The following is a 576716-nucleotide window of genomic DNA, read 5'->3' on the forward strand; positions in this document are numbered from 1 at the left end:
GCATGCAATTGTGCATGCATATTCAACACACACTTGTGTGTCTAATCTTTTCATAAATCTCTTTTTTTCTGATGATTTTTCTTGTCTCCTATCCTTTACTCTGGTGTAGCATTACTGGGACACTTTTGCTTGAGGTAAGGATTTGAAAACTCTTCTATTCCAAGCCTTCCTGACTTTTTAGTGGCTAATAGTCCTCCACTGCAAATGGATTGCTCTCTTGAAAGATGGATTTTCATTCTTGGTCTTAGTGCAGGTGTACTCTTCTCCTAATTAGGCAGAGAATTTCTAAAAGGGAGACTCAAGTAGATACATTCCATAATTTCCTAAAATTTCAAATACCTAATTTTATAACCTATTAAGGACATTTCATAGAAAAGGGGTTTTTTTGCACACATATACACAATTACCTTGGGGTTTCAGACATAGCAGTGCCTTTGCCATGAAGAGGGACTTCATACTGCACTGCACTGGAGGAGATGTCCCTAAGCTGCCATTAAAGGCAAGGAAAACATTGTACCTCTTTGCTTACCAGGCCTGATTTACAAAAGCACTTTGGCACTGACCTAATTCAGTTCCCACTTAAGACACGTAGAAAGAAATCCCATTGACCTCAATACAAGCAAAGTTTATCACTGCTGAGCGCTTCTAAAAATGTCACCCCACTTTTCTGTCTTAAGACCTGAATTTGTAGGCACATAATTATCTGGGAGCATATATGCTCAAATCCTTGCATCTGCAGGAGCCCTCTGCCAGCAAGGTGCTGATGCCCAGGTGCCAGGGGGGCTGGAGCTGGTCACTCTTTCCTCCCAGCTCTTCCTGCAGCAGTGAAGCACCCTGGCTTCACTCTGCCTGGGGAGGAGTGGCTCATTGCTCTGTTTAACCAAGGGATTTAATTTCCATTGTTTGTCTTTTGTGTCCCTTTTCATTCAGATAGATTTCCCCAGCCTCACTGGTGCTAATCTCATTGTTCAGGAATCAGCAAAGGGTAATTAGTCTCTGCAATAATGATCTATCTGCCACAAGTTCATGGCCTTTCATCACACACCATCTCAGATGTTTTCTAAGCAAGCCCAGGCAAAAAGGAGCAGAGCTGTTCCACGATGTTCAGAGTCAGCTGGGGAGGTCTGCACGCTGCATGGGAGCAAGTCCCACCACCCAGACTGGGGCATCCAGCCAGCAAAACCAGCCCCACTTGGCATCTCACCAGAAAGGACTTCCCTAATGGCCAGAACCTGACCTTCTGGGTAGGTAAAAAAAAAAGTGACAAGAACCAAACCTCCCATCCTCAACCTGTTTTGATATTTCAGAGGAGAAATTAATTATCTTTTTAGCTATGAAGGTATTTTTCTCAGTGTGGTATGGTTTCCTGTGGCAAGATGTTGTAAAGGTCAAAACCAGAATACAGCTCATTTTTATTGAGATAAAACACCTTGCTCATGTTGCAAAGCATTTCTCCCAGCTGTTTCATTTCACAGGAAATTTTTACATTTTAGGGTTAAAAGCATTCTGAAGTGGAAAAACTGAAAGACTCCAAAGCAGAGCTTTGTATCAAACAAAGCTGTTTTGCTGAGTATTCTCCTGGCAGCAGTGTCAGACCTTTGTACAACTGGGCTTCCCAGCCTGGGATGGGACTGCTGCCTTGGGCAGAGGTGTCACCCACTGTGCCCATCCCTGGGGCTTTGCCATCTCAGCCTGATGTGGTGTCACACTCTCTGCCCGTTCTTCCCATAACCATGAGAGCTTTCTGAGCTCTTTGCCTGTTTTTTCCATAACCATGAGAGCTTTCTGAGCTCTTTCTCTCTGCCAGAGAGGTCCAGATGTTTCTTCATGTGTAGTCTTTAGTTGCCAGACTAACTCTGCTTTCTGCTGGAGCCCATCAGAAGATTGCATGCTCATGTCTGCATTTCACATCACTGAGAAGCTATGTAATCTATTCTTTAAAAATACAAGGGAAAAGGAAGTTTCATTCCAGAAAAAGTTTAGGTACACCTTTAGGAAAGGGCTGTTATTGTTAAATTTTATGTATCCTACCCATAATATTGCCAACTTTAAATACACATACAGACACACACAAAGCCATTTTGAATTAAAATGTCTAGGAGAAGATAGTTTTCAAAATATCCATAAATGAGGATAATTGAGCTGGGCTCCTACATAGTATTATGGCCACTGAAGTCGAAGTGGAGAGATAAGTCACTAATTATAAACAATAAACACTGAATGTTGTCATTTTACAATTCTGCTGACTTCACAGGGCTGCAGCTGCCTTATGGAAAGTCTCACTAAATGTTTCTTTGTGTAAGAACAATTCTGCTTATATAGCCTATATTTTCCATATTTCCCTATCCTTATTCTGAGTTACTGGAAACATTTGCATTAAAAAAGTATCTTTGTTTCTTAAGAGTTCATCTGCTTTCCTGCTTATCATGCACATGCCAAGAAAACGAGCTCAGCAGCAACAAGAAATGCCTGTTTCCCCAGGTCAGAAATCCTTCTGCGATAGTGAATGGGAGTGACTTGGAGACAACACCTGATCTGCTTTTCAGACAGATTCAGTGCCCTGCCTTCTGCTTTTTCAGAGAGATTAAGTCAGAGATACTGCTTCAACCTGGCAGTATGTGACCTTGGAGAACTTTGGAGAATACAGGACAAACTGAAATTCCAAGCTATTTATTTGGAGTTTAAAAATTCCTCTGGCCACTCACAGAACTATTCCTGCTGCAGAAGTACTGATGTCCAAAAATAGCAGAAGAAACAGCTGAACAAGAATCCTAGAAAGCCAGTTGATGGCTTGGCAGGGTTGCACACCAGAGCTCAAGAAGCATCTACATCTGCAAAGAGGCTCAAAACAATGCAGTGGCATTAGTAATTTCCCTGTGTGGAACAAGTGCCTGAACAGAAGATGGCTTTGTGGTGAGCTGAACAGCAAAGGCAAGTGATTTCTCCTGGTGAGATTGGAACCTTTTGTTTCTTCAAGAGGAAACAAGGATTTGCTGGAGAATCAAGGATGCTGCTCTGCATGTTTGGAAAAAGAACACGAAATAGAGCATTCCCTAGGAAATAAAACCAATGTTAATTTAGTAAAAATATTTTAAAATGTCTTTTTATGACAGGCAGCTAAACCTACTAACAGTCATATGTCTTGAAAATTACCACTAATCAAATCATGCTCTTCTCTTCCCCAGTAAAATGCTTTGTGCCCTGCTGTTTGTCACACTTGTCTTGTTACTCCTGATTATACCTGTTTGAGACCTATTCTTTGACTTAAATAGAACAATGCTGCTGTCTCTGTGAGGCTGTTACTTGTTTCTTATGACCACTTAATGCCATCCTGTGGAGCAAAATCATTCCTTTGTTTGTACTTTGTTCATCTTGGCTTATGTGGTACTGGAATTTGAATAATAAGTGATCACTTGGGCATTCTGTTTCATATCAGCCTTGTGCTGTCCTCCTGGCAATGGCAAGAGTGTTCATAAGGTGAAAATAGGGCTTGGTTGAAAACAGCATCTTGGGCAGCAGAGAGAAGGGTGACCACCGAGAGAGCCCAGCTAAGAGCAGTGCTGCACTACAGACAGTGGGTTTCTACTCCATGTGTGTAGGAGAACAGTCTGTAAGGACAGTGCAGAGGGCAATTTTCCTCACTGAATTACAGCTGTACTGATTGCTGAGGAGTGGAAACAGCCTTGCCTGCCCAATGAGGATGGGGGTTATAAAATAGTGGGTCAGCTGGGCACAACTTGGTTGGAGTTGGAGCTTGAGACCTGGAGTGTGCTGCAGTTTGTGATAGAGTCTGCTGGCTGTGCTGTGAGGAGGAAAGGGACATGAAGCTGTGCAAGGGACAGACAAGGTAAGAAGATGCTGTGTGAGGGACAGACAGGGTTAGGTGGCTGGGAAAGGGACAGGTTGGGACTTAGTCATGCAGAAGGAAACTTGCAGAAAGAGTCAGTGCTGGGTGGAGCTGCCTGTAAGAAGTCCACTGAGAGAAGGCATGAACAGCTTTTAATAAAGGACTGATGATGGTGTCAGTCCAGTCTGTCTCGACATACTACAGGGACAGCTGCAGAACTCTGCCTCCTGCTTTACCAGGCTCCTGTTTGTTTCCTCTGGGTGCCTTGGAGAAGATCCTTGGTCTTTAGCAGTAAAAGCTAGAGCATCTTCCTCTTGCTTCCAGCTATACAGTAAGCCCAGAGTGCTGCTTGGCCAGAATTGTTGTTGGTAAGGCAATGAGGAGAACCTGTGACCATTTGCTTGAGGGCAAGATTTGCATCTGTATCTGTCTTGCTATAAAACACAGGAAGTAATCTTTTCTTATGTCATAGGCATGATATAAAGTTTATGAAGCGTGATCTGAGATCCTTTTTAACTCAGAGCTTTACAGATATGCAAAGCAAGATTTTCAGTTGTTCATTACTGTTTATGACAGTTCACATCTTATTTTTTTCAAGTAGAGCAGTACCTGGATCAGGAAGTAAGTCTGATTTCATGGAAAATTACATGATCTGAGGAGACAAATGTGGCAGTTACTAATTACATATTGTAGATTCCCTAGCACATATTTTTATCCACATACATGTGGATACTATGTGGACTGGATGGTAGGACTTCATGCTGTGAGTTCTCTGCTTCAAAGAATATCATGTATGCTAGTCTGTGGAAATACACATGGAAATATTTTGGGATGTAGCATCTGATTTTTCTGTTGACAGTGATCTGCCTATGGTCATATAAAATACCTCCTAGCTTAGATCTGACAATGAACACTGAGGATTTGTTTGCAAATGGTTTAGAAAAGAAGATTTACTTTGCTTTGAGGGCAGCTGGAAAGACTCCTTTTATTGGATTACAGAAAGTGAGAGCAGTAAATAAAACCTGATCCCCAATATTTAATATATGAGTGTCATGAAAGAAGTAAAGATTAACTGTCATGTCAAGATGCAGTAACTGTAAGTCTGCTGGTTAGCTATTTAACTGATAAAATTAAAGGAGGAGCAAACAGAACCCATCTGCCCACCCTTTGTTTTTCAGAGGATGAGAAATGGAAGCTTTGAATTTTAACAGGCAAGAGGTTTTCTGATCATTTGCCAGCTTTTCCTCATCTCGCTGATCTGAGTGATCCTGCCAACATAAAAACAGTATCTTTAAACTGTCTCAAGACACTCTGTTTGATCATTGTAGCTCCAATATTTTAACAAAAGCATGTAATTTTCATCATCAGAGCACTGCTCTTTATTTCTGCTCACCAGTAAACAAGGAAATCCTTATCTAACAAAGTTGGTCGTGTAGCACTTGTGGCATTATTAGGAGCAGGTGGAGCATCTCCAGTCTAACTCACACCCCCTACATTGAATCTGAGTTTTTTGGTTCATACTTTGGAAAGATTGAAATGCTAAAGGTTTTTTTCTAGCTTCATTTGAGCCTCTATCACAGCCCTGAATCAGTTGTGGAGCCCCTGTATGAATGAATAAAGTGAATTATGTACATGGACTAAAAATAACAGGGTGATACACTGTGACCTGCCACAGACTCTTTCTGCATTTATATGAACCAAAATACATTAGCAGTGAATAACATCCTGTTATGGAATCCTTAGAAGTGATATAAAACCAGTTTTGTTGGCACATCACAGTAAGAACTGGGGTCATGGCAGCCTATTTGATGGAACAGCAGATACAGTGGAAAAGTTGAGCACTGTGCCTCAGAACCTGCTGTTGTTTTCCTGAGATAACCTAACATCTGTGGCTTGAAAACCCTCATCATTTCAATCTGCCTTTGGTTTATATTAGTAAGTCCTGTTAATAAAGGAATATCTGATATTTTACTTAAATATCAGGCATTTTAAAAAAGCATGGGTGCATGATCATAATTACCTTAAAACTGCATTTTCTCTGTCATCTTTTCTGGGGCTCTGTGTCAACAGCCTCCATACAAAAGAACTGCTAAAGGCACTCTGGTTGTAGGCTCAGTGCTGCCACTTCAGATTTCTGGCTTTTGAGCTAAGATTTAACCACAAAGCCTCAGCTGAACTTTGTGGCTATGTACTTAAAAGATGAGTTGGCACCTTTAAATCAGTTCAGCCCATGGGCCCAGAGGAGAGAAAAGTCAGCTCCAGAGTGCACACAGATGCACTGAAGCCTTTTCATCCACATGTGGGCAAACTTTTATGTTGAAGCTATATTAAATTGCTAAAGGCAAACAAAACTACTTTGCTAGGTAGTCTTAAAGTTTATTTTTACCTGATGATGACATTTGCATTGGGAGTGAGGTACAGCAGCAGAAAGCCCACAAGGGCAGCATCAATGGAACAGATATTGAAAAGAACAAAAAAACTCCTGTTTCTTTTTAAGTCCTTCATACTTGTAAATGTGAGACCTATTGCTGTGATAAATGAAAGGGTCATGAGCCAACACACTAGAGGAGGATGAAATAGCACAGCTGTGTGGAATACAATACTGACTTTTCAAAGTTTGTTTAAAACCAGGGCAGCCAGTCCAGCCCAGTCTGGCTTTGCCAAGAAGGCACACAAAGCACTGCCCTGGGCAGCTCTGCAGGTTTTGCTGTCTGGGACAGCATTTTCATAATGAGCAGTGTGTCACCAACTGTGTATCTCACAGCCTGCCCTTCCCTGGGGCCTGAAGCTCCGGCTTCCCATCCCTCCCCATCCTTTCCCACCAGCCTGGCTGCCATGCAGGGGGAGCAGGCTCTCCTTCCCTCTCCCAGATGGTGCTCACAGCCCCAAGTAAAACCCCAACCTGGGTCCCACTGCTCAGGGCTGAGGGGCCCTGTGCTGCTCCACTGAACTCCAGGGGCACCTCTGGAGTTGGGGACTGGGAAAAACTGGGAGCAGCGATGGATGATTAGCTGCACCTACAGGGCTGCTGCCAAAGTATCTGCAAAGCTTGTTTTAGAAACCAATCTGATTGCAAGTAGGAATAATTTCAGTGGTCTGCACTTCTTAGCTCTTATTTTGTGTATTGCAGTATGTGTCAGTGAGCAGAACTTAATAATACTTCACCTGTATGAACCTTGGTGATTGCATGCAGCTTCAGCAGAATAACAAAATTAATTCTCTGATGACTTCACAGTAGTTTTGGGGTATAATAAGCTGACCTTTTGCATTTATTTTGTACATAGAAAACACTCCAAATTTGTGGAAACAGGGATCTGCAGATTAATGTTTTAAGTGTTATTGAAAACAACAAATTTTGTTATTTATAAAGATTTAAAATTCTACCTACTTGAACATATTAGAGCACATGATTTAAAACGTAAGTATAAAAATGTGATATAAGATTCAAATATTACAAGCTTTTAAAATGTACATGCTCTGAATAGCAACTCCAAATAATGTTGGTGAAGAATACAGGTGATGTAAACCTTTACTGGCTTCTATTCTGACAATAAATCATACACCAATCACTGTAAATCTATTGCCTCTTTTAAAGATCAGTTATGTAGTTGAATCGTGCTCACTTTTAGGTAATTCTTTTAATGAGTAATTTCACTGCTATGTCACTATACAATGTCACAGTTTTATAATCAATTAAAATAAAAACAACTCGATTATTTAGTAGCTAAACATAGCAAATATTGTTCTGTGTATATCAAAACATCATTTCCACCAGAACTAAAGCAGAGCCTTGTCCTAAGAGCCAGTATAATTTCTCATTTTCAATATTAAAGAGCTGTTATAGCTTGAGAGAGAAATTTCTAGAGATGTGATTTCCATCACTTGTTATAATCAACTGTACAGTCTGCTCTGGAATGTTCTGGTCCCCAGAGTGGGGACTGTGGCCAATGCTTGTACTATGATCTACATTGCTTGAATTCTCTGGCCCTCTTTCTATTAGAAAAAAGGCCCAAGCACACAAAAGAACAGTCTGATTGTAACTCAGACAGGAAAACTTGTCAGGAGGTTTGCTGACAGCAAATTTCATTTAGCTAGTTTTACTACAAGCAACTCAGTCTACAGGTGCATTTTGCATTCAAATTATTTTTTATTAAGATCTTTTCTTAATAATACGAAAATCTGCTTATAAAAACTGTAAGTGGTTTATATAATAAGATTTTTAATGAGTTGGAATATTAAATGAAGTTCTGTAGAAGCGCTTCAGGTGTTGATATAACTAACTTACACACTGTACATCATTAACTTAATGATAAAGTTTAGGTTCTCTTCATGCACCAACATGCTCTGCAGTAGTAGCTATCAGCTACTTTGCACTGCAAATTGTGTTTTGTTGAGTGTTTAGCAGGATTTTCCAGTCAGCCCTGGGCAGTCTCATTCTGGACAGGTTCTCATTCAGGCCCTGTGCTCTTTGCTGCAGGACACAAATGAGAGCAGCCCAGGGGCACCTCAGCCTGATGTGCTGAAGCCCAGCTGAGGTCAGCTCTGTGTCCAGTGGGGGCTTGCAGAGTCACATTTTCATTCCTCTGCTGAGGTTCCTTGAAAGCCAAACTGTGGAAATGGCCCCCCACGTTTGCTGTGTGAATGGCCAGGGCACACCACATGAAGCAGGTCTTAGCCTTACCCTGCAAATCTTAACTTTGAATTACCTTGTTTGTAAGTCAGAATGAGAGATGGGATTACACAGCAAGCAGAAAGCCAGAGTTGTGCATTCTGTAGTTAACACTGAAGTGTCTGACATGACACGTGCAAGTTAGATTGTCCTTTCATTATTATCTACTGGTTTTACAGGAAGCTTGACTTTTAAAAAGCAGGTGTTTCCCTGCTGAGGGGAAATCTACCTCAGGGTTTTCCAGAGCAACTAATGTTCCCTGTGAGCTCCTGTTCTTTTTGCTGCTGGCAAAGAAGCCATGTGTTACTGCATGATGATCTCATGCCTGGTCACATAACTAGGACTTTGAATATATCTTATGACCAAATTGTCTTTCCATAATGGGAACAATTCCTCTTTACCTGGTGGATGAGGGCATAGGTTGTGCTCCAGTGTTTGGATAGCTGGCCAACAGTAGGTGAGGAGTGAAACAATCCTCATCATACTTAATTGGCTAAAAGTTGCCTAAAACAGATGATGTGAGTGGCAGCATTTGCTCCATTGTCCACATTTTGCTTCACTTCATATACTCTTAATTTGCCTTCTTACATTGTGTTCTTCTGTCTGATGTTTGTCATATCTCAAAGTGGCAGGTCACTGAAAAATCTCCCAGTGAGTTGGAAGCGTAACATGTTTTGTCTTGATTTTGATTTTGTCTTCAAGAAGCTTGAGATGGTGTGAGAAAATCTGCATTTCTCCAGCACCCTTTGCTGGGCCAGTCACAACAGCTTACCCTGTCTCAACTCCTTGAGCCACCAAATGTTAATGATAGTACCTCTGGCAAGTGCTGGGAGAACAGCAGCATTACAGATAAAAACAAAGCAGTGTAGTGCTCCATGGTGCACCTGGCATTAGCTGAAGTTTCCTACCCTGGGGAACCGAGGAGGTGCTGGCTAAGCAGGCTTGAAAGTGCAACATTATGTGTCAGTCACTCTGGCAAGATCTGCATCTCACCAGAGAATAAAATAGCAACAAAGGATATTTTGTGCCATAGGGATGATAAAGGCAATCTCACTCCAAACAAAAAAGAAAATATTTTTTTATTGGTAACATTTGGTTAAGGTATATGGTTATTGCCACTCACTCTTAATTAAAAGGTATTAAACGGTGTCAGTGAATTGCTAGTGCTGAGGAGCACAGAGCCACTGCTGAATATTCAGCAAGGTTAAGTGCAGCTATCGAGGCACCTACCATTGCAGCAAATGGGCTGCAACATCAGATTTTAATATCTAGGGCCAATGCTCTCAAACTGTGGTGTAGCTCAGCTGTTCTGCCTCCCTTGATGAGATTGATGGGGACTCTGCTGTGCTTGCCACACTCCAGTGCAGAGCACTGGAGGGCATTCAGCATCTTGAGAAAGGTCAAAACAAGACTACATCAGCTTCTGAACCTAAAAACTCTGAACTTTTTGCTACCTATCAGGATAAACGAACAAAAGCTGTGTTTTGATGTGTGGCATTCCAAAGAATTGCTTGAGGCAGATGAGAAAGTTACTGCTACTTAAAGGAAGGAACAGTTGTCTGCAAGCTTCATCCCTCAATGCAAGCACCTCAGCACAGCTCCAGCAAGCTTCAAACAAAGCTATGTCCTCAGTGAACCAGCTGTAGGTTTGGTAATGAACTGCTCATCCCAGCAGTCATAAGGATTTTGACATCCTTTAATTTGGCAAGCAGAAAAATATTGTTTATTTTCAGGTACTATGGAAACTGGGATAAACAATGCTTAAAGAAATATACCATAGCTTGGCGTGTGCTGCCAGTAAATCACAGTTTCTGCATTTTCCAAAATTGTAATATGCCCTGTTCCAGCTGTTGAGAAATATGGGAATCTCTCTTGGCAGAACATTGAAATGAAGCTAAAATCAAGATGGCTTGGTGTGCAAACCCTTGGACACAGAGCAGAACAGCAGCAGGCGGGAAGGCAGCCTCTCCCAGCCTGGGCTGGGTCCCACAGCAGCTGCAGGGAGGTTCTCCTCTGTTTGGGGAAAATGCTAATTAAATAGCTTGTTTACTCCTAGCCAGACAGCCTCTCCTCTCAGAGCTGAGTGTCAGCACAGGGCTCCAGCCCCACCTTCACTCTCCAGCTCTGGCTGCTTCTTCCGTGTGCCAAGGGCTCTGTAAGGGACCCCTCCTGGGCTGTGAGCCTGGGCTGCACACAGGACTGCCACTGCCATTTCAGCTCCTGTCTCCATGCAAAATGGGGACTATACAGTCTACACTTATTTGTAAATATTTTCATTTTTTGCAGGTCACTAACTACCCTGTTTGACTTTGAAAAAATATTTTTCATGTATTTCTTCCTCACATAAAAATAATATTCTAGACCTTGGCTTCTAATCCCGGCTATTATGCTATCAGCACTGATGGATTTAAAACTAGGAATTAAAAAAGCAAAATAAATGTTTAGCTTTTAGCCTATGCACACTTATTAATTCAAATATACAAGCTTTTTTTTTTTTTTTCTATTTATATTACAATAAATGAAGGTTGCTCAGAGGAAAATAAAGACCTGTGCTGGACTGGGAGGAATGTGATGCACAACAAGCAAGAGACTGACCCTCTTAATGTCATGCTGCTATTGATGATGTGTTTAAGTACTGCTTCTTTCTTTATATGGATGTAGGCTGAGGCAGGGCAGCCAGGCTGCACAGTGTGACTCAGGGAACAAGTATGTAACTAAAAGCTCGCTGTGGTCAGCATCACACCCGCCAGGAATTTCTTCTGGCAGCTCCAACAGCTTGTGAAAGAAATACTGTGCAAAGTTTCTGTTCCTCAGCTTTTCCTCTCATCAGATCAGAAATTCCACTGCATAAATGTAACAGATTCATAGAGGCTTCTATAGTTGCTTTTCTTCTTGGTCTTTTCAGGAGTGCAGTTTTCTAGTTTTTGTTAAAATTTTAATCAAGGGTGAATTAATACAGTGTATAATGTTGTTCAGCTACAAGTCAGAATTCCTCATAGTTTAATTACAGTTACATTAGGTAAAAAACTTGGGTGTAGGACCAGCTCTCCTCATCTTCAGACTTGCGGTGTTTAACAAAAGTCCCATAAATCCAGAATTAAAAACAACTTAAATTCTGCAGCCAGATCTGTGGAGTCAGTGCTGCTCTGCTGAAACTTCTACATCACTTTCAGCTTAATTAAAATCTGCCTGCTTTTATTAATGGACAATTGCAAATGTAGAGACTAGACCAGAATGCAGTTAATTTCTGGCACTCTGCTCTCTCCTTTCTGCACGTTCTGCTGTCTTCATGGCTCACGCAGGTCATCCAAGGGAACTTCTTGCCTCACCATTGCCTAAACTGTGCAGCTAATACAATGCCAGATGTTTAATGCTTTCAATACCTAGAGAAATGGAGAGTGGGCATTCCAAAAGGGTTCCAGTAAGCTGGATTTATGGATCATTACAGCTACAGACATGGAAAAGTGTGAATTTATCCACTAACCTTGAAATTTTGCCCTTAACAGAAACAGTGTTCAAGTGAAGCATTTCTTTACAAAATATAGAACAAGTTACAATGCCAAATACAGAAAGAGAAGTACAGTTGCCTGAAAATCGCCTTTAATAGCTTGTCCTTCCTGTCTGTGTGCAGCTGACAGGCTGTGGGTGGCCGGTGAATCCATGCTGTAAGGCAATGCCTTCCCTCAGACCCCGGGCAGAGAGCCACCAGCTGCCACCCTCCCGCCAGCTTCCTTTCCTGCCCTCTTCCCTCTCTCCTGGATTGCTCTGTGGGTCGTTCAAAACCACATCATCTCTCTTCACCTCGTGTGTGACTGATTCTTAGCTAATTTAGGAGGCGATTTCAAAGTTGTTCTGGGTGATGGAAGGCCCCTACTTGTTTGGAGATGCCTACTTCCCTTTGGTAGATTTGGCACCAAAATCCCCTGTACTTAATGAGGAAACTTAAAACTCATTGGCCATTGAGAAGTGATTTACTTTTGTGGTAAATGTCCAAATCTGCACTGCATCTATATATGTGTAATACTTTATACAAACTAATAATGGAGATTAATGCTTGTGGCTTATTACTGACTCTTGATAGGCACCATGCATGATAGAGTGATTTTTTGGATCCCTTTAGGATGATGATAGATTTGGGGTGTTCCACCTCATGTGCTGTGTTTTAGAGATGCTCTGAGAGTCTCTCTATCAGTTAAAAATCTTGATACTTGTATTGCTGGGTTGATGTTTCAGATCAGTTTAATAAAGCAGCTCACACACTTTAGACAGCTTCATACATCAGACTGGCTGTACTCCAGGAATGAAATGGTTTAAAAATTATCTTTTTGACAATGACCATTGAGATCATTGTATTATTTACTGAAGACTGATCACAGAGTGTAAAATCACCAAAAGGGAAGGAGCCTATAGCTGATCAGAATCTTCTTGAATACTTGGGAATTCAAAATACACATTTTTTAAGTCCCATAAAATTTGCATTTTAATTCATTTTTTGAACGGGGTATTTTATTGTTGCAGATAAGAAATTCAAAGGCATGACTGTCCAGTTACCAAGGACTTTCACTGTGTGTATTACAGTTTGGAAGGTAACATTGTGGTTACATTGGCAGTTTTGGACTCGTTCCTAAAGCTCTTTTTCTTCCTCAGCTGCTGCACTGCTGTTCTCATGACTTGAAAGAATCAGTTTGTCCAACAAAAAGAATATATACAAATAATAATTATTACATGTCTGACAGAGGACAAATTAGACTTAGTTTATACTGGTATGGTATTTTTGATCTTTGGACGTGTAAATAAAACTTTGCATCTTGTTGCAAACCTCTCCAAAGCAGTGCTTCAGTCCAAGCTTGGTTTACTTGTGTCCCTGAAGAGAAAAATACAGCGAAAAAGAAAACAGAACACAGTGAGAATCAGTCCTGAAGTTTTTGTTGGCTTTGCCTTTTTGTTACTCTTAACCTGCACGATTAATGCATTATCCAGCTGAGTATGGTTTCACCAGGGCACTGGGGAAGCATGATGCAAGTAAGAAGCAAGCTGAGGAGCAGACACTCCTTGGATTCTATAATCACAGCTTGGTGCTTCCTTCTTTATTGGTAATAAGTATATGTGGTGTCTGAGTAAGAACTGTTGTGTACTAAAATTTTCCCTTTAACTGAACATGAGTGGCTGTTGTAGTCCTACTATTAAGAACTTGCCTTTAGCAATGTTAGACAATCAAAATCCAGAGGTTTTAGGGTTTAGGTCTGGTGGTCCCAGAGCTTGAAGTCTGAGATTATCTCAGCAGCATTTTGAATGCAACTAAGAGTGAAAATCAGTTCAGGGCAATTCCTGCCTGAACGAAAATAAGACAGAGCTGAAAAAAGGGGTGTAGAGATAGGTAAGCAGAGTCTCTACAGCTTTCAGAACCACATTTGTGCAGAGCCACATTCTGTTCAGCAGTGTGTGCCTTTAATCGGAGCGAGCTGCATTGCCTCAGGTTGGGCTGGAGCTGGGAGATTTTCTGTGCCTCCAAATACCCCACTCATCCTGACCAGCACTGGGATGTGTCAGAGGCCTTGATCCCTTCTCACTCCTGTCAGTGAGTTCCTGTGCCCCCAGGCCAAGGCTTAGCTCTGTCTGCCCTTGTGCAGAAAGCAGAGGATATGACTACCCTGACTCCAGTCCCCTAGAAAAGCTGCACCAGGACTGCAGCAGTGCAGTGATCACTTACTACAGCATGATGACTTCTGCTTTACATGCTCTGTGCTACAGTGGTTGTAAACTATCCATCTCGCCCTTTTAAAACAATATTTTACATCTGCTAAGTCGCCACACTGGACAGCAAGCACCACAGCTGATAGCTGAACTAAGGAATGAGTAAAGAAACATTGACATGTAAATTTGACACAGAGGTGACTGCTATAGTCCAAGCCACGAGGAATCAGCATATCACTGGGCTGCATCTCATACTGCTGATGGTGTTTGTTAAAAGTTGCTGCTATTCATGGTGGAAGTTGAGATGTTAGCTGCTGTTTATTGTGAAAATGCAGATATCTTTGTTGTGTTCAGATATTGCAGAAGGTTAATGTAATATTCTGTAACAAGTGGCCAGAATTTCTCTGAAATTTGCGAGCAGACTGTTGTAATGCAGTGTGACAAGCTGCTCTTGTTCTCCAGCTACATCAGCATTCCTAAAGGACAGTAGACTATACAGAAGATTACTCTTGAAATTATGAAGTAAATTAGTTTTGGGGATGGCAAACTGATTTTTTTTTTTTTTTTAATAATATCCACTCTGGACACCTAATGAGTCTAGGAACAGAATTGTTTCTCACTTCCATCTCTAATCTGTTGCTCTTCTACTCAGCAACCATTTTCAAATTTGCATTGGTTGGATGTGCCTTTTATCACTTAACATTTCTGTAACTGTTTATGGTACGTATGAAAGAAAACTATATCTGCTTTGTATGGTTGATAGAGCAACTTAGTTTTTAAATGGAAAATATAATTTAGTCTAGAGAAGAATATTTAGAACCTCAGAAGCCTTGGGATTTTCTATTATTTCCAAATTAAAAAGACAAGAATTAGGCTGACAAGGAAAATTACTGAAGTGCCTTGATCTGTTGCCCCTTCTCCACCACGAGTGAGATTTTTGTTTGCTGTAGCAGGTCAACTTTAAATTACAGCTAACATACCATGAAGTTCCTGTGGAGCATGAGGAACAGAAAAAAATGCTGCAAAACATTAGTTTATGGATTGCTTTCTGGTGCTTTTTTAACCTTTCAGCCTAAGACATGGCACAAGTCACTAATTCTACTTGTGACAGTGATGTCTCAGTTTCTGATAATTCAGGCACTCATGTGCCACACCAGAGCTGCAGGGTTATTCACCTCTCCAAAAACCTCACTTGGAGCATGGGAGTACATGCATCAGTCCCAGCTTGAGCAGAGCCTGGGAAGGGGCTTTGGTATTTCCTCAAGGATTGATGAGAGGCTCTGGTATTGGTCCTTGCAACCTGAATTTCTTTTTTGCTCTAAGCAAAACCACTAATCATATCTACTTCTTAGCGTGAAAGCAACTTCTACTTTTTGTGGTCATCTTTGTGGTTTTTTTTCTAAAATGCAAACCCACATCCCAGCTCTAAGCTATACTAAAGAGCTTTGTTGTGTAGTCTGTGTGAGCAGTCAGATTTGCCTCCTGTGTATACATGTTGAACCTGCCAGTACTGCACACCACAGAAATCACAGGTCTGTGAAAGTGATGTGCGAAACACTATTTCAGCTGAGCAGATCTGAGAGTAATGTTATCTCTAATATTTAATACAGAAAGATGCTTATGTGATATCTGTTAAATTTGCTGCTAGATAAACAGACCAGTGGGGAAAGTATGTACAGTAAAGCAATTAAAAACCAGAGTGTCACAATGCATCCCCTTAGCTGCATTTTCCTAGGAGTATTCATGATACCCAGTGTCTCCCCAGGATCCTTTAAACTCCAGAGCCTTGCCCTGCAAATCTGGTTTGCTGTTGGCTTTGGCTGCAGTTCCCACAGTCCTCACAGTCTAGCACCCCAGCAGTCAGCCTCTTTAAAGGATATTTTAGATCCACCTCCCTGCATTGCTCAAGGGGACGCTTCAACAGCAGCCATCTTCAAAGCTGTGACGTTTCAGTGTGGCAAAATGAACAAATTGTCTTCTGATTGTTTTCTTTCTAGGCTATATAAAGACTACTCACCTTGCTTGTCACAACTTTGCCTCTCTAGCACTTCCCTGTAAAGCTTTTGACCAGCAAGTACTCCATGGAATGTGCTAGCTAGAAAACATATGAATATGGATTTCAATTCTGTAGAAATAGTCCAGATTCCAAAAATCATATAATTCTTAACTGGAAAAACATACTGTAAAGCTGCCATTTCCTGTCTTTTGAGAAAGAAAAGGCAATTCCATGGCAATATCATTCACAGAAATATTTCCAACAAGCTCCACTTCATGGACTTACTTACATCTTCAAAAATGATGAATTTATTTTTAAGTCAGCAAATACCTGCCCAGTGATAAGAGCATGCTGCCACCAATGCTATTTATTGATTAAAATATTGTAATAATGTATTTTAGTAACTTTGTGAAGATAAGGATTTTAAATAACACTTATTCCTCTTGTAAGAGAAGAAGCATTGATCACCTCTACAGTTAACAATGGTGCAGTTATTTCTCTCTTTAGGAACACCCTATACTCACCCAAGGAAAGAGTGCTTTCAGTTTTAGGAATGGCTTAATGCTTTCAAAGTTTTCAGATCATTTAAGAGATTTCATTTTCAAAGATTCTCACTCTGGAGAAATGCCCCTTTGAGGATTTCCTCACAGAAAGAGGTGTCTGCTTTGAAGATTTTCATTTTTTAAAAAATAGTCACATTTCTGGGGTGTCCTCTTTGAAGACATTTTCTGTATCACTTAAAAGATTTCAATTTTAAATATCTTTTGCCACCATGGACAGCATCCCCTTGAAAATACTTTTCCTCTGTGATATTCTTTTAGATAATTCATATAGTCTTGTAGGAATCCATAAAATAATCCCTATTAAAAACTCAGGAACATAATGCTGTTCCTACATAAGGTGCTAAAGCATGTGGAAGAACTTCGGCTAGGATGTTATGAGAACACAATTTTGGAAAAATTGTACAAAAATAATTCCATTTTCTAACATCAAAGGGTAAAGTGGAAAGGTGAGCTCATCTGTCACTTATATGGCCTTTTAAAAATTACTGCAAGACACTTTTACTCCTTTTAAATTATTTGAGTTCAGAGTTCAAGTTCTGGTATTCCTGAAATCAATAGCAAAAGTCCCATTTCAGTCCAGCTGTGCAAAGAATATTTTTTGAAATTGCTATGAGTTTTCCTTCTTTGTTTGAGAATGTATTGCTTTAATTTACTACTATATCATTGGAGATTTGGAATCTTTTCTATGCTGGTGTTGATTTTTTTCCAACAAGGTGTTCTCCATTACTTTTTTGGTCACCATTTTAGTAATCATGATTATCATATCTGCAAAACTAGGCAACCTCAGATGTTGTACAAGACTGGGCTTATTGTGTACGTTACATAAAGTCTTCTGTCTGATGTTGGTCTGGGAGTTAGATAGAGGGCAAGTCAAAATTCACCGTAATGCACCCTTAAGTTTGCCTCTAAGCCTAGTTTGGGATATTTACGCAGGCTGTGGCTGAAACCCCAGGCCTTTGCCTGCTCCTGTCTGCAGGGCATAGAGCAGGAAAGGCTCCCGGACTGCACATGAGCAGCTGGAGGCAGGGCATCACTGCACAAATGCTTCAGCTCTGTTAAGTTAGTGTATAACTTAAGAGTAATCTCTTATATGTATCAGCAGCCAAAATTTAGGCAGCTTCACTTCAGAACAAAAATTAAAATAATCTACAAGTCTCTAAATTTGTTCCTTGTCTGATCCTCAAATGGAGAACCTTTGTTGCCTGAATACTGATTGGCACTACTATTGTAGTAATGAAGGACTTGCTAGGAACAAAAGCCAGGGTTTCTTTGATTGTGGGTCTTTCATGTAACCCAATCATGAAAATAAGCATTAAATATTGATTTTGAAAGTACAGTGCTTAGAGATTTTTTCCTGGGTTTTGTGACTCCTGGCAAGTGGGACTGCCCTGCTGTCTGCCGTGTAAAGATCTAGGTTGGGAAAAGCACCATCATTAAGGGAGCAGTCCTCATCAGAACTGGCCAGCCACACTGCAGCCAGCAAAAAACTAGGTTTCATTGTCCATTGACTACATTACTTTAGTGATGTACTTGGAGAACAATCACAGTTTTGGTGTTGGAATATTTCACCTGTGTCTTGTAGAGGGCCAGGCCAGCACTTAGGCAGCTGCTTGTGACAGCAGAAAGATTCATCACGTTTTTTTAGACCAAGAAGCAGAGATGTTCTACCCTTTGTTTATGACATCAACAGACACTCTTGCATTAAAAAAGAAGAAAAAAAAAGATTCATTTCACTTCTTTCCCCTGACAGAAAACAGCTGCAGCCACAGCTGTATATGACTCACAAACATGATCTTTACTCCACCACCTCTCCAAGACAAAACCAAGGAAGCCCTATGGAATGAAAGACATTTGCAAACACTTCTGGCATATATTGTTTGTAATAAAACATAAAAGTGGTCTCCAGTCCTGAAGAAAGTAAACATACATGTTTTTAAACACAGTGGTAGAAAAGGGTGAATTTGCTGTGGAATATAAATTTCCAGGTGGATATGCTAGAAGCAAGATAAGGAGAGTGGGCAGACAGATAATAATCTGGTTGTCATGAGCAGACCTGTGGACCCATATGGATGCTCAGCTAAGTACAGGATGAGCCATGTCACATGTTCCAGTGTTTGAAATGGTAGAGAGCAGTAACGCTTCCAGCTTGCTCAAGATAAGCTGTCTTTCTAGCAAGGATGCTAGAAATGAAATGCTGGAGAGCAGCCTGTGGGATTCAGGCCAGCAAGACAAGTTCTGACATGAGCTTGAAAAAGAGACATTTATTTAGGTGTTTGTAAGAGCTGCACTATAGCTTCAAAACTTAGTTTAAGAAAACAAAGTAAATCAACATAGACTGCTAGGAAGAAATGTTGATTAAGGACATTGTTTACAGGAGCACAAAAAGATGAATAGCTACTAATAAATGTTGGGACTTTGCTCAAAGGCATCTGGGGAATTTATGAAGATGATAAGAACTGGCTTAAGATAGAATAATGTGGTTTAATATAACAAAGACTGGTAAACCAAATGATCAACCTTTCCCATAATATCCTGAGGATCTGTTCTAAGCAATACCATTTAATGACACTACCATTAACAATTTGGGGAAACTGAAGGATGGGGCTGTTTGGAGATAAGGACAAATGAAGAGTTGTTACTGTGTAAGTGCCTCTAATAGCAAGAAGCATCATATTCTTTGAAGGAGTCATTGAGTTTTAGCATAGTCTAATTGAAACAACATGATAACATTTTCTTAAAAAAAGAATTTGTTGAAATTCTTTGCCCAAAGCTCTTGAGAGAAACTAAGCTGACACAAGCTTAACAGATACATTCTTTGATATATTAATAAATTGTTAATTATGAGTTATTAATACTGGATTAATAAAAGATATTAAATGAAGGACATAAAAATTCTCCATTCAGTTACAGTACAGGGAGGTCATTGGTAGTGTACCACAGGGACCTGTGTTGTTCAGCATATTCTTAAATGATCTGGAAAAAAAGAGTGATTATCGAGGCGACCAAGTTTGCTGATGATGCTGAATTATTCATGGTAATAAAAACAAAAGCTGACCGTGAAGAATTGTGGAAAGCTCTCATGATACTGTGTGACTGAATGATAAAATGGCAAGTTAAAGTCTGTGCTGAAAAATGGAAGTAATATGGGAGAGAGAAAACAAGCTAAAATACACATACAAAATCTTGGAATCTAAATGAATGGCTCTCACACAGCAAAGAGTGCTTGAGTTGTGGGGGGCTCTGTGAAAACACCAGCTCATGGCTCAATAGGATTCAAACATGCAAATGAGATTGGTATTAAAGGAAAGAAAAATAATATAAAACCAGAAAGCATTTATTATGCACCTATATAAAGCCACTGAGTGTGTAACTTGAGTAATGAGAACCATTATGGCCTTCTAGAATAGGATTATGAAAGGCATAAAAAAACCAAAACAAATCATTGAAAACAGGGAATGACTTCTAATAGAGGGAACACAAAATTTACTAGAACTCCTGAAACAGAACTGAAGACAGTATGATGGAGCTATATGCATTCAAAACAGCAAGTACAAGTACACAGGAAGAATGGTCAGTGATTTCCTATATCAAAAGACATGTTGCCCTAAACTGCTGTGGATGTCAAAAAGTGCTCAGGCAAATTCTCGGGCAAGCTGTTCTCTGAGAGTGCGGGTGCAGTTTTACCCCTAGCACTCCAGAGACAGTCTGGGACAATGTACAGCAGAAAATATCTTTGTGTGCTTTCTAATTTCTACAACCTTCCACGAAGCAAACATCATTAATTACTCATACTGTTACTGAACTACACAGATGGTTATTTATTAGCTGTTCTAGATATAAAACAGAAACAACCAATCAAAGAGAAACATCTAAGTGTATCAATGATCAAAGGAAATTATTTAGGAAAACAAAACATTGCTGTAGCAGTAAGATTACTGTGATGTTAATAGTATGGAACTTTTGAGCAGCTGATAATAGTATCTGCGCTTACATTTTAGTTAGAACAAAATGGATAGAGAATATAAGACTGCTTTGTAATGTAACAACTGAATGTGGAGGGTTTTGCTTGAGGTATTTTACTTAATGGTTGTCTCTTACTGGACATTTCAGCTGCCTTCTGAAACATCTGATGCAGGACTTCAGCGGAAAGCTGACAGTTCCTAAGGACAAGGTGTTTTTTTGGCAACAACCCTTTTTCTGACTTTCTGAAACATAAGAAAGACAAAGCAAAATCACACTCTAGCAACAGAGAAAACAGATGACCACATAAACAGATGATTCTATCACAATATACGGCAGACATTTCACAAGGCCTTGAGAAGTGAACTAAAAATGTATATGCTAATGTTTATACTAATAGTATAAAAAGGCAAAGCTACATGAACAGGAAAATGGAATATCCCACTGCATGAACAACTGACCAAGAGGGTGCTCTGGCATTTTATTAGAAACACACTGAATGCTCATTTCTTATCTCTTCTAAAATTAAATGCTCTAGGTAAAATCCTGATTATCACTTTTATTGATGCTTTGTGGGGGAGCAGAGTTATGCTGTATAAGGTCACATCCATTATTTCAGCCAGATTTGCAAACTCAGTTCCAGTGTCTTTTCTGCTATACTCAACAGGTACTCCTCAGCCTCCTTTATATGAAAGAGCTTCTAACTCAGGATAAACTGAGTGAGTATTAGCTCACTTAGATAGATTTTGGTAGGTGTCATGAAAGAAGGGGAAAAAAGAAATATTTCAGAAGAGAAAAACAGGTTTTAAGGTGGCATTACTAAAAAGGTAAAGAAGGTAGGCAAATTATGCAGTTAGAGAAATGAGATGGAAATCAGATTTTCTACTAATTGCTAGGAAGTGGAAGGATTAGTATTGCTAGCAATTCAAAAAAGTGTAAGATGTATTTAGATTTATAAGAGGGAAAAAGACAAAAAAAAATTTCACAGTACAATGTGGCAACAAACAATGGAAAGCAATGGAAAACAAGAAACCAACTATACACCCAGCCTCCAATGGTGCAAAGCCTGGAAAATATGCCACAATATACAGTGATTATACATAGAGAGAGTAAATACATAAATATGCCCTGGATTTACAGAGATTGTTATGTGCACTTCTGTGTCTCTGATGTCTTCAACGCTACTTTCAATCATGATCTTTATCACATGTAATCAATAAAGAATACTACAACCACAGACTTTAAAAAAAAAAAACAAACAAACCCAAAACATAACAATGTAGAAGGCAAAACCCTTAAAGCATAGCATGTGGCATGATGAACTTTATATACAATCTAGTCAAATCAAGAGGGATTTTCTAACAAAGTGAAAAATAGCTAATTTAGTCTAGTGGTCAGTGATGGGTGCTGAAGACAATTTCTGATACAGGAAGCAGTTGCAGATATCCAAGTGATAATGGCATTTAGGAGAAGCTTTATCAGTAAGCTGCTGTAAAGAATCAGAGTGGCTTTTCTAGAACAGAACAACAAGAAGTTAGAGAGTAGATTGAGAATTTGTTTACACTCCTAATTGTTACTCCAGTTACTGAGCTATTTGTGGTGTTAGAGGAGAAGGATACTGGAGCATTAAAGCATTCTGAAAATCTTCTAGTTATGGACGCATGTATGGTTTTATAGTTTTTTGGTTCCTAAAGCATCAGGCTTCATTGCAATAGTTTTGATTACAGACTCCAAGGAATTTACACTAACCTGAAAAAAATTAAAGTGCAATCAGGTAATAGGCTACCTTCTCTAAACATACCTTTGCTAGATCAAAATATGAAAATCACAGAAGACGTTTTGAATACTGTTAAAGATTCTTCTGGGCTTGGAATCTTACAGGAATATTGGGATCACAATTTTACATTTTCTTTCATTGGTATAAAATCTTTAGTTTGATTTTTTTGTTTGAATGCAACTTAGGGTTTTCTCATGCATAGCTGAGTGTTCTAGAAAATCTGTATCAATATTTGGATTTGTGATGAAATAGAGATCTGGCAAAAAAATAACGAGTAGAAGATGCGTATTTCGTAATAGCCACGCATTTCGTACCCTGACGGGACAGCTTACAGAGAACCACGGGGACACTGATTTCTGGGAAGAAACAACCCAATTTCAGTGCAGTAGTTCCTGTGTACGTTCCTCTTTATTATTTTTATGCAGTGTTAGCGATCAGTTACACAGCCAACAGGTTGTGTTCTGCCAAGTGATGCGCAGCCGAGGGCGGGCGATGGGGACAAGGCTCCCTGTCGGGGCTGTACACGGGGGGCCCAGGGGTGCCCGGGTCCCTCCGAACGCTTTCCCTGAGGAGAGGGCCGAGCTCCGGCACCAGGAACCGCTGGCACCAAGTGCGGAAACTCTCTGCCTTTAACAGGTGGGGTCCGGGCGGGGCGGAGGGAACGCCCATGGGCTGAGGAGCCCCCGCCGCCCCTAGCTGCCCCAGAGCTATCCTGCGGCTGCCCGCCGCGCACTTCCGAAGGGGCCCGGGGGCAGGAGGGGCAGGAAGGGCTGGAGATGCAGGAAGGGCGGGCTCGGAACGCGCCGCGCTCCCGCCTCCCGGCCCAGGCGGGGCAGGCTCGCGCCGCCTCACGGGCCGGCTCGGCCCGGGCAGCTGAGGGCAGGAGCTTCAGCGGCGCGCGCGGCGCATGCGCGTCGGGCGGGCGCGTGCGCGGTATCGGCGGGGGACGCGGAGCGGAGCCCGGCACTCGGCAACGCTCGGCGGTTTCCGTGCAGGCCAGGCCGCCATTTTCTCTCAGCCTCCCCGTGCGCGGCTCCTGTCCCGCTGCCCGCGCTCTGTCCTGCTCGGCGATGGACGGGTGAGTGGGCACCGGGGCGCTGGGAGCGAGCGCAGCGCCGCGCTCTGTGCTGCCGGCCGGCGCTGGGACCCGTCCCGGTGCCGAGCGCTCGCTGGCTGGCGGCGGGCGTCTCCGTGGGTGTGGGGAGCGATGAGCTTCCCGCCGCGGGACAGCTGAAGCCTGAGGCCCCACGCGGGCTGGGAGCGGGTCAGGACGGGGCCCAGTCTTTCCTTAATTCGGGCCCCTCTCTAGGGTCTCTCATTTAAATCGCCTAGGGCCTTGGGCCGCCCCTTCTTAAGTGTAGTGCCCGAGACGCCGCGTCTCGCTGTAAAGAAGGAGCGCGATCTCCCCTCATCCTTGTCCCCCAGAGCCTCTCGCTCCCTCTCCTCCCCGCCTCTAACATCTCTCCCCTGGCCAGGGGGTGAGGAGGGGCGCGCTGCAGGGCTCGGGTTTGTTTTGGAGCTGGCTGGATGGGAGGAGCGATGCCAGCAGGAGCCAGATGTCGAGCTCTTTTGTTTTCAGAAACTGCCTAATAAGCCCTTCGGCTTCCCCCCCTCCCCAGGTGGAAGGATGCCTTTGTATATGCAGTGGACTGGCTGTGAAAACCAAAGAAGGGAATGTTGGAAGGAGCCGTTCTTATGGGACAGTAAGGGCTGGGATGGGCAGGCACTGCAAGCCAGGCCTGCATTTTGTTGGACCTGGAAAATGGGGCTGCTGGCTTTAGCCTTCGTCAGTGTAAATACAAATAAATTCAGTTTCCAAATCTCCTATTAGGTTGTTTACTCTGCCTCAAACAGAGAAGCCATCTCTTTGGTATGCTTTAAGCATATAACCTTTGAACTGTGAGAGTTCCAAAGGCTTTTTATGGTTGTGATTATAATGGTAGGAGTTACAAATCCTGTCTGAGAACTACTGTCACTAATGAGTACTACACTGTGGAATGCTCTCCCATATTCATTGTGGTGTGTGTTTGTGGACTAAGGTTTCTTTTAGGATTGTAGTATACACTGTGAGTGATGATGTCACAGCCTCTAAAGAAAATATGTACCTTGACATACCTGTTGCAGCGTTTTTCTTAGGTGTACCTCATTAAGTTTCATATGGGTGTAGGTGCCAATGCGTTGGGAGTTTTTTCCAAGCTAATTAAAAAAAATAAATACTGCTTTCTGCTGTTCAAAGAGTAGGTCTAACAAAGATTCAGCTATGTTGCTGAACCAGCTGTTTAGTTAATAGAGGTGTATGAGAAGTTTTGTACTTACTTTTAAATTACTTTAATTTATTTCCACCCTGTAATCTTATGTAGTCCAGAAACCCGAGTTTCCTAAATAAGTGTTCTGGCAGTGCTGCATTGGAGTACCTCATTTACTTGAAACTTTGTACTCTTTGGAAGGGCCTATAAGCTGTGGGAGCTCAGTGGCTTTTTAAAGTTTCTTTTGTATTTCAGTCCAAATATTCTTTGAACAGTTTCTTGCTCAGGGAAGTTGTTACCTGTTTGTTTCCTCCTTATTTTATCATTGCAATACATTGAAAAGTTGGGTTCATGAGGATAAATTGGTTGACTTATGTTCTTGTTCTTTTCTTTTTTTACAGCATTGTCACTGATGTTGCAGTTGGTGTGAAGGTAGGATGTACACTTAAATAAAGGGGTAGAGTGCTGATACAAAATTAACTGCTTTGAGCATCAGTAACTGCATGGTGGAAGATTTTAACTGGTCATTGTGAGCTGATATCTAGTCAGCCGTATATGCTTTATTAAACAAAAATCCCTAGAGGTGAATTGGAGCCTCTACACAAAAGACTTTTCTAGGCACTGAACTGTAAACAGTGGTTCTGGATTAATGTAGTGGTGTCAACTTCTTACTTTAAAACTTGATTTATCATACTTTTTTCAAAACAACACTCCCACATTGGTACATGGGGCCTGTAAAAGTCATACTTTCTCTGTCTCTCCCCCTCCTTTTTTCAAAGCAGTTCCTACTGAAGTTAAAAAAGAAGTGACTGTCTGTAATAGGACAGAATAATGGGTGCCAGAATTTGTTATGTAGACACAGAAGTAGGTATTTGCTTTGCTGTACTTTTTATTTCTAAAGTTCAGTTATAAATTTATCATATTTTTATAGTAATGAAAGGGGTTCCAAATAGCTGTTAATTTACTATTTATTTTGCTTTTTTTATTCAAATCTATCACAGGAATTAGATCAGTACTCCATAGTAGCAGAGTGAGAAATCATGTTAATGCCAAGGGATAGTACAGAGAACTTTAATGAATGCATGAGAGCAATTCTATTTCAGTGGTAGAAACAGAAGTTTTCTAGTTAACTCTTCCCATTTGTCCAGGGATTTTGTAGCCTGTGCTATGTACCTGCCTTTTCACCTGAAGCTGATCAGTGTTAACTGCTTGCTAAGCCCAGCTTTGTCTAGGAAGGGCCAGTTGCTCAGATTCGGTATTAGTCCTGCTGGATTTGGACTAGTTCTTGTATAATACAGCCAGCCTGTGGATACAGCAACTGTTCTGTCAGATGTACCTGTATAATGTTTCTGGGTAAGCTTGCTTCTGAAGGAAGAGCTGTGAGAAGGCAGTTCCATAGATTCGGGACCCCTCCAGCTCCATATGTTCACACACTGTTGGAGACAAGCTTAAAATCACTCTCTGAATCGTGAGTAAAGAGTAGTTGTTAAGTGCTTCCGTGGGAGCTAATCACAATAGAAATATGAACTGATGTGATTATTTCTCTGATGCCTGGGAGGACAAAGTGTTAACTCATTAAAACTTAGCAATGTATTTAGTAGTTTGGAGGAGTACCTGAGGATGATCCGAGTCTTTCAGCAACCAGCTGCACTCCATGTACACAGCTCCAGGGCAAAACATATAAAATCATAAATTACCCTAGTAATTTTTCTTCATTCTAGTGAAGAAGTAGTTTCAGGTAGACCATGTATTACTTGGATGTTAAATTCTGACGTTTCTCACTTCAGGAAAAGTAAATGGATTCAGTATCTCTTTCACTCTTTACTGTGAGCAACTTCAGTCTATGAGAGTTTGAGTGTTATGAACTATGTCCTAGGTGGGTAGTGCAGTTTTGGACCCAAATTTTGAGATACTAACCAACCAATGAAATAAAGATGCTTCAGATGATGTAACTGCTTTCTTCTGTTGATGGTAGAAGTTTTATTATGAATATAAGAAAGAAGGCAAGACAGGTGTATTGAAGGCAGTGATTAAAAAATACAGCAAAAAGCTCAGAAGTATCAAAAAGTTGTGCTCTTTGTTTGTAAAAATGGACTTGCTGTCTGGTTTTTAAAAGAAAACAGTCTGTGCATGGAAGTAGTGCAGATAAATAAGGATGATATCCTGAAGAAAACTGTTAAATATGGGAGGAATAAACTGAATTGTGTTGTAGAGCTTCTTTAATTTTTTCAAGATAGTGGCAAGAAATGGGATTTCTGTTGAGGTATGCAGTGTGTGTGGTGATGTAATGCCAGCTTCACTCGTGTTTTGTGGAAGGACATGTGAAATGTTTGTCCTTATGGTGGCTATTCTTCACTCTTGATGGACTGATGTTTTAAAGTTGAGGAATGCTTTGTCTATCACGTGTATATAAACAACTGGGATCAGTCATCTGGCCACCTTGGAAGTTTTCTTTTTCGTGGGGTGCCATGGGAGTGTGTAAGGAATAAGTTTTGAATCCAAGGAGTTGCATTAGCAGTTTAGTGCTCTTCCAGCACTACTTTTATTGTGACTGAATAGTCATTGGATGTGAGCAGGGATTTACCTGAGAAGTCACCTTATCCAGGATTTTTTTTTTACTTGATACTTTCTGAGATTTTTCACTTACAGTGTATATTGTGATCACCTGCAAAACATGTTTGTGATATCTTTAATTATACTTGGAGAAATGGATGGTGACATATGACTCTTCTGTTTGGAAAATTTGTTTTATCATCATCAGTCATGTCAATACAAATTTAAAAGTTAATATTAACTGTTGTCTGGCTGTTCTCTTAAACAGAGAAGTGAGCACGTTGTATTTTAAAACCCATTCATAAAAGAGTAAGGAAAGTTAATTACTGTAGTCTGGGTATTGTCTTTCAATTAAAGGAGGGCTTTTTAGCTTTGGGGACTGCATATGGTCAAGGTAACTATAAAGTTAAAGGAACAGTTTTATGATTTGAGTTACCTACAAATGAGGGATAAATTCGAAACTATTACCATTTATTTGTAATGTATACTTGATTTGATTTAAAACATTTTTTTTCATCTGATGTTCAGTCTACCTTTGATTTTCATGTTGAGTCACCAGAAATTAACACCAGAAACCAATATAAAATATGAAACTTAAAATGGAGGTGGAAAAATGATGAATACAACTTGAAAACTTGGTTTACAAAGAGTAAATTTGGGGATTTTCTGCAACTCAAAATATGCAGTGGAAACACACTTCCTTAGCTGAAATCTGTCAGAGGAGCAGCATGCTTTAATTTCTGAAAGCATTAGAACATGTCAAACCCAGTCATCTTGTAAGTGCAAATGAAATAGCTCATACTTGATTTGGTCTGTAATGTCTTGTTTTGCTTACCTAGAATTCATGGAGGCAGGGAAATGTCACTGCACACAGTTCACCCCTTACATTACATTTTGCAAAATAATGCAAAAAGGAATGAGCTTTAACTCTCTGTCTGATGCTGACTTGTGAACTTGCATTGTATATAAGCAGTTTTTGCAAAGTATACTTGAATAAAGGAGTGTTAAGGATTCCAGTAATGGTAAAATTTACATAGTTCATCAATTTAAAAAAAAATCAATTTCTTGGAGAAATTCTATACATTTTATAGATTTTTTTGTGCATAGTTAAAAAATTACCATATTATAGAAATGGTTTCCTTTTTCTTTTTAAAAAGTACATTGGAGTTCCTCTGTTCTTACTACATCAGGTCCTTAGTTACTCTCTGGTTATATATTTTGAGTATCAGCATCTAATAACTGTACTTTGAATTGCTCTCTTGTGTTCTCTCTACATTACAATGCTTTAATCTCAATAACTGATTTGGTACTTGGTGTGATAGAGCCTTTTTCAGCCATTGGATGTATGAAGTATATAGTATAATCTTTCCTCTGGAGTAATTAAAAGAATCTTTGGAGGGATATCAAGCATGGTGTAAGGAATCTATGTCACCTAGGTGTAGGGAATCACTTAGGTGGACTTTGGGTGCATATTGAGGGTGATGTCTCCTACTGTATTTCAGTGTGTGCCATTTGAGTCTAATGGATGATCTTTCTCCTGGATGGGATGGGTAGCTGTGCAGTAAATGGGGCTTGAACAATTGAGTGACTCATATTGTGCATGTGCATTGTGTGTTTTGCAATGCTTCTCCTGTCTGACAGGAGAAAGAACCAGTCCAGTTATTTCTTCCTGGATGCATTATTTGGTACACAGCATTTGGGAAATTTTTGTCCTTCTTGGCGGTGCTTTGGATACTGGTCAAAAATCCAAGCTTCAACTGCCAAGCATGGACAGCCCCAGTTATGACTAGGAGGGAAAACTCCCTCCTGAAAACACAGTTTTGTAATGTTTAAAGATGTGGGGATGGCCTTCTTTCCCCCAAAGTCAGGGCTTTGGCCTTTGCAGTGCACTTAAGAGACGAGGGAATTGGTGGTGTGTATTTGGTTATGTTTGGGATGGGTAGAAGATGCTAAGAAACAATGTCCTAGTACTTTCTAAATTTTCCAAACAGAAAAGTATCACCTAGTTCCCCTTTTTCCGGGTCACTGAAACTTAACATGGAGGAATATAATAGTGTGGGGGAAGGACAGTAGCTAAAAACTGACAGAGCCAGGAACTGATGGAGAAAGGGGAGACAGCACAGAGAAACAGTCTGAGTGCTCTTTAAACGTGTCCACTTTGGATTTTTAGCTCATGTTCTGAGGAGTACTCTCCTCTTACAAAATTATACTCTGAACCTTTTTTGCTAGTAATAACTGAGAATTTTTTCATGGTGGAAACAAGCAGATACTTTAGATGTACTGTGATTTTTTTCAGCAGTGCACTGTATAATGAAAATAGGATTGAAAGTCAGATCCTAGCAAGTTGTCAGAAGATAAATTTTCCCACTTCTGAAATTTAGTCTAAACTTATTTCACAAGCCTATTCCTTTCAGTTTTTTGCTCTCAAATTGCCTTCACTGTGGTAATTTTTGCTACATAAAAAGAAGGGAGTGGTAGGATAAAAATTGATTTATTCATACAGATAAATGCCATGTGATGGTCTGTTGCATTTAAAATGCTAGAATTTTGGCTAACCTTGCATGTCTAATATAATAGCTGGTAGATTAGACAAAGACACAGTGATACGAGGAAAATGAGTTGTTTGTGAATTAGATGTCTTTTAATCTTGCATTAGCTGTGATAATGTTTTTAGACAACCTTTGTATTCAGTAATACTTAGTTGTGCTAGCAGCAGTAAACAGCAAAAAAGATGTTAGTGTTATAGCAGTGAAGTAGGTAAACTTTTGGCCATGTTCAAAAGTTTAGAACTGGTATCTGACTTTGTCTTTCCAGCAGTGGTGTGGGCAATATGTCCATAGTGACAAAAAAATAACTTCTTATAATGAAAGATACCTGTTAACAGGAAGATATCTGATAACAGTAACTTGAATAAATTGACCCTGTTTGAAATGACTTTCACGTTTATTCTCAGAACAACTCATTCCAGTTCTTTTTTTCTTTCTGCTTTTGTTGGGTTTTTTTGTAATGCTCATTCTGCCATTGTAATATATGTCAAAAAGTAAGGAAAGCTGAAAATGGAAAGAAAGGAAGCACGTTGAAACTTAGTTTGTTCTCTGTTGTAAGTATGCAGCAATGTAAGGAAGCTTTAGTATACCTGTTTGGTAAGTTTTGGTATCTTTCACTAGTTCGAAATCACGTAGTTATTTGTAGCAGAACACTTAGACTTGCATTTTGAGGGGTTGTGCAAGGAGAAATGCAATCAACTGCACCATCTCTGAAAACATGCACTAATACCAGTATGGAAAGACCCTTCCCATTTCCTAGAGCTTCAGGCCATGTTTTCACAATCAAACTGCATTCCATTTTTGTCACTGTAATACTTGTGCAACAGATGTTTTTGGAGCCAGTTCACAAACCTTGCTTGGGACCTTAACCAGGATAAAGCTAAGCTGACACAACATCTTTTTACCCAGATTTGTACCGAAGTGTGTGGTTGCATAAGTGCTTGTAACAATACAGAATTAGGAGGGCACAGTAGGAGCAAGTTGCTGGGGTCAGGGAGAAGGTAAGGTTCTTGCTTTTGGTGGTAGTGTTGATTCAAATGAGTTGATTCACAAGCTGTTCATGGGACTGTGATGTCCCATGAATTTAGGGGCTTGGGTATTTTTTACAGCTGCAAGTACATTTAACCATGTTTAGCTTTTCATAAAACCAGTTTTTCTGTGAATGTGAATGAGTATTGAGTTATAGACAAAATAGCATCAGCACTTTTAATTTATTAGTGAAAAATAGGAGATAATCGAGTAGAGCATACCTTCCACGTGGATCACATTTTGGAGTGTAGAAACTGCTACTAAAGGAGCAAATCTGTACATCCAGGTGCCATGGTTGTCTGTCTGGAAGGCAAAGAGTGTATCCAGGTGGTAGCTCTAGTTCTCACCTATTCTCATTTACTTCTCGTAATGTTTGAGAATAGTACTTTCCTGATAGAAGTGGAATCGAAAGTCTGAAATGCTGGAATAAATTATTTTGTTGGTGTACTTCTCTTGGATGTTTAAAGCACTGACTTACAGTAGAAGGGATTCTTGCCTGCAGTCTTTCATTACAGTTGAAAGTTTGGAAGTTTCCAAGTGAGACCACATGTGTGACATGGTGTAAGTTGAGATTTGATTCTTTATTTTTTGGCTTAATAGTCCATCTGCATCTTCTGGAGCTTTGAGAAATTTGTTTCTTTTCAACATTTTGTTTTAGGAACCTGGAGATTTTTTAAGGAAATTGAGTTTTGTCTCCTGTCAATATTAGACTTTTCAAATTTCCTTGATTACTCTCAATTTCTACCAAGTTTATCTGCTTTTATTAATATTTTATTTATTTCTCCTAGCCCCTTTCTTATTGAAAAACTGAGTGTTAAAATGGCATAGTTGTTAGGCTATATAAACATTATATGCTTGACTGAGGAGAGTATGAAAATACTTGAAGTAGGGTAAGAAAGATCATCTAGATAGAGTAAGTATGTACAGGGGGTCATATTGTATACAGTTAACACTGAAAGAAAAGCAAGTGATGTTATGAGCGCGTTATTAAGTGCCTGTGGAGTTCACAACTGTAACTGACTTCATGCCAGTGTAGTTAACTGGTGTACTCTTGAAAACGATCCATGCATGTAAGCTTCTGGGGAAGTAATAGCAAGCCTTTAGTTAAACTGTATGCTTTGTAAAATACTTAGGAACCTGCATGGGGTTTCTTTTGAATGTATAGTCTTGGCTTGCCCTGTCCTGAATGGGCCTTCTGTCATTCTGTACATACGAGGTGTAACAAATTCCTCAGGGTAGTTTGGATTATGTGTTTTGGCAGTTATGTGGGTAATCAGACTTTAAGGCAGATCAAGGGTTTTTTCTTCATGAAAGATCATGTGAGGGTATATTTATGCAGTGTTTCATATAAAAAATTGCCATATTAAAAATGAAACATCCTTTAAATTCTAATCCATCACATGTAAACTGAACAAAGTTTATAAATGCTGTATTTTGGGGGTTTAAAGTGTGTTGTCGTGTTGTTCCAAGCATCCAGTCTCCAAAGTTACTTCAGATATTGAAGCGGTGTATTTACAGTGTCTAACTGTTAGAGGAACATGTTTTCATGTCTTGGTTGAAACCAGCATGTGCTTGTTCCTCTCCCATACCATCAGGTTTCTGGCTCTTACTTTTAAACTGTTGTTAGAAATAAAGTGGTTTACAGTGCTGTTGAATTTCCTTAAACCACGAGATCTGTCTCCTGGCTTGTCATACCCCTTGGGAAATTAATGCCTGTAGGCTGAGAATGACTCTGGTAAATGTGCAGTGCAGCTGAAGTTCTTGTACTTATCTTTCGTTTGGGGGGAAGGGAGGAAAGCAGGAAATGGGAAAGGCAGAGGCATCCTGGTTTTGAGAGAGGTCTGTAATGTCAGCAAATATAAATACTACAAATGAGAGTATTTGTAAAAAATGTATTTTTCAATGTCTTTCTTGAGTGTAATGTTTTTATTTCCTGGTGGGAGTTCAATAAGTTTTTTTAATTATACTGTTGACTTTTTAACAAAAGTTAACTGTTTCTAGGAGTACTGTAGCGCTTCTACACATGCTTGTAGTAAGCTCTGTGTAATACACTGTTAGGTTAGATTTAGCCATAACTTCTGATCAGAGTCTCCATAGCCCTGAATTATTGGGAAAAAAGCCAATGTGTCTCTGACATAAACAGTTGTCAGAAAGTATTCTGATGCATAAAAGACTAAATGCTTGGATGTAATAAAATCTGGGGAACTTGTGAAGTATTTAAAGCCTGATCTGGAATGTGAGGAAAGTAGTTTGCAAAGACTTCTAAATAGTGTATTTTTGATTAGCCTGGAAGCATGGTATGACAGTAATGACTTCCTGAAATTATACAGCTATGTAATAAAAGCAGTGATAGCATGAAGCTTTATAGTAGTCTTTTACTGGGGGAAAAATCTGAAATTCTGCTTGCGTAGTGAGGGATTTTGAGTTAGCTATAGCTTAAAGCAAGGACTTAGGACATTCATTTGCTGAGCTAGGGGCTTCTTCTTTCTCTTTGTTTAATTGATTTTGTGAATTGTAGAAGTGACAGTATATGAAATAAGTATTCACTTAGGGAAATTAGCTAAAAAATCAAAATGGTGTCTTTAATTTGCAGTATGTAAAATAATTTTTGTATATATAATTCTGAATTTTCACTTAAATGTGCACTAAAAGTCTGACTTGGTACATTTTTTGTCATTTTTGGAAGTGATGCTACATGTCAGTTTTACATAAATCCATTGATTGAAGTCATGCATTAAACATGATGTTTTCCCATCTTGCATGGAAATGCTCTCATGGGGTCGTGGGGGTGATAACATGGGCTTCAGTGAAAGGGCACTATTGACTCTGTGACAAATTCAGGGTTCACTCACTGCAAGATGGTAGCTTGGCAATTCCCTTGTTTATTTTGTATACTCACATTTTGGTAGATGCTGGGTTTCATAAATAAATGGTTTAGATAATTCTGATCTGAGCACTTAGTTGTTAGTTTTTGTGGAAGATTAATGTAGATTATTCTTCTTGACATTGGTAGGAATAGAAATATGGCATTGAAAACGTGTGCTGTTGAGGACTAGATGTCAGAAGATTCATTAACTGCTATTAATAGTATAATAGCAGTTTGTACTTCCTATTTTGTTCTTGATAATCTCCTTGCCTCATATTAAAACGGGTATTCAATTAGTCTCTGCCTTGTTGCTATTACAGTAACTTTCCTTTGCAGTATATGGTGAAATATAATCGTTGTGGTAGATTTTTATTTGTTTGTTATTTTAACTTTCATGTGAACATTTTTGCCATCTCTGTATTTGTGATCTTCATTATTGTTATACAATCTCAAACTTGCTTTTATTCTTCAGACCACAGCAGTTTGCACAGACAGGGAAAAGAGTTAAGTGAAGGTTACTCTTGGATCTTCTTTCCTTGAGTCTGATTCTCTGTGCTCTTCAAAGATCTGAGTTTGGTTTCCTTAGCTCTGAAACACTCAATACAATTACCTAATTTAGTTTAAAGGTTTGTACCATTAAACTGGCAGAACTTCTGCACTTGAGACTAATTGAATATTCTGGATGCTTGCAAAATTGGTTATGTTTTTGAAATTCATAGTAGAGCGATGAGAGATGCTTGTGGAGCATAGTGTCAGTCCTTTTTGGCTTTGCACCCTCTGATAGAAAATGCACATAAAACCAAAACCAAACACCCCAAACCACAAATTGAATAAAGCCTTACCTCTGCTAAATAGATATAAGTAAAATAAGTATTTATGTCTATATAATATGGGAGGGATTGTTAGACAGTAGTGCCAGTCTAAGAGCACACATGGGCTTACATGTAATTGCTTTACTAGACTACCAAGATCTTCAGATAATCCTTTTGAAGTAAATCACAATAACCAGGCAGGTACTGCTTCTGGCTTTGTAATTTAATCACTCTGTATGCAAGTCCATCATGTCTTTTTCTGCAGAACTGGTTTTAAAGTTATGTATGAAATTGAAGTACAGAAGGGACTAGACTGCTTAAGAACCAATTAGGAAAAACAGCCATGTATATCTAATAAGATCACTACTCACACAGTAAGAGACATCTTTGTCTTTGACCAAAAGCTTGGGAAATATGTACAGGAGTGAATTAGCAGAGGTTTGCTATATATTTGTGATTTCATGGGGGAACTTGAAGAACATTTCATGTGTGAACCTGTACATCTGTGAATCAGACTTTTGAGCACTAATTTATGCAGATAAGACAAGTGCAGAGTTTATGATATAGGCCAGTGCAAGAAATTCACATTTAATTGTTCTTCGGAAGAAAAAATGTTAAAACTTTGTAGTGCAATGACAAAAACTTGTGATTGACTGTGAAGGTATTCATGTAATGTAAAATGATATGTTTATAAATGAAGAGAGAACTGTTCATGAAACACAGATGCAGGAACTGAATATTCACTCTGTTGAGTAATTTGTGCTCCTTTTGGGTTTTTCTGTTGTGGATTAATTCTGTTGAGTAATTTGTGTTCCTTTTGGATTTTTCTGCTGTGGATTAAGAAATTAACAGGTTTTTTTGAAAGCCTGATTTACTAGGAACCAGAAGTTTATATAATCATTCTTGCATGCTTTCGTTCAGCAGTTGCTGTTGTAAGTAACTTTCTGAAGGTGAAGACAACTCAAATTTGGGATATTTCAGGATTATAAAGTTCCTATAAGTTTTGGAAAGAGCATTCACTTGGTACTGGCGTTGCTTCAGCTATTTATGTAGTAATTATTGTACCATTACAAATGTATGCCTGCCATATAAATGAGGGGAAAAATGCTGCTGAATGATCTTAATCAGCCAAACTATGAACAGATTCAGTGTCTGCTGCTACTTCTGCCTATTCTGAGCTGGCCAGGCTTTAGAGAGGGGCTCCCAAGCTGAGCTAGATGGGTATTGCAAGCAGAAAAATCTGCACTTACCACTGAGTAACCTAATGCTGCTAGTACTCTTCAACTTTGCAGCATTCTACCCTTGTCAATATTATGTTAGAAAAAATAGAGCATGAAAGAGAAAGAATGTTTATGTTTCAGCTTACACCAAGTACCTGCGAATTGCATCAGCAGTGGAAAGCAATGTAGGTAGAATAACAGAGTTGCTCTAACTTACCTATGTTGTTTCTCCGTTCTATCTAGCTAAATTTTTCTTAGTTATATCTGATTAGAATTGCATCCTTGCGTTGAAAAGGACAAGACATGGTCTTTCTCATGGTTCTACCTGATCTTGGTATTAGGCATGATGCAATCTTAAGGGACCTCTTCCTGATTTGATAGGCACAGCTTTGTTGATTGCTACAGACCCTTACAAGCTTAGAGCATTCAATAAACTGTACAGATTCTTCAGAGCTGATGTTGAAAACCAAGTAAACTTTGATGACTCTATGTGTGTACACATATATAAACTTTAATGTACTGTTCTCTGTGTGGACACAGATATAGTGCAGTAGGAGAAAAAGGTAAGGGTTTGATTTTTATAAGTCTTTCAACTGTGCTGTCTATGGAGGTAGTAGTCTCAGATGAGTTTATTATGAAGTATTGAAGTGCCCTGTAAAACCTATTCATTAACTACTCTCGATTCTCTTGTAGTGTCCACAGCAGAATTAAACTCATTTATTTTAATAAGGATGGGTACAAACTGTTTTTTTATCTCATTACCATTTTAGCACTGACCTGGATTAGTCTTAAGGGTGCTGCTGAAATACTTTTGAAGTGGGAAGGAACCTATAAGAAATTAAAGATAATATTCAAAGGATGGTTTAAATATTTCGTTTATTGAAAGATCACATGAAGATTTTGTAGGCTTTTTGAGAGATGAAGTCTTGAGGGTGAGGAGGGTTGGGGCATAAGAGAATTAAAGAAAGAACAAGGTGTGAAAAGAAGTGCCTCTTCAGCTGTGTCAAATGCCCATCTTACCAACGATTTGTGGAAAGGGTTATCTTGTATGGTTTCAGTATAGACCCTCCTCTAATTTTTGCAGCCCACTTTTTAAGGTCATTCATTAATTGATATTTGTCATGTTTTAAGAACTACAATGAAGATGTAATTCCCTGCCCTAAATGATGTTTTGCAGAACAAATGGATATCCTCAAAATGAAAACTGATTTCTTTTCCTGTCGACATTAAATCTTTTTGTTTTTAAATAGGGGTGTTAAAAATGAACTAAACTCCATATTTCTATTTGCATAGGTTTCCCTTGTAGTTTCAGATAGATATAATACTTTAATATATATGTGTATTAAAATATTAAAACTTAAATTAATTTAAATGTTATTGAAGTAGAGTAACTATATTTAATTCTATTTTAATTTGAAATGCTGGGCACCATTACTGTTCAGCAGTTCTCATTGTGTCCAGAAATGGCTTCATTTCAGTGGTGGGTTAAACAACTGTGCTTAAGCTGCTCTCATTTCAGATTGCCATGTAAATATTCCGCTTTACTTAGATTTCAAACTGTTGCACTTATCTGAAAAGAGGAAGTATCATCTTTAAAAATCACAAAATAGGAAAAAAAATCTCTTACTGTCTCTTTCTTTTTAGAGAGGATCTGACGAACTTCTTTCAGGCAGTGTACTCAGTAGCCCGAACTCTAACATGAGCAGCATGGTAGTTACTGGTAAGTGATGCCCTTTCAAAGGAGAAATCTATAATTTATACTTGGACTCATTTCCTGTTTGCAAGGGGAGAACACCAAAACAAGAATCCGTTGTGCTACAGAGGGATAAACTGTTGGCTTGTATTGGAATATAGTGACTTTGTATTTCCTACAAACCTTGGATCTCTGAGAAGACTAATCCCACAGAACAACAGGCAATTTTCAGATGTCTGCATACTAAATTGTTGGTGGGTGATGGGATGAAAAAATCACAACTACCTTTGAAGTAAGGAATCTCAACTGCCAGGCAAAGGTAAACAACCCAATTCCTGTTTAACATCATCTTCTTTGTACATGGACATCTGTAAGTCTGGGCATTGCAGGGAAGGCCACTGTGCCAGTTTCATAATACAGTGTAGACTCAGGAAGAGAGAGTTCTACTTCACTGCTAAAGCAAGAAGCTTCACTTTACTCCTTCACTTGGAGATTGCAGTGGTAGAATCTCAGAGTATCAGTGCAGTCACTGACTGTTCTTGAATCATTTTTCTGGTGATGCTAGATAGAAAGGTGTTTTCATTAATTGGCACACACTAAAATGCCTTCTATCGCAGTTGATGCTTCTATGTTGAATGTGCATTGAGTTCTTGGAAGGCTCATTTCAGAGGTCTTGATTGTTCTCTTTTTTTTCTTTTTCTAACATACCATTAATTTTTGTGGGTTTTTTCTTTTTTTTTCTTTTTTTTTCTTTTTATTTTGCCTTAGAGACGTGGAGGAGTTGATTCATGGTATCTGAGGGGTTGCTGCACTTTCCAGTCACTTGCCTGTTTCACTGTTCTACTGTGCCTGATTTTCTGTATATTCATGGGGTCAACAGTATAATCACTGACATTAATAGCAGGCTGTGTCCATTCTAATTTATTAGTGAGAGATTGGGATTCAGGGTGCAATTTCATGTTACAATTAGGGTGCTGTGGTGACAGGTCTTGCCAGAATGGGTAGCTCTGTGCTTTCTTGTCCTGCATCTTTAGCACAAGCAGAAAAACCTCCAAATACACATGTTTCTGCTACAGTCTTCTGTTGGAGTTCTCATACACTTGCAGAATAAGGTAATGCAGCATTAAACTATTCTAATAAAATAAAGTAGTTTTTCCTTGGAGCAACTTACTGATCAGTCATGTGGTTGCACAGTTGTAGACACAGGGCAGTGTTGAGTGGAGGAGTGTGGCAGCAGAAGAAAACCACTTCCACTGACAGTTCTGTAACCAAAGGTGAAGAGGTGGTTGGGCTTTGGAACAAGTCAGAAATGCAGTATGGTGCATTCGTAGCCATTTTGGAACCCCAGAACACTTGTTTCTCTTCCCTGTTTTTCTTACTTCCTTCTGGTTCTGAAAGAGATCCCTCGTTTTCATTTTCTTGATGTTCTCTGCAGTCCTGGATATTAATTAGTGCTTCATCAGTTTGCTTTACTTAAACAATTGTACTAAAACAATTAAACTACTATGGAAAGGAGTTGTGTGCGTTAGGGATTGGGTGTGGGCAGTGGACATTAGGACAGGACCAAGTCCTTAATGTTACCAAATTTTTTCATATATTCTTAGATAAACTTTTAGTTCTAGGAAATTAAATACAAGTTAATTTACCAAAGGAAAAAAGAAGTAAAGGAAAAAATCAGTAAAGGGAAAAAAAATGAAATAAGAATTATAATTTTGAGGTTTCAGAAGAAGAAACAGAGAAGCTTCTCTAAGCAGCCTCTACATAGAAATTCTTCCTAAACAATTTTGAGACTGGAAAAGCATGTTTTAATCCCATTAGGTTGGTGTATGGGATGGAAGTTTGATGTATTTGACAGAGATTTTTGCTTCCCATTTTGTTTTTATTTGCACCCTCTTTAAGCTGATTAAGGGTTTGGGTTTTACTCTTGGGAGTTTCTTTTTTATGTGTGGGAGATTTTTTGTTGTGGGTGGGGGCTTTCTGTTTGAGATTTTTTGGCATCCGCAATCATAAATGACTACTCAAGAAATGAGCTCGTTAGCAGCCGTGGTCAGAGTAGTGGTCTGGCTCCTGTACTATCAGATGCCTGGTACTAAAAGTTTCACATAAGTTCTGTAATATGGAAAGAAGGTTGGTGGAAAAACAATCCCAAACAAACAAAACCCCATAATCTGAGTGCATTGCTTTAATTCAAGTAATTCTGTATAGCAGTCAGTGAAAAGGGAACCAATTTGTTTGGGTATTTTACTTTTTAAACATTTTCTTGGTATTCAGATTTCATTCTGTCTGCCTTTTTTAAGTACCACAAAAACCCCCTGTAGAGGGGATAAATCCACTGTTCAGCTTCTGAATATATCCTCCCATAGCTGTATTGTTTACTGTGGACCAGGAAGTACTTTTTCCAGACTTGCATAGTTTCCAAGTTCAGATTCTAAACTCAGAAGCAGTTAGATGTGAAATGGAAACCTGTGTGTTAATTTTTTCTGTAGCCCCTCTCCTGAAGCCAAATGTGTTCCGAGTATTCTTTCTGTCTGAATTTATGTCCTCCTTTTGCTTCAGTTCTGCTATTACATTTTTCTCCAGATGAATTTAAAACTTTGGTTAATGAAACAATTTTTTTTTTCTTGCTGCAGCTAAGGTATAGTAGGATGGGTCTTCCCCAGATTTGTTAGGGCTTAAGGGAACCTGTGGTAATTTTTTAAGTCCCTTGTAAATGAGATGTGTTGTAGATATCTGCCTATGTAAAACTAATACCTGTTCTTGCCCTTTCATTCTTAGAGTTGGGAAGTGTCAGGATATTGTTAGACTTGGCCATTGTTTTCTGGAGAATATAGAAACTTATTCTGCTGTTGACTGTGATATTTATAGTATCTGATCCTGTGATATTTTTCTAAGTAGATAGTTAGGAGAACAGAAGAAAGAGATGGTTTGTCTTTGTAATCCTCTGAGCCTTTTATTGGTGAAAGTGTACACAGTCAAAAAAACAGTGGCCAGTAGCAGTGCCTTAGCAGGCCTAAACTTTGCACAAAAACTTGTAAATCACTGCCTCGTTCCTTTCTCTGCTATAGAAATACAACCTAAACCAAAATGCCTAAGCTGTCCAAAAACCTACCTTTTCTTGGAAGGGAGGGGTTTTGGTGGAACTGAGGACTGTGTTATTTGGGTGAGACTGAAGATGATTTTTTAGAAAATGAATTTTATCATGGGAAAAGTTCTATTAGTGTGTTTTGGTTTTGTTTTCTTTGTCTTCAGCTGCCATTCAGTGAGAATACTGTAATACTTCAGTGCTTTTATGAATACTCATGCTCTAATCTTCTCTCCTAGTGAAAGGCATGAAAGAGGAATGGTTTCTCTGCCCTGTAGGGGGTCTTGCAGATGAATCCTTTCCTACTTTTTTGTGAGAGAAGCTTGTGGAATTGGTGTACAGGTGTTTGATTTGCATTCTTACTGGTAATTTGAACTACTGGTAATTCTCTAAAAAAGGCTAGCATGTTGGACATGACTGAAAATACAAGGCCTGATCCTTGGGCATTTTCTGAACAGTTTTGTCATCTGCATCTTCCAGACTGTGTAGGTGGCAGCGTGTTACATTCACTACAGGTGAAGTTACTGTTCTAGGAACTTTGTGTCTTTTACAAAAGAGCAGAAATGTAGACTTGGTTTAACACGACTTTTACCTCTTAACTCTGAACCCTGTTTTGGACAAACTTATTACTGTCATTGTTGAGTAATTTCATTTCATGAAGCATTTATGTTTAAATATACAAGAGTTCTTTTTGTTCCTGAGCCAGGTTGGACAGGATGGCAGAACATTATTTTGTTAACATTAAGGGAAGGATCCCATCCACTAGATAGAATCTGTAGCAAGGGAGAACAGCTTGTAAAGTACAAGATCAGCAAATATCTAAACTTTTTTAAGAAGTTCATTTTTTATGTTACTCGTGTATGTTTCTGGTGTATGTTTCATGAGTATATTAAAGCTGATTGTCAGAACCAAACCACAGGCCTTTTACTATTGCTTAAATTCCTGCTAGTTTTCCTTTAGAGTTTTTGAAAATATTGTCAAAGTCTGTTCTCATTTTCTGTCATAATCTTGCTTGATTCTGATTTCTTTGGAGAACATAATCTTCTCATAAAGATCCATTAGGTAAGTTTTTTTGGTGTTGGTGCACAATGACTAGAAAGGCTCTTTAGGTAAGCTAATAATACTATTTGGTAACAGGATTCTGAGAAACCAGAGCTGAAACCAGGATCTTTAAGTAGATATTACTGATCCTGACATTGCTAATGTTTTTCAAGACATTAGTAAGGCAGATTGCAAATGATTGTATATAAATATTTTTTTACCTTTTAGTACTGTATGTCCAGTAAATACATAACTGCAGTTGTTAGTTCTGCAGATTTTAAATGCAAGAAAAAAAATCCCTTACCTTTAAAAACTGGAAAAAGTGTTTCCTCTGTAAAGGGGTTACTTTTACACAGAACTTTTTGGGAGGCTTTTGCTGTTCAGGATGGATTACTTGATGGAAGTTGTAGGAAGAGGTATTTGTATGGAGATGCTCATGCCATGAACTCTGTTGCTGAAATCCACACACAAAAAAAGTAAAATTTTTAAAGGATGTAGATAAAAAGTGAAAGATGTTGATCAAAGTTTTATGAAAATTGGCTTGTCAAAGACAAGAAGAGCTGGTAGGTTTTCTTGTTACAGCTGCTGCAATTTCATTGTTCACATTACTGTGTTTAAAGTAGATCAGTAGAAACATTCTAAAACCATTTTGCAACTGAGTTCACCAAACTCCTGGAACTTTGAATGATACCATTGATCTTGTTTTTACTTAATTAGCAGGGAATGTTAGGAGTGACTTTGGTAGGTAAATCATTATATTAACAGAATACTTAGCACTGAGGCATACTAGCTAATAATATTTCAAGTGTTGTATTAAACTTGGGCAATAAACATAGATGTGCCATAGATGTGCCATTTTTGCTAGCACATTAAGTAAAATTGGTTATTAGTTAAAATTAATGATGCCTAAACTTAGGTAATTTACTTCTGAAGTTTGCAAATTGATTACAATTAATAATAATTGGAAGGATTTTAAGAAGTACGTTACAGGTGATTGGAAAGTATAGTAATTTAATAATACTGTATATTTTACATATTTCTACAGATATGCAGATTTAGAAACAACAATCTCAGGATGGGATAAGTAAAATGTGGCTACTATTATCAATTTAGGTAATTTCTGTCTACATTGCTATGCCATGGTAACTTGTTCTACTTTGTTTGGATTTCACTCTAGCCTATGGTATTTTTGCAAAATTTTAAGGACTAAATTGAAGTGCAGTAGTTCTAGACTGCAACATTGAACAGTCACTATATCAGACTGTAAATGTGTTATCATCTGCTTAGAAAACTCAGTGCTCAGTGTGTTTTGAAACAGGTGCAACCTATGTGCAGATGTGCCAATTGAAAGTTGTAGTTAAGTTTGCTTCACTATATTTGCTTATTTAAACTCAAATTCCTCTTAAGCAATAGTCTCTGTAGTGTAAGATAATTTTAATATTGATTGGTCAAGATTTTCATATGCACATTGCTTATGTCTGTAAACAGCACAAAAACCTCTATTAACAAAATTGTAACTAACATTGACCATGTAACCTAACCTTCAAGGTTAACAAATGTGGACTTCAGACAACTTCACATTCTATGTGTTTTTATTGTATTTTTGAGTGTGGTATCTCCTTTTCTTGTTCTTTCATACATTTTGAATTCCACATTTTAAGTTGAACATGCTAAAGCAAAGGTCCTGTTTATTTGCTTTTGGGAGCCTGGGAGAGGTCACTGGATCAGACAACAGCTCTCTTCCTAGGTTCTGTCACATCAGGGTAGGATATATACAGGAAAACTTTCTTTAAGAAAAGAACTTTCCAGAAATGAAACCACAGCGGTCTCTATTATACAATTTGTGATTGTCTGCAGCTTGTTGCTGGTTGGTTGAGGCAGATGATTGGTTCAGTAGCCAGTGCAACATTTTAATTATTCTGTCTGGTTATTACAGCTGTAAACTAGATATCTTCAGTTGCATTGCCTTTCTCTTAGTCACTTATTTCCGTTCTGGATATGTGTCTCATGTTCTACTAGCTGATAACATTAAATTACATATATTTAGCCAAGGTGAAACAAGAAGTGCTTTCTACATAGAACAGCACTAAATACTTTGACTACTGCTATTAAGCTTCTTTAGTATTTACAAACGTGAAAGTTCCTTTTTTTTTTTAAGTTGGTTGTTGGTATGTACTGGCAGTTGTGAAACAGAGAGTGATTTCTGCAGAAAGAATGTTTATTTATATGTTATTTCGCTACTGTAGATATGCACAGATTTATAGCCATTGTCTTGTGGTCAGTTTTACTTTTTTCTGTTCTTTTCAGGAATTGATGGATAAAAACAACTTTATATTTTATCCAAAATTTTTTGCCTGTACCCACAGTTACGTTTCTGTATTAGGAGATTGTGTGCTTATGAAAAAAAAGTTTATTGTACAGAAAAATTACGTATCTAAAATAAAGGTTTCTGAACTCTCAGGTCATATTTATATTTCTAAAAAAAAATTGCAGAGAAAAGGTCCTCAGGCATGCAATTTTATTAAAATATGTTTTCAAAAGCATTTGTTATTATCAGGAAGTAAACTCCTCATTCTTCTCTAGGAGTTACGCTGAACTTGAACAGTTTTTCTGCAAAAACTCCTTGGTTGCATTGAATATTCATAGCTTGAAGATTGAATGACTTGGAAAAAGAGAAAATATTCCTAGTTTATACTGTTGTTAATTTTGTTGCTTTTTTTATATAGGTTCCTGTTTCTTTGTTTAATAAAGTAGGAGTTTCTAACTGGAAATACCAGGACCCAAATTGCTCTGATTATGGCCGTCTAAAGGCTTTGTCAACCTGTAAGCATTCAATTTCAACAAGTTGATTCATGCTGAATTGAAGGGAGCTCTGTGCAACAGGGATGTGGCTTATGTGTCAGTTGTATTTAAATTGTGGTATCCTATTTGGATGTGAGAATAATGCTTTGAATAGTATTAGTAAAGATGAAAAGATGAGATCTTGTTTAGAAATAGTTGCCTGATGTCACATGGAAACTGAATTTTCCGTCTCATTGGTGGAGAGATGCAGAGGACTTAGATCAGTGCTATGGTTGTTACAGAACATGGTTTTTATGGTAGTCTGAATTGAATATAACCATTCCTGTGTTCAGTAGAAGCTGGCAGTGCAGAGTTAATGGTTGGACTCGATCTTAATGGTCTTCTCCAACCTAAGTGTTTCTATGATTCAGGACTGGGTTTATTTTTCCTTTTCAAATTACATATTTGCAGCTATAACTTGATTTGTAAATGAACTAACAATGTGTTTTAGTCATTCTCCCAGTGCTTTTTAAAACTTTTTCCCCCCAGTGTAAATGTTGTAGCCTGCTGTTTTCAGTGTAAATTTATATTTGTTAAAGCCTTAGCAGTGAGATGTTTGAATTGTGTCAGGATTTTCAAGTCTAGTGAAAGCCAGACTCCCTCATGAAATAACTTACATGCAGTAAGTCTTCAGTTAATCAGCATTTTCAGCAGTAGTTATTAGTCAGCTTGTGAGGTCTCCTCCAATATCCCTTGGCCTCCCCCCGGTTTTCAGCAGTTTTATTTGGAATGCTATATAGGGAAGGATCTTTCAGGTTGTTGCTATTTAGGCTTAGACTCTTACTTTTACCAGAAGACCATGTTATTCCTCTAGTACCTTGCTCCCCTTGACTTAGCTTTTAGTCTTTATGGACACTGATTCTGTTAGTAAAAATTTGTTAGAGAATGAGATGGTTGTTCTAATAGTACTTAAATCCACCTTTCAGTGGCTCTGAACAAGTCGAATTCTTGCTGTAAATGTGGTTTTCTATTCCCAAGTGCAATTTAATGATGTGTCTTCAGCTGAGAAGTACCATTTATAATGACAAATAAGAGACTACAGTTAGAGAGGTTTCATACAGTGCCAGAATCTCTCAATAACCCTCCTAAAAGCTAAATTTAATTTGTTCCACAAATATCTTGAAAAGTTCACTTGTGTATGTGCATATTTAGTGTATGATGCACACTTCATTACTGGAACAGGAAATTACTGTTAGGTGATGCTGAATGGATAACCAAAAGTAGAAAAAGTACACATTCTCTTTGCATTCAGCAGCTGACATGCACATTTCTTCTGTCTTCAGAAATCCATTGTTAAATCTTTTGGTATAAATCTTACTTTGAGAAGGTGAGGTTCATTTTTTAATGCATGGTACTAGTTCAGTTTTCATTGTACAAGAGATACTTTTGCCAATAAGTAATAAACAGATAGTTTATTTGCCCTACTTCTAAAAACTTTTATTGGGGAATTCCATAGCATTGAGAAGGGTTGTTGCCAGTCCCCACATCCTGTCCCTCCTGCCCTGTTTTCCGATTGCCGTATGTTCTTTCATGCCTAAGTCTGTATTTTTGTTTATATTACTGTAATATATTCATCGGCTTTTTTATACAAATGTTTTTGCACAGACACTTGTCTACTTAGCTTTTTTTTTTAAAGTAAGTAAAAGTTTAAAGTGTAGTGTAGTTGAGGCATAAGACAATGTAAAAAATAAAATTGTGTGAGAGGCTTGTATACATGAATTAACTTAAAAGTTCTTGTTTGCTGTTTAGGAAAAGGTTTGTATAATTAGTACAGCAAAATACATCTTTTAAGCTTGTTCTTTAAACTTACTACAGCTAAAGTTGAAAAACTGTGTAAAATGCCAGTATTCAATAGCAAAGGTAATAGATACAAAATTAATTGGGTAATACAGTAATTGCTATATGATTGTATTAAAAAATCATTAAAGGAAGTTTTAATATACATGTATGTGAGTGATTATATATTGGCCAGTGATACATTTGCTAGAAGTGCTGGGATTACCTAAAGCCTAATTTAAATAAGAGCTTTAGTGTAACAAAAAGTAAATTCTTGGACATTAGGCTGTGAAAAGGTTAATATGTCAAAATTCTCTGTTGAAAACCACACAAATAACAAAACAGCTCTATCGGTACTGATATGAGCAGTCATGGTGAATATTCTTCTGGTGAGATAAAAAAAGATTTCTTACTTTCAGAAAATTCTTTAGTTTGAAAGCTTTTTCACATTCTCATTTTTGGTAGTGTTTCATATTTTTTTAAACTTGTAATGAATTGAAATTATTCAGAAAGCTGAAGGATGAAGGGCATTGGATGTGTAGTTTCAGTATCACCATAATTCTTTTATCCTTTACAAGTTTGTTTTTAATGTTTTGTTTGTAATGCATTATCCAGCCTATTACACTTGGCCTTATTTCTTCTGTTTGGGTTTTTTAATTTTTGTAGAGATTTGAGAACTAGTGAAGACTATTGTGTGATGAGCTTCAGGTGAAAAGTAAAGCTTTCACAAGCTTTGGCTTTCAGTCTCTTTGAGATAGTGCTATAACGTATAATTTTGAACATGTGAACTCTGGCTACCTGGAAGCACAATCTCACCATGTTTGCCAAAATGGTACAGGGTAGAGTCCTGTGTAGACTTCAGATCCTAGTTCAGTGTGTATTTTTCAAATTTTACTCTTCTGTGTTTCACCAAAATTCTTTCTCTGCAGCAGACCAAAATAAAATACCTATTATTGCATTATCAGTGGGAGATGCTGCTAGCTGAATTTTGACCAGTCTTGAAGGTAGTTAGGTTTTTGTTATTATTTTATTTGCTATAGTAAGGTGGAAAACTCTGTGTTCTTCTGTGCAAGAACTTTTTAAAAACTTAGTTGTGGAAATTTTTTTTGGAGGAGGGTTGATGATGGTGGTGCAGGGTGTGGGTATGGGAGATGTGGAGTTACTGCATGATGTGCCTCTAAGGCATACTGTTTTTAACTAATAGGATATTTCAAATTTTATATTTAGATACATCTAAATATCTTCCTTTTTTGGTAGAAGAAAGGAAGTCTTATACTTGTTTCACTAATATCTAAATGCATGCTGATTTCCAGTGCTGATTAATTAATTGATATCATATCTTATGACAGTGTTGTTCTTCAACTCTTGACTCTGAGGTTTACTCCACTGACATATTTTGAACTAAAGCAAATAATTTTTCCTGGCCTTCTTTCAAAAGCAAGATTTCTTCCATCCAACTGGTTAGCTGCATATGAAACAAAAAGAACTAAAGTTGGAATGAATTTTGCTGTAATTCTTTACAAAAATTCTGGAGTATATTCTGGTCTTTCTGGTGTTTTGTACATTGATGCTAATGCTTCCCTGATTTTATTAGGGAAATTTATCTGGATCTTCCCCTACCCCCGTTTGTGTTGACTGTATCATACTTATTAGTTGGTTTTTCCTTTTGTATGAGTGAGCTCATAGTTCATAATGGACATTTTACTACTTTGTCCTTTGTTGGTTTCATCAGCCCTTTGTGATGTGCTCTGGGTCATCCCCTTTCTCCACTCTGATCTTTCCCAGCATTAATGGCACTTCCAGTCTTGCTTTGTTACTTTTCTGCTTGTTGTGTCCAGTTCCTTGGTGCAAACAGTTCTTAAAAAAACTTTGAGATCTATTAATGGTTCACCACCATTTTATTTCTTTCAAAAAATTCTGGGTAGCCACTAGCTGTTTTTCCTTTAATGTATGTTGGAGTTCTCATGTGAACCCTTGTTACACATACTTAATGTGTTATTCCATGTTGTTATATGAGATACTTCACTGAAAGTGAGGTGAAAGGATATGCTGTGGTCTTTGTGAGAGGACTGTCTTGAATAGTCCACTTTTCATGAAACAAGCATTCTTCTCTGCAGAATTTGTTCTGAACCTTTGAATTTGACTTAGACCAAATGAGGAGATGGCTCACTTAAAATTATTTTCATGTTTATAATTAAAAGCATTTTTTAATAAAGCATTAATAATATCAGTAAACTTTTCAAATAGAGTCTGAATATGTCTTTCAGCCAATGGTAATGACAACAAGAAATTCAAAGGTGATGATAAAATGGATGGGGCTCCTTCTCGTGTTCTTCATATCAGGAAATTGCCTGGGGAAGTGACAGAAACAGAAGTAATTGCTTTAGGTTTACCTTTTGGTAAAGTAACCAACATCCTGATGCTGAAAGGGAAAAACCAGGTAATTTGTTGTTTTCCATTTCTTAATATTCTTACTGTCTGATTTCAAAATATATTGTTAAAATGCTGTTGAAGTAAGTCATAAAGCAGTAAGTATTAAAGAAAAAAGAGCTTTTCTTCCCTTATTTTTTTATATGAGTTTACACCATCTTTTAGTAAATTTTGGGGGGAAGCAGGATGGTTGGCAGCTTTGTTAAGGAAAAAGCTAGCTGCAAGATAAATATTTATTCTTGCATCTTCACAGATAAATTTTTGGAGATTTAAGTAGCTTAGCAAATAAAGTTGGTATGTGTAGAAGGACATTTTCTGAAGACTGATATTTGTTAAAATGTGTTATCAAACCCTTTCTTTTTTTATGTATGACTAATACGAAGATTTCCTGCTTTGTAAATACTGAACATGACCTCTTTTAATTACAGGCATTTTTGGAACTTGCCACAGAAGAAGCAGCTATCACTATGGTTAATTACTACTCTGCTGTGACACCTCACCTTCGTAACCAACCCATTTATATCCAGTATTCCAATCATAAAGAACTAAAGACTGATAACACACTTAACCAGGTATATTTACTGTTCAGTAGTATTACAAATGCAGACAGTAGAAGCTGAGGCATAGCATGTGTTCTTGGCTCATGTGCCATATGTTTGAATCATTTGTTTTGTCCACATTCTAACACTCCTATAGTCTTAGCCACGATTGTTCCACTGTGTGACACTGGAAGGGATTTACTTTCTGCATGATCTTTCCATTACGATAAGTTTTCTTAATGTTTTCTTAATGTCAAAAGGCAAAGGTTCTGAAGTGTGTTTTAATAAGATATTTTGAAGTTCTAAATAACTTTTAAAGTTTTTGTCTTAGTTTATAGACTGTAGGGTGGTAGAATTAACTTTCTTATTCTGACACCTGAGATTGCGGTGGCAATTGCTAATGCCAATGCCTGAGTTTCAGTGCTTTGGGTGATTCACTCCACTAGCACTGGTAACCTCTGCTTGTGATCTGCTTTTTCTGGAGACTAATACCATAATGATCACTCTAGAGACAGATGTACTTAATCAAACACCATTATGTTCTCCATTTTGGTCTTGCCTCTCCAGGACCTATTTCACAATAAATACTGTTTTAAGTAGAATAGAAGAATTAGCAAAAGTAACATGGTGACCAGTTCATACAAACTATAGAGAGATAGACTCGAACCTATCAAAAGTCTGATGGTTATTTGTTATTTTAACTCAAATTTCTTACATTGCATTTTTGCTGATACAAAAAACCATGTAAGTGCCAAATTAGTTTCTATTAATTGTGTCCTCTATTAGGACATGTAAATAGTAAAGTTATAGCTGTTGCCTTTGAAAGCAATTTCAGGGTAATATGTTGAAAGACATTTTTGTTCAGATCAAGTGTAGTGTTGATTTTCCTGTTGGTCTTTCTAAATAGTCTCACTCCTTAGAATACTTTGATTTTTTTTTTCCAGTATAGATTCCCCACAGTCCCAGTTGTCAGTTACAAATTAAAAATAAACACCTTAATTTACCTTTGATAGAGTAGGGGGATGAAATCTGTCTTCACTTACGGTGGATGGACATACTGCCTTAAGAAGTGTTGTCTTGTGTCATCCTCTGGTTTCTCTGCTGATACTCATCTGGTGCTTTACATGTTCACCTTTTCAACCTATAGAATGTGCTGATTTTCCAGCAGCTTTTATGCCACCATGCATATTACTACCCTATATTCCAAGTCTTCCAGAATTAATTAAGAAGCCTATAATAGAAGTAGGTACTTCCATTAAGCATTCTGTAACTACTATCTCATGAAGCATTCTGGAAGACAAAGATGATTAGACATTCTGTTTTCTGTTAGAAAAAAATAAAGATAGTGCAGGTATTGCTTGTAGTCTGACTTTTTTTTGGATATTCAATACTTAGCTTTCAAATCAGATTTAAAATTTTTCAACCTAGATTCATTTGAAATTGTCTTTTTCTGGATGTTCAGGCAGGAAGATGTGAAGATGTTGGAATATTAGTATGTATAGCTGAAAAGATAAAATTTGGAGAAATGTGCGAGTTAAAAAGGCAGGGAAAAAATTATTTAACCAAGGGGTACTTTAACCAAGGGGTACTTTAAAAGCCAGGCCATGGCTGGAAATGTTCCATGAAGCTGTGTTATTCTGAACTGCTCAGTAGCTTCAGAGGTTTTTACTTACATGCTCAGAATGAGCTGGTTCTGAATAAACAGTTTGGAAAGGTACCATTTTTAATTTTCATTTCAATTTTATAATTCTATGAAAATTCTTTTCCTATGAGACATCATAACATGGAGAGGAGCATTTAAGCTGATATACAACAAGTATCTCTTAGTGCATTATCAAGACGCAGGAGAGTTGAGAGTAGAATGGCCTCTAACTGTGCTTCTTTTTAAGCATTAGCCTGCCATAAATGCATGGGTTTATTCCTTCTGCACAGATACTGCAACATTTAAAAATAAATGTACTTTGGGTGGTATATCTGATCTTTTGAAGTTAGTTTCAGATTTTCAAAAACAAGAGAAAAGTGTTAGATACTTCTTAAATGTCTTCAAATTGGCTACTTATATATGATGCTTGATATTTGAACTCGTTTGACAAAATACTCATAAGAATTTTAATATTTACCATTGTTTAGTCCTGTATTCCTTCATGTACTCACATTAATTTTAATGGAATGAAAAATGATGTGTAAGTACAGATGGAGAGTGCTGACAAGGGTCGTTTGTTCAAATTGGCTTCAGGAGTTGTAGTTCATTGGGTTATACAGTTTAAGCTTTTCCAGTCACTGTAAGGACAGACATATAATTGATATGTACTTATAGAAAGAGTAGGAAATAATTATGCAATTCAGCCAAGCATCTGGCCATCTTGAAAGATGTGTTTCATATATTAGGGAAAAGAAGTGTAATCAAAAGACATTTTTATACAGTTAAAGTAATTAATGTTAAATGTAGAGGTAAATTTTGTTTTCCCAGCTGGTGTTCACCAGGTCTTTTTTTTTTTTCCCACTTTCCTTATTCATTGATTTGTTTCAGTATGAGGAGTATCATGTAAGTTGAGACATGAAATTGTGTAGTATCTCTAATACCTTTAAAATATGCAGTATGCATTATTATGATGGTTATTATTTTTACCTGGCATGCTCACTTGTCTCTCTTGTTTTGTATTGTTTTGCTTCATAAGGCAACGATGAAAGTATTAAATGGAACCCCTTTTTTCTGCACTTTTTCTTTCTCAGAAAAAGACCTCTAATATTTCTGATAATGTCAGTTTTGGCAGTGGAAGTAGTTACATAGATGTGTGTTTTTGTGGCATCATCGTGTGGTTACCTTTGAATTTCTAAAATCCTGCTTGTTTTTAAAAACAGAAAAAAACGTATATGGAGAGGATTTTGTTTTTCTTTTTATAAAAGAGGGTGGATAACAGACACCAGTTTGTTTACCTCTCTGGATACTGCTTTCTGATACTTGTTAGTCTTGTGTATTATTTATTGTGTTAAAAATGAAAACTTGAGGTGTTAGTTTAGCATTTTTTTTCGTACTAGAGCCTTATACATAATTAAAATGGCAGTGAAATGTTAGATGAGATACAGTCTTTTGAACATAAGATAAGTACCTCTGCTTTCTGTTGGGATTTTTCCTTGGTTGGTTTGTGGGTTGGTTTAGTTTTATTTCCTGTAGAAGAAAGAATCTTGAAACCTAAAAAATCCTCACTTTCTTTATCCTTGCTAGTAGAAAAATAAGCTTTCTACTAGAAAGACTGCTGTTGGTGCTGTTTGAAGCCCCTCCTTAATGTGACATAAGGATTAATTGATGTTTTTCTGTTGGCTCTTCTCACGGAGTCAGACTGCATTGCACTTAATGTTGTGTGATGTCTGTAGCTCTGAGTTTTAAATAAATAGACTATTTTGTGTTTCTGGAGTTAACTACATTAATATTTCAAATTGATTTCAAGCTATTGAAATATTAAGAAAATCTCTCTTCTGTCGTATTTTTTTTAAGCGGGCCCAAGCAGTTCTTCAGGCAGTGACGGCTGTGCAGGCATCAAACGCTCCCATTAGTGGGACCACTGTTAGTGAGAGTGCAGTGACTCCAGCTCAGAGTCCAGTACTTAGAATAATTATTGACAACATGTACTATCCAGTAACCCTGGATGTTCTTCATCAGGTAAGTCAAATTTCACTTGAGCTTGAACTGTATTGGGAGAAACAGATGTGTAAAACTGTACTGTTTTTGGCAGATATTCTCTAAATTTGGTGCTGTATTGAAGATAATCACATTCACAAAGAATAACCAGTTTCAAGCTTTACTGCAGTTTGGTGATCCAGTAAACGCACAGCAAGCAAAGCAAGTAAGTATTCCTGTACCCTCAGCATTTGTAAGATGTTGATCTAACAGTACTGCCATAACAATGTGTCATACTCCTCCACCACGTGTGTGAATTTTTTGAGATTAAAAAAAAATAAATGAAAGTTGTTATGTAATGTGTTGTTATACCTCATGAAACCAGTGTTTAATGATAGTATATTTATGGATACATCTAAACTATTTTTGACATTTGTATGAACAAATATTATAGTAATACTACACAGAGATGAAATAATATGCAAGACTGCAATAGTAAAAATGTCAACCAGAAGTAAGAATCTAGGATGTCATGGTGATGCATAATTAATTCACTGTAAGCTGCAAATTTAGTAACCCTACTGGATTGTTGTTGGTAGGTACTTTTAAGCATCCATACAAAGATGTGATTTGTGGATAAGTTACAGATTTGTGAAAGTATTTAGTTATAGTATCCTAAAAAAGAATCTAAATGTATTTGTAACCATAAATGCCCAGAAGAGAGAGTGCAGTTTACTCATGTGGCCAGACTGTGAAGAAGCTTTGCAGCAGTGATGGGTGAGCAGGATCTTGCTTTTGTTTTATAGGAAACTCTCCTATCCTGGATAGGAGAGGCAAGAACAGGTAACTGTTATATTCATTATAGCAGGAGACAGCCTATGGATAAATTATGGCAAAGATCAACAGCATGTCATCTAGACCAGATGGTTTGAATTAATTGAATGGGATATATTCACATTTGTGGCAGTAGAAAAGTTGAACCAAAGGGGAAGGTGAGATTTTTATTATTTTTATTATAATTTTGAAGAGATAAATGGAATTAATTTATATTTTCAAACCTTCACATTCAGTCTCAGTTTGAAGAAGGCTGATTAAAATTGATGTGCTGGTTAAGTGTTGCTTGGCAGCATAGAAAGTGCTTATTGGCTGTAGATGACAGACTAGCTGAGAACTTCACAAAAGTGGAAAGCTCACACCTCAGGCTAAGTTGGCAAATTTTTCTCTTAGTAGAGGAAAGACAAAAATGGGCTTAATTTTCTGTTGTAAAGAATAATAACTATTGAAATAAAGACTTCATTAAGTGGTGGAGGGTGGTCATTTTTGTCTCTATCACCAAGTGAAATACTGAGCATTGAGTAAAGAACTGTGAGATGGTCAAGACAGGGAATTACAAAAAATTAAACATGTTTTTAAAAAGCAGAGTCTGGTGCTATTGTCATTGCTGAGTCATGCTACTGAGGAAGAGAAGAGAGAGGAGATGATTTGTAGCTTGATTTATGGTGGTCCACTTTAAGATAATCTACTCCTGAAAAGCAGTCTGGAAATACTTGTAGATCTGGAACACAAATTAAGGATGTCCTTTTCAGAGTTGAAACAATATCACATATTAGATAATGCCTCAGTGTAGAGAGAGATGCAGATATATCACTGTACTGCCTAAGAATTTGTATGGATGGGATGGACCTTGCAGGTTTAATATGGTGGTACAGAAGCTAGATCATAACAAGTTCTGCAGAAATCAGTTGTAGACATTTAGATTTGTAATTGAAATATTTTATAAATAGTTGGATGCTAAATGTGTTTGTTACAGAAGACTGTAATTCAGGCTTGACTTGTGTTTGAAAGCCATTTTTGCTTTTCTGATGCAAAGTATGGCATCAAGTGTTAAATCTTTTGACCTTGTTTTTTGAGTCATGTATATTATCAGGAAATTTAGTGGAAAAATGATGTCTGCAAAATGGACTCTAGTGATATGAGAATTATCAGTGTAATTCTAGAAATAGATTATGAAGAAGTTTCAAATGAAAGGATGGGGTATGTAAAAGTGTGAAAGGAATCTAAGAATCTCTTGCTGTTGGTCTTTAAAAAAACCCAGCAAGTATTTGTGTCTCCAGTTTCACATGTTTTGATTGGAGTGCCTGTTCACTTGTAGTAGCTTGTGTGTGAATGACTAAACTTCATTGAATAAGTGTCAGAGTGATGTTGGGGCCTTATTGTGAAATTGAAATAGTCTTAGGTTTATAGTTTTGTATTTTAACCAATCTGTGTGTAAATACACAAAATGTTAAGAGTAGTACCAGCTACTGTTATTAAAGGATGCTAAATTGGAAGGAAGGTTTGATTTCCCGACTATCCTCACAAACTAAATAGAGTAAAATACAGTTCTTGTGGTTAACCCACTGTGATTAAACATGAAGTGCCACCAGAAGAAAAATACCTAAAGGAAAGAAGCAGTCAGGTGATAGGAAAAAAGCCCCTTCAAATAATAATGTTTAAATACATCTGGAAGCAGTAACAAGATGATATGGTGGCTACTACCCAGTTGCATGGAGTTCAATATCAAACACATGGTAAAGGAGTAAAGTTTTCAATTTGTTTTCTGTCCAAGTTACTGTAGAAGATAATGAGGAAATTTCATTTTCCGGTGGCCCTCTTCACAGGAAATCAGCATGTGGGCTTAATAGAAATTGAAGACTTATTAAGGAAGTTAAGGAACAATTTTAAAAACTCAACTGGTCTAAGTACCAAGGAGAGATGCTATGCATTTGAAGGTTCTGAGAAAACAGTGACACTAACAAGAATGTGCAGTATGAAGCCCTGTGGGATCTCTTTTGTGATTTGAATGAGCAACTAGTGAGAAACCTGATTCCTGCTCCACTTGTTTTGTGAGAAACTCATTTCCTGAAAAAGTAGATAATGGCTCCACTGATACTTGTTTCATCAGGTTGGGTCATTATAGGTTCCTTGGGTGAAGACTGGGAACTGCAGGTTCTGCATAATGCAGCAGTCTATCCAGGGGTGGAGAATGTAACTGAGAATGGGCAAGAGTGGAGCACACTGAACTGCTGTGCTTCTGCTAATGAAGTTTTTGTCTGAAGATGTCTGTATTCTTATGGAGACATCCATAAGCATTAAAAATAGCATGTTTTCATTGTAAATGATCAGTGCTCTTAGCATGAGCAGCAGACTTAAATATTTGAACACCAGTAGTTTGGTATATTGTGGAGAAATGAGAGTGCTGGTGTTTCTGAGAGGCTGGCTAATTCAGAGCATTTCCTTCATGCAGATGTACTGGAAGTATTTTTGCTAAATCATGGATATTAACAGTTATTAATGACTCATCTATGGAAAATTAACTGAGGCTCATATGTAGTGCATGCCTGTCATCTTGACCCAGCACAGATTAAAAATCCCACTGGAGGTTCTGTTACAGTTGGTCAGTTGATCCTTCCTTAGCCCACAGGTGATTCAGAGATTCTGGTGAGTTTTGACTGCACGTGCCACCTTCCCAGTTGTTTTGACTCACGATTTCAGGGTACCTCTGTGCTGGTAGCAGTCTGCAAAAGATCTCTGCTAATCTACATTGCCCTAGAATACGTGATAGGAACTTCAGGTACTCACGGCAGAATGGAAGAAAAGACATCTCCAGATAGGATATTGAGCTGCAGGGCCATTACCCACTATTAGGCTCTTTTGGACATCTTTACTTCTAAGGGGCACAATCTATGCTCAGAAATTATAAGTAGTGTTCAGGTAAACAGGAAAGTGCTGGATTGTATTGTATCAGAAAGTTTAGGAAGTGCAGCAACAGATCCTTTGCACATAAAATATGTAAATTTTTGAGAATTGAGTGCATTTACATACACATTTTAGCCACAGAAACTTCTTGTATCTAAGACACTTGTCTCAAAAGAAATTACTGTCATTCAGGTGTATATCTGTAGAATGCTCTTGGGACACATCTCTCCCAAGAGGTACTTACCATATGACCTTCAGTTACTTTGAGGTACTTGTTTGAGCTGGAGTATGTTTTGTAAGTGTTGCATCCTTGGGTTTGAGGCTTTTTAATGCCTTTAGCTCTTAGGCCCTTCTGAAAATCTTGTTTGTTGGGTTTGCTGACACAGGCAAGATGAAGGATGGTACTCATATTTGTAGGAGGTCTCATGATTCTTGATCTCCTCGGTTTGGCCCATGTATGGTGTGGTATGGTATCAATATCACATGTGAAATAAATACTTGCAAGAACTTTCTTAGCAGTAGCTAGAGTTCTTGGAGATGATGTTTTATATGCACATTCACTAGCAGTGAATGGCTGGCGTCATTTTTTTTTCCCCAAGATGTCTGAGAGGAGCAGTGTTGGAGGGTTTGTTGTACATTCTTTTGCTATGCAGGTAAGAGCTTAGGACACACATTCACTTTTGTGACTTTAGGTATGAACAGTTAATCTGGAAAAAAGTGCTGGTTGGTGAGAATCTTTCTTGCACTGTTAGAGGTATATGATGCTGCTGATAGAGATGGTTGGGGTGAGGATTTATTTTGATTCTGGTGCTTGAATACTTTTCTAGAGTTTGACTCCAGTGCTTATTAAGAGTGCATCTCCTTCGTTTCTAGTTCAAAATGTTCTGTCTGCCCATTTGTCTCCCAACTACAAGGGATTTCTCTTGTGCAGTACCTTTTATGTGTACTTTTGGTCACTTTGATTTTGGCAGAAAGAGATTTTGCTGTTTCAGTAGAAGTTTTAGTTACTTAGCTAACTTTAAACATTGACTACTCTAGAAACTACAAATATATATATCTTGGTTTGCTACTTTTTAAGTCTAAAATATTTTCATCAACTTACCAGCTTTCTGCAAGTCACAAGTCAGTATTTCTACAGACTCCACACACAGGTAAAGTAGGAATCTTGATGGGTCCTGTGACCTGGACAAAGAATACAGCCTTTCAGCCTCATTCACACACAGTTTTCTTCATTATGGGAATGGGTGTTCCCTTGCTGGGCAGTGGCATTGTATTTGACAGTAAGGAAACACTGGCTGGATAATTTGGACATTCCTCTAATCCATATCTTAGTGCATTTTAGAAGGTAGGAAGTCTTCTAAAAGTGATGGCAGATTCTCACTATAAACTTTTTTAGGTGTAAGTGTTCAAGTGATAGTCTTTTCCCAAATACCAACAGAAGTCTTGGATTCTGCTTTGTCACCATGTATAAAAGAGCTAGCAAATTATGTATGCTGTAATGGTGGTGCCCACCACCACCCCAACAACACAGAATTAATTAGTTAAGCTTATTCTGCTTTTGCAATATTGTATAAAGCATTTTTAAGCTGAATTTCAAGCATAGAAGTTTTTCTTTAATTGCTGTTTGTTGATACAATGCTTAGATTTTCCAGTTTCTATAGTTTTTTTTTTAATGTGTTTTTAGAACTTCCAAGCTATGGTAAAATAATTATATTGACTTAGATACTCTTTTACATTGACTGGTAGTGGTGGTAGTTCTTTTAAGTGGTTTCATGAGCCCTGGAGATGTCAGGTGTGATAATACCTTTTGTGAGGACTACCTTGGCCCAGGCCTAGCAGCAGAAGGGTGTCTGCAAGATGTTCAGTTTCCAGATGCATCACTGTGAAAATAGCAGGCACACAAGGTTTGTGCAGTGCTTAACTCTAAATAGTAAACCCTACCAGAACCTGAATGTTTTGGCAAGTATACTGCAGATGTAACCCTAACTGCAAGAGCTAGCTCAGGTCCAGAAGTGGTACATTTCAGCCTAAAATTTCAGTCCAAACATTGAAATAAAATAATCTGTGTATTTGAAATTTTGCTTTATTTTTTTCAGTGTGTGTGTATATATATACACATATATATATCTATATCTATCTTTATATTTAGCATAATGTCTTGATTGAATGCTAATTTTTAAGATGAGCTGGATCTTCACTTCCTAGCATTCCCTAAGAATTGAACTGATGTTGTTACAGAAGTTTCCATAATTTTAAGTCTCTCATATTTAATTGGGAGTGCTTCTAGTGAAAGGAAGATCTGCCCAAAATGTAAATGGACTCAAATCCAGGTATTGACTTGCCTGGTGGATAATGGAGATGGAGGAAACATACATATGTGTATATGTATGTTGGGTGTTTTTAAAGTGTTTTCATAGACTACTACGTATCATGTTAATAGGCATTCTTTCAGAAGTACCAATTAATTGTGAAAATGGGATTTCTAAAAAAATAATATTAGTAGTATCAGGTTAGAAGATAAAGTTGGTTTCCTCTCAGTTTTGGCACTAATTTCCTTTAAGGGGAGAAGGAAAGCATGCAGGAATAATGTATATACTATGCCTTAACAGGTGGCAGTCTAAATGGTACTTAAGTCTAGATTTTTTTTTTTCCTCAGTTGATTTTTCCATGTAAGATTCTTTTTTTTTTCTTTGAGAAATATATTTGGCATTATATCTGAATTTAAACTGTGCTCTGGAATGCAGGTTAATTAGCTGTATTCAACAGACAGAATTTAAGTTTGACAGTGTTAAAATGTCCCTTGCCACTTTAGTGCCTGCAGCCAGTTTTTAGGTGAGAAGGGAACATCAAGCTTCCTGGAGTCATGCTAATAGGTTAATGCATTTTGTTTGGTTGCAAGCTAGACAGTAAGATAGATAAATGTCTATACACTGGCTTTGTTTAAAATAACCAAAAACTTCAGCCTTGTGCAACCAACTGGTATTGCGTGTCTTTTAAGTAAACTGATCTTTTTTTTCAGGCCTTAGATGGTCAAAATATTTATAATGCTTGCTGTACCCTACGAATTGATTTTTCCAAATTGGTGAATTTGAATGTCAAGTACAACAACGATAAAAGCAGGGACTACACTCGTCCTGACCTTCCATCTGGTGATGGACAGCCAACGCTGGACCCAGCTATTGCTGCAGCATTTGCAAAGGAGACCTCTCTTCTAGGTATGGTGTTGACATTCTTCTTCTGTATTGCAAAGCCACTTCATGAAAATATTCATTGATCCTTCTAACCAATTACAGTAGTCTCCAAAGGCCCATTCAGGGTTTAGTTTGTAAGAAACTTAACAAGATATGCATGATTTCTTCATCCTGATGATTACTTGTAATATCAGATTATGAAACTAACATTTTGCTGGTTTCCTTCAAAGAGGAAAAGTTATGCTCTTTGCTTAAAATACCTAAACTTTATGGTGCTACCTGTAGTTTCTGTGAATAAAAGAAAAAAATAATGTGTAGTTGCACGTCTAGTGCTGAGTTACATGGGTTCTATATGCCGTGTCAGCCTTTCAGTTTGTCAGAAGTTGGGGAAATGATCTGAGAAGGGTGGAGATAGATATATCTTCTGACTATTACCAAAATAATCAATGCATACTCCTACTCCTGTCAAATTGGTTTTTGGTGAGAACACCTTTCACTCTTTAAAATGTAATAGCACTCAAATATAGAATCATTACTTTTATAAAAACTGATATATTATGTTGTGATCATTGTTCTTCCCACGTAGTCGTCTTATTTTTTTCTTTCATAATTTCCCATTTTTGTTCTGGAGGAAGCATAAGAACAACATAGATTTCATGGTTTTTTGTGCAGTTTGGGCCAAACTGCAGTAAGTTCGAGTTAATATAGGAAAGAAGGGCCTCTGTTCTCTGTTATGAAAGATAGAAGGCACTTAATGAATGATGTGAGCCCAGGAAGAGGTGACTTGTAGCTAGGGCTACTGAATGTTGTGCTGTATTTGCCCCTTTTCTGAAATCAGGTTACTTGAAGGGATACGTTTCATATCTAGTTGTAAAGTACACACAAAGCCAATTCCCCCAAATTCCAGAGCGCTTGACTTTACATTTCCAGTATCATTTGCAGTTACAGCAGAAGTTTTGAGAAGTAAAAAATACTGTAAGAATCTGAAGTGTCAAGAAAAAACTGTCTAAAGTTTACTTTCTTTTTTCTCCTTTAACTTCCCATAATTTAAAAATTGAAATCTCTCTTTTCATGCTTCAGTTGGGAAGGGGATGAGTGTTCATGTAGAAGTTTGACACCATAGAGATGAATGCTGTGGGAACACCCTTGAGGCAATCAGTAATTCTTTTGTCAGCCTGTAATGACTAGAATGTAGACATGGGGCTATAGTATGAGTAGTAAATAGACAAAAGCAAAGCTGCTTATTAATGAGACCCACAATATTAGGGATTTAGGAGAGAGTAAAGATTCATGAGTTATAAAACAGTGCCAAATGCAGTTACTTATGTAACTCCAGTTCTGACATTTTCCTGAATCCTAAGAAGTTGATTTCTAGTCTCAGGCTTACTAATGTATTTCTTTGTATATAATACTTACAGTATGCATCAAATTAACAGGTTTCATTTGCTTGGCCTGGTGAAATCACACTATGTGGATGCTTGCATCATTGCATTACTGTGGATATATTTAACTGGGATTACTGTATTTTTCTGCAGGTATCCAAGTGCCTTTAGTGGGCTTTATGATCTACTGTTTTAGACCTGAAATTTACTTAGATACTGTGATTTTTGTCTGCAAAACTACAGAGTTTTCTAACATTTTTGTTTTAATCGCTCATTATTAATGTTAAATATTCTAATTTGTACTCCTTGGGTGGGCTTTCATACACACACTGTTTTTCCAAGCAGTAGAAAAAGAAAAGGTGCACAAGCTAAGTGACTTCTACTGCAGCTGTGAAACATTTTCAGAGCATTGCTGAAGTCAGTCACATTTATTTTGATGAACAGTGGAGATTTTATATCATGTTGGCTTTTTCTTGTGTAAAAAGAGTAATTGTTTCAAAAGAGTCTTAAGGAAGCTGGGTGCGTTTTCTACTCTTCTAGTGGCCAGTTGGGTGAGCTTGGTATATTGTTAACTCTTCATCCTCTGTCAAACGGGGATGGTTAGTACAGGGATTTTGTTGTTGTTGTTATTGTTCATTTTTTTTCTAGTTACCTTTTTACTGTTTTTACAGAATTTGAGTTCTACAGCTGAAAAGCTTTGCAAAAAGACTCCATAGTGCTGTTGGTGCCTTAGTCATTAGGACAGTTGTTAAAATGAGAATGGTGCTTGTTTGAGTATGGAAGAACAGGATTCTCATTCTGGGCTGCTTGCTGTGTGAAAAGGGACAAAACATAAATTATATAAATTAGAGGACAAAGGATAGAAAAATACAAAAAGAATGGATGCTTGTGCATACAATTTATAGCTGCCTTTATTCAGGTACTCGAAAGAAGGGTAGGAAGACTTAAAAGTTCAGAGACTCATGGAGGTTGGCAAACTCTGATATGTTAAGTATGGCGGGATGATAACAGCAGCCTTCCTCCTAATTTTTTTTCATCTTAATGTTTATTTCCTTCTGTTTGATACAGAATTTCTTTCTGTAATGTTGATAAAAATGTCTTCAGCATATGCTCGTGTCTGCTGTGCCTTGTTCACATGTGATTCTCAGCGGGCATATTTCCCCATGAAGGAGTAGAGCTCCATTTTGAGTTCAGTGTGTTCTTCTTCAAGTTCTTTTGTATGCTCAAAAAGAATGCCACAAGATGGACCTGTGGCACTCTTGTAAAAATTCTTGCTGTAGCTGATCTTCTATATGCGTATCATGAGATTGTCGACAGAAAACTTTTAGTTGTTGGCTTTCTAAGACTGTACTGTAATCCATATATCAAAAGTGAGATTTAGGTTCAACACAATTTTGTGGTTTGAGTTTTAGTGACAGGATGTAAGTCTTGGTGCTTCAATCTGCACTAATTTCAAACCAAAGATAACCTCTGGTTTTGGGTGAAGTTAATGCTCCACTTGAGTAAATGTAACTTTATGATGTAACTCTTGTAGCTTTGTAAGCTGTTAAGCAGAGATGTTAAACTGCTGTTAAGCAGAGATATTAAACTGCTGTCTTCCCCAAAGCCCTAAGAGGCAGGACAGGAGCTGGTCAGTACAAGCAGATGGTGATTACTTGACATAGAGCTACGAAAAGGATTCATAACAGGTTCATAAAACCCAGTTCTGGGTCAGCTTTGCTTACCTGCAGTAAGATGATTACTAGTGTCTGTGGTTTTCACAGAAGTTGATCATATATTTTTAGCATAGCTTCAGTTTGCCTACTATGAAAATGGCATTAGCAATATGCATTTCAGAAGTCACGCAAAAGGATAAGGTGAGAGGGAATAAATAATGTGACATGTTGTATTTTAACTTCATTGAGGAGTCCTCAAAAGGCTGGAAAAAAGGTATATAAGATTTGTATATTTTCATTAATACCCTGAAAAAAACAAAAGCCTGTTATTTGTACTAGTTCTAAGTAGTTTCATACAAGTCCTAAACAGCGTGTTACATGGTAGCATTTTCATAATAAAAACTCTTTATTTTTATTTATTAAAAAACATTTAATTGCTTAAATCAGAATGGCAAGTCGAAGTATAGTGAGGACTGTAGACCAAAAATTCTGTTCCACAGCTATTTGCTGTGGCTTTGTAATTTGTCTGACCTTTTCAAAAAATGAGATCTATGTGTGCTAAGTAATCAGTTAAAAACATATCAATCAAATAGATGATCTAGCCTGTATGCATCATCACTCATCCATCTACTACAACCTCACCTGTGATAAAATAAGGTTTTGGAAATCTTTGAGACTGTAAATTGGACAATATTCAATGAGTGTTTTTTGAAAGAAGGAGAAAATTACTAGCAAATGAAATGAGCTGGTTTCAAATAAATTATCAGAGGTATTTTTTTTCTTTTTTTTCTGTTTTTTACCTCACATATGGAACAATAGACATAGTCTCCCTCCTCTTCTTCACACCCCCCCCCCCCCAAAAAAAAAAAAGAGTTAGAGACGTCACAGAAGAAAAATTTGGGATAAACAACAGCTGTATTGTACTGAACCACAACAAACAAAATATTTTGTGTAAGGACTAATTAAAATAGCAAATATGCTATATGTTACTCACAGTTTAGTTACTTTTTGAATATTACAGCTGGAAATACGTTGTTGTGCGTAGGGCTCACACAGCTTTATCCCTTGCTGTCAGTGCTGGTATAATTTGTTAGCACTTGCCACTAATGCCCCATTTTTGAGATCCTAGCTGACAATTTTGAAGGATAATAGTTGAAAATATTTCATAGGTATGGTGTTAAATTAGTAATTGTTTTTTAACTTCTTCAGTGGAACCAAAGAATGTCCTTGGGGGAGTCTGATGCTGTGAAGAATTTTGCCTTTTAAAGTATGAGTTACTTGGCTGTGCTGTGCCCAGCTATGGAAGGAACCATAAAAACTTCACTAGTCTTCTTTAGATTCCTTTATTCCTAAAATTACAGGACTGACTTAAAGTTTCTCAGGTTAGGGAGAGATGTCTAGATGTACTCGAAGACTGGATATGCTCTAGTAAGACCTGGTAGCTTGACATTTTCTAAAACTTAAGTGATTGCTATTGACCTAGTATAAAATGAGTTGTATTTCCTTCAGGTGGGGATCTGTCACCCCTTACTGTCCTGGAAAAGTATTTTGATACATCAGTGCTCTTTTCCCAAACCCTGCAGGATGTGCAAGTAGAATGTTGATCAAATAGGATAAAGGTGTTCTTATATAAACTATATATAGTGAATATGTATCACAAGAACCTTTCCTGAATCCTGGGAGTAGCACACTCAGCTCATACCTCAGTGACTGGAACAGACAAAAGCAGTGTTTCTCTGTGGGGTCTGGGTTTCCTTGCAGAAGAAAATGTAAAAGCACAGCTGAAGCTTTAGCTGAGGGTAGCATGCTTCTTCAGGTGACTGAATTACTGAAGCCACAGAGGATGCTGAATCTTGATTTAGAGGGCTGCCTCCCCCCCTCTTTGTGCCAAGGCTGTGAGCGATGTGTAAACCTCGTCACATGGCCAACTGCTCTGTTGGGTACTTAGTCAAGCACCAAGGTGAAGTGAGGAATGTCTCTGAAATGATGATGGGAAATAAGGATGTAATGATGCAGAGAGCACAATTAATGTTTATTCTTGCTGATTACTCAACATTCACTTTAGACCATCTTGATAAACTAGAGACTTCAAGCATTTTGGAGTGCAGTGGAAACAGTTTTGCTGCACAATAATGGTTATTTGAATATTCTTACACCTCATAACTTTGCAGACTTGATCTGAAAAACATTTTCTACATTTCTCTTACATGAATTTACCAACCCATTTCACAACCTGTTGGATGACTTTATAGTGGGATTGTCTGCTCTGTAGAGTGGTGTATGCAGCACTAGTACTGATGTAGAAACTTTTTTTTTAAAACGACTTGTGTGTGTTTCGTAAAATATGCTTTATTTTAAAATTAGGGCTTCCTGTTGCAGCTGTTCCAGGAGCTCTGAGTCCTTTGGCTATTCCAAATGCTGCTGCTGCAGCTGCAGCTGCTGCTGCTGGCCGTGTGGGAATGCCTGGAGTTTCAGCTGGTGGCAATACAGTCCTCCTGGTTAGCAATTTAAATGAAGAGGTAAGTGAAACAATTTTACTTTTTTTTCCCTCCTCTCTTTAGTCACACTTCATTTGTCAGTATTTTATAATTTCTTTGCATTTGGCCTCTTATATTTGGATTTTAAGCTCAAAGTATTTTTTGCTGTTTTTTTAATAATCCCCAAAGCTTATTTTAAGGATAGTGTTTAATACATTTTTTTCGTAGGTAGCTAACAACTTAAAATATCCTTTGACAGTCAGCTACCTCTTTTTTTTTTTTTTTTTAAGAAAAATTTGGTAACTACATGTTTGAATACCACCTGTTCTTTCTTTTGTAACTGTAAATTCATGTAAACTAGAATTTCTGTTTTGTTTCTAATTGTTTGCTGTTTCATTTCATGCTTGTATCTCACATTTTTGAGTCTTAATTTATGTGAACTACTCTAACACATTTTTCTTTGAAGGTTCTCCCAAAGATCTTGACGAGGCACTCTTCCAGTCTCTCTTAGTAATTTTTTTTTCTTTGCAGTTACTCATTTGTCTAAAAAAAAAAAAATAGTGGCAAAGCATTTTCACCTTAACTGTATCTTTCTTGCTAACTCTGAAACCTAAAGGGGTTAATTTAGTTTTGCATTTTTACTGTCCTTTACATTTATTTTGATGGCTGTGAAAGCTGGTATGAAATGTGGGAAGTTTGTATCAGTCTAGCTGTTCCATTTTTAACTGGCCTCTGTCACTGTAAATCATTAAGCTTTTTTTATCATCTAGCACTATTTTGTCATCCACAGTCTTGCATGTTAAAATGTTTTAGATCAGAGTGCCATTTTGAAAGATATTTTGCCTGCATTTCATAACCAGCCATGCTTACGCAGTTAAAGTTTAAATTTTAAAATTTCTATTGCATGCTTTTTTTAATTTATTTTCATGTTGAGATGAAATGCTGTAGTTTACTCTTGATATGAATGTACTTTACCCATATTTGTCTTGGGTGACTACATTTTACTCAGTTTTTCTTGTACAGTACATAAACCAACCATTTTCTGACCAAATTCCTGCATTTCCTATGTACTGACCTATATTTTATTTTTTTTTTGTTCCCCACTTCCTTATTTTTTTTTCTTCTGCATTGCTGTATTCCCTCCCCCATTTCATCCTCTTCCCTGTGTGTTCAACTTCCCTTTCCTTGTCTTTACCCAAATTCCCATGCCCTTCCCTGTCTTACCCTTCTCCTCGTCTTTGTCTACGTTCCCTGTCTTCATTCCCTATGTTCATGCTTCTGTGCTTGAACAAAATGTTCCTCGGACCAACTTGCCCCAATTAACCGCCTTGAAACCATGATCCATGACCACCTCACCATTCTGCGGGAACCACCCTTCGTTATGGATGATCTGTTCATCTCCGCTCTTCCTCGACTCTTCTCTCTTCTTGTCTTACGCTGCTTGCTCTTCTCTCCTTCTAAAGATGGTTACGCCCCAAAGTCTGTTTACCCTCTTCGGTATGTTATTGTTAGCACTATACTTTTATTATTGATTTGATTTTGTTTTTATGGTTTTTGTTTGGTTGTTTTTTGGTTTTTTTTGTTTCACCTTAATTCTTATTTGTAGCTAGCACTTTGGCTTAAAGTTGAATAGTAAATCTTTTGCTATTTTTCTTTTGCTGTTTAAATCTCTCCATAGACACAGATTTTCTTTTAATGCATGCTAATATATTTTGCATGGTCTTTAATTTTGTATCATTCACATAGCTTTGAGGGTTTATCAGAAATTATTCTTTTCAAAATTCACTATTCAAAATCTTTATCTCCTTTATTCATTCGTGAGTGTGTTGAGTTCGAGTGAGTGATCTTGTTGCTGTCTGAATGTTCCATTGATATGTCAAAATATATTACTTAGGTGGCTGGCTTTAAAATGAACTTTTTCTTTTGGGTTACTTTTGACTTTGAAAAGGTGTTTATGGTGATGTGCAGCGTGTGAAGATTTTATACAATAAGAAAGATAGTGCTCTTATACAGATGGCTGATGGAAACCAGTCACAGCTGGGTAAGATTAGTTTTCTGTTTATATTCCCATTAGTCTAAGTATTTGGAAATTAGGCTCTGTAAGATCAGGTGAACTAGATGTGTTTATATTTGTCAGTCTGTCTCTTATTCTGATTATCCACCAGATCCAAAATCTTTTTGCATGCACTTGTGTTCCAGAAGGTGTGCACCTAAATGAATACCCTAAATTAATTCAACAGTTAAATCAAATATGACGATCCTTAAATAAAATAAAATATTGACAAAGAGTCTGCAGATCTAGTTCTTGATCCAGTCCTTTAGCACACTGACCCTTTGATTTGCTTTAGTGTTTTTCTTCTTTGCTTGTGTCATGTACCACAAACTAGTGAAAAGTAGCACTCAGTTGAGTAAACTTGTCTTTTTCAGCCATGAGCCATCTTAATGGACAAAAAATGTATGGAAAGATTATTCGGGTTACCCTTTCTAAACATCAGACAGTACAACTACCTCGAGAGGGACTTGATGACCAAGGGCTGACTAAAGATTTTGGTAATTCGCCTTTGCACCGCTTCAAGAAACCTGGTTCAAAAAACTTCCAAAATATATTCCCTCCTTCTGCAACACTTCATCTGTCCAATATTCCGTAAGTGTTCACTGTCAGTAAGCTGATAACATTCATGTGAATCACAGCACACTGAACTGACTAATGATTTCCTGCTTATGCTTATTTTCTTCCTGTCTGTAGACCATCAGTAGCAGAAGAGGATCTACGCACATTGTTTGCTAACACTGGAGGCACTGTGAAAGCATTTAAATTTTTTCAGTAAGTACCTTTTCTGCACATAGCTCTAAAAAGAGAGTTTTGCAGCACATCTTAAGAAAAAGTGCATATCAGATAGCAAACATTAGGAGCAACCCTGTAGTGTTCAAGTTCCTAATTCCATTATTTTGTTTCAGAAGAGATCACAAGATGGCACTTCTTCAGATGTCAACAGTAGAAGAAGCTATTCAGGCTTTGATTGATCTTCACAATTACAATCTGGGAGAGAGTCACCATCTGAGAGTTTCTTTCTCTAAGTCAACTATTTAAAAAGGCAGATAGAGAATGAAGGTGTATTGCATTGTTTGGTGTTGTCACCTTTTGACTGTTCAGGAAAGTGGGGACCAGAGTTTGTCTTCTTTTTTTAATTTTTTTTCATGCTGTTATCATTCCTCAATTGTTTTAAAAATAAAAAAAAAGAAAAAAAAGAAAAAGGCAGTGATATTAACTGCTTTTCAACTGTTGTTTAGATAAACCATTGTTTTGTTTAAAAGATTTCAAGTTAATACCACATTTTTTCAACTTAGTTGACGTACGTGCCTTAAAAAGGAAAATTAGTACTGCTGGAATTGCATAACTAGTAAAAAGCAAATTTGGTTGTCTGGGGCACATTGTTACATGATAATTTAAATATGTTTAGGCAGGGGTGTGTAAAAAGGTTAAGTTTTTTTCTCCTGCTTGATAGATTGCTTTATCTACTGGCTTGTCACTTACTTCTCTTTTTAATTGGATAAATTGCATTATGCTGAAAAATGATTTTATTTGATTTTTGCTACTTTTTGCTTTGTGTTATTTTTTAAAAAAGGCCTTTTGTATTTCATTGTTCTGGTCTAGATTCAGTTATGAATGTAGGCATTAGTTAAAATTAACAAGGTACAGAATATTAATTTCTTAAAGGACAAAAAGTGACTTCTGTGACTTTAAGCCCTAAGTGAAAAGCATTGTGGAATCTTAACCTTTTTGTACACACTCTTGTGGGATGTATCATATAAATGTCAGCACTAAGTAATGTCTTGTTTGTGGCTGAATATTTTTCGTAGATGTTTTTGAAGTTGACATGACTTACGTGCATTTCAATATATATTGCCATCTTTAGTTTGTAATTAAGATATGGAATATGGTTGTGGATTTCTGAGCATGTACAGACTGGTCAAGCTAGTTCAGGAAATGGTGCATGTATTTTTCAATGATGAAGGAAGTTTGCTGCAAAAGCTTGCAGGAAATTTTGTGGCAGTTTTCTAAAACTGACAACCAGGTGGGACCAAAGTTTATGTGCCTTTAGTCTTAATTTACCTTGCATTGTAATATTCAGTTTTAATAAATCTATTCAGAATATTTTGTATTTAGAAATTGATCTGACTTTACTATAAACATGGCTCAGAATCTGCAGATCCAGTTAATTTGAAAGCAGTTCACTGACAGTCTGAACTGTTACCTTGATTCTGTTTAAATGACCAATACTTTTTGAAATTGATGTACTTAGTTTCAAGATTCATAGATTCTGTTATCTATGTAGAAAAAAGAAAGGTCATGTATATTTTCTATTAGTTGAGTTTTTACATCTTTAGAATTGTAAAATTCAGTATAGTTTGGAAGTGGCACAATTAAAAATTAATTTTCTAACAAAGTTGGGAGGTTTGATGGTTGTTTAATTTCATTTTGTGTGTACTCTGCTTACCTCTGTAGCATGCTCAATAAACACTTCTGTAGCTCTGTATTCACCTTTTCTGTCTTTCTCTGCTGCTTTCTATCTCTCCTCTTCTTTGTTTTTCACTTCTACTGTGCTTCTAAATTCATGTTTATTCTCGCCAGGGTGGGAAAAGCATAATATCAAAAACTACTATTTATGGCTTTTTACCATAAATCTGATGCTGTGAAAAATACCAGCTCTTTATTTCAGATAGTGACCCCTTTGCAGGCATATGTGCAAATTAAACATTTCCCACCCTGTTACAACTTACTGCTTTAAAGACATAACTTTTATTGTAGTTTGTTAGCTCTCTCTTTCTATCTTTTTAGTTTTTAAGCAGATTTATGCACTAATAGATCTCTCAGGTTTGCCATGCTCTCTTGCTGCAAGTTTCATCTTTCATTTTTTTTGTGTCTGCTAAAGATTTTCTACTAATCATACAGTACACTCATGAGTGAAAGTAACAAAGGATTTCACATGAGATCTGTGGACCATACATAGATACATTGAGAACCTCACCTTTTCAGAGTCACAGGTTCAAATGAATATTGGGAAGTTTGGGCACTTCAGTAGTTTTACTTTGTGTTACTTTGAACTGATAGTTGTGGGGTTTTTTTCCCTTTAGAAATAGGATTTTACACAGTTACCATTTAAGAGTAACTGAATGATCCTGGAGCATTTGGTAAAAGCTGTCGGTGTTCAGATCAAAGCATTTTTCAGTCACTTTTCCAGTACAACCACTGTAGATACATTGATGTCAGCATATTTGTCAGCTGATGCCTTCCTTTGGGTGGCTTTCAAATCAGTAAATAGCTGTCAGCTTTTGAAGGTCATGGTATAATGTAGGGGCTTGCATTAGTCTTAATACATTAAATAAAAAGCATTTTATCCAAATTACATCCAATATATGTTTTAAGTTATACTCCAGGTATTGCAGTGGTCGCCCAATCTGAAGTGCTGGTAGAATCCTATTCATACATACTCAAAGCTGTGAATCAGCATCTTTTTATGACTCGAGCACCCAAACGCACAGATGTGACTCTTTCCAATGATTTAGGCAGTAGTTAAGGGTCTGACTGAGCTATCTGTTACGTTTTTCATCTGTACAATATGATGTCCCATATTTTTCTAAAATAAAAGTGTGTCAGATTTCCTTTTGTGTATCAGAATGTGCTTGCGTGTTTCAACTAGAAATGTGAATTGAAATTTGCCATTCTGCGTGTTCAGCTTGTGCTGAATTATTTCCACTCTAAAATGTGTATCAGATAGCATACAGTGATTGCCATATGTGTAATTCTGAAATAACTGTAAACATCTGCACTGTCTGATTGTGTACAAATATAGGGGTTTATAAAAGGGTAACTTACATACTTCTTGCTAGGCTTATTTCCTTAAAAAGAAGTTGCTATACTTTTCTCATTTTGATAATTTCTGTGGCAAAAACCTCAAGGGAGAGAGTATATATTGGCTTTGACTTGTTATAAATTCAGCAGGTTTTATTATGAGGTTATATTTGTATCAGCCAAAATTAAAAGTAATGACAGTCATAATTGTCATGAAGGCATTTTTTATTAATCTGAAGAAAATCACTGTTCAGTTATGGATACTTAGTCTTTAAAGTGGTATCTTTTCAGAAAATACAGATTTAGTAATGTCCTAACTCCTAGAATTTCCAAAAACTTGTTTTTCATGAGATGGTACTGCATTTTGTATAGTAATTTGTACATTTTTGTTGTTATAAAATGTAAATAAGTTTCTGTATTTTTAGCTCTTCAGAATGTGAAAAGCATCACTTTTATTAAAATTTTACTAAAAATAAGATTCATGATTAACTTCTTACACTCAATGGAATGTGAGTTTTCAGATTGTTAGTAAAACTTTACCATAAGCATGGTGATTCTCCAAACTCCATTTCACATTTTTAAAATAATTGTGTTTTGTCAGAGGGCAGTTGCTGATTTTTATTTCTTTGTGTATTGTTACATTTTTCTCTGGTGGAGCAATGAAATTGGTTGGAGAAGTCCAAAAATGATTGATAAAAAAAAAAGTATCAGATAATGTTCAGTAGCGAATACAGTTTGTGAATGAAATAAACCAAAACCTTACAGTATTCTAACTAGAAACTGGGGGAAAACCTCAAAGCTAGGGGAATACTCTTAGAAATGTTTCTGTATATTGTGATTAACATAACAGTTCATACAACTATTTGTAGCTTGCCATTTTTAATGTTTGACATTAAGAATTAGTTTTGTAAGCCATCTTACAAAAACAGTTTCTTTGATTCATTATAAGTTTCCTTACGTTTTCTAATTTTCTTACAGCGTGACAAGATTAATCAGATCCTGCTATCTGCAGGATTTAAGGCACTGTGATTTCAAACACTAGCTTACTCCAGATAATTTGTCTAATTCTGTGCTTAGATAACATGTACTTCTGTCAAAACATTAGAAAAAAGAGTAGGTTTTTTTATTGCCAACAGGAATATAAATCCTCTAGTCCCATCTCAAGAAATGGTTTTCCCAGTATCAGATGTGTTACAGTGAGCAAGGCTGCTCAGAAGGCTTGATTGTGTGAAGTGGGGATGAGGCTGAAGTCCTTGTTCTGTTCCAGACTGAGACAACCTGAAATTCAGTTTTGCTGATGTGAACAAGTTTTCTTTTAAATCATTAGGCAGAATGACCCCTGTCTTGTAGTCCTGATATGTGTAGGAAGGGATATGTATAAATATATATACAGATACATGACAACCTCTGCAGTATTTCTTACCTTCCTGGTTTCTTGGGGAGCTGAGCAGCTGCAGCCTGCTAGTGTGGTTCCATCTACACAGAGGATAAGAAGAAAGAATGATTTTTCTGAAACAATTGGATTTGGCATGGTATTTTCTACTTAATGGACCTTGCAGCCAGTCACTACACTGCAGTAATCTTAACTATAGATAATGATAAACCATTAGTTATTCTGTTAGACCACTGGCTTCCTGGAGCCACTGACAAAGTTCCTGCTTTGCTGTGGAATTATAGGCCACAATAATTTAAAGAATTTTAAAGAATTTCTTTACCTGGTTTTTTCCTTTAATGTAAGAATTTATTTAGTATCACATAATCTGAGTGTTTTGATGTTTGAAATTCTCTCCAGTGCATGTGTTTGGTCTTGAGGATGGTTAACAAAATGAGATTGGTGAGTTTCTGCTTCACCTTGAAGGAATTTTACAGCTTGCTATATCTGTTGTTTTTTGTGAGTTGAGTGAATTTTCCTCTGATCAACAAACTAAATTTGGAAGAGGACTACATTACTTTGTTTTTTCCCTTTCAAAGTTGACAGCATGTGACGTTTAAAATCTCTTCTTTCTTAATTAGTTCTGCAGGCAGCAAAGGAAAAGTGAAGAACTTTTCTTCCTTGGGAAAAATGTGAATTAAATGCAGATTTGACTTAAATGTCTCAAAAAACTTAGCTGAAAATAGCACTCCTGTTATGGAAGAGTTGTGCATGTTTTAGCCCAGTTTCATTAGGAAATGAAGCGTGTGTAACTGCACCATCTCTGTTGTGAATGTGCTGTTTGAGGTAACTCCTGTCTCTTCCTTGGCATTCCTGTGCCCTTTGTTGGCTTCCTGTGGGGCACAGGGCATGCAGGTGTCCAGCAGTAAAGCATTTCTGTTTCTGTTCTCGTGATTAGTTGGCTTGCTAGGTCAAAGTCCTTCAGTGCTATGGGCAAGGGAAGGAGAAGATCTGGTGCCTTGTCCTTTGCCAGGAGTTCTCAAACAGGCACAGATATGGTTCTCTTCCTCTTAATGGGCAGCAGCTGGCTACAGGACATGAGAAGTGAAAGGAAAGGGAAAATTTGCAGGAGGAGCAGAGTATTGGACAGAGGAGCATTGAGGGTGTTGCAGTAACTTGTTTTCAGTTGTTTCATGCATAAATAGATGTGAAAAATTATTAACAAGGCGAGACATACTGCCTGAATAATTTTTAGGGGTATTTTACACACTTGTCTGAACAAAGGCAGTCCAGCTTGTGAGGTAAATGTATTTTCACTTCAGCACAACAGGTACAGGGATGTCAGAGCTCAGCACTTGCATGCAGACTGCTGTGGAAGCTGGTTTTCCTAGGATGAGTACTTACCATCCCTGGAAAGCCAGCAAGACTGACAGCCTGAAGCCTCTAGCCCTAGGTTAGGCTACATGTCAGGGTAGTTTAGGATGATTGACACTGATGGCTGGCCAAAGAGCTAGATAAAGTAAGCTAGTGGGATCCGGGAAGAGATTTGTTAGAGGAGCCATCAAGTGACACATGTGGGGATTGGCATTTTTTGATGGAAAATATAAACTGTAAGATTTCTAACTGACTGTATTCCATGGCAGGGAACACCAGTTCTTTGGGCTAACTCTATTCTCCCTAGTTCCTTAATGCCTGGGGCTTATCTCTGACAGCATCAACACTGAAGATCTCAGCTGTGCAGCTGAAATCATGCTGGACTATTCTGTTCTTCTCTGAAGCAAGAAAGGTTTCTTGGCAGCTGCATCTGAGGAGCAGCAGTGATTTGTTGCGTGTGGTGCTGTGTCAACAAAATACTCCTTTCATCATGCTGTGCTTTGTTGTTTAAACATTAACCTTCAGGTATTGACTTAGATAATTTGAGTAAACTTTTTGTGAACAACATTCATCTTTCAAAATGAGGAAGCTTTTCCTTTTTCCTGTCTTTAGAGAGAGGGAGATTTTCCTGTTCATTATAAAAAATAAACCAGAGGTTACCATTTTCCAGTTCTTAAGTAAATTTTGGTTGACCTTAACCATTTTGAGAGAAGTGTGTCTAACTTGTTTAAACTCTGATGGCAGAATTCACACAACCTTCCTTAGTCTTTATCAATGCTTTGCTATGCTGACTTCTAGACTTCAGGGAAAAATAATCTTCACCCGAATCTTTTGCTGCAATTTAAAAGTCTGCTTTGGTTTTTAGAAAGTGGTCATTTCCAGGTTCCTCTTAGATGGAAGATGGAGCTAAAGCTCATCTTCTTTCAAGTGTGGTTACATTAAAATACATGGTTAACAGCAGATAACCTTTCCATGTTAGTGGCTCTTCACTCAAAATAGCTCTTCTAAACAGAGGTGTTTGTGGTGCCATCCTGTTATAATTGAAAAATTGTTCTTTTAATTAGAGAATGATAATACCAAGCACTTCTGCAGTGCTGTGGGTGAACTCTAAATGGTTCTTTTCCTGCAGGTGGTATACCTTGCTTGAGTACATGTACAACAAGTTTTGGTCCACCTAGGGATGTGCTGTTGTGGCAATGAAAGAATTGCCACATCACCACCCATCATTACTGGCAAGTGACTGGAGTTGCTCAGCAAAACAGAAGTCTATATAGTGCAAGTGATCTTGCTAACAGATCAATATTAACATTTAGTTGCAATTTTCTTAAGGATACCTCAAAATCTTTAAAAGTAGTTTACTTTTCAAAACAAACAGGTAAAGTATCTGAACTTCTTTTCACAGGAATGCAGACTTTTGGTTTGTATAAGCTATAAATGCTACTTCTGAATAAATTGCCCTAAGGAAAGGGCAAACATTTCTAATTCCAGTTTTGAGCCAGTTGAAAACTTGGATTTTTGCTGATCTGAAATAATATACCCTTTCACACACATCTTTTTTCAGTCCACACAGCAGCTTCCTCAATTTCTAGAGATGGGAATTCTGTAAAAACCAGCTTTTTTTCCAGAGTGATTTCAAACAACATACATTCTATATTCTTGCATAGCTAAAGAAAGATACAAAGATTCTTCCTATGCTGGAAGCAGCTATCCAGCTGCTTTCTGGGCTCAGAACTGCTTGGTAAGCTCAGACAGGTTTAGTGGAAGGAAAATATATTGTGCTTGGTGTACCTGGACAGTAGTACAAACCCTAAACTTCCCTCAGTGAGACATCACACTTGAAGAAGCAAAACCTGGTTATCTGCTACAGGTTCCTGGGAATTCAGGCCTTGCAGATTCCAGTGCTTATGGGACTGTTCAGCACTTTTGAGATCCTTAGGTAACAAGGTTACATCCATGATTTCAGAACTTTGGGGGTGAGTACTGTAGAGTGAGATTAGGGCCATCTGCACTTCAGGCTCTTGGATTAAGATCCTGAATAACCTTAGAAAAAATTCTGGCAGTCCTTCAGTCTGTTTTGAGACAGTTCCCTCATAAGAAGGGAAGTTATATTCATTTCAGCTTCACTTAGGATTTAGCAACTTCCTTGAATCCTGAGAAACCAACATCCTTGCAACACTCAGAAGTTCTTAAAATGCTTCATTTTTTGGAAATATTTTTGGTACTTAATGTTATGCTCTGGATAATGCTTTTGTAATTAGAAAGTTACATTCTTCAGTCCCCTACTTTGTATTTCTGTAGTTAATGTTACTTACACTTATGTTAGTAGAATTTAATAATAGTCAATGCAGAAGTTGGTGAACTTGCAGGAGGATTACCACTTGCAACAATAGGCATTTGTTTTCTGTGCTGGAAAAAGCAAGTCCAGGCTTCTGGCACTTAGAAGGTGGTATCTAGGCAACTGCTACGGAGTGCCAGGATCCTCTCTTGTGCAGACAGCTGCCCTGCCAAAACCATGTTCCTAGGGAGAAGAGAAAGTTCATCCAGATGTAGTGACTGAGGATGCAAAGAAAATGAAACTGAGGACAAATCCTGTAAATAGTGAATTGCTACACAAGATCTTCAGCTCCCCAGAGATGAGACAAGTAGTGAAAGCCTCCTCTGCACATACCATGTGAAAGGTGGCTACTGCAGGGCATGTGTCCTGAACTCGTACCCTGTGCCAGCTGCTTTCAGCTTATACCCTTGCACTCCTTTTTATAAGCCTTCTTTTTCCTCCTTTTCCAATTTCAAAAATGAATTTGCAAGTTTTTAAGTTACTGTGTTTTAAGGTTTTGTTTTTAAATCTGTCAAGCAGCACTATGCAGGTGCGCTGTGTGTCACTGTGAGGCCAGGTGTGATTCACTTAAAACTGGAAATAATGAATGTACACTGAATGTAGCTGAGACTTCACTTTTACAGCTCTGATCTTTGGGATGCCTTAATCTATAGTACAAAATCTCCTGTTGAGTAAGTATGTGTACATCAAGTTGCCTTTCTCTGTCAGGGAACAGAATGCCTATTTGCCACCACTCTATTGTTCAGAGACATTAGCATTTCCTTCTGCTGATAAAGAGCTGATGTTTTAAACTGGTTGATTTATATGAGTTATCAGGTTTGTTACAGACTTCCTTATTCTTCTGTGTTTGGCAATTTTAGAAGTGTTAAAGTGTCAAAATATCTTACCCTTCTTTTGCAATCATTTCAAGCAGTAAGGAAGATGGAGCAGTTACAAGTTTTAAATATTTTGGATGTCACCTTTGTTCCAAACTTGAATTTAAGATACTTAATGCTTGTAAAATTGCAACTGGATTTTTAAAGTCTAGCATGTACAGCTGCCTGATTCCTTGTACAAAATGCGATGGCGTGTTTAGCTACACACAATAGACAGATAACTTTAAATATGTTGGTACTAATAATGTAACCTATTTTTCTCTCCTGTCCCTTTGTTAACACGGCTGTCAAGGATGGGAGGTGTTCCAAATGCTCCTCTTGCACTGCAAGAAGTAGCCAGGAATCGTTCAGGAGGTGCCTTCACTTCACAGTTGGGCTGTTCTTAAGGCTGCTGCTATTCAAGGGATTAGTTCTGCTCCTGCCATTCTTGCTTGGGATCTTCTGCCAGCTCTGATGTCTGTCTTCTTACCCTTCATCTGCATGATTCAACCTGCTAAACTGACAGCATCCCTACCAAAAAAGTCAAACTTCTCCTTTGTCTTCTCCCTCTCCCCTGTTGGTACTAGCTTTTGCCCTTTGGTGGACTGAGCCTGGTCCCTGAATGGCTACAGAAATATTAAAGGAGATGGAGCATACTCCTGGGAGGGGGGAGGAAAACAACTCTGCCAGCTTCAACAGAAGTCAAATATCAGCTAAAATGTAGCAAAATCTCATATTTAGAACACTTTATGCTGATATAGTTGTTCCAGCCCTAAAGGCTGTAACTGTCACAGATTTTAGATACAGGTGGAAATACTGAGTTACTGTAGGACTTGAGCTAATAAACACCATGATGTTTATTGACCTAAGTGTCCGTATGAATCTCTCTAGTTTCTAGACCTTAATAATTACTAAAATACTGTCTATCACACAGAGTTGTAACATAAACTAACATAACAAACACATCACTTTGCAACAGCATCTTATGAAATGGTCTGCCACACACTGCCAAATAAGTGGATTACATCAACTTCATGGGCTATGTGGAATGTTTTGCTTAAGTAAAGTTATTTAACTTCTTAATGTTTCAGTGAAAAAGGAAAAAATACTTGTAATTATGGATTAATGATCTCTGGGATGCTGTTTATTTGGCATGGGCTTTTTTGGAGGGGTTTGTGCTTTTTTCCATTACATTTTGCCTATCAAGCCTCTTTTGTTGTGTTTCTGTCATTGCTGTTTCAAGTCCAAGCAGGATTCCCCAGACACAGCTCTTTTCAAGTCTCTGCTTATTATCTGGGTGGGATTTTGCTGTTCTGTTTCCAGACATGCTCTTTTGAAACAATGTGTTAGTTCTTTGTTAATTATGCTAAGAATTACATTTGCTTTTAAATGTTGGAATTGGGCTGACATTTATGCCATAAGTTTCTTAAAGCAAAGCTTCTCTTTGACTTTGAGGTGTCAGACATGTTGTAAAGACCATAAAAATTCCCAAATAAACACTTCTGGTTTTTGCCCCATCAGTAGTGTAACAGGAGAGAGACAAAAAAATGGTGTTACATGAGCCAGGGTTTTACTGCTTTATGGTGACAGATAATGGTAATATTTACTACTTATGAGCCATGCACATAAATCTACATATTTATGTAGTAATGAATGCAGTAAAATATTGTGGCATTTCTACTTAGAACATAATTGCCATGTATATTAACACAGATCTGGATGTCATAGAAAGTGAGCCAAAAATAAAGGTGTTTTACCAAATTGATTCACTACTATGGGAATATTTTAAGAAGCTGTAATAAGGGAGGTTTTTGAGAAATAGACTGAAATATTTCTGTTTATATGTAATGACAATGTAAAGGTGATAAGCAGTGTCATTCTTACAGCTGATTACATGCTGCAGAGGTAGCTGTAGATTAATTCTTGTACTAAATTTCTGAAGTGTATTAATAGCTCTGTTCTTTAGAGTCAAAGCAGATTGGAAATTGAATCTAAAAAAGAAAACATTCTGCTAGTCTTGGTTTACTCTTTTCTAAAACTTTGCACCTCTTTCCCCCTTGCTCTATCATCTCTCCTTTTCCATTTTCCATTCTTCTCAGCCTAAATACACCAAACCTTTAAATTAATGTTTTTCTTTTCTCTCCCTTACCACCTGCCTGTCATCACACCACCTGCCCCAAGTTTGGAGCATTTGCTTTGTTTACATTGACTGGTTTTGAAAGTGCTCTCCTGCTCTGTTCTCCATCCAGCCTTGCATCCTTGTGCCTTGTTCCCCTGGTGTTGCTGCCTCCTTGTCCTCTGAGCACCACCCTTGCCCTGTGGCTGTTCCCCAGGCTCTTGCTTTGGGCTGCCTTTGCTCGTTGGAGGTGTGATGGTGCTGTGGCACACCCAGCACCCAAATGCTCTTGTTGGCCCTCTGCAGGTGTGAGCACGCTGGGAGCTCGTGGGTTTGGGAGCAGTTTCAGGAACTCCTTGTCTTCTCCAGCCACCTTGGGAAGACTAATGATTCTAAACCTGAGCCCAGAGAGCGCTGCCTTGTGATGTGCCGTCTTTATCCTTCGTGTCCTGTGTGTGGAGCCCTGGCCCAGGAGACCTCTCCTACAAGTGCAATAGGGGACTTGAGTAAGACCTGCTGCCTGTTCAGAACATCACAACATTTACCAGCAAGATGTCCAGGTAATGGTGACAGTCTTAATGCTGAGTGCGGGGTGGGAATGTTTTGTATGGCTGTATGTACAGGCTGAAATCAGACTTTATCTTGCTGTATAGTTACAATGGTGGTAGCAGCGCTTCTAAACACACGCCAGAGCTTTCAATTTTATTGATGTGCAAAGCCAAATGAGGGGGATTTTTAAAGGCTCTGACCCAGTCCCTTCCCATCTGTATGAGCCTGTTTCTCAGGCAAGATACCTATGGGATATGGCAGGATTGCTAGTTAGTTTGGGGTTTTTAGATCACAAAATCTACTGCTATACTAAAGGAAGGGCTAGTAATGAGAAAGGATCAATTGACAAGAGAAAGGGTGATTGCTAGTGTTGAGCAGGGAAAATGTACGTGCTGCTCTCAGGGTTTTCTTAAAACAGTTTCTTTCAGCATGTTCTCTAATGACCTTGAAGGTGAGGTTAATTTGATATTGATCAGATTAACAAATGTAAAATCTGGTAAATAAAAGCAATTAATTGAAAATAGTGAGGTGGTTGAATAAAAGTAAGGGGAGCTTTAACATTTGGAAGAACAAGAGGCTGCAGAACTGCTGATGTTCCTGAAGTTATGCACGAACTTGTGACTCCTTGTTACTTGCTAGAGAGAACTTTGATTTGAGGGGCCTCTTGTGCTCCAGCACTGGATGCTGTTCACACTGAACCAACCACTGAAGCACAGCAGAAAATAAGGTCTTGTCTCCCAGGATTTCTAGTCAGATTGCAAGCACCCAGACTTCCTTCAGAGGCTTGTATTTAATTAGTCCTAACACGGCCCAGGAAAGCAGAGATTTTGAGTTTGCTGTCTATGTTACATTAAAGTACTGTGCTATTGTGCCATGTTTATGTTGAGAGAGTTAGAAAGATGTTGAGATTTAACAGATCTGTTTCTGAGCCTTGGCTGCAGACTTGGGGGTCAGACACATGAGTGTGCCTGTGTTCAGTATTAGTGTTGGTCCTTGTCTCTGACCTTTGTAGCAAATATTCTGCTTCCTTGCTGAAGATGTGCAGTGTGAGTGCAGGATCTGGGACACCTGCACATCCTCATTTCCTTGATTCATGCAAATCCTGATTCATTCCTGATGAGCACATCTTTCCACAGCTGCTGGCAGGTCATGAGAGTAAACCTAGCAGCAGAGCCCATGTGCTCAGAATTCACCATCCTCGTCTCTTCCAAAGCAAACCCTGTAGTCTGTTCTTTACAGTTGTGTGCTGGGAGGTGCTGGGCTTTATGGCAAGTTCCACACTCCTGGTGGGGAAGCTCCAGTTTGCATTGTGCACTAACATCTTGAGTGGAAGCATTAGGCAGATGCTTTTCCCTACCATTGCTACTGATTCTGTCCTTTACATATAAATGAGGAGACGTGAGAATATCAGCAAGCGAGCCCAGGCCATTTGCTTTGATGCAGTGGGCAGAGAGAGAAAATGAAGTATTGTTAGCTGCCTACCTCACTGCCTCCTTCAGCCCATTCTCATCCCATGAGTCCACTGAAAACCCTTTCACGTTTCTGTACTGGAAATAACATTAGCAGGGAAAAAAACCCAGCCACACTCCACTCCATACATCGCAGCTGTATCATCTTTTCCCAGGTGCCCGTGTTGCTTTTAAGAAAAATAATAGAAACACTAGTGGGGAAAGACAGAGTACAAACAATTCCCTCTCTTCTCCTTGAAGTGAGCAGTTTAAAAATGGGCTTATTTTGTTAGAATTCAGAGTAAATGCTTTTCAATAGATGAGAGATACTTTTGCTCAGTTCCAATGGACTCCACCAAATCAACCTCCCACTCAATTCAATTAATTCCCTTCCCCCTGTGTGTAAGGAACAAGGTTTGGATATAAAAACACTAAATGTAAGATTAAAACATCTACAGAGATGATCAGAAGGGAGTCTATTTTAATAACCCTCTCAGATTGCTGTGCATGAGATGTGGAAGTAGGAGGTTTAATCTCAGTGCAGTGCCTTTACAATTATAATCAGAATTGAGCTGAGTAGTGGTCAATAGGAAATTTGCTCCTCAGGGTAGGGAGAGGACTGTAACAAGAATTAAGTCTCAGGATGTTAGTGAAGGAAAACATCTGAAAAGAATAATCAACTGCAGTGGTATGGATCTCGGGTTCACAGAAAGAATTGTTCAAAATTAAACAAAAACCCAGAGCAAGAAACAGCAGAAAATTCAGAGAGACTTAGATGGTCATTGTGCAAGCAGGAGAGAAACACAAGTTCCAAATGCCTGATGCTTTCCTTTGGTGATTTTTTTGCTTTAAGATATTTACAGCTGTTGTCAATGTAAAAGGAAGAAATTATTCACTCTTGTGTCCAAGATTGTGTCCTATAAATCAGTGCAGAGTGTGTGAAAATTGTCATTCCTTTTAGGCAGGTCATGGGCTGGGAGCCATAAAAGGTGCCAGTTGAAAACACTGTTCTGTGGGTGCCACCTCTTTATTTGCTGAGATGTGAATTTCAATTCTTGTTTTTTTGCTACCCTCTCAGTAGGCTCTATACTTAAAGAAAGAAAATATGTTAATGATATAATTATGAGTTTTATCAAAAGGCTCTTGGGTTTGCTCTTTGTTCTTGTGGTTTCTCAGGGCTCCATTCTCAGCCCTGTGCTCTTCAACATCTTTATTAATGACCTGGACACAGGACTGGAAGGGACACTGAGAGCACAGATCTGTTCACAGGTCATACAAAACTGGGAGGAGCTGTTGCCTCCTTTGGAGGCAGGGAGGCCCTGCAGAGAGAGGGCTGGGAATCACCAACCCTAGGAAGCTCTGCAAGGGGAAGTGCAGGATTTGGCTGCACTTACAGGCTGCAAATATATATATTGGCTGTACAGACAGACTGAGGAGCGAGGAGCTGGAGAGCAGTGCCACAGAAAGGGTCTGGGGATCCCATCCAAGGAAAGCTGGACATGAGCCAGCAGTGCCCTGGCAGCCAGGAAGGACATCCCTGTCCTGGGGGGATGAGGCACAGCTTGGCCAGGCAGGCAGAGGAGGGGATTGTCCCCTCTGCTCTGCACTGGGGCAGCCTCATCTTGAGTACTGGGCCAGTTTGGGGTGCCACGTTATAAAACTGACATTGAGCTGTCAGAGAGGGTCCAAAGGAGGGTAACAAGGATGGGGAAGGATCTGGAAGGGAAGCCATGAGGAGTGGCTGAGGGCACTGGGTCTGTTCAGCCTGGAGGAGGCTGAGGGCAGACCTCACTGCAGGTACAGCTTCCTTGGGAGGGGAAGAGGAGCAGCAGGCACTGATCTCTGCTCCGTGGTGACAGTGACAGGGCCCGAGAGAATGGCATGGAGCTGTGCCAGGAGAGGTTTAGGTTGGGTATCAGGACAAGGTTGTTCCCCCAGAGGGTGTTTGGGCATTGGAACAGCTCCCCAGGGCAGTGGTCACAGCACCAGCCTGGCAGAGTACAAGAAATGTTTGGACAATGCTCTCAGGCACAGGGTGTGACTCCTGGAAATGCAGGGCCAGGAGTTGGACTCAATGACCCTGTGGTCCCTTCCAAATCAGCATATTCTGTGGTTCATACTCAAAACAGGAAATGGTTTTAGCAAAAGGCACTTGACAAAAAATATTTGTCATTTTTGTTTGCATTTCTGCAGGTTCTGACCATCTACAGTATTTAGCATTTCAAATTTTCCTGTCAGTGTGTAAATATTAACAAGTCATGATGCTTTTAATGCCAAGGCAGTTTTCTGTGAGGATAAGCTATAACATTAATCCTTTTCAAAGCTGAAGATTTTCTAATATCAGTCATTAATCACAGTTGTTAGTCCTCCATGATTTAAAGAGTGCAGTAGAGGTGTCCATTTCTTATGCAGAGGTAGAATCTACAGTGTGGAGTTTCCTTCAGTCAAATCTTAGTCACGTGATACGATACTTGAAATTGCCACTTCAATTTAAAAGTGAATCTTGTTTCAAAGAGCTGACAGTTATGATGACTTTTCAATATATTTATCACTGCTTCTGAATAATGGAATTACTCAAGGACTCAAGGAAGTGGGATCAGGCCTCATCTTTGAAAACTGTCTGTGCTGGGGAACAGTCTGGCAAGGCCAACAGCAGCCAGGTAACCCTGTCAGTCATGCCACATCAGGCTGGGATTGCCTTGGAAAACGTGTCAGAAATACCAGCCTGGGGCACAGAAATCAGCAAAACTGGCACCACTGGGGGAAGAAGTCATTGGAGGCAGGTTGTTTATTTTGTGGGAGGGTAAGACAGACAAAACAGGGTCAAATAATGAGTAGAGGTATGGCAAAGTATGCAAAACTCTATTTTACTGCAAACTGCAGGAGTCGCCTCCATACATAAGAGCTACAAGATGGAGCAGAAAACTTGTAAAGCTGAATATAAAATGAATATTCTGGGGTGTAAGTAATCTAATTATTTGGGAGTTCAGATGAAGGTGATACTAGTCCTTCTTAAAAATAGCACTAGTGCTCTGGAAATACTGAACAAGCTATTAAGGAATTAGCAGATTACAGGCAATTTTTAAATTTTAATTTCCTTCCAGTGCAAAGGCATATGGTGCCGCTGTGTCTCAAGCAATAAATAAGCAGATGCCAGAAATGTAGCCTGTGTTTGACACTGCCAGAGCTGCTCTGCCTCCCCAGAGCCCAAAGCTGCAGCACATTCCGTGGTGCCCACCAGAGCCAGAGCACCAGCTTGAAATGCCAGAGGGGCTGGGGAGGGTCACAGTGCCCATGTGCCCACCAGAGCTTATCTCCCTTCTTGGTAATGAAGGTTTCCCTTCTGCAGACAAGAGATCAGACCTGGGCAGTGCTCCTGAGAGGGAGGAAGGGCCTGAGCTATCCTTTCCATCATTCTGACTGTCCCAGGTGGATTATTTGGATGATTGCAGGATCATTTGGTGGCTTTCTCTCATAAGGCATCTCTGAACCTAGCCTGCCTTAATCTAGTCCTGAATGGAAGTTAATTTAGAGCTATTCAGAAGCTAATTTAGAGAGGTTTACTGAGCTCTCTCCAAGAGAACAGCCTTTTAGGATTCCATTTCTAAATCGTGATTTTTCTTTTTACTCTGGTTTCCAGGCTCTGCATCAGGGAAAAATATCTTGGTTACTATTGTAGGACATGAGATGGTGGTTAATGGTGGTTACTTTATCTTTTAAGGAGTGCTGAATTCTTCTTGAAACACTGATGATACCTTTCCACAGCACATGGGGCACACCTGTGCTCTTAACCCCACTAGTACAGGCAGAAATACCAACAGCAGCTTGAGTGACCCCTGGGTTGCAGCACACACTCAGTTTTCTGTATTTTTCCCAGGAATCTCACTGGTGTCATTCTTGTTACGCACATCTTACCAAGGGTTTGTCATCTTGCCATCAAACAAGCTCCTGAGGCCCAGTGATGCTGTTCAGATGGATCCCTGGCCACCTTGCACTTGGTGCTGCATTCCCCTGACGAGCAGGGGGGTGTGAGCACCGTGTCCTGGGAGGATAACAGGACATGGATTGCCTGGAGAGGTAACCAGATTCTGTTTAAAAACCCACAGTATTTCCAATAACAAACCTAGGAGCAGCTGGCACTGGATTTTCTGGAACACTTTTGATGCATTTTAGCTGGCAGGTGTCGGAAGACTTTGGATGAACCTCATTCTAAACTTCAGGCTCCTGTACCTTGAGGCCATCAGATGTACCAGATGCTGAAGACTGAGCAGTGAGCACAGGTGAGGCCATGCAAGCACCACAGAATTGGCACCTGGTCTGTATGTTGTCCATCTGGCCTAGGATTTATTCTGTGAGGTAGGGCTTTTGACCAAATTATTGTATCTGTGACAGGTTCAGGACAAGGACTGTACTGCATGAATTGTGGGGCAGTGTTAAAACAGGCAGAGGTGAGTGTCCTCTGTTGCTAAGTGATTCCTGAAAAAACCCTTTTGGGACATTGGGAAGCCTCCTGCTCAGGAGGACTGGTGTATTTTCTTGGTGCTGCATCAGTGTTTTCTGACTGAAATGAGTCAAACAATAATTCTCCAGGTAATACAGGGTGAGAGCAGGAAGGATACAGGTGAACCTGGAGGAGGTGGACTTTAGGCTTCCCCCCTAAATCTGAAATATGGCACCAAGACAATCAGGTGAGCCCTCACCAGGCTACTTCTGTGCAAGAGAAACATGCAGCTGAGCCCAGGGCTAAGAGCCCTCTGAGCCTTGCTCAGAGCTCCTTTTCACTTCAGCTGAATTGTATCCACCACCTGATCCCACCTGTGCAAATGTGGCATGACCTCTTGATGGCATGGCTTGCACTGACCTCAAACTGAGATATTTTAATTCATATTTAGTGTGAGGAAAGAATAAGACGTTCAGTGTTCATATGACACATCTTCATGTGCCAATGCAACCCAGTGTAAGGTCTGCCCCTAAATTCCAGCTGATTGCAGGAGCACAGGATTTTCCTGGAGTGTCAGGTTGGGAGTATGAGTCTTGTTTTCAGAGAGAACTTTTGAAAAAACTGTGGTTGGTGAAGTTAACTTGGGCTGAGATGTTTTCTTTTGCTGTTACTCCTTCCAGTCAGATAGCTAAATTGATTAAAAAGCTGTTTTTAAAACAGAGGATTACTCAGTCTTTTGTAGTTCCTTCTACAAGAAAAACGTGCTCAATAGAAAGGAGTCTAAGGTTTGCAGTAGAGAGAGATAGCCCTGTAATCTTTGTGTCTGTGTGTGGGAAGTACTTGAAAATTGCCTCCTACAGACAGATTAGTGAATTGTTGGTAGAGGAAAGTTTCTTAAAAATTACGCTTTGCATAAACTTTAAATTGCAGAAAACATCTACTTTCCTGTTATCTCCATGATTTATGTACTATCTGAAACTAATGTCAGGCTGACACCTCACAAATTGTTTGCTACTGATTCTCCTATTACTTTACAGATGTTGCAAAAGTTTTCACACCAGCTTCTCAGAAAATATGTGAAGATGAGGGCAGGTTTCATTCTGTGGCATCATTGTTTTGGCAGGTATGAACAAAGTGGAGTGGGCTGATCACGTGCTTCCCATCTGTCAGCTCATCACTGTTAATAGGTGCTTGAAGGAAAATTGCAGTTATTTCACACAGCACTGGAAGCTGAAAGTTCATATGTCAAGAAAAGATGGACATGGAAATAACAGACTTTTTTATCTACAAAAGACATCCCTGTGCTGCCCTGTTGGGTGTAGTTATCTCGCGTGCACTTGTGATCTTGCTCTGATTTGGACTTGCTGATGCTCACTGAAAAGGACATTACCCTCAGTCTGGGCCTGTCTTCCTCAAGACATTGAAATGTAGAGTAGGATTTTTCCATAGCAGTTCTCCTAAAGGCTGACAGAGAACTGCAGTGCACAGGTTTTCCTGATTCCTGGAACTGTGGCTCGCTGCTGAGTGCCAGCTATTGACACCTCTCTCAGCCCCTGTGTGTATTGCTGTTCCTTATCCACAGAAGTAAAGACACAGCAGTTTCACAGCTCCATGTGTCCACCATGGATAAGTTCCTCCAAATGCATGTTGGACTCAATATCTTTAGTGGTTTTAATGACTAAACCATAAAATTTCCTTCTCTTGCTTGTCTGAAACCCATTCTAACAACCCAGTCAAACTGGCCACATCTGAGGCTTCCTGGGCTGCAGTTTGTCTTAGAGGACAAATACAGAAAGCTGTGCTTAGCCTGGATTAGAGGCATCCTGCAGTGCTGGGAGCAGCTCAGTGCTGCAGGTTTGGGTACAGCATGTTACAGCATGGCTGTAGCAGGGCTGAGTTGTAGAAATGGCCACTCTGCCATTCGCAGTGCACCAGTCAAATAAAACCTGTCTTGCTATTGATTGTTAACAGCAGCTAAGCAAGCTTTTCAGTGTGATTCATCTCCCCTAAATTTAGCTGCCCAAATATTAGACATCTCATCTGAACCACTCATCTACCACAGTCTCAAAATTAGTCATCAGAGATAAGCAGCTCAGCACTAGCTGTGTCAAGAGAGGTTTCTGGCAGGGATGGGGGTTAAGTCATCTCCAGAGGTAACTGTTTTTCTCCACTCTTTCTGACTTAAATTAGTGACTTTTGACAGCAAGGCAAGGGAAGCTCTCTTCTTCACTCTGTTTTCCAAAAGTATCTTTTCCATTTCTACTATCAATAGCCTTCCTTTTAATTATTAAAAAATGTCTTTGTGAAGCACCACCTGGATTTGCTGCCCTGATTTTTAGTTATTTTCTCTTATTTTCTTATTGTTTCTCCTGATTGTGAATGATAATAATTTCCAAGGTTGGGTGAAAAAGAAATGTTCTTTATTCTTTATTTAAACACATTTTCCCCAGTAATCAATAGCGTAACTGGAACTCTGGGTTTCAATGCTTTCTCCTTAAAAACATAGATCAGAGTATTGTGAAACAATACATCTTCCCTGTCAAACATTTAATTTATTGTGCTGTTCATTTATAGCTGGAGACTAGAGAACTATTGGTTGACAAAAGAGGATGGATGACTCTTTTATTGAGTCCTTACACAGCTGGCAGAAGATAGCAAATGGGGGAAGGAGATGTGCAACACTCATTTCCAAACTTCTAATAAATCGTGGATGGATCACAAGGAATTTATGCTAACTTAAATAACTTTCCAAAGGATCAGGAATTGGCAATCATTTGTCTCCTTCTCTGTGGTTAAACTCAAGCATGAGAAAGCAGGTTAAGAAGAAACTTCAATAGAGGTACACTACTAAATATATCCAGCTGAAGTGGATATAGACAGATAAACAGCATGATCCATCTCTAACTCAGTTATGGCTGTTGCTGGGTCCCTCTGAAGCCAAAGCAATACTAGCATCTGAGCAGTTCTTATTTAGTGTTATTTATCCCATTACACTTCAGTGCTCCTTTCCAAGGGAGGGTTTTGTGGTGTGGCCGAGTGTTTGAGTGCTTCTCTGGGGCTCAGTTTGTTGCTGTGTGCCCAGGAGGGTCCTGCTGTGGGAGTGCTTTGGATGCTGCTGCTGCCACCTCACAACCTCTGGGTTATGAGCACTGGGCATCCCTCAGCCTCCCCTCCTGCAGTTCTCTTCCTGTGATCATTCTGATGTACACAGAGATCTTACCAAGGTAGAAAAATACAGAAGCTTATTGGTTTGAACTAATAATTTCCTGGGTTTAATATCTTTCTGGTTTTTTGCAGTATCAAGTTGGAGGTTTTATCTTCAGCTTTTGGGACCTTAGTGGCTCTGCTCCTTTGCTTTTTCTTGCCATATCTGAACCCATCTTTCTCTGTATCTCTAATGATGTTCCAGAAGATTCTTTATTATTTCTTCACTGTGATATTTTTTTCTTGAGGGAAGTTCTGCCATAACATTTAAAATGTATCTTTTATTTTTTAATGATCTCTTGACTGCATATTATCAGTGGGTATGAGCCATGCAATCTGAACTTCAATCTGCTCTGTTATCTAGTAGCAGTAGAAGTCTTATATCCTCCCTCTCAATCACTAGAGGGGAATGAATCCTATTTAGCCATAGCAATTAAAGAGATTGTCATTGGTTTCAAGTTAGAAATCCTAACGGGTTGGTTGGAATAAAGAGCTGCATTCTACAATTCTCTGACTTCCCCAAATTCCTCATGTTTCACTTTTCTTCAATTAATCTTTTATTTGTGTGTTTTAAAGCTATGCAGTGTAAACCACTGGATAACCACTGGCAAAGAGGATGGCAGAAGCCATTATGCTAAACAGAGGTGAGTGAGTGCCTTCTATAATCATTCTCTTCAGAATTTCAAACAGTGTATATATGAAGTAAGTGCAAGGAAAGTGTTCTCTGAGCTTTTTAAAATGAAGTGAAATTCCTGCTTGCAACATCTTAATAAACAGGAAAAGGCTAAGACACATTTCTTTTAGCTGCACAAAAATGAATGGCATTTCAATCAATAAACACAATAGTGAAGAGTAACTGTTTGTAAGTATGTAGCTACAAATGTCAAATACAGTAAGTATTTAGAAATAAATTGAAAAAACTGGGATTAATGCATTTTTTATTTTTTAGAAAATATATTTACATAGTTATCAACACTGACCATCAAATTAACATGCAGAATTAATAAGGTGTGGTTTATTTCTGAAATGAAGAATGCTTTTATATCACAACCTCATTATGAGTCAGCCTGATAAAATCATACAAAAAGGCTCATAAATGGGACAGCACAAATCAAAATAAATGCCTTTACTCCTATTATGTTCAGAAAGGTTCCTGTTAGGAAGAAAGAAGAAAGGAAAAGGAATGCATGGATGTGATATGATGTAACAGAACTCCCCAGATTTCCATTACACCTGCACATCTGGCTACCTTTCAGGGAAAATACTGGGCCAGACTTGGCTATTTAAAAGCTTTTAAATACCTTGTATTTGAAATATTATGCACAAAAGGAGAAGGCTATGGCACTTTCAAGAATTACCACTTCAAAATACCTGCCTGTGTCGATCCCTGTGCAGAACACATTTTCCACCTTGTCTTAAGAAGCCTTTTTACAGAAACACTGTTTTCCAGCACAGATTTGTCTTCCAAGCTTTATGAAGCCTTTCATACAGATACATTTGTAGAAACAAAGCTCCAGCCTATTATCCAGAGATACCCTTTGAGTTTGTGGAAATGTTCTCTGAAAAATACTTTCACCCTTATTCCCCAAAGTCAGGAAAACTTACCCTGCTGGTCTGTTCTATAGCTTTCTCAACAAAACAGCTTATGAAGCCATTTCCATCCAGCAGTGATTCTGACCCAAACCAGCAGTTTTCAGTTTCCTGCCTGGAGCAGCCTCCTACTCCTCTGTGCTGGGGCAGGGATTTAATTGTTTGCACAATTAGACTATGGCCTGTCCTGAGCAGTGCAGCAGAGCACTGACAGCTTGGTTCTTCTCCAGACCCTGGCCAGCCCACGGGGCTGTGGGCAGCACTTATCACAGTGTTAATGAGCACTCCTGGTAATTAACATGCTGCCAATTAGTCCTGCAGGTAAGAGGTCTCTGGAGGGGCAGGATGGTCTGCACTGGCTCCTGGTGAGGACCAGGTTTGCACACTGTGAGTTCAGGGACAGGCATCGCTGCAATAACCACGGGTACCCTGGACCTGCCAGGACAGTGGGGCTTGTACTGTTCTGCATCTTAGGGGACTTGGTGCATTCAAGGTCTTTGCAAGGAAATTTAGAAATAAAAAAGGAAAGCAGACCTCAGTTACTTCATAGAAACATGTTGGCACCATTTTTTCCCCATTTTTGAAAAACTGTGTTGAGACAAAAATATATGGTTGGGAGAAGATCCGTTAGAATTAAATTGCAGTCATTGTAAACAACAGTAAAACTTCCAGTATTTCTACTTTCCCTTTTCTGTTCCTTTTATTTTCTCAATAAATAACAGACTTGCTCAATAAGTGAAATAGACTGTTTCAGTAGACCATCATGGATTTTATTTTCGTTGTGCTTTTTATATCATGCTACTTTAAAGAATCCATTTTGCCAGGCTGTTTTTCATTTAAGCTTATTGCAAATTATTTGTTTGTCCCAAGTACATCTTGCATTTAGTGCAATAGCTACCCCTGAGCTCTTGATGGCAGGGGGAGATAAAACATAGGATTGCTAGATGCTCAACATTAGTTCCTGACATTCCTGTTACTTCCCCCCCAACACTGCCTCCCTTTCAGCCAGGTTTACATACATTCTCATACTTTTTTCCACAAGGTAAAGTAAAACTGCACTTCCCCTCCTAAATTTCCAAGAGGCACACCAGGGAAAACACAGGAGGAGGTTTTGTTTAAAATAGCCTCAGCAACATTTAGGCAACTGGTGTTTTATGATGTTTCTTGGTGAACTTGCTATTTATCAAACTTATCCTAACTGCAGAAATATGCCTAAAAAATAAGTGTTCAGTGATTTACACAGAGAAAACCTATAAGGTGTTCATTACCTTTTTGGAGAGTTTCCTTGCTTGTCTTATGTGAGCGCAAAAAAAATTAAAGTTATTTTTCTACCCATCTCAGTATTTCATAGGCTCTCCTGCTGTACCCTTGCTGGTTTGATTTCCAGTCTCCAGTGAGCATGCAGAGCAGATTTTTATGAAGTTCAAGAGCTTACATGTTGCTGTGGTGTCACAGCCATTGCCCTGAGTGGGTGATAAAGCAAGTCTGTGTCCATGCACAAGATATTGCACCCAGCATGGAAATCTCAGCATGTTTTGTGAGGAGTCTCAAGTACAAGAAACAAAATAACCTCTCTTTGAGGCATTGTATCACCAACTCTTATCACAAAAAACAATATTTTAATTATTGTAGGTTTTTCGTTATGAATATCTTACTTTCCTACTGAATATCCACTGTGATCTTTTTTGATAAGTCAATGTATTTGTCCCTCCCCCAGCAATACAAAATAGCAAGAAAATAATATTTTCTGAAGGTAAGAGGAATACTGAAGTTTGCTACATGTGTTTTAAGCTTGACTTAAATTTAAAAGCTTTGTTGAATATATGTAGAATATTCACTTTTTGTTTAAATGGTTTTAAAGTTTTAAAGGGTGAGATGAATTGTGCTTTTTTTCCATTGTTGTTGTTTCGGTGCATCTTCACAGAGGGATGTATTTGCCTTTTGGGAAGTTGACAGTGTAAGTGGCTGACAAACTAGCTAATAAATCTGAGGTTAATAGGGTTGTAGACAGCCAAGTACATAGGCGTAGGAAGGATCACCAGCCACAGAATGCTGCACATCTAGAAGCTGTCAATACAGAGTATGAAAAATGCAAAGGACAAAGCAAAAGTAGAAGTTCCAGCTCATTTTTCTGCTTGCTGAAGCAATCTCTCACATCAGCATATCCTGGTCCTCTAGGGAAGGCATGTATTTAGGGTTTGATCTTGCTTCTACTCATGCCAGAAAAAAGCCTCTTTTTTAACCCTAAGTGGACAGGATCAGATTGCTAATGATTGTTCCCCCAAAAAATAAAACCAGAAAAACTAAAAAGGTTACACCAATATGTCATGTCTCTGTTATAAGTAGTACTCCCTACTGCTTGTGTAGAAATTAGTTTGAATTCATTTAGAGGTATTTAGAGATGGGTATTAGAGCTTTAAAGCTGATTATTTGAGTTCTCTTAATTAGTGGACCAAATGTTTGATACAGCTGCTGTGCACTCATGGTATTGAGGACAGTTTCCATCCAGAGTTAAAAAAAAAATCTTTTGAAGACATTTTCTGTGCAGTAAATTAAATCCCTTGAAGTAGCTTGTGGCCAGAAATTTGAGTAAGTCAGCGTGGGGCTCTTGGATTCAGCAGAGCTGCACTGATGGCTGTCACCTGTGATTGTCATTGAATTATGCAATGGAATTCTCTTAATGCCTGAACACAAGTATGAAATAGGAAAGGGTGAAAAGATGTTACTATTCCACCAAAACTCTTCAAAGAAATGACAATTGCTAAAAGCACTGCATCTTCAATGTACTCTCCACTTGTCTGAAGCCACCACAAAGATAGCTGGCTGGAGCCTGAAAGGTGTGCACACAACAGATCTGCCAGGGAAACCCTCCCTGCACTAGGCAGGCTGCCAGGCTGCTCAGCTGGCTTCTTTGAAGGCTTGATGCCCTGAAGGCTCCATTTTCCTCTCTTCTTCCCTGCGAGATGTCTCAGATGTTTTTTGATCATGGAAAGACCTTGCCAAGGGGTTATCATTTCAAAGGGAGCCAGAATGCCACACAGCAGCTGGTGTGCCCCTGTCCCCAGAGGTGCTGCTGTGCCCCTGTCCCCAGAGCTGCTGTGCCCCTGTCCCCAGAGCTGCTGTGCCCCTGTCCCCACAGGTGCTGCTGTGCCCCTGTCCCCAGAGCTGCTGTGGACACCATCCCCTCTCAGCCTCCCACTTGAGCAGAGCAGCAGCAGTTCCTGCTGGCAGCTGGGGACAGCTTCCCACATGGCACAGAGGAGCAGGCAATGCCATCTGAGCCTGCCAAAAGGGAGAGACTCTGGCTGGGAGCTGCACTGGGGTGTTTGTCACAGGGTGGCCACCACGAAGCCCATCTCTGTGTCTTTGTACTGCAAGGCTGAACTAGTGCCCTGAGCTGGGATTTTGTCTTCTTTAAATAACTTTTGAAAAAATACGTATTAGACACATGAAGCCATAAGTTCTTATACAAGAGATCTGGTCATTTAGAAGGGTGTTCTGCAGAAGGTGCTGGAGGGAGGTGTCACATAAACACATGAAGAATGAGTGTGTGGTTTAAGTGCCAGTGCAGGGGCATTGGGAATGACAGCAAATCTCAGTGCAGTGTTACCTGAAACAACACCCTTGTCCAAAGTGCTTGGATGTGCCGTTGACTAGGGCAGGAGTTTTAGAAATCATCTGAGAGCAATTTATAGATGAATAAAATCAGGTGAAATTAAAGTCAGGCAAACAAGAAACGTGCTTGGCAGTGTTTCTCTCTGACCCACAGGAAAAGGCGTGTTAATAAGCACAATGGTTGTATTTTCAATGAAACTTGGTTTGATGCTTAAAGGGGAGATGGATAATTAAGACTTCATCTTCCAAAATATTAAATATTGATTTGTAGACATTTAGCAGCAGGCATAAAGCTCTTCTGAGAACTGGCTCTAACTGTCTAAAAGATTATAAAAGATTTTACTTTTCCATGTAGAATTTAGCATTTATTTTTTTATTTAAAATTTATGAAATGAGAGTAAAATAAATCAGGAGATAAACTTCTAGCCCTCTGAGTGTGTTTCAGTTCTGCTTTATGTGGCCTTGCAGAGTCAAAATGGATATATGATTTTTTTTTTAAGGTTTGTATTGGCTTTTGGTTTATTGAAGTGTCAGGAGGTTTATAAGCTCCTCAGCTCCAATTTTGATTGTTTTATCCAACTACTGTCACTTCTTATCAGTATTAAAGGCAGAAATCAAAAGCATGGGACCCGTGGGAAGCAGCGTTTCAAATGTACACTGCTGCTCCTTTTTGTCCCTGTTCTGAACTGTGCCCCTCTGCTCCTGACAGCAAACCCACAATGAGATAAGGAGGTGAGTGTCATGGCTCATTAATTCATTTGTGAATTAAACAAAGGTGTTTTTAGCTTGATCTTTCCACCTGCCTTGTCCTTTCTTTATGACTTGTGAAAATTGCTCAAGTCCAGCATGTCCCATATCACAGAGGGCAGCTTTGTCTCCAGCCTTTCACTAATTGTACACTGGGAATCAAGACAATTTCTATAAACAGGTGGAAAAATAAGAGTATTCCAGCTCAGCCAGGTCTTGCAGATGTTTCTCCCAAAGAGGAAGTAACCCAGATTCATTACCTGGGAGTGGCACTTGCTGGGCTGGGCAGAGGGAACCTGGTGTGGAGCTCCCTGCAAGGAGCCGGCACAGGACACTGCTGGGCTCCCACAGAGGCAGTGTAAAGGTTGGAAAACCATCTCTCTGCAGGAAGAAAACACCCCACAGGAAAGGGAAAGGAGCAGCTAATTCTCACTAGGCAGTGTCTGGGTGGAGTCTTTGTTAATCCCAGTTCGGCTACAAAAGTATCTTCACTGAGCAAAACTGGAGTATTTTTGACCATGTGCTCATGGCTCTATGGTCAATCTATGTAGTAACAGCCAGCCTTGTAAATCAAGGACTTTATTCATGATAAAACATTTGGGCAGTAACTTCTCTTTTTGAGATGTCTGACATGAATTTTCACAGTCATTTTGTTTGGGTTAGCTAGTGTATTGAATTTAAGAAACTGCATTTTCTGTGCTTTGTTTGCAGTAGTTTCAAGTTGATCGAATCTATTTCAGAATGTTCTCTATTTTATGCAAAGTCACTTTAAATAAGTGTAAGCAAAATACGTTCATTTCACCACTGGATCAATTTATTAGGTTTTAAAAGCGCATTTCCAATCTACCATTGACAGCAGTAAAGGGAAAAAGGGAGGAGCAATGACAGAAAATCTATTTGACAGAATAAATAGTTTCTTTGCACGTATGTATATATGTGTGTGGGTTTATATGGCTAAAGTAATGGTGATGGCACTGATCAAGCAGACATGTTTTAGCATTATAATGACAAATTGAAAAGATGGCACATGTTAAAAAAAGATGATGTTTATTGGAGACTTGATTATTTCCTACCTTCACCAAACAGAAAATTGACTGAGACAATAGAATTCAGCAAGTTAGAGTCCAAATTGAAACACTAAGTCATGTCTACATGGCAAGTAAAAAGTAATTAAAAAAAGAATCACCAGTTTTAGAGCAGGGAAAAGAGAGAGGAAACATACTTAGAAGTCAATACTTAAATCTTACTTACTGCAATATCAAAAAGCAGATATTTCATAAATAAGATTTTGCAGTGCCACAAACAGGGGGAAAGAAACTAGGGTGAAGCAGGCAAATTGTACATTTGCATCTTTCTAAATAAGCATACAGACAAGATGTTTTTGTGTCCTTGGGTGTTTATTACATTTCTTACCTTCTTTGACCATTTCAGCTGGGCTACAGACCCAGGAGGGACATGCATTTTATGTTATTTTCATTTTGACATTTTTACGGTTAAATGTTGTGCAGACTTAAATTTTTTTGTGCTCGACTTCAGCTACTTGAATCCTGAAGTCCTTTTATTTATCCTGTCATCTGTCATTGATGTAACTGACTTCTGTGACAGTGTTGACAGAATTTATCTAAGAGTTTGCTGGATGGCACATTTCACAGAATCAAATATAAATAAAAGGGTCCATCACCTGGGGGATATGGGATTGGAAGTCAATGGGTGTTGAGGGTGCTTAGTTTCACAAAGACCTATTCAAGAACTCACAATCCCGTCTTACAGATTTATCTCTTTATATATGACCATGTTCATATTCCCTCCAGGTCAGGTAGCAATATGTTGTTCTTCTTTTTTTCTTTCCTAAGACCTGGCAGATAATCAAATATGTACCTGCATTTCTTTCTGACATTTCAGAAATGCTAAATATTGTATTCTGGTGATAATGCTTTCTGAAGAAGGAAGGAATGGCCCATTTAATAATGTATACTTCATTTACAGTTTGGAGTGTTAGCCAACTACTTGTGATGATACTTCTTCCAGTCATAATACTGATATATGCAGAGTTCTAACTACATTTTTAAATAGAAAAACAACTGAATGATACATTCAAAATAATTCATGGAGAGGAAATAGATGTATTTCAGCATGGGAGAATATTTATGCATTATTTAACAGCAATAATGTTTGAATTCATACATTATGCAAATGCCATTATAATCAGGAAAATGAAAGAACTTGGACTGCTGCAACATCTTTAAATCTACCATTAGGTACTTATTTGTGCATATCATTTAATACTGCACAATGTTACAGTATGTCACTTGAAGAGAGAAGTTATCAGAGACTAACAGGTTATAAAAAAGTAAAGCTGATGAATCCTGATTGCTACCTTGATGCTAATGTCTATAAATTTATCAGCAAACAAGAGTAAAGGCTTTAATGGTAATTTACATAAACTTCTCTTCTGGAGATGAGTTACTGTGGTTTTACACACGGTTCCCATTTTGCATTGTGATCCTTATCCATCCCCACCCCCACATGACAGACCGGCTCACAGCGTGGGCTGACACTGCCAAATTGTATTTTCTAAATGTATCAGCAGCTATGTTCCAAAACTAGCAAAAGCAGCAAGCCTGACCATATAAAACCAAAGCTGCTTCTGTTTCCTCTTATCTTCAAGACAAAATATTTTTAAAATGGGAGAACAGAAGAAAAGGAAAAGGCTGTGATTTGGGGAAGAGCATGAACAGATCTTCTCTCTCAGTATTTAGTTCTGTTTACACCTCTGCTTAACCGTGTCCATAGCCCCATGCATTTGCATATATGTAAGTAAAGCAGCCCAGTGCAGTCCTGCTGGACAGGCTGCTCTCCCTGCCCGGTGCTGGGGGTCTCCTGGTCCCTCCCTGGCACTCCTGCATCTGTTTCCTTGGACTTTCTGTTCTCATAAATGATTTCTTTTTCTCCAGTTTTTAAATAGCTCTGCCATTTCTTTCTTTTGCTCCATTCAGACATGTCCCAACCACATGGTCCTTACAGCCTGTCCTCTTCAGTACTTCACAGACTGATGAATTCCTCCTCCAAATGATATGTGAAATACATGGCACATAGCACTCCCATGCTACGAAGCAGAAACCCAGCTAGTCAGACTTCTGGTCTCTGGTGGATTTTCTCTCACTTTGAGCCTAAGAAGCTGAAGGTTCAGCTGTGCTCAAGTCATTCTTTGGAGCAGTAATCTCATGCTACACTTATAAGAATGTTCTCTCACAGTCAAAGGGGTGCATGGTGATGGAGAGCTAGACTTTCCCTTGTATTTCTTCAACATTTCTTCAGAATTACTCATATTGCAAAACTGTTCATTTGTAATAACTAATAATTCTGTTAATCATAAAAATGAGAGCAAATAGAACTGAGGAACAACTGTACTGGGAGAGCAATCTATTTTCTTAGCTCATTAAATGAAGCTGGCCCATCACTTGTCCAGGAGATATTTACAGACAGGCACAGCAGAGGGAAATGTTCATTCTGATTTCCATGTGTATTTGTTGTGTGGCAAGCGAAAAAGAATTTGCATGCAGATGCCATCAATCTGGCACATCTCATAAACACTATATTCCCCTAACAGCTCAGGAGTTCAGAACAGATCTTGCAACTGGGTGGCATTTGGGCACAGTTTGGGTGCTCACCAATTTGAAACCAGTCAACAGCCTGGAATTTTCACCGTGATAGAGTCTTCCAGAAATGATTAGTTTTTATGTCAGAGTGGATGCAGTAGTGTTTGTTCCTCCATCATAAAGACTGCCAGGGCCTCTGCTATAAAATCTCTATTGCTAACAGGGAATCACAATTCAACCAATATATTGTGCTCCTGGCTAAGAACTGGCATGCAAGAATTCATCCTGGAAATTTTTATTTGCTGAGAATGATACTGATTTCTCAGAATGCATGAACTTCCTTTTGTTGAATATTAACTGGTGGGGGGCTTTTTGTTTGTTTGTTTTTGGGTTTTTTAATGGCACTGTAGCAATCAGTTGTTGTAAAGCTGGTTGGGAAGAGAAAGGGATGTAGCATGCAGCAGTCACCACGGGTGCAATAACATGTGCCCACTCCAGTGCCAGCTGGAGATCACCAGCTGATGGTGAGGAAAAGAGGACTGCACAAACTGGAGTCAGTAGGTCATGCAATGGCAAATCGTGAAGGAGATATTAGCTTTGGAGTGGTTAAAACAGTTAATGCAGACCTCCCTGATTTACATGGTTTTGACAGTGCCAGCTGCATGCTGGCCATGCAAGAAGAAAGTGGGAGATGCTTATCACTGCAGTTACTTCATGGCACTCTTGGATGGTTGTTGTGTCTGTGCCCAGGTGAACTGAAGTTTAAGCTCACCTCAGGTGGATTTCTGTGTCCTCAGTGCCTGAACACAGTGACAAAGCCCAGCCCTAGCTAGAACAACATTTACATCACTTCAGTGCTTCCTCCTGGCTGGTGTGCCCCTCTTGGCCAAGCAGATGGTACAGCAGTTTGCAGAAGCTGTCCAGTGTGTCTGTGTTTTCTCTGTCATTACAACTCCTGAGATGAAATTTCAGAAAGTGCCAAATCCAGCCAGGCCTCTGTATGACTGACAAGGATGCCATCCCCATCGCAGAGGAGGGTAAGAACTGTGGCACCCCCTCAGCAGAGGAGCTTGGAGAGAGCAAGGAGACAGTGGTATGAGTGGAATTAATTCTGTGTCATGCTGCAGAGATCATCTCTGTTGGTTTGGCAGTGTAGACAAACTGCAGCTGGAGGAAGTGCCTGCTTGGCTAAGGGAATGCAACCTTCTGCAAAGTTACCAGGAAGTAACAGCAGAGCTCTACATTTCGATAGACTTAGAAGAAGGTCTTCTAAAAGTTGACCATAAATTCAATCCAACCAAAAAAAAATTGGCAAAATAACTTCTTTGGGACGTGGAAAAGCATCTCTGGGTTATCTCCTCAGTGTTTCCTCCATTGGATTATTGCTGCCCTTACTCCTAATAATTTCTGATTGCACTGAAGGCATGCTCCAAAAACCACTGAAGTCAACAGAAAAATTTTCTGGGACCCCAAATTACAAATTTATGAGATTTTCTCAATTCAAGACCATCCACTGTCTGGCCCCAGTGTGCCAGGATAGGTCCAGGATACTTGTTTTTCAAAACATAACAATTAATTTCAACATGAAACTTGGCACTGACTTCAAAAGGATTATCCCAGTAATCTATGTTCTGGCAATCCTTGCTTACAGCACAGTTTTAACATATGTTAAATTTTATGCTGATAGTTTGCATATACTTATACTAAATAAATATGTACATTTATGTACACTGTGATGTAACAGTGATTTACATCTCGTATGACCATCTGACATTGTTTCTCCTCGGAATGGCTGCATCTCCTCAGCATGATGAGGAAAATGCTGTTTCAGTCCAACAGAATATTTTAATTTCAGATAACCAAAATGGTGTATCTTTAACATAAGGGTGCCTGCAGTTTGTGGTGTGGCTTTCATAACTTTGCTAATTCCTCTGGGTTTTATTAGAAACATTCAGCTACATTTCCCTAAAACATGCAAATGCTGGGGCCCCCACAAACAATATTATTAGGATGGTTTCTTAATTGTTTTTTCCAAGGGAGCAATTTAGTTCACTCCCATTTTAATGTGGCAAACACTGGCATTTGTCACTTCTTCCAGTAACTGATGCTTTCTACTTTAATAAATGCACATATTAGATGCTATTCTCTTTCTCTGTTTGATAGGTGTACGGTGTCAGGAAGAGGAAGGTCACAATGATGTTAAGTTTTCTGCTAAGCAAAGGATCAGAGTGTAAATGAAATCTTGAAAGCTGGGAAATGAGAATGTGCAAGTGTAAATAATGTATTAATTATTGACAGCTAAGGGACCGAAGAGTCCTGTTTAGTAGTGACATCTTCATTGTCACACTGCCTGACACTGTCTCAGGTGTTTTTTTAACAACAGGTTTTCTCACCGAGATAGTAAGTATTTCAATTTACCAGTGTAACTATTTATATTTTTCATTTTCTTTGGCTTTCCTTTATCTTACTGCAGTCTAGGTGCTTGGTGCAGGAGGGGATGGGGGAGAAGTTTTTTATTGTGGCAAGTGATATTATTATGGTACAAAATAGATTTGTTTTTGTAATAAAGGAACAAAATACTGAGGTGCAAAAGGAGATTCCACTTCATTGGTTATTTATGGAAGCTAATATATAGTTTAGGAAAAGAGGTATGATAGCTAAGGGCTCAGTTTTGCCAACAGGCCTTCCCAGCAAGTGCTTAATATATGCCAGAAGCAGAATTGGCTTCACCATGGCTTTTGAGTGAGACATTAGTTATATTAAGGAAAGGTGTTTCTGAAGTAAAAGGCTTTTAATATTCTGTACTTTCCAGCCATTGCAAAGTCTAAGAGTAGTAGTGAATTCCTTCATATTTAAATTATTTTTGTGACAAATTAGAGCAGAAGAAATTCCCATGATCCCAGAAAAGTTTTTGTATATTAGCTGTTTGCACAAGACTGCTAGATGTAAATAGCTAGGAGCTTTCAAGTACTGAGATTGAAACTGAAAAGGAAAAAACCCACCACAAGTCAACAAACAAAAATAACAACAAAACACCACCACAGATACCTCCTGATCCTTCTTTGCGAAATGACATGTGAACTCTTCTCCCCTCAACCCCCTGGCAAGGGGCTCCATTGCCCTTTGGCAACCCTGTGCCACCTCCAGACCTCTGCTGGTCCTTGACTGCAGCTTTAATCCCCCCATTGGCTTTGCCCATAATTAGATTTTGTTTTTCCTGTGGGTGGAACACACTTTGGATTGAGGAGGCTTGCAAGGCTTGGGCAGGCACTGAGGAAAGGCTGGATCCCCACCCTGCAATGTCCCTGGGAGCAGAAGCTGCTACTGAGGGCTGGGGGGTTAAAGAATAAGAACAGGCAACTACTTGAGATGCTCTCCACACCGTGATATTGTCTTTTTTTGACAATTGATATTGATATTGCTATCTGATCAAATGTCAATATCAATTAATATCAAATTGTCGAATCTTCCTTCTCCTGAAAAATGTGAGTTCTGATCTGTGGAATTGCTTAGCAAATTTCTGTCAGCCCCAGTGAATTTATAGGGTGGTTAAATCCTGGTATGTGGAGAACTGGAAATAATTAATTTACAGTAATTTCACAATTACAAGTCGCACCTGGATTACAAGCTGCACTTCCAGGGTGTCGGCAACATTTCGTTCTTTGTCCATATACAAGTCGCACTGGATTATTAGCCGCACTTTTGTTTGCAGCGAGGATGCCGTGCAACTTTCACAAAGTTGCCAATTAGAATCGCGGGAACACGGGGTTTACTGGCTCGGGGCTGTGCGGACTCGACCCGCCTTCCCCTGTTGCCACCAGCCCCAGTCCCACTCCCCCGCGGCCGCCGCAGAGCTGCCCCGGCCCAGCACGGCACCCCGCCACCGCCGGGGGTGGCCCTGGCCCTGCTTGGGACAGGGTGGACTCGGCTCGGCTCAGGGCTGCTGCGTGCTCGCATTTCCAGTTGGCAAATTTCTCAACTTTTTTTCATATATAAGCCGCTCTGGAATACAAGCCGCAGTTCCGGGTACGGACCAAAACTTTAGTCCAAATGGTGCGGCTTATAATCGTGAAATTACTTGGTTTTCAAAGCACTGTTTTGGAAAGATCTACCACTTTAAAAAGTTTTTTGTTTAACACATATTAATATTTTTGCATAAGTTAAAATTAATGAACCATTTCACCTGCAATTTCCCACTTTTCAGCTGGATCATGCCATTGGTTCCCAGGGCAGGGATGCCTGGGCTGTGCCAAGAGGGGTTGTTGTCTCTGCTGTGCTGTGTGTGGGCAGGGTGTGTGTGTGTGTGCAGGGCACCCTGCCCCTGTGTGTGTGTGTGTGTGTGTGTCTGTCTGTCTGTCTGTGTGCGTGTGTGCGTGTGTAGGGCACCCTGCCCCTGTGTGTGTGTGTGTGTGTGTCTGTCTGTCTGTGTGTGTGTGCGTGTGTGTGTGTGTGTGTGCAGGGCACCCTGCCCCTCTGCAGAGCAGGGCTGTGTTGCAGGGATGCTCCCAGCTGCACCACCAGCTCCCAGGGGATATTTTCAGGTGCTGGCATCAGGAGGGAAAATGCAGCTCACCCTCCAAGTCTGTTGTTGTTTACAGAACATGTGTCTCAAACATTAAAAAATGCCATATGTGATGCTGAATATAGAGCCTCCTTCCTCTGCCCAAGAATAGAACTTTATCAAAATGAAATTTCCTGCTCATTTGAGCCCATCTCCATAGCAACAGTGCTGTACACCTGTGATGTACAGGCAGAAGCTGTTACAACCTCTGAACCAGGCAGAATGAGCCGTGCTCCATCCCCCCGTGGCAGGCTGAAGTGCAGCTCTGATGCACCCACGGCACATTTTGCTATATGTACCTATGTGTGGTCCCTATATGCAATCGTTTTATTCAGGATTACCCTACTTACATTTGGTAAATAAATACAAATATGCTACTTACACGAAGTTGTACACTTGCAAAAATTCAATCTATTCTTGTCCTGAGGGAAGACTTTACAATGCAAACGTTACACAAAATAAAAGCTTGTGCTCACATTTGCTTCTGTAAGAATTTCCTAATTCAAAAAATACATAAAATGCCTCACTCTTGCAAATCTGCCAACCTGTTAATAGTACATCATTAAAAGAAAAAAGCAACTGTATGCTGAATTATTTAAATATTATTTTAATAGTAAACTGGAAATAATTATGCACCTTTGGCTATCCAATATTGCAAATTGCTGCTCACTCCATAACTTTTAGTGAAATTGAACTCACCAATAAGAAACAAATGGTTGCATTTTAAAGCAACCTGAAATTATTTCCCCAGGTCATTCATAAGGTAGATCATTACAGAGGAATGTTTTCTTATGCAAATAAAAAATAGCCTGCTAATGCAATGTAAATTATATTTTAAACTTCCTACATTTATTAGCTTATTTAAGAAGAGGCAAACTTCAAAGAAGGATTTTATTTGAAATACGTGCAGAGTGAAAATCTCCATAATGATGGCTATTGCTCTCGGATATGCTGTATAATATAGATGAATTGTCTGTTTCTGTCCTGACGTTTGCGTGTTCTTGTCTTTGCTTTCAGACCTGCCCTCTCTTCCCCTCCTAGCTCAGCATTTCCCACTGCTGAACGCAGGGCAAGCTGCAAGCAAAATGGGTGAGATATGATACATGATGCATGCATCTTGGCAAAGTTCATTGCATCAGGTTGCCTGAATTTTTAATACCACACCATAATACAGTGTTATTATAACCCTTACTCCTATGCCAGCAAAAATGGGACTTCTGCTCTCAGAGCAAAATTTCTCATCCTTTTTCAGCAGATGGGTGGACAGTGTTCTCTTTCTTTTGCAGGGCACAGAGAAGCCAGGGTGTGGGGACTCCCCCTCGTGCAGGCTGCAGCCAGCACAGTGCTGATAGAAGACTGATGGAAAGGGAAGGGAACTGATCTTCCATCCACACCTTAAGAGCAGGAGGCAATGATCCCAATTTTTTTGTGGTATTTGTAACAGCTATTTATTTTCTCTTCTTCAACTCTGGCTGTTTTCAGATTTTCTGCTAGGAAATATCTGTCTTATATAAGCTGCTAATACTCTGCTCTAGGCAGAACATGGTTCTTGGAGCTTATGTAGGCTGATTTCAGGGAAACTAGCAGCATTATTGATTTTCATTGGGCTTATTAGGATCAGTGTAACATGCACTTTTGCTATACTAGATTGTATTTGGCTTTCATCATGAAATCTCATTACACTAAAAAGAAATGGAAACAAGTTATGCAAATAAAAGATTTTGCAGGGTACTCTAATGAAATTACTCTGTATCTGCAAAAACACACTTTGTATGTAGGTCATTCAAACCCTGAATGCTGCTGGTCAGACTGTTCTCATTTGCTTTTGAAAATTAAGAATAGATTCTCCAGCCTTAGCAGAATTATTTCAGATTTGTGCTAACATAACTGAAGTTATAGCTTGATCCTTGAAGTAGTTGTGCTGTCTGAATTCTGATGTTGAGTCGGTGATTTACTAGGGAAGGGAACTTCCAGTTGTTTGTCTGCCTGCGGCTGGTATGGATGATGGTACCACATTATGAAGGTGTGACATCCACGTGGCTGTGGGCACACTCCTAAACCCCCAGGCAGGATGAGGAATGAGCAACAAGCTTGTTTTGACCCATTTTGCTCCTGTGGGACATCATCTTGTTGTGGTTTGCCTGCTGACAGCATGAGGCAGCATGAGCTGGCAGCACAGCACATCTCAGTGCAGCATCAGAGGTAAAGTCCTCCCTGCTGAAGCTCAGAGGAGATCTGGTTGCCACCTCAGCTGCCCTCTTCCCAGACCAATTCACCACCAAAGCTCATGCCTCCAAACCAGGCTCCTCACAGTTTCCTGTAGCTGCAGACAGCGCTGAGACTTGCCCATACGCTGCTGGCAGGGAGAAGGTGAAGCTGTGTGTGTGGTTCCTGCCCTGGGAGAGCCTGGGCTGTTTGGGAGAGCAGAACTGCCCTCTTGCCCACAGAGGGCTGCAGAATGCCTGGGCCATGTGTCTCTCCATGGGCCACCTCCTCTGGTGGCTTGAGGAAAGGGGGGTGGGCTTTGTTTTTGTGTTTTATCGCCTCATTTTCTTGTCACTTGGAATCGGCGGTAGGGAAAACATTCCTCCAAGACTGATACTTTGTAAGAATGGATCAAGACTTGAGCTGTCAGGAAGAAATACCCTCCTTTGACACGTTTTGGTGGTGCATCTCAGACTAGCACATTTCCTAATGGTCAGGATGCTTTTATTTTCATAGATGTTCTATATCTGGAGAAAGCAACATTCTTTTGAGAAAGAGAAAATGAATTTTGAAGAACTCTGAGAAGTGACTCTCAGGCTTCCTTTCCTAAAACTTTAGTGTATTTCTGATCCTAGAGGGGGGCCAAAATTAGCAGAGAGCACCCAGTTAAATTCCAACCTACAGGGTATTGCTAAGAAGAACAAATTCAAGGTACAAAGCTGCAATTGTGAAGTTACTTGGGGAGTACAAATTTTGCATTATTGACAATCTGTGATTGCACAGTCAGCTCTTGAGTCATTCATTCCCTGTTGATCCAATGAAGCTGTACTCTTCTGCTTGGACTTGCCTACTGGTTTTGTGGGATTTTATGGAGAAAATTTGGTATGGACTAGACATGAAGGCTTTTGTTTCAGAATTTTTCAAACTCAGCAGCAATGTCCTAAAGGGGAAGCTATCCTAATATACACATGACAGTCTTATGTATTTGTGAAAAGGAGTGTCAAACTGCTGAACACACAGGTTTATGGAAAAAAGCTCTCCTGTGCTTCTGACAATTAGTATATTTTTCACTTGCAAAATGGTGCTTTCTGCTAATGCTATGGTATATTAATCAACAGCACCTAATCCAGCTGATTAAAAATTCCCCATTGGGCTTTGCTGACCAAATGAATACAATTAGTAGGACATTTCAAGTAGGGACTTTCCTGCAAACACTGATATTTGTAGATGTTAAATTAAAACTAGGGTATGTAAAATTGCATATCAAACGAAGAGATATTCCTTGCATCTGAGACCCATTGTTGATATGTGGCAGGGAGAGATTTTATTCTTTAAGTGCAGGTAAGGTTTTCACTCAGACCTCAGCTTCAGAATCAAAGTAATTGTGTGATCAAAGTATTTCTTTTTCACATCCTCCCAAAGAAACCTAGCAAAAAATAAGTCCCTTAAGTAAGTTAGCTCATGTAGGCAATGGTAACAGGTGCTATGGGTTGTTGTTGAGCTGTTGTTTGTTTAATATTAATCTAAAATAATTTAAATGGCATCTTAATAGCCTTATTTTATGTCTCTTATTTTGATTTTAAAAATCAGCGCATTCCCCTTAGTGCAGTTAATAGGGTCAGCCTGTGAGCCTGTGCTGGTTACCATGCCTTCAGTCATGTGGAATCCAAACAGCCATTATAATTTGTTTCTAAACAGATCAAGAGCTATTTACCATCTCAATGTTTTGTGCACAGCTGGGTGTCTGGCAAACATCCAATATCCATTAACATTTAAAAATTAGTCCCATAATGCATCTTTTCCGTGGCTTGAGGAGTATACACACTGACACATGTTGGGAACCAATTATATTTGCACCACCATTAGTCTGGCTGCATTCAACTTCCCAGTAAATGAGGGCTAATTTAGTTTCCAGAATGGTGTATCTTAAATTCATGCAATGACCTTAGCAAAAGGAGAGTATCTGAAGATATAAAGAGGAAGGAAATGTTCAGAAAGAATAATGCTTCCTTTTTTTCTGCCTAAACCATAAGAGTAGATTATTATGTGACTGTTTCCAGTATCCATGCCTGGCCTTAAAACCAGATTCCTTTAATTCAATACTGCTAAAATTCATGAGCAGACTTTGGTTGGGAAGAAATCACACTAATATGGTAAACTAGCACACCCTCCTTGCTCAGATCAAACCTGCTAATGGACCTTTTTATAATAGCAATTTAGACCTGCCTGTAGCAGGTCTAACTCTTCAGGTTCCCAACTGATTTTAAGTGTTCTATTTTCCTACCAGCAGGAAAATAAGAAATACAGATTTCACAGTAGGTGCTGTCTACATTGCTTGTGAAATATATTCTAAAAATGCCATGGAAGTGAAATGACCCTCACAACTGGCAGTTTGGCATAGAACTTTAATGAAAATGGAGAAACACAAAAATATTTTGAGAAGTACATTTGCCAAACCTCTGCAGCCGTGAGAAATTCCTTCAATAATATCTGAGGTGAACTGGGATGCCTGGCCTGGGGGAAGGGTGTGTAGCACCTTCCTTGCTGCGTGTGTCAGCTCAGCTCCCAGTAATCAGGTTCCAGACTGATTGACTTTGCTGCTGCAGCACGAGGCTCCTCTGAGCTCACCCAGCCCCTGGCAGGCTGCTTAATAAAGCTAAATTGCTCCTACAAACAGCACTATTCAGCAGCCTTTTAGAATTAAGGGCTGGTTTAGAAACAGTGTTTGGCCTTAACACTCATCTGAAGCAGTCAGAAGCTCAAGAAGGCAGGAATTTTCTAAATGGGTGTACAGCAGTGCAGTGAGCCTCCAGGTGAGGGGTCTGTCTCCTCCTCCAGCTGTGCACATCTGCAGTAACTCTGTCCTTTTGGCACAGCTGGATCAATGGAGTTGCTGTAGGATGCAGTCTGGAGTGAGGCTGCAGGTTTATAAACAGCTCTAAAGTTTAGTGTATAGAAATAGTTGTTTACATATGTAAACAATGTTTAAAATGCAGTATTTAACAGGTAAAGCTTGTTCTTCCATTACATCCCTATACTTCAGAGTTAGCCTTTGTTAAGTATTTATTGTATCAGCACATCTTTCCTTTTGTTTTTCGTGCAAGAAAGTATCTTTCAGTAAAACTGCCTATTCCTGAAGCTGCCCTTTTGGAAAAGTTCACTGTACAGTCAGTATTTACAGATGCTGTTTATACTGTCTTCCTCTCAAAAGACATGGCTTTTTATTTTATTGCTTTCAGTGAAACCCATGCTTGTAGTCCCTGACAATAATACATTTTCATGCATCATTGGCAATACAAGGCTTCATTTAGACTATTGATTTACATTCTTATTGTATTAGGACTTGTTAGTGTTTCATACCTTCTTATTGTTTGGTGATTGACCTTTGCAGATTTACAGTACATAAGCAATTAGCCAGTAATAGGTTAAATTAATAAAGAAGATTCCTATCAAATTTGGGGGATTCACAAATCTATCATGTGGTACTGACCATTTCTCTATTTATATTCCACACAGCTGTAGTTATAAGCTGAATTCCAAGTGCAGTAAATCCTGCTGCAGACTCCTGAGTTACATGCAGAAGAAGATGGTGCATGGCATGTGTACAATTTGCTGGGTAAGTTTCTAAGGATAAGAACTGGCAGAAAGGTTGAACTGTTTTCTCTTTCTGTCTTGACAGTCTCTTTTGTTTTTCAGCTGTGGATTTAACAAAACAAAACCAGAGCTAATTTTAATTTTTAATTAAAGTCAATAGCTTATGTTCATTCTGATGTATTTGGTACAAAGAAGAATAAAAGAAAATACAGAGAGAAACTTGAAAGAGAAATGCATTTCTTCAGCTTAATTATTTAGTTTCCAACTAAGAAACAGCTCTGCATACGTCGATTATCCTTCAGGGATATCTCAGAAGAAGTGAGCAATTAGCTTGATTTTCTGTTGAATATGTAGCTTGTGACTCAGTATGTGATCTATTAAAAAGATGATCATTCCTTTTAAACTGTCCTGATATACATGGAGCCTGTTGCTGAAGATAAAAGTCAGTGCAGTAATCCAGTCCATCACCGTGTGAGACACAGCTTTTCTGTCTTGCTACACAACAGACTGTGGTAATTTCAGGTGTTCTAAGGACTGTAAGAGAAGGGTGAAAGAGGAGGGTAATGCTCTCCTGTTAAAAGGTAACCTGGGATACTGCTGAGCACTTTTTACAGCTTTAAGCATGCTTTCCCTTAGAAGCAGAGCCCAGAAAGTCTCCTTGCAGCTGTTTCTGTAGGAAAGCAGCAACTGTTCTGCCCCAGTCAGCCTGGAGCCATGGATGGGGCTGTGAATGGAGATCAGCAGCTGGGGAAATTCAGCAAGTCTGTGTGGGAAGGGCTGTGGAGAGGGGCAACAGAGGGTGTGGAGCATCCTGCTGCCATCCTGCTGCCATCCTGCTGCCATCCAACCTTCCGGGGAGCTCTGGGCCTCCCAGGATCAGTGCTGGGTCAGCATCCACACACAGCACCATGGTCCTGGCACAGGCTGCACCAGGCACACTGGTAAGTAGAAAGCAGGATTTGAGGGGGGATTTGAAAAGTTTGTATGATAAGCACATTTTCTAAATACCATCAGTGGTGATACCAACTTGCCCGTGAGTGCATGGATTTTGCTGCCACTGCCCTGCTTCCAGATTGCTGCTGCTGGATTGGAATGCCCAGACTGTGGAGCTGGGGGTTACATGTCTGTTGGCACTTCTGTTGCACAGCTGGCTGGAACATATAAACTCACAAAGTGCCCAGATTTCACACAGGAAAAGCAGAATGCACATTTTTTCAGTTCACGTGTTTTTTTGGCTGTGGTATTTTGGTTGGTTTATTTAGTTTGGTTTGTGTGTCTTTTATTACAATTATGACATTCAAATTCTACTACAGGGAGATAGTGGAGGGTTTGAGCTTAAAAATGGACTTTAAGTAAGTGACTTGCATGAGGATGAAGTTTGCAGATGTACTGGATGTAGTGCCAGATTTCCTGTTCACCTGAGTCCCACTTTGAGCACCTCCACTGTCAAGCTGTGCTCCTCCAAATGCACACCGAGCAGATGCTCTGCCCTTGATGGGCCTAAATTAGTAGGCACCTGTATTTCTGACACTGAAGCTTCCATGGTATCTGAAATCTTGCTTCTGGTCATGCTTAAAAGTGCCACAGTCCTGTCAGGACTGAGCAATGTGGTGCCTAACTTGTACCTTCATCTAACAGGAACCCAATGCTTTACTGTTCCATGACAGCAAAACCTGGGTCTCATCCCTTCAAGGCCAGACTGCTCTGAATCCTGTCTGCACCTTCCCAGCATACCTGAACTGTGCTCTCTTTCCCAGAATTGTGGCAGGATGTTGACTAATCCTTTTGCCTTTCTGCAGCTAATCTCAAGGCTATGTAAAGGAGGGCTCTGTGCGCTGGTGTGGCTGTCGCTGGTGTGCCTGTGGCACAACCCCTCTGCTCCTGGCATGGGATTCTGCAGCCCACATGTGTGCACAGCAGCGTGGCCTCCTCTGTCCCTGGTCCTGTGGAGCATCCTTCTTTAACCCCCTGTGCTCCTCCACTCCAGCCTGGGATGGGCTGTCCAGCCTGGGGAGCCGTGGCATCCAGCTGTTTGTCAGACTGGACACAGGTCTTTTTTGCATTATTACTCTTTAATTTACAGCTCATCTGTAAAGAATAAAGGTAAGGAATGCTTGCCCACCTCATCCTTTACTTATCTTCACCAATTATGCATCGTGAAAGCCACTGGTGCAAAACAGCCTGTCCTGCTTAAAGATATGTTTAACAGATGATAATCAAAGTGACACCTACTCACTGCTTAAACCCTGCAAAAACCTCCTGTGTGGTTTCCAGGGCTAGCTGCAGTCCAGAAGCAAATTAGGTATTTTCTTGTGGCCAGGAGCCCAGACTAATAAACTCTGCAGACCTAACTTTTCATACAGATGGGTTGTGGCTTCCTGCATTGTGTTTCCATTTGTATTGAAAATTACCCTGGATCTGGCATCACTGGATCTCTGCCAAGGCTAATCGGCTATCCAGCCACATGCTGACTCCTGAAGAGCTCCTTGAATCCTTCCTGCACTGCTGTCCCCAGTGCTGAGGAGCAGCCCAACCCAGCACCCTGAGCTTTTGATTATATATAGTTTTATTTGTATTTGTATTTGCTTTATTATTATTTTAGAAGCTTTGTGGCTCTGCTGCTTTCTGCTGTGCTCCACGAACGCAGTGAATGTGGAGTAATGCCAGCGTGACAGCCATGCCATGGGTTTAACCAGCTGGGCAGACTCAAGGAAAGGCTGTGCACTGCCCAGAAGTGCTTCCATCCAGCCATCCTGCTCATGGACACAGCTGAAGGGATTACCTGTGTCAGTGCTTCACTGAGGGGTGTGCTGGTGTGCCTGATATTGGGAATGCAGGGCATCTCTCAGGCAGTGTCTGAGCACAGAACGTGATCCCTGGATAAGGTGTGGTAGATCAGGGGGCAGCACTGATCTGTGAGTGCCAAGCTCCAGGCTCTGAGCTCTGGCAGAGGGTGGCACGGGTGGAGTGAGAGCTGCAGACAAAGTTAGAGAAGCCCTCCTGCTGAGCCATAGGGTGCAGGAAGGACTCCTTGCTTTCTAAACTCCTTCATACAGAGGAGTCTGGGAGTTGCTGGATCCAGTCTTAGCCCCAGACTTTGCCAACAGTCTAAGGAATTAGAGAGGTGTGACTAAAGCCTTCTACTACTCTTTCCCACAGGATTAAGGATGGCATACTAGATATATTTGTATAAAAATTAATTATGATAAAGGGTTAGACAAAAATATCTTAATCTGAATTATTTACTACACAGTACTGAAGATAAATCTACTAGTATAGTATAAGTGTAGTATAGTATAGTATAATATAGTATTCTATATCAAAGCAATTGTTTAAAGCTAGCAAACCCCCCAGTTATTGAGTAGAGTGATGTTACTCATCCACACCAATCACTGTGGGCAAATCCCTTCTGCTCATCCTGTAGGACCAACCTTGAAGGGCAAACCCCCCGAGGGAGGAATCTCCACACACAGTCCAAGAAGGGCTGTGTTAGGAGAGCCTGCTGGTAAAAGTGGGACTGGACTGTCAGTCATATGTCTCCAGGCCAGCTGTGCCAGCTTAGCATTTTTAGATAAGGATACTTCCCCGTATTTGCCATATCTTCACCTCATTATCAGGATGTTCAGCTTTGAAGAGGATGAGTTCACCCCCTCTTAGTTCACCACTGATAGCTTTGTGAAGTAGGGCACTGTTGGAGCTGTGTTACCCCATCCCAGGCAGAACATGCTGCTACAGAGGGCAGGGCAGCCCAGAGCCACACGGGCAAGGGCTGGCCACAGTCAGGAAAAAGCCAGGAGACACTGGGTGCACGAGATGGCTGTGAAAGGCACCCATGGTGCAAAGAGCCCCATGAGCAGAGGCAGGTCTGCCACAGCACTGGGCTGCTGCAGGGTGGGAAGAGCCAGCTGGGAGCACCCAGCCCTGGCAGCAGCAGGGAGAGGCTGCAGAGCCAGAGCCATGGCCAAGGCAGGCAGTGCTGGGCTTCACTGCAGTGTGGGGCTCACTCAGTGAGCCTCTGCAAGCCTTGCTTTTACATCTTAAACAAGGAACTGCATTAGTATGTGAGCCATTGCTCTGTGTTTGTGCTGAAGTGTTACAGTGGAAATGTTCTGACCCAGAGAAACTGAGTATTCATTTTTCTTGAATGCTTTTGTAGGGAAATAAAACTATAGGTTATTTCTTATTGTATGTCTGAGAGGCTTTACAAGAGAGTTAAAATTGAAGGGCAGGAAGAATTTAAAGGAATAGGACCTCTGTCTGTTCAGAATGATTCCAGCTTAAAGATAGGACACTGCTACATTTTCCCTTCAAGCATCACTTCATTGAGATTTCTGACGTTTTGGAGGAGCAGAGTGAAAAAAACCCCAGAGATCTTTTCAATCCATTGGAAAATATCTTCCTGCTGTTTTACCAGAGTACTGAAAGACATTTCATAGAAATAAGTGTATGTGCAAACACATCTATAAATATTAATCTTTATTAGTGACAAAATGGCAAACACAACTACTACAAATCCAATAAAGAGAGAGAATACCAGGAGGCTGCTTTTGTGTTGAATGGAAGTTCACTCAACATTGCCTCCAAATACAGAATGAACCCAAGAGCTTGGGTTTAACACTGACTGGACAAATTATATTTCTCCTTAATGAGGCTCAGCTCTGAAAAAAAGGAGGAAAAGAAAAGGGTCAGTGATAAACTGCAATGCAGTAATTGGATTAAGCTGAGACACTGGTGGCCTTTAGGAGCAGCAGAGACCTGTATGCAGGTTGGCACAAGCAAATTGTTTTCTGTATAGAATTGCTTCAAAACAGTTTTTAGTTTTCTTCAAAATAGGGCAGGCAGAAAAACTGGTTAGCGGCTTCTGAAAAAATTTCATATTTTACTTCTCAACCGAGTAGGATGTGGGAGGGTTTTTACACAAATACACCATTTGCATGCCTAAAAAATGATCATGAAATTTTGGGAGCTATCTTCAGTGTTACTTAGTAGCTTAAGGAGGTTTGGAGGCTCTGACTTCTGAAGTTAAACACCTACAAGAGGAGTCAGGTGACAGCTACACAGGTTTAATCCTGGCAAGCCCAGAGCAGATGAGGGGTGTCAGTGCAGTATCTGAAGCACAAAGATCCTCTGTGAGTCTTTTCCAGCTCTTATCTAGAATTTGGGGAGAATATCTTTAGGTGTAATAGAAGCCTATAATCCTTGTGGAAGTATGAATTTTGATGATTGTGTTGGTTTGGCACAGCCTGGTTTTGTGGCAGCGGGGTGGAGCCACAGGGGTGGCTTCTGTGAGGAGCTGCTACCACGTCCAACAGAGCCAATCTCTGATGGCTCTGGAGATGGACATGCTGCTGGTCCAGTTAGAGAGGCTGGTAGTGCCTGAGTGGGAAGTATTTAAAAAGAAAATCAAATGAGTGGTGCAGCTCATGGCAATGCACTGCCATGGCCATCACCATCCCAGCATGGCCAGGCAGGAGGTTCCTCTGCAGGCTGGGGTGAGGTGAACAAACTGTCCCCCTGTAAGGCTTGGAGTCCATGGGGATGCAGAGATCCACTCACAGCCCATGGAAAAGTGCTCATGCTGGAGCAGGTGGGCAGAGAGAGCTGTGATCCAGTGGGGGATCCAAATGGAGAGAGGGGGGCCCTGCAGAGATAGAGAGAGGGGCACTGCTCCCAAACTAGAGCAGCCTGTCCTTGGAAGACTGCACCCTGTGCTTGAGTGACCCATGGCACAGCAGTTCTGGGAGGGCTGTTTGCCCATGGCACAGCAGAGAACAGACTCCTCTCCCTGAGTGAACAGATCTCGAGTGATGGACTGACCAAACCCCCTGCCCTGCCTTCTTGAGCTGTTGGTGGGAAGGAGGGAGGGGCTGGGGGGAAAAAAGGTGTTTTAAAGGCTTATTTTTAGTTCTTGTTATCCTCCTCTGAATTTGTTAGTAATACATTTACTTTATACCTTTAAATTTAAACCTGCTTTTCCCTCAGAGCATTTTTTTTCTCCCAGTCCTTATCTCAGCTCATGAGCCCTTCATTAACTTTTTTCCCTCTCCTCTGCCCCACTGTAGCAGGAGAGAGTAAGAGAACAACTCTCGTGGGTACCTGGTGTTTGCCAGTGTCAAACCATGACACTGATGATTGGTTTTTTCCTTGATTTCATATTAGTTGCATTTCAGGAATAGATTTGATTGTGAAAACAGGATAAATTTAGTTTCTAAACAAAAGTGTTTGAGGTAGATAGCTCTAATCTGGGCAAGACAGTGCAACTCTTTCCGAGGTTAACTTCAGTCCAGCCCACAAACAAATCAGTAAAAATGTGGAAGATAAGTGTCCTGTCCTGTTCATTTAATGTGGTAGATGAAAGAACTTTCCTTGAAGGTTTGAATTTGACACCCATTTTTCTACTTGCAGTGTACTTCTAAGGCTGTGTCCTCCTTGGCCTCCCTTTTACAGCTCAGCATCCACAAAGGTACAAACTGGCCAAGGCAGAGTAGCTATTAACACCAGTGGGAAATAAAAAGAAAAAAATCACATTTCAGATTGGCAGTATTGTAGGGTTTGGTGGTTTTTTTGGTAATCTATTAGGAAATCAGATTTTAATAATAAAATCAGTGTTATGCTTGTTTAGTGTGCCTGTGATATTGTGGAAGGAATTTTGGGATTGGTCAAACTTCAGCTATGCAGCAAACACATCACAAGCACATTGCTGGGCACTGTGACACTTGCAGCTCAGAGCAAGAGATAGTAAGAAAGACCTCACCAAATGTCTGTGGCAAAGTCAATTCTGTCAGAAGGCTCTGGATCTTCTGCTTGGACTGACCATTTCATCTACTGCTTCTTGCTGGTTGTTTATAGATTGCAATGTTGCACCAGGTTTCTTGGCTCTCCATGCACTAAGTACTTTAAATGTATCACAGAAAATTTTCTCAAAGCAGTGACAGTGTCATTCATTTTTTTCTCATCCACCAACTAAATATAATATTATCCTCTGGATAAAAATGACTGGCATTCTCAAGTTGCCACCAGCAAAATTCTTGAATCCCCAAATACTTTAACATAATGAAGTTATCTTCATATAATTTCTTCAGGGATCAAAGTGGTACTACTGCTGAATTTCCCAAGGAAACTCAATCTAGATACTCATGCTACAGATGTGTTAACTCACAGCTTTTCCTTCTTTTGGACTTTTCAACCATACCGTCCGATTTCAGATAAGTGTGACAGTAAAAACAGCTCAAAGATCTCAAATTGCCACAGGCTCTGTGGCAATCTTCGGTGCCATCACTCAGGGACAGTGTGTTTACTGTCAGGGCATGTGGGAAAGGCCATGCAGCTGCTGCAGCTCTGGGACAGGCTCCAGCTGGAGCACAGGCAGTGCCACAGCATCCTGGGATAAGGTGTGAGCTCAGTGCACAGCTCCTGCCACTCCTGGAATGGCTGCTTCATGCAGGAAAACCTGTTTTCCAGAGAGACCTTGGTGGCTCCAGAAGAACAGAGCAGGTCCACATGGCTGCCTCTCGATGCTGCTCTTGTTTCCATTTGTCTGGATACGAGGGGCCCCAGCAAGGAGCCCAGGCTGTTCTGCAATGTCTTCTCAGGTAATTCATGGTGTGTTTGTAAAGGCCCATGGTCCTGAGGTCATACACAGGACTTAGGAGTGTTTTCAAATTCTTTTGGGAAAGAGAGAATGCATTATAATAAAGTCATCAGCTGGAAATATCTAGAAAAAAGAGCTGGTTCAGATTAGGTCTTTTATGAACTCCAAGTTTTTATCAGTGGTTCAGTTCAGTTGTGGTTTTTTTTATTTTGTTTTAAGCATATGCAGTGATGCCATGCCCAATGCATGTAGTTAAGCAAGAACAAGAGTTTATTACTGAGAAATGGCCAGGCTGGCCCAAAACAAGGTATCTCAATAGAACTGTTGTGACACCAGCTATACTTGTGTGTATCTCCCTTGGCTAGATGTGGCAGACTGTTCTTGTGTATGGGCTTTATGCTATATATACATATGCAGAAGTGTTTGTGTGTAAAGCAAGTGTGCATGCAATCTCCACATTCTACTATAAACACCAAACAATATATTACAGAAAGGTTTTTCCAATTCAAACCTCCCAAGAATCTCTTCTATTACCTTTTTTAAACCTTACAGCAGGTTTCATCTTTGATAGAGCACCTGGGACCGGGCTGCTCCAGCTTGCATTGTGTTCCCCAGCCTGGATAAGCAGGACTGTGGATGGCAGGGATGGCTCTGCCCCCCTCCCATGCTCCATGTTGCCTCTTGGCTGTTTCAGAAATGCTCTTTCCTGCACAGGTAGGGCCGATGTGCCATCTGTTGGGGGATCAGCATCCCCCGGGCACAGCCCTGCAATGCCCCCAGACAATGCAGGAAATGTATGGCTGGAATGTGGCGGCTTGCATTTGCATTTCACACATTCAGCTTTGCTTCACACATTCCCCTCTCTCAGACACCATAAAGGCAGGGAACGCTCTATTTCTTGTCAGCATGGATGGATGGCACCCCGAGAAGAGGATGCATTTGAAGCAATATGTTCTGCATCACTGACGTCAGCCAAGATGCTGTTAAGGCCGGGCAGGTTTGTTTTCCTATTCAGTGCTAGTGAGAGGGGCACTCGGGGACTTGGTGTCCTTGAATTTAAAGAAGATTGAAGTGTTGCATTGTTCAGAATGAAGGGGAAGAGGATGGGAGCAGAATGATGCTGCAGCAGACGGTAAACACTTGATTGCAAGAGCTGAATAGGCTTGGCCTACATTTTGAATCTCATCATGGTCTCTTTTATTTCACTTGTTTGTACCCCCGACTCTGCAGTCAGTCCCAGGTTTACTCCTGCTGCTTCTCACACTTTTTTCTTCAGATCTGCACTGCTGAGTGGGCATCTTGGCAGAAGGGCAGCACATGCCCCAAGTGTTGTTAATGAATGGGGGATGCCAGGGTAGTAATGCACACAAGATAATTTCTCCCTGTCTATGTTTAGTCCTTTTCAGATTGAAAGTTGTCCTCATGAGATCCACCTGGTAATCTCTAAACCTTCATTTCATATCGTGTGCAGGGCTGTAATGGTCAGTATGCAGAAATGTTTCTGAATTTCTAAAGGAAAAATTTTATCTGTAGCAAGCCCTGTCCTTCCCCTTGCCCTACCCACCAAGCAAATCCATCACTCTCTCTTCATTTCCCATTCCACCTGGGGAAGGCATCAATGTAGTGAATGCTAAGTACTGAACTCATTTGCAGCTTGCCAGAGCCACTTCTGTTGTTGTTTATTTTCTGCTTACCTTGGAATAGCTAGCAGGGAGTGAATGGGGTGAGGGAATATGGGGTGGCACTTGCTGAAAAAAACCATAGTAGTTCCCAGCATAATTCCTTTAAATATCCAGCTTTTTTTTCAAATCAGTCACTGCAGAGACCAAGACGTATGTAAAATTAAAGTTAGGATGGGAAAAGAAAAAAACTGGTGTTTTAAATCTAGCTGATATTTGACAGGAATGACCAATTCTGATTCTATGCAAATCTGAGTTCCTTGCTGGAGATGAAGGAAAGAAATGGAGACAAATTTGATGCAATGCATTTGTAATAGAGAAAACAACTTTTTGATGTATTCACAGAGCTTGTTATATTTTCTCTTGCAAAGAATTCTCTAGAACTTGAAATTATAGATTTGAGGGACTTTTGAACCTTTGTCTCCTTGTCTCCACTGCATGGGTGATTAGAACAGTGGCAAACAATCGTGGTTTACTCATCCTTTCACCCTTTATATACAAACCAAAACATTTTTTGTCAATTTATTCAATATCCTACAGTTGATCCCCGAGGTATCTGGTAGATACATCCTTGATTCTGATCATCCTTTAGAATGACATCTTAAAAATATATAAACTAGGATATCTTACTGTTTGATGCATACAAATGCATAAAAAGGAGTATAAAGAATGACGTCTCCACTCTTTGAAAACAACAGCATTTGTCAAACTGTTTCTAAATTTCAATCCACAAGTTCTGTAGGATGGGTTTACAGCTAAACTTCCTACACTAATTCCTACAAATATTTTTGTGGTAATCACTGCCCCAATCACCCTTGCCATTTGTGTTATATGCAGAATTGTGGAAAAAAAATAAAAGTAGCTCAGTATAGAGGCTAATAATTCAACTGCTCTCTGATTTTAATTTCATATGTCGTTCAGGGGCTGAAGCACTGCAATATTTGCATTTGGCAAAGCTGGAGGAACTCCAAGAAACAATTGTGTCCCTGTTGGTGCATTAAAGAATGAGAGGCATTGGACAGGTGGGATTTGGTCTGTGGATGTGATCCCTGGCTCTGCTACACCCTGGGCATGTCCTGCCTGGGCTGTTTGGAGAGATGTTCAGGTCTGCATCAAACACTGCAACACCGAACAGCCCTAAAGGATGGACCTGTGGGTGAGTACCACCTTCCTCCCCACACACCCAGAGCAGAGACTGCAGTCCACTGTGTGGCACTTCCTTCTGTGCCCTTTAATGCCGCCTGTAACCTGATCAGGGAGGGGAGGGCTTGAGGAAGGAAGTGTGAGACCCAAATGGTGCGTGTGAGTCTCACGAATCAAACAGCTAGAGAAGCAAAGGAGAGCTGATGGGTTATAGCTGGGACTGCTACCCTTGGGACTAATCCTGGACAAAACACCCAAAGGTGGCAAAAGGAGGGCAAGGGGAGGAGCAGACATCAGTGAGGTGGCACCAGTGTGTGGCACAGTGTGAGTGACCCCTGCCCCAGCTCTGGGCATTAGCCCCATGGCACAGATTGCTCAGTTTTGGGTTCTTTGGTGCTCTGGATTATGTGTTTATCCAGCTCCTGGTGCTGCAGTGGGTAATATCCTGCATGGCATTAAATCTGGTGGTGATCCCCACTGCAGAGAGCATGCAAGAGCCCTGCAGTGCTCAGGGACCAGCAGCAGAGCAGGCTGGGGTGGGAAGAGAAGGGTTGAAGCACTTCTTCATGGGTGATGTTAGAAATTCCAAATCTATAGCTTAAGACCAGACCTCATCCCAAAGAAACAGGACAGACTTTCCCTCCTCCCCTTGCTCTGCAAGGCAGCCTTCCAAAGGCCTCAACTTTCTTTCACTCTGTGTTCATTACTACTTTTTATGACTGAATTCTCACTCAACCATGAAATAATTTAGGGAAAACTGCATTAACAAGCAGTTAAGTTGCTAAATTCATAATTAAGGTATTTTCAAATATTATGGATGGAAATTACCTTACTGTGCTGTCTGTGGAAACAGTGCAGAAGGCAGCAGGCTGTCTTGTGGAATATTTATGAAATACTTGCTGGTATTGGCCAAGGACCTGGACAAAGCCACAGCAACTGAGCACTGAGGGTGTTGGTTTTGGTGAAGTGGTGGAGCCTGGTGTTGGGCCAGTGTCAAACCACAACAAACTTCCATCAGCAAACATGTCCAGCCTGTGACAGGCTGGCAGTGGGACAGGGAGTTTGGGCTGAGATTGTCCCAAACTGAGCACAAATCATGGGAGAGAAAGGACAGGGAGCAGCAGTCCTGCTCCTGCCATGGGTGGAAAGGTGGAGCTTCCCCTACAGCTGCTCTGCTTGGGAGAGGCACCAGCCTGATGCACCAGCAGTCCATGGAGTGGCAAATCTCACTGAAGGGGCTGGTGGCAGCAGTGTGGGACAGCCCCTCTCACATCCCTGCTGCACCAGGCATGGGATCACAGTGGGAAAGGCCTTAGGGAGGTGGAGGTGTGTTTTAGGTGTATTTTTAAGATGTCAGTGGAGAGCCTTTCACATGAGGCTATGCTGAGCCTAGCAGGGTCAACCTTAATCACAAAAGGCATCCACACTGGAAGTGAAGATGTTGTTGAGCTGTCAGTGAGATGTGATGTCAGGATATGAAAGTTAGGAATGGAGATGTGCTAGGTGACTACAGGCACTCATCTGGTTGTGTTTCTGTCAGGCTGGCTTGTAGGGAGAGCAAGAGTTAACAGTAAAATTGTTTTATGGCCAATACATGTGGTAAATAAGATTACTTATAATGAGATTAGCCTTGGACAGACTAAACCACTGATGAGTTCATCTTGGTCTGAGGCAAAGCTGAAGCAGTTGTAGCACCAGAGAGGATGTAAGTGGTGCTGGCTGTCCCAGCATGCCAGGGCCATGCCAGGAGCTGGTGGCTTCTCCTTTTTAAGCTGCTGCAGGGAACAGGTGGCTGTGAGTAATGCACCTTGCTGTGGGAATGTGATGCAAATGGATGCAATGAGCTTCAAAGGATCATCTCTGGTGAAAACTGAGTGTGTTTAGGCTGGAAACCTTTGTGAGGTGGCAGCAATGGGAGGTTTGTCAGCAATGGCCCCAGTGCTGGGCAGCAGGGCCCATGAGTGGGCACAGGTGGAGTTTGGGTTTTACCTGGGGGGGAGCAGGAGGGGACACAGGGCATGTGGGACCCCTCCTGACCCAAGGGGATCAGGAACTGAGCAGCACTCTGGGATGGTGGGCACCTGCTGTGGCCTGCAGCCCCCAGGGGGAATTGGCTGGAGGCACAGGAATGGATGTTATCAGGGGCAGGGAAGGGAATTAATGCAGCCTTAAATAAATGTAGCTGGAATGAGACACCTGACAGCATGTGTTTGTGCTTCCTTGAACAAACAGATTTTGTCTGGGATGGATTAAATTAGTTATGAGTTTAAGTAAAAATATACAGGGAATAGAAAAAAAGCAACCTGGCAGCAAAGTCATTGGCTTCAGAGGAACAGTCCTACATTTCCACATTATTTTCTCAGTGTGTTGCATACAGCTTCTCCAGAGTGGCCTCCAATAGAAAACAGCACCAAAAAGCATAAACCCAAGGAGAGATTTAGGAGAGCAGGCCCAAACCTCCTCAGGGTAGAGCTGGGGTGCTCCCACTGAAGGCACAGTACCACTGGGGAGGGCTGGGTAAGAGCTGGACATGCACTGTGCAGACCTGGCCTCACACAGGCTTGGATGTATTCTGTCACCAATCCTGACATCCCACACACTTCAACCATCCATTAGATCTCTGTGGTCTTATGGTGGTGTAAATGAGTTTAAAATCTGTCCATGTAGTGCTGCTGCAATGCAGAACTGATGTGCTGGTGGTTTCATGCCAGCTCAGTGTTATCCATCCAGTCTGTCCCACTGGGAATAGCTCAGATGTCTCCCTCACTCCAAGGTCTCTGCTACAGTAATGCACAAGGCAATGGCAAATGATCAGCATTTTAGCAGACACAATTTACATTCCTACTCCTTGGACCCTTTATTTCCTTGGCCAAATCTCACTGTCATCCATCAACTTTTGATATTCAAAACCTAAATAAATTTGCTAATTTTTTTCCAATCAAATATGAAATGCTTATTCTACTTTCAGTAATTAATCTTTTTAACACATTTAAATGATCTTTAAAAAGAAGAAAATGTGACCTAGAAGTCTTTGAAGCCAACCTACTCTTTTCTTTTCCTGTTGCTTTTCACTAAACACAATGTCTGTAGTGCCAGACTAAAATTATGCTGCTTAAACTTGATAAAGTACTGCATCAACAACAAAAAAAGGAAACTATGACAGATAAATGAACAGAAAGCAAAAAAAAAATTCATAGTACGCCAGGCAGGCTTTTCTTTTCCATCTCACATTATGCAGTGAGCAAACGTATCCAATTTGAAAAACTGACTCAGAGCAAGCTGCTGGTGAGAGAGCAGGCGTGGAGGCAGACACAAAACTGCTCACAGACCAGATTAAGTGAGCTTGTTGCCAGCCCTCCCCCAGCACATCAGAGCTTGAAGTGAGCTGTGCCCCCCAGGGCAGTGGAGGCCTGGCCAGGGTCCCCCTGAGCTGTACCTGCCTCTGCCCAGGGCTGGGTGGGCACCGCTGCCTTTGGAGGCTGCCAGAAATAGAGATGAGCTACATGGAACAGTTCAGCATATTAAATTGTCTCTGTGCAAATTGAGAGTGAGCATATGAAGAGGGAGATTGGTATTTGCTATATTTCTCTTTCTCAGAAACACTATTAGTGATCTCCCACTTCAGCACTTCACTTGTTGGTTAGTCCCCATTCTCCAAATGCCACTATGTCACAGAGGGAACATCAGCCCAGAAATAATTAGTGTGGCAATTTGGCACTCACTCTTCAAATTACATCTAGCAGTTGCATGTAAAATTGTCTGTAGAAATCATCTGGCTCTTACCAAGAGTTAGTTTAATAATGGAGCTTGTTTTGTTACTGCCACTGTTATGTTGAAGTCTGGTGGTTAAGAGTTGTTTTCCCTTCTTGCTGATGGAAACATCTTCTAGCAAAAGCAAGAGAAACGAAGCCTTTTCTGCTGCAACCTGCTTTGCTGGAGTGAGGAGTCCTGACCTAATCTCCCTTCAAAATATGAGTGTTTGCTGACTGTAGCTCTCTGGGGAGGCCCACCCAGATGCTGGATTTCATACACATTAGAGACTACTGCACCTCTGCCTCTAATCACCAATTAACTATTAATTGGTGCAGAGACAATATTAAGACCTCCAACTTCTTATGTGACTAGCAAGCCTGAACTGGGCTATGATTCTTCCTGGTACAGAGAAGGAAAGGTAGCAGGAAAAACTAAAAGACAACACACTCCAAACCTAGAGAGGAACAAGCTTTTCATGGCAGAAGATCCAAAGCCCTCAACTTGAATTTTACTCACCTCCATCCTTAATGGATATTTTCATGACACTTAGAAGTGCAGAGTATATTTTTCATTCTGCAAAAAAAACCCCCCATCTTGAACCTGAGAAAACTTCTTCAGCAAAGGGGAGTTTTGCCCCAGCAGGTACAGTCCCCTGAAAATGTCCCAGTCCAGCACGCCAGCATCATCCCAGCAGCAGTATTTTGTCCAGCCTTCAGCAGATTACTAAGTGACTTAGCAATCAGCCTTTCCCATGACAGCAGGAGGTTCTGCAGCAGACCTTGCAGGTGGGATTTTAAGAGCAGGAATAATAGATAATGATGGGGCTATGTCAAAGGAAAATACAACATCCCTATAATGTAGACATTACAGGATTTCTGAAGCTGCTTTCAAAATGGGTCCAAAGAATATATCCAGCAGTGCAGGGCAGCCAGTGTACTAGATGGAGAACAGTAAACAAAAAGGAACAGGGTGGTTTGTGTGTGCATGTGTGTTTGTGCTCATGCCTCTTGGGTCTTGCACACCCCCAGGAGCTTTTAGAGGGCAGCAGGTACTGCCCATCAGCTGATTCTCTGCAACTGGACACACACACATCACCAGAGAATGCCAGGCAGTGCAGGTTGGTTTGGGCATCTTTCCTTGACTTAGTCATAAGCTCAGTCTGTGACTGTGCCCTTGGTGACATAGATGATACGTGGTTTTGAACACGTGGAATAATGAAAAGCTTTGAATGCACACTGTGAATATGTCTTCACATGGCAGGTTCTTTGGCTGTGTGCTCTGTGGCTACTCCTTAAATTTCATGTGTTGCATTTTTCCTATGGATTAAAGGTAATTGAGCCTGATATCATGACAGCTGTGTGGCCAAGGAGCTGCGTGGGAAGGAAGGTGTGATTTTCACTGTCCATTTATGCTTTGGTGTTAGTGCTTGCTTGAACTGCAGTGCAATTAACCAAACACCTGATGCTTATGCATTAGGGCACCTGATGGTGTTTGTAATGGTACTAAGTTATGAGCACTCATGGAATGGGGTGTTGTTGTAATTGTCATACTTTTCTTCTGGCAGTCTTTAGGTCCCATTGGATTAGTAGCTCCTATAATGATTATGACTGTCAAATTAAGCCATCTGTAAACACTAAAACTTGCAAGCTCTTACCAAATTCACAGCACTTATGTCTGGGAAATAAGTTCTGCATCTTTTCAGCTGGCTGTCAGGAAAATTCTTAAATGGTTGGTGTGTGCCCTGGTCCCTTTCTCCCAGAGCATCCTCTCCCTGTGCTGTTCCAGCCAGTGTCTCCACCCTGCTGCTGTGGGGAGGCAGCAGGCGTGGGGCTCCTGCCCTGCCACACGTGGCTGGGGTGTACTCTGCCTGCAGGGTGCCAAGGGGCTGCCCTGAGTGGCAGTGCCTAATTTATGGCTCTAAGCAAGTCACAGAGCAGCTCGATTCCCAGCAGTGAGGCAGCCCCTTGCAACACAGGTATTTAACAACTCGAACACGAAGGAGTGACTTGTGCCTTAAAACAAGCTGAATTCCACAACAGAAACCAAACAGGAACGAAAAGCTGGGCTCACTGGGTGCTGTTCATCCTCATGTCTTGCAGCAACCATGGAAGATGCTACAGAGGCTGCTCAGAGTGGTGTCACCAATCAGATCTCCTTGTAGCTGTCGGCAGGCTGCCCTGGGCTGTGTCCCTGGTGCCCTGCAGCAGTGACCAAGCTTCCCTGCCCACCTCCATTGCCAGCCCACCTTCACCTAGACAGGATTCCTGTTGGCAAGCATGATGTGTAACTAATGATGCAAACCAGAGGTGCAGTGTAATAAACCAGTGTGTTGCTCACACCACACCAGCAATGTTAAATGTTAGCAATGTTAAATGCCTCCAGGCTGCTCTTCAAGTGCAGGGGCGGGCCAGGACAGAACTACTGAGGAGAGGAGGGAGAAACCCCATCTCATGGATGGGCTGCTGGAGTTTCCTTGTTTTCTGCCACGTTTAAAGGATCAGCTGGCTGATGTCATGGGCTTCCCTGTGCAAAAGCTAGGTCAGAGAAATCTGGGATGTGTCATAAGAACTTTAAGTGGTGAGACTTGCTTACTGATGTCACCATGGCATGGCTGGCTGAGCAGCTCAGAGCCTGCTGTGAGACAGGGCTGGGGCTTGGCTTGAAGGCAGCACAGCTCGGGCCAGTGGTGCTGGCTGCTTGCTGAGGGTTAGCAGAGGGAGTCATTGAGATACCCTGCCCTGAGACAGCTCAGGGCTCTGAAAATGCTGTAGGTGACCTTAATTTTGATTTGGGGTGTGCAGTAATGAGCAAGCAGTGTGATGAATGTGTAAAGCTGACAGAAGGCACTGGCGTCCGTAAAGAAATAGGATGTGCAAGGTCAGGAAAGGTGTGCAGGGTGAAACGATGTTTCAGAGGCAGTGAGCGTGCCAGGCTGACTCATGAGCTGAACTGTGCAATAATCACAGGTAATTATTGCACACCAGCCAGGAGAAGGATTTGCATACACACCACGCTGGACCACAGGGCCCATTTGGGCTCTGGCACACTCTGCTCACAGCTCAGAGCAGACAGGCAGAGACATGAGGAGCCATTTCCAAACACAGCCAATATTCTGTTTGTTTCCCCATCCAGCTTCCAGACATGACATGGAGTCATGATGTGCAAGAGTGAGGAGACAGGGAGCTGGTGCCTTCAGAGCAATGAAGGGCAGATGAGTGCCTGTATTCACCCCCTCAAAACATGTCTGCACTACAGGAATGTGTTTCTGAATCTATTGTGAGGAATTCTCTTGTAAGCCAGTGTATTTTTTACTGAAATAAAAACAATGGAAATCCTGAAAAATAATGAAGCCCTGTTGGACAGGGCTAAGGGGCAAGGTAGCACACCTGCCTCGGTCTCCTGTAACAGAGAAATCCCAAGGGATTCTCATCATCCCAGGAGGCAGGTTTTGAGGCTGTGTCCTTCCAATAGGAAAATAACTGTAGTACCTCCACCCTGGTGCAGTTAGAGGCCTTGTGTGATTTGGGTTTAATGTCCCCTTCCTCTCCCTTGACCTTGCTCAGATAGGTGGCTGGGTTGGTGCTGATGGCAGTGAGGGCTCATGTCAGCCTGTAAAGACACAGCACAGATGAATTATATCCCAAAGTGGCTCTCTGAATGCAGAGAAGAGCACAGATGTTCTGTGTGCCTGCGAACAGAGTCCTTGAAAGCAGAGCAGATGTGCAAGTCCTGTGATGGAGGGCAGGTAAGTGTTGTCATGCCTGGTAGGGGCTGCTGGAACCTCCTGCCCCCATCCCCACATGCAGCTGCCAAAACCCAGCAGGTACACACAGCTCTTGCTGCGGATCTGGGGTTGCATCCATCAGAACCTCTAACACCATTTCTCTCCCCAGCCAGGCTTTAGGAAATGTCTGCTGCAGACATGTTCCTGGGAGGTAACCAGCCTTTGTCAGTGTCTCACACGGCATTCCTGCTGGTGGTGCGAGCGGGTCGGGACACGATGGCTGCGTCGTGTCCTGGCTTCTGCTCTGACTGAGGTGAGCTGGGATGGCCTTGCCTTCCCCTTCCCCTTCCCCTTCCCCTTCCCCTTCCCCTTCCCCTTCCCCATCCCCTGGTCCCACAAATCTCCAGATGTTTTTCCTCATGTGTGCTGTTTGCAGAGCATCAGTGTTCACTCGGTGTCAGCTCAGGAGTCCCCGCTGCCCTGGGGCTGAAACCCCCGATCTGGCACAGGCATAGCTCTCTGCTCAAGCTCAAAACAGCCTCGGAGCAGCCCTCGGGAGAGAGGGAAGTTTTGAGCCTTGATTTTCCAGCCCGTGACTCGCAGTCCTGCGGGGCTGACGCGCCTCTGGAGCCACCGGCGCTTCCTCACCACAGCAGAGCGGCAGGGACACAGGTACTCACACTGCCAGGGGAACAGGGAGAGGAAGGCCAGGCCAGGCTCCTGCTTGCTTCAAAGCACACTGGGTTTGTAAATACATTTTTCTTTATGGTTGGACATGAGGAATTCCAGTGACTTGCAGCTAAGGGTACCCCCCAAACCATTCCATCCCATTTGTTGAATGTATAAAGCACCCAGCTGCCATTTTTAATGCATACCAAGTTCTAGCAAAGGATAGAAAATATTAGAGGTAAAAAAGTAACTTATATTAATTCTTGTACCAGTATAAACCTCTTTGTGGTGGAAAAGGTGTTGGATGCAAGGTTATCGAAGACACAAGCTCTCTGTTAACCATTACATGATGTGATGTTCTGGCTAAACTTACACCAGATGACAAACTGCCCAAAACCAAATGATGCAAAGGCTAAACATCACCAAAACATGTAGAAGTCCAAACTCTTAGCCTACAGCATCACAACATATAAAATGGATTACTCCTGTATTACTTCTAGACAGCTTGGAGGATGCTTTCCTTACTCCAAGAGAAACAAAGGCATGAGGTGAATATGGCACCAGCACAATCTGCAATGCACACAGAGCCTCTGTGCTTAGGCTTTTTCTGTCCAGGGAAGATCTTTCACCTTGCCAGCCACATAACTTTCTCCTTCTGGGTCTTTGGGCATTTCTTAGACAATGAATTGCCTAGGAGGCAGCACTTAAAATTTAATTCAGGAAGGGAAAGCAGTGCACATGAATGATACAGACTCTACTAGCCCTTGTAGACCATATGATTTATACATTCACTCAAACAGCAGTGAATGAACATTATTATAGCAGGCAATATGCTATTGTGCTGTTACTTCTATGCCTTGTCTTTTTAATGAAAGGGTTTATACCTTCAAAGTTAATTAACTCATTTCTCAAAATCATTTACACATCTGCTCTGTTTCCAGTAAAACTTAGTTTCTTAACTTCTGAGTTACATTAAAACAAAACAAACCTAAACTGAACGCCTCTTTAGACACGTTACTTCATTTGTAATGAGTTCAGATGTGGAATTGTTAATGACAGATTCCATGGGCTGAAATTTGGTGTGTCATTTTGCACTGGTGGCTGCTGGAAGGACAGTCAGATAAACAATGGCCATGAGCCTCTGTTGTACTCAGTGTCCATCCCTGCTGCAAAGCAGGCTCAGTTTGGGTGTCTCTGGTGTGTGCCAGGGCCCTCCTGTCACTGGCAGACAGCAAGCTGGAGCTGAGGGCACCTCTGTCACCACAGCCCCTGTGGTGACACAACAGCATGTTACTCCAGCTGACTGAGGGGCCTGTTTTGGTTCCTGCTGGCCAAACCCCTGGCTGCTGGCTGCTGTGGGGTCTCAGCCAAGCCCACTTCACCCCAGGCTTCTGCAGAGTTGTGTGCTTGTAAGCACAGCACTGGGAATGGCAGCACTGGAGCAGAGCAATGTGGGCAGGGCTGCCACTGCCCCTGCTGTGCCACACACGGGGAGCAGCCCTGCTTCCTGCTCCTGATGGGCAGACAGAGTATTTAAATTAAATTATTACTTCAATAACCCTTACGTTGTGTGGCATGGCTTGGGAAGCATTAAACTCAAGGTAAACAAAGAGTGTAGCACTCCATCTGCTTTTAACAGCAACACGACTGTTTGGGCAGCACACAGAGCTGAGTACTGTTAGTATTTACTGTAGAACACCTCATGCCAAATTTAGCCTACAAGCTGATCACAGGCACCAGGTTTCATTATTTCAAGTGATTTATTCTTTTCTGATGCGAAGAACACCTCTTCTGTGCACCAAATGCTGCTTGTGAAGTCTGCTTTTCCACTTAAGAGATGCTAAGCAGAAGCTAACCAATGAAATGAAGGTAAATTTAATTACAAAAACCATAACGTTCTTCAAAACCAACAGCTCACTCTCTCTCTAACAAGGAAAAATACAAATAGAAACCCTTTGGCAATGCTGAAGAAATATCTGGGGCTGAGGTGAAAGGGGCACAGCTTGACAAGTATGCTGAAAGCTGAATGTGGATTACCCGTGAGTGCAAAAATGAATAAATGTGTTTTATTCCATTATATTAATGAAATGGTTAATTCAGTTGCTATGGCAACAAGGAACAGCCATGCTAAAAAGCTAAAGGGCCATACATAATGCCAGATACAAGGTCTCTCTAATTCTAAAGCTGATTTTCTTAGCCACAATAAAAGTGATGTGTATTTTCAATATCATCAGCTTTTGCATCAAATCCTCAAGCTAATCCAATAAATAAGCTAGTAGCATAAAATAGCAAATATGTTGGCACCTCATAAAACTTATGCAAGGGGTTTACCTATGCACAGCAATACAAAAGGAGGCACAGAGTGCAGTGTGGGATGCTTTAAGGAGACTGCTCTCTGTGTGATGGTGAGGCAGCAAATGTGTTACAATGGGCAGCTCCTACAGTCAGGGGGCAGGTGCCTGCAGGAGCAACCACTGCAGCACTAGCCTAGACATCATCCTGATAGCTATTTCACCTTTGGGAAAATAGACTTTATATTCTTTTCACCTGCATTTCCTGTGATTTTGATTAAAAAGAATAATTCCATAAGGCTTCAATGAGAAATCCTGCAGCGCTTGCTTTTGTTTGACATGAAAGCCGTGGACAGGGTGACCCCTGGTCTTGCCAACAGCCAGAGAACAGACTACAATTACTGAAGCCTATGCAAAGGAAAGAGGAGTGCCCACTCTGCCCTTCAGAGGAGCCTGGGGCAGCCCCTGCACAACCAGGGCTCCCTGGGGAAGGAGCTGCTGGGCAGGGTCAGGGTGCTGCCCAGCCCCAGTGCTTCTACCGGGCTGGAGCCCCTCCCCAAGCCCAGGACACTTCCATTCCTTTGGCTGCCTTTTGTTACAGTGAGATTTATCAAACACCACCTCACTCGCTCTGCCTGGGACAAATAAAAGTCAATACAGCACACTCACAGACTATAACAGAATTCACTGGCTCCCCTTGTTGAACTCAGACTTACAAAATTTGGCCTCGTACACCTGCATAAGCAACATGGGTGACTTTTATCTGCAGGCCATCTGGTTTGCGTGATATTGGCAGTTATGTTCCTGAGAAACAAAATCTCTCAACAATTGAATATAAAGCTTTCAGTCCTGAGGCCTAAAATTGTCTGCAACAGGCAGAAGTAAAAGCTGTGATGGTAAGTAGTCTCTAGACTAAACAGGTGAGAACAATGTCCTTTAGGATCATGATTAGCTCCAGTCAGTGGCATGTGATTCTAATCAGCAGTTGTGAGTGTGAGCTGGCGACTGGAGGCATTTGACACTGTTTGCACCTTGCTGAAGTGCAATAAAGAGAGCTCACTACTGGAGGCAGAAACACTGAGAAGCAACGTTAGCTATATCACTATGCTGAAGCAAAATGTTTGGTCTCACAGAAAAACAAGGCAGATCAATAGTTGCCTCTGTTTTAGTCAACTTATATGAAAATCATTTATTAAGATTCTCCTGAACCTTACACAGTACCTCAAACCCAGATGAGAAACAGCTTTGAACTGTTTGCTGTCCTTTAGGGTGCTGGCTGGCAATATGGAAAGGCCCGTGCAGTGCAGACAGATGAGTTCTGTGTAGCCTGCCCCTCTAGAAGGCGATGCTGCATGGCCCTGCACAGAAAGCCCTGCCTTAAGGTGCAAAGGCAGCTCCCTGCAGAGCACGAGGAACCTTGCTGCACCTCTTGAGGGTACACGGGCAGGCTGGCATTTCTACAGCACCACAAGAAACCCCAGCGGTTCAGAGGTTTGCTAGCATTTGTCAAGGCATAGATAAACTGAAGGGCTACGGAGTTCAGCTGCTGAGCCACAGCAGAAAGGATTTTGTTCTGCTCAGGGCTGAGTGCAAGCTAATTCCCATACGCTGCACCCAAGCAGGTGTGCCATGGAAAAGCTTAATAACTTGCAGTTCTTTTAAAGTAAAGGAACAATTGCATTTCCTTGTGGTAACTTCAGTGTGCTCAAGCTAGAAAAGGGGAGAGTGCCTGTGTTTACTGTTAAGATTTGGATAGTTTAGGGCTTTCTTTGTGCAGAGGTGCTAAGTGTTCACTTGCCAAGCTGACCTCCAGCTTCACTGCTTGATAGCAATGAGATCTGCTCCCACATGCAAAAATCATGATGGGCAGATTCAGACCTCTGAGAAAGAAGGGATAAAAGCAGGATCTCTACTCCTGGGCAAGACCAGCGTGGAAGTTTGCACAAGATCCAGCAGACTAACCTGAAGAAGAGTTATTAAAAATTGATCTCCTGGAGTAACAACTGCAAAGATTAGTTTCTCAGAAAAGAAAGGAAACGGCAACAGCAAAAACAAAGCAACCCAGATGGCCCATAAGCAGAGTAATTATATAAAAGACCCAGAAGCAACTCTGAAGTTACCAATCCAGCTGCCGAGAGCGTCTGCCAGGTTGCCAGATGTTGCCAATGAAAACCTATCTTCCACAGTTCATCAAAGAAGTGGAGCTGCCTGGTAAGTGAAACCTCTGCCAATAAAATAAATATTTTATCTAAAAAATATTTTCTACTAGGAATCACTGAAAAATATAAAATTTTAACATGTCCAACCCAATGTTACAGTAGATAAATAATGAAACACAGATACAGAATGCACTGGCAAGGTCTTATTGAAAGGAAATATCTATGCTTAACATTTTATTTCTAAGGCTATAGTCTTGGATTGTGTTAAACAGAGTGGTTTTATGAGGCATGAGGTTGATGGCACTCAGCTGGGGTTTGGATAATTTGCCTTGAATCTAGCAGTCACTTTTGCCACCTTGAGATAAAAGGCTTAAAGACAACAAAGCTGGAGGAGCCAAAGGTGACAGTAGCAGGCACTGGAAGGTGGGGAGGCTGCAGAAATGACACCGAGCCGCTCTGTGGCTGCCAGGTCACCTCTCCCAGAGCTCTGTGTCCTTCGGGACACAACAAAGAGGAGCAGCAGTTCTACGTGCATAACTTACATTTTGCTCCTGCCAAATTTTATGAACTGAGCAAATGGATGGCTGCTAAAAAGGCTTTCTTTAGCAATTGGTACAGGATCTGAGCAAGGAGCACTATACATGTGCAGGGCTTCAACAGTGGACACATAGCCTGCTCAAAGGATTCATGCAAAGACTAGTTTTAATTTTGCTATGAGATCAAATTAATATTCCATTTTAAATCAGGAAGTTATGTATTTTAAAAATCCTGTGTTAATGTTGCCAATCCAGTGTCATGGAAATATTATGTCAGTTCATTCTAGAGGCCAAAACCCAAACTGCCTGGATAGTCTTTTAGCGAGGCAAAATATCTCTTTTTTCCAATGAACATGTATGGGTGCATTGGGATTCACACAAGCACATTTGGCAGCTTTTTCAAGTAATTTTTGGCCTGCAGAGCATCCCCTAAACATGGGGAGCAATTTTTGTTCAGGAATATGATATGAATAAGAATGTGCTACCAGAGGATGAGCTATGACACTTCTATCACAATTTAATTTGTCAAATATAGTTTACAGTATTTTATAATAATAATCAATAGCACAACATGTCTAAAACCTGCAAGGGCTAGGGTTGGAGGATGTCAGCCATCATGTCTTTAATAATACATAATTCCTTAAATGTGCAACTAAATCACTGAAATATATGAGCTTAATTTGGAACCTCTTACACTTTGAAAATTCATATCTCTTTTTTAATAACAGGCTACAGAATTTGCAGACTAGACCAGAGTTTTCTAATTTGTTTCCTTGGCTCCTAAATACACTAAATGGGATGATTCCCCAAGACCAACGTGAAAAACATATAATCCCCAGGAATATGTCCTTTGTGGCTCTCTCCCCTGCCTGTTTACAGCTCCCCTTACCCTGATGACTTAAGACATTCCTGCAGGAAACCTGAATGTGGTTATTTCTCTGAGTTCCTGCAACACACAGATTTATTGCCAACTGTCAGAGTCAGAAACAAATGCATTTGGGATTGCATTTCCTGAAACTGTTACCTGACTTGACAGAACAAGAGTGGGGCAGAGGATGGGTAGTAAAAAAAGAGGCCTCTATAGCATAACCCATTATTCCTTCTTTAGTAAACAAATTATAGTCTTGATTAGAGTCTTGATTCACAAAGAATGCCTTTAACCTCCAAAGATTACTTTACAGCCACTGTGGAATACTGAACGTCCTGTGACTACTGAGTGTTCTTGGGAAAGCTCTAATTTTGCTGCTACAATTCATCAGGTACCTGTGCTTAGATACTTAAATTAGGTCTCTTGGCATTGTCCTGTATTTCAAAGAAACCACAGTACCAGCTGTGATACCTTCAGGACAGTGGGATAATTGGGTCTGGGGATGCAGGAACAGAAGACCTGGAGAGGCTGCCCTGCTCAGCCACAGGTGACACAGCACCTCTCACCCACAGGGCTCAGGGCAGGCAGGACACAGAATAGGAAGCACATGGTAACAGCCTGGGAGAAGACAGCTACCTTGCCTTGCACCTGCTGCCCAAGAACATAAAATGTTATTTTCAGACGTCTTTTTCTGCCCCACTCAAGGTCATGCTGCTTCTTAGGCAGTTCTTCAGCAGAGAGACATGCAGACACTCTCCAAACTTTGTCACCAACATTCACAAAACAACTTGTTCCTCCTGTGAATCCACAGTAGCTCATGTAAGAGAAGAAACTACTGCAAGTCTAGGAGCTTTAAAGAAGTTGCAAGCAAATATTTTCTAAGCAGTATGACTGTCTGTTCCTGTTTCATCTGAATCTGAAAAATCCACAATGATAAATAGGAAAATTAAAATATGAAAACTACTAGTGAAGACACTGGACTTGAGCCTGCCAAGCAAGCCCAAAGCACCAGCAAAACAGGGCTGGTGGAGCAAGGACAGCAACTGAAATGACATGTGAAAATGTTCAGATTTACAAATGAGTGCACCCTGTGTGTGTGGGGAAGAAAGGCAAAAGGAAGGCAAGTCAAAGGCAGACAAAGAGGTGCCAGAGAGGGGCAAAGAGCATGATACATTCTGCACTGTAGGCAATCAATGGAATAATGTACATGTGAATTAACTCATTAATGGTTCCTGGAGTGAATCTTAGAGATCATGAAACACCAACTGACAGGGCTCTACAAAGAAAATCTGTTTAGTAAGTGAGAGAAGAAAAATCACAAACAAACCCAAGTTGGTTTCAACATTTATTTATAATTCAGTGTTCAATTCATAAATCAAGAAACAAAAGCCAGGGTATCTTTGTAATCAAAGTTTTGCTGCTCACAATATATGGTATAAGAAATTGAACTGATAGATCATTTATTATTGTTATGAAACTAAAAGCTTTATATTCTAAAGTGTAGTAAAGCAGACAGCAATATGTTCATATTAGAAAATTCCTACTGTGAGTGAAAAATGGATTAAAATTGAGATACTGTTTAGTAAGACAGATGAATCTGTATTTATTTTTGGCTGTGAAACTGCTATAACTATACACAGCACTGGGGGAAATCACCTTGCCAGTTTGCCCCGAGTGTCTGTGCTTGGCAAGCGCAGCCTGCAGGGTGTGCAGTCCGTTTGCACAGTCAGATCTCTGACCTGAAACGTGTACATTCTGCAACATTAATTGGCACAATTAAAAAGTTATTTAGAGGATGAGCTTGGAGCAAAAAATGTTGTTGCTTCTCAGAGTCCTGAAACGCAACCTGGACTTCCTAATAAGCCATTTTCACTGTTTGCAGGGATGTGTTCACTGAGGAGGGAAAGTAATGATCAAACCACCCCTGCAACACACAAATCTGAGGAGTCCAGCATGTGTCAGTGCAAAGCAAATTTATTCTATAAAGTGACTAGTGTGAAAAAGAATTAGAAAGGATTATAAAAATATACTACCATATGTTGTAGTCGTTGAAAGTGATTAATCCAGTTCTTAAATCCTATTTTAAACTCCCTTTCATTTCTGTCTATAGAAAAATAGAAGGCACATCGCTTTGTTTGAATGCTATGTAGTTAATTACATCTTCTAAGAAACTCTTTTAAAACTAAATGTAATGTTTAATTACAAAACCGTCTCCTTGAAAACAGTTAGCTTGTACATTGATTTGTAGTTCATTAAAAATGCTTTCTTAATTATATTTCCAGACAGAAAATACACAGAGATTAAAGAGTCTACAGAGAAGTTTTGAAATCACAGCATTAATTGTAACGAGAAAGTTACACTTCAAATAGTGGACAACTGAGACCCTCAACCACCTTTCTGTAATTTCAAAAACTTAATTGTTGCAGAAATCCTAATTGGGAAGCGGTGTTCATCGTAACAGCCATCAGTATTACATTTTTTTATAGGAGTAGATTTGCAAGGACTAATTGGGAGGGAAATCAATGGCATCAAAGCAGAGCGCAGCTGGCCTGAGCAGTGGGGCTGGGCACACAGGGCTCAGTGTGCAGGGCCCAGGGCCAGGGGCAGCCCTCGCCTGGGCTCGTAGGGCGTTGTCCTGGCCACCATGCGGATGCAGTCGATGACAGGGCACACGCTGAGACACAGGGTGCAGCCCGTGCAGCTGTCAGTGACCGTGGGCAGGTGCGTGGCGGGGTCAAACTGGATGGCCTGCAAGCAGGAATACACAGGAGTGAAGGGAAGGGGTCGAGATTGCTCTCGCTCCAGGGTCTGCCTTCCCTGCGCTGCAGCACGCGGAGACGTCGGGGTGCGATTCTGCACTGCGGCTACAGCAGCTGCTCCACTGGCAGGGAGCTAAAAACCCCTCTCCAGACACTCAAACTACAGAGGTGGGCCAAATTACACCTCGGCAAAAGCTCTTGGGCCACAAGGGCTGGTTAAAGAGGAGTTTGCTCCACGGTATTTAAACTCCCAGAGGGTATTTCTCCTTGATGTAAAGGAAATCTTTCCTAAGACAGCAGTGTGCTGGGGTTATTGGTTTGGAGGGGACACCAGTCCACACCTGAACAGCTTCAGCACGATGCCCATCACAAGGCATTCTTTTGTCTTTGACTTTCAGCACAGCATAAACAATCTAATTTAATGAACAGCAGAGAGAAACACAGCTCATTGTGCCTCATGTGATTACTTTTCTTTGCAAATCTTTGAAAGGAATATCAGAGTTTGGGGCAGGCAGAGCTTGCTCTAGTTCTCGTGTTCCATGCAGTGAATCCTCATTACCAATTAGGGTGATAAGTGTATTTGAATGTGAAATAACAGTTGCAGTCTCAGTGATACAAGCTCCTGGTTATAATGGAAAAGGCAGTCAAAAGCAAAAACAAAAGCATCCCATAACCACAAAGTGTCAATGTCTAAGAAGCAAGACTAGAAAGTAAAAAAAATTAAAAACCACCAGAAACATTGAACATCCACTTTGAAGAGTTTAGGAGGGAAAATGAGGCCTGAAAGTTGAACTCTGGGAAGCAAGCAGTGCCTTAGCAAATGCCCCTGAGCACTGTGAGCATCTGGGGGAGGCAGGGAGGCGATGGGAAGCTCTGGTGCTGCTGCAGGCTGGCTCCCCACGCACATCTCAGGCGTTTGGGGGTTCAGTGCTAGGAAAGCACAGAAGTTGCTGTAGCAACCAGCAAGGGCACGAAGTCTGTAGTAACTGCCCTGGATCTCTGAGTTTTACTTCAGCTTGAGCACAAAGAGAGCTCTGGCTGGTGAGTATTTAAGGAGGACTCCTTTCTTTCTGTCTCCCTAACAACAATGCACATCTTGAAAGGGAGTTCAAGGAGGGAGAGGAAGTCAGGACTACAGTGCTGACTTTAAGGAAAGCTTTTCTCTTGGAGTCATACAAGGTGACAGCTGCGTAGAGCAGCATGGATATTTCTGAAACAAAGGGAAGCATAAAGCAGATGCTGTTTCGAAGGTGAGGGGGGTGGTTGTTGATTTATTTGCAATTAAGAATTCCTTTGCAATTCTGTTCAATTAATTTCTTTTCAATTTCCTTAATTAAATAAGGAAAAAGCGCTTTTCTTTTGTGCTTAGAAAACCTTCTGGGTTTAAACTTTGGCTCTTTTGGTGCTGATTCTTTTTTCCAGTTACAGAAAATAAAATGTATTAAATCTAAACCCAGTCTTTTGCTCTCTAAGGGTTATATGAAAAATATAATTCTCCTGAGAAATCTGATGTAAGGGGAAAGGTGAAGATTGCAATGTCAAGAAGAAATTTAGACAGTTAAAAGGCTACTGTAGTAATCTATTTTCCCATAAAAACACCATTAATTTTCTTGTATCAGTGGAAAAAACCTTTGCTCTGACATACTTGTTTCAAATGCAGTTGATTTGCAATGGAGGACTTCTTTCTGTGACTTTATGTAGTTCAAGTCATCAGACCTATTATTGGTTAGACTGAATTAAAGACAAACAAAAACTCATGGTATCCAGAGGACACTTGGTGCTCAATTAAAATATTTGTTTTTGACAAGCTCTTCTCAGACTTAGATGTATGGAAACATTAATGCAGAAATTATTGCTTGCTGCATATTTTCTTAAAGAAAATGAGTCCTCCTGTAGTGTCTGTCTTACTGCAGACCAGTCCATCAGCTCCAGTGGACATGGCATGGAATGGCACCTAGACATGCTAATGCATTTCATACAGTTTGGTACCTCATTGAGGAATCAGAGGAACACTGTGCTGCAACCAGGAGCCACAGCTCAAAACTGGGCCATTTTCTGGCCACAATGATTTCTGCAAGCTTCAACCTGCTGCTCTAAAACTCTGGCAGTTATCCTGGAGAAAGGATTTGTGGCTCAATCAAGATGAAAACAAAACCCCATCTACTTGAAACCTGAATTAGTTTGGTTACTCTGAGGGAACAAGAACTGGGTTTCTTAAAAAGCATTTGGCAATAAGACCAGCCCATGGCTCCCCACATCCCCTTGGTGGGAAGGGATGTGTTCTGCCCTTTCTCCCTCAGGTACCTGAAAACCATCAGGAACTAAATTTACTGCCATTCAGCTTGGGGGTCCTTCATTGTCTTCCTCTTAAAAAGAACCCCAGTTGCAGTCAGGACCCTGTGACACCGACATGGTCTGTGCAGCCCCCCAGGACCAGGCTCGTGAGCCAGAGCCTGGGAGCACGATGGGCTTTCAATCCAACATTTTAGGCATCTGTTTTTACCACCTGCTCATTAACAGAAGGTGAATTCTTTCTTCCCAGCAGCAGAAAGATAACTCATAGTGTCTGCCTGCTAATTACAGCTGTGCTCTTACCTGGTAGCCAGAATCATTACAGGTCATGTAGCATTTGCCACAGTTGATACACATTTCCTCGTCAATCAGGGCCACAACTTGCTCTGTGTTGCACAGATCACCATATGTTCCAATATACTGCAGTGCCTTTCCAATTACATCCTAGGGGGAGAAGAAAAGTTATCAACTCATAAGGTACCTAGGCAGTCTCTACAGCTGCACCTGAGTGCTCTCTAGTACTTTAACCTGGAAGATTTGCCCATGTGTTTTGATGATGTTTAGGATCTTATAAATTTCCAAGAGGCTGACCTTTATACTCCCTGTAAAATACAAAGAATTTTCCATACAGGCACATTTTGAATGTAGGCAGTACTAGAAGTATACATTGTGTAGAAACATGTTCTACAAATAGATTACACATTTAGTAGTCAATTTTGCATGTGCTGTTGTTTTGCCACCATCGGGTAAAACTTCAAGGAATGTAAACAGGAGTGATATGCTATAATCACATCATCTTTGGTCATTTCTCACTAGCACAGATAAGCACTCACAGCAAGGGAAAAATAAACAGAGAGAGCAATAAAAGCTCCTCTCTTTAGCAAGATGTACAAATGACATGACCATCAGTTTATTGCAAATACAGAAGTACAGAAGTAAGCTCTGGGTCTAATCCTGCCAGATCTGTTAACTTCACAGGTAGGAACTTGCTGCATCAACCTTACATATGAGTGCTGCAAAAGGTGTGTGTCAGCACAGCATACACCAAAAAGGAAAGCTCTGCTACATAAATTAAATGCAGAAATGAATCCAACCTTGTCTTCCTAGTCTGCTAAGAACTTCCAGAACTTACTTTCTGAAAGAATGAGGTCTACCTGGTCTTCAGCACTTGTATATTCACAATAGTATATTTGAGCAAAGACACAAATTTATTTGTTCACTGGATGCAGTATTAGGATCTATGAAATTGCTCCTAGTGACTGCTGAGGTAGAAAATTCAACCAAATCCTACACCCAGGAAGAAAGACTGGCAAATTGTACTGTTGCCTTGCTCCAAAAACACTCAAATGTTTTCTCTCTGCCAAATCCCGTGGTTGCTGCCATGTGAAATATCTTGGTTGCATTCATTCAATGCTAAAGCCTTCCAGTTCTTCTCAGCAACAAGCAGAGAACATTAATGCTCTCTCAGCATAAAACAGCTCTGGCACATTGCTACAGGCACCACGATGAGTGTGGACAGATGACTGTGTGCAAGCTATCACAGCTTAATGAGTTAACACTCATCACTTGAGCTGTGCAAGCTGATTTTGTGCATGGTTCAAAATCACTGCAAATCTGAAGTGAAATCTGTTTGCTTAAACCACTGTAAAAGGTCAATTAGGTACTATGGAAGTGTTTCAGCTAGTGCGTTTTACCAGAACAAGCCGTGAACACGGAGCCCTTTTCTGTGACTCCACTGATGAACTACGGTAACTAAATCAAACGCGATCTCCTAGGAACTGCTTACACCCCCATCTTTTCATTTCCAGGTCTTACTCAGAAACAGTCATGGGTTTGCTGGATTTACAGCAGTTTTCAAGTGTCTGCAGTCTTCTGTGTCAGCTGAAATACTCTAGTGGTAGACTTCAGCTCCAGCTTGTTTCAACTCTCATGTTGACAAGCCTTGTCTTTGAAGCTGCTGCAGGTTTCAAAATACACGTGTCTTTGTGTGGTCTACTGGCCCCAGCAATGCTAAGGATCCTCCAGCCTCTCTTGTGTGTACACAGCCCCAAACATTCCACTGCCACAAATACATGTTGCCTGCAAGTGATGAGCTGTGTGCTCAAGGATTTAAAGAAATTATATAAAACCTGCACAACATAGAATTAAATAGCTTTCCACTGCCTGCCTGTGTTGTAAAGGTATTAACAGGGGGAGATTCTGGATAGTGAAGAGCTTTTCAGTCTAAAAACCCTATATGTTTAAAAAGCATAGGTAATTTTCTCAGGGAAGTTCTGGATTCACATTTGTATTCTTTAAATATTGTTTGGATGTTAACAAAACCCACAGAGCCCAAGTGGGTTGCAGAGATGTACTACTCCAATAACTGTGGAATGGAGTGTCTTGCTTATGAGAGGAGACAAAAAGAACCTTACAAGATGTTTAGCCTAGGAAGATGATGGCAGAGCAGGAATATAATGTCTCTATACATATACATCAGGGAGGAAAAAGAGCTATTTAAGTTAAATGACAATGCTGGCACAAGAACACACGATTGTAAGCCAGCCATGAATAAATTCAAAGCTGGAAATAAGAGAAGGATTTTTAAACGGGAAAGGAGTGAAGTGGTTAAAGCCCTTCCAGGGAAACAGCTGGAGGAGATGGGGGAGACAGTCCAAGGTTCGGGGAAGCATTAGATAGCTCAGGAAATGGATGCTTGAAACAACACGACCAAAATTGATTTTTCCAGCCACAAACTTACAAAGGGAATAACAAAAATAAGGCATGGTGATATCTGCATTTTAAACCAAGTCTCACTTCTCACAGCTCACAAAAATTCACTTTTGGGGACTTAGAATCCCAAATAGGGAGCATGATGGCACTTTAGAGGCCTGAAAGTGATTTTAAAAGACTGTGTCAATGATATACTGCTCATTTACACTCATTGGTCTTGTGTCTTTTAATCACTTCTTTCTCTCAAGCAAAGACTGTATATTTATTCATTTGCAAAGTTTGAAGACACTATTGGCTAAAAAAGCAAGGGTACTTAAAAGATGTTCTGCAGGTGCAGTCTTTTACAGCATCTCAGAGCTTCTTGTTTTCATCAGATCATAAATGCTTGGAACAAAATAAACAGTGCAGCAAGAAATAATCAGCTTTCACTGTTTAGAGCAGTTTCACTCCAAAAAGCAACTAAGTGTCTAAAATGGCACTATGGGATTCCACACTTGGTATATCTCAATGGCCTCCGGATCAAATTTGCACTGTTTACAGATAAATTTTTTTTTTGCCAACTGCCAGACCTGCAAACAGAAGCCAGATTCTGAAAGTCAAGCTGTGTTCTTTCTGACTTACGCATTACCAGCAGCAATTAAAAAAAAAAACCACAAAAAAACCAAACCAAAACAAAAAACCCCTAAAAAATCTGTAAGTTAAATTTGCACCTTTGTGACAGCAGGGACCTAGAGTACTCTTTTTGATTACTGCTGTGCTGTCCTCTTCCACATAACTGGAAAAAACTGGGAAAGGAATGTAGTCCTGCAACTGGAACTGTCAGGGAATTTAGTTGCTATGGAGAGAATCAGAGCAGAATCCATTAGTTTTATGTTACTAATGAATACAGAAAAAAAATTCTTTTTGTCACTAAGCTAAGCAGATGTGGGTTCGAGTATACACAGGGAGATCTGTTCAGCAGGATATTAGTTTGGCAATTCTACAATAGGTGCATTTTAGAGTTAATGTATCAACCATTTTATGATGATTAGCTTTTCATTAGTCATCATATTAGTAAACAAATATTTGCAAATACAATTCATGGTTCAGCTCTAGTCCTTGTAGACCTGCTGGGTCCATCTTCATGCAGATGCTTTTGTAAGAGACCACACTGTGTTCTAGAGATGATGAACATCACAGATTCTCATTAGAAAGCCATACACAGTGCAGGTACTGCATGTCATAAAGCAAGTCAGAGGGAACACACGTTAGGGAGGTACCTGCCTTCCATCTGATCATTTTTTTGCAATAAAGGTGAGGTATGGTCAGAGAAAAAGAGATGAAAGGAAGAAATGTTAGAAATAAAACTGTGGATTAAAGAATAAAAAGTCACCAAAATCTGAAGGTACATGACCAAGGTCAATTTACAATAAAGAAGCTAACAAATTTCATGATTATAAGCCACACGTTACAATACAGAGTGTGATAAAAGGTATCTGTTCTATCACCATCTGTTGAGGGTGGGGGCAGTGATCCTTATCTCAACGGCAGATATTCTGCTAATGGGCCATCCATTGAAACCAGGCAGGGCATTGTTCTTTATCTTTTCACAACCCATCCTTCCTCCAGCGAGTCATTTTCTGCTAATGGCCCATTGAGTCCCACTGTGGGACTGATAAAATTACTGCATCCCATTGGGAGTTGCTCCAGCCAGGGGTAAGAGCCCAACATTTCTTACCAAGATAAAAACAGAGGTTTTGGGACACTAAGGGAGCCCCTTTCTCCACTGGACTCCAGAGGAAAACCGGATTTCTCCACATCACCACTGGACCTCAGGAGGGAAACTGCACCTTGTACAGGAGCACTGCTCCAACTGAGCCACATCTGTCACTGCAGGAGGATGCAGCCACCATTTAATGGGACTGCTACCAACAACCTGCCTGACGGGGTGTCAGGTTGTACTCTGACTTTGTCAGGGTTTGGGGTTTGTTTCTTTGTAATACTGTATTTCTATTTTAATTTCCCTGGTAAAGAACTGTTGTTATTCCTAATTCCCATATTTTTGCCTGAAAGGCCCTTGATTTCAAAATTATAATAATTTGGAGGGAGGGGGTTTGCATTCTCCATTTCAAAGAGAAGCTCCTGCCTTTCTCAGCAGACACCTGTCCTCCAAACTAAAACAGCAACTTTTTGTTCTTTGTCCATATATAAGCCGCACCTGATTATAAGCCACACTTTGGGTTCAGACCAAAATTTTAATCAAAATGGTGCGGCTTATAATCGTGAAATTACTGTACATAAAACTAACTTTTCTTGAAAGATTACAGATGCTTTGCCAATACTTCAAAAAGGTTACTAAAGATACTCTGAGATTTAGGGACCTCTAAGCCTTGTTTTCAGTATAACAGCTGTAGTACTAGTAAAAGTGGGACTTAGAAAATAATTCAAATCACAGAATCATACCACATCATAAAACATCCCGAGCTGGAAGGGACTCACATCACTGAGTCCTATTACTGGCTGTGCACAGTAAGGGAGAGGGAGAGGGGAAGAGAAGGAGAAGAGAAGGAGAAGAGAAGGAGAAGAAGAGAAGGAGAAGAAGAGAAGGAGAAGAAGAGAAGGAGAAGAAGAGAAGGAGAAGAAGAGAAGGAGAAGAAGAGAAGGAGAAGAAGAGAAGGAGAAGAAGAGAAGGAGAAGAAGAGAAGGAGAAGAGAAGGAGAAGAGGAGACGAGACCATTATGGGCTATTACAGGGGAGATTATTTCTGTGATTCATGTTGGAGTATGTACTTGGGAGAAGCAGCCCTAGAGTCCCATAAATTAGGGGAGACACACACACATTGTTCCACCAGAGATATGCAACATCTCCATATTTATGATGAAGATTACAATATGGTCTTTTCCAGACAGGCAAGCACAAGGCCAAACTACTCATGTTAAACACACAGATACATGCCAGGAAGGATCCAAATGGTACAAAATAGTTATGGCAAAATAGAGCTGTCCTCACCTCAATATTCCTCACCTCTCAAGAGGCTTTTAGAGATTTAGCACAGCACTGGACTAAATGTGGCTAATGCCTCTCGCAGTACTGGCTTTTAGACAGGTGCTTACACATCAGCAAAAAAAGACTTGCATATATATGTATGTGCAAAAGATCAGGTAAATGTATCTGTACAAAGAAGGGTGAAAAAATATTTAAAACACAAGGAATTTAAGTTTGAGGATCTCTGTGGATATTTTTCCAGCAGGTGGAACAGCATGCCATGCCCTAGCTTAGAGAGCTGTGCCAGAATGTTTGAACTACCAAATAATCTCTGCAGCAAGGCTTCTGGAATAAAGAAAGGAGGAAATAAAATAAGCAGATAAATGGTGACTGAATATTGTGCTATGGACCCCGAAGGACAAATAACTAAATTATTAGGAAGAAAAACACAGGAACATGTAAAGAAAGAAATTAAAGCAATAAGGAGGCAACCTGAGGTAGGCAAATACATCTGTGGGAGCTGCACAAAACTGCAACAGAAAAGAAAAGATCCAGGGCACATACTCACAATTTCTAATATTACAGACAAGTGAGAAAAGAATAAACAACTCTGCCAAATATATGCAGTTTCAATTAATATTGAAAAATAGAGAAAATAAAGAGAAAAGCCATGGGAAAAGACATCAAAAAATAAATTAGATTTTGGATAATCACAGAGGGGTTTTAAATTGACAAAGAAATGGCAATTTGACAGCATGTGGAATTTATATACATGTTGGAATTTACATATCACCAATCCAACAGCCAATTAGATGGATGAGGAAATCTTGGGGAGGCATCAGGAAATTTGTAGCAACCCCCCAAAATTACAACCAGACAATGCAGGGGTCATAGCTCTTTCAAGGGCACCTATCTCTCCTTTAGGTGCAGGAATGGGGTCTAGAGTGCCCCCAGAGCCTTCTCTTTTTCAGGCACAAGTCTCTCTGTCTACATAGGAAAGCTGTTCATGCTGTTTGATCATCTTGGTCGCTCTCTGAGGGTTTCCTTGTTGTGTCTGAGTTAGTCCAGGAGCTACTGTACATCTCTGCAGGCCTCTGGGAATTCTTCCCTGACTTCCTGTTTGTTGGGGTGCATCACTCCTGAGCTTGGACGATGTGAATCTTGGATGTTACCAGCTAGCTTGGGGCTGTCTTCCCTCCAGGGCTTTGTTTCATGGTCCTCTGGGAAGCAGATCCCTCAAGAGGCCATGTTCTCACCCTCCCTGTGACTGGGATGGCTGTTTTCCCCCTTTTAAAGCACGTTATCCCAGCGGCTCTGCTGGGCAGGGGGCTCTGCCCTGCCAGGGCTCTGCCAGGCTCTGGCAGCCCCCAGCAGCTCCTCACAGAAGCCACCCCTGAGCCCACCTCTGTCAAAGCCCACCCCACAAACCCTGCCAACACCTCTCACTGCTGCCTGTGTCATGGGGTGAGAACATTCCCTGGAAAGAGAGGGTCAGACTGCAACACTGCCAGGAGCCAGCTTGGCAAGGCCTGTCTCCTTGGAATACCTTCATTGCATTTAACCAGGGGTGAGGAAGATGATTCCCTGATTTGTCTGGCTGAGGAGCTCCTCAGACACCGCTCAGAAGTATTCAATATCTGTGTAAACAAATGTTTGTGTTTGGGGGAATTCATTTTCCTCTTGCCTGCAGTGAGCTTTCTTTTCTTCTTTTTAATCTATCTCCAACTACTTGGATCTTTTTTTGCTTTTCTACTTGGAGTTAGGCATGATAAATTATTGACCTCGATTTTTAATTTTTTTTTTCCTAGTCCTCATGTCTGTTTTTCCCTCTTGCTAAACTTTTCCCTTCGTTCAGTTTATTTGCTTTTGGATGGTTATCAGTTTTTTGGTTTTCTGCTGTTTTCAGAAGCAAGCCATCTCATTGAAAATGCAGTTATTGGCTGTTGCTTCTTCTTTCTCTTTTTCCCTACATCAATACTCTCCCTGCAAGGAGAAGAGAACCATGAAACCTCTGAGGTCAAGCAAGCTTTGAAAATGCTCATCATGGTGAGAAAAAAGAGTAGATAGCTGTTCTTTGCAACTTTTTGTATTTTTATATAGAAGGGAACCTCAGCTCAAGGGGAAGGGAGAGGTTTTCAAAAGCATGACATAAAACAAGATTAAAAAATCCAAAAACCTGAGAGAGGTCTACGGAAGTGGCAAACTAATTAACTTAAACAGGAAGACAATTCTAAATTTCTCCTTATCTGGTTCTGCCATCCTACCATGTAGGATGTATCAGTAAACTGCAAAATTCTCTTGGGGATTATGTGGTTTTCTGAGCCACAGCTCATTTTCTGTTTTATGCTTGGTATTATTTTTTCAAGAATGCTAACATGTCTGATCATGTTGATATCTGATATTCTCCCATACATGAAGAAGAAAGTCAACAAGGTCAACAGATATAATTGTCATATTGCTTTATAAATGGTCTACATGAGAATCCTGATTAAAAAAAAAATTTCCTATTCAGACTTGCAGTTTAAGTAAGCTCTAAAGTGAACACCTAGAATAATTAGCTCATGCCGTTTCATTTTATTGATATTTATTGACTACCTAAGGGAAGGGAAAAGCTTCAATGTATGGATTGTGCCGTAGATAGGGGTCACAGGTTTTATTTTTACCTTGACATTTACTCATTGTAGATGGTGGATCAGCTACTAAGACAAACATTCTCCAGCTTTAAAAGTTCAATCCCTAAACCTATGACACAGCTTTTATATGTACTGAACACCAGCCTTTGGCATCGATCCTACATGAGGGATGGAGGCATTTAGCACAGTGTAAGTAATCAAAAGGTATCATGCAAAGCAGCTCATGCTGCAGCATTCAAACTGAAAGAAATTCTAAACAGTTCTGCTTTGTTCTTCAAGGCATTACCCCTGCTTGATCTGCAACTACTGTTCCATTGCCTGAATATCTTCATTCTGAAAAATGACATTAGGGAAATACCTATACATGTACATCACAAACCATTTCCCATCGATTTTGGTTAAAAGCTAGAAAGTCTGCATAAAGAGTTGTCTTTGATGCCCTCTAACAAGCTTAAAAGCAGTAATAACCAACTCAAACTGCTAGAAATGACTGTGCATGTCAACTGCCTATCACTTCTTATGCATGTATTTTTGTTACCTTGATTGCTGGAATGGGCTTCTTCGGAACGAAGTGGTTTTTCTCGGGAAGCTCAGCAGCCATGTTCTGTGCCTTCAGTCTGATCTTGTTCTCAGCTATTATCTTTTTGCGTTGCTCCAGGTAAGGCCCAAAACTGGGCAGTTTCTGAAACAAAAATCAGTAAACAGGATTATGCTTAGTAAGCAGGTGTGGTAAAAAGATGAGTCTGACCCAGGGGTGAGACCTCCAGTCCATGCCGACTGCAACCTGCTTCTTATTCAGAATGCTGAAATTGAAATCGGTAAGACTGCACCAGAGTGAGAAGTGAATAAAAATCAAATATGAACACTGGGATCTGACTTGGAAATATATACTGAATATTAAAATATTAATATCTCACAGCAAAAAAATAGCTGAATTGCAGGTCAGCATCCAAGAACCTATTATTTCCCCATTGCATACTTGCTTATATATAAAAATGTATCATGTTAAATAATTCAAATGCTAGCTTTATTTCTGTTTCATTTTATACTATGTGGAAAGGTATCATAAAATTATCAGTTTACACAGAAGGGTTCCACCAATATTTAAGATTATTTGTATCAATATCTGAATAAATCAATACATATTTTTGAAGCTTACAAACACGTGTTTGGCAGTGTGATAACAGAAGGCTGGTTTGACCTGTCAAAGTAAGGCTAAAAACCACCAAATGAACTGAAACACATTATAATATCCTAATTTTCCACTACATCCCACTTGGAACCTTTTCTGCAACATTTAGTCCTTGATCCCAATTAAGCAAACTCCAGAGGAACATTTCACTGACTTGCAAAACTCATGTCTCACCCAAGAACACTAAAGAGCTGGATCAGAATTCCTAAAACACTCACCTTCCTGAAAAAAAAAATCCTTTTGCTTACCTGGAAGAGATATGGACAACTGTAGTGTGCCACAATCACAGATTTTTGTGAGTGAAACATAGTAGAAAAATGGACTTTTGCTTGATGCAATAGACCATGCCCTTCCTCCCCTGAAACTAGTTCCTTATTCTGCAGAAGTATTTTATCCACCTAACTCCAGCCTGTTCAGAAGCTCCAGCAGTACTGCAGAAAGCAGCAGGTAGTAACAGGGGAAACATAGCCTGAGCAGCTGCTGGCATTAATTCACGCTAATAATACAACCTCAAAGAGCATATCCAACAAGATACAGTACTGCTGTGCTTATCAATTTTTTAAGAGGGAATTTCAATGTGAATTTTAAACCCCAGATTATTTAAAAATTTACAAATTATTATTTTTTAAAATGAAGTAAATCCAGAAGAGGTTACCATGCTCTTCTGCTAATCCTTAGGAGAACAATTCCTCAATGATCTCCGTCAGTCACAATACCCAAGCCTGGCACCTCAGGCTTCTTGCTATGCCAAACAAAAGCTTTCTTGGTTGCTGTCTTTTGGGCACTCTGAGCATACAGCCAGAGGGTGAGATCCTTGAAATGCTCCCCTGCTTCTGAGATTTGGTTTGTGGCCTCAACACATTTTTAACAGCAAGTCAGCTCCAGCCTTGCATGTCCAGCAGCTCTCCAGAGGTGCCTCCCTCTGGGACTGAGCCCTGCTCTGGGTCACTGCCACAGCCTGGCCAGAGGCAAGGCAGGGCTGGGGTGCTGCAGATCCCACCTGTCCCAAATGTAGAGGCAGCCTGAGTTTGTGTGCTGGCAGAGGGGTTTTATTTTGTCTGTTCCGTGGGAACTTTGCTCCTTCATGGCATGTTCAAGGGCTTCCTTACAGGCATCAAACTTCCCTTTCTGTGCAGTTGCTGTACATAAAATGTTACAGGACATCTTAAAAGCTTTGAGAATTCCAGCAAACAGCAGTAAGGTGGTGGCCTTACAGACTGAAGTCAAATAAGACAGCAAAAGCAGAAGTATTTTAAACCGCAAAGTGAGTAGAAGGATGAATTTGTCTAATTCCAATCTAATCAAGAGGCTCTAAAGCACACACATTCTCTGTATGACACACACATTCTATTGACACACTCTATATTCACACACATTCTCTATATGACTTTTAGAAAACCCAAAACTTTTCACAGAATTCTAAAAATTACAAATTTTGATTAAAAGTGTTCTTGTATGTCTATGAATTAGAAATACATTTTTGGCTACAAATTAGTAGTAGCTATGCCACTGAGAAACTATTTCCTCTCCATAATTTATGTGCTGATGCCAACAACTTTGGTATGAGAGGGCAGGAGACTGATGACAGAGCGTTTTTGGATTCTTTCCTGTCTGGCCAGGAATTGAATTGCTGACTTTGAGAGTAGGGAGCAAAGCTAATTTTGCTGAGGTTTTAACTGGAGTAGTAGAGAGAGGAGACAGTTGTTCATGGCTTGACTGATTGAAGATCATCTTTGGGTACAACAGCCACACCTTTGCAGAAAAAATCCTTTACTTTTCTGTTCTCTTAACATATGCCACATCTCCCAATTTCTGCAGACAGAAACACTAAGAATATTAAAATTAAATAGGAGATGTAAGGAAAAGTGTGGAAAAAGAATCTATTTTTGTGTATAGGTGAGAAATGAATTACAAAGGTTAATCACTTTTCATGGTTCTGAGATGGAAGTATTTAGATTTTTATATCTAGCATAGCTGCTAGCTGGAATGTGCAGCAGGCATTTTGAGAAGTGTGCAATGCCTTCATTTCCATAATTCTGATGTTTTGCATGCAGTTAAATTAAACCATATAACCCATATATTATAAAAATAAATTATGATTAATCTAGAAAACTGACATCCAACCTTCATATTTACTGTACACACTTCTGTTTTTCAATCAAGAATTTGGCTAAATGGAATTTAAAATAATTAAGGAAACCCATAGCTCTTGGTCCAGGCTTGGGCACATACAAAATGAGCTTCCAGTGCCTTCACAGAAGGTGACTGGGTGCCCATACAAATGGCCTGGTTATTCTGTGTTTGGGGTCTAATAGTTCACAAGCAGCCAAGCCAAATTTCATTAACAACACTGAAAACCAGCAATCTTTTCTATAGCAATAAATAATACATGAAAATGTAGCCTCAGGAGCTTAGGAAGGACTTATTGATGGTTCCCCTTATGAGTAATGCACAGACATATGGAATGCTGAGGAGACTGCTTATTGTTCAGAGCTGCAATTTCAAACATTTTACAGTCAAAGGCCATATGAAATGGCAAAAAAAAATTAATGAAGTGTGTTACTGGATATAGCAAAAGTGGAGAAATGTTGAAATAACTGCAGAAAAGATGGATATTGAAGAGATTTTAAAATTAAATCACCTCCAATCATTGTAGGGGACAACTTCCTAAGCACATAGGGATTTAACAACAAAATTCCCAGTGAAAGCACAAGCACAGAGCTTGGTATATTTAACTCTGTTTGCTTTTGAAATCTTTAGACAGCACTTTTATATTTTTAATTTCCAGATATTCCAGTGTCACTAAACTCTCCATACACTGGTATCTTTGTCATATCAACATCTGCCTAGAAAAAACAATTAATATGAATATGTGGAGCATAGCAAGTGCTTACAAGATTGCAACAAGCAGAGTAATTAGATAATTCTTGTCTACTTATATATCTGTATCAGTGATGTCTATAGCTGCATTATTTGTATCCATCTGTCTCTATATAGACATAATTCAATGTGTTTCTGCTGGAGGGATAACATCAATATATTTATTTAGACTCCATTCTTAAGTGGAATTATTTCATTGTTTATAATTTCATTATCACAAAACTTTAAGCTTGAAATATTTTGCTGGAGTATTTTACAGAAAGAAAACAAAAATCCAAGTCCTCCCCCCACCTCTGCTTCCAAAGGCTGCTTTTTAACTGATGAACTGTATAAATCTTCAGCAACATTTTGATTTTTGTTTCAGTACTTTCTGCATGGATTCATCATTGATGAATTTGTTCTTACCAAAAAACCTAAATCCTGCTCATTTAAAGATAACAGTATCTTCCACTAAACCTGTCTCTACTCAGATATAAAAAGGCATTACCCTGCCAATAGAGAACTGACAACTTAATGAATCAACAATGAAACCTTAAGCCAGAGAGCTTTAAGGTGAGTAAGTCTGTTTTGATTATAATTTATTCATGGATCAATCTAAAGGTAATTGAGCATATTATGAACTAAAAAAGGTCCTTGTTTCCTAATGGCTAAAAGTAGAGAGAATCCTCCACTTTGGATTGCTGCAGTTTTTATGGGCACACCAGCAAGCAGCCTAAGCAGCACAACAGGCTGGAGAACAGGGCAGTGCAATAGGCATCAGATGACTCAGACTTTATTTCTAACTTGGAAACTCATCTGATCCTTACTCTGGGAAAATCCATGTATGTCTCCATGATGTAGTTGTGGGTTGTTTGTCTGGGACCTGTCTGCTCCTAAGGGGCTGGATGCCATCTACTGTTAGAAGGCACAGATTTCAGCTGGGTGTGCATGGCAAGGTTTTGGTAGTGGTGGGCTACAGGGGTTCTGGGAGACGCTTCTCCTGTCTCTGACTGAGCCAAGGGCAGCTGGCTCCAAGAGGGACCTGCTGCTGGCCAGGGCTGAGCCCATGAGGAATGGAGGGAGTGCCTCTGGGATAACATGAATATCTCACTAGCAAAAGGAATAGGAGGGAAAATGTGGGGCTGATACTGAAGGAAAAAGGAACCTTGCAAGGTGCTGCAGAGGAGGCTGAGATACTGAACACCTTCTTTGCAGTCTTCACTTCCAAATCCAGCCCTCAGGAATCCTTGACCCAGGAAAGCAGGGAGAATGTCTGGAGAATGAAAGACTTCTCCTCAGTAAAGGAGGATTGGGTTAGAGACCCTTTAGTCCAATTTAAGATCCACAAGTCCATGGACTCTGATGGGATGCACCCACAAGCACTGAGGAACTAACAGAGATCACTGCCATGTCCATCATCATTCAATGGCCACAGCAGTCAGGAGAGATGCCTGAGAACTGGGAGAATGCAAACGTCACACCAGGCTTCAAAAAGGACAAGGAGAGCACAGGGAACAAGCAGCTGGTCAGCCTCACCTCAAACCCTGGAAAGGTCATGGAATGGCTGATCCTGGAGGCCATCTCTGGGCAAGGGGGGACAAGAAGATTATCAAGACTAGTCAGCAGGGATTCACCAAAGGAAAATCATGATTAACCAACCTGATTGCCATGGCCCACAAGCCTTTTATTATATTTTCTGTCCGCTGTCCAGTTGAGGAGGGGAGTGATAGAGCAGCTTTGGTGGCACCTAACATCCAGCCAGGGTCAGCTCACCATGCACAGTTAAGTGTCACCAGAAACCAAAAATAAGCAACAGCCTCCAACAGTACTCAGTGGATTTGAAGTGTATGCTGATGAGGTGGCAGCACAAAGAACACTGGAACACAGTAATTTTAACTAAAGGATTATCAGGAAAAAGTGGTTACAAGGTAAAGGAAGAACTCACAAATAATTCTAGGGATCACTGGCTAATGGACATTTTGAGTAGCAGTATCACTTAGTGATGACGCAACATATTTAAAAAATACTGTTTCTCTCATGTGTGAATTTCCCACATTGAATGTAATTATCTCATTCCTTTTATACTTGAGTGTTGTCTCCAGACAAAGGTCTGAAGGTGTCTATGTGGTCATTCTCCAATATCTCCTTTGCACTTTCAGCATGTAAACAATTTTAAGTGACACAATGTCCCTCATGAATCTGGAAATGAAACTGAAGCCAAATTGTCTTAATTCAGGTACTTTATGTTTTTGAATTGTGGAAGTCTCTACTTGCACATAGCAAAAATAGGTGAGAACAAGAATAAAGACTGAAAAATATCTGACAAACTGAACTGCTTAAAAAGAGTACAAATTGCACTGTTGAAATACTCTGTACTGGTTGCAGTAGAGATGCCCCAAACAAAGGTCCACATATTTAATAGCTATGTAAGTAGATGATAATTTTCACAGCAAAACTTTGCCATGTAACAGCAAGCACTAGTGTGTTTTAGAAATCAAGCAAGAGGAGACTCTTCTCTATGGTTTTTCTGAATAGAGCTTTCTCTGAAATCTCTTAACCAGCAGCTTTCCCTCAGAGCATAGAATAAAGGAGGAGAAAATACAAATTTTCTAAATGTTTGGAAAGAAAAAGGTAATCAATGACCTTGGCAGAATCATGGAGTGGTTGAGATTGGAAAGGATGTCTTGATGTCATCCAGTCCAACTCCCTGCTCAGAGCAGCCTCAGCTACAGCAGGTTCCACCAGTTTGTCCTGGGAGGCCGTGCTGAAAGTCTTGCTAAGGTAACACCTACTGCCCTCTGATCAACCAGTCAGTCATTTTCCTCTCTATAAATCCATGCTGATCTGTTTTTATCTGGTTTTATTATCCTCCCCAAATGCCACTTTCTTCTGTGAATGAGCAGAAAAGCTGGGCTTCATCCCTTTCCTGCCTTAGTGGCACTACATCTGGGAAGCTTTCTCACTGGCTTCAGAGAACTGGGGAGACAAACAGCAAGGCAGGTGAAATCTGAGTGAAACACCTTGGGAGGCTACACTGCAGACACAGTTAAAGGTGTGAAGACTGCAGACAGGAATTAATAGCTTTGAGGAGGGTAAAACAGGTGAAGCAGGATCTCTGGGAGCATGGTATGGAAAGGCAATCAGATAAGGGAAACATTAACATTTAAGTGAGGTAGACAGTTGCCCTGCCCAGGAGCTACAAGAATTTAAATCAGGTTTGTATAGGTAATTTTATATGTCCTCAGTATAAAGGTTTTAGTAATGTTTAACCTCCATTTATTCATGAAAAACTACTGTATATGATGTATAAAGTTTTCCAGAGAAAGAAGTTTCAATTTAGTCCTTTTTTCCCCTCACTTGATTCTGAATCCTTATTTATTCTTTCTAAAGTCTGATGTGCTCAAAATGGCTGCATATAATTGAATCCTTATTGCATACTGCATGTATAAGTAATACTTGCACGTACATACTTTACACTGTGCTACAATTTCCAAGCAGTGGTCTGCCTCCATCCTCTTGCAACTTCACAACAACAACAGAAAGATTACTATAAAGTTTCCTGAAATGGTATCTGCTTTCTTCCTTGTTCTCAGAGAATACAGTGAAACATGATTCCAACATTTCCAGAGAGAAAGAAAACACAAGGTCCCAGTAACAAGAGCAGCAGCAACAACAACAAAATCTTGTCACAATGTCAAGGTAGCTTGTGTTCCTTCTGGGAAAATAAAAAAACAACAAAACCCAATAACAACACCAACAGCTGAATTCTATTCCTCTGAAGGTGGGAAATAACACACATTTTCATATTCATAGATATATGGAGAGAATATTTTGCACAAGCTTTTCCCATGGGTAAACTGCTTAACTAATGAAAACCATGTGTGGCAATGGAGAAAGTGAAGCTGCAAATTCTTATTCTGTTAGGCATTCTTATTCTTTCAGGCATTCAAAGCTAAATCCTCCTGTATGGTGTTTTGCTCTGTGTCAGTCCCCTGTGCTGTGTGGTCAGAGCTGATCCTGCTGGCACCAGGGCTCACCTCCAGCAGGGAATCCTGTGAGTCCTCCCCACAGCACGTGGGCAGGAGTGTCATGCAGAGGATGGGATACTTCACTCTTGTCTAGTTTCCACCTGATAGAGAGTTTCTTGGGCCAACATCAGTTGTTGCAGCCATTGGAGCTGCTGCAGTTGCCTTAGCAAGAAGCCACAAGGACTTTGTCCCTTGTGTTAAAGGGTTCTCATGGCTCTGTTTTTTAGAGCTGAGACATTTCTGGCATCAGTGCCTTTAATGATGTGGGAATGCCATCAAAATAAAGGACAGAGCACAACAATTATTCAGAAAAAAAATGAACTCTGCCTTTCAGTGGTTTTCATTATTTTTCTTGGAACTTTTATTTGCTTGGTAAACAGCACTGTCTCAGCAATCTGCAATTACTGCCCATATACTTGTTCTCTAAGCTCTGCTGCCCACAGTGTGTGTGTATACCACTGCATTTAGTTACTCAGCTATTCTGTCTGCTCTTTAAACCATGATTATTTAAAGTGGGTGAGCTCACCCCAGCCCTTCAGTAACTCTGAGACTAAACAGAACAATAATGTGAGTTCTAGGAAAACACATTGCACTGACCTCACCTTGAGATATACAGTGCCATACTTGAATGTGCAGACAAAAATACTATTTAAAAAAACCAATTATTTTTCCTTTTGTAATTTTTCTAACACTGCGACAATTTTCTCTTCTAGCTCCAAATCAGAAACGAAATATTCTTGAACTTCTAACTCAAATGTTTGGTTTATATACACCAAGTGAGAGAAAAGATTTTAGGATTATAGGCTTACTACAGTGCAGCAACAACTTACATTCTACAAATGCACTGAAGTCATGAAATATTCATCAATAAAACAAAAAAGAGTTAATATTTGAAGCAAGCTTAGACATTTACAATCAAAAGCCAGGATGACATAGATGATAAAGAAAATGTTACCTTCTGGGGTAAAGAAAAGAAGATACTGATACACATTACTGTGCTACTTCATGAACATCTGGCAGTCTGTCACTTAATAGACAACAACATCTTCTCTAAACAGAAGAGACTTGAATTCATCAGGGATTCCTGTAGTACAGTATGTGCTTAACTTAAGTACCTGCTTTCTGTGATTTCCATAGATTACCATATTCATGACACTGTGGAGTGAAAGCATTCTTCTCACTCTCTAACCAGAACATGGAAAAGAAATTAAAACATTGGCAGGCACTTTGTCTCCAGTTTGTTGGACACGTGAGGAAAGGACTTTCCACCCATTTATGCAGATGAAATTCTGTCAGCTAAGCAGCAGCATAAAGAAGATGTCAGCAGAATGGCTATTAACAAATATCTGTCAGGCAAGCAAATATAACTGTATTCAAATGTGTTTAGGAAAAAGGAATCAGTATCAGTTGAGCCTTAGTGTTGGAAAAAACTTTGTTCAAAGAATATTTTTTACTTTCACTGATATGTAAGTAAAAATAATGAGTGCAGTATTCACATTTTCATGTGTATCTCTATACCACTTGTACTCATATCTATACATTCAGTTCATGCACTTCTTCCATCAATGCTGTAAATTACATGATCACATGAAAAATGCCATTGCTAGATACTTTCACCCACCTTCTCCACGCTGGCTGGTAACTGAGCTGTTGAGCCCAATGCTAAAATCCTGTTTGTTTGTATTTAACCATTCTCTTCTGGGGCTACACAAACTGATGGGATTGACTCCAGCAGCCCTAGAACTGCGTGTTTTCTAGGCTCTTTCAAAGAAGCCTCAGAAATGCCAGCTAGACTATTAAAAGGGAGGGATAAATATTTTCTTACAACTATGAGAAAGCATGGATATCCTTGCTGTGAGGGGTTACCAACTGGCCTCTCAATCACAGATACTGCTGAGCCAGCAAGGTGAGCAGTAAACTGAGTTTGCTAAATCCACTTGTGCTAAATGAGCTGGGTGAGGTTCCAGCAGCAGCAGCATAGCCCTGTTTGAGAACTGTGAGGGCCAAGGAAGCTGCATTTAAGCTGCCTTTATGACCCACCTGAATCTGTTCAAGAGCTCCTTGAGCAACTCAACATTACAGGGCTCCATGGACAGAAGAAGATGAAAAGAGCAATGCCTTCACCTGCCTTAGCTCTTCCACACTCCAAACCAGCATCACCCTGGTGGAAATAGAGCTCCAGACACCCTGCAGTACTTATCCATAGCCTGTGTGTGCATCATGGTTACAGGGAACATTCACAGCCCAATCAGTGCTGCCCACCAAATTCCTGCTCCAGGGGAAATGGGAGACTAAATACAGCAACCAGCTGCCTTCTCTTCCAGACCCTGCAAGGAATAGAGATTCTGAAAGCCACCCTACAAGGCTTTCAGCACATTCAGTAAAATAACTACTGCTTCCCCTATGTGCAAAGAAAGTGCATTTCCACCACTGCTGTATGTGTTTCAGCTGCAAATTTGCCTGTCAAGTACTTTCTGCTAGCAATCAAACCTTCCAAAAGAGGTAAGAGCCTACACTCTTCCCATCTGCTGGATCCTTTGCATATTTTTGTTTTGTTTTGATTTTTGTTTATCCTGTCTTTTTGTTTTGATCTATTTTTTTTTGCATGGAAACTCAAGACTTATTACCAAATGTCTATAGTGTAAACAGCATATAATTTCAATATATCTAGAAATAAACTCCACTTTTCCTTGGTAGACTACACACTGCATAACTATACATATATTATTGAACTAATAGATTACTTAAATGCAAACCACTGCTAATAATTCCTATCTAAGCCTTCTTCCACTTCAGATTCATTGTAATCCATTGCTTATGGCAGATGAACTACAACACTTATCCTCCTCCTGCACAGACTACAGTACTTTCCCTCATTCATTTCTCACACATGTAATCCTTCCATCTCTACTTCACACAATCCTAATTTAAATGTAAAGTATTCAGTGCAGACAAAAGAGCTCTAGTCAACTCTTGCAGTTATGACCACGGAGCCTACTGCTGCCTTTTAGTCTTCAAATTCAATAACACAATGCTTTTCATCATCACCTCAATATCCTAAACTCACTAAATCTCATGCTAAGAGTCATAATATAAATAGTTCTAGCATTAATAGCAAGTACTTCTACCCTCAATAGTCAAAACTCTCACTTCAGCAGGTGAGAGGAAGGATGACACAATGCTGAAAAATCTCCTATGAAGATTTTGGCTATTCTGGTTTGATTAAAGCCTTTGAGCAGTTTTGAAAATGTGATAAGCAACAGAAAACATATGACAAAAAAAAAAAGAATATAGCTAGATTAAAAAATTGGAATGGTGCACTAAAGGAAAGCGATAATAGTTTTTATAATTTCAAATTATTAAGACTTTTAAACAGACCTGAAAAGAAATAAGTAATTGCTAAACTTTAAAATTAGTATTACATCAAACTTATTAATCAAATATAAATAATACATTACAAAGGAGAGCTTCACCAAAATGATATAACTGCTTCTTATATACCATCAAGTAGTGAGGAGACACCAATATGTAGGCACTAAAGTAACAGACACTATATAAAAACCAAATATATGAAACCAGAAGAGTCCTCATTAGAGCCCAAATCCCCCACAGTGCCTCTCTTGCATATTTATCTGTCTTTATAACAGCTAAAGTATCTAAAGTATCATTATATTCTGAATATGGCATTACAATGGTCATATATTCAAAAATGCTAATTTGATTAGATTTTCACTTCAGTCAATCAGAGGAAGAATTTGATTTTTAAAAATCTAACATGCAAATCATTGGAAATACAGATTACAGGCATACATCACTGTACTTTAAAAAACTATCTTGTTTTAAATTACTGTAATAGCTTTAAAATGAGTTCTTATCATCTTGGTACTGCAAGACTTCACTGATTTGTATGCACAGTTAGGCTTGTGAGTAGATTCATTCAGCTTGCCCTCTGCTATTAAGTGTAACCACAATCACCTATTGCTGGAACAGGCCCTGTTGCACTGCTCATGTGCTCCTTGCAGAGGAACAAAGGAGATACATAAACTTTACCTCTCACTTTGCACTGTGTACTCATTGTGGCTATTCTGCAGGTCAAACGTGGCACAAGAAACCCTCTCAATGATCCTTGCAGAGAAACTCCTGTCCTGATCCTGCAAAGCCTCTCCACGTGGCTCAACATGCAGGGAGTTACCCTGACTGAGGCTGAGCCTGACTGGGGGAAGCAGGAGCACATCCCACTGCCCACAGCCATCCCACCCTGTGTGTGCACACCTCAACCCATCCCTGGAGCTGCACAGCTCCCATGAAAAATGAAACAGAGCACACAGTGGACACATCTTCTGTGCTGCTTCAATAAGCTTGTCTTGTCTCCAGCCATTGTGCACTCAGTTCCAGACAATGTAACCACAGGATAACCTCTTCACATGTGAGTGATCCTGCAAGCCCTACAGAGCATTGCTACTCAGGAATCTGACATATTTAAAAATCTCATCCTCATTGAAATTATAAGAAAAAAAAAATTTCTTCACATAATTCAACTTGTTAAAATTATGCCAGATATTTATAGTGATTCAATCTACAACTCAAAAACAAATCATCTGTGGCCATTTCGACCATTAAGACAGAGAGGGAAACGAAATTTTCTACTTAGTGCAGCTTCTCTACATTAATGCTGTCTACAACAGCAGTGCTGCTCTAAAGGTCACAGATGACATAATTTATGTTATTATAGATAATCCATGTCATCTGTCTGCCTGACTCTTTTTCTCCATATTTTATAGAGGTGCTGTGTATTTCAATGGATAAAGCTCCTAGGAGAGCTTCAGTCTGAGCAGCTTACAAAGGCAGGAGCAGTCACCACACAGGAGAGATTTTCTGCTTCTCCTCAGGAAGGCTGGGCCGTTTCTTGCCTCCAGAGAACACACATGAGCATAAGTCTGTTCCCAAATATCCAGTCCTTCTGTGTGCAGAGCACTCCAACAAGCCATGACACACGGCAGGGCAAACTGCAATTTGCTGCAAGGCGATGGCAGTGGCAGCAGGGGTGAGAAGTGGACTCAGTTTTTGTTCCCAGGTTATTTGTATGAATGAATGAGTCCAGGCTCCACCATGTCCAAGTGCAGTTTGGTACTGGGACTTCCAGGGCGGCACATCCTGACCACACCATCTGCAGCAACCGCTCAGTTGTCTGATTTTGTTCAGCAGCCTGGGTAAGAACTCAGGGGTGCACATCTCAATCCCTGATGCATCTCAATTCCTGATGCTGAGCAAGGCGTGCCACTGCAGGCTGTGGTTACGGAGGGGGTGCTAGTTCTGGCTTTATAAACTCCTTTCTGAGAGCTGACAGCCACTGTGTACTCATACAGTCTCCTGCCCTTAGAACAGAAGGACTGGCGTTTTCACTTGCACACACGACTCCAGTGGATCTGAGCTGGACTGCTCCTGCACTGCTGGTGATGTGCAAGCCCCCTTGGAGGGCTGTGCCCCATGTGTGCCCCACAGCCCTGCCCTGCCTTGTGCAATGCAATGGCCTTGCATTCACTGCAGTGCTGCACCGTGGGGTATTTGTACAGCTCCTTCATGCAGGAAAAGACTCCAGCAAATTACAGCAGCTGTATTCATGGCATGCTTTTGTTTAGCAATCACCTCAGGAGACTGCACAGACCTGAAAAGTCTGGAAAGGTATTGTGAGATGGTTTATGAATCCCGCTAATCTTCAAACTGACATTTTCAGGTGTGGGTCTGTCCTGCATGGTTTTTACTTTTTAGGAGCTAGGTAATAGCCTTTAGGAGGTCAGCAATTATCCCAGTGCTCCAGGAGTCAAATGCAATTTCATCTCATTTTATTTCATTTTAGATTTATTGCCTTGGTCATTTCAAGCAGATAGATGAGAATGTAATCATGATCAGCTACAGCTTTTGCTCTTCTGTTTCTGCATCTATACAGCTATGGCAGTGATCCCAGCCAGCTCCATTAGTTCTTGCTGATACTGTTAGTATTCTTCAGCCACAGTTTTGATATCAAATTGCATTTTCTTCCACTGGTATCCACACTAAGGGATGCTCAAAAGATACTGAGGCAGTTACAGTCTGTAATTCTTACATCTAATACATTTGCAAAGATATTAATATTGCATCTGAAACTGAAGAGACTTTTTAAAGATGGAAAGCATATTACCACCTGCAGGTCTGCGTAATGCCTTGTTAAATTGCTAAAAGACTGCATATATATGTGCAGCTTCCCATCTTCTCTACAGCTGGCTGGCTGCCCACCTGACCCGTGGCTCTGGAAAACCTCAGCAATGAGCCTTATGCTCTCCCTACTTTCACTTGCCTTAATGCCTTTTCCCTGAGTGCTGAGGACATTCTATCAATCAAGTGCCCTCCTGGCTGCATCACTGTGTCCATTTCCAGCTTTTCTTTGCCTAGAAGACTTTAAAACACCATGTCAATACTCTGCTGCAGGAGCTCTTACAGAGTGCTACCTAGTTCAGCTAAGTTTTCTGACTTTTTGTCTGTAACTTTTATGAATTGTTTGCCCCAGTTCTGTCACATGCTTCTTTCATTCATTCACTTCATTTAGTTAAAAGCAGAGTATTTGTGAGTTATCTATACTTCCTGGTATTTTAATTTGTTCAGCTTTTTTGGTAATCAACACTGTTCTGCTGGCATTTTGATTGTTTCTACCATGCACATTTTTGATTGTTTTTATGCTGTACATTTTTGTCAGCAGTTTTAGACTCCCAGAAAATGCCAACAAAGTCTCTGTTGTCTAGTATTTACTGGTGTTTTAACTATCCAGCTGGCATTCAAACTCTTCTCTGCTTTAGTGCTGCTGCTCTTAGTTTAAAGTTCATGCTTCTGCAAACAGCACCAAAAGTTTATTTTTGCTCTTTTGTAGTGCATGAAAACCAGATATGAGTAAAGTTATGTTTTCTGAGTCAGTTTGTTTTCCTGATGTGGTGAATTCTTCCTTTTTGCTACTGGAAGCAAGCTTTGGCAAAACAATCTTCTTGCCAATGCAAAAAAACCCACATGTGAGACAATTACCAGTCGATTTCTCTTCTCTGCTTTGTGCTAATGCATTTGTGTTTGCACAGAATTTTTCCTTGTCTATACAAACCTTTTCTGGGCAGTTAAGGGCTTATCTCTACTCCACTGGTGGCCTCAGCTCATGCCCAGGAGCTCTGCATTGCTGCTGTGCTGCTGCATGAGCTCTGCACTCGTGGTTTGGTTCAGACCAGAGCACACCTTTGATGTGAATCTCTTCTTTGTCCCCACACACCACACCTCACTTCTTATGGCAGCGCAGCTGCAGAGAGCACAAACTGCATCTTATTTTGGATGAGATGAAACCTGAGTATGTGCTCCAGGGATGCAGCTGAAATGAGCTCCAGCTGCTAATGGGCACTTAGCCCATGAGAGCAGACAAGAGCTAGAAGTCAGCAAGAAAACCTGGGATGCACACGGTGTGGACAGCAGTCTGCAGCACCAACCATTTCACTCTGCAGCCCTGTTCCTATCTGGCCTGTCTGTCTGCACTACTCCTTCATGTAAACACAACCTCTGGGTGCTCTCATCTGAACCACTGCAACTTTGTCCCACCTACAAACTGAATTCAGCCTCTGGGATGCAATGAACTCACAGGTTAGCTGCTTTATATCACTGGAAAGACAGGGACTTAACCATTTTTTCAGACCATCCATTACTTGGATAACACATATATACACCATACAAAAATGTGTACATTAGTCACATATGTATATCATTACATCCTATTATATCTTAGATATTTTGGGAGTTTTTCTAAAAATTCTGACTGCTTTTCTTGATTTCAGAGCCTCAGACTTAGAGCTCTTTTTCTGTGTGCAATTTTCACTAACATCTAATAGAGCTCATTTCTGTATCCATCTGTCCATCTTTCATGCCCAGTCACATACTGCCATTACTTGTCTTTTTTTTTTCCGTTCAGAGTCTTTTGCAAGATACTGTTCTACATCCACAGCAGTAAATCAGTGTCTGGGAAGGTTCCTGGGCACAAGGATGTTTTCATCTATGCTAACAAAGCATTACAGCATTTTTTGCCTGCTTTTGGCCTGTGCTGGCTATCAGTGTCCCAGGCAATTCCTGGAAAGGCTTTGGAAGTCGGCATGCTCCAGGAGCCATTCCCAGCAGGCAGCCTGCCTGCAGCCAACCTGCTTTGGAGACTAACAGCTTCTGATCATCGGCACAGGCTGCTCGGTGCCAGCTGGCCTGAGCACCCTGGAATAGTCCCGGCTACATTTAATTTGGAACTACAGACATTTCTCTCCTCTCTGAAGTTAGGTGCCTATAGGAATCTAATCACTTCTGATGTCAGTGCCCAGGCAGAATGAAGCAGTGTAACATCCAACTAGTTTCAAAAAATGCTATTCTCTGTCATAAGGGACTTCCTGGAACTAGAGAGACAAAGCTTAATGCTAACCATAAAAGGTATGTTGTGGTATGGCATTATTTATCCCCACATTTTTTAACATTTAACAACACCTCTTTCTTTTCTCTTTCCCCCAAAATAAGAGAAGTCCAATTACAGCTTTAAAAAAACAAGAAAATGAACAATGTTCTAGCATGAGACAGAGAAAGCGCTGTATCTTCAACCTAGTCTTAAAGCAAATTCCTGCACCAGGAATAAACGGTTTGTCCATTCTATGGCTAGTTTACACTACACAGGGTTCCTTTCACACTTTTTAAAATGCTGTTGTAGTCTTAATTAGGAAGCAAAGCAATCTCAGGATGCTACAGAGTTTTCTTTTTGACACTTTACTGATATCAGGGACACTGATACTGACACCAGTACAGACAGATCACACAATCATAGTATTTTGGTTTAATACTCCTCTCTAAGTGAAATAACAGCTTAAAAAAGTTACTGCTGATGATTGCTTCCAGCTTCTTTAATATAATTTACAATCACTTGTTTATCCCTTAAGAAAACTCTGCTTTAAAGTCTTCCAACATTTTCCCAACAGAAACGGGTAGATTTGAAGGATCCACTGACTCATTTTTGGTAACAATGAAACTGATCTATGACAAATTCCTGGCAGATCCCAATAACACTACTGAGACTATGGATCATATTTAAAGACCAGACTAGGCACCCAGTTCCCCTCTTTAAGAATGAGAAACGTCTTGAGAATTATAATGTCTTACATTTTTCTGAAAATAATACAAGCTGAATATTCACAGAAGGAGTCTCGGGAACAGAACTGTGAACTCATTTTCATTTCCTTTCAGTATTTAATTAGGTTTCTTGAGCCTGCTTCTGTCTCTGTTTCTGTTCCAGAGGACAAAAGAAACCAGATTAAATGGACGCTTGTTTCACATTGTTGCCTTCCCTTGAAAGGCTTTATGCCACCTTGATCATTAAAATATCCCAGCAGTGTCTCTTAACTAATGAACTCCACCTATCTTGCATGTCTTACCTGCTCTCTCATCCTCATTCTCTGGGTATGGGACAGGCTGCTTGGCTTTGGTTAAGATTTTAGAAATTTCCTTCCTGTAAAAGCAAAAGCAAGTAGCAACACAGATACTCTTTTGCACAAAGAAGGTAAAGCTGGAAAAATGCCTTTTACTGTCAGGGTGAAAGGCACAGGCACAACCTGAGTCCGAGGTGCCATGAGAGCTTGTTCCACAGCTCTGTACATTCCCCTAAGCCAATCCAGCCACCTTCCACAGCACCATTATAAAAAATTATAAAAAGTGTGCTGCACAGAATGCAGGGGGTCACAGTGTAGGTAGTGAAGGTACAAAGGATCATTTTACTGACAGTGCTGAGGAGAAGAGCCAAGGACTGTTGCTGTTCTGTGCCTGGATGGCTCATGGGGGTCCCACACCTCCACCACCCACTGCCAGAACATGCAGGCAGCCAGGGAGAAAAACACAAATAAAATAAATGGAGGCAGCTAAGGAGGTCAGGGCGTTACCTGAGATGGAAGACAGGTCTTTCCTTCAGTGAGTGCTGAACCTTACAGCTGAACTGCCCTGCTGGAAAGTGCTGGAGATCCAGCCCAGCAAACGGAGGGAGGATGGCCTGGTGAGCTCACACCAACTGGACTCTCTGAGCAGACATTCTGCAGCATTTTAAACAAGCTGAAGTTTTCCAGAAGATAATTACAACTGCTGCTACTTCATACTTTCCGTTCTTTTACTTATTAGTAGAAGGTAAATCACAAAAATAATAAATCCTTCTACAGAAAAGCAAAGCAGAACTAACAATGAAATTGATGTCACAATTTTAATTTACCACTTTCATTGCCGGTAATTTATACACAAACACTCTGCCATAAGTTCCCCCTGGAAAAGAATCCAATCCCTTTCAAACATCCCCCACGAAGACCAGATACAGACACTGAGTTTCATACTGTATTTTAGTATGTCTTAAAAGATTTCCTATTGTTTTCAAGTTGGAGAGAAGACCGTGCTCCTGCAGCAAGACAAAGCAAAGCATGTTTCAACCTTTATTTGAAGTTCCTGATTGCTGGGATAAGGGTTGAAGAATAATTTAAGATACATCAGCTATAATAGATCACAGTAAAAACTTCCAAGGGTCTTTTCAAAAGTCTTACTGTTCTTATGCATATAAAGCCATCTGGGGCACAAACAAAGTTGAAATTTCTGGCTGAGCTCACTTCACAACTCACAGCTTGGTTCCAGTGTAGATCACTAAGCCACATATAATCTTTCAAAAGTTCCTCAAGAACTCAAGCCCAGATAAACACCACAACATAAAATTTTCATGGCTATCCTGCCCGTTTCACAGCACAGGCCACACACAGGGGCCAGGACCTGGCCATGAGGGATATCCCCCACTGCAGGTTCATGGTTCAGGGCAGAGTTTGTGCTGCAGAGCATCCCCCACATGGGCACAGGTTGGCAAGCTGGGGCTGGAGTGCCAGGAACAGCCACTGTGGAGACATTGTGGCAGAGAAAAACTGGAAATATTTTGAACTTCTTTGCAACTGTTTCTTAGAAAGTGAGACACCATGGGAAAAGATCAAATGTCTCAAACTCCAGCTGATTTTGGAGGGGGAAAATCCCCATGAATTAGAATGAGAACTGTACATTTCAGAAACTTAGTCTGGGCCAATGTAGGTAAGCTTTGGTACTTACTGAGGCAGCAGACTTTCCTACTGTCCTCCTTTGCCTTCAAGATGAGCATTTGGTATATTAAACAAAGACAGCACTACTGAGGACAATTGTGTCATTTTCTCTGCCAGGTTTTCAGAGAAAGTGGACTCATTTTGGGGTGTTACTGATTTCAGATTTAACAAAGTATCTGCAATTTGCTCTCCACCATTATTGTACTATTACCTTTGTTTTAATGCTACTTAATTACTTAACATTTCCATTTGTATGAGTAAACAATTTCATCTCTGATCTAGAAAAAGCTCTCTAAAATCAAGTAAAACATTTTCAATAGGTAAACGTCAGAACTGAGTTTTTCACTGACTGAGCTAAGAATAGTCTTCAGCAATGTACTGAAATTATTTCTTCAAGTAAATGTTTACAAGTACATTGAAATGAATTGTTGCATTAAAGTCAATCAGTATATTAAAATAAAAATTCTTAATTTTCTTAACTCCAAAAAATTTCTGTTCCTTCATCACTGTAAAAACCAAGTAGAATCCATATGCAACAAAACAATCCCTCGCCTTAAATTTTAATCCAGTTGTTCAATAACATCTATTTCTTTCCAGTATTTTTACTTTATTATTCTTTTATAATACCCTCAAATATATCTATAAAACTTTACAGCCTTTTTCCAACAGCATTTGAGGTGTGGTCTCAAAAGAAGCACGTTTATGAGCTGCAAGACAAGATGAAAATTAAAGTACCCTTATGGGACTGAGGCAGGGCTGGACTTTGATGTATCCACCACTACTGTGTAATTCTTGAGCCTCCAAGTTTGCATTGCAATTGCTTTATGAAATTATCTTGTACTGAACTGATAACAACGTACAACCTCTCAATGCTTGAAACAGAAAGCGAGTTATGTCGTGGCACAGTCCCTTTCACAGCAGCAAGTGTGCATACCCTGGTGATGCTTATGGCCAGGGACTTCACCCCAGGGGCAGCTCACCCAGTCAGATACTTACACTGAGACCTTTCTCTGCAAGAGCTGGGGATGGTATTTGAGAGTCAGAGTTTTACAACAGACTGTGTTAAGATTTCACCCAAATGCATCTCTATAAATGCTCAGTTCTGCACTAAAAATTATATTCCCAGTGTGTGCTGAATTATAAGCCAGTACTCAGAACAGTGGTCAAAACCAGAGGCTTCCCCTCCCAAGCTGCCATTTAGGAGCTGCACAACTAAAGACAGTCTGGATGGAGAGGAAATGCTTTTATAAAATGGAGACAGAGCGACAGACTTTCAAGCTTTTCAGATTGCACTTTGATCAGCAAAATGCTGTTATAAATACCTTTGCAAACTATTCACACTATGCAGACAAAAATACCTCAGCAATAAACAACAGAAATATAAATTAGGTGCTGTGGAAAAATGTAAATACTGTTTCTCCTCCATCTGCTTTATCCTGGTAAATAAGTCCAAAATCCAGCAGCAGGCACAAAATGCCCACCCACAGACCAGGGACTGAAGGTCAAAACCAAGCTATGACAGAATTGATAAGAAAATGGCTGCAGTCTAGCAAATGAAAGATGACTTTGTTGTGAAGAAAGAGAGGGGAGCTCTGAAGTGTGAGGCATTTATTAGCCCTGTTTTGTACCAACCAAAATGGTCCTGAGGCCGTGTTCCTTCGGGTGCTCCTTAGGAAATGGTGATTACAAAAGGCACACTCATGCTACAATCATCAAAGGATTTGGGGTTGCTCCTGTTTTGACTGGGAACTTTAGAAGCTTCAAAATATAATTTTTTCTAATGGAAATGGTACGTGAGCTGCTTAGAGTTTGGTGATACATTTTTAGTAAAAAGGGAAATATAGATATGTTTGTGCTTATAGAGCTTTCTGTGTTTACAATGAGTCTTCTGGTTGTCAATTTACAAATGGAAAATTCTGAAATGACATTTCAAAATGTCAGAAGCGTTCAGCATTTGAAAGAAGGCTCAGTAAAGGCACGGAAAAACTACTGGAGAGACTAGATTAGACTTTTGGTTTGGAGTTAGTAAAATATGCCTTTTGGCATATATTTCATATTATTATCTTTAGTTGCAGTAGTAGTAGTAAATTTCAGAAAATATTAAGTAAGGATTAGCATATAGGATATAATGTTCTATGCTGTAATGACGATTAATATAAATAAATATAATTATAGTTTTTAGGTTCTAGTCTTCAGCTACTTTAAACTCAACTGCAAGACCTTGTCCTGATGGATCTAAAAAATCCCCTGCATTTCAGTGATATGTGTAGGCATTTCTTATGAATCCCGACATAATGTATAAAACAAGGTATTTTATGGCTTTTATATAAATAAATAATCAACTTGGAAAAAATATAACATAGTAATAGACAAGAATGTATTAATTATTCCAAGCAGTCAAACAGGAAAGCCACAAAATGATTAATGAAAGAACAGATGTATAATGTGACATACCCTGACCAATAAATGGGTTACATACTGACTGACTTACACTGGATAGTTACAAGGGTAGAAATCAAAAACACAGCCATGGCATAAACCATGAAAGGAGCTATTTCATTAAAACTTGTCTGCTGAGTTGAATGAAGGGCAAACAAGGTCTTACCTGTGTGAGGATTAGACCCACCTTCTTAATAACAGCCAGGGTAGGTGTTCTTAAACATCCACCATCAGAGCACCCACGTTCAATCAGCCTGAATGAGATCCCAAGAAATCAATAAAATTCTTGCCAGGCCACTTCAAACTGTTAACAGAGCCCCAGTGTGGAGCAACAGATTATAGGCTGGCTGTAATTTTTCCCTGGAACAACCCAAACATAGTTCTTGGGCTTTAATGAGTTTTGTTCAGCATGAATAGGTCAACAGAGTGCAGAAATCTCTTTTCTCAACTTCTCCATGTAGAAATGGCCACCAGCTCTGTTCAGGCACTGGGGACAGCTGTCCTGTGCCAATGCATGACTCATGGACAACGGAACAGAAAGACATTTTTAGTCCATTTGCCCATAAAAAGTTCAGGAAGTAGAGCTTTGCTAAGACACCCATGTGGTTGAATCAAAACCACTCAAGACTACAGAAAAACCTTCAAGGGCTTTCTATAGCAATAAAAGTAAAGTAAATGGGAAAGGTCATAATCATGTTCCTTAAGTCTGATCCTATTCTTTAAGCAAAAATACATTTCAATTTCATACTATTGGATACTTACAATTCCAGTGACTCACAGTAAGTCACTGTCTGAACACTTTATAAGGATCTAGTGGTTTCCATGGGTAGTCCCTGTTGTGCAGATATAATGTTGGAAAAGGCCAGGGTCTAGCTTGTGCAAACAGGAAAAGTCTGCAAGTCCAGCATATAGTCCTGGCAACTCAAATTTTATCCCAGCAGTACTTCCATTAGACTCCATGCATTCAAGTTTTTAAAGTCCTCCCCACCTTTAATCTCAGCAGCACAGCAGGAAACATCCATCATTTCTAGAAAAACGCTTTTCTTCCAATCAGGATAATTCTTCTCCTACTTTTCCTGAACACTTTCTTCCCTCCCCCCTCCGATTCAATTCATCGTTCTTGGTTGAATTTTCACTTTACATCAGAAAATCCCCCCTTCACTGACTGCAAACCTCAAATATTTGTAGACCACTGAGTTCTCCACCTCTTATATTTACATGCATCATTTGGGCAGGACACATTGGGACTTTAAGCTTCTTTAGCCTCTCCCCATAAATAACTCCTTCTGTACTTCTCATACATACATGCATGCCACTACACTTGAGGCTGTTCTTATGGGCCAAATCTGTTCCTAAGAGAATTAAGAGATGTTCTTGCAAACATCCTCTCAAAACTAGGATAAGAATAAAAGAGTTCTTGGAAAACAGGCTGAAAATTAATTCTAAGTCTGCTGTCTATGACTAACACCACCCACTTAATTTTGCACTGTTCTTGTGTGGACATTTTGGCCCACAGAGTACCTTGCTCTCCAAATAAACAGTTTTCTTAGCTGAGAACATTAAAGGGATAATGATTCTTTCAGAAGGTAAAAGTGCAAGTCTTTTCTTGCACATCAACATGGGAACACATAAATAAAATCAGCTTTTACTAATAACAGCTACCTGTAGATACAGAAGAGGCCTTTCTGATTGCACAGGTATTTCTAAGCCATCTGGATGTCTGTAGGATACAGCCTGCAACTCCATAAAACTACACCTCATGTAATATCAAGCATTTTACCAGGGCTTAATGAACTAAAAGATGGTTAGAAGTACTGCTTAGAAATACACAACGTTGTTAATAAATGTCTTCTCTCACTAGGGGTAGATTCTAGAGGAAGAATTTCATATCATCAGGTTCTCAGACTAGTAATTATAGCTTACATTTTGAAAGCCACAACCTTGCTTTCATGAATGCAATTTGCATCAAAATCTGCACTTACAAAATCAGGGAGAAGAGTTTTGCACACATAAATTAATTGCCAACCCATTTTCTAGTGCTTGAACTGCAGACAATTAGCTATCAGTCATTACTGACCTGGGCTTTCCTCAGTGAGGACACAAAGAGTAAGGCTCTGCAACTAATACCAATCCCACAAATACTGCAGCATCCTAAACATCCCCAAAATCTGTCTTCACCTGACAAAGAAAACACTCTTTGGCAGTAAAAGCTGGTACAGAACTGAAGGTTGGAGAAAGAGGGAGGAGAGGGAAAGAGAGAGATACCGATTTGCTCTCAATGAATATGAAAAAGCTGATCTCTGCCATTGAGGAAAATTCTTGCACCAGCAAGTGCTGACTGATTGTGATGAGGAATGCTTTATCACCCAGATCCAGACACCCTTTCATATGGTGATTATTATTCCTGTCATGACCCTCTGGTCATCAAGCCACAGTGTCTTTTGTCACGAAACAACTATCCAATAAGGAATAATCTAGGAATAAGCCTGTAGCATAATATCTTCTGCTTGCTTATACACACAGCAGGAGGAAGAAAATCTTCTTCCTGTGAGTTATTACCTGCTCTAATCCACTTTGGAAAATAGCACTATTTTCTTAATTTTGTGAAGCATGCAAACATATATTTCATAAACTACAGCTACATGAACAGCTCAGACCAAAGCTGAAAGCAAATCTTAAAGCTCTCTCAGGTAACAAAAAATAGTCCAGCATCACCATAAAATCTATGGCAGCACAGAAACTATCAAATATTCACATTAAACTTGATAAGAACATTCAAAGACTGAATTGCATGCCAGCTTGCCTCTATGTTTAATTTCGTATTGTCTTCTATATGGCTGATATCTGGCCTAATTCCTGATTGCACTCTTGGAGCTTTGACAAACAGAGTAACACAGGTACAAAACCCCAACAAATGCCATGTATTACTAAAACATTAGGTCTGGTTTAGTTCTTATACAGTCACAGAGACATTTTATATTAACATCACAACATCCATATTGATATTATCCAACTACAATCCGCTTTAGAACTCATTTAACCTTCCACACACCATTTCTCTGGTTTTTCCAGTTCAGTTCCTTGAGAAGGGGGCTACTCCTGTGCAGTCAGTCAGTGAACACAACACTGAGAGCATCCAGGGAAAAAGAGCTGGGAACCCTGCTCTGGGAGCAGAATGAGGAGCCATTTCTGGCCACACAAGCCAGTTCTTATATCCTTTCTGTCTCTACTGCCTGTGTAGATCACCTAACACAAGGGCTGTTTTGAAGGGTTTTACCCAGCCAGCAAGCTAACCCTAAGTAACAAATACAACAATACACATACAATTGTACAGAATAAAAAATTAATGGTGTTAGAGAAGGATGATGCACAGAGACATTATGTGTGACACTGGGGAGGAAGTGGGGGTAAGTGTGCATGGTTAATATGAAAAGATGTCAAAAAAAATGAAGCATAATAATAGTGCAATTTATCCTTGCTAAACGTACTGCACTGTGCTATAATTAAATATGAAAACCTAAATTTATCTCTATGTTCGGCTGTCATTAACTTAACAGGGAGTGCACATGTTCTAATCTAATGGCTGATTTTTTTCTCCATGTGCAGCATATTAAAATGTATATTAGCCTCAAGGTGCATAAACACAAAATAATAGACCAAAGGTTTTGGCCTGTGGAGAAAAAAATCCATGCTCAAAGGCCGTCAAGTAGCTGGTGATGCAGGGGAGACACTCACTTAGCCTCATTAAGCCGAAGCTCTCTTTTGCTTGTCTTTTGTTCTGCATGACAGCAGCCTCTTTGTTGTATAATAATTCATTCCAAGTTCGTTCCAAGCTACCGAAACTGGTGAACTGTGGCCATTTTAATGAGCAGTATTGGTGGTATGCATAATCTGGAAGCCACGTGGACCAGGCAATCACAGAGCACTGCAGCCAGCAAAATGAGATACTGTCGAAATCACAAATTTGTCAAGTTGTTTTTGGACAGGGTATTATAATAAGCACTAAAATATGCATCTTATTACTCTGCATCTGCCAGTCAAAGATCACTGTAATGAATGCATGCTGCAGGGTATGACCAGGCCGTTTCCCTAAGTAAAACAAACTGCAGAGTACAAAAAAGGAATTATGTATTTTTGGCAGTGCCTGGATTTTTTTTTTTTTTTTTAATCCTTTTGCATCAGGAGTTGGATTTTCCTGGCTTGATGTCCACTGCCAGCAGTGAATACACTAAAACTGCCACAGCCAAGGAGTTAATGTGAATACATGGTTTCTTAATAGCCACATTTACTGCCTGTGCATCTGAAACTTTAAACTCCATGCTCGAAGCAAATTTAGCATACAGTACACATAAACCCCACAAAGATTAAACTACTTTAAATACACTTTAATAATCCTAGCTCTCTTTGTTTAATACATTTCTACTGCAAATGGCTTCACCGTTAGGGAAGATACATTTTACGTAACCTGCTCTCTCTGTGAGAAAGAGCACTGTAGGTAATCACAACATAAACTTCCATAATAGAACCATTAGGAAAAAAAAGAGATTTTGAAGTGGTCTTTTTTTTTCTACAGATTTTTCAGACTCATAATTGAACTCAGCTTGAAAGGCTGGGAGGTTCACCAATGGCAGCAAACCTGGTAAATATGCCTTGTACAGTGAGGTGCAGAGTCTGCTCTGCTGGCACTCCCAAAGCACTCTGGTGATGCCCCACAGAGAACCACCACACTCTCACCTGCAGCAATGCCTGTGGAGGCCTTTCATCATCAGGTGAGGAGCTGATGGGGAGCAGGTAAGTGGGGAGCAGAAGGAAAGGACTCATTTCCTCATCTGCCTGCAGACAATGGTGCAAAGATATTTTGGCAGAGCCTTACTTCTGGGCAACCCAACAAGCATTTGCAGCAAGAGTCCCTGAGTGTGCTGATGCAAGTTCCCATAATATCCTAAACTTAGAGGTTTCTTGATCAATACTGGCTTATACTTCAAAGGCTTTGTCTGGCTGAAAGCCTTATTTCAGGTCCAACTCTTAGCTAATGGGAAAGAGGATCAAGCAGCTCTGTTGAGCTTGTGAAGGCAGGTTTTAGTAGCAGGGGGAGCTACAGGAGAGGTGAGAAGCTGTTAGAAGGTTCCCCATACCCAACAGAGCCAACACCAGCCAGTGATGGACCTGTGGCTGGCTGGGAGTGAGCCAATCAGGAATTGCACTAATATCTCTGTGGTAACATATTAAAGAAGGAAAGAAAAGTTATTGCACAGAGGTAACTGCACTTGGGGAAGAGAGGAGGCAGATCATGTGAGAGGAACAACTGCAGACCCCAAGGTCAGTGAAGAAAGAGGGGCAGGAGGTGCTCCAGGTGCCAGAGCTGGGATTCCCCTGCAGCCCCTGGTGCAGCCCCTGGGGAGGCAGCTGTGCCCCTGCAGCCCTTGGAGGTGCATGGGGATGCAGAGATGCACCTGCACCCATGGAAGAGATGACACTGGAGTGGGTGGATGTCTGAGAGAGGGCTGTGGACCTGTAGGAAGCCCAGGCTGGAAACAGGCTCCTGGTCTGCAGAGCTGTGGAGACAGGAGCTCAGCTAGAGCAGATTTCCTGATAGGATCTGGGTACCTGTGGGAGACCTACACTGGAGCATCTATTCCTGAAGGACTGCACCCCATGGAACTGCTGTTCATGAAGAATTGTAGCTCGTGGGGACCACTCACGTTGGAGAAATCTGGGGAGAATTCCTTCCATGGGAAGGATGCTGCACTGATCCAGTGACCAGTGGAAGGACTCCTGTCCCTGACAAGTGGGAGAAACAGCAGTGCTGAACTGACCACAGCCCCCATTCCCTGCCTCCCTGTGCCACTGGGGGAGGAAGGAGAGCCTGGAAAGGAGCTGGGGAATGGGAGAAAAGGTTTTCTTAAGATTTGTTTAACTTCTCATTATCCTACCTTGATTTTAATTGGTAATAAATTCAGTTAATATCCCCAAATTGAGTCTGTTTTGCCCATGATGATAATTGGTGAGTAATCTCTCCAGGTCCTTATCTTAACCCCTGAGCCTTTGGTTATATGTTCTCTTCCCTGTCCAGCTGCAGAGGAGAGTGAGAGAATGCTTTGGTGGGTACCTGGCATGCATCCAGGGTCAATCCAACACAGCTTAAAGCTATTTTTTTTCTCTCTGACTCTTCTTCAGAACTGGTGATAGGCAATATGGGAAATGATATTTTTCACCCAATGTTAATTATCTCATTGCAATCATTATATCAACATATGTTAAACAGTCTGTATTTCCAGCCACAAATACCATTTTTTTCTGCCTTTTTTTAATGCAGTGCTAGAAACAAGGCAACAGTTCTTTACCATACTGGGCAAATTTGCTTTCCTAAATAACAAGGAGCACTTCCAAAAATGAAGGGTGAAAATCTCTGCTCAGTGACAGCAGTCAGAGGTCTTGAAGAATGTGAAGGCAGACAAAAGTTTATGATGCAGCAGTGGTTCTTGTATGGCTGTGAGCTCCCATTTGATCAATTAATTTATTAGAAGAGTTAATTTAATATTTTGTATTAAGTCTGGTTGGTATAGCAAGGTTTTTTCTCTGCCATACAAAAGACTAGTTAGATTTGACTGCAGTACAGTTAGAATTCAGCAGGTTTATGCTGTTTGGAAAACTCAGATTTTAGTACCCACATATAACTTGTAGGAAATGAGTATTTTAGTCTAAATGGGAAGTCTGTTCCAATGGGAAGTCCATTCAGAGAAGAAAATCAGAAGGTTGCTAAATTTAAGATCATGAAATTTCATTGTATGTGCACATACAGCATTATTCTCTCTCATCTGTCTGATGAATAAAGCCACTGTCTATAAATGTGTTTTTACCAGAAACAATTTTTAGCATTTTTAGCACAGCACAACCTTAACAGTTGAGAACTACCCACAGTTTGTTTGGGGTTCTGTATATTTCTGGAAGCAAGATGCTTAAATTATTAGTTTCTGATATTTTGAATTTTTTATCATTTAGACATGATAAAACAAATGTCACTAGTGCATAACTCCTGGTGCTGAAAGTAAAGTATGAAATATCCATATGTATTCCTCTCTTGCTATAAACCCACACCTACCAACTGAATACATGGCCAGATTTTTGTTTAGCTACCTGGCATGTATAGCAGCCACTGCATTAAGTGTGATTTTTACAGCTGACATTAATGCAAGTTTTTACAGAGACATACTGCACCACTTCTGTGATCACCAGCTGTCACCAGTGCATTTCTGGGACATAATCACTTCAGCTCTCTGGATTAAGATCAGTGAGCAACTAATAAAAGAACCCTGTAACAAACAGACAAGGTGAGACAGTGAGACACACAGGGGATCAAATTGCACCTCTGGGGAATACTACACCTTATCCAGATACCTAGTGAGAACAGAGCTGTCTTTATGGCTCCTGGTCATGTATGTTCCTGAGAAACTCGTGAACATTATTTAAAAACATAATTCTATTAATTTTGTATTGGAAGGAGACCAACTGTGCCCTTCCTCTGGTTTATGCAGTCACCCTAACAACTTTGGGTTGTAAGAGTGTGCACTACATCTTAACTGCCTTCCTGACTGCATCATGCAGTTGATCTCAGTCCTAAATTCATTCTGAGGTAAGTGTGCTTTTATACAAGCCCTTCCTTGAAGGAGTCACTGAGAAGCACTGTGGTGTCATCTTTACTTTGCCATTCTCTCATCTCAGCATCAAGATTTGCACACTGAGATTAAACCTGAGACAGGTTGACAACTTATTCCATGCAGAGGTGACTCAGAGTTGATATTAATGACAGTCATCTGTGCCATGGTTTCAAGTGTCAGGTCGTCCCACAGAAAAACAAAAATCCAAAACCCTTCTGAATAAAGCATCTGAAAAGCAATGAGGAAGGAAGCCCAGAACTCTGGCTTTGGCCACCTTTTTGAGTCTGACACAGCATCTGTGCTAGGACTGTCTTTGGAGCTATTATGGATATGGTTACAACCACAGGAAAGAATGAGTAAAGTTGGTGGAACTATGGAAAACTATCATCCAGTGACTGGAAACCAATGAAGCTGGCATTGCTAAGTGGGAAACTCACTCCTATTTCAGGCAGTGTAGCACCACAGGTCACATCCTGGACAATGCCTCCAGCAGCAACTGCTGTGTTAGCAAAAGGGGAAAAAGCTACTGAAAAGACTATCAGAAAATAAATACTGCTGGCTCAAAGATGCTAAATTTAGGGTCTACATACAAAAACAAATAGATTCTGCAACAGTGAAAAACAGGAAAAGAGCACTCAAGTTTCCAAAATATTTTCCAGTGCTGTGATGCTTCTGATATTTCAAGGGCTATAAATTATCAGAAGTATTAAATTCATTAATGCAGAAGGATGAACAGATACTAATCAACACGAATCTCTTTTTCAGCCAAAGCATTTTATGTTTGCTATTTAGCTGCTTGTTATATTACACTATTTAGCACAGTACTTTCAGTATTCTCTCTGTTTAGTAAGGAAATTATTGTGATAAATGTAACACCTGACAGTGATAACTGTTCAGTTCATCATTTATCTGGGACTGCATGGCAAGACAGCTTCAGTTTGGGGTTAGGTGTACCATTTAGAAGAAGGTATTTATCTTTTTGTTTACTCTGGCCATCAAATACTACAATATTTCATGACAAAACTCCACTGTGTCACTCTCCTGTGGCAGCACTCTGCTGTCAGCATCTGTTTGGTGCTGAAACCAGGATAGAAAATGAATTATAAAAAGAATACTCCACCATTACATAAAAATACAACATTAACATTCAATATTGCACTGTGAATCAAAACAGATAGCATTACGAACATACTTACCCTGGAACAGAATGGCTCCTAAATCTGTAATATATTTAAAACTGGTAGAGGCTCAATGAATTTGTATACAATCAGAAAGCAAATGGTTCTTGATGCTGGTGAAAATAATTCTCCCTCAGTTCCTTATTACTAAAATGTCAAATGTCTGAACTCTTCTTATCCCTGTGATTCTATTTGAAAATATATAGTAATCATATTATGAAAAGGAGGATGATTCCTGTATATTTTTAAATCTACTGCACCAAACCCACAATGCATCAAAACCAGCAAATTCACTTTGTTTTTTTTTTAAATTCAAATGTTCATCCATATTTGCTGTTTAGCTTCTCAGGAGGTCCTACTGAAGAATCTGCATTTCATCTCGTGGTATATACCAACACAAACTGGGTCAGCTCCTTATGTTTCTAGAAGGCAGAATTTTGACTGTCACATTTTACTTCTTATATAAAATATACATACCCACACATTATTCTATTGATGAGAACATATCAATAGGTTATTTTCTCTGTTCTAAACAGAGAGTAGGGACATGCTTCTTAGTGAATTCCTTTTAGAAAGAGACTCACATGCATGTATTATGACTTGCTGCCAAGCAAGTTAGATATTTGTATTTGAATTGAGATGAAACTACAGTACTTAACTAAATTTACTAGGCACAAGTACATGAAATCCAATATTGATAATAATTTATGAAAGTAAGAATACTGATTCCTACAATACTGCGAACTTAGTTTATGATAACATAATTAGTTACACTAATAACACTGCTTAGGCACAGTCTTGCTAATTAGGATATTATAAATATTAATGATATCAAGTCTTTGTATTTGATTGCCCCTAGTAGGATCATTTATCACGGTATTTCCAGTTACCAGAGTTGTATTATTTTTCTTCCTTTTCCCTTGAATGTTCATTCCTGGACAAACAACCATCCTGAGCTTATGCCTAAAATGTATCAATAGCTTATCAGTGATGAGGCCTGCTTAACTTTAAATGCTATTATTTAGCAGCAATGTTACAATGATATAATTCAGTGCTAATACGAATACACAATCAATTATATTTTATATGTTCAACAGAGCCAGCCACATAAGATTACATAGGGCTTTGTTTTTATTCTTTTTCATGTAACCTGTTTCAAGTCAAGATTCCTTTGAATTATTAAATGTTTCCTTAAAGCATATTTTCATGAAACCTTTTAAAAGTTAATTATTGATGTAATGACAGGCAAAAAAGACTAAAAATTACAATTTTGTTTCCTCATTCAAAAGGACATGAGAAACATCTTTGACAACAGTGATCTCTTTAGTAAAACACAAAGGCAATACAAAGACTGAAGAGTGAGTGCAGCTTTAAAGAAGAATTACAACAAATCCGTAACATGAGTTGGAAATGCTGTGTAGGTTTCCACAGGTGTTAAAGGAAAGAAGTTTAGCTATAACCCTTTGAGCTGGGTTTAACTGCTTAACATAAGTAGATGAAAATGAAACTGCTTATATCTTGGTTTATTTTTAAGCAGTGTATTATCCAGAGCTTTAGGAATAGGATTGTCTTTCCTCCTTAAAGGTAATGTTATAATTTTCAGAGCTCCACAGAGAACAACAACAATATAGGAGTCTCTAATCTCCTGCTAAATCCAATTCCAGTCATCAGCAATGATAAGCAGAGATTTGGAGGCGTTTGACACTCCAAATCCTATTCTTTTGTAATTCTTTACTTTTTACAACGTTTTCAACAGTCGTACATCAGATTTTTGGAAGGATAATCAATAGGCATGATGTACAACTGAAATCAGTCTTCAAAGTGATCCCCTCTAGTAACCAGAAACAAAAGCTTGGCCTCCCTGCTGTGCAGGTATTTTGCTTGGAGCAGGAGGCAGCCGGGCATCAGCAGGAAGCCAGTTACACCTCCCTGCTTCTCAGCATGGATCAGCAGGTGCCCTGGTGGAGGGGTGAGCAGGGCTGGGGCAGCTGCAACCCACTGCACCTGTCAAAAATCTCCAAAAATGCTTTTGTAGCAGGGAACTACTAGAGCAGGGAGGAAAGACAGTCCAGAGGTTAGGATTTCATGCCGACCACCATTTACATTCCTATTTCATCACAGACTTTCTAGGTTTAAATTATCTTGCAGAATTTATTGCATTGTCTGGTATCACTGATCCTCATCTAGAACTTCCCTGCCTTGCAGAGGCTTTGGGCATCAGCACACATGAAAGACCACGAGATGTTCAGGTATGGTGATTGAAGGACCACTCCTGCCTGATCTCATGTTCCAACCAACAGCTGGTCTGTGACTACCTGTCCCAGCAGGTCAGAGCCAGTGCAAGAGGGGTTTTGCATGTCTCCTGAATCTGCACCCTGGCTGAAACACCTAGGCACAATATTAGGATCAATCTGTAGTGAGCTGAATTGCATGAAAACAAGCAGTACCAGAACTTGTTTTAATGCATTTGTAATGTTACATCTTATGCTTTTTCTAAAGACAAGATGTTACGAATCACGTGAAGAGATCATATCTATAATAAAAATGTTAGCCCATATCAAGTAATTTCAAGTTTGTCTTGTTAAGCTGCCTACATATTTGTTAATATTCAGAAGGAAAATTACTTGGTGACTAATTGTGACAGCAGCAGTGATTAATCAAGGTAAGTAGCAGAAACTGCATACAATGATTATGGAATTACATTCCAAACCAAGACATAGTGTTATTATACAGGAATGGCAATAAAACAACATACCTTTCCCATCAGATCAGCAATTCTAGGTACTGGTTTTCCTTTCTGATGGCACATGGTTGCAGGACTTTGTCCATCCCAGTCTTCAAGTTCCTCGATGCTTTTCAGGTAAAGAAGAGCTCGCAGTCCAGTGCAGTAGTCATCAATAACAGTGAAATCTTGATTTTGGATCGCACTGCACACCTACAAAATGCAAGTCAGTTATCAGCATTATCCTACCAGGGAAGCATATGGAATTAGCAAACTCTGGATTTACTGATTATCAGGTGACCCTTCCTGTGACCCCACTGGGAAAGAACTACAAGAATTCAGGATTATTGTGTGCTTAATCCTATATCATGATATCACCACTGCAGTTCAGGAAAGAAAGGGCTCAATAACAGTTATGCCCAAATTTCCCAGCAGCAGCCCCTGGACAAGACCTGAGGGTTGTTCAGAGATAAACCTGCAAGCCCAGCCCCAGCTGTGCCTGCTGGGGAGCTGGTGCTGAGCACGCCAGCACACTGGCAATCCACCACCTGTGCTCAGAGCTTTGCCTGCACACACTCAGGGCTATCCCCCAGCCTGCTCTGCTCAGGAAGCACAGGCATAACCAGTTAGGTCCCAGCCTAGCAAACCACAGAACTACAGACTTGCTGAGACTGGAAAGCATCTCCTGAGATCTTGTTGTTCAACCTCCAGCTCAGAGAAGGGTCAACTACAGGAGACTACCCAACACTGTATCCAGTCAGGATTTGAGTATCTCCAAATACAGAGACTACTTCTCTCTGGGGAACCTGCTTCAGTGTTCAATCTCCCTTTTTTCTTTATTTAAATGGAATTTCAGTTTGTGCCCATTGTTTCTTGCCATTCCACTGGATAGTCCTGAGATGAATTTGGATCCAAGGAAGTGTCTCAGCAATAGCACTCATTAAACTGACCTGTTAGTATGGGGGGAGCATTGCCAGGCACAAAACAGAACAGTCCCCTTCTGCCACTCATTGCAACTGGGAGGCCAGGCCACTTTATTTTAGATACTTCAGAAGCACAGATAGCAATATAGCTTTATATACATAAAGAGTAGTGATCCCTGACCTGCAGAGCTTAACATGTAAATGCAAAACTACTGACAGCAGAAAATAGTCTGATCATTTACATGGGTTCTTCTAGAGCATGTTGGGGATATCAACTCAGGCTTAAACCCACAGAGATCCCCAGCCAAACCAACAACTGAATAAAACCCCCCCTGACTGTTGTCTGAATACCTTCTCATTAGCTAAACTCTAATCAGCCATCAGTGACGAGGTGCAGGGTTGATTGAGTGCCATTAATTATCATCCCTGGAAATGCTCTGAAATTCCAGATGTGTCAGTGTTTTCAGCCTCTGATCCAGCTTTTATTGTAAAAGCTGAAAGGAATGCTCCTGATAATACCTTGACTCCGTGAACACAGAGTGAGCACAATAATGAAATAGCCACCTACTTTAGAACATGAATTGGACATGCACAAACACATCCACACTTCTTGGATATATACTATTGTTTTCCCCATTTCAGAAATGACAATGCAACTTGCAGTCCTGAAGACAGGTACACATCACATTGGGAAATACCATTTACTACCACTGAACAAGAGAAAAAATAAGGGCAAACTAAAGAATAAGCACAGTAACATTTTCTATGCAGTGCATTTACATTACAAAAAAAAAACCTGTTTCTCTGGAGAAACAGTGTGGGCATTAATTAGGTGTGTTATACCTTCCACAGGCTTCAAGACTGTAGTCTTTTTTTTAAAATTTTAATGGCAATTATAGAGACCATCATAATTACTTCCCATACAGGTTATTTAACTGCAAAACTCCACTGGTGCTTATTGAAACCTTTCTGCACAGCAAGGAATTCTCTGGGTTTTTTTAGTGCACGGGTATCACTTTTATTATCTACTCTTAAAAATACTAAAACTGTAAAAAAAATGCAGTTAAAAGCCATGTCATGTCACTTGAAACAAGTTCAGACACTTTTGTCAAAATGCTGAAATATTTTGACAGGATGTATACACATGAGATACACGCAAGGATACCTGTAATAACCTCATAAATAAAGAGGCTTTTACTGTTTTCCAGCTTGTGGTGCAGTGTTATGAACTGCAATAATATAAAAATGTGTGGAAGATAATAACACCCTAAGAGCTAACTATTTGATGCCTGTGATTCTATATGCAGTGTAGTATTTGTCTTCCCTGGAAAGCCAAGAAATTTGCAAAACTGAAGACAAAATGCACTTTTTAAGAAAAATATAAATCTCTGCACTAAAGAAAAAATGTTACATGACATGGAAAGGCTTAGAACAAACAAGTGGTTTCAAACAATCCTCTTCTTCTGTAGAAACCTTATGACTATGGTGCCCAATGATGTGGATAATTAGCCAAGGCTTGCCTTTCACTGATTTCACTGAGATGAAAGCAAGTGCTTATGTTTATGGGCCTTTCCTAGAACAAAAGAGTTTCAAACACTAACACATACAAAAACAACTGAAATAGTTTTGCCACGTTTCTGGCAAATTCCAAAATTCTGAGCTTATGTTGCACAAATCAGATGGTGAGATTTGTATTTTAGGCTTGCTGTATCTTCCATCAATCAGTGTAGAAGCCTTTGCTGAATTTTAAAAGGTGCTGAACAAAGTCAGGATAAAAGGTCGCCATGACCCATCAGCCATGACAATTTCTACACCACAGAGAGAGGTTTTTAGCATCATACCTGGCTGCCTCTGAATCACCAGTTTAAATGACACTGTGTCCTCTTTTCAGCACAAGAGAAGCGGCAGGGCAATAGACCAGGTGAAACTCAAACTCAGGCATCCGGAAAAATCACGGAAGAACTGAACCAGCCCATCTCCACACCTCATTAATGCCCCTGCTCTGCTCCAGCTGCTTGCCCTGGGAACAGGCACTTGCCTCCCTTGCAAGGCTCAGTGCTGAGCCCCAGCCCCCTCTGCTGCAGCCCAGGCACTGCTGTATCCACAATGATTGCTCCCACCTCTCATTTAATGCCTTATGGCACCACCTCAGGAGGGGATGAAGGCAAGCAGGGCTGGCTGAGCAGCACCATCGCGCACTGATGGAGCAAGCAGCCCTGCCTGCCAGCCCCTCTGCCCAGCACCCTGAACAGCACTGAGACTTCACAAGTGAGAGCTCACCCCTGCTGTGCCGTGCCAGAGCAGTGGTCTGCACCCTGTGGCCAACAGAAGCCGCTTTTGGACCAGTGCACAAAGCAGAGCGTGCCTGGATCCGTCGCTCGTGTGGTTTGTCAGCCCAGGTTCTGGCAAGCAGCAGTGCTGGGACTTTGCACAGCAGGGATGGCACCTGTTTAATATCCCTTAATCCTAAATAATCCAAGTGGATCTGTTTAATGAGTAAATTAGCATTCAGCTGTTCACTGACCCAGCCTTTCGCCTGAAACATTTAGGTAGAAAGTATCTTCTGTGGGAGATGAGACAGCCCTGTGCAGCATCCTACGGGACACAGTGAAGTCCAGCTCACAACAACGCTGCCAGCTGTGCTGCTGACAAGTGCTGTCCTGCTGTCTTGCTCGTGTTGGACACTAGAACCTGGACTAGAAGACAAAGGTGCTACGTTTTTCCTCTTTAGGAAGGTAACATGTATTATTCATATTGCACCAATATGCAGAGAAATAATTTTGCACAAGCTTGGTAATAGAACTGCTACAATTTAATTTTTAACATTGGATCTCCTTCCTTTTCTCCCAGATCCAGACTCCAAATGATTACCCCTTATATCCCAAAAGAGACATCTAGGCCAACATGCAATGTACCATCAACTACATGTGCTCTCAGTATTCTGAAATTTAAAACTGCTCAGCAGAAGTTACAACACTAAGTTACAATTCTAATCTTTGCAAACATGTCTGAGATACTCAAAGACACAATACCTGCTTTGCTGCTGGTAAACATACACCAAATTATCTCACTGGAGAACTGGGATGTGAAATGAATCACAGGTTAAGACTCTAAGTATAACTGTTCTGCATAATGCAATGATGGGAGAGGCATGCAAAGGTCCATCCTGATGTCTTTCCTAAGAAATGACCAGTCTGCTCTATCACTAAATAAACATAAAAACTGAGTTTAACTTCGTCATAAGATCTAGAGACATTACAAGTTTTACTTGAGGAAGTGGAGTAAATTGTAAGGAGATTATTACTGTGTAAAATAATTTTTACAAGTTAAAAGATTTTTATTAAACATTCACATGAACTGAAACTTTCAATTCATATATTTTGAAGTTCACTACTGGAGACAAGTACTTTCCTGTCCATCACAAAACATTGTAAATGCCTTTGCTGTAGCAGAATCATTAAACAATAAAGAGCTGCCAATTTCTGAAGTGTTTACTGAGGCAAATCCCCCGCACTGCTTATTGAGAGCTCTGTCTGTAAGACCTTTCAGTTTTGTTCATAGCCTGTGTTTCAGCAATGGGAAAAATACCCAGACATTACATTTTATTCCTGTTTCACTCTACGAAAAAGTGGTTCCTGTCCAAACTTGGGCACATGCTGAGGGACTGCAAAGAAAACCTGTGCCACACAGGCAGAATTTGGACAGAGTGCCTGAGGCATTTCCAGCCAGATCACCCAGTAAGGCAATGCCTGTTCAGTGCATTTTCCCTTTGGGAGATCTTGTTGAGGAGAAATCTTTTCCTGTAACACTAGAAGGGGAAACAGTGAAGTTCTCTTTAGGCTGTGCACTCTCTCTTACCCTATGACCTTCAGTTTTTACATATATGGCAAAATCCCAGCTGGACAGGGGATGATGGTGCCAAAAATGAACCCTACTCCCTACCTGCATTATTTCCATTCCATCAATAGCTGGGATTTCAGCAGAGACCACAGAGGAGATGAATATCTAGACATGCTTGTGGCAGTTTTTCCCTACACTACTTTCACCCAAGAGGAAGTATTGTGCATAATCTCATATACTGCTAGATCACTTCAAAAGACTGCAGCAGGTCAGAGAATCTAGCCTGTTCAAGAATGTGCTGTTTGCAAGAAGAGAGTAAGTATTCTTGGTGTGACAAGACCTGTCTGAACAAAAATCCTGTAATGTCTGGCAGCTGTTGTACTCCAATTTGAAATTCTTTCAAAGCACCCTTAGAAGGCTTTGCAAGTGAGGAATTTCTTCTGGGAGACAATAGCTTGGAGAAAATTTTAATTTTTACACCCCTCTGAAATATATGTATCTCTCCTGACTATATGGGTGTAAAATAATTGTCACTTTTATGAAAACAGAAGTATTCAGTAACGAGGCAGATGGGTGGCAGTGATACATGGTCTAGAAGTAAGAAGATTGATGGGTATATATTTGTATATACAAATGCAAATCACATAGCTTGACTGTTCTACCATATTAGTTTCCATTTGTTGTAGCTGTACAACATCAAAGCAGTGATGTCTCCATATATTGCATTTAGTGGTAATGTAACGGACTACCAAAAAAAAAAAAAAAATCAAAGTGAGAGTTTCTAAGTAGTTTCCTGGCAATTGAGACAGCAGGCTCTTTCATCTGTGCTGTAACTGTGGCAGTGCATTGATTTAAACTCCTTCTGAGATCTCAAATGCTTTTATATTCGTAGGTCTCACTGGCTGCTTTCTTTTTCGCCTTTTTTCCCCTTCAAATGATAAAATTCTAGCATTTAGCAGAATGCCATCTTGCTTCCCCAGAAGACGGAGACTTATTTCAGTTTGGTTCTAAACTGCACAGAATTTGTAAATAAAATAGCTCTCAAAATGCCATTTGATTAAGAAATTGGCCTTTGACTTCACAATTTCTAATATTCTGACCACAGCAAAGGGATAAACAACTATTATTCCTCTGAGATACCTGTGAGAAGGTTTACAATGCATTAAAAATTGCACTTTGCCATTAATTTAGTTGACTCTTAAATATTTTTACTAGTATGCTCAAATTGTAAACAAGAGGTTTACAATTTTATATTATGTTTTCAATATTAGCATTAATCATCTTTCTGTAGAAGCTTTCTTTTTCTATTAAAAAAAATTCTTCCTGGTAAGTATTGAAGACATAATCAATTTTGTTGTTGGAGAAACACTTATGAATGCCTGAGCCAGTATTTAATATCTAGGTGAAGCTACTGCTTTCTTGGTTAGGTTCTATGGATTAGGATTCTTGGGAAAAAAAACCTGAAGCTGTGAATGAATGCAAGATGGTTCAGGAAGAATTCTACTTGTGCCCACCTCTGTATGTATATGAATTGCCAGCATTAAGAAGGCTAATTTTATTGCAGAGGGCAAGAGCATTATGATAATCTGGGTGAGGCATGCACACAATTTAGGATTTATTCTCAAAGGCAACTAGCAAAAATTGACTTGACTAATGGCAGAGCTTTCTGCTCCGTGCAATCTACATGCTGCATAACTCTTGCCTATGGAAATGAAAATGTACATTTTCTAGCCCCTGTACAATAATTTAGATGTGCCCTGAACTCCAAAGCAAAAAGCAGCAGACAGTGCACAGGTTGTGTGGCACAGTGCTCACAGCAATGTGGCACGAGCTGCAAGGTGGGAGCATGCAGACAAACAGCATCTCCTCTGTTCCTACAACCTTCAGGACACCAGAGCCAGGGAAAGGCTGCCTTGATAATGATGCTTCCTCCTCCTCATGTCTGGCTGAACACCGACTTACCAGAACACTAAATGCCTAGCCTAAATTATCCTTGCTATCTAATTACTACTTCTGCTAGAGGGTTGTAGGATTAAGAACATTAGGGGAAGTGGTTTAGCAGACAATGTGGTACAATCTCGGGGAAAAAACCTCAAGACTCTTTGTTTTAAAGAACAAATTTGTGAAAAGAAAAAGCTTCCAAAATATTGATATAGTACAGATGGAATGATTTGATTCACTCACATTAGCTGCTTAAATGACTCTAGAGATATAGGTTAGCAGATGGGATGTTACTTAACAAGTCTTCAGATACTGGATCGACACAAAACTGAATTGGATGATAGCTGATAGCCTTTTTAAAACACTATGACTGAACTAATATACATGAGCTAATGAACTTCTATTTGTTTCAGAGTCTAGTACAGCTTTCAGAAAGCAGTTTGAAGGATTCATATATTACATCTATGCATTGTGGGGGAAAAGCTCACTTAATCTTTTTCACTGTGTCCTAGACTTGAAGTCCTAATCAGTGGAGGGCTAACTAGCAACACTGTGAGGGATAACAAACAGAAGGAAGATTTAAAGATGCTAATAACTCCAGGCCAAGCTCTGAAAAGCAGGTAACTATTCACATAAGGCTTAAGAAATCCATATTGAAATAAAAATAAATAAAAGGACTGGATAGTCCTATGCCATGTGGGTCTCAGTAAGTCAGTGAAGTATTTCACATATTTTGTTTTACCTGAAGAAATTCCATCAGACAATCTTGAGATAAATTGTCATTCTAATCAAAAGTACAGGCCAATGCCAGTAAATAATGGAGCTCAAAATTACTTTAAAACAGCCCATGAAAGACAAGCTTATGGGATAAATGCTGTATTTCCTGCAACAGCTTGGGTCCTCACTACAACAGGACAATACAATTCTGACATAGTGTCAAGCAGAGCTGAGCTGGCACTTCAGGAGCATCGAGGCAGGGACTGCAGGTACAGAAATATGGATGCAGCAGCTGGGCAGCAGGAAGAGCCCCACAGTGTGTGCTGAAGCCACTGCAGCCTCCTGACCCAGGCTCACAGAGGAGCTTCCCCAGCACCAAGGGGATGGCTACTCTTCCTGGCAGACAGACCTCAAAGTACCTGCAAGACAGATCTTGTTCATGCAGTGCACTCCAGCAACCCTGGGCAGTTGTGAGTGGCCAACAATAAAGGAGGAGAAAAAAGCTGAGAATCCATTAGCCACTTATCAGATGAGGGCACGTCAGGAGATAAGAGCACTGTAAGATATCCTTTAGGAATGCTACCCAATGCATTAATTCCTAGCCTACTCAAATCTGGTTTTCCTCCCCTTAAGTTCTCCACTGCCAATTAATGTATCTTTGATCTAAACAGCTAAACTGGATGTTTGGGAGGGGAAACTGGTACTTATCAAGGGACCCTGAATGATGCAATTTTGTATCCCATGTCTTTGAGAGGGGAAATGCAGAATAAATCAAGAATTTTCAGAAGGCTCCCTGAGGTAACTGTGGGTTTTTTCCTTGTCAACCACCCTAGAGGGATGGTTATATTTCCTTATCTCACTAAAGCATTCTGTCAGTTCTTGGAACTACAAAGTGGACCTTTATGCAGTAGGTGGGCACACAGACTGATAAAAGTGCTGATCATGATCATCTTTCCTAAGAAAACAAATATGATTCCACATGCCTTGAGCATTGAGGAGTCTGGGAAACAGCTTCATAATCAGCCATGTATAGCAAATTGCATCATTGTACTGCAGATTTACAAAATGAATGATGGCTTTGAAAGCAGATGAACTAACTCCCCTCGGTAAACAGTCCAATCACATAGAGAGGTTCTACAACTATCTTTAAATACATGCTGAATATCACATCTTACTTCATTTATTAACACCCAAAGGTCTCACCTCTCTAAGTACTGTTCTGAAAAATGAAATCCTTCAGCTCTCCCAGTGGTTCTGCAGCTGCTGGGACAGCATCACCAGTTGTGTCAGGTAGATTTATTTGACCCATTTCCACCAGCCATAACCTTCAGCTCCAAAGGAATTTCTATAGCAGGTACCAATTAAGTCACTCAGATCTGGTGGTTTGAAGATAAAAGTCATCAAGCATCATTACACAGCAGTGTTTTTAAGTTTTTGTTTTCTGAGAGCAGGCCAACAGGAACAGAATCATCTCTAGAAGTGAGTTGATCAACATTTTTGGAAAGGTGTGTTTGTCAGAGATGAGTGTAGTTCTAGGAAAGTCTGCTTTTCAGAAAAGAATGGTGTTCTGAAAATAGTGTGGAAAATAGTTTCAGAAATACCAATATGTGCTGTTTGACAACATGAAATGCAATGGCTCCATTTAACTTGAAAATGTCTGTTTTGCAATCCAAGTTAATTGGAATGAAAAGGTCAAAACCAAAATATGTTGCAAAAAGACTGAAATAGATTTGATTCACCCAAATAATTTTTTTCCTTTAAATGTGCTAATTCCATACGTTTTCAGAATTTTGATTATCACTCTAAACTGGAAAACTTTTCCATGCTTAAACTTCCCTGTGATAATAACTATTTCCTCATCACTGACAATATTCAGTTTCACTAACGCCTAACAGATCCAGGGTAGACTTTCCGTGTTTATCCCAGGACACTCTGAATCAGACACAGCAGGGACTTGAGATCTATTTTGATTAAATGAAATTTGTCAATGAAAAACAGTTCCCTCAAAAAAATTTTCAACAAATTCTAATGAGAACCATCTACTGAGGGACATCCTTCTGTGACCAGCATTTTGAAAGCTGCAGACCTCTCAAAATCAAACAGAAAAGCAATTTTTCTATCTTGGAACCTCAATTCAATCCTGCAATGATTAACCCCTCATCCTTGTGAGTCTTTCCCTCTAGTACTCTCACATTATATTTCAGCTAAAATTACTTTCATCCTCTATCAGCTTGCCTGTACAAATTTGTGCAGCAGCTGCTGTGTCCATTGAAGAGTGAGATTCATGTGAACAAAATAGTTCTGACCCTGTGAATCCTTCGTGTCAGAGATAAAAACCCACTTCCATGTTTCCTTAGGGATTGTTTTACCTATCTCCGTCCAAATAACAAATATCAGCAAGAAAAGCAGCGACATAACTCATGATATTGAAGGAAGTTAAACCCTTTCTTAAATGTACTGCCAGCCTCCAAAATGCCAGCTTACAAAATGAATGCTTTCTCTGTTTCTTTTGTTATAATTGCATGGATAAAAGAATCCCTCATCAGGCAGATCAAGCTGTGTCAGGGGGCTTGTGCCTTAACAGGAAAAAAAACATATTGCTCCCTCCTTCCTGGGTGGAAAACCCACTTATCTACCCCTGGGAAAAGCAAAAAGCCAGTGACCAAACTGCAGCTAGCCCAGCACCAAGCCCTATCTGAGCAGTGCAGGACCCTGCCTTCCCTGAGCACAACCTCTTCCACTGCTTGCTTTCCCTTTCTTCCTTTCACTGCCAGGTACAGCCTCTGAACTGAATGATCAACAAAGCTGCTATGATACAAAAAAGAAAATTTCTTAAACGTGTATTTTGTTTGTATGACTGACAATGTTTCCAAGAAGAACTTCTCTGATGGCAGAACTTTGCAATACTATAAGTTTTATGTTCTCCCTTTTTGGAAAACAAGTCCCCTGCAGTTACAACACATATAACATTAAAAATAAAATTAAAAAATCAACCCCACAAGAATTTTCCCCAGTATTATTTGAGATGGCAGAAAGGAATAAAGAAACAACATTTTCCACTGTGTTTATCTTGCCTTCTATTTATTTTCAATATCCAACAAGGATCTGAGTACGGTTTCAGAGTCAATCTCCAGTCACCTCCACATGTACTCAAGAGAACTCAGTCTACAACAGAGCTTCATGTCTGAAAGCAACCTGAGTTGAATAAAACTTGCCTGTAATTCCATCAACAATTAACCAAGCCTCTTGTGAAGAGTCATCTCCATGCTGCATTTACTTTGTAAACTTCAAACAAAACTCATTCAGTGTCAATTCACACCGTGTGCTTCATCTGCATGGGAACAGCTCTGTGCATGTTCATGCAAGAGAGCAGCAGCATGAATCCACATCAATAGTGTGAACCCACATTAAAAATAGGTGCAGCAGTACTGGGTTTTCAAAGGACAAGCAATATTGTGGATCCTTGGGAGAGATGGGGAAAGACATAGTGCCAAAGCAATTATTCTTCCCATCCCCTCAATTCTTAAGGCATTGCCAGAGCCAGGGAAGCAGGGTAGACACCCAGACAGAGCAGGAAAGGGGAGCAGACCCAGTGTTCCCAGGAGAAAAAATCCCCTGCTATAAGGGAGTGACCGCTGTAGGACAGCATTTGAACTGATGCTCAATTGAGACCTAATTGTTAGTAAATAATTATTACCATATAGTGATAGTTGAAACTACAGTAATTTCACGAATACAAGCCGCACCAATTTGACTAAGATTTTGCTCCTAAACCGGAAATGCGGCTAATAATCAGGAGCGGCTAATACAACCTCAGAAGTGCCTGCCAGAGTGCTGAGCCGAGCAGCTGCAAAGTCGGCATTTTGCGATTGTTACAAATCGCTACTCTGTTGCACCGCGGGTGGAGCCTGGCTCCCTGTAGGCAGCACGGGGGGCGGGGAGAGAGGCGGGAGAGCTCTCTTTCCTCCTCTGCCACAGCCCAGGGGAGAGACGGGGGGGGGCCCGGCGCCGCCATTGCCGCAGCCCGGGGAGGAGAGGGGGGACCCGGGCCGCCCCTACCGCGGCCCGGGGAGGCGGGGGGAAGCCCGCGCCGCCATTGCTGCGGCCCGGGGAGGCGGGGGGAAGCCCGCGCCGCCATTGCTGCGGCCCGGGGAGGCGGGGGGAAGCCCGCGCCGCCATTGCTGCGGCCCAGGGAGGGGGGGGAAGCGCGCGCCGCCATTGCTGCGGCCCGGGGAGCCGACAGGAGCCCCGCGCAGCCATTGCTGTGGCCCGGGGAGCCGACGGGAGCCCCGCGCAGCCATTGCCGCGGCTCGGGGAGCCGACGGGGTGCTTTGTCCCCGCCCGCCGCCGCCGCGGCAGGAGCGGGGAAACTCCGTCCCTGCCCGCTGCCGGCGCCACGGGCGCGGGAAAGCTCCGTCCCCGCCCGCCGCCGCTGCCGTAGGAGCAGGAGAAGCTCCGTCCCTGCCTGCCACCGCGGGGCAGCGCCGACCCGGGGTGACCGAGCCCAGAGGCAGCGGCGGCCGGCCCCGAGCTGCAGCACCGTGCTGGACCACCTGGCCCCGTCAGCGGCCCCTAGCGGGCCGAGCCTGCACAGCCTTAGCTCAGCCAGTAAACCCCGCCCTCCCGCGCTTCTGTTAATAATTGCACGCGGGTCCTCGCTGCGAACGACAAAGCGGCTTATATTCGGGTGCGGCTTATCTATGGACAAAAACCGAAATATTTGCCAACACCCAGAGATGCGGCTTATAGTCAGTGCGGCTTGTATTCGTGAATTTACTGTACTTTGCATGAGAATTCATTATGAGAATGACAAATAGCAATTGTTACAGAATAAGCTTTAATTCATTCTTACAAATTTATGAAATGACAATCCTATCTATGCAGACTTCATTTTATAGCTGGTGAAATGAGCAGAAATAAAGGAAAGCTAATAGATAATTCCCGTAAGCAGCTCCAAATAAAATGTAGAACTAATGCAAAACTGCATCAAATAAAAGGCATTATAAGTGTTAAATTTAGTCTGTAACTTTATAATGTACTGATTTGAATATTGCAACTTTTCATTAAAAGTGGTAAAATAATATGTAAGAATCAATAATGAAAACCTGTTCTAATTTGATGTTTTTTACAACTATAACAAAAAAAAAACTTTATAGATTGTTTTTGTTTGGCAAATTCTGATTTCTTCTAAAAGAAATTCTCACAGAAGATTCTCACTATCAATTAGCAATTTCTCTCCCAATCGTCTGTAATGGAGCAAGTCCTCTAATTACTTTTTGTTTTATTAGCAAAGACAGACAGTTGAGAACAGGTTGAATTTCTGTAATTAGCACTAGGCTAGGAAGAAAACAGAAAATAATGAAATGTTTTCAGAAGTGAATTCTTGGGTATGTCTGTCCCACCTCTTTTCTCCCTTCCACATTCATTACTCTTAGGATTTTATGTCGACATGTTCAAACAGCACTTTGTTCCCTCTTTTGTTTCTGCATGTACTGCAAATTTCATCTCTGCAGAGAATGGCCACTCCATTCAGTGCTCTAACCATTGAAGACTTTTCTCAGTGCATGGCTCTGTAAGCAGTGGAGCTAATGATACCTGGCTTCCAGCAGCTCTGTGTCTCCTGGTTGGGTTCTCTGACGTCTAATAAGGTGTGACTGCCAATTAAAGCCTTTCCTGTGGCTGACACAGCCCGAACAGCGCCGTCCCATGCGGGTTCTCAGAGGTCTAATGAAGGGGAGCTCATAGTGTGCTTGTGCTCACAGTGAAGGAATGTAGCCACTCTCTCTCCTCTGCCTTTTCTGTTTCTCAAAATTTGTTAGAGTAAAACACTTTCTCCCTTCTGGCAAATTTCAGTGAAAATGACCACAAAAGCTCAAATGTGATGGAAGATACTCAAATGGATGTACAAATACCTATCAAGTTTCTCTGTAAATACAGACTAAAAGCTGCTCTTTCTACAGGAGACTACACTTATCTCAATCAAAGAACTTACATCTGAAAAGTGGTTTTGCCTTAAGTGGCATTTTTTTCCTTAAAAATCTCGGTGGGTCCAAAGTACCATCCCTTGAATCTTGTCTCTTATCATTTTGGTAGCCTGACACTGCATCCAGCAACCTAGTCTTCCTTCATCAATTTTTATCATGAGAGAAGAATCACGTCTAGCACCATAACTTCTCTGTGTCATGGACAGATTTGTACAGAAAGGTTTTGTTCTTCTACCCCTAAAGCCACAGCTGGTGTCAGCAACCTCCCATGCCCAGTTGGTGCCCAAGTGTGCCTGTCCTTGGGCTCATCTGCCCTTGGAGCACTCTGCCTGGCACAGAGCCCCATGTGCTGGGGTAAGGACAGAAAGGGGCAGAGAAAGGGATGGGCTCTTTGGGAGTGCAGGCAGGAGAAGCACAGCCCTGCTGTGCCACACCATGGCACCCTGTGGCATGCAGGGTTGAGACTTGCAGCCATCCACCCGACTCCAACCTCCTCATACAGGGCTGAGACAAAGGACTCTTTGTCTGCATTCAAAATCATGGCTATTCATTGCAAAACAAAGTATTTTTTTCCCAATGGTTATCAGTAGAAACTTAACCTGGGATTTTAAAACACAGGACCAGCTCCCTCACTCCCTCCTCCCATGATCTGAAAGTCTTTTAGTTCTTCACTCTGCATTAAATGGCATGAACACTAATTCCAGGATGAGAATTTTTTGGCCTGATCTAATCCTCACTTAACTAAGGTATCAGAGTCTTCACTGACTTCAACAGACACTGGCACAGGCTAAAAAGAAGAGTAATGAAGTGCATGGAGAACCAGATCTCCACTTTGCATTCTGTAGCCATAAAAAAAGGGAGTTCCTTACAGGGTTTCCCATTTGCACAAATACAATAACAATACTGTCTCATAGATCAAGTCCCACGATTTTGTGATGGAAAAGTCTGTTTATTCACACACAAAGGGCCATCCTGCTGTTATAAAAATCTCTCCACTAAATGCTTCAGTAAAAAGCCTGCTGAAGAAAAAATAATAATCAAATTGTCCCGAATCCCTTGAGACTTCTGTTCCAAAGAGGTACCAACAAGAAGGCTTGTTGAAAATATTAAAAAACCACAAGCAGTCTCACAAAAACCACTTGTGTTCCAGGTTGGAGGGAGAGTTTATCTTAGGCAAAACTCATTGCTATTGCTTTCCTGTCATGGGCTGTCCCATTTCCAGAATGGTTTTGTTCTTCCTCAGATCACAGGGAACAGCACTGCAGGGCACAGGGAGAGCACTGCAGGGCACAGATCAGCACTGCAAAGCACAGGGACAGCACTGCAGGGCACAGGACAGCACTGTAGGGCACAGGGACAGCACTGCAGGGCACAGGGACAGCACTGCAGGGTACAGGGACAGCACTGCAAAGCACAGGGACAGCACTGCAGGGCACAGGACAGCACTGTAGGGTACAGGGACAGCACTGCAGGGCACAGGGACAGCACTGCAAAGCACAGGGACAGCACTGCAGGGCACAGGACAGCACTGTAGGGTACAGGGACAGCACTGCAGGGCACAGATCAGCACTGCAGGGCACAGGGACAGCACTGCTGGGCACAGGGACAGCACTGCAAGGGACAGGGACAGCACTGCAAGGGACAGGGACAGCTCTGCAGGGCACAGGGACAGCACTGCAGGGCACTGCATCCCAGCCAAGAGGAGGTGAGGGAGGATGAAACTGGATTTGTAAAAGGGCCCAGGGCAAAGCCACAGCTGTCCCACTGAGATGCAGCATTCCATGGGTGGATTTTAAATCATTGCTGGGTAGAAAACCTTACAGACATGCATGTCTGCAACAGAGGACGTGTGTGATGCCCCACTTTGTGAGAAAAGACATTTATTTGAAAAGGAATCCCTATTCTTTACATGAAAATGAGCAATATTCCCGATGAACAAAGTATTCCACACCAGAATAAAATGCTGAAAGGTTCTACCATGAAACAAGTATACTTTAGAAAGTACCCCTTTGGTCTACCTCTTTTTTTCAGTTACATCTGCTAGAAATAATGACTACAGAATCTCTTTCAACAAAAGGTCATTTATGTCAATGGACAGAACACAGAGGATCAGATCACCTACTGTAATTGCAAATTAATGCTCTACTGCTAATGCATTAACTACACAATATTGATCTACAATTGAATCATACAGGCTACTGTGAAGTGATTTTTACTTTAATATTTTTACGCTTTTATTGCTTTTTCCATAATGCATTTTCTCTTTCCGCTGGAATTTTCTATAATTGTTTCCCATTTTAATTTCCTGCAGCAAGATGACTTTAAAAAATGTATGGCTCTTTCAAAACCTTGCAAAAATCTAACAAACATTAGAGTGACAGGTTAAATCACAAACACATTGCAAAACATGCAAAAAAATTTGATATACATCTAATTTTGATAAATTAGGGCTTTAAAAAAAGCTTACTTAAATTAGAAACAAAATACCTCAGCCTCACTGGAAAATGGTAATAATGACATGCATCACAGAAAGGGGCTTCCAGACATTCCAGGAGTTCCTTGTATACATTGAGGGCAGGATTATCTCCATATTAAAATAGTGGTTGCTTTTTATGTTTTTTTTCCCCTTTTTTGTTTTTTTTTTTTAATTTCATGCCTTTACTAAAAAGAGGTTGGTAATTCAGGTATGTTAAAAAAACTATAGTGTTGTGGAATCAGCTGAAGAATGACTGAACTGTTTCAGCATCTTCAGCGAGAAATTAAAAAACAAGAGGGGTCTTTCTGCAAGTATTTCTGAAATCCAGGAAGGGGAAGAATTCTCTGTTAAATTACTGTAAAAAATCTTAAGCCCAGCTACTACTGACTACAATAACCTAGTTTGTTTTCCACACCTGCTGCAAAACTCCTTACATCCAAACCTTTTTGTGAGAAACAATACTAAGGAGTTGCCCTCCATCTTCTAAAGCAGGGGATAGAACATATTTTGATTACTGAAACTCCCCACACCATTTCCTAATATACCTGCTTAATACCACTTGAGGTGGTTGTGGCATACAGCAAAATACGGCTTACCACCTGACTCCTGACTTGCATGCCTGTGTACAACAATTTTGCAAATGGAAAATAAATCCCTGTGTTTTAAAAATAAAAGCAGTTGGAAAAAATAATGGAGAACCGATTGCAGGTAAAATATCTGAAGAAGAAAACCTGATCTTGCTTTTAATGGAAGAACATTTATTATTCATAAGCCTTTCCTCTAACAGATGTGCTACATTGCAATTAAATCCACTCACACAAAGCATCCTTATCATCCTAGGCCATGAGCATCCCGCTCCCACGGCAGAGGAGACACAGGACTCTTGTTGGGATGCAAGGGAGGGAAGCCCAGGGGCCCAGCAGGTGCTGCCATCCCAGGCTCCCCAGCTGGGCTCCGTAGACCAGTACAGCTGTGCTACTCTGCAGTGTGGGACATGGTTAATGCTGATGACCTGAGAGCCCCACCCTCTGCAAGCCCTGCTGGGGAGCAGGGTGCTGAGAGCAGGGACACAGCCCAGTTTGAAGCACACTGCCTCTGTGGCACAGCTGGGCACAGAGGTCACTCCATCACTGCCAAAGCCCAGGCTGCTTGCTTCCTGCCTCTGGATCACTCACAAGGCGTCCTCGTGGCTTTGGAAATGTGAAGTGAGGTCACAAAATGTAAGCCTATCTCTTCAGAACCACCTCCAACAGTATCCAAAGCAGGTACTTTAGATAAGGCTATGGGACACACACAGAACTCCCCAGTACAGTCCCAGCTCCCACCTGCTTAACTCAGGGACTTGGTATGCAGTGAATCTTACATACTGAATCATTCAGTGGATCACTTCATTTGATATTACCTGCAAATTCTGTACTCACTCTGTGTGTCAGAAAGCAGAAGTGAATGTCAAAGCTGTAAGCAACAGACGTTATGGCTGCTGAAGGAGCAAGTTGGGTATTTGACACCAAGGACATGTGAGAGAGATTGGGATTCAGGGAAAAGAATATTAGTTGGCTATTTGTGTGACCTTGTTTAGAAGGAGAACAATGGAAACGATCCTCATAATCCTAACTGGGGTCCAAAGATGATCTGTGGGATAAGATAAGGGTGTCTTCTGTCTATCACAACGTGTCTCATCTGAGAAGCAAATACCTTTCAGTCTAGTCCCAGTAAGTGCATTTCTTCTACAACTTTCTATAGAGATTACTCATTTCCTTCTCCCTTCCATCTGTCCTTCCCATCATGAGAGAAAGACTTATGGCCTGTATTCACAATCTTGCATGAAGCTTACTAAAAGTTTATTTTAAAATGGATGCAATGGAACTAGTTCAGATCCTTACTTACACAGACACTTTAGAATCCATTTATCTGAAATTACTTCCCTACTTTAGTGGAACAGAAAGAAACCACTCAAACTGAGGATATTTTTGATCCAGAGGAGTTTAAAATCAGTTCTAGAGGTGACTTAGGTTTCACCAAGTTTAACTTAAGGACAAAATAAGAGTTTTTTCAGCATCTCTGGGAAAAATTTGTTGAACAGAGAAATTATTCTGTAAAGGGCAAACGATCTGTATAGATCCAAGTCACTTGTGGAAGCCAGTTTCAGAGAATATGATTACTACTAAAAAGAAAACAATAATTAATGTCTTATAAGTCAAATAGTCTTTCTCTCAAGCACTGACTGGGATGTCTGCATGAAGTTAGGTTTCAGAATTTCCCATTACCATTGGGAAAAATGAAGAGGAAAAGAAAAGAAAGAATGTAAACCAAAACAGCTACACAAGCTATATAAAATAAAAGTGCAAGAGTGACATTAAACCCCTTGATTTTTAGTCATCCAGAAACAGATACAGCAGGCACAGAACAGAAAATAATTTCATTCTGTGTAGTTCAGATCATGTAACATTGCTGCAGACAAAGCAATTGAAAATGCAGCTATATTAGCAATAACAAATGAAATGCATCTAATGCATTAAAAAAATTCCTTGTCAATCCTACTTTTTTTTTGTAGACAAATACTGCCCTGTAGTTTGCACCACTACTTAGTGTTCATATGGAAGAAGCCTCTCAGACAATGTTTTTCAAACTTTAAACTTTCAAACTCAAAATTTTTTCAAACTTTATCTGTCCATGATAAGGAAAAGTCTGAATCACTTTAATACAACTAAAAAAAAAAGAAAAAGGAAATGGTGCTAATAAATCCAAGGAACATAGTGAATCTATAAAAAAAGGACAACCTTCTGCTTCAGCTTCCAGAGATGCTAACTTTGATGTGCATTAAGAAACCCAACCAAACCAAAATACTGAGCTGGCTTTTTTTTTTTTTTTCCCTTTTTTGGTGAAACATAGCAAACAAATGACTAACCACAGCAGCCACTGTAGCTGTATCAAAAGGATGGTCACACTGAATCTAATTTCAATGCCAAAGTGAATTGTGGGAATGAAACCACTCTAGCCATCCCATGGAGTGACACAAAGCCAATATTCACAGGATCCACAGCTGCTGTTGTCTATGGTGGGACAGACAGATAAAGGGACCCAACATCTACCAGAATGTAACAATATACAGTGGAACAATATAACATGAAGACCACCTGCTCCTAGCCATTCTAACACACACGCTGCAATGGTGCCCTGCCACGCCCAGCAGAGCAGGGATGGGAATGAATTTTGGCCAATTTCCTGGTGCCTGTAATAGAGGCCACCAAGGCTTCCTCCCATGGCAGGGACTAACCAACCATGCAGCTCAAACCAACCCTCAGGCAATGCAAACAGCCTGCACTGCTGAATGCAGCTCACACCTCACTGCAGACCAACACCAGCACCTCATGCAGCGGGTGCAGCGCTACAGCTCCTGTTTCAATGAACATCCTGAAAGGACACAATTGTCTGGACAAACAAAAGTTACTTTAAACTGGATCCCTGTGAGACCAACCTAGGACCCTTTGGAAGCCCTCTCACCTTGAGAAGGCTCTTTGCAGAAAAGAAGAACTGATAATACAAGAAGAACAGATAGGTCAAGCTTAATTCTGTGTCAACCCTGTTTGTACAACAAGGGAGAGAGATGTTTCAATTTTAAATCATCTAATCCTGAGATAATAAGTACTAACAAACTCATGGTTAGCTTTTTCTCAGACTGGTATTGCAATACCCAAAGTTTTCTTTTGGCAACTCCTCTTCCTCCTCCATGTGAAATGAATGTTTCTTAGCAAGCAGCATGAAGTTAAAAACATGAACTTCTTTTCAATGGTAGAAACACCACACTATCCAAATGTTTGAAAGGCAGATCCATTACAATCTTAATCACAGTTACTTTTAACATTTTAAAGAAGTGGTACCTGTAAGACAGAAGCTCCACTGTGTAGAAACTGGAGCCCAGCCTCAGCAGAATCGATGCCTCCAGTTGCCAAGATGGGAAATCCCGGGAGAGCGCGGGCGATGGCAGACACTGCGCGGAGGGCGATGGGCCGGATAGCATTTCCTACAGAAAACCAGGCACTGGGTTAGCACATCCCAACCACCCTCATGGTCAGCAACATCAGCAACTAACACCTGATTCTGAGTGCAGAGGTTATATTCATTCACAAACTGACACCAAGTGGGTTTCAAGTGGTATCAACATTGTAAGGCAAATTCTGCATGAGTCTGGAATACCGAGAATTGCAGAAACATTTGAATAAACAGTGCAGTTAGCTTGAACATTTCAGCTGATGCTCAGAACAAAGACCAACAATGTCTGAGACAGAAAGCAATACTTTACCATGCAGTACACTGTAGATAAAGAGTTCTATGTTTCTACATAAAGAATCAGGTTGATTTTTTTAACCTAAATGTTGTCCAAGTAAGAGCAAACTTCTCATTAATTTATATTCAACTAAAAATGGTTTAAAAGTGCTATTTCACTGCACTTGAAATTTTGTATTTTATTTGTTTCCCCTTCTGGATGTTTGTCGATTCAGATAATTCTTTAAGTAAGCCCCATCTAACAATTAATATGATATTCAAATTCTCAGAAGAATAAAGTATATTCATTTATGACAATATCTCCAAAACTGGAGCTCGTATTTCAAATGGTACATAGAGGTTGACTCAGACACCCCCCTGCTATATTTAGAGGATTATGATTAAAGTCTGAATACACTGTGTCTGCAATGTATCTGTTTTGACTACGTTCTACTGATGGTATGCAAATATTAAAAAATGCCTACAGATGCTGCTCATTAAATGATGTACAGCATAGATACATGACACTTCCAGTTATTTTTTAGGGTAGTTGGGATTTCTCTAGATAACCCCCACATTATTAAAATTTCTACTTAATTTAGAGAAGCTTTAGGATAATTTGATGCCATCATTGGACAACAATAGTGTAAGAGAGGACACATCACTCCCAGAGGACCTGTATGGCTGTGGCTGTCAGGAAGTTTTCTTCCCCTCTCAATACTGAATGAGGTAACAGCAACTAAACCTAATGCACCTGAAAGGGACAGCCTAACCCAACATGCACTACTGATATGTCTTCAGGAAAAATAGAGTCTGATAGGTAAAAATGTGAAATCTCACCAAAACTGCTTTAAAGCATCAAAGATCCTAACTGAACAGATCACAGAAAGGATGTGCAGTTGAGCAGGAACTTTCCCTATGACACTAGGGACTATCTCCCATTGTTTGGGCTGGATTGATTGTAATGTGTTTGAAAGGAACAGAACAATTCTTTAAAAGAGGATGACTGCTAAGTGTCCAAAGAGCAAATATTGTGACATAATTAATGGTCCAGCCTTAGAGAAATGCTTGAGGGAAAAGAAATGGAAATCATGCTGTTTGCTCTGACAGATTTAAAAATAAAGCCTTTTGGAAGGTATACAGGCCAAAACATACACTACACAGCCAAAACCACTGAAAGTAATCTCATCAAAAACAGTAGTTCAGGAAATACTTCAAATACTCAGTTTTCAAAATTGAAGCTAGAAGTAAGCATCAGACTTGCTACATTGCTTTCAGGCTGACAGAGCTCCAGAATCTCACTGTGATGAGGTAGCTGTTTTTTAGAAAGGTGAAAGAACACAGACACTGGGAACTCTGAAATCATGTGGCTATAAGGAAATTTCTTCCCAATCTGCTTGGAGGCATGAAGGTTCATACAATAAAATCCCAATGTAACTTTTAAGAGTTTGCTTTCATTGGGGTTTAAAGGTTTGTAGACCCTTGGCCTTAAAGATACCTTGTAGCAAAGAGTTCCACAAGAAAATATTTCCAGAATATAATTAGCCCCCTTCTCACTTAAATGTCTCTGTACATGGTCAGTACAGGAAAAGGACCAACAATTTATTTAAGGTTTCAGCACAATAGGTAATCAGAAAGGCCTTTGCTCAGCCCAAAGAAATCAAGTATATGATTCAATGAAGTCTAGCAGAATTAGCACTGAGACTTAGAATTTATTATGGAACATAGGTACCTTTTAGTACCAGCTGAATTTGATATTCATAATATGAGTTATTACTTACATTTGGTGATTAGTAAATTAGTGATAAATTGATATGATTGCAAAAGTATTCCATTCATTTATAATTCACCCAAATGAATTTAAAAACATTTCAGAAGTGCTTCTGATGAGAGTAAATAAATGGATGTAATGACAATCAGAGGGTTCACTAAGGTCTCACCATTCATCCCAGCATTTTTTTATTAGTCTGAGTCATACGGAACAAGCTGCAGCCGTTCTCCCTTACACTTTCCATCAACAGTTCAGAAGCTTCCCCTTCTCTATGAAAAGCTGCTGGGCTGGAATACAATGTGATTTACTTGTCATAGAAATCCTACTGCCTAATGAAATGGTGAAACAACCTACCAGATTAAAGGGGAAAAAAAAGGCAAATAATAAAAACAGTAGAAATTCAAGCTATTTTTAAAAAAAGGCAAATTAAAAAATAAACCAAAAGAAACCCACAAAAACCAACAACAAAAAAAGGAAATGAACACTCAATTTGACTAACAGTCTCTATTTTCCTGCATTTTCATACAAGTACATAGGAATGTAATAAACTCCATTACAGAGATTTGTGGAGAAGGAGTTTTTAAAAGGTTGAAATAAAGGAGATTTAATGCCAAATTTTAAAGGATCTGAAAGTAGTAGTGGGAATTTGCAGAACGTTTTCTGATAAATCCAATGGTATTTAAGAAGCTGAGGTCAAAATCCAGCATGCATTTGAAAGACAGCTCACATACTAAAAGATAAGCATCTACTACATACTTTGACACGTTGGGATCTGTAATTCCACTAGTTAAGCACCCGTAGCTGAGGAAACTGCTGATATGGTACTCTCCTGATAGAAGTGCTACAGCTGCTACCAGATGCTAGATGTGGCTATCATTTACCTTGCTGTACAATAATGAGATTTAATAAACAAAGTCCATTTATCAAGACCTCAGGCAGGCGAGTGAGATATAAAAATGAAAGACAGAAAAATAGCTCGTGGAGATGACATGCTACTCTGAGTTGAAAGCTACTCTTTCAAATCTCATTCATTATGGAAGAGATATTTGCTATTTTAGAAAGACATAAACAATGAAATAATTGTAAGATGTGAAAGTCCCTGACCTTTTTCTTGCCTTAAAACAAAGAGCTTTGGCTTTCTTTACCTTTTTTTTTTTTTTTTTTTTTTTTAATAAAAGGTAAGACTTTTTGGACTATCAATCAAAGAAATCCAATAGTGAAAACACAACATGAAGGAGAAGCAGAACATACATCAATCAAACATCTCTCCCTCATCAGCACAGGTAGGCAGAGCTGTTCTTGTCCACTGAGGATGGCAGGCTGATGACAAACTGATGAAAGGTAACATACCTGCTTATTTGTTTGCTAATTTTTTCTTAGGAAGTAAAAAACCCTCTACCAATGCTAGAAGACATGTTTTATCATGACTTCATAAGTACTAGGAGTCCTGAGAGGACTTGATCCTGTCAAACACCAAAGATCTTCACTAGGTTGAGGCTTGAGAGCCAAACCTTCAAGAAGCCTGGTGTTAAGTTTCAGGCAACCCAGGAGCTTTGGGAATTCCTAGCAGAAGCAATACAGATTTTCTGATCCCAGTGATCCACCAATGGGAGAAAAATAATCTCAGATATCTTGAATAGTGGGCTACATTCTCACTTGCAAAATATTGGACCAATTTGACAGTTTAAAGTTTTCAGTGCATATATGCAGCAGCTCTAATGAGGCCTTTTAGTAAAGATGATCCAGGTCAATTAAAAAACAGCCAACAGAGTCAATTCAAACTGAGACTGAATCTTGAAACAGTCTCAATGGTCTTCATCAAACTCTATATATGTTTCTCTACAACAGAAACAGAATTTAAAGGAGAGCAAACTCTCATATCTTCGCATAGTTGATCAACCCAAACCACCAAATTCTTGTATCTATGGATACTAGATGGAATAAATATGAATTTGGGTCAATTCTCCCCACACTGTGCATTTTCAAGTAAAATTATTTTTTAATTTGCATTATATTATGTTACAAATTTGAGATTTAAACCACTGAGCCTAAATATTACACAGAAGAAGCAGCTGATACCTAATTTTTTACTAATAAGTCACTGCTAAAGTCTGTGCTGCTAAGAAATGTAAGCCCCCAAATCTAAGAAAAAAATCACCTTTCCTCCCTCTGTAAATATCTTCTTGGAAGAAAACTGACATGGATATCTCCAGACTGCTAAAATTAATCATGCTGATGACAAAGGAACCCAAATAATGGCAGCAAATAACAAACTTGGCATTATACAAGGAAAATGGTCTGGAAAAGTCCAGGCACTGCAGATATCAATCCAATGCTTTGGAAAGTAAGTAGGTAAGAAAGTTTGGAGATCAGGAAAAAAGCCCAGAAAACACAATTCTTTAAGACATTTTCTGCATACTGCCCAACACTGGTGATCAAAGTACTTTACATAATCTGCATTTGCAGACAGTCCGGGGAAACTTGCAGGTTACACACAAACCATTTGCATCACGTTCCTTCTGACTGCAATTATTCTGCTCGTTCTTTCTTTCTGCCACCTGTAGGTGGCCACCATAAGCTACACTTATCAAATAACTCATTAGCAGGGTTTTCAGTACTGTCATATCCAGATAATTAGCAATTTATTTAAATAACCAATTTCTGTGGAAATAATTGCCATGGAATGCCCCGAACCTACTTTTTATAAACTATAATAAAAGTGTTAAGATAATCCCTGACATTTGCAAATGCCATTAGTTCACCTTTCCTTTTGATAGTGCTATGGCATTATGTTTAAACAATTACCTGATAACGCTGCAGTTTAATGAAACAGTGTAGCAGACACATCCTTCAAAATGACCAGAGAATGCATTTATATGCAGAAGAAAACCCAATGAACAGACGTGTTTAGAGAGAAAGACTATCCACAGTTGTTATGAGGTCTGCAAATGGGACACACAATATTTAGAGCACTAAAAAATACAGGAAGTTCCCAGAAAGCAAGAGCAGGATGGAGACCTTGCACAGCCCAGCACTTCTCAAGATCCAGAGATGACTCTTCCCACTGCTCCCCATCTATTTCCCTGCCTGCTCAGTCCTCCAGCCCATTATTACTCATTAATAGCCATTTGTCAGACTCACTAACAATAATGTACTATTTACCCAGGCTCTGGCTATTTCCAACCAAACATTCTAGTTGTTCGTGCACCAATGGAGAATTCTAGGGAACAGTCCTTTTATGGAGTATCTCCACATCAGTCAGCCTACACCTCCAAACCAATGGCTACCCCATGTTTCATGTCATTCAGAAGTTGTGATGGGCAATGCACCAACTCTACCAAGGCAAAGAGCATTCAGGACTTTGTCACAAGACTTCAGAATAAAGTTAATGATTGTGCAGATTTGAAACAACTGTCTATCTCTGCTCCTGAAACCATATCAACTGACAGGAATTTTGTCAGCATATTGTGATTATCTTGATACACTGATAATGTGTCAATAGTTCTTCTGGGAACTATTGACCCTTCCTCTTAATTTCAAAGCTTACATCAGATGTGGTTCTGTTTCTCATACATACAGAATTGAACCCAATTGAACCCAATCTGAGTGGAAAAAAGAGGCAATAATTTTGCTTCATATTTCCTTTTAAAAATTGTACTCAAATAGAAAAAAAAAAATCTTGAACTTCCATAATCACAGAGAAAAATCAGCATCCTTTTTAGGATTTAATTTTACCATTTTTAAATTAATACAAATGATTATTTATGCTCTTTTGGCTAAAAATTCATAAAATCACCAGAGTTCTCATTCAATAAATGTTTAGTACTCATAAGAGAATTCTCTCAATTAAAAAAAGGCTAGAATCAGAGAAAGAGAGAAGGAAAAATTAAATTTTTCTTATCTGTAAATATTATTTATCCATGGAGACCTGGGGGAATTTTCACTCATATCAAACTTCAGTAGGAAAAACCAAGAGGACAGATACAAACTGTTTTGTGAATGCTGCAAGAAGCAGTGAAACATTTCCTAACAAAGCCACTCTCTCATTGAAAACTACAGATTCACTAAAAGTCAATACTTCTGGTCATCAGCATGAAACCTAGCAAAGCATTTTCTGTTGCAATCCATCAAACGTTCATTATTTAATTTCACTCATGGTTTCTACTTTGGCTTGACTTGGAGCTGGAAATTATCTGACAGAATGCTTTCCACATTCTTTGGTTGGCTCAGGGAGCCCTTTCTTAGCCTTGCTCTTGCTGCCCCCCATGACTGGAGCCCAAGCCAGCTGCTCCAGTGGTGGGGCTGGTGCTGCAGTGGGAGGTCTGGAACCTTCTGCACTGCAACCCTCCCCTGGCCAGGACAAACCTTGCCTGCTACCCGGAGAGCGCCACTGCTAATCAATCAAACAAGTAATGATGCAACAGTCATGAAAAGGTAATAAAATAGTGCTAACAGCCAGGGCAAGCTCCTGACACAATGCAAGGAAAAGGACACGTGAATAGGACCAGCATAAGAGACAACAAAACGCTCATTTAGAAAATATTGTCCCGTTACCAGACAAGATCACTGCAGCCATCAGAAAGGGACAAATGAGTTCCTGCCGAATTCTTGCCCTCAAAAGATGTGAGTAGTTCACTTTATCATGGGGTAGGTCTTGCTGCCCTTTTTTTCCAATGCAGAGACTGACATTTAACCTGAAGCATGGTAGAAATGGTTCTGGCTATTTACAGATTTGTTCCAAGGCAGCCTTGCCTCTGTCAGCCTCGGCAGTGCTACCTTTGTTTGAGCTGGTTTTAACCTCCATAACAACCACCACGGTCAACATGACCCTGGAGCCAGGATGGTGTGTGCCCACGTGTCTGTGCCAGTGCTTCAGCACATCCACAATTCTCACCACAAAAAGGCAATTTAGTACAAGTAAAGACACACTGGAAGAGACGTGACTGCCTGCTGAGCAGGGAATTGAGGTTCCTACATTGTATTTAAAAAGCCAGAATTACTGAAAAATGCAGTACAACAACTTTTCAGGTCATTTACAAAACCTGACTCCTACCTTGTGCTGTTTAATAACCACTTTTATAAGAAGTCCATCACAAAAAGGGAAGCAGAACTTCAGAAACTACAGCAAACTAAAGAAACCAGGTCTACATAATGAGAAAGCTCAGATGAACTATTTCTTTCTTGCTTTACATAACCCAAGTTAATAATTGTCCTATTTTGAGGTTTATCTATTTTGTCTATTGTCTATTTTATCTCTCATCCAGTTGCTGTTACCTAGTAAAAAACAATTTTATGTACCAATATATTTAGATCTATTTATAGATACATAGATACATTAAAAATACGTCACAAACGCAATTTTTTTTTTTAAACAAGACTCAATTTGAGTAGAAAACACCATATTTGCCTGTGCATTAGTGTCTACATCCACATCTACCATATTATTACACATCCATATAATCTGTGTGAGTATATATATAAACGCACACTCAGTAGATGTATTTCCATATTCACATATACATAAAACAGTGGATGACACGTCCCCTGATAAAACCTGTTATTTCAACACTTCAAGTGAAAAGTGTTAAAATAAATGGCTCATCACATACAATGTGTTAAAATAAATGTTTATTTCAACACTGTGTGTATCATAGCCATTTATTTCAACACTTCCCATTTCTCAAGACTCACACAACCAAGAGTAGGAGAACTGATAGCTATACCTAAGGTAGCTGAAGCACACAGCCCTACTCTGCTCGCCATAGGATGAGTAGGAAGTTACTTGACACTTTTTTCCTCCCAGCAATAAATGGAAACTACCTACCTTGGCTGTTCATGGGGATCTGCATGTGTCTGTACCTGGTGGGCTGTGCCATCATTTGGAAAGAGGGGCCATACCAGAGTCTTCTGAGATATCTGGGAAGCAGGCTGCTGCTACCAGGGTAGGATTGGGAAAAGACGCAAAGCATGGGGGCTTTTGAGAATTTCACTTTGCTGTTTCTGACTCTGACACAAAAGCATCTGAGCAGACAAAGACTTATGTGATCAAGAGCAAAACTTAGAGCTGTTCATACTGAGGGCTAGATGGGATGTGATTTTTGTAGGACCAGCTATAATCTGGTGATCAAATAATGAGTTAGAGAACATCTGGGTTCTCACTCTATCTGCAGAAAACAGTTTTTTGGGGGGATTCTTCAGCTCAAGACTTGCCTTATTAATTTTAATACAGAACCTGATAGGTCTTTGGACAAGCAATCTTCCATCTTTAGGTGGTTTCCAAAGTACAAATACAGTCACTGGGGGTTTCCTGTTGGTGCATTTAGGTTAGTGTCAGCAGCTGAACTCACTCCTACAAGCTGAGCTCAGACATTACATTATAGGCCAGTGTTGGCTAGCATCAGTTTCTTTCTCTGCTTTATTTTGGGAGGAAAGCACAAGAAGCTCCCATTTCCTGGTAGCTCCTGCTGGAGCCAGAGGGCACTATGCCTTTATAGACGTCTCTAAGGGACAAGGCAGGATGAGGATGAAGACATTTTAATAATGTACAAAACCTCCACAAACCTTGAGTTTTCTCTGAGCAATATTTACCACTAACTTGCCTGTAATGTTTTCTTACAGCTTTCCTCCTTTGAAAAACTTTAAAAGCATGATTAGAGATTGTCTAGGCCCTAGCAAGACAGTGTGGCCTTAAGAAGATAAACACTTGGAGGGACATTCTCTCTTCTTTTTCTTTTATTTTTTCTTCTCTGAAATTGCAGATGTCTTAGCTGGAATGGGCAGAGCACAAACCCCTAAAACAAACCAATGAAAGGTCAGTGAAGACTCTGCAGCCAGCATGCCCTATCAGAAGACTGTTTTGCACCCAGACAATGAAAAATTGAGACCACAGTTTCATCAGCTCATAAATAAATTCACTGCCTCAAGCCAAGCCATTTCACAGGGCTAGTTGCCTATATTCAAACATATCTCTTCCAGTAAAATTATTTCTCCCATGTCACTTTTGGCAGATAAAAGAATACAACTATTTTATAGTAGAATAGTCTACAATGCCATTAAAGTTTTTCAGAAAAGACCCACAATGTTTTCAGCCTTTCACTTTCTTCAGATGTGATTAGCTCCAGAAAGAGCAGGTATCATCACTCCTTTGTAGGCATGTAAGATTGGTCCTCAGAAGTTGGCAACACATAATAAAAGTGCTTTATTCATAAACATCAATCAGTTTCAAGAATGGCAGTTGCTCTGAGAATGGAAATATTCAGCTAATAACTACTGTAGACATCAAAACACTGTATGACAGATATGTAGAGCTCATTACACAAGAACACTTTCTTATAATTGTAGTTTCATAACTAGGCACATATGTTTCTAAATATTTAGTTCCTTACACTTCAATTTTGTTTTTTTTTAGGGCAGATATTAAAAACAGGTTCTTCACCCAGAGGGTGTTTGGGCACTGGAATAGGCTCCCCAGGGCAGTGGTCACAGCACCAGCCTGACAGAACTCAAGAAGCATTTGAAAAATACTCTTGGGCACATGGTGTGACTCTTGGGAATGGTGCTGTGGAGGGCTGGGAGCTGGACTTGAGGATCCTTGAGGGTCCCTTCCAACTCAGTATATTCTGTGATTTTCTTTCAAATTAAATTTACAGGACAACCCTTAGTTTTCCATGAATGAGAGACTCTCCCTCCAACAAAGAGGTTATACCTTGGATTTAGTTGAGGCCTTACATGAGCATGGATGAAAATTTTAAATTTTGTTTTCTTTATCTTCTCTTTTATAGCCTTCACAATTATAGGAAATTCCATGCTGTTTCTTTAGCTGAGAATGTACCGAAAGCTGAGGAGTCAGTGCTGTAATGGAAAGCAAAATAATTGCTTGTCCATGCTGTGTAAACTATTTGTGGAATAAAGGAAGCCCAAACCCTATTTGCAGAGGCCTTTACCAGCTCTGGATATATTACTGAGGGTTGGTAATTAAAACATGGTTATATCAGTCCTGCTTGTGACCAGTCACACAACTCAGTGGTGATTTCAAGAAGAAATTATACACCCATATCATAACTCTGCTTTCTGCATTAATAAAAAATAACAGCATTAATAAGCCTAAATATTCATTTGTTTGATGTATTCAGAGCAACAGAAGGGGGTGCAAGGGAATTTAGTGTACTGCTCTGCCAGATCACTTTAATTATCCAATGAGGATAGCTCAGAGGGTGAGTAAGGGACTTAATTGATGTACTTACTCATCCCCTCAGCTTCCACTGAAGAAAAATGGTAGCAACACAACTCCTAAACTGCATTTGTTGGTCTTCAGTGATCAAAGTAAAGGCCAATTAACAGAAAGCCAGGGGCCTACAAAGCGTTTGTTGATTTTAAAATACTGATCAGAACACACACTGCTACTGCTAAACACACACCAGCAGTATCTGGCACTTACACACTGCCTTCTAGGAGAGGGTGCCCAAATGCTATACGAAAGTGTAATATTTTCATCTTCCAGAATAAAAAGACTGCAAGGGGAGGCCTGGAAATGTGTATAAAGAGAGCAATTCCACCTGAGCAGAAGAGGCAGCAGTTGGCCCCTGGTCACAAATCCCTCGCCCCTTGTTCCAGAATGTCCTTTTACCCTTTTCTCTGAAAATTTTGTAATTTGAAGGATAACTTTCTAGAAGTATGCTTTGTAAATCAACTCAAGCAGTCTCCTCCCAAAAGTGAATTACATACTAATGTGCCAAGCACCTTATTTTGTGTGTTTTCATGGTGAAGTGTTATGCCCAGTCACACCAAGCCTGGAAATATAGGGGTTCACATAAGCATACAGGACTGCAGTTGGCTGCTGCTGCCACCCATAAAGGAATTATTTTCTCCTTCCTTCCTGTTTCTCTCTAACCTAAAAGAAAACATATCTGATTCACTTTGGGGGCAGTATCTTTGGGCAAAAGTTGTTTTTTCTTGGTTATGTAGAATCCTTAGGAATTCTGAAGGTTATTTTAGGCAATCAGTGTATATACCAAAATGAAGATGTCCCATTTGCATGAGCTATTGCTGACACAATACGGTGTATGGAAAACTCGAAGAGGAAGGCTCACAAAAGCATAAAAGTTCCATGTGAAACTCTAACACATCTGTTCAGCACTGAAAAGCCTGCATTTAAGTCCAAAGCACAAGAAAGCCGAGACAAGTGCATTTTTGGAATCAAAACAAATGATGGTAATTTAAGAAAATACTATGAAGCACACAAAGGCTGTACAATGCCATATGCTGCACAATGCATCTGGTAATCAATTTAATGTATATGGCAAGCTTACTAGAAGCCCAAATTGGCTTAAGTTCTTTACTCAGAAATTCAAAAAGTAAACTAAAAGCATTACAAACATGGTGCTCTTACAGTTAGTAAAACAGTGGATTTTTCTTTTTACTTAGAGAATACACAATAAATATATCTCCTAAATTACCTCCCACAACGAATACATGTCCAAACTTCACTTTTGATCAATAGCTTTCATAGACCCACAGTTTTAGGACATGGCTTGTCCTACAGTTTAAAAGATAAATGTGATTTTAAAATTATTTTATGCTCAATGTTTACTTCTGGCTTGTAGGTTTGAAATCATGTAGGTTTTATGCTGTCATTTGTGATTCTATACACAATACACTACTGAAGATGTCACCAAACACAGATGTATAACCAACCTTGCGAGTACTGTGGTACTAAATCAAATATGAATCCACAGTTACAGTATTAAAAATACAGCAGAAATCCCTAATTCAAGTGGACAGTATCACCTATAAAGCCAAAATAAATGGGGTAGGATAATAGTTTCCAGTCTTGGGTTACAGTGTCAATGCAGAGACTTGAGCTGTGCTAACTCACCAAGCTTGATCTTGCTTGCCAGAGCATGCTTGTCAATATTTAGCTCCCAGGGAGCATGTCATGAATCTTTACAAAAACTAGCATAAATACAAAATACTATAGCAGCTGCTGTGATCCTTTTTCTAACACTGAGATTAAATTGCTGAAATTTGTTCTGAGCTTTTTAAACTGGAAGATGTGTGCCATATACCTACTGTAACAAGAAAGGGAGAAACAGCATTGAGGGATTGCCATGCTGTTATTAGGGCTTTTAAAATACATAAAAACTCCAGATGCTTACATTAACTGATTGGAAGATATTGTAATCCAAGAGTAAAAATATCACTTTCTCCTGTAACATCAGATTAGAAAATGGACTGGGATAAAATAACATACACCTGCATTTTCAAAAAGAGAAATCCAAGCTGCACCAGTTAACTCTGCATCATTTACTTGCCTAACCACTGGAGTTTCACCACAAAATGTAGGTGCACGCTGCCTTAGGCATTTGACAGCAGTACATGTACTAATATGTAAGGAATATGCTAACCTCAAATTTCTGATGCATCACTGGAGTAAGAAGGGAAGCCACCTCTGAGAACGCCTGACTCCTTACAGGGGGAAGCCTAGGAGTCTCCCAGTGAAGTGCCTGCTGCTTAGGGGATAACCCTCAGCTGTCCTTGGTTAGCACCTCTGCTTCCATCTGCTGTGTCCTCTGAGCTTGGCCTCTCTGGGACAGCCCCAGGGCAGACACAGACACATGGTGGCAGTGGCACGGCTCAGGATGGCAGTGCAGGCAGCACAGGCAGAACACAGCACCACTGCCTGCCTTCCGTGCTAACCTTTGCCTCAGCACATCTCATTTATCACAAACAGTAAGAAATGGCAAAGGACACTAGAGGCAGCCCTGGAAAAGCCCAAGTTTGGAAAACAGGCTAAGAGTGACATTGTTTTTTAGGACCCTGTTACACTGACTCTAACAGTAAGCTGGGGATGTCCTCAGAGCTGTAAAATATTAAGCCTAAAAGAAAAGAAAAACAAACACATCAGAAAGAAATTTGTGTGCCAGCCCCACACAGAAGGCAACTCTCTACTAAAACTCCCCACAACAAAGTGGAGCAAGACTTCCCTACATCTGGCAGGGTTTACCTCCTTTCTGGATACCTGCCAAGAACTGATAATCTAGAGTGTTTTTATAAACAATAAAGATGCAAACAACCTCTCCGTTATACCAATAAATAAGTATACCGATAAATCAGAATGTCTACTAAATCACAGTAGACTTTTTCCTAATATTTCTTGAAAAAGTAAGGTGACACCAGATCTTCCTTGCAATTCTGAATTCTTCCTATCCCACCTTCAGTAAGTTCTGAAGAAACTTCTCCTTTTATATATAAAATAGAGAACATATTCTTATGAGTATTGTTTGGCAGTTCCTTCTCTGCACGTGCACAAAATTTATCAATGCCTAGAATGAGAAGATTTCTCTGACTACTCACTATTGAAAGCTAAGCAGCTCTTAAGCAGGCATATATCCAAAAACTGGTGAAAACACTGCCAATTTTGGGGTACTCAAATAGGTGAGCAGCTGACATGGCCTTAACAGCCAAAGTAGAGCAATAGCTGACAGGATTAAAATAAGCTCAACCCAGCCAAAATATGGAGTAGCCAGTCCAGTTTTGGAAACCAACAGGTTGCTCAACAGGGTCATGAAACATTAGTGAACAGACAGACAGTACTGTAACACAGTTAGCTGTATCTTCACTGACATGCCTGCTTACAAAAACCAAACAGCTTTCTCCTCACTTTGAGCTGCCTGTAACAAAGTTCTTCAGAGCATCAGCCTCACCTCGGTGCTGAGTCAGGTGTGGTACCACACATTCCACACACAGACCTCATGCCATTAAAAACACCCTCTCTGTGTATCTGCAATGGATTTCTCATTCTGAAACAGTGGGACACTGTGCTCAACAGTTCTCCTTTGGCTCTCACTTAACCCAAATAACAGTGGCTCAACCCCTGACCATCAGTGTCTTCTGGGATTTAAAGGGGACTTAGGGAAGATGGTTACACCATGCATGTTAATAGGAAAGACAATTTCAATTACCCAGCAATGCAGAAACTGCAAATTGATCATAAATTGGAAAACTGAATTCCTACAGCAGGTTCTCTAAAAGATTTTGTAGGATATGTTTGTATATCCTGTGTGTGAGCAGGACATTTATACAGCTCATTGTATACACTGAGGTGCTTGCATGAAAAGGTACATTAAAATGCAGATTCCCCAGCTGACTACTATATATTAGATGCATTCTTTTGAAAGGTTAAAAAAATGTTCTGTTGGTTGTGAAATAAATTTATAAATGCTTCTGGCAATCATTCACTAGGGATGAAGTGATGCCCAGTGAAATACAAACCCAGGATCTATCCAGTTAAACAAATCTGCTCTATTCTGATTTCTGTATATTATGTGTGAAGTTGGCATTAGGATTTATTCCTTATTCAAGCAGGATACTAAAAAACACAGAATGTTAGCAGGATTTAGGTGAATAAAGATGTATTCCCTGGTGAGTTCATAATAAATCATAGCTAACCAGTGGTAGAACTTTTCAAGGCTACATAGGAGCAGGACAGCAGCACTAATGAGGTTTTAAATTTGTTCTAAGGATAATTTTTTTTTTCCCCTGAACCCCCATATCTGTGAAAATATCCTGCAACGGGATTACTCCCAACAAGCACACCTCCATGTAACTGTGAAACCTTCTCTTCAAGACACTTTGTGACCCACTTCTAAGACACATCCATCAAGCACTTTGTAGGTGGTGGAAATGGTGAGAGCCTCAACATCCTCACAGAGATGCATAAGCTGTTGAGGCTACCAAAGCTACTGATACAGAGGGAGGAGCTCACACACAATAGAGAAGTTGGGGTGTTTTGTCAGCAGTGGTAGGGAGCAGACAGTAGTCAGCCAGCCTATTCTGCAAGCACAGCTGTCCCACAGAGAGAAGGAAGAACAGGAAGGAATTCCAGGCTAGTAAATGTTAAATAAGAAGCAATTTTTCTAATTATTTGTTAGGTCCTATTTAGAACTGTAAATGTGATGCTATTTTTTTCATAAATGCAAACATGTGTTTATTCTTCACATGAGAATATGCCCTCCACAGAATAAAGATGGGCTCTAAAGACAATATATGCCACTTGGTGACTAGAGTAAATCAATATGAAAAAAATACTGAAAAAATGAACATGCTTGAGACAAGCCAGGTCAAAGTGGTTTTAACCACTACTGATACAATCATTACTCAGAATTGTTTACAAATTCTACCAGATTCTTGGTTTGGTTTTGGTGTTTTTTTTATGGGGGAGATTGTAATTAGAGCTTCTGATCTGAGTGACAGGTACAGCTTATAATTTCCACAGAAGGCACTTGTATCGTTGATCATTCTTAAGTAACACCTATACCACAAACCCTGCTGTTGATTCAGGTACGGAATAACAAGTCAGCAGGAAAGATAATTACAGGCCCTGCATGCTCAACAACAGGGAGCTTGTAGCATCGACATGAAATCACATGAATTGGGACCCTATTTCCTTTGTCAGGTATTTCCTCTGCCTCCTACACTGAAGCTCCCCAGACTCTCATAACAAGTATGCAGGTTTTAATCCATCACATGCATACACTGCATCCAAGCTTTGTAGACTTACAAGCCTACTTGAACACAACCACCTGGAACCATCTTCTTTGTGCTGCAGTCCATGACCACACCCCTACCCACTTCTTGTGGAAGGACAGAGTGCCATCCCACCTGTGCCATCACCTGCACAGTCAGAGAGGAAGGCTTGGCTCAACTCTAACTTAGTGATCACCAGAGAAAGGTCAGCAGCCAGAGCCATTCCTCCAACCAGTCACTGGGACCGTACAGGGCACACAGCTCTCTCACTTCAGACACACTTTTGTAGTCAGTAGTAGCCTTTCAGCTGTAGGAAAGGCTGGGGAGTTATACTGCATGCATTACAGTCTCTAGAGCTCATTGAAGCACCATCTTGAAGTCAAAAGAAATTCTGACTTCATTGTGACTATCCATGGAGAGAGGTGAGCAAGACTGACACCTTCTGAGACTTAATGGCAAACAAACCTAGCAGTAGACTTCTGGATTTACTAGATTTTTATTATTTTAATTAACGTCCATTCGAAAAGTTTGATAGTATCTTAATTCCTGTGTTAGAATAAACTGAAAAGTACTTAAATGCCAAGTACTTTCCAAATAAATAATTCATAAGATATTGAAAGTAGTTAAATTACTTCTGAAATTAATTATAGCAATCTTCTTACAACAGAAATATTTCAGTTTTAAAAACAATAATCTCCAAAAGACATGACACAAAAATACTCTGAGAGATTTTTGTTGGTGTCTTTGCTTAAAATTAGAAGAGGTGACCATAAGAGAAAGAGACCTTTTCCCCAGACCTGACAGACACAGAAAGACAATCAACTTCTGCTGACAAAGTCACCACCACTGGGTTTGATCTTGCTGATATTACCAGAAGGAAAATTTTTCTGTTCCTTCCTGACCAGCTTACACCTCCTTATCAGGTCATAGTTTACCTGTGGTGCATGCACCTATACCCATTACTGTAATCAGCTTTAAATACAAGCCCCTGCTGCACCAGCCTCCTTTGAAACCCTCTGACATCTTTTTTACTTTCTCCATTCATTTCCATTCTTTGTTAATCAGATTGTCCTTAAGATGCTAACTATGAAAGCACTCATTACTTAATCATGTTAATCTAAACCATTATATGAAGAGATTTCCCATCTTATCTACCTGCACCCAAAATAAACCTTCATGTTCTTTCCCCTGTGCCATTTTCCTGCAATCTATACTACAGTGATTTTCTCTGATTTTTCTCATATTGTCTGAGAAGAATTTAAGATTTTATTTTAATTGCTTTCTGACATGTGTCTTCGGTTGCCATGAGTAAGGCTCAATAACTTAACAATTATCTGTTTATTAAAAACCCCAATCAACTGTGAAATGAATTATTTCAACTGTACATATTCTATATGAGCTCTGATATAAACAGTAAATCCAGAGTGTTCAACAGCAGCAGTTTAGAGATTAACCTAATTACAGGCTATTAAACCAGGAGAATGTAGCCAATTGCATTTCTAGCAGCCTGTACAGAACAGCAACAGTTAATGATGATTTGATGGTTTCCTAGGACTTGGGAACAAATACTTGGCTTTTAGTCTGAGAGCAATGCTGGACATTCCTGTCTGATGCTTGGGGGATTCAGCCAACTAACAGATACATTTGGTGAAGAATCTCATTCCAGTCATGCCCTCCCTTCCTAATTTCCCTTTTCACTGTTTTGTCGTCTTTGCCTGTTCCTCAGGGAACTGAGTGATTGATAGCCTAATCCAATGACTGTATTACAGCTGCCTCAACTTGGACTCTTTTCCTTATCATTAGCAGTTAGCCTATGGTTAAATTCACAGCTCACTGCTTGGTACAGCCCCTGAGATTTAAGGGTCTGGCCTTTAGAAAATATTTAACATAAAATTGAAATCTTGACATACTGAGAATTCAGTTCTCTGCAAGGCTTCTTTAATTAATCCAATGTACTGTACCATTGTTCTATATGAGGCTCTGACATGGTGAACTGTTACTGAAGCTCACAGAGATGTGTAATTCTAAATTAAACACTCACTTACATGTACCTACACTGCATTTGTTTCCCAAGTACATGTGCATGAATGTGAAAATTTAAATCCAATTTCGAACAATAATAAACTACAAACCAATTACACTTAAGGAGTGAAGATTCTTCACTCATTTCAAGATGAGAATGAGTTTTTTTCAAAGTAAGAGGAGGAGAAAACACGGCTTTGTTCAAATGCTCTGTGTAAAGACTCCTCCTTCACTCTTTCTCCAGGATTCATTTAATCTTTTGGTGAATGAAATCAATTACAATCATTTTTAATCAACGACAAATGGCACCTGTGCTAAAAATGTAAAGTGTTTTCTCTGTGGGAATGAAATTGCCTAGAAATATTAAAAATGGGGGAAAAATGCTTAGTTCTCTGACCTTATCTAGAGAATTATACTTATTTTTAAATAGCTATAGGAAGGATGTAGACCTTGATCTATGCTGTAAACCTTTGCCCTACTTCCAGTCAGTCGATGAGCTGCAAGCCTCTATGAAAATGGCAGCTGAGTCCCAGATGAAAAATTATGCATCTCATAAACTGCTATTCTGCTGAAATGTCAAGCTATGGCAGGGCTGTACCTCAAACTCAGCACTTGGCATTTTCCTTCTGTCTGCTTTGTTGCCATGAAGCAAACATGAACAGTGAGGATTTGTGTAGGGCAGGTAGCAGGCGAGCTCCCTGTCAAAAATCTATTATTAGGGCTCTGATCTCTCCTGCACAGACCAGTGATGGCAGAACACTAAGAGAAATCAGACTGCTGCAAGGACACGACAGAAAACAGAGGACTCTTTGTGAATCCTGACATAATATATGCAAATAAGGGCTTTTAATGGCTGAGCTACATTGAACAGGAATAATAAAACAAAATTAAAATTGTACTACAGCATATATTTGTTTTTCACCCCTTTCCACACTGTTTTATAAATATATGTTAATGTAAATAGTCTTTAACTCTTGGTAAATATTTATACTAAACAGGAGTGCCTATGCATACGTACATTTTGTTTTGTTTCCAGTGATGGGCAGCTTTTCATTCATTTCTATTGACCAAAATCCACACTGCACTGTCACTGACAGAACTGTGATGAGTAAAGTGAATGCTCTTGGTCGGTTTTTTCACTTGTCTTTTAACAATGTGTCATCGAATTAAAATTAAAAGGCAGCCCTTATTATTATAGCTTCAACTTTTTCTCTTTCAATATAATTCATACATTTCAGATTAGAATATATGCCTCTATTAAAAATGTCAATATACATTTTAATTTAATAACTCCTGAAAAGCATTTCCTTAAATGTCAGAATTGCTCTTGGACAGTGTTTTTCTGTAAAAACAGACAGCTTCTAACTTCAAAAAGTAACTAAAATTAACTGTGTCTGCTGGTTTCCAATAATTACACATTCCTGCATTTAATGACTGAATCCACCACCTAGACATGCTCCTTCTGATATCCCTTGTGGGCAGCTATGAAGTTATAACACACAGCTTCCTGAACCTCTCTTTTTCTGGAAAACAAGCACATGTACCTGCATATGCTGTACAATAAATTTGTGCAAATAATGCCAAAGTACTACAGGATATAATAAATGGACAAAGCAATAACAGCACACAGATATGAGGTATTTGAACTGCTACAGTAAAATACTGCAATATTTCTGAAACAAAGCATTAAAAGAATACATAGTGAGTGCACCATAGAGAGATTTGCTTTTAACCTAAGTTTTTGCTAAGTCCAGTGTACTGCTTTATAAATTTACCCCCTAAGGATTTGGCTTCCAGACAAAAACAAAGAAACAAACAGATGACAAAGAACAAAAAACCATGGAAATTCGAGCAGAAGCTCTACTCTATTTTGCCTGCAATAGATATCCCATTGTGCTGCAATGTGATGTGTTTTATAAAACACATCTGGAATATGGAAGCACAGTATGAAAGCTCATGGAGAAAACTTTTTTTAAAAAAAATTTAAAATACATTTCAAGGGAAGAAATCTTACAGAAGCTTGCAGCTGCTGACAGTATATTAACATTTCTCTGAGAAACCTGGCAACTTATTCTGGTATGTATAAACCACCAGAATAAACATTTTCAAAATAATTTTTACTTATACAAACTAAAACATTTATTTCAGAGGCAGAGGTCATTATTCCTTGTGAGGATAACAACCCCACCATTAGCCTATTTTTAATAAACAAATACCCTGCAAATACTCTGCCCATGTATAGGAAGAATTCATGATCAAATCTCATATATTCTACATTCTCAAACCTGAAATACTGCTAGATCCATTCTAAAAGCTTCTTAATGGAAATCAAACTGTCTCTAATGCTGCAAACACATATGACAGTTATACAGCTTGAAAAAAGACTGTATCTTAATTTTAAACTTTTTTCTTTCATCATAAGGGCTTATTTCCTTAACCATATTTTGTATGGACTTCATTACAACAACTACACTTTTTGAGTAATGGGCAGTTCCTGTAAATGTATTTTTTAAAATGGATGAAGACTGGGGGATCCTCTAAACACAATGCCCCCTCAGATAACAGGGCCACAAAAATCCACAGGGCTACCATAACCTTTGGACTCATCTGATGCTCCAGAGTGCAAATTGGAAATTAGTTTTCTTTATAAAACAACAATATATCAAAATTAAAGTGAAATTTTTCTTGAAATTGCTTTTTTTCTCACCACTTTAGAGGTAAAAGAAGAAGAAAAACCAGAGCTATTTTATAATGCTCAATATTTGTAGGGTAAACTTGGAATCCAGGGGGCTCAGCTATGACCTGGGCTCACACCTGGGATTTAAACCTGGCTCTCCCAAGTCAGGCTCATGTGCAGGTCAGCAGACTGTGCTAGTAAGAGTGTGTATCCTGTGAGAGTTGTTTCACTTGTATTAATAATTCAATATTTGCAGGGAAGTGGAGAAGAGAGAGACTAATCCTACAGTCTAGTAGTCAAACATCCACCTGGGATACTGGGATCCCTCCTGTCAAAACCACCCAAGAAAGAGGAGGGCAGGCAGGAGGAAGCAGTGATGCCTCTTGCAGCTTAGTGATTTTCAGCTGACCAAATTAGATCAAAACAGGAAGGTCACTGCCCTAGCACTGGCTCACAAGAAAACACGGATTGTGACAACTCAAAACTAAATGGGAGTTTCAAAGTAATCCAGTAAGTCTCTCCTTTGAACAATTAAAAAAAAAAATGTTTTAAGAAAACAGAGACAAAAGTTCTGTTCTCAAAACACCTCAGGATTTGGCAATGATGTTAATAAACCTTTTTTCTTACTATTTTTGTGTATGTTAGATAAATCATAGAAAACTACCTATCATTTAGTAATCTAAGAGGAACTATAAAAAAAATTTCCTGTTTCAATGTCTTTCATTTAGAAAAATGAAGAATGAACCTCCTGCATATAGCTGCTTCTGCAGCAGGCAGATGAGAAGGTATGAAGAGACCAAGGGGAAATTTTATATGGAAAATATTTTTTCAGACATGGCCACATAAGGACATTTTTGAACACTGGAGGACAGAGAGGTCTGTCAAAATGTCAGGCAGCTGCTAGGCCAGGGCACTAACACATCTTTGTTATTTGCTCTTTGTTGGAAACTTTCACCAAACTCAGAGGAGGGAGTTGTCATTCACCTGGAGAAGGCAACCTGCACTGCCCTGACAAAGCGTGGACACAGTGAATTTATAAATCCCTGGAGAACTCTGGTCTTTTAACAGACCAACCTCTCGTCCTGTGACCTGGTCACTGCCAGGGCCAGCAGACAGCCGCAGGGGCTGGATAATGCTGAGGGTCACCAGTGTGGAGTCAAGGTGCATTTCAGACCTCACCAGGACACCTAAGGGGATCCTGGGCTGGGGCAGCTCCCACCTCACCCACGGTCACACAGCACTATGAGCATGGCATCCTGAAGGACAGCAACTCCTGCCTCACTCACTGTACCTCTGGGCCATGTGAGCATCACTGCTAGTCCACAATCTATGCACATGGAAAAATCCAGAAAGCCTGATCCAGCTTGGCTGTGTGCTGTATCTGCCCTCGGTTTGTGCACGACAGAACAATGAACCAGCTGTGCTTTGGGAAAACACACTGAAAATGAACCAGACTTATTGCTTCTATAATAGTGCTGTCTTTCACTTCAAAAATTAATTCTCTCTTGAGAGGAATAATTTGGAAAAAACAGCAAAAACTTACTATCAGATAATAAAATAAAACAAATTTACACACATCAAAATAGAAACCCAGTATGTTATGCTGTGAAGCGACTTTCATGCCAAGACCACAGAGCACTCCCCACCAAGCCTGTAGGCATGTAAGTGGTGTTCCTGCCATTCCACAGACAGGAGAAATAGAGCACAGAAAGGTCAAGTGTCTGGCTGCAGGCCACACGTCTGCGCTGTGGCACAGCCCAACAGAAGCATGGCCACCCTGCCCCTTGCTCTGACAAGATGACACGCTCTCCCAGCTTCTGTCTTCCTGCAAGCATGCTAGCTCTCCTGACTGAAAATGGCTTTCCTGCTTTTGGGAATTTGTATACTGCTATACCTGACCACTGAGCAGAAAGTATTGCGACATGCTGCTGAGCTATTGACTTTATTGGCTCCATGGCTTTCTTTAGTGCATGGAGTTGTGGGATTGGGACCCAGTGATGATTCTTTCAAAACATAATAAATTGACAGCACTTCCAGTATTTTAAATATTTTTTTAATAAGCAGATTTATGTCATAGGTAATGGTGCATCCTAAAATTTTCTCTTCCCCTCTGATACATATAAAACTTCAGGAAAAAAATTATACCTACACACATACACACCCATACATACAGAAGGAACTCTTCCTCAGGTCCATTTAGCATTATAAACCACAGAACTGCTGGTGCATCCTCACTTACAGCTGGGCATGCAGGTGCCACTGTAATTTACACTACATACATGTTTCAGATTTGTGACATAGACACACTTCTCATAATGCAGGCATTTTATAGATTTTATCAGGCAGAATTATGGTAGGAAGGAATATTCACAAATTGCAACTTAAATGAGAAAATGTGAATGGTGTTACTTATATAAAATACTACTGCAATAGTTCTTTTATTAATTTTTAATGCACAGCACCACTGTGACCTCCTTTATTCTTTTCCTGTCAACATGGCAGGCTAGAGAAATTGAAATGGGCTGTAGCTGTTCTCTTCTTGTTCCCCTCTTCCTCCCATTTTGCATAATATTAAAATATAACATCTTATTGGACTGTCACTGTGAAACCATTATGCGATAGGCATAATGATTTTTTCTGATTGTTATCACTTTCTTACTTTTCAGCATTCTCTAAAAAATTCCAAATTCTATGTAGTTATCTAAGGCAATAACGCAATTTCCCGCTGAACACACTCATCTGAATTAAAGTTTGTTTAAAAGTCATCTTTTGCTACATTTCCTATGCTTCTCTAAGGATAACACTAGTCACATAAAATAAAGCATATTTTTGCCTGTCTGGTCTCCTCTGATTACATTTTCGGGGTGAGGTAGGAGGGGTCCAATAGAATAACGTTTGACTCAATTGGGAGGATGCTATTACTTCTTTTATGTATATTTACTGCTCCCTCTATCACCAAGGAGACTAATCTCCATACCAGTAAAGCCAAGAAGCTCACAGTATTGTCTTTGCAGGGCCAAGTTTGTGTTGTCACAGCAACAGAGTTCAGAGGGTCAATAGATTTATACATTAGTGTGCACCGGCACTGAACTGGAGTGTAAAAGTTCTGTAGCTGGTTTGAAAATTAAACTGTGAAGCAGGACTTGAAAATATGGGCTACACAAGTTATTCTGGTGTATCTTGAGAACTAGGCTACAAAAATATGCATATATTTGCCTAATACTGTCTACCTTTTTTACCACTGTGGGAAGAGGAGGAAGTAACCTCTCTGGAAAAGGTGCACTTAGTGGGAAGGAGGGAGGAAGGCTGGAGATTGGGCTATGAAACATACACTGCATTTGGATTGTTGATATTTCCCCCTGCGATGCCCTTTCATTAGCCTCTGTCTAACGTGGGGCCTGACAATTGTGACAGGATGAAAAATTTGAGGAAAAGCGAGGGTCACGAGGGAAGAGATTTCCTTCCCTCTCCAGTGACCCTATCACAGTATTCTGATGCAGTGCTTTGCCATTAAGGAAAGGGCAACCCAAGAGCCTTCACACTTAATCTGTTCCATCTGTCATGACTTAGAAACATTGACCAGCAGTGAGCTTTAAGGACTCGGTGCGACTGCAGACATGATATTCTAGCCCACTACAAGGACCTCCTGATGTTTTGAAAGCCTCCAAGGAAGTACCATGCATCAAAAAGGGCAACACCTACCTGACATGCCACCATATGTGGTCCTCAGCCCTCGACCAACTGCTGGCCAAGGTGTGCTGTCTGCTCTCAGTCCCATCAGCCCTGACACAGTGTTGGTGGCTGTAACACCATCTGCGCCCCCTGTGAAAGGAAAGGTCAGTTGCTTTTTGTGAAATCGTGTATAAGAACACAAGAGGATAAAATACAAAAGAAAACCTGTGAAACTCTGAAATAACTAGGAATTCAAATAAACAGCTGGACAGCAAAAGCAGCAAACTGCAAGGGGATGATGCCCAGAAAGGTCCTTATGACCGATCCTGGGCTAATAAATTTATCACTGGTGTCAAGGCAGGCTGCATCAGCTGAAGGAGCTGTAAGGGCTGTAAGACAGCATGTGGAAACGTGGGGGCTGAGAGGCAGATCTCTGCCCTCCAGCTGTGTGGGACAGAACCTGCTGCAGTGGCCGTTCAGCACAGGAAGGGACCCCAAAACAGTGGCCACCTCCTCCGAGGTTCTGCGCAGCAAGACAAAAGAAGCAATGTGACAAAGAAACAATTACCACGGCTCTAAATGATGGATTAATACATCTACTTGCAAACTTATTTGCTGCTGTGTTGTACTTTAAGCTCTAAGGAAAAAATATATATACCTTCAAGAAGTGTATTTTGTTTTCTGAGAACATACACGTCATTTTCACTACTAAACATAGGAATAGGGGGATTTACAGTGGTATGGTAAACATAAATATGACAGAATAAGAGCGTGCAGGGAAACACTATACAATTTATTGTTAACAGTCTAACGTGGTTCTCTTCGTATATTGCTCTATTCTGGATGCACAAACAAAATTAGGAAACCTTTGACCACCGTGCTTATCCCAAATACATCAAACAAAATATTTTCATATTAGTTTCTGTTCTCTGTTATTCCAGCAACATTCCTATCTCACCCCATGCAGCAAATTAGTAAATCTGCACAACTTGTGCGCTGGAGTCACTCACCTTCCTGCGCAGCCATTGCAATTTTCACAATATCAGTGACATTTGGGGTCAGTTTGGCAAAGAAAGGAATGTGAACAGCTTGTCTAACCCAGCGACAGATGTTCCGTACCAGCTCTGGATCCTGTTCAAATAGGCCAGATAAATATAGAACATAATTAAAAGTAATATGAACAAAAGGTATATTAAGGAAATATAAAACTTTGCTATAAGTGGTTATGCTGCAATTTTGTGAAATTGCACATCAGAACTGAACAACAACTCATTAGTTAACTTATTCCAGACACACCAAGAACTGCAAATCCACTACAGAAAGGTTAGTCTGTGAAAAAAGGGAAATAATTCTTTTTCCAGAGACAAAGATATCACAAAATATTCCCTTCCCAGAGAGAGGAAAATACCATTTTGGATGACAAAGACTATTTTACCCATTTATTTTACAAACTACTTTCCAGTTTTAATGACTCACTTTATGTAAGGTACACTAAAAAAACCAGTGTCCTATAAAATAATGTGAACCTGAAGCCCTGTCTGATTAAACCTTGATCAGAACAAGGATGAATCGAGGTTGCAGGGCTATCGGAATGCAATTCAGCATTTCTGAGCTCTGAGAATGTCTTGGGATGGTCATAGTGTAAATGAAAGATCAAAATCTTCTCTGTTAAAGCCAGAAATTGAAATCTTTAAGTGTTGGTTTCTCCTGATTTCCAGTCATTGACTTCTCTTATGGAATATATCTCATGTAGACACTAATCAACTACCCTTTCCACTGAGGACAGCACAGTGGAACTAACACCTGCATCTGGCACATACAAGGGTTCTTGTTCAATGTAACTTGTTTTATTTTTCTGTGGGCAATTCATAATGCTCTTCAACAAATACCTTAAAATTTGCAATACTGATTCATGTAGAAGATGGTGCATGTTCAGGTTAAAAATTGAATGGTGCCATTACAAGATTTAGCACAAGTATTACCTGTGCGTAGGCTAATCGGTACTGCAGCAATTATTTACATTTACTAAGTCTTTATCACTCTCTTGGATAATTAAATCTGTCATATATGAATAATCATCTCCCATTTGGATATTGTAAAAACTCAGAAAACTGCATTGCTACGTTTTAACTGAGAATGGGATGAGACTAAATGAAATTTAATTTAAAACAATCCAGTAGACACCAGGCTGCCAGTCTAGTGAACACACAGGAAATATCCCCTTGTTGTTTTTCCTTTCTACACCAATGGGTAAATACAAACAAAAACCCCACAGGCTGTGTTCCTAGAAAGTACACAGTGCTTGACATGAATAGTGAAATCCTAAGACTCAGCTCTGGCATCCCAATAAAAACGGTGATCTCCCGCCCATGCAGCTGCCATGAAATATGCATGAAACGCTGCACCGGCACTATGAAAGTAGTTGCAGCTTTGACTTTCATTTCTGTTTTGAATTTCCTTGAGGCCCAATGCAGAAATGAGAGACCCTCTAGAAGACATGAATTGTATATCCTTTATGTTAATTCTTCTCCTTAGAAATCCTTGTGATAATGGTCAGGATGTTGGCACCACATAACTCATTATGCAGACTTCGATGTGCTCATATTGCTGCCATAAAAATTCTTACTCCAACACACTAATGCCTTAATATATACAATTATTTTAATCCACATTGAATAACTTCTTGGGAGATGTATTTGTAAAGCCCAGTTTTCATCCCACCTAAGATAATTTAAATAGTTTTTCTTTCATTATAAACAATAATTGTTTGTCTTTTTTTTTCTCTGAAAGTAAGTAAAGATCTTTATTTTCAATCAGTTCTACTTCTCAAGCACCAAGATTAATGCAATTAATGCAATGGAATGGTCTTCCATTTCTCATGCTAGTAAACAGTTTAAATATCTGATTGCACAGCACATGATTAGAAAAAGCCCTTTCAAAAGACTCACTTGTATCAGCCTTGGAAAATTGCCCATTTTTGGTCCCCATCAAATCACAGGTAAATTAATAGAAAAATAATTCAAAGATTCAAGTGAAGGAGGTAAAATCTTTCATCCCATTCCACTTAATATTCCAGGGGTAAAAAGGGAATGTTTAGTGAGTAAACATTGAAAAAATGAAATAAAAGTTAAAACCATGCTTTGTTGCATAGTGGGACAGTTACTGATAGAAATTGGAAAGGTGATGAATTTTATACAAAAAAAAAAATTAGAATTCCCAATAAATTTATCAACTCTGAATTGAAACAGGTATTTCTGAAGGGTTTTTTTCCCTGTTATGTTTTATCCAATTAATTTTCATAACAAAGAAATAAATCTCATACAAAGATAATGCTGTCTATCTTTAAAAAATGTCATTTACCCTTGTGCCACGCCCAAAAGCTGCACGCACGGGATGTCTCTCGCTGCTTCCCTTGAGAGTGCAACTCCTGCAATGGAGCTGTGCTGGAACATCCCAAGGATCCCTGCTTCCACCCTCCTCCTCCTCCTCCTCTCCTCTCTGCCTTCCAGCCCCTCCTGCTGAGGTTCCTGCTGGTGCAGCAGTGAACACAGAGAGGCACCTCAGCCCTTCCTCTCTCCCCTGCCAGCAGTGTCACTGGCAGTGCCCAGGGCTCACAGCCTGGGCATCCCTGCTGGACAGGGATTTCTGTCATCAAGTCACTGCCTGAGAACACCAGAGCTCTTGTGCTGTACAGACAACTAATGTTTTTGCAAAGAGGAATAATATCCTCACCCGATTTTAACTCATGTCTTCTTTAGATCATTAAGAGAAGTTATTTGTTAATTTATAAATGTCGTCATTCCCTACTATATTTGCATTAAGGACTTGGAAAAATGCATTCGAAGCAATCAGATGGTTGAAATCAGAAGATATTAATGCCAGTGGACAGAAAATTTTCATAGGAAATTAAGAAACTACATTTGTATAATCCGTGGGAAGCTCCCTGGATGGTGCACAACCTCTCCATAGAAGCTTGCTCACCTTTAGACTAAGAACAATTTGCAGAGGTCACACAAGAACACAATTTTGAGAAACACTAAAGTGATTAGAAATAGAGAATTCACTTCTAAATGCAATCATTGACTAAAGAAATGCAGCTCAAAACTTCAGATTTCTGAGAATATTAATTTGTCCCATTCAGTAAAGTTTTAAATTCAGGCACAAATTTAGCAAAGTAAGTAGCATGATACCAAAAACTAGTTTTGAAGAAGTTATGTACAGGCTTCATTTTGACTAATCCATTTGACTGACTGAGGACCTGCCACCAACTTGGATTTCTGAGAGACTGACCTCAATTCACAAATTGCTTCTTCCAATTCTTCTTTGGATTCATAGAACATTCAAGGATGAGCATGTAACTTGTGAAAGAATGAAACTTGAGGTATGTAAATCACATTATAAAATATACTGTCAGTGCTAATACAACATAAATATCTTTTTTCACCCCCATCTAAGTTTATGAAAATGCCTGCAGCTTTTATCATTGATAAAGTGGTTGATGAAGCCTGCATAGTCAAGAAATATTTTATAAAAGGGTTGATATGTAAAATGTTACTAGCTGTGAAAACAGCTGGGCATTTTTATTCACAAAACAAACAATATGAACTAAATATTACATTATTCTACTTAATTTAGTAGAGGATTGTACTGTTTTTGGTTCAGAGTCTACCATGTTGCTAAAAATCACCTTCTTCCATTACACATAGCTGGGTTTGTTGGTTCTTTCATTAGTAATAATACAGTGTGATTGCAACAGAATGTGTAGCACAATTCTGCACTGGGTGTCAATCCTGAAGAAAGAACAAATGCTCCAATGGACTGTAACATCCATTGCCAGCACACTTTGTTTATCTTCTGTATTTAATTTTTTTTTAAACAATGCTCATCTAAATAAAAGCTTGGTAAAGTTATCATTGGCTAAAACATAATATTGATTCATGCACTGTACCTAAAAGAATCTGTTGGTAATTTAATACCACATAAAGTCTCTTTTGGTATAAGCTGTACATCAGCGTGTCTTCTGTCTTCCTGTTAATCAAATAATGCTTGTTTATTCCAAAGGCACAGGAGATTTGAATGTTACAGGGGTTGTCTTTTTACTTCCCTAAGCAACAGTACAGAATCATTTTTCCTGAATATTCATTATAGCCTTGGGCTAGATGAAGCTTTTAATCCTAACTACTCATTGCCAATGGGTAGATATACTAGAGGAAAACAACTATTCACCTTTTTTTCCTAAATGATCACATGATAAGCTTAACTACAACTATAACTATGGGTATGAGTCCTAAGAAATTAAAGCAGCAAGTTGTCTTCTGATTGAATTTGGCATCAGTAATGAGATGAATCCCCTGTCCTATCACCCCCAAGGCAGATACATCCTACATGTTTAAAAAGCAGCGTGAAAATGCTGTGCACAGAGTAGGTCACCTTTTCCTGCATTTCATGGAAAGAAACAAAACCATGATGAGATTACCACAGAAATATCTGGCTGCAGATTTTTGGAAATTCTCATTGTGACCTATTTTCAATGTTCTTTCAGGGCCCTCATTTTTGCACTATCCTGTTACTGCACAATCTTTACACTGTATTCAGAACACCTCTCTGAGGCAGAGAATTACAATTATACCTGTTCAATGAATGCAGAGAGGAGAGTCAGACAGCCTCAGGTGCACCTCCTACAACTCACCTTGCTTTGGTGCCCAGTTCTGCAAAAGTCATTTGTGTAAGGACTTGTAAAGGTCTGTCTGGCAGACAGATTCTCTGCACTTGATTCTCTGGACTACCTTAAACCATAAGATATTTTACACAATAACAACAGAAATATTTTTAATACTTGGATTTAAATAGATTTTCAGAGCATTTCAAATATGCAAAAGACAATTATAACTACTTCAGGTTAACAAATGTGTTTGTTAACTATGCAACACTGCTTGGGAAGCAGGTGTGTGAGTGCACCTACATATACATGTGTGCATATATAGAGAGAAAATACAAACAGCAGTCTGAAAGATGTCATAAAAAAACCATCAAAACCTGTTCGGAATTTTCCCCAAGAACTTCACAAGAAAGATTAACACTCAGTAGAGCACATTAGTTCACCTTATCTAATTAGTACTACAGAAAATGGACCATGTCTTGCAATCTTTAGGCTGTTCCTCCATAATGGTGGCAGTTCTGTCTCATTAAGAACAGGACAAGGACTTGCACAGTAGTGGAAAGAATGAAAATGCAACCTCAGACAAAATCCTGACTTTTCACATGTAAGTGTATTTTGCTATTTATCCTTTACACAGTTATCTCTTCTCCTTCCTCCTATGAGAGGCCCAACATTTTCTTCATAAAACTGTCTCTAAACCTACACAAAATTTCCACAGCACCTAAATACAGAATTACAGTCAATCACTATAGCAAGAGTCACCATTGCAGAATCTCATGGTTAATTTTACTGCCTTCTTATATCCTAGAAAGGAGAAGTTTAGGTTGTGCATCTGTCCCATTTCAAACTTAATTAGAACTAACAATTTGTTTAAAGCCTGTCAAAATAAGGGAAGGATTTCCCAGGATAGAAGATGAACAACTCTCTGCTTCTCATCTGGAGTAAAAAATTCTTCCTCATTTCTCAGGAAATTTGACAGCTTTTGGTCAACATCTATTGACCGCAGCTGTCAAAAAGAAAGAAATGAAGCAGTTTAACCTAAGGCAGGAATAGCAGTTTTCACAGTTGTATGTGAAGCTATCTATATATATTAGGAAAAATTAAAAAAAACTGGCCTAAATTACATCAGAGGCTTTGGGTTAGCCTGGTCAGCTTCACAAAAATGTAGCTGCTGCTTGAGAGCTTATATCCCTCCAGCAAGAATCCATGATGTGATGTGATGTGAAACCAATGCCACACAATAACTTTTAGAGATGATGATAGAATTCAAGACTCTTTCCCAGTCAATACTGTATTGCTTTCTGGCATAAGATCCAAAGTGTACTAGTTTAGCCAAATAATAAAACCCAACCCCCCAAAATTCAAAATTAAATATCTTCTATAAAATGGTACAAGAAAATCCCATTAAGGATAAAAATTCAAAACATCCAAACATGAATAATTTCATATTTTGTTCTAGGAGAATAAAATGTTTCATCCCACTTCTCGCACTTTGAAACAAGAGCTCTTTTCAATGTGAAAGGAGATTTTAGAGGTGGGGTTTTTGGAAGCATTTCTAAAAGATCAGAGATTCAGATGAGAAAAATTAAGCAAATTCCACATAGTTACCATTTAACTAAACTACCATAGCAACAATGTGCATTGTGATTATTGTTCACTGATTTAATTCAAGGACATACTTATTTTCTACTCTCTTACACAATTTAAAATGCTCCTTTCTTTTAAAAAGTCTTTTGAAATAAGTCTACTAAGTAAATGAAGACCTTCTACTAAGTAAATGAAGACCTTTATGTTGTTTTTACATAGCAAAATGTTCTCTTCATAATTTGAACAAAAACTGTAATATTTTTAAACTGAAAAGCTATCATATGACTTTCATAACTAAGCATGCCCTACTAGTGAAACAAGCACATTTTTGCTTACAAAATACTGCTTATTAAGATGTAGAAGTATAGCTTGGAAAATTCCCATTCATTTTTACAGACTACATTCATTCTTTTGGCTTTAAACTTATCAATTAGCCAAAAACATTACCAGTTGAAGACCATGTAAAAACTGTATTTTTAACTTTAAAGTTAATGGAAAAAAAACCCTTACAGAGAGTAATGACTCCCAATTCACAGATGTTTTTGCCAAAGTAAAAATCCAAGTGAGAACTGAGAGACCTGACTGAACTTTCTTTTTCCCGTGGTAAGTTATAAGAACTAAAAAACTCTTGTCACCGAGCTCCATTCCTAGACGTTTGGACTTTATTAATTTAAAATAAAGCTGCAAGCAAGGTGTCAAAATTTGATCAGCTGCTCCTTCAGATCTGTCACTGCAAGTTCCACTCAGGGGAGCCTAATTGAGATTCTCCTTTTCTTCCAGTGATACCAAAGTGTCACTGGGCTAAATCAAGTCACTCTGAATTAGGTCCAGGTTTTGGTCATGCCTGAACTGGGAAGTCGTAACTCTGAGACCCTGTCTCTACTGGGGGAGATGACAGTGGGCATTGAGACAAGCCCACAAGAGACTGGGGCTCCTACTTCTCAAAGGAAGGCTCTTCTCAGACTACTTTGAAAAACTGAAAGAACAAATTGGTGTACCTAAAAAATAAAATTTAAATTTAAAAGCATATAACAAAACAAACCTTAAAAGACATAAAGGGTTTCTACAGAATCAGAATTTCAATAATTTTTCAATTTTAGCAGATCACTTTCTCCCTTTTCTTCCTTACTCTCCTTCAGTATCACAACAACTATTCCTCCCTATGTTAGCTCTTTAATTAGAACCTTTGAAAGATGCTAAAAGCACAAGAAAAATAACCTTTGATTGCCTCATTTTATTAAAAAAAATTAGAAGAGTAACTTGTTACAGTGTTCCTTATTGTAGTACTCTACTGGAGCTGCAGAAACGAATGATGCTTAACAAATGTCAAAAAACACACAAAAAAGAGCCAAACAAAAAGAACCCACTCCAATGGGTTTTCACATATCTAATCTAAAAGCTGCCCATTTTTACACAGGTCAGCATCCAAATTCAAGAGTACATTTATCAAAGTGCTGTGTGGGAGATCCTCTCTGGGCATCTTATTAGCAGCATGGCACTCCTACACCCCTTCTGTGAGAGTGCTGCTCCTCATGACTGAAAACCTGTGTGTGGACAAGGTAAAAAATGAGCTGCAGATTTTTGGTTGACCAGTACAGAAAAGAAAAAAGCATGTATTTGTATTGAGAGGAAGAACAACAATTAGAGTGATGTCAAAATCAAGCACAACTGAGACTTGAAAGGTTGGTTGCTGCCTTCAGTCAGCTTCGTAATTACTCCTTTTTTGGATTACAGAAAAGCTTTTTGTTTTGTCCCCAGCACAAAGAGGAAAACAACTGAATTTATTTTGAAAACTGATTCCTCTCTCTGTGTTGGCAGTTGAGCCATAATGTCTTTTCTTATTCTTATTAATGTTTGGGTTTTGTCCCACTTATTTTTAATTTTAAAATGTTATTCTAAGCAACCAGATGAAACATCTGTCAAAAAAATTTCTATTTTAACTATAAGACATTATATATTTCTTTATTTTTACCTTACATGATAGAGAAAACTGTCATGTTTTCATTGTAATAGGTCTGTTAAAACTTTAGCAATGAGTTTTTACAGTTATTGATTTTAATGCAATATTAAAGGTATTTAAGTCAGATGATTTTCTTTGGTTTTCAGAACAGAGATCACTAATAGTTGGTCTGAAAGGCTGATTCACAGATTGGCAGTTCAAATTACTTGTTCCAATATCAACTGGGCTTAAACATTACAAGTGAAAAATACAAAACTGCACATTTACCTTTAGTAAACTTCTTGGGACACTGGCTGGTAAGATTTATTTCACAGTACTGTTGTACGCAAAGTGTTGACTGATAAAAATGCCTTTTTACCCCTGACAGAACAAAATATTTTATATTGGTTGTTTCTAGCTAGCCAAACTAATGTTGCTCATAGCACTGTAAAAAGTGGTATGCAGCATGATTGAATAATATTTCAGCTCTTTAGTTCATGCAGAGGTCACCTGCTAGAAGGCATAAAGGTTTGATTAGGTTTACGTCATACGTGAAATATTCTAAAGGGAAGCACAGAACTCGAACATGCGAAGGTTGCAGCTACAAATAGCTTTTTCTTGTGGTCAGGTAGGCAAGCTCTGTCCTTTCCTATCATAGTAAGGCAGAAAATACTAAATAATTGAGGAAACCATAAACCTTTGAAACACGAAATTAGGGGATTTAAAACCTATGCTCTGAGAAGAATTTGCCACTCAGTTTTAAAATGGTCATCAGTGGGCATGTATTCAGAGTTGGCCTCCTGTACAGAGCAAGCTTCCCAGCAAACTGTGTAACTTTTCTAGGAGCTGAGGTGAAATCTAAATCTAATCCTGAAAATGCTCATGCAGGCAGTGAAAAGACTAGTTAATATCACTAATTAACTTTATCAAACACTGGAATAAAACTGAAACCACAGAAAGAAAAAAATATTACTGTGTACCAAGATAAACAATCTTAAAATATTTTATTTTACCTGCACAGTTATTTGTTGGTGATCACTTTCCCTGCAGTAAATTCTGTTTACCAGATATCACAGTTACAAAAAACTGCATTGCCTTATAGTGCAATCACATATCCAAAAATTCTCAGGGCATTAAAACACAATTTCAAGAACAAGTACAAGTTGCTATTTGGTTGGGGGAAAAAAGAAAGAAAAAAAATAAGGGTTGTTCTTTTATGGGAAGCACTCACCATATACTTTTTTTGCTGTTAGGCTACTGAAATGTCATTAAAACAGCCAAACAGTGCCAGGTCACTGATATTGTGACCAAACTAACCTCTGTGACATCTGTCACCCATAATGTGAATTTCAGTAGAAATACTTCCATCATAGTATGATTGAAAATAAGTGTAAACCCAAATTGCTTTCATGTCTTCATGATTTTCAAGGAAACAGAACCACTTTTACATTTCCTAAGGAAATATATTCTTTAGAGAATGCCTTCCTTACATAAATATGTCACCACACACAAACTCTGTTTAAAACCTTATTAAAGCCATAGCATGTCAATTAAAAACTTTCAGCAAGTTGGTAGTGCTGTTAACATTACTGCTGAATTTATAATCCCTTTTTCTTTTCCATTTTGTCTTTTGAGTAATTCAATTAGAAATCCTTCAAAGCAATAACAGTGGATTAAATGTTGTCAAACCACAATATGAAATTACAGAATAGAGTTCTGATGATGAATTTATTAAACTTTGCATTTCAATTCCTTTCTCCTTGAGTGTATAAAAAGCAGAATTCTTTAAACAAAACACCAATTAACTGTCGTACCTCATTATTAAGTATTGTCTCCTTTTAAAACATGGAATATATGAGGACATAAAGGACACATGCAAGAAATCCATTTAAATCCCAGCATTTAATTACACCTGAATCCTGCAATGGTAACAGAAAAGAAATGAATTCTCAGGTACTGGAGGAAGGTGAACGATGTCACCTACCCAGGAGTGACCATAAAGCAAGCTTTTCCTGCACAGATTTCCAGTGAAAAAGCTCATGAATCAATTTTAACTTTGAAAGCAACTCAGTAAAGGGTTTAGGTTATGAGAAGAGTTCTGAAGAATGAAGGAATAGAAAAAGAAAAGAAAGAGACATCTGACAACAGACAAGATTAAAAATCAATCCAAAGAGGCTGAACAACAAAATCAAATTATCATAAAGGATGATGCTGGACCATTATCAGTGTGAGGCCATGAACGTAAGTCCACACAGCATGTCTCCTGACCTGTGAAAAAGTGTGCTTAGGTCTACATTTGCAGGAGTTGAAGCAGGCAATCAGCAGCATCCCTTCTCCCTGCACATCCCAAATTCCCTCCCAGCAAAACAATGCCCAGTGCAGCACATCCCTGCACATGCAGAGTAACAGCATCAATTCCTCAACCAAGGAATCCTTGTTTCTCAGGAACTGAATTCCTTGCCTCTGTTGAGCTTTTCTCTCAGTTGAAATATCAAGGCTCCTCTTTATATCCATTTGCTTGGGCAGCAAGCAATTCCCCTCCTCTCCCCAGTCACCCAGTTTTACAGAATTTTGAAACAGTCTGGACTCTGAGAAACATGACTGAAAGAGGTCATTTGGTCAAGACATGCCCCAAAGCAAGAGAGGGCAGTGGCAGACACAAAGACACTGAGATCAGCTAGGATCATAATCTGATGAACCAGCCAAAATGGATGGAAGTGGCCAATGCAAGAGAACAACGGGACATCCAAATCCTGAAACTCCACCACAAACACCAATAGGAGCCTCACTCACACTGGTTTATACTGGATTTTGGGTGGCAATGTCCACACTCCTGCTGTAGCCCAGTGTAGCACCACCCTGTTGTACTTCACATTAATTTGTTGATACAGAGGAGAAGAGCGAGAACTAATACTGCCTGCAGGACTCAATGAATTATACTTAACCAGGATATTATTGTAGGCTGATAGTAGAATGTCACATGAACACAGATATAATCAAATTCTGTTTGGGGCATCATTTATTTTAAATACTTCAAGCTCCTTGCTGGCAGAGCAGCGGCGAATTAGCATGCTATGCTGTGCACTTCAATTAAAAAGCAGCCTCATCTTTCCCATTTCCAAGGTACAGCAGAGCAAATCTAATTGTGCCATGCAGTCAGTGCTCATCTTTGCAGAGTAACCAGGGCTTTGGGGTTTTTTTTCTTTTTGTTTTTGACAGATTTGTCGTCTTCTGAATGAGGCAATGTAGGCTTTTATGAAACTTGCCTCCTAATTGCAGGCAATAAACATAAGCACTGCCAGCAGCAGAGACTGTAGCAAATACAACTGAAGGAAAATGAAAATAAAGGTAAGAAAAGAACCACAAAGCAAGTTTCATTTTACATATGATCTGAATACTTAAACCACCAAAATCTGGATTTCAGTGCTCACAAGAGGCATATACATTCCTTCTTCAATATAAACTAAAAAAAAAAATCAAATCATTCCCCAAACTTAGAGCTTAAATGCTGAGATAGGCAAGTTTTTTATATATTTTGGAGGTTAGAAGGTATGAGTAATTAATAAGAAATAGTTATATGCCAGGATGCTATTAACTTTTACTATATTTGCTTATAGTTTTAAGGCTGAGATCTTTGAATATGAGATTAGCTGCTTTTGACTTGAGACCTTGTTCATACTGATTATCTTGCTCCAAGTGAATACCCAAGTCCCTGTGCTTCCTTTTATCCAGTACTCATTTCCTATTCCTGGTGCAAAGAATGCAGTGCCTGTGGTTATGAACTGAACAGGATGAGTGCACAGAACTGGTTGTCTGAAAGGACTCCAGCAGGGCAGGTGCTGGAAGGTCCCGCTTGAAGTAGGACTAGCACCACCACCAGTGAGGATGGCCACAGCTTTGCCTGCCTGAGCCCTAAAAACTCCAGAAATTGAGAGTGCACTGCTCCACCAGACAACACATTCCTGATCTGCATCACCTTGTTGAGGAATTCTTTTCCTAATGTACAATTTGAAACACTGAGCCCCCAGTTTGCCCCTTGCTGTATCATCTGACATGACAGAGAATAATCTTCCCCGCTTTGTAGCTATTCTTGCAGCATCTTTGTCACATCCTCTCAGGTAGTGGTAGGCTGCTCTTTCCTTCCCTCTGTGGTTTTTCACAGCCCACTAGGCCAAGGAGACTCACGGGTAATTTTGAAGACTTTGGGCAGCACTTGTCCTAATCAGTCTTGTTCTAATGTTTCCTGGGAAATGCACATTACAGGTCTCAGGTCTGGGGTTTCATCAAAGCAGGAATGCAAAGTAAACCCAGATTACTGACTTAATTTAACTATTTATTATTATCCAGGTAGAGCAGCTGGAGAGACTTGTTGACCTTTAGAGCAAAATCAAAAAGACAAACACTTCAATTTGTTGGTTTCACATAACATTAATAATTCTGAATATTCAATGCCACATTTTAGAAGGATAAGTAAGAAAAAAAAATTAAAACATCTTTGCATCACTTCCAGTGAAGGACAAAAAGTGCACCACAAATACACAAGTCAGATGGTGAAATGAGTGCTACCATCTCACATGCTTGATTTACTATTTTCATAATTTTATGTTAAGATTACTGCAGGATTGAACTGTAGTGGGAAAGCGACACTGTCATTTTTTAAATAATATGCTGTTCATTATGTGGTCTTTATATTTACTACTAAATGTTTTGTACAGATGGGTTATCTGATTCAAAGAAAATCTGTGCATTATCACTGGTAAACTTAATGACAAATTATATTATAATATTTAATGATATATAACATTATATTATATATCTTTTATATCTTATATCTTTTATATATACAGTTTCAAATTGTTATGAAAGAATACAAAACTTTATTATAATTAATCAGCATTAGTAAATATAATTGACATTTTATACAGAACCAGCTTTAAGTAACTTATTGGCAGCAATACAGATACCTCTTAATATTACCCTCTGGCTAGCTATGCTGTTTGGGTGCCAGAGTGTCTGCACTAATGACTTGGAATTAAAATCAAATAAAAGCTGAGAACTGTAATTCACTATAAAACAAACAGCCATACTTAGTACCGATTTTTATATATATATAATTTGAATATACCAGGATCTTTTTTAATTTGCAGTTGAAATAAAACAGTGAAAGTGTTTGAGATTAGACAACAAAACAGGATAAAGAAAAAACAAATCTGATGTTCCCAGATTTCTACACTTACCCTGAAGGCACACCATAGGAATTGGAATGAGAAGAAAAAGTAGACAGTGTAATTAACCTTTCCTTTCCCTCTTTTTTTTTTGAACAACAACACAAAGGTAGAACATGTTAGACATTCTAAATAGTAAAAATACACATTTTTCTGCCATTATTCTTCATCTCAGCAATTTCTGTAGTTTCCTGAGGATTTGATGTGCTTAGGCATGAAAGAGACCTAATCCTTGAAAAAAATTCCTATGAAGACATGGATTATGTTATCAAAAAGATTTAAGAAAACCTGCTTCACTGTACAACCAGGAAAGCTGCTCTGCCTCTCAAAGTCTCATGCCTTGACTTCCAGATATCGAGTGGTGTTTTTTTCAGGAGCACATCTGAGCCCTGACTTCCCCACACCACCCATGTATGACCTATCTGACTTCAGTTCTGGGGGGGATGGGAGGGGGAAACGACTAAAAAACCAAAATACTATTGATACTATCCTGAATCTTCTGATGGGGCCTCCAGGGGCCACTGCATGTGGAAGACCCCTAAGGGCTACGGATAAATCTTGTTGCACATATCATTACTTAATCCAGTTTACCCCCACCCTTTGCATCACTAATCTACATTTAAAATCACTATAATTTTAACCAACTCTGAGGAAGAACATCAGGATCTGGCTCTCTAAACATGGTTTGTTCTATTCATTTATTCATCTAAAGAAGTTGATTCTTTTCTGAGCTCTCATTTTGAAAAGACAGTTAAGGAAACACAGGAAAATGTTTAAGCAAGAGTAATATATATTAAACATTCCAAAGACTATGCATATTGTATGAGGAAGACAGAAATTTTATTATTATAAAAACATATATGTATATGTAAAGTAACCTTCTTTCTTTATGGATCTGATCCCCTCCATGGAGAGTCACAAATCCACACGATAGCCCTGAGTGCTCAGATTTTGCATTTGCTTCTCTGATTTTACAACAGCTGAAAGATATGTAAAAACTCATGTAGCCAGACAGCTCCCTACTGACTACACATCTAAGCAACTTCACATGCATACATTACTTCTGCCACTGAGAGCTGGAAATAACACATACCTAAAAAAAATAAAAAATCCCTGCTTGAATGGAGGCTGTTTCAGTTTCTGTGTGGAATCTCTAGGGCTCTCCCTGACCAGACTGCACCTTCCACACCTGCCTTCTCAGGCAGGGACACACCAAACTACTGAGTTATGCTCTGCAGACTGAAGGGAGGGAATTTCTTCAAAAACTTACAAAGATGGCTAAAATAGCAAATGGCTGTTGAATGCAATTCAGAGGAAAAGAAATAATAATAACTACTACTGTTTTGCTAGTGTTATCCTGGGAGGCTTTTATGATTTTCTCCCATTTTTAATCATAACTTCAGTAAACGACCGCTGGCCCTAAAAAGCATCCAGATTACTTCCATTAAAAATAATAATCTACAGCATGGACCAGATTGACATAATTTTGTTCACAGAAAACAATAAAAAGCCCAGGGCACTGTGCCTGACAGTATTGCTACAATAAAGCCATACTTGAAGCGTGTCCACTTGAAGTGCTGCACTGATTAGAGCTCCTATTGCCTTAGTTTTAGAAAGTGAATGGTTTTGTTATCCAACTTCTCCCGGTCCCCAAAATGTATGAAGATGGGAAACCAAACAGGCTTCATAATTCAGAAACTTTGATGGTCAAACTCTAGAATATCTTTCCTGGTAGATTGTGAACCAAGATTTTTCAAACACTTTCAATTTACCATATTTTGGCATTTTTCACAGTCAAAACAAATTTCAAACCATGACCAAAAGATGCAAAAATCTACAAACTTCAAAAGCATGTTAGTATGAGAATTAGGGTTTGTACATGTATATTTTCTTTTCATGGGCAAAACAATACACATTCTCCTAACTGGAGTCATAGGATGTACTGATAAACTCTGCAACAGATTTCTACACGGCAGAGACGTCAGGCATGGATAATTCCTATCTCAACCCAAATCTATAGGTTACAGAACACAGGCTCTTGAAAGAGGTGTTAACTGTACATGGTACTACCAAAATGTACGGCATCTTCTGAGATGCTGCAATACAGTTAGGTTCATGTGTTAGAAATTGTGAAATGAAATGCATGCATATCTCATGTCCTTCAAAATCATTACTGATACATGCAGTAATTACTAGCACGTGATTTAAAAGACATCTACAGGGCACTGAAATGGAAATCAACAAATTCTGTCTAAGTGCTCTTTTGAAATTGTTTTCATCATATTCCTTGTCAAATACATAATGCATTTTTGTTCTCAGCAAAACTAAGCATTTTGTACACTCTCAGCTTCTTTTTTTTTTTCATCACTAAATATTTAAACACATTCAACCTAAAAATCTCAAGCTGGTAATCTGCTGCTTGTGTCTTGCCCCCTGAGGTGTAACTAGCAATGTGGCAGCGCAGGATTGCTGGAGACACTTTAAAGAGATTGTGGTTACAGTCCTACCTGCCCACAGGCCAGTCCCATGCCTCGCTCCCCCATACCATGAGGACATGACAAATTTAACTCCAGCGCATCAGCACCAGCAACCTACGGAAGATGTGAAAGGACAAAAAATGAAAAATTATTTTCAAGTAATGTATTTCCTGTAGCACTTACTGTTCATGTTAAATAGATTTCTTGAGACATTTGACTTATTTTTCTTTTTTAAGAGAAAAAGCTATGGTTATGATACCCTAGAAAAGAAGCATGTTGATCATTAGAGATAAAAACTTCAAAAACTGATGGGGTTTCCAAAGATTCTTAAGGAATTAGAGTAAAAGTTAAAAGATATGAGCAGAATAATGAGTTGGTTCTGGAAAATGCTAAAAAATTAAATGGAATTACAGGGCCTAAGAGCAGCACTAAGAGCTTTGGCAGGCAGTGTTACACAGGTGTTGTTGTGCTCTGAAGAACTGTAACTCAGTAATAATTTTTTCCTTTTTGCTTTAATGGATTCAGTCTCCAAATTTTCTGCAGGCGCCTGTACTGTGCCACAGCTTTCATCATTAAATAAATTTGCTTCTGAAGAACAAGAGGTTAATAAAAAAAGTCTAAACAAACATATTATTCATGCTAATTCCTGTTCATTGCCCTCCATTAGTTACAATTAAAAGGGGAAGGAGCCGAGCTGTCCGAGGGCAGCACACAGACACGCTCCTCTTCCTTTCCCAACTGCTCTGGCCTGACACGAACATCTCTCCTGTTGCCTTCCAGTGGCTATAACTAGGGTTTTCTTGTGCACCTGCATTTTGTTTTTGCTTACTGAACTCAGTAACTTTGCCTGCTGTGTGGCCATGGTTCAGCAGCTCCCGAAGAGCGTGAGCAGGGAGAAGCCATCCATCACTGCAGGAGCCCTCCCGCTCCGGCCGGCTCCAGCCTGGCCACGCCGGGGCTGTCGGCCTCCCTGACAAGCTGACCTTTTGGATGAATAGGTCACCCTCCTGCTGAGACACTGTGCTACCTTCTGGGGCTTCTGCTCTTGTGAAAGCCACATCTTTTACCTCCTAGGTAGGATGCTACACGTGCGATTAAACATCCCTGCTCTTCAGCCGCGCATTCCAGGGCGCCCCAAACTACTGCTGCTCTCCACAGGGCAGACACCAACAACTTCACATAGGTTACACATCACTGACTGCATTTAAACAACCACTTTTTTTCTAAAAGGGTAACACAAATGCAAGCACAGATTGGAAATATGTGTCTTAAAGTTGGACAGCAGTATCACCGGATGGAAAAAATGGGAGCAAATGGCACAATAAAGCAATTCATCTTAATCAGTTTAAAAGGAGCACTGCTTCTGTCAAGCATAGATTCCAAAATATGATTTCATGGTCAATTAGGTAAATACAGGTATAAATTGAAATAGTGCTGAAGATCACCAAGCTAACTACTGATAATGTTTAATTTCACTTCCCTAAGTCCCCAAAGTGACTTTTTTCCTCATAGGTTTAAAATGCTCAAAGAAAATCGAGAAGTGTCATCCCACAACACCACAGGAGGGCTTAGGACACTGAATAAAGCAACAATGATATCCAAACATTCTGTCATATGAAAATACAATTTCAAAATATCCACACCTCTATCCATACATATATAAAAGCATATTTATAATTTAAACATTTAAATCTGAGCTAATGCTAGCAATAATGACAAGGTAATTTTTTTCTTTGCTTAAATTTGTTAACACTGTGCTTTTAACTTCCTCTAGATCGTTTATCTGGAAAATGCACTTTAATTTAAACATAACAACTCTGCTTTCCATTCACATATAGACACCTTTCTGAATGAAATTAGTGCAGTCCTAATAAGTATTTCTTATACTACTCCCTATGGACACAGGTACACGTTATTAAATAGTTTTTACTTCAAATTGAATAGAAATTTCAGGTGCATAGTCTGTTTGCATTTCTGTAAGATTGGATTTATATTACAGAAAGCCTGCTGACTGCTATTATATATGCTGACTTTCTCAGCTATCGTTTTTGAAAGTCTGTATTAAAACTAGAATAGCATTAAATGAGCCCTTTATACTTTAAATATTCAAGAGTTTTATATTCAAAATTTCTTCTGGTGCTGTCAAACTAGTGTGCCTCTAGGCAAGGTAAGATCAAGTTAGCCTCTCAAAGGTAGAATTAAATTTTATCAGGGCATCTGTCATAATATACAGTTTGCTTAAAATGCAAATAAAAAGTATATACATTCAAAGACTAAAGGCTTTCCAGATACTGCTTAAAAATCCAAGGGACCATTTTGAAGCAACAGATTTCCTTTAAATTCACATTTCCATCATTTTAATGAAAACACAGAATAAACAAATTATAATGGACATGTTTTAAATTCTCATTTTTCACTTTGGATCTATTTCTTTCAAGAAATTCCTTACTGCAGCTCTTGTTTTCAAGGAGAATTTAAAAAAAATAGGTGGAAACACATTTAGGAAACCATTACCTCAGCCATTTTTGAAAGTTCAGTCCAGTCCTCCTTGCTATAGCTGCACATGATGCTGGCAATCAGAACCTGGAAAGAGCATACACACATTATTGTAATAGTGTACATTACTGTGACTAGACATGAACTGCACAGCCTGCATATGGGAACTACCAGCTGTCTGCCAGGAGCCAGAAAGCGAAGCAGAGCTGCAGACTTCACTGGGGACGAAAAACAGGGAACAAACTCAGCTATTACATCCCTGGTTTTTAAAGAAGGTCTGTCCATGTGCATTCTCTGTTGCGTGGTGCAGTGGGAACAAAGTCTGTCCTAACCACAGAGCCAAGCAGGAAACTCAGACATCCTCGCTCCTGAGGCCTGAGGAATGAAGTTGTTATTTACTATTAATACAAATGACAGAAGCATTTTGACTATTTAGAGGTAGATAAGACATCAGTGCATAAGTTTACACTCTAATGTGGTAGTGTATGAACACAACATTGCAGTTGACTTCAAGAATCCAGACCCTGGAGTCTCTTACCATGCAACTTCAGGACAGTGACAGACAGCCAGAACTATTTTGTGTCCCAGAGGCAACTGGGAGGAGACTTTCAGGATGTGGGGGAAATCTGCAGGACTGGGAGAATGGCCCAGGGAACCTCCAGCTTTTGTTATCCCATGATGCACATTTTATTTCCTATTCACTGACTGGCCCCAGTTCCCCAGAGCTATTCTGTGTAATTGCCTTTCCTTCTCATTACACTGAGCACCTTTCAAGTCTGGGTTCTGCCTCTAAGCTGCTGCTCCCTCTAAAATATTTCTTGAGGTTCATGTTTTTAGGTAAAGTAAGTTCTAATAGGATTCTTTGGGGTGTGGGGAAGCACCTAGACACACAACTCAGCATTTGCATACAGGGCTATCAAATTACTGTGAAATGAAAGTTAACTACTCCTGTGGTCAATGCCCAGTTCGAGTGACAGTGCTAATTTCTATTTAAAATAAAATCATGTGTTCTGGACCGCAAGACTGAAATTGTTCAGTTGAGGGAAGATCAGCAGAGCAATCAGCCCAAGAACTCCTGCATTAAGGATTTCTTAGAAGCATGATGTTTGGAAGAAAAAATGCAGCAGAAAACTATATTGCAGCAGCTAAAAGATTAAATCAGAAAAGATATCATAGAACTTAATACAAGTCTACCAGCTCAATACGTGTTCAAAGGAAACAGTAGGAGAGGAGAACAGAGAAGCATCTGGCCATGCTCTTGTTTATTTGGCCCTCTTACATGAAACTTTCACATTCAAGTTTGATTGACAGGTAATGTGACATTTGATTTTAATCTTTTTGTTTCCCAAACAAGTTTTACTGTCTCATTAATATCTAGGGTTGGTTTAATCTGTCACCCCCTCATTTTAACACTTCTCTTGAACTTTCCCATAATGCTGAGGGTTAATGACTCATTCATTTCAAACAAATACTGAAAAGCACGGTGTACAAAAATTGTCCAACACGCACAATTGCTGGAAAATGCAAACTCCCAAATTATCTCCATAAGAAGGAAGAGGTATTTAGCATCTTCAGAAGGAAGGGAAAAACAGTTTGAAAAGTAAGGCAGGTATGGAGAAAATTGAACATGGTGAGGTTACATTCTATTAATTTAAAAGGACAATACCACATATCATCATCATTATTTCCACTGTTTTGCTCTGATGAGTCTTCTACAATGAACCCACCCACCTGCAGACTGCCCACCCACCCACCCACCCACCCTTCTGGCTGCTGTTGGCAGGATGGGAGTCTGGAGAGAAGGGAAATGTTTGATGAAGTGCCTGCCTTGCCTGCAGGTGCCCATTTGTGCTCACCTCTGGCAGAAATATAAGACCAAACTCTTCATTAAGCACACACAATCATTTCTGCCCATGCTTTTATTCCCCTCTGACAGGGATAAAGAGTCTCTCTCCTATACCATAATTTTTTAAACTGGGAAAAATCTTATATAGCTGTATAGGTCAAATGTTAATGAAAGAAAATCTGCTCTGTGTCCTACTTGAATATTCAAGATAAACTGAGGCTCTGGAAATAAGCAGAAATCTCTTTTAAATGACTTTAATTTTTAAAAGCAAAAATAGTGACAAATCTGTCTGAGAAACTATGTATGAGAAAAACTTAAAGCAACTGGATTTATCTAGAAACCATATCTCGTCAAATTCATGCTTTTTATAAACTAACTAAAGCAAAAAAACAAGCCAGCAGCTCAGACACTGACAACATGATAAGGATTTTCACAGTTGCAGTCACAATCCAAAGTACATCAGAAATCTGCACAATTGAGCTTTAAAACAAACCAAATTTTTCAGTGGGGAAAGTTCTAAGACAACAAGGGCGACTGACTAGATTTATAAGTAGTTGAGTTAGGTTACATCAAGTGCTACTAATGAAATTTGAAAATTCTGCTGGGAGTGTAAAAACGAGGAGGAACATGATCTGTGATGTTTCAAAGAGCTGCTAATTAAGACAACATGTTTATTAAATATTTATTTGTTTTAGGATTCATATTTTAAATTAAGCCCATACTTTTGGACAGAAGCAGTGGTTTACAATAACAAAAATAATTGAAAACAAAACTACATTTCTGCCATGACTGTTCACAGGAAAGCCATGCTCTCAGAGGGAATAATGAAAATTTAAAAATAGTAGGGATTTTATTGTTTTATCCCCCCTAGTGTTCTCTTATAACTTGAAAATAAACTTATTTCTTTGGTGGAAGAATATCCCCCAGCCCTGCTAACAGAACTGTCCTTTCTCAAGTGACTGTTTTTCCCCAAAACACCTTTACAGTCTTTTCATTTGGAATCAGTGCCCATGAAAAAGAAATAATTCCTGTCACATGTGAACATTTAGGGTAACTATCTGTGATGACCGAGGTTTGGATCTGCTCCTAAAATCACACATGGAAGTTAATAAAGAAAATATAGAATATTATCTCCTACTATCTAAAAGAGAATAGTAAGAATTACAAGTGATAAAAGGCAGAGGTTTTATTGGAAAGTAATAAATGAGAACTGTATCACATTTCAGCTCCTTAGTCTCTTCTCACTCCTTTTTTCAGTGCCTTCATGTACCACATTACCAACCCTGCAAATGTAATAGCCTCAAAGAGTTGGTATCTCATGAAAGTCCAGCTCATGGCCCAGCCCAGGTGCATCTGCAGTGAGCACATCCTTCCTTTTGATTCCTGAAATTCTCAGTGGCAACCTGGCAGGAGCTTAATTACAGTGGTTTGAGCTACACGAGTGAGGCTGCACCACGCTTCCCAGCTTGCAAAAGTAGACTCCTGACAGATCTTACAATGAAGCTGCTGCTGAAGTGTAGTAAGTGGTAAATGAGGGTTGACTAAATTGCAGCTTTGTCCTAGCTCGAGTGTGGGCTGCCTGCAAACTGTGCATGATTGAAGCACAGTGGGACCCCTGGCCCCTTCCCTACTGCAGATCAAAATCATAGCTGGTACGTGCTGCTCCCTCTCCTCCATCCAAGCTGCTATTTTGCCTGTTGTGGGAGATGCTGCTGCCCCGCCCTGCGCCGGGGAGCACAGCAGCCCTGCAGACTCTGTCCCTCCCTGGCCATCACTGTGACAGATGTCACCAGACAAGGGCTTCTCGCCCTGCACCGCTCAGCGTGGCTGACGATTTCTCCAAATGCTTATAAAGGGACAAATGCACGTTTGCAACATCACACACTGTTCTGTGTTCAGCATTTTCCATCATTCGTGGAACAAAAAGGTCCACAATAAAACTTGTTTTTTGTTGGAGGCAAGGGAGGTGGAAAAGGGAGGGTATGTAATGTACCAGTTAGGACACCATTATAAGATGAATATACTGTAGCTAAAGCAGTAAAAAGCCACGTTTCACACAATTCTGTGACTAATGCATTAGTAGTTGTTCTACTTAAAAGAACACTGACAAGGTACTTCTCATAATCCTTAAAATATTTTTCTCCCTGTTTATAATAATCCCCTGGAAGCTTAAACTAGAATGTATTTCCCTTGTGAATGTTTTTTTTTTCTCATCCATTATCTCTATGTGGATGTCTCATGAATGCAATAGAATGAAAAGAAATAATAAGGATGAAGTTTGCCACTGTGCATGTTTTCAAGTGATCTTTCTTTCCTAGCACACAGAATTCACTGCAAGGAGTTGCAAAACAAAAAGAAGGAGGGAAAAAAACAACCAACTGGGTCTAGTTTGGGTCACATCTATTTAAAGCCAGAGAGCAGTAAAACTCTAGGTTGACAATTACCATTTGTCCTGTACTGCTCTATAGGGAGTAAGGGAGTTTCAGTACCCTCAAACAGTCTGGAAAAAAAAGTCTCAGTGGTCTGGATTTAAATGTGACCGCTGTCAATTCCTGTGCTATTCAGTGCCACCTGTGGCCACCCTCTGTTTTTCAAAATGGCAACTGGGTGATGAAATGATACCCCCACCCAAAAAATAGTGCCAGAATTACCAATGTACAGAACACTTACAACACCCATTGTACAAGACAAGAGTACAAGCACAGCAAACATTCTGTACTGCACAAATACGCTCAAATGTGCCGTATTGAAAAAACAATGTGAGCACAAACATTTGCTGTTATAAAAATAACCCTCTGGAAACCAGCCTGATTTTGATGCCTTGTACACTCAGCCTGCTTTCTCTTTTTGTGTACATTCTTGTAAATTTTGATTTGTTGCAGAACTGAAATAAAAATAAGCTCCTTATTAAAAACTACCTAGAACATCAAATCCCATGCAATAAGAAAGTTAACAATTGTAAAACCTGTCATGTCTCTGAGAAGCAGAGGAATTATCTTGTTATCAATTTAATAATGGAACACTGAAGTAAATGATGCCATCCACTGACACCAGTAACACTGTCTCTCCTGGGAAATTCATGTTGGTAGGAACTGTCAATCTAGATGGATATGGACATATGAAACATTGTACCTTCAGTCCATAAATCTATTCTTTCTGCACTGCCTTAATAAAAAGATTCTGCATGATGATAAAGACAAGTAATGCAGAATGTCTTAACACTGCTGACCTGCAATTTCGCTTCTCTTCTCTCTTCTTTTTTCAGGGAATTTACTCTCCAGTAAATAATTTAACACTCTCTAACCATCCATTGTTTTCCTCATTCACTTGCACTTCAAATACATATATTTGAGTACATGAAAATGAGACAAGTAGGGGATATCAGTATGTTTATTATTCAGTTGTAGCAAACCTTCTGAATAAAGCATTTTCTGTGCCTTGTTACTTTATAGTGAGATCTCTTCTTTGATTTTTAAAGGAACAGGAAGATAGATACAACAGAGCAACACAAAAACAGGCCAAACATTATCAGCACACAACTAAGTCTAGAAAGATGATGATAAAAGTTTAAAAATGTTACGGTTTGTTCTATGTATTACATTTAAAAAGTCAGCATGAGCAGAAAACACCAAAGATTCTAACCCCAGGCTAAATGGAGATGCTTATTTTTAAAGGCAGATATTTTCATATAATGTCTCTGATTTTATCAGTGAGATCCACCTATTTAATGAGATTATTTGATGGATTTCAGTGAGTACACTGAGCCACAACTTAAAAATCAGGTCTAGAGTTGTTAGGTTCTAACACCCTCAGACAAAGAAAACCCAAAGGTTATGAACAAACCTTTTTCTTTATAAAATAACACAACATTGTGTCTTTGATGGGAGCAGAAAGCTAAATAGGTTGCACTTTAGAATTTACCGCAGCTGTAGAAAAACAAGGGAACTACTTGTTTTTGTAAGTGCCTCTCTACCACATCAGACTCAGCACCATATCAGCACTGCTAGGGCAGCCATACTCTTGGCCCTGCTTACACAGAAATGCACAGCACAGATCACAGAAAAGGAAAATATGCATTCATGAAAAGCTGACCGAATGAGAGTCCTGCTAATTCGCAATGCAACTGCAAAAAAACTGAATGGTCAAGAAAAAAAAAAGATCTGATGCATCTCTCATGACTCAGGGCACTCTAATTAAGATGTAGTAACTTCTGAACAGTGAAAAGGGAACCATGGAATAAGAGTTCCCCAAAACATACGTACAATGAAAGAGAATATAGCACTTGCACAGAGCACTTCAGGGAAACTCAAATATTTAACATGACTAGAAGAAGTATGTCCACTTTATGACAGACTGTTGAAAATTTCAGTACTTCAGGTAAACCCTTCAAATTACATTGAAAATTACCTATGTGGATAAAGACTCCCCTGGAAATTTGATAGGATCTCTGGGATCTTATTTTTCATAGGAAACCTATCCTAGTTCAGTCTTTAGTCTCTTTGGTAATGAGTGAAAACAAATACATGAGTGCATGGAAATAAGGGCTGATTCCACAAGAAAAGTGAAGACAGGTGCTAATTTTTGGCAGTACTTCCTTCTAACAATGCCTGCAAGCCCTTGTGGGATTGGTATGCCCCTGCTGTATTTCTGTGCTTTCCACACTGATTTAATATAAAGAGAAAGCAGAGGAGGCCAATACATTATTGGAGAAGCTAAAAGAAAAAGGATATATCTAATTCCATGATATTTCAGACACATGCTATGACCTGTAGCAAAAGCTTTTCACCAGGGTGCTGACACGTTATTGATTCTCAAACCACCTAAGGAAAACAAGGCTGGCAAAAAGCTACACAAATTTGTGAATTTTTTCCTCCACCTTTAGAAATCTTTCTCTTATCAAATTCTCTGCCGGATACACACAGTCCTTTTAACCACAGTTCTTTGAGCACCTCGCTAATTGTTGCTCTTTATTCTCACAACAGCACAGGCAACTCTCTGCAGGGTGTCCCTCTGAGAGGGGAAGCCAACTGGAGACAAAGATGTTCAAGGCATGTAAGCTGCTCCCACTGAGGGAATGAGCAGCTGTTGACTGAAAGGAACCTTAAGATCCCTTCCAAACCTTGGCTGTTTCTAGATACATACAGATGTAATTCCCCTATTACTTATCAGCAAGCCTGCTTAACATATTAGAAAACAAATTCAGCAGAAAATATAAAGAGACAAAATACAGAATAAAAAACTTCATCACAGTTTCCTAACCCCAGCATTCTGTCAGCTAGCAATTCCCCAGGTCAAATCTGTCTCTTTGCATCTCTGAGAAGTCCATCCTATCTCTTCTCTTGTTCCATCACCCCCCAGGGCTTCTTTTAATTCACTTCCTTGGATTTTGAAAGCTCAAGAAAGCTAGCAGTATCAGTGCTAGTAGAGGAGAAAATTGTGACTCAGAGAGCAGAGAGAAAAACCCCTCCCTTTTTACACTTCAGAGCCCTGTGATCTACTTCATCATGTGACATTGCTGGTGCCAGAGGGATGCTTGGAAGGACTAAATGATTCTGTCAGCCAGGTTGCATCCTCCACAACTCACCCACTCTCTCTCTGTGCTCCATTATCCTCATAGTGATATACTGAAAATCAGTGATAATTTACCTGATAATTTTGCACAAACCACTCTTCAGTTAGGCTGTTCTGAGAGATGAAGGTGTGGTAGTTAAGATGTGTAGGAACAGGCTATAAGGCTCATCCTGTCTTCTGGAAGTTATGATGGATTTAAATGCCAGCTGCATGGGGGAGACCTATCAGTCCCTAAATACTATTTGTATTCAAATACTGTAAAAAAACAGTATATAAATACTATTTCCCTAGATATCTGTCTAGGTATGGGACTTCACAAAGAAGACAGGTTCTTCACAGTCCCAAACCTGCCTGGTCAATGAGGCAGGCTCACCTCATGATCAGAGATAATCTGCAAAAGTTCACAGGGCTAAAAGCACCTTTAAAATGGACAAAAGTATCTTTAAAATGGACAAAGCAAGACCAGTGGGATCCATCCCCACCATTTCATTTGGAAAAAACTGTTTAATATATCAATATTTCTATAGTGAAAATACAGTAGTCCATTTTCAAACAAAGAAATTCTACTTTCTCTCAGGTACAGAACTTTTCAAGAAGTGAAGATGAAAGATGCATGTTTTCTGTTGATCTCTTCATATATCTTTTCTATCATGCCCTGGTATTTCCCAGCCCGGCCAAAAATTCAGTGAACAACAGTGCCACAATGCACTGAACCTCCTGATGGCAGGTCTGCAGTGCTCCCATCTGTGATATGATCAGAAAAATCTCATGAGTGGGTAGCTTTCTTTTCCCTATGCAGACATTAGAATTTACTTAAGTAGCTAGCTGTTATGTCTGCTGACCCAAGTAGTTTTTTGGCTACACTCCAGCAGCAAGGAAGATACAAAATGAAGGGCTGCAAGTTGGCAGTTACCTTCTGACTAATCTTTCCTCCTCAACTGCCAGTTCGACCCACCTCTGCATATTTTAGGGAAGCTCATGTGAAGGTACTGAGAAACTGAAAGAGGCCTTACTATTTTCACTGTATATTTGGAAGTTTAATAAAATTGTTACCTAACTTGTTCAGCATACCGCTGTGTGTTTGGACATTTTAAAATTAAAATGCATTGAATTTTATACAGCCTTATAGCCCTCATTCAAATGCTCATTGAAATGAAAGCACTGGAAGACCTAATGTTGGTAAGATTTTTATCAATGACCCAGCTGTGAGTACGTGTGTTCCCAAAAAGATAAACTGAAAATAAATCACGTGAAGTGTGGATGCCTTTGGCAGAATCAAAGGCAAAAGTCCTACTGGGAACCAGAGGCATGCTGGCAGTACATTGAGAGAATGCAAATAGAACACACATACATTTTTAATGCTCACCCTTGGCTTTAAGGTGCACACACTGCACATGGGTAATTTGGGGTACCTACAAAATTGCAGAATCTTTATATACTCTCATCTGAGGTGTATATAACTTAAATGAAACATTCTACAAGCATAATTCAGATTTTAATATAGTTATAGAGAGAGAACATAAATGGCTAGGTGGCCAAGAATGGTGTAGCTAAGAATACATCTATCATGTTCCAATGCAAAAAAAATGAAGCAGATTTTTATAAATGCTGCCCTGAAATTTAGGAATAGAGCTTCAATAAATTTTTTTCCAAACATTGGACTTAAATTAGCTATTATGGATAGACAGAAAAATCAATGTAACTACAATTTTATAAAAAAAAATTAAACATGAAAGGAAGTAAAAGAAAATTAAATTTGAAATAAATGAGGAACCCTGGACTTAGAAATGCAAGACAGATGTAAAAATAACCAGTGAAAAAGCATTCTTCCTGAGATTTGGGAGACTAGGAAGTGTAGTGGCAGGAAACAGGAGAGAAAAGCACTCTGTTGGTTTCTTAGTTTATATTTAAGCTATGTGGCTCACAAGAAAGTATGTATTTAAATCTCCTTTAAACAAGCCTTTAAAATATTTACATGGGTTTTAAGTGCTCAGTAAATACATACTTACTGTCACACACTTCCTTCTACACTCAAAAGACCATCTCCACTAGCCCTGCATACAAGGTTTCAACACACAAACAGGTGATTTATGAGTTATCACCCATGGGCACACCTGCAGCCAGTGATTGCTCTAGTGCTCTTTCAAATCCCATAAAACAGGAGTTTGCTATATCCAAAACTGAAGAAATCCATATTAACTTGAATTAGCCTGTATTTGCTGCAGGTTCCCAATAGGGGTAGTCACCACCCTGCCACACTTTTTAGCAGTTTGCTATCCCATGGTAATTGGTTGGCATGCCTGTGGTCACACTGTGCATTAGGCTAAGACTGTATGAAAAGAACAAGATTGTTTTTTGGATCCTGTTGGCCACCTCATTTTGCATGTTTAGCAGTCACTCCTTTAAGCACAGTTCATTAGAACAACAACAAAAAAAACCAAATTAACAAAAACTCCACAAAAAACCAAAACCAACACCAAGCAAAAAACCCAAAACAAACAAACAAAAGAATTAAAATATAAAACAGGGTAAATTTAGATCTAGAATATGGAATTGGGACAGATATGAGAAGTTTAGTTACGAAGACTACGGAAAAGTTTATGGCCATAGTTCCTAAACAGAATGTGCATAAAAAGTTTAGAAGCTACTAGAAGTATTGAGGGTGTAGAATAAGATAGTTCAGAGCCCACTAAGAATTCTGCTAATCTACATGTTCCTCATGGTAGATAAAGAAAAGAAAAAACATCTTGGAACATTTTATTCCCACATTTTGCTCAGAACTTGAGATCTTTCCCTAGCCCCCCTCCCCAGAAAGCACAGGAGGCTGGGATATAGTCCAGCTGCTGTCAATCATAGTGAAGAGCTGGCTCTAATTGTGATAGATTCAAGCATGTGCCTCTGCCTTTCTTGTCTGAGCTAGAACATGTCTGCAGAGAGCCAGCTCTCCTACTACCGGCACAGTTCAGAGCAGCAAACGCCGCGCTCGCTTCTGAACAAAAATAAACAGTTTGGTGGAATAACTGCATCTACACTGGGTTCTGCCAGGACAGCAGTTAGGTGCCATTTATTTTTAGTGTTCCTAGCCTACATAAGTATGTGAGCAAGCCTTTTAAATATAGACCTAGCCTTCATATTTTTCTTCATTAGAGCTCTAGCAGAATGACTAAAATGTAAACCACATCACAGACTATACAGAACATGGGCTACAGGAACAGCACACACTACTTTGATCAGGTACACATTCGCTTTCCTATTATTATTGTAATATAAATATTGTAATATAAAAGACAAAAAAGCAGAATTATCTAAATCACATATGCTCAGTGCTTCATAAAAGACTAAAATCATATCACAGACAGTAAAATGAATGTCAGAGGTACTGTGCATTTTAAAAGATCAAATTCTATAATTCAGCCAATTGCCTATGACAAATATGAAATGGAAATTAGGAAGACGTATTTAGGGAATATATATTCTGCATAGGTAATCACACTAGCAGAATTCTGTCATTTTTATAAACTTTAGGTTTTCATTTTGATGGATTGTTGACCCTTAATAATTTCAAAATGCTGCCGCCTTTTTTTTTTTTTTAAAAAAAAACATTTATTTTGTAAGATTGCCACAAGGTCATTTTATCTCCATGCAATGGCATCTACATCTTAATTCTAAAACAATAACTACCCAGAAAAGGGCATTTCCCAGGGAGTAATGACTGGCTGGGAGGAGTTGATGGCCTGAGGCACTGCTGAGGGCCATTAACCCTGGCCAGTTATTAATCGCCAGGAAATGCCCCGCACCAAGGTTGTTACTGCTATTTTAAGCACAGGCTGAGGGGGCGAAATGGATATCTGAGCATACAGGGGGTTTAAAGCATGATGCCATTTCCTTTGTTGCAGTTTATGGAGGACATTTCTACAACCTACAGTTCTGATACCCAACCAGATCACACAGATCATTTTGAAGCACTCCACTGTACACACAATAACTCATCAATCTGAGAAAACAGTGGGGATTTTTAAGAGATTATCTTTTCCCTCTAAATAATAGTCTGCATGTTCACATTTTAATAAGATGAACAGAAATATGCAACTCTTCATGTCACTGTCAGCAGAATTATATTCTAGAAATATCTTTTTAATCATACTGTCTTTATGTTCAGGGCATTTCCTTTGTCAATACTCTTACTTAATGACTGCTCACATATCTCTGCAGAAAAGGAATTTTTGCAGCAACTGCCAAAGCACATCCTGAAGCAGCTTCAGCTGATGCTAGCCATTAAGGAGTTTGTCTTTTCCAATAATCAAGCAGATTGGGTCATTTTCTGGGAGATGGTTGGTGAAGTATTTCAGAAACTGCTTTAATTTTCTCCTACTTCTTACCCCAAGGCTAAAGTTCTAAAGATGTGTTCATAGTCCACATAGAACTGTGAAAATTGTTCTTTTTTTTCCAGGGATCAATAAATCACTTTATAAATCACAAGGATATTCTTAGCATATGTACAAATGTGCCATACTGAACTACACACTATTTTTCAAACCTCAGCCATGATAGAAAAAGAAACAAAATAAGTCATGGTTTTACAACCATGGAAGCAAGTACAGTTCAGCACTAAACTAGTTTGACAGGTTTCTCAACAAAGCAGTAGTTTTCAAGTGCAACACATAAAAGACCTTCTCACATTTTTCCTCAAAGTCCTAATTTGTCACCACAAACATGTACATCTGAATCATAAAATGACTGTAAAAATCTCACTGAACTTACCATGTGGTCCTATTTTCAGTTACAAATTGTAGTTTCCAGCAACAGATATGTGCTTTCCTAAAATAAAATTCCCTCAAACTGATGGCCAGAGTATGTGTTTCCACTTCTTTGCCAGATTAATAACCATATTTTTAAAAAATTTGGAATAAGAAAAAAACCAAAACCCAGTGTGAATATTGTGCAGCTGGGATGAAACATTATGACATGTACTGCACGGTCATTTGAACATGCATGATCAGACACCGTCTCTGGGTAAATTTCTAGCAGATTTTCTTGTATTACTGTATGTAGAGTTGTCTGAGATGACCCTCTGGAAATGCAGCAAATCTTAGAAAATTGAAAGTAGCATTTGAATTACAAACCTCTTAGCACATCATTTCAGACTAGCACAATATATATCTATATCTCAGCTTCAGTTCAAGTAATGTAGTAACATGCTAATCAGGTTGTCAAAATGTAATACAGGAACAATGGTCCAAAGGCTGAGACAGGACTGGAGGCAAAGAAGGCTTCTGATTCTGGGTCCAAACCCAAGATCTCCTCTTTGTGCACTGACAGTGCAAATCCCCAGCAATGGGTTACACAGCTCAGTCCCCCTCCTCCCACGTGCACCAGCAGCAGCTCCCCAGGGCAAACTCACTGTAGTATTTCCCTAAAATATTGCCCAGCTTTTAGGAAATCTGTGGCACAAGAACTCCCTGAGTCAGAGGGGATGCTTGCAGATAGTTTTTCCAGTAGTTTTTCCCAGCCTGTATGTACCTCTGGGACTGGCACTGCCCCATGAGTATGAGCTCCACAGCTGCCGAGCCATGTGGTGAAAAATCTCCTATCACTCATTTCCACCTATCACCCTTCTGGTTCCCATCCAGAAAGATGTGAACCACAATGATTATTCAAAATGTGAAGGGGAAAAAAAAAAATAGATGAACATGCTGACATTGTGATGGGCTCTGCTTTGTTTCCTTCCTTTCCTAGAAATTCTGTTTTTGATAAGCTTTCTTTCAATGCTATTCTGCATTAAGCTGAGATTTTCAAAGTGCTCTCTGACTGTAACCCTAGTACAGTTAGCTTACAATCACTCACTGTATATATAAATTTGTCATTGGCTTATCCCATCTGCATACTACTTTTATTTTTCTCCCTGGCAGTTCACTGGCCAGTCAATCAGTAGTGCAAGATTCTTCACAAACCTTTATGTCAGCTCTCATCTTTATCTCCCTACATTACATACTAGTATCGGCAAATTCTCTCTTTTCTAGATTGTTAATAAACATTTTAAATAGCACAGAACACAGTAGAGATCCCTAAAAAATTTTCCTGCAGCTCTCCATCCATTGTGAAAATTGACTATTTATTCCTTAACATTGTTTCCTGTGTTTAACTGATTGTTTATTCATGTAGGTTTCTTCCTCTAATCTTATGATAACTTAATTTCTTTCAAATTCCTCAGTGAAGGACTCTACTAAATCCTTCTGGAAATCCAAGCTCAATTTTATCCTCTAAATTTCTCTTGATGTCCTCAAAGAACTTTTAAAAGAATTTTTTTAGGCATAACATAGTACAAAGGGAGTTCTTCACTCTTTTTTTTTCTTTCTACTAGTTCTATTTTTTAGAACAGCTTTTACCAATTTACATACAAAGATAAAAGATTTTAAGCCTGTAGTTCCCCAGACCTCTACCAGAAAAGAGATTTTACATTGACTCCACATCACTCCTTTACTACTTTTCAAGGCTGAAGCAGATCTGCTGTAGCCAGCATGACTATCAAAACCTGCTGGTAGATGAGATGATAGATGAGAATTTTCCTGTATTTTCTCTTTTTTGTTTTTTTACTAACACCTAAGACTCAAGGAGTGAAAATTTACACCACTGTATTTTTTAGTTCAGACCCATCCCTATTAATATTCAGGTCATGTGAGGTTTAAGCAGTTTTTATGTGTTGTGGAAGAGTCTTTCAAAAAAATTTTCCTTCCTCATACGCAAATGTGATCTCGAAGATATAACACATCAATATTTCTGTTACTAGCCTCTGGTCTTGTTCAGTGTAAAATGGACTTTTTGCTGAATCCCTCCTTGGACTGAACACGGGAAAAATGCATCCTGCTGGCTCACACAGTGCTGAACAGGATCAGGAGCAATGGGGACACCCTCTGGATGGGGGAAAAGTGGAAGCTTCCCTGGAACATTGCAGAGATATGTTGTCAATGTGTCTGCTGCTCTTTCAGGGCAGCTTTTTTCCTTCTCTTTCCTAGGAAGTATTTTTCTTTACTGTTTTTCAACCTCCCTTTTTCTTGTGGTGAATGACAAAGAGAAAAAGGAAATGCGGTCATGTGCTCTGAGATCTCCTCCTTTCTACCCACCACCTGGAAATGGAGGAGTTACGGCCATTCTTGTGCTCCACACTCTCCCGGGCCAAGTGATTCAGCTCCTGGACAAGGCAATCAGTGTGAGTGCCTTATTCCAACCTCACTTTCCCTTTTCAGCTAGGATTTCCTCTGATGTTAAGGGAATGGGCCTACTGCCAGTTTTCTGTAGTGAAAGGGATCTTTTCCATATGGTGAATTTAACAACTGCTGTGTGGGATTTTTCACCTCCTACCAAGCATCCATGACGGCTGGCTTTGGGAAGTTTAAGCTGCAGCAATAACAACTTCTGGAGCTTTTAAAATGTGATTTGTGGGCCTGAAATTCAGATAAAGTAACCCAGGTAGCTGTTCTGCACTTCTGGGAGTGTGCAGGCTCCGAGGCAGCCCAGCTTGTGGTTCTCTTCCCTTGTGCTCTGTCCTTTTCAGCCCATGTGGAGAAGCATTTGGACTTTCAGCAAAGTCCTGTGAGAAGCCTGAGACTGCACAGCACATACCCCCTCCAACAGGATGACTCTACACTGACTGATGTTGGTACCAAGTGAGGTCCACGAGGGCATGGCCCTACCTGATTGCTTAGAAATGTTTTATTCCAAGACTGTAGATAATGAGCTTGTCCAGATGCATGAGATTTATCACATGGAGATATAACTTAATAGGTATTTGCAGTACAAAGTACCATTTCTCTGTGATGGAAAGGTAAAGCAATCTATACTAGGCTTAGAAAGAGCAAAACTATTGATTTCCATAACCTGAAACAAGTCTGTGACTGGTATCCCAAAATGCAAATACTATGTACAACATCCCACAGGCCTCTAAATACCCATTAAAAGCAAAAGCTATAATAATACCTGCAAAAATAAACAAATTATTCCTAATACCTCTAGGGAGAAATCCAACTTTGACCTTTGCACAGTAAAGCTGTGAAGCTACAAGTCCTCTGTATCTTAAAAAGTTTTCCACCTAATGTCCCTGAATTTTAAGTCTCGAAGGAGATCCACTGCAATTTTAGATATTCTGGTCAATTCCTCTCAGCAACCAGATATCAGGGTCTACTATTAGTGCAGACTTAGCAAGGAAAATGTTTATATAAACACAGAAATGTTGTTCCCCCACTCTGTAGCTGAAACCTGCTTTTAAAACCTGAGCTGGTCCAACATAAGATTCATATGTGGGACACCACTTCAGGGATCACACTGGAAACCAATCAAACCTCCCCATGCAAAACATCCAAATAACTACTGCAAGTCTATTTCTATTCACCCTTTAACTTCATCTCTTTGAACTTTGCATGTTTCTGCAGCAAAATTTATTTGTAGGAGCAATGCACTCATATATGCCTGTTAAGACTGTATTTTCCTTCCTCTATAGCCCTTCATCTTCTCCTATCCTCATAGGGTAGAATTAAACTAAATCTGGCCTTTTCACCTAAATTTTAAAACAATCAAACCAAGAACCCACAAAGACCAAATCCAAATAAAGCCAGCAGCCTTATTTCATACTTCTATTGTAGGAAAGAAATTCATAATATAAAAACTAATTGAACCACTCCAGGAGATTAAAAAAACAATCCCAACCAAATCTAAAAAATCAAAAAACAACAAACCCCCCACAATGCTACAAAGAAGACAGTTACCAGCCTGGGATCCAGTGATCTGTTCTCACATACTCTCTAGCATGGCTACTCCCAGCAGGTGCTCCTGGGACATTCTGAACAAAATGTTGAACAAAAATACTTCTTTAACAGCTTCAGCCTTGAAAAGCTGCTCTCTGCTGAGTAACTGTCAGAGAGACTGTCAGCAGCATTCTGCAAGCAGCAGAACAAACATTAAGACAAGACTTTTCAGCTTAGTTTGGGGGTCCATGAGTACTTACTGTTTCTAGCAGAAGAGGTTTCTCAATTCAACGCATCATGACACTGATATCTGAATCACAGATTCAGTGTCACAGCTGACAATCTGCTATCCTATGTACATTCCCTAGAGTCATGCAGGAGATCAAACTCATTTGTGTTGAGCTAGAAGGCCAAAAACTTACTTTTAAGACTTCAGTATACTAACATTGCAATATTAAAAAAAATATTAAATTTGGCATCTTCTTTCAAGATCCCAGTTCTTTCTTGTGGTACAAATTTCTCCGACATTTGCTGGTTTGTGATGGACTTCTCTTAGTCTGGTAGGGAATGACATTTCCCCTGCAATCTATTTCATGAAGTGTCTTGTCAAAGCCCTTATTTGTACTGCTGTGACCTCCTGCACATACCCAGACCCCAACTAATTTGCATATTGAGGTTTTTAATTGAATTGTTTACCTTATTATCATCTACAGGGCCCCAGTTATAGGAAGGTGTAGAAAGACTATTTGACAATTGTGTTCATCACCTTCTAAGGGAAACCTTGGTACACATTTTTCTGCAGAGAAGTATTTTACTATTTTCAAACCTTGCTCTTTGCAAGCATGTTCTCCTTAGAGCAAATACTAAAGAGATTACAGCTCCTTGCTTCACCAGGTCACCAAGACATACTGCCACCACCAGAATTCACTGTTCCCAGCACAGATAATGGCTGGATTGTAGCTACTGTCAAGTATGTGAACATAAAATTTTAGCAGTAAGTTCTCCTCCCAGGCTTTATAACTCTTTTTTTTTTTTTCAACTTTCTCAGACACTTCCCAATGATTAAATTTCATACACATTTGCTAATGTACAAGCGATTTTTTTTCCCACACAGTTTTCATTTCTGTTCAGGTGAGTTCTACTTGGCTGAATTTGTATTTCCCTAGGTAAACTAATTTCTTGAGTGTACCATACTCTGTCATTTTTCCAGACACATTTTGGCTGAAAAGTACACCAATACACCATATAATCAGGTATGTCCTTGGTGAATGAAATATGAAAGTGGGACTTGTTGTGACATTAGTGTTAATTCTTTCACCCCACTAACTAAAGCACTTTAACCATTATGGCCTAGCCATGAACTGACAAGTTTAAGCATTTCCCACCTGTGGTATGTTGACCCCAGTAAGCAGCTTTTGACAGTACTTTACCAGGTAACACACAAAACGCAGACTCCTGCTTTCTCCTCTGCTTGGACCCTTACAATATTTTATTTGCTGCAAGCTCCTGGTGATGGCAGCTTTTCCTCATGCACTTGAAGTGGATCTGAGGTCAAAGGGAGAAGCGAACAGAAGAGGGGAAATGGCAAGACTGCCAGTCAGAGATATCTGCAAGCCACAAGCAAGAATCAGGAGACAGAAGAGACAAAGCACGAGGCCACCCACCACATGGGGGGAAGGCAGCACAAGGGAGATGCCAGTTCCTGATCTATAGGGGAAACATGCCACAGTTAAGTGACATTACCCATGGAGCTGTGACTGGTGGTCCCCTTCTGCACAGCCTATTGCAAAACTCAGTTTGCAGCCCAGCCTCTGCTGGGGGAATTTAGCTGCCCTTTATGGTGTGCTTCTTCCCAATGGCATGAGACAGAAGGTGTGGCATCACCTTCTAGTGAGGTGGCTATTTTGCTCATATCCTTCTCATCTGTAACATAAACCTTACTCCAACTTACTTGTATTTCACAGCAGAAGTAATTAAGTTTTGTTTTGCTTTTAAAATTTGCTTTAGTAAGATAAGTTTTTTTACTGTAATCACTTGTTTCCTCATCTGTTTGGCCTTCATTTGAGCAGAAAATGTCATTCTTTGTTTGTTAATTAAGTTCACACAAACAGTTCTCAGAAACTGGTTTTGGTTTTAATAAAACACACAATGTTGAAAAACCCTTCATAGAGGAGTGAACAGCAATTGGGTGAAGAAAATTCTGCAAGCTGTAATTATACAGAATACCTCAAAATAAGCACCAAGAGACTTCTCCTGAGTGAACAAAATTCTGTTTTCAGTTAGCAACAAATTTACCATTATAATGATATGACAGTTCTTAGATGAGTTCACAGGCATGTTTTAAAAATCCCTGTAAGCAGTGCCAAGGTCTGCTGCTGGGTGCTGCTTGCCCACGCAGGCGTTACCAGCCTCAAAGATGCCACAGTAGCAGCCATAGCCAACATGCAGAAACTGAATTCACATTCTCAAAGTAATAACTCGCATATAATGAGGGATGATCAGAAGATGTTCACCCCAGGAACTCTGGAAGAGTGGGACTTCTTCATCCCACACACAACACTAGGTCTCAGAAAATTCAAAACTTCCTTTTGAAATGCTGCTAGTGCTTTTCCTCACAGAAGAGAATGGTTTGATCTCAAGCATAAAGTGCTCTGAGGGATTTTTGGTGAAGACTGCAGTAGGATACCATTCCCACAGCAGAAACAACCAACAGTCTGCCTGCATGCAGTATCCAGGACTTTGACAAAGCATGTTAAAATCAAAATCAGGGAATAGGATATTATCTTTTGATTCATGCTTTCATTATGATGGGGCTCAGTCACAGTAAATAAAGTGACGAGAATCTCATCAAAAAACACACAGTCCATTCATAGGGAAGTAGGATACTAAACATGCAGCATTTTTACTGTCAATATGAAATGTTTAAACACTTTTATACTTGCTGATATGCACATTTAAACACCAGGAATAAGAAAAAACCTCGATTACTTTCATGTCATAATATATTCAGGAATGTTCACTTATTTTGCTCATATTGAAACATGGAGGTATGTAATAACTTCAAGACAGAAGATATGCAGGCTCTGGGATTTCTAGTTCTATCCATTCAGGATAATGATTGAGGAGAATTTTACTTTGTACCTTGTCATCCTTATTCACAAGAACAGTAGCTGAAAACCATTTATGCCAGCTAGCTGGTGTCATTGCTCCCAGTTGTGATTATAGCCTTTGAGACAGATATTCCCCACAGCCAAACAGGCTCTAACAAAACTCTATCCTTGTATAAGTATTGGGCTTTTTCACCTAGAGCACTCAATTGCTTATAAAAATATCGTAAGCATCTTTCACATTTGGATTAAGAATGAAGAGAACACCTATTTGTTTTATGATCAAATTCAATTCACAGTAACAATTCTTATTATAAATTACATATGAACTTAAATACAAAATTATTCACAACAAAACTGCTGAGCATCCACACTGGAATCAGCTATTTCTCTTGATATTATGTTTACTTTCCCTTGAAAGCAAACAAAGTAAACACCAACCTAACTAAAAAATCATGTCTGTCCTCTGCATGACAGCAATTTCACTGCATTTTCTGTCATAAATATTATTTGGATGGGCTTTTCTGGTTTTAAACAGTGTACTTGTATGTCAGTAAAGCAATTTGAATTCTATGGAATCAATACTAAATATGTGGGTTTCACAGGCCTGTAGACAAGAGATTCCAAGTAAGTATGTTGCATTTTTATGATTAAGTGGCACTTACATGCTTTGGAAAGTCAGCCTTCAGTTCAGAAATGCTTTTACACCAATAGGCTGCTGTTTTCTCACTGATGAGTTCAATGTTTAGAAAGGAGCCTTGGCCTGGGCCATACAGAGGACCTGAAGTAGTTCCACGCACAATCCTTGGAGAAACGTTGGTTACAATATCCTGCAAAACAGGAAATACTTTCAGACGGATTTTGCAAAGTGAGGTTTATGTTCATGATGCATATTATACAATATAAGCCAAAATGTACCAAGTGTTTTAAAAATCTACTGCTATTATGAGTAAAAGCTACAATTATAGGGCAGTTCTCTAGATTAGCATATTCTTCAATTAAATTCTTTACTTCAGAGGAGAAAAAAGTTTGCTCTGTGTGTGAAATGGCATGATAATTGTAAAGAAAATGCCGGTATTGTACACCTATGAACTGCCATATAAAATATCATTCAAATAGTGCTTGTGCTGGGCAGAGGGCACACAAGACCTTGTGTATGAACCGGTGTGGGCCTCAGCCATGTCACAGCAGATATGAGAACTGTCCCCCCAGAGGTGACCAAAGCCCATGTCCTACACTCACGGGTGAAGCTCACCAGCCTCTCTGCTGCAGGGCCAGGCACCAGCCAAGGCACACCACTACATCAAACTTCACTAATAAACCATGGGATTAAAAGAGACAAAAATCGAAACACAAAACAAAAAAATAGTGAAAAGAAAGATTAATATTGTAAAGTATGACATTTCTGAAGGTCAGTGTGAGGTTAGCAAACAATTTTGAAACACATAGTAAACACATGAAATGTTGACTTGTTTAGTAGTCTTAATTAAGCTGCAATGTCACCAGATCTATATTAACAAAGAACTGTAAATTCTGACATTATTTAAAACTAAAGAGAAACATAGATGGCAAAATGTTCCTTTTGCCAATTTCCAATTAAAAATAATTTTGAGTAAAGGTCATTTATTTACAAACGTATCAGAATTATTTGTTTAAGTACCCCTCCTCACCATCTTGTCATTTTTAGTGAGATAACATGAACCTCTATTAGTATATAGCAATTAAGGTAAATTTACATATTTTAATTAAGAACCATCCCATATAAAACAATTAGGGTAATAGGCATACTAACTGGATTTCATAACATTTGGACGTTTTTCCAGCTAGATAGACAGGAAACCTTAATTAGCATTAATTAGCACTGATCTGCATATGTTTGATAAGGCATACCCTTGCCACAAAAGATTATTTATTCCTGAATCTGCCAAATGCTGCAGTTACAGAGGATAAAGGGACTTTTCTTCACATTGTATGTAAATTTGAGGCAATCTTAATTTGCTTAAAAGGCTGAATTAATTATTATACAGTAAATATGCACTAATATTTTATATTGATAGATAGTTATATGTCCATTTACATATGTAAAAATCATACGAGGTAATCTCACCAGTTCATCTATTTTCAGATGTAGTAAGTCTGAAACATGGACACCACATTAATCCCCCATTTTCCTATTATACTATTTTCCTTTCATCACAAAACCTTCACCTCACTCTCAACAGTTAAGTTGCATTTTCAGAAAAAATATTTCACAACACTTTCTGAATTTATGCAAACCAAAACCACACAGCAAAATGCACTCCCCTCGCTCCCTAAACAAATTACAAAAATTGCAGTTTATGCAGAGGAACCATTTACATCAGTTTGCTCCACATTATCCTCTTGAGCATTTCAGCCCTTTTAAATTGCCTCAGAGGAGGTTGTGCTGAGCCTCCATCCTAGAGAGCTGCTGGTGCACGCTGGCCATGGTGCCCTGTGGCAAACACACAGGGACTGGCAGTGTGACCAGAGTCCTCCCTGGCTACCCTGCCCACGCTGCAGGTGCCAGGGGCTGCCTCCTCCCAGGCTCCAAAGCACTCGGCAGCTACAGAGCTGCTGTGGCATGGAGCTAACAGCCTGTCTGCTGCTGGGAATTATTACTCCTGGGTTTAGTGCAAATTATGATGATGTGGTCTGTACGTTGTCTGACTTCCATTTTGCGGTTCGTGTTTGCCAGACAATGCTTGGAGCCACCACTGGTACTGCTTGTTATCTCTCTGTGTGCCAGCCTTGGTGCTCCTCCACTCAGTTTCATTTCACTACAGGTAAGAATTCAAAAACTGAGATATTACAGCCTAGATTATATCTCTTGTGAGGCTGTCTCAAAGACTCTCTGTCTGCTTCCACATAAAAACTCTGAAGTTTTGCTATCTGCCTGGGGTCTCCAGGCAATCTCTTCTCCCTTCTAAAAGGAGACACCCTGGCTTACACCCTACAACTGCTGTGGACACCCCACAGCTTTGACACACACTTTCCCAGAGCTCAGTGATAGTGACAATCTGAGTGACAATTTCTCTCTCCAGGATCCCACAGAGTTGCATCAGGGAATGCACAGATTTTGCAAACTGTCTCAAAAGTGGAGTCATTCTTCACTTTAATGACCACAAGAGATACATGGAGCCATATGAAATAGTAAACACACATACATCTCTCTGCCTACGTTTCCTCACTGTTGAATATTCTTTGAGATTTTGTGAGATCCCCTTTGGTGCTCAGGGACTTTTCTCTCCCATTCCCCAGAAGCACAGACATTAATTTCTTCCAATGAAGAAGAAGAGGTTTCCACCACCTCCCCACTGCCTCTGTGTCACGAAACCTCTCTGGTGTGTCCATTCATCACTTTATCTTTTCTGACCAAGCCATTCTGCTTCCAAAAATCTTTCCTGGCTTTGAAATCCAAACATTACCACCTGGCTTCTTTGTCTTGGTTCTGTGTGGGAGGGATATGCTGTCCTTATTTAAGATCTCATTCCTCATTTGCCCCTCCTAGTTAAGAGTAAACTAGATGGAAAAAGTCTGTAATGACTGACACTCTGGCACTCCTCCTGTCTCTTGTTAGCACATGACAGCCCCAGGCACAGGGAGACTCACAGTTCATGGAAACAAAATGGAATTTATAACTTATGCGATGATTCAAGGAATCTGTCTGTACATACAAAATACAACCACACAAGTGACAGGATAGAAAATTGTCTCTTTGAGATGAGTGTGAAATACCTACACAGTACTTGCCTTACCAACCTCTTCATCTTCTGTCCCCTGCCATGGCTAGGAGAAAGCTGATCAAGGGAAGAGTTGGGTCAAGGATCTCTTGCCTGGGCTTAGCCAACTTCATGGCCCTTAGTCTTAGAAATGAATTTTACAGGGTACCACAGGTTGTTCCACTAAAACAGGAAATTCTGGTGGCTATCCAGTTGCTATTGCTGTCTCCAAAACCAGCAGATAATGGCAGAGCAGCTGAAGTAGCCCTTGTGCTCCAGTCCATAGGGTTTGTGACAAACCACCTACTGGAGTTCTAATTGAACACTGACTTTTCTGGTTTACAGGAATTGTGACACCAAATGCTGGCACTGATAATTCTTTTTCTTTTCTCAAACACCAGTTTTTTTCCTTTTATTCCAACTGTGCACACAACCCTTTTATTGTTGCTAAAAATTACCATGTGCATAAAAAGTCACAAAGAACTGAAGCAAGAATACTGACAGGAAGTGTTTTAGGGCTTGAACCTAAAAACTTTTTTGGTTCTAAACAGAGAGATGACCTAAGCAACGAGTTGGTCTGTTCCTGCATGCAGGTGGAAGGAGGGATCCACATTCAGGAACAGAAGAATGACTCCAATGTCCAAAACAAATCAAAGTATCTAACTCCCTCATTCAAGGGAGGAAATGTATGGTCCTTGGCAAAAACAGCACAGCATTTTCATGTACTCTGAACACCAAAGATAGAAGTCTTTTAATAAGGAGCAACTAGAGGAGAACAAAGTATGTATCTTTCCACACTAAAAGACAAAGCTGTTGGGAAAAATAAAAAGGCCTGAAAAAATAATTGGCAAAGATAACAGAAAATACCACATAAAATTATTTTGTTTCATGGGGAAATATTGCAATTCAGTGTGGATTTGGGGATTAGGGAAACTGTATTTGGTACTAGATTACAGCAAAGGAACCTGGTTTGGGGGTTAATGTAAATGAAGAGAAACAGTGATAACAAATAGAACCAAGGGCCAGCCATGAATCATGAGTATTTCAGTTACTGAATTTCTTCCACTCCCTCAAAAGCTTATTCACTTCTTCAGGAGAGCACAACAGAAATAATCACACTAAATGCTGCAAATATCTCTAGTTCAGGACATCACCAAAGAAAGTGATGCTACAAAGATAAAAGCACTGATATCCTGCTGCTTTTAGATTCCCCTCTTCTGCATATGACCAATTCTGGTATTCTAATAATTTGAGACTGAGTTAATTTGCATTACACATATAGTTCTGTTCCTGTTGATTAATTAATTAACACACTGAAAAGATGACCCAAGGCATTGATCAGGCCCCATTTGCTCTAATAATCTCTGAACTCTGCAATCAGATCATTGAATTCTAAACTACTTAAGTCTAATGGGCTGGGAGATTTCAGACAACATTTTAAAGATAAAGTCCAGACACTCAGCAACTTTTAGTCAGTTAAATTTATTTAGGCATGTATCAATATATCAGTCCATACCTTACTAGTCATTCTGGATTTTATTTTTCTTCACACTGTTTGTATTTGCAGTTGGCAATTGCCACAGATTTTTGCATTGTAAAATCTCAACCATGCTGCCTATAATGACGAATGAAAGCAGGACAGCAGGGGCATTTCAAGTTTTAAGGCATCCAAAGGGTTGCTGGGCACAGTGCTACATCATGCAATAAGTACATCCTTTGTGTGTTTCTCCTAAACCAAGCAGTAGAAAAATAATTCACATTGTGAATATTAACATTGTCATCTGAGGGCATGGAAGTTAATGGCACATAGAAATTAATCAAGCCATTCACCTCTCTCTCAGACTTATTGTTGTAGGGGAACCAAGAAGACAGCTCTTCATTAACTGAGTTCACTTTTTATTTCATAATCATTTCTCCTGGAAACCAAAAAAAAAAGGGGGGGGGGGGCAGGGGGGAAAGAAGTATTTGGAGAAAAACGTGTTAAGAGGCCAGTTGCAGAAAAGCAGTCTCCCAGGAGTTGTGACACTTCATGCTTAGTCAGTTGATGTAGTTATACTTGGCAAATAAATGAAAAGATATATAATAATATCAAAGAACCAAGAGAATAAATCTGTATGATTTTTCATATAAAAGCTGTGATGTGTTTATATTGATTTGCAGGGCTCAAAACATTGTTTTTCCGCTCAATTTTTTTTCAAAATATTTCTGCTAAAAGTATGTTAGTGAACACTTGAAATGATAGGGTTGCTGTAGGGAAAAGAGGGGCAAAATTAAAGCAAACTGGAAAGTTACAAAAATTGCAGTTAATGTAAATGCTAAGGGGAGATAAAACAGGATATGGAGAGAAGTGGAAAGTTATAGACACAGTTACAACAGCATGGAAAATTATAGGGAGAAAAAGCAGTTGTTACTCCCCAGATGGAATACAGTCAACATGCCCAACTTCCTACACACAATACACACTCCATCCAGCCACAAAAAAATAGAACAAAAGTTAGTTAAAAATGGGGAGAAGAGGTCCATGGCTCCAAAGGGAGCCATCTTCTCCCCTGTAAAGATGCCTATTGGGTACGAGCTGTGTTTTTATTACACAGATTATCTCAAGATAGCTTTTGTTAGGAATTAGAGCTTATCCATATACTGCTTTGAATACAATCTTCCAGCTAAATATCACAAGCAATCTTCTCACTTTAACCTGTCACAATCTTCTACTGTATCAATAAAGAATGTTATTCTGTGCACTGTTAGTGGGAGCTCCTCAAGGGCACTGGCAGGGGCTGGCAGTGGGTCATACACTCAACTGTGGAGCCCCAGGAAGCGCTGTGTCTTCTGCTGTGTGACCCTGAACACGTCAGTGGAGCTGCCCTCTGACCCAGTGCCTGTTCAGTGAAGGCTCCCCATGATGGGAGACTGACAGACTGGTGGGGCACAAGGGTATCAGCTCTCCTGGGCCCCTGACAGACAAATCAAACACAAATGGTTTGAGAAAATCACCCCTTTTGCATGACAGATAAGAAAACATCTGGGCATTTTAATTCTGGATATGGAAAAAAAAAATTAATTGTAGCTTTAATTAATATATTAAGCAATTGTACAACTATTCACTCCTGAAGTTCAGATGTTCTGCAATGTAAATGGCTGCAGCACAATTAAGGTTTCAAATTAGATTTTTGGATTTTAAAAATACATTTAATCATACTATACCAAGTGTAAGTTTTCTTCACTCTGAGAGACTTCTAAGAGACACAGAGAACCTGCCTTGCAGTGTTGGCCCCCAAAGTCAATGAAAGTCACTTCATACTTCAAATTAAGCTTTTCTCAGCTTTAACATATGAAAGCAGATAGGAATTAGTGACCATTGTCAGTTTCTTTTCATTAATATGAGAAAAAAGATTAAACACAATGAGCAGATTACTATTTCTAACAAAGTTAATTTATTTGACCTTTCTTTCTTCTAGGAAAGGAGGGCGTTATACTTGCCAAGTGGAGTATGCATCTGTACATTCCTGGGGTTGCTGCTCATTAAACGTCAAAGTGAGCACCAAAGCAGCCACAATGGCTTCTTTGTGAAGGAAAGATCTAAATAAATACCTTATTAAGGTAATTTCAGTCCAGTACTTCAAAACAGCATACCTCAAGTTAGTATGTAAATGCAATGTAAAAAACCAGCTCAAATGGAAGTTCCTAACTTACTATGTTCAATACACTACCTTCTTTAAATGAATAACAAAGTACAGCAGTTTAAAAATGCAGTTATTTAACCAAATTATGATGTGCTTTTATCCCCAACATCTCAAAAATACATATTTCAAATATATATTGTATATACCTCAAAATCTACTATGTGAGAAATGTTTTCTGGGCTTATTTTTTAAATGCTTTAATCAACCCCCCAACCTCAAGATTCAGTTTTCCCTAACTACCACAGTTAAAGTTCCCTAGTAGAACTTTATTACAATTTCACCTCTGTGAAAACATGGAGGAGACTTTGCCTTTTTCTGCCTAATATTTCAGTAGTTAAAGCATTCTGGAAATCTGGCTCACTGCTGTTTGCACACCCTCATAGATACGAACGGCATCACAGACTTATGTCCTCGTAATTCCCTGCCAACTCTCACTCAAGGTCTTGTGATGATTTGCCTCTTCTGTGACTCAGCTGTCTAGCCAGACTGTGTCTAGTATCACCCCTTCTGGAGTTTTAACCATCCACAAAAGGCAAGTGAAACCTGAAGAAACAATACCACTGCACACAGCACTGTTCCTATACAACCTTTCTGACTTGTTCCTCCCCTCCTCTCCATCAGAACTGAGACACACTACATCTCTGCAGGGTTTCTTTTATGAGCCCCAAAGCACTGACTTGCTCTCCTGAATTTCTCCAAGTCAGAATTTTTTCCAGCTGAACTGAAAGATAAATGCGCAGTAAGGAGCTCTACGAACACAAAACCATTCCAACAGTTACAAGACCTTATCTAATAGAGTAGGATTTTTGCAAAACAGCAAGCTTTACTGGCTCATGGAGAAAGGCAGGCAAATTTGCTTATGATTTCTGCCCAAGGAGGTTTGATGTAGCCACTGGCTGTCACCTTCCCGTGCACAAACCATTGCTGTGTTGCACACAATGCTGCCTGTTGAATCTCTAACACCTGCATTTACCATTTTTTAGTTAGGGAACACACCAAACTTTATTCTTGCCATACAAGCACAAAACCACATCTATGTCACTTCCTCACTCTCTCCTTCTCTTTCCCTCAGTGCACACAGAAGAATTTTTTTAAAATGAAAACCACCCAGACAGAAAAATTTATCTCAAAACATCCCACCATGCAGAAACAGTTCTAATCTCTCCACTACCAGGTATGAAAAATATAGTACCATAAAGACACCTCTTTTTTTTCATTGCTTTTGTGAATGAAGTCTACAGCTAGCCTTCACTTTCCTCTTCATTCCTCTCCTTTACTTGAAGACAGATAGTATATAATGATAACATGATGTAGAATAATTATTTTTAAGTTTCCTTACCAAAATGAATTTAAAACCGTATTACTTCCTCAGCCTTCCAGCATTTTTCACATTGGTTTCAAAGCATAAATGTTCTGATCTCTTCGATAGTACAGAACACATATTCAAAAGTAACCTTGCTGTAACTTACAATTGTGCTTCTTCAGCTTTTACATACAAGATCTATTAAGCTATAGAGGGGAAAAGAATACCTCAAAAATATTCTTATCTGTCTTTTGAAGTCTGTTTGTCCTGTGTTTCCAAAGATGAAAGCACCCAAATCTGTACTTATATTCCAGAAGTCTGGAACATAAACAATGCTTGTAAATCTTCTTTAATATCCTGCTTTATTTTTTGGCTGAATAAGCAGAGTTATGCATACCATTTTTTTAAAAAATAGACCATTACCTCATAAATGCTTTTATAACGTTAAACTATCACATTTGTGTTTATTAAACCAATTTAACACAGCTTCAGCAACTAAGCTGGCTTTCCAAATCACTAAGTTAGCACAGAAAACTGCAGCCCCATAAGGGAAAAAGCAATGTGTCAGGACTTTGGAGAAAAACTGCTGAACCACTCATATTGTGTGAAAGACAAATGACAAGTTAGAGGTTTAGTTACCACATATTTAATGTTTTTCTATCCTGTCTCATTAGTGCTTTAAGATTTAACCATGAGAATGCATGAGAAACTTCAAAATTTACAGACACTGAACTTCATTTCCACCTCAGCTTTTATCACTGCTGCTTGCTCAGCACACCTTCCTTACTAAGGCAATTCCCAGACAGAAGGCCATCAGTACCGATAACTTGTGATGAAGACAGCAAAATCCCAAACCCTTTAGATAATCTCACTAGATCAGCGTATTAAATATAAAACATTTACTCTCTTTACTTCAGAATAATTGTGGAACAATTCCTTCCCCACTGTAAGTCAAATAAAAACGGTTTGCTGCCCTTGCTTAAAAGAACAGCCATCCCCCAAACTTTGTTAATTCAGATATGACAGTTTGTCTTGAAGTAGCAATATTACAAACTTAAGGCTGCTAAAATAATAAATTAGGAGATTCAAATACAATACAAATTAGGAGTAAAAGTACAAAAAATAGAATAGCAACTATAATATCTAAATCAAACCTACAAATATGTTCTAGTTGAGTTGTGTATTTCCTAAGGAAATGAAGTATTTGATCTTTGCTGACAATTACATTTGCCTGAGCGGTTTAAAAAACCCACTTTTTACAATACAAGACCATATTGCTTTAAAATTAAAATATGTCATTTTTTCTCCTTTTTTTTTTTTTTTTCATATTTGCTTGTTTTCTAAGCATTAGACTATAAGGGCACTTTTACTGTAATTACGAAAGATAATTTTAAAAATGTATTATGTCCTACAGCACTTTGTCTTGACAAACAATTACTAGATATCACATTCAACAGAATACAAAAAGCAATTTCTATCACAAGGTTAAAATTAGTCTTTGAACAAAAGATGCTTTCAAAGCAAATCCAAATTCTCATCAGCTCTATATCAGTTTCACTGTGAGACTGAGAAGTGAGGGATGGAAAGGAGAGAAAGTGAAAAAAACCTGAAGGACATTTAAAAAATTTCTTCCTAGCAATCAGTGTGAGCGAACATTTTATCAGCTTTCTGATAAAGGTCTAAGCAGAAGGACACGATTAAATTTCTGCTGTCAAACTGTATTGTGGTCCAAAACTACACCCATCAAAGAAGAGAGAAGTAGAACTTACAGTTTTTGAAAGAAAGTTGAATTTGTATGCAGACATTCACTTTTGGATTTGTTTTTGCAGTTCAGGGTTGTTGGTTGGACTTGATGATCCTAAAAGTCTTTGCCAACCTAAATGACTCTGTGAATGTTGGGTCTTGGTGTTTTGATATCATAAACTACCTAATCAACAAATGGTTGCTTTAGCTGACTGATGAGAAAAACGTTCAGTAATTGCTTTAAAACATTAATTAATTTTCAGTAAGAGGTCCCAATAACAGACAACCATAATGCAAATGATGCAATGCTAATGATTTGGAAAAGAGAATGAAATAAATAGCAGTACAAGGCTAAATAAAGTATCTGCACTGATTGCAGCTTTTGATCTGTATCCTAAACCAGTATTTCTGTACCCTGGCTTCTAAGGACCTGTATACATTCACAAAGGTGGAAAATTAATGCATGATAACTGAAATACAGCACTTCAGTCTATAATGCTTACCCTTGGGACTACAGTGGATTTAGATCATAAAAACTTATCTTGCTTAACAGATTAATTATTTTACAGACAACTAAAAATATTAGCCCATTTTCAGCTGCTAGGGAATATCATGCTCTAATCAGTGATCAAAACTTGTTGTGAAGTAAATGTACTTAATTAACCAAATAAAGGAGCAGCAATTCTTAAGACTTCTTTCTAGATAAGTGCTACTGAATGGTCCCATGAAATGGAAATGAAAAGGCACTAATCAAAGTGTGAGTCTAGGAAAATCAGGGAGGAAGAAACATAGGTAAGACCCCTTAAAAAAAATAAGACCCAGGAAAGAGAAGGAAGAATTACATCACATGTTTGCAGCAGTAAGTTTGAAAGAGTCACTAAAGGGAGTCATGCTTACAAGGACAATACAAATTCTCTTCCTGTACTTGATGGGGAAACCAAATTAATATAGTTTTTTCAAACATCATCATTACAAAATGCTACTTTATATAATACTGTTTTCTAATTGCTAAACAAATTAGTGTAAGAAAGCAATAGGGCAGCATCAGTACTGGGAGGTTCCTAACAGGATGACCTGGAAGCCAAGACACACAAGACCACAGAATGAGCTCCTCTAGAAGAAAAATAGAAGAGAATTGCATTTCATCTCATAATTCTAACACAGCAATACTAATCACTGCTAATTAGGCATGTAACTTCACACTGGAAAAAAAACAAAGAGGTAACTATTTATTTAAGAGACAATACTATGTGGATTAAAAAAGCTCCTGTCAACAACTCTGGACACCTGTACCAAGCTCATTTATTGCCTAATTAAATATTAACATGTCCTGATAGAATCTGTGGTATAATTTTAATTACTGTTTTCTCACAGGGAAGCCATATAATCAATGTATTTCTAGCTGTTCCTAGAGGCTGTTTTGTAAAACTCCCTTAATAAATTGTGAACCATCACTAAAATATTTTCCTCCAGATTTCTATAAGTAAATCAAGACTATTATATACTCCTAGGAGGAGGGGAGACTAGATGCTGTCCTTCAGAGGAAAAATATATGATTTCTTCAAGAATAAAAATGTTTTAACTACAATCCTATTTAAAGACTTGTTAAAATTCTTGCACAAAGAATCAACATCAGGGAGTTACAGATCACCAAAGTCATATTTAAATTTATGTATAATCCAAAATATTTTTATTGCTGGATTGAGTAATTAGGATGAGAATCACATTACTTCCTTCAAGCATGTATTTAAATTTTCTGCTGGGGATGAATTGCAAATATTGAGGTACGTCTTGAACCTACTTACATATTTTCTTTTTCCGTTAGGATTAAGAATGCTAAATACTATAACCATTGATTAACATTCCAGTGTATTTAGGGGTCAGAAATGCAAGGAAGCAATACCAATTCTATTTGGGATGCTATTTAAATAGTTAGGTATATAACTTCAAAAGTATCAATTATCCAGGTAGCACTAAGTAAATTAACAAGTTATAAAAAACAGAGGTACAGGGAAGGTGGAAGTATTTAAAGGACTATTTTGCTTTACATTCCAATGATAATCTAGCCATAGATTACTACTTTGATAACTGAGCTCTTGAACATTAACTTTGTTTTGAACATACTCCTTTTATCTTCTTCTGTGTAAAAGTCCTCTAGAAGTCAAAGGGTGTTTCGTAAGAGCAGGGATTTCAAGGCTAAGCCACATTCTCAGAGCCTGATTATACAGAGATCTGGATAACATAATCATGAGCATAAACAAACCATGAAAATATCAGCCCCTGAGAATTTTAACTCAGCATTTGAACATCCTGTAAGAGATTCAAACCAATTTTAATTCAGCACTACATTTTAGACGGTTTGAGATCTTTAAAATAGATTCCGATTTTTACTGGAGGTCTCATCTACCTTAAAATTCTTTTAAAAGCCCTAGCATTTTGCTCTTTGTATTGGCTACCAGAGTAAGGATGCACATAAGAGTATTGCATGCAAACTGTTAGATTTTACATTCACAGACATAAAAGGAGTTGAACTATTTTTCAGAATAGATTTAGGCTAAATAAAGAAAAATCAAATAATTGACAAGATTCTTTCAAAATTACTTTTCTATGAATCAACTTGCAAGGCATCTCAAATTCTGCACAGCAAATGAAACTATCATCCTGAATTAGTCACCTTTTTTGTAGTGACTTATAGGGTTTTTCTGACTCTTGCAATCATGGAGCAAACTCTGCTGGCATATTTTGATTGATCAGGACACTGTACTTCCCCGGCAGGACAGCTCATACAGAACTTGGGACAGCATTTGGGAACGCAAACCCTGGGTGGACCAAGCTCAGGAAGGGTAGAACCAGTTTGTCTGGGTCTGTCATCAGGAGATCTGAGCTCCTCTGAGAGCTCATCACCGTGTGGTCATCCACCAGTCATCATGGGGACACCACACATGGGCTCAATAATCTAGACAGAGATGGCTTTTTCCATTTCAGAGCTTCAAAGTGCACATTTCCAGTCTGAAGGGCTGATTCTGCTTTTCTAGACTGAGTTCTTAACAAATAAACATTCAGTGTTTTCAGATGTTATACCCTCTCTGACAGGCAGAAATCCATGCAGAGAAGTGCTGAAGTGCACATAGAATTTTTATGCCAAAGGACAAGCCCTGTTTCCCATCTGCTTGTGGCAGACACAGAGGCCCCATCTCAAGTCTGGTTTTCCTCTACCTTCACCTGAAGTTTTCATAGCAATAGCTTAGTCAATGCCTATTAACTTTTTTAAATGCCCATGAAAAATGGCTTGGTCTATTGGCTTTTAAAAATCCACCCTGTGGGACATAAAACAAATTTAATAAAGCAAAAAGATCAAAGCTCATTAAAATATTTTTGTAAGAACTGAAAGCAGCCATGATATATGGAAATTCCTAGTAGGACCATTCTCCTGTTTACCACTGAGGAAAAACATTATTCTAAGCTAAGCATGCCCTATTTCATTAAATATATACCAGCTCCCAAACCCCAGCCCTCCCTGGATTGCTAAGATCTGTCAGTTAAGTAAATATGTTCATCAGAGGATCTAGCAGCACACACAGATAAGGTTGGTATAAAGTCCATTCTCCTTGAAATCAATAGGAAGGTGATTGTTAGACACTATAATTGAGTTAGGGTTTCATTTGGGAATCTGTGGTAAATGTTCCCACTATTACTGCCACAGGGGTGCAAGAAAGTGTACGACAGCTGTGGCTGGATCTCTGGCACCATTAATGGCACAGCCAGCTGAGACCTGCTACAAATGGCTTATGCTGCTCAAACCTGAAATACTAAGAGTAAATCTGTCCTGAGCTAGAGACAGCAGCTTGACTTGCAGGTTCTCTTCTTATTCCAACAGAATATTGATTTAAAATTGGGCAAGGATTCAAAAGCCTTCTGATGCTAAAAAGTCAGGGACAAAAATATTCAAGGAGGAATAAGGGGTTTAGCCCCACAAGAAGTCCTTGGTTAGGGATAATTATACTAGTGATAAATAGGACATAGGGATTGTCTTTGCCTCCCTTTTCTTACCATGGAACCAAGAAGTTTAAAGCACAGCTCACTGCAAAATGTCACTAAGAAACAAGATACACCCATTGCTTCTACATGCCAGACCACAGGAGCAATCTCACTCCAAGGGCAATGAAGCCAAGTTTGCATCAGGGCCAAGGAGAGCTCTGACATCCAGCATCACCTGACACACCCCGGAATTACCGAGACTCTTCTCAGCCCAAAGCTTATTGCCACGTATGCTGGGAATAACAGACTCATCTATACAGCACAGCCAATGCTTAATGGGAAAAACTATTAGTATATAGGCAGGTGTAGACTGCATGTTTCTGGTTTTGGAGGATTTAGGGGTCTGGATTTTTACACCTCTGCTGTTTTAGACAATCTTCCCCTAGTGCAGCCAGTACAGAGCGGGGCAGACTCTTTGCTGCACACCTAGAACAGGATGGATAAAATTATTTTGTGCACACACCTGTACAGCAGGAACTAATGGGATTTAAATGGGATTTTGTAAACTACAATGCAAAACACTGTATGGCAGATCCCAAGAGGATCAATGAAATTGGACAAATTCTTAAACTGCACTCACACAAACTAGTTACTGTAGGAATGTATTGCAGCTGTAGTGTTATTTTAAGATGGAAACCAATTGGGCATTATATAAGCTCTTTATGAGACACATCTTCTCACAACTTATATTTGTATATTTTAATTGTATTTAAACATACATGCAATATATATGCATATTTGCAAAATAACGGACATAATAACTTAATTTGCATAATCCATACTTTAGTGCTGCCTAATCTATGCTTTAGTGACGTTTTCTTTTTTTTAGTTTTGGTACTCTTTAACCCATAGCCTCCTTAGGGGAAAAACCTGTTTAAAATCTGACTCACACCATTATTCTGTGATATTTGGTGTCATTTGTGTAAAAACCTTTCTTAACCAGGCACATTCCTACAATTAATTTAGTTTGCAATTAATTTAGTTTCCAATATGACTTCACTGTCAGATCTGAGTCTTATTGAAGTAATACCTTTTTACCTTTTTTTTTTCTGTGACTAGAAGGGTTCTGAGAATGGCTGATTTCCTAAACATTGTACATGTACAGCCATCAACAACCCAGCCCTTTGTGAAAGAATGTGAGTTCTTTAAATGTGTCTTCTCCTTCACTGCAGCCATGCTGTTCTGCAGGAATGTAACAACTTATTTGTGAAAATACACACACCTACTTATTTACACATACTGTATTTTATACCATGAATTCACCTAGTTTTAATTATGCATCATTGCCTAGCGAAACAGGAAACACAGCTCCCCAATCTTGACTGTGAACACTAGCATCTCAAATTTTTTTTCTTTTTAAAGTGAAGATAAGTTACTGCATTAAAAATAAATGAGGTATTTTTTGTCAGTTGATTGGACACTGAGTACACATAATAAATCACCAAGAGCATTGTATGGTGGTCTATGTGCTAACCTTGAGCTGCAGTTTATCTACTGCCTGCAATTCAGGAGACAATAAGGTATTTTACCCAATCAGCTGATCAGATGAAGGAACTCAAAAGACTGAAATGGCTTTGAAATACACAGGCTTTTAGATATCAAATTACCTCTGGAACCCTCTACCCAGAAGTAACTCAAACAAAACCCATTTGAAATACTGCTTCAATATTCAAAAAAATCAATAATTTAAACCACAGGTTGAACATTTTTACTGCTTCCACTGCAGACTGTCGTTTTTGAAATGAAAATGCTAACAGCACCAAAGGGGACAGCTCTGGCCAGCCGAGATGTGTGTGCAGGCGTGGATTGGCTGGAAATGCTGGCTTACTTTTCCTCCCCCAGTTACGTTTACATAAGATCTCTTAAAATAAACAACTCTCATTTCCACCACTTGGAAAAAAAAAATGTTTTTCTTTGTTGCACTAGATGTTTCTGTCCCTGAGAGTTCAGCTATACCAAGCACTTCACTGTAAACACACGTGCTGAATGCAAATGCTACATCCTCAATTATGCTATTAAATATGCTGTTATTATTTTGTATGTAACAGGCACCAACATCGTGGTTTTGAATACCAGCAAGCACACTGTGAACTCCTGACTAGTAGGTAGAGAAGCAGGAATATGGGTGATGTTGTGATCCAACAATTGCAGTAGGAGTGGGAAGCATTCCAGTGCATGCTGCAAAAGCCAAACAAGTTTGGATGGTCCACTGCCCATGACACCTGCTCATTTAGGCAGAGAAATGGGTGGCTGGAAAAGATTTCTTAAAAGACAAGGAAGACACATAAGGAAGAGACCTGGTGAACCCTTGAGCAGGCTGGATATGGAGGATGTTGGATACAGAATCAAGTCTCTCCTCTGCATAAATTTAACCACCAGGTTTATTTTTAGTGGAGTTTGAAATATGTCACTCTCTCTCTGTAGAAACTGTTACTCTTTGGTCATCCACAATCTCATTAAATTCTTGCACTCTCTAGAACTAATTTTTTAAAACTATGTTAAAGGAGGAATGTAAGAAACACAAAAAACACCACCCCAAAAGCAATAAAATAAACATCACAAGACAGATACCTTATGTATCTACAGGTACACAACTCCCAACACACAGTAAGAACAATTTTTGTTACGGTAGTAAAGCATCAAAAACATCATTTTCAGTATTATAGAAAGGGGCATAAGAAAGAAGTCATAAGATTGATGGTCCTTGGTTTATCATTTTAATACTTTACTCTCAGATATATTCTTACTCTCTCACACATTTTTAGAGCCTTCTCTAACCACAGTGTTAATATAGAAATGCAAATGTAAATTATATTATGAGAGTAGAGTTGCTCAAGTAAAAAAACTATGTGTTTGTACATACACAGTATTATTGTGAAGTGAAAATTAAATTTGCATTTCTGTTTCTAGAAAAAGAAATTATACTATTATGAATTTTCTGGCTGATAGAATTGTTCAAGTTTAACCAAGATAAATGCAGATTTTTAGCCTAGGATAAGAAATGACAAAAATACAACCATTTAAGAAATGCAACACTCAAAAATATATACTCAAAAAATTTGGACATGGATTCCAATATTCTGTTCTTCTTAAACACACAAAAAATTTCTGTATATCAAACAAAAAAATCCACAAATGTCAACAGAGAAATTCATCTGAGTTTGAATATATCCAGAATATAGGAAAATAAGATTTTGCTTATTTATGTGTTTGAGACCTGTGTTACCTCCATGTGAAATCACCTATTTCAGGTACTCCTGTCAGTCTTTAAAATATACCTCCTACACAAGAGCAGCAATCAACTGACCTTCTGAGAATACTGTTCTTGGCAGCAGTACAAACTTAAACAGAATAATAAAAATCCAGTAGCACCGAGAAACCCAATATTCATCCTTTCCTCAATTCTTGCAAAGTTAGGGAGGAAAAACAAGCTCAGGTTTGTGCTGGAGTTAAGAGATTTGGGCTGCTACACATCACCCTGGGCAGGAGCTCCAAGCACGTGCAACAAGAGCATTCTGTGAACTGCCAGCATATCCTCCTGCTCCATCCCAGCACACCCAAAACAGGCAGTACGGGCTGGGGGCAGTTCTGATTCCCTTGACAGAATTCAACCCATTAAGTTCATCACTGACAATATTTGGATAGATTTAATACCCAGTCCAATATAGCACAGGCTGGCAGTAGGTTAATCTTGAAATATAAAGCATGGATACTCATGGCAAAGCTTGTATTCAGAAAATAAAAAGGGTGTAGGCTTCTGGCTCTTATCTGTTGCTGCAGCTACAGCCTGGAATGGAACTACATCCCTCAGATGGAAGGACTGATAATTCTCTTGCTGTAGCCTCTGGATGTTTCCTCTAACGATCCCAGCATCACTCCTATCTTGTCTGGATTGACTTTTGCTCAGCATGCTTTCAACCATGCCCCAGTCTCCCACAAACACTGAACAATGCAATCAGCTGCTCCAGCTAAATCAGCTGAGAGTTATAAAGCTGAGTTTCGACATATTGAAAACACTTCAATCAATGTCACTTTACTAAACCTTCTCTATGGCTTGATATACAGATTAAATAAAAGGGTGCAAACAGGAACCCTCCTGAACTGCACAGGGAGAGAACCATCACAGGCAATAAAGCTGAACACAACACCGACACTGCGCTCCTCTCACTCCATTGTTTAAACACGAGGTTTGAAAACAGACCTGGAAGATGCTTTGGGACAGACTGCATTAGGGACATTTGGGAAATGTTTCCAATTTTTATAGATTCCACAGACATATAAGAAAAACTAACAACTGCATATGAAGGAGATTGGTATGTTTAAAACAAATTATTTCTAAAATAAGTTGGCTATTGATGTTGCTTAACAGCAACATTATTGCCATATATTTTTTATTACAGATTGTCATGTTGCAGTAGGGCTTTACACACAGACATTTACTAAACCAAGTGAATTACTAGAAACATGCTTTTCTATGTTTGCGTGATTTATTAAAACATAAATCACAATAGCATGTGCCAGAAATTCCTATTGAAGGACATAATAAGGTAACAATTATCCTCTGAACTCCTTTCTTTGTCTTCAGAGAATAAAATGCATTAGAACATATCCATTTGCTGCCCCATGACAGAAAATGAAAGCAACTGTGATGGTTGCACCGTATGCTTTCAGTTCCTGCAGTTGGCTGGTGAAGTGAGCTTTGCTCCTGAGTATGCTGTCAAAGGCAAAAACAATAGGTTCTCCAATACATTTAAAGAATAAACCTTAAAAACAGTAAGGAAAAAATAATTGAAGAGATTTGTTTTTACATACATGCAGATGGATGTGGGAAAATCCTACTGTAATCCTACATCCTAAATATCAATATTCAATGGTAAAGTATATTATATTTGAAAGAAAATTCTGTACACAGGGCCTCCCTGTATGGTTTTGACTTGAATCAATGTACTTCACCTTTTCCATTTTATGTAACAATTCACAGGATCTGATTCAGGGGAATTGTAGTATTTTCTGCTGTGGAAACACGCACAGAGGAGCAACATTACAAGTATTGTTATAATTCCCCTCGGAGAAGGTTTAATGCCTTCTAGATTAGCCTGTGAGTGTTTGGAGTCCTGTGTCTGATGACTGGCACAGTGAGAACGTTCTTAGTGTGCCATGATTTTACCCAATTATTTTTGAAGGAAAAATCATGAATAAACATTCACAACATAGAGGGTGCTACATAAAGACATTATTAACTGTGCAGGTAAGTAGAAGCAGCAAGATCACAGGATAAAATTGGCTTTATTAATTCAAAGAAAGTATAATTTAATCTCTCAAATTTTGATGGTTTTAAAATTCTATTTCTAGAGAACTCTAGAGAAGAAACATATATGTGATTTAAATTGAAAAGAAAAAAATTAAAACCAAGTTTCAGCAGCAATCCAGAATTCACTTAATTTTTCTTTTTCTTCCAGAAAGACACTGTGCCCAAATCAAATACCACAAATGCTTAGGAGTAAAACGATGGGGATCTTTGAAACAAATATGATTTCCAGGAATCAAAGTGGATATTAAGTTTTGCTCAAGTGACATCAAAATATTCTTAACAAATAAGTACATATATACATGCACACTTTCTTTGGTTTAGCTCATGATATACAAAGAGCTATTTTGTTCATAGATTTTGCACATGCATAACTCAAAATAAAATCACAATGTCATGCAAAGACACAACCCTGTGCATTTCTGATTCTGCAGGATATTTACCTTTGTAATTAACTTTAAGAAAGTCCATGTACTGTGTCATTTTACTGAACGAAAAATTTAAGTCACAGAAAACTGATGCTTGGCTGATTTTGGCGTCTGTACTCCTGTACTGACCAGGTTCTCTCTGCCTTATATTCCTGACCATTTCCATTGGCTTTGGGTCAGAATCTGGAATCTAAATTTTCATTAATGATATTATAGTAATGCACAGTGCACATATTTTACTCAGAGCACCATTATGACCTGCTCATACTCTGTCACATTAAGGGATGAACACAATGCCAATTAAATTGCATTCAGAATGCCACACATGATGGTTATGATGGCTGGCAAGCATCCTTATTAACAACTATACTTTCTCAACAATAACAACAACATACATACAGCAGTTCCCTGGAAACAGGATCATTTTGGGACTCCACTAAATAGCTCACAATACCATAATTACTGCCATGGTCAAGTCACACAGTTTGGTGAAGTTCTGTACATGGGAATTTTGATACCCTGTGTTTATCTAAAGTTCAAACTGACTAAAATAAAAGAGCACATGCCACTGCTTTTCTAATATTACACGGTTAAGCCTTATTTTATTTTGAGCTTGCAGCAGCTCTGAGCTCGCCTGCTCGTTGTGCTGGCTGCCACGTAGCTGGAGAAGGCTAACAAACCCCTGCGTGTTCACATGACAACCTTTGTGCAAACGCATCCTTATTCTGTCATCTACTGGCAGCGTGCTTCCCAGTCATGTTCTCTGCCAGTCCTTACCAGTTTGCCAATTACACAAGCTGCTTCCCAGACATCAGACAAAAATTCCATAAGACTGCTGTGCAAGCGTACCCTAATTAACCATCAGCTTAATTAGACAATTTACTGTGTAATTAGCAGGCAATTAGTCAACACCTCTCAGATCTTATTGACTGCTGTGACAGCCTTCCTTAGTCTACACATTCCCATACGCTTCCATGACCATGATCCCAGCCCTATCCTGTACAACAGCAACCCTTGCAAGGGAAGGGAAATCATATTACATAACAACGGAGGAGGGAGAAAAATCAATATATAGCCTGTTCGTTTATTGACCTGTCTTCTAGCCAAGACGTTCTTTTCTCTAGGAGTAGAAGGTCAGCTGCTAACAAAGAAACATTCAGCTATAACATTATCTTATGTCTTTTTTATTTGTAATGTGGCTAATTTTTTTTCCTCTTATACTGCATTAAATTATCAAAGTGAGGCAAGTAGAAGTTAAAAAAAAAAAAACCAACTTAAAACTTACTAACATATTGTAGGTTTAAATAGATGTTCCAGAACAGTGAAAAGGTGGTGATAGCTGCTTTTGAGACCCATAGCTTGCATTGTAATTAACTGCTTCATAGTCGAAAATTCACCATGAAAGCCAAAATAAAGTATAAAATGTCAATACTCAATAATAATTTAATAGTATTAGTGTAATTTAATAGAAGTAATTTTTGAAGTAGTATCAAGTCCTCCACACATATCTAAAGTTGTATGTCTTTTAATACAATAATACAAGATGTGAGAAATTAAAGACTAATATAACATGGCTATTAATGGATTACTAAAAACGTGTGTTCCTATTTCCTTTTTGTATAGACTAAAAATTGGATTTTGCAATTAGCATTGACAAGAGCTTTTTGGAAAATTCTTAAAGTAGTAATTCCAAAGTTCACAGAATCGATACACTTGTGTCCTCCTGGAATTAACTCTAGAAGATTTATTCACAAATATCCTACACTTCTTGATTGAATGATACAATCCCACAATCACTATTGCAGTTTAAAAATGTAGATAATTATGTATCTCAAATAATGATAAGAAATGTTATTTAGAATATACTCATATACATATTTGGATTAGTAATAGGTATTTTAACATAAGAACCTGTCAGGTTTTTTAAACATATGGGACTTCATTCTGCTTTTGCAACAATGCCAATCAGGAGTAAATGCAATTATATCACCATGAGGTTCAAAAAATCAGCTCTTTGCTTTCTTAACTTCTTGTGTGGGCACATCAGATGTTGAACACAGCCTTGTCCTTTTCATTTACCAAGTGGGAACTCAAGACCTGAGATAACTTGAACATTTAAGACAAGTATATTGCCTGTATATAGGCCCTACACCGGTATAACCAAAAATTCCCTGAAAAGTGATCAAGCTAAACCCTGCAAACCATGTGTGGAAGCACATGCCAGCTCAGAGGTAGCTACACCATTTCAGCTAACACCTGCACAGCTACAGCACCTACAGCACCAGCTGCCCAGCACCACACACACGCTGGACACCATCTCAGAGTGTCCCTGGAGAGTCCATTGGGACCCACATTTCTGCAAACACCCTGCAGGACTGCATGGTGCCACCAGGACTCCTGGGGCAGTGAGGTGCTGCAGGTGTGCTCAGCCTGTGGTGCTGCAGAGCAGAAGAGCAGCCCCAGCAGCAGGGCTGCCTGCTACGTGCCCAGCTGGAGCAGGAGGCAAGCTGGTGCCAGGGGAGGGTGCCAGGCTGGAAGCAGGACTTCCCCAAGGCACCTGCAGCCTCAGACGTCACTGGGCACAGGTGGGGCCCAAAGTGTCACCCAGGCTTTTGCAGAAGCCAGCCTTTGGCCACTGCAGGGAATGCAACCCAAAGATGCTGAACTGTAAATCAGCAGCTGAATCATGACAGCCACTTCTCCTTTATCCCACTTCAGTATCTCAGTAGGCCTAGACCAAAGCCTACATGGTGTTATGGATTTATTTTTATAATTAGAATGTGGAAATGAGAGAATGTGGAAATTGTGACCCATGCATGAAACCAAGTGGGGAGAGTAAAAAAGCCAATGACTTTACAGAAGGAAAATGTCTGAATTCTATAAAGATTTCATTTCTTTCTGAACATCTGTTGTTAGCTATTAAAGTGCACCATAACAATTTCAAAAAATAAAGAAGTTTGTAATTTATGCTAAAACTCAAAAATGTTAATTATAGTTTTACACTGTGATTGTCTTAGGTATGTTTTAAATATACGTAACTATTAAGAAAAATATACTACAATTTTTTCTAATAAATTATAAAATAAATTAATGCCACCTAAGAAAGTTAGATTCAGTTTGTTGGCACAAAACTAAAAGGTTTGCAACAAATCTGAATTGAGAATGGAAGAATCTGAAAATTATAAATTTCAGAATTACTTGCCAATTTCTAGCTTACATTCAAACTGTCTTTTTAGTTGAATTCCTTTCAGACAAAAGATTATGAGTCATTTTCAAGATCACCAACAAACTTCCAAGGACATACAAAACAATCACAGAAAAATGCAGCTGAATGGTATTTTACACAAGTATATTACATATTTGCCTTTTAGAATCCTGTTTATTCAGGATGTGATATTCAAAAATGTTGAGTACTTCAGATACAGCCAACAGGACCTGCAGATCCTCAGCAGTTTTGGAAAGTCATGCATGTGTGCTATCCTTGTCTCTCTCTTGTTAAACATTTGCAGGTATTTTCAGAAGAACGAGGTAAATAAAGCAAAATTAGTAAAGAGCAAAGCAGCTTCTTCAATGTAAAAAGAAATACCGTTCTGATTTTTAACCAGTGTAAAATTTGCATCCATTTTGTTTGACTGACTGGGTAATAGTTGCACTATGAATAGAAATTATGTCCTCCAAGTACTGGTTACTATCAGGACAGCACATATTATGCTGTCCAGGAAGGAACACTCGTACTTTTGGAAGCTATGTTTTATATAAAGGTTTATGTAGCAAAATCCTCAGTGTTGCAGTATGGTCTTTCAGAATTACACTTGAACTGTTCTTCAGTTATGCCAATCTAAGTACACTATAAGTTTAATTACAATCCACAAAAGTTTTCAGATTAATTTTTTTTTTTAAATAAGTCTTTTGTACATAAACTGCCTGAAATCTTCAAGCTCAAGATTAATGTTCACATTTACACTACATATATGTATATTTACTCTGTCTACACTGTTTTAAACCAGACTCCAGAAGAAAAAGAGAGGAAAAAGAAACAACCTCTAAATTCTGTGTAAAAAATCCCCAGAGGAATAGAAACCAAATCCTTTAGACATAACTGAGAATCCTGCAGCCCACCAAGAACCAGTTTTAGACATATGTCTGGTTTTCCTTTGCTGGCCAGCTTTGTGTGCAGCTCTGAGGTAAGCCACTGCCAGCTTACATTTTATGGAACTTACACCACGAGCTCAAGGCATAAGGCATAAAAGTTACAGCCACACTCACTCTGCTCCAGGAGGGTGAATGGCAGAAAAAATGATAACATGGGAAGAAAACTGCTGATCCTCTGTTTGTAAAAATCTGTCCTTTAGCACAGATGAGGTTTACTGACTCAATGTGCAACACCCCTGCATGACAGATCCCTCTGTCTTCCACTGATGAATTGTCACATTGTGCTCCACGCCTTGAGATAACAGACTTCTCCATGAGAGACTCTGTCAGAAAAGAGACTCCCACTGCAGAAGAAGTGCAGCATTTCTGTGATATTTAATGCTACAGGAAGAGTGGGACTAAACATTTCCCCAGAGGTTTAATTTTTTATCACCAACTTGTAAGAAGTTTTTCATTTCTAAAGTAGTAAATATAATCACAAAGAGAGAGAGAGAGAGAAACTTCTTATGGATTGTTGTTAAACTCTTGCTCTAAAAATGCAGTTTGTTATCTTCACCATTCAAAATACTAATTGACCAAAATGGTCCAAAGTGCCTCACTTGCAAATTCACTGGTATCAAGATGCACACTTGCATCAGTTTAAGGTGTGCATCTACGTACTGCAGACTTCAGCTGGGGAAGGAAAGGCCTTGGCTTATCAGTAATGACTTTGTTAAAGCTCTCAGTCCCGGAATCTCTGGTCTCCCACTGTGTTCAAGTCGTGCTACATCTCTTCAGATGGATTCTTCCAGGGTGAAGATATGCCAAACCCCCACATCACCAAGTGTATGGAGTGAGGAACAAGAATGGTTGCGTGCAGTCCTTTCCAGTTCCTCAGACAGCAGTTTAGAAGCTTTTGAAGTTATTTGCATACAAAGAAGTCTCCACCTTCTTTAAACTGGATCAGAGATAGGGTAAAACTAAGTAGAGAGATGAGATCTCTGGTCCTTAAGTTGAATATATCAGAGAAATACTCTTTCTCAGGGAAAAAGGAGGAAAGTCTGTTTTCCTGCTACTTACTCAGATTCACAGAAATATTTGTCCCCTTTTTGTGGATAAATAACATATTTCCTGTATAAAAAGTAAAATGGCCTAACTAGAGCATTTTAAAAGATAATAATTACATTCTATAGCACATCCCTAGCATAGTCTTTTACCTCTCCTGTTGAACTTCAGTGATTTTATGCACTGATCTAAAAATACAAAAAATTATGAAACAATAAAGACAGTACTTCTTATTAAAATTCCTTCAGAAATATTGAACAAAATGAAGGACATAAAGAACTCCTAAGAATACTAAAACCAATAAAATAATTTTAAAACTTGTAAAACAATAAAATAATTTAAATTAAGAGCGCTATGTGCAAAGGAATCCCAAAAAATGCTCATTTTTCTGTTCAAAAAACATAGTTAATAAAAGTTGTCTAATGTTGTTTAGTAGAAAGGCAAACAGTCCCTTTTATATTTGACATTAACAATCTGATCATTTGTCTCCCCAAAGAAAGCCCATACAGCTTTCATACAGACCACACAATAAAGAATAGTAATATTTCTGTTTACTGAGATATCAACTGGCATTTCGTTGCAAGTCAATGGTCTATCTTTGCTACAGCATACTAGACCTCAATCTGGCATCTACAAATGTCAAGAGTATAAAAAAAAATTATAGGATGGAAATCAAAAGCATGTTCTAAATTCCTAAAAACCAAACAAAGTTCACCTAGACATATTTGCTGCAGAAATCAGTACAATATTCAGCTGTCAATCTTGAAAAACAATGAGGGAGCGATGCTGTCAGTAGGACAGGATAATAACATTTCAAGCAGATGTTCAGGCGGGGCTCTAATTCTCACTGAACTCCCTTGGTAAGCATTTAATTTCTTTATCATATGCAAGCTAGGCAAATTGTACTTCATCAAAACTGTATTGTGAAATATTAATATTTCATATTATAGCAAAACTCCATAGAATAACCTTTGTCATATTAAGAACATCAGAATTTCAAATGTCATGGTTCTGCATTTTAATGCATCTTAAATAGCTTTTTGGCTTGGCACCATAAATTATAACTAGTTTAATCTAAATTACTACTCTGTAATATCATACAAAAATATACGTTTTGTAATACAGATTCACTTCTGTGAAATACTAATGTTATGGAAAACAATGCATCATTGTACCGTGATTTTTTTACCTCCTTCAATTATGAGGTGAGGTGCACACAGTGCAAATATACAGAGACAGAGCTAGCTGGAGTCTGAATATGTATATTGTAATAACAGCACATGGAAATGCAATATATACTGGGCAAATTAATTAATTCTCTGCCAGCAATCATTTTTATTTAGAAATGGTTCTGAAAATCTACATCTGTAAACTGCATAAACATATATTACAGCTAGAAAGTTTTCTCCGCTATGGTTTAGTTCAAATTTAATCTAGTTTTAATTGTAGCTTTGTTTTTAAAATCATCCACGCAACTTGCTCCATATGTAATGAAAAAAAATTAAAGATTAAAAATGAAGTTAGTCTGCAAGTTTGATTTCTGCTGGTTCTCATAATAAAGGCAACTGTTTCTGCATTATTGAAAGCGACAGCATCACAAATCAATGCATGTCACAACAAAATAAAGACAGATGTATCTGATTAATCAGAATTAAATTTTAGAAGTGAAGGAAGCGTCTAAAAATCAAAGCAAACATTTCTGCTAACCCGGTTGTTTTTTCATCTTTCTAAACAGCCCATACAATGCAGCGAGAGAACAACAAAGCCTGAATTCAGCTGATAAAACCCTAATTTCTGCTATAAACTTCTCACTGTGGTAGTGAATATGGCATAGGAATGTACACACCCCATATAACCTTTGACTTATTTTGACACTATGTTTATACAAACTTTCTGATTACAGATTTTAATACAAATTTTGTGTTCTGAACAATACTCACTAATAAATTCTAGTAAATGAACCAGCTCAGTATAACACATCTCCTAAAACCCTCCCACTCAGAGTTATGTGTCTAATTAATGCAGTACCTGTCATTCTGCGTGCAGTTTTCTGTTCTTCTAAGCTCTAAAAGAGGTAATAATTGGTATCCATTTATTGTGGATGCTACAATATGCAGCTCCCCCATTTCCCTTCAATACCTCGCAAACAGAATTTACAAATAATATGATGCTGCATACAGTTATCTGAATAAGACAGAAATACATTTTTAACCAACAGAGCAATGAGCTATTGATCCTGCAGTCAAAAAGGGAAGACATGAATATAGAAAAAGATGTGTGAAGGGTCACTTCTATTCTGCTACCATTTGTCTTTCCTAGTGATTGTCCATTTCAAAAGCAGTTGTTCTCTTTTCTGGAAGAAATCAAATCTAGTTGATACTAAAGCAGCTGTGCAAAGATGTCTAATTTAATTAATAAAATTCTACAAGACACTATCTCCCTCATAGATACCAACAGACACATACAGGCACAGTCCCCTATGATTAATATTTGCTCTACACTGTAATATCCAGCACCTTCTAAAGTATGTAGAGGGCAGTATATTTCAAAGTACATATACCCAGAAGGAATTTCAGCTACTTCTCAAGTTAGCTTTCTTGTAGGTTTCAACAACAGTACAGTAGTATGCAAGAACAAACTTTGCTGAATCACTTAGAGTTGAAATGCTCGCCCTACAAACAGAAAATGCTACAAAAGTAGTCATGAAGACAATTCTGAACAAGAAACGTGGGTGTTTAAAGAGGGAGTGAGCATGGCAGGATAGAGTGCGCTCTGTGCTAACTCCCTCTGGGCAGCATGTGAGGCTTTCAAGGTGAGGCAATGACACACGAGGATTAGAAAGACCAGGGGAGGAAATTACTGTCCAGATGCTGAGCTCCAGCACTGTTACCCAACAGCTCCTCTGTACAAGGCAGCAGGGTCTCCCATGGGCTGCAGGGATCCCTGGCCTTGTGTTTTAGAAGAGCTTTCTGTGCTAGAAGATGAAAGAGAAAAGGAGAAGTAGCTCATATGAAATAAATCCTGTGTCTTACAAGAATCACAGCTCTCCAGCCCGAGTCCTTTTTATCTCTGTCCTTGGATCCCCTTCTTCCAAGATTTATCATGCTTTTCTCTGACCTTATTCCATCACACTGTAGCTAATGTATGGAAATTTGTGATTGGCCTGTATATGCTTTTCACCACCTATATGTCACTCATATTTAGCCTGCATCAGTCACTTCTGCTGAAGTGCCAAAGGATGCCCATGGTAAACATGGAATTCACTGATTTCCCCTATCAGTGACTGAACACAGTGGAAAATTCAGTCACTGGTTCCAAAAAAGGGAGAATATCTGCTGCTGCTAAGTTCCCCATGGCCACACAGGCAGGTTGTGCTTGGCAAGTCAGATGGAAGCCCAGTTAAGCCTTACCAGGACAGATCAAAGGAGGAGATGAGGCAAGAGCACAGAATCCTACTTGCACCACATACAATCAAGGCTGAAGAGGAAAAGCTTCAGCTGCCAAAAACTGTGTCTAGCAAGCTCTCTTCCTTCCCAGAAGCTCTTCCACTCATGGGAACTGCACTGTCTGGGGAGCTGCTCCTCCTCCTCCCACCAGCTCCACAGGCTTACATCAGGAAATCTTTGCTCTCGATCCTGCTGTGTAGTTTGCTTTGACTGGCTGGGCAGGACAGCTCAGTCTGAAATCCCCACCACTGGTACCCCAGCCCAAGAGAGCATTCTTCTCCCTGCTGAAAACTGCACAAGATTCACATCTACATAACCAGAAGTTAAATTTAAAAAATTTTTAAAAAAGTTTGCACATTATAGCAACCTATAATATTTCAAACTCTCTCATACAACTTGTTCTAGCATTAAGTCAACAAGAGCAGTCTTTCTCTAAGTCAGCTCCCGTAAGAACTGCTGTACCTTACTGAGTTTTTTTTCCCATTTGAAAGCGTTATTTTTGAAGTATTAAGCACATGTTACTCTGATAAATAAAAGCAATTTCACTTCTCCAGCACCTCTCGACCAAGCATCTCAAATCCTGCCATAAATACACCGGTGGGAAGCACAGTACTAGGAGGAATACAGTAATAGAAAAACTAGGCAATACTTGGGTGGGACACAGTTCTGTGAGACACAACACAATTCAAGAGTTTAGGCACAGAGCACTGTTTCCTGCTGAATACTAGAAGGAAACTTAAGTAGAAATAACAATCACTGAACCAGAATTCACTAGACAGCACTTTTCTGAACTTATTAACTGTCTTGGTTTAGAGAACCCCCAACATTAACTTAAATAATTTCTTATTGCAACAAATACTTTAAAAAACTTGCAAGATCTTCATCTGAGTCACACCTCCAGAGCATGGCATCCAGTGGAACACTTTGCAGTCGCCATTTCAGAAATGACTCAGAGTCTGCTGCTTAGTATAGCACCAACATCACTTCCTACAACATGCATGTCTTTCCTCCTGAACTCCCACCCAAGCTGGAACTCAGCCTGTGTCTGTTTAGCTCTTGAGATGCACAGTAATCAACGTACAGTCTGGCAGGACTGCCAGCATACCAGCAATAAAAAAATAAGTCTCAGTACTTGCTATGGGTTGCCTGTAGCCTAGGCACTGAATAATTACAGCTATGTATGTTATACATGTAAGTCATTTGTAAACATACTTGAACGTCATTTATGTCCTAAAAAGTGTTTTAATAAGAAACCCTGTGAAGTAGATTGGAATCTCCACTGCAATCCAGATGAACACTCAGGACTACTTCAGGTGTAAGTGATAGCAGAATTCAGCCTGACATATTTTACAGGATTCTGTAGCAATACAGCAGTTTTTCCTTAGACCTTCCTCATACTAGAGGGGTACCCACTATAGTTAATCCACCTTTTCTCTTCTACTCCACCCATCAGTACCCTCTAACCAAGAATAAAGGGCCCTTGTAACCAAAGTAAGTTCAAAAGCTTTCTTCAGCCCACACCTTCTGATTGTTACTGGTTGTTATAGGTATGTATTGTTATATGTTGCTATTACTCACACTGTTACTCAGGCCTACGTTCAAGGATCCACCTTTGCTTTTCTTCCTCTCTCCACAATTCATACCATATCTACATCTCAGCCCACAACCTGTTTCTTTTCTCTGTGATCTGTTTATCAAAGTTGTTATTTTCTTTAGCTGAGTAAACTTCCTGTTCAATCTCACTTTACCATTTTGATTGTAGCAACAAGAAGCTGCAATTCTCCTGAATTCAAACAAGCTTAAAACTACACAAAATGGGTTTTTTTAAGGTACCACACTGAGTCTCCAAGACTTGATTCTAACTCCTTCCTCCTCCACTATATGTTACTTAAGGTTGATGTCACTGTGCTGTTCTCTCCATAGGTTTGGTTTTATGTTGCCTCCATCCTTCTCTTCCACTACCCACCCAGCCTCCTCTTTGCAGCCACATTATCACATTGCAACTGCACCTCCAGTTCAATGGCTTATCTTGGCAGCCTCTGGCACAGAATCTGCTGTTCATGAGTTATGTGTCAAAGCTGTTACTCATTCCCTTTACATTCTGATCCTTCACAGTAAACATTTTCACTGCAGTATTTTTTAAAAAGGATTTTTTCACTTAATAGTTGGCTAATATTAGAAGTTGGGACAATATAAGGGAAGAATGTAATAACAAACAGAACCAGAAATTGTGTCACTACAGACTAGCTGAACTACACAATGTATCATACCCTTCCCTACTATCTTTATGCTAGTTGGATGCAACAGAGTCACTCCCCAAAGATTCAGATTTTTCAGTTATACAAAGATATGGTTACATGCAAAAAACACATTAAGATATTTCCTCACCTTATCCAGGGAGAATGTTTTAGTGACAGCAAAGCCCCATCCAGCTTCAAATGCTCTCCGAATCATTGAAGAACTGGTAGCAGGGGTTGCACTGGCAAGGCCAAAAGGATTTGGGAACTTCAATCCAGCCATTTCTACACTGATATCCACCAAATCTATAGGAGTGTAGAAGAGAGGTAGTTCTGGAACTGTAGAAACTGCAACGCCATATAAGGACTGTAAAAAAACACAAAACAACACTAAATCACCAAATTTCTTTTTCTGGTCTATTTTTATACAATTTATTATTAATCCTGATAAGGGAATAATTAATATATAATGATCCAAAATTTAAGTATTCTATTTTGTGTTCAGCCTTGCAAATCAGCAAAATAGGCAAACACTCACCTATGTAACATCTTTAGCCCAAATAGTCTTCATGTTGAAATATTATGCTATGCTGGAAATAACTGAATGACAGTAGCAAAAACAATGAAGAAACATCTGGATGTACTTTACATCCTGTACTGATAAATCTGGCTCAGTCCAAAGGTTTGTTCAGCCTTTCTGAAGAGCCAACTCTGCTCCCTACAGCACTCGGTAACAGTGAGATTGAAAAAATGCAGGGTAGGCAGACAGACCTTTTCTAGCCCTCTTCTCACATGCCAATCTCTAAAAAGTGTAAGAAATTGTGAAAAATGAGGGGAAGCATCATGTGGAGGATCACTCAGCCCTAACTCCATGAACATCTGAACCTTTTTCCCCTGCTCTGAATGATTTTATATAGGCATACCTATGCAAAACTAATAGTAGGTTTATATTGAAGTGTAGTAGTATAAATATACTTCAAGAGTGAAAAAAGTTAGAGTCTGATTGCCATCAAAAACATTATATACATTATGGCTGTGTCACCACAGTGGCAGTTTTGTTCTCATTTGAAAGAGTCTTTTCTCTGAATCATCAGTGAAAAGTGTTCAATGTATGTGTTGCATCTAATAACATAAAAAAATGTAGAGAGAAAAGCTTTTTCCATGTATGGATACTGAACAGCATCCTGATCAGGCTGTGGTGGGTAGAATTTAAATCTTTGTTCACTCAAATGGTTGACTCAATAAAATCACAAAGAAACAAGGAAGGAATTTCCAACAAAGAGAAACCCTACACTGTCTCTGTTGCTAATAAGTCACAGCTAAGAACTCAGCAGTTTCCCCTATCTTTAAAAAGAAGATTTTTCTTAGCAAGAGAAAAAGAACTAGTACTTCAAGTTTGGAGAAGATTTTCTGTAGCAGACTAAAAACCTCAGCCACTCAGGAATTGCTGCCTTTTGGATTTTTGGATTTTTTTTTTAAAGGAACTTATTTAATTAATTTTATCTGTGAAAACTGATAAGCACAGATAAGGACATTTTTGTCTTTTTAGTGCCTTTTGTTTCCTAGGCTGGTTTAAAACCTGAGAGTTTATGTCTGTTTGGTTTTGGGACTGTATGGATTCCCCTCACACTATTCTGAACCCAGATTTTTGAATCTATGGACAAAGAGGTTTCATTTTGGGGCCAAATTTTCTGATGGCCTGAAAGCACTGAAAGTAGTAGATAGGTTCCTAATGGTGAACATTCTGAGAAAAGCTAACTTCTAAAGCTCCCTAACACTTGGGACCAAACTCGCTTCAGTACCATGACCTCGAGGCCGATGCACTTACACTTCATAAAAAGCCAAACATGCCCCATTTCTTCCTTCCTGAGTGCTCACTGCTTCTTCCATGTCATACTCCACAGGCTATTTTTCTACACCAGGAGAATCTGAGGTCTTCAAAAAACAAACAGCCTGGCATTCTATATCTCAAGAGCTTTTGTTAACTGGCATATAAAAAACCAAAAAAGGGGGGAAAATGAGAGTTTTGTCTTTTTATTACTTTGAGTTTGATTTCATCCTTTCTGCTGTTGTTTTTTTCAGTTTTTCTTAATTATGAAGTGACCCAAGCAGAGGTGGCAGAGGAAGAAATACAAAAGGTTTCAATGGAATAAACCAAGTATCTAAAAACACACAGGGGCAGGATGCAGCTGAAGGTTCAGTAGTCAGTGGCAATGCATCTTTGGAGATTTAGCTCTCTCCTTCTTATTATTTCCTTTTTTGCTCTGTTTTTTTGATGTATTTTTCTTTCTGGACAATGCATAGAAAATAAATATAATTTATAAGCCTTGATGCATTGTTTTCTACAAAGCAAAATTGTTTCTACAAAGCAAACAAAAATGGTATATAGCTTCCTGAAAGTGAAATCATCTTTATAATGAAGGATTTCCCTGACATTGCACAAACAAATAGGAAAAGAAAGCCTGCAGGCAAGAGTTTATTTATAATAACTCTTCTTCTGATTTTTAGAAGTAGAGGACAAAAAGTGTGGCCCATTCTTCCTCTTAATTTGATGCCAACCAGCTGAGCTACCAATATTGCAGGTACTTGCTGAAATCAGAAAAATTTTTTGGAAACTGAAACAGAGTGGGGAAAAATCCCCAGCACATTGCAAGCAGGGGTTTGCTTTAGCCTAAACAGGGTAAAGGATTGGCCCGAAGGCAAAAGCACAGGAGCTGCTGCGCAGGGCTGAGAAACAAGAACTCAGCTTTAGACCTGATGCAATATTTGACATTAATGTTCTTTAGATGAAGAAAATTCCTAACCACAGTGATGTAGTCTAACTACATTTTCTGGCCTTTAACAAAGATAGACTGTGAAAGCAAATAGTTGTATTACTGTTATTTTTCACAGAGAGACTTCTCCACAAGTCCTACTGCCTGGAAGAGTTTTCCTGAGTACTTCCATCTTATTCTGGCTTTCTCCATTTAAAAGTCTGATCTTAAAACATGTCTTTTCTCCCTTGCTTCTTTTAGCCTCTCTCCAATTATCCATTAATTAGCTTCGTGGTAAATATTTTTGCATTATTTCATACAATCTCTGACTGGTTGTGGTTGGAAGGACACCTGGGGACTATCTTGTCCAACATCCTTGCTCAAAGCAATGTCAGCTACAGCAGGTTTGCTCAGGCTCTGTCCACTTTGACACAGATTTTCTAAGTTCCCTCTTGGCTTTCTCTTTCTGTAACAGCCATATTGCTTTTTCAGAGGCAAGCAACTGAATTGCCAGTCTTCCTGAACGTGCCGTTAATTCACCCTTTTTGCAAATGCTGCTTTATTGCTGCATGCTAGTGTGCCATACATTGTTCTAGCTAAACAAAGGGACATTCATTTTCTCCCTGCAGTTATCCTGAAAAGAAACAGATAACAAAACAAATGACTTCAAATTCCAGCTTCCTGGGAACCTCCCAATTCTGGTATTGATTATGAAATAATGTATATTCACGCATGCTCAAGGAATATATGACAGTGGTCAATCTTTATAAAGGATCAACACTATACTCTTCAGATACAAAGCCAATATATTTTCTGACAGCATAGGTAAAGAAAAAATAGAAAATAAACAATCTTGGTTCAAAAGAACACTGTGATGTGCTCAAAATTCATCTTGAATAATGTCTTAGTGAAGTGCAATTTATATCAGCTGGGATCCAGACCTCTATTCTCTAAATGTATCATGTACATTTCAGTCTAGGAAGAATATAAAAGAAACTTCCACACTGGAAGGCTACAGTAAAGAAGAAAATAGATTTAAATAAATGAGAACTTACTGTGATTTAGAAAAATAGTCACTTTTAAAGAGGGATTTTAGTGAGAAGATGGCAGCTTGGCTGTCATATATGGGAAAATAGCCCACAAGTTAGTGTATGAATAGAACAGGAGTGAAGCATTAAGACTGGCACAGTCATCCATGAAAACAGCCCTGGAACTGTCTTTGCCCTCAAGATAGGCATAGAAAATTAAAAGTTAGTCCTGCAATAACTGTGAGTTACCCTGAATTAAACTCTTATACTATTAAATCCATTCACTGATCAAAAAGAAATGAGTGGTCAAAAATAAAGCCTATATTGCTTCTGCACAGGATCATAAAGTCACTATTGGACAAAAGTGAAGGCTTACAGTCCCCAAACTAAATAAACCACTAAGATTGTTTAATTGAAATTTTTACATCATTCATGGAATAACAAAAGAAGCCAGAATTGTTAGACAATATGAGTAGTAGAATTGGCCTTTCAAGAATTGGGCTGATTCTGTTTGGATCTCTAAAGACTAGCAAGGAATGGTTCTAGGAAGACTGACTGTATTTCCTAACAGGTTCTACTACAGCTATCCTTAGTTAGGCTTTGACTGGTCATGTTTATAGAAATTAACCTGACACAGCTGCAGGCAACAATTTTTGAGATGAACCTGTGCCTCATATAGTGGGAGGAATATGTTAAGAGGCAGGAGATATTTAGGCAACTAATGATGGAAAGTTTCCAGCATAAGAGCAGCCAAGAAGCTTCTGTAAATAACTCTCAGTATTGAACATAAGGCATTCTGCTGAAGAGTCCTGGAGTCTGGATCTCACGCCTGACTTGACCACGTGCCAGAGCTTGCAGTGACTGGAGTTTCAGGGCACATATCAGCCCCATCTGTTCGCTTAGCCTTTTGCCTGGAGTAGGTTGGGATACAAGCAGCGTGCTGTTCAAACACTGCATTCTGCAAGTAGTCAGGATGGTGGGTTTGAGTTACACTCTTTGACATTGTCTTGGATTAGTTGTGAAATCCTATGGAATAGTTTTATTTTGATGAAGACTGACTGCATCATTTATAGGTCCTGGTGCAGAGATAGTGATTTTGGAAATGGCTACCTAACACAGACAGTATCAATGCATTTATTTAAAATTTATTGTGTGCTTGTTTCAGACACTCAGTTCACAGGATGGTTGCCTGCTTTAGAATCTCAGAGAAGAGAGAAAGTAAGGTGGTGTGCAAGGGTTTTTTTCCATTTGCTTTTGGAAGTTTCCAGAATACAGTTCATCAGTGAACTGAGTGCATGTGCACACACATGAGCACAAAGGCAAGCACACATGCACACACCTGTCCCTATAAACAGTAGGGTAATACAATCCTTCTCTTACCCCTCTCTAAACAACTTCGTTAAAAACAAACTCCTCCAGTCACTAAAATTTCTACCAGGTCAAAGCACTGGTGAAGTAAATTGCCAAATTACAGCATTTTGCACCACAGCAACCAGATTTTACAAGGACTGCACATCCAAATAAATGCCCTTGGGCAACCCATTCATCTAACAGCTGGAAAGGTGACACTTGACATTTGGAAACTTTCCTGTGAAGATTGCTGTAAGGCTTTCCCATTAGCTTCCTGGTGAGACTGTAAGGTTGAATAAGCTGCCTTGAAACCTGCAAAGGGTAACAGAAATGCTCTAATATCACAAGTCTGCTTGATTTAAAATTCTAATTCTCAAGCCATGACTATTCAGATTTTTTCCAAAGTATTAAATACATTCCGGGGGGGGCGGCGGGGAGAGCTTTGAGGAGGAAGCAACATGATAAAGGAGGGTTTTATAAATGATGCCAGTATTTCTAAGAGATAGAATAAGGAGACAAAAAGGAGGAGATACCTTCTCTCCCTTACCATAGTTACCCAAAATCACCGTGCATTGAGAAATTAAGCAAACAGGTCAGGGATTAAAGATGTTTCACACTCAGCATTTTCATAGGGTTTAAGAAGGCAGGACACAAACAGTGCTTTAGAACAAGTGCGAAAAAATATGCACAGATACTAACAACAAGCTTTCAGCTGAAGTATTTTTAGGAAGTGAAATCAGACCCCAACAGCATGAAATTGCACAAACATGCAATCAGAGAGGCTTTGAGCAGATGGATGGGGGAGAAAGACATTGAGCTGTTACAGTCCCGACTTCAGTTGTTCAAATCTCTTTATGTGGGAGAATGAATCATGTATCATGTTTCTTAAAAGTTCCCTGCACTACCAACACACTTTTTGTCAGTCAGCTCTCTAGGCTGTGTCTCTGTCTCAGCGGGTTTCTATTCAGCTCCTCTAGACTGTGTGCTCTTCTACTGGAAAAATTAGGGCAGAGTCAGCAACATGCAAGGAGAACCAAAGGGAGACATGTGGATACCAGGTTTATCAAGTCTGTACATTTTACATTTCTCAGTTAAATTCTCCTTTGCATCATTTGCCTCTGCATTCAAGGTTTAGTTTGTGTCAAGCACTTGTATCCAGCTGATCAGTCTCATCAGAGCAAACTTGGGTTCCAGTGTAGATAACTTGAGCATTCTGTAAACTGTTAGTAAACTAAAAAATGTCTTCCCCAGGTAACAACATTGGCAGTAGTTAATTTTCACTTTATGCACTACTGGAAGATTTTACTTTTTAATACTTACGGAGCTCACTCCTTTTCCCCATTTACCCAATTAAAGCTTCTGCTTGCAGAGTTTCTTGTGCAGGGAGGCTTACTACCCTTGAGTCGAACTCAGAGCTGGGGCCAAGAAAATGTTGCTTGAATTTCAGTGTTAAGATAATGTAAGAAAGCTGAGTTCAGCTATCCAAACTCTTATACACGATCCAAGCTGAATGAACCTGGAATGTTCTAATCACCAGATAATCTAGGTATTAGTTTCTCAAAATTTATATAATTAAAATCAAAATGAAATTATTTTTAGATGTATCTAAAAGCAGATAAAACTGGGAAAAAGAAAAACACTTTAGAAGAAGTCACCTGGATGTATCTGTGCATGTACCAGGAAGCCTGTTTGCCATCGTTCACGGATTCCACCGTAGTGTTGGCAATGCCACCAATGTCACCCCCAGCAAACACCCAGGGCTCACTTGTTTGCATCGTTTCTGGGTCTACTTCAGGGAGACCCCATCTGTTAAACTTGATAGGTGCCATGGCCTCCCTGACTGTAATTAGATAAATGACAAATATGTTAATAAAAGAAAGAAAAAACTGTTGCTAAAATCTGCCAAATACATGTCGATAACAATTAGTAAATGTGATGTTGAGAAAGATATCTCTCATTAAAGCCAAAGCCATCCTGACTTAATATTCAAACTCAGAACATCCTGGAAGAGAGGCTCACTTCAAAGCTTGTTACACATATTAAGAATAAAACTATAAAACCACAATAAAAATTAAATGGTTAAAATAAGATAATATATTTTGCATCTTTTTCACTACAATTCCTGAATTTTTATTAGAGTGTGTATTAAGAGACCTTAATATTTTCATGCTGTTAGAAAACAGCACATATAGACATGAAATAGATGTGAAATATTATTTTCCTCCAAATAATGTAGATGCAAAAAAAGAAAATTATACTACATGGCATTATATAAATGTCATTAAATACAAATAAATGCTCAGAAAAATATTCTGTCAGTATTTTTTAAATTACTATTTTCACAAGTATTTTAAGGTAGCTTCATTAAGAGACTAATCTTTTCAATAAATATTTTTAGCAAATTTTGATGGTATCAATCAAAATAGGGGGGGCTATATAGCTTTATCTGCAGTAACTTATTCTACAGTACAAACATATCCAGAGGACTCAAATTCGAATTTTTTGCAACTTGTTTGGAAGCTCGAGTCAGTACTAAGCTGAAAGACTGAAACAGATTTTCTACCAGAAGCATTTAATCTATCTGCAGGACCTATTTCTTGCACAGTCTCTCCCACCTGGCATATACATGTGTCTTAAGTTGACAAAAATAATATTTGGGTAGTAACAAACTCAAAAACTTAAGAAACTATTTCCTGTAAAAATATCTAAATTACTGAAAGATGACAAGGAACACAACCTTCAGACTGAGACATTTTGCATCTGGAAAATGAGGGGTTTGGTTTGTTTGGGTTTGAGCTTTTTCTGTTTGTGTGGGTTTTTTTAAAGGAAAGAGTTGGCTGATAGCAGTTTAATAAAAAATCCTTCAGAAATCGATACATTAACTTTCTCTTTGTGCCTCAGACTGTCTGTACTTCAAGAAAGCTTTTGATCATCTTATATTTGTCATATATAGGATAAATTATTGCATGCAGTGGTACCATCTCAGCATGTGGTCTAGACAGCTCTCACAAGTTAAATATGTACAGGCTTGTAAAGACATGTTTGGAAAAAAGCAGAGGAAAAGTTGGTACTGCAGGATTTGGTCCTCGGGATTTAATAGACAACTTCTGTCTGAGACAGGACTGGACTGCAGTAAAGGTGTCTGAGGACAATGTGCTGTTGAAAATGCAGTTTTTCAAAAGAAATTATGTAAAACTGGAAGTTCTGACTGCTGATTTCATCCTGTGGAAAAATAGGGTATTACCTCTGTTATCCTGTATCTATACATTTCTCAAATCTCTTTGAATTGCTTTGCTCTAAAATAGCTGTCTGGACATAATTATACCAAAAGCTTTTTGAGTGTGAAGAATGCCCAACATATCTTCACCTGAAACATCTCTCCAGGCGTGGGGATTTGTCTGCCTGAGCAGTACTTTTAAAATCAAGAAAGAACATTTCCCTGGTGGCAAGGTTGACATGGCATCCAGCAGCTATTTCTTTCTTTCTTTCTTTCTTTCTTATAATCTCAAAGATTTAGGTTATACTAAAAAAAGGGGCATGGTTCAAAAGCATTTTCTGTAAGGGCTCCTAACACCCTCACAATCTGGATCTGATAGAGCTGGGTGGTGCAGCTGGGAGGCTGAAGGGAATCACCTCCTAGACCACCTGCACAAAGAAGGGGAGAGCTTTTGTCTTCAGAAGGGAAAGTCCCTTCTCTGCCCCTGCAAGGGTGAGAGAGGGCCCAAGAGCCAAACATGAGCTTGAATTTTTGATTCTCTGAATTGGTGTTTGACATTGAACAACAAGCAAAACACATATTAAATATTTGGTGCATGATTTGGGACAGAGGTAAAGAGTATCTTTGAAAACCTTCACCTTCTCAGTTTCAGTCTTCAAAGTTTAAAATGAACATATCTTTTATCTTGAAAATCCAAACTACAATCCTGTGTTTGTGCTGCCATCTCCTCCCCAGCCTAGTGAGATATTATATATCATTTGAAAAGATCCTTCTGGATGAAAGACACCATACAATTTAATTATTCTACTGCTATCAAGTGATTCTAACATAAATAATACCAAACAAAAGGACAGTGCTGAATATATTTTCCAAATTCGCTATATTCACAGAGCAAACAAACACAAATGGAAACACAGCAGCAAATTATAGCATTTGCAGAAACAATATTAAAATATAAGTGAATACAGAAAAAATATTTTAATTAACAAAACAAATCAAATGGAAAAGATTCCTCAAATAAAGCTTTAAAAGTGAGTCTCTGTGTGACTGCCATGACTAATTATGCATCTATGTAATGTGTGTTCAATTTGGGCTTATTTAAATAGCAGAAATGCTCATTAGCTGCAGTATATCTGTGAAGCTTCAATAAACAGTTTAATGGTTTTTATGTTTAACCAATTTCGTAAGTTCCTATAATTTTAGCTTTAGTAGCTCATTAATGTTATTTTTGATATCCATCTTACAGAATTCCTTTAAAGTGAATAGCAGCATCACTTCTGAAAAATACAAATATACTGTAACTTTCTTAATCTAAAATGTATAACTACAGCTGTCACATCCACTAGCAGATTAACTGCTCACACTGCCCAGTCTAAATGCCCAGCAAACAAAGAAAGGCACAAACATGCTTCCAACATTCTCTACCCCACTACTGTCCTGAAGAGGATTAAAAAGGGGTTTGACTGGATAAAACTGGGTCCAGTTATAGTGGGAGAGAATCCTGCTTCAAGCTGCTACTGACTGCTTTCTGTCTGTCACCAGCAAGCAGAAGTGTCTGATGTCTATCAAGTTAAAAAGCAGAATTTCTGCCCTAAGTAAACAGGGCTTTAGAAATCATCATGAAGTCACTTTTGGATATTGGGAATGGGTAACCATTTCAGTGTGTGGAACTGCTGCAGCCAAACTCATTCAGGAAACCTATTTGTGGAGAAAAATCCTATTCCAAATGACTCAGCAGGAAAACTCCTGCCTATTTCAATAGGAATCTTTGAATGGATATAAATTTCAGTTTTATATAACAATTTTGCTACAAATCTGGTGACTCAAAGCCTGTTGGTGTGAGGCAGATGCTGTGCTAGCAGGAGATGCCAGGGCACTCCCAGCTGGGGTATCACAGCCCTTCTTCCTCCCTTTTACTCTCTCATTAGATAGTCAAGGCTTCAGTACTCGGAGGTCAAAGTTACCCAGTTGTCTGAGCAGGCTCTATGAAGAAACTCAACAGTTCTTCTGAGTTCCAGAACTTCTGGTTTCTGTGCCATTTGGAGTTCTATATTTGATCAAAGGAAAACTAAAATCTTTTTCACTTACGAAGTCACAGCTCAGCAAACTTCTTTTCCTTTGTTCCCTAGAAAACGCTTCTCAAACTGCAGATATAAAAATTACCTATGAGTGGGTAAAAGTATAAATTGTAAACAACTTGGGAAAAGTTATCTTGACTGTACGTTGAACTATTCTAGGGGAGCAATAAGCTTGGGGCTTGCTACTGCAGTTTCCAGGAAAAATGACGGTTGTACTAAAAGCAAAATAACTGAAAGTTGTGAATGATTCCTGGAATTGTGAAATAAAGTTTTTCCCTTCAGTCATGATGCAATAGCCAGCTAATACCAACATTTTAATAAGACATATTTTGGTTCACAAATAACTTACTATTTCTGGGATTATTTTTACGAAAGTTGTACTTGGATTTTTCTTGGATATTTTTTCTTTTTTTTTTTTTTTTGCCGTTCCATGAAAATAAAATAGACATTATCATGCTAAGATTCAGTGTTCTGGTTACATGGGAATTCTTCCTCTTTACTTCTGCCTGCTAAACAGAGTGTCAAACTAAACTTAGGTTTCCAGTCCCCTATTCTGGTTTAGTCCTTTGTTCTGCACTGAATTTTGTAGTGCATTTTGAGCACTATTTTCCATACTTTCTCCACGGTTCTCTTTGGAAATTCATGAAAATAAATAAGAACAAGGGCATTTACTACAAAATTCCGCAGTCCAAAAGTATTGTTGCCTTTGCTTATCAGAAGGAAATAGATTAGAAAAGGGTTATTCAAAGTTCAGACTTTAAAACCAATGGTACTGGTTTTAGGTAGAACGTAGAGGCTGAACACAGTGTGAGGGAGCACACAGAATTGCAATTGTATGTGTTGAGTAGCTGCAATTAGGAATGGTGACAAGATATTTCAATAATTCACTAATACATTATAAACCTCAAAAATAACAAACTAAGCAAAAAAGCAAGAACTGAAAGAAAATTATAAAACTCCTCCCACAGCTCTTTATTTTTGTGGGTCAGTTACAATCGCTTGAAGGCTCTGTTAAGCTTGGCAGTTAAACTAAAGCAGCTTATACTTGCAAAAAAATTATTCTTCAAGAAGAAGTAAAACATTTTTCTTACTCCATCCGCAGTAGTTGGATTTGAACAACTTTTTGGACTGGTTTTTTACTGGTAACCTTCCTGAAACAGTCTAGAAGGCAACTCCCCTGTTTCATCTATAAGCAACTCCAGTACAAAAAAATGATTCCTAGTTTCATTTTATGAAGTGATGCATTATATGATTCCCAACAGGAGGATGAATACCCACTAGAACTGTTGCTTAAAACCACAATCAGCATGTTGTTTTAACAAAACAAAAAATATTAATGCCTATTGCAAACACATGGAATCTCAGTTGCAAATTTAATAGTTACCAAGCAAGAATAGGAATCATCTTGTTGAAGATAATAGACTAGAAAAAACTTTCTAACCTATCAGCTATTTCTGCTCAGTCACCCACACACTTATGGTTTCTTATAAAACTTTGAAACATGAGCATCAAGGCTGCCCTGAATACTTTGTTGAACCAGGGCTAAGTCTAATTTTAATCTCTCTGGTTTTGACAGTATTTTCTTTATTCTTTTATCAGCAGAACCACTTTATAGGACATAACCTGCTATCTTAGCCCATACCAACAGTGCATTTGCAGTTCCCTGAGGTGCCTTACGAATTAGGTCAATTGATAGAGCTCTTTGTATGAGCAGCAATTAACATGTTTATTCAACCTGCACCTGAGTCACCCAGTCAGAGAATAATTGAGATGAGAAGAGCCCTCTGGAGGTTGCCTATTCCATTCCCTTCAAAGTTAGATCAAGTTCCAAGTCAAATCAGTTTGCTCATGGCATTGTCCGGTTTTGAGTGCCTCAAGTATTCTCATCTCCATCTTTTGATGGGGAATACCTGAATATTTCCATATCTTCAATACAGAAGTGTACCTCATTTAGAAAAACCAATCAACCACACAAACAAAAAACCATAACAAAACACTGTGATGTTTTGGTGTTTTGGCTTTTTTTCTTTTTAATTTCTTTTTGTTATGTACACTGAAGTAGTCTGGAGTTTTGGTCGTTATCCAGCTCAATGGTGAAAAGCAAATTTGACTTTCATTAAGACAGCTTAAAAAATAAAAAACTTAAAAGCAACTGAAATGGTATGCTCAAAATAAGCACTTTATGCACTCAAGTCTTAGTTTCTTTTCACTTTCACGACATCCAAAACAAATGACTTGCATTTTTCCTTTTTATTTGATTGCTTTTCTAACAGCAGTTTCACCCAAAATACAGCATGAAACAGAGGTGTTTTGCTCACCCCCAAAGTAAATGACACTCTTCTCTCATGATCAGCTCACTGCATGACTGTTCCCCTCCCATTTTATGTTCCTATTTAAAAACCTCTCAACAATTAATTTAGACTGTGAATGCGCCCTAGGAAATACAAGACTGGCACAGTACTATGGCTAAGCAGCACAGTAAGTTCAATCTTTTAATTGAGGTAATTTTTAATGTGGGAGAAATCAGAATCACTCCTGTATCATGGGGTCTGTGAATAACAACAAAATATATTGATTGCATAGGTTAATACTGATTTACCACATGAGATTCTAGAAAAACTTCCAAAAACCTAAACAAAGCATTTTAAAAACAACACCAACAAAATCTGCCAAAATTCTCAGTCGATCAATGCCATCATCAGAGTAGTTAATGAATCTATTAAAAAAAGATCTTAAATAATCATCTTCTTGCTTCCTGTAGGTTAGAGTGAGCCCTGAAATATGGCCCACACAAATGGCAGCGTCTTTCCACAGCAATACAGCTCCAAGAGGAAAGGGAGTCTGTTCTCTCCTGTGCCCTGTAGAGTCAGAGGCAGCAGCAGCCCAGCAGGCAGCCCTGAGTAAGGAGCACTGTAAATTGCTTGGTGCAGTCCCTGTCTAGAAACAGCCTAGGATGCAAGAAACTACCCCAAAGCAGTAGTAGCACACACAGGATAGGATTTCTCCTGGTATTGACTTCACATGTTCCTCAAAATACCAGGCTGATCCTTCTTTTTACCGTAGGAGAGGGTTTAGACTCTTCTCATGGTTGCATGAGGGTTTCCTATTCTATACAACTGGATATTGAGCAGGGACTGCCAGAACATCATTCAGGTTTACAGCCTGCTTGCATCACTTGGGATTTACCATTTTCCTTGACTGCAAAGATTCACAAAAGTACATTACACTAAGCAATTTTGAATACCAAATTTTCTGATCTTGTGCTATCCGAGGCACTTTGCAAGTCCTCTGTCAGAGCATTTATACCCAAAGGACCATGACAACATGTCATGGGTTAACTGGCTAGCATGACCATGCCCTGGAGAGGCAAGCACATTGTTCAATAAAGCTTTCAGAAGCTGCTAACCTAGATGACCATCTCCAAGCTGAACATCTCCTCGTTTTATCAGCGTCTTCAGCTGAGTCAGTGTTTTTAACTTTGGACGCACATTCAATGTATGTGCCTGAACTCCTTAGTCTAACCTAGTGCCAGAGAACAGTCTAAACACTGCTCAGTTCCCAAGTTCTTAACTGCATTCATGTTCATCTCTGCTGAATGCAGAAAATTTATCCAATCTCTGAAATGTCATCAATGTGCCAATTTCTGCATCTTTAATACAGAATTAAGTAATTGCTAATTTTTAAGACTAAACCTTGTAAAGTCCAACTAGGAAATACTGTGTAAGAGAAAAGTCACAGTTCTCTTGTACATGCACAAGAAATAAGTAATACCCAGACCAGCTGAACCAGAATAATGAATACTTCAATGCCTGTTTAATTTGCTAGGTTAAAAAAAAAAAAAAAAAAAAAATTCAGAGATCAGATCAGTTCAGCTTAAAGATGTAATATAATGAGTTTCTCTAGAGTTAATTAATGAGACCAGAAGCAATTCCCAAGAGTTTCTTTGAGATTCCATTGCACTGAGAAGAAAAATATATGCTGAGAAATTGTACTTCTGTGCTTAGTTCCAGCTCTATACAGCAATAGACAGAAGAGCCCAGCTACCAGACCCTCAAATCTTTTTCTAAAAGATGTACCTGGAGGACAAACTCCTGTAAGAGGACCAGCATCACAAGCTGAGTAACCTCCAGAAGACCCATTTTACAAAACTGTTACAGGACAGGACATGGCTGCAGCTAAAAGAACAATCTTTATTTGCTTTAGCCAGGGTTACCTTTATTGTCACTTAAAATGGAGCCAAAGGCACTGATCACCACGTCAGCTTTCAGACGGACAAGCTGATCCTCGTCTTCTCTCCAGTTTCCATCGCTGTCTTGCTCAGTTCGAACAAATTCCATAGCAACAATTTGTCCACCTTTAAGAACAACTTTCCGAGGAGAGAGGAAAGGCAGAAATTCACACTTCTCTTCTTTTGCAAGTTCCATCTGTAAAGTAGAAGCAATAAAATATATAGTTTTAACATGCTGTATTTTCATGGGAAAAAAACCCAAATCAACCAAACAGAAAACATTTTTATGACTCAAGATGTTACCACGGATTCTTCTATAGTAGAAATCAGCTATGTCCGCTGTGCAGACAGTCATCTTACTGTCAACTTCAGAGTCTCTCATGCTATCAAATCAAGCAGTGGCAGTAGGTAAACTTTCAAGGCAAATATTTCTCCAATACATTTTCTTATTTTTCCATTACTTTTAATATGTTTAACTTTGAGAGTTAAAAATTTCTCTTATAGGAATATCATAACTTTACATAAGTGGCCTAGTAATAACTTAGTCCATGCCCTGATTTGTGTTTATTATGATTTTAAGATTGTATTAAATGCTGACTACCATGCACAAGCAGCAGTTTTCTGAGTGACAATCCACACTTCAGATCTTCTGAGTCTCTGCTGTGGTAAACCTGCTTAAGTCAATCATCTTCAGAATTTGACTGTCTCCATTTACACAACTTTTTGAATATGTAATATCCCACCTGACATGATTCTATCATGACTAAATGAAGCTACTTTTATTTTACTCTTTTCAAGGCCCACTGCATGACTGGATGAGTAAAAACACTAACAACTTTTAGAAATTTACCCAGGTTTCTATAAAACATTTTGGTTCAGACTATAGTAAGAATCTGAGTAGCACATGAGTTTATGCAATGTCTTCAGGAATCTCAGTGTCTAGAACTCCTGACTGAAGAGCAACAGAAGTAAATCATGTACCAAGAAGCCCTCTATTGCATTATTTGCAGCTCCATTCCCCTTCTGGAAGACCTAGGGGGCCCACCTTCTTGAAACAGACAACCAAACTACCATCAGTCTCATTAAAGATGCATTAGATGGTGTGCTAGTCTCACATCTACAGAAGTGTAGCGTACCAAATAAATGAAAACAGAAAAGGACTACCAAAATAAGGAATCATAATCTGAAAAAACCTCCTGTAGTACACATAAATTGAGGAAGCAGATTAATTCCAAAATATGCAGATGACCTGATAAATGCCAAAGCGCAAAGCCAAACTAAAAGCCACATTAAATGCTGAAATATGTAATGAATAACATGGCTTCATGGTCACTGACAGTGATTTAAAGCCAAAATCACAGTAATTTTTTTACCAGAAAGAAAAGAAGTCTTTTATAGGCTCACAAGGCAATGTAAAAACCACTGAGATTCCTCAAACAGCCAGAAGGTATCATTCTAGTATCTAACCATGATCTGAAGAGCCACCTACAGTACTCTAATGGCTGTTTGACTTCAAGATTGGAAAATTTTAGTTCATTTCCTAACTCAACAAGAAATTCTATCCCCTGCTTACAAATACATCTCTCTGACTTGTTTCTCAGAAAACAGATACAACAATGGAAAATGATTTAAATGCAGAGTATACAAAGTGAGCCTCAGCTCTTTAATAAACATTCCTACTTTTTAAGAGCATTTTTATAAACAAATCCTTTAGCAGATGTCTGTTAAGTGCCTACAGCACACTTTCAAGCCTCATAGCAGTAACTAAGATGCCTTCTCAGAAATGCTGCCATTCAGTTTACCTCTTCTGGGACTGCCCTGATATGAGTGAATCCCTTCCTGAAGACCACAAACACGCGACGAGCTCCGCAGCGCAGAGCAGATGTTGCACAGTCAAAAGCAGTGTCTCCTGCCCCGAGTACAATCACAGTCCCATGGATTGATGGCAGCGGAGAGTGACAGGCACACATCCCTGAAAGATAAAAGGAAAACCCCATTTTCAAGTAGAGAAACCATTTCTGCATGACAGCTCAAAAGGTACTTGTACTCAAAGCAGTGTAAAATTGCATCTTACAGTTTCCAAGCATGGAGTGTCACTATCAAATTATTCTGCTCCACTGAAAGACAGTTTTATTCCCCCTTTTAAGATATGCTCATATACATAATTTCATAGTCAGTAGTCTAAGCAGCTGCATCTTTCTATTGAGAAAGAATTCAAATGACAACATGTTTGTAGGATTGTGGGTCCTGTCAGGTTGAAACTAGAATTGTGAGTTCTTTTTATTCAAAAAAGTAAGTTTATCTCTCATCAGATTCATTATCCTCCCGGCTAAAAAAACAAAACAAAACAAAAAAACCCAAAAAAACAAAACAAAAACCAAACTACAAACCAAACCCCAAAACAGAGTAAAACAACAACAACAAAAAACATGACCAGTTGTTGATAGTTATAGTTTTGTGTAATAGTAGACCAACATAAGTCCCCACAGATTTCTATAAAGCACTGGCACTGTTCTGGCTGTGACATGATTCTCTGAGGCTATTCATCAGCTGAACATGAAGGAAAAGAATATTGTTACAGTAATTCCTAGTACTTCCACTGGAAGAAAATGTTTAAGCTACAGTAGTTTTCTACAAATCATTTTTAAAGTTACATAGGAAAAATGACAACATTATGTGTTTATCATCTACAGCTTGTATATGATGATTCAATTATCAATAAATAGTTAAGTAAAACTGAACTGTATATGCTCCCTGGATGAGACTGCACTTCATCATATGTTTAAGTACAAGTAACTTGATTAGGCAAATGGTTGTAACTTGAAAAATAACGACATAAATAATACAAGCTATATTCTGAGTCCAGGCCAGTTCCAGTCAGGAGGCACTGAGCTGGCCATTTATCTATTGTACTTTAACTCAAGTATCCTACTATAGCAGATTTTCACATGCAATTGTGGAACACAAGTATTATTGAAGTAAATAATCCTTCTCATTTAGACATACAAGCAGAGTGAGAAAAAAACATCCTAATACACCTATTCTCTCTCCATTTGAAAAATGCTTAATGTATGACAAATGATATAATCTCTCCCTCCCATGTATGTGGTGCCACATTTAGTATTTATTTAATAGGATTCTTAGTCTAAAATCCTCTCTAAACTTTTCTCATTTATTTTTAGTGAAATTAATACTTCATACCAATTGAGCAGTGGAAAAAGTAGCAGTGAAACAGGGGGCTGGCAGCTCAGAGTGCCATTAGAGTCTGAGTCTAGAAGGGATCAGTCAGAGCAGCCCACTTTGCTCTTGGGAACAGGCTCCTAAGGTAAATTCACAGCTATGTATTTGTGAGAGGAAACCCTTTTGGAGGAAAGTATATTAACAAGTGGCATTCAGAATTAATGAGCAGGCAGAATATGTATTTTACCATGAATAAGTCTATTATGTCTATTATTTAGGTAACTGTCACAGTGAAAAAAGGAGGATAGAGTAGGATGCAGTACGTGTCTATTTTATTTTAAAATTCCATGCCTTAGAGAGCAAAAGGTGGATACAGCTTCAGACAGACGCTGGGAAAATTAAGTAAAAGAGACCATGTTAATTAACAGACAACACCAAAGAGCTATCTATTACTGTCAATCAGAAAAGGTTAGTTCTTCCAAGCTCATATTTTTACCCATTGTAGACTCAATATTAAAAAAAACATATTGTCACATATGCTAGCAAATCAAGAGGGCTACTTTGCAATATTTTGAAATATATGGATCACAGGATATAGATCCTCATGCAGGCAAGTGACTTACAGCACACAACTGCTACATATCTTCTCAGAATTCTACTAAGTATTTTTAGACAAATTGTTTCAAGAGAGGATTGTTTTTCAGAATTTACTTTTCTTTTGTTAATCCATGAATGTGTTGCACTACATATTCTCAATGTTTTATTTTTAAACATCTCTGTCTTCAAAAAGAAAACCCTTTTCTCCCAAATCATTTAAGATTACTTTGAGCTTAGGAAAACAGACAGAAATAAGCATTTGATGAAAACAGCAAAGAAATGGGACAGATGGGACGCAGAATTTCACTTGTGAAATATTTAGTATCAAAGGGGGTAATAAACTTTACTTTTATAAGCAGAATAATCTGCCACAGATTCCTTAAAAGTGTTTAAGAAAAGTCTACTAAATTAGCAGGCAATCCTATATCATACTAAAAGAAATTTCTGAATGCTGAAATGAAAATCAGTTTGTAGCTAAAAGAAGTTGTATGAAGTCATCTGTAAAATACCACAGTGTCCCTAATTAAAAAAAAATAAAAATTGTACATTAATTTCTTTAATTTTTTTTTTTTTGTCCAGGGAATCTAGACCATGGAGAAATGGACATAAAAATCACATATTTGGGGCTTATGAGTTCATATTCAGGGACACTGAAAGCATCTGTACTCCTCAGGGAGCAAAAGCAGCTATCTCTGTGCTCAAAGAAAGATGTGAAACCATAAAACAAGACTGCATTTGGTGCCTATGAACTGAGTAATTTCTCATTAACTCCTGTCATACTCCTGTTGTCCTGAGTCTTAGACCATAAGTTCATTGGGTAAGGAACTAGTGCTGATTTAAATGTGCCTGTAAAACCTGCAGCACATGGCTTAGGATCAAGTAAAAGAATTTATCAACAATCTACAAATCAGCTGCTTATATAAATCAGAAACACCTTTATAATATCATATTTTTTCCAACCATTATATATGTACTACTTTTATCAAGATACTTTATACAAAGGAGAACTTATGTCATCTTTTCACTATAATTCAAAATAACAAATATAACTAATTAGGGGAAATCATTTGCCATAAGTTTCAGTTTGTATGTATGATTATTCAGGTTATAATCTCTGGGATTAACTTTCCTGACCATGCTCCTGAGGTTGCTACTCACCAAGAGAAAACCCTGTCCCAGACATATTCAGTGGAAGGTAACTGGATGTGCTGCTTTGTAGCCAGACAGTCCAATTTAATAACGACTGCTAATGACTTACTGGATGTGATTACAACAAGAACACAGTACCACACACCTGGTTTACTTGCCATTGCTACCAAAGGCAAGAAGTCTTTAGATGTGTAGAATCCTTGACTTGTTGTCAGTCCTTGGAATATACTGTCTCTGTTTGGTTCTGGCAAACCTGAAATAGATATTTTATGGCACATCAGAATTACACAGGAAATTTTAGTGACCAACATATAGTTTGAATTATAAACATATTCTCAAAAACATTGTCAAGACAAGCACTTTTACAAACCCTTAGACGTTTCCAAAAGAATATTGCAAATGATCACATCTGTAATCTGCAGCTTATATAACTGGTGATTGTTTTAATAGTACAGGCACTTGAAAATCATGTTCCTCAACAATGCGTGTACTTGTAGAACTCATAACAAAACAAATGCAGGGGAAGGGATTAGAGAGAACAGGGTGCAAGAGCAGATAATAGAAATGAGGCAGTAACAAACAGCTTAACTGATGAGGGGAGGAGGACAAATGGCACTCCTGTAGGTTTGATCTGTGAGTATTTGTATACCATCATTTTTTTACCATTCTTGATTATGTTCTCAAAACCCTGAAGTCCTGATCAGCTGCCATTTATTCCTAGTTATTAAAAGCACACATTTAGACAGAATCTGTAGGATACAGACAAGGATTTACTACAACAAATACCTTTCAGTTAAAAGAAAGCAGAAAAAAACATCTTCCAGTTACCAAAGAACATAATCTCATTTTGGTATGAATGGTTGGACAGCACAAAAAGCCAGCCCAGCTGACATACCAGTTAAGCCATTTTATTCATGCAAATGCAATCAGGGTATTTTCAACAGCATCAACTTTTGTATTTACATCTAAAGCCCCGTAATATTATCAGAAGTATACTAATTCATAATTACATCCTGAAATGGAGTAAATGTCAACAATTTTCCTACGAAAACATAGTAGCACTGAGGAACCCTCAGAGCAAGCAGGAAGAACTGGAGCATACAAAGCAATCTGTGCTCTCTCCATTCTCAGGCATGGGTGGCAGCAGAATAACATTGATCCTCTTTGAGACATACTGGTCTAGAAAACCCTAATAACACAATTTTAGCATCTACAATAATGCAGAACTGCACGTTGAGAAGCACTTTTCCAAATAGGGAAGGTTTGGGGTCGTTTTATATCAATGAAGCAACAAAAATCTATCTCAGTACAGCATACAACCAGAACTACATAATGAGAAAACTTAGTACTTTTTCATGAGTTACCTATATGAAGGAAGTTTTTTGAATCTCTAGAACTATGAATGAAGTTACTATAATACTAGAAAAATTAAATACATTTTTAGATTTATTAGTTTCAGTGAAGCAAAACAAAATATAGTCTCAGTGAATTCAAAAGGCTTACAAGTCAGAAAGAAAATTTTTAAAACCCTGAAATTTGATCTCTATTTATAAAGAAAAATCATGACTCAGTTGCTGAACACCTGACTTTGAAACCAACATTGATCTATAGTTGGATATAGAGAAAAATAAGGTTAAAAAATACTAGCACGCCCTGAACTTCAAGACCTTTAAATGCTGTACTTTCTGGGTAGACTGGAATTTCAGTTAGTGAATAATGAATAATGGATATCTTAAGAGGCTGCCAGAAATACTTAGTACTATTGAAAGTACAATATGTAAAATGCATTAAAGAAACTATTTTTAAAAGGGCATAGAATTTCCTCTATGTATATATTGCAAAATCATCTATGGCAAGAAAAGTACCTCAGGAAAAGCTCTCAGTGACTGCCTGCAGGCAGAAGACAGAGTAATGCAACCACTTCTGTTGAGATAGCCATAAACCAACTCAGAAGCCTCTGTTTACTCTTGGGAGAAATACTCTTGTCATTAGTGGGATGTACAGCCTGCATTAAAGATAATTTCCCTTCCACCTAATATGTATCTCCATTCAAATCCAAACAGAAACCCTCAAAATATTTTTCCCCACTCACTTTTTGCTGCTTTTATCATCTCCTAATGAAAACTATTTGGTCTCTAACAGCATCAGTACTTTAGCTCCCATAGGCTGAATAAAGAGTATAATAAAGGAAGTGTTGCAATGTTCTTTTTCTAGGTTCACCACTAGTTAGGTATCACTGAAATCAAAGGAGTTGGGTAAGAATGCATTGGGTTCAATAATGTTTAGCCTGGCTGATATGACCAAACAACTGCCAAAGAGGTAGTCAATAGACGTGGCATTATCTGCTATTTATTTTACTATTTTCATTTTGCTGAAAACTTCCTGAAAAACAGTTTTGTGATATTTACATTTGAAGGAAATGTACTTATAAACACTTAGCACAGATTGAAGCTCTTTGCTAAGCACCTGCTGGAAGCTATACTGGATTCTGATGCATTTCCTTTAGCTGTTCAGTATTTGCTATTGTAATGACTGCATTTACTGTTGTTAAAATAGAGAGATTTAGTATTTCTTCAAGCCACTAGGCAAGTTAAGAAAGAGGCAGACTGAGAAAGAGATCAAGAACAGATAAGATTCACTTTAGAGACACCATTTCATAATAAACATCCACCCCACAGAAGTATGCTTTACAGTGAGATCAAATATTGATAAATAGCCAACAGCCTGTTGGGAGAGAGAATATTTAACGGAAAAAATAGCTGTACAGGAAAAATACAGTTTTGAGCAAATAGTTTTAGAGAAAAAATAAAATTTAAAAAAATCTAGTCACCTATGAAAGACACAATTTAGGTCAAAATAATGAACCAAGAAAAATACTCTTTGAAGATAAATCAGAGAGATCCTTTAGATCCTTTTCCTTTAGAAAAAGGTAATTCACGTACTAGTACAAAATAGCCAAGAGTCACCCAAGAAAAAATGTTTAGAAAAATGTAAGGTCTTTTCCCTAGCTTTTAGGCTGAAGCCAAGTAAGTCAGTTCTGTGTTCTCCAAATCTGCTTGCAAGCCATCTAAAATACTTTTTTATTTATTGTTTGGCATTTCGTGTTCTGAAATGATCTATCACTACTCCACACCTCCTGTCTTTAAATAATCTGCATTAAAATCCTGTGCTAACAATTATTTCCCTCTCCTGCACTGAAGAGCAGCTCTATTGAAGGGCAAGCAAGAGAAGGCAGCTTAGAAAGGCAGCTCCCTTGGTGGTGCCTGGAGGGCTTCTGCACATCCTTACACAAACACAGGGCTATGCTGAGCCCCTCATCTTCTGCAGCCACAGCCCTGGGCTTCCTGAAGCCTCAGCTCCTTTGCTTGCTGATGCCAAGGAACAACTTCTGATACCCAAACCACGCAATGAAGCCTCATGGGCTGTGGAAAACTGTGTTTACTAAGAATAGAGAAAGTAGAAACATTGTGAAAGTAACAGCTTGCATGACAGATCTAGTTCAGCTTTGCAAAATCTAACCTAGACAGTCCCAATCTGGGTCAGGTGCAGCACAGAAAGCATTTCATCTTGATTCCTGACTCTCTGGTTTGCTGAGCTCTGCCTTCCATCTGCAGACACTATCTTTCAGTAGGCATCACTACTCTGTTTGCTTCCTTCCTTCATTTGAATCCACAACTCCTTCTCCAGTGTGCAATTCCTCTGCACCAAATCCTCTCCCACGTATGACACACCATATACTTTCCAAAGTCCTTAACCACTATAATAGTGGCTTTGGAAAACACAGACTTTAACTTCCCATTTTTATATCCTTTACATATAAATATATCTGTGCACAGATGCATTAGCAAAAATATCATCTGCCTCCTATTAAGATCTTGTACTCTCTGTTCCCACAATACTGCTGCATATCCATTTTCTTCATGCACAGTCTCAAGTCCATTGTTTCCTTTTAAAGAAAATTTAGAAACAATTCCCTAGTGCTGTTGAGATATGAATTGCTAAATGATTAGAGTAAATTTGTCAGATGTACAAGGCAGTACCAGAGTGGTGCATAGACAATGTAAGGGATTGGTTTGCAGAGCAGGGCACCAAGTCCGCTCGGTTCTGCATCAAATAAATCCAGGCATGTCAACACATCAATCAGCCAAGTCTGCTACTACTGTAACTATGAGCCTGATCTGGAAAGGGAAACCAAAGCAAGTACAGGCACTGCATATCTATCTCCTATTTTGATCAAATCCCCTCTCCCCAGCAACAGTTATGCTTCTGAGTCTGAACTTACTGTTTGGATTACTAAAATCTGACTTGGTTGGGCAAATTTGCAGTTTCAAATGAACTTCTCAACCGATCTTAATAACTGACACACAAAATAAGCTCTCGTCCTTGATAAGGGTCAAATGTAGTTTTCACTGGCAGCTGACTAAAAACACGTCTCCAGACCGAAAAAAAATGGAGCTGAAGGTGAAGGGTAAATATACAAGAGCCTATAGAGACAAAACTAACTAGAGCACAATTTCTTTTTCTCATTTTCATATCAAACACTGAAAAGGTTTGTTGCCTTCATTTTTAATTGTGTTTGAAAATACCAAGAGCTACTGTTTAAAAGTGAAGACATTTTTTGTATCGAATCTTTCAAATTTGTTTTGAAATGTCATCGCATTCATAAATTTATCCAAATTCAATCAAAAAAAACCAAAATGTGATTGACTGGCTATGCACATTCTTTTTCCTAACATTTAAATCAAGGAAGCCAAATATCAAACCCCATTCACCAATTTATGGATTTTGGTTTTTTTAATGTTCCCTTGCCTTACACATCTGGAGCTAGAAAGATAGAGGGCAAGGACATCTTTCCACCTTTTTACCATCTCCATGCTTCTGTTTCAGAGTTCAACCAGATTTTTTAAAATCACATTTACAAGGAAAACTCTTCTTCTGTCCTTCATGGCCTCCATTATAGAAAATCCTAGGACTGGGTAGGAAGCAGATATTACTGAGAATGAGAAAAATCCATGCATCTCATACAAAACTGGAGAGAAGAAACACAGGATTGATTTTCTGCACATCTGTTCTGGTGGCAATGCAAATCTTCTGAAATAATATCTGAGAGGCTGAGCCCAGACAAGCTGAGTCCCAGCCTGCTTCTCAGCATAACAAATTCGAGCAGTCTGGAAGGAGGCAGCACAGATTCTGCAGCAGCAGTTCTGCACCTCTGGTCAGGAAAAGGCTGTGCCCCTTCATGTGTCCTGAGGAAAGGAGCCTTGGAAAGCTGATGGCCAGAGACTGATGTGAATTTTACAGAAGACACTACATTTTCTGATAAATTATTTTTGTTAATAAAGTTTGTTCATGTTTTTTGTTTTAATTTTCTTAAAAGGATATGCTAAGGTAGATTCAGAGCTAAGGTAATTTCCCTCGCAAGGTAAATTCTAAATCCATCATTTGTCTCCTGAAAGGGTCCTTCTGAACTAACAGAAAAGCACCATTTTGTCCCATGTCCCCACCTTCTCACACACTGAGTGTTCCAACGTGCTCCTTGTGTGCCCATACAAAAACATTTCAGATGTAGCACATCTGATGACATTTCACACTTGCACAGAGACTTGCAGCTACAGGTACCATATGGTTAGACTGTGACTACAAAGGTACATGGCACACTTTGAAATCCAAGCACATAAGCACTACTTTAATATTTCTGATTGCTCTGATCTTCTTGAACAAGTCTCTTTTGTGAGCTGGGGAACTGGAGATCAAAATCTATATATTTAAAACATTATATTTAATGTCACTCAATCCATGATATATATACATTGGACCATGAGTTTTAAATATGATATTTTCTTGAAGGATAACACTGAAACTTTAAACTTTCATAACTGTCAAATTTATAGTTTTACCTAGACATGATAGAAACTACTTGTATGCAGTGGGATAATGCTCTATTTGTTTCTAAGAAGCTACATTCACCCATATCCATACTGCTAACATTGCTGTCCATGGGTCAATACTGCACAATTTAGAAATGAACTACATTGAAATGCATAATCCAAATACAGTGTTTAAGCTGTGCCCCCAGAGCTGATTATACTAAGCACACCACTACAGCTCATGCTATGACATGCACCATGCATGGAACAGACAAACATTGGTATCTAGAGAGCAACTTTCTCTGCATTTTTAAAGGTTTGATACTGAGCATCTAGTTTTTCAGAAAAGTTGCAAATATTCTGCAAGTGCTCAGCTTTTCTCAAGGTCAGTCTATTAGTGATTAGCACTTCAGTAAATACTTTTAAGGTTTGTATTTGTAAAGAATCTCTCTCATTTTGCTGGAGACTTTTTTATGGGGACAGCTTTGTTACTTCCTGTTGTGACGTTCAATAGACTATGTTTTCTAGGTGGTTGATTTTTTTTGTTTGATATGTATGTCGATGGAGATAAGTGTTTTAATTACTTTTTTAATGTCTATGCTTTTGTATTTTCTCCCTCTCTCCCTTTATTTCCTGCTGTTGAGATTACTGCCTCATCTCCACAGCAGGTGGCTCCTTCAAATTTGTTTTCTCTGTAAGCCTGGTATATTAATTTTGTAATATTTTCTGCTCCTTTTGTGTAGTTTTTATTAATGATTTATTTTCTTTGGCAGAGGTATGCTTGCAAGGTTTTTAGGAGTTATTCCCTAACGATGGCTAAAGGCCTCATTCATAGAAAATTAAAAGGGAAAAAAGTAAAAGAACTACAAGAGGGTTAACCCTCAAGTTAGAATGAACAGTGTGTACAGCATATGTGAAAACACACTTCACATCCAGCAGCATGAGCCATACACAACTGCTGCAGTGCATTCTAAATTGAACAGCTATATCCATACCATGGTTTTTAGAAACCTCTGGATAAGCAGCTGAACCTGGAAGCAATGCAGTCTGTAGGTCGCACACCTTACTTTGTTGCTAAATTATTCACAGAGACAAGTATCTGAACTCTTGAAAATGGTAAAGAAATAATAGGACTGAGGCAGTCAGATTGTTGAGAACTAAATTTGGTTTTATAATCCAGTTTTTCTTAGAGCACCAATTGTTCAAGCCCAGTTTAGAGGCATCCAAAATTCACATGAGTTAGGCATCAGAAAGTGCAGATGGGAACAACAGGCAGAGTTCAGAATCAATCCATGTGAGTGATGGAAATTAGGATTATGACAACACAATCAGTGTTGTCTGCCTGAGCATGGGACACAAACCCTGCAGCTCTGTGGTCTGCCCTCACCACATTTAGTGACCCCATGATCAGATTAGGCTGACATCTAATGTCAGCCAAAGTGTCCAAAGATGAACCATAACTCATTAGTCCTATCAGATATAGACTCCACCCCTCATCTGATTTTGTTGTACAGTAATTTCACGAATACAAGCCGCACCAATTTGACCAAAATTTTGGTGGAAACCCGGAAGTGCGGCCAATATTCCGGGGCGGCTAATACATTAACAAAATTCTAAAAGCTGCCAACACGGAAGTGAGAGCCCGCGGCAGCCCCAAGCCAAGCTGGAGCCCGGCCGGCCCCGGCTGAGGTGGGAAAGCCTGGCAGAGGCGGGGTCAGCAGTGTGGGGGGCGGGCGGCAGAGCCTGAGCCAGCAGGGCGGGGCAGGGGGGGCGACAGAGCCCGGGCCAGCAGGGCGGGGGAGCCCGGGAGAACTGGGGCTAGCAATGCAGGGGAGCATGGCAGAAGCAGGAAGGCCGGCGGGTGGGGCTGCCTGGCAGCGGGGGAAGCCCAGCAGAATCGGGGCCAGCAGCGTGGGGGAGCCCGGCGGTGCGGGGGCCTGCAGTGCCGGCCAGGGCGAGGAAACGCGGCGGCGGTGCAGATGGGAGGGGGCGGTCGGCGAGCCTGGCAGCGGCGGCAGGGCGAGTACGTAAACGCAGCGGCGGGGCGGTGCTGACGGGAGAGGGGGGCCAGTGAGCCCGGCGGCGACTGCAGCACCACCCGGCTGGCCCCGTCAGCAACCATGAGCGGGCCGAGCCTGCCTGGCCCCTCCCCGAGCCAGTAAAGCCCGCTATGCCGCGATCCTGTTACTAATTGGCCAATTTGTGAAAGCTGCGCACGGATTCTCGCGACGAACGAAAGTGCGGCTAATATTCGGGGTGCGGCTTATCTATTGACAAAGACAGCAACATTGTCGAGGCACCGGGGGTGCGGCTTATAATCCGTGCGGCTTGTATTCGTGAAACTACTGTAATCACTCCAGCTTTACTCAAGGCCTCTACAGCCTACCTCTAGTCTTAAATGCTGCTTTTAATTTTATTATGATCAATTTATGAGACCTGTGCTTTGAATTTTAATAGGACAACACTCAAGTATGACTAAAATACTGTATTTTAATTTCAAAAAATCAGTGTTTCAAGGTGATAAAACAAAGACCTGAAAAATTATGTAATAATTTTTCAAATCTCAATATCAGGCTATTCATTTAAGCACGATGAAGATTTTGAACTCAACATTTTGAGCCCTTATCCTCTAAAAGCACTCTTTAAAAATATGTACCTCAGAACTGAAGCATATAGTATCACTAAGTGTTTTTAAAACCTAATTTTTTAAAGGACACACTAGAAGAAGTGATACTAGGTTGTAAAAACATACAGATTTCTAAATTAAGAAACAGATGGTAGTTCTAGCCTTTCTTCTGTGTTTGGAAACTGATACTTAATGTTCCCCATATTTGAAGTAATCAAGTTGAGGATGATATGAAGTTAGCTGGTAGCCCTGGTGAATGAACTTGCTGAAATGTGAAAAGCACTATGAAGCAAACCCTACCACAGAGAAGGATGAATGCAGACGTCTGCTTACCTTCCCTCTGGTTCTGTTCTGCCTGGTGTTGTTTATTGCAGGACTTAAAGCATTGAAACACTTTGCTATGAATCTTGATTTGTAGAACATAAGAGTTCTGTAAATTGTAATACAGAGTAACTGAAGAAACATCTGCTGTAAAAAATAAAGTGGAATATTGCTGCAAACCTTTCTTAAGTCATCTTGGCAACATTTATTATACTGGCGACAAATTTGAAAAGGTCACTAGCGAAAATGCATTTAGCAGTCTGAGTCCAATCCATCTCTACCACAAGAATGCATCATTCCACCCAGGAGCAGAGCTTGCTCCAGTCTGCTCAAAACAGAGCTAAACCAGATTTTATTCTGACTGGAATTTGGTCACTTCCCACCACGGACTTGAGCTGTCATTTTTCAGGGGCAATCTTGAACCAGGAAGGCTGAAGTTTCAGATCTGACACACTAATGTTGTCAGCTCCTTTCCCTCTTCCTTTTACAAGTTTTTTCCTAGCAGTAACCTGCCAAAGGACAGACGGTGTTGTGGGGGGCTGTGTTTCCTCCAGACACCAGCCAGATGATATTTGCCATGTGATACTGCGCCACTCTAAGGAACAGAAACTGGTCCCAATGCTTCCTTGTGTTCAGTAAACAGTGCTGAGTGGCCCCAAGGCAAGATCACCTCCTCAGGGACTGCCTATCAGTAACTTGAAGGACACAAAAAAATCTATCATCTCAGAAACTGTATGTCACAGTAAAGTGATTTTTTTATCCAATACAGAAAACCCAAATACGTGGAAGTGAAAACAAAATAAACTGGATTGCGAGACTGGGAGCAACAGACTCCTGAAAAGAAACCAGAAAATACCTGTTTGCAATGGAAACAATAACTTCCCTCAAGCAGACTCATTATAACTAAACTGTCTAATATGCCCTGTTTATAAGCAGTCATGCTGTTATATTGAAATAATCTAAGCAAATGAAAATTTATAAAGGGAAAACCAAATGTTAGCACAGAAAAGATCTCTTCATGTTAATTTTTCATTTAAATATGGGAAAAAAATCTTGAAAAGCTGGATCAATAGAGGCCACATACAAAAAATACAGAGGGAATGGATAAAATGAGAACAAAATGGATGATAAACATTCACAAATAAAAAACCACAAATACTTAGTTGGCATCATGAAGAAAAATAAATACCAAGCCTCTACACTATCACAAAGCAACAGCTGAAAAACACCCATCAAAGGCAGCAAATTCATCTTGTGAAAATATATGAGGAGTAATTAAGTCATTAATATTCTGGAATAGCACCTTTGTCAGACCTCAGGCACTGTACAGCAAGGAAGCTGCAATGAGGTATACTGAGACAGCATCAGCTTATACTACCTAAAATCAACCTGCATTTTTGATATATTAGGAACATAATAGCCAATAGGTGGGATCTGTGTTGCAATTCTAAACACTGATTTTTATAATATTGTTTCCTAAATTTGATGGAAGAGAGGAGTAAAGAATCATAGAAATATCTTACTACACCCATTTGTCTTAAACCCACAACTATCCTCAGCTGTACAGTACTTCCATTCTGTTTCAATATAGTGACTATGAAACAATAGGCTGAGTCAATCACAGCTTTGCACCCTGTGCAACTGGATCAATATGAAATATTCATAAAAACTTACTCCTTCAGGAAGAAAATCTCACATGCTAAGTAATATTTGCAAAATACAGGACTTTCTGGTCATTCCTATTTTTATACCATTACAAGGGTTCAGCTTTTTTTTCTCCATATGTATAAGTCATCAATGTAATTCAGTAAGGTCTTCCTAAAGCTAATGAGTAATTAGTACTCAATGTGAAATTTCAATATAGGAAAAAATTTTTTTCCCAGGTCTTTATTAAGTATTATATTCTCTCATGTTAAATCTTAGCATATCTATATACTGGTTTTGTCCACATGAAAGAACAAAAAGATACTATAAAACATATTCAGTAATTACTACTGTATCATTCGCCTACACTGCATTTTTTAATCACTTCAGGTAAACCATCTCCATATATATTTTAAAACGATGCCTCAAGAAAAGACTTCTAAACATTATTCATTATCCTGCAGCACAGATCTACAACTGAAAACCTATCATCAGTGCATTCTGATGAAAAGGTAATAGTTATATCTTTTTTTTCTCTTTTTCTACAGCACAATATTTGACCTATGATAAAAAAAACACATCCTATCAAATTTCCATTTATTATTTCTACCTGAAGGGCTTTGCCAGCTCACACAAACATAAATCTCCATTTGTCAGGTTTAAACTGGACCTGTCCCAGATGCTATGAGAGTCCATAGCTCTTGTCCCTTAAAAATTATCAAATAGCATCATGCAACATAACCTCCCTGCAGCCTCCCTTGACCCTTGCAATCAATAATATTTGTAACCTGTATGTGCACAGTTAAGGAGTACAGGAGCCCTGCACTATCCCAGTTAACCACATTGAGCTGTGATACTCAAATCTGCTCCCTTGTGTCTGCTGTGATCAATTTTAATCTCTGCACCAAGAATAAAAGAACACAGCCCCTTGTTTCCAAATTCATCTGAAACGGATGTTATAGATTTGTAGGTCTGCACAGGAGCTGTGGATTTAATACAACCAGCAGTTCAAGGAAAGAACACATCTAAGCTATCATTCATTCTCATTACCCTCAGTGTATTTTGGATCTTCACAAGCAATGAGAAACACAGGAAAATGCACATGTACTGACTTAAGGCAAGTTGAATTTGTTAAAATAACATCAGGTAACTTATTTGCTAGAGCTTTATCCATTACTGCCAGGTAAGGTGGAGGTCAGTTTCTCTATTATGATTACTTTGCTTAAAGGTTTAGTAATAGGCTGCCAATATTCATTTCTTCTGGAAACATGTCATATACAGTAAATTAAACAGAAATTTCCTAGAAATAATAAAGCTTAGCTCTGCTCAGTTAAAAAGAAACAATTATTATGGAAAGAAAGAATAAATCAGGTTTCTGATGGTATTTGTTCTCTCACCTCCAAACTAATTTTATTTAAAAGCTGGCAAATTTGCCAGCCAATTAGCCTAATTAGACAATGGCATCTGAATGTAGAACAGGAAGAGAGCAACTTTAGAAACCTACTCCAGTAGAAAAAGTGCTTTTTGAATCTGTCACACTACCAGAATTCATGTTTCCAGAGTTCTCGTAACTGCATATTTATAGACTTGGCTATGTTGGCTCCTCATCAGCAGCTCCAGGGCCATGAATCATCTATCAAAACATTTGAGAAGATTTTCTTACTCATTTCTTTAAAGCAACATTCTGAAGAGACACTTTCAACATGATTATGCTCCAGTGTTCACTATGAATTATGAAAAAAAGCACACAGAGTTTTATAATTGCAGGTGAATAATAAGTATGTGTCATCAGAGGCTTTATCTTCTCAGATTGTCACATATTGTCAGTACAAAATACCCTGCAACAAACATGACATTCTTGTAACATGCTGGAGGGTCAATGAGCATTCTCACTCAGGTAATTTACCCCCTACACATCAATGTCCTTATCATTAAGCACATATTTATCTGCCTTTCCTTTTAAAAGCAGCTGTAGCAAGGAATTCCATGTAAATATCCTGTTAAACTGATACTCTCCTACACAGGTAGATCAGTTCAGAAACGTTAAAGTTACTCCATAGCTACCCCTTCATACTTTTCCATATTGGAAAAAAAATTAAGCAAGTTCATGCTTTGACCAAATCCTGTTCTGAGTAAGGGCAAATGACAGAACTAACTGTCATTTATTCTATTAACTAAACCTGAATTGCTTTCTCACGAACAGCATATGTGGCATTTCATATAAAATTTTACATAAAGACAGAGTATTGTTATTAACTAATTATACCATTTCCGTCAAGTGCCTGCATTTTCCGTGGGCATTTGCCATACTGATGACAGGGTATTAAATCTGAGACCGGGTCAAAAATACAATGCAGTTGAACCTCAGATGCTATAAGGTTACTATCTAGAAAACAGACAGAGAAATGGAGGTGCACATCTGCAAATGCCTCCTCAATGACAAGCAGTCAGGAACATGGAGCGAAACATGGTCACGAAGATGGTGGGTCAGGTACTTGGCTTGTAGGTGCAGACACCAGCACAGACATGCACAGAAGCTCCCTCCTCCTCCTAAACTTATTCTCTTGGTGAAGTAAAACATTCCAAATGGGAAATTTATACTTATTTTAAGCAAAAAGTTTTTGTGATCAAGTATCAGTGAGGTAGGACTGTATGCCCCTTTCCAGTCCATGAAGAGATGTCTATGACAAAGAGATGTCAGAAAGTTAAAATGGCACTTCTCAAATTACCTGCAGTGATGATGCAAATGCTCCCGAGGGAGCATATGTTTTCTCTAGAAAGGCATCCAACCCATGCTAAAGTCAACCAAGGCACACAAATCTACCTGGGAGTGAGCATGCTCCTTAATGTTTGCTTGGTGCACATTTTTGTATTTGCAGTACTACAATAGGAAGATCCTCCAAATAGTTTCAAATAGTCACAAAACCAAGATCAATAAATAGAAAATCAAGTTACACAGTCCCAATAGGTCCCTCTAAGAAGTATTTCTCTCTGAAATGTTCATGCTTGTTTAATGCTGTTGCTTTTAATCCTTTCACACCAGTGCGTCCTGCATGCTTGCATTAGTGCTAATGTAAAACAAATGAACATTTTATACAAGGATATCCACTCTACCCAAGTAAAGTGGTTAACACCAAAGTAAGCTTTAAGAATGCAAATTATTTTCCCAGTGTGGCTGAAAAACTACATGAGTTATTAATTTAAAAATTATTAGCATATAAAATCATTATTATCTCTGCAGTTAATGTACAGTTCACTGACAACCTTTTGGACCATTACAATTAAGAAAGGCAGCATCTTTAATGAAGTTATGAAACACATTGTTTATTAAATAGCAAATTGTATCTTTAATTACTTTAAATATTATAATCCGATGAAAAATTATTTCATAAACCTCAAGACAAATTATGTCAGAGATGGAGTATGCATTTTGTTCCTCTATGAATCCTAAACAGCACTTTCAATTTGCTTACAGGTTTCTGTTGTGTGTAAAATGTGCTTTTAAAATTGTTTTCAAGTGCCTAAATTCAATGGCACTAGCATAAATCTAAGATGCAGCTTGTGCTATTCCTTGTTTTTAAAAGAGATTTAATTTCTTGTCAAATGTAGCATTTGGCAGTTCTAGTAAATGCAGCTTTTCTATTAATCCATCAGAAGAAAACTGAAAATAGATTTCTGTGAGAGTCACAAAAACAGGCTCATTCAAACAAAAACTATTTGGGGGTCTATGGAATTATATGGATTTGCTGTTGTGTTTTGAAGTAAAAGGTAACTTTTGTTCAAAACTGTCAAAGGCTTTGAGGATATGCTATAATGCCAACAACATATAAGCACAGACTAGGCTAATTTTAAATATTCCACTATTTTTTGTTACACTAATTAATCTCTGCACACTGTCAAGAAACCTTTTCCTCTCTGTCCATAATTAGACCTACCTACTTGATATGCTCACCACTATCTGAAATGGCTGAGAGCTGCACAATTAAAGAAAAAGTTTAGTTTTTCACAATATTAGGCCCTTCACTGTACTTTGGATTCAGCCCAGAACAAAGTCAGTATTAAAATGCATTGATTTCTAGATCACTAAGACAAACTTAATACATTCAACTTCAATTATGTCAACATCAACTTGTCACTGAATATTTTGACAGTTTTGAAACCCTCAGTTAGCTATCGAACTTTCCTGGGCTAATCAATAAATTGAGAAAGCAGATATTATAACCAATTTCTTTATGCTAAAAAATTGCTACACTCAATCTACATCTGCCTTACCAGAAATATTGTCCATGCAAAGCACGAAAGAGAAACAACTCATCAGTGTAATATTAAAATAGTAAAGCTGAATTTTTAAAAAGCACCAAACTTTTTAAAAGCTTCTGACAATACTAAAAAATTGATATAATTACATAATTATACGCAATTATAAAATACATGTTGTTTAGAGTTGAAATGAAAACATGCAAAAGATCAAAAGATAACAAACTTGCTTACTTTCACATTAGTACAAAAATTTTTGAACACAGAAACCCATCTAGAAACATAATTGGAAGTTTTCTGAGACTACTCAAGTGCCAGAAAAAAAATCCTAGCAGGGATTTGTAGGCAAGTTGGGCAGCGAAAGTCAGATACATTTGTGAAAGCACTCACAATAAAATCATGTTTTGCAAAAGGTTTCCCTGCAGAAATGAGACATTAACTGTAACACAGTTACAGGTGTTACAGACCAAACTGAGTACAGTACTTCAAACAAACCCCTTGCTAGGTGTGCACCTAAATACTCTGATTGCTTTGGGCCTGAGTACCTTCGAGACCCATCCCTTGTCTGCCAAAATATCTGTATGTCTGCACATTACTGATGTGGAGGAAAAGAACCTCAGGAGTGCCAGGAGACTTCCAGAGCAAGCATTCTTATGTATTCAGGGTTGTTCAAAACTGGATATGGTCCTAGGCAACCTGCCCAGCTGACCCTGCTTTGAGCTAGGGGGTTACACTAGACGATCGCCCAAGGCCCCTTCCAATTATTTTACAATTCTATGAAATATGCCCTGGCTGAGGTCCTAAGCCACAGAAAGATTTCTGCATTTTTCATCTGGGATTTAAAAAATCCACTACTACAGTTATGTAAAAGTATTCCCTATCAGGGTGTAGGTACCAGACAGTCACAGAACAGAGAAATTCAACAGCTGGTGTGTTTCTATCAGTTACAGAGCTCTCTGAGCCAGTGGCAGTGTACCAGGAATCAGACCCCTTCTTCCTCCACCCACGCTACAAACAAACAAAGCTCAGACATGGAAAACTAGAAAACACAGATCTCACATAAGGGTCAAGAGCTAGTTTCTGAAGTGTCTCCTCTGCATAACCTTCTTCCATCCTTCTACTTAGAACCAAGCACACGATTTTGCAGAAAGCACATCTTGCTACTCACAGTCCCCTTCTGAGTAAATGGTGGAATTGGGCTTGCCTTGTTCAACAAAATGACTCAATAATCTTGTAAAATCAGAGTGTAGGATAAGGACAAGAACTTTAAATCAAAAACTGAATACAATTTTCCTCCATTCACAGATTATTTCAGTTGTTAGCATTTTAAAACAACTTCTCAAATATCACCATCTACAGTTATGGATGTTTGCAACATTTAACAACAGCAATTCCATCTCTCATGTCATTTTATAACAGGTTACAACTGATACGGATCAGTGCTGGAGCTTCCTTAAAGTCCATGCAAAAATTCCACAACATAGATGCAAAAACTTGATTTGTACATCCACTGCCCTATTGATAAAATTATCTTTCAGAAGTACAGCATAACCAAATCCGTTTTATGGAACCAAGCCTTTACACAAGTATTTTAAATTATAAATTAGGTTTGCTTTACATATAAAATTAGGCATAGAATGACTTTAATTAACCTTAGCAACAACAACAGTTGTGTGAAAAGAGAGGGACCCAGATAAACAGAATTGTCTGCTAAAACAGTCTACCTCTGATTCTGCATTCTTAATTTCTGATTATAGTATACATATAAATAGAAAATAAGTATTCACTTATGCATTCAAATGCAAAATCAAATCTGCATGTTGAAGGTATAGCATGTGGGATGAAAGATCATTAACCCTGCACTGACAATCGTGTCACCAAGCATATGCACAGATACAGCTCCATGTCTTTAATTACATGTCTTTCCAAAAACTCATGCCCTCCAATTTTTGGAGGGAGGGATTACAATTATAACTCTTGAGCCTGAAATCAAATGCCAAGTAGATACGAATTTATAAATCAGGCAACTTTTTTTTTTTTCCCATCTCATCTCTATCAACTTAACAGAAAAGAAAAAAGCCTTAACAGAAAACAAAAAAGTTCAGAGACTTGAAGCTCAGGAAAAAAATAACGAATTAAGTTACATTTCAGGATATCTGAATAAAAAACTGTTAAAGGGGCAAGAAGTGAAACAGTTTCTAAATGCAGTCTTTGCAAGATAAAAAGGTATTATTGAGGCACCACAGGGGAGGACACATCACTATTTACTTTTTTTTTCATTCAATCATTTGCACTGATAGTTTAGAACACTGGGCTGAAACCAAAATTCCTAACTGTATAAATTGTACAGAATGGCGGAACATTTATTAATAGAGGGTAAATCATACATCCAACTAAACACCTGGGAAGAAATTAACAGAACTACACATTCAGCAAATGAAGCCATGAGAAAGATGCCAGAAATGGAATGCTGTTGTGACATTGAAAAAAAAAGGAAGAAAATATAATACTTATCATTTCCAAAACCTTGTAATTAAATACATAGTAGATATATTACAGAAATTCTGACCATACAGCAGGGTCACAAAAGTTATAAAATGCAGGTATTGATATTACAGCAACACCTTCCTGTTTTCACTGCATGTAGGAATGCAAATCAGGTAGGCAGACAGCAAGCCATACTCAACGCTTGGCTGCATGAGTTATTTTGATACCAAGAGTAACAAATAGCATTTACTGTTTGTAGCACTTTCTATTTGCAAGGTGCTACACAAACAGTCAATCCTCAAAATACCCAGGACCCAGATAAGAGATCACATTTATCCCTGCATTTTACAGATGCACAAAGAAATTTAAGTGATTTGCTGAGGACCATACAATAGAGGTGAGGCAATTCACACAATAGGGTTTTAAAAGGCTTGAAGGGTGGCTCTTTAAGCTACAACTTTTATGGTGTGGGAGGCATGCAGACTACCTCCTGCCTCCAACCATGCCAGTGCAAGCAGTCTGAAAACTTACCCTGCTTGCAACTGGAGTGCTGGAGGAACCCAGACCACCTGTGTCCTGCACAGGAATCAGCCAAAGTGCTGAGAGCAGGGAGCAATGTCCTTGAAAGGCCACTCTCCATGGTCTTAGAAAGGTCTCATGGACTGGGAGAGTTCCTCAATTACTAGAGAGAGGAACTGACCCCCTGACATCTATTAATTATTGTAAAATGCTTATTTTTGCAACTGTTTTCCTTTCCTTGCTTTAAGGAGATGGATTACATCTACAGACTGTGTCACATCAAAGTTATTTTGCCAGTAGCTGTACAGGCTTGACACAGGTAGAAAGATTCACACATATCAGTGGACAGCTGCTACCTTTGTCTTTAGGAAAAAATATGTGATTGTTAATATTATAAACCAAGGAATAATATGCTGCTAAAGGGATTTTCGGAGAGCAAATCAAAATTCACACTTAATTAAAAGTCTCCCTGTTTCCACCGACTCCACACAGAGTGGTAAGAGCTCAGCTGCAGAAGCCAAGCAGGAGGTGACTCTTTAATGAAGTGCATATTTGAATGAGATGGTCATTTGGTGTCAGCACAGACAAAGGCAAACTTCCTTCAGGATTACTAAGCTCCACTATTTGATTCTTTTTGGACATGTCTAATTATATAGCTTCTCTTACCTGTTACCTAGAAACCTTAGCTGTGATTTACTTATGGTTTTTTTTTTTTTTTAAAGAATCCCGTAGTATATTCACTGACATAACAATATGTTTATTCTTTGGATGAATAAGAAAACAATCAAAACTGGTATAAAAAACCTCAGAATACACACATTCCCCCATCTTTTAACTTACTACAGCTGACCAGTCAGGAGAAGTTTTCATGTAAATTTTTTTTTTTTTACCTTTTAGATCTTACTTATTTGGTATACATGACAATTAATATTTTATTAAGGAAAGAAAGGATCAAAACTCAGTAAAGTATGTATTCTATTCAGCTGTTCTTTTTCTTTAAAGAGAAAGTTGACATCAAGGTTATCACAGGAAGAAAACTATTGGCATTGTGGCCAGAACAGCTATATGAGCTTCTGTTTTATATGAATCCTTCCCATTTTTATCATCTTTATGGATAATTTCATGTCTTTCCACTTTTATTTCCCCAATTTGCCTTTTTTCTCCAGCTTATGTATTCTATCTACATTTTCTATTTCCTTATTTTTTTTCAGTTCCATTTAATTACAGAAATTCTTGTCTCCCATTTCTCTACTATTGTCTTCTTTCCCATTTATCTACTATTTTTTTTTAACTGTCCCTCATTTTGTTCAGGGTTTTCCCCTTCAGCCTTTCCTTCTCAGGCACACACCACATGCTGTCTCTGGAGTAGCTGAAAGCAACAAGACTCAAACACAGCTTGCCTAAGGGCCCAGGGATTTGTCAGCTACAAGATGCTTTAGAGAAAATGTTTTCTTATGACTTAGTTATTGCCTCAAAAATGCCAGGAGAACTTAAAGCATGTTTTGTTGGTTCTTTAAAATATAGATAATGTGAATTTATTTTAAAAAAAAAGCAAACAACAAAAGCCCCCAAACACTAACAAACCACACACACACAAAAAATCCAAATACACACAACCCTCCCCATTTTCTAGCCAAGCAGTAAGTAGAGTGGACAAGTAATATTTTGCATTTGATTATTTCAAACTGTTCCAATCTGCAGATGACTGCAAGGCATCAGTGGGGCTGTGGGACTGCCTCACTGAAGGTGTTATGGTATTGTAACAGATTTACGACAGTATCTGTCCTTGACTACAATAGTGACGACAGCGTGGCGAGTATTCTCCACCATATCAGGTATGAATACTCTCCTGATACTAGTGAAAAATACCCTAAATGGTGGATGTCAAATTGGATAAATTCCATATTAAAAAGATACACAGCAAATTTTAAATTTTTTTCTACATAAAATGCTTTAGGCGGTTTTTTTCTTGATATCACTTTTCTGCAATATTACAGGTTGCGTTGCAATCATTTGCTGTCATACCGAAGCCCATGCCTGGCAGGGTGAAGTGGTTGCTGACATTGTCTGTTGGGGTAAACCCCACATTAGCTCCCTACATAGAAGGCAAGCTTGCCTTCAAGGAAACCTTGCTCATACTTCAGTCATTCACACGACAGAGCAGGGCATGCGTACTCCCTCCAGACACTGCATCAGAGCTGTGGAGACACAGCCATAAATGCCAATGGAATTAATTACATTCTGCTAAGTGAAGTTTGTGCATAAGCTTTTGTGAGAACAAGGCTTAATGTTGTTTTTAACATAAAAACACTTTACAGAACTCCTCCCACACTTCTTAAAAGTGCATCCCTAATTATGGAGTGTGGAGTTCTACTATAAGTGATTGATGTTGTTTTGTGTGTTGTTATGGAAACAAACCAAGTAGGAGTTTCTGATTTGCGTATAGAATTTTGAGTCAGATTTTACAGTAAATAACTAAGCTTTCCAGTGTATAAGCAACAACACCATATGGCCATTAATCTCCACTGAAAGACTATGTCCTCACTTGCCACTACTTGTTAAAACTAAGGTCTTTCGAGGAAGAGGGTAAAAATCAATGGACCTGCTCCATCTTGTCACCGGTCAGTGAGCAACAAAATGTAGTTGTCTCAATTAGGGACAGTTTATAGGTGTGAACATTTGACAAACTCACTCAAAAAATTCAAAAGAAAGCAGTTTATTAACTCAAACTTGAATTGACAAATTCTGCAGCTCACAGGACTCCTGCCTGGGGATGCTACAGCTATACACAGGAATTTAGTAAATGAAAGCGCCAAAAGAATGGAAAGTTCAAATGAATTACATATCTAAATTAAAAGGTATTAATTTCTGGTACTGAACATGTGGGATGTGGGTACCTTCCAAACAGGAAAAGAAAACCAGTGTTCCTCAAAGAGCTTACTATGCAATAAACAGAGTTTTGCAAAAAAGATTGCAAGTAAGTGTAAAACCAAAAGCCACAAGAAGGAAGACATCAGAGGGGCATGGTTTAGTAAGAAAAACAATGTTAATTTTGTGGAAATTAAATGATCTAGATAGATCAGATGATGATTCCTGTCATAATGATTTTCCATGTGTCCATAAAGAGATGAACTTCTGCTCTGCATATCTGAATCCAGCCGTGCACTGTGGCCATCCTTTCACCTCACAACAGGACCAACTATCCCTTTCCTTGGCATCTGCAGATTATTACAATTCCACAAGAACCCTCTCTTCCACCAAGAGGCATTACTGATTACTTTAGCTCTTTGCACACTCATGGACCCACTCCCTCCTTTGGGTCCAATACACGTTCACCCCACAAATATGCCATTCTAATATTGCATTAGTTGCTTACTGAAAATCCAGTCACTTCACCCCCAGAGGGCACGAGAACTTCCCTTACATCTCTGGAAGCAGCAGGAGAAGAATGGAAACTGCCCTGGTCCTGCTTCACAACCTCTTTATTCTGGCTTTTGATTCTACCACGGATCACAATTTTTATTGCTCACATTTTTGCTCTGAGGAAGTGCAACGTCACTCTGGTTAGGGTGACAAGCTCCCTCACCCCTTCATGACTAAAAATCACTTCTGCCTGGGAAAATACTAATAATGAGTCTCTTTTGACATTAGATATTTATGCTGCCCTAGTGCCCTTTGCTGCATCCCTGGGTGATTTCTAACCAGGCCTTAATGTGATCCCATTAGTTATCCTCCAGCTTTGGGGACATCTAATATCCACTCTGTCTGACTGGGTACAGCCATGGATATAACCCCTACAGGCCTCTGCTGCCTCCTCCTAACTCCTACTGCTAATCCAAACATCAGGCTGGAATCTGGCTGAAGGACATGGTTTAAATACCCTTCTTAGAGCACAGAACAGCTTGCCCCTCATCTGAATAAGCAGTGCAGTGTCTTTACATGGCAGCGTTCTACAGGACTAGGCAAAATAATCAGCAGTCTTTTGTTTAGGCTTGTTTGCCTGGCCGATGTGTTACAACCTTTGGGCCAAGTTTCTCCTTTTATATCAGAAGGGAAAGCAATGTTATTTAGATGGCACAGAAGGTGAATCATAAAGACTTGTAAAATTACAGAGGCAGGTAATAATATAGGCTGTTTCATAAGTGATATAATTGCAGTTATTTTTGACAATAAAAATCCACTGAAATTAGGATTTGAAATACATATAAATGTAGCCATCGGGCTGTGCTTCTACAGTCTCAGCTGAGCACTCAATTGTCATCCAAAAGAGAAACCAGGATTGAATAACCAGCAGCCAATGCTACTCCTCTATAGTAAGAATAACTAATACAGACGGAATGAAATAAAAAGAGCTAGCAATGCATTTCCCCCCCAGCATATCAAGCAGGTTTTCATATGGAAGCAGTGGTCATCAATCACTACCTCATTACCAACCTGTCATCTGGGTTTAGGCTAAATGTATTCTGGCTTGCTGCCATACTAAATGTTCAATGAAACATCCTTAAGGCTCTCTACAAGTTCAGCTGAAGTCACACATGCTATACATCAAAAAGAACATTAGCGTTATCATAGCTTAATAAATAGTGCCATTCTGGCAATGTAATCCTATGTTCTAGAGCTATCTTCCATTCCCAGTATTATACTGCTTAAGTAAACAATCTTGCTGTCTTGTGTGAAGTTTATTTAGTGATAAATGCATGTAAAGATAATTAGTCATACTGTTATAGATACACTTCCATCCCAGCTGAAGAAACAAGCAAAAACAGCACAGGATTTTAAAAGCACACACTAGCATAATGAACTTTATCTTGCAGCATTAGTTCATAACTCTTGCATATGGTAGCTTGTTATCTAAGTTTCACTGCCCTGGAAAATAATGACAGCTGAAGGACCCCAAATCAGTGTCTTTTTGAAATAACACTGGCTTGAGTACAGGACTTTTGCATACCCCTGGGAGGTAATACAGCCACTAAAATGACTGCAAAATGTACTTCAACATCTGTGAATACTACTTACTTTGTGAATAACTCCTGACTTAAAGAGGGATCCTTACATTTAATCACTCATTTCCATGCACATTTGAAGCACTAAGTCCTGAATCTGTTTTCAAATTTAAAAATGCCAATAAAACATACAAATAGATTCTACAGTGGCAGAAGCTTAAAGAGGCACCATAAAACAAATCCTAATAACATATTTTTAGATACATGAGTCAGTTTATGAACTTTTTGTTTAAATAGTGAAAAATAATCTCAAAATTTAAAGATACTTTTTTTGTCCTTGTATAAAATGTTTCCTTTGTAGACACTGCATTTGTTATGCAACCAAGCCCTACTATTCTTTAAATAAAATATAACTCCAATATGTTCAACTACAGATTTTCCAAACGATTTTAAGTATGTACCAGGAAACCTGCCTTGACTAGTGAGCTGTGCTTGTTCTATGCAAAACACATGGAACTTAAATCATGGATTCAAACCCTTACCTACATATGACACTGTTCCTTTCCCTTGTGCACTGATGCAACTGAAACAGCAGCTGGACCAACCCTTGACAGAGCTCTTTTCCAACATGTTCACAGATGCACACATACAAGAGGAAAGGTAATCCATTTTTTAAATTGAATTCTGACAAACTGGAGAGGGAGGATGTTAAATGACTCTTTGGTCTGCTAGTTATATCAAGCAAGCATGAATTAGCTTAAACCAGGCTTTTCTTTTCCTGTTCTCCTGCTTCATCTTTTAAGCCACCAAACCAGAAGTCAGTCGGGACAAATTTTGTTGTCTGCAGTGTCTTAGCAACAAAGACTGAATTCCCAGACTTACAACTGGAGAATGAACTTGTCTTTTCAACTTTGAGTTGTCTTGCTTTTTACTTGCCTATTCCACAACCATTAAAGGTATCTTTATAGAAAAGGTCTCTGCCACAAGATGGGGATGATCAAATAGTTGCATTTAGTGCTTAGAAAAGGCGATATTGCCAAAAAGCAATAGTGGCACAGTTCTGGCACTCCTGAGAACAGTAATAGTGTATTTCCTGTGGTTCCTGCTCAGAACTGCAAGGAAAAGCCATGATAAGGTTTTCCATTTTCTATTTCTGCATATATACAAAGGGTCAGGCATCAAACTTGCTATAAATATTGTGTAATAATACAGATAAAAAGCTTGCATAGATTTCACTGTACAATTTTTTTACAAAGATATGAAAGAAAAAAGATGAAAAAAACCATGTTGTATGTAAAAGTCTGACTGCATAAAACAGTTCCATCCTTAACCATAACCTTAATTCAGTGGCATTTTAGAGGTCATCTGCAACACAGTGAGCCAGTTTAATTCAGAAGCTGCAAGTTATGAGTAAACAAAACAGCGAAAAAGGGCATTAAAATATGTATTAACTAAAGATGTACCACAATTTTCTTGTGAAACTGATGGACAACAAGGCAAAGAGAAAATATCATGCTTAGCTTTCTGCATACGTTTTACAAAAGAGGCATGCAAATAGGCTTGCAGCAGATCTGACCCCTTCCATGCTTCACTGCTTAGACTTCAATGCATAGACTTAGCTGCCCGACCAAAGAATATGGATCCAGATTCTTCAGTGCAGAAATTATCACATTATCAAAGTTTTTGACAGTTTTTGCTTCTTAAGTTTCAGTTTGGTTGCTAGACTAAATTATTGCAACGTCCAAGTAGCATCACTGTATATTCTAGTTATCTACTTCTTTAGGTTTGATTGCTTTGGATTTGGGGTTTTTTTCACCCTCTCCCTCTGTAAATAAAAATGGGTCAGGATCCTGAGATGCTCAGAGTTCTCTAGGCCAACAGCTGCTGCAGAGATGCTACCAAGACCTCATAGCTGGCAAGCTGCTCTAACTCCTCTCAGTTCGTAGGTTGAAAGGTCACTCCTTTAATGTAGTCAATTTGTGGCTTCCACATTAAAGAGAGGGAGCTGTCACTGCTGGAGCTCTGTTTTATGAAATCCAGTGACAGTAAAACCTGATGCCCTCCACTTTCATAATAACTTTAACTGTCTAGTACATCTTAGAAAAGTAACTTCTAGGGCCTGATGAGAGGATGAGCCAAGCTCTCCATGAACAAGAGAACCTTCTAACTCAAAGCTGTGACATTACTTAAGGACTCTAAAGAACTGACTGGAGGCACAGTCCAAGAACAAGATTAATTTCCTTTTCTTTCTATTTCAGATATAATATGAAAAAGAATTGAAGATAAAGATGCTTTTTTTCTACTCTTTAACTCCCACTATATTGGACCCTGTAAGATCAAAACAAGATGAACAGATTAAATGCTATGAATAGAATCTACCAATAAAGATCTTAAACAAAACTTCTGATAAGCAATTTTAACCCTAAGTAACTAAATATGCTTTTGCCATTCAGTACTAAATTACACACACAAATCAGTGTGAATTTAGGTTCAAGGGACATTGTAGCATATCATACAATTTTACCAAAAATTAGCACACCTTTATTAAGACCTTCATCAGGTTATACCTTTTCTGCTTAACATAAAAATATGTATTTTTTTGACTGGCATTTATATACATATAAATAATCAGTGATGAATCCCAAGAAGAAAAATATTTTAGCTGTTTTCTGAATCAGAACAGCAAAGTAAGAAAGCAGATAAGGTATATACACATAATAGGTGTAGATTTATGGGACAGCATGTATCAGAATTTCCAAACATTACCCACTACAGAGAAGTGTTTTATAGTCAGTGACCCAGCATAAGAGGAGAAATTTGGAGAGCAGACTACATTTCCACTGTCCCACCTTTCCTATTTTCAAAACCAGAGAAAAGGCAGTTTTCTCTAATTCTGGAGTCAGGGCACTCCAGCTTGTCTGAACACTCAGTGAAGTTTGATGGAGGTGAGTCTGCAGCACCATTAGCTCTCCGTGCTCCCAGCTCCATGGCAGCACTGAACAGGGACCTGACACCAGATCAACACATGGAACAGAGTAAGGTCACTTTATAAACCAGAGGCAGCCTAAAGGACTACCCAGCACCTACACAAAAGTAAAATCTCCACATACAAGCCACTGTTCATTTTCAAACACAGCCTGAGTAGGGAGAAGAGAATCAGACAGTGGTTCATATACATATTTACAGGAAATTTAAATAACTTCAATGACACTACCTTTTAATAATGCTACAAATTAATTAATTTTCTAAATTTCAGTGTTAAAATTGCATCAATACATTTTTTTCACTCCTATTATATTGCTAGAAGAATCCTTTCTGTTCATATGTACAGTTGGAACACCTGTGTATGATGCCAAATGAAAAAATTTAAGGGATGTTCCAGCATATTAAGTTTAACTCTCATTTCTGTCTCAATGATAGATGCAAGAATTCCAACTAGGTTGATTTTATGAGCCAGTTAAATGATTTGTATTCAGACCAACATTAAAAATCCCCAAAGTGACAAAGTGTACTTGAACAAAAATACCCTGCTTGTGACATATCCTTTACAAGTAATGTGTTTTCATTTTTCACATGTTGCATCTCATTTATTTTATTCAGGCACACACAGTTGAATCTACAAGATACAGTAAGCTTCCAATACCTTTGAAATAATAAATCATTCCTTACAGATGTTTTCACCCAGTGCAAGTCTGCTGCACATTAATCAAACATTATCAGTATCTATCACTGCCCAGTGCTAAACAGGAAAGGCACCTCATTTTGAGTTTTGACTTTTATTCACTGGTTAGTCCCTGACCCTTCTACTACTGCCTGCTTATTAGAAACACCTATTGCATGGCAGATCCTACTACGTGGGGTTTTAGAAGGGGTGCTGTACAAGCAGAAGCATTTTTTCTTTAAGAACCGAAGGAAACAGTCAGGCTGCTCTTCAAATTGGCAACACAAATGCAATAAAATTGTCTTCAAAGCTCTTTTCCAACATCTAAGTAAAATATAACCATGTAAGCAAACTATTTCTGGTCTAGATCGTTTCATATCTGAAAGGTTGAAATAAATATATATTAGGCACTATGCAAGATACATTTCATTTTTGATAAATTATTAAAATTTCATTTCAGAAAACATTATGCAGGATACAATACATCCTTACCAACACAATCCTGCAGGGGAAAATCTAAAAAAGAAAAGGTTCAATGTGAGTAAGAAGCTATCTGATAAAAAAATTTCAACTTCCTTGTGATCATTGATATATTGCTGGATTCATGACAATGATGCCAAATAAAATCTGCATTATTTCATCTCTTCTATTGGTAGCTGCACATCTTTTTCAAAATACTGGAATATAAATGAAATTGGGTAAGCCACACAACTGCAAGTGCTTAGGAATGAAGATTTCTGTAGCTTCAAGAAACAGCCTGAACATTTGCCAGCAAGAACACAGTATGGCTTCCCCACAGCATTTTACAGTACTGAGCACTTTTAGTGCTACATTTCAATCTCCTAACATGATTTTAGAGAAGAATGAACTCAGTCAGGACACCAAGCCAGAGCCCAAAAGTCTCACCCTCTGCAGACTGTCACACTGCTGCTTCCTTCCAGTGATCTATTGTGCAGGGCATGATTCATATTTTTGTTATTAACCAAGTGAAAAATTAAAGGCAATGAGCGTGCTTCAGGTGAAAAACTACCACCATCTCCTGCACAGCAGCAATTCACTCAACTCTCCTTTAACTAAACATTTTGTTTGCATATTCTACATCTTTCTGAATGAACACTGAACGCCACGCTTGTATCTAGGATTATTCACCCTCCAAGGCTGATTAAACACATTCCATTCCTGGCAGGTCTACAGAAGCGACTGAGCTACAATGTGTATTTTCTATGCCTCAATACAATAAAGGGCACATTCAGCACATGCAAAGGCTCATATTTGCATCTGAAAAATAAGAAACCAACTTGTCAATGTAGACGTTGCTTTAAGACTCTTATGTCCCTACAATTTAAAAAGTGCTAAGATTTCAGAACTTTCTTTATTTAGTTTTGTTGGGATTTCCAGAAAAAGTTGTGCACAAAGAAGGCATAGATTGTAACAATTAGGGGTGATTTCTTCGGCTTCTATCTACTGCAGGAAGGAATTTTTTTTTTAATGCAAATTAACACCAAGCTATTTTATCAAGCAGCTACTACAGAAAGAAAACAGGGAGGAACTTTACCCCAGTGATTAGTACAGAGACCACAACCAAGTACTTTATGCTTCATACACAGAATGGTCACTATCTCCTCTAACTGCAAATTTTTTTCAGCAAGAGACTTCATTCAGTCAAGAACTCAAACTTTGAGTGTAAGGAGACAAGCAATAAAAAAAGCAAACAGCAGTTATTTGGTCACCCAAGTATGTAAAGTCTTTTTAAGAACATTTTTGTGTTTTGTTTGAAGAGACTCTTAACTAACTTGGTAAATTTTAACAAAACATCATTATTTCCAGATCAGCGAACATGCTGAGGGACCCACAAGGATCATAAAGTCCAACTCTTGAGTGAAGGACCCATAAAGGGCTTGAACCACAAACTGTTTTTTTACCACCATGCTCCAACCAACTGACCTAATCTCAGGGTCATAAATGTCTCACAGATAAAAATTTGGCCATCATTTTTCACCCACAAAAGATTTGTGCTGGGCCATAATAGAAACATCAAGCCTGTGTTTACCAACAAACAGAAATGCAATCATGTCTAAGTCACTCAGATATTGAAATAATGAATTCTGGTATTTCCAATGTCCAACTACTAAGCAATAGGATATATATAGAATTAGAATAACTGTTTCCTTGGCAAGATAATTTTGTTCTCATTTTAAAAATCCACTGCATTAGAGAAAAAGCTATAAATACTGTATTATTTAGAAATTATCTTTAATAATGGTTAATAATCTAATTTCAATTTAAATAACAATTAGGTACTGACATTCCACTATCTACTGAAGTGTTAGAATTTATTTAAACATATTCATCATACCCAAATAAATATCTATTGTCAATGGGCACAAATAAACAAAGAATAATTTCTAACAAAAATAATCCTATGAAATATTAAATGAGTTACACCATCTCCCATTACATCAATGGAACAGCAACAAATAAAACCTTGAAAACTCTTAGATATGTAGTAGTACACTACAAGTTTCTAGTTGGTGACTACCATTTCAAAAGAGTGGCAATACTAACATTAAAGATAAATTGGTTGAAATCTGCTGATCTTTAAATTCTTTAAATTTTCTTCCTATGAAACTGATCACCAAAGATCATTTGAGGCAATCCTGAGTTATCACACTAGCTGTTGAATGCATGTTCACTTCCTCTAATGGTTCATATTCAGCTCAGTACATTTTTAGCACAAATTAATGAACAATAGCCCAAGAATTTCCAAAAAAAAAAACAGTGTCAAGGACAACATTTGGAAAATACTTTCCTCTATTAGATAAACATGTAATTTGTACTATCATTATCCAAACACTCTAAGTACTTAGTGTGCTTATTTCTGTGTTTTAATCGTATAAAGAATTTTTTCTAAAACAATTTACAATAAATTTAGCACTAACACACTGAAAACTAACAGTACAAAGTCAATCTTAATTACTATATGAACTGCACATGTTATGGTATCACCGAGTGTCAAATTCTTAATATGGTTTGATACTATAAAATGCACACAGAAGACTATCTATGTGACTTTATGCACATGGAATGACAAAGATCTCAAATCTACAGAACACGCCAACATATTACATAAACTCAGATAAATATTTTTATGCCTCTTAGCCTTTCATTTTGTACTCATAAATATATGCAATTGCATAGTTATACGTTGTTAGTTATTTTAAATTTCATACTAAAAGCAACCTTATGAGTGGCCTATCTGAAAAGTACAGATTAGAATACTAAAAAAAAACCTTTGAAGTATAATGATTGTAACAAGTGGTTCAAAAGCCTAGAACACCTGCATATATGCAAAAGCAGACACACAGCAGTGCAAATATTTACATGGTAATTCAACATTTAACAAAATAACAACGTTAATTTAACATTAACATTTACATAATCTTAGTTAAGGATTACTTATTAGAGCACACATGTACAATTTTTTTCTCAGACATTTGTTCCCTTTAAAAATGTCCATGGCATTAAAACTAAGAAGGGCAGAGGATGTGCCTTCCCATGGTGATGGAGGTTACTGTATTGGACAATAAACTTACAAATGCTTCTGGAAGAGGAAAGCTTTTCAATTAATGTGTTGGGCTTGAAGGGAGAAATGAGGAATTCCCTTGGGCACACACTGCAGGTCATTACAGGACTCAGAAGGTGCTCAGACTGCGAATCCCACCCAGAAACAGAATCACTAGTGGAGTGTACTCCAAGTTAAATGAAAAACCAAAATGAGGTAACTGCCGTCCATTGTATCAAACTGCTCCTGAACAACAAAGGCCTGACTCCTGAGCAATGATGAAAAGGGAAGCAGATGACTGAGAAGCACTGGGTCAGATGGAAGCCCTGAGCCCTGCCCATGCCCAGCAGTGACTTTCAAAGCACCACCCTCATCAAGTAGAGATGGCAGAGCAAGAAGATCTAAAGCAACCTCTAAAATTCTTTCAACCAGTACTACAAATCCACAGCACAAATCCAGTTTTGTCTTAACTTTGTCAATTCAACTCAAGGAGATAAACCCCTCGTTGAGTGGGCAGTGAAAGGAATACGAATTCAGGAACATTATATTTATGAGACATAAATATGACAGGAAGACTGCCTAAAACTTTATTCATTAACACAAAAAAATGCTTGTCATCTTCTCACCAATAATTGGCACTGAGATTGTGATACTCTATTTGTGTATAATCTTTAAAAACAAAGAAATTAAGTGCAACAAGCCTAGTTTTTTAACATTTATCTTTAGCAAACAAGACGAAGGAAAGTAAGCCATTTCTAAACTTCTTTAGGTTTTGTATTATGGCAGTCCTCCTATAGTATTAGGTAGAACAATGTTTCAAAAAGTGTCTGATTGCACTACACTCATATGGGACCACATACACTTTTCTTACCAAAAAAAAAAAAAAAAAAGAGAGCTCAGCTAAAGTACAGTAATTTCACACGCATAAGGCAGACTCTTTACACTAAAATTTTGGTCCGAACCTGGAAGTGTGCCTTATACCCCTTATATATGGACAAAGTTGGGAAGTGCCTTATAAATGGACAAAGTTGGGAAATTTGCCAACCCAGAAGTGCGAGCCCGCCCAGCCCTGAGCCGAGCCAGTAAACCCCGCGATCGCATGATTCCGTTACTAATTGGTTATTTTGTTGCGCGCGGATCCTCGCTGCAAAAAAAAAAGTGCACCTTATACGCCGGTGCACCTTATATATGGACAAAGTTTGGAAATTTGCCGACACCCAGAAGTGCGCCTTATACTCCGGTGTGCCTTATACTCGTGCAATTACTGTAAATAATATGGATCAACTCACAAACGTCACTTTAGAAGGTTTTTCATTCTGTGTCTGAATATTAATGTGGAAGTAAAAAGCTGGCAGCATAATAAATATTTGTATATCTAAAAGACAAAAGTAACTGAGTCATGCAGTGAACTTTTGGAAGTGACAGGCAAGCAAGCAAAGCTCTTGTCTTTAGGTGTAAAACTTTCAAGTGTGTACCATCTAAATAGGAAAATATACTATATAGCATCACCATTTCGTTTTTCCTTTTTTTTGTACACCTCAAACATAAAAATGCTTAAAAATATATGCTTGAATTTAAAAAGTCCTAAATAATGCTATATTACATAATCTGCTAAAATATGAAAAAATTAACTACGCCTAAAGCAGTAAGAATCAAAATAATTTTGTCTTTAGATTTAGATGAGCAGTTCTTCAGGCAGTGTGTCCAGCATCATGGAAAAAGACAGGAGAGTGTTTTGTAAAACATATGCAGGAGAGATTGTTATGCTAAGTAGTGTTTTGGTAGGAAAGATAAGTAAGAGCACAAAAATCTGTGTAATTTACAAGTGAATATCATAAGGATGCCCAAGGGCAGATTATTAGTATTTTTTTGAAAGTGCCCCAAGACCATCAATAATAAATAAGCTGCTTTTTGAATCTTAACCCTAAAAGCTTTCAACTGCCTAGTGCTTCCAGTGTATATATAGGAATATTCTACCAATATCCAGAGCAGTACCTAAGACTAAAGAGCTGAAATAACAGCTTACTGCAAATGCCAATAGTAGAAAAAAATGCCTCAAGCATAAAAATTCTTGGATGGATCTACATGGTTGGTCTCCAGGAAAGATACTGCATTGGGAATAATAGCAAGTTCAAATTCCTCCTATAGCATGTAAGAATAGGTTCTTTCAAATAGTTCCTCTTTTAGTATAAGTATTTGGTTCTTAATAACAATGCTTTTTAGATTAAAGAGTAGCAGAAGATAATAAAATAAAGAAAAGTAAGTTTTGTATTAGAACCAATTGATTATATAATTCATTTAGAATATTATTCACATGGGACATGAAACAAGAAATGTAGTGTTAAAGGAGAAGGCATTTATTCTCCAAGCTGTGAGCCATGAGCTAAGGCTCTCCAGGAGGAAAATTATAAAGAACTCCTCTACTTGACTGCACAGACTTGTGTAGACCTTCTTCCTTGGGACTTCAGGCAATTGCAGTTCAATGTGAAGTTTTGATCTTGTTTTGTAGTGCAGTACATCTGTCACTGGCCTTCTCATGGAATCTTTATTTAAAAAAACATTTTTAAAATTTAATTTTAATATTAGTCAAGGTGCTCTAAGGCAATTATGAAATATTTTGAATTATCTTTGCCAGATTCTGCCACTGCTCTTCACTACTGCTTTTCCTCAAACTCTTCAAAGCACTCTGACTTCATAACTCATCTATATTATTTTATTCTTATTATTTCTAATACCAAAGGCCCACAGCTTTTCCCTGGTTTTGTACCCTTTAATATCTTCAACTGTATATGGATACCAATGCTTAAGAGGTCATTGTTAATGGCCTTTTAAATAGCCTTTAATAGTGATCTCAGACCACTATTTAAAATCCTTGATGAAAAGCACTTTCTTTGCAAGATTCTGAAAGTCATCTCCCTTGTCTACAAGGGGCAATGAAATAAACCCAGAAACTAAGCCAGACAAACATTTATTTTGAATATCTAGCTCATCATTTTTCCAACAACATCATTCTTTCCTATGCTATCTTCTAAGGTATTATTTTTCTCCCTTAGTAGTTGTCTTTTGGCTTTGGCTTCCTTGCAGCAAAACCTATATAACCTATAAAGCATCAAAATATTTATGAAATTATAAAATAATACTAAACAATAAAACCCAAAAAACCTCCAGCAACAGAGCTGTTGATCCTAAGAGCCTAAGGCTGCACAATGCCTGTCCTAAAGCTCTACGTTTCACCAAGGTGCACTGCCATTTACCACTGAGACAAACAGCTCTTCACCAAGGGGTCTAACAGCCTCCCACAACATCACCAACACCAAGAAACACAAATCAATTCTGAAAAGCAACCAATTAACTGATAAATCCTGGATATGTTTTCAAATAACTCTGCCTCTAAACTCCTCCTTTGGAGGAGGTAAGTGAAATCATAAGTGAAAAGAAAAAGAAAACTCCGAAATACAAGGTAAACCAAAAACCAGAAAAGCAAGCAAATAAAAGTCTGTTCACAACCTGAAATAAGAGCTATTTTGAACATGGCATATTTCCTCCATAAATGTCTGTGCTGGCCATGGGCCTATGGGCCCCATATGCAGATTTCATGTCCTCCAAATTTAGTTTATGAATCAGGAGTACGATGCACAATTTTTTCCTATAGCACAAGCAAAATGAACATCTGTTCACTTTTTGCCATGTAGGTTTATATCTGTGTGGGTGGGTGTGAACAGAGCTCTTGATGTGTAATAGTCCTCCCATCTGCACACCAGGTGGCACTGCATAGTTAATCAGAAGATAATAACAGGCATGAGGAGATTACTTACTTTTTGGGGAAGAGAGACTAAATCAATCTCACAGAATTTTTTTTTTTAAAGAAGGTACATTAATGCTTGTACTTTTAATTTCTTTTTTTTTGGTGTGTAATTTCACTCCAATCAATGACATGATCTGATTATATCATTGTTTGAATGTTATGTTAATTAACTATGAATGACTGCAATTATGACAAAGGTTCTTTCCACAAGGAATTTAATTTTTTTTTTGTTTTTATATACAGTTTTAACCGTTGCAAGCAGGATAAACTATTCAGAATACATTCAAACAACAATCTGCTTAGATTTATTTGGTACACTCACCTAACCCACCATTTCACAGTATTTAAGAGACCTCTGACTACCCATGTACAATTAAACTAACTTCACAGCAATTCAGCAGCAGAAGATGGAGGAAGAAATAAGCAAGCTTCATTGCTCAATGAGAAGTTAAGTAGAAAGTTAGTGCTTCAAGTTTCAATGTACAAACACTGAAGTTAGAGTATTTAAGCAATTTCTGAGAATGGAGGCTTTAGATTCTTTTTTTTAAGTTAATAAAATATTATCAAATAAAACAATATTTGAGGATATATTTTTATCTGAAATTCATCTAAGGAGAATGTAAATGTTATATAAAACACCTACCTTATGATAAAGTATTATAGAATAAGGACAGAGTTTTGTGTAAAAGTCTGCAGAAAATGTGTTTATGTTGATAGTATTTTTATGCAGTCATTTGAATGTCACATGAAAAATGTCCTTAAATACTTTAAATATTTAGTTCATTCATTTTTATTCAATTAAGTAGTTCCATAAAGAATTTGTTTTGTACTTTCTCTTTCAAAAAGGATATGAAATGCTTTGTGGAGTCTTAAAAGACAGAATAACAGAATCCTGTTTTCCAAAGAAAGCAGCTGAACTTCTAGAAGGATGAGTAATAAAAGCCTAGTATTTCTGCATTTGCTCTGATAGCCATGAGAGACACATACACATGGCTTTTAAAAAACTTTTTCTTTTTATTGGTAAAAATCATATTCTACTCTGAAAATCCATGAAGAGACACAGTAACACAAAGCGTTCAGACTGCTCTGTTCCCCGCAGGACAGCCTTGGCTGCCTTCCTCCGCTGTCTCCGAGGACCATGTGCTCTCTCCTCTAGCCCCTCACCCCTTCATTGATTTCTCCTTTTGCTCTCAGCATGCTTATTCTCTGTTGCCCTGAGTCTCTATGGTGTTTACAGAAGGCAGCAACTGATGCAAGACTTTTCCTTTTTTTAAAAAAAAAAAGTAAAATTTTCAAACTGATTTGTCAGTTCAGACACAAATTCTTCACAAACCCACAAACCCTCCTTATCAAAAAGCAGAGCTGATTCAAGGTGAAGTACATTGAGTAATCTTTCAAATCATGACAGGATGGGATATTTTTCTATGCTTACTTTTAGAGGTTGGTTTTAAAACTTTGAAAGTGCAATTGGGAGATTTAATTCCTGTTAATTAATGTTTGTGAGTAACAAAATACACCGGAAAGTTTGGTAACTGGAAGAGAATTAAAATTCTAAGATGAAAATTTTAAGGGTTAATTCTTCACCTGTAATTCTTAATTAGAATTTTTAATTGCCCGATGAAATAAGACTAAGTTTTGAAATTGCACCTACCTGAATGACAAAGAAAAAACAACTAAAAAATACACTATAGACTCCAATAATATCATTCCTCCCATTGTTTAGTTGCTACCTTTCGGTCCTATCAAAATTATTATGCATGTCATTGTCTAGTATAACTTTTGATGTAAGAAACAGATTCATGGACTACCCCCTAAAACTTACGTTAGCTGTAATCTGAAATTGTGACTGGAGAAAACCAAAAGCATGAAAACCAGAAGCTTTTACATTGTCATTGCCCAGCCAGATCCTTACTGCTTATCCAGGTAACTATGAAAGTTTTTCCTAGGATTTAGTCATTTCTAGTTCAACAAATGCCTTCGTAACCCCAAATTCCACATCAGACTTCACAGCCTAGTTGGGAAAGGTAAGATGGAGGTAAGGTGTGACTCACACTGAGACCCCAGAGGTTGTCCAAGGTTGGTGACACATACTGGCCACCTGCTTGTTTTCAAGTCTACTATAAGGTGTTTTTCTCAACTTTGAACCTGTGACTAAATGTACCAGCCCTACTGGCTGGAGAACATCTTTCTCCCTAAGGTAAACCATCACAGCCTCAATGCTTCAGTAAGCAAAGAATTGAAGCAAAGCACTCTTTTTGTTACTACTCATTTCAAATAAGTCTGTTAACCTGTATCCTTTTGTGAACTTAGGAATTCTTTTCCTCTCAGAAACACAGCAAATAGCTGATTTAACACCTGTCCAAATAGCTCTCACAAAAAGCCTTTGCTATTCATTTTTCTTCAATATGGTCACTTGCTAGAATGCTCAAACCTCAGTCACTATGTTTTACCATCGACAGAACCTGCAGTGGAGGGTTCTTTCCCTACCACACACAATATTCCCACAGGCAACGATTTTCCCTGATGCATAACTGTGTGAAAAATAGTTTTCAAAGTTCTCTTTGCAACTCCATCTGCCCTCAGGTAGCTGCTTATTTACAAGTGCTCTTGTGTTTCATGAATCACGCATGGACTTTTGTACAATCCCAACCTTGAATTCCATCTCATTTGCAAGACTAAAGGTGTGCTCTTCAAAAATCACACTGCTGTGAACAAGTCCGCTCACACTGTATTCTCACCCCATCAGGGATTTCATTTTCTTTTACACACTCATTTACTTTTTTTTTTCCACTAACAGGGAAAATTGAAAACTACCACATTTATTTTCCATCAAGGTACAAATTCATTCAGAAGCAAATTACAACAAAAAATAAATCCTCTGTTTTATGTAAGTAGCACCATAATTATTTTACCCCTATGATTGAGGGTAATGTTCAAACGTGGTATTTCATTGAATATGTTTGCTCAGTAGGCAAAGAACACAGAAAGAAACGCAGTTCAGACTCATTATGGGAAGCCGGTTGTTGCTGAGAGCTTATAAATGCTCTGTTGCATTAATATCATTAACTCCACAAATATGCAACCCCTTAGCATGTCCTCCCCCTCTCACTACCAGCATGCAAGGCCACATTACTGTCCAGTGGCTTACACAGCACTGCAAAAGTGACATGACAGGCAGACAAGGGGGCACAGAAAGGGCATCATGAATGCAAGGTAGCTTCCAACAACAAAACTTTGTAGGTACACATAATCCTTCATTAGCATTTATACCCTCTGTTTCCTAGTACAATCAATGAACACATGCTTTACAGGAGAATTATGCTTCAGATAACTTCTCTTGTTTATTAAAATTCTGGCTGTGTCCCTTAACTTAGCATCTGTATGGCAAAATGTTGTCTGTGTGTATATATATATATATATATATATATATATATATTTCTAACCAAAAATATTTTACATTACAATAGCTTCATTAAGGTCAGAAAATATACCCAGATACATAAACCAAACATTCTAGTTCTATGTGAAGTGCTCAGTGGTCATTTTTGCTGATGCTAAACTAAACTGTTGTTCTAAGCTTCTGAGTCAGAAATGCAGAGGAATGATGCTGATGTTAAAAAAAAAGATTTTTTTCCTAAGTGCTAGACTCACAGAAAACAAATGCTTATGAATTAATTCCTCATTGGTGAGATTTCACAATGTGGTTTGAAAGACACAGATGAAAACAATAAAAAATCTAAGTTACACCATTTGCCTTGTATATAATTACATGAAAATATGATCCATCAGAATTCCTATACATGGAAGTTCTCTAACAATGTGAGGATTTAGGATTACATAAATCACAACACTGTGCTATCATTACACGACAGAATAGACCTGCAAAGCTTATTATACTGCATAACCAGATGGTAAACAACAGTTGTCGTTGTACTAAGAATTACATCTCTGTAATCAATAATAGGAATGAGGAACAGTTGGACAACTTGTTTCCTATTATGTTCACTTAGGCAACGTCTAGATCAATAAAGAGCATTAAGCCTCATACCAACTGTAGACAATGCCTGCTCAACATGCCTATCATATGGCAGCAATGGGTCCAGCTGTACATCAAAATAATTGTAAATGGATAATAATTCTAATCTAACATTACAAAGAAGTGATGATTCAAACAGCAGAGAGGTGCAGGACTTCTCTAGCATATAAGAAGACAGACCTATGATGCCAGTTCTAGTAGAAGTCAAAATCAGCTAATTTTGTTAACCCACTCCATAAGTACATTTCACTACAGCCTATCTGAAGGATGTTACACATTTTATATGGATGAAAGAAAAAAAGCAACCAAGCATGATATCACTGGCTTACATATAGATTCAGTAATTGCGTGGATATTAAGCTGTTCACAAAAATTGAAAAAACGAAACTTGTGTATCCTCTAGGTCAATATGGCAATTACTTACAAGCACATTTTACCATTTTTGACTACCTAAACAAACAATAAATCAACCCATTCAACTACATTCACATCTTACTTAAAGACCTGTAATATAAATCTGAACATTTTAATAACTCTCTTAAGGTCACTAGTTTTAGCTTCCTGATTTTAAAACTTTTCTTATATTTTACATCCATAATTAATCAAATCAAAGCTTTCTCCCATCATGCTATTAACAAAGATACAAGGTTTCAGCTTATTCCTAGACATTCAGTATGACAAAATATGGGACCGTGAGTTCTTCTTACCTATCCCAATAAAGACTGCTTTATAGCCATCTTCTTTCAGGGTATGGAGTGTCATTCCATCCACTGCAAGGCCTTTCCTAAAAATTATCTGAAAGAATTCAAAATTGCTTGGTAAAAAATTCAATTGTATGAAGCAGCACATCCTGCATGGCAAACTAACAAAAGATTTCAAAAATATGAATGACCTAAGTTTTGATTTAGACTTGCAATTGTTAATTCTAATTTAGACAAGAAACACTGTCCACAATGAAGTAATTGGTGTTCATTATTGAAAGAAGTAACTCACAGCAATCAAAACACCTATAATCTATACTTGTTTCTGATCAATTACTTCTTACTTGCAGAAGGAAAAGCTGATTCTTTTTTCCAGAGCCATTCTCCACCAGCAATCCTGCTCTGAGCAGCCACTGCACAGGCTGAGCACCTAGAGGAGTTGTAGGAGTGTAAGACAGGGAATGGTGTTCTCTGTGTGCTCAGGCAACCAACAATGGCAGTCCCTGTGAGAGGTCATGCAACTGGAGATACACACACCTTTTGTTCAGCACTCCTAACCCCAAGGCCTTTGAGCACAAAAAGTGTGTGTGATTCCTCTTCTGATATTTCATACTTCTTGACATAGGTATGTGTGTTTTTATCTCCACATCTTAGACTCTCTGAACTTGAATGTTTTCCCCCAGGTTTTTATATCACATGTGATTTTGCTTTACAAAAAAAATGCAGTGCTGTTGTATAAGCTCTGTACTTTGTGATCTTAACAGTTTAGCTTCAAGTCACTGTGTATCTTGTTTGTTATTCAATCTGCCTATATTTCATTTAATATACTTTCCAGGTTGGTGGGGGGAAAAGGCAGCAATAAAATACAATTTACACTACTTAAAACATTGACTTTCTTTGTCTTTGGAGATGTAGTATAAAATTTATCAAAGGTGAAAAAAGCCATGTACTGTTGCAATCCTTAAAACAATACAGATTCCATCCCTGCTTGCAACAAAAGACATTTCATAAATTGTCATTACATTTTTTTTTCCTGTTGGTACATATGTTATGAAAACCCAATGAAGGAATTTAAATGGAAATACTGTTTTATGTGAGGATTCATAATACTTCTAGGGCCTAGCTCTGTAATCCTTGTTCAGCTGACTAATTCTTACTAATTTCAGTGGAATTACTTGAATAAACAGCACTACTGAGCATTTACACAACACAGCACCTTCCACCACAGATTTGAAATGCTTTAAGTAAACACCAGAAAATATTTCCAGCTTACAGAGGTATAAAGCTAAGGTACTTATTTAACCAGCTTGCCAAAGGGTCAACTGCAAGCAATGGCAGAGTTTTGAAGCAAATTTACAATGAGATTCTCTGCTGCACTCCAGAAGCACAGAGGTCAAGACGACGCGGTGGCTCCATCAGTCCGTTCTGGAGACCCCATCATTACCCAGAGCCCTGGGAGCTGAGGCTGGCAGAGGACCCCCAGCAGTCTGTGCCCAGCAGTTTTGTCTAAAGGTGTCTCAGTGCTCTGTTTAACACCATCCCTAACTAAACCTCCATTCTGTCAGTCTTTTCAAAGGGAACTTTAAAGTAGAAAAACAGACCTGTAGCATTTTAAACTTTATCTTGCATCTTACCAGCATTTTTACAAAACTGAGGCAGGATAACATTCTCACTCAGTTCTTGGGACAACAGTCTACTGTTTTTACAAAAAGAATTCAAATGAAAGATTCCAAGAAGAATTTCTTGCTTCACTGAAGGCTTTAGTGACATGTCAAAAATAAAGTATTCCTCCTGGTACTCAAAAATTATATCCAGTGATAGGTTCTAAGTTTGTACCTTCTTTTAAAATGTGCAGCAATCGTAAATACTATCTAGATCTTCAGCTCAAGTCCTAAATTACAATAAATCGCTGTTCCCATTATCTATAAACAACACACATTTATTTAACAGAATAATGCATAACTATTGCTTTCCAAGGAGTTGAATAGACTATTATTGTTTATTACAGATGATCATGTTAACACTTTAATTTGATGCATTTTATTATAAAATTAACTTGGATGCAAGACTGTATGATAAACCATTAAGAAAAAAAATTCAGGCAGAAGGAAAAAAAGAAGTATCAAATATGAATGGTTTAAGTAGTGCCAAACTTGCATGGAAAAAACTTGATTAAAAAAAATCAAATCATTCCAATAGCTACATTGAACCCCTAAAGCAATTTAGGAATTTGTTTCTTACAGACAATTAATCACATGCAGGCATGCCAGATGAGAGCTATTGATTGCCCTTTTCCAAACTAGTGGCATTCAGACAGGAGACAGACAAATGCCCTGAGCAAGAGGAAGCATCTTCCTGCCTCTGTCTAGCATAGCTTTTAATCGTTCTTTACTAATGTGCATGACATTTTGCTGTTAATCTTTGGCAGAGTTCTTGTTCTTTTTTTTCTTTGTGCTATACATAGGCAGGATATATTTTTCATTACCTTCACTCCAAGATCCTTCATAAGCTTGGCTTCAAAATTCACAACATCATACGGCAAACGAAACTGGGGGATTTCAGACATACTAGAACAAATAAAAATGCTTGTAACTCTTAGGAAAAATAATTATTATTTGCTATTAATATTATTAGCTAAAATACTTCTAATATACCTTACTTAATTTTGACATACATGAATGGAAATGTGCTGAAATGTGACTCTTGACTTTTTTTAATTGTTAGAGTAACAAAAAAGCATTATTCATCCAATGCTAAAAATACAGGCCAGGAAGGCAGTACCCTGAGGCCAACACTGCCCACTCTTGTAGGTGACTATTTAACACACGTTATGTTTGAGTTCTAAAGGACTTCAGCTCCATTGCTTTTGTTCATCAGAACACGTAACACTAAACTTAAGATATCCATTTAAGAAAAAGACCTCATGGTTACTGAAAGCAAGGTGACATAGCAATCTTTCATTAAGTTATGTAGTAGAGTATCAAATTTCCCATACAATTTTTTTAATACACTATTTTGAACTATGGTATTTAAAACTGTACCTCCATTTCTACTTCATAAATTTTTAATGATTTTTCAGGGTGGACAAACACTTTATCAGCTGTTGATTTCATGTCTGATTTTTCACTTAATGTTTATTAACTGGTATCTTTTCCTCCTGGGGAAGATTAGGAATGACATGTTCAAGCTCCCAGAATCACAGAAGGGAAAACTGCATTGCCAGTATAGAATCTGTTTATATTTACTGATACAGAGCCAATAAATATATATTTCTCTCCAGTGAAATGACATCTCTATATGCCAGTTCAAAATTCCTTCTGTAAAACACATTGCAGATAAACACAATGAAGTTATATTTTAGATACTTTTGTTCAATGAAGATAAAAACCTAAATATGCAGAAAAGCAAAGACTTCTCCCCAGATACTTCTAAGCTTCAAACAGTCTAATCTGTTTCCAAATTAATGAATCTGTAATATCCATAACAAAGCACAGGCACAGACATTCACTGTAGCTTATTTTACATATTGATATTGACCACACCATCTTTAGCATCCAACTTTGACAGGCCAGAAGACTTTTCTTTTAAGTTCCATCAACTTTCATTATATTGATAAGAAACTGGTGCTCTTCCTCGTTTCTAATACTGCCCTTTTTCCACCTTTCTTGACCAGTCTGCAATGAGAAGTGCTGTAAATATCAGATATAATGAATGTGTCAATACAACTTTCATAGGTCGTGCTAAATAAAGGTGTCTGAGGCAGAAACTAATGTATCAATATGATTCTGCAACAGAGATTCAATAAAGAAATCTAATCAAAAAAAGGAAAGTTCTATTTTCCGGGCCACCTACGTATTTGTTGGAGGCCAGTCATTTCCACCACATGTCCCAGAACAGTGCTGGTTGTGTTACATCACTGTCAGAATTTGTAAACAGTTTTTTTGCTCCTATTAAACACTTACTTAGTTTTACGTTGCATAGTTTTATGTTTTATACCCACATGCATGCACATTAACTAAAAAAAGAGGCTTCTTTATGAAAGTCAGCTATACATCAATAATTCTGATGCAATTTCTTTCAGCAGCAGCAGATGGGCTCTGACTGCAATGGAGAGCCAGGAACAGGAAATGGGGCAGGGATGAAGGAGGGATGCAGTGGATATGAAATGCCCCACAAATTCACATCAACCTCAAATCTGACCCAAGTCAGAGGTGCTTGGACCGGAGCTTGGTGCTTCTCAGCAACCTCAAATTGCTGTTGCTCAAGGGACAACTCTTTGCCTTAGTAAAAGAAGTATTTTGGTACATTGTAAAGCGGTGGCACAGACAGGAGCAAAAGTAATAAAGTTTGTTCATGTTCTCTAAGCAAGAGCATGGTGTGCTCATGCCTACTCTACTTTAAAGCATAGATTTTACACAACTGGTGAAATGTAGGAAAACCTCCCCATAAAAATGAAGAATCCAGACACGTTCAGAGAAGCACGGGTTTATGCTGTATTTAAATATCCCACCACAGGAATTGCAATCACTAGACACCATTCTATTGTCTCAATATTATGAAAATTAGCTATGATGCAATAAACATCCTAATTAAAAACAACTGAAAAAAACTTTAAGAAGGCAAAAAACACTGCCATTATAAACAATTGATTCCAAATAAAAAATTGATTTGGTCTTTGCAATAGTTTATGAAGCCTTGAAAACACACCCATCAATAACCTGAATTTGTTAAAAGATGTGCTGCAAATATTTAGAAAGGCAATAATGGATGGCTGTTGCCACAGGCCAGGCCCCCTTCTGTTTCAAGATAAAAATAAGGACTGAAGGAATTGTTGCCCTTAAACCACACATAGGCATTTCTACAGTGAAATGGAAGTAAAATTTAACCTTGATTGATACATGCTAAGACTCAAAAAGAAAGAAATACATTTTAAAATACACTCCTCAACCATTAAGAATACTAACAGAACAGGCAAAACTCATTGTAAGGATTTTTGCATTAGGAGAAACAACAGGTTATTATTTTAAAATCCATTTAAACCACAAAGAACTTAAGACCACACTGCTTCAAATACACAAGCACATACTAAGCAACTGTATCATTGTACTACAGCACTGAAGCAGCTGCAAGAAGTCCTGCATTGTACTGCCAAGTCCAACCTGTTTCCAAAAAGAGCCTTTTTGTTAAAAAGCCTTTATTAATTCTGACTACTTTACAGCAAGATAACTGATTTTAATCTGGTGTTTATGATAACATGTGCTACTGAACAGGTAAATAGGTATTTCACATACTAAATTTGCAGTCCTCTATGGTAACTCATTCAAGTAAAACAGCTTCACAGTTAAATGCCTATGGATTAACACCTTGGTAATTAGGTAGAATAATTCTAAACCTCACTGGGAAAAATGCAAGTAATCAGTTCAACTTCTCCAGAACTGATTCTCTGTCTTGCAGACCACTGAATAACTATTTGACTTTATGATATTCTGGACCAAATTCATTAACTGTGTCAACTCTATTGATCTCAGTGATGCTGCATCAAGAAATTTAAGTGCATCACCCTTCTTTTTATCCCTGTTTCATTACATTTTAATTTTTAAAAACATTGTGTGAGCGCATCTTGTACTCTTGAACATCTTACATTATAGAATTTAATTTTGATTTTTAATGGCTTGGTATCCATTAGTCAGTGTCCGAATTACCTTATACACAGGATAGATTTGATCACAGCCATTCCTGCAGTGGTAAAAACTAATTTTCTAGTATAGAGGACTGACAACATGCAAATATTAGCCAAGGATTTACCATAGAGAAAAACTGCAAACATACCTTCCTTTATGTATTTGTAACTTTTTGAAGGTTGAGAATTACAGGGGGTTTGTTTCACCCATATGGTATGGTCTGCTAAAGTTGCATCCATGATTGCATCTGTCACCTTTATTTGCACAAGGTAGTCCAGGAAAGCATTTTAAACCTAAAACTCTCCATGAAATTAACATCTGACTAAAGCATCTTAAATATTCTTTCACGAGGGCTACAGGTACTTCATCTTGTTTTAAAAGTTTTGGATAAGGGAAAATGGTTCCTGACACAATTTGTTAATATGTTATTTGATAATAACAATTGCACCCTGGAATTTAACAGGTCATATGAAGAGAATATAGGAGATAGCCACCAGATTTTCAGTTAAAACTTGCCTGTAACTGTACCTCTTTTAGCATGGATGATCCATTATTTAAATAAAAAGTTACTTTTACAGATCTGAAATCTTCTGTTCTCTTCCTTTGCTAAAAGTCAAGGGATCACAAATAAACTATGCATGTACAACAGTTTTCTCTATGCTTTCTACAACAATTGTAAACAGTGCTTTGCTATCATTGTTTTATTACCTTAAGCCTCCAAGGTACTCCTGCTTTTCAAATATGGTGATGTTTGAATAGCCCAGTCGAGCCAAAAAAGAAGCACAACTTAAACTTGCAGGTCCTGCACCAAGAAGAGCTATCTTCACCTGATATGCTTCAGGCATATCTTCTAGAGGAGGTAAAGAAGGATTTCTGATCTGAGGAATATTCATGGCTTTGAAAACCTGAAAAGCAACACCATCAACAGGTTAAACATGTTACATACCCTCCTTAAATTTTACTATGACTGACATGATGGAAGCTTCTGCTAGTACTGTCACATAGTTGATATATCATAGCAAATTCACAACATTATAGAGGATTCCAAATGACATGACCTGTGCGTTTGTGAGGGATGTTGTATTTGGAGGGTTTGGTCCTTCTATGGGTCTTTTTTGTCTTAAAAATCTCTGAAGTCAGATTTGTCACTACTGTAAATTTTACAGAGAAGTCAGAGCCAGACTACCAGTAACAGAATAGGAATACAAAGTCAGCCAGATGGCAGAATATCTCTGCAATGCCAAAAAATTTTCCTGCAAACAAATTATTCTTACTAGTAGAAAAATACCTCTGCAAGTAATGCAAAGGATTACAGTGCCAGTAGAGGGGTTTTGCTTCTTCAAGAGACAACCTGCATGATTCTGGAAAAATCAATTGTAGCTTTAATTTTAGAGCCGGTGACAAACTTCAGGTGGGTTTGAAACATTTTTTTAGGAACCACGCTTAGTTTTCAGTGCTATATTTTCATTGGTAACCCATGCTTTAGATGCCTCCTCTTAGAAAATTTTTATAGGACTTTGTTTCCATTTCTTAACTATCTTACTTAGTTTGCTGTCCCCTTTTTAACTGGGTTTCCAAAAGCTGCAGACATACCTGAAAGTTAGACTATTTTCCCTATGTCCCAATTATTCATTCACCTGCATAATGGTGATGATCTGGCCCAATCTGTACTAAAAAGACTTTGGAACAATCTCTGCCTAGTGTTGTGCATTTCTACAGCACCCAATGCAATGGGTTGCTAACCTGGTTGTAATGCCACACAGTTTTTCAGATTTGCATTAAATCAGTTGTTTACTCAGGTATACAAGTAAGAGGTGAAGGCAGAAATATTCTGCATTCCCCAAGTTAGACTTCACTCTCCTCTGCACTTATATAAATTGTAGGGAAAGGAATTGAGTAATCTCAATCTTGTATGATCTACAAAAGGAAAAACAACAGACTTACAGCCTCAGAGGCTACTAAACATTAGAAGCATGGAAGAGCACAGGCAAGCATTTTTACTTCAAGCATTAGGGGAAAAATGTTTAACCCAAGCAGTATATAATTGTAGCAGACAAAAGAATTCAAGAGCGCATTGCATGGTGATTCTCAGTCATACCACAAACACCATCAATGCAGCATCTCAAAGAACTCCAGCAGATCACACTGTTTCCCACCTATTTCAATGCAGAGCTATGCTCCCTAAGTACTAACTAGTCCTCTAAAATACATACACTGTCATTTGTCTTAATAAATATCATATTTAAACTATTTAGAAGCTTACCAATAGATTTTACTTTCCTTAGAACTCAAGAAGCAAAGGGTTTTCAAGTTAAACTTTGGTAATTCCACTCATGATTAGAATTTTTCATTTATATTTTGAATCAATGTTCATTTTCTTCATGTGCACTTGAGCACTCATGCTAGGTAAACCAATGATTAGTTCCTTCCCTCTCTAAAATTTCTGTGTCAAACTCCCCCAGTCTTTGTAAATTGACACAGCAGTTTAACAAACTGCATGAAGCAAGAGACAGATAATTGTTTTAAAGAAAGAATCATTTAAACCTGACAATTCATACAATATGGGAAAGTTTAATGTGGTTATTAATGGGTTTCACAGGCTGAAAAGCTCATATTGTACTATGAAACTAGACTATGATAATCAAAATGCAATGATATTTCTAAAATGTCTGCTTTGTTACATTCATAAGTGCTTGAATTATACCAAATTTTCATTAGTCTCGTGTAGCTGTTTAAGAAGGCTATTCAGTAAAAAATTATATAACTTGCATATTTAATGTGTATATTGAACACTCTGAATATGCATATGCTTAACAAATTTACCACCAAATTTACTTTATTGCTAACATAACTATTTTTATATGTATTATTGAATAGTCATACCCATCAAATAAATGTTACACTGAAGTTCCACACTACTGTAGTGCAGTGCTAAGCTTCAGAAACCAAGCACTCAGGCAGAAAATCCTAGGAGTTCAGGCTGAATGGTCAACTTTAATTCTGCCTATTTGCAAACAGGGTAAAACTGTCTTTATGCAGCACAGCCAGCTTGTGTGGCAGTATCTTGCCATCTGGAATTCAGTGGCAGTTTTGCATATTAAGGCTGGCAGGGTAACTGTGTGAAAATAGCAAACTGCTTTAATGCGTTTCTAAGGATTTTTACTCACCTCATGGTGAAGTTTCCCTACACTGCAAGTCACTTAATTAAATATCACTGAATTCCTCTGTATAAATCCTTTGGTAGCCAGAGATGAGTAACTAGCAAGCAACTGTTCAGTGGCACATTACATGCAACTGTCCTTTCTGCTTCTAATCTCTTCAGACTATGTTCAGGATGCAGGTAAAATTTAATACTAATGCTCCTCTTCACACTTTTCCTTCAGAAACATGATTTCTTTCTTGTTTGGATGTAGTTTTTCCTTTGTATTGCAGGGTTTTTTAACCAAGACCTTTTCAGGAAAATTAGACCAAATGATGAATTTTAAAGCAGAGTGTCTCAGTGAAAAGCCTCAGTCATCTTCCTCATGTCTGCCTATTCTTCTGGCTCTCTCTCATACACATTCAAAAGAGATTAGACAGATTAATAATAGACATTAATAACATTAGGCATTTATTCTTCAATTTTTTATCAAATACGACACAATTATCATTACTTCCCTGTCTAGGGCCCATTCAAATTAAACCCACATTGATTCTGTCCACTTCCTACGCCTCATGTCCATCAGGGTCTCCAACAGGATATTCCCAGCCTACAAAACATGGAGATTTAGTCTTCAAGTGAGATCCAATTCGACTAAACCAAAACAGCTAATCTATTCTGCTAAGCTCCAACAACTGAAAAAAATTCTCTCTTGATTCTCACATTTATAACATATTATACTTCTACTGGCATCACTCCACTGTGCAGAGGGGTGAGTGCCCTTGCTCAATGCTCTCTACACTATGAAATCTAACAGTTTGTTGTATTCTCTGTTGTAAATAAAGCATCCTTTCACTGCAAAGGGGTCGGTTCATGTTCCAAAACATTCAACAAAGAGTCTAGTTCCAAAATACATAAAAATAATGCGTAACACTGAGTTTGTACTCGGGTTCCACAACGTGTCCTGTATGAGCAAATTACAGCGGTTTCAATTGCTGAGCAACTGATTCCATTTTAAACTTTTTGGAAACTTTTAGCCAACTCATTTGAGCTGCTTTTGAGAATGCAGATAGGGAAAAGCTTATTATTAGCCTCATGTAATAAAATTCTGTCTCTTTTCTTCACAACACCACTCTTATATTGGCATGTTTTGATGAAAAGATGTGACATTCAGCAAAGAGTAGCAGGTGATGCAGAGAAATGTATTTTTCTAATCAGATGAAAATAATTTTATGACATAGTAAGCATGACTTAAATGAGTCTAAAACATTTTAAACCATTAAAATAGGCTAGAACCAATATACTGAATTTTTACCACTAATTTTATACAATTTAAAATAAATAAAATCACTAATTTCAATTAATGTGGCACTTAGAGCTATGGTTTAATTGACTAGGTGTTGTTTGATCAAAGGTTGGACTTGGATGATCTTGGAGATCTCTTTGAACCTCAATGATTCCATGATCCCTGGCAGTGTTCAAGGCCAGGTTGGAGGGGTCTTTGAGCAACCTGGTCTAGTGGAAGGTTGGACTGCCCCAAGGCAGGGGAGTTGGAACTAGATGATCTTAAGCTCCCTTCCAAGACAAGCCATTCTTCTATTCCATGACTGCTTAAAATCATTTTTGGACTATGACAATGTATTAAATAAAACAGTAAATAGATTGAAAGTTTAATCTCAGTGTTAAAATGTGAAAAACTTCATCCAATCCTACAAAATGAGACTACTAAAACATACATACTTTGTATATCCAAGATACACACAGAAGGACACATTTCAGAAGGACAAATAGAAGGACAATTTAGCCTTTTAGAAATATATGTTTTGACTTGATAACTAAATATTTTATATTCTTATAATATAATGCTTGGTTCCACGCTTAATAGGCTCTAGAAGTAAGTTTATCAGTAAGGTTTACAGTTAAACATCCTTCACCAAGGCAATGAGATACCAAACAGCTACTGACATAGACATTCGAATCTAGCTGGGATTCATTTTAGTGTGAAACATATCAGTATACACTGAATTGTTGCCACATTTTACTAGTGCACACACAGTAAAATACAGGCAATGAAATCAGGAACATTTAGGAACTGGTTTTATTAGTTTCACACTTTCCCACTTGTTTCCATGGATATTTATCTGTAGGCTGGTTTACATTAATATGGGGCAGTTGAATATTTAAAGAAGAAAATAATATTCTGCACACATTTTAATGCAAAATAAAGCAAATTGCATGCACAGTAATATTCTTGAAGTTGTCAAATTACATGATCACCCAATTAACTCCATTTAATTGCAGGGGATAGCATAGGATGTTACATTAAGTGTTTTTTCCACAGACATGTGCTAGTTATGAAACCTTGATCTTCCCTCCACAATTTAAGAGCTAAAGTTGTAATACTTCAAATTTTTATGGAAGTAGGTGAGTGCTTACAAAACTAGGGCGTAAAAGCTTATTAAAGACTTTTTAAACCTCCATTATTCTAGTCCCAAGATATCCCATGGATCTAGGACACTCCAGAGTCCAAATCACAATGTTTCATGAATCTCACCACTTAACAGACTCAGCAATATTCATACAAATGCCTAAAAAATAAAAAATGTTTTAACATCTGTAAAACAAGCTGTGGAGAAGTTTATATTACTTGCCAAAATATTAGCAAATCTTTCAGCATTGGCCAGAGGACTCAGAAGTCCTCAGGTTCACCTCCTGAACTATTGTAGAAAGCTACACCACCCCTTTCAGACAAGCCTGAAATTTTATTTATTATTATCATGGATTTCAACGTGACTTAAAAGATAAAATTACCTAAGGATGTATTAAAATTAATACTGACAAATAAAGAGTTTTTTCTATTTGTCCTGCTGCCTTAGCTCGCCAGAATAACTCTCCTCTTGCAGATGCAGCTCATGTACCCGTGCCTGTGATGATGCCCAGCCTGGTACCTCAAGGCCATGGAGCTGCAGGAGTGGCAGCCCCATGAGAACCACCTTCTCCTCACAGCTACACTACAGACTGAGCAGAGCTGTCCATTCGCAACTCAAAAAGGAACCCTCAACCCAAGGGCACAGTTTTCGTTCCATGGCAATCCCTCAGGGTTCATTTCCTCCTTTGACTCTGGTGGGCTGGGGGAGAAGAGAGGTTCAGCACTCCTCACCAGAGCACTCCTTCCAGCACAGGTACTCTGCTGAGATGTCCCTAGGTGAGCAGCAGGTAAGCTCATAAAACCTCACTTTTAGAAGAACACATATCAAATTTCCTTTTCCAATTTCTTTCTGCTGCAGCAGCAGTCAGAATGTATCTGCAAAGAGGAACAAATCACCAGAACTGTAGCTGGCACAAGAACCACAGTACTAAATGATCTAGTGTTTATATCCAGTATGCAGAGATTAAAATAATACATTTTCTATTTGGCCTGTGCTGCACCATTCAGAATGATTAAACAGAAATAGAAGAGAACCTTTAGACTCAATAAGCTCTATCCAAAAACATAAAGAACATAGAGTTTCTTACTAATACTACACCAGATAAGGTAATAGACCTCACATCTTTTTTACTACAAGCTTGCAAACTTGTACTTGAGTAACCAGGGATTTTAGTTCATTTTGGGACTGACAGCCATATACCTCATGCTTATATGTATTGTCACTGCAACCTCAGTATATTTTCACTGAACTTGTGTTCAAAAAATGGATGTTTCCTGATTCTGAAGTACTTGGGCAAAGGAGACAGATAAAGACATTAATATAATCTTGACCTGTGCAGTAGCAGGTGTAACCTGAGCTTGACACTCGTCATTTATAACAGTGAGATTTACACCATGTTATTCTCTAGATGCAACAGTTACCATGGTAACTACATCCCAGTATACACATTCTACATCACAAATACAAACGGACATTTCCTTTTTTCCACTTAAACATTTAATTGTCAGAATTCACATTTTCTCAGGCTGGATTACAATTCACTTTGAGAATGAGCCAAACATAGTTACAAAACTATATGACAGGGCAGAAGGAAAATGCAGGCAGCATAAGGTGCCATTTTTTTTTACTGTTCTACCGTATGCAAGACAAATATTTTACAATTAGGGAGCTTTATCTGCAGTATGAACAGATGATCAGTCATTGTTCAGAAGCACAAACGGGCACACATCATAGCCATATATTTTCCATTTTAAATCCAGATTACTGCTTTACTGCAATTTTATCTATTATCTCAGCTAGCAGTTGTGCCCTTTTATTATTGCTCACTCTCGTAATGCATCAAGTGTATGATCCTCAGACTAATTCCAAGGGAAAAAAAAGCCTAAAACTGGCTCCATGCACAATGGAGTTTTCAGTAAATAAGCCCCTGTGGGACAAATATTACACCATGCATGAGAATCACCATGCAGCTCTCATTAAGATTAACACATGTTGCATGGCTAAATTACACAATTTGCTAAGTTACCTGTACAGGTAGAGCTGTGAACACTCTGTCTGGGCCAATAGTCTTATGAAAAGTAGTACCTTACAATTTTCTTCCATATTATAACCTATATTTTTATAATGGTTGTTACTTGGTAGCACTCATGCCATTTTATTTTTCTACTACACCTACTTTCACAGTGAAATTTAACGGAAAATTAAAAAAGTACTAAGTGCAAAAGTGACTGCCTATTATTACTAATTAAGACTGCTACAATACATACAACTTCTGTTAAAAAATCAGTAAACCTAAAATTTTTATTAATACAAGTTATTTACATTCTTTACGTTTTTATATACTAGATGCATAGAACCACAGATGGTACTATGAAAATACGAAGGATAATAATTTTTTTAAACTTTCTTTTTGTTAGAGTGCCATATAGAATTATGTAACAATTTTATTCTGTTAGAGCTCCTGAAACTAACATAATTTTAAACAGACTAGAAACATTAGGAGCAAAGCCATTGAAAACTATTCATCCTTTGCAGTTTTTGTATCAATCATTATGCTAGCACTGAGCTTTTTTTAATAGATTTCTAAAGATTTTTGAAGAAAAATAGCAGATATTTAGCATTATCTATCAAGCCATAATTCCTCTCTATTAATCATAAAGTAAGGGCTAAAAGAAGACACAAATCAAATTATAACAGATATTACTTGCATTTGGTTCCTAAACAGTAATATTTCACCATTGTATTTATGATCTACTTGACAACTGTTTAATCGTTTTTGTTTGGTTAGTTGGTTTGGGGTTTTTATCTTTGGTTTTGTGGAGAGTTTAAGCATAAAAGAAGTCTTCTGCTTTGCAACAAATACAGTAATTTCACGACCATAAGGCACACCGGACTATAAGGCGCACCCCCCCGGAGCCGGCAAAATTCACAACTTTGTAGATCAGATAAGGCGCACTGGACTATAAGGCGCACTTTTTTTTTGCAGCGAGGCTCTGCCCCCAGCTCCCCCCGCGCAGGTGTTGGTCAGGGCCCCGCCTCAACCCGGCAGCCATGGGCCCCCGGGACTGCCTGGACCCGAGAGGAGGGGTACCACAGGCTCCCTGGCCCGCCTTCACCCGGTAGCCATTGGCCCCCGGGATTGCCTGGACCCAAGAGGGGGGTGCCGTGGGCTCCCTGGCCCGCCTTCACCCGGCAGCCATGGGCCCCCAGGCCCGCCTCCACCCGACAGGGGAGGTGCCGCGGGCCCCTGGGCCCGCCTCCACCCAGCTGCCGCGGCACTGCCAGCTCCTCCCACGGCTCACGGCTCACACTTCCGGTTTGGCAAATTTCACAACTTTGTACAACAGATAAGGCGCACCGGACTATAAGGCGCACTTCTGGGTTCGAGGGAAAATTTTAGTCAAAAAGGTGCACCTTAGAGTCGTGAAATTACTGCACTAGCTTTTTATATATACAGAATAGTGGCCATTAGAAGAAAAGGTAATGAAACTGTTTCTTGACTGATAAAACCCAACTATTCAACACACACACAGAACCAACACAGTTCAGTGTCTCTAGTCTCATCTTGTAAATGAGAACTTTGGATTTTTACACTTCTGTGTTCAAATCTCAAGAAAAATTAAGTGTATAACTACTTAAATGACAGAGAGAAAAGAAGATTCAGCAACAGCTGACAGAGAAGTTTATCAGGTGCTCCAGAAGATTAAAAAGGCTCCTGGAGAGAAGTAAGGAGGGATACAAACAGATAAAGGAGAATAGCAGCAGCAGGTAGTAATATTTCCTCATCAAATCATGACCCACAGCAATTGAGAAGAGGGTGTGAAGTCTGTGCATGACACCAGAGGAAAATACTGGTCTTATAGACATCATCTGTTACTTCCAGATTGATTTGCATTTCTGTTTTGGTCTGTCCTACAAAGCTGGTTTTTTCCCAGGCTTTGCAAAGTTGACTGGAACTTCACTGTATGTTTGTAAATAAGATCAGCCAAATGGCTCACGATACAGAATAGGGACATGCACATTAGTTAAGGACTGTATAGAAACGTGCAATCTTAACACACAAATCTGCTGTTTCTGATATAGCCACAACTCCCTCACTTCTACAGAGGCCAAAATAATAATAATTTGTACCCAATGTTACTTCAGATAGATTAGATGGGGTACCATCTGAGACCTTGAGTTAGGTAAAAATTCTCCATGCCCACAAAAGAATTTAACAACTGAGTAGTTGCCTCTGTCCTTCTTCAGATGGAAATTGGAGCACTGAAACTACAAGCAAAGCACAAGAAGCCACATAAAAAATTTCTAACGTGAAGCAGCAAGTAACAACCTTTGCTTCAGTAGCCAAAACATGCACCTACCTTTATGAACAAGTAAATTTACAAATATATGCTGTGAATCTGTACCTATATAAATAAGTACACATGGATGTGTTTAGGTCAACCTCAAACTATGTATTGACTTAGGTTTGGAAAAACAGTACAATATAAAAGAAAAAAATCATCTGAAGCTTTGTCTCAAAGCAAGTATAAACACACAATTCTGCTATAGAATCTACCCTATGCCCAGAGCATTTCTACATCTCTGTAATATGCACTTACAGATACAGCTGCACTTGATCTTTTCCCCTATGCAGCCTACATGAGTAACATCCACAATTTCACCTGAGATAAATCTTTCATTATAAAAGAAATTGTCTCAACTACCAGTATGTCTAAGGAATCATTTTGTTCACAAATAATGTTCCTTATGTTTCTACAATGTACTGCATTAAGAAAGCATTTCTAAGCATTTAAATGTGCTGTAAGAAAAAGGATAATTATTCTAGCTTTCTTCACCTTTATTTTATTAGTATCAACTTTTTTATAAAAGAATTCATTAACAAAGGCAAATCACAAGCAATACTCAATAGTACATACAAAGAATTTAAGACATTTGCAAGCCCTACCTACCTCAGTAGCAAACTGCTGCAATCCACCAATATTAATTGGTCCTTCCTCAGTAGCATACAAATTGCAGCCACCAACACAGAGATCTGATGTTGGACACACCATTCCACATGTCAGGCCAAGCGGATTGTCAGAAAGAATCATTTTGGCAGCTCCATAGTAGTTCTGAAGGAAAAAGAGAAAAGAAGAAGAAATAAAAATTACAGTCACATACCAATAAAGCAAAAATTCAAACCTTCAAGACAGAATTTTGTAGTGCAATAATTTATAAATATATATGTTAAATAATACTGACATTACTTAAATTACTTCTATTAAAGACGTTGAAAAGAAAGTCAGCAAAAACTATGGATTATGCAAAGGTGAACTTCTGCTTTTTAGCTTGCAAAATGGTTAAAAGCATCTTCAGTCTGAAGTAGCTGTAGGATTTTTAGTAGCTTAACAAATCTACCTTCAAAAACTAGAACTGCTGCATTATGTATTTGAAAATATTCTCTCCATTTCTAGGTCAATTGGGCAGCAGCTGAGTTGCAACCTTTGTTACAGGTATGACCAGAAAGTGCCAGTTATGTTACCAGCTCTTTACGACTCAGGAATAAAAATTTTATTTAACACGTCTGTGCACACAGACACATCTCTGTGGATATTCCTGTCCTTCACACCAGAGCAGTAATGCCAATTTTCCCAGACACACGATGAGAAGATTTTCCATGTAGCCACCTGCAGATATTGCACTACTGAATTCTTTTTTGAACGGTTTTTTTCCAACACATACTGATCAGGGCATATACTTATTCTCCTGTTTCCTTAAATCATAAACCAGGGAACTGATTAAAGATGTTATCTACAATTCACAACTTCAAAGATTGTCAATATTCAGTGGACTTCTTCTGAAAAGGAATAGCCACCAGATATATGAGAACTAGCAAGAATCCTTTCCATAATAAAACTCTAAGGAATGGACTTCAGCAAGTTCCCAGTGTCTCATGCTGTGAGAAAACAAACTCTGGTGGCTTTTTCAGCTGGATAATTGTCTTAAGAGGAAGAATCTGAGGAAACACCAAGAGTGACCTGAAGTGCCATTTAAAGGGAGAAAACTACTGATGGTAGTTCTGCACTTACACTAATGAAATCATATTGCAATTAAAGCAATATTTTACATACTGTATTTCCTTATGCATTGTCAGTACAGAAGAGTAGTTAATAGTAGAGTGCAGTTCTTCCTTCATTTAACCACTTTTTCCACCCCCTCTAAAAGTCCCACCAAGGGAAGTCCATGAAGATGGGTTAAATCTAGAGTTACTTTTTAAGACCAGAAGACAGTACCCCTTAGAATCAGCACATGGCTGAGGTTCCACAGAAGTTTCCTTAGTGAGAAATTAATGCTGGGATCTCATTTCAGGTTCCTCCACACTAGAAGTAACTGAGAGGCTAAAAATAGTATGTCTCCTTCTTGTTCCACCACGTCTTCCAAACCCCAGTCTTCGACAATCATCACCAATAAGGAACTGTTTTTTATAACAAGTACCTTCACTTGTCCTTCCCAGGGCAGCTGACCCAGAACACAGAGATGTTCAAGCACTGTGAAGTACTTGGTCATAGCAGACCCCGTGCAATGCCTGGGACTTTCTGTCAAGTACGCTACTGCACACAGAGTGTTTATTCAAAGCAAGTACTTTGCCACACAGAGTAAGAATCCCCTTAGGAATATAAAGAGCAGTGTCAAAATCTGACAATTTAACCAACAATCGGTAACAAGAATTAGGTTTGGGAGGTTCAAATTCACTACAGGCATATTATTACAATGAGCATGCAATTCTCTAAAGTTAAACCAGATCACACAGACACATACAGAGATTACCAAGAAAATGCCAACATTCAAGAAATGTGTCTGCAAATGTAACTGAAGCCCTTGCTTACAGTTACTGGTCTAGTGCACACCATGAGCCTCTGTCCATCACCTGGAAACACAAACCAGCTGCCTAGCGTGCACTTTAATGGGATTTCCTTAGACACTATTAAGCCCCATAGAAATTCTAATCCTGGCTGAACTGGCAACTCCCTTATATAACTGTTCTGAAGAACCTTCAGCCATTTCCCCTGTGATGACCAGTAAGACATTTTACTATCCCCAATTCTCATTTACTCCAATGTAAAGGAGCATTAGTTAAACTGGAATTGTACACATTAGCAAACAGTTTTGCTCTTCCAGATAATTATACTGTTTTGATATCAGAGATTATTAGAGATGCTCAAAAAAAAAACTTGTAAAGACACTGCAAGCTCAATTTGGCAGCAAATTACAGAGGTATGTCACTGACACAAATTTGCAGACAGCAGAGGTGACAGTGAATGCAGGAGACCCACATCTTTCTGAAGCAGCAATGAGACGAGTCTAGATATCCTGCAGCATCGTAAGTGGCACTAGATGCCTGTTCCTCGGATAATTACATCTGGGCATTCCTTTCTTTTACTCTAAAGAAATAATTACAAATTAGTACTGGTGATTTTTCTCACTAACTCAAAGACAAAATGGTTTTCAATGAACTTTTGCTCTCTTTTATGTTTCACACATATTAGACTTATAGTTTTCCTTCCTGTGTTGTCCAGGATCATTACATTTATTATCCTCAACTCTGGTTCAATGGAAACAATGCATTTCCATTTAAGCAACTTCATTAAGGATGTTCTACATTTTTTGGCGTAGTAATTAAAATCTATATACAGACCAAGTTATTATGTGTAGAAAGCAAAGCTGTTAAATATTCCTTTTTTAAATTAATTTTCTTACATATATAAAGTATATTCTCACACTTTAGCAGTGCCAATACAAGTAACATCAACACAGCTGGCACATCTTATTTCTTTTTTGCAAGCTCAAGCCCAAACTTTGAGCTATGCTACAGAAAGACAGAGTATGTTAAAGCAAATGTGACTTCAGAGAGAAAGGCCCACGGTCAGTATGGGTTTAGGACCATAGTTTGTTAAGGGGATGTCTAAGGAAATCTGTCTCAGAACACCATACAAGCATTTGGTAAGAAGGAAACTGGAACTGAAGACTGAATACTCAAGGAGGGTAAAAGCCTAGCTGCTGTTGAACTCTTACTTTGGGAGAAAAGTGATGGAGTATATGAAGGTAGAGACCTGATTTGGGAAGTTTTGAGATATTGCTGTCATGTTTATGAGTTCCTGCAGCTGCCACTACTAGTGGTAGCACCTGAGAAATAAGGAACCGCATCCCTTTCAAATAAGAGTATCAAAAAATTATATAGTACATAGTGCCATGCTAAACATTGGGACCTTAAATAAATTGTATCAAACAGTATATATCTTCTAGCCTTAGCACCTAAAATAATTTTAATGATAAATAAACATTTAAGAACAGCAGAGCAAGGCTTCTGCACTGCTTCACTAGTGCGCTAACCTCTAGAGATGAAATAGAAGCACAAGTTCAAGTGGACCTGGTTTCTTGGTCTGCCAAAAAATAATTACTCTGTGTTAATTCTAACAGATGTAAACTTACAACATTCTCCCAGAAGAGCTGCAGTACCCTTATTCTTCTCTTCTACATTGGTGAAGACCAGTGTAAGTACTGTTCCCATTGCCACTGTTCCTGCTCACTACCAGTGAAAGGACGTTGCCATGCGCTGCCACCACAGCTGCGCAGTGACTCAAGAGCAAGTCCACCTGCAAACCTCCTGCCTGCCAGGGCACACTGCAGCCTGAGGCTGGGCTTTGGGCAGGACTTCATGTGCTAGCTCTGAGTTGCTCCATCTCTTTGTCCTTCTATTCTATTTAGTCATTTATCCTCTCTTTACTGTGCAATTATCTAACATACCAAACAATCAGAAAAACATTTTACAATACTTGACAAAAACTGGCAGATAAATTCAGTAAGTCTAGTAAGTGACACTGAGTGGTGTCATACAAACTGTGTTACAAAACTACAAAGCATTGTAGTACAGTAATAAATAAGAGTTTGTAGTATGTGCATAGTATCTTAGATGTTTAGTTCACACAAACACATTGTGCTTATGCAGCTTTCTCCATTTTAAGCTGAAAACATGTGTTAATGATCATTACATTTAACAGTGACATTAAAAGTAGAATATTCATAGAATATTCACGTTAAAAAAATAAATATTGATCACTTCATTTCACAAAACTAGTGTGTAGTGGGCTGCATATAAAACAGATATGCAGAGATGCAGACCTGGCAGGCTGGTAACTACGCACATGTTGTACATGAGAAAGGATCATAATTAAAGGGAGGCTGGCTTCATTAAAATGACACAGTTACTTCAGTGCATGGAATAATGCTAGCTACCTTAACAGTTTGGAGTAATTTTTGTAGATGTTTAAATAATAAGATGACTCAGTTGGCCAGTTTCTTAGAGACGTCACAGAGGAAGCAGGTCTAAAACTAGAACGTTTCTGAATTTTTTAATGAGATCAGTGTCTGCTCCTGCCTTTGTTCACAGAATCTTTTTTCCTGTGCACTTCCATAGAAATAAATTAATCTAACTGAATAAGATGTTTTGTGGTTTCCTACATCAAAATGTCAATAAATACTACATTGCTAACACAGGGAACAAAAACAAGCCTTAAACTGATATCAATAATCAGAGGAAAACAGGCAGAGGAGGATCTCCACATGTATCATTTGGAAGCATTATACAATTTGCATGCAAATTAGACTGTTTTTTATTTGGAAAAAACCTATTAAAACACATAGGATCAATACTTAGAGACCAGAAGAAATTGCATTTACTGTCAGGAAATGCTTATAGCATCCTTTCTTTCAATTCAATTCAAGAGCTTTTAAAATAAATTCATTATGCATCAGGGTGTTTTGATATTGCAGTTTTCTCAAAAACAATGAAGAATATGCATTATTATGCTTCATGTAATAAAAATTAATACACTGATTTTATCAGAATTTAGAGACAGCACGAATACTTAAAAAGGAAAGAAGAAAAAGTCATAATTTCTTTTTCATCTGGGCTTAAGTTTTAAAAAGGGAGACATAGTAAAATACAGGGAAAAATATCACCACTTCCTATTCCAGTTCATGTTCTGCAATGGTTTTAAAATTTACTCAAGATGTATTGGATTAAAATATTTCCACAGACCGAAGAGTCACTATTTAAAGTACGTTGTTATATAAGGAGCATTTTTCACACTGACACACACCAGTTCAAATATAACAAGAAACGCCCTCAGTCTGTCAGCCCCCCCAAATATCTTCCGAAGAAGAATGAACAAAACATAACAGCAACTTATCAAATCATACATATTCTATATTATAATGCTGATGATTTTTAATCAATCCAGAAATCTTTCACATCATTTGACTTGTGTCATCATAACAGGACTGTAATTTCACACAGTGTCACTATCTTTTTATGAAAAAGAACGGAAGAAATATCTTGTACTGTCATTTTGTCCTTTGTAGTCTAGAAAGTGAGAGATTCCTTAATTGACATAGTGTCATCGCAAAAGTCTATTCTACATAATTACACTAAGGCAACTGAAACCAGCTGTCAGCCATTCCATTACACTAAGTACAAACAGACATCTCAAGAAAAGTCACTGTTTCATGTGCATCAATTTAACATTATTCCTAATTTTTCTTTTAAATGCCTTTTTTTTAATCTTACTATTTTATTTAGTGACCTGAAATATCCTTCGATTAACAGAGAAAGCTGAATAAAACAGCACTTTTGAAAAACTTGGGGCCTCAAAGTAGTACTTAAAGATGAATTGTGATGAATATCTGTACATAATTATTACCAGTCATCTAGCAGCTTTGACTTTCACAATCCTTCATTGTATTAATAGTACCCCACCTACAGTATTTTACATATGAACTGTGACTTCTTTTCTACAGTCTTTGCAATGGCATATAGATGTCTTTTGTTAATTTAGTCAGAGTTCCTCTGGCACAGGAAAAAACCCATCATTCTGTTTTTCTCACCTGTCATAATCCTATGTCTCTCAACACCCTTTCTCTGTGGCAATGCTCTATTCATTTATTTTCTTTTATCAGTTCCACAACTTCTTGTATCTTATTTTCCTCTGTCTACACACCTTTCGTTTTTCTTATTTCTAGTGTATCACCACAAACACGTTTTCCTTTTTCTCCTTCAATCTCCCAAACTTCAGATTCACCCTTATCCCTTGGTATCCATCTCTATCTTCCAGTTTGCTCCCTCTCTGGTGTCTCCTTTGAAAAAACAGAATTTCACTCTTGAAGATCGCACATGAATTTTCTTTCACTTCATTTAAACCTAAAGATTCCTCTGAAATCGTAAAATTTACTACATATTGTACAAGTTTCTCTGTACTATTCCTGATATTAATTTCTTCCACCTCAAGTGCTCTGCACAGACCAGGGTCGACCTTTTACTTTTTATCCAGAGGGCAGCATGGCTTTGCTGATTTTGGAGATTGGGTTGTTTTTTGAGTTTGTTTTCCAATGTGGATTTTTAATTTGGTTTGGGAATTTTGGGTGGGCACTGGGTTCTTTTTTTAATGCTGCTCTCCATATAGTCTGTTAAGAAGCATTGACATGCCAGTGTAAACCAGTTTATTATTCAGAGATATGGGAGAAGAGGTCTTTCTGATCACAGAAAAAACTATAGCATCAATGTCAGGAATCATTGTAATAATGCATGGCTTGAAATAAAAATGTGAGAGCTAGTCACAGAGGGCTACAGCAACAAAGGGAGTTCTACAAGTACAGATAAAACACAGATACTTCTGTACCCCCAGTTCTTCATTACAGACTGAGACTATAAAGGCTGAGTCACTCACTCCTTCTGCCTGTGCTGTGTAACAAAAGTTGATATCCCTGTGTGCACCAACGGCTGTTTTTCAATGCTACAACTCAAGCCATAAAGGCTTCTGATAACAAAACCCTCCAAGACTCTCTCACTGAGCAGTTCAAAGGTAAAGCATGTGAGGAGTTGTTGCTTTCTAAAGGGTGGCTTCTCTGGCACGGTTTTGCTGAACGGGAGAAAAGCTGCACACCCTACAAGTGTTCAGGCTGAGAGATGCTTCTGGGAAATTGTAGGATTTTCTGCTGCTGTAAAACATTTGCTTGTGCCAGTCCTAAAGGATGACAAGTGCTAAAGCTCCATATTACAAATTCCTTCTTGCTTTGACGTATCATGGGAGGGTATAAAATCCTAAAATCATTCCTGGTACTACTTCATGGCTGGGGGGCAAAGCTTCTCTTGCAGCAGCTGAACATGTTTGGACTTTTTTAGTGTATTTTTATCTTTTTTAAAAAAATAAACAACTACTAAGACAGCACTTGTTCATTATAAAGAAAGGAATACAGGTTTTGCAATGTGGTGGTATTTAAAGAGGACAGCTAGAAGTCAGAATACTCACCATCTTTTGATGTTTAAAAACAAAACTAGTAACATGTGCCTGGTGAATTTGAAGTCTGATCTCTGAGAGACACAATTACAAGCAGTCTTTATGAACCAAGAAACACAAACTGGGAAGACACAATGCAACAGATTGTACCTTTATAAAGTGGAGTTGTAATCCAGTTTGTATGGAAAAAGAGAATGGAAGTTGTGGCCTAAACTCTACTGAGTCACAGCAGCTAACACAATACAGCATAAGTGATATCCTTTCTTTCAAAGAGGCTCAAGGCTCATTGAGTCTGGCAATTCAATTACCCTCTCAACCCAGGAACAACACTCCTCCCTTGTCCCTCTTCTACTCCAGAGCTCAGGTCTAATGGCAGAACAGCCAGAACAGCTACACTGTACATGGCCTGTAAATATATAAAAAGCCTCAGGCTTAAGAGAACAAGAATCCCTGACCCTTTATGATTGCTATAGCCATTTCCCAACAAAATAAAACACATACAACAGAGCTTTTTAATACCCAACAAAGTAATTCACTTTCAGTTTACTTCTGTCTAAATAGTCTATATAAATAATGAATCATGTTTAAATAAATACCTGTGTACACTACTGCTTACACAAGGATAAGGACAGAGAATTTACTGAACACAATCTTCTCCAAACAAGCAGAAGGGCAACCAGCTGAAGCAAGTTACTCAAATGGGTGATGAGAGATTCAGAAGCAGGGCAGAGACTTCAATAAGTCTAGAAAATGTACCACAATTCCCTGAATCTATTGACCTCCAACACCTGAAAGTTCTATGTTTCACCTGTTTATTTCTTCTAGAGGCTACCATACAAATTTATACATTTTTAGATTAAAAATGGAAGTTTATTTATAAGATGAAAACAGCAACGACAAATTTATCATATTGAAAATTATTTTCAATTATATGCAAAATATCCTTGATCATCTTAAGCAAGAACTTCAGTGACAATAATACAGAAATTTTCATCAAGCTGAATATTCAGACTGATGAATGATAATATCTAACTTATTATTTCAACAGAAGTTTAGCAAAATGCATAACAAAGTGAAAAATTACTTACTGGTTGCATTAAAAAAATACCAAATTTATAAATCATATGTTTTAGTTTTCAAAAGCACACCATTCTTGTCTTTTATCTGCTCTAAAAGTGTATGGTGCAGGTACCACCACAGCAGCAGAATAAAAGAGAGTAGAGGACACCACAGAAGCAGCCGTGGTACTGGGCCTTCACACACATTCTGCCAGGCCATGACTTCAGGTGAATAATTTCAACTTTTGGTACCCCCCTCTCAAATTCCACCTTGTGCCTTTGACAGAAAGTAAGGAGTTTCAAAATGAAGTACTGTAAGAACAGCAGTGCATACCTAGAACTATAAAAAGATTCTATTAATAAAGTAAACCAGAAGAATTTCTTGCTATTTTCTGAATAACAGCATTTTTAATGACTTATTTTATAGCAAAGACATCAGAAACTAATACAGCAAAAGGAAAATTCAACCCAGCAGACTGCAGACATCAAGTCAAGGCTGGGTTCCCTCTATGCACTGCAAGTTTCATCAAGTTGCTTGGGACATGAATTACAGGAGGCATGGACATTGACTTGAAGGCCACAAATACAGAACCATAAAATGGTTTGGGTTGGTAGGGGACCTTGAAGATCATCCAATTCCAAACCCCCTGCCATGGGCATGCAAGACTCTCTAACCTTGTTTCTCAGCCCATGAATTCAGCTACTTGCTAAGCATATTCCGCTGGGAGTTTTACTAACTTCTAATTTTGGAAAGTTTGTTCTTTTGGTTTGGTTTTCTGGCTGTTTAGTTTTAAAGTCGGCATTAGAGCTGTTGCAGAGAAATGGTTCCACAATCATGCTACATAAGATTTGTTCTTACAGGGTAAGGAGAGAAAGCAGAGCATAAGACTGTATGCAAACTCACACTTGAAACTTGAATTACCAGAAGCAGTGCTGATTTAGGCTTGCAGTCTTCCATCCTAACATCTAGAATAGCAGAAACCAAATACCTGACTTTTCAAAACTTCCTGTGTGTGAATGTTTCCTGCTGCTTAGACAACAACCAGACATGAACATGAGGTAAAAGCAGTCAACAAAGATGAATTATACCTTTATAATAGGTTTCAGAGCGGATAAATAAAATATTGATAGGTAAGGACTGGGTCCAAAAAGATATGCTACAATTACATTTCAGTAATCTAAGATACTTTGGGTTCGCCACAAAAAAAGTTGTATCTGCTGAGAGAATAGTAGTAAGCTGCAATTCTTCTCTATTAGTAGGATTTTCTGATAAAACACCGACTGATCAGGTCACATGTTCAGGGCAAAGCCAGGGTCTTACCACACTTTTGAATATACCAGGATTTAAAAGTCATCATCAAACAATCTAAATTCTATAGGGTTGATCCACCTCATGACCATCTGACAGGTTAAATCTGGCCTTAGTAGAATCAGTAAGCATGTACTCATTGGCTTCAGCAAGGCAAAGACTTTATTTCAAACCTTCAAGGCAGTTTACTAATATTATTCCAGTATAGCACTGCCAAAACACAACTCTCAAAGCTTTGCAGTCATCCAGCTTTATTTTCTCTGCTCTAAAATGGAAACTCAAAATTCAAAATTAATCTGCCTTTAAAATAAGTTACCCTTTCCATCGAGTTACAAAGGGGCATCATATTTTGGAGGCTGTCAGAGTCTAAGAGACCCACCAAATTTATTGTACCAGGATGCTGCCGGTGTTAGTTCTTTTTCTGAAACCCTCTGTTACAGGCTTCAATCCATCTTCCTTGGTTGCTTATTCCCAGCTTAATGTTTTGATAACCAGACCTCTTTTCTTTCCTCAACAACATATCACCCTCTCCTACCCAAAGCAGTAGCATAATGAATCCTCCGTAAGTAAAGACCACCCTGGTAAAATACTTCCATAAAATTTAGATTTTAGGTTTCCTAAACAAAATACAGCACAATGATCATACAATCACTGGGTTGGAAGAGACCTTCAAGATCATCAAGTCCAACCCAGCCCAACACCTCAGCTAAACCATGGCACCAAGTGCCATATCCAGTCTTTTTTTAAACACATCCAGGGGTGGTGACTCCACCACCTCCCCAGGCAGACCATTCCAGTACTTTACCACTCTTTCCATTAAAAATATTTTCCTAATATCCAACCTGTATCTCCCCTGGCACAGCTTGAGACTGTGTCCTCTGGTTCTGTCAGGTGCTGCCTGGTGATAGAGATCAACCCCACCTGACTACAAACACCTTTCAGGGAGTTGTAGAGAGTGATAAGGTCACCTCTGAGTCTCCTTTTCTCCAGGCTGAACAACTCCAGCTCCCTCAGCCGTTCCTCACAGGGTTTGTGTTCCAAGCCCCTCACCAGCCTTGTTGCCCTTCTTTGGATGCGCTCAAGCGTCTCAACATCCTTCCTAAACTGAGGGGACAGAACTGGACACTGCATTCAAGGTGTGGCCTCACCAGTGCTGGATACAGGGGAAGAATGACCTCCCTGCTCCTGCTGGCCACAGTATTCCTGATCGAGGCAGATGAGATAGAGAGTAGCAGTTTCATTAATGCCTTGTACCTTCTCTGCTCAGTTTGCCTGCTTCACGATGCCTGAAGAGGTAATAAGCAACAATATGCCACAAACTATACTGTGGTTGCAAACAGATGCCTATATTCATGAAAATAAATGCAGCAGTGACAGGATACAGATAATACACAAAAAGAGTCTACACGCATATACTGGACATAATCCAAATTACTGCAAACCATAGCAACACATAGTTATGTGGTAATTGAGACACACATTTTAATATCTCCTCTAATCCTAGTGTTTCTTGTTAAGGTGCAGAATGTACTGGTGTCTCCTCTATACCACACAGTTTAGTAAAAGCAACGGATGTTCACTTGCATAAGGAAGCGCTGCTGTTGCCCACCCACTTCACTGTGTTTCAACTTTAAACTGCATGTAACAGTAAGAAATGCTGGACTATAAAAAGCAGACAGATAATCCTTATAGCACCCTCAGTAGATTATGAGTCTAGTTGGGATCATACAGATGTAAGTCCCACAGCAGCTGCTGATTCCACAAATGGGAAGTAAACTTTAAGAGGTACAGGGCAACCAATACCAAATCATCTCCAGGCTATCCCAGACAGCCTAATAACTCGTCACATCAACTTTGCAGTAATCTTTATTTATTTCTATCTATGACCATTTAAAGTAATCTGTAAGACAAAATTCAGAATAATGTTATTAAGATTTCATTATGATCACTGTACAGTAGCCTTTCAAGAAAAGTACCTCCAAAGAGAGGGGCCCATTTATTCCTGTAGTATGTTATTAACAATCCCAATGAATGACTACACTTGCACTAAACAGAGCTTCTTACTATAAAGGACAAGATAATATTCCTTGAGATTATCATCTTTATACCAAATTTCTTCCTATAGGAAATTTAAATTATAATCATGTCTTAAAAAAATAGGAAACCACCAACACCCCGCCCCCACACACCTTTGATGAAAGGAGAGGTTTTTAACTGCAATACCTCTGGTAGCAGAAAGATTAAATAAATGGTATCATGCTCAGATTTTTGAATACCGTTGTATTTGAAACCAGGAAAACCAAAAAGTTTACAGCAAAAGGGACATGAAGGAATAGATCTGCACTCTACACTATCTGTACAGGCAGAGAACAGAAGTAAAAATAAACAATATTAGCTGACTCAAACTTCAAAATGTCTGTTCTAAACATTTTATTTAGAAGACTTTACAATTACAAGCCTTGAAATGCAATCTCGCCCACAAAATTGCAAGTAACTGCTGTTATCCCCTGCCATGGACAACTGCAAACCCGACTTTACCTTGTTTGCAATACTTGTGATGAATGACTTGATGTCCAGATTAGTTGGGCAACTTTTCTGGCAGGGGGCGTCTGCACACTTTAAGCATCTACAGGAACAAAAGAAAATGTGTCAAGGAGATATAGACTACAAGTGCTGCCCATAGCGTAAGTTTTTCAAGTCAGCATGCTAAAAGTTAAGTCACAAAGCAATAATGCATAAAACATTCATAGAATTTCTATTTAAAACCTCAAAGCACTACATGATCATTATTGACTGTCATTAACACAGATTACTTATGTTTTGTTGATTGCACTTTACATAGGAATGCAGAAGGTACCATTTACAAGCACACATGCAACACCTGTTGAAGTATTAGGAAACCGTCAAATTACATAGAGGTAATATTTTCCCTGGAATCCATGATTGCTAAACTTCTGACCAGTTCATTTTTCTATTTGAAAAAATCAGTGCGGGGAACCTAAATTTATTAACTAAGTTCTGGAAGTCTCATTATAGATTAAATGCTGAATGTCGGACAATCAGACACACAAAAGCAACAGTTACTTCCATAAAAGAAGGAATTACTTTTTACTGTATGTCCAAAGAATAAGAATAGCTGATGAGTTTTCAAGAAACATTTTGATGACTTTCCTGCGATGTCTGTGACTTCTGGAAACAATTCAGCAGTCTTATACATACTTCCAACTAAAATCCCCAAGACCTTCATCCTGTCATTTCTAATGACAAAACCTAACTAAGTAATAAGGTGGTAAAACATCCTAAGTAATAAAGATTGATTTTCTATTTCTGCATAGTCATACATGGGGCTGTAACGATCTGGTTGCTTGCACCAGTCCCATATAAGGATGAAGTCCTCAGGACAGTCTATACAACTTGCATTAAGCAAACCTAAAAAAATAGATAAAAGTCATCTGAAGGAGTAAAGTAGTCCTTTATTAGGTACAAAGGTATTAGTATACAGCCTTGGTTTTATAGATCAATGATTATGGTAGGTCAAATGCCTCACTACTTGTCTCAGAATTCATTAGGTTATTCCAGATGCTGTTTTGATACTGCTTTAGCAACATAGAGAATTAATGCAAATTGTGGGTTTAAAAATCTATGGAAAATGAAATAAAATCTGATTTTTACATATTATTTGATCTCCGATACTTACATAAGTTCCACAAGTCTACCTTAATTATTGTTACTCAGTGCTAGGTAACAACATTGTGGAACTGGCTGGGACAGAGTGTTTTAAAACACAGAAAAGCTGCAAAAGGTCAGTGAACTAAACATAAAGAAATGAAGAGCATGTTAAAAGGAAATAAACGACTAGAACACCTGCAGCAAAACACTGTTCTGACTTTGTCAGTCACACACATCAGGGTTTTTTTGTTGTTGTTTTTACAGTCAAGAGTGGAATACAAGAGAAGTGAAGGCTAGTTAACTTAAAGATTAATTAGCCTTTTCATCATATTATTTATTATCATCTAGCTGACAATATTGCAGACAATATGGCACCAAAAAAATTTGAAGGCACATGTGGTAGTGGTTGTTTGGATTTTCTCACAGGACTAGTCATAGAAAAAAGGCTCCAGAAGATATAATTAAAGTAAACAGGTCTCACAGGCTGCAAAAGATGGGAAACCTGCAAAAGCAAAACTGGGTGCAACACCACACTGGGTTACTAGATCAGCAAGGTGGGATGTCAGAAAAGCATCAGCAGGTTTAGCTGCGGCAGCTGAACATAACACTGCCCAGCACCACCTGTGAGAGGTACGTGTTAAAAAAGCCTTAACAAAGGAAGGTGGGAAAGGGGGACCTCAAAAGCTTGTGGCCAGAACACTGAGTCAAGAGCACACTTTTAGCATTCTAAGAAGACAAGAATTTCTCTTCTTTGAAAGAAAGCAAAGTTCTAGTACTAGAAGCCAGCAAAAAAGGAGATGCACTAGACAGAATAACACCACTGTGAGGGCTTAGATGAGCAGTTTGCCTGTGTAGGCAGCAAAGAAATAATAGAACTCCAAAATCATGCAATTAAAAAGACATCAATTCCATCACAGCTTTTTACTCTTCACTTTCCTCAGTGTGATTTTCTTTAAAATACAACAGTCCTGTATTCAAAATCAGAGGAAGCAAACTGAACACAAAACACATTCTGTGGATTATATATAGAACAATCTCATGTCAAAACTGCATGGCACCTGGCAGGATAAGCTGTGTACAGATTACTCGTTCAGACTAGCAAGCATCTTTACCAAATTATTTCTCTTTTGATTTTTGAGCTGCTTCACAAATAACAGCTGTTGAAAATGTCAGCTACTGGGAGGGGCAGGTAATGCAAACTTGAATGTGAGCTTTGGGGAGGAGGGGAGGGTGCCATGAATATGCCAGTCCAGACTTTCTCTTATAATAATACCATCTTCCAGGCACTCTGCAGACTAAAGTGCACCAGACTGCCATTAATCCCACTTATCACCATGACAGCTCAGTAATTACACTCCTGCTATAGCTAGGTACTGTAAGGTACTGTAGTCCTAATAAAACATCAAGCACTGTGCTGAATGCATGCTGGTGAGGTGTTTTATTAAACTTGGGGGGTTGATCACAAGTGACATTAGTGTTGACCTATTTTTCTATCCGACAATAACTTATCCTTTGACCATACCATCATAGATATTACAGAGTGCATTTACTGTACAAAGGAGCAAAGGTATTGCATTCTGGCAAATCAGGCAAAAAGAATAAATAAAGTAGTAGAGTCACACACCAGAAAATTATTACATAAATTGCTGCAAGTGATTGATCCTTTCAAAAATCACAGGCAAAATACCATGCTTAAGGGAGTACACCAACAATTACCATGAGCTTCAGTTCCACATGCATATACCCCAATGGAGAAACATTAAATATTATACTTCCTTTGTTTTTCTTCAACTGTCCTCCTACCCTGAGAAATTCCACCTTTCATTTTACAATGTTATTTTACTACTATGATTTTGGTTCAAAATATTGCAAACAAATTAGAAGTTTAGATTAAATATTTCTAATTCACCCGCTACCTCCTAGCAAATTAAAGGAAGAGCATGCTCACTACTAAAAAAAAACCCAAACAAACAACATTCTCGACTACATATGGACCTGTGCTAATCTGAGAACATATATCTCAGCATTTATTAGTAAAAATATAAGAGAAATCCTACCAACTATCAGAAAACACCCTATATTATGAATTTTTCTCCCATTGTTCATGGAACAGCATCTCCTTTAGAAACATACAGGCTGTTTAGAATCTTAAAAGACACCACATTCACTTCACACGTATATTAATTTCCATATTAAAGGCCACACCAGTCTTTGCACTGCAAAAGAGAAAAGGAAGCCATAGCCAAGACTAATTTCAGTTAATTCAGTTGTTGAAATATTACCCAATATTTCATTTTAAAGTTAAAACATCAGACTAACAGTCCCATTTTCAGGTATAGGCCAGCTCTTGAAACACTTTTGCTTCTAAACAAAGAGGGCAATTTAGCTGTATTGTTACCTAAAAAAGCAGGAAACAATTGTCTACATAACTGGCAATAACATCACCTGAAGTGCAATCACATGAATGCTGAAAGGCCGGGGCTGAAACAGATAATCCAGAATAACATGCCTCAACAAACTAGCTGTTAACCTATCAAATCTTCATATATCACAAAACAGACCAAATAACATTTATTATGGTTATTGTTGGCAGAGGTTTAGAAGCAAATTGAATCCTAATTTGTTTAGGCAGGTTTCTACAGGACATAAACAGTCATTTTGAAAAAAGGCTTCCAGCTCTACTACTCATAGAAATTTCTAAAACTTTATCCACTGCTCAGAGAAATAGCCCAGATGAAGTTGTGTATGTACTTGCTGAGGCTTTGGTCAACTTCAAGAGACTGGTAGAGCTAATTGCACCCAGTAAATGAGAGGTTGGTTTGAACAGGAAACACAACTTTGACCCAACCAAGGCTGTTCTTGGTTCCAAGTCTCTTGCACCACTGAACACTGAGCTGAGGACAGTAAGCACTGAAAGAAGAAAGCTGTACATCAGGAACAAATGCATCCAGTAATTTCACGAATACAAGCCGCACCATTTTGACTAAAATTTTGCTCCCACACTGGAAATGCGGCTTACACTCAGGAGCGGCTAATATGTGAATAATTTTCTGACATTTCCAACCTGGGAAGTGCAAACCGAGGTGTCGAGTAGAGCAACTTGCCAGTAAAACCCAGGATTGTGAGATTGCTACAAATTGGTTACTCTGTTGCGCCGCGGGTGGAGTCGGGCTCCATGCCGACAGTGCAGTGCGGGGGCAGGAAGGCGGGGGAGCTCCCTCCTTCAGGCAGCACAGCCGGGGGGAGAGATGGGGAGCTCCCTCCTGCTGGCCCTGCGACCCGGGGGGGGGGGGGGGGCGGGGGGCTCCCGTCCCCACCTGCCGCCACCGTGGGTGCCAGCAGGCTCCATCCCCGCCTCCCACCAGCACCGCAGGTGCCGGCGGGCTCCATGCCCCCCTGCCACCGCGGGGCAGGGCAGTGCTGGGCCGGGGCGAGTGAGCCCGGCGGCAGCCAGCCCCGAGTGGCCTCTCGGCATCCCCGAGCCCTCACGGCCCGAGCCGAGCCAGTAAACCCCGCCATCCTGTGATTGTTACTATTTGGTAACTTTGCTGCACGCGGGTCCTCCCTGCGAACGACAGAGCAGCTTATAATTGGGTGTGGCTTGTGTATGGACAAAGAACAAAATGTTTGCCAATACCCGGAGATGCGGCTTATAGTCAGTGCGGCTTGTAATTGTGAAATTACTGTAAATCTAAATCCCAAGTTGAATGCCCCTTGCCTTTGATGGCAGAAGTGAAGAGCATTACATAGATTTTTCTCTTGAGGTCCAATCCTTTAATTACTTATGGCTAATCCTGTAGAATTTAGGCTTTCTTCTCCCCATTTGATCTTGCTTCTTGCTCTACTGAAAGAGAATCAAGGACAAACCTAAACAGAGATTTGGAGATACATAGACTCGTTTTAAAAAGGTAAGGAACCACAAACAAACAAACAAACAAAAAACCACACACCCAAAACTAACATTCACAGAGAAAAATTTTGCATACTTTTGTCTTTGTGTTCATTGCATTTCACAATGGATGAAGAGAGGAAAAGGATTATAAAGTAACCGGGACATGTTTTGCCAGGTTTAAATACGAGAACACCATAATGATTGACAAGTATCAAAGACAAATGATACTTACAGGAATATTCAAAGTCAAGCAATAGAAAAAGGAATTCTCACATGCAAGGTCAAGAACTCTGTCATGCAAGTACAATGCGCCAAAGACAACAAAATCTAAAATTAAAATAAACCATGAAAATAATTTTGGACTACAGAAAAACCAAATCTAATTGCCAGGACACACCTCTGAACACAAAAGGCACCAGAAAGTGTACAAAACACAGCAACATAGATAAGTAGATGTCCTGGTCCTGGATATGTCATACTGGGTGAAAGAAGCAGTCTTCTAAGTTATATTGCAAAACAGCATGTAAAATATTCTATTTGTGAGAAATGCCAGCCTGTTAGCAGTGCACAGGAGCCATAAGAAACAAAATATTCAGTATCATGTAAATTGGCAATACTAGTTCATATCTAAAGAAAGAAGGAAAGACTCCCACATTGTCACTGTTGCCTCTTCAGTCACCTGAAGTCCTGTAAGCCTGCAGATCTATAAAATAATGTCACTGTTTCTCTGTCAGTAAGTTCACATGACCAGAGGAAGCAAATTTTAAATAGAGGCACTCTACAGGATTAGAGACGGACATGGCATTGCTTCTGGCAGTTACAGGATGCGTGAGGGAGGTGCTTTTTATCAAAAAGAAGAAATGATCAGAGCTGAAAGTTAGTCTTCAGACACAAAAACCTCCTACCCTAGTGCAGAATAATGGCACTTACAGACAAGGTTATTTTTGGACACTTAAGAGGCGGTGAATCATATGGACATGGGCTCCAAATCATTCTATTCATCAATGCCTCATCTTTCTCTTTTCTTCTTTGGCTCTCTACACAGCCATAATTCTTTTCTCATCTACTTCTGAATCCCCCTTGAGTGCAGGAACTCTCCTCTTCGCTTCTGCTTGGCTGTCTTCCTGTTTTCTGTAGTCTTTCTTCCCTGTTCATCTGAAACCTTTCCACTTCTCTGTCCTCTAAGTTTTTATCATCTTTCATCATAACTCCATTTTAATGGACAATGTTGATAACATAAAAAAGGAGACACTGTCTGCCATCAGGTATCTATGACAATGGTGCAGGAAAGTGTGCATCAGTCACTTTACAGTCCATCCTCTGACTTGTTGTTGAACACCATCCAGCCCTTCAGAAATCCACAGTAATTTCACGATTATAAGCTGCACCATTTTGACTAAAATTTTTGTCCAAACATGGAAGTGTGGCTTATAATCAGGTGGGGCTTACATATGGACAAAGAACAAAAAGTTGCTGCTTTAGTTTGGAGGAGAGGTGTCTGCTGAGAAAGGTAGGAGCTTCTCTTTGAAATGGAGAATGTAAACCCCCTCCCTCCAAATTATTATAATTTTGAAATTAAGGGGCTCTCAGGTAAAAATATGGGAATTAGGAATAACAGTTCTTTACTAGGGAAATTAAAATAGAAATGCAGTACTACAAAGAAACAAACCCCAAACCCTGATAAAGTCAGAGTACAACCTGACACCCCGTCAGGCAGGGTGTTGGTAGCAGTCCCATTAAATGGTTGCTGCAGTCCCCCTGCAGTGACAGATGTGATTCAGTTGAAGCAGTGCTCCTGTACAAGGTGCAGTTTCCCTCTAGAGCTCCAGTGGTGATGTGGAGAAATCCAGTTTTCCTCTGGAGTCCAGTGGAGAAAGGGGCTCCCTTAGTGTCCCAAAACCTCTGTTTTTATCTTGGTAAGAAATGTTGGGCTCTTCCCCCTGGCTGGAGCAACTTCCAGTGGGATGCAGTAATTTTATCAGTCACACAGTGGGACTCAAATGGGCCATTAGCAGAAAATGACTCGCTGGAGGAAGGATGGGTTGTGAAAAGATAAAGAACAATGCCCTGCCTGGTTTTAATGGATGGTCCATTAGCAGAATATCTGCCGTGGAGGTCAGGATCACTGCCCCCACACTCAACAGATGGTGATAGAACAGATACCTTTTATCACACTCTGTATTGTAACCCAAGACAGTTGTTGACACCCGGACGTGCGGCTTATCATGAAACTACTGTACATTTCCGCACTAAAACTGTCATTGCCTAATGCCATGTCTTTGCATACTTTGGACAGTGCTATCTTGGTCTGTGATCACACACACAAATGGAGCCTAGCAGAGGAAAAGCATGTTGGTGGGATTTCCTCTTAAGCCCTTGCTGAGCGGTGGGAACACAGCTGGGCTCTGTCCGCACTGCACCGAGGGCAGCAGCCTGCTCCAAGTCAGTTCATGGGAAGTTACTGCAGTCTCTGTAAATTCCTCCTGTCATTGCACTGGGACACAGATTTTTTCACCAATCATTTTGCAACATAACCTAAAAGATTCCTGCCTTTCACCCACTTAATTTATATAACTTTATATAACTATATATAATTACTTTAATCATATTTCTCCAATTTATAATGTTGCTGAATAAAGCTGTTATATAAATTAGAGGGACTAAAAATAGAAAACACGCTTAGAGAATACTGTAGCACAAACCATGTATATCAGCTGATGGCAAATCGGAAAAAATGTATCATCCTTCTGACATATTAGAAATCAATTTTTTTTATATTGATGGTGAAAATAATTTCAACCATCCATTACAGCAATGTTAATTCTAAGCATGGTCTCCTTTTTTTTTGTTTCACAGTAAGCATTATGAAATTGCTTTGTTTTCAACAGTATTAATCAGCATTCAAAATTCATTAAACTGTCTCAGAAAAAACTACGTCTAGTTAAATATTTTACTGTTGCCAACAAAATATTTTTATTTAAATCTTGAAGTTTTTAAAGTTACAATAACCAAATACTTACAAGTCAATCTGCAACTTCTCTGTTAATACTGATTAAATTTCACACTACATATTAATTAGTATTTTTTCAACATTACATGAGCACACTAGAGTTTTCTGCTTATGATAATAAATTTGATAGTACCTATAATATTCCAGAAATGCAAAAGACACACAAGAAACCCACTTGTTGATAAAACACTGATAGTACCTATTTAGACCTCGCACTGTGCTCTTCAAGTCCTTGAGAGCAGCACTTTACTTGCCAAACCAGCCACTTGTGGCCCAGCCACACCTCTCCTTACGGAGCTTTTGAAACGGGTACATTTATGTTCACCACAACAGTGATCCCTTTCACATAAGAGACAGCTGTTACACGATGTTCAATATCCTTTTAATCCTCTATAGACTGGAGACAGAAAGGTTGACAGAACTGACAGTTTTTATTATGGCTTGTCCTGTACACAATAATCTTCTTTCGCCTGGACTATTCTCCTAGAAGTGTTACAGATTTTTTGACTTATATCAAGTATCCTTTCTAGAGTTTTTAGGAGATAAGAAATTAGTTGTACGTGGCATGATTCTTGTCCTGTGTAAATTACCTTTCCAAAATATGAAGAACCTGTTGTCTGTTTATCTTAATGTCAACATAAGTCCTCTGGGTTCACTTCAGGCAAAATACACTTTATAAGTTTAGTAAAAGATGTTTTTTCTCTCAAAATGCCTTCATCATCTATGCACGTCTTACGAATGCCACTCTGCTCAAGATATCATTTTTATCACAAGCACAAATCCACTATTTATTTGCACTGAAAACATTGATTAAATTTAAGAATAACATATATAAACAATCTATGATACAATATAACCTAACTAAAATGTATTAATTGAAAATTTAAGAAAATGTTCTCAATTAGAAACTACAAACCCAGAAGAAATGGATTTCCTCACTACAGCCCTACAATCTGTCTTGTAATTTAGGCAAGCCAGCAATTCTACCACAATTAACAGAAGAGTGATTTAAACAAAGAACTTTTGTGGAGAATTAGTCATGAGAAAGGCAGTAATAGCATAAGATAAAGTTACCTTTTTAGGATCCGAGCACCAAAAAATTCCCCAGTTCTCTCTTTTCCATAACCCTGCAACTAGCCACGATCTGACTGCTGATCTAGAACCCTGTCACTCACTAGTCAGGCTAAACTGCTCTCTGCACACAATGCATTCCTACAATTTCCCAATTCATGATGTTAATATTAGCAATGGGTAGGAATGTGGGAGAAAGAGAGAAAAGAGGGCAAAAGTTCAGGAGGGTTCTACTTTGCTGTTGGTGTCACCTGAACGTTTGACTCTACACTGGATATAATCTGGAGGCAGGTAAAAGCACAAATTAAATCACTGAATTTCAGACTAAAAATAAAACTTCAAAGGTTCCGGTTGTTCTTGTTTTCACATTTGCAGAAACAAAAAAGAATTATCAGTTTTGGCTGCTGCTACTGTTTAGAACTCCAGAGAATATTGAGAGGTCAGTCACCTCTCCACTGCAAACTTGATAAAGATGCTTCTTCCAATGGAGAAGTCATTGACCCCAGTTTAACACCTTTTTCCAAGTTTTAAAACTTGGAAAGACAGGCAGAGCTTCCTTAGTAAATAAAGCTCAGTCCTTCATGACAGTGAACACTCCAACTCATTATTAGACTGCTTAACTGTGCTCTATTGTAATATATGTAGTCCCTAGTGGGACTCAGACCATTCAATTGCTTATAATGAAAACGCTTAAGCAATTTCTTAAGCCAGCCTCATGCAAGTCATCCAGAAGTGAGTTCCCAGCACTCCAGTGACCTCACTCTTCCTCACCTTAAAACTACTTCAGCAACAGATTTGAAAGCCATGTGCCACCACTCCTGTCTTTTCCTCCTTTTGGAAACTGTAAGAATTCAGTAGAGCATTATAAGATTTAATATTTTGCTTAGAAATTGCATGTGTACAAGGACTGTCTATCATTCTCTTTTTCAAATGAAGAAGTTTGTCTAAGATACCTTAATAAGTGATACTTGTTAATATCCTCAGTCATCAAGACCCAGAAAAAAGGAAATCTGCTTGCTATTTCGGTTCTGATTTTCTACGCTGCATTTTTTAGTCATAAGAAAATAATGTTTCCCTGTTTATAATATATAAACATCTTTTTAAAAAGGTGGTATTTTCTTGTGTGCTTTGATGCTTAAGATAATTATTTGGCTTTGCTTTTCTATCTTAAATTTACTCAAAAAGTAAAGATTCAAAACCAGCATCCCCTCAGCAAATGAAAAGAGCTTTATGACACAATTACAGAAATCACAGAGGGAAACTAGAGAGATGAGCACACAGTAAAGACAAACCCTGAACAAATTACACTAAGAATCAATGTTGTATTCTTTATATCTTAAGTTTAAAGATATAAATAACATTAGAATAGTAGATAGTAGAAAACTCAGTCTTAATGGTTTGCAGGAGAGAAATACACTAACTCAATAAGACTAAATGATTGGTCTTGCATGTGCTATATCCAGATTTTGCTATAACCACCTTCACTGGGAAAAATTTTACAACATTCATACATTCTCAGTATGAAAATACGAATAAATGACATAGCTGAAAGTAACTGTCCACACTTCACTTTATATGAAACCAATACATCACTTATATTTTTTTTTTTAGCTGGGGGTCTCCCCCAGCTAAAATAACCCCAAACCAAAGCCATATCCAAGCAATAAAAAAAAATCCATCCAATAAACAAAACAAAACAAAACAAAAAAAATATGGACAGAGCCTTTCTGTAGATTACCAAATAAATTTAACACATGCCCCCATGGTAGCAAGGAAGGACCCCAATGTAGACTTGTTCCTCTTCAGTTTCATTCTTCCAGTATAGAAATCTACATGCAAATCTCCTCCATGCAAACTAGTTAATTGGAGAGAGCTGTTCAAGCTTTACAGTTTCACCAGGTTACATGGACAGAAGGATGGACTACATGACCCAACAGATTTATGCTATCTTTGCAATTTCTCCTAGTATGCTGAATAATGGCCTTTTAAAATGGTAAATTTATGTCTGCTTATCTATCTACAGTTGAGGTTCCCCACAGAGATAAGCAGACTCTAAAAATTTAAGAGTTCATGTCTGTGTCAACTTATTTAGGACTATAAGAGTGACATCAGTATTCATCTTTCCTTATAAATTAAATCCTTATTTTAAGCACTTTAACAGGCACCCCAAAATTAGGATAAATAAAAAGGACTGTGGTTAAAATAACAGTACCCAAAGGATCTAAAATATGATTATACATAAGGGTTTTCTAAGTTTAATCACATGAAGATCTCTTAAAAACAGTTTGATTTCTGAGCACTACAGCATGGTCTTTTAGGTCAACATACATTGGCAAAGAAAACTCCATCTACTAGCTAAATATAGAAAATACTCTGGATTTTCAACATTGAGAAGGCTTTGGGAGGGCAAGTAGAGAATAATCAGTGTTTGCAAAAATAGGACAAATATTTGTTGCTAAAAAGAATGCACAAAAATCTTGCATTTTAGGTTTCACCTTTACAAGCTAAGCAGGGAGAATTTTCACATTTTTTAAAGAAGATTATATAAAAAAAGTATTTGTCACATTTCCTCCCATACTAAAGTTAATGGCATAAGAATGAATACATTTGCTGTGATGGCTCAGCAGTTAAGTGCTGTCTGGAAAATATTAAAAGACATGGCTGGGTTTTTTTCAGAGAAACACAGCTTTAAGACGTTTTAGGATGCATAAAAAAATCATTAATCTGTTGGTTCATGATATTTTGATAGATCACTTGTTCTTGAATTTGTGGCATTGTTCTTCTTTGTACATGCTCAAATTGTTAGACCTACATCAAATACAGCAATCCCACGACTGCAAATGTAGTGTGGCTGAAAAAGCACACTTTTCCCATTTCCCAAAGGCACTGCATTTTCAAAAACCTGCTGGAAGGATTTATTCTCTTTTGGTAGATAATTTTGCTTGCTACAAATGAGCAGATGTCTGCCTTTTGGCAATTCTTTTTTATGCAGTTATTTGAAAACAATTACAGAAAAATATTAAAATTTATATATAAAAAATACTCCACAAAGAGCTGCATTTCTCAGACTAGTCACACAGACATTTCAGAAAGCCTAGGATCAGTACGAAATGCTGCTTCTCTTCCACCTCCATTAGTACCTCCTCTACACAAAATCACACAGAGTACACATTGCAACTCCCCAACTGTTCCTGCATCCCAGACTAAGATGCTCGGATTTTAGCATTGCTCTTTCTAACTCAGAAGTGTTAACGAATGCATCAATAACTTCCATAGTTCCATACTTCAGGATTTACAGGATATTATGATGCAGCCTATGGTACCAACACAATCACAGGTGTAGCTCACTTACCAGTGTCTCTCTTCCTTAACAGTGAGGGCTGCCAATTGTTTTCTTTACTCCAGGTGAATGCTCAAGTCCACTGGCTGCAAACTCAGACAGCTCCTATTAAATTTCTCGGCAGTAAAAATCCTGAAGCTCTGTACCCATGCTCACAAATTAAAGCCAACAAGAAAACCTTCCTGACAGCTACTACTGTCAGTCTGCTCCATTCCTGCATCCCTGGCTGCAGGACGTCAGGAGGCAAGCCTACCTATTGTTCCCCCTGTCCTTGGTCAGGACCTGATCACAGCAGAATATATTCCAATTTGGGGTTACTGTAGACCAGTAAGAGTTTTGATTGTGAATGATGCTGCTGCTTTATCAGATTCCTTTCTGTCAGGACTTGCCCAGTTAGCAATTTTAAAAGCAGTTAGCTCATTTTCATGAAGATATCTTGATACTGGCTTCCGAATTTTAAGCAGGAGAAGGAAAGATACTTTGTGTTGGAATCCCACTCCCACCCCATTTCAGGTATATTCAGAGGCTGTATTTTCTGCGACGGGCTGGATGGTCTTACACGTTGTTCTGTCAAGAAAGGCTCCCAAAGATGTTAGAGCTACTTAGGCTTCATCTTCTGCCTCTGACTGAAGTTAGTCAGTTCAACAGAGAATACCAATATAAATTCAAACCAACACTCGGGTGTTCCTTGTGCTGTCAATATGTGTTCAAGCACGCAACATGAAGCAATGGAACAGAGGATAACAAATGCAACTAAAGGGTGTTTAGTAACTTCTAATTTAGTCAATGCAATTTGTTTTTCTTTTGCAAGCCTAGAATAGCAGAAAGATAGAATTATCCACTCTCTCATTTCCCATTTCACTAAGGATGCAAAATGTACTACTAGTCACCTTATGCCTGGAAACAATTTCTTGGAAATAGCCTCTATTTATTGTTTCCTATACTGAAGTAATTTTTTGCATAACCAGATGGGATATTTTTCCAATCATAAGAAATCTCTGTCTTTTTGAAAACAAAGACAGGAGTAAAGAACAGTAAAAGCTCTACCTTTTCTTCACCCCTTCACTTCATTATCCATGACCAGCCTCTTCAACCCCTTCAAAGAGCGGGGGCTTTTGAGAGAGACAGGAGTTTGGCAGTTATCACTCAAAGAGAAAAATAAAATTTTGAAAAATCAGTTCGCAAAATGCTAAAAACAAACCAAATCAGAGTAATTAAGTGCAGAGTTCCTCACAGTATTTTGGAAGATCTCTCTACAAATCCATTTTGGTGCTTTACACATGTGAAGATCCAGCAACTTAAGTTATACTCTTCTGCTTACAAAACACCACCATGCAAAACTCTGTCCTCAAATCAAGACAAAAGCAATAGAAATATGCACAATGTATTATGTACAGCAATATAACCCTCTCGGTTTTCAGCAAAGAGGAGGGAGTGACACTGCTCTGGAAAAATGCTCCATGATAGCTCTGCATGATCTTTCCTAAAATATACTTGAATATGTTTACTAGCACTGTACAAAATGATTTACTAGCATAAACAGTTAACACTGAACCACAAATGTCAAAATAGACTAAGAACATTATGTGATACATTATTCTTTTTTTATTGTGTTTGTTCACTTCCTAATTTGCACGATTCAGTAGTTCATAAAAGAGTCTCCCTATCATTAGTGCAAATTATTAATTTTCTAGCACACAGTTAAAAAGACACATCAAATTTATACCATACATTGCATGTTTGTTGCCTTTGAGAAGGTGAAAAAATATTACATGGTCAAATGAAATTCTTGGATGATTATTTTTAACCTGAAAATAGCTCTATACAACCTCCTGACATATTTCTTAACATCACATCAGCCTGGTGGGAGTATATCACTCACCAGCATTTTTCTGCTTAGCATGAAAATATAAAGCTATTTTTTTCTGAATAGCTCCTGATAGCACTACTATTCACATATTTTAAACTGAAGTCATTTCTTCACTGGATGAATCCTATTACTGCCACACCAGCAACATTATACCTGTCCTAATCCTTCTCTAACACACACTTTTCCCATAGTATAAGCCTAAATCACTGCGTAGAGATAAATCTCAAATAGATTTTTCAGGTACCATGAAAAAAATTTAAGCATCATATTTTGGTATTAGATTTAGCCAAAAAAAGTCATTCAGCTATAGCTCACAGCATTGCTTTGCACACACCACCATTTTTGGAGGAAGAAAGGTTCTTCTTAATGCATCTACCTCAGTACTACAGTGTGTGTACTACTTACACAACATACACACTAGAAATAATACCATGAACATTTTAACTGAGTTTTATGTTCCAAAAGAACATGCAAACCAGAATTATTTTCAGATGTTGTGATCTAGTGTTATTTTTCTATTAAGACAAAAAATTAGCAAGTTCCAGCATTTTCAATATTCTTACAACATATGCAGCGTAAGGTGAGGGACTCAACCAAACTCAACCAGAAGAGTTGAAATTAGTTTAGTCGTCAGTCATGAATTATGTGTGACAAATGCCCTCAAGTATTCCATCTTTTTACATAGTCAGTTCATAATGGCTCTTGCTAGTATCTATTAAATATTTTATGAATTTATCATGAATATAAAGTATGACATTACTACCTTATTCTTGGAGAAATAAGAGATTCAATTACTGACACACTGTATCCAGGGGTGGGGAAATATAAGTGGGAAAAATGTCGCTTAAGAAAACAAAAATCCAACAGCAGCAAGCATTAACTAAACACAAACACCTTGCTAGGCCAAGTTTTTCATGCCAAACCTATTCCAAGTGGCCAAGTATTTCAGAATGCTAAAGACACCAATTCTGGGACCAGTACTTACAAAAAAGAAACCTACAGTTCTGCTGCAAATACACCAATATTTGTTTGCTGATTTTTCAGAATGTCACATTCTCCTTTTAAACAAGAACAGCTATTTGAGTCATATTCCAAAATGCAAATATTTAAATTTGCATCATGTTTTATGAACACATACACTTTGTACATTGTACTAAATCATTACATCTTGGGTTATGTGACAACCTTACTTCTAAATACTGTTCTAACTGGTCTGAATTTTTCTGCCCAGCTACAAACTGATATTTCTTTTAATAGAGACCAGCCCCATTATTTTTTTTTTGTAGGCTCAGACTATAACCTAAAAATAGGCAACACAACTTCTGCCTCACTTACCAAGAGACAAAAGTGCAGACTCTTGAACCAAGCATCATGAATCAATAAGCCACTTTTCAAAAACAGTATTTTGTAATCAGTGACTTCTTGCTAACACAAAACTTAGCTGCATTGTGACTCCTGTGATTAATGATCATCCAGAAAATGGTCTGTTACAGTTTCGAATGCAGAAATCTAGTTCCTTAAATATAAGGGTCTTTGACTTGTTTAGAGACATCTCAGCAGCTCTAAGAATATAACTAGCATTGTTCAGATCTGCCATCCTTGGGGAAGTGGACCAGGTGAAAACAAAGCCATAACCCTTCACTTTGCATCTGGAAGTAATAAAGGTAGGTCAGTGCCCATAACCACCTGTGAAAGAATTAGCTCTGTCCATTTCCTTTTCTGCCAGTTAATTTAGGCTCACTGTAATGTTGAGACATTTTCTGTTTGCCCACAGAGACTGTGAACTGTCCATCTTTGGAGGTATTCAAAACTTGGCTGGACACAGCTCAGTGCAATCTGCTCTAGTCAACACTGTTCTGAGTGAGAGGATTGGACTAGACAACCTCCCCATGTCCCTTCCAATCTCAGTGACTCTGATAGTACAAGAGATAACTAAACCATCTGCTTGAGGGTCATTTATCCCTGCCTGCCCTCCCAGGGTCCCCAGAGCTATGCTAATCCCCATCAACAGAGAACTCGGACAAGGCAAGTTCACTCTTGTACAAGAGACTGTTTATCTGACCACATTTACCCAGGCACTCACCCACAACAAAGCACCTGGTCACCTCTCTTGCTTTGTACTCTTCTCCCCATCCAAGATACAAGGCAATGAAATATTATTTCAGTTTTGACAACAAAGGACTAAGGTATAGAATACTTTGGCAGTTTTTAGCAACCTGCAGCACGGAGACCACTTGCACCCCAGCCTCCAAGGCAATACCAGAACCACCAAGCTATCTCTCATTCCTGCATGCTCCACTGGACCATCAAGTTCAGTAATATTGTCTTTCTTAAGTTAACAAGAGCTTTCCGAATTTTTTTATTTAAAAGCTACAGTGATCAAGAGAATAATTCCCAATCTGTTGCTCCAAGCAAACAAAATCACGATCCCAGGAAGTAAATGAGAAGTCCTTATTTCACTTCAGTGTAGCACAAGGTGAAGTTATAGCAACTTTTTGCTACTTTTATTTGTGTTTGCTCTGAAGGGTGAAGGCAATTCAGGAGTTACCTGGAATTTAGGCTGTGACTGAACATCAGCAAGACTGCTGAGTGTCAGATGAAGAATTCTTGTCACAGACATTAATATGACAGTAAAAAATGGAAGTTTTATTTTTAGACTTCTGTTGAAGTTGGAGACCTATTGATTAGAGATTTTTAAAGGACAAATAACCTGTAAACAGAGCCAGTAAATTTAGAAGTCAGATTCAGTTCCTTAATGACATTTTAAAAATCTCCTTTGATAAAAGCAAACGCCTTAATAAATAATGTCATGCTACATCACTTTTTTTCATATCAAACTTTTGTGAATGAACACTGACTGGAGCATCAAGGTAATTGTCTTCAACATTTGCATGAGAATGAACTGAAATACAGTTATTAAAAAAACCCTACATTTATGCATGTCAAAAGAAACAATTGTTTTCTAGTATAAAAACCTCATAGTATAGAATATATCCTTTTTTCAAATTCATTAAATACAGGTGAAGTCTCAACAGTAAAGCTCGCCCTTATGCGATACAATATTTTTTTTCTATTTAAGGTGACAGGTGGAACTTGTGAGACATTTCAAGTCCCAAAATTTTGCTTTTTCCCTTCTCAGAGGGGTCTTGTGACCAGTACTGTTACAAGTCCATGAAAATTTTTGAATATATGCCAAATTCCTACTTTAGTAGTAATACTTCAGTATTAAAATAATTTCCTATTTACTATTTAACACTTTCAAAAAAATAAGTAGTCTTATTTGAATAATTCTTTTAAAAAAAAGCACAAAGTATGTTTGAAATTTCTGGTAAACAGGAAAGACTGGCTATCTTTACACATTCACAATATTCAGTTCACTTTACATTGTCCTCCACTACATCTAAGTACAGCAGTATTTACCCCAATAAAGAATTTACTCTCACACTAATCAGAAATGCTACAGAGGACTTTTTGAAGTGTCTTTTCCTTAATGATTCTCTGATCAACTTGCAATCATACAGGGGTATGTAGTAGGTCTTGCATCAGTTTCAATAACAAAATAAGTTGTAATTTAGCATGTGTAGATACTGCATCATAACATTAAATAATCCTTTTATTCTACATCTAAGTTCTGGAGCTCGGTGTTTTGGGATAGTTTTTAAAGGAAAAATAAAAACAACAACTTAAGATTAATGCATGTTAACAAACTACATTCAAAATACAGTGAACAAAACATTGATCTGTACACTGTAATTACCACATGGAATAAAATTGTTTTACCTGCCCAAATATGTCACCAAACATATCACAGTATTAAAATGAAGTTTTCATCTTTTTCAGTTAAATAAGAATTCAAACAATATTCAGAAGTTTTTTCCAAAGAGTAACAGAAATGTTTTCCAGCTGTATGAAACACTTTGAAGACACATTCTGAATGGTAGACTCTCACTTCTTGTCTGAATTTAATATTAGGTAACCTTCTTGCCACACTGTTGTCTCTTGGTAGTCACTACACACTGTAATAAAAGAAATAAGGATCCCTCATGTTGGTAAAATACAGTATGTCTGAAGGGAGCAAGTATTTGCACATGTGTTTAAAACAGAATGCACAAAACAAATATTTTATTTGGGTTGGGGCTGGCTGGCACAAATCAGTAGCTAACAAAAGCATTAGTGATACCCTGAGGCTGCAGTCTGTAAATAAACAACTTTGAAAAGAAATTATTCTGAAGGAAACCTCCATTCTCACCTGTCATATAAAGCATCCATCTATCTGATGGACACTTAGTGAAACTTAGGTTAGACTATGGTACCTAATAGTTCTACTGAATGACTCCAAAGTTTTTCAATAAAAGGGAATTTGTTAGAAGGAAACAAGACTCTTCCACCTAATAAGACTTAAATTCCCTGAAAATACTTTAGCAATCTCTAAATTAAACCATCTGTGGTATTAAGAGAGTCTCAAGGATGAGAGGCCTCAGAGATCTCCTATTTTTAGCCAGCATGTTAAACAAATCTTCCTGACAGAGCCATACTGCCAAAAAGCAACTAAACTCCAGAGAAGAAGCCCTCCTGCCTCTAACCATCAGTCCCTTCTGAAAGCTGCCTTTTAGTGCTACAATTTCCTATGTACTTCAGCCTACAGGCAGCCAAGCTAGGTGACAAGGAGTGTTTTAAACTTGCAGTACCAAGTGAGGTGCAAAGTCTGTGTTTTAATGAAACTTTGCACTAAGAGATGGTAAAATCTCCAAGAACATACTCATGAGGAATAGTATGAGGCTCCTGCTGTAGGGAAGCCTCAAAATACAAGACATTATACATACTCTAGAAGAAATGCAAGAAGCTAAATTTTCTGTGCTTTTTGAACTGTTCTTAATATCAGCTACATTATATACTAAAATTTTGACTTACATCCTGGTTGAAAAAAAACTCAACCAAACAAAACGACCCAACAAAACAAACACGTTCTTTTGATCTATAATACATAATGTAAGCCTACCTTCCCTTCACATTTTTTCTCACCTTTTAAAGTATCAATTCTAGTGTAAACAAAAAAATTAGAAGAATGAACATAACAGAAAATTCTTGCCACTTTTCCCCCTGCTCCAGAAATAGCCTGGTGTTGCAGAGAATGTTTATAGGATGCTCTCAAGGTTACCAGATCCAAGCCATGGCAGACCCAAGAATTAGGTGAGCAGCTTTGCCCTTGAACTATGGTCCCTTACCTTGACTGCCCAGCACAACAGCAGTGCTGCACTGCCACATTCAGAAGAGCAGCATCACCCTACCAGCTAATTAAAAATCACTGGTGCTTAGAAATCTCTCAAAAATAGGTACATGCACATCTTAAATGCTGTCCAAAACCAGGCAAACCCTTATGTTGGTGAGTGGCACGCAGGCACATCCTTCATGACTTTCTAACAGATTTGCAGGAAACCAATGCAGTTATTCCGCCTTCCACAAATGAGCAGGAAATATATAGATTTCAATGCTAAGAATTTATCAAGAACAGAAAACAAGAAAATATAAAAAGCAGGATACTCCCAGATATAAGTCACAGTTAGATGTAAGAAATGAAAGCTGCTGCCAGTTAACAGAAGACATAGAGTAACCCTCAGTACATGAAGTGACTTAAGAAAAGTTCCTCCCAGAAGTGGTTCTTTTAAAACCGAAAACTAGGCTTGCCTGGAAATATGTCTACATATTAATACTACAAAATGCCACCAGAAAGAATTTGGAAGGTTGATAGCTATTTACCTCCACCTGTACGTAGCTTTTCATATCCTTAGTACATCTTAGATGGGGAAGGAATTACCTACATGCAATTCTCACACAGCCAATCCTCACAAACTTTACCTGCATCCTACCCTATCACAGCAAGGTCGGCATTTCTAGGTCAGTTACCCACCAACTTCATCCTTCTTCAGCCTTTTTACTAGAACCAAATTTTGGTGCATCAGCCTCTGAAATGCAAAGCAGCATATGAAACGTTGTCCCAGAGTACAGAAAACACACATCACTTACAATAATGAGTAAAGACATGTTTTCCAGATTTCCTAAAATGAGCGCTGTGTATTGCTCACACAGGAGTGGAACAGACCATGCATCCAATGCAATGTCCATCCAGCAGGCAAGTTACAGCCTACAGATTCATTTACTCTATGTAGCATTAAATGATATGTATCAGGATCATAAAGTGAATGCTGTGGTCCCCAAGTGTATATCTAATTCTACTGCAAAATTGTTTAATCCTAATATCTTCATTTTTCAAAGTATGCCTGCATTCAATAGTTTGACAATATAAAAAAACCCAAAAAAAAACCCCAAAAGTAAAACAACAAGTCAGGAGTTCCTACCAGTGGAAGAAACAGATCATTTATTTTAAAATACAGAGGTTGGAAGAGGAAGAAAGAAGCTATCGGTAACATTAAATGTCATTTTCATAGTGCACATGTACTTTGGGTTAATTACTGCTAAGGTGACTAGACTATTCAAGCTTTAATCAACAGAGCCCTACTCTCCTGCAGATGCTAACATCTGTAAAAGTTTTACCTCCTTCAGGCATTGTAGCACCTGGAGAAGCCACAGGGAAGGTAACACGGAGTCTTTCTGACATTACTGCAGCAGCTGTCTACTCGGGAGGAGGCATATTCTGACTTGCACCAGACAGCAGCATTGTACAAACCCACACTCCCTCTTATTAAATAGTCTATAAGCAACACTAGGAAATCTGTACTGAGAACAGACTTACCATATGATAAAAATATCAGAATGCATTAGTGAGATGTACTTAAAGCCTTCAATTTTGTCACACGGGTATAGACCTTGATTTGGCAATCTTTCATGTGGCAGATATACCATAAAAAACATCGTGCCATTCACGGTGACATTGTAACTTCTGTCTAACAGTGCAATACCTTTGATTTAAACACATAGATTTTAACAGGGCTGTTGTTTAAAACCATAAAAAAGCTGAAAAATATTTATTGCATGAACTTTTTTTTCCATGACTTCTCTTTTCAGTGGGTCTACTAGCTGTAAGCAAAAAGACAGGCACTAATGAGAAAACTTTAGTACAAGAACCCAATAAAGATACACTGGACACTGCAGAAAACTGTTCAACCTTCACCAGTCCAGTCTTGGAACAAGGGACCAATGGTTTATTCCTGTTTGAAAGCACATCTCAGGTGCAAGATGAGCATTGCAAATTTCCCCAAAGTGAGCTACAGAGCTGTAAATACAGTTCCATCAGTACAAAGGAAGCACTGCAGTCCTTCCCATGTGAAGGCCACACCATGCCACACCACAATCACAAAATATAATAAGCAAAAGATTAAATTCTTGGACATGGATTCATTGTGATTTCTTTTACAAAGGCATACTACTAATAATGATGATCACTTTTCCAGGTTAAATTCCTATCCAATTTGTCTGCATGAAAATAAATGCTAATATCGACAAACTGCAGTGGCAGAAAAGGTACAAAGCAGTACTATCACTCCTAGATTTTCATTTACTATTTACTCAAATCTTTTCCAAAGTCCTAGCACCCCAGTAGACATTTATGAGAGAGGTATGTCCACCAGCAAGGCACCCAGGAATATCTGGAGTAACAAAAAGTGAAGAAGTATTTATGTTTCCCTCAACTTCACAATACCAGAATGCTATGAAATAAAAACAGTTGCAAGGCTGGTAACATAAATATGTCTTCCAGATCCACTGCAGTAACAGCATAGCCTAACATGTCTCATAGTATTTCATAATATTGCTGAAAATCAGTGCAATAAGGACAATCTTCCTTGGTTTTGCAATAAACTGCTGTTAGGTTGTTAACTCTACAGAAAATACTCTCTGAGCATTTCCACTGTGCTACAGCAGCTAAGTTGAAGACTAAAAAGTGAAGTACTAAATGCCCTGTACTAACATAACTCAGAACTTCAAATTTTTTTGTATTCTTACCTGTCAATCTACTTCTACAGGAAAAATAAATCAGACTTCAGACTACTGTTCAATAAAAATATGTAGACATTAGGATGTTTTCAAGATTTCCTAGAAGGTGAGAACAGTCTTTCAGATGTAAAACACACTTATGAAACTTACTCTACAGAGAAGACCAACTTCTTTATCTCAGTCTGCAAACACAGGTAAAGCTGACAATTGTCAATCTATTATGGTCAATCACCCATTGATCTCTACGGGGTAATATGCAAAACTAAAGAAAGACAATAGATTTTACAGATTAGTGGATGTGTAGATACCACCATTATTTTTTCAGTAGCACATTATCATACCCAGCTCACGTGGAGGGGACAGACATATCTCTCCCTTTTTGAACAATGCTTTACTGTACTATTTCCCTTTCACTCAATACTCTGCAATGCCGAGTATTTCTGGATCTGTCTGCTACAGTTCTTACTCTTCAGGGCAGAGTCCACTTCCAGTCTCTGTCCAGTAGATCCAGTGAGATGGTCAATTACTAAACACATCCATACACCACACATACTACATACACACTAATAACACATACACTAAAGAAATTGTCAGGCCTTATAGAGCCTCATCCCAGTGGTATCAGTGGGAAGCAGCATACACAGCTCCCAGTCGCTCCTTATGCCGCTTCAAATCTCCACAGCAGCCTAAAACAGAGATGACATTGGGATGGGTCCTATCATAAAAATCTCTCTCCCATGGTCCAGGGACAAGTAATGTATCCAGAGGAATTATTTTGATGACTTCATGCTAATATTGAAATTATGTTATAAAACAAGGAGTTAGAAGAAGTGTGTTTTCAAAACACAGAGAATACAAAACTGAATCTCATTGCACTTCAAAGGAGACAAAGTCAGTTACCCAGGCAGACACCCAGTTATTGATCCACTCCCATCTGAAGATTTTGAATCAAATTATTAAATCAAGAAGAGTAAGAGCTCAAATATGCCCAAGGCAGAAAGATTCTTGGGGGTTCCTGACAGACATGTAATTTTTAACACAGCTCTTAGACTCTCTGTAGTTACCCTCTTTGCTTACACTTGTGAAAAACAGAGGCTTTGGTACAAAAAACAGAGAGATGTGAATGGATACATAAAAAATACTTGTGGATAAAATCTAAGGGGTCTTGAAGTCTAAACTGAACCCAGCCATCCTAGACTGTATCCCATTGAGCTGTTTCTAATTCACCTCAACACAAACAGGACTAGAATGATAAGAGTTATCTTGAGAATTGCAATATACCTACTTGCAATGCCACACAAATCAGAATTACCTTTCCTCAAATCACCCAAGTGATTTTAATTACAGGGTCAAGCTTGAAGATACAGAAGTAAGATTGACTCTTCTCACCATTCCAAAACTTTAGAGCTATTTTAAAATATCCTACTTTCTAAATCTTACGTTCAGCAATATAACCTCTCATTCAGAGAATTAGCTTTTGTTTTGACTGCTTGGTCTTTTGTGTCATTCAGGCGTGTGCTAGTCCTTTTCCATGAATTAAAAATGCAAGTATTGAAGCAGTATTTTTGACTGTTGTTTCATCTTCAAAGGCAAGACTTGGGCTTTGAGGACCCAAAGTTAACTAAAGCTGACTTCTTCAACCCAACTTGGATATTTAGGCTCCTAACACACACTAAATGAAAGGACAGAGCAGGTAGGGGTGTATGTAAGAGATTCTCAAAAAAGCAGCCAAGATGCTAGCTGCTAAGAGTTTAGTTGCTAAATACTTGACAGGGTCAGAGACAAACCAGAGTAATTTCCTTCACCAAAGGTTACCACTATATACTTGCTCATGAGGTGCTTTTCCACCTGAAAATAGAAACAAAACATCAAAACAGTTTCACAGCAACCATTATCAGACAACCTATGTTTGAGCCTTAAGCTGTGAAATTCTAAATTCAGGCACTTACACAAAAATCAGGAAGAGCAGGGATTTAAACTCACATTTAACATGTGAAATACTTGTAAACCTCTAACCTATTAGCTTTTGGTATCAGAGCTCCCTCTATACATCTGGTTTGGTTAACCTGTACGCACTGAATCAATATGGAACAGGAAAAGCCCATTTGGAAACCTACTGCAGAGTCCAGTTTTGAGAACCTCTTTTACGGAAGTGCAGCCTAAGTACTCTGGCAGCCGTTGGGTGCTCTCAGGCTTTTCGAAGTTAAAGTGGCACCTCCTAAGAGACTTTAATAATTCCCCTCCACTGTCTCATAACCAGCTACTTGACCTGACCTGGTAATCTAAAAGATAATCTCACATGTTCTCAGCCTCCTCAATATAAAAACTGATTACAGTAATTTCACGAATACAAGCCGCACCAATTTGACCAAAATTTTGGTGGAAACCCGGAAGTGCGGCCAATATTCCGGGGCGGCTAATACATTAACAAAATTCTAAAATCTGCCAACACGGAAGTGAGAGCCCGCGGCAGCCCCAAGCCAAGCTGGAGCCCGGCTGGCCCCGGCTGAGGTGGGAAAGCCTGGCAGAGGCGGGGCCAGCAGTGTGGGGGGCGGGCGGCAGAGCCTGAGCCAGCAGGGCAGGGCAGGGGGGAGGCAGAGCCCGGGCCAGCAGGGCGGGGGAGCCCGGGAGAACTGGGGCTAGCAGTGCAGGGGAGCATGGCAGAAGCAGGAAGGCCGACGGGTGGGGCTGCCTGGCAGCGGGGGAAGCCCAGCAGAATCGGGGCCAGCAGCATGGGGGAGCCCGGTGGTGCAGGGGCCTGCAGTGCCGGCCAGGGCGAGGAAACGCGGCGGCGGTGCAGACGGGAGGGGGCGGCCGGCGAGCCTGGCAGCGGCGGCAGCGGCTGGCCCGCCGGCAGGGCGAGTACGTGAACGCAGCGGCGATGCAGCCTGCATGCCTGCCAGCGGCGGCAGTGGCTGGCCCGCCGGCAGGGCTAGGGAACGCGGCGCGGCGCAGCCGCCGAGCCGGGCGGCGGCAGCCCGCCGGCAGGGCTAGGGAACGCGGCGCGGCCAGCGAGCCGGGCGGCGGCGGCGGCAGGCCGCCGGCAGGGCTAGGGAACGCGGCGCGGCCGCCGAGCCGGGCGGCGGCAGCCCGCCGGCAGGGCTAAGGAACGCGGCGCGGCCAGCGAGCTGGGCGGCGGCGGCGGCAGGCCGCCGGCAGGGCTAGGGAACGCGGCAGCGGGGCGGTGCTGACGGGAGAGGGGGGCCAGCGAGCCCGGCGGCAGCGGCAGCACCACCCGGCCAGCCCCGCCGAGCCGTGGCGCTGAGCTGGGCTACCCGGCCCCGTCGGCAACCATGAGCGGGCCGAGCCTTCCTGGCCCCGCCCCGAGCCAGTAAAGCCCGCTATGCCGCGATCCTGTTACTAATTGGCCAATTTGTGAAAGCTGCGCACGGATTCTCACGACGAACAAAAGTGCGGCTAATATTCGGGGTGCGGCTTATCTATTGACAAAGACAGCAACATTGTCGAGGCACCGGAAGTGCGGCTTATAATCCGTGCGGCTTGTATTCGTGAAACTACTGTAAATGATCAGTCCGTTCCTTTGAAATATACTATATAATGTTCTTTGAAAAATACTATATGCTGTTCAATAAACTTGAAAAATAGATATATTCTGATGAACAGATGCACAGCATTTCAAAAACCCCATTTCCAGAGGAAGAAGGTCCAAATGGATACTTCCAAGGATGCAAACTAGATGCTGTATTCAATAAACATATCTATTTCTGCTTTGAATGATACGAAGCACTACAGACACTGTTTTGGTGCTATATATGGTACATTACTCATTCTGAGGAATAGTTAGCTGAGTATTTTACAAATGGAAGAAAATAGCTACTTGTACATACATTTGTGATTCAAAGCCTTCATTTAAGCAATGACACCCATCCATCTGAAGTATGCAATGGTGCTTGCTTTTTTATAACCATTCTTTACATACAATGAGAAAATCTAAATATACAACATGTTTATAGCATATCAGGCAGTCTTTCTGGTACATCAGCCTGATGTTGGACGAGCACCTGACAGCACATCAACCATTCCATCACTCATTAATATATATCTCTGTAGCTTTCAGAAGGAGATAGATGATCTTCCCTTGGAGACCGGCACAGCTTGACTGTACTGATGGGTGTCCAGTTTGACCTCTAAATCTCTGGGGAGCATTTCATAGCAAAAAAGATTAAGAACTGATTAAATGTCTTGTTTCCTCAACAACACTATAGAAGACATTTAAGAAATAAAATCCCCAACTTTTTAATGTTTATATTACCCATAATAGTAAAAATGATAAAACATTTTTACATACTTTTTTTAATAAGTTGCTACTATTGGTAGCAATTTGGTTTTTCTCTCAGCTGTTCACCTACAGATAGACACAGCTAACAGGAAGCATTCAGACATTTTTATAATGACATGAAATTTGACAAAATCACATTAGCACCACTAGTATTACAATCTCTCAAAAACCCAGTGCATCCATGATCCAAAACTAGTAATAGAGTACAAGAAAGCCATATACATTTTACATACTTCCATGTAAGCATTTTTTAGTTTTGAAGCACAGAAAAAGCATGCATAGCCTGATCTGAATTGCTGCAGTGTTCTTGTTAAAAATCACCATCTGTCAGAGATTATCCTGTTTTACACAGAGGGAACATGCATTAATTATTAATCCTACTCCTCACAGAAATGTACTCATACAAGATACGGACTATCCATGGTGTCACAGGAGTATTAGTGCTCTTAGTAGGTAGTCTCTGGATGAAATTCAGGATTGATCCATTGAGAACTTCCAGCAGACGAGCTGCTTCAGGGCAGGTCACTGGCCACATGGCAGGGCATCATCTCTAAAGAAGCAATAGCTGAATTCCAAGGGCTTGAGTCTGTTTCCATGAGCCAACATAAATACAACATACAGTACAGATATTACCTTTACCAACACAAGCACTGTGGCTCTATGCTGTGCACATACTGAAGCTCATGTTCAAGTTTAAGCATAAGAATTTCATTTAAAATTAAATGCAAGAGCAAGAGCTTTCTCAGTGTTGGCCAAAGTTCTCAGGACTTTCCTGAGTCTTCCATGTGTGCTGAGGAAAGGAATTCATAGTTGTAAAGCAGCACACTGATGTACCAGATCTGATTTATCCCCTATGAGAATCTGAAAACTGGCAAAATAAGATAAAGCAGGCTTGTCTTAGTGAAGAACAATGAAAAGGGTTCATTCCTCCCCAAGGAATTCCTTAATCACATATAATTTCTTGGAGAAGCTAGTACAGATCACATTACTGCTCTAATACAGTTTTACCTTTTTGGCATTGTTTGACATACAATGCCATATATTGCCTTCAGTTAAAACTTCATTACTGCTGAGCTTGTTGCCTTGGTCAGAGGTGAACCGACCAGGCAAATCATTTCATCATGAACTAACTTCTTGCAGGCTTTAGTATTTCAATGAGTAAAAACTAATGAGAAAGACTACTGAGCAAGGTAGTTGAGGGGCAGGGGGACCGAGGGAGAGATAAAGAAATTTGTATCATAAAGAAGTAGCTGGTATGAGACAGTTCCTAGTACCAGCCTTTGATGCAAAGGATGCCAGAACCTCCATCTTTTAACAAAGAACAAAACTGAAAGTCAATTCTCCAAATCAGAAATAAGATGTGTCAGAATGTGAAGGACTCTTCTGGCTAAACAAAAAATATACTAATGTTCATAAATCTCAAAACTTTGATGCACTTTTTAGGTTACAATATCTGTACCTTTCTGAGCAAGGAAGGGGTTAAAAATCTTGCGTTCTGATAAACAGAAAATTCTCCAGTGAAAAGCTGCCGAAGCTGCCAAGGATGGAGGGATAGTACTCCAGTTGGAACTCATTACAGACAACATAGGAGAGCTGATCCAGCTTTTTATTTACTGTAGAGGCAGAAATGACATGAACATCTTTCTGTGTAGACCTAGAAAAATACGTTGGCCCTGAAGCCAAGGATCAGAACATTATCGACCCTGCCAAAATGAAATAGGTTATTTGTTTTTTTAATTTAGTGAGATTTGGCACTGATTTATGTATTTTTCCCAGGAGAAACTATTTATATTCTTCAGAGCACAGATGATAATTGTTAACTTTCAGTGGCCCTGCATGAAGAAATAGTAGGTTTACTATTTTGAAACAAGAAGACCACAGTTTTCAATCTGGTAAAGAGCCACAATTTCAGTCAAGACATTTCAAGTCTTTTCCAGAAGGTAGAACTTCCAAGAAAAGTTTCCTCAAGCAAGGACATGGTCAAGGTGCTCTCAGTGTCAGCACCTGTGACAAACAGGAAGGGGCATGCACATCACATTAAAAGCTCACCTTCCCTCAAGTGAAACGTAACTAAGGACTTCTCCCATTCTCACATAGTTCATTTTTTTCCAGGATAAAGTCACAGCATGAAGCAAAAATGGTGTCAGTTGTGAGAAGATAAAAACAACAGGTATCTTGTCCTCTGATGCCCCTTCCAGCAACACTGCTGGAAGAGGATTTCACTCACCTTTCACACCACGATTCCAATACCACATCCACTTATCTGTGCTTACAGTGCATACTATAGCTCAGGTTGTATTTCCAGCTCAGATTAGGCTGCCTCTGTGTGACAGAGGTCATGAGAACCTGTCAAAGGACCTTCCCAGGACTCTGTTACAGACCTCACTTCAGAGGCCTAAACTGACCATGCTGCAGCAGAGTGACTCAGTTATTATGTAGGGTTTGACCCTTTGTAAACTACTGCATCCTAATCCGCTTCCCTGGCAGTCAGGGCTGGACCTCAGTTCTCAGGCTGCTTCAGCTGACAACTTTGAGCACTCATCAATCACACAGAGATTGAAGAAGAAAATATAAGACCAGTCTGGAAAGCTACTACCTTTCCTACAGCTATTCCATAAGCAAAGGAAGAAAGGTTAGAGTATAGGACTTGGCTCGGTTCCTCTTTGCTAGTGAAGTACTAGTGGGATACGTAAGAAACTACTAAAGAGTAACCTGGAGACAAAAAAAAAAAATAAAAAAAAAAAAAAAGGGAACAAAAGGGAACAAAATTAGCTGCCTCACACCAAAAAAAAAGCCGACTCCTGTCTCCCTATTAGGATATCTGAAACTGATCCTCATGGATGAGGGGGAAGAAATCCATCCAAATAACCAGCTGAGATCATCCTCTTACTTGAAAACATGGGAAGAGATTTAAACTTCCTTGCTGTTTTAAAACAACATCTATCTCAACATGCAGCACAGAATTACCATTATTTGTCTAGCAAAGCTAAGAAACCATAAAAAACGGCACCAAAAGCAATAAAATAATTGGTGCTACCTATTTCGTAAGAAAATTATTATTGTGTTTTGCTCTATGGCTTGCCAGAGATTTTTATGCAAGCAGTTGTGGTGGTAGGTTGTAGTTACATTTTAAATGAGTCCAACATATAGTTCAAAATTACACTCTTAAAAAAAAATAAAAATAACTTCATCTACTTATATTAAGAAAACCTGTCAATACATAACACTTATCCTAAACAGTGTCTGGGGCACCAGGTATCCAAAACGCAACATTTGATTTTTCTGATGAACTTCTGCTTGTTGGTCACTAGTGGTTCCAGCAGAAGCTCCCTGTAGAACCACAACTACCCATCCTGATCCCCAAATCCTTCCAAAACTGGGACAATGAGCTCCTCTGGTGGTTCTAAACTTCTATGACTTGCTTCCACAAGGCTAACTCTTAATAAAGCATGCGAGGATTGCACCAGATCTTCCAGAAACTCTTGCTAAGCCCAAGCTGGTTCTTTCAAATGTAACTTATACGGGTTAAAGATTACTGCACCCAGGCAATAATGTGGCATCAAATACTGACTTAGCTCTTCAATGTGTAGAACTGAAATAACTGAATGGGGAACAGAGAGAAAATTTTAAACAATCAGATTTTTCAGAGTATTCACACAAAGCCTTACTAATATCCATATTAATTAGTGACCTCCTCATACTGCAATAAATACACTTGTCAGCAAACCACAAAAAGAGCAACAACCATATGATAAACAAGAGTCTTTCCATGAAGCCAGTCCATTAATTACCACACACTTTTCCACCATTATTCATCACATGGATAATAAATGAGCCATAACATAAGGTTTATTTATCTTGTGATTACTTCTCCCTAGATCATCAGTTGCAGAGGTTTTATGGTACTGCTATATTCCATCAGTGCAAAACCTGAGCAGATTGTGTTGACCCAATGAAAAAAAATATCAGAACAGGAAAGAAACAGAACATTGCTTTTCTATATACAGACTTACAACTATCAAACTACTGAAAAACACCCCAACTATTGCAGCTCAAATTGTGGTGATACAGTACAGACAGACATTTTAGAAATGAAATGCTCATGGACACAGACAGCTCCTTCAAAATGTTGTTCGTATTTATTCCTTCACAGAAACAGGCTCATAAAGCTGTTCTGTATTTCTGTTCATGTAGTGAAACAAGAACTGAGAAAACAGATTCCTTTTAAAAGTTACTTGCAATTTAAAACAATACTTCAATATTAATTTAAAAACATCTTTTGCAAAAGAGTATCTGAAAAGTCATAACTAAAATGAGAAAATATTTTCTTCAATTTCATTTGTTTATGTACTATAAAATACAAAGCAAGAATTTAAATTCGGGTTAAAAATCAGAGGGTATCATCCCATTAGGATTATTTGCCAATGATGTTCACTAGACTCTAAAAAAGAAAGAAAACTTGCCTGTCATCAGACTCTTGTCCTTCAGGGAAATTTTTCTTGCTCTCAATTTTTATAATAGTGAGTTATCTTACATGTATAGATTTTCTCTTGGTTATGGACTTATTTAATCAAGTTTCATTTGCTCATTCTTTTCATGCTGTAGTAGCCATGATGTTTTTCTAAATGGCACATCTCAAAAATATTCTTTCTTTAACATTTAAACATTATAAGGTGTTGAATTCTCAGCAATTTTGAAAATCTGGTCATTAAGCCACTTATCTAGGAAAAAATCTCAGAAGGTCCTTATGGAGATTATCCATACATAACTGCAAATTGCACATCCAAGCTCTCTGTAGGAATTTTTGAAAATCTCAGTCTATGGGTAGAAAAATAAAACCAAAATCACCTCATGGATCTTACCTTTCCGAAAACATGAAGGTTGCTTTGCAGCCCCCAAAGATCCTCACTTCTTCCTGGTTCTACAGCACTACTACTGACCTTCCACCATCATTAAGCCTCAGCAGCTCTCTTGTTTTAAGCAGGGTCCAATGTTCAGGGCCAAGGATACAATCCATTTTATATATTGGGAACAGCATCTCAGCCTTGATTCACAATTTTTTTCCTACCTATCAATATGAATACATGTAATCAAACATCTCTTCACCTGTCCCTTTTACCAAACCAAAATGGCAGCAAAGAAACCTGAAAATGTCCCATAACAGGAAACTAATTCAAAGGTCTGTTTTTAAAGGAAGGTTCTGACTTTCATTGTGAAAGTAATGAAAGAATAATATTGTGGTTGCTATTTTATTAAATTATCATATATTTGCAGACCTGATTCCAGGTGAAAATGGACAGACTGCAATGGATTTCGGTTTTTAGTCTCTTAAGTATTTATATTCTCTTTTTCACCTTTTTTTTGTGAAGATATAACCATATTTAGCTTTTAATTCAAAGCAGAGCTCTAGTTTATAGCACATAAAGATGTCTCTGAAGCACAAAGTACTGAATCAGAGAAAGGAAAGCACATCCCATCCTACAGTGGTGACATGAGTTATTTGCATAGTTGCCACAAAAGTAATAATTACACTGTAACTCAATAGGAACAATGGTAATTTCACAGTAGCTCATGTTGTTGTTATCACCCTATATCCTGATAACTGTGAAATTAATTTGTGGCACCACTGTATGTGTCAGCTTTAAGCTGTTCCCTAGGTAACATTACGCTACCATAGAGAAGGAATGCTTGGCAGTAAAATGGGTAGCAGCAGATTGATTATACCAAAAGAATCTTCCCTCTACATACAAATAACCTGGCAATCAAAGATTATGATGGGAAAAGAAATCTTCTCCATTGGTTTTTTTTACTTTTTTATATTAAAAAAATAAATAAAATAGTTAAAGGTATTAACTGACTGTTATTCATCCACTGGAGGAAAGGTAAATTAAAATGAGCAAACTACCAGACTACATTTAGTGCCATTGACCCATTGTTCCAGCTTCAGCCAAGATGCAGTATAAAAAAGCTGAAGCTTGCTTTTCCCTTTTTGTAGCAATTTCCAATGTTAACTATCAAACTGCAATTTTAAATATAAAAACAAATAAAGCACTAAGACATATTTAAGACAGCAACAACAGTGTAGATTATGCTTTCAGAAATAATCCTCACTTCATCTGAGTGGTACAGTCCTTCCACCTCAAAACATTCAAATTTATTTTGCACTACTACTGTCAAAAAGGAATTCCACACTAAATATAAAAGACGACACTGCCACACAATGCACAAAAATAATTGCAAATTTACGAAAATTCAGAAAAACAACTGAAGATCTGAAAAACAACAAATTACAAAATTTAACAAGGGAATTAATGAGTGATTCATAACAATAAACAAAACACCATGTTTAAACTTTCCAATCATTCTTCTTTGTATAGCAGTAGGTATGAGGCTCTGGATTAAATAAATATGCTATTTACTTTTATAGAACTAGGATTTCTTTATTTCTAATTCAGGCCTGCTTGTAGCATTATAAATGCATACTGTAATGACTTGTTCTCTCACTGTACATTTGTTTGTCTGCAAGGAAATAGGTGAAAAAAAATCCCAGCATGTTACATATACTGACTCAGTGGTTCAGCTGGAGTTTTCTTACTGAAAAAGCAGCACCATCTCAGTGTCAGCACTAGTCATCAAAGCAAAGCAAGGTGTTGAGCAGATACACTGATCCAGGATATCCAGGGACATTTTGTCACTCTGTGGTTTTGATTTTCATCTCTGACTGATCCTCTTTTTGTGATTGCTGTCCCCAAAACCCATGACAGGTGATGTTCAAATGGGGAGTGGGGGGTGTTTGGTTAATTTTTTGATTTTTTTTTTTTTTAATCCAAACGAGACCTTTCAAAGCTCTGAAAGCAGCTATAAGCACTTAAAACCAGCTTGGACAATCCCAAATGTGTATTCTTCATCAAATACTGGCACATACTATGTCAAATTATGTCACTACTGAGAGGAAAATTTTGACCACCTCATACTTAATTATTCATCAGAAAGGCACTCTGATCATTATCACTATTGACCCAGGAATTCATCCTATATCCTTTGCCAAATCAGCATGTACCCTCGTCCACTCAACACACTCTCCTTTCACTCCCCACTGTGTGAGGCAGTTCTCATGCACAAGGACCCTTAAATGCTGACAACATACACAACACACATTTGTAGTCAGCAAGCTCACCATATTAACTGCATGGAGAATTTGTTGGTGCTCTTGATGCTAGCAGGAATTACTGTGGGATATCAATAGTGATTAATCCCCAATTTCAGTCCCATTAATAACTGTCTGCAGATTGCTTTGCTGGACCTGTGCAGGGTCTTGATACCCAGCTAGCTCAGTCTTTTTTTTTTTTTTCTCCGAACCTGACACTATTCTGACACTATTCCTGCCTGCAGAAGCATGGGCCAAGGTTGGTGGTTGGCTGATTAACTCCTGTGACTCTCCTCTGTTCTTTATTTTCTTTTATATACTCTTCACATGTCAGTGTTGAAAAGACTCCCACCAGCTGGTGGGAACAAACACACCCTCTGGAACAACAAATACTGCCAATGACAGCCAGCCTTCCATTTGCTGGATCAATGCTGCCAAAGGCATTCAGAAACGCTTCAAGAAAGGTATATGTATGTAACTAGACCTTTGGAAAGCTTTAGACAGTAGCACTAATTACTGCCATTATTATACACCCAAACTTACCACAGAGAAAACACCTGTGTATCTGTGAGCAAGAAGGGTCAGATAGCCTTCTAACAATACTGACTGAAAAATAAGTGGGGATTAAAAAAAAAAAAAAGCCTGATATAGAAGGAAATTTTACCTTTATAATCATAAAATCAAGCCAGGTGCAGCACTGCTGGTATTTTTATCTATGATAGCATTCAATAGCCTGTTTGGAACTAAATTACGTAGTCTGAGCTCTCTGTGGTTCACAAAAAGAAAACCCAATACTGTTTTTAGTATGCACTGACACCCTCTGTTCCAAGACTGCTAGTGAGGCTAAAGAGTAACTCCTTAATTATGAACTATTTGCTAATGCTCCATAAGCAGTGGTTGCACCTCACCACATTTGAAACATGAAAAGATAAATCATGGAGCTGTTTATAAAGCCACTGCCATGGTGTTTTAAATGTATGTATTTGCTGAGGACTGCTCAAAGAATATCAATGTATCTTTAAGGCAATTGCAGTGGGTTGACACCACAATAACACGCCAGTGTTATTTACTGACTTGGGGAATGGCTTTAAAGCAATGTGGAAACTAGTCAAGAATGAGACCAACTGCAAAAATTCTGATTCCTATCCAACCTCCAGGTCTCTACAGCAAAATTACCACCAAAAAAGACGCCTCGACATTTCTGGTTTCTCCCAGCTGCCAAATGGCTGATACATTATTACTTCAAAAAGAAATGAGACATTCTGTTGCTATCATGCATATATTTTCAGTTAAGATTTTGTTTTAGATCTATTCTTCCTCAAAAAATAGGACATTTTTGTAGGAACAATGTGCATAATTTGATCTAATTAATGGAGTACTTCTTTCTGATTTTAGAAGATACAGTAGGATGTTTTAAAAAGGGTGTACATGATCTCTAACCAGACAGAAATTGCATTTGATTACTAAAACTACAACACCATAAATACAGCATCTACAGAGAAACTTTTTCTAATATCTCTAGAATACCATAATATCTCAAAATTAAAATGTAAAATCCTTGCAATGAAAAGACATCAAATACATTTCACAAGATTGTCGCATACATTCAGCGAGAGTTATTAGCTGGCACACGAAGTCTTGGAATAATTTCCAGTGCACTTCCATCCAACTGTAAGCTTGACGCATTACCTTGGAAGAATGCCACATTTCCCGCTGTGCTAAACTTACTGAAACAAATAGGAAAGCAGCATTGCTGTGTTATATCCCTGCTTTACTATTGTGTAATTGGACCACACTACAGGAACAGCACTTTATATTACAAACATTGAGTTACCATTATCAACTTGTGGCTTCGTGCTCCCAGCACAAAAGCAATGAATTCTTGTTTTACATCAAGAATTAAATGAATAGGATAGAAAATATTAAGAGAAGTTGCATTTCAAGGCTCTGTCTTCGGTTTTAGTTTAAAAACAAAATAAATTTTACGTGTTATGACACTGTTATACTAGCAGAAGAAAGAATAATTATCAATGCCAATAGTAAAATGGTTACTCAGAACCTTCCAAATTAGAGGTAAAGTCTTCATTCACCCAATGTACCCAAACAGAATAAAGGAATAAAAATTGATCAAAGAAGCAGGGAGTTAATTTTACACTTACTGAAATAGATCTATCTCAACTAAGAAAAAGGGGAAAAAATTATTCTGTATAGTCCCTGCTGGTTAAATGCTTTCCTGTAGTATAAAAGGAAAATCAGGGATTTCATCTTCAATTGGGTGAAGAGTGGGTCTCTCTCCTCTGAAGTGTTAACCAGCCTTTCCCTATGATTCTGCTCACAGAAGGATTTGTGCCTAGAATGGCTACATCTTGAATAGCAGCAGATACCCCAAAATGACTGTGTCTATGAGCAGCGCGGCCAGAAGCAGAGCGTTTCCACAATAAAACAGCTGGCATTAAGCCCAACATAACCATTCCTGAAAAATGCCTATTTTAGCTTACTTCTAACATAGTCCTGTGGGCTTGAGCAGCCACCATGGCCATGTGTGTCCCTGTGGCTTCCCCATCAGAGCTCCCTGTGCCAGCCATGCCAGGGACAGCATGGAAGTGCTTAGCTGCCTGGAGAGGCACTGGGGAGTAGCAGTGCATCCCTGTCCCACCCTGCATTGCTCTGCCCTGCCCTGCAGTGTCCAGCACTGCCCTGCAGTGTCCAGCAGTGCCCTGCAGCCTGCGCACAGCTGGCACCACTGTCCGGGAGGTGACATCGAGGCACCTCATAGGCAGGCCATGGCTACACATGTGACTCCACACAGGAGCCATTTGTGCTCATCTACCTACCCAAAGAGAGAAGCCACACCAGATTCTGCTAACTGTGCAGCTGAAAAGATGCACTCCAGAAACATCTTCTGTTTGGGCTACTGCAGCCACGTGGCCAGCGGTTCTCAGCCTCGTGGCCACAGCTCTCTTTAGTGGAACACACTCAGTGGACCCACAATCTCTTTTAAATATATAACCATTCCTATCTAAGTATTTCTAAACAGCTCTGTATAGTTCTTTAATTACAAGAAGAACAATTCCCACCCCAATTAAATATTTAATCTGAGAAGCCACAAGGGAATACCCTTCAAGACTGAAGAGGGTTAACAACACCAGCAGTTGCCATGCAAGCAAATCTGCAATGGGAAGAATGAGGGGTGGATACTGTGAGGCACAGCCCAACCTGAAATAGCCTAGCAAGCCACTGTAGCTCCCTGGGAACAGAAACTGTACTACACGTGCTCAAGTGCATCTTCTCTTCATTAGAAAAACACAAATAAGCTGGAAGAAGCTAGAAAAGCTGCTTTTTGCTCAAACAGGAATATATATTAGGTAGAATAAAAGGAAAAATTATTTTATTAATGTATTTTTTTCTATTTGAAAATGCTCCTCAAAGAGTGTTTTCTTGTCTTTTGTTAATACTGCCAGATACCAATTTAAAAATATTTTTCTTCATTTGATACATTAACAATTACAAAGAAAATTCTTGGTTAATAATAAATAATGACCACAAATGTGGAAAAATCTTCAGTAGGCAATATAGCAGTAAGAAAAGTATTTGTGGCATTAATCAGTACCATTAAACCCTACTATTTGGTAGTAGTAATAAAAGTAAGAGTCTTTACAAAGACAGCAGTCATAATTACTTTATTAAATTTAAAAATTACTATATATAGTAATAGTAATCACTAATTTTAGTGTGGCAATAGTAGAAATATTAAATACTATTAAAATAGGACTTTAAAAATTAGTCATATTTTAAAATAACTTATTTGTTTTAAAATATTATTGTATTGTAATGGCATCAGATTATAAATCAAGTGTTTTGTAAGTATTCTGCTGGAAATCACATTATAATTATTTCCATTCCATATACAATATAAAATTCATTTGAATGGGTGCAATTCTATGGTGATATTTAGAATAGTTCAGGGTTTATTTTTTTACCTCTTCAGGAAAAAGAAAATTTAAAAAACCCCACAAAAACAACAAATCCCTTTGATTTTTTGGTACCGGACCACGCAAGAACCAAATGCTGAACAACCTAAATACACTAAATACATACAGATTGAAGCCTTCTGCAAACGCCTGCTCCACAAAGAACCCGGTCACTACCAATACTCCGTGCACCTTACAAAGCACACCCTAGACAAGCAGTCCTGGGCGTTCAGGAGAGGTCACTCGAGAACAGTTTGTTCCTTTGTTCTCTGTTACACCTCTTATGTTTGTCTCACTCTGTAAACAGCTTCATTTTATAAATTGTTGCCTGAGATCCTAACCTTTTTCAGTCCTAGAGATGCCCAGAGATTTAGCAGCCTTGCCTTAGGCACTACCAGTGAAAGACTCTGGGTGGTGTCCTGAAAAACCTAAAGTGGTCTTGGGCTTAAATGGTTGCCCATCAGCTTTTCAATAGTAAGCTCCAATGAAACAGATTCCAATGTAAAGTAACTTTGTTCTGAAGAAATAAGGATAGAAAACTTTCTGTGAATTTTTGTATACAATTAGCTAAATGTATGGTACTGATTCCAGTATATCTTAACTGTCTTACTGAAAAAAGCCCAGTACACTTTACAGTCTTACTTTCAATAAACAGGTTGATTCCATCAGAACATTAAATTTAGATAATCCTTTCTTGGTCTCCCAAGCAGTCTCAAGTAAATAAAAAGGATTTAAATTCAGAAGTCTACAGGGGAAGGACAGATTAATTTTGATGGAAGGTAAATATCTCAGGGCACAGCTGGACCCACAGTTTAATCTCTGAGCACCCTCACCCCAACATACAAAACACTTCTAGGAAAATGGATGTTTGTTCTTACATCCAAAAACCACAACAGTCAGTATAATATAAAGCTAGAACTCTTGAGAGGCAGCAATAAAGTAGCAGTAGCTAATAATAGTCATTATAACCAAGGGGTTCTAAACACATGTCATGGTTTAACCCCAGCCAGCAACTAAGCCTCCCCAGGCCACTCATTCACACCCTCCTGATGGAATGAGGAAGAGAATCAGAACGGTAAAAGTGTCAAACCTCATGGGCTGAGATACAGACAGTTTAGTAGGTAAAACAAAAGCTGCACATGCAAGCAAAGCGAACCAGGAACACGTTCACTATGTTACATTGGCATGTTAGAGTCCTGGGAAGAGACAAAGATCATAACTCTAAATGCCTGCCCCATCCTTCTTCCCCCTCCACACCTGTGTGGGATATCCCTTGGGTCAGTTGGGGTCACCTGTCCTGGCTGTGTCCCCTCCCAACTCCTTGTGTACTCCCAATCTCCTCACTGTGGGGTGAGGTGAGGAACAGAACGGGCCTTGATTCTGTGCAAGTGCTGCTCAGCAACAGCCAAACCATCCCTGTGTTATCTACACTGTTTTCAGCACAAATCCAAAACACAGCCCCAGAGCAGCTACTGTGAAGAAAATCAACTGTATCCCACCCAAATCAGCACATCACCATAATCAGAAAAGATAATGATTACCTTGCAACAATGAACATACAACAGAAAGACATACTACCTAATAATGCAGTTTTGAGTGAAGATGGTATTTTTTTTTCAAACCAATAGCTTTGCTTTGTATCCTGAATGCCAAAGAAAATGTACTCAAAGACACCCATAGCAACAGAAAGTCCAAGGACAACACAAAGGAGTAAAAAAGATTACAACTTTTTCAAGCTTTTGAGAACTACAGCAAATGTCTGAAAAGAAACAAGTACAGATATATGTAAAACAGCATTTGTAAAGACAGACTGGTTTCTGACTGTAGACAAAACAGTAGGAAATGGCCTTTGTTAAATACATGTGGAATGTGGTACTCTCAATAGGCTGGCTACAGATTAAACTAATGACTTCTAAATAAAACAGCATGAGCTTCAACATCTTCCACTAAAACATCTGACTTCTTTGCCAAAGTTGCAACACACCCAGCCTCTGTGTACATCCGACTTTCACTATGGTTTAAAACGCACCTTCTACCTAAACCATCCAAAGCCCTGCAACATAAAATCTAGCATCAATAATCTACAAAAAGCCATGGCTCATGGCAAAACCACCAGCAAATTTTCTTCACTCATATCTGTACTTTTAAAAAAAATTTATATTTCATGAACCAAAACCTTTTTTGAAGTGTATAGACTGGTAGTCCATATTGTATACATTGTCTCTCTGGCATTGCAGAGCACATTTTCCTGGAAGCTAATAAAAGAACACATTTCAGAAATATTTTCAAACTTTGCATTTAAAAAAAGTAACAAAGAGGGAACTCATGAAGTGAATTCCAAATTCTACAGTGCAATTTTCTACTCCATTTGCACACGAGTGACTGTTAGTCACTGAAAGGTACGATGCTGCACCCCCTGCACGCCACCTTTGGAGTCTTTGTGGGAAGCCATCTGTCACAGTGGTTTTCAAAATCTCTTTCACCACCAACATCAGACATCATCTCCTGCAGTTTGTTAAAAAACAAATTTTGACTGTTATCCAATTCTTTCCTTTAAACCATAAAACTAAATGATTTAAAACCAAAACCAGGTTCTCCTCAGCAGAAGCGACACAAAGTAGGGTTTTTTCCTCCTCCCCCCTCTGAAATATTTATCGGGAATTCTACACACAAATACAGAAAATATGTATTTACCACACTCAGAACAGATCCAAAGCATATTTCAGTCACAGTCATACATATAAAAGAGCATAAGAGAAACATATAAGATTTTATCAAAAATGGTCATACAAGACGTTTCCTAAAGCACATTTCAGTATATCAACAAAAGTAGCAATTATAATGCAGTTTCCAAATCTGTGAATATTATTTATTTTGCTATTTTACTATATTGCTTGCTATTTTGCTCACAATGCTTTTGTTCTATATCCATGTACGGGTTATATACACTACAAGGAATAATTCAAACCTCTGATGTAAAATAACTGCAATCTACGTTGCCAAATGGAATGGCAAAAAAAATTCAATATCCTTTCATATTTTCCATTCAGAAACATCACCAATACACTATTTTAGGTCAGTAAAAGTTGTATTTGTCAGTTTATTCTGGCTAAATGACTAAAGGAACATCCAAAGGGAAACAATCTAACTTATCTTGATCTCCTTCCCTGTAATATCTAAATAAACCAGCCTGTCACTGAAGCAGTTGCATTCTTTGGCGCAGAAGTTAAGCATTATCACAAGTTTCACAAAATTTTCAGTGTGAGTTATACCTGATACCTTAAAAAAATTGACTTAACACGTATCAGAATCTTCTTTTTAATTGCAAAATGAAATATGAAGATAATTCTCCATAGGAGTGACAAAGACAGTGCAAGTTCTAACAATTATCACAAAAATAATTACATTATAATTATTATGTCATGGGTTCCTATACATGCTTAGTGTTACAGTTCTGCAGCATCTGTCTGTATTCCATCATGGCCAGATCTGAGCAATTCATTCCCAGCTCTCAAAGGATGGCTAGTGGGTGACTCACAAGTTAGTTAGCCAACAAAGAGCACAGTCAAATTGCATGGGCACAGCTTAACAGTGCCTCCTTAATGCCACTAAACTGCTTCAAGCACATAAGCAGCTTGGTTAGTCATAGCTACCCTTCTCCAGGGCAGCCTTGCACTGCAAAGGCATATGGCCAACATTTCGTCAATGCAAGTGATGTTGGCAATCTGTTTGATCTGTAACGTAAACTAAGAATGGTAGTGAAGTTTTGATTTCAAAATGGCACTCAAAATTAAACTCATATTAGCCACATGGGTTTTTATAATAGAAGTACTATTCAAAGTTCTCAAGTGCTTCAAACATTCTGCATGCATTTCTATGCAACACCAAACGTGACTTGAAACACTAGCATTTTGCAGCATCTCCTCATCTCCATATGCTATTAATAATATGGTAAATTTCTAAAATTCTGGAGATGCATTTATAGAAAATAAATTCCAAGGGGAGCAAAAACTCCCTAAACTCCACCATTTTATGGGATTTTTTGTTTTCACTCTGAGAACACCTCTGCAGTTAATTTTTTTAGGGAATATCTCTAAGCCAAATGCAGTCTAAATAAGGGTCTAAATCAATAAGCCAATCAGTGGCTTACCTAATTAATATGTCCTCTGTGGCAGAGGATGTTTGTTTCTTGGTGCTGAGATAGATACATCAGAGGAACATATGCTAGTCACCCAAGATGCAGTGTTGCAGTTTGGAAGCAGCACATTTTTGTTAAATAAGCAATTAAAAAAGCAATTACTTGCTTTTCCCCAAAAAATGTAAATAAAGAAGAAGGTAGAAGAGAAACTTGGACTTAGTGCCTCAGTCCCAAATAAACACACCAACACAAGGCTAGTGGCTACTTTCACAGCCTTGTTAAGTTTGGAAAAATCCCTGAGATCATTGAGTCCAACATTCAACTAAAGACGATCTTGTCAACTAAACCACAGCACTAAGTGCCATATCCAGTTGTTTCTAAAACACTACCAGGGATGGTAACTCCACCTAAGCAGCCTGTTCCAATGCTTGACAACCCTTTCAGTGAAAAAATTTCTCTTGTTGTCCAATCTGAACCTTCCCTGGCACAGCTTGAGGCCATGTCCTCTTGTCCTGTCACTGTTTGCCTGGGAGAAGAGGCCAATCCCCACCTTGCTAAACCCTCCTTGCAGGCAGTTGTAGAGAATGGTAAATTCTGCCCTGAGCCTCCTCCTCTCCAGACTGACCCCAGCTCCCTCAGCTGCTCCTCACAGGACTCACTGTCCAGGCCCTTCCCCAGCCCCTCAGTGTCTCCCCTGAGGTGATGTGCTCACAGCTGCCCACAGCACTGAGGCGGTGCCTCACCAGTGCCAAGTGCAGGGGCACAATCCCTGCCCTGCTGGCCACACCATTCCTGACACTGGCCAGGATGCCACCGGCCTTCTTGGCCACCTGGGCACACACTGGCTCATGTTCAGCAGCTGGCTCATGTTGGTCAGCACTCCCAGCTTTTTCCCACTGGGCAGCTTTCCAGACACTTCCCCAGCCAGCAGCACTGCAGGGCTTGCTGTGACCCAAGTGCAAAATCCAGCACCTCACGATATTGAACCTTACAGTTCTGGCCTCAGTTCATCAATCCAGCCTAGCCAGATCCCTCTGCAAAGCCCTCCTGTCCTCCAGCAGATTATCACACCCATCCAACTTGAGACTCTTTTGCAAACTTACTGGGGATGCACTTTATCCCCCTGATGAGATTATCTATAAAGGTAATAAACAGGATCAAGCCCAGTACTGGTCCACTGGATGGCAGCAGCATTCCCCAGCACTCTGGGCCTGGCTATCCAGCCAGTTCTTAACCCAGCAAAGGGTGCACCTGTCCAAGCCATGGGCTGCCAGCTTCTCCAGAAGAATTTTGGAAAGTATTGAAGGCTCTGCTGAAGTCCAGAACTTTGGAATACTGGAATTTATTACAAAGGCTTCCACCTCCCCAGGAGGGGAACATAAAGGATTTCTTTGAACAATTTCTGAGACCTGGATCAAGTCTTTACTTCTCTTAATTCACCTTCCCTTTCAATTTAACTGAGATTGGTCCTATCTCCCAGTTTAAGAACAATACAGGAAAGCAAAATCATATTTAACATGACATTTTCTTTGTCCTTATTTCCTTATACTTCATGTCTGTGTTTCCTCTAACTTTAGAGCTCTGTGATGCTTTTTAAAATGGGAAAACCAAGTTGCTTGACTCAGAACCAGAGTATGAACCCATATTTGCCACATCTCAGGCCAGAGCCCTAACTAGTCAGTTACTATGTTTTTTAGTTTGCACTGCAGACTTGTTTTGTTTACGTGTTTAAATTTCCAGCTTTTACTCTGCAAACTAATGAATACTTGTGAAACCTTGGAACTTCTTACACTGCAATTTTCTTGGGTTTTGCCCAGTCATAGAAACTATTTGTCAAATACATCTGAGAGTCTAGACCATATTAAAAGAAGCCTGATTATTACTAACCCCAGCTTGCACAGTTGTCAAGACAACAGTGAATATCATCATTAACAGAAACTGTTTCTAGCAAACTGGAAATCACAGTTGAAGCTTTACTCCCTTGTTCATATTATCCAAAACCATATGCAAATACATGAATGCAAAAGAAAATTCTAAATGAACTTTGGTATCTTTTATACTGATTCAAACAGATAAGCAAACTTCCCTTTCCCATTTCAAAGTACGAATAAATGTTTCAGTTTCCCTTTAATAACAAGAAGACTACACAAAAATATTCAGCTTTAATTTTCACTTGCAAAGCTTTCACACATCCTCAGTGTTCACAAGACAGACCATATCCATATTCACCTACAAGAAGGACCCATTTACGTATTAACACCTCACCAGCCTCACTGATTGCTCACTGCCTTAACCCACCATGGTGGCTTACCAACTCAGTTGATAAGTAAGCAATTGCAACAGTACATTCAGAAAAAGCTTTGTTTGAAATGCTATGGTTTCACTTGTCTGACACCAGGTTCATGAAATGTACACTAGACACAGGTCTAAAATACCTAGTAACATATATACAGTGTTCAAAATCAATCTACCACCAACTGAGTGGTGACACTCCAAAGGGCTGGGCTGCTGTTGACAACTGGAGGAACAGGCCTACAGAAACCACATTAAAAACAAACAAAACAAAACAAATAAACAAACCTACCATTAAATCCTGCCCCTGGGGAGGAACAACCCCAGGTACCAGTACAGGCTGCAACCAACCAGCTGTAAATCAGCTTTGCAGGAAAGGCCCTGGGGTCCTGAAGGACAAGATGAACCTTGAGACAGTCCCTGCAGCAAAGGCCAGCAGCACCCAGAGCTGTGTCAGGCAGAGCATCACCTGTAGGCTGAGAGTGGAGATGCTTTTCTGCTGCCCAGTACTGGAGTGCTGTGTCCTGTGCTGGGTTCCCCAGCACAGAAATATGGATGCACTAGAGTGAGCCCAGCAAAGGGGCACTGAGGTCATTAAGGGGTTGGAGAGTCTGTCACACGAGGAGAGGTTGACAGACATGGGGACATGCAGCCCTGAGCAAAGAAGGCTCAGGGAGGAATCTTATCAAAATGTATAACCTGATGGGAAGGAATACAGATAACAGAGCTAGATTGTTCTAAGTAGTCCCCAGCAAAAGGGCAAGAAACAACAAGCACAACCTGAAGTGGAATTCTGGGTTTTTTTAAAAAAAAAGGGGGGAGGTGGGGAGGGGAGGGAAGGAGGAGTGTTTGTGGCTTTTTTGAGTTTTGCTACTGTTTAATGTGAGGATGTTTGCCTATACTGTGTATGAAACATCTATCCTTGAAGATATAAAAAAACCTTGTTGGACACAGCCCTGAGCAACCTGCTCTACTTGACCCTGCTCTGAGCCAAAAAGATTGTCCAGATCAATGATCTCCAAAGCAGAGGATGTGTAAGACAAGCCACATCAATGTGGGAAGAAAATGTTTTCTGTGCAATTAATAAATTTTTTTTTTTTTAAATTAAGTAGTCTTTATTTAATCTTTATCTGTCTGGTTTTTTCTAATTTTCACTCTTGGGTGTGCTCTATAATGCACATAAAATATTACTATAGTTATAATACACATATAAACACACAAATATGGAAGATGCATGCTCAAAAATATTTTGCTGGTACACAATCAATAAAATGCAGAGACCACAGGTTTAGATCATCTTCAGCCTCCCAATTTCATCAATTCTGATTCTCTCTCTTGATGACAACAATGAATGCCTGTACACAGAGCGAACAGATTCAGCAGGAAAAAGAACTCCTGCCAGCTAATGTCTGCTGCTTTTTGAAATTTGTCCTTTGTAAACCCAGTAACTCACTAAACCTTACCTTTGTAATTTATTAATATCTAATTTGATATTAATAACTGAGTTTGGATTTCTGCCACACTTCTCCTAGAAGTTACTTTATCATTTGAGGAAGCAGGGGTTTCATTATTGCGTGCTTAATTTCAAGACTCCTCAAGGCTACTGTACCCTTCTTCTCCAGAGGAATGCTTACTGCAGCAGTCCATGTTCTGGTTTCACCACCTACGAAAAGACTACCAGTGTCAGCACCCAGTTACACCACTTCTTGCTCCTCAAATACTTAACTCCTTGTAGCAGACAAACCAGTCTAAAAGCTCCTTTAAAATTCTAGATGAAGCTTTACTGATAATTTGGATCCAAATTTTTCACTGTGATTATACGTTAAAAACAAATTGAGCTTTGTTTAACAAAAGAGCAGTGCTCTTTCTTACACAACTTGACATCATACGTGTGCAGCTATATTTTCCTGCCAAGTTGCTACATAAAATACACAATTAATTCATCATGTATATATTCAAGGTAAGCAAAGCAATAGTCTGTCCATTTATAAGCTCCAATTGAAAAAACTAATGGATTTTTATTGTTTACTTCAGCTTTGCAGTTGCATTATAGTAATAAATAAAACATTTAGAGTACATTAACAATATAAGCAAAACATTAACTGAATTGAATGTTTTATGATTTTACGTGCAATCACAAGTACAGTAATTTCATGACTATAAGGTGCACCCTTTGGACTAAAATTTTGGCCCAAACCTGGAAGTGCGCTTTATAGTCTGGTGCGCCTTATATAATGTACAAAGTTCGGAAATTTGCCAACCCGGAAGTGCGAGCTGCGAGCCGCGGGGGGAGCCGGCAGTGCCGCGGTTGCCGGGTACAGGCGGGCCCGGGGGTCCATGGCTGCCGGGTTGAGGCGGGGTCTCGGCCAACAACCACGCAGGGGGAGTTGGGGGTGGATCCTCGCGGCAAAAAAAAAAGTGCGCCTTATAGTCCGGTGCGCCTTATATAATGTACAAAGTTGCAAAATTTGCTGGCTCCCGGAGGTGCACCTTAGAGTCCAGTGTGCCTTATGGTCGTGAAATTACTGTAAATAAAATCCTTAAAATACCACTCTTTATATACTGAATAATGGCAAACTACTATCAGCTCATTAACTCATTCAAAATCTAAAATAAATGTAAAGTAGAAGTAGAGAAAGTTCATAGGCTTTATGATAATTTCAAAATCCTTCGGAAAGTTTATTTCACATACATCTATATACATAAACAAGAAAGATAATTTTCATGTAATCCTTAATTTGAATACTGAAGAGCTGGAAACAGAACAAGACCCTTCTTGGATATTAGTATTTGTTTATGCAGAGCACAGTGATACTCATAGACTAGAAGTGTACTGAAACCCATAATAAATTGACCATTTTTCTCAAAGATTAAGTTAAAATGGAAGGTCTCGTTCCAAACAGGAGCACTGGGAAAAAGTGTTCATTGTATTTCTCATCTGGCAGACCAGTAGTACTACTCTGGGAAATCAGAGAGGATTTGGGCAGACTGCCCACTCAACTTAAGGCTCATCTGAGATCCCCATATATCCACTTAGCTACCCAACTAGGATTTTTTGTTGCTGTTGCTTTCATGCCCACATGATTTTAGTGCTTTTGTGCAATGTGCAACCCTCTCCACAAGCTTCCCTTACCCAAAGGAGGCAGGTAAATCATAATACTGAGGTCAGCAAATCTGTGTCCTCTCATGCCTGGTCCAATGTCCACTCTTGTCATGGAAAGGAAAAGTGAACTTGAATCTATAAAAATGTACCATTTGAATTACATATGTACACATAATCTTGGGCTCCAAACAGAAAAATGCAGCCACCCAGTAAATGATGTGACTATACAGCAGTTGAAAGAACTGTACAACCTAAAATAACAAGTGTCTTTTACACACATTTAGAAAAGTATGTGCACCTACGTGCATACATCTCTCTAAATTAACATTTTGCACCTTTCATGTGGTACTCAAGTATGTTATAAAACACTACAGTATAAATTTAGTGAGTCAGGTCTTTTCTTTATCTCAAAATGAAAAAGCAATTAAGGAAACAACCAACCATATAATACTGACTGCAATTAAGAGAATTCCAGCACTGCACAATATCTGTCACTCTTCACAATCAATAACTATTTCTCAGAATGGGTTGTACACTAGCGGAAATAGCCAGGATACAAATTTATGAGATAGTAAAGTGCCTTTGCACAGCAAAGAATCACGAGAATCTTCTAAATAGGCTTTGTAACAGAAGCATGACCTTTGAAATGCCAAAGCTCCCCTTGCTATTCAATGTTGATCACCAAAGAGTTGTCAGCTCCCAGTTTTTTAAAACATTATCCTTGCTGAGTCATGTATTGCAAAACGTCACAAACCTGAACACGGTTACAGGTCAGCAGCAACTTGAAACCCCATTTGCTGGAAATGCTAAATTTTTGGTTTCATTTTCCAAAAATTCCCCAAATCTTTACTTTAAATCACTTTGCATTTACTGACACTACATGCAAGGTTTACGTACACAGATGACCAACCACACTGGGAGAAAACCCTGAACATATGAAGCAATGAAGCAAAAATCACTATTAGAAAGGTGAATGCCATTATTTTTACAGTTATTTGCAGCACTGCTGGTTGAAATGTTCAGAATACTTGTAGGTAAGAATACCTTTTCAGATAGTGTACATGAGACAAGCATCATGAACATAAGTGACAAAAATCAAGTCATTCACACATATCCATAAATTTCAAGGGATAACAGACACAGTCAAAATAAATAAGTGTATTTATTTTTTCAAGCAGATTTTTAGGAGGGTTGTTGTTGTTTTTACTTTTTACTGCACTGGTTCAAGTATAAGAAGTTACTCTGATATCAGGCAAGTAAGATGAACCATTATGTTTGCATCATTACATTTTACTATCCAATTTCAAAACCTTTAAAAGTGAAGCTTATATAATTTTCTGATTCACAGATCATGCTATAAATAGCATCTTCCTGATTATTCAGTGAGTTCCTTTAGAAAACCTGTCTTCAATTCCACCACCTTTCAGCATAGTAATCACTCTCTTTTCCAAGCACTATAGCTGGCAAGTTTCTTCGGAGTCCTGTACCCAGATACTCTGCAGTGCAAGTAAGGATGGCAGAAAATTCATCTTCTGATTAATTTTAACCTCCTCTAATAAGTATTAAGTGCAACAATATGATGATATTAAAAAAAATATATATCTCTAAGACACGTCAAGGACCAGACAGATTTTTACATTCCATTATCAAAACCAAAATCATGTAATTTTACTGATAAAATATGAATACATAGGAACTACATACATAAAAATCAAATTCAATTTAAAGCAAATACAGGTTTGTTCAAACACCATTGTACAATTGCTTTAACACTTACAGAATTTAGATGAACAATATTTTCATTCACTCACAGTTTAGTATAAATATAAAGCAAGGCACCCCTTAAGCATTTTAAATAACAAATTAAACATTTACATTTTTTACTGTGCAGTCAGGCTTAACATTTATGCAGCTTCAAAACCAAAGTACAGCCTCAAGGGAAGCCTCTCCACTGACAAATTAATACCTTAGAGAATAGAGCTGAATGGTGGCAATGAACTCATTTGTTCCCCCAATAATGAAGAATGACTCTTTCTTTACCACATCTGTGACTGTTGCTATGGTGACCCAGACTTACCTCATTGCTTCTCGAAGTGCTCCTCGCTCGCTAAGAGTCGTGTGCTTGATGTCATCAAAATTATTTTCCAGTTTCTCACAGTTCTGCAACAAATGGACATATCCATGTAAGGCTCTTAAACAGTTCATTGTACATGTATTAACAGTATTCAGCATCACGCAAACAAAACTGATTTATATTATGTTACTTCAAATTATGCATTCTGTTTTAATTACATGGGAGTCATTAAAAAGACATTGAGAACTCAGAATTAAAGTAAACATGAATCTTATTATATGGTTGTCATGGAAATCATCTTATAAATTTTCCATAATGAAATTAATAGAATTTTTACTTTTTCTTCTTTAATTTTTTTTTTCATTTATCTCTATTTGAGGCTACAATGCTATTATAACAGACAGGAGAACAGAAACCTAAATGAGCATTTTAATTATAATAGAAGTTATATATTTTGTCCCAATAAAACAGGCAGCTTTTTTGGAACAAATCAGTCATATTTAATTCCTATTTAATATAATTTTTAACACATAACAGAAATTTAAAAGATTCATTGTTTACAGACACCTCAACCACAACGTTTCTTCCAGATTAGAGCTCACTAGTATTTCTAAAATTAATATGAAACCAAAAATTTTGCCACAATAAATGAAGTAAAACTTTAATATATTCTGTAAATTATTACTAAATGTGTGACTGGTTCCATTACTTCAGAGCACTGATCCTTTACTTCTGCTGCCACAAAGACAGTAAAATTGATTCAGAAGATGCCGGGAAGTGCAGTAATTTGTGTCTGTGCAAAGTGAGTCTGAAATACCAGAGAACAAAAATTCTCTAATCATCTGCATCTTTCCATAGCATTTTTATATTCTCCTGAGGCTTCATCAATACAGGAGGCTTTTAGGTTACCTTGTTCTGCACAACAACTTTCTCCAATACCAAAAGTTACCTCTAGGAGGCATAATTTTGCCATATGGGTTTAACAGAAACAAGCTGGAAGCAGAACAGTTCCTAATGCTAACAACCTCAAAGGTAGCATTGCCAGGCTCTATATGTAGCCATAATTTAAAAGAAATTATGGGCACTATTATTTGTTCATATTGCTTTCATAGTATTTAATAAGTGAATTAATTTTTAAGACCACATCTTAAAACTAGTTATAAATACAATAAGAGTTACCTATTGTTTTTTATTTGCATTGATTCTTAATTTTTATAATTACATTCAATCTGAGGCTACAAAAGCATTACTGAAAAGGAAATTATTAGATTCTTGTAAATGACCTAGCAAGATATTTCAGCTTGTCCAATTAACATTTAAACTATCATTATTTTTAGATAAGATTATAGACCTTTTAATACGAAGTTTTAGCGCTTTAACAATACAATTCTGAGCAGAAAAATTAACAGAGCTACACATATATGGCTCTTTTGACATCTTTCTTCTCCTTTGTAAAAACTATGCATGTCACAGTAGGTCTTGTCCCACAGTTAAAGTGATTTATTTGTTTTTATTACAATCAGTTGTCCTTTGCATAGCAAAATCATACTCCAAGAGTAAAACAGATTGCAAAAGAAATATGGAAGACGTAAAATGAAGTATTCCATTACACTGACATTCAGCTCCAAGCACACACACGCAGGCTAGTCATTCAAAATATACAAAAGAAAACCAAATCAACCATACTAATTAATGAAGGATTCTAGATTCATCGATGCTAAGATGCAAGTACCTGTGTAAGCAAAATTAAACCTCGAATCCTCCAGGAAAACAGAAGCCAGAGGAAACATAATTTGGAATATTGCTCCAAAAGCCAATGTTTCAACAATCCTGTGTCACCATCACCTCAAGACAGGTTCACCAAATTTGAGCATCACACAATTCATCCTTGACCTTGTGATATAAAGTGTGTAAAAGCGACAGACCATCCAAAGAACACAGATTTTTATCAAGTACAACTAACTCATCTCAAGATTGCACAAATTAAAATAACTAGTCCTGTCCATGTAGAAAATGCTGAAATAAGTTCAGTTGCTATTTGTCTATATAGACCATGTTGTGTTAATTGGCTGAAGGGTAACAAAGGTGGCCCATAACTAAAGAAAATGCTGTGATCATTTAGCCTTACATACAAAATACTCCATCTCATCTGTACACCGAATAGAAAATGACCAGAGAACGCAGAACAAAAAAAATTAATAAAAAAAAAATACAGACTCAACTAATAGATGCTGTAATAATTCACTTGGCAAGAAGATGAACTTACTTCTACCATTTCTGAGAATTGTTTCTGGACAGTATCTGTCTCAGCTACATTCAGCCAAATAGCTCTCATGCAAGATAGCAAGGTAGATGGAGAGCAAACCATAGAGTCATTAGGAGAAAATGAGCTAAAAACTGAGCCAGAAGCGAACTCATGAAGGAGAATGACCTCATAGGACCATGCCATCAGTTACTGCATTTGTATTGAACAGGAGAGTAGGCAAACACTGATCATACCCACTGCTTTTGCACTCATGCAAGCACGCTTGATCCTCGCAGAGCACGGAGAAAAGCGTGTCTGAAATACCAAATATAAGCACAGCTACAGGTGCATAGATGGCACTTCATGTATCTGAGTGTCAGCTCACATGCTATACTTGTAGATCATCTGAAAGGATAGCAGTTTCTGAGAGGCTACCAGTACCAATGAAGTTGTAAGCATAAGAATACTCTGAAAAATATGTCTGGGAAATGAGGAAAATTCAGTAGACCATAACCAGGGGGAGTTTTACATTCTGAAGTACTAAATCAGTAGCAAAAACTGAGCCCATTCTATTATTCATGCTACCAAACAATTAATATGTATAAGTACATTGCATAGGACAGTGAATTTTGGCCCATTATTCGTCACAGATTTAAGCCTAATGAGTAATTCAAGTCCAAGGTGTTTCATTTTGAGCAGCAGCTAAAGTTAAAAAAAATCAAAATGCAAGCAATGAAAAAACTGCTTTTGGTGGCTGACTGCCAAATGATTTTTTGTGGGTATAGCTGCAGTCTAGAAGTTTTAACTATGATTCAATAATTATATAGCAGTCTATACGCTATCACTGTTGGCAGATCTATAGTTCTGCACGATACTAAATTAAATATCACCCTTGAGAAGTTCAGGAGGAAAAAAGTACACAGCTGCAATTAGGGACATGGTCATCATAAGTCAAAATATCATTACATGGGAAAAAGACACATAAGTGTCTAAATACTGCTTCTTATAAGATTCTAGGATAAATACCTGGAATTCTTTTAGTGTACCATAAAGCAAGAGTGGGAAGCAAGTATTTATATTTTATCTATAAATGAATGGCTTGTTTATGATATGAGACATGAAAACTAGTTAAAAATGGAGATGTGGACTGGATATTCACAACTATCTGTGGCACCACACACAGCATACTGGTAAAATGTATAACCAGAAATGACAAAGATTAATAATGAGTGTATGAAGGCGAGGAAGAAGGAAGATTAATAAACAAGTTGAAAAGCTTTTCCTCTCATAACCACAAAAATATGACTTCTCCCTGTTACAATTTATTTTTGTTAATAAAATAAACTGCAGGCTTTGGGAGCAAAGACTGTGTGCTCACAATTATGCATTTTCAGTTATTTTAAGTGACAAGTTCAAAGTATTCTGACACTGGTTGAAGAAACCAAATAGCTCAAATAAGAACAGAAATAAAGAAACCTTCTAGTTTTAAATAAAACCCTAGGATATTCTGGAAAAAGTGAAGTCACACATTTTAAAACCCATCTCTCAAAATTCATCAGCTTAGCTTTCTTGCACATGTTTTTGTCTTGGATGAAAAAGCCCTCTTTGTTGACTTACTGGAAAATAATTCTTCATTCAGCCCCTCGAGTGAAGATCTTTGCAGAAGTAACTCAGAAACCAACAGCAGTCTGGTGCCTGGTGTCACCATTGAGGATCTCCCTAAATTCAAAAGCACTGCTGCTTCAACAGGAATAAGAGGCATTTTTTAAAAGACTGTAACTCAAATTCGCCCATTCTGTGATACACTGGGGTAAAGATGACCCCACTCCCATTGAAATCAACCATAAATCTTCCAAGCACCAAAACAAGAGTGGGATCACATTAAGCCATATCCTGCTACTTTAAATCTATTCTGAAATACTTCACAGAAAACTTTCAAAATTACAGATAACATCTTTACACACATTTTGAGATAGCTGAGAAATAAAAATCTTTTGTACTGAACAACAGTATGACCTGTTCTAAAGCAGCCTGCACCACTGAAGTTGAGTAGACCTCTTATCCTTGTTGATATACTGCCAAATTAAAATAACACTTGAAATACCATCTCTCTTCTGCGAGAGAGATTTTAAGGTTAGTACTACAATTCCTAAATTCTCAGAATTCATTGCTTCTGCATGGTTTCAGAAAAGTTTCTTAGAAAGTTTCAGTAAGTTTCTTAGAAAGCTTCAGTGAATCTCACATTTTTAATGTCAAACATTCTGTGTACTAAGCACAAGCAATATAAACAATTGAAACACAGAAGAGCTTTCACCTATTTAGTTCAAATTTGCTATCACTGCTAATGCTAAAACAAATCCATTTTCCCATTTTCTCCTTTACAATCCATGTTGTGTCACTTTCCTACTGTTTATGCACACAAATTTAATTTATTAATTTATGAAATTTATTTGTACTTAGATTTCTGAGTTCTTAAAATGAGAGAATCTGGTCCAAATTCTGAAGGATTTACCAGCTCACTTTGATAATTACACTCACGATGTTTAAGGAGGTAGGTTCCAATAACAGATTACCAAAACTGCTGGGGACCTACAAAACCTACTATCAATACCTATATCCGGGACAGATTCAGCAGGAAGATTCTCAAATTTTGTTCCAAAACGTCCTTAAAACTTCAAATTACACACATGCTACAAGGGTGACCACATCAGCTAGTTCTTTTGAAAATTTTGGCCACACTGTAGAAGTAATCTCCTTTAACAAAGTTGTAACAAAAAACCTGACTATTTTTGAGGAGTAGTGTAAAAAAGCATAGAAAGCTGACTTTGATATTGATCTTCTTATTGATATATATGAAATGTTAACAAAAATAATCACTTATTCTAGAAATGTGAATTATTTCATCAGCAGAAAACTTCAGAAATAACGAACTTGTGTTTTATAAACCTAAAGCAACACTATAATAGTAATCTAAACTGAAATATATTGCTGCAAGGATAATTATTAAGGGAAAACACAGCTGACATTTTCTGATTTATGCACACAATCAGAGATGGGAGTCCAAGGACTGCGACATAATTATCTTCATGCTAACAATTTTTGTAAATCTCTTGACAGAATTTTAGCTAATTTTAAAATGCCTTCTGAAGATTAGCACTTAAAACTGTTGGGGAAAATAGCACAATTTATTAGCAAGGGTATAATTGTAAACCTTCCAAATACTCATTGTGAATATCATTTAGACAGTAACTCCTGCTTTAGCAGCTGCTATATAAGACTCCAGTTTATGGAATCTTGAAACAACAGAGAGAGTAGAATCTAATTAAACAGGATTACATGCCAAAGAAAAATATTAAAAACAGACTAATAGTCAATTGTTATGAATTTGAAATAGCACATCTTTTGATGTGAACTGTGCTTTATTTCAATGAAACCTAAATATTCTTAACAGACTCCTCTCTTGATTTGGAACAGACTGTCTACACTGAAACAACACAAAAAGCTAAATGATTCCATTGATCTTCTCTCAATGACTTAAGCTCCCATCTGCTATAGGGTAAAATGACTTACATATATTGCATTTATTCTAATGTTATTCAAGAGCCAATAGCTGTATTCCACACAGGAAGCCTCCTGAAACTGTCTTCATACTGAGCAACTAAACAAAACTGATGCCATTTGCCAGGGGGCCTTACCTTAAGAGCAATCTTAAAAACTAAACACTGTTTGATCCTATTTCTAACATATTCCACCTTTGCAATGTCTGTTTACTAAATTCCGTCTTCCTATTTGTTGTGACTCATTCTCAAGAGGTTCTTTTCCAAAAAGGGGGAAAAAGCAGCTTTAAACTGCTAACTGACCAGTTGTTCACAAAGGAAAAATAGATCCTTAAAAAAAAATTTAAAATACATACATATTCCTAGTATCTGCAGAAAGTGTATTGAGCCCTCAGGTTTATTTACAGAACATTTGACTGCATGCCATTCATAATACATGAACATTTGTTATAATATTTCTTTCATTATGTTATACAGTCACATTGGCCAGACAAGCCCTTAGAGAAATATAGATATTAGTACATCCAAGAAAGCAGAATTCCAACGGAAAACCAGACTAAGTGTTAGCAATCAAATAAAAATCAATAGAAAAATCATTATATAGAATTGTGGGAGGCTTTAATCAATGCCTTATTAGCATAACCATGTTAATTTTCTCAGGTTCTTTTTAGCAGTATATTAATTTAAGGCCCTAAAAATAGCACACATGCAAATTCAAGAACAAGTATCACATTTTCTCCACAAACAGGAATATATTGCTAATACAGGATTGATACCAGGAAATACTGATGCATGTGTTGTTTTCTGAAACTGCAAGTGTGGAGTTTTGCTAATAATTATTACTGAAATATTATAGTTAAAGCAACTAGAAATTCTGAAGTGAAAGCAGACAATTTTAGACTTTTTTAACTTTTCCCAGTTTAAAAAATGGCACATTTAATCCTTAAAGACAGGTAATCATATAGAAGTTAATTACTTGTTAAACATAGTTAACACTTTAGTTTGAAATTTTACTAGGGCTGTGAAAGATGTTCAGTTCAGAAATGGCATTCTGCTAACTTCCTCTTCGTGCTGTTTCACGTACAAATTTCAAGTGGCAAATTTATCACAGCCTTCATGTTCACATAAGGGTATGGTATCTTGGTTGAATTCAACCTGCTGTTGTCAGAGCAGATGCAGACACCACGTGTTTTGGCAATAGATAACACATCAGATAGTAGTGATACAGGGAGGGTGAGAAAAAACATTCTGAAAGGACCAAGCATGCAACACAAAAATAGTAGACCAAGGAGCTCAGAAGAATAAAGGGCTACAAAAGACATGCAAGAAACCAGAGGTACAGCTGGAACTAATAATGGAGCAGAGAATGCAGGTGATGCCACTAACTAGACAGGACAAAATTTATAATGCTACTTTCTCTTGTGACTCAACTTTAAAAGACCGAAAACTTTCAGGGAAGGAAAAAAAAAAGCAAAACCTTTGCCTCTCACATTTTTCTTTCTCTTTGCAAAACAAATGTTAAACTTAATCAGCAGATGAATGAGATTTGGTGACAAACTACTGGTTCCTCTGCATCTGAAGGGACACTTGTAAGACTGCTTCCCTTTATGGGACAGGGTTCTGTCGCAGGGAACAATACACATCATGAATATCAAAAGCTTCATCTAAATACTGTTTCTTTTTTAATGTGGTTGCTGTCCTGCCTTTTGACTCTTGGAGAGCCTGGTATTCTCAACATGAATTTACAATGTAATTCTTTAACAGCATGAAGTTTAAATAAAGAGACACAGGCACTTCACAGAATTTCTAAATGTACTATTTCTACTTGATAGTGAAAATATAACTAATGACTGAAAAAAAAAAATATCCCAAATGCTATACTCCCTTCCCTTCCCATTACTTTCACATACCTCAAACCCTGCTTGCTTTTCCCTTGGGATTCTTTACTCTGCTTAGGCAAATATTCCCTTGACTCACTGAGATTAAATAAAATGAGAATATGCAGGTAAAGACCAGACTCATATTGAGAATTAACATTTACAGAGCTCATAACCTGGGAAAAAAGGAAGACTCTTTAAAATGTAGGTAGAACTATACTCCTAAGGAACAGATTATGTTCTTGACCTTCAACAAAGAACATAAGGAAAAACATACCCAAAAGCCCTTGCTCCTTTAGAACCCAAACTATGAAGAATTTAAGGAATTAACCCCACATATTTGAGAGTACTAACTTAGAGGATAACTCTTATTTTTCATGCAGAGCTAAAGAATTATCAAATATGAAAGGTGCTTTTTTTCAAATTAAAGTTATAATTAAATGCTTAAACACCATCCTGAAACAGTAAGGTCCTGTCTTATGTAGTGGAATAAAAGCAAATTCTATGTAACAGGCTTGCTTCCTTAGCGCAAGATGCCACCTCTTATGTCTCACATGGCACATTTTATTGTCCAACAGCAGTATTTTTCAGACAAGCCATAACAAAACATTTTCTTTCATCGTGCTGTTGCCTCAATATTTTAAAATGTAAATAAATTTTTTCCCAACCAGTTCTGCTGAAGCTAATCTGCTTCAGCTATTTCTCATTGTTTTGCATAAGATTCTTGCCAAAAAACCTGAATTCAGGAGGGGTAGAGTTAATTTCCTTCACAGCAGCTGCTCTGAGGCTGTGTTTCAGATTTGTGCTGAAAACAGTGTTGATAACACAGGGATGTTTTAGCTATTGCTAAGCAGCACTTGCACAGCATCAAGACCCCAAGCAAGGAGGCTGGGAGTGCACAAGGAGTTGTGGAGGGGACACAGCCAGGACAGCTGACCACAACTGACCCAAGGGACATCCCAGACCACATGACCAGCACATAAAGCTGGAGGAAGAAGGAGGGAGGTTCACAGTGGTTACTCTCTGCAATATTGTTTAGTGGGTATGATGGTATGAAGGCTGGAGTTGATCATCTTGGAGGTCTTTTCCAACTTTAATGATTGCATGATGGTGTTTGTCTTCCCAAGTCCCCATTAGGTGCAGTGGAGCCTTCCCTGGAAAAGGTTGAACACCTGCCTGCCACGGGAAGTACTGAATGAATTCCTTGCTTTGCTTGCATGTGCAGCTTTTGCTTTACCTATTGAACTGTCTATGACTCAACCCAGAAGTTTTCTCTTTTACCCTTCTGCTTGTCACCCCCATCCCACTGGGGGGAGGTGAGCAAGTGGCTGTGTGTGCTTAGTTGCCAGCTGGGGTTAAACCATAGCAGCAAGGTCCTACCGAGGTCCTTCTCTCCCAGTCTTACACATCACCTCTTAGATCGTGTCTTTCTATTGCCAGTGATAGAAACACGTGCACCACTCCCTTCCACACACGACTTACTAAATTGTGTGCTCCTAATTTTCTCCAACATCTAAAATACTTACATAAAATAGTTTTTAATTCCCCTGGAAAGAACCTGAAAAGATGCTAAATACAATGCCAACAGCTGAGGAACTGTACCAAGGGATTAGACTCATATACAGGGAAAACTGCAGGATTCATGATTTCTGGGCTTCAAGCAACCCAGTCTTTCTGTCTGGCAGAAGGAGTGGGAAAAATCCCATCCTCTGTCTGCTTGGCTTAGGAGAAGAAAACAGCAACATGTGAAATATTTCAGTGCTGTGACTGAAACAATTCCACAAAAAAGTATTACTAATATCACCAGGTATCTCACCAGGTGAATTATCCAGAGAAGAGTATATACACTTCCATTCTGGCTTACTGTGTTACCTAAAATTAGCATCAGTATCACATTGCTACTTAAGCAGCAATGAAACAAAGCAAAATATGAAACTGAGACTAAATTTCCTCAGAGGAATAATTGGAAAAATTCAATTCTCTTGAGAAGTGTCTATCCAAGTCAAAGAAATAAGTACTAGAAAAAAGGCCACAGACAGTAAACCACAACCCTTGTATCAAGACCTTGGAGCGTCTGTGTTACATGCTGGCATTTTGTTTCAGATTTTTCCATCACTATCATGGCTCATGAAAGCCTGAAGAATAAAAATAATAATAATTAAATAATAATAATTTAATAATAATAATAAAATCTGAAGTTCATTCATGAACTATGGACACCATATGCAAACACCCAACAAAATGTTACGGCAGCTTTTATGTTTTTAACTATATGCTAACTCAGAAGTAACTGTAGGTGACAGGAGACATGCCAGGAGAAAATACATAAGTGAGTTGACAAATCACATATCTTCAGGGAAAAAAACAAGCTGTAATTTCTCTTCTATTTCCATTTTCTTTGAGATTCAAGACATGTCCTTGTGCAGAGATGTCAAAAAAAAACAAGTACTGAAGCAAATTTTATATTAATTGCCGGCTAAAATAGCTAAATCAGTTATTCTGATTTAGAATTTTCTAAAATTTTCTTTCTTTTTTCAAAATACCATCTAGAAAAAGAATTGTGTAAAGACTATTAGAATTACATGTATCCCTTACTGTGATTAGCAATGACTGGTATCTCAAACCTTATTGCAAAACATACAGTAAGGCAGCGACCTCAGACACTGTAATACACATGGAGTCAGAAAAAACAAATGGAAGTGCAAAGTAAAAAAAGGAAAGCATGAATAAGAATGCCCAAAGACTCACAAAGCTGTTTAAGAGTCTACACAACTACCTATTTTTAAATATCATGTATCAAGCCAAGTTAGTCAAAATAAAAGCTTACACTCATTGCTAAGAAGGCGGAAAGTCAAGTTTTGGTGGGAGGGTGTGGGAAAGGAACAACAAAGTAGGACAGTACAAACACTTAAAATGCTTTTTCCCCTCTCAAAATAATATTCAGAAAATCAGAGGTATGAGGCTATTACAATGGTTGCAGATCCTATGAAGTTATCACCATCTGTTGTGCCATCTATTTACAGACACACAGGCATAATCAAAAATTAGGAAAAACTGCTCAAATAAGTGCAATCTTGTTTGAAGATACCATGCAAGTTTAACAAGCTTTAGAATCTTCCAAAAGAAATACAAGAAAATAAGTGGTATTGATTTATTTTCTGTAAGAAATTACATGAACAAGAACTCTCCTATACACAGAAATGAACAGGGCTTATGTGTAGCTACATCTTTCAGCAAGGCATTCAAAAGAGCATTAAGAGAATGCTGCTGTAATGCTGCTTGTTTATTCACATGTAGCTTGAGAACAACATCCAGCATAAACATATTGCCTCAGGTCTCAGCTCCATTTACTGTGTCAGAGAGAAGAGCACTAACTACTCAATACCTCACTATGGCACTGTACACTCTTCTAGTTCTGTATCTCATTTACAGTCTTCTTGGTAAGGTTTTTATTTCTTTGGAAGATTTCACATCTCAATCTGAATAGTTGTCTTCTCCCAAAACCTTCTGGCCTGCCTTCAGACAGCTCAGGCTGCTGTATTCCCCTTCTTGTCAGTCTCTGGGAAGTTGCTATGTTCAAGCTGAGGTGAACAATATGAACATGGCACAAAGCACTAGCCAAGCACCTTCTCAGCAATTCCCAAACAATCAAGGCCATACAAGAGCCAAGACACGCTAGAAGAGAACTGCAGTGTAAGACTCCTAGATTTGAATTTGGATTAGCACTCTTTGGAGGAGTCTAATTTGGGTCCCACAAACAGTGCTCAAGACATTTGGGCCAGGTAAGTACAGCTCCTTAGCTAATTAAATGGGTCTCTCAGCCAAGCTGGCTCTGGCACAGAATTTTCCTTACACTGCTATGCTATTGAAGCCTATAAATGGCTCCAACTATTGCAAGTGAAGGCCTTTTAGTTCCCTGAACACTGCACAGGACAGACCTGCCCCTGCTTATTGTGTTTAACTTGGAGAGTACGAACAACCCACTCCCTCTGTGCAACCAGTGCTTGACCTAGCACCCTTAGTATAATCACCCACATTTTTTCAATAAAATGCAATTACCTAGTTTTGAAAATGCTATTTCCAAACAGACAGATTAAATAATTTCTAAATAACACTGAAACTCTTACTTTAAATTATTTTTTCCTCTCTGGGAAACATATTGGACTTATTAATCAGTCCCCAGCTCCTGAGTGTCACTGCTACTATTGCATATGTGCAAACAGAGTAATAGGAATAAACAGCATGATGCAAATCAAAAAGAAACAAAAATGATCATTCTTTTCATATCATTACAAAATTTTTTCCTTTTCTTCTTGAAGTAATTTTTATCTCTGATTTTTAATTCTTATTCCTATGCAGCGGTTTCCCTATTTCCCTTGTGTATACACTGTTTGAGCTTCCAATTTTTAATTTTTCTTCAATACTGCCCTTTTTTATTATTTTTTTCTTTCATAACTTGTTTTTTTTCTCTCTGCTCTTATTTCCTCATGCTTGTTTACTTTTCTCTCCCCTAGTCCTTACTAATTATTTCACGTCTCTTGGTCCTTTAATTATGTGCCATGTCTTTTCCTTTCTTACATTTTTATATTGCATTCCTTTATTCCACTCCTGCAGCTCTCTGATTTCTATGTGCTTGCTTAACTATTACCCAAATGGCTCCAAGCAGGACACACTCAAACTGAAGAATAAATAAATTAAAAGAAAAATACTATCTGTGGCCATGCGGTGTTGCCTAGCAACGCCCTGTACCTCTCCACAGCTTTTCTAGAGCCCTGGTGGCAACAGAGCTTTTCAGACTTATTGCTACAAATATATGCAAGATCCTTCTCACATTGTTTGGCCATTCACTGACAAATAAATGCAGAGGAAAACATAAATGAGAAAGAAAAACTCCAGAGAAAACATCAGCAACAGCACAAGAAATGGCCACATACTCTGATGCACGCTGCCCTCTTGTCTCTAATGCACTCTGTAAAACACGTGCAACTTTTATGTTACTGCTGTTCACCAATACTACTGCTACAATCTTTGAGACACAGAATATAAATCAGATTTCTTATGCAATTAAAATGCGTTAAATTCAACCAACTCAAATAGTTACTGTGGATGCATTACTGGCTGAGATTCATTGGCTTCTTCTGAAGGCTTTACACTAAAAAAAAAAAAAAAAAAGATAGCCTGCAGATTGTATAAAGTAGGAAAAATGGTCCAAGCATGGTCAAAAATGCAGTGGAATTATAAACTGAAGTTTGTCCTAAAAAACTATAGATTCAATATTAAAAAATTGTCAATATTTATTACTTCTTATTACTTCAGACGTGACAGAAGTGAAAGCAAAATTAATCTTCCCCCCAACATTTCTCTTTGAAATGCAAGCTTAGAGGCCCCATCTTCAAAAGTTAGAACCAAATGTTAAGTCCACACTTCTCAAAGAATTGATGATTCAGCATGAGCTAGACTGAGTTACAAAGATACTAATCTAGTTTCACCAACAGTCTTTTTTTTTTTTTTGTTCCACAGCAGTGAAAGACTCCTTTCAACAACCAATTGCCTCTGAGAAAGAAAATGGATGAAAGCATTCTTATTGAAGGGACTTTAAGGGTATTTGGGGTCTTGGAAGAGAAGTCAACAACTAGAAACGCTAAAACAAAAGATAACTACATAATTAAGCGAAGGACAAACCTATGATGAAGGCCCACAAAATGATGAAAATGTTAACATTGTATTTCTGAAGGGCATCAAAAATCCACATTCTTGCTTGGAAATCTTATATATAGCTAAATCAGCCTCAAAGCAATTTGATGTCTGCATAGCACTTGCACCAGTAGCAAGTAAAAGAAAGCAGATCAGAGAGCATGTACCTTAAAAAGACATTTAACAGCATTAATCTATATCTATCACCTACAACTTATTACTCAGTAAAGACAGGCTGCAAATGATCCCCACAAATAAAGGACAGAAATGAACATTCATATACACAATTAACCTCACTCCCAAAGCAATGTTTGCAAAACTAAAAGGCTGAAGTCGGGTACCAGAAGAACCCATAGATCACACAGATCATAAAACAAACACAGGCGTTGCACACTCAGGCACTTAAATTTAAAATACCTAAAAAGGTTTCAAAACTTTACTTGGCTCCTGCACATACATGAAGCAAACTCAGCTTTAATTATACAGTCAAATGCTATTTTACATAGAAGTGTTTCATGACTCAGCAAACACAAGAGAGGACTCACTAGCCTCTCAACATTTGGCTTACTGTGCAGCCTTGTTTACTGGCCACTAACCGGATCCTTACTTGAAAGCAGACCCATTTTCCCCACGAACATTTCAATGACACTCACCACTATGTATCTGATGAGATTTAAAAGTGATTTATTCTACGTACTATTAATTTTTCCTTTTTAACAGGTAGTAATGGGCATAAAGAGCCAAATACCTGGGCATGCTCAGTCAGACCCCAACAGTCCAAAACATTAAAGCATACAGGAGGCTAGAAGTGACAACTTGGACACTCACAGTTAACATTTTGCTTTCACAATCAGTTCACATTCAGATTTTCTTACCCAGTTGATGGAACCATCACCTTCTGATCAGCTGGTATTTCTAAATCCTCTTCTTGCTTAATTCCAGACAGTAGGCTCCTAATCATTCTCATCCTCAGCCCTTGGCTGTACAGCCTCTTAATTGCACTATTAAATTTATTCTTATCTTTTTTTATTCTAAACTTCAGTGTCACACAGTTCTTTGTGATGTTCTAGCTCCTTCTGTATTGACAGTGCCTGTCGACTTTCTTGTAATATGCTCCTAATATTTATGTCAAGCTCATTAAAGAAAATATTAAATGTTATGAATCTGAAGACTGATCCTTCAAAAAGCTCTGCTAAAAGCCCAGCAGATCTTTTTTAAGCACTTCTCCCTCTCATTTCCCCTCTAGCCAGTTCCTTTCCATGCTACTGTTCTAATCTAAGCAGATGACACTTTGTTATTGATTGGCAAAAATAAAAACCTAAAACCCCTGTTAGTGTGTCACGACTTATGCCTAAGAATAAAGTCCAATATGCTTTATTCTATCTTCCATTTTCTTTAATGCATTTAATATATCTCTGGTTCAAAATTTGTTTCCAAAGTTTTGGGTGCTGCCAATAAAAGAACAACAGAGCGAGAGCTGCCCATCAATTTTCTATCTTTTAACACACAAACTGCATTGGCAATTATTTAATCAAGGACTTGCTCTACTACAAAGCTTGTAATTTCACATGTCAGTTTTTCTGTGATACTGTTATGGATGTTGTTCTGTCCCTTTGACCTCAAACATAAAACATTCCGAGATTTCCTTCTGGCCTGTCTGGGGTAATTTCCATTGCTGAGCTTTTCTGCCCATTTAGCCGCCTCTTGCTTTATCCCCATTTTACTGAAACTAGGACAACAATTTACAAAGACTTCAGGCAATACCAAAGATATTTAATCCTATCTTCACACTAACTTTGCTTGTTCTTTTATTTCTTTTAGTTTAAATAGCTTAAGAATCTTCTACTATTTGTTTTAGATAGCTGAATAACCTTTTAATATTTGTTTTAATTTCTTTCACCCAGAGTGACTCAACTTGACTTTTGAAAGTGCTTATTTTTTCCTCTATATTTCCTGCTTTGCCAATCAATCCCATTTTTTCAACTCCTTATGGGCAATCCTCATAGTCTTAATATTCTCTTTGAAGCTGTTTTACAGTTCAGTGTGAAATTATTCTTTAAAAATTTGGATTCAAATTCCAAATAACTTTTTTATATTTCAATTAATAATAATCTTCTCAAAATGAGTGTTTTTGAACTGCTTAGCTTAGTTCAGAGATCTAAACAGTTTTCTTAACTTCTGACTTTGTCTAAAAAACAAATTTTGGCAATTCTTCTATAGAATTTATTGAACTAACTTTAAAAAATTATGAAAATTACACTCTCCGTTCATTCTATTACTTTATCCCTACATTCAGCATATGGATGAAGTCCATTCAGATTCATATCAGAATTGGCAAAAACTGATACTTATTTTTAAAATTCTGTATAAGTGTTTCTGATTAAATGACTGTTACTAACAAATTTTGTCAGTCATCACATCAAAGAATACTTTCACACTACCATTATTAGGATCTGTGGTTTACAAGCTGCATTTAAAAAGTCAAAATGTCTTACAATCAATTACTTACTCCTGTAATAGATTACAAACAATTCCCAGTACAGAAAGTGGTGAGGGTAGAAGAATGAGGATGGTCAACTTCAGAAGCTATAATTTTTGGTATGTCCCCTGAGAGTTATACTGATCAGTAAAGGAAAGCAGGAGAAAGGGCAAACCCTACGGAAATTCACAAAGGGAAACTACTCTGAATCAAAGCAAATAAAAAGGGAAAAAACAAACCCCCACAAAACCCCAAACAAAAAAATTAAAAAAAGCAAGAAACAAACAAAACAAAAATTCACCCAAAAGAGTGTTCTTAGCACACCTTTATGATCATACCATCCCTCCCCTCAATGGTCTGGAAATCAAAATCATAACAGCAGGGAAACTATAACAAATACCTAGAGTAGATGAATTTCTAAGTATAAATGAACTGCATAAACACTATGGGAATAAAACCAGAAAGTTATGCAAATTTAAGTTAAAAAGGAAGACTAAGAAATTGTAAACCAATAGTAAGAAAACTGTTCTATATACATGAGAAGCGAGAAGAAAATGAAGAGAAGTACAGATTATGAAAAACAGAGCAAGTAGGTGATGCAGAATCAACAGCCCTCCCTGCTCTCATTATGAAGATAGCATGGTATAGAAAAAAAAGAGTTTTGGTAATTAATTTGTTTTAATCACACTGAGGCATCTCATATGTCACTGAATCATCAAGGAACTAACTGAAGCAATGCATGGACCACTATCAATAGAACCCTCTAGAAGGCTTGTGGTTCCAAAAGGTCAGAAGAGAAAGACATAATGCTCCCCTTGACAGTGGGAGATTCAGAGGAAGGGGAAACAAAACACAAAACATACCAAAAAACCCCAAAAAAAAAAAAAAAAAAAAAAGAAAAAAAAACCCAAACTAAAAAAAAAAATCCCAAAAAAAAAAAAAAGTGAAATCATACCCCCAGGCAGAGAAAATGGAGTGCATATATTAAAACTTATAATGTGATATAACAAGCATCAACCTGGGCATGTAAAACCAATGTTAAACCAATCTGGTCAGGTAGATGTGGTAGATTTTTTTTCCCCCCCAATTATTCCACAGCATGTTTTCATAAGCCAACTAAAAATGTAGACTAGATGAAAAATATCCAGTGGGTGTGCAACTATCTGAAAAGTAACCTCTAGGTTGTTTTCTATCACCAAAAAATAACCCACATCGAGATGATTCATGATTCACCCAAGACCTCAGCAACTTGGTTAACCGGAAAAAATTAATGTGCTAATGGTTTCTACTGTCACAATGTTTGGTGGAATAAGGGAAACAAGCAAGGAAGAGATATTAAGCATTTCAAAAGGCAAGAAGAGAATTTCAAAATCAAACCAAAATAATGGGTCAGAATTTGGGCCATAAATACAGGATAACCCAACACTTTTGCAGAAGGAACAACACATGTCTGATAGTTCAGTGGTGAGACAAAGAAATTTCATTCTGATCGGTGATAACTAGTCCGAGGTAAAAGACTGTGTAGTTTTTCATCATCATGATTAGAAAAAGATGTAGGAAATTAAAATCTAAAGAAAAGAAAAAAAAAACATCAGTTTCAGAAAACATGCCTAGCAAAGAAGATCTGAAGGAAAATAGAGAAATGGAAGCATATGTAACAGCAATCTTCTAATATAAAAGAGTCATATAATGATTTGGTTTGGAAGGAACCTTAAAGATAATCAAGTCCCAAAAACCCCCAACCTGGACTTGAATGCTTCCAAGGATGGGGCATCCACAGACAGACAGACATATAGAGAGATATATTAGAGATGCGATAACAGAATTTATACAAAAAGTCAACAACCATCAACTGTTCTTCAAGTAGCAGATGATGATAATTTGATCTTCAACAAATAAAATACAGTATATTTTCGGAAAAAACATCACTGCATTGATTAAACACTAACAAGAATGAGAAGTCTTGTACGTTATGTGCCATTAGAAATGGGTTATACAAATACCTGTCAAGAAATGTCTAGCTGGATTTCAATCCAGAAATTCTCTTAACTACTCCTCCTAAACCTTTATTTTTATGATTCTATGATTAAACTGATTTCTATTTACAGTCATTGCCAAATTAAACCTGCTGTGTGGAAACGCTATAGCATATTCTTAGCACACAAGAAATGAGTTTTTATCCTCCCCTTTAGCGATTTTGATCATAAAGGTTTAGTTTTACACTTGCAATTTTTTACCATCTGTTGCATTACTAACATAAAAACTTTGTCACTCTTTTCTGAATAGAGCATATCCTTTAAAGCACCTATACAGGAATTAATTTGGATACTTCTTAATTTATCTACTCGATTCAGCAATGTTAATAACAATCCTCTCACATGCTATATGAACAATACTTCCACTTATTTTTTAAGGAAAAAAACAAAGACATGAATTACAACTTGACAATTTTCAAATGGAATACATGTGGCAGGATCCTTAGCTTTACAGAAGAAAACATCTTCCAGTTCAGTTAGCAATTAAGCAACAGTACATTATAGTCCTGTTCTCAGCAGTAGAGAAAAGAAAGTTCTGCTGAGTGATTGTTCCAGATAATTGCTGATGAACCAGGAGTGACTGAGGATAGAAAATCAACTACAGAAAACACATATGTGTAACTTTCTGAAGACAGCTGGAACTGCTGCAACAGGGACACAGCTAGAAAGACTTACCAGGGAACATGCCTCAGCAAGGAGTCCCTAGCAACTCTGCATACTGAAAAATCCCCAAAAGATTATTTCTGATCACTGATTCTCAGTGGGAAACTGTCTATTTTCAAGATTAAATTCAAACAATTAATCAGTTTATTAAAAAAAAAATCATTATGAAAATCTCAAATAATTCCTGAGACTCACAACCAAAAATGTAGGATTTCCTGAAACCAGGACAGTACTGTTACTGAAGAATACTGAGTATGGTAAGTGAAGAGGCAGTTACCTGCTCTGCACCTGAGAACTGTACATTATGATAAAAATGCCACAGAAACTCACCCAGAGGAGGTTTTTAAAGCTTCTGGACAGTTCTGTTGCATTAACATACTCTTGCAATCTCCAGTCTGTTACACTTACTTGCTTCAAAGCATGAGGATGTCAGGTTTTTTTAAAATATAACACTATCATGATTTTTTAAAAGACCCTGCTTTTTCTGTCAGCCCTGTTCATTCATACTTAAATCAATCAAATCTTTTTATATGCTTATATGACTGCATTTTTGATATACATAAAAGAAGTAATGGACTGGTACTCAAAAATTTTGTCCAAATATATGGCAAAGTTGTAGACAAACTACAAGCAGTGTCTTGTAATGAACACTACAGTGCAATGTAGTATTGGACAGTGCTACCAGCCCTGATTAAAACACAGCATTCAGCAAGCTATCCTGCTTCCTTCACACTCAAATTGGTCTCCCAGTTCCTTTTACTTCTACTGAGCAGGTGTCATCCAGGACTTAGATTACTATAAATAAATCTGGAGTGAGTAATTACTAACAGGCTAACAACGGCACAGGATTCTTCAAAAAACAACACACAAGCACTTAGAATTTCTCAACCCAAAGCTCATGACCATGTCTAAACAGAATGGAGAGGGGCCTTCACTAGTACAGCAAAGAGCAATCTTCGTTTCAGCATAGGCAATAGCTTGCAAAACCAAAAAAAAAACCCAAAAAAAAAGTGGGAGTAGAAAATCTGAAGAAAGAGAAGCTAGTCTTGATATTTTTTTGTTTTCCAAAAAAAACAGCATAAGAAGGCACCTTAATCTCCATCCAGTAACCACAGGAGAGTACAGAGTATAGTTTACACTATACAGCAACACAGCAAAGAATATAATACCAAGTAAAAGTTGAAAGTTGACAGTGAAAGGAGGTTTCTGATCCTGTCTATTCTGATTTGTTCAAGGGGAATTCAGCATGTTAAAAAGACAAGCATTTTTTATTTTGTCATATAATTATGTGCAAAGCTAAACAATTTGCAACTCTGAAACACTTCTGTTTTGAAATGGTTAAGATCAGAAATACATCTGGAACTAAATGCTGCTCACTAAATGGTGAATGCTGCTTTACAGAAGAGGAATCATCCAACATCAAATAAGAGCAGCACCAAACCTGAAGAACTCTGAACAGCAGCAGTTAAAAGGCTAGAGGTGGTTTCACACAGCACTCCAGAAGAGCCACAGGGTGAGAAGGAACCTTTTGCACAGTACTAAGAAAGCATTTGGAACAATTTGCCATCACCCAGTATTTGCAATTTAATACAGAGAAAATGTGCATAATTTGTTGCATCCAGGCAAGTTCGGAGCTATTGAGATATTCTAATGAAAACACCTTAAGATATTGAAACTAATATAAAACATAAAATTCAAGGAAATTCATCATATGCATTTCTTAAAGCAAGTATAAGCAATATCATATATAAACATGTAAACCACTTTATTCCAGTGAAAGGGTTATAAATGCCAGCATATGCTATCGATAAGAGAAAATGCAGAGTAATTAGTTAATCTAAAAAATGCATGAGTAGGAATTTGACTGCTAAATGATTAAACTGGTACATTTTAAAATGCGTATTAATATTTAATTATTGACACTATGAGAAAAGAGAAAATCTCTTGATGTTACTTCTCAGCTCTTTCTGATACTCAGCAACACATGTATTATTCATATGAATAGTTTGTGCATATACAGTCAATCACTAGTTAAATAAAAGAATCATTCTCCAATTCCCTAATCACCTCAATAGATCCTAACGCAATATTTTCCACATTTGGGAATCAGAGCGTTTTATTTAAGAAATCAGTCTGGCCATGATGAATACAGCACAGCTCAAGCAGACATCAGTTCAAAGAATCAGATGTCAAAGTGCTCCCTCTAATGTCCCTTAATCATCACACCAATTAGTGGTTGAATAGTGATGTGATTAAAAAGACTGCTGCTATCCTATACCTATTCAGACTAGTAGAATTCTACATATGTTCTACCAATTAATGTTTGAATAGAGCAGCGATTAGAGAGACATCTGCCATTGTATACCCATTCAGAAAACAGCTAAACTTGCATATTCATATGCAATGAAGACAAAAATAAATATTTGCAAAGGTAAACTATACGTTTAGATTATAAATATAATTGAGTTGATTTCCTTTAATGAGTGTTCTCTATTTTACAATATTTGGAATTATTTTTTATTTATAAATACAGAATCTAGAAATGGACAAATTATTCACTGAAAAAGCATTTATTCATTAAGGTTCCTGATTTCAGGCCTTCGGTGTACTGGGTTTCATATCTACTTGTTTGCAATCTGCTTCAATCCAGTAGTTATTTGTGAAATGCTAACTTGATTATTCTGTAAGCATGATATATGATTAGGCAAAAAGTCATGTGAACTTTTTCCACCTCACTGGAAGGCAATACTTGAGAGTAACACAGTGATTATAGCTGAGAAAAATCATCTTGCTTATAGATATTTCTATGCAAGCTTGGACATTTGTACATCAAGAGGTACTTACATACCTGTTTTTAAATAATTTCTTTATGCAGATGTTTATCTGTAGCAGTGACGGCCACAGAAATACTATCAAAGTGAAAAGCAGTTTGAAGTTTTAGCAAGCTCTTATTATCAGTGTTTTAAAGGAGGACCCTTGTCCTCTGAACAGCCACATGAGCTGTTACATCTTGCGATGAATTGCAGATCTCACGCTCCATCATTAGCACAAAGCAATCTGGTAGTTGCAATTTAAATGTTGCACAGAAAAAGACAAGGTGAAGAATTTGGATTTCTCTAATAGGTGGAAAGAATTATAGTAGAGTTATAGTACTTTCTCAAAGTAAGCCCTTGCCATAAAGAAAAAAAAGGGGGGAAAAAACCCAACAAAAACAGGTGAGCATCAAAATCATTTTGTTCACGGAAGAGAGGCTCTTTTTGTACAATGTTGATCAGGCTTAGCACATGTAAGGACAAAGAACAATGCTACTACTGCCAGAAAATCAATACTGTTACAGGCTATGGCAATTAGCTACAAACCAATTTAAATCCCATTTCCTTTTCACCTTCTTTTTGTGTTGAAATACTTCCAACATTTCCATCTGGAGCAAATGTTACAATTATTTCTAAATGTAGAAAGTGAAGCAAGGGTGAATACATAGGTGGATCTATAACAACTTCTCACCTATCCTTAGCAGGTAACTACAAGATTTCATTACCAAAAAGAAGGCTGGACTAAAATATCCCACTGAATTCCCCAGTGACAAGTCAATTTATAAAAGTTGTGGAGGTGAATTTCATTTAAATTACAAACCTGCGCATGCACAAGGTAAAACAAAATGCATCCCATAGTGCTTAGAAATCCTATTCATAAAGCAAGGAAATCAGTGTGCTGAGTGCAGTGTAAAAGTACACAATGTGTGCCCCCCTAGCTGATGATCTAAATGTAGGTAAGCACAAAACACACATGGAAATTGAATTATAAAGAGTTGGAAACCATGAATAAAAATATTAATCCAAAATCTAAATAATCCTGAACTACTTGGGAAAGACCTGAAATCAAAGCAAATCCTTGCAGTTTCACAGTTTGCTTTTGTTTTATCTGTAAATTTTGCTCCATTCTTTAATGCTTACTATTAGAACAGCCATTTCAAAACTCTTCTACTTTTAATTTTTTTCTGGACAACAGAAATTTTTGTTCCCCCAGATAACTAGAGGCTTTTGTTTACACCCCTTTTCAGCATGACTCATAAGAAACAGGAGTGTTCATGTTTAGGTCTGTCACTGAGGGTGACACAGCAATAAAGAGTTTTCCTACTCTGATACAAATCTCTAAGTTAAAATTTCTGAAGGAAAGCTGACTAAACTTGCATCTACAGCTATAAATAATTCTTACAGCAAAACTTGGTTACTAACATAGTAAATAAACAATAGCACTCATTGAAAGTATAACTGAATCTTCCTTTAGGAGAATACTTTTCCAATGCTGAGGAAAGATATTGACATTCTGTTTCCACTTCAGAACTCATTAAACGGGTAGTCCAAAGTGTCTCAGAGCAGGCTAGGAGTTAAAATTTCACTTGTGTGATTATTCTGAAGAAATATGTAAGTCTGCCATCTGGAAGTGTATTAGACATTACAAAGTCACTGTGTGCATGCCTCAGCAGATGCAGCTTTTGTTCAGAGTTTTGATGGCTGTTAATTTAATTAGTTTTGTATTTTCATACTCCCACCTTCCTTTCAACAGCAGTTCTGCAAAGGCAGCATCAGAACAGCTTTAAAAGAATACAAAACTAAAAGCCAAATTCAGATTTTAAGGAAATGGAAACAAATAAAGTTGATATGGACTTCAAATGGAGCTTAATCTATTCATTAGCAGGCCTAAACATTCTCGTCAGTAGCTCTTTAGACCAAAACAAAAAACTGTGTTCAATGAATCCTTTCCTACATTAGCTTTCTTAATTTAAGGAGACAAGGAAAGGATTCAACCATTTTATTTCGGTTTTTTATTAAAATCACTCAACAACAATGATCTGGAGAATGTAAAAGGTCTCTTATATTTTACTGATGTCTTTTATGTAATGGGAATATGAATATTTGATTTTTTTTTTTCATTTTTCAGGGCTTTTTCTGCTATAGTAAGCTAATAGTAAGCGATGGGGTAAATCTTACACAGTAAGAGTAAGCTACATATCTCCAAGTGAAGAGAATTTGTCAGTTTTAAAATCTAGGATCAATACCCATCTGAAAATAAGGACTATTTACAGTTCCTTGTAGCATTTTACATTTCTTATAATAGCTTGCAAGCCAAATTATGTGATGTTTCTACAAAATAATACATAATAATGCAGTATTAAAACTACCTGTGATGAAAGTAGTTATATCTGCCTATATACACATTTGTTTCTTTCACACTTTTAATCCTGTAAACTGTACCCCATAAGCAGATTCCTGTCAGGGCAGGGTGCTAATAACCATACAGATCTCCAAGCAGTACTGCAGAACTGTAACACCAAGTTATTAGATTGCAAGCCTATGCCAAAAACATCATCCTATAATATTTGACAACGTTCAGAATTTCTTTCAACTGAAAATCCAGACAAGGCACACAAGCTGGCAATGAACCCAAATCCATTGTGTTTGCACAGCCCAAGAATCTCAGACCTTGGGAATCCATGAATATTTGAGACACCATGAGGTACACACGTACAGCTAACAGCATGAACATAGGCAGAGAGAATTTCTAGAAAACTACGCACTTTCAAAATCACCAGTAAATATCAAACACTTTATGAGCACACTGAATACAAAAACCAAGCAAGGCTGACATAGAGAACAGCTCAGGGATTTAGAAGCCTAGATGTTTTAGCAAATGTGTGTTAACACACCCATTAGTAAAATATTTCTGTGAATGTTACAGTGGAACTACCAAGGATAATTTACATTGGAACAGCTAATTAGGTTACTACACAGATACCCAGCAGCCCTGCTGCATGGATACCTGAACTTCCTAACAGTTTCTGAAAACAGAGGAGTTTACAGCCTGGTATTGATTTCAGGTCACCTGAACACATGGCAATGTAAACTGCAGCTGCCCAGGAGCCACTTGCTAAGCAGCCCAACATTCTCTGCAGCAGAAACAGACAGTTGTGGGCAGTATCTGCATCAGACATCCCAAAATAATTATCCAAGTTCACAAACAAAAGGTTTTCATGTACATAACCTTCTAGTTCACATACTATCTAAGTCAATAAATACAAGAAAATAGGAACATCAGCTATAGCAAGAAACAGATTCTTATCATTAAAGCAATAACGCAGGAAAGCGTACTAAGAGCATTGCTGAAGAGCTAAGGATGTTCTGGGTTGGTCCTCTCAGCAAATATTTGTTGTTCATACTGGATTTTGTGATTTTAGGAAACTGAAGAACTTTGTGGCATTTTTGGTTGGGTTTGTGTTTTGTTGGGTTCTGGATGACACATTTTTGATTAAAACAAAATCAACTTCCTACCTCAATTATCCTTTTTAGTGGGAGATGGTGTTTTGACAACACTATGAAAAGACACCAATATAATTAGACCCATAAGGAAACTAGTACTCTACCTAAAAGATTTCTGAATTTAGAGGATTATGTAAGACAACCTGTAGGAAGACAGTAAAAACACTACAAACCTTTTAATCAGATGAGAGATCAAAGAGACAAAAAAGTCTGATGGGATTAGTCAAATATCACACTGAGACTAGGAATTCAAATATCTAGAGAGAAAATGATAATATCTAATGGCAGAAATACAGAGGAGTATAGACAGTTTACAGCAAGAAAAATATTTATTCCAAAATCAACTATTTCCTGAAAAATACAATGCACAAAATTTAAAATGTGGATCATGTTTTAATCTAAGCTTTATGTATTTATATAAAATAGGTCCATATGACAGGCTCCCCTATTTCTGTAGCAAAGTAAAATTAGATTTAAGTGTCTCAGAAAGGATAGTGAAGTGCTGCTCTGCCCAGTGTGACTCTTGGAAAATAGAAAGAATAGGAGGAAGCAGCAGAAGAAGCTACCCAGGGAAATCAAGGGGCTCAGCGTGGCTCAGGATGTAATACTTGAGAGGGATCAGACTTCATAACAAAAGGCACAAAAGTTGTATCAAACACTTACTGAAATCACCAAAAATGAAAAAAGTATGGAATGCAATAGGTTCTGAAAAGTAAACAGTTCATCACAAAATAACTTTGTATCTGCACGAAGAAACTAGAAGCCAAATGTGGCTACTGAATAACACAAGAAACTCCAATTTCTTTCTCTCCAGATGCGATGATAAACATGTTCCAGATGCAATGATAAATGTGCACTTACTGAACAGTTTTTGTCAGAATTCCTTTTCCATTGCTTCTTGACTTGTTTCTTTGCTGCAGTTGAGTGAAGAGTTGCATGTGTTTGTTTTCGGGGATTTAAAGCCAGAATGTTCTGTAGAAAAAGAACAAAAAACATTAAAATATAGATTAAAATTTCTATAAAGGTTCAAAGCCTCTTAGATCACACTTTACACACTTATTTTCAGTGCTATGTAAAACCAAATGCAATTATTCAACATTATAGCTCAACTCCATACTAATTTGCTTTGATTTGTATTGTCCACACCACTTAGATGATGAATATCTAAAGACATTTCTAGGATTACTAGAAAACAGAATTAAATTTAGTAGCTTTAATAATGCTTTCCATTTCTAGATATTTTTAATGTACAGCATATAGAAATACACAATACTGCTTCATTTTATCACTCTGAGTAACACTTGTAAAGCAAAACAAGCAAAAACGTTTTAAAAGATCTGGGATCTTTCTGAATGTTTCATCATTTTAGGATAAACTCCAATTTCTCAATCAAAATAATCTCCTTCTAAGTCTAGTGAGCTGATGAGTTAACTCATCTTAGAATGCTTTTATTTGCAAGGACACTAATTTCAGGATTGCAGCCATACTTTTAAGTCATAGTAGTGGTCTGACAACAAAGCCAGAATGAAGTTTGCAATGTCTTTCACTATCATAGTGCAACTCAACATATGAAATCCAATTTTTGGAAACAAAACTTTTTCAAACCAGGCAAGTAAGAGATTTCTACAACAAAAGTGACCTCATTTATTTCAAGGGATGAGTATGAAAGATCCAAGAGACAGATCCAGACTCATGTCTGTGATGGAAAACAAAAACAGGCACATTGTTGGTTGTAACTTCTGGAATTAGTCTGCCAGTTTACCTATAAAAAAGCCTGGGCTTTAGGACTAAATGTCTCCACTGTGGTGAGTAGTGTGTGTTTTTTCTGTTAGTATACATCAAAGATGTGCCAGACTGACTTAGAGAAACATGACGAGTGTGATGGGGTTATGAATATTATATTGTGATTCTTCCTAATTTTAAAAATCTGCTTTAGAGGGTGATAATGATGAAACAGTCCTCTCTTGTATTAAGATTTTATTGTGCTGATTATTGGGACTTGTTATTTTAAATGTGAAAGAGTCATCTTCTATTCAACCATTTAATGCCTTAGTCTGAACTGGCTGGTGATGCAATTCTCCCACGAACCAGAAATCTCAACTCTTTGAAAATTCTACCGGCAAACAACAACATAGCCCAGCACAGTAACTCCCAGCTTGCCTGAAGCACAGAGACAAAAAGTGAGGTACAACATCCAAAAAACATATAGACTATTTAGCACCCTACATGCTGTTGACTTTCAAAAAGAGTTTCAGGGTGTTAATGCATATGCCCCTGCAATTCCAGGAGCAAAGACTCTGCTCCAGTTCAGGATGTTCCCCAGATGAGTACCTCAGGCAAGATGTGGCAACCAAATGCATTCAGCGGTTATTTATGCCAATTTATTTTGCCCTTAATTAAAACAGAGCAGGGACATCCACATAAGGGATATCTCAGTGGATACTTGAATTTCTCAGGATGATCAAACTCAACTGTCAGAACATTATCTGACTGTTGAGTGCCCAATTTCCCAAGCTGGGCAGTAGGTTCTGAATCACATAAAAACTTCAGCAAAATTTTGTCTACTCTCTTTTATAATTGCTTAATGCTAGGCCATGAATATTATAATTATTTTAGCAAACTGAAATGAATTGCAAATTTCTAGCAATAAACTGTAACAGATGTACTCCACTGGGTACAGCACCAGTTGGTTTAAAACACGGAACAAATGGTGGGGCAAGCCAAGGACGGAAGAATCCCCATATGTTTGCTCCTGTTGGAATTCTGCAGTAGGAGCATGGCTCCAAGCGCAACAGTTGCAGAAATCCAAAAGGACTACGTAGCACAGCATGTCCCAGAATTAAATCTGAAATAAAACTGGCACAGAAAATAGTAAATCACACATACAACATAAAAATTGCTTATATTTCCACTACATAAATAGCGTACTATCTGCCTAAATCTTGGATTGCTGACCAAAGTGACTGCTCTAGCTAGAGGTCCCTGGTGTTTAAGAACAACTCAGAAGTTAACTGCTTAAATGGGAAAATAATGTAAATACTCTTGGGTCAGTTGAACTGTCAGAAGTGAAATTAGTGAGGGTGTTTTCTTCCTATTCATTTCAGTTCCCTAGTTGACTTTCCACAGTTTATGGCTAGTCAGACATTAAGTAAATTTAACAAATAAATTCAGATGGGTCAGCCAGTAAGTGCAAAATTACTGAGAAGAAAGTTCTAGTATGTATTACAAATAACAATGAATACACAGAGCTAAACAAAAAATAAACCACTTGAATATGCAAGAAAGGAAACCCGAGACATCCAATCTCTCAAACACACTGGTCATCTGAGCAGGGGAAAAGTTCATTGGTGAGAATTATTTGGCCACCTGTAATCTTGCTTGTCTGAACTTGATCTTTCCAGATGTTGAAAGGGCAAGACTCAAGCTCCCCAATAGAGGATGTGGGTGCATAACGCATCCCTTTTCAAAGTACTATGAACTTTGGATTTCACATTACGATGCTATTTGTACGGTAATGCAGAACCTATGAATTATATCTTTACAGTTTTACATAACTGGCTCCATTTATTTCATTAATAGTAGATATAATCCATTATCATTAATGGTTGCAAATCAGAATATAAGAACACTTTATTTCAGCAGAAATCCATTGTGGTACTCTGCTGATGAAAAGAGAGATGGGGCTATGAGTAAGGACACAGAAATGAACTGAGCCCATGTTGAGCTTGTGACTCGTGGCACAGAAGCACAAACAGTCAAGTTAAACTTGCAGCTCTGCACAGTGCTGATGATTATGGGCACCACCAAAGTATTATAATCTCCTTCACTATTTCCATAGATTAATTTGAAGACTTCACTTTGGGAAAAAAGCCAAGGAGCCCATCTCTGTGGAACACAACTCAAATATATTTTGCAGATGACTCCCTCAAATATAATTACCTTAAGGAATTCCTTTAATAATTACCCATGACAATGACTTCTTTCAGGTCTTTTAAAAGACAACAATTCTAATAAGCTACAAAATACAGAAGAATGGTTCAATTTCAGAATGCATCCTCTTCTAGAAAGGAACATATTTTTTATGTCTAATAGATATTGATTTAGGTTGCAAGTATCCTAAAATGTAATAATCTACTCATATGTAATGTACATTGAGAATGACTAGCATGTATAAGTCATAACTACAGTTTTTAAATTTTGAGAATTTACTGATAGATGGTTATGTTGATCTATGCCAACAGCAACATAGCTTCTGAGATTAAACTTACCATAAGCTATTAATTAGATGTTTATTGCTTAGCTTCTACTTTAAATGGCATGATTAAGAAGTCTACACAAAAAATACTAGCTCTAATTTTCACTATCATCTATTAATGAAAATGTTGTAAATGTTTTAAAACCGCATGTTATATCACAGTGAGTAATTTATCAGGAATTTGAATTAATATTACTCCAAGTAAGTGATTTTAAAGCAGTCATCCAAGATAGGATACACTCTCTAACTGAGAGTCCTGTTTCTGATACAGCACTTTCAGGTAAATCAAGACAGGTTTGGCACATGCTCTGCAGTGATGCAACATAAATTTCTAAAGACATTTAATTTTGCTTTTAATTTCATTAAAAGTATCACACACTTTTTATTCTCATCTCATAAAGCCACTCTTTTCCTGAAATCAAAAGCCATTTCAATTAAATGTGATTCTTAATAAAGTGCATGTTCAGCAAAATAAAATATAAAGTTATGGAAGCACTATGTTCATTGGGAAGGCTCCAAAGCCAGTGGGGACTGAAGGGGGAAGGCAGAAAGGGGATATTGTTAAGAAAAAAAATACAATTTAGAACACAGGAGGGACTGCAGCAATTTTAAGAGAGCCATCAAAAAGTACTGTGAGTCTAGCAGCATGTTTGTAAATCATGTGACATTCATTCAAATTTTGAAAGCTTCTCTTTGAAGCACTATGGCATGAAATCTTTGGCTTTTCTTTTTTCTCCCCAAAAGTAACAACTTTATCAAGGTGTCCTGCTTCTGTGCACTTTATCTCTCATTCAAAACAATAAATTTGGAAAAAATCAATAAAGATCACTCTTCTTCTGGAGAGCCTCCCACTGAAACCAATGAGTTGCACCAGGAGTATTTAGTGTGTAGTAATCCTCATACTTGTTACTGTTCAAAGCCCCAATAAGGATCAGAAAATCTATTTTCAGGCTTTGACACAGATTGTGATATTAAAAGTGTGTAAAATTCTTAAAAAATGAAGTAAATATTTGCTCATTTCAAGCATTCTGTAGACTTCCTGTAGCTTGTTGAGAAAGTTTCCTATGAACAGTCCCAAAACACCTCCTGAAGTTCACCACAGATCAATACGAGTAGTGCCACAGTGAAGCTGTGGAAAATGCAACAGTTCACATGCAGACTGTGAGTGTCTGTGATAAACCAAGGTCCCATGTGTCAGACTCCTTGGTTTAGCATACAGCTCATTTCCCCAGCCCAGCTCCTGCTACACACAGGTTACATCCTGATTTAATCCAGTTGCTTCACAGAACCTCCTCAGCTGAACACTTTCATATACATCAATTAAAATGCAGGAGTAGGCCAGGCATGCTAGGGAATGCATGTGGAGAGCAATTTAACCCACCCCATTCCATTAATCTACCCAATTTCCTTAAAAAGAGTTGTAATCTCCCTCACAGCAAGTAACATTAAATGTATTGCAAGATACATATGTTCACCAAGTGAACATAATGAGAACGTATTTATTTTTTCTAAGAGTAATGACTATACTAAACAATTAATTTCAAAGCTATGCAAGTGTTAATTCACTGACAGAAACAAATACCTGGGGCTTTTCCACTAATATTTTCTGGTATATCTGAATATTAAATTAATTGCATAATTGCTATTCAGTCAAAAGCTAAAGAACTCAATCGTATTTGTTATCATGAGATTAGATGACTCACAATAAGGAACTTCGTTGAAAAATGACCAAGGTATGAACTCCTATTAATATTTAACTTGAATTGCCTAATTCACATGTTACTTCTCACACCTATTCTACTTCTCAGAAAGCAGCAGGAAGCACTGACAGTCAGATGCAGGACTTCACACACCACGTAAAGTTTCCATTATACAAGGAAGTTTCATTGCCAAATCAGAAAGAGCAAGTTCTAGTCATAGCAGAATTTGTTACACTAGAAGATAAACACAAGATTTCAAAAAGTAAGTATCTGACCTAAAGCTACCTCTATGTTATTTTCCATTATTGAAAGAATATAGGACAATGTTGTGAATCTCTCCCATATGCTTATTTATGACAGAATATCCCACAAATCGATCCTTTTGTATTTCCACTAATTGATACTTGTATAAATGTGTAAATTTGTTTTCCTTTCTGAAGATCAGAAATGATGAGAATATTTGCAACAATTTATGTGACCTAATATATGTAATTGATAATGTATTTTAGAAATTCATGCAAAAATTTCAAAAAGGTGAAACGACCATGCTTTCAAAGTAGTTCTGGCCTGATTTAATTGTGAAGCAACAAAGACCAGAGAAAGCTTGATGAAATGTGAAATGAGCACAAATGTCAGGAAGAACATGGTCAGTCTTAGGAAAACCCAAGGGAAAGCCCCAAGAAATTATTTTTGTAAATTACCAGATATGTTTTCTGTTACTGAGACAAATGACTGCACATGTGAGCAGTCACAAGCAGACTGTGAACATATTTTATTTCAATATATCACAGTGTGGCAAGGTGTAACCATCTCATCTCTTTCAGTAATGATAAATTCTGCAGGTGGCCCCCTGTCCATGCCTGAGAACTGGCCCTTTATACTACTGTGACAGCTGCAAACCCGTCCTCAAGATCCAGTGACCTTGAGGTCCAGTGGAAGATCCACTGGGCTCTGCCACTTTGAAGAGACAACCAGCCTATGAACCCGTGCCAGAAGAGCAGCAGCACTGCAGCCTCCTGTGAGACAGGGATGGAGAAGCCAACCTGCTCAAGGGACTGAGGCCTGACACTGAATCCCACTGTGTGTACGGGCACAGGGAGTTCAAACCCAGTTGGAAAAAGACTCAACTTTTACTCACAAGACAAATTTCTCCTTTGAGCCACACAAGCTCATAGTTTCAAAACAGAGCAAGAACTAAGGCCAATGGAAGACCTATGATAAGTATATTCTACCTGTGCACTTCCATATGCCTTTGGCATAGCATTTAAGTGCTGTATCTTCATCTTTACATTTCCATGTAGCTTTAGATTTCCCTGTAAGACAAACTGCTGAGAGCAGAACAAACACCTTTCTTGCACTTCTTGCATAGTCTCTAATATTTAGGGAAAGACAATTTACCCTGTAACACCCTCATAGCATACCAGTATCCTGGAGGTGTAGTCCTAGATCCATTGCTAGGTACTTAGATACTCAGATTTTTCAATCGTACCACTACAGAATTTCTTGGTCCTCAGATTTTCCTGCAGTATGTAAATACTAAGTCTTAACAAAATGAGCAGTTTTCTAAATCACTCCCACAGAAGTCGGGGAAGCCTTAGTCATGAATATGTCTATGTTAACAAAAGTGTGTTACACTTCATGCACTTTCTGTAACATAAACGAAGTTAATGCATTACACATTAACCAAGTAGCAAAATTACACAACCCTAAGCACGGTTTACACAATCCTGCTGCTATCTTAACTGTCAGATTTAGAGCTTCATTTCTCTAACAGACCAATGCATTTGTGCTAGGTATTACTGTAAATTCTAAGAGGTTTACTAAAATGAAACCCAAAAAGTGTTACTTGTTTCCCATAGATACCAACCACTCTCCTCTACAGGAAGTGCTCTGGGAGGTAAATTATGCTCCTGGAAACTCTGCATGCTACCTCCTTGACACAAATAATCTCGGCAGAAGCACCTTGACCCTCGCAGGGAAAACCAAAGCAAATACTCCCCTTCTGGGCTTTACTGAAGTATCCAAGTAGTAACAGTATCAGTGAGTTATTCATGCATTTAACACAAGTATGTATATATATATATATGTATATATATATATATATCAGAACCATACAACCTAAAGCAGGCTCAAACTTTACCACAACACAGGATCAGTTCTGAGGCTCCTCCAGGGACACCCTACTCTGTGACAAGATCACACTACACACTACAAACAATACACCACATCCAAAAATATTAGCCTTTACATTGCAAATTCAGAGAAGACATAGCTGAGCACAGCTCTGGTCGATTTACTCAGTGCTGAATTCACTATATGTAATCATTTGCCTGAATAAAACATTACTTAGTTTAGAGCCTTTAAAACTAGAGAGTTTTAAAATTTTGTACAGTTATTCTTCTACACACAGAGTTAATATTGCAGTAATTTTTGTCCCTAACTGGACAGTCTTTAATCATCCAATTAATTGGGAAAGTGAAAAAAAACCCAAAAACAAAACAAAAAAAAAACCACAGCAACTCACATCACCACCTTGATTCTTAGCTTCATGACTGCTGTTACTTTAGAAGCAAGCACATACATGGTCTCCAGTCTGCCATACCCACTACACTCAAAGTCACCTTTTTTTATCTTCCTAACAAAAATGTCTTCCTCCTTGCAAATCAAAATGTAAAGCTTCAGGAAAATATTAGGTTTGAATCACAGGTATATCAGAACTTTTTGGTTTCCTCAGTATAAAACTGATCTATGTCTCAAATGCTTGCACATTAAATTGCTCTGCTACATGAGGAATACAAATATTATTTGGTAACTGCTCCCTCACAGAGAATCATGTATTGAAAGGATCAGAGCAAAAAGGATTATTATCACAGACATACATTCACATCTCACTTGTATTTTTCTACAAGACAAACAAATCACAAAACAAAGCCTTTGAAAATAAACTTCGTAAGAACCAAAAGAGACCACTGTATCCCCATAACTGAATTGCTGAACTGGACCCTCAATTGTGAGTGTTTGCTTAAGCAAAACCCAAACTTGCATTAGAGACACATCTGTTAATGACAAGTGAATGCTCCACTAACTTTTGATCAGAGGAGAGAAATTAGCAAAGTTAACACTGCTTGAGTTTAATCATTGGCAAAATCAGCGGAACTAATTTTAGCTGAGCAAAGCAATGTTCTGAGAACTTTGTTAAAAGGTGATTTTCAAAGTCCAAGAAATGAACTTGAAACGCAAAGATGAGAGTAACAATATACATCCAAATGATCTAGTACATTCAGTGCTTGAAACAAATGTGAACATTTGTACTTGTTCCAAGAACATGCCAACTATCTATCAGTACTGACTTCCTAAATCTGTTGCAACATGAAGAAGTAACAAGCAAACCTACCTTTTTAATACTAGTTTGCAAACGTCTACAAAAACTTCAGCAGCAACTGTTTAATACAATGGTAAAATGCAAACCTGACAATGGGAAAACAGACTTTCTACTAACAGAGTATCCTAATCAAAAACGAAAAAAAAAAGAAATAGCATATAGAAACAAAATGGAAGCGTGAAGGATTTATTAATTGTATCCTATAAACAGTAAGTCTATGTGAAGTCATATTATAAACTATTATTAAATGTGTGATAATTGGGGGCAAAAACCAAACCCACACCTAAGTTTCAATCAACAAAATTTGACAGCCCATGCAAGTAACGCAAGAGGAAACTGTTGCCAGTTTCTCCCTTTTGTTCTAAAATGTCATTGTCTTCTTTTGCAGAAGCAAACAGTGATGTTGACACCTTTAAGCAAAGAAACGTGACACTAAGTATACAAGGACTCGTGTCACAGATGAGAGTGGAAAATATATTGGTAATAGGAAATACAGAAAATCTGTTGGAGTTCTTCACTCTTACAATTTTGATTTGATTTTCAAATCTTATTGACATTAAATACTGATGAATGTGTGGAGCAGAGGTGAGACCCTTAAAATAATTAAATAAGGCTGCTCAATCTAGAAACATGCCAGCAAACATTTGGATTCTGATCTATTATACTTTGTCCCATCCTCATAGAGAAAACTTACTTATAAATACTTATTAAAGAGTGTTTATTTTCTAATTATTTTACTTAAGAAAAATTACATCTCTACTGTGAGACCTCTGAACAGGGAAGAACTATTTTATCATCAGGAAGGTTTTCTAAAATTACAGTGAAGTATTTCTCCTATATACATACTGTAATCCCGTTTTTGGGTGTATTTTGAACCTTTTAAGTTCTTTCTGGTTTATACACAGGCACTGAGTTTTCTTTGTTTTTCTGGGTTTAAACCCTCACAGTAGCATAGAATTTCTTCCTAACATCTCATCTAAACCCACTCTTTCAGTTTAAAGCCAATCCACCTTGGAATACCACAACATGTCCTTGCGAAAAAAAAAAACAAAACAAAAACGTCCCTCTACAGCTTTCTTGTAGTCCCTCTTTAGGTACCCAAAGGCTGCTCTAAGGTCTCTCCCGAGCCTTCTCTTCTGACCAACCCAAACTCTCTCAGCCTATCTTCGGAGGAGAGGTATTACAGCCCTCTGATCATTTTTCCGGCTCTCCTCTGGACTCAGTCTAATAAGTCCACATCTTTTTAATGCTGGGGACCTCAGAGCTGGGTGCAGTACTCCAGGTACTTAGTACTTAGCTGGGTACCTAGTACTCTAGGTCTTACAAGAACCACCTTGGAAGAACCACCTCCTTCGACCTGCTGACCACACTTCTTTTGATGCAGCTCAGGATATGGTCGAGTCACGTTGCCAAGTCATGTAGAGCTCTTTCCACTCGCCTTCAGGTCAGCTCTTCTTTCAGCTATTGTTTGCTCCCTTTTCCTGAGTCAGGGTCTACCTTCACAGAGAAGGAAGCTTTCTAAGTAGGGCAGATGACTAACTCCAGGAATGGAAGTTGCACACCCAATTAAGCTGCTTCTTACGGGACCTGAGGAGGGGATTCACAGCTGCCAGTACACCAAGCAGGACTCCTTAGCCGAGTGTGACAAAACACCAGACAGACAGGAGGTACACTACCATAACAGTTGTTCTCTCTCTCTCACCCTCCTGGACCCACACTCCAGCCTCTAGGATGGTGGCTCAGCCTGAAACTCTTCCTAAGTTTAAACACTTACCTCTACTCAAACACATGATTTCCCAGGTTCCATTTGAAATAGGGGGAAATTGGGGAAGTGACACAAATAATTACAAGAACAGACACTTTTGTAAATATTCTAATCATTACTGGAGTCACCCCAGAACAAGAAGCCTCCATCCCCATGTTCCTGCCTTACCCTGCACAGGATGGAAGGAAAACCTGAATGAGAAGTTGAACTGATTTGCTGTTCAGCTAAGATTACAAAAGCAAATCAGAGAACAACATGACAAGAAAGGTGCTCCAGCACTGGAAGAGTTTTAGCCCAACACTCAACACTTCTTACATATTTTTCACCGACTCATTAAGTGCATAAAGAACATTATCCTGGGAGTTTAAAATTATCTTGCTTTTGTGCTAAATACTTCTCAGGGTTCCTAAATCATTTAATCGCATCACTTCACCTAGTGCCATGATTTAGCAGCATGCAAGCTATTCTGCTTTACTGAAGAAGCAGTTCTTACTCTACAGTCTTCCAGAAACTCTTATCATACCCTATCCTAACAAAAGAGTACTGGTCCTTCAGCACAGTATTGGTTATACTGACTAGTGACACTTTACTCAGACTGTAGATACTTTGAGATAATATTTTTCAGTTTTTCTGTCCTGTATTCATTTTATTTCTGCATTTCATCACTAGCATTCTAGAACAGTTTCTGTTGTGGTTATCTTCTTCGCTTTTTTTTCACTCCCAACTCTTTTGTCACTTTCTCACTTCCATCTGTTTTGAAAAGCTATGTTTGTGCTTACTAAAATCTTTCAAATTTTGCATTTTCAATCAGAACAGAAAAAAGGGCAATAACAAACACAACTTTAAAATGGAAGCAGAATAAGTCTGGGAACCACTTCTAATCTCCCATCTCGTATAGCATACACACTCATCCACATGCAAGAGTGTGCATGAATTTGCACAAGCCTACTCTGTCCCTCTGGTTCTTAAGTCTGTTGGAATTAACAGAGAGGTTCATCTTAGCACTGATGAACAGATTTGTTAAGGTTAAAATTAGATCTTGTACTCACCTGTAATTATATTCCAAAACGTTACACTACACGAGATCTTTTGGGCGCAGATGCTCACACCAATTACTGATAACAATCCATGAGAGTTAGTATATAGACCTAACTAGACACACTAAGAAGAACAGCAGGCTCTAATTTCATCAGTAGAAAACAGAGGAAAATCTGGTACTCATTCCCATTTTTGCCTCGAGCAATATATCAGCAGTATTATTCAATACTGATTTAATTTAGAATTAAGAGTTTTCCTTAATATGATGGCTACACTTTCTCTCACAAATCTAATTTTTAACCTTAAAATGTGACACAATATGAAAACTGCTGACACAAATAATTGACTGCTTTATTATAAATAGAATACTTGAAGTTATTTTTTAAATGCCTCATAAATCCACATTAAGTCTACTTTATTGATTTCAGAAAAGTTCATTTTATTTTCATAGTCATAGTCCATGATCGGTGCACTTAAGAAAAAACACTTTTCAGTTTTAACTGTCATTGAAATATCCTTCATTTCAAAGATATCAAGAAATTATCACTATTCACTTTCAATACAAAGCCTCTTACATTTCAGCTGTCATTTTCAAAAAATCATACTGAAAATAGTGTTTCTAAGCAGAGTTCAGTTGCAGTGTAATAAGTAATAATTTCATCAATTAGCAGTATTCAGCATCCACTGAGAGTTCTCTCACTATTATTTTATTCATAGAGTCCTTTGTGGAAGTAGCATACTAAAAAGATCCATTTATCCTTCAAGGTTTTTCATAAATGTGTCATACATCTTAGAAAACAATTGGTTATTATTCTCGCTCAATCTAAATAACTATAATAACTTCCAGGTGTAAAACCTCTCTTTATACTTCCAATCTTCTTTATTCCCATTATGGGTCTACATTTTTAATAACTTATTCTAACACTTCTACCTACTTTCACAAATGAATTCTGGAGTTTTGCATGGATGCCAGACATGCCTGGATGGAAGGGTAGTCAGCTTATTGTTAAGAGCAGAATAGAGTTGGGTTTCATAGAATGCCCTTCACAATCAGAGAAAACTCAAGCATTTTATAATGAGCAAGATGCTAGTATAGATGCTAACAGTGCAACAGCTGGACAGGAAAATGCTGTGATTATTAAACTCAGCAATAGCTTGCTTTCAGTGCATATTTTATTTCTCCTTCCCCATAGATCCCTTCACATATCTATTAGCACTTTTTTCCTCTCTCAGAAGCTCATCTTACCTTCTGTCTTTTCATCACAAGAGTGCAAAGGGCTCCCTTCAGAGCACAATATTCTCATTCCTTAATCAACTGACAGAGATGCAATTGGGCAGCACGAGGACCTCTCTCAAGGCTGGGCAGACAGCTCTGCACAGAGTGCACAGCACAGCACAACATCCCTGTCTTAGGAGACATGCATCTCCTACACAGCAGCACGCTTCATCCTCTCCACATTGGCCAAATGTTTTGTTGACTGAGAAAAACCTAGCCAGAACAGTTCATTCCAGTTTAAGTAAGGCCTCTCAGAGCACAGATAAAATCACACCAAAAACCAAGGCAAACGTGCAGCACTATACTAATAAATAAATTAGGTACCACAACAACCTCCTTGCAAATGGCACAGAGTCCAATCTCCATGACAAATATAAACCTAATGACATTGAGTTTGTGACTAATACTTGAAAGAAGAGCGTCCTTAGGAAGAAGACATTAACTAACATCAAAATTTTAATTTTTTCCCCCTTCTACAGTCTCAAAGTGGTGTGCACAGGTACCTCTAAAAAAACCCACGCACACCCCAACAAGACATGTAAATCAGATAGGTTGGCTGCCTGGACATTTTGCTCATTAATTACATATATAATTGTTTTTGAACCTGAAATTAAAATGTCAGAATGCACCATGATTGCCTTCAACTGATGACTAGGATCCCATCTAAATGGAAATATTTAGATTCATCACCTAGATACCTTTTTAATTTGCTTTCAAATAGAGTCACAGGCAAGCATGTCTGCCTTCTTCCATTTACACTGCTAGTGTCAAGCTGAACTGGAAAGGCCAACCATTTCAATGAACTAAAATAAACGTAATTTTAAGGTCAAGTCACTTGTAACACTTCAGGCAGCAAATGTCATACTGAAAATAAAATTGAACCTTGGCTTGAGCAGAGATGAAATGTTTGGCATTTCAAGGACTTCATTGTGTTTATCACTTTAAATCTACAAATTAAATACCAACATCACATATATTAATATTTATCAAACTAAGAATGCTTTCTAAAATGATATCTTTAAATACTGGAAGCATTATTAAAAAAAAATACTTCTATAGGTGGGCTTACTCTTAATTCAAATGGTGAAATCTCTGTTAGACTTAAAACCACTTAAAATTCCACATTGGCTTAGGGAGGCATCTGTGACCACGGTAGGAACCCAGATGTTTCACAGGAAGGTGTAAGTATTTTGACAGAGGAAAAAACTGCAATTGCCAAACTCAACCATCACATAAGAGAACGAGGATGTTGAAAAAAATAAGTTATTTCATTTGTGATTTATGATTTGGATAATATTAAGGAAAAACTCTTTTATATATCTCGATATAAACACTCCTCAAACTAACATGCTTTGTCATTTTCTCCTCATGGCGTCTTCTAACTTTTGTTGATACTGTTGTCTTTTTCTACTCCTACATGAATCTTACATTCTTTGTCATATGCAATAGCAAAAAAAAATAAAAATAAAAATTGGGGTACATATTATAGCTGTAAGAGTCTATGAACAGAAAAAACCAACAATTTAAAGTTTAAACTATAGACCCAGTCTGAATCACCTGTTATTTCATAAAAGAATACACCTGCTCAACTGAAAGGCAAAATGTTCTCATTTCTAAAAAGTACTATTATGAGAAGAAAATCAGAGAATTTAGTACAATTCTCTCACTTCTTTAGTTGCTTTCTTCCCCAGTCACAATTTGACCTGGATATACATGACTCTTATTTAAATTTATATTTTGAATTATGGCATTGCATATTGCATTATGGAACTGCATAATGACCAAGAGGACAAAATGCCCCCCAAGATCCGTGTAGCCAATCTCTGTTGGCACGTTTCACAAACTGATGCTCTGCATGTGTAGAGATGCCAGAGATTTATGCTGTGCTGATTTGCAAGAATTCTGCCCTTAGTATAAAAATGACAGCAAATGAAAATGAAAAGACTTTGAAAAACATGCCCACACAAACACCACCCTCTGAGCTTCTGATAAGGCATTTATGGCCAAAGGTTCCTAATCCCAAATGTTTGATTTCTTTGCCAAATTCACATACTTGCTGAAGTCTCATATAAAGGCACAAATCCTGCTCTTCTCAAAGGCAACAGCACAGGGCAGGGAGCAGAGTGTGTAACACTGTACTGATGAAATAAAAAAAGGAATAGAAATCATATGCTAATAAGAGGAGGGAGGTTGCCAGGCAACCAGGGAGGGAGAGAAAGCAGTTTTTGATTTGAACTCGGTGCTGTCAAAGGGTTAGCATAGCCAGAACAAACAGGACATATTCAATCCAGCTTGTCTGCAGCCACCAGGAATTTAAGCTTTTCTCAATATTTTAACTAGAATTGTGCTCCCAACCAAGTCCCAGTTACTTTTGTGTTCCCTGGGTCATTTTACTGACACTGGCAAAACGGGATAGGATGGACAGTAGAATTTTTCAAAGTGTTAATTTGAAAAGCAGTAGCTTGTGTCTTTGGGAAGCACAAACTGCATCACGCATGTACACTGGCCAGTAGGATGGAGAGAGCCAAGAAATCTTGGGTCCAAGCAAATCCCAGCCCATCAGACACAGCCACACCCCTCCAGGCTGCATTGAAAACTGGGCAAGTCCTGGCCTGCTGCTAAAACTGAACTCTTTCAAATGCATCTCAAATGCCTGCCCTGTAGTGCTGCACTCTTGTGCTGATCGGCAAAATCTTGCCTCATGGATATCAGCTTTCAATATTAGCATGTACTTACGCTTCCTTAAAAGATGTGACATTAAGCACAGGAAAGAATAAAATTACAGTTTGGTCTGCAACACAAAATCATCATGAAATTCATTTCTGTAACTAAAAGAAAATGAATTTCAGTTCCTTCTTTTTCTAAGAGTTGCTAGCTGCAGTGACTACTCCTAAGTCTCAGCCACAAGGAGTGTGGGAATAGCCATTCTTACATGAAAGACCTCACAAAAAGAGTAAATATTTTAAGGATGGGGAAAAAATGAGAGTTTAACTCATAAGTAACATTAAAACACAAAGGTTGAAGAAAAATGAAAAGCACAAGTCAATTTTTTTCCCTTCATAATTATTTTGGAGGGCTTGACTGCTACAATCTGGCAGAGGATCAGCAGTAGAGGCAAGACCATACATAATTCCTTGAGCATCAACAGGATTTGCATATAAAACATGAAAATAAAAAATGTCTCACACAGAAGACTTTCTTTCCTACATGCCAGATCAAATTGTAAACTGATGAGTAAATCACTGTTCAATTCTCTAAGACAGACATGATAATTGTGGTCTATAATCTGCCACGAGGTCTAACCAATCATGCTATAATTGCTGTTCCACTCGTCTAAGAGTTTATTACAATAAAACCACTAAAACAATGAAAAGGCTTGAGAAATTCATTAAGCAAAAACAGTTAAATAGAAAGTTTTGTTTTCTCACTGACTGCTTGTCAAATGACCCTAGAAAGACACAGCCATCAATCTGGAACAGCCATCTGATCATCACAACAAGCTATAAAGCAGTCGCACAAAAACATTCTACATATTAAAGCTTCATTACGGAACTTCAAAAAATTAACAGGTATCTACAACAGAGAAACACTGTAATAACTGGGGCTTCTAAAATAAAAGTTTAGTAGATCAAAGAAAGCTAGCTTTTTATTTATTCACATAACCTTTGCCTAACAACTTTGTGAGCCATGCTGACTAGTAGAGTTCCCTGCTATCTTGCTGGAGGTTTCCTGTTTTTTACAGTATTCCGTATTTTTTAAATCCTGCCCTGCTTCCCACTGTGAGCACACAAAGCCTAACTCTCAGGCAAACCTTTCTACCTTCAGTTTTTCCACTGCTCTTATCCATTTGCATTGGAAATAAAATAAGCCTGACAATTGAAACTTGCCTATCTTGCTATCCTAACCCATGTTTGGTAACAGCTACTAAGTATATCCCAGGGAATGAAAAACTGCCACTGCTATCAAACCTGCTACTTAGAACACTATGGAATTTGCAGGTTGTACAAAATAACACTTTCTCAAGACTTAGGAGCACTTCCCAAGTGAGCTTTCCATGCAGCAAGAAGCATGGCACAAGGGATTGTGTTACCCTGGCTGACTCTGGAACCAGCTGCAGCCCTTAAGTGCAGGGGTGCTGTCTGTATCGTGAGTGAGATGCTCAAACAGCCCATAACCTCATCCCACATTCATTAGGGTTTTCAGAAAGCAGTGTGGAACTTGCTACTGAAGGAACTCTAAATCAACAAACACACTGCCTGCTGAGCATTCAAGAATTCCTGGAGCCTTTTGTGTTCTCACTAAGGTCAGCACCCAATGGGCACAGTCTGGCCCTTAAGAAACGTTCCTCTGAACACTGAAGTAACACCAAAGAAATACATGGATGAATTATATAACTTTTGAAATAAAAATATGTGATTTAAGAGCCATTTATACTTTCTGAAGCTAAATGAAGAGAAAGCATAGCATAGTTATAGTAACCATGTTCATTGCATTTTAAGTGAAAGTGACACAAATTTACCCTGATGATTCTCTGACAATTCTGCAATTTCAGAGCATGGCTCTAGCCCTTCACACCTTTCATTTTATTCTCACAAGTCAAGCATCAGTGCTGGGGTGGAAACAGCTGTGACAGCACTCTAGGTACCCAGCTGCTGGTCTAGCAGGGAATTACCCATTCATCAGCACCAAATTCCCCTTTATACATATGCAAGGCATGATTCAGAAGGAAGGCTAGATCTGTGAAGTGCCAACACACTGCCTACCTCCTGTAAGAACAGTTTCATACTAAATTGTGTGGGGGGTTAAGTTTCATTTTCTGTGAATGTTTCAGGTTTGTGACAACCGTGTGGCAAAAGGGTCTCCACTCTGCTCTTCTCCCCAGATGTGGTCTGAGTGGTAAAGAGCTGGAAAGTATCCACTACTCAATCACCAAGTGAAATGACCAGGGACTGCAGAGCAACACTGGACGGCAGTCAGGAAAACACAGGGCACAGAGAACAATGCTAAACAACGTCATTCAAGCTTGTATTCGACCCTTAACCATTGTGAAATTCATTAATTTCTGAGTACTTGATTTGACAACTCTAATTCTTCAATGAATTCTGAAGATTGTAATAGATGTAATTATATATGGTTTACACACATGATAGTCAGGAATAGGGCGAAACAAAAGAGAAGGTAAAAGAATGGAATTTCTTTCCCAGAGCATCATTGGGAAGTTTCCATATAGTCTGTAAACATTCTCCGGAGCTTAAATGTACATTTAACAGTTTCACATTACAAGTTAGAAAGGTAATACTGCCCTCATAGTGTAGATTTCAAAAATTCTTGTAATGATTTAGAAAGATAACAAACAAAAATCCAAGGCAAGTCCTTATACCATAAATCCAAGGTAGGTACTTTCACATGCAGCTATTTTTAAATGAGCTTTCTTTCCTTTTGCTTAGAGTATCAGTGTCCAAGGAATATCAGCAACACACTGTGCTAGTTGACTTTATTTTTAAAAAAGGCAGTGTTTGGGGTTTATGGAGTTGCTTGTAGCTGAGGGGAGAGAATTGCTATTTTGTTTTGGTATTTTAGGTGTTATTTTTGTTTTAGTGTTAAAAAATAAAACTGGAGAAGAGCATACATTTATATCACAACAAACCTAGTCTTGCACAATTTGGAAAGCAGATTTTTAGGAAAACAACGATCTAGTAATTCATTCATCTTCTTTAGTCAGGTCCAGAGGCTGAAGCTGCTGGCAAAGCCAAGCAAGGGGGACAAGATTCCTCAGGGACAGTTTCCCAGAATTTTTTCTTTTCTTGGAGAACCATCAGTGATTTTAGCTACTTCTAGCAGAGATTCTTGTCTCTTCTTTAACCAAAGGCATGTCTTTTTATCCAGCTTTAACTATTTAAATACATTGTAAAGTATTGTATTTAAATACATTGTAAAGTAGCACCAGGGTTTCAGAAATAGTTTTTATTATTTTATTATATGAACGTGAATTTGAGATACTAACCACTGAGATAAGTTTCATTAAATCATTAGTTCAGTTTTTATACTGTAGCCAAGAAAGTGACCAAAACATTCAAGTTGTGCCACTCATGTTGATAGACTCCTCCACTCAACATCAAATTACTGAGAATATTTACCTACAATGATAGGATTAGCTAAAAGGCACTGTCCCTACTTCAAAGACAAAGATAAAATACTTTGTTTCAAAATGTAGTACTTCTCACCCCCAAAAATAAGGTCCTATGTGGGAGGGAGTGGGAAGGACAACCAACCAACAGAAACCACACAGGTCTGCAATAATGCAATTAGATTATCAGTAATTTTTGATATATTCATCTGGGAGACAAACCACACGACAACTAAATTTATTTGAACAGATGGGGGAAGGACAGAACAGTACATTTGGTTAGAAGGAGACTGTTGATTTCCTTGCTAGTTGAAATGACTGTTGAAAACAAAAATACAGGAAGATACTAAGTTCCTATCTGAAACCTCAGACTAAACCAAACACTAGCCTTTTCAAAATTCATCAACTCATCTCCTAAATCATGTAGTACTGCATACTATTACCAACATATTACCAACATCCTACCATAACAGTGTTCTTCAAATTGGAGTCATAAGCACCTAGAAATGCAAAACAATGCAATACAGAAATATTTTGCACTAAAAATTTAAGGAAAGTACTCAAAAACTTGAACAAAATCAAACCTTTGTCATAGAAAAATGAACTTTAACACTTGAAACAAAATCCAAGACTGGCTGCTCTGAAAACACTGAGCTGGTAGAAGACAGACAGTGCTGATTTCATACCCCAGTGCCTCCCTAATTGCCAGGAAGACTTCTGTGATAGTTCATTCTTCCCATCCATTCCATGCTTCAGTTTTATCAGAATATCTATAAGACCATTTCTGGACATTAGTCATGGTTTGAACAGCAGCTCAGCTAGGAAAAGGACTAGACACAAAAACTCAATATGAGAACTAATGATAAAATTCAGTCACAACTGACCTAGAGATGTATTGAAGTTTTTGCTGTGTGTATTTGTGTATTATGTCTGGGCCTCAATGTGCTACAACAGCCCAACCTAAACTTAATATTTTACATTTCAAGGTGTACCACAACAAAAAGTTGCATTTGGCTAGAATGATACTAGGAATCACAAGTTCATTTATTATTGCTTTTGTTTTACTACACTCTTCATAAAGAGATGAAGTTTCCTGTCAAATGTGAGGTCCTGTGAAAGGTGGGGAAATGCTACGTTGAAGTCTAACCTTGCAACCTGGCTAACACCAGCCTTGTTCACACTCCACCTCATCTCTGCCTTCCCAAGGCCAGGTCCGACCCCACCTCCAGCACCCAGTCCGACCTGCAGCAAGGAATGCCATGCAAAAACCCTAAGTGCCACAGGTGAGAAAGCCGCTTGCAGCAAGGGCGCTACTCCTGTCCTCCTGCTCAGCCTTCCATGCAGCTGTTTTGGCCCGAGGAGACGGGGTGCAGTCCGAGAGCGCAGCTTGGGACAGCGATGAGCCGGGGGTGCACAGCCCCGCTGGCCCATAGGCAGCCACGGGACGCTGAGCCCGAGGCCAAAGGCCACGCACCGTGAGAGCGTCCAGGGCGCATCAGGTCACGGCCCCCGAGCAGCCCTGCCAGAGCCGGGAGCCCGACCTCGCCGGAGACGGGGCTGGGCTGCACCCTGCCCTGGAGTTCTCCGGGGAGTGACAGGAGGCGGCGAGGAGAGGGGAGGCGCCGGGCACCACCCCCTCACGCCCCTCGGCCGGGCGCCGGCCGCGCTCGCCGCGGCGAGGACGGGGCAGGGCACGGCTGGGGGCGCGTCCGGCGCTGCCCGGCGCTCACTGCCCGCAAGGGCTGCGGCTGCCCGGGCGGCAGGACAGCCCCAGGGGCCGCTGCTGGGGCTGCCCGCGGCCGCTCGGCACGGCACGGCACGGGGCGGCGGGACGAGGCTCCGGGCACCTCCGAGGCACTTCCTCACGCCGCCAAACTTCACCGGGCGCCGGCGCCGCCGGGCACAGCCCCCTCCCCGCTAGCGACAGCCGCACGTCCCGGCAGGGCGAGTGGGTACCTCAATGTCCACCGGGTCCCGGCTCAGCACACGAGCCATGGTGTCCGCACCGCCTTCCCCCGGCTCCCCGCAGTCCCGGAGTGGAAGGGAGCGGAGAGCGAGAAGAGGCGGAGCCGGCAGCCCGGGCAGCAACGCCCAGGTGGGCGGGCGCCCCCCGCGCCGGGCCGGGGCCGCCCCGCCGGGCAGGGCCGCGCCGGGGCCGGGGCAGGTGTGCGGGGGGCAGGTGTGAGGCGGGGCCCGCTGCCCGGGCCTGCCGCGGCTCGGGGGGCTCCCCTCACACCGCCTCGCCGGGAACGGCCCAGGCCGGTGCACCCGCCGCACGTCCCTGTGCCTCCGCCCGGCCTCCTGCGCCCCTGCCCCATCATTCCCAGGTGGTGGACGAGAAACGGCGCGGGGAGGGCCAAACGGCACCCCGGCTGTGTTTATCCACTCATGACACAGGAGCACCCTGCACACCACGGCTGCGGCCGGCCCTGCTGCCCTCGGGGTCACTCTCCTGCCCAGCAAAGAGGGGGGGACCCTTGCCAGGGCTGTGCCTTCCCGGCAGAGCCGGCCGGGGCTGTCCCTGACCCTTCACCCTTGTCCCCGCAGGCACAGCCAGCCCTCCCACCCCGCAGGAGACTCCGCTCGCAGGAGCCATCCAGCAGGTGGGAGTGGTCCGCGAGGGCCAGGTCACCGCCTACCAAACACCGCAATTGTTCAGCGGTACAAACGCAGTTATTTACGGTATCGCGGAAAAACACATTCCCACTGCAACAGGCCTACAGAGAAAGCAAATATTCTTCATTTCGGAAAGCAACAATAACACCCAAACCAAACAAACCAGGCAAGCGAACACTGTAACATTTGTTTCTGCAGTGCACTTTCATTTAGCCACATCTATGATTCCTCAAAATAAGAGCACTTTTATCCCCATTTCACAAGGATACAGGAGTTTAAAATTAATCTTTGTTTCCAGTGTTCATACCAGGCAACTTCTTAGGTTTTCCATCCCCCCCTCCCCCCTTTTTAAAACATACCCAGATCTGATCTTCATTCTCTTTACAGCACTCATTTTATCCAGCTAGTTTTTATCCTCCTCCCTTTAGTACAGCATTTAAAGAAAAAAAAAATTAAAAGGGCTTCCCACTCCTATCGACTTTACAAAAAGTAAAGAAAAAGACCTAAAGTAGTTTCTGGACACTGGCGACCCTTTGGGTGCAGTACAGAATTGGTTTGCCTTTTCCTTTCACCTCTCCAGAGAATAGCACAGAAATTTTCCTTTACCTTGTAATTATTTTATTTCTTTCCATCTCTGTAAATGAGCACTTTAAAGATGCTCAATGGAGGGTTGGGGTTTTTTTTCCCCTTGTAAGACGTGAAAAAATAAGGTTGTGGTCTTGTGTGTCTCAAGTGAGCGCTATATTTTCTCAAGTCTCTGCTTCAGCACTATTGCCTAACAACTCTTGCTGATTACAATCACCCATGTAAAGCAGCAGAAGTGTTGGCATGAAAATCAGAAGCAGGATCTCCTTCACTGCTAGTACTTATCTCTAACAAATCTAAGAGTCTTTGGTTCATTTCACTAATATTGACATTGCTGAGCAGCTCAGTGGTCTGATGCTAGCTGGGGAGTTTTCTAGTTGTGTTTGCTCCTGACCTACAGCACAACATTGACTATGCAAGTACATTAGGCGCAAGTCATTTTCACAAGGAATATTTCCACACACATGAAATAATAAACTGCTTTGTTACCAACCACTTAGAGTTTGCCTCCATTTGTTCTAAAGGAGCATTTACATAGAAGTACCTGTCAGCAGGCACTGAACTCTCCATTATACACATCTCCTGGCTTGTTCTGCAAGTTGTAAATTCCTGGTTACCCCAAGAATTTACATGCAATTTAGCAACTCAAATGAACCTGACACTTGAAGGATTTTTGACCAGTGAAATCAATAAACAGTGACACCATTTAGATTTCACAGAAGTATAATTTTTTCCTGCAAATGAAACAAAACTTACTCTCTCAATACACCCAGGTCAGAGAAAAGGATTCTGCGACCTAATGTAATACTCTGCTTTAGCTCACAGCTCCTCCTATTTCTCTTCCCATGTTTCTGCTGAGAATCAAGTTACTGTCTTTAAAGCCAGTCTCTGTCAGCCTGCTGCTGTTTGCCAGCTTTCCCCAGCAGTTTGGGAGAGCTGGCCTTCCATGAATCACCCGTCAGAACCCCAGATTCTCAACTGTGGCAAATAGTGCTTTTATCAACACTGAGCATGTGTACAGCTGAACTTTGTTTCAGGAAAGAAACGGACAAAAAGAGGGAGACACACAAAACATGCATCAAAATAAAAGTAATCTTTCCTAAAATTGAAGTTACAAGAATTTTTTAGTAAGAGGTGTTACACTAGCCCAGATATAGTTTGGGCTTTTTACATTAAGTGCTAACCCTCTGATTTTATTTTTTTCTTCTCCTGCCAGCAGGATTTTAAAGCAATGGAAACAGAGCAGGGATACTAAAGACTTAACTTTCACTTCTGACATGAAATGCTATTGAGGCTTGGTTGAGTTATAAGCTTTTGAAAAATTGCCATTAACCTTTTGTTCCTGGCGCTCTTCAGGTAAAGTTTGCTCACATGCCAAAGAAATAATTGCATGTGAACTTTCTCAGAAAAGCTCCAGGCACTCACTGCTACCAGAGCAGCTACAGCCTTGTGCTGGGAATAGTTGCCTCACTGGGAGGGCAAAGAAGGGCAGAGCAGCAGACGGTGAGAAAAGCCACGTCCTTCAATTTCAAACAGTTCCAGGAACACAATCTGCAATCTAAAACAAAGGATGCCTCCTCCAGCCATTGCAGTAGTTAATCTCCAAGTTTAAAGGGTAAACTCTGAAATTTCAGCATTCAAATTCTGGCAGTGATATATTAGGGAGCCGAGAGGTCTCCATGTACTGATATGCGGTACAAGCAGCTCCCCACTTTTTCATCCAAACTGCCCCTTATTCACATCACTTCAAGTACTAGAGAGACATTGCAGACTTTAATTTGCTGTGTTGTTGTACCTTGAACTCAGTGGGCACTCTTTAAACCCATGCTATTTTTATTCCAGGATCAGATTCCTCACTCATTGCATATGATGAAGAATGATGGTTACTGTCTCACAGCTAGCATCTCCCAACATCTGAATGCCTGATTTAGCTGTCCAGATTGCTCATTACACTTAAGCAAGTTCACCTGTCAAATGCATGGGATTTGGGAAAGCCTGAAGTGAACCCAAATTCCTTTTCTACCTTCTGACTGCTTAAGACAGTGCAAAGATTTGTATTTCAGTTATTCGCTGCTTCTGCCCTCTTAGTTTGGCTCAACCAAATTCAAAGTAAAGCTGATATATCCAGTATGCACAGAATCCAAGAAAAGGGATTAGCAAGAAAATGGCATGAGGAACACAAGCTGCTTCTGAAAGCTAACAACAGCTTCTCAGATTTATTTTGATTTTTCCCTTACACTAGTGTCATAATAGCAGTGGTGGTTACTTTAACAGGACAAGGTAAATCACTGTTAAAGCTGAAATCAGTGCTGCTGATTCCAGTGCCAGGTTCATCAACATGAGTAGATTTATGTTGCTCATCTTCAGTGTGCTAGTGTCAAGGAGGAAACAACTGTATACACATGAGAAAGTTGAAGTATGAAAAGGAGAGGTTTTACTGTACTATTTCTGAAAGGAAAGTGAAGAGCCATAGAGTACCTATACCACTGTTTGTCCTCACCCATCCTAACCCAATACAGGAGGACTTGAATTCAAGACTTCATTTAGGGAATACCCTCTCTCTGACTACCTCTCCCAAATAACGGCACTCATGTTGCAGTATGCAATTACAGCTTTGTGCACTTCTTCACCAATTTAGGGAAAATGCTCAACTTAAAACATTCACAGTAGTGAAGATGTGCACTGCCTTTCTAATCTGCTTGTTTGCAACTGGATTTACTCTTCAGAGAGGACAGCTACACAGAACCACCCAGGGTATGGCACAAGGCAGGAGTACCAATGCTCTTTAGGTGTGAGATACACAATTATAAATTCTGCTAGGAAGAAGCTCTGACCGTTAGTCAGACATAGTCTTTGGGCATGGAACTGTAAAGCACAAATAGATGAGTAAGTAACAAAATGGCCACCATGTGGGCCCAAATGCATTTAAAACTACAAATGAGCTGTTCTTTAGTGAGTCCACTAATTTATTCCAGCCATCTGTATCAGTGTAAACAAAAGCTTATCTCCTAAAGTGCTTAATAATTTTTAAGATGTAGCAAGGAGCACAAGTTTCAACATGATCATCTTGGGGAAAAAAAAAATTAAGAAAAACGAACCCACATATTTTCACACCACAAACATCTTATGATAACCACTATCATGCAATTCAAAGAAATATTGAAGAGTAAAACTTGTTCCTGGCATGACATATTTTTTCCTATTTAAATTCCACCAAATGTTTCATTAGGATATTTTAGGGTATGGAAAAATCTGGCTATTTCCACCCCCGCCCCCCCCAGTCTCCAGTGATGACATTTGTAGAAAAATTCCGTATTTTTACTGAGCCTCGGAATTGCTACATTAATGTGCTGGGTTTATACTGCTCTGACAACCTTGTCTCTGTATGTACCCCAATTTATTTTCAGGGTCTTAATGTGATTCTCATATTGCTGGACCTTAGCTAAGTGAATAGTCAAGAAACCTATGTTTATAAGTTAAAAAGTGTACACATTTAGCATGATTGGATACAAACAATTAAAGAGCTCAGATTAAGATGGGATTTTGGACTAAGCATGAGGGAGAGAAAGCTGTAAGTTCTCTATAGGAAGAGTACATTGGACTTAATTTTAGAGATTCTGAGCAGCCACTCAGTTACATCTGACAAAATTATCATTTGTGAAAAAAAAACCCAAAACCCATTACAATATTTGAAAATTTGAAGTCCCTTAGTTGCCTGAGATGTCATAGTTGTGGTGGAAGAGGTGTCACATTCATCTGTCAACTCCAGGTGTTAGAAGCAGAGAGTTCTGCCTTTCAGACATACACATCTCTAGGGTGAGAAGAGGGAAAAGTAAATTCTGCTTTGAAGGAACAGACCATTTGCATTGAGGTCTAATACTGGGTATTATTTGCATCTTCTACATTCCCTGTGGCAGCAAGTTTCTGACCAGGGTGAGATCTGCCCTTTGAGTGGGACCTGCTTTGGAGCCATTTCCTTGTGCAGCAGGAAAAACGATACTGGGTTCGCGCAGCAGCACCGGATGCAGTGCTGACTGACCTTCCAGTCCTCCCTCCCCTGGACACAGAAGGCACCCAAGTCTCCAAGAAATCAGACTGCCAAGCTACTGTAGAATGAGTTCACTGCATGCCTAACTTCTGGCAACAGCAAGTACAGTAATTTCACAACCATAAGGCACACCGTACTATAAGGCGCACCTCCCGCAAGTCGGCAAATTTTGCAACTTTGTAGATCAGATAAGGCGCACAGGACTATAAGGTGCACTTTTTTTTTTTTTTTTTTGCAGAGAGGCTCCGCCCCCAGCTCCCCCCACACGGTTGCTGGCCAAGGCCCCGCCCCAACCCGGCAGCCATGGGCCCCTGGACCCGCCGGTATCCGCCACTTCGTGCAGTGTCCCCGGGGCTGGGGCATGCCCACCGCCGCTCCATGCGGCATCCCCGGTGCCCCGCTGCTCCAGCAGTTCCCTGGCACTCCGGGTGCCCCAATGTCGGCGGGCTCGCGCCACCACTGCCCCGATTCCAGCAGCTTTTCTTCCCCCACACGGTGGCCGCCCTGATGCCTGCGGGTCCCCCCCACGCGGCAGCTGCCCCAATGCCAGTGGGCCCGCCCCACGGAGCCCTCACCCCTCACATCCTGATGCTGCTGTGGGGCCATTCCTCACTCACAGCCCGGCACAGCTCTGCAGGACACTCTCCCCTCACAGCCAGGCACAGCCCCATGGGGGCACTCCCTCCTCACAGCCCAGCAGAGCCCCACTGCCGTTCCCCCTTCACAGCCCAGCCCTGCTCTGGGGCCACTCCCCCTCGCAGCTCACACTTCCGGGTTGGCAAATTTGCCACTTTGTCCATCAGATAAGGCGCACCAGACTATAAGGCGCACTTCCAGTTTAGGGGGAAAATTTTAGTCAAAAGGGTGCGCCTTATAGTTGGGAAATTACTGTATTTCTTTATTCAGGCAAATGTTAGAGATGGTGAGTTGCTGCTTAGCTTATAACCATGCAAAATTAACTACTTCTGTGCTTGCAGTTCCAAAGGGAAGCATGCAATGAGATCAGAGGAAGATCAGCCTCCAAAATAGACAGACACCACTAATATATTCACTGAACTATTGGCATGAATTTGTCCCAGCATCAGCAGGAGATTTGTTTATTTTAAGGGATTATGCAGTTTTGTTGCTTTTCAGAGATACTAACATAGTGCAAACCAACCCTTGAATTATTTACAAAATACTACTAGTTTTTAACTATTGGTCTCTATAGTTGCAGCATAACTCATTTCAACTTTGATAGCTTTCCAAATGCCTCATAAAACAAACATTTGACAAACAAAATGGCTACTATTCCCTTTTTTAAATTACTATTTTTTAAAGAAAAACTGGCACCAGGGTAACATCCTTGGAACAAACTGTGCATTTGTATCATTCTAAATTTAGTACTTCAAGAAGGAACAAAGAAGTTGTGTTTTTCTAAGAGAAATACTGTAACTGATAGTAATTTAATGTCCTTATAAATAAATTAATCCTTTGTTTCTACAATATGTCCTTTTCTCTCATGACTGAAATTCCAGCTTGGGAGAATGACTGGGGACCCTGTGGACAGGCCACCGGTGGAGGGGGACATTTAAAGGAAACTGGGGGGTACAGTTAGAGAAAGCTGAGGACTGATATATTATAGGTCCTTAGATAAGCTTGCATCATTAAAGCCTAATAATAATATTAACACACTTCTCCATCTCAAAGTTCCACACCTCTGGGGTGTGACCACCCCTCATTGGACATGGGCTCTCTATTCTCTTTAACAGTATCTTTAGAAGGGAAGTAAGAGAATTTGACAACAATCAGTAACAAAGGTATGTATGACTAGAGTCACTTGAGTTCCACCTAAACACAAAGAAATGGTATAAAAGTAAGTCAAGAATGGGGTAGAAGTTGGGGAAGACTCCATCACAACTGCTGGGATCAGTCAATGGGCTGAACCAGTCTTCACCCCCGTAGAATGCCTATTGGTAAGAATACTCTGTGCATGCTGAACATTTTATTCCTCCAGGTATATTTTTGCAGTCAGACACTGTCACTGACACCCTTCTAACCTTAACCTGTCACTATTTTACATTAACAGTGTTATTCTGTAAACTGCTGGTGCGAATCCTTTGTGGACATTGGCAGTTGCTGGTCACATACTCAAATGAAGGGGAAGACCTGAGGGGTCTCCCTTACACTGCTGGTGTTTCCCCAAGTCAGTTGAACTACACTCCAATCCAGTAAGACTGCTCAGTGAAGGATCCCCCAAATGGGACAGATTGGTCAGGCACAAGGGTCTCAGCTTTCCTGGGGCTCTGACAGACAAACACTGAGAATAAAGTAAATCTTCCCACACTGAGGGTTGAGGAAGTCTCTTTTCACGTGACACCAGCCTTACTTGGTAATACTCATTGACAAACAGCAGTACCTTTATAACACCTCCAACTATGCACTGTGTCCAAACAAAAAAAAAATCTGCCAGTCATTGCAAAATCTATTATTAAAGAACCAATGAGAGCACTACAAAAGAAAAACCATAACAAATGACAGGAACTGTGTGCTAGTCTCATCAGAAGTCAGCTTGGTAGGCAGGTTTACTAGAGAAGTCTTAGTATAAACAGAAATTGTAAAAATAAAGAGGCAGTACATAATTTCTTACTTAGAAATGGTGATTTACAAGTTACATTTTCTTTAGCTGTGTTAAAACACATTTGCTCTATATTCTCAGACATCTTCCCATTTAGGTATTATAGTACACAAAGATCAACATTTTCTCTTTCCATGTTGACTTCAATACATACTGGATTACCATTAAAACAGCAAACCTTTCCTCCCTCCACCAGTGTTGTATGTAAACAACAACTAACAGAACTCCGCATATTTTTAACTGTATTCTTTATGGGCCTGCAAGTTGCTTCCTACAGAGTTCCATTTACATGGAAGAGATTCATTTTCACTGTCCTGTAGTTTCAGCAGTTGTGGCCATTCACACAGTGAAATGCATTGTGCCTATTGCAAGATTTACACAGTTAAATGATTATATATTGAAAATAATTTTCTAATAGAGACTATTGTCTTATATAGGTCTTTACAGTGCTCAGTGCAACAAACTTCAGTTATAACTTGAATTTTATAATACTATTTAACAGCCATCAACAGTAACAGACACAGGTAATTAATGTGAATGCTTTGTTTAAGCCAAGAAAATAAATATTGCTGAAGAAAAAATTTCTATATTGCTTTACATTTAATAAAAATTTGCTGTAAAGTAATATAGTACTTGGGGTGAAATTTGAATAGAGGCCCCAAAGCACTAACCAGCACATCTTTTCCTCTAGCTTCCATCAAATAGGGCAAAAGAAACAAACACTTAACCAGGTTTTCCATGGGACAGTTCAAGAAATCTCTTCCCTACCTTGCCATATAGATGACTTTTACCAAGGACTTTTATGTTCAATGAAAGAAAGCAAATTTCCACTTATAGGTAGTAGCCCCCAACTGCTGGTGTGAGATTATGTGTAAAGGCTATCCACAGTCTCAGCTGTTGAGTAGAGAACTGATGCTCAAATAATATAAATGGTTTCTAGTACCTCCCTACGTCCTTGCTGAACTACTGGGCTGATGGCAAGATGGCAAGCCAGTCATCTGTCTTGGGCTGTTTTGACTGAGTTCCTGAAGCTATTTCTGAGCCAGTGAAATAGGCTACCTTTACCATCAGCAACAGTTATTGCCTTCTTAGCAAGGTCAAAGTGAATAGAAAAAATTAATTCCTAGCCAAGGTCCCTGCAAAATATGGGCAAGACGTTAATTCACTGCCATCCTAGCCTAAGGTAGCAACTGTCAATAGGACAAACAGTCTGCATCATCATTTTCTCTCTAATTTAATCAAGGTCCTATTAGATCACTACATCAAATCAAGCAGAATCAATTTCATTTAAAAAAAATCTGAGCTAAACCAGATTCCTTTTGGAGAATTAACCCTTTAAAACAAACATCCATTAATGCATCCTATTTCCACTGAAAATTACTACTGCTATAGAACACATATCATGATTTTAAAAAATCTTCCCCCACCAAATAAAACAAGATTACATTGTCTAATCTCATGCCTAAATTTGTGTTTGTGTTTCATTACTGTGTATTGCATAAAAGTCTCATGCTGCAAAACAACAATTTTGACGGTAACTGAAAGATATGTCTGACAAAAACAAGTACTGCATTATTCTGTGTGTGATTTACCTCACACAAATTTAGCTTTTAACAGGAGAAAAAATAAACAAATCATGGTGCTGTGGAACTTCCCATATCTTACACAAATGAATAAAGGTTGTTTTCTTTTCATGTTCTTTTGCCTTTTTTCCCCCTTTTGTTTTATTAGTTTTGTTGGGGTTTCATTTGTGTTTTTTAAGATTATGAGCGCCTTCCCAAAAATTCAAACCAATTTTCACTTTAATTGCAGTATGTACATAGCCAAGATTTTACTCTAACTGCACAATAATCTATTGCTATGGCAACTTTTGGCTATGCTACATTCCACCTTCCTGCAGAATGCTTAGGTGGACTACTGCCACAACAGCCAGCTAGGAAAACATGATCTCCACCTGGCTGGGCCACAGATACAGTCCTTTTAGCCCACACAGCAAATTCCTGCTTCAAGCATTCCAAAAATTTAAAAGACCCCGCCCATACGTCTCATAACACCTACATCAGTGGCTTCTATAGCCAAAACATTTTTTTTTAAGCTTGTCAAATACTGACAATGAGATCATATGCATACTTGTAATTTCACACTTATTGCAGAAACCGTATCACTGTAATTGGATATTTGTTATAAACCTGAAAGGAGCACAATATAACAGGATTTAAAAAGCCTTTTTATTTTAAATTTTTTTTATCAATCACAGTAGAAATCAATGATAATGCTACAAGCAAAGGTATTGTAAACACCAAAGTCAATACAGCTTGACAGAGGAGCTCCCACACACAGAGTCAGAGCTGCAGTTGAAGCCCGTTGTAACAGCCTGGCTGGCCCATCTGTTTGGTGTATGCTTGTTTGTTACTCTCCCAACACATCCTCAAACTGCCAGCTCTGAGTTTGGGTTATGTGTTTTGCAAGTGCATCCCAGCCATTTAAAGATGAGCTCCCCCCTGCTCCCACTAAAGGCATGGTTCCTTGGATCCGAGTTCGCACTGCTTGAGTAACGCGACACTGAGCAAGTACTGCTCACTACAGATGTAGTTATGACCTTCTGAGGGACAAGCCTTGGCATCAGCACGATGGGTTTGGAAGGATGCAGACTATGGCAGAGAGAGACATACCTGCTTTTGTTTCTTCCAGTAAGAATTTTTCCCTTTTAAGTCTGTTCCTCCATCTCATACTACTTGCACAGAGTGGAATGAAATAGACTAGAAACACTTGTGACTAAGTGTAACCTCAAAGTGTTTTGGAATAGTAAGAATACATTTGGGACTTATGTGCCAAAAGCTCTTTATAGATCCATGAATTTTGGTAAGCTGTATTGTAGGGATTATTTTTCCTTTTAGAGTGGAAATAAAGCACTCAACAAAACCAAAAATGCATAGAATCCCTTTGGTCAGAACACATTTGGTTGAAGGAGAACACAGTTTGCCATTTAGAATTGCTACAACCTGATTTATTTTTTAATATAAAATTCAGTACTCTCCATGGATTGTGACTTTTCATTTCAAAATTAATTATGGGTGGTGTTTTATCTATGAACTATAAGATGTTCTATCTTAGCACCAAGATATTGTAATGAAACATTACTTTAAGACTTAAAAATCTTTGTATCACTTTATATATGAATTTGTAATTTCCTTTTGCCCGTGATTGAAGGGACTTCAGTTTTTTTCAAAGCGTATCTACTACAGCAGAATGTCTGTCTAGGTGTTTGATGATAATTAGTAAGAAAATTAGCCTGCTAGAAATATTATTCATCGTAATACCATTGAGTCCTAGGGAGATTGCAAACCCCTGTTGGAAAGTTTCTCAGAGACAGGCTACTTAGTTGCATCAGGTTTAAATCACATAAAGTATTGATTAAAGTCTTTCTCAATTAACTATTTCCAACTTAAAAGGTAAACCAGACCTTTCATGTCCAATTTTAAGGGAACATCTAGGTCCAGATTCTCAACTCTGTTAGGGCTGTTTTACTACACCACAGCAGCCTAGAGGCTGCCAGCTAAGCTTGTGGTTGCTATGCTACCATATCAAATACAAAGAGGAAAGAAAAGTACTCAAAAGCCAAGTCTGTTTGGGCCAAGCTTTAGTACATAACACCTCAATTCAAACAGAACCACAAGGTTGGAACAGACCTCCTGTTCCTGCTTGAGTAAAATGAGCATCTGAAGTCTCTGCACCACAGATACCACTTCTGTTATCAGTATACACATCACAGTAGAGTTCAGGGGTTTTTTTATTCATAACTTTTTTTAAGTGCCCCAAGCATACTCCTGGGGCTGCATGTGCTTCTTTAGTCCAAGCTCTTGCCTTTAATATACCTTTCCCCTGTTTTTTATCCCCTCCCCTTCTCTCCATTCTACCATCTGTTCCTCATCCTCTTTGCTCACTTGCCCATGATCCATGTGGAACTTCTGCTTTTAACTTTGTCACAACATCAGGAGCCTTTTGTTTTCTTACTCCTCTGTGATGAACAATTTATCTTTGAGTAGAAAGTCAATCTAGTTTTTGTAAATTTTCAAGCAGAGTATGGCTGCTTTTTGCAGTATTCATTTTAGTAAATAATGGATCTGCAGGACATTAAGCTGACTTTTAAGCCAAAGTAAATCTTAGGATGTTAAGGAGAACAATCACCTTCTGATTGATCCTGAGTCTTAAGGGATGGACTACATCTGCTATAAATTAGAATTATTCTCCTTCATGGAGAAAAGCCAGAGGATTGAAAAATGTAAAAAAAAAAAAGCCCAAAACTCATGACCAAGCATCCTTCTGATAAAGATGCTTTGAACATAATAAAATTATTCAAACACAATACAAGATATGAATGGGTTCTTTACACCCCACTTATTTCAGGTGGTTTCACAATTTCCAAGTAAACATGGAAAAAAAGAAATACGCTTGCAGTGGGAAATGTTTTTCCTTTCCCCACTTCTGCGGGTGAGCATTAAGAAGTATTTCTTCCCTATAGAGTTACTCTAATCTGTGCTACAGTTCATCTCCCGTTAGCTTGACTGCTACATCAGGGCCTGAAGTTCATACAGTGTAACCCACAATGAGCTTCTTTCGCTCCATAGGGATCTACGGTAACATGTGCTAAACTGTTGCTAAAAGTATAGCAATTTAAGCATCTGTATGATTAGCGTGCCTTGACATGTTTCTTATTATTACACATTTGAAAAACAGTAAACTAGTCTTTTCTTCAGTGAGAAGGGTAATGGCAAAAGACAAATTGCTTGGGATATGAAGTTAAGCAGCCAGCAGGTCAGAAGTCTGCCTGTCTCTGAAAAACTCAGGGTGAATCAATTGTATTGCAGAACTTGACTCAGTATCAGTAGGAAAAACCAAAAAAAATGAAGTCAAAAAGCAGATTCATCAAGGTGACTTTCAGATACAAATCATAATAATTATCAGTTTAAAAGCAGAAAAACTTTTGACAACAGGAATAGGCATAAAAGCATAACATTTGATAGCAGAGTTGGTGACTTCTTCTAGTTCCTCCAAAGATATAATATAAATATAGTATAAAATATATAGTGTAAATACTGGTGAAGTGAGTAGGGAACATTTTCTATGACCTGTATGTTATGTGCAGCATAGAAAAGGCAGTATTACGCTCTAAGCAAAGGTATAAGGAAAAAATGTGAAATCCCAAACTCTTTAAATCAATTACAAAACATACCTCTAGAATGAAGTCCACTAAAGCAGTAAGATTTCAGCAGAAACTAAAGAGCTGATTAAAAAGATCCTCTCCTGACACTGGAAAAAGCCTCTCATCCACCAAGGACCTGTGCCTGCTCACCTTGAGCTTCATAAGCTTTGTCTGCTAGGCACTAATTGATATGATTGAGAGCAGGTGACTTAAATTAGCAAATTTAGCTCCAGTTCATGACTAAATATGGAAATGCCTATCAGAGGCAGAGTCTGGTTTGTGTTTATTGTAATCTCCCCCTCCCCTGGGGCACACTAGATGGAAATGGAAGATTGAGCTTTTTTTTTTTTTTTTTTTTCTGGTTATATGAGAGTCACAAAGAATAAGACCCTTGTGCTTTCTCCTTTCTGGAAGTGGCCTTGCTGCAGAGCTTGCATGCAGTGAGTGTACAGTACAGCAGCTCCATATTCCTGACTCACCATCTCCAGAGTGTGTGTAGGTGGATGAGGATAGATCCATGTGATTGTGTAGCCAGGTGAACGCTGAACAGCTGCTTTTTGTGCATTACTCCCAAACTCTGCCCACAGAACCCAGTGGGATAATGTGGATCACAGTATTGCTCTATGGTTGTACAGAGATGTAGCACCCATTGATTCTTCCTGCATCTTCTTATGATCTTCATACTCGTCGCTCTTCAAATTACGTGATATGATGGGAGCTGTTGTGATCTACTTCCCCTTTCATCTCTCTGTTTCCACTCAATAAACAATGTTTGAGAGCCTCTGTTTACTTTCTTAATAACATAATAAATAAAACTAAAGTGTGAACTAAGTGGGAAATGTTTTTTTTAAGAACAGCAAGATTGTTTTATTTCATTGAATCATAACACCAAATATTTTACCAGCTACTTCTTTTAATCTGATAGGTTTGGCCATAGGAGCACTTGTATAACCTCTACACAGTGATACCAGAAACATACATGGTTTTACCCTCATTGTGTAATAAAAATATGTGATCACTAAAGCTTCAATGTGTTATAAATTACACTTATAAATGCTGGGTTTAGGGAGGAGTTTCCCATGGTATTTCATATGCAATTATCTGTAAGTCTGTGGAATATCAGAACCTCTCTGCCTCACCTTCCATCATCTGCTCTCCAAAGGATTGCTACATTCTAGGCAATTGAGAAAGTATTGGTAAATAATTATGAATGTTCTGTTGTACCAGCACTTTTCCTGTCTTTATTTGAAGAATATTACAGATACATTATCAAGGAATTACTGTTGATCTGGTATTTTTGGCATAAACAGAAAATGGGACTTAAGGCTTTCTGATAAATTCTATTAAATGGATTTCTTGAGCAGAATAATGTGTTATCTATGGATATTTACCCATGAAAGTAGAGACTAAAATTCTGATTAGACATGTATCTTTTCCAATATATTTCTATCAGTGCACTGATTTGGCAAATATTTAGACCCAAAGGTCAGGGCTGTTCATAAGTCCCATTGATTTGAAAGTTGAATGTCTGCCCAAGATTAAACACAAAGAGAAATGCTTTCCTAAATCAATTTATTTAAGTCTGTATGTAAGTGCTCTGTTGAATCAGGGCCTAAAGTCAGCAACATATCAGGAAAGATAATGAGTTTGGGCCAAATATGTGTATTAACAGCCAAAACATACAATGAGACAAGGAACATAATTATTACTTGGATTTGAACCAAGATCCCTGAATGTATAAGTTAACCAGGTCTCTAAATTTCATTTCTTTTGAAGGTCTTAGCTTAAATCTAAATGATGAGACAGGTTACTTTTACCTGTACACACTGGGATGGCCCTTCCTTTTCTTCTGCTCTGCATCTGGATCTGCTTTCCAGAGAAGTCACAGTATTAGCAGGAAAGACAGTTCCTGATTGAGTTTGTCTTGCTAGGATGGTACAGGAGACTTTCCTAAATCCCAGGGCTGGGAAGAGGTCTGGACCCCACAAGCTCAGGGTTGAAATGTTTAGTTTTCTGCGGTGTCTTCAAACAGAGCTTTATTTTGAGTTCCTGTATAAAGCAAGTAGAAAGTCATCCTGACAAACACAGGAGATTATGAATCTGGCAGAGCACAATGTAGATCAAAATGGTTTTAATCATTACTCCCTGTTTTAATTACTACTTGACACATTATCTCTATTGTCCTTCTACAAGTCTGTCTTTTGAATGAAATATTAAAGGCGAGTTACAGCTGAAAATATATGCAGTCTAGAAAGAAAATGGCTTTGAACTATTTGAAATGATTTATTGTCCACATTTCTTTATGAATATTTATTTGCCATAGTGAAAGCAATTCAATAAAGAGAAAACATGAGGACCAGTTAACTGAACATTTGCATACTCTAACAGTTTAAAAAAGGGAAAGAAAAATAGTGTGCTGCATTAGAATGGTGTTAGTGTTTGGTTTTCCTGTTTCCTGTAGTTCATTAATATGCAAGATTCAGATCCTGAAGAGGAGATATAAAAATAGCTTACAAATAAGTGTCCCCAGCCTTTATATATTCCCATTCAGAAGGAAATAAGCATGCTTGTAGAGGGATTTTTCAAGGCCAGGGTGGAGACTGTAATTTTATTTCCATACTACTTCAGGTAGCTGGCTGTAAATCTTGCTTTTTGCAATCATAGGTAATCTAAGTCCTCATGTCAGGAACAGAGGTCCCTCATTCCCTGGCACTCCTCAGAGGAGCATCTGGTTATCATAACAAGACATGAGCACACTGATTATTTTAGTGTTTAAGCATGGCTTTGTGTACCAAAACCAAGACTACACACAGTGATGCTTCCCTGATCCTCAGTGGAGGAACAGAGTTTTCGTGTTATGTGCTCTCATTTCTCCCTGCTTGAATTAATTTCATCTACCAAAATGCACTGTGTTAGACTTGGAATGAACTGTTTTCCTCAGAGCTTCTTAGTGATATTCTGATACCCAGTTGCAGATGGGGCCTTGACAGATTTTGTACTGATTTTCATGATTCCTCTTCTTCTGCTGCGTCTTTTCTATTTTTTTAGGCAGGACTGTTGCTGCTTGAGAATTCACATGCAAATGGAGATATTCACTGGCACTGTCTCACAAGGAAGCTTGGTTGGTTGGTTTTTTAGAACTGATGAACTGAAGAGTATATCAAAGAGTATTTGGGAAAGGATAATCCTAATATATAGTAGTTCTTGAGAAGGATGGTTACATTACTAAAACACTTTGGACATTACTAAATGACTTTGGACAAATACAGAATTCTCTATGCATCAATAGTCCATTCTTCTGAACAAGAATGATATTAATACTATTTTATAGTAATAATTATTGTTATTATCTCCCTGAAAACTAGCTGTGAGGCTAAATCATTAATATTTTCAAATTTCAATTTGAAATTTCAAATTATTTCACAGTCCTAAACTAGAATTTGCCCTGAGCGTACTAAATATAATAATTTTCTCTGTATGATTATTTCATTTTTCTTTGGAAAAAACACATTTAACGTGTTGTTCTCTTTACATTTGTCTACATAAAACATTTTAAAATTCCAGCTGTTGAGCTTTTCTAGCAGTTAGTAACAGGAAAAATTGACATTATTGTATTTTTTGCTTATTTCTTCCTCTTTTGTCATAGTCTTTTACCCCCCACATAGATATCACAATATCATTATCACCTGGGTTTGTTACTGCATGTACAAATAGAGAAGTTGAGACCTACACTTGCTGTTTATTTCTTTGCCTCAATTTGGAGTTGACAAGTAACCACACACAGAGCTCTCTTGATGTACCACTTTAAATATGCTTTGTGTTCAGGGAGTTTAAGTTGCTCACAGTTAGGTGCTACCCCATAATATATTTGTAGGTGTCTCAAATGTTTTAATCCTTCTGCAGTTTACCAGGTTCTGCATTTATTGGCAAGTGTGCATCAGTTACAAGTGAAGATGCCCAGATCCGTTTCCTGTAGCTGTTATCTGTTGGATAGCTAGACTCTAATGGCTGAACTCTACGTCTACCAACATAAAAGCCACAGGATATGGCACTGGTATCTTGTGGTTCCAATCAGCCTCCTGGTATTATAGCAGTACTTTTATTTAGCTGTGTTTCTACTGAGTTCAGCGTGCTCAGCCTCACTGGCTGGTTTGCATAGCATCTGCACTGTATATTGTGATAATTGAAAACTCAACACAGCCCCGAGGCCCCAGCACAACAGGACAGGAGCGGGCTGGGGCATAACTCAGAACAATGAGGCAGGCTGGCAGCAGCAAGCAGGGCCAAACCAGCCCCAACACATCTCCAGCAGCAGTCAGCTGGGTCAGGATCCAGCAGCTGGGGGTCCCATGGCGTGTGGCAGCTCTGGGAGCAGTGCCTGGCATGTCCCTCCATCTGCCACCGTGGGGCTGTCGTCTGGAAGCACAGACTGCAGGCAGAGTCCAAGGCTCACCTGGAAAATTACAGGGACAGATCAAAACCAGATTCACAGCCATGCACTCCACTGACAGGTCCCATCCTGCACCAGGGTGGTTCCTGTTCCTAAAATGTCATCTAGGCATTAGCAAGAATAGGTCAGATATTTTTTTTAGTGTTTCAGAAGTGTAACATATATCAACAAATGTAATTTGCTATTTGAATGCTCATCATTAAAATTAAAACAAAATACTTAAATTAAATGACTGGAGTAAGCCACAGCATTTCTTCCTATCAGCCTATGTAGAAAGAAAAAAAATGGCTGGAGTGTAAAAAGGAGAAAAGAAGAAATAATGAAAAAACAACTTGTGGCACTAAGAAGATAAATACTTCTTGCCTTTCCTCTTGGCTCTATCTATGAAGTTTTTGTCCAACAACCTCAGCCAAAACTATTTAGTGAGTGATCTGTGTGTCTGGCTGATGGAAGACCCAGTTGTCTCAGGGGCAGCTTTGCAGGGTTTCCAGGAAGCAGACAAGTCTATGCAGTGGGAGTCACGAACTTTTCATGTCAGCAGCACACCTGAGCTGATGGGATGGTTCAAGGGAGTTAGATGTGGCCCTACCTTGTAGCTGCACCTCCAGAAAGATGCTGATGTTAGATTGTCTCCATAGACAGCTTTCCATGAGTCATTTGGCAAGGAAGGAAGGGAGCAAGGTGGACTAGTCCGGGAAATTTAGGCTGCAGGGCTGTAAAATTGAGAGAGGTTGAAACATTCCATTCATTGGGGTTCTCCCTTAAAAGCATATTTGCATAAGAGATTAAACCAGCCAGTATGTCTTTATAAACACATCTAAAACCACCCTGAGGGGCAGATCACCTGCCCTCCCTGGTGTTCTGGTCCTGCTCTCCATTCTGCCCCGCTTTGCCAGCCCCAGCAGTTCAGCTCCCAGCCTCCCAAAGCCAGGGAAACGCTGTGTGCAGCCCCTGCAGGACACCCTCCCCATGTCACAGGGCTCTGTGCCACCTCTCTTATCCCAAGCTCTGCCCTCCAAACACCGGTGCCTCTGTGGCACAGGTACAGGAGGCAGGAGTGGCAATCTGGGTATGTGTTCGTGTTTTCATCTCCAAACTTTCTGCTTGGAGTGCAGCCTTTTAGGGTTCTATTAGGTCTCTGCATTAGGGGTGTGATTACAGTAATTTCACGAATACAAGCCGCACCAATTTGACCAAAATTTTGGTGGAAACCCGGAAGTGCGGCTAATATTCCGGGGCGGCTAATCTATTAACAAAATTCTAAAAGCTGCCAACACGGAAGTGAGAGCCCGCGGCAGCCCCAAGCCAAGCTGGAGCCCGGCCGGCCCCGGCAGAGATGGGAAAGCCTGGCAGAGGCGGGGCCAGCAGTGCGGGGCAGGGAGGGCAGCAGAGCCTGAGCCAGCAGGGCGGGGCAGGGAGGGCGGCAGAGCCTGAGCCAGCAGGGCGGGGGAGCCCGGGACAACTGGGGCTAGCAGTGCAGGGGAGCATGGCAGAAGCAGGAAGGCCGGCGGGTGGGGCTGCCTGGCAGCGGGGGAAGCCCAGCATAATCGGGGCCAGCAGCGTGGGGGAGCCCGGCGGTGCGGGGGCCTGCAGTGCCGGCCAGGGCGAGGAAACGCGGCTGCGGTGCAGACGGGAGGGGGCGGCCGGCGAGCGTGGTGGCGGCGGCGGCAGCCCTGCCGGCGGGGCGAGCGAAAGCGGCGCTCGCGAAAGCGCCGCCCGGCGAGCGAAAGCGCCGCCGCGAGCCGCGAACCGCGAGCCGCGAAAGCGCCGCCGCGAGCCGCGAACCGCGAGCCGCGAGCCGCGAACCGCGAGCCGCGAACCGCGAGCCGCGAGCCGCGAACCGCGAGCCGCGAGCCGCGAAAGCGCTGCCGCGAGCCGCGAACCGCGAGCCGCGAGCCGCGAGCCGCGAGCCGCGAGCCGCGAACCGCGAGCCGCGAGCCGCGAGCCGCGAACCGCGAGCCGCGAACCGCGAGCCGCGAAAGCGCCGCCGCGAGCCGCGAGCCGCGAACCGCGAGCCGCGAAAGCGCCGCGGGGCGGGCGCGGCGCGGGGCGGGCGCGGCGCTCGCGAGGCGCGGCGCGGGGCGAGCGAAAGCGGCAGCGGGGCGGGCGGCGAGCCCGGCGGCGGCAGCCCTGCCAGCCGGGCGAGCGAACGCGGCAGCGGGGTGGTGCTGACGGGAGAGGGGGGCCAGCGAGCCCGGCGGCGGCGGCAGCACCACCCGGCCAGCCCCGCCGAGCCGTGGCGCTGAGCTGGGCCACCCGGCCCCGTCGGCAACCATGAGCGGGCCGAGCCTTCCTGGCCCCGCCCCGAGCCAGTAAAGCCCGCTATGCCGCGATCCTGTTACTAATTGGCCAATTTGTGAAAGCTGCGCACGGATTCTCGCGACGAACGAAAGTGCGGCTAATATTCGGGGTGCGGCTTATCTATTGACAAAGACAGCAACATTGTCGAGGCACCGGGGGTGCGGCTTATAATCCGTGCGGCTTATATTCGTGAAACTACTGTATGTGTATTTCCTGCTCATGGCATAGTTAATTAATCATTATTTTTAAAGTTCTTTTAAATTCTCAGGCAATGGTATATATTATTTTCCTTTGACTCTTCTCTTACCTTTTTCTTCTTCTACTTAGTATAAGGAGTCATCAGTGGCAAACTGATTATAAGAAACTAATTTATATCATCAGTCCCGTAGTAGGACATATGTCCTAAATCATCTAAGATAAATACTTTTAATTAAGCAAATGTCCTACTCAATTCACTGTGGACAATCCCATCATAATGGATATTACTTCTGCATGCTAAATCTTAATCTTCATCAATACTGAATGCACAATGCAAAACCATTATAAAAAAAAAAAAAGGAGGCTTACTGTAATATTGCCATTTTGAAGCTGCCAGCTTTTATATTCATTAATATGATGACAACAGACTCCCAGCTAACAAATTTTACAACAGATCAGAATTTTTATCAGATATGTATATGAGATCAAATCATATGCTAGCCCATTATTTGCAGTTTTTATTAAAAAGTTAAATTGGGATTATTATAAACTCCCTTTGGATTCCTTAATAAAAAAAAAAAAATAATATTAAAGTTAAAATCAAATGAGAAGAATTTTAAAAGGCTGCAACAGCAGTAAAGTCAGCAGGCACCACACAGCACAAGGAAATATTTACCAACCAGAAGATTAATGTCTCTTCACTGAGAGTTTAATGGGTTTACTTTATACGAATTTTTGAGAGACAGAGAGAAGAAAGCAAGAAAAACTCCAAGCCAATGCTTTCCTAATCAAAAACGTCATATTGCTTCAGGATCAAAGCTTTCAGATTCTGATGTAAACTGGCTTCTTGCTCTTGTGACCAAAATCTCCTCTTTTTTCCCCCCTCCCTCCATCTGTTCAGGCTTGGATTTGGAAGTCCCTACTCCCAAGGAAGAAAGCCTGATCCCTTATTGCTTCAGTTGTGGTATTGAAACCCATTAATATTTCTCTGGCAGGTACCTTGACCCTGGTGCCCTTGAACATGCTCAAAAAAACACAGGGTATTCCTGAGCCTTTGTCCCTGAGAGGATTAACAGGGTTGCCCTGGAGGCAGCCTGAAGGTGTTTTAATAGGTAATAGGGGTGGGCTCCACAGCTGACTTCAAGCTTTGCCTCAGGCTGCCCCTGCTCAGCAACACAGATGCAGCCCTTGAAATTAGGGGGTAAAGCATGGCTCTGTGTACGAGTTAGAGTGTGAATCCTCACAATGGGGTGGAGGATATCTCCAAATACATCCAGGACTAGCATCCCAATGGAGGGTACAGGGACTGGAGACCTGTGCTGCTTCTGCCACTGACTTCTTCTCTGACCTAGAGAGTTAGTTACTTAAGCTGCCTCTCCCTCTCTCTTTGTTTCTCTGGCCTCTCTTGTGGCTTATCAATTGTCTGATGGAGAGACTGCAGCACTCTGTGTGGTTTTACTGTGCTTAGCCAAGTAGGTCCTGGTCTCAGTTCGGTTCTGTGGCTATATCATGGTAAAAAAACATAAATAGATAATACTGGTAACAACAGTTATCTTTTTGTGTGTGAACAATAAGTTCCTAATGGAAGAAAAGCCTCTTTTCTGTTGTTTTTTTTTTTATGTGCAAGTTAAGGCCTCACTTTCCTCACTCAGCTGGAGAAGATACTGCTTTTGTAAATCAGACAAAACTTATCATGTAAAGTGGAACACATCTTTGATTATACTGAATACTATCCTGTCTGTAATTTACCCTTGCTGCTTCAAAAGACACAACACGATTAAACTAAGAAATGATAGACTGAACAGTATGTGTTAGGATGGTAAAAGATTTTTCCTACCTAAATAGGAAACAATCATAAAAAACAGTGCAAATACACAAGAAAGTGTTTTAACATATAAACAAGCTACCCTGCTGTTGCCTTATATTGTATTGCTGCTTACATTGTATTCCTTGCTCAGATGAAGCCTACAATATTTATTTTTTTAAAACTATGAACTGTCATGATTTTTTAATGATGTGAATATTCTTCCTCCATAAGTTCATAAGTGCTGTTACCTGCTCAGTGTGTCATCTCTTCTGCATTTCCCTGGGTGAGTCCAGATCCTCCCAGTGACATTTCTCAGATTGTAGATCTGTGCAGTGCATTTTCCCAGAGCTGTTAAAAGCATTTCTACTTTACTTAACGACAGTGTTTAGCAGTACCAGCCATCACTCCCTGTTTGGTATACACCAGGTACTCTGCACAGGGGCAGAGGGGGCATTATCCCAGTTTTACAGACCAGAGAATCAAGGTGTTGCATTTGGCAGCAATTAGCCCAGAACAAGCTGCAGAACAAGTGAACGGGAGGAGGACCAACACACCTGCAGCTCACATTTTATTCTTTAGTGTGTTACTGCTTTTGTGTCCTCCAATATTCCCAGTTGCACTGTGCCCTCCTAAGAGGATTTCAGAGAATGATCACAATAGAGCCAAGTGCTTTTGCAATAACACATTCAGATACTGCAGCAAATAATGTAACTTTCCTAATTTTGAAGTGTGACTTTGCCATGTATAGTGCTTAGTAACTTCTACCATGTCTCTGATGATTTTTGGGTCTGCTGCCAGTAACATGATACATTCCTAGCCAAATTAGCATGTGATATTTGTGCTTGTACTCCAGTGGTAAGGTCTGTTTGCTGTTTCTATATAGATGTATTTTTGACAGGAAGAGCAATTCTATAAGCCCAGGATGAAAAGCCCATCAATTGAATTGGTACCACATTACCATGGCAACCATATAATGCTAATGAAATTGTGACTGTTGAACCTGTTTTATGGAACTCTACAAAATGGGCTTCATAAAAAGTGAAATCTTGTTGATTAGTAAACGTTTCAAAGCATGATGAAAACCTGAGAAACACATGTGCTGTGACTTATTAATCACATTATCATCCTCGTTTAAGATAATACATTGCTCTTTGCATGAGGAATAGTGCTCTCAAAAAATGAAATTATATGGTAAATCTCTGTTTCTCGAGGTTTTAACATGCACCACAGAAAGACTCACTCACCTCTGTGCCCTGGTTCACTGGCTCAGTTGGCATAGGTGTGTATTGAGTCATGAAGTTTTTGCTGCTTATTTAATCTCTCTCGGAATTTGCAAAATTCACTGCTACTGCAGATGCAATAAACACTTTTCTGTAAGAAAAATGTGGCTTGGTTTATATAAAATTATTCCACAAAAACATATCCTTTTAGATTGAAGCCTACAGAGAGAAGGGGTGGTAGCAGGAATGCACTCTTCACTTCCCACCTCCCTTCTTTTTGCTCATTTGGCATTTTACTGTCATGTAAACTCCCAGCATAGAAGAGAGAGCCACCCCAGCTCTCATTCCTCAGGACAGCAGCTCTTCCTGAAGGTAGGGTTTGATTTTTAAACAAAAAGATGCTGAACACTTTCCTGGTCATTCATGTCTCTGCACAGGCTTCTGGGGAGGTCCCTCACCTCTAATGCCTGGGGCTTCACCACCAAGGTTTCTACAGCAGGGTTTAATTTTCAGATAAATAACAGGTAATATTTCTCTTTGTTTTACTTTGAGAATAACAGTGTGTCTCACCCAATGCAGTCCATCTCCTAATTTGCCAGGTAAATCAGAACAGAAAAGCAGGTATGCCAGCAAGCATTGAGCTCAGTGTGCATTCACCATGCAGTGTTGTCTAGGTATTTAGTAGAGACAGCAGGGGGGACACTGCTCATTTTAGTGAAGTCCTGATCTACATGGCACAGAAGTCAGCAGAAATCTTCACAACATTAGATTTAATGGGCTTTAAATCAGGGCTTTAAAGGGCTGTTTCTGAAAGCTCCGTGTTTGATCCTATTTGGAAAAGGAAGCTCTGTCTAACATTTCATTATTTCCATGGTTTTTGGAAAAGCAACACACCGAATTTCTGAGTTGATCGAAATATAATGTAATGTAATTTCCCTTAATATATATTTTGCACTGGCTGACAGTTTTATTAAGCAGAAGCAATAATCATCATTATTCAGTGTAACAACCATCTCATTAGAAATGGTCTAATTTTCCCTAATTTTAATTTACCTCTCAGACTAAGCTGTTCTAAAATTACTGAGGTGCCTACAGTTCAGTTTCATAAGACTTCAGCACAAACATAAGTCTTCAGAAAGCAACTACTGACTTATTGCTGCTAAAATAGTGATATGCCAGACCTTTGTGAGAGAAAAGGAACTACAGAAAATTCAGGTTAGGAAATTGCACTATATCACTTTTAATTTCTATTTCCTTACTGTCTTTAAGTAGCGCTCTCTGTACACATTTTTGCACGATGATAAATTGTACAGTTGCCTTCAAGCCTTGCATGCACTACCCTTTAATAATGGACTGGCTAAGGGTCACACCAGAGAGTCCTGGTAAGGGGGAGCTGACAAGCAGAAATATTTCTTGGAGAGACAGAGAAGGAGATGAAGACGCTGATCAAGTTTCATTATCATCCAATGGAAATAGGATGTAAACTGTGACATCCAGGCAGATTATATATGTCAGGCAAGCAGATGTGAGCAGAAAAATGTAGATGCTAAACCTTACCTAATAGGCTTACTCTGTGGATTATTCTCAATGAGCAAGTCTATATTAAGTGTGGCCTTGTATGTAGCTATAGTTAATATACAGGATATAAGAAACATGCATTCATGAGTGAGTCTGGGGACATTCCCAGCTGTGCTGAGGTTAATGCTCTCTGATATACTTTGGAGCATCCTAAAAGCACTTTGAGTGTCATACACTTCTACAGACATCATAAACAGCATTAGGGCATTTATATAGCTTTAGGTCCAAGATTTCAAAGGGCACTCTGTTTTCTCTAAAAACGTGCTCAAAAAATTCTATATTCAAACAGCACTTGTGCATGCAAACTGCTGTAGCAGCTTAGCTACTTGATTTGGTTGTGCCAGTTCTGAAAACACACTTGATCAAAAGCATTTTGTTGCAATCACAGAGATAAGTAAGCTCGTATGAACAAGCAAGCACTTTGCAGGTTATATTATAAAATAGACAAATTGTCTAAAGCTTTTGTTTATCATCAGATGTTATTCTGTGTAGTTCCAGGTCATAAAAAATAACTTTTTTTGTTTGCTGGGGGTTTTTAATGTTCCCCTAAAATAACACAGAAAAGGCAGTCTCTTCTGTGGAAGCACTCTACTTTATGAAATCTCTTCTCTTTGAAATTCTGAGCCTTTTCCAGCTGTAGTATTCTTTGCTATAAGAACACAAAGTACAGCAGTGAAAAGCATTACGCTATTATCCCAAGATAATTTGATAGTCTGTAAATGTATTTTCCTGCCTGTGGTTCCAGACATTATGCTCTCATTTGAAGTAATGATTTGCAGTTATTTATACAATTCAAGTTAGCCCACATTCATTTCACCCTGAACATTTTACCTGCATGGAACAAACATGGCTTATTTGTAGACTGTACGAGCCAGACTAGATTTTTAGGGTGATTTTTGCAAGGCACACTTGCTCAGCAGTGCAATGGGATGCCCGCTGTAGACAGGCAGCTCCTGCAGGAAGTGGTGCAGTGACTCACTGGTGGCTGTCTCCTGCCCACGTCAGTGTTATCAAAGCCACACATCAGCAGGAGGCTGCTGGACACGTTCAATTCTAAGTTCTGACATAAAACCATAGCTCTGATCTCATGTGGTCAGTAAATACAGCTTGGCACTTTCCAGAAGTACTTACCCTGCTTTTCTCTTTTGGCTTCTGTGCGGGATGTAAAAACTCACCTTAAATTCCTCTTGCATTTCTGGAGTTTACCATACCACTCCCCCCCAAAGCTGGAAACAAGCGGTCCAGTGTTAACTAGGTAGTTGTTTCACCCCCAATACACCCACATTTCAGCGTTAGATAGAATTTGCAATATTTGTCAGTGTGGAGGCAAAGGCTTTGGTTTTGCATGGGATCAGAGTTTACCTCCCTCACTCTCCCTTGGGAGCCTGTGGTGGGAACAGATTGACATAAGTGACAGTGATTTACTGCTGGCTCATAACTGGTCAGGAATGGATGGAGCACTTCGTGGTGCTAGCAAGAAGAAATCTCATTTGAATCCCTGATCTTCCTCTGGGAGCCTGGGGTGAGTTCAGAGGAGCCATGCTCTGGTAAAATCCATTGAGCTGCCTGCTCTCTGTGGGTATCAAAATGCTCAGCAACACAAAAAAACCATAAAGTATGATTTCCACTGTTTTTTTCCACTGTCATACATTTCTGAGTACTACCCCAGTTCATATTTGATGTTGGGAAAAATATTAATGTCAGGGGAGTGAATTACAGACAGGTGCAGTTCTCACTTGGGGTGGTCAGCAGCTGGGCCAGGAACTTCCACCTCTGCCTTCCTGCTTCTCTTATCCTCAGCTGGAGAGGCTCCAGAGGGTGTCTGAGTGAAGTGTGAGTGTTAGAGTTCAAATAAAGCAAAGGGGGACAGTAAACATTCAGAAATTATTGTGTCTTTCCCCTCTCATCTGTCCATGGTATCTTGGATGCTGTTGTGACAATTCAGTCAGTTTCTTTAAAAAAAATTTAAAACCCCAAACAAATATTTAAAATACTACTTCTGTTTTGCTGAAAATCTTTAGTCTTTTATTTTGAAAGAAAAATTAATATCAACATGTCTTTCCAGAACAGTGTCATTTATGAACATCAGCACTTTAAAAAGTGCAAGAATCCCAGTTTACCATTCTGATGTCAGTTTATGATAACATTTATGACATTAATATAATGGATTATGACCTTTCTTGGCTTGTCTGACTGACAGTTATTCATATATAACACAGTACTTATCACCTTGGTCCTTCCATAATAATAATCCCTTCAATTTTCTGAGCTGTGTCATCAAAACATGTACTCATAAATGTTGATCTCATCTCTGGGAGAGTAGCACTAGGAGCTCCTTTTGAGCTTTATGTCACCTAAAATCTAGAGTGAAATTGAAGACCAATTGCAGAAAAATACCCCGCCTCTAACTTTATCACACAGTCTGCATAATTGCCCTTATGATTTTAAATGATTTAATGAGTCCTGTCAAAATGCTGTGCCTTTCTGGGTGGAAGTTATTGAAGTTCAGAAATGCCATTATTCTGTACAACAGGAGTGACCTTGAGGAAATACACAATAGATGGTGTGCTACAATTACTTACCTTGACCTTCCTTTTCTTTTTTTCCCTCTTTAATCTCCTCAGGATAGACAGAATAAAATCCATTTTCTTCAATATTTACAGTGAAAATTTGATGTGAAATTTGTACCTGCTTTCCTCATGCCCATTTTTATTAAGCAGGGTGTCAAGATACTCTTTTTAGATTAGAAGTTTCCCATGAATCATACGTAAAAGGTGAAAGAGGAAGGTGAAAATTTTGTATGTTTACAAGAGTTGATCACTTAGCAAATACTAATGATGTTTGTGTGGAAATCCTGGCTCAGACACCAATGCTGTCACAGCCCTGCTCTATTCTGTTCCTTCCCTGCTTGCCCTGGGCCCCCAGCCTGCTCCCTGGGCACCAAGACATTCCCTACATCCTGTGAGCATAGGAGCCAGGCTGGGGCTGTTGCTGTGGCCAGCAGAAGATGTTCATGCCTCATGGCATGTCTGCTACAACAAGCTGATCATTCAACTCTATCCAAGCAAACCTGAGAATGGCCTGAAACACCTCACACCAGCAAAGCAGAGTGGGAGCAGGAGCTTCCCCAAGCAGGGGGATAACTCCTGCACCTCCCTGGAAAATGGCAGGCTGTGATACAGCATAGGGTATTTACACAGCATAGACATCCTCATGCATATTTAAAAGAAACTTTGTCTTTAAGCTGGCTGAACAGCTCCATATGCCTTAGAGCCACAGAGACAGGACATTCCCATTCACAGTGGGGCTCTGCTTCCACAGCAGACAGCCCTGCCTCTCCCGGGAGGGCCGAGCCTCTCCAGCCCTCACTGTTCCCTGGGGCTGTGCGCCACTGTCATTCTGGCACTAACATCCCATCTACAGGAATGTCAAGTTCAAGCAAGGACAAGCCTATAGCACTGCAAGGCACCCTGGCACCTATCTGTGACTACACTGATCCCTCTGTCTTCTCCCCAGTATTTTGCAAGAATGTGACATGCTAACTTTTTTTTGTTCCTAATTATTTTTTTTTTAATAAACCAGCACTGTGACAAGGTAGCTGCATGCAAGGCAGGAGTGATGCCATTCTGTGGGCAGAACAGAGGTCTTCTGGTGCTCAGCTGTCACCTTCTGAAGCTGCCTTCAACATGCTGAATGAAAATGGTTCATCAGTGACATATCCTGGGCTGGCTTTTTCAGGCTGGGTGCTGATGAGCAGCCATTTCTATCCCCGGGCCTGGTGATTAGTTTTATTCAGCTGAGAGACAAGTACTTGGACATTTGTCACTGTTTCTTTGAAAAATGTGTGCGTGTTTTCTTGGGCTATCAAATGGGACATATGGGAGCTGGATTCCATCTTTCATTACATCTTGGAAATTGTGTCCTCCTGAGGCAATTAATTAGCATGATGTTCTTGGCTGCTAATGTTTGATTTCAGATTTCAGTGGCAACAGACTTGGCAACACAGATTTTGTGAGGATGGTCTAATGGTTTAGGTTATTAGCTGTGGCCTCCACCCAGCTTCTTTCAACCCCTCAGCTTTTGCAGCAGTCCCTTTGGTGTGCAGACAAGTCCCGTGGTTTCTGTCCATGTCTTATCTCTCTCTCTCTTTGAAAATTAAATATTACAGCACTTTCCTGCCTCACAGGACAGGTGCAGGACAGATTGCACCTCAGCAGAGGCCAGGCAGCACTGCTGCAATTCTCTGCCACCCCAGCTCCATGATGGAGAAGCTGTTCTGCAAAGCTTCTCTTTGATCCTTCCACAGTTTAAGGCAAAATCATTTACAGTAGAAATTTGTCAAATGAACATATTTCTATTTGTTTACTTTCAGTTTGCCCACTGTAGATACCTGCAGGCTGTACACACCTTTATCTTTGCAAAGGACAGCTGTGGAAAAAGGCTAAGTGAGCTCTTTGATGTAGGCTCAAAGGTAAGGTGCAGCCCCTCAGCTGGTGTCTTCCATGTGATCATTTCCAAGCTACACCCTTCTGAAATCTTGTGATATACAGCAAAACCACACACTTCTAACCTATGGATATAATCCAGAGATATAATCTAGACTGTTTGCTTTGGTTTTATTACCTCAATTATATTCATAATCTTATATAACATTTCATGGCTAGAAAACAGTGTTAGTCACAACTCAAAAAAAAAAAGTTATGCTTCTCTCAAAGGGACACCCAAGCAAAACACAAAATATCTATTGATTACAGTTATACAGTCGATAACACATCCTCCTTGAGGTAGAACACATGCTTTTCTTTAGTATCCCCTACACAATAACAGAGAGCTGAATTTTACAGGGCAACACAGAGGATGAGCCTATTTCAGAACACCAAAATGCTAGTGACATTTTAGAGATGCATTTGTTAGTACTGTTGCAAATAAGTTGTGTGTGGGAGCTCACTTAAGTGGTCATTACTCTATGTGATTTGAACTCACAAAACTCATTTCACAAACCTGTTTGTAACAGATGTGCTTCTACACAGCACTTAAAATAAAATTAGTCCATGGTCTGAATTTAGGTAACCTTTGCAGTCACTAATATACAATCATGTGTACAATCACACACTTTTTAAGCACATATGAAACTCATTAGACAGAAGAAAGGAATGATGATAAAGAAGAATATATCACTAAACAATATCTGCAATGCTTGATATTCCTTGCAGATAGCTCATTCACATTGAAATGGAATGAGAAAATGCAAAACATTAAATACAGTATTGCCTGTTTTCACTTGATGCAGCTAGGAACTCTAATTCAAACACTGAGATTGAACTTTTTTCATACCTGCCAAACTTCCTTTAATTAAAGCCAACAAAAATACAAGCAGGATAGCTGAATAACTGAAGTTGAACTTATCCTATATTTCCAATTTACTCATGGCATGCTTTTTCAAACTTTTTGTTACTACCCTTATTATCCCATGTTATCTTATTGCAGCGATTTTTCAGAATCCCTTATTCTTCCCATCAGTCCAAGATCCATTTCCACACACCCAGCATTCACTGACTTTCAAACCGTGTCTTTTGCAGACCACCAGAAAGGAATTTGCAGAGCACTGGCTGAAAGACACTTATTGTGCAGCTAATGAGGAAGGTGGAAATGCCATTAAAATTCTGAGTTGAGCTTTAAAATGCCATGAAATTCTGAATGATGGCTCTGCCTTGCATCCCCAGTTGCACAATTGCACTTAAGCACTGCGGCGGCTGCGGTGCAATCGCAGCTGCCTGCAGCAGCTGAGCCACACAGGCACTTTGGACCCCTACAGCTCTTTGCTCAGGCTCCTGATGGCTTTCCTGGGAGCTGATCACCATTAAGGCTGCAGAAGAAAGCACCAAGATAATCTCTGAATTACTCTGATAGTTTTACTTCAGCCCCTCACATACCAGTGGTCTTTGAAGCCATAGTTTTGGCCTCAAAGTTACAGCCTGAAATTATTATCAGATGACAAGGGCAAAGTAAAATGCGTAAGAAGTGAATGTTTTACCAATCATTTTCAAAAATTGATGTATAATATTTCAAACTCTTCTTTCAAATCACTGATTTGAAAGCATTTGGTGAGCGGGTATCAAATCTGTATGATGGGACCAAGAATTTTCAGCGGTTGGTTGGTGTGATGGAACCTTAAGATCCGCTGTCTGGATGGTAGTATCAGTTTGAAAATTAAGATCCAAAGAAGCTGCATGAGAAAAATCCTTATGATTAAAAATTGAAGAACATTGATCTACATTATTGACTAACAATTGTAAATCTTTCATTTTACAGGAGAGCTGCTTTCTAATTTGTACACAAAAATCTTCAAAATCATTGGCTCTTTTCTGTACAGGTTTAAAAAGTTTATTTAACTGGATATGGCATAAATATTTTTTGCATGCTGATTATGGGTCTAAAATAAGCCATACCAGCATAAGAAAAAAAATAAAGAAGCCATATATTACAGTGGAATTGCTTACAGAGCCAACAGCCAGCCTGAAGGGAGCTGCCCTTATGACAAATGTCCATGCATGATGTAAACCTCCTTTTTGGTGATGGTGTAGTAATTTCCATTGCAAGCGGGTATTACATTTTTAATTGATTCCTAGCAGCAAAGTCTCTAACCTTCACTGATACGTGTCCATTTCACAAGGTTATTGACTTTCGACATATCTTGTTAGATGTTATGATGAGACAGATTTTTTTTTTGCACAGATTGATGTATATTGATATTACATTAGTTCATCAAGGTTACAAATCACACTGCATTGCACTACATTTCACATTTTCTGTATCATGACAAGATGTTTATAATATTCACTCTGGGACATATAAAGTGCCTTGCACCCATCCCTTGGATAAATAATTTAAGAAATTGTTGGGAAATCATACCTAATTAGTAGGATCTGCACTCAATAAGTGCCCTTTGATTTAAATTGTATTTGTATTTTGATAGGTATTGATTTTAGGAGTAGCAGAAATGAATAATACATTTTGCATTTCTCCACTGTTCACAGCAATAATCTGACAGAAATAATGGAGGAACACTCCTGGAAGCAGGCTCTTTGGGGACCTGCATGCCTTTCCCTAGAAAGCCCATGGGACAGTTAAAGGCACTCCTGTGTGGAATGGTCTGATCCCCTTTTCTCCCATTGATGTGCTGCATAATCCTGGACAAATCACTCAGCCTCTCAAAGCCTCTCCTTTTCCATCAGCAAAATGGAAAGAGAACGGTTCCTCATCAGTTCACAGACGGCCACAAGACATGTGGAGGAAAGCAACAGGCACATCCAAGTGGGCATTATACACATCCTAGCTGGCACTGCCACAGGGAGCACAGAGCCAGCAACTGGGGCTTCCTGTGGGTGCAGGAGTCTGGTTCCCCACGGCAGGACCCAGGGTGTCACCAGGGAGCTCTGAGAGCAGCTGGAGCAGTGGTGGAGCTGGGCAGCACACCCAGAACACCCTGCCAGCCTCTGCACTCAGCTCTGCCTGCAGCAATGCTCTGCTCCCTTCGGCTACTCGCTCTCCTGGGTGAATGGATACAAGACTAATTTGGTTTTCTTTGGATGCTAATCCCTCAGAGTGAGAGGAGGGAACAAGGTGAAGTTGCACCATGCAGATAAGCTGGGTGACAGGCTGGTATCTTCCCGAGGCAGTGCAGGTAGGCAAGGCTGCTTGCATGAGTGGCCAGGGGTGAGGAATACAGACACAAAAACATCTCTGAGGCTGAAAACAAATCAGAATATATAGGTATTTACAAACACTGACTTCCAACACCCCAGCAGCTGTAACAAATGCAGACTTCATGAGATAACCATAATTATAGAAAAGTTTTATTTTTGGTTTGGTTTTTTTTTCACCCAGTATGCCAGCTCAAATTTGAAAGGAAAACCGTAGGCTCAACTGTGCAACACAATAAACCATGGCATCAAAGCAAGCATCAAAGTGGCCCCTTGGCTGCTGGCAAACAGTACAATCATAAGAAAAGAGACAATGAAAATACAATAAGTAGAAATAGCGCTTTTTTCCCATAATATAAACACCATAGACATTCTTTTAATACAAAGAGAAGCAGGATCCAATGTGACAGCTTTATATTTGCCAAGTATCATGGGAGGACTGTAAAATACATCCTCCCCAAACCAAGCCAAAGGAGCAGAACGAGCCAAGATGTTCTCATCAGAACAAAGACATCCCTTTTCTTAGGTCTCAGACAGTTAGCAGGATTAATTTTGCTTTTTATTTATTGTAATCATGTCTGTTTCAAGCTAGCTTCAGCAAGATGTGCCAAAATATCTCTTAGTGCCCGTCTATATAGGAACAGTCCACTGCACCAAAATCACTTTATGGTCTTCAAATAATGGAAATTTTATTTAAGACATTTTGTGAATATACAACTTTTAAAAAAATCTCAAGTAGGCAACTGAGAGCCAGGACCTACATCTCTGAAGCAGAGGGATTGCTGTCACATGGAAGAGCAGACAACTCTGTGTTTGAATCCTCAGCCTCTCACAGGGGGTGATTTAAATAGTGCATAGTGGATTTCTTAGTGATTCTTTTCCTTCTGTCTTTTTTCAGTTAATATGTTACATTCTTTTTGAAGTATTACCTGTACATTAAGCCCTATATTCATGTAATCATGAGTGACATGCAACTTTTCTGTCCTGCTCTACTACTTTTATGCAGATTTAGAGAAATTGAAGCCTGACAACCCACAGCTGAAGTACACAGGAGCAAACAGCTGAAAGCATAAGAATGGGGCTGCTCAAATATATTTTTACACTTCTCTCATTAAAGTTTCATCTGAAGAATTTTTGTGGGGGCCTTAGCCAGTAAAACAGCACCCATCACCTTTAGGTTCCCAAGCAGCAGGGGCACAGAGGGAAAACAAGTATCAGATACAAACAATATTTTTCTTATGCCTGCTGTGCCCTCCCAGATGCAGTAATTCACCCTCTTTGTATCTTTTCATAAAAGAAAAGCAGTATTAATTATCCTGAAGTATTTTTAAAGAAGATGAATATTGGAGAAGTTCTGTTGCAATCACAAGACATTCTGCTTTCCATGTAAAATGTAATGATTGTCCATGTAAAATTAATGATTGCAGTAAGTTTCATTTTAAGGCAGGTCCCTCCTGGGTAACCTCTCTAGTAAAGTCTGATTCCAGGTGAAGCCAACATGAGAACCATATTTGCTTTTATGAATGCTGAAATGGTCCATGAATCTCAAATAGTATTGCACCCTCTGTTTTATAAATATTTTATGTAGTTTCCTTCAGTAAATACATATATTTTGCTTTTTGAATCTCAAGGCCCCTTTTGAGCTGTGTGGCACTTAGAATGTTAATAGAAAAGTAGCAACATGAAACTGAAAATAAATGCTTTTAACAAACAGGGAAAGTCTATATTTCACCAAGGAAAGTGTGGTTTAAAATAAAACAGACTCCTGCAACGTCTAAATCCTGCATATTTTCTGCAGAGCATGCCACAGCTATTGACATGCTGTTGGTTTTATATGTCCCAGGATGCATGAATTATTACTGTCATTTGACATTTTATATTCCTAGTTCCATAGCCTATAGCAACACTTACCGTCAGCTGTGGTAGACTATAGCAGACCTCTGGCAATGCCTCTTATTGATCAAGCACTGCTCACTGTTTGCCTGCTCAGTAATGCAAAGACATCCTAATTCTCTAAGACAGAAAACCCACAAGTTACTGCATTTGGGATTTCTAGTCCTTTCAAGAGACTGAAGACACGAAACACAGATTACAGATACCTTCCCCCCATTGGGAGGCAAACTGAGTTATCTCACAAGCTGTAAGTACTACAAAAGAAAGCACACTGCATGGTAATACTAAAGAGAAAAGCAGGATGCTACCAAATGGTGCTAATATAAGTGGTGATGAAAGGGACCTTAGGAATGAGAGGTGTTCTGCTGAGAGTCAATGGAGCTGAGCTGCCAGCCTTATTAACTTCTTTAAATAGGACCTATACTAAGCAATACAGCAAAAAATTATGTCCAAAGTGCTTGTGCTTATGATTTGAATAAAGGTAAATTTGCCCAGCTCTTACTTAGGTGAAATTCCCCAAAGACAGCAAGAGCCTGAGTTCATGTAAATTATAAAATAGAAATTGCAGATCACAGGGTAGCAGAACATCCCATGACTGGCCATGTAAAGATCCAGCACAGCAGTGACTGGTTTATGGGCCAGCAAACCCACCCCCAAGCCTCTTGAGTCAAAGGAAAGATGATCTACCCCCAGCATGGGGCAAGTCCTGTCAGGTAATGCAGCTCACCACAGCAGCATATCAACCTCAGCCCCTGCCTCAAGGAGTTGGCTTATCCTGCTCCCTTCTCCCAGTCCACACTCCTCCCCTCTCTGGTCTGTCTCTCCTCCTTCCAGGGAGCAGCCATGGCCCCAGCCTGGCTGCCCAGCCCTGCCCTCTGTAGGAATGGCTCAGCAGGGAGCAGAGGCTGTGTCCGCCTCTGCCCAAGGGGCTCCCAGTGAGTCACCGAAGTGATGGCAGCATGAGCCAAGCCCTGAGAGGGGAAGGCTCCATGTCTGTACGCCCTTCCTGCCCAGCAAGTGCCCTGTGCAGGGGCAGCCAGGAGCCAGCTCTGACCCACACCTGGAACCTCTGTCAAAGTGGTCACAAAGCCAAGGTAAGGGACACACTTTTAGCTTTTATGCAAGACCAGCTTAGCTTTTGCCAAGACTCACAGCTACCCGTCCTCGCCGTCTGTTCCCTGTGGAGCATCCTGGTCCTCTGCCCTGGCCCTGCACAGGTCTCAGCTCACACTCAGGACACCAATGCCCATGTATCCCCAGGGCTAGCTGCCCAGGGGCTGAAACACTCTGCTAACAGCCCATCCACATTTCTTGGCTAAGCAGCAGTTTTGATGTGATGTTTGTGGGGAGTGTCCACCCCAGCATCCAACAGTGCCCTATCCCAGCTGCTTGTGAATCCCCATGTGGGGAGAGGGCCCGAGGGCCTTCCCTGGTTCTGGGGACCCATCAGATCCAGCTCTCAGTGAAATCCAGATTTTGAATCTGACCCCTGCAGCCCAACCCCATCAGACTGTGGCTTTGCTCCTCTCTTTAGCTGCAGAGACAGTGGTTGCAGCACCCTCCTGGCATGCTCTGCTGGTCTTCAGGAAAGAGCTTTTCCTGAAGCTATTGCCTTTTCTCCCACATCTCCTGAACCATGGCAAAGGGGATTTCTGCTTGCATTACACCTTTCTGTTCATTCTCTCCCACTGTCTGATACTTCTGCTTCCCTTGCCTGTCCCGTCAGTGTTACTCTGACACGAGGAGCCCCCGGCATCTTTTTTTCCTTGTTGAATCTCTTGGAAAGCATCATCAGGTCATGAACCATTTCCTCCAAACTGCATCTGCTGCCTTAGCACAATGATGGAGTTGCTTATACAGTCCAAACTTGCTACAATGAAAAGCCACCCTTTTTCAATTCGTCCAGTGAGTTTTTATGAGCACTTGAAATACAGCAGCACAGCTCTGCACCTGTACCATCTTCAGAGCCGCTTAACAGCACAGCCAGAGAACACAATTCCAGTTGAGCTCAGCTGAACACAGAAGGTGACTTCTGGTGCTGGAACACTTCATCACTGGGGTAAGATGGGCTGGTGAAGCAGGTAGCATTTGAGTTGCAAAGCCTTTTTCTTTCACATCCTAAGAGGGCAGCACGGCTGCACGCGAGTTAAACCCTTGCCAGCAAACAAAAACATTTTACTTTGCCAAAACATGACAATGGTGATTTTGTTCCTGCCTTTTGAAGGCATGAGATTTAATCAACAGATCCCGTCACCTCCTCAGCCAGCTTGAAAGGAGCTGGTTAATGACAAAGACCATTGGCATTTACACAGTCCCACCTGCTTGAATGCACAGCTCCTCTTTGGTTGATTTCTCCTAGGGAGAAATCAGTTTTCTGCCTCACCCCTGGAAATGGTGGAAGGTGCAAACTCCAGGCTAAATGCTGTTCTGCTCTGCCTCATGAGGCTCAGCCCACTGGACTCACATTTCTGTGGTCAAATCTGGCATAGCAAACAGTTGGAACATGCAAACAAATCCCCAGATTCAGACACCTGGTCATAACAAGGAGAGGGAGGGTGCTTGTGATGCAGTTCATCACTAGGGTGGGAAGAGCCACATTCCAAGCAGGACAGTCAGAGACTGCTATGGGCACTGGTGGGACAGGACATCCACAGAAACGGCACAGACTGCAGAGCCAAAGGCAGCCTTTGGTGCTTCATGACAGTGCAATATATGTGTAGGCATTTAGGTTTGAGATACACATACATGCTCAACTACATATCACGGGCGTATGTATAGGTGCACGTGATGGTATCCGACATTTTCAGTCCACCATGTGAATCTATGCAAAAAGATCACAACTCCTGCAGATAATTTATCAACTGAAATGGGAGTTTACAGCCATCCAAATCCTTACGTTTTAATCTTTCAGTGTTCTTTTGCAATTTGGGAAGAGTCTAATTTTGGCTTACTGACATCAGTGCACTTTACTGAGTGAGAACAACTAACTCCTACCATAGTTTCCTCTGAACCCTCATAGGAGGAAACAGATTTATTCCATTTATGCAAACATCAGATGTAGCAGTTTTAATAAAATCAAGTGCCTTTAAATAAAATACTTCATATAATTTGATTTATTTGTAGTCTTGTTTCTAAGATTAAAAATATCTACTGTCTTCCCATGATCAATAATCCAATTTTTAAGGGGCTGTTACTTTCATTATAAACATATAAAAGCAATCCAAGCTACTAAAACCCTGTATACAGACACATTGTAAAAGCCAAACTACTTTTTACCCAGCAGGCAGAAAAAGAGACATAAACAGGTCTGAATTGTTGCAGGCATAAATATTTTAGACAGACTAGAAAAACCTTTGGGAATTTGAGACCGCAATTAAGCCCCTTAGCAGACCATTCAGTAAACCACAGCCTGCAGGACCCTGCAGTGGCTCCCAGTTGTGGAGTGAGACATTGCAAGGGTGTGAAACGCAGCACACCCACTTCAGCCACGGGCTGTTCACCTGTCACTAAACAGGTCACAAAGTCAAGAATGGCTTCATAGGCGTGCCACAAGCATTCCCTGCTCCTGTGTGCAACATGGTGTGCTTCAGCTGATAGAAGAAAACAGAGAAGCCACATTTCTCCTTTGTCTGCAGCCAGCTGGGCTTTCTTCCTGTGTTTCCACCTCTTTCTGCACACCTCTTTCATCCTTCATCCAAGTTCTGTACACTTCCTATTATTCCAGATATTAAATCAATTTGTGTTAAACTATTATTGTAGTAGATGCTCTTTCTGTCTTCCTATTGCTCAGTAGGAAGTAGACTTAGTGGTGCCACCCTAACTAATGAAAGTTTATTTAAGAACAGCTCAAACCCACTAAAAATGAGTAGCTTGATCCCACAGACCTGTACTCAAGCCATCAGCCTGCAGCTGGATTGATCACTGTGGTGTCCAAGAAAGTGCTCTTGGCAGACCTCACACTGTCTCAGATGCATCTTTACGTACATTAGTTGCATTAAATAAATCATTATCACTGCACCAAGCTACCTTCTGGCCTCATCACATGTTAAAGTTCCAGGACGTGCTTGAGACTACTCTGCATTGCTGATATCTGTGAAAGTGCCATCCACAGAGTCACCCCGAGCCAGACACTGCAGTCAGGCTCACGCAGCAACTTGGAAGCACAACAGTATTTTTAACATCCCAGAAACAGCTACTGCATCATCTCTCTTTATGGCTTTCCTGGAATATTCTTCTTATTCTTTGGTTTGTACAAAGCACCGTGTCTAGGGCGCTAACTCTGCCTGCTCAGACCTGATGTGTTATTCCTGCTCAGAGAGGAACGTATGGACCTCCTCTTAAATATTATTTTAAAATGGCATTGATGATGAAGAAAGCAAAGCACAAATTGTGATCAGAGTATTTATCAGATCTCTTTCTTAGTGTGAGGATAGGTGATGTTTCTGATTACCAGAGAACAAGTATACTGATCTCTCCAAAACACAAAATAAAAATTTACAGAAGATATGCTCTTAACTCTTGCCAACCCAAGTCCAGAATTAATTCTCAATTGATTGGAAATGCTATGCCAAACTCTTTCAAATCTTATCTTTACCTAGCCTTTTATGAAGGCTGTATCTCATTGACAGGTCTGCTTTTACTATCAGTAGTAGGGCAAAACTCCTCAGGTTGCTCTTTCACAAGGATGCTATTAGTTACTCTATATTGAAGTTTATTGGGCTTTGGCTTTTTACAAGGCAGCAGCAAGTAATTGCATGGAACACGTGTTTTCACTGTCCCCATCTGTAATTGTAAGAGGGCACAATGAGGGCAGAGATAGTGCACAAACACCTTACAAAATAATCTTCGGAATTTGATGAGGATGCATGGATTTCAGTCATCTGGTTATCACTGAATCTCTATATGAAATCACCTTATATGAACGTATATTTTATTTTAAATACTTAACTCCTCTAAATCACAATCACTGAGGTTTTTTTTTCTTTTTGAAAGTATCAAGAAACATCAGGTAGCTCTCCTCTTAGAAAAATAAATAAAATAGAAAGAAGACCTACAGCCCAGTGTATGGCCAGATAGGACATGACTTCATCTTTTGTCACGGTTTGGTAAACAGTAAACCTGCTGAGATTTAGCTGGGAGCTGGTGCTTACTCATGCTCCTTGTAGACCTCAGGCCAGCTGAACGTGGATGAGCATCAGCCAGTGCCTGTGACCAGCAGCAGCTCATTAGGGCAGCCATGGGGCACAGGAGCCCCCAAGCCCCCCTACTCTCCATTCCCTTGTCTCATCTCCTTTTGCTTTCCTTTCTGCTTTTTTTCTCCATCTTTTCCTCTTTGTTTTCCTCATTTTTTCCTCTGCTATTTTCAGTCATTCCTCCCTGCCTTGTTCCTCCCCTGTCTTTTCCCTTTGCTCAGGTATTCTGTCCCTCTCCTCTACTCCCTTCAGGAGAGGAGAAGTGGGTAATGCTGTCATTTAGTGCTGATTTCTTACCTAGCCTGAGATAAGCAGCAAAGGAAACAACAGGTATTTTGTTTGAAAAATGTCACAGTCCTTTATGACCCTGGTTCAATCCCTCCAACAAAAAAAATCAATTGCAATTTTTAACAGGCATCGGATCACAACTCAAGGTACCACTCCTTAAATGCAATAATGAGTCAGCTCGTTCTAGAAGTTGCCGCATACAGAAAACATTCTCCCCGTTATTCATGAACAATTCTACAAAATTAATCATAACCATTATTTAGTGAGCTGTGTCACATCAACTTTGCCATTATTCAATCCCCTTGTTTTTACATACCTATTCAAAACCTGAAAATAAAGACTTCTATTAACTTAAGCACATCTTTCTGAAATTTTTAAAATGCAGTAAACTCTTGGTTTTCTGCCCCAAGTCATACAAAGGGCAAGGCAGTAACAGCTAACAAGAGTTCTCACAAAAACATTAGAGAGACTATAATGCTGCTATCAGGTTTTTAATATGAGATAAGGTTCTGCACCTCAGATTTAATGCACACAGAATAGTTGCATGTACAATGGCATTTGGATAACAACATTTAGAAGCATGAAATTACAAGTGTACTGACAGCTTTTTCTGTGCTTCCTTATAGCACAGAAGCTGCTGCTCTTTGTCCCCCACATCCCTTGTGTCAGAAGCAGCCCAATACTAATAAATCTCAAATACACTTTTGAGATTCATGGCAAGGGCTGCAACACCCGGGTGGAATATATAAACACGTTTTAAAATTGTTTCGGCATCATGCTAGAGCACAGACACAGAAGGAAAGGTCTCTTTGCCCTGTTACTGGGCATCATAAATGAAAATAACTTCTTTCCTTTCCCTGGGGTGTGATCCCTGGTATGTGCAGCTCTAGCTGGATATGAAGGGGGGTAGGTTCCCAACTCTTGCTGAAGCAGCCCTGGGCAAAATTGCATATTCTTGTGACCAGTAGAGATGGGGCAGCCCTGCAATGACCTCTTTTAGCTCACTTGGGCAGCCAAAGATCTTTTTAGGACACTTACTGTAAGTATTTATGAGTATTTATGTAAGGCAGCAGCAGGGCTTTAAAATCTGGCAGTGCCTAGAATTCACAGGCCTCAGATCTGCTACACAATTCAGATTTGGGGTTAGATTTCTTTTTAGGCATTTACATAACCTCAGAAAGTGCTTTGCTCAGAGCTGTCAGTCAGAGACATTCCAGCATAATTGCTAAAACATTAGGGAGTTTCACACCCAATGTACAGCAATCTGTTTGGATCTGAAAACTAGAACATGCTGTAGTAAACAGGTTTTTTTCCTGATCTCATTTCATGTAATTGGGCAGGATAACTAAGGTATCAGAGGTTTGAATCCTGCCTGAAAGAACAGTGCTGGGCAGGGAGGGTGCAGCAGGGCTACAGTACTGGATTGTGACTCCTCAGCTCAGACCATTTCCCTCTACCTTTCTTCACCCACTTGGCAATCTGGTGTCCCCAGCTTTTCACTGAGCAGCAAGTTCACCCAGCAAACTGCAGGGATTTGTTTAATGCACCAAAAGCTTTTGTCTTGTGACTTTAGGACTTAAAACATTGTATGGATATATCCTCTGGAAATCATACTCAGTCTTAGAGAGCTTGTAGAGCAGCTAGTTGGAATCCAACAGTAGAAAGATTGGAAGCTCCTAAAGAGAGAGGTCCTTAGCTGCAGTTTCTTTAACCAAGATTCCTCTCTCGAGATTTCCAGTGAGTTCCTGCTCTCATATTCTAAAGGAAATACCAAATTTCAGGAGGGGGGGGGGGGGGGGGGGGGGGGGCGGAGTGGGGTGGAATCACTGGACTTTTACAATTGTATTAGTGTAAATAATATAAGTATAAATATTTAACATAGAAAATAATTTCCTGGTTTTCTCAGTTTCCTTCCATGAAAACCCTCTTACACCACACTGTGCTTTGTGTATATGCAAGAGCAAATCCAAGGTGGAGAGCCCAGGGGCCCTGCTGGTGCCATGGAGCCCCATCCTTTGGGCCAGCAGGGAGGAGCCACTGCCCAGAGATTGCACAGCCTCATGGAGCCTCAGCACTGCTCAGGGGTGCCATCCCTGCCCAGAACTCTCTGCCCAGCTCCCAGCAGGAGTGCTGGAGCACTGGCTGTCCCCTTGTGTCCCCAGGCAGAGCCACAGAAAGGCAAAGCAGTGCCAGCACTCAGCACAACCCCGAGACAAACCGGACAAACCCGGGGCCGTGGCACTGGCCTTGAGCACATGGCTGTCTGTTGTTTTGCTGGGGGATTAGGCTGTACCTGTTCTTAACAATAATCCACCACCCTGACCACTGCAGGGTCCTGAGCTCCCAAATGTCCTGGCCAGGTGACCCCACCTGGCCCTCTGTGAACACCTTTCACCCATCACATACACCTGGTGTTCAGCAGCTCCTTGTATCCATTAACCTTTGGCAGCATGCATAGAGCTCCTGTCCTGCCAAGAACTTTCCTTTCCATAGCAGACACATTCTTCCGTCTTTTCCCTCCAGCTTAAAGGAATGAAATAAAGGAAAATAAGGGGATTGTGAAATTAAATTTACCACCTGCACATTTATGTGGGAGAAGACATTATCATCCTGCACCACTCAGACTTCCACACTGTTGTAAAGGTGCAGTGCTTGACCCTGGGGAACTGATACTACATTTCATACTGCCAGCTCACTACAGCACCTAACTCCAGGCAGAGCTGGAATACTGCAGTCATTCCATTCACATGCACATACAGGTGCATACCCAACTGTAAAACACAGCCATACTCTTAAAACAAACCTTTTCAAATTGCATCATATGAGCAGAGCATCTTTTGGTTTGACAAAAGTCACCTGTTTTACATCCCTTGTCAATCATTACATCTAAATGTGGAGCATCTAGATAGCATACTCACTGATTTCTCAGCCAGCCTCCTGTATTTTTATTTTGAAAGTATTTTCCAACCCCAACACCAAGTGGAAGAGCAAGTCATGATCCGACATGTTAAAAACAAGAGCAACTGCTCAAGTACCCTGTGCAGCAGAGCTGCCATTCCATTGGGAAAAGCCTGACAGCCTGCAGCCCTCATGCAGGCAAGACTCCCACAGAGGGGAGCATGATTTCATATCCCTAACACTGTCACACCAGTCTCACTGCTTGGAGACAGGCTTTTCTGCATGGACAGCACTTGGGTATTTTGTTGCAATAGAAGAGAAATGGTTAAAATACCAAACGTCCCAAAAGCTGTCACTAGTAATAATAAGAATTCAAGTCACCATGTTTTGGTTTTCTATATAAAGGTATGTTGAACTACCAAAGGATGATAGATCTCTCTCTTCCATATCTCAGATTAGATGGGAGTATTCATATCCTAATACTTGTGCTGCATATGTGTGCTTTACTGTCCTTTTTGAAATACTGCAATTGAGGCTCCAGTTGGGGTGGCCCAACCTTCACAGCACTTTCAGCCAATGCTCATGCAGCATCACAAACTCAGCAGGGTTGCCCTGCATTTAGAGTGCTTTAAGAAACTTTGGTTCCCATTTTTCATACTTTCCTGTCTTTCCCCCACTTGCACCTTGGCACAGGGGGGAGACAGAAGCACAGGCAGGAGCAAACAGAAGCACAGGCTGTAGCATGCTCTGTACTTAGTTTCCTGAGCACAAAGCAAAGATGCAAGAGCCTGGAGCAAGGATCTGTCCTGAAAGAGGCTGGTATGGAATTTGTCACCACACACAGGAAGCTGCAGAATTTTTTTTTTAACCCTCCAGGGACTCTGAATCAAAATATCTAGAAAAAGTGCAATTTAGTAAAAATTGGATCATCCTTTTCATCATTGCTTTCATCTCCTGAATCCTTGCAATAGCATTTTGGAAAGAGCTTCTCTGAGAGACAAAGAGATTTGCAAAACACTTCATCAATTCACACAGGCATCAGCATCTGCCTGTGTCCAGGCATCCAAGAAGCACCAGGAACAGCAGACATTGCAATGTTTAAATTTGCTAACAAATAAAACAGTGCATGGTAGCAATGTTCCAAATGAAAGGTAAAACTCAGTTGGAGCAGGCTGTAGGGTGGGTGGCTCTGTGCACACTGCAGACTCCATCCTGCTGAGAGGGGATGGGGCATCTGCCTGTACCTCTCCTGTGGGGGTCAGCTTGGACCTGCCTGTGGCAGAAGGGACGCCACACAGCCTGGCCACCCCCCTGCCACCAAGGCAAGCCACAGCTGCTCCTGCCATCACTGGCTGCATTATTTCCAGCCATTAAAGCATTGCTCTGCAGGCTTGGATTTTCATGCCAGAATCTAGGAGCTACAGAATAACCCTACAAACCTCAAATTATATGGCTGAGATGCTCTTTCCCCAGGGCAGGGACAATTTTGATCCTCATTTGTCCTCTAGCAGTCTTTTCCTACAGGTGAGTGGCCCACAGTGCTTCACCACAATTAACCATGGCCGTGGCTTTCAGTAGCAATTTGTTTTCAATTACCTCCTTCAGGCAAATCTGAATGATTACCACCAGTTTTTTCACATTTCCTTCTGCTGCCAAGTCTGTATCAAAGTGCTCAAAGCGCATCAACTGTTGATCCCGCAATATTCCAAAGACAGCATCAGCAGCCCCTGGCGAAGGCCAGGGTAGCCCACACCCTCTGCTGCTTTGCCCAGCACAGACCCATGGGCACGGACAGAGGTTTCTCCCAGTGAGAAGGGCAGGTTTCAGTGCCACAGAGCCACCCTTGTGTCAGATCTGCTGAGTCCAGGGGAAGTGCACACCTACTAACAAAATCACTGTTGCTGCAGTGCCGGCAGGGGAGTGGCAGCAGCTCCGGTCCCAGCTGAGCCCTCTCAGGTGCTGACTGCTCCCAATGCAAAGGGAGCCCACACAGGCTTGGGCATGCCCTGCCTTCCATCCCGGGAGCATCTGCACCACTCTAAGGTACCAGACTTCAGCTGATCCTAACAGTAGTTCTTCCAAGGTAGGGAAATGAAGAAAGGAAACTGCAGCACACTGTGGATCCTAATTGCATTTGCTCTGCAGGCTCTGAAATGTCAGTCAAACAAATACGCCATTGCCTTTACTGCTCTGCAGTTGCCATTTACTATTTTACTGGGAAATTGTCCAGGAAAGGGATACTACCTAGAAGGGACCATTATGCTAGCACTGGAAACCAGCAATATTTCTGAACAACCCCATGGGCCCATTATCTGTTCCTATACTGCGGAAAGACAAGAAGAGGCAGAGTGAGCCAATTTGTGTTTGTGGTAGCAATTGTAGCAGTAGAGGGGATGGAGACAGCCCAGGACCCAGCGGGCACATCTGAACCAGTGCACGCTCTGGAGCTGTGACAATTCACGCCAGAGAAGAGTATGATTCAGTGAGTGAAGAAGAAAAACATAGAACACATCTTAAAATGAGTTCTTTTATGAGCCTGAGTTTCATTATGCAACTTTATCAGAGTTAATGACAACTGGAGTAAACAATATGAAGACGCAGAACATGCCCACTCTCCAGCTCTATCAGTCCAAACACACAGTAATTTCCAGGACTTGCAGAGACCATGGGGCAGTTGGGTTTTGCTGAAGTGAAAAAACCCCTTTCTCTGGGAACAGCCCCACTAAAACCATCTCTTTTTCTCTGGCAATGCCTCTTGCCCTCCAGAGAGCTCAGTTCCTGCTATAAGCAGTTCCTTGATACTTAACTACCACCCTCCTAGACCTGGAGTGAGTGATTATTTAACATGCAGAATCATTCTGAATCACCCCATTTAACCACTACTTTATTTCTCCTCCAAGTCAAAAAAGCATAACAAGGGGTACTCAGCCCACTTCTACTTACTGTAATTCCCCACCCACTCCCCACAAAGAAACACAGATTTACCTGGTCCAGATCCCACTGACTTCTAAGCACAGCTCTGTCAGTCTGCCTTTCCCTCTCTTCAGATAGTTAGCCCCAGAGAGCAGTTTCAGACCTATTTATACATTCAACCTCTGCGGGCAGAGTGAGCAGGGGCTCTGCCCAGCACAGGTGAGGAGGAAACCATCCATCGCCAAAAAAGGCAGCTCCCACCCCTCTGGAAATCACCTTATCCAGGAAAACCTGTGCTCTTCACCATAGCACCTGTGAAGGCTTGCTGTTTGCAGAAGGCTCAGCAACAGTTTCATTTCTGATATTTTTTGGTTTTCATCATGTTGAATCTGGCACTGAAAGCACAAGTGGATCAGTGCTCGGTTAAGCTGTTGTGTCAGGGCACCCTGTCCCTACTGGGGCAGCATTAACAAGGCCACACAGTGTCCTGCAAGCAGGGCACGGGGATGGGGTCACCACCAGCAGCGCTGTGGCTGCTTTGTGGCACAGGAATGGCTGTCCTGCTGTGGGCTGGCAGCTGTATTCTCTGCCTCCCAGGGATGTACACCTTGAGCATTCAGTCCCTTCCTAATTCTTTGCATATTTTTTGGGTCTGGGTATAGTTTCTGCAGACATACAAACTGAATTAATCCTACTTTTTTAATTTTAAACAAAACAAGTGCCATGCTTCATCACCCCTTTCTCTCTGTCTCTCAGATTGGATTTCTTAAATTCACATGGGTTACACATTTTCATAAACCACATTGGCTGCAGTAAGCTGTGTTTGAATCATCATTTAGAGAAGTGAAGATTTAATTTCATGGTGGAATTAAGGCTGACATTTCCTTTTTGTTTACACTACACCAAGGATTAATAAGGTTACTATAACCTTAATCTTTGATAGCTGAACAATAGAATACTCCGGGATTACCAGAAAAGCTGGATTTTAACTCTTTTAATCCCATTATTGTTGATAACCTTATCAACACCATGCTCCACCACAGAGGTAGAGTGGAAGGATCTCAGATTCTGCAATTCTTTACCATGGAGCAACACTCTTAGCTTAAAAAGAAGAGCCAGAGACAGTTGCTTGGTTGATGCCTGCAGTGAGGTTCACAGTTTGCAGTAGGGCTGCAATGCTGCTTTTAAGCGCCTTGTCAGAGATCTTTGCCAAGAAAAACATTGGTCCAGCGGCATATGTTGGTGGAGCAATGCAAGGTTGCTCTAATTCCCTTACTTTGTTTTTCCCTCCTCCCATGTGACAACTACTCCAAGAATCAGGCTGCCAGTCTGGCAAGTTGAGATCCAGAAACTTACTGCTAATTACCATGTTTACAATTCCCAACCTGTCTGTTGGTGCCAACAATCAAACTGCATCCTCTTGAGTGCACCAAAAGACACTTGCTGGCAGTAGTTTCCTAAGGTTCCAGGCTGGCTACATTAATTACTGTTAACTTAATTTTTGCGTATTGAAAAGCAGCATTAATTAGTGATTCCATGGATCAAAATCATTCTTTTATGAATTTCAAAGAATTGCAGCTCAACTTATAGACTACTTACCAACCTATGAGTCTTTTATTTGGAGACACAACTGGTAATAAATTTATATGTGGCCTAATAAATAAAGTAAGCAGAGGTTCAGTAAAAATCACACCAGGAAACAAAAGGTTATGCCTTCCCCTTGAATTAAAAGAGGCAGCTCTAAAAAGGCAGTCTGGATACATTTTATCATCTTCGGTAAATATTTGACTGCACAGAATAAACCACATTCTGAAGTTACATCACTGAATCAAGGTATTTGATGAATTTAAAAAAGCAGCATGTATTTTATGAACTCAGTGAAAGAGAGCTTAAACTCCAGGTCAGAGCCTGAGCCGAGAGAGCCCCCTTTGTGCCCTGTGAGTCCTGGCCTGAGACTCCTGAAGGCCATCTGACAACTCAGTTGGGATCCCCTTTTGTTGTGCACATGCTTCAACCCCGCCAGAGTCAGCAGAGCACGCAGGGCTGTGCAGTGCCTGGGAACAGGCTGCTCACTAAAGGTCTGTGCCCAGGGCCATGCCTGCAGAGCCCACCCAATGGCCACAATCCCCCCCACCAGCAATACATTTCTAACCTGGATTTTCCATGGCAAGGAGATTCAATCTCTATGATGCTGGCTTTAAATTTTGGTCAGTTGATAAGAACTGTACTACACTGCCTCTCTGGACATGTTTTTCTCTGTTTGCTGCCTGGCATGGAGCTCAAAGACAGAGAGCAGAGCTACCCCGAGCTCTGCCTGATGCAACCTGGTGCTGCAGGGGTGCACAGGCTGCTCTTGGTCACTCTGGCAGCAGTGGATGCTGATGCAGCCAATGCCTGTCTGTGCTGAGGCTGCAGTCTCACCTTTTAGGGGCAGTTTGGTGTGTCACAAGCATCAGAAAATTGACAGTTTTAAGAGGACTCTGCATTCAGACTAGAGCAGCACCATGCCCACCCATATCTGCTTATAATAACACTGGTCCTATCTGGCTGTGTAAGGATAGGCCTAGGTATGTGATTTTAGGCCCCTTTTTCTAAACACTTGACTGTCTTTTCTGCCCTGCAGCAGATTCTCCACCATCTCACCAAGACCAAAGACACAAACCACCTTCCCTGCTCCCCTGGCAGTGTGTCACAGGCTGCCAGCCACTGCCAATCTCCTGCTCCTGCACCACAGTCCTACTCTGTGAGGCTGTAGTGGGCTACTGAGGAAAAGATGACCCAGGGCAAGATTCAGGCATATGAAAAGCAGTGTGGGGTAGGGGAAATAGAGCCAAAGCAGGGAGTAAGCCAAGGAGATAGACACTAAAATCAACAGGCACTTTAACTTACAGGGGAAGAAGGGAAGGAAAATGAATCAGTGCTCCCAGAGGAGGCAGTCTGAATCTACTCTGATCCTAACGCAGGAGAGTGGAAACAGGCATTTAAGAGCAGTTCATTTATACACGGCGTACTGAATATACCGAGCAAACTACCAAAGGAGGCAATAAACCTGCATCTTGGAGAATGGTCTAAAAGGAGCTAGATTGGCACTTCAGAGCAAAGAGATATTTGAGGCTGCAAAGGCAAGCAGCAGTGCATGGAGACACGCGGACACAGCTCACGTGGCCCACGCTATTGACGTGTTTTCCCTCCCCAGCCCAGCCTGCTGAGCTTGATTACTTACATCTTGTATAACTTACATAGTCTAAAGAGAGTCGACCAATTTCCACTCAATTTATAATTTAGCAAGCAGAGGAGCTTGATTCTTCTAATTTACATAAAACATACATAAAACTGAAAACAAAATAGCTTTAGAGCATATGGGCAAAGTACACAAGAGCCACAGAGCAAAGCAGGAGTGAAGAAGGATACGGAGCAAAAGCACTGTCTGCATTTTGCTTTGCTAAGGGGTTCTCAGTACCTTATTTATGATAAATATCTCACAGACAAGCAAGTTTTCATCATCACAGACACATGCTGGTGGACAATCGGCACACAGACGTACCTAACCAATGCCACCATGCTCAATGGGGCTTTTTTACTGCATCTTTCTCTTTCTAGGTAAAGAGATGCTGTTGAAAACCTTCTGCAACAATATAGTAAGGTAGCATCAGTGTGTATGAAGGCAGAACTGCCTTCCTCCCTCTTGGACATGTCCTTTTCTCATGAAGAAAGGCAGGGAGCTCTCACCATGTGGGTAAACCCAAGTCAGCATTCCACTTCCTAGGGAGCAGCAACAGAGCTGCTCTCCTGCGACCATTTCTCCTGCATTCCTCCTCCATGACTGCCGGGTTCTGGCAGAGCCAGCGAAGGCATTCTCTGAGAGGAGACACCACCTGCCAAGTGTGGAAGCTGGTATTCCTCCCTTGGCATGGTAGGCTCCAAATCATGCCTCTCTTCCCCATTTGCCTGAGGAGTCATCCTGGGTACTAACAATAGACTCCATGGAGGCTGGTGGAGCTCAGGCTGCCTCACCAACTTCTGTCTGAATTCAGTCATTTCCAGTGAGCAATGTATAAATAGATGCTGCCTCATTATTGATGTATATTGTGCAAAGGGTTTAGCCAGGGATGAAGCTTGCCTGCTTTCCTTTTATGGATGAAAAGCGGGATCCCAGAGCCTTTATGTGAGATCTCTGCACATGTCAATCAAACCACACCAGGAGGAAGATTCTGTGCTCTTAGGTCCATGTTAAATGGCAGCCACATGGCCACAAGTCCATGGTAACAAAATGCATGTGCATACATATGTGTATAGGCACACTCACAAATACACACAACAAAACCAAATGAAAAAAGAATTCTAATATTTGCAGTCTAATTTTTCTACTCCTTTTCAAATCCCAAGACCAGTAGTCTGGGCTACTCTGACACAAATCTCATTTGACATTGTTATAAACCACTGATTTACACTAATGGAAGAGTTAGCCTCTGATTTAGGAAGCAGACCTTAGTGGCTGGCCCATGCCTGAGCCTCTCAGCCCTGCAGTCTGGCTGTAGCACATTGATACTTGCCAGCTAAATTTGATCATGAACTGCAGCGAAGGCGAGCTATCGATATTTCAGAAAGCCATTCCTCACACTTCTGAGCAGCAAACGGCCCATCACTAAGAAGGCCAGACCCTTGTCAGCATGAGCTGACTTATATGAAATGAAGCACTGACCTCACTGCTAGCTCCAGAGTTAATCTCAGAAGAGAGATTTTATTAGAGAAAGCAGAGCTATTGTTCTGAGCCTCTCTACAGGGCACATGTTTAAGTTTTGCATCCAAGAAACGTGGAAAATTTAAAATAGAGTTGCATTTGATAAAAAATAAAACCTGAAAACACTACCTTTTGTGTGTGTGTGTGTGTGTGTGTGTGTGTATTTATTTATTTGATTTGTTTTCCTTGGATTTCTCATCACATCCATTCAGCATCCTTTCCCTCACTGGAGTTTTTCCTCCCTCTCTACCAGGGAGGCTGGAGCAGAGTGAGCAACACTGCCTCACTGCAGCTCCAGCAAAAAAAAACTGAACATGTCTATGTTCACCTCTAACCAATGGTCTAGATTGGTCCTGGCCTCTTTGCTGGCAACAATTTACATTAACAGAAATCACAAACATCTAAACAAGAAGAGCAAAAGGGAGTGGGTATGGCTCTTGCAGGACTTGCAGATCCAGTTTTCATCAAGGGGCTCTTTGAACAACTGAAGGCAAATGGATTTATGTTATCACATGTGCGACACACGATGGGACAGCTACATGGTGTCATAACACAACAAAGGACAATGAGCAGTCAAAACAAAAAGGATTGTACTGAAACCTTGCAAGTAATTATATCATTGTGCTCTGAGTAACTCAGACCCTGGCACACATGGGGAAAAAGGTCTCTTTCTTAAAAATGGAAAAATCACCACCTCTTAAGCTGAGGTCTGAGAAAGTTTCCACTGCTCTACTCTATAATTCAAGACCTTCAGAAAAATATTAGGAAATTAAAGGATCCTGGCATTTCTAAAATAAAACAGATTGAGAAAGAGAATCCATCTCCTCAAATCTTTTGCGTGTAATGTAAGCAGGAAGCAGGACAGCAAGGCAGCAGAGGAAAGTAGGGGAACAAGAAACAGTTTTTCCCATAGCGGTCATTTTTAACAACCAGAGCATCAAAATTGCAATAGGTGATGCTCCAGTAAAACAGCAAGCAATAAACCACAAAACAGAAGAATGTATCGTGGTGAATTGATGAAGAACTAATACGAAATGTATTTGCTTGGAGTAACCAGGTAAGTTATCTCCTGAAGAATGATTGTTAGTATTTCCTGATGGTGGGAAACATAAGTTCATCAAGCCTCCCTGCTCTTACTATTTTCCACCAGAATTAAAGAAATAAAATAAATCCTTAATAATACAGTAGTTAGTGATGCCTTTTTATTTGATTTTTTTTATCAGCGTCTTGTCAGGAGAATGTGAATATTTACACAGCTATTACTATCAGATAATATAAAAGTAGTCACATGAAATCTACATTATCTATGTAAATGCTTCTGTAAGATGCAGTGAGATGGTTCTTTTTTTGGTAACAGGCTGCACAATTGCATGCTGTACTGTTCTGGTTCAAAATGTTCCTATTTTTCCAATTAGAGAAGACCAGCCTCATGTTGATCACTTTATCTTTGATTTTCAATGATTTAAAAGATTGGTTTGACCTGTTATCATTAATAAACTTTGTGGTATTATCCTGATTTAGTAAGGAAACCGCTAACATTACAAACAAGGTTATGAATCAGCAATTGGAATATTAAAGTCAGCTATATTTTTCCAATATTTCATGCCTCATGCAATAATGTGAAAAGGGTGTACACTGCATGCAACCCAGGTGAGCTGACACAAAACAACGCAGTGGTGACAATTGATCCCAAAACAGATAAAAGATCTACTTAATCTGAAATACTCAAGTAGTTTAGAAGGTGTAAGCTACTTCGTGTGGGCCTAGCCTTTTCTTTCTAGTGGTACAAAGTTGAGAAATTATCAGAGCCATTTCAGCTCCATGGAGCTGTGTTGCAAGAGTCAGAGGTGAGGGGCCACCCCAGATGGCCCTCCAGCCCTCCTAGGATGACAACTGCTTGCTGTGTCTTGGCCAAATCAATTTTACATCTCCCAGGCAAGGGCTTTCCTGCCTGGAGATTGCTCTGTTGCTTTGTATCATCCCCATTGGCTAGAGGGGTATGGGCTCACTGGAAGGAAATGTTTCTTCATAGCCATGCTGCATATTCTCCATACACAGCTTCTAGGTCTATTTACACACACCAGGCTACACTGCTTTCCTGCAGAGAGGAGAAATTCTGAACCCGCTGTAATCAATGGAAAATTCCCACTGGTTTCTGCAGGAGAACGATTTCAAAAGCGGGATACTCATTTCGTTTATCTATATGGGCATTATTATGTAATTTTGGCTGGGTATGTATTGTTATATATATATATATGTGCATGTGTATATATAAAATATACATATATAAACCACCTTTCAGCTATATATTCAAGACTCTTATTTTTTCCATCAATCAATTCACGCTAGTTTCTGGAACATTTCACCTAATTTTTTGTTTGCTGCTTATAACTAGATACTGTTTTTCCAGGAAGCAAGCTACCAAACCCGTGTGATGTTCCAGCCCTGGTTTCAACACCTCTGGTGCATACTTCCAGCGCCACACTGCGATGCCTCCTCACCTACAGTCCCTGGTGCCTCACCTCTCCTCTGCCCTGTGACTCTGAAAAGCTGGGTCACATCTACCTTCTACCATCACCTCCTAGGCTCTTCTCTTCACCTTCCTCAGGATCCTCTCTGTCCTTTGCAGTCAGACTCTTTCCATCACCTCTATGAATTCTGGCTTGTTTTTTCACTATTAGACTACTTATTTTTGGCCTGTCATTTAAATTTCTTTTGAGTCATTGTTATTATCGAGCCAACATTTATAAATAGCTCTATGCATTGCAGGTATGCAATAATCAAGTCCTTTGATTTTTGAGCAATTTGGTTACTAAATGATAGCAATAAAAAGCATGTAATCATCATGGGCGCTAGCCCAGGAAATGTTTCTACCATTAAAGCTTTCAGGAGGTAGATGATGATTCTGGTAAAAATTTATGGCTCTTAATAATGAGTGTTATGATTTACCTTTACAAGACTAAATGGCGAAGTGTCATAACAGCTATGGGTAATACCTGGGGGCGATGCTTTTCAGAAAAATAGTAATCTATTAAAAGGAAGGGAAGAAAAAGCCTTTTGTGCACGTAAAGACGTGATTTATTTTAAAAAGTGCATAAAAATCCAGTTGTGTACATTATGGCTAGTGTGATGTAAAAAGACACAGAAAAAGGCTAGTTAGCTTATTCTTACAGCTGCAAAATATGTGTGGAGCTGCATGGATGCATAGATATTATTACTCTTCAGTTTCCTCAAGAAAACCCTATGAACACCAGAAGCCACCTAAACTGGCACGAAAGACAATAAGTTGTTATGGGAAGAAAACTTACACTCCCCTCAAAATCATATGAAGTCTTAAAAGCAGAAAGTAAAAACTTCTGTATAACTGTACACATCTGCATGCAATACTGTGGGCATTTATTTTAAGCAAATTTGGAGAGCAAGAGGAATCACAACACAGGTCATAAATAAACACTGCAACAGCACGGCCCCTGCTGAGGTGAGTGGGTGTTGTGCCTCTGTCAGGTCTGCAAGAATGTGGTTTTTCTACTATGCTTAGCCTCTCTTCAGAGAGGGCTGCCTGGGAGTATATATGTATATTTATATAAACCTATGTAAGGGCTGGAGTTTTAAATATTTCTGGAAAGGCCACCTGAAGTCCAATGGCAGTTCCTATCACTTAATTTAGGGTATGCTAGGCAGAGAAATACTTCACACTATGGGCAGACCCAGGCAGGGCTGTGACCCTGCCCGCAGTAGGGACCAAAACTACTCCCTGTTCTCCCATTCCCACCATGGGGCAGGATGTGCCCACTGTGCCTGGAGACAGAGCCCTTTGGGCAGCTCCCTGCTCTGGGAGCAGAGTGAGGGACAGCCAGTATCACAGTGTCACCTGTGCTGCCCCAGGGCTGCTGCCACACCGGTGTCTGCTCTGCCATGGACCGCCCGTGCCGCTCTGGGGACCCTGGCGTGACAAAGACTTACCCATGGCAGCAGCCTTCGAGGCTGCTCCAGCGGAGAAAACTACCCAGAGAGATAAATCCTCATAGGATTATGGCCTTTAAACACAAGGCTAAGTTCAAGTAATTATTTTTAGGGTAATTTTTTATTTAATTTTCTACCAGGAATTCAGATTACAAAACCCATTTTAAAACAGAAATTTAGCATTCTGAATTAATTAAATATGCCCTCACCAAAACAGCTGTTAATGCACAGTTGGTGCTGCCACAAACCTCATTCTAAAATGTCCTAGGAAATGCTCATACTGATACAATTAAACCCCCTTATGCATAAAGTAATTTCTTACTATGTTCCACTATAAACTTTTAGTGCAATTTTTGTCATTAATGAAATATCATTAGACTACGAGAGGTAGAAAGGTTTTAGAGGGGTTTTTTTTTAGCACACAGGATTCACAATTTCTAAAGCAAAGTAGGAAACTGCAGCATTGTAAAAAATCCCTTTCACTAGGGGTCTAATCTTTTCCCACAGTGAAATCAACTGGGACTTTGCTATTGCATTGGATAGTAGGATTTTGCCCTAAATATTTTGGATTTAACATAAGCAAGCTTGCTTTCCTGAGCAATCCCGTTGAAGCTACATGCATTGCCAGGATCAGACCCACAGTATAAATAGTCACTACTTAGAGGTCTGTTGTTCAGAAATTACCCTCTCTGTCTATCTATATATATAGTCACATATATATGTGACTGACCCCTGGGACTCCTAATAAATGGGGGAAGTCCCTTTGAGACCATGCTATTGGGAAACATCATCCAAGAGTCCACATTGAGCATTTACACAATATTCTAGAATCATTTTGGTGAGCACATCCAGTATTTCTCCAGTCGGGTCTTACATTTTCACTCTTTTAATCCACATAGCATAGCAATTCCCAAAAGATTTTAGAGAAGAGAAATCTACAATCATCAAAATGTTAATTTTGACAATGACAAAGAGTACATCCATTAAAAATGCATCAGCCCTGTCATTAAGGCATTATTCAGCAAAACCATCTCATCATGCTTTACAGAAAGCAACTAGAAGAAACCAAATATAAAGAACCATTTGCTAAGCTTGTATTTATGGGTACCAGTCCAATACATACTACACAAGGTACTCAACCAAGCAAAGAGCAAACAAATCCACGCCCTTTATGTGATGAAATGGGAACTCTTAATAATATTCTAAGTCATGACTCAAGGGAAAATGTCAACTAAAAGCTCAGACCAGAGGAAGGTTTGTAATACAAACCTGGATTTCAAAATATTGTTCCCATCGCTGTTCCTGCAGCACTTGTGAATGTGGCTGTGTTACGCTGCTGAACTGACTATGATTTAGCAGCTGATCATGTATTTTTAAAGCATAATTTAACGTTATTTCTGAGGCTGTTGAACATACTAAACTACAAGGAAAAAAATCTGCTTTCAAGTAGTATTAGAGAAACACAAGGATCAGAGTGCTAGCATCAAAGATGTGTCTAAAGAATAACAGATCCACACGTCTGTGTTACAACAAGCGCTCCACTCACTACTAAAGGCAACAGACTAAGATTGCTTTGGCAGTTGCTGGAAATTATTAAGTAGAACATTGACAGCCTTTCAATCTCTATGCAAGAGACAGAGGGAAAGAAATTCTCCATCAGCCCACCTCACGCTCTCAATGATCACCACATGTCTGGTTTGTCCACATTAAAAATCATTCCTAGCCCCATCATAGCTGAGGTTGGGGAAGGATGCATTCAAAAAGGCTGTCTTATCACAGGACTCCTGGTCTTGCTTTAAAATGGCTTCTGATCTAATTCACTTAAGGCTGAAATCTGGTCTCACAATTGTGACTACATGGCAACAAGACCTGGGATCATATGGGCATGTGGAGAGGCCTTGAATGGCAAAACGCAGGCATGATCACACCCTGCTGCTTTTCTCTGCCAGGCTTGTGAGCAGAGGAGCAGGGAAAAAGAGACTGGAACTATGAATGCTATGCCTGGATTTTCCTAAGCACAACATCTGAAAGACTGATCAGGGTTTTAACCAAATCCTGTGCCCTGCTGCTGAGACTGGAGAGAAGGACAGATGCACTTCTGTGTTAAAGCGATGGGGCATGTCTCGGCCAGTTATGGGAATCAACACTCCCTTAGCTGTGTCTCCCACCTGTCCAGCTGCAAGTACCATTTGGGATCTCCCGAGCTCTTGGAAAGGGCACAAATAAGCCACCACCTGAGCTGCACAGGGGAAAAAAACCCTCAGCTCTGGCCCCAAGCATGTGTCTCAGTCTGGGGTCTCAGAAGCTGATAAACTCCGCTGGGCTGGAGCTGGTGTGAAGGTAGGTTCTTAAACTTTCCCTCACCAGGTTGCAGGGTGAGGATAAAAGAGCAAGAGGGGGGCATTGCTGTAATTGAAAGCAACCGGCCTCAAACTGCTCCCCCGGAGCGGCCCCACTGGACGGCCGAACCCCTCGGCAGCCGGGGCAGGGGGGTTCCCCGGGCGTGGGGCGCTCCGCGGCCGGGCGGGGTGTCCCTCCCCTCGCTAGCCACGCTGGCACGGGGCGCTCGGCCCCCGCCCGCCCCGGGCACCCCCAGCCCGCACCACGCGGCTGCTGCGGCCGCGGGAGCCGTGACCGCCGGCGCGGCTGCCCGGGCTCTGCGGGCACTCCGTGTCCCGGTGGGAGGGAGCCCTGGCAGGCGAGCCCGGCCGCCTCGGCTCCCCCATGCGCGCCCCACACCGGAGAGGGGCGAGGGGCCGCGGACGGAGCGGGCTGGGGCTGCCGGCAGAGTGCCGGGGCACCGGGGCTGCCCGGACGAGGCGAGAGCCTTCCCCCGGGCCGGCGCAGCCTCAAGAGCGCTGCCCGCGGAGGCGCAGCCCGCAGCGGCCGTGGCTCCCCGGCCACCCTCTGCCGAGGAGCTTGGCCAGCCCTGCCGCGGCCCTCCCCAGCCCTGGGCTTGCTCCCACGCACACACACACACCGGGCACCCCCCTCCGCAAGAGACAGGGCGTTCGAGCTCCCCCCGCCCGGGCAGAGACACAGAATGAAACATTGCAAAGCGTAGGAAAAGATGGAAAAGGTGCTACCTTGGCAACTAGAGGAGGTGAGGAGCCAGCTGGTGGGCTGGGGGCGGTCGCGCTGCCTGCCTGCCTGCCCGCCGCCGGTACTCTCCTCGACTACGCGTATTCTTAAGCAATAACAACGTAATCCGTATTATCCACCCAAGAATACCCGTCACCGAAGAGAGTCAGAAAGCTGCTGCTGTTGCTGCTGCTGGTGGAAGTGCTGCACCGGGACAATAAATCCATAACTATAATTCGCCTCTAGAAGAAGGAGAATCCACAAGGGTTGCCAAGCGGTCTTGTCCCATATCCAGTGGACGCTGAACCTTCCCATCCTGCGGAAGCGAACGAGACGAGTAGGCATTTAATACACACATGTACAGTCCCTCTGCTCTCCTGCTCCCTTACTGGAGTGGGCAAGGGCTTGCAGGCGAGGTGAAAGGAAATAAATCAAAGTAAGGCTGAGTTTACCTGGTGATTGCCTGGATTCTTCCTCTGTGCTTCTCTGGCATCCTATTCCCTAGCTGTATGCTCCATCAATTCTCTCTGGGAGCTTGCAAGAGATGTCATACGCAGCAACAGATTCCTGTAAAAGAGATGCACGGTCAAGCACACAAATATTACAAATCTGTTTGCATAGGTGGGCTTGGGAAAGCTCCGATAAAGCAGCAGACACGCCTGAGAGACTTTTCATCTGGGCTTTGGAAATGCATTTTACAAGTCCTGACTCACACTGACTCGATGTGCTACCAAGAAGAGGGAGGGCGGAAAGGAAGGCGATGGAGAGGGAAAAAAAAAATTTTAAAAAAATAGCAAAGGCTCCGGTCTCAGCAGAGACACTCCTCTGTCAGGCCTCCTAGCGCCATAAAAATCTAAGGCGAAAAAGGCTCCAAAGTACAAATTCAGCGCGCTCCGCTCCCCGCGTGTGCCCGAGCGGCGGAGCCCGGCGGCTGCGAGGCGCCGAGCCGGGCAGGCGGCTCCGCGGCGGCGGGCGGGGGCGGCTCCGCGCACCTCCGCCCTGACACCTGCCGCCGCCCTGCCAAGGTTTGCACAAGGCGAACCGGGGGGGAAAATAACAATAATAAAAGAAGTTATTTCCGAATGGCGCCTGCGGCTCTGCTTGTCACCCGGAGAAGTCCCCTTATCAGCAGCGCTCGTGCCTGGGGGAGGCGGGAGGGGGAAGCTTTGTCTGATGATCTGCCGCGGTGATAATAAACGTTTATTGTTCGCCAACTAAATAGAAAGGATCTCTGCAACGTCATGGCACAGCACACTTCGCCTAGCGCTAAGGAACTTCTCGGTGCTATTTCACCCCGGCTCCTGATGCTAAGAACAGCTTCCGTGACAGTGGTGGGGAGGGGGCAATGAAATTAGCACCGCACGGTCCGAACCCGCGCAGAGCAGGGGCACTCCGCACTTCTTCAGCCATGAGTAATTATGCAGCACACACAGCCCTCCTTATCCACTGCACTCGGTGACTGACCAGCTTGTTGATAAGATTCCAACTGAAATTAATACAAGATGCTTGCTTTTCCTACAGATTTCTTCCTTAACACGAGCCCTTGCCTCTGTTGACGTACTACCACTATGCTTCCTATGAAAACGTACGAGAAGACAGCATTTGTTTTGTATCACAGACTCTTGCTTGAATTTGAAAGAAATGAGAAAAACAAAGAGAGAAAGAGAAAAAAAATACTTTGATAGCTCCATTACCGTAAATAATTTAAAAATCATTTCCAACACACTCTCCTCTATTTTAATCTCATTTTAGGTGTAATTTCCTGTATCCTCTAACACAGTAAGCTTTCAAGTCGTATTCTAAATGGCAGCTGGAAAGTAAATAACAAACACTGTAATTTTTCCCCACTGTGAAACTGAAGGCTGTAACCCTATTAGCTGGCGCTGGAACTCAAATAACTGATGCGGTGGGTTTCCTTCAACTTGAACAAAAGCCGTTTGAAAAAGTGAAATGCACCGAGTCGTGGCGAAAACACTCTATACTGATACCCTAGACCGATATTCTCTGAAATGGGGAGGCGCTCCACAAATGCATCGAGAATTAGGCAGAAATCCAAACTTTGCGTGGGGTTGGGGTTTTTTTGTTTGTTTGTTTGTTTTTTGGGTTGTTGGGTTTTTTTTTTGGGGGGGGGGGGTTAAATAATAAAGAACGCTATTCTCAGGGAAAAGCAGCCCCGCGCGGCCCCAGCGCTGTTCTCGCTGTGTCCATCTGACACTGCCCTTCCCCTCCCCGAGCAGCAGCCCCCCCACTACTCCCCGCCAATACAGCGCCTGCCGAAACTTCCCGTGCCCAGCCTCGCCGCCGCCGCCCCGCACCGGCCCGGCCCGCCGCACCCCCCGCCCGCGGGCCGCTCAGCACCCGCGGCACGGACAGCGCCGAGCGCCGCCGCAGAGCCGCTCCCGGGGCCGCCGCTGCCGCCGGCGGGGCCCTGCCAGCCCCAGCCCCAGCCCCAGCCCCAGCCCCTGCCCGTGCCCTCCCCCGGCGCTCCCGGCCGGCCGCACGCCCTCGGGCACCGGGGAGCGGAGCCCCCGCCGCGCCGCCCGCCTCGCACCTTCTCCGCGGCGTGCGGGAGGTGCCCGTGGCGGCGCGCCGCGCCACTAAATACCTTTGTTCCCGGGCTCCGGAAAGCCATGTTTATCGGCGCTGCCGCCCCGCTCCGCGCCGAGAGAGCCCGGGTACCGGAGCGCCAGCCCGGCGGGGCCGGGGAAGGGCCCCGGGGGCAGCTCCGCCACCTCCGCCTTCTCCGCCGTGCCCGCGGAGGGGGACGCACACACCACACACACACCAGAAGGGAGGGGATCGGATGGAGGGAATTAAACAATTAAGCTATCAGGAGTGGTGCTCTGAGCAGAGCTCGGGCTCTCCACGAAAAGCAAATTTCAGAGGGGGGACTATTGATCTCGTCCGTCAATAGAGAGGCGCGATGTCTTTCCGTGCGAGAAATTGTTCTGAATTAGGGGGCTCGCTGGTGAAAGGGGAGGGGGCACAGGGAAAAAAAAAAAAATCATGCCCGCTCAAAGGGACCCTCTTTTTAAAATTGCTGGAAGATCGCTCCTTTTGCCACCTACCCGAGTAACCACCAGAAATCCACCACTATTGAAGCGCTTACCCTTTAAATCCAGGTTTCGAGCAGAACTCCAACTGTGTGTAAAGCCAGGGAGTCATCTGATGTGTGATGGGGAATGGGCTCTGGGCAGCAGAAAGCAGCTTTCTCTCCTGGTGCCGGATTACCATGTTAACAAACCCCGTGAAGGGACCCCGGCGCCTCTGGCTGGCCATGTCTCGTTGCTTTCACACATCGGCGGCTGCTCTTGCTTCCCATGTCCCCGGCGATCGCCTCTCAGATGAATGTGGGCTTCCAGAAAAGGAGTCGGGGGGGAGAGGAGGAAAAAAAAATCGCCTAATGCAATCAAATCGATCTGATCTACACCATCTGTCGCCTGCCACTACACACAAGCGTTAAAATAGGAAAACGGGAGACACTGACAGCTCAGGAAGGTTGTTCTGCAGAGTTCATTTTTAGCAGAACATAATTGGGTATGGACAGCATACAGTTACCAAAGCTGCTGTTAACCATCCAGTAGAGGATCCCGAACATGCTAATGGTGGATTAATTGAGGAAGATCTGACGTGCAAGCTTCATAGTCTCTTATTCATGACTTCCCAACGGGAAAGGACCAATGCCGTGTGGGACTATGGTAACACAGAGTCAAAGAGCTGCTAAGAAAATGGCTCTGTGTTCATAGCACCTCTCTCTGATAACAAACATATGTCGACCAGAACCGTTTAGCAGGATGGGGAAAATGAAATTTTCTTAGCCGAGGTTAGCAATTCCCATCGCTTGCACTTAAAGACAAGTGAAAAATGGACTGCGGGTCTAAGGCGCTTTCAAGTGCTGGTCTCAGGCTTTGCATCTAGTGAAAGCAGACGGATCCTGCTCAGATGTGGGGTTAAACCCCACATTTCTTACTTCTTACTGCAACCGAAGTGCATCCTTAGCAAAGCTCTAAACAAGTAGCTCTGCTAATTTCATCAGGAATGACGCAAGGTCGTTTTAATGCCAGGAACCCTTTTGACTTTTTCCAGCGGGAATGGCGCTTGGGCAAGACATTTCCGATCACTGAAATTTGACATAATCTCAGATAAATATGATTTGGGGGTGGGGGTGGGGAGGAAGGGGGCGGCGAGTTGGGAAGAGACGGAGTATGCATCCAGACCTGCAATCACCCCTGCTGCCAACACTCCAATTCGGTCGCGTTTTCTAGTCTTTCCTGAATTATGAGGTTATAGAGCCTTATGTGTAATTATAAAAGCCACGCATGTACACAAGCCACAGACGCCTACGACAGCCGCGTCTACACACACCGACGGGGAGACAAAGTGCGCCCGTCGGGATGCTCCTTTCCACTCCTCGGTGCGGGGAGAGGGCTGCCAGGGCCAGCGAGGGCGAGCTGAGCTCCGGCCGCCCCGAGCGGAGGCTGCGGGCAGGGCCGGCCGGAGCTGTCCGCCCGCCGGTGCTGAACGGCCCCAAACACAATGGCCCTGCTCCGCCGCCTCCTCCTACAAAGTCTGCGCGCTCGCCCTGACAATCGCTACAACAATTAGGAAAGTTCCCCTTCGTTCCCGCCTCTCCTCTCTGGGTCGAAAAGAATAATAACGCCAATAATATGAATCCAAGCAGCTGAATATAAACGTTCCGGTCAACAATTATCGCATAGGATAATTCTGGAGTCAACCCCATGATTTTCCTGTAAGTTTGTGCTTATATATTTAAAATAAAACTAACAGTTATGAATTAGAATAGCCTTAAAAACGTAGCCTAAAGACAAATCAAACACTTTACCCGATCTTTTGTTTCAATACACATTAATTAAGCACTGCTGCCTACCTACACAGCATTCTCGGGTCCCGGCCGCGGTGCCGAGCCAGCGAGCCCCGCTGCCTTTGTTGGCATTTGCGTCCAACTATTGCCCTCTGCAGGTCAAGTCCCAGCCGCTGCCGAGCGCTCCGCCGCTGCCGAGCGCTCCGCGGACGGGAGCCGCCCGGCTCGGAGCCCCCGGGCCCCTCCTCGAAAAAGATCCAACTTTTGTTGGGTTTGATTCTTCACCACGAGAGCTCAGATTTGTTTTCTTTAGGAAGGGGCCACGAGTGGGGAGAGCCGGCACCAGCACTGCTCAGGCCATCCTCAGCCTCCATTCCAACCTTGGCCAGGAGAAGAGAAGACTGAATAAGGCGAGGTGCCACTCCGAAGACGTGATGTTTTCTTTCTCCCGTTGTCTCCATAAAACTACGGCAAGCTTCCTGGGCAAACCCTTCCCCTAGGTTTGCAGAAAAAGCAGGAAGAACCCAGCACCAAACACGATTGAGCGGGTGGCGACACTCGGGATCCCCCCGACTTCTCCAGTCGGGCAACTTTTCTTCGGGCACAACTTGAGAGTTTGCTTCTCTCACTCCCGATCCCAGGGAGACCTCACGGGAAGCAAGGCGGGCTGCGGCGCGGCTGCGAGGGGGCAGCCCGGCAGCAGCCCCTCCCTCCGCCGCAGCCCCTCGCCCCCCAACCCAAAGGGATGCTTCCTGCTCCTGCGGAGACAGCGGGAACTTTGGGCACCGCCCGGTGCCACTCCGGCAGTCACGCTCTGCTGTGCCTCCGCACGCATCGGCGCCTCTTACACGGTAACGAACAAAATGCTGTACTAGAGGAAAAAAAACAAACCAGCCCACTGTTACGGCGAGCTAGTTAGGGGTTTGCTACTTATAATTCAGGAGATTCGGTGCCTAATAAAAGGTGGCCGCTCCCTTTCTTTTTCCCATCACACCTACGCTCGGGATTGTAAGGACCCGCTCTGACACCGTCTCTGCGCTCCCTACCCGGGGTTAACACTGCGCACACGGGCTTCGGCATCCGCTCGGGAGGCCGCACCGGAGCCGCTGCTCCCGCGGGTGCCTGCGCCGCGCTGCCCGGCGCGCACGGCCGCCCATCCCCGTTCACACATGACGGTCTTTCCGCGGAGCCGCAGCGAGGCGGGGAGGGCAGGGCTGCGGTCAGGCGGCGGACCCGGTCCGTGCCGCAGGCGGCCCGGGGAGGGAGAGCGCGCCCCGCGCTGCCGCAGAGGCGGACACGCGGCCGCCTTTTGTCTGCCGGCGGCCGCCGCCCATCCCGGCCGGGGGCTGCCGCTCCGCCGGTCCCGCTCCCCGGCCCCGAGCCGCTCCGGGCGGAAGCTGCGCGGGGGCGTTCCGGGCCCGGCCGGCCCGTCCCGCACCCGCGGAGCCGCGGCAGCGCCAAAGCGGCGGGGGCGGCGGGGGGAGGCGCTGCTGGGGGGCTCCCGGTGCCTGCGGAGCCGAGCCGGGCCGGGCCGGGCCGGGCCGCCCCCGGGCACAGCCCGCCTGCGTGGGGCGGAGCGGGAGCGGCGGGGACCCCTGCTGGCCGCGCGTGGGGCTGCAGCCGGGCGTGGCCGGGACCCACCCGAGGAACGCCCGCCCCGCCCGGCCCCGCCCGGCCCCGCCCGGCCGCGCCAGCATCCGCGCTCCCCTGTTCCAGCAGCAGGAGAGGTCGCCTGCCCTCGGGAATGAGGCACTGAAGACACTGTTGGCAGCTCTCGGCAGCTGTCCCCTCCAGAGGGCTGTGCCGTGGGGGCAGGGTCCAGCCTCTGCACAGGGGCTTCAGCCGTTCTAGAAGAAGTCTGTGTGTGCCACCCTGCCACCTGCCCCTGCTCGCCCTTGCCACCACCCTGCTCTCCCATGCTCAGCAGCCAACACGAGGAGTTTCTTGTTCAATGTTACCTTACCTTGACCCGTTCCGGGTCTGCTCCTTCATGGACTCTTGAGACCGATTACCTGGAAATGTTGAATAACACCTCAAGTGTGAGGCTGGTGAGATAATCAGGGAATTGAAGAGGCTCTGAACTGAGGAGCCTATAAAACAAAATACACACGATAGAATTTGAGATAGAAGTAGCCAGTCACAATGTTTTTCCAAAATATCACCTAATGTTACATCTTGGTGACGTCCTGGCTTTTACCTGGGGACACTGCACTTGCCTAGACTGACAGTCTGGTTCTCTGGTTTTCTTAGGCATGACACCCAGTTCACAAACTGATTGAGATCCATTTAAAAGCCCTGACTTTCTCTGGCCCTACTATTCCCCTTGGAAAACTGTTCCAGAATCTCATAACTTGGCTTAAGATTTCCAGGCTGTGCTTATTAGGGGCCCGTTTATATCCATTTGCTCAGATGCCAATTTTGTCCTTGAACTTAATTAGTTCTGGTATTTATTCCCCTCACAGTGTACTAATATTCCTTCTCATAATTTCTTTTGTTTAAATCAAGCTTTTCGGTCTTGTCTCATAAGATAGTATCTTCATTTCCCTGATTATATCCATATCCTAGCAACTTAAAAAAACTGGGTCATGACCAACACCCAGAAATTACGGTTTTCAAAAGGGTTCATTATTCTATCCATTTTCAGTTTGACCAAGACACAAGTAGGGAGAATGATTAGCATAAGGTCAGACAAACCACAATTCTCCTGACTTCAAGTCCTTTTGTAATCTATCAGGGACATGAGTTCTGAAAGGCTTGTGGTTTATAACTTGGCATTACATCAATGCACATTTATATACCTATATATCAATTTCTGGAGGGGAAGAATGGCCTTGTAGTTAAGAGGATACATTAGAAATCTGGAGACATGGCTTTGAATCCCAGGTCTGCCATAGGCAACAGAGGTAATTTTGGCTAGTCCTTTAGTCTTTTGTCACATTTCACCACTTTTAAAATGGGGACAGCAATCTTCCTATTTTTGCCTCTTTTACTTTCCTGTATACTCACTTGCTTTCTGAGTTTTCTGACCGAGCACCTCCTTTCTGGGTACTGCTGGTGCCTGGCACTCTGAAGTTGAAGTGTGTCTGTGACTCTTAAACAGTTAAAAATAGACAATACTCTTATAAAGCCTACTTTAAGGGTCTATCAGAAGAGTTGTTAGTAACCATGCTAGTAAATGGAATTCCTGAGGTCTTCAGACCATTGATTACATCAAAAACATTCTCTGACATTAAACTAAGCTCAGGGACCAGCAGTAAAGCCAAAGACATTTAACTGAAAATCTCCTACCTGGCTTCTGGTTTTAAAGTCTCTCCCTAGTTGAAAACCAAATCAAATGTCATTATTATTATTATCATTATTATTATTATTGTATTAGTACTACTACTACTATTATTATTCATGAGTTAATTTAAACAGAGGTGCAATTTAATGCATTTTCTTCACTGCTTTTCAATTCAGAAGGCATTTTTTAAACAAGTAATACTGCAAAGAAACAGAACTAGCCCTGTAAGCCCCAACAGCCCCATAGCTGGAGTGGCTCTGGTAACAACAAATGCTATCATTGTTCTTCCCCAGCAATCCAAGTACGCAAGGTTGAGACTGAGTACAGAAACAGAGAGCACTCTGTTGAGCTGAGGTGAAGCAATGATATTTATGGGAGTAATTATCACAGAGAAAAACTGGAAAAATATGATTACAGCAAATTGTAACTCGTTCAGATATGTTCTTCGTTGTTAGAAATAGCTCAGCTGAGACCAAACCAATATGAACAACAGACTGGGAGTGTCAGACACCGATTCTCTGGAGGCTGATACTATCAGACCCTCTGAGCAGAACATGATCCAGCTTTAGCATATTAGAGAGATTGGTGTCAGCAGCCTGCATCTCTTCCCAGCCATTGTACTCACTTCAAACAACCTAACAAAATGTGAGCTGCTGGGCTCCCCACTGCAAAAGCTCTCCTGAAGATGCTGTTCCTAAAGACCACTGGAAAAGAGGCAGCTGCCTCTCAGAGCTGGGCAGCTCCCCTGCACAGCAGTGTTGGTGAGTGCTGCTGAGCAGCCAGCAGAAGATGCGCAGCAGAAGATGCTCGGTTCCAGAGTGTGGCTGCGTAGGTGAGCAGGGTGACACGACCATGCACAACACCCAGCACTGAGCTGGCCCTGCCTTCCCATTCCTTTCCTTTCTGGCCTCAGCTGCTGTTTGACAAACAGAGGTGTAGCCATGGCCTCGCCCCAGCCTGTGGGGAGTGAGGAGCACCCTGGCTGGAGGATGGGTTCTGCAGAAGGAGCTACCACTGCCCAAAACCTGTAACAGGGTGTTGAGTCTCCAAGACCTTAGAGGAAATGAACCATAAGCTCTGCAAGCTTGGAGGCTTGTGTTGTAGGAGAGGATACAGCTAAGAAAAGGAACTTCCAGAAGCTGTGATTGCTCTGCAGCACTTGGGAGAGGCCTGTGCAGAAGGGTCTGAGCACAGCTTGTGCAGACAGACTTTGTGCCTTCCTGCTCACGTGAAGCCCTGGCTGCATGCAAGTCATCTGCACCAGGTAAATGTCTTGCCAAGTCAATTGTACTTGGGGAGGGACTTTCACCACACTTTTATGGCTGAGTATTTTGCACGTTTCATACAACTAATATTTTGCAACTGATGTTTAGAAATTTTTAGAAACAATAACCAATATTGTGTAAAAAAAAAAAAAATCACTTAAAGTAGTAAACTGTTTTCACTTAAATGTACATACCCCATGTGTCAGATGCATCAAAGAAGTTCTTCAGGTGTCTTGAGAGCTCTGTAGGTGTTATTGCTGGTCTTGGTCTGTGAGAAGAATTATAAATGCTATTTACCTTTTAATTAAAAAAAAATTCTAGCAAATTGAAGACATGCTCTTGCACATCAAAATTTTGTTAGCATCCATTTTTATTGTGCAGACTATGGCTCTCTAACAACCTATTGAGCCCACAGCCATCTGAACACACATTGCTGCTCCTCTTTTCCCCTACATTTTGGGCATCATGTGTTAGATTTTGTCACATCCGAGGGAGAAAAATTCTGTAACTAACTGCTAATACTTAAGCAGATCTCCTGCTTAATATTCTTTCTGCTTACAAACCCCTCAAAATATATTGGTGTGTCCTGACAAAGGCAGAGGAGCAGTTTTGGACACTTGTGTGACATACGTCTTACTATCTTACGTAGACAATTTGACAGTGAATGACAGAACACCTTAGAGGGATCTAAGAAGATGATAAAGGCAACAGCTTTCACATGAATACAAAGTCTAGTTCCTAACAGTTACAAGCTTTTTTTACATGCATGCTTGTAATTTGACATTTATAATTCACTGTAGTGCTGAATCTCTGTCATTTTCTCACCGTCAGGTTCTCTATACGTGGATGTACATGTCCTTTCTAATTAGAATACCTATTTGAACATTTAATCTCATCTCTCAACCTTATTATGCAGTTGCATATTGATCTGTTATGTATCAACAAATGCTTTAGGTATTACATATACGGTTCTACATCGCTCCCCTCTCAGAACAGGTGCCTTCTCTTTTCCCAGTTGTAAACCCATTTTGTAAAAAAAGCTCATTAACTCACAATGGATTTAACAACAGGTAAAAATAAATACCCTGCAATCCTGCAGAGAAACATTAACCCTTGAGATTACACACATAGACACACACACACACAGAGTGAATCTTTTATTGTGTATAGCATCTTCCTCATGGGGAACACCTAAGACCTTTTCTGAGGCATTGATGCCTTTGCAATACTGATAAACATTAGACCTATTTTATCCTTGGAGAAGCAGTACAGAAACATTGCAGAACTTGCTCAAGGTAAGCAAAGAAAACAGTGAGACAGCTGCAGACAGAGCAAGCCCTGAGGTCTCAGCTCCTGACCTGAAGCCCACTGGAAAACACAATCAATATGAAAATCAGGTTGCATCTGCAGGCCCCAGTTCCAGGACTGACCTTTCACTGCTCACTCATCACTTTGCATTAGCAGCTTGGGTGGTGCCATGCCATTGCCTGATATTCCTGTTTATTAGTTAACTTAGCTGAGATTTAATTGAAATGAAACCTATTCCATGTCATGTTAAAACAGGTAATGAAGGACACACCTTTTATTAACAGTTGTACTGATACTGAAGTAAAAAAAAAAAGGATTTATTTTTTATGCTTTAATATTATGGCTTTGTATTTGAAATAGGGGATATTCAAGTGGTTGTACTGCTTAAAACACAGAATTAAAACTTCCCTTCAAATGGTGTTTAAAAAGATATCTTAGGAAAGAATTCAAAGCAAATTTTTTACAGCTTTTAGCTATCCAGAAAAAAAAAAAGTATTATATAAAAATACCGAAAACCATTTAAAATGCTCTTAATGTAACTTGTGGTTTTGACAGATAACAGGTTTACATTGAAAAGAAAACAAAAGCCAGTAGCAGATCAGAAGAACTCACCCATACACTTTAGAAGAATATGCAATTGGGGTAAAGACTATTTAAAAGAAAAGGAGAGCAGGCACATGGATGTCAGTCTATTGTTCATACTGGTCAGTGGAAGGGCTGGGAGTGTTACAGGCAACCAGCTCTGTCCTGACAGCCTTGGACTGGGAACCCTGGGCAGATCCTGCTCTGCCTTCTCTAAAGGTTTCCCATTTAGTCACACAGTATTTTCAATGGGGAAGGAAATCTGCTCAGGACATTACTTTCACAAATATTGATCTTTACTTCTGCTGATGCATAAAGTAGATGTAAGTAGCACAAGAGAGATTCTGTTTATTTATTTTTTTCCTTGAGTCTAATTATTGATCTGCAAAGTTCCCCTTGGTTTTCACAAGTTTAATACAAGAAATGGAAGAAACTAAGTTTGTTTTTGCAGTTCTCTAGTCTGAGCATTTTTTTCAAATGACCTTGATGGTTCTGGTTGGCAGTTTATTACTTTATATGGCTTTAAATGTCTTCTAAAATACAGACCTAGTAGCACCTAATAAAAAAAATTATTCTTATTAAGAGGTGCCCTGGAAAATATAAATAGCATCAAATAGCATCTAAATATTCTTAAATACAAAATGGAAAGCAAGTGATTAATTTATTCATTTTAAATTTAGAAGAAAATATATGCATCATATTTTAAATTTATACTCTCACTGTGCTTACATACATATATATACATTAATCTTTAAGAACCACGTTAGAAATCTCTTTTCTCCTTTAATATCCGACTTGGGAAAAATACCTATTCAGTCAGTGAAGATTTTCAGTAAGCAGAAAATGATTAAAGATTTTAGAATACATTGCCTGGGTCAGAAGTGTCTTTGGAAACAAGACAAGTCTGTGCATTTTTAGGATTTTTTCCACAGTAGCTGAATATGAATTGGAAGGATTCCAAATCCAAGAAGAACAATGCATTGCCACAACCTTACTCACAGAAAGCCATGGAACAGTCCCAAAGAAACAGCCAGAAACACTATAACTTCACAGCAAAAGTTTGTGCAGCTTAAAAAGTAGGGTAAAAAGATTTTTCATGAATGCGAAATATAGTTTTTCTTTGAAGATAATGTATTTTTTGATTAAGAGTTCTCTCAGTCCCAAGTCCCTGTTTTGCTGACTTTTTTGCTTGGTCAGGATTCCTATTGCCATTTCTGAGACCTGGGAGTGTGAATCTCCACTCCCAGCATCCTTAAATGCAGAGTTCTTCCAGCATTTTGTAAGCCTAAATCAGGCCACACAACAAAATCACCTCCTGTGTTCTGCTTTATGGCAGAGAATCTGTGCTTTGCCCTGAGGCAGGTGGGCTGCCCTGGGGATCAAACAGCCAGGTTTCTCAGAGCCCAGGCCTTAGCTTAGGTCTGCAGTAAAATGAGGTGCACTTTGTACTTGTGAGCATTTACATACAGCATTCGAGAAGTGCTGCAAGAGAAAGTTCAGTGGTGTGAGCCTATGTATCATTCTCTTTGATATATCTCTCCTATTTTCTCATCCTATTACTTCAGATCAGCTCTAAGTCTCATATCTAAACAGTCAGTCCAAAGGGAAAGTGCCTATTTACAGGCTGGATTAAGAGCTTTAACAAAAGGCAAGGCAGAAAGCCATTCATTTACTATATAAGAAAAAGAATGTCTTTGTATTTTATCACTTGCCAGCATCTTCCAAACCTTTTCTTTGTGTTGCTCCCCTTCCAAACAAAAAGTAGAGTGGGAAGCTTCTGTCTTGCAGAATGGATCAAGAAAAGGAAAAAAGCACATTGTGCAACTTTCCCTTTTTGCCTCTAATAGGTTTACTTTTGCTTCACCCCTCAGGGCTCCTGCAAGCAGATGTGTTCAGCTGAAGCCCCACACTGCTGCCTCATCAGACCTTTTCCCAAGACTTTTTCCTTTAAGAAGCAGGCATTTGGAAGAGAATAAGAATGGAAGATGAGGGAAGTGCTGGAATGAGTTCCCTGGCCAAGCCAAGGAGCAGTCCCTATCCAGAGCACAGGCAAAGGGAGGAGATGTCCCAGCTCCTGGTGGAGGGGACAGGCAGAGAAACACAGGGCACAGCAAGAGCTGCAGCAGGAGAGAGAAGAGCAGTCCCAAAGAGTCAATAACACAACACACAGAGTGAGCACAGAGGGGAGCAGGGAGCCTCTTGTCTCACCACATCCTGCCAGGGTCTCCTCAAATCAGCACTGCAAGTCCCCAGAGGTATAGCAAGAGAGGGGTGAAAAAGGATTGCTCCATCTTGGATTATTTCTCTTGGAGGACAAGTTAAGATAGAGAATAATTAAGGGTTATTTTAAGGTAATCAAAACTTTCAATTTTCGAGATATCTAAATGTTTGCTTTAATTTCTTTTTGTTTGCTATAGCAGTTTTTGAAACAAAATCCATGATTTCCAAATGGCTGAAGTTGAACATTTGTAATTATTTGTGGAAAAAAAACTCTTTTTGTTTTTAAATAAAGAAGAACTAGAGTTTCTTCTACAAAAGTAGTAATAAAACAGAAGTTAGAAGTAAGAAAGGATGAACTTAAAACAAAATTTCCCAATTCTACCTGAATGTAGAAAAACTGAAGGCAGGCAGAACAGTGGAGCCAGAGGCTAAGCATTACTTTGTCAATCTTCACTCGGGCTCATACCCCCAGTCTGGCTCAGATTGGTAAGGTTTGGCCCAGGTGAGCTTACAAACTCAAAGTTCTCATTAACTTTTACTCCTTGCAACTTGCCCCAAGCCTGCCTGCAGCTCGGTGAGCTGCACCAGGGGCTCCACCCTCCAGCCCCAGATGCTGTCTGGGCATCAGGGCCCTCTGCCAGCACAGCCCTGGCAGACCCTGCAACCCCTCATTTCTTGTACATACTCCTGTCTCTCCTTACAGCCCCAATTCATAGCTTCCTTCCTCAACCCCAGTACCTTTCTTCACTTTCTGGTAAAATTCCTCTGCTCCAAACTCCAAGCTGGCAGGCAGACTCAGGCGAAGTAATTCCCCAGCCTAATGGGCTCTTGGGTGTGGGCATTAACCCAAATCACCTGCCTGAGCCACCCAGGGTGAATGATCGCTCATTACCTCTGCTCTGGGAGATGGATAACACCCTCCTGAAGGCTCAGGGTAGGTTTCATCTCTACAGACACTTCTGTGATAAAACAATTAATCATGTCAACCAGCATTTTTCATTAGAACATCAGTGTGGGCAGTGTATTTTTAATAGCATTCATTTCTCATCGGTGCCTGTTTGGTTCACCTTACTTACATTCTCACAATTAACTGAATTACCAGTTTCAGAGACTGAAGGGAATTTCTTCCATGCTCTTCCCTTTTTCCTCAATTTATCACAACATTGGCAGAGATTCTTGAGGAATTTTGTTCTTATCTATAATATGACACTTCAGCAAACTTTATTTAAGAGAATCCCTGCCCTATCGTGTGGATACCAACCTTGTCGCCACCCAATCCCTTTTACCTGTTACTGTTGTGGCATTTGATCTCTTGTTCTTTATCTCATTAGTGGTGAGGTTCAGAGATGTGTTGGCCCTGTATGAGGTGTGGTGTACAGCACAGCAGAAAAACACACTTGGCTGCAGCAGGAGGGAACTGGCTTTGATGGCCAAACTGGTCTCTTCCCAAAAGAACTTCCCAAGGATCTCTCCCATCTTCCACTAGTGCTGATGCAACACCTCTGGCTTATTCCAGCAGGAGTTACACAGTCCAAGATTACAGTTTATTCCAGGAGGAGTTGTACCAATCCAGGATTAAAGCACATCCTTCCTTCTGCTTTCCTCCATTCAAGCAGGAAGAGGCACATGACCAATGGGAGCTCCTTTCCCAGAAACAATTAGAAAAATCCTTCATTTTATTGTGCTTTTCCCCTCAACTCACATAGCTTCCCTTTTGCTTTTCTTAAGTCACCTGCTTTTTTGCAAAACAAGAGAACTCATCACGGCTTTTAAGTGGTCATAGGCACTGCAATACAAGGTAGTGCATTCCATGTTAAATCAACTTTAGAGTGAGGAATTAATACAATCTACCCAACAAATACTTTATATTGTGAAAATTATTAAAATTCATAGCTTAGAGGTGTGAATGCTTCTTTAAGAAAGGTACTTATGTTATCCCCAAAATAGCACCAGTATCATGTGATGTTCCAGTTGCTATGGTTACCACAAATTTGTTATTTAATAGCAAAGAAAATAGATGCACAAAACATGCTAATTATAACTGGTACAAATTTTTCTAAATGTTTTATATGAATATGCATGCATGTTTTATGCATAAGGAATAGGAATGCCCTTTTTCAAATAATTCTTCAAGTTTTTAGAAGCATTTTAGTAATTGGCAGGGAAGTACATTGTGTGGTTCTCAGCAGCAAAGGAAAAGAAGACTGAAAAATTGAAGATGGGCACTTTGTCTAAAACCATGCAGTTTTCTATTCAAATGGCAGAAGAATCCTGAAAATGCAAGAGGTTTAATTGTGTTGAACCTTGTACTTTCCCAACCGAATTTGCTTTGTTTCTTCTTGACTGAAGTGCCTGAGAAACAGTTGCGGGGCCATTTGAAGTGAAGTTGCATTTGATGAAATTGTAACGTTAATATAACCCTGGTCCAGAAAGCCAAGCGCTCCAGTCACTGCCAGGATCAATAGCGCTCGATACAAGTCCAGCCTGGCTCTGCCCGGAGCTCCCGGGCTCCCACCTGCGTGCAGCAGTGCTGAGGCTGCACGGGCTGTCCCTGCTGCTGCTGGCTCACAGCAGGATGCTCCTCAGCACACCCACTGCTGCCGGGGCCTCCATGGGCTGGGAGCTCAGGTGGCACTTGGCAGAAGCACAGGCTGTGAGCACAGCACAGAGAGATGCTGCTGTGGGCTTGTATCTGTTGCAAGGGGAAATACACAGGCTGGCTTTTGTTGTGCAGAGGAGAGTTGGAAGGGATATGTACGCAAACAGATCGTGTATAGTTCCTCTTTCCTTTCTGTTCTCCAGCAGATGCTCCCAGGGGAAAGTCTGGGGAACACAATACATGCAGTACTTTAAAACTCACCAGCCTGACAGGCTTCTGGGGAGGAGCAGGAGAAATCTCATTGCTTTCCTTGGACAGTCTGTGGCCATGACGAAAAGATCCTCAAGCCTAAACTAAACAAAGATACGATTGTGAGTTGTGGGAAGAAAGTAAGTGGCTCACAGCTGGTGCAGGAAAGCTGCTGGCAGTGGCACCCTGTGCAGAGCCAGATGTTATTCAGGGCTCTGCTGGGTCAGTGCCTCACCACCCAGAGCTGGGCAGCCCTCACCACTCATCCAAATTGCCACCTCTTCCCAGAGAGGGAGGGTGCTGCACATGCCTTTGGGGCAGGAGTATGGTGCTGCAGACTCTGCCACACTCGGGGGTCATTGCTGGAAATGTCACCACTGTCACTTGAAATCAAGCCCTCTCCTCTCAGAGAGGCTTTTATCCCCTCCCTTAAGAGGCCACGGCAGCCGTGGGCAGAATTAAAGTTGTGTGCATGCATTTGGCTGCCAAAGGGCCATACTTACTGGCACGGGTACCGAAGGCACTTACTGATGCTGCTGGTCTCTCCCTTTCACACCCAGAGCACACACGAGCTGCCTGCTGTACTTCAGATGCTGTAGAGTGTCAGTGATACTGACTGAAAAACCTTCTCTGTGGCTTGCTGTCATGCCGTGATTGATATCAGCTGTAACAAGAAAAAATGTTATGGCACTATAATTCGGCTTGATGCAAGGTAGTCTTTGATCTTTACCATTTTGCAAAGATTATAATGTACGCTTAGTTTGATAAATAATACCCTTTCACCAGAGTCATGTAAAGTGGAAGAAAAATTGGCAACTAAACTTTTGAAACTTCTCTGGTGCAGGTGTTGATGTTTTCAAAGCAAAAGGTTAAATAATAGGATAAAACCCCACTTGCCTACTGATAAGCAGATGTGAATAATAAGAACTTACTAGACCAGCCCTTATGGGCTGGTTTCTGTGCTTGCCTGGGCATCATAGCAGCAGCAGGGCAGCCAGCTCCTGGCAGAGGCACTGCAGCCAGGAGAGCAGTGAGGGAGCTGGGGGCTGCTGGGCCAACTCTGACTCCCAGCCTCACACAGAAGCAGAGGGGAATATTCACTCTGGAATACTCTCTGTAGAGAAATTCACCCTGAGAAATTCAGAGCTGTGAGACTCACGCAACAACAATGCTCACTCACTCAGCTGGCTATGGGATGGACCTCAGACAGGGATGCAAGCTCAGCTCTTACAGCGCCCCAGGACAAACTACAGGCAGCATATGACATCCCCAACATATTTTCTTCAAATTAGAGCTCTTTAGGTGAGTTGAGACTTAGGTTTCCAAGTGCCTTTCTAAAGATTCTAAAAAAGAACTTAAATTGTATTGTGGGGTTTTTTTCTGCTTTTTAATTTGAATGGTTATTTGGATGTGGCAAAAATGAGCAAAATCCAGCACCATAGCCATGAGAAAGTGTTCTCTTCAGGTAATCATTTATTAAAACATTTTAACCAGCTGGTATGAATATGATTGTCACTGGAAAATGACAGGGAAATATGTGCTCCCATCTGCACTACCAAGCCAGGAAATATTCTACTGTAGGAATTTTTATTCATTATCCTTGCTCTTCCATACCCAGAACAGAGCGCCTGAGCATGATCCCTCCCTTGGGGGGGCCTTGGGATGGGAGCAGAAGCCTGAAAGGGGAGATGCAGCCCCACGCACCCGTCTGCCTTGTGGCTTTGTGATGCTTTGGGCTGCTGATCTCAGACCATGACTCTCTCACAGCCTGGGGGGCAGTGCAGTTTTATCTCACCCAGAGGTGGACAGCCTTTCACACAAACTGATCTACAGCCGAGCTCAGGTTTCTGGCAGGGGTTTGCCAGGGCTGTCTCAAAGGAATGGGCACGTTGGCAATGGGATTTAGCATCCAGTGGTACTCTGCCAAATCCACGGAAGATTTTGCATGGCAAGAACAGGGTGTAACTCCAAGGCCATGATTATTTTCCATGTAAATGTCTGTTTCAGTTTGTGCTTAAATGATTATCTGTCATTGATTTGTGTGCCTAACTACAACTGCTTCAAGCTGTTTTCAATTATTCTGTTCTCAATACGGTGCGATCCCAAGGATTAGCCATACCGAGTGCCACAAACCACCTTGCAGCAACAGAGTCATAAACTGAAGAGGATAGAAAGGATTTTAATAGGAGATTAAAAGGAAGAAGTGACTCACTGGATGAGAGAAAAGAGGGAGTGCGCAGGCTTTGACTGCAGGAGAGCTGCTTTGTGATGCCTCTGAGCGCACTGAGGACCCCAGGTTAATATAATAATTCTTCTTTCCTTATCATGCAGGTCTCGGGTAATGATTTCATAATTAGGGGTGTATTTAAAAACAGGTTTTAAATGAAGCATGTGTTCTGTCTCCTCTCCACTAAGAGGAGGTGGCTAGTTGCAGGGTAACATTGCAGAGGGCTTGCTTCCTTGCCTGCTGAATTCTCTTTGCAAATTTTATGCTTCTTTTTCTGTCTTTCTAATTGAAAACCTGCACTCTTGGATAGGAACTGTATTTTTCCTTGGCAGTCCCCTCTTCCACCATGACTGATATTTTAGGAGTAATCAACATACATCTACACCAAATTCTGTGTCCTCCAGAAGGGGTAAGCTGAACTCCCCCAGATCTAGCACCTAGGTGATAACACAATAGTGATACTGCTCCAAGGTTTATCAGCTAGGATTGGTAACACTCCTACAGCAACCAGGACCTCAGAGGGCTCCAGTGTTTCTCTTTACACATTCTAGGAAAAGTCTTCAAGTACTTGGGCTATGATCCTAATTGGTGCTGAGTAATTAACTACCTACACTCTTGCAGTAGCCATTTGTGATAGTATCCATCATCTGGGAAAATGAAGTGTTACTGAATTTCTAAGAACAGCCATTAATATTCTAACTTTCAACCAATTTAAATATTTGAACTTTCTGAGTGCACAGTTGAGATGAATAACATGGAGAAGCACACTCGGATAAAATCCTCTGGATTCTATCAATACAGAGAGCAGAAAGAGAAGTTATTTGTCTGACATACAAATATATATATATTTGTAGCAGATAAAATCAAATGTGTTATCACTATCTGCACTCTGCTATGTATATTTTAAAACATTATGAGTGGATAGGTACATACACAGCAGTAGTTTACAAGAGATAAGCATCATTAATTTCCACAGAGCTATATGTTTTCATGGGCTTCTTAACCTTTTAATATTAAGTAAAATAGCAACTACAGCACTATTCTATATCCTTGGGAATATCACAGTTTTGAAAAATTTCTGTTTAAAATACAGAAAATGCCACTGAAGTAAAGATTTGGAAAGCGAGGTACATGGCATAGGGAGTTGGGGATTGGATTCCCAGCTGATCTTCAGGGCTTGATTGATCTGAATTGATTGAGGCCCCAGAGGGAGACACAGTGCCAGCAGGAAGAGAAGTTCCTGCAGAGCAGGATGCTGGACCCAGTGCCACCTGCCAGAGGCTCTCTCAGGCTTTCCTGAGCAGAGTTTCTGGGTATTGGGAAATCTGGTGACAATGTGGAGTGATAACTCTTCTTCTGGAGACAGCTGTCTCACCTCGTATGAGAAACTATTTCTTTTTCTAGGTTAACCCAAAAAGCTGTCAGATGACTTTAATCTGTTGAATTTTGAGCAAATTCAAATAAAATATGCCAGTCTGCAAAGCAAAGCCAAACTCTAACTGGCCCAGTACTGAATCTATAAGATCAATAAAAGCAACAGGGATGTCTGCAGTGGCTTTTTCAGAACACAAAGTAGTTGATTCTAAACAAAGCTTTTATATAACTAGACTTTTCCCATGATACACCACATCCTTGCAATCAGTCTTCTATCTCTTCTCTAATTTTCAATAATAATAAGATGCAATGAAGTTTGCCCAAATGAAAAACTAAAAATAAAAGGAGTATGCACAAAGGACCAAGTGTCCCCAAGGGGCAGTGGTGGCATACACTGTGAAACAGGGTGTCTGACCTGATGTTCTCCTACTGCTGTATCATAGGGGGAGCGAATGACTATTTTCCAAAAAAGAAAGGTAGCCAGCTGAATTTCAGTTTTTCTAGTGAGGTTCAACACATCACTACTTTTAAACTGAAAAGGAAAATGGTCTGAACAGAAATGATTAGTTAAAGGGATGGTAAATAGCTCAGGTACATGTTGGAACTCCACCTGCAAAAGTATTTTAGAACCTATCAAGCTATGCTCTTTGACCTTCCATGCAGCAGGATTGCATCTTTTGTGTCTCAAAGTTCTCACTGACAGTTACCATTTAAAAGAAATTGCCTCATTTTTACACAGTCTAAAGTGTACATTGGTAAAGAAGAATTTCCTGAATGCAGATAAGTGAGCCCAGAGCTGTTTTGACATGACTCAAAGTCTGTTACAGATGTAACAAAAGGAGATGAAGAGATTTATCTTACCTTGTGACTTGTACTTGCTAAGTAAGACACACAGTAGAAAACCCCAGAGGCAGCGAGGTGCCAGGGGCACAGTGGGCAGCAGGGGGGCAAATACACCCTCGTGGAAAGGGGATTAGAAACACCTCTCCAAATGAACCCAGGGACAGGTATGTACAGTGGGTGAATCAAACCTCCGAGTTCCCAGCTCACTTCTGCACTGAGAGAAAGCTGCTGATACCAAAAAGTGACTTAACACTGAAAGAGATGAGAGAAGCAAGAGGGAACAGAAAGAGGTGGGATGCTCCTCGTGGTGGGGGCAGCCCCAGGCTGCTTCAGCTGTGGCTTTTGCTTATGCAAAGCTTGCAAGATGTGCACGAGGAGGCTGCTGGAAAGATGGGGAGGAGAGAGCATGTCTGTCTCCTACAGCACCTGAAGAGTGCTGGTAAATAGAGAAGTGCTTCAGGAAATACAGACAGAGGGCACAGCCTGCAGTTCAGCAACCTGAAATACCACTGAGAAGAGAGAGCAAAAAGGAATGGCCAAAGCACTCTCACTCGTCCGAGCTCTCCACAGCAATGGCAATGTTTTGTGCACTGCCAAGGTCTCCACAGCAAATGGAAGACCTGCTGCCCTGGCTCCTGCCCACCCCACACCCACCCTGGGCTAGTGCACATCATCCTTAGACAACACAGCCATGGGAGTGCTTTGAATTGCCATAAAAACATCAGAAATGTCTCTGACTGATGCCCCAATATACATATTTCATGAGAATTGGGCCATTTGGTTGAGAAAACTCTTGAATTGAACAAGCAATTTATAAAGCAAAACCTTTTTCTTAACTGAGTGCCTTGTCATTGGAAAGCAATAGAGAGCCCTCACCTTATCACAGAGCTCCCCTTCAGTCACAGCCCTGGGGCTGCTAGATAGCTCATTCCTCTGATATACTTTAACAGGTGCCATTCCTTTTTAATAAGTCCAAACAAAACAGTTAATAAATCCAAAGAGCTTCCTATCAGTATATCTCTAATACTTGGCTTTCACTTCTTCAGCAGTGCTGATCATCTTCTTGAAACTCATGGCATTCTCATAACTCTCTTGAAATAATGATCTGTGTTTCAGGCTTTGATTCAATACTGACGTGACTTTTCTGCATGTTTGGCTGCGCAGCGTCTGCCGCTGAGTCACGTCTGATTTACGCCTGAGATAAACGACACCATCCAGGGTAGCCTCTGCCTCTGAGAGGAGCACCCACTAATCCACATTGCCAACAGGGTTTTCTATCACCATCAGTCTGGAGCATGCCAGCCCGGCTTTAGTCTCCATGGAGATTGTTATGAAATATATTCATCCATCATCTGTTGGTTCCCAAAAGGATCTTTGGAAGTTTAGCACCTCCGTGGACCTCGCACTCCCTGAAAGAGGAGATAGGCTATGGATTTCTCAGCAGGAGCAGGACCACTTCTTTAAAAGTGGTCACCTTTGCCATGGTTTAGGGGAAATCTCTGCAAGAAGATGGCTGTTCCATGTGTAGACAGTGAATCTATCTTTCACAGTATTTTTTTCTTGTTGGCAGTCCTTAACACTTTTCTCCTCCCACTTTCTGGTGACATTGCAAAATATCTACACTAAAACGCATTCTGCAAGCAAAGTAAAATGGCAAAATGGTGTATTTTAGGTGGAAGTGTAAATTATATACTTGCAAGAGCTGGTTAAAACCCAGAACCTGAACAACTGTTCATGGCAAAGGCAGCTATTTCACACCCACTGTAAACAAGAGCATCGTCAGGTATCAAAATGTGCCAGAATAGAAAGAATTAAAAAAACAAAAACTAAAAAAAGTCAGCTGAAATTTATCAGTGCAAACCTGAGATTTCCCAAAGAGGCTGTAGTGTCATGCTAGCAGAAGCTGTGGCTAGCTCTAGCTGGATCCACAGAGATCCCCTGCAACTACGCTTTGCACAGGATGCTTCCAGCAATGTCCTCTCAGCTTTAAATTCAAGTTTTGTTAGAGAGTTAGGTACTGCATTTTGAAACTCACAGCATCTGAGGGAGTGAACCAGGGAGGCTTCTGACACACCTCATATGATGAACAAATTCCCCCAACATATTCTGCAAATTATGCAATGTAATAGCTGAACTTTACTGTGATTTCACTTTATATTTACAATGTATGCTATTGTGCTAGATCTTATCTTAAAGATGAAAAATTATATAGTTAAAATCCTATTCTCTAGATCAAAGTGTCTCTTCGTTGTTTGTGATGAAACACTTTGACTCTCACCTGTTTTCTGTTCAGACTGTCCAAGAATTCAAGTGTTTCATTATAACAGAAGTGGGAGATGCTTTGATCTAAAGAATAAGAGGCTTCAAATATTTGCTTAATAGCTATCAAAGCTAATTATGCAAATAAAAATAATAATATAAAAGTTGAGGATAATAAAACAGTAGAATATTAAATAAGTAATAAAAGGGCCTGGGTTGATAAATACCATGCCATATTCTCACACTAATAATATTAATGAAGAGTAACTGCTTATATTATCATAATGTGTATGTGTATGAGTATAATGGACTTCTACCCCATGAGACCTGATTGTGGGCTGAGCCTCAAACTATTAGGCAAAAATAGAAAGATGGTACATGCTCCTAAACAACATAAGGCACGAGACAGAAACGGGGCACAGAAAAGAAATGGTGCCATAGACAGGGAAACAGGATGAGAGTGAGCAACAGGACAGGCAGGAAATGAAGAGCTCAGCACTAGTTAGGAAAAGAGGGCCAGGAGATTTCCACTGTGGGATGGGGAGGAGGATGCAAGGTGGCTGCAGGATGGTCCCCTCAAAAGTGAGAGGAGCTGGGGTGAAAGTCTGAGCTCCCAGCATGAGGGCAAAGCAGCAGGGTCATCCCAGCTGGCAGTACTCAGCAGCTGGTGATAACTGGAATCAAACTCTGATAGACCATGAAAATGAGGACAAATAGGTAACTTTTGGTGCAATGCTGAAAGAGGAGAGGGAAGAAGGATGGACATAAAAATGGGAGATTGATGGCTGAAGAAAACAGTACTTACAGTGCCACTTTAAGTGGGCACCAAAAGACCTATGTTGCATTTGTCAAGGCTGGATAAAAAATGTGTTGCACTAATTGAGACATAGAAGATGCTAGACAAAGGCCTCAGCCATGAGGATGGACAGGAAAGGCAACATCTTAGTGATGCTAAGAAGGAGCAGTCAGTGGGATTATGCCATATCCTGCATGTGAGGACCTGAGAAAGGGTCTGAGTCAAAGATGACACACAAATTACAGGCCTGAGTGACAAGCAGGGTGGTGAGGTTGTCCGCTGTGATCAAAGAGGGGACTAGCAGGGAAGACATGAATTGGGGAAGATTAAAAGTTCTGTCTCTTCCACATTGGGCCTGAGTTGACAGATTGTCGTCTACATGAAATGACAGGAAACAAGCCCAGAGATGAGGCTGGGCTGAGGAGACAGGCTGGGAGCACACAGGTAGATCTGCAAGTTAGCTGTGCAAGGACAGCAGCTGATTGTGTGTTTGCAGATGAAATTACCCAGAGATGCAGGAAGGAGCAGAAAGAGAAGGCAAAGAGGACTAGGTTCTGTAAGATGAACACAGAAAATAATAACACCAGTGACATAGCACAAAATGACACTGAAACAATAAATACACAATGAATAATTTAATTCCAAAAAGTGCTTTTCGTTTTTGATTTTATCTAATTTTTCCAAATATAATTTTCCAAAGGTTCATTTGAAAAATAGTCTTTTTTTGGAAGAAAATTTCATCAAAATTAACGTGATTTCATGAATATGTCAATTTTGACCAAAATCTTATTTTGTAGTGGAAAAATGTTTCAACAACAAAAACCCCCAAAATTCAGAGCCGTTTGCTTTTAGGTCTAAACATAGATCCTACTACTGTCAAGTAACATCTTTCATTATCTTCTTTATGTCTCAAACCACATTAAAAAGAGTCTAGAGGTTTTGCTGATTCTGTTGTAATCAATCCTGTCACAGCTGTTATTGGATTTATCTCGGGATCTGAACACTGGCATTTTTCATTGTTGTTTTACATTTTCTTTATGACTGTATGGCTAAACAGTCAAGAGTATGAGAGAATCTAAAATATGTCTAAGTGAACAAATGTATTCAACAACTATAAAATTATCTATAAAGCTTTGTTGGTTCCAAATAAACATCAGTGACTTATTTACTGGACTTTAATGAAATGCAAGTCTATCCAGCTACAAATTAATTTTTAAATCATATCAGAGTAAAGCAGGCTTATACTTACCTGGCTTCATTTGATATAAAAGTTACTTAATTTATCAAAATAATAGCACACAAGTATGGCAGCGCCAAGTAACACCATGAATGAAATCAGGCAAGATTCTTACACTGCAGAAACACCCACCCAAACCCGAGTGTCACATGTGCCTCAGCCTTTCAGAGCCCTATATAAAACTGCTCAGCTGATGCACAGCGCTGCTTATAAATCATGCATACATCTTGTAGGCTTCAGTGCAGTATGGACAATAAAAGGGAATTAAGATGCTTAATGAGGTGAGATGCTTCTATAAACTGCTGTCTGTCTTTCCTTATTTCTCACATTCTTTTGTATATAATTTTCTTTCTTTTTTCTTCTTATCTTTCATCATCTCTCTGACTACCAAGCATCCCAGGTTTTCCTACCAAAGGATATATTTAGTTTCAGCATTAGGCATATGCAAAAATCCGTCTTCCCATTTCAGGTAGTTTATGTGCCCTTTCATAACATTATCGGCCTCCCTGTATATGTTAGACAGTTTTGCACGGGCTATCTCTACCGCTGCTGTGCTATTTCCCCAAAGCATATGCAGCTGGTTAAAATTCCCTGACTAAAGCTGTCCTCCCTGCATGCAGGGGACAGAAGCTGATGTGCCTGGCATTGCCTGTGGCTTGCTGCCCCCTCAGTGCCCGTGTGCCATTAGATGGAGTCACATATAATATCATGTCAGTTGCGTCATTAATAAAATGACAAAATAAAACTTGAATTACCACTCTCGGATGTGGTTTACTGGAGCATTAATACATTTCTCGGGCTACTGAAGTCATTCAGCCTTTGCAGTCATGGCTCACAATGCACCCGATGTATTATTAATGTCCCAGTAAAGCACACCCTGTTGTGCCTTAATGCTGTGGCATAAGATGCCTGGAAAAGTAAACAGCTATGTAAAGCAGAGAGCGATGGCTGCTCGGAGATGAATGGGGGCACATTACGGCTTCGCTCACCGTGCCTGTGGCTCCAGCCTCAGCGATGCCTCGGCAAGGTTTCACCGTGTAGATTCTACGGAAGGCTTTTTCCTGAGTGTTTCTAAACATCTATTATTTATAAACCACTGCTGCTCTGCATGATACTTCATGGGTAAGTAAGGGAAACATTTCCTGCCCTGAGGAGCTTACACTGGCTGCTCTGGTGCCATGACCATGCTTGGGGCCAGCAGAGGTGCAGGCAGGACAGCTGTCTGTCTGTCTGTGTGCAGCCCCCAACCCCACTGTGCCCACTCCCCATGCCCACCCCAGCAGGGAACAGCCTAAATAAACGGGGGCAGCAGCATCATTCTGGGCTGCTGGCATTTCCATACTGCTTATGCAGAGTCTACATCTGAGATAAGCTGTACCTCTCTGAAACAAATGCTCACATAATCTGTATCCTCATGTAATTTGCTGCTATGCCTGCTGCCGCAGCTGCTGCTACACAATTTCCTCCCTCCAAAACCAGCTGTGGATCCAGCGAATTTCTTCGGTGTTGGAGGACAGCAGCAGCGGGTGGGAGGGAGGGAGCCAGGAGGCAGAGATGAAGGGGACAGCCAAGGCACTGTGCAGAGAATGGGAGGGAGGCGCAGAGAGGGAGAAGGAGCCACTGTGAGGAGTGCACTGTGTGCACTACCTGACACACATACAACCCACATGTTGCCTGAATCAAAGCATCTTTTATAAATAACCCCTGGGAAGGAGGTCTCCACAACGACAGCTGAAAAGATTCAAAGCAAAACATACACAGCAAAGGCAATCCTGTGTGTGAATATGCGCATTTCCCTTATTTGCTTGGTGCTGGGTTACAGATGTCCCCAGAATGACTCAGAGAAGCCTTTTGCAGAAGTCTGGAACCTGAGTCAGGAATTCATGAGAAACATGGACAGCCTCCACCTCTGAGGTTGCAGATTCCCGGAACGGGAGGAAGATCACATCCCCATAGACACAGTGTAGGATCGTGCCTTTGAGAAAAGCAAAGCCACTGAGACATGGTGAATATTACTTCTTGCAGTTTTTTTTTAATAGTAGTGATTTTCACCCAGTTTTTAAGTTAATGTACAGTCCTTTCTTCTTCTACAAAAAGGCAAAATGTGGGAAAGGAGTGGAAGCAGATGTCTATAGTTTGGGGATCAGACTGAGTGTGTATGTCACCAGGGGCTCAATGGGTGAAGCTGGGAAAATAACATAAACTTGAGTTCTGCCACTGAGAAAACCCCATGGGTTTTTATCAGATCAGTCAGTTGTCATTTAACTCCAGACAAAGTTTTGCTTCAAGTCTGGGGTTATTTTAATGCTTTCCATAATCTTTTCCTCTCTTTCAGTTCAGTTTGGAATTGAGAAATGTATTTCAAAGCAAAGAGTCAAAAGGTTCTTTAAATATCAAAGTAAATTGTCTCAAGGTTTTCAAAATTTCTTGCCACCTGCCACTTCCCAGGTATTTTTCATTGGCTGAGAATGCATTGACTCTCACCCTAACCTATTTTGATTTCCCTGAAATGCTGTTTTCCAGAAAATTTATAGTTCATCACCAACAAAAATTTCAATCTACCCCTTCCTCTCCCCTTCCTGTGGGCAGCTCAGTTCAGTACTTCCATGCCCAACTAGTGCCCCTAAGGCTCCCCCCTGGCATTCCAGCACTCCTGGGACTAAAGCAAAGATTTGGAGAGGAGTAAAGCCAGCAATTTTAGATGGAGGGGGTAGGAGCTATGACAGTCTGAAAAGGGAAAGGCCTGGAACACAGTAAGGATATGGCCTGCTTGGTGAATAAAGTGTGTGGGAAGAAGACAGTCCCCACTCTCTTGTGTAAAAAATGTTGTAAAAGAACTGCTGAACAAATGAAATTATTAAATCAATATATTCTTCTCCTATTTATAAATCCTTTGCTTCCAATAGTTTTTGAGTTCAATAATGTATGTGCTGTGAGAAATACAGAACAGTCGATATTAACAGCCCCCCTCCAGCTACAGTTAAACTTCCTTTAAAATAATCTTCACAAATTCATATATGAAGTAGATGTTTAAAATTGACCAGAGTTCAACATATTTATATTAAAACAGATCCTTTTTTATCAGGTGGTTGGAGATTTTCTGATAGAGCCATGTCCTTTAGCTATCAATATGTTTTGTCCTTTGATGAGTAACTGCCTTCTATGCAGAGTCTGCATGCAAAAACAGACTCTTCAGTCCCTCGACATCCCCGCTTTTAACCACTTGTGAAAGAGAAACAGCTCGCAGACCTTCTGCATCCTGAACTCTCAGAACAAAATGGCACAGCTCATCCATGTAAAGGGTGCTGGTCAGCCCTCATCCTGACCCTTTAATGAAATATTGCTTCCAAACAGGAAGGCCCAGAGTAAGTGACATCTGTTAACCTTTGCAGTGTGTTTGTGTGCTGCTATAGCCTAATCTCTGAAAATCAAAAGGGTGTAATTTTTTCAAGTATCAATTTGGCAGACCCTTACCCCCACTTAACTCCTCTCCATGCTGCCTGTCCAGGGCAAGATTTCAGTGCTGCCCAGGAAATCTCAGTCTGCTACTACAGACAATGGGCAACCAGCCGCCTGCAACTTCCAGGTTGCCAGGACAAGTTGTAAAGATCACTAAACTCTGAGTGACAGGTGATCGATATGCTGAACAATTAGTATCAAATATACAGTAAATGATGCATAATATCATTGGTGAAAAATGTTCTATTTAGGCAGAATGTAGATTGATGTCAGAAAATGCTCTTTAGTGTGTGGAATAATCAAGTCAACTGCTTGATGGATGTACTATATAGTCTATTTACATAGCTTGGATTCAATACACTTACATGATATTTGCATCAGAAACATATCTATAGTCAACCGATGGGAAAGAACACATGATTTTAGCAACATGCTTATACATTAATAATATTACTTGGCAATCTGATGTTTCAAGACCCAGGGTGAATTACTTATTAAAAACCCATATACAGCTATCTGTCTTTATCTTTCTTTCTGTGTGAGCCATAATGGCCTTGATTGTTTTCAAAATTACATTTGGCCAGGATATGACTGTTACATGAAACCTCTTAAACCAATATCATTTCCCTCACTGATAAAATACATTATACTGCTGGGTGCATTGAGCCAAACCATTAACGAAGGAAGCTTAACCTAACCTTTGTACTTCTGACCAGCCGTTCAAGCAAACTAACATTTCAGAAATTGTTTAAAAAGTGGAATTGACATGATTATAAATTTTTATATTAAGTTCACTCATTTCTTGGAGCTTCTCCTATCACCCTTACTTTTAATGGTTTGAATGTTGCAGGAGACTTAGTTACTGGGGAAGATACAAGGAAACGTACTCCATTTAACATTGTTTAGAAACGCAGGCACAAGACGAATTAGCTAGATAAGGTCAAATTAAGCAAGGTCCATTTTAAAGCTTGTATTTAGGATGCATGAAAAGGAGGAAATACATGAATTCAGTACAAACTGAGGGGGGAAAATGCAATCAAAGTGATGGAAAAACCTGAAGCCAAATTCTTCATAATAATTACAGTGCTATTTTAATAAAGAATCTCAACCCATGCCTGGTTCTAAGAACAGGTACAGCTCTTCAGACCTGCAGGCCAAGACAACTGAGCTCATCTGATAGGAAGCAAGCGACGTAATGTCAGTGAGAAACACTACTCTCACAAGCAGCTAATGAAGCCATTTTCTGAAGTTAATACTCAGCTAGATCCCAGGGCTTCTTCCTCTCTGCTCAGGTAGGAGACTGACCATCATTTTCATGCTCAACAAGAAGCATAGAACACAAGTAAAGGGAGGGCAAGACTTACCTTTAAATATGAACAACACACAGCTCCTGCATGGCACTGCTTCTCTTTGGCTTTAAGAGCAAGGTCATGGTCTGTAAGATCTCGGGGTAATGGCTTGTCCATGACAGCTGTCAGTGGCAGAGATACAAGTGGTCCATCTCAGGACACTAAGCAGGAGAAGGCAGAACTGGGGATCCTGGAAGAAAGGCCACAGATTTCATTGTACATGCAAGCTGGCAGCCACCACAGAGCAATGCAGTCACACACAGGCAGCTCACCAGTCTGAACGACTTCCAAAGGAAAACCATTTCAAAGGCTTCCTACTCTTAATTTTTTCTCTTCCCTTGTTTTTCCTGTTTTTCTACTCTATTGCCATTTCTGCAAACACTGAAAGCACCAGGCGTATTTCTGAAAGGAATATGTAGGCAGATGTAAGACAAAGCGACACACTGCTAATTGTAGGGCACAAAAGGTATGCAGCAGCTTCTGTGCTTGCCAGGACAGAACTAATTTTTGTCTGTACAGCTGTAGTTTTTATAAGAGCAGATAACCAGTTTACAGCATGTAAAGTATTCTTTTCTTACTCTCTGCATGAGAATCCGCTATAGCAGGAGGGCTCTGCAAGCATTTTGGGAGGCAAAGCCAGAGAAGTGAGATAAAGCATAGCAGTGTCATACAAACACCTCTTTAATCTGGATGCTCAGTACACCATGGTATACCATGGTAAAAGAGGAGATGGTCACATCTCCAGCAGGAGAAATCCCTACTCCTTAGGAAGATTTCTTAACCTTTACAGCTACCATTTGTTCCTTCCATGCTGCATCAGCCATCTTTGAAACCAGCAGAAAGAGGAAGAGAAAAGTGGTGTTCAGAGAGCTGCTGGAGCTGCAGCTCCCCTCCCGTGTCACCCCGCAGACACAGACACCGTGACTCAGCTGGACACTGTGTGGCCATGTCCCTGCCCAGCCACTGTCCCTGCATGGTAGCACACTGCAGCAGACAGGGACAGGAGCTGGCAGGACGCAGCAGCAAGTAGCAGGCACCCAGGGGAGCAGGGGGTCTCCATGCAGCCAGGACATTATGTGTAGCTGCCTGGCAGGCTAGAAACCAGATGTACTCCCCACACCACATTTCCTTCCAGGTTCAGAGGAATTCACCTTCTTACAACACATCAGAGCAGCACCTGATTCCCTCTTTGATCTCTTCCCCTGTCTGGAAATAACGCTTTGCATCTCAAATCTGGCTAACGGCTCCTGCTGAAATGGAGTGATGCTCTTAGTGCTCTAGTTAGTGCTGTCAAGCAATCTGAAATGGCTGGCAGTTGTCCTTCCAAATGGCTATTGCTATGTGTAGCCCAGAAATGGTAAGCTAAAAAATCTTTTTGTATTTGAACTCCTTCCAATTTCATTCAGCAGGATACTGGCAGGCCACTTTCGGTGTTAATTATTTCTGTCCTGATTGCCTGGCCACACAGAGCACTGGATCGACAGTATCACACTTCACCATTTGTTAATTCTTCCAGCTGAATGCAGAAAGAAATTGAAATAAAGAAATTTCACCTAGAGAAAAATCTCTGAAAGTCAGGAAAAGGGAGAGAAGGTGCCAGTGGAGTCAGAAGACATACATATCTCCCAGATCGACACCAATACCTCTGTGATTTTGGAAATCTTTAAGAGCAGAAAAGTGACACAGTATATTACTCATTGGAAAACACTTAATGGGTCTGATCCTGAAATGAATTACACTGGCTTAAATCTGGAATGTCTCCAACAAAGTCAGAGATTAATCAAGAAGAACTTTTAATGCTTGATTAGGAAAGACTGCCTCTGCATTGCTGGCAGGTACAAATGAGAGGACCTAGGCATAAAATTACCTCATTGCTCCCACAAATCAGTGAGCTAAATGGTTACGTCTTGACATTCGCACCAGCAGTAAATTACTGTCAGGCACAAAAATCTTGCAACAATTAAATGTGGGTGCAAATCAGACTGAAAACCAGAGTGTATTTGAATCCTGTTAACACAAATACTACCTTCTAATGTTCTCCATAGTGTCATGTCTTTGGGAGAGCACAGTGAATGGAAGAGACAATGTTGTCTAAAAATACCACCCTGGAAAACTGCTTAGTAGAATTTGCACCAGATTTTCCCTGTCCTCGGCTTCTCAGTAAGACTACTGCAATATTCCCAGCAAGGGAGAAGGAAATGGATCTTTTCAGCCAGGGAATCTGTCTACATGAAAAGGAGGTTCTGTTTGCGTGGCACTCCAGTGCAGATTCTGACTGTACCTGCAGACCAAGGTCAGTCTGAGAACAGAATTCGCACACATCACAGGTCTGACATTTCTCCTGACTATCCTACTGGACATTGAGATAGATATCATGTAAGATAAAATCATTTCTTACACAAGCCAGGATCATCTGTCCTAAATCGAGCAAAATTATGTAGGGTCTGTGATGCATGCCCTGCAAAACAGCAAGCACACAGAAAACTGAGCGCCCTGAGCGCACACACACACACACCCACCCCATAAATCCAGATAGAAATTAAACTGCTTCAAAAAGTGGAGTCTAGTAAGCAGAATTCCGAAAAATAATTTTTAAAAAATTAAATAAGTGCAATTGGATACTTTCAAAACAGAAAAAAATTACAAATATTCTCAATAAATTTTAAAACTAGCATTGAAAGAGTCTACATAAGATGACCCAGCCTCCCTCTGAAGCACAAGCTTCTTGTTTTGACAATGTGTGAAACAAATTGTGATGGCAAAAATTCATTAACCAGTTAGTTAAAGTAAACCATAGCCCTCAGCTTCATTGCTGTTGGGTTAAATAAGATATTCTTTAAGAACACAACTCAGTGTCTTGAAAGAGACCAGTTTACATACATGAAGTCATGAATGTGTTCTGGCAGAAGCCTGAAGAGTCTCATTTGGAACAACCTAATGGAAGTATGCTGCTGTGCTGCTGCATTAGGGCTGCAACTTTCCACTCACAGCTATTGAACTGGTGCTGCTGTAGCAAGAGCACTGCAGAAGTTAATTGGGAAAGAGGAAGAGCATGGCAAAGCACCAGGAGCACTGCAGTGCATGGCTTCCTCCACCCACACCTACAGTGCCAGCAGTGCCCTTAGAACCTGGGTTTCCTGAAGGACCTTGCCTTTCACAAAACCAGAAACTTTCCTTTTTGGGCCGCTTCTCCTCGCCCAGTAATTCAGCTGGGACTGTAGATAGAATTCTGAGTGGCAATTAATCATGAATTTGTGTGTGGTTCCCAGTAAGGAGGCAAGGAACCCACGCAGCCCAATGTGCCACACAGCTGTCCTGCATCCCCTCTGCTCCCAGCCCCAATGGTCCCAGCATGGGAGATGAACAAACACTTGTGTTTAGCTAGTAATAAAAACAGAAAGGCAGGCTGGGCAGCAGTGGCACTCACTGTAGTGGCACAAGTTTACTGGTGTCCTGTCACAGGCATCCCTGGCACACTGACACATCACCCAACTTCGCAGTGTGTGACACCTCCCAGTGTGTGCCTGTCTGTGAGATGGAGATAAGTTCACAAATGATCCTGTGGTGTCCATTTTGGTTCGGGAATTTTGTGGATACCAAGGCTAGAATTTCACCTCTTTTCCCTTCATGGATTTAACTAAATCTCACCCACGATTTTGAAACATGCCCGGATTAGAGAAAAATCTCTTTAAATATGAGCTTATTTCTGACACCAAAATTTCTCAAGCTGGGATCAGCAATAGCAGCATCAGGTTTAAGGTCTCCATCTTTATAGTCATTGATGTTACAGGACATACAATCTGTGCCAAGCCTGGGCTTTGCTTGAATTTAGCTGAGCTCCGTGTGCTTGTTGTGGTGAAAGCCAGTGCTTAAATCACCTCAACCTTCAATCCAGAAGTACAAACTGTGTGAGGAGAAACACTATCAACTAATTAGCCTCTAAGCTCTCTTCCTCAGAAAAATCTTTTATTTCAAAGCTTGGGAGTTTGGATGTAGCATGGTTTGGTTGCTATCACTTACCAAAGGGAGAGTGTGAGTAAAAAGTGGGTCCTTGTGGAAAACCTGTGTGCACAAACTTAAAAATACCCTTGAAAAATCTAGCCAGTATGATGTGCTGTCTGTTCAACTTAGCTATAAGGAAACATGTCTCACCCATCAGATGAAATGAAACCACACAGAAAACCTCAGTCATGGAACAGAAAAACAGCCGCAGCTTTACAGCTGCCAGGCACAGGCTGGGAGGTGCAGGTTACTCTGATGGTTCACTTGTGCCCCTTTGGCTTCCAGCTGCATGGTGACCCTGTCCGATCAGCCTTCCTTGCAAGTTAAGGCACAGAAGGTTAATTTCCATGTCCTAGTTTGTCCAACAGACCCTACGGTACCCAGAGAAAGCTGCCCTGGGCACCCAAGGCAAGGAGTGCCCAACCAGGTGAGGCCTTTTTCCATAAAAGTGACACTTTCCAGTCCTTTGCTGCCCAGTCTCTCAACACAAAAGCCTTTCTTTCCAATTCCTTGCATCCTTGTTCTGCCTCCTCCAGGTCTTGGAGGAAAAAAAGCTTTGGCCTGGCAGCTCCACACAGGAGGTCTGTGCTTCAGCCTGGGAGAATGGGAGCAGGCAGTGCAGTGCGTACTGAGCCACTGAAGTCTGGTTCAAACATTCTTCAAAGCTTGTGGAAGCCAACAGGGGTCTTATGTATTGCTACTGATATTCACATCAATCTGGAGCACTTTGTCCAAGTCCACACAGTGGGATCTCTGCAGAGTTATAAATATTCCCCAACTCTCAGGACTCCCACTCCTCTGCTCTAAGTCCTCTTACCATTCCCTGGCTGTATCTGACACTCCTGGATATTGTGTCTTACTTTTCCTCAGACTACTATTCACTCCTCTTGTTTGTAAGTATAAAGGAAAAAAATCAGAGCTTTGCTTGGACACTGACTCACCTTTTCATCAAGCTTATCCCTCTTTCCATGTTCACATTGGGAAGTGAGCTTTCAGACAGCTGGCTGGAGGAGAGAATCTCATCAGAACAGGGCATTGCATCTCTGAAATCTCATGGAAATTTGGTCATACTGATACCTTTCCAACACTCTATCACAGGTTCAGTTCATGTCAGCTCCATGCTGTCCCAGCTCCACACATGGCCAAACCAGGTGTCTTTGTTGAAGGGTCCAGGATGGATCCTGTGCCTGGGTGCCCTGGAGTCTGTAGCAATGCTTTTATAGTTTTCAGTGAGATGAGGAGAAAGCTCCGTGTTCTCATTATACCTGGAGCTAAGCATAAAGTCTAACAGCAGAAACAAAGAAAAAATACAGAGCATCCAGTTTTATCCAAATTGTTATAGGTTTTTATGGAATCATAAAGATCAGTAAAATGGTCTTTGTGTAACATACCACAATTCCAAACATAACACTAAAATCAATGAACGTTCTTTAAAATGAGTGAATACACCCACACAGTTCAAATTTCATTGTATTTAGACATGCAGTAGATGTTCTGATACATCAACTTTGATTTTGCCTTCCCCTCCTCCTGGATATTCTTTTTATCAGGTTGCCTGTACAAAACGCATTGAACACAGTGGGGGGGGGAGGTGAGAAGCAGTGTTTGGTTTTAAGTATTCATTAAATATCTGTAGCAGTTAATACAAAGGAAGAGTCTTTGAATAAATCTAAAAATTAGGAAATTGTACTTCTGATCTTGGCTTCATCTTCATGCACCAATGAACATATTTTAATTTTGTTCATCTTTCTTGTGTTTAAACCAAACACTGAAAACAACAACCCTCATCTGCCTGTTATATATAATTTCTAATGACAGGGTACCTTTTGTTCTAAATGCACATGTAAAAAGACTTTCACTTTAATATTCTACTTCTTGGCTTTTCAAGTTAAAATAGTGCTTTAGAAGTGATCTCTACTGATAGTGACATACATTTACATTAGAATTCCAGCTTGATTCTCTACCTTTCATAATCTACATATATCTTTTGTTTTGTTTCAGATTCTTTTTTTTGCAGGTTATGTAGATTTGACTGCAGTAGATTTTTTCCCCCAAAGAATATCCAAAAATACATGTCTGCATAGCACAAAGTTGGAAGAACTGTTTGTCACAGTCTGCTTAACAAAGCAAGTTGTTTTTCTGTTTGCAGATTATCCCCAAGAAGTCATCCAAGTTTTACAAATGCATTCATTATTAGAAATCATTCTGTGAATTTCATAATTTAGGATCAAAATGGACTATTGGTTCATTTAGTTTGACCTCTTGTACCATATGGATTACTACATTTCACCCGTGCTCTAAACTCAGAGACTTCATTAGAGTAAAACATTTCAAGTCCTAAGATTAAATTGTGCTTCACTGGTTGAGAACAAGACAGACAAAGCTGCCAGCAATACCTAAGCCCCCTGGAATAGCAAAGAATTATTTAGATGAGATATGTCCGGATCATCCCAGCAGGTGAGGCTTATGTTTAATGAGCAGTAGGGATGGAGACACCTGAAGATCATCTTAGGAAAGATGATACTCTGCACTAGAGCACTCACTCACTCTGGTCCCAGGACAATTACAGAAGGATTTGAGTTCCTAATCACGAATGTCTAGTGCCACTTGACACTTCACCTGAGGTAGCCTGGTACACCTGAACACAGGGCAGCGCTGCAGCAGCAGGAGCCACAGCCCAGGAGTGCCAGGGCAGGGTAAGACATGTGAGGCAGAGACAAGGGGACCCTCTGTCTCACAGCATAGAGTGCCAAGGATGGGATTCAGTTCCACAAGCAGCCCCAGACTTTTTTTCAGTCCATGGGGCTTTACACTAGACAGCAGAGCCCAGCAAGCTGCTCAGCACCCCCATACGCAGACACCCCTGTTCAGTGAGCTGGCTGGCTCCCTGGGCTCTCTTCTCTGTTGCACAAATCTCACCCTGGAAGGCTCTAGGGCTTTAAAAGGATGTGAGGAAACAGCCCAGCAAGATCTAGGCAGGGATATGCACACACAGAAACAGAAACCTTGACACACAAGTTCTCATTGCACACCCTGTATTAAACCCAAGAAGTGGAAATGCAAAGATAATGCTGACACTGGATCTAGCAACCCTCCCAAAGCCCATGACAGGACTCATCAACCTCCCCCCAGGCTGGCCACCCCCAGCTTGCCCCCAGACTGCTTCAGCAAATGCCCTCTGGTGTGCTCCCATACACACAGTGGGTGTCTTACCCAGGAGTCTGCCTGCCACAGGGCTTGGTGGGGAGATATTTTCCCCTCACTGTTCCCAGCGGCAAATAGAAATCTCAGATATTGCCAGCCAGCCTCCTCATTATGCACCCTCAGCCTCTACCTCAGGCACAAGCAATGGGCCTTGGTCATTTGGCCTCTGCCTCTTGTAAGTTTTGACATTTCCTCTCCCTTCATGCTCTCAGGGTTTTGCAGATCTGGCCTGGGAGAGCACAAGAGCATGCCTATTCCTGCTTAAGGAGACTGCTTTTTCATGGCAAACAGTCAAACTTCACATTGTCTGTGAGCCTAGATGTGAAAATTGTGTATTCTTGCACAGCTCTGCTCTCAGAAGTGCTAAGCAGTGAGCAGCTCCCCACAGCCCCACAGCTATGCATTTCCATAAAAAACAGGAATTGAGGCCTTACCAAGCACTGGAGTTTTTTAAATCATAGGTAAAACTAATCTGTATTCCAATTTGAAAAAAAAGTCTCTGAAAGGACAAAACATGCATGTTGATGGCAGAGAAAAAAAATCATATGTCTGCTCATTGGGGAAAAAAATCCAAGAATATTTAATGTGTGAAAATAGGACTCCAGTTATGCTGTTAAGAATAATGAAATCTAGGGTGCTAAGTACTGTATGTGTCGCTGTACAAGCTAAGCTGCCTGAGGCAGTTTTAATTTCTCTAGCCAATTTTTCTTAAATTTCTCCTTAATTTACGCACCCAAGTATTCATCACCTGCAGAGGAGGGGGCTGGATGGGGTAAGTACAGGCAGGGATGCTCAAGGCAGAGGCATGCCTGGGGTCCTGGCCACAGGGGAGCTGGGCACTGGAGCATGGCTTGCCAGGGAGCCCCAGAAGCAGAGCAGAGCCTGGCATCCACATCCCAGCTCCTCTGAGATCTGCTGGGAGCTGCTCTGTCTGGTGGGGTGGGTTTTAGGTACAGGCTCAGCTATTCCCTCCAGCTACAGGGAAAGGACTGGTCACAGCAGCCCATGAGGGAGAGGGGTGTGCCCCTTACTGAAACAGCCTTGGAGGCAAGCAGCAGAGCCCAGGGCTGGCACCGACACATCAAAATTACACTCCTTGCAGTTACTTTGCTTGTCAAGAACAGGCTGAAGTTAACTTGTCAAAATTATTAAATTTGAGAAGCAAACATTATCCAAAACTGGATAGCCACAAACAAGAGACATAAGCAGGAGTGTACACTTTATGGGACTACACCAGACATTTGCATTTTACTAGTGAAATAAACATTTACTTCTGCAAATCACAGTAGCACTTACTGTAATTTTACTTGCCAGAGCCACTCAGTTTAAGGCAGAGGTCTGCCTGTAGAGTCAGGTTTGCTCCAGCCTCAGCAGCACTTATCCTGCAAGGCCTTGGGAAAGGGTCTTCAGTCTCCCTTGGTCTACACCTGTATCCACAGCAGGAAAATTTTATTTTAGATTTACAAAATATTCACTGTTTGTAATCTACTACAGTAGGCTGTCACTATCTGGGTGTGACTCAGAACACAGATTTAAGTGAAAGAGTTGGCAGAGAAACAGAGGTAGGTGCTGTGAGACAATCCCCAGGTACGCCCTGGGCAGCAAAGGCTGGCAGTGCATCCTTGCAGGATGCTCCATGCTGGTACCAGAGGCTCCCTGGCCAGGGAATGCACAGGGACCAGTCAATATCCATGACTTTGGACAGAGCCATGGCCACTGTGTGCTGCTGCACACAGGCAGGGTGCAGGGTGCTGCAAAAGGGCCCTGCTGTGCACTCCAGCAGCAGCAATGCTGAGAAAGCCCTGAGCCCCTCTGCCACCACTGCCAGCACGCGGGGCTTTCAGCCCCAGCAAGGGAGGGACAGCTGTGCACAGCCTGCTCACTTTAACACACATCTCACCTGTCAGCAGCCAGGCTGGAAAGCACCTGGTGACCTTTCAGCCAGCCCTCCATATGCAACAGCTACAAGCCAACAAACTATCAGCACAGTGAATGAAAAGTTCTTAATTTTCCCCTTTCCTTCTGTGTTTACATTTCCCCAAACATGCAGTGCAGCCATTTCCACCAAGCTGCATTTCAGACATTATTTGGGTTACAGAGCAATAGCTCTGCTTGCTTGAGTCACTAATCCAACCTCATGTGTGGAGATTAAGCCAGAGCCCATTTTTATCATGTTCTCTAAAGAAAAGGCTGTTTTTTCTGCACTGCAAAACAACGTCAGGATCTGCACTGTGTTCCTGATCTGCAAGAGCACCGTGTAGGCTGCATTGCTGGATGGATCCTTCAGACAGGCTGCTTTCATCCTGTCTTGGGCACAGCACTGGGAGGCAGACCCAGCTTCTTGCTCACTCAGAGGGACAAAATGCACAACCAGCAAAAGCTGCTCTCCACCCACACCCCAGCAGCTCCTGCCAGGAATCCTCCTGTCAAAGGGAAGCCCTGGGGTGCAGGTCTGACCTTGGACCCTGATCATAACACTCAAGGTTATTCCCTACCAGCCCCCAGCTGCTGCCCAGCGGAGGGAGGTGGAAGCAGGACAAGAGGCTAAAGAGGTGCCAAACCAGGCCAGAGAACCTTGTTTGGTTCAGCTCTGGTTTTGTTCCAGGGAAGTTACTGCACCCATTTGCCTCTGAGGACAAAATGCCTGTATCTTTATCCTTTGTCTCCAAGCATTACAATTTGCCCAAAAACCGTAGTTGAATTTATCTATCATATATATTGTGTTTGGGTACAAACCAGTGCAGAAGACAAGATTTGTCACTGGCATAGTTTGCCTTTCATACCTTTTTAATTTTTCTTGCAGTTGTATCCAAATGGCAGCAAAGATGGACCTCTTCCATGTCCTCATTTTCCAAACACAAAACTCAGAGCGAAGCAGATTTTGTGTGGTTTTCTCCCTTTCAGTACAAGATCCTCTCTTCTTCTCTGCTCCCATCAGCAACCAGAAAATATCCTCAGAACTCTCATGGAAAGACAAGACACGTGAGATAGTATATTATTCTGAATGGAGTTTCTGGAGCAACTAAAGTTTTGAGCTCATCTGCTGCTGTCTCTCTAGCTTGATTCAGAATCTAATTTGTCCAAAATTTCAACCGTGATGAACTTTCCCAAAACAGAAGCAGCAAGCTGCTTCCCACCATCACATACTTGGCCTGTATCCCGCCTATCCATATGCAGCAGATGTAAATATAATTTACTGGCACAAGCAGCTTTCTGCACATGGCATCTTTCTAAGTCTTCTTTAGTATCCATGTGAAGAAATAAATTATTTTATTGGTGCATTCAGAGGCCCCAATAATGCTTCATAATGACCTATAAATGGAGGTCTTTCTTAATATGCATCAATCAATAACTCACATAATTATGTCTTGTATTGTTTTGCTGAATTGTTAACAATTCTAACCACAGTTGTAATGATTCCTTACAGACAACATAAGTCTTCCAGGAGCCACATTTTGCTGCCTTCCATGTATTATAGACCTGCACAGATACAGATTTAGTGCAGGCACCAGTTGCATCAGCTAATTTAGGACATGGCCTCTCGTCTGGAGTGCCCAGTCACTGCAAGTGGAGCTTGCAGAGGCTCCTGACACATTACGAGATGCCTTGGAGAACAGATTGCAGCAAATACAGACAATTCCTTTTTTTCTATGGTGTTGAAATAAAGTGGTTAGTAAGATGGTGCTTTAATCAGGCAGAAGACAACTATAAAGTCAGAATGAAATACTTTCAGTGGTGACAACCTGTCTGGTAGCAGTGGGAAATCCTGCATGTCAGCACATTCATTCTTGGCTTTATCCTTGCTCACTGGATGTGACTCAAAGGAAATGCTGGGCTTCAGTTTCTTCATCAGCAAAATGGGGATAATATTTCCACTTATGCAAGTCACTTTAAGTGGAAAGCACTGCATTCATGCAAGATAGCTTTATCATGCCAGTACACCACAGAGTTTTTCACTTTCTGCCTGGAACATTTCATAAAAATCCCTCCACATATGGAACAGAACAAGTATTACAGACTTCCAAAAATGTGATTTTTAGGGAGCTGACAGTGCCACTTACATTTGTGCACTTTTGTGTTTCAAATACAGTCATGTTTGGCAGTGAAATCCACAATCATCTGGCAGTTTTTACGCAAAAAGCTGACCGTACTGCTCCAGGTTTTGCCAGCCTTGTCACAATCCCCCTCTCCCTCAGCCCTGGCTGCAGCCTGGGCAGCAGAATGTGGCTGGCAGGCTCTTGATCAGAGCCCCAGCTTCACACGAGGGTTTTGGAGCAGAGACACCTTGTTTAGCACTTTAAATTCCCCTCAGCAGGACTGTGCTGCCACATCAGCCGTCATTCCATCACTCCCCTTTAGCACACGGAGGACAATGATGATCTAGCACCTTGTTGCTTTGCTTCCCCAGAGTGGGGGGTCTGGGGCTCCAGGCACGCTGCAGACACTGCCCTTCACAGCCCCACAGTGCCTCTGCACACACCTAGCTCCCCACCAGCACCAGGGGAGGTTTGCTGCTCCTGGCCCAGCGCTGTGCTGCCAAGGAGGGACAGTTCTGCTTTTGTTAACGTCAGGTCTGGGCTTAAAGAGTTCAACTTTGTGCTTTCCCTCCTCTGTGAGCTTGGAACAAGACTGTAGACAAGTACCATACACCATATAGCTATCAAAGAAAGAAGAATTATTTTAATTACTGTATTTATCTCAGAGAACAAAGCGATTGGTTTTTCTGATGAAAATAAATGCAATGAAAGACTAACGGACTTTTGGTAGCAGAGCCATTAAATCCTCTCTGTAAATACGGTCTAGAGATCTGGGGTGCAATTAGGACAGCAGCACTGAGTGCTTCTCTGGGTAAGTGTACGGATGCACTCTAACCCGAATCTAATTCTGCTCAAAGGCCAAAGCAGAGCACTGCTATTTGTGTTGTAATGATTTAGTAGAAATGGGCACCATTATATTTCTAATGACTTTTGGTCAACGAGCACCTTGGACTTTCAGTGCCTGCTACTAAAGACCTGATTGCTTTTAGCAACTCCTTCACAGAAGATACAGCAGCACGGCAAATGCAGAGCTCATGTGTGAAGAAGTGACACCCAAACAAAGCAGTGGATATCAGGACAACGGGATACGAGATGAGAGCTTCTGTAGCAAACTGCAAAATTCAGACATCACTATTAGGCATTACTTGTAAAAAAAGACCTGAACAAATAACACAAAATGAATAATTTATTTGATTAATTTTGTCTCGCCTTGCTTGGGGAATATATATAAGCCAATCACACCATCTTGAATTTATTATTCAAATATATTCAGTGACTTTCTTTTCACTATATTTTTTTACTCTATGGATTAATCAGAATATTTAAAATTTAAAATACACAGTTTTTCTGTGATTGGCCAGACATGCCACATGACACTACTTTTCTTCTGGGAGCAAGTGAGTATGCCAGCACTTCTGGAGTAATCCTTATGCATGCAAAATTGAAAATTCAGTTTTGACAAATATTTGCATGTGCATCTTTGGAATTCACTTGCTGCCAAGAAAACTGTCAGTAAAATTCAGCACCTCTTAAATTTGTAAAATGTGAGAACTAAAACATGCATTTTAACATTTGCATTTAATTTTTTCTCTCTATTTCATCTGGAAGTTTTAGAACATTGTGTTTTCCCTGAATGGATGCAGCGCTGCATACCAGGACTGAGTTACAGTTTTGAGCCACTAAATATCACTTGACTCAGTCAATGGTCTGTTATCCTAAAAGCCTGTAGTTTTCCAAAGGGGCAAATGCTATGTGCATCATGTGCAAGGCCTTTAGAAGTCAGGGTGGTTTTGCCTTTGGTAATGCACAGATATGTGCATTATTCTTGTATCAAATAACCCCTGAATTACTGAATGACTCTAGTTCTACTGTTAGGAAAAAGCAGATTTGAGAGCAACTCATAAAAAGCCTAAACTGTGATGTTAGCATAAAACAGGTGAAGGGGAAAGTTATTCCACCATAAAAAACTTCCATCTCAGCTTTTTAATTAGTGAAGAGCACCTGCTGAAGGAGCCCTCACTGTCTGGTGTGTTACTTTGTGCAATCCCCCACTTTGAGGGCAGAGGTTCAGTTTGGGATTCCAGGGAACACCTTTTACTACCTCAGCCTTCAGCTCCACGTTTCTGAAAACATGCTCATGCATATGCTTGCCTGAGAACCAATACAACTATCCACAGGATTTATGTGTTAATATAGGTCTTGGTCTGTCTTTAAGCCTCCATAAGTTCACACGCAGGGATACGAAAAAAACTTAGGGTCTGTCTGATCTTCGTTTACATCTGACCCGTGGGTGACTTGGGATGGGGATGAAACTGAATATATCCCTGATCACATTTAGCAGAGTATTTAGATGGAAACTCTGCCCATAGCGAGATTTTTTAAGTCATCTCTAGCAAGCAAAAGCTTGACATAGCCACTGATGTCCTGGCTCTGCAGACTTGAGACCCCCATCTTCTGCTGAGGGGAGCCAGTCCTGCCTGGCCAAAGGAGCAGCCAGTATCCTTTGGGACACCATCAAATAGCAACAAACAAAACCCAGCCCAGAGAGCAGGAGGGTTATCTGCTGGCAAAGATGAGCAGGAGGACAACAGCTAGCTCTTAGGTCAGCAGGGACCACAAATGGAACTATAAAACTAAGGCAGGTAATATGGTATTAACTCATTGAACAAACAGAGCTGATGGTCCAGTTACCATGCAAGATGATTTAAATGACTTAATTTACACTTCACAGCAAGCCTTTCCTACTGCAAATCAATAAATTTGCATAGGTTCTCAAAATAATCAGCAACATGCTCCTGCATATATTTTTTAAATAGGTACAAAATTCCTTAATGAAAACCA

General features: G+C 39.7%; 2 protein-coding genes and 3 long non-coding RNA genes across 13 annotated transcripts; 3 read left to right on the plus strand and 2 right to left on the minus strand.

Annotated features, from left to right (window-relative positions):
- The first annotated feature begins 23449 nt into the window (after positions 1-23449).
- PTBP2 (polypyrimidine tract binding protein 2) lies at positions 23450-70906 on the plus strand. 5 transcript variants are annotated; one of them, XM_033067461.1, is made up of 14 exons: positions 23450-23584; positions 25154-25184; positions 37423-37498; positions 48479-48651; positions 49070-49213; positions 52677-52841; positions 52915-53025; positions 59557-59752; positions 65130-65284; positions 66706-66739; positions 67191-67283; positions 67670-67886; positions 67989-68066; positions 68201-70906. In XM_033067461.1, the coding sequence occupies exons 1-14, from the start codon at positions 23577-23579 to the stop codon at positions 68331-68333; spliced, it is 1614 nt and encodes a 537-aa protein (XP_032923352.1). In that variant the 5' UTR covers positions 23450-23576; the 3' UTR covers positions 68334-70906. The 5 variants fall into 5 exon arrangements, with proteins under 5 accessions (XP_032923352.1, XP_032923353.1, XP_032923354.1 ...); XM_033067462.1 differs by having other exon boundaries at positions 68204-70906; XM_033067463.1 differs by having other exon boundaries at positions 65145-65284.
- A 27699-nt stretch (positions 70907-98605) lies between these two features.
- LOC117000333 lies at positions 98606-104323 on the plus strand. The gene is made up of 3 exons (XR_004418746.1): positions 98606-99377; positions 103919-103990; positions 104188-104323. It is a non-coding gene; the product is annotated as an uncharacterized LOC117000333 (long non-coding RNA).
- A 14241-nt stretch (positions 104324-118564) lies between these two features.
- LOC117000398 lies at positions 118565-131264 on the plus strand. Its single transcript, XR_004418756.1, has 3 exons — positions 118565-119126; positions 124966-126903; positions 127027-131264. It is a non-coding gene; the product is annotated as an uncharacterized LOC117000398 (long non-coding RNA).
- A 3177-nt stretch (positions 131265-134441) lies between these two features.
- On the minus strand, positions 134442-475511 carry DPYD (dihydropyrimidine dehydrogenase). 2 transcript variants are annotated; one of them, XM_033067795.1, is made up of 23 exons: positions 475422-475511; positions 454784-454894; positions 429058-429140; positions 379766-379853; positions 367478-367639; positions 357666-357862; positions 353762-353843; positions 351283-351370; positions 312993-313100; positions 309724-309893; positions 307907-308117; positions 300054-300238; positions 293419-293634; positions 262811-262975; positions 242902-242970; positions 240418-240501; positions 224511-224631; positions 223531-223650; positions 199450-199592; positions 179721-179900; positions 147012-147155; positions 138468-138608; positions 134442-135861 (listed from the first exon to the last, which is right to left on the minus strand). In XM_033067795.1, exons 1-23 carry the CDS (start codon positions 475458-475460, stop codon positions 135691-135693), a joined length of 3078 nt encoding a protein of 1025 aa, XP_032923686.1. In that variant the 5' UTR covers positions 475461-475511; the 3' UTR covers positions 134442-135690. The 2 variants fall into 2 exon arrangements, with proteins under 2 accessions (XP_032923686.1, XP_032923687.1); XM_033067796.1 differs by lacking the exon at positions 475422-475511 and adding an exon at positions 469392-469477.
- A 15139-nt stretch (positions 475512-490650) lies between these two features.
- Positions 490651-536842, minus strand: LOC116999899. Of its 4 annotated transcripts, none has more exons than XR_004418640.2 (5): positions 535870-536842; positions 533213-533327; positions 532911-533076; positions 493574-493697; positions 490651-492987 (listed from the first exon to the last, which is right to left on the minus strand). It is a non-coding gene; the product is annotated as an uncharacterized LOC116999899 (long non-coding RNA). The 4 variants fall into 4 exon arrangements; XR_004418642.2 differs by lacking the exon at positions 535870-536842 and adding an exon at positions 535366-535420; XR_004418641.2 differs by lacking the exon at positions 535870-536842 and adding an exon at positions 533474-533657.
- Positions 536843-576716: the final 39874 nt, after the last annotated feature.

This window comes from Catharus ustulatus, chromosome 9 (genome assembly GCF_009819885.2).
Source record: "Catharus ustulatus isolate bCatUst1 chromosome 9, bCatUst1.pri.v2, whole genome shotgun sequence".
Classification (NCBI taxonomy): Eukaryota; Metazoa; Chordata; class Aves; order Passeriformes; family Turdidae; genus Catharus; species Catharus ustulatus.

What these genes read in the sequence shown, in the direction of transcription:
- PTBP2 (XM_033067461.1), top strand. An exon ending in ATGTTGCAGTTGGTGTGAAG is followed by an intron (nt 25,185 to 37,422) that starts GTAGGATGTACA and finishes CTTTCTTTTTAG; the next exon opens with AGAGGATCTGACGAACTTCT. An exon ending in GAGCAGCATGGTAGTTACTG is followed by an intron (nt 37,499 to 48,478) that starts GTAAGTGATGCC and finishes TATGTCTTTCAG; the next exon opens with CCAATGGTAATGACAACAAG.
- DPYD (XM_033067795.1), bottom strand. Translation starts at nt 475,460, where the DNA reads ATGGCTCGTGTGCTGAGCCGGGACCCGGTGGACATTGAG. An exon ending in ATTCTGACAAAAACTGTTCA is followed by an intron (nt 429,141 to 454,783) that starts GTAAGTGCACAT and finishes CATTTGTTGCAG; the next exon opens with AACTGTGAGAAACTGGAAAA. An exon ending in TTGCTGATCTGATGGGAAAG is followed by an intron (nt 147,156 to 179,720) that starts GTATGTTGTTTT and finishes TTTTTGTTTCAG; the next exon opens with AAACTGCCCAGTTTTGGGCC.